The sequence below is a fragment of the Leopardus geoffroyi genome, chromosome X (assembly GCF_018350155.1).
Source record: "Leopardus geoffroyi isolate Oge1 chromosome X, O.geoffroyi_Oge1_pat1.0, whole genome shotgun sequence".
In the NCBI taxonomy this organism is placed as follows: Eukaryota; Metazoa; Chordata; class Mammalia; order Carnivora; family Felidae; genus Leopardus; species Leopardus geoffroyi.
In genome coordinates, this window is record NC_059343.1 from 111,750,321 (window position 1) to 112,296,377 (window position 546,057).

The window sequence follows — 546,057 nt, forward strand, 5'->3', positions numbered from 1 at the left end:
ATTGAGCTCTGTGGGCCAGGAATTGTGCTCAGTGCTCTACGTGGATTATGTAATCATGCAATCTCCACCCCCCCCCCCAAAAAAAATCCTTGAGAAGGTAGTTCCATCATTCTCAGTTTATAGATGAGGAAATTAAGGCACTAAGAAGTTAATCTGAAATCAGGATTTGCGTCCAGGCCATTTGGGTTTTTGCCTCCCAGTCTAGTTCCATCTCACTGTGATTAATAGCTCCCACAAATCTTATTCATATATAATGCTTTTAGCTTTTAGACTTATTATTATACCATTTGAGATGAGTGTAGAATTTTCTGATTATGTTATTTAACCAATAGCCAGATAGGGGCAAAAGGAACAAAGATGCTGAAGATCACCCAGGACTCGATGGCAAAGCCAGTTATAAGCAAGTGTCTTCACTAAGATGTATGCCTAAGAATGATATTGATCAGAAGGAAGTCTTTCAGGCCTGCAGATATAACTGACAAAATGCCCAGTAGGGGAGTGTTTTTGTTTTTGGCTGGAAGGCGGTAGGTTAATGGTTCTCAAACTTTTGTGCAAATCACAGTCTAACCTGGGGAGCTTGTTAAAAATGTAGTTGCTGGGCCCCATTTCACATCTACGCCAGAATCAGTGTGGTAGGGCTTGGGCTGCTGCATTATTAACCAATTCTTGAGATATTTTCATTCCATTCCAAATTTACTTGTCCCCAATTCTTCATTATATTCTCTCCCCCATTCTCTGTTTTCTACTCCTTTCCATTTCCCATTCTCCATGGTTCTCCCTTATTAAATATTTATTGAATATCTACTATAGGCCAGGCACAGAGTTCTACGGGCTAGGGATGGATCAGTGAACATGACAAAACAAAGTCCCTGCACTGGTGGAGACAGATAATAAACACATAAGCAAATAAATAGGAAGCAGTTTGGCTTCTGGAGTCAAAACAAGTATGAGCTTGACACATGGTTCTTCTTCTTCCTAGCTGTGTGACCTTGGGCAAGTTACTTAATTGCTCAACAGTCTCTTCCTCTGTAAAATGGGACTAATAACATTCCCTGCCCCTCAGGGCTGTTGTAAAGAGTAAATAAGATAATGCACATAAAGTACTTAGCAGGGTGCCTAGTACATTGTCCGAAGTCAGTTAACTTAAGCATCAGCACTGTAAAGTTGAATTACTTCTCCGATATTGCCATCAATATATTAAGTTCAGCTTCCGTATTTAATATCCAATAAACAACGTCTTAGGGGTGCCTAGCTGGCTCTGTCAGTGGAGTATGTGACTCTTGATCTTGGGGGGTGTGGGTTTGGGCCCCATGTTGGGTATAGAGATTACTAAAAAAAAAAAAAATTCTTTAAAAACAACAAACAAACAAACAAACAAACAAATGATGTCTTAGAGATGTCCACGCGCCTCTAAAGCATTTCCCTCTGTCACAGTTGCTAGTTTCCTGGGGAGTTTCTGTACCATACCCAGCATCACACTGCTTCACAAGGGGAGACATGAAAGTCCACCAAGGCTCCTAGCTCTTTGGTTAGGTACCAGAGTAGTTCCGTACCCTGGATAAAGTAAAGGGTGTTCTAAAACATCACCAATACACTACGTGGACGTTAAATAAACAACAACAAAGACTATGCAGAATGGCATGGGGTCAAATTCCGGCAGCCAACGTTAGCAGGTAGATCAATGAGGTGATATGGCAGTTAAGGGATACAGAAAAAACTAACTGTCCTTCATAACCTGTTGAGGCAAGAAAATTCACATACATCATCCTCTGTCCTTGTGTCCCATAACAACTTTGCAACTAATAGCAATCTCATTAGACTGATGTGTCAACTAAGGCTCAGAGAAGTCAAACGAATAGTCCAAGTTCACTCTGCTAAGTTAGTGGCAGGCCAGCAACTCAAACACAGGTCTTCTGACTCTTACGCAGCACCTCACACAAATAAATAGCATTTTTTTTTCACAGAAGCATTTATTTTTTAAAAGGTTTTATTTTAAGTAATCTCTATGCCCAATGGGGGGCTCAAATTTATATCCCCGAGATCAAGAGTCACATGCTCCACTGGCTGAGCCAGCCAGGCACCCCTTCACAAAGACATTTAAAATGCAGAAGCCGGGGCACCTGGGTGGCTCAGTTGGTTGAGCATCTGACTTCGGCCCAGGCCATGGTTTCGCAGTTTGTGAGTTCAAGCCCCACATCGGGCTCGTTGCTGTCACTCTGTCAGTGCAGAACCCGTTTCAGATCCCCCGTCCCCCTCCCTCTCTGCCCCTCCCCTGCTCTTTCTCTCCCTTTCCAAAAAATAAATAAAATGCAAAATCTGTCCACTTTAAAAATAAAAAAGTAAGAAATGTAAAATGTATCCAATATACACAATGCAAATAGGCTTCAGTTACACATAAGCAACATTTACGACTTTTTGCACAAGACGCGATTGCAATTTAACATTTGTTTATATTACAAGTAATCAAGATTAAGGTCGGTCTGTCACTACACCAAAATGGACCGTGTCCATTTTTATCTAACATGTCAAAGGTGATCAATATGAGCTTGATGAATGAATGAATGATCCACTGGTGTTGATTATAGCTAGAAGGGAGGTCATAGGCATGAGTTGAATTTAGCCTTTGGTTTAGGCAGGAGCAGAAATGCTAGAGGTATCTTACATGCTAGAGGTATCTTACACAGAAACACTGAAGATGGGAAAAGGAATTACTTTTTAGTTGCTGGAAAGGATGAATTGGCTTGTACTGGATTCAGTGATTGAGCTCAAGGACAGGACTGATCTAGGCAGAGCAGATGCAGTTGCTAAGCGGTTGTTTACAGGGTATAAAGTCAGAGACTTGTTTCAATTCTACGAAAAAGAGTAGAAGGCAGTTTCTTAATGTGTGGTCCTCAATAGATCTGCATCAGAATATGTGGGCAGTTTAAGAGGGCGGATTCCTGAACCCCGTTCAGAATCCCTGAAGAGGGGTGGTGCCAAGAAAATTTGCATTTTTAGCAACCTCCCCAGCTAATTCTCACTTCCAAATTTTGAGAATTGCTGGGCCAGAATAACAATAGATCTGCAGCAGGTCTAAGACTCTGACTAGGGGAAAGTCTGCATTATAAGGTAAGAAAGAAGAAGGGAAACCTTACACGAGAGACTGAAATAGCAGCCAGAGAGCCAGAGTCCAGAGTCCCTGTGAAGAGCCAAAGAGGGTGAAAGTTTAAGAACAAGTAAACTGCCAAAAGTGTCAAATGTAACAGAGATGTCAAGAATGAAGATGGAGAAAAGTCGTGAAGATGGAATCCAGATTTTTCTGGGCCCGGACCTGTCCTTCAAGATCCAACTCGAAACATTTCCTCCCCAAGGATGTATTTCCTGCTCCGCTGGACAGAGTCCATCCATCGTTGTGGTATGTAATTCCATTATAGCATCTCATCTATTGTAGTGAAATTCTCGTCTTCTTCCTCATTAGAAATACCGGTTTTTCCTCCTCATTAGACTGAGAATTCCTCGAAGGCAGGAGCTGCTTCTTGTTTCTTTTCAAATCTCCAGTGTCTGCCATAATACCTGGCATATAGAGAATATGTGCAAATGCCTGCTGATTGGGAAGGATCTGGGGGCTGAGAACACAGTCTGGGAGTGAAGGGAGAAGAATCCTAAGTGTTCGAAGGCAAATGAGAGCAGGGAATAATTAGAGAATCAGTTCCTGGAGACCCTGAAGAAGATGTGATTAAAACCACAGCCTTAGCTTTAAAGAACTGGACGGGCAATTCTTTCTGAGTCTTGAAGGAAGCCACAAAGGATGGGTGTACGAGATAAAGTCACTTAGCCCGGACGGCCCAACTCTAAATAAGTCAGAAAGCTAAGGCCTTTGCTGAGAATGAGGTACAGAAAGCAGGATCTAGAGCCCGAAGAAAGATGGGAAGGCTGTTAGTGGGAGTGTGCTGGTGGTTGGTGGTTCCATAAGACATTAAGAGATCCTATGCTATATCCTCAGGCATTGTTAATAGAGTGTTGTTACAAGATGACTCCCTTTCGTAGCCCTTGAAATAACAGGCTGCATCTGTCAGCCGTGCTGCTTGGAGCTGGCTAGCAGACCTGGGGCCTGAAACTCACTAGGGTCGCAGAGCTCTTCCTCTCTGGAACATCCCCCGCGCTTCCTTACCACCTCTTAAGGCATGCTGCGGTCCATCTCCTATCATAGATACTTGTCTTTTCCTTGTTAGACTGTAAATAGTTGAGGGAGAAGGCTGTGTCTTATTCACTGTTGTGCTGTACCTTAAGCATAGCGCTTTGTACACAACAGGCAGAGGATGTCTGTACCAGGCACACACCTCTCTATAGCATTGATCACACCATACCATATTTGTTTGCTTCTTTGTCTCCCTTTTTAGACCACGAGCTTGAGGTTAGGGATGGAGTTGATGTATGTCTCTCTTGTGTTTGGAACTTTGTAGTTTTACAGATGTTTATTGAATCAAAGTGTTGAAATGAGTGCACGGTTGAGAGGCTGAATAAAAGATAGCAAAATGTGGGGAGTTGGGGAGAAATCTAAAAAGGCAACACACTGCACAGACAGTACGTTTTGTTACTTTCCCTATCATCAATGTCATTCTGACATCAATCAGTAAGTGTGTAAACGCTGGTGAAAATAATGCTGGGGGACCGTTTTAAAATACGAAGTTAATGTTTGGAACACACGTTCTGGATCTTCTTATGTAAATTGCCAGCCTCTCCTTTCTCTGTAGAGGGCCTGGGTGAAAGCCCTAAGGGTCCCGTGCAGCTAAATGAGTGCTTTGTCCAACATTAGTTACCTGCTTGTATGGGATGCAATGTTACATGAACGCAGTTACTGTTTCCTTTAGAATAACAATTTAAGTTTGACCTTGCAGGGAGAAATAAAAACAATGTTGAAACAGGGTAGTAACAATATAGGATCGCAACAATGAAAATCCACCACCGCGACCCCCCTCCTTCCGTTTTACAGGAAAAATAGCTACAAAAAGGTTATCTTTAAATTTTCATTGGTTTGCTAGGGCTTTTTTTTTTTTTTTTTTTTTTTTTTAACCACTTGCTGGCAGTCTATGAGCATAGGAGAAAATGACAAAAGCTGGCCCTTACATAGGGCATAGTATGTGTCCAAGTGTTATTCTATGTGATTTACGTGTATGAACTCCTTTCTCTCAACAGCTCTTTGAGATGGATACCATTGTGATCTCCATTTTGGACGTGCTGAAACTGAGGGACGGAGAGGTAATGCAACGTGCTCAAGGTCATAGAGCTAGAAGTGGGGGAGCTGGAATTCAAACCCAAGCAGTCAGGCTCCATACATCAAAGAGGAAAGCGCTCGGTTAGGTGTCGGGTTTACCTGTGTGAGTTATAAAGGAAATCACTTATCTTTGTTGATTATGATAATCTCCGTATTTACAGAGGGCCTGTTATATGCCAGGGACGCTCATAGACGTTTAACTTGCATTATCTCATTTCTTCTTCACGATAAACCCGTGAGATAGTATTTTTAATCCCCATCTTAAAGACAAAAAAAACCAAAAAAACAAAAACAAAAACAAAAAACAAAAAAAGCCAACTCTCAGATACAGAGACGAAAATGCTTTGGCCAAGGATTGAAATCCAGCCCGACCTACTCCACTACGAGCTTCTCAGTCTTTCCTGGCAGTAAAATGAGAGAACGGAGGACCTCAAAGGGATGCCACGAGAGTACAATGAAATAATGGATGTGAAAAGGCCTCGGTGAACAAGTGCAAGGGATCAGGCCTACCCACTTGAATCCCTGTTGAAAACTGGTTACCCAGGGCTCCCGCCCAACGGTTTCTAGTCCCAACCCTGCCCCTTCTCCGCCCGACCCACGGCGATATCTTTGAATCTCTTTCTCTATCTCCTCGGAGCCTGCCCCCAAACACTTGGCTGAGCGGCGGACCGGAGAATAGAAGGTACGCGCGCGAGCAGGAGGCGGAGCTTGCCGCCCCGATCCGTACTGGGGGTGGCCTCGGCACATGCGCCGTGGTTCTGCGGCTTCAGTTGCCCCGGCCGTGCAGCCAACCGGGGCTCGCGGCGCGCTGGAGACGTATTAACGCTGTGTTGAGTCGTTGCGTGCGAGGGGGGCGACGTAAGGGCGCTCCGCGAGCCCGTCTCTCCTCGAATGAAAGGAAACAACCTCCGGCGACAGAGCCCCGCTCCCAGGCGCTGCCGGAGAACCGACACCGACTTCTTTCTCTTTCCCCTCATTGGCGCTTCTCCCCTGCCGTTCGCCTCTGGGCCCCGCCGGTGAGTCCCCACGGTAGCTCGGGGGCCCCCCATTCTCTGCCCGGCGGGAGAAGACAAGGAGGATGGCGGTGGCCAGGCCGCCGCCCCTGCCCGTTGTTAAGGGGGACTCTCGGTGGTCTCGCTTTATTGTCAAGGACCCCAGAAGCGCCGCTCGTTGAAGGCGCTTGGCAGAGAGGTGGCTGAGAAAAGTGCTTCGGAGGAGCTAAGGGAGCGGTTAGGCTCCAGCGTAGACTTCGGGGGAAGGGGCGCAGCATTTAGGGAGGAAAAAATACTGGGAATTTTTAGTCTTTGCCATCGCTTAGGACATATTTGGGAAGGAGGGAGACTCCCAGTTTGGGAAGCGTAAGAGGAAGAATGGTCAGGATGGCAAGAGGGTTGGCTTTGCGGAATGAGGAAAAACTCTGGGGTGGGGGGAATGAGGGGTGAAACTGAGATCTGAAACGAAGACTATTTGAGAGCGAACTCCTGGGGAAGGACGGTTAAAGAAAGTGGTGGGATATCTTCCTGGATTCGGGAGGATTGGAAAAGGACGATTAGGGGACCCTGACTTGACCGAAAGGACCTGCTAAAGTGTTTTAGAGGAAGATAGTTTTGCGAGTTTATCTAGCGCTTGATTAGAGGGAGGTCTTGGAGTCTAGGGTGTATTGAGGAATAAATAACGGAGAGAGGATCCGGTACGTTATGTGTACCACCCTTTTATTATATGGACGAACAGCACGGCATTCTTTTGAAATTTGTTCGTTTCGATATTCTGCGTGGAAGTTGAAAAATCCTTTCTTTTTGAAAACCCCTTTTCTTTTCATCGGCTTACTACGTAATATCGGGTCTTATTCAGACAGTTCAAATTCTTTCTTACCCTTGGGTTTGAAACAACTGGAAAATTCCTTCAGTTTCCTTTTGAATAACCGCAAAAAGCAGTGCGAAGCATGTAATAATATCGTGCAACCAAATTCAGGTGCCCTTCCGGTTCATCTCGATCGTTTATTTCTCTCCACTGTAACTTTCCTGACCGAAATACTGCTTGTTTGGGGATCACGTTTATGTATTTTCAACTGTATGTTTCAGCTTGATTGCGTGTGGGATTGTTTGATCTTCCGGAACGGCAGTTTTTGTTTTGTTTTGTTTTGTTTTTCTGTGGAAATGGTCTTTCAGATTCGAGACGTTGAATGAGCTCTCGACTTGGTTCTTGAATGCTCTCCTTGATGTTTCAGGTTATTTCCACCTTGGTGCTTTACAGCATCTTGTAAAATCAGGAACGAATTGATTGCCTCAGCCTAACTAATCGAGCTTTTATATTTTTTCAGACATTTCAATTATGTTTCTCACGCTGTTATCTTTGCCTCTTTTTTTCTGCTTTATAACATGATCCATAATGTTATGTTTCTTTTAAGGAAAAGGTTTCATTGTTGGGCGAAAGCATCAAAGTTTGATCTCTGCGTGCCCTGAAAAACCTTTTACGCTGAAATTAAAATGCCACATAGCTGCGTGGATCGTTATGAACCCCTTAATATTGGTCCTTGGAATGCCCTTATTCTCCTTAACGAGAGACCACAAGTGAGACAGCATTAGATAAAAATCTGTATTTTTATGATAAAGACATTTTTGTGAGGAGTCATTGTTTCCATGATGTTCCCCCACTTCATGTTTCACAAGGAGGCTGTAAAAAATTAGCAAGATATGCACAGATACATTATTTTAATTTTAGTGGAAAAATCCATTTAGTCATTGCACATTGGGGAAAGTTTTTAATTGGTTTGGTGCACTTTGTTGTGTTTTCTGTTCACTTCACCAATTTAGACTGATGAAAACACTAGAATATTTTTGAATGCAAAATAAAGCGTACCTTTTTTCTCTCTTAGATTTTTGGGTATTTGATATCTTAGAAAAGGGAATTCTCAAAATTAGGATGACAAATTTACCTGTTTATAAATTCAAAAGAGGCAGAATTCTGTACGGATACAATTTTCAGAATCAATTTCAAGAGTCAAAAGTGCTTTTCTACTCTAGGACTTTTTAGAACCTTACAACCCGGTTTTATAGCCTATGCTAGGGTTGTGCAGAAATTACACATTAAAGATGACTGTACAGATTAGATTCATAATGTGCTATCCTTTGAACTGGCCAAGGATGACCAGGGAGAAATGCTGAATGTGTTACAGTGGTTTCAGAGTGTCTACTATTCATTGCATAGTCGTAAAGAAAGCTAATTTAGAACTCAAATAGCAGATTTTGGTGCTGTTTGAATTTTGCTGTTTTGCATGGTTAATTCTAAAGATTTTGGCAGCTATATTCTTGATAAAGCAACTGAACACATATTTGCCTGTACAAATGCAAACACACTTCCCCTTTTGTTTCTTTTGTTTCTCTGTTATGTCCTTTTTTTTCTTTAATCCTAAAAGTATTTGCTGCCTGTTTTCAATCAGTTTCATGGTTTATAGGCAGTGCTGTGAATACAGTACTGTTGTAAAGTATCCGATGGCGTTTGGAAGACTGAGGTATTTAAAATTGTAGATAGCATTAAGGGTTTGTTAAACCCATCAACGCAGAGACTGCCAAGGCCTTTGAAGTTTTGTTTAAAAAACAAAACAAAACAACCCTAGGTATAAATTGATAAAAAGACCTGTTTCTTTGTGGCTTCACGTTAAATTTTGATTAAGTATCTGCAGTTTTATATTATAAAGCACTGAGTGGTTTGCAGCTAACACCTTCCTGGCACCAGCTGCTACTGTTCTTGCTGGTGAATGAAGTGCTTCTCACAAAGCTACAATGTGGTGTCAGTGAGTCCATTTTTCAGCATAGTATTATGAAAATACTCAAGTATATGGAAAAATGGGAAGAATTTTAGTAAATTTTAAGATGAACATTGCAGATTTTATTGATTGTGACTTCTGTTGTGGCAGCCTGGATCCTGGACCGCTTAGTTCGGTTGCTTTGGGAAAACTACACAAATCACATAACTGATTTTACACTTGTTTAGATTCTTCTTAAGAATCCATGTTGAGATTGATGATCTAAATCTGAAACCTTCTATCTTACAGCTTTTCTTCCCTTTCTTTGTGTTTGACTTTACTACCTAGAATTATAATTTGACTAGATTTAAGGGTCACACAGAAAAATTCTCCTTCCTTTATACAATATTGCTAATTTAATGTGAACATTACTGCATTTAGAACACCACTCTCTGTTTGTAACTTTAACCTGCAGACTTTTGGAATAAGCCTCAGAGTCAGATAATATAGTTGTTTTTTTTTTATAAATAATCGGTTCCTAAAGTATGGTTTTTACAAATAGACTTATAAGCTTAATTTTTTCTTTACTCTAAAGAGGGATACAATAGCAAAAATTTATTAAAGGTGTATATGTGATTTTTTTCTAAACTTGAAAATAATTCACATTTTAAAAATAAGTGTTCCAGAGTCACGGTTAAGTGCATTCATTTCTCCTTTGTTGGTTTATGAATATGTGAACTTGAACGAGTTGTGCAATTCTAGAATTCTGTTCACTCTGGATATTTTGTAGTTCTCTTACAAGTTTCTGCTCTGTTCTCAGATATATAATTCTTGGTCTCCTTGAAGGGGAATCTAGCTATACATGAAAAATATTTTTCGTTAATATTGTGAGCAGATGATTGTTTTAGTGTCACACATTGCACATTTTTAATTTATCCACACAGAAATCGTTTTAGTTATTTCACATATCCTCTAATTTGGGAGCAGTTTGATTTTTCCGAATGATTTCAGTAACTTATCTTTATGCATACATTTGGTTTTTTCATTATGGAGGCATTTCAGGTTTTAATGTTCATTTGTCTATTCTAAATACCTGCTTAAAAATGCATATATTAAAACTTAGGTTAAATATTAAACAACTACATGACTGTGTAAATGGATATTAAAGCGCAATTAACCATTTTGTTGCCCTTCTCATTCTCTGTAGCATTTCTTGAGGCTTAAAGTGGCATTCTAAAAGCAATTTAAAAATCATGTCAAGCTCAGTTGAACAGAAAAAAGGGCCCACAAGACAGCGCAAATGTGGCTTTTGTAAGTCAAATAGAGACAAGGAATGCGGACAGTTACTAATATCTGCAAACCAGAAGGTGGCAGCGCACCATAAGTGCATGGTAAGTAGAGGCCGGCAGCCGAGAGACCCGAAACTGGGAGGACCCGACAGTGACTGCCTGTTCCCGAACAGGATGAAAGTCAGTTAAATTTTTAAGATCTGGTTTCTCACTAATGCTATGCCATTTGTACTAGAAAAGTTCCTTTTAAAGTTAACATCTTGTTGACTGTTTCACTGTAATGTCTTTAAATATGAATCTTAATTGTTTTTAAATGTAATTTATAGCTCTTTTCATCTGCTTTGGTATCATCACACTCTGATAACGAAAGTCTTGGTGGATTTTCTATTGAAGATGTCCAAAAGGAAATTAAAAGAGGCACGAAGCTGGTAAGTTGGTATTTCTGCCTCTTGAGAATAAAACTTACTTTAAGTTCATTAAAGAGGAAATTGCTTATTTTAGAGTGTATTGCATTATTATTAACAGTATAATTTTAAATTGCAGTCTCCCCCCCCCCCCCAAACCAGAAATTCCAAGGCTGGGTTTAACCTATTTATCACTTGACAAAAAAGGAGGGAATCAATATTTATATTGTTCCGATTTTTTTTCTTTTCAAAAAGAATTAAAATCTTCTTGGAGGCTGTGTTGACTTAGAAAACAAGCAGTTTGCTTAATTTGAATAGATCACGTGTTAAAGGGTTCATTCAAGGGAATTTTCATAACTCAGATGTGTTTTCCTCTTCCGTCATCAAGTAATTGTGGTGATCATAAATGAAGGTGACAGTACCCTTTCGGCAAAACAATGTTACCACTTGCTGCGTTTTATTGTCGTTCAGCCATGTAACAGCATTTATGACTTTGTGTAACTTTTGATGGATTTTACTGTTTTTTCTGAAGGTATGTATGCTACAGTAACTTCCTGTAGTTGTCTTCACTACTGGTAACCAGATTGACAAGATACTATATTGCTGTTTTGGAAAAGTAATATTGTCTCCTCTCAGGACTTAGAAAAGTGCTCTCTGTACTTATGATGCAGTAGGGTTTACATTGAAACAATTTTCCCTCGTTTGGCTATTGTATTTCTCCTTTGAGCCCTTTATTGAAATTACATCTGTAAATGTACCTTCGGTAGCTTCACTCTCAAGTGTGCTGTTATTTTATTTTTTTAATGTTTATTTATTTTTGAGAGAGAGAGAACATGCACCTGAGTACACATGCGGGCACAGGAGAGGGGCAGAGAGAGAGGGAGACGGAGGCTCTATGCTGACAGCAGCGAGCCCGACGCGGCGCTCAAACTCACGAACTGTGAGATCAGGACCTGAGCCGAAAGTCAGAGGATTAACCGACTGAGCCACCCAGGCACCCTCAGATGTTTCATTATTTTAAAGATGGGTTTGGCAGAACATATATGTATGTTCTTGGGCACTGGATAATCTCCTATTTCACAAAGAATAGGATGAGCAGACGTAGGAACTGTCATTTTGATGATCAGGAATAATCCATTTTTTGTAAGTTGTCAGTCTTGTAGTATTAGGAAAAAAAGCAATATGAAGAAATTGAAGGAAGGATTTGAGACTTGCTTTAGGATAAATAATCTCAAACCCTAGAATCATTATTGGCACAGGTGGGAATTCAGAGGTCAGTTTTTGTGGTAGTGAGGCCTTAACTGTGAAAGCATTTGTATTCCCCCACCCCCAAAACTGTTGTAGTAATAGAATGCTTCGTGTTTTTTTTTTTAATATATTTTTTTAATGTTTATTCACTTTTTGAGAGACAGAGACAGAGCGTGAGCAGGGCAGGAGCAGAGAGAAAGGGAGACGCAAAATCCGAAGCAGGCTCCGGGCTCTGAACTGTCAGCACAGAGCCTGATGCGGGGCTTGAACTCACGAACTGTGAGATCATGACCTGAACCGAAGTCGGATGCTTAACCCACTGAGCCACCCAGGCGCCCCTCGTGTTTTTTTTTTTTATCGTGATTTTAATTTGCTGGTTTTAGATTTCTTCATGTTTTTATGGCTTGCTGATTTTTGAGAACCAGAGCAGTATGTTTTTATTTCCTAGTCCTTAAAAACAAATTCAGATGCACAGAAAGAATACTATTTACTTGCAAGTGGTTGTGCTGTAAACCTTATTACCCCATTATTTATTCCTTGGCATTATGAATATGTCTGGAAAATGCTCTACATCCTGACTCGTGAGCATTTTGCTCCCTTGACGTGGCTGCTCTAGTCAGAACGGGAGCAGTTTTGGTCTCAGTGTTACTGATTATTAACAAATGCAGTGCCTCATTTTACATGAAGCAGTATTGCTAAATCCAGTGGAGATTTCATTTATTAGGACGTGTTTGTGAAGAGAGCATCTGAACTTTGTACATGTTTCACTAATATAAATTATTTTGATTACTTTTTAATGGTATAGTATAGGGAGTTAATTTTTTCCCAAGTGTAGCGCGTTGTAAAGAACGGCATTTGTCCCTTGAACTAGGGATGGAAGAGCATCGGAGGTTAAGACCACAAACTATAGTAACAGACTTGGATTTGAATCGCAGCCCTGTCGCTGGCTGGCTGGACAAGTTATTTACTTGCGTACACCACGTTTTCCTCACCTGCCAAAAGGAGACAGTGGCAGTGCTTGTCTCCCAGGGATACTGTGAGAATTCAAAGAGAGACTATCTGGGACTTAGCGTGGTGCCTGGCACGTGGCTAGGACTTGGTAAATGGTAGCCACCCTGGTAGCTAGTGTTTATAAATAATAATAACCCGCTCATGTCATTGTAGGCTAATGAAAAGCATGCTGGGCTGGGAAGTCATGAGGCTTGTTTTTTTAATAACTCTGTCACTGACACATTATGTAACTTTAGACAGGTCGTTAACTTATTTGTCTTTTTGCCAGTGGTAAACAGATAATGCTGCATCACTGCTTACTAGACGGTGATGTTACATGACTAAAAAGTTCTATAAAAGATCGAAAGAGTTGCCTTAGGAAAGGTGTTTCAAAAGCTATTTTGAGGCCCTGGGCATCTATTAGTAAGGAATAGGGGCAAAAGGAAAGAATTTGAGCCTATAGTTGTGTTCCTTTTCCTCCTCCCAAATGTCAGAATTTAAATAAGTTACATGGGGGATAGGACTCGAGTGGCATTCGTATGTTTAACTTTGATCTGTTCAGGGAAGGTAGGTCGTGAATACCCACTGAAAATAGACAGGTGCTTCCAAGTGAGGTTCTAGCCGGTACCTGGTGTTGGCTTAACAGGTGCTCCCTAGCACCAAAGAGAAGTTTCGAGAGAAGAGGCTGGAACCTGCGATGAAAGTGTATAGGTGACCAAATGGGGTCAGAGTCTGAGAGAATGGGAGGTCACAGAGCAGGAGTTACAGGAATGTGGTTTTTATGTTCTTGCTGCCATAGGCAGTTTTCCAAGGTTTTCATGTCAGTCACAAAGATGAGGGGAGGAAAGCTATTCTGTATAAACAAAATCATCTCTTTTTCATCACCTTTGAGTGCCCAGATGGACCAGGAATGGCCAGAGTACTAAGAATTTTATCATTTGAGTCTCTGTTTTTGCAGTTGAGACAGATACATATTTTTTCCAGAATCGTTTCCCAGTTCCTATTGAAGTCATATGAAGACACCACATCTGTACCATCTACTCTTACCCTCCAGCCATCTAGCACAGAAATGCATACTTCCAAGTAAAATTATGAATCATCGTGACTGTTTTCATTCTCTTTGAGGAGATGCTTGAGTATATTTGAAGAACATACTCTTTCTGGAGGAAGCTAGGTGGTGAAATCCTTAAGAGTTCTATGTTGGATAGTTACTGTTACAATTGGTAACTGTGTCAGATATATCACTCTAAGGACAGGAGTTCAGAAGGCCCTTTAGTTCCTCTTCCCTCACCCCCATGCAAGATTGCCTACAAGCCATCCAACATAAGATTTTTCCCCGCTGTTTTTTTAATGTTTTATTTATTATTTAGAGAGCACAAGTGGGGGGAGGGACAGAGAGAGAAGGGGACAGAGGATCCCCATTAGGCTCCGTGCTGACAGCAGCGAGCTTGATGTGGGGCTCAAACTCACGAACTATGAGATCGTGACCTGAGCCGGACTCTCATCTGACCGAGCCACCCGGGCACCCCTTGTCTCCGCTATTAAATATATCAAGAAGTTGTGATTCTACCCAAGCAACGTGAATCATGACCGTCATTATATTACACTCTTCAGAATTGAGGAATCCATCCTTCTTTGTAATTTAATTATCTCACTTAATTTAAAACCATTTATTTTAGGTCTCTCTCCTTCCATTAAAGGAAGTATTTGGGTTTTTTCTTTACTAAAAATGGACAGTCTTTCATATACTTGATGACTATCCTCAGGTCACTCCTGAACTTTCCCCTTTACAAACTAAATTTTACTCCCATGTCTAAAGAAATCCTCTGAACGTTTTTCCTGCTTTTTCCAGTGGTAGAAATAGATAACATTTATTGAACACTTAAGATGTGGGCAAAGTACCTTAAATACATGATTCTTTTTAATCCTGACAGTCATAATGTGAGATAGGAGGTTAAATCTCACTTTATGGATGAGGAAACTGAGGCTCAGTGCAGGAACCTGACTAAGGTCCTGTAGCTAGTAAGCGGCAGAGCTGGTGCTTGACTTTAGGGCCAGGCGACTCCAGAGCCGGAACTCTTCATCACCCTAGGTTATACTAGACTGCCTTTTACGCTACTCAATCCCAAATCATATTTTAAGAAACGTAATTATTAGGGCTTAGGAGTTTTCTAATAAATATGGAAATACTTCTGAATTTAGGACATAATCTAACTCCTGTTAATATATTCTCTTCATAGCATTGTTAGTTTGGGGGGCAAAAATCTTACATACATACTAGGTGAGAATATTCTGATTCTGTTACCCTCAAGATATCTTTTGTGGCCTCTGAAAATGAAAAGACCAATTTTAGGTGGTCTTTACTTTGTTATTTCCTCAGTACCGGTGGAATGTTTGGCGCCCTAGAGAAATGGGGCATCTGATTTTGAGTTTATGATCTAGATATCGGGCATGCCATGAATCTGCATATATGACAATTTATACATACACCTTTTTATTGTGTGTGGGAGGAGCCTTGCCTGTTCAGGTAAGTAAGACTGCTTCCTAGAGATGGTAAGGTTTAAAAGAGGGAGCGGGGGGATGAGTCCAGGAAAGAGGTTAACTACCAGAACAGGTCATTGAGACCGGCAGTAATGGTTCAGTTGAGTAAGGTGGGATAGTTGCCGGGTCTTTAAACCTTAGACAGGAATTTCAACTTGGATAGTAAGGGGATGGGGATGGGGAAAGCAGGATTTTTCAGGAGAAAAGGGATATATACAGTGGTCACTATGGAGAATGAAACCTAATAACGGCAGCATTTTTGTCTGCTACACATAGATGTTCTGCAAGGGCATCTTAAAATGCATCCTGTCTAAAGCATTATTCATCATCTCCCTGCACTGAACCTTGATTCTCTTTCTAAATCCTTTACCTTCAAGTCTTCCTTCTTCCACATCTGTCACATTGACTCTCCTTCTGGGATGTCTCTGCTTCCTTTTCTTTCTTAATGCTCCCCTGCATCCAGTCTTCCTCTTCCCATCCTTCCAACATAACTGCTGGTAATCACTTGATCTCTGCTTCCCTGCCTCCGAACCTTTACTGGTGCCTTACTGTGTATGAAATAATACCCAGAGGCCTCAGCCTGCCCCTCAGAAGTCCTAATCCACCTTTCCCATTCTTGATCTCCTTCTCTCTCCTCTTGGTTTCCCATACATCCTGTTTGTCCCCAATGTTGTGCAGGCACTGACATTATCCTAGCTGTCTGTCAGTTCTGTTTTTGAGTTCAGCTCAACCTTACCTCGGCCACTGAGTTTAACATGCTGTGCACTGTAATTGTTACACCTGTGCAAGTTTCTTCCCTACTATATCATGAACTCTGGGAGGGTAGAGACGATTCTCTTTGCCTAGCGCAGGATTCAGTGGGGACAGTGCATGGAAGGCACTTAGCAGGGTACTTGATGTCTCATTTGTGCTCAATAGCATTTTAATAAATGGGCACTCATTCATTGTTGAATTGGAAGGAGAGAAGAGCTTCAATTGGATAATAGTGTGAAACCTTAATGGCTAAGTATAAATTGGCTAGGGAGGTAATGGTGTAGCATAAAATTCCTCTTTTTTGGTTAATCAAAATTTTAGTGTTGTTTGCAACTCTAGCAGTTTGAAAAGGAAGGAGAGAAATCGAAAGGGAAAAGTCAGGTTGGTTACTTGTTCAGGATGGTAGAGCGCTATGTATGCCTCACATATTTTATTTGAGTACAGTGGACACGCAATGTCACATTAGTTTCAGGTGCACAACATAGTGTTTCAACATTCCCTGGCCTGGTATGGTGTTATTTTTGTTGTTTCCTTAGGCATTGTGTTTGTCAAGTCCTCCGTCTGGAGTCTAGAATTCATCTGTCTGTCCATTTATCAGTTACTTAATTTAGTGCCTACTTTGGACCAAAGCAGGATGCTTAGACACTTTGGGTACAACCATGAATGCGTCTAGTTTTAGCCTTAGGAGCATGTAAAGAATGCCACAAGAGAGGTGGGATACAGGACCATCATGAATTCTATTTGAGAAGTCAGAAGGCTTCACAGAGAGTGACATTTGAAATGTGTTCCACTGGAAAAGTGATGCTCTAGAAGTCAAAGGGGGAAGAGTTTCAAGGAGGAGGAAGTGGTCAAAAGTATTAGGTAAGTATTAAATGGCAGTGCTATTTAAAGTAGAGTCAGTGGCTCGTTTAGCATTCGGTAAGGGCGAAATGGGGTGCCCACAGTGCACAGAATGCTACTGCTGCTTGCTTGCTTGCTGCATACAAAGAAGCAGAAGATGCCAGGGGATTAGTGGTGCTACGAAATCCTTAGAGCAGTGGTCCTTAGCCAACTTTTACATCAGAAGAGGAGTGGGCAGGGCATGACAGGCATGTATCTTTTGAAAAAGATTCCTAGATGATTTTGGATGAACACTCCTGGCTGTGGACCAGTGCCTTAGAAGATGGGTTGACCAACTTTGATTATAGGACCAGGTAACAAATATTCAAGGATTTGCCAGCCTTATTGTCTCCATTGTAGTCGCAGACAACACACAAAGAAATGAGCATGTCTATGTTCCAATAAAATGTTATTTACTAAAATGGCTGGTGGGCTGGGTCAGGCTTGCAGGACCCCTGCCTTAGGGTATTTTTGTGGAAAAACAGGTAAATTCTTCCTGAGTCACTGACCTCGTGGTCATCTGTGTAACTGAGTGTACGTGCATCACGAGTATATTCATCTTAATGTGTACTTTTTTAAAAAGTTCAGGTGATGGCATGCAGATTAATGTGTGTAGGTATTTTACGTGTCACTTGTATTGAAATGAATTTTGCTTTACTTTGGAGATGATTAAGGAGAAAGAATGTAAGGTAAAAGAGAAACTTCAAGTCCACTGCTGGAGAAAATCAGCTCTTTGACTATTACTGAATAAATTATTTTTTTCTTTTGCCTTCACATACTTCTTTGTAATTGAGAATAATGTAAATTTATGTCATTACGTAACTACCTCTTATCTATTTGTGCTAATGGAGGAGCACCCAAACCAGTAATGTAAAATAATCTTTGTTTGGTTTTGGGGGATGTGTTGGTACTCACTTGAGTACGGATATGTGTTTGACATTTCCCACTGAGTGAGTATATATAGTGGGCAACACGGCAGTTTAAAGTACCCTCAGCCTGAACTATAGAGCTGAGCTCAGAAAAACTATCTGAATGTTTCAGATGGAAAAAAAAAAAAAAAACCTTCAAACGCTACAGTGAGAATTTATATTCCTCATCAGTGATGACTCACAAAGTCTGATAGAGTTGGAGTTTGTGATATTCAGACCAAGGTCAGGAGACCAGGTTAAGTAAGAACTTGATAGGCTTAATTAGTTCATGGCCCTCCAGTTTCAAAAAGCTTTCTGAACTCATTTATTCAGTAACTGCTTAGATTTAGTCTGTTACTCTAATGAAAACAAGTACTTTTCAATGGCTCTGTTTTTTAGAAGCACTTGGAATTTTAAGGTCCTAACCTATCAGTTTTGTCCTTTTTTAATAACTTTGATGGTTTTCGGATTTCTTTTTTGCTTTCCAGCTTTCCATTTAGACCTAATTATTACATAAAGTTTATTATTAATAATATTCTATTGTTAACTTGGTGTTTTTGTGAGACCCTCTTCAAAACGCGGAACTGTTTTGTTTTTTTTTAACTGTAGCTGTAGTATAAACCAGATACAGTTATGTGTTCATGTTTCACCCTACCACACAGTGGTATTCTTCTTAGGAATTTTTAACAGGTAAATTGGATAGCTGTCATTTAAACAGATAAGTCAGAGGTCACTCTTGTTTTCTAGCAGTGTTGGATATGTAAGGTATTACTGTAAATAAAGCCGTGAACCTGGAGTTTAGGAGCATGTTTTAGGCAGCTCTGAAAACTTACCCTAACTGCCTTGTCCCGCATTCATTTTTATCGAAGGCAGTGTTATCCGTTATTAAAAACAACACAAAAAACCAGACACCAGTGTAAGGTGAACTGCCCTCACTTTATTTTTGTCTCCTGTCTCCTGTGCAGATATCCCTGGTACCCTGTCCCCAACTCCAGTGCTTTTTATGTTTCCCTGGCCTGCAGACTCAAGAATATGGCCTCGTTTTGGAACCTCTTTTGCATTCTCATACATTTGTAGCCCTTTTCTTAGAGCAGGTGTCTTGAGAGTAGTTAACCACTTGGCTGTGAGGATTTATATCTATACAGTGGTGGTCGGTGATAGATACTGGTAGATACACAGCAGTTAAACTGGGCAAAGCGAAGTCTTAGCAAGTGAGCCCTTTGTCACTTGGTTCCATATGGCTCTGTCTAGCCATCAGATTCCAGCTTTCCTTTCTGCCTGTCCTAGAAGTTGGCAGTCTTATTTTAGTTTTACTTTGTGTCTCTCTGTGGTCTTCGTTGAGTTTTCCCTGAGCTTCGCCTTTTATTCGTTAGGATTTCTTCCTTTCACAAATTGAATTTCAGCCCTTGCCTGGTTTAATTGACTGAGGAGCAGGTACGTCCCAGCTTCTGGCTCCCGCAGGACTTTAGCTAAGTCATAGCCCTTTCGGTTCCCTTTATCGGCACTCATGTGTGAATTAATTCCTCTTTAGTCTAGGTCAGCTCGTTGAGACTAAGCTTGTGGGGTACAGCTTAACCTTAACATAGTAGAGTTTCACTGATAGTAGAAGAGTGGTTACCACAGGCAGGACGGTGGGGAGGTGTTGGTTAACGAGTAAGAAGTTGGAATTGGGAGGGTGAAGAAGTCTAGAAGCCTGGTGTACGGCACGATGACTAGAGTTAATGCTACGTTGTATACTGGAAATTTGTTTGAGAGTAGATTTCTGGTGCTTTCACCACACACACATGCACACACACACACAAAATGGTAAGCATATGAAGACATGAAAATGGTAAGCATATGAATACGTGGCTACGCTAATCAGCTCAACTGTAGTAACCACTTCACTAATATTAAAATATCATGCCATGCATTCTAAGTATGCATAACTTGTATTTTAAAAATTTAGCAGCTAGTGTAGCTTCTAACCACACTGTAAAGATGATGTGCAAATATCTGTAATAGGATAGGGTCTTTTTTTCCAGTCTCCCCACGTCAGAAGAGGTGTTTGAGTTTTGAGGCGTACTAGGTGTACTAGGGAGCAAACTGAAGAGACGAGTAGAAGTAAAAGAAAAATGATTCTTACCAAATTTTCACCTCTACATAAAGAACTTGAAATCAGGGTATGAACAGGATAAGGTGACAGTTAACATTTATACTTCTTTGGGGGCCGAAAATGAGCCCTCAACTGAATATTTGATACGTGGGACAGACAGACATTTTTGCAGGGGGAAGGGGTCCACAGTTGACCATGTTCCTGTCAGATTCTCTTTCATTTTCCCACGTTGGAAAGAGTCACAGGTAGTACAAACTTGATGTTCAATGGCAGCTGACAGGCATTCTGCTAAGAGCCCAGGAGGGACTGACAAGTTTGAGGGCAAATGTTTTATGTCAAGAGGAATACAGGATAACATTACCCGGGTCTGGCCAACTGGTGCCAGCTGTGTTGGGGTCCCATTTTTCCTATTACTCCACTTTTTCAAGAGAGGTCATCTTTTGTCTTCTTTTCCATAGCTTTTCTTAAGGAAAGTGTACCAGCCATCTATCTAGTTTCCCATCTTCTTTCATTTTTTCTTTTTATCTCTTTTTGATTCTCGACCTTGTATCTAACAGGGCGAATCTTTTCCTCCCAAATATTCTTGCCTCTGTTCATTCTGTGCCCCTTCAACTACAATGTTCTCCTCAATTTTACCTCTCCAAATTCTAGATCAGACTGTTTAAATTTTTAGGCATACTTGAAGATTATTATGTTAAATCTGCAGGTATTAGAACCATGAGTGAGAAAAAAAATACACCAGAAGATATTAAAATCTTCAGTAACAGAGTAAGCTTAAAGTCAATACATTTATCGAACACTGCTTTGTAAAGCACTGTTTATCTTCCCAAAAACTCAGTCTAGAAACAACTGATGGATAAAATCTATACATTTATAAATATAATTAGCCAGACAAGTCAAATGGTAAGAGCCAAAATGAATGCTGTATCTTAAGTCCCATAGGAGTTCAGGGCAGAAAGGATTATTTAGGGGCTGGGGTGTAGTAGTCTGCTACACTTCAAGGTGACAGTTACGTTTCTGTTTTGTGCTCATAGGTACACAAACACATGTAAATTTTATATTTAGCCTTATGGATAATTTTTGCTATTTTGTTAGCACCTTGCCAAAACTTCATATACAAGCGGGTATTTCTGCTTTTATATGAATGCTGCTTAAAATAGATCCAGTACATTCTAATTGAGAAAAATTCCTACTCCTAACCTTGAAAAGAATTTTCCACTCTTTGAAACCATTTTTATTGGTATATCTTTTTTCTGCCTTGAGAGGAAATAACAAAAGTGAGAATAAGCATTTCCTCACTTAAAAATTTTATCTGTCCTAAATTGCTGTAGTTAACTGGTTATACTTTGGGTGGATTTAAATTGAGAACCAGCTAAAACAAATTTTGATATATTTTGGACACTTGGTTTCCTTCTTATTCTCAATAAACTGAGAGATGGGTATTAAAAGCATTTGCTGGAGTATTCCCAATACTGTTGATTTTTTAGTTTATTTTAATTTTTTTTTTAATGTTTGTTTATTTTAGAGCGAGAGAGTGCAAACGGGGAAGAGGCAGAAAGAGAGGGAGACACAGAGTCTGAAGCAGGCCCCAGGCTTCGAGCTATCCGCACAGAACCTGATCTGGGGCTTGAACTCACAAATCGTGAGATCATGACCTGAGCCGAAGTTGGATGCTTAACTGACTGAGTCACCCAGGCGCCTGTATTTATTTTTAAGTTTGTTTGTTTATTTTGAGAGAGACAGAGGCCTCGTGAGTAGGGGAGGGGCAGAGACAGGGAGAGAGAGAATCCCAAGCAGGGTGTGCACTGGCAGCTGCGGAGCCCAACGTTGTGCTCGAACCCACGAACCATGAAATCATGACCTGAGCCAAAACCAAGAGTCAGATGCTTAACCGACTGAGCCACCCATGCGCCCCATTTTATTTCTTTATTTTGAGAGAGTGAGAGAGAGGGACAAGATCTTAAGCAGGCTCCATGCTCAGTGTGGAACCTGAGGCGGGCCTCAATCCCATGACCCTGGGATCATGACCTGAGCCAAAATCAAGAGTCGTGTCCAACCAACTGAGCCACCCAGGTGCCCCTAAACTAATTTTTTGTATATGAAAGTATTTTTGTCCATTGTAGAAAAATCAGAACATACGGGAAAGTACAAACAAAACCATCCACCCAGTGACACAGAATCTGAAGCAGGCTCTAGGCTCTGAGCGGTCAGCACAGGGCCTGATGTGGGGCTCGAACTCACAGACTGCGAGATCATGACCTGAGCTGAAGTCAGACGCTCAACTGACTGAGCCACCCAGGTGCCCCTGAATCTCATTTTTTTTAAGACTGGAGTAATAGAAGTAAAATTAGTGGATCAGGAAATAAGAGCTTTTTAAAAGCTCTTTGATAAATAAGGCAAGCTGCTGTCCAGAGTATAGTGATTTCTAGCAGGATATGAGCACGCCCATCTCACTATTTTTGCCAGTGTTGAGCCAAGTACAGTATTTTTAACAACACCTCCCCTCCTTTCACTTTTACTTGCTAATTGAATTCAATAATGTTTTTCAAAATGTGCCTGTAAACCCATTTTTGATGAAATTTCAAGATGAACTACTTGCAGTAGAGTTCTAATGAGATGGGGTATGTTTGACTTGTTAAGAAAAACTGGTTGTAAAGTAGTACGTGTGGAATCATGTACAGAAATACTGCCATGCAAACACTGTAACGCACCATCAGGGCATCTCTACTTGGTAAGCATGAGTGATTTTTAAATTTCCTTTGTGCCCTTGTCTTTTCCAAAATCTCTCTAATTGTGTTTTTTGATGAAAGATACAATTTGCTAAAATAATAAAACTTCATAATTAAGCTGCACTACAAATGCTGCACTCCCTCAAGAATTTATAAGCCACCCCAAAGTATTTCACAGCTTTTCCTGCTTGATAACTTGGCACAGTATTTCTTTTTAACAGTAATACTCTGAAGTTTCTGTATTTAAGGAAATGGAGTATTTCTCTAGTATTAGTACTGGGCACTGGCCCTCCTGCTTTCTGGGGTGTACCTGCCTTGAGAACGTTTCTACTTCTGACTTAATAGGAGTATTTCTTAAATGATAGCTTGATTGAGAGGTTGAGGCTCTGACTTGCTTAAAGAAGTATAAGGAATTTTATTGGAATTTATATTAGCCTCTCCGTATACCAAAAACGCTTAGGGGCCAAGTGATCCCAAAGTTAGGATGGTAAGTGTTCTTTATGTTAAAATCAATAGAGGAGTGAGAACAGTTCCAAATGAGGTATCTAGAAACCAGCAGTTTTTAAGATTTACCTTCTAGTGAATTTGTTTTGGCATGGCATTTGTAGCTTCGGAGATAGCCTCATTGAAAGTCCACTCAGTCCAGTATACTATGATACGTTAATCAAAACCACTAGCAATCATTGTTATGTACTTTAAAAAAAAATTCTTTTTTAATGTTTATTTCTGAGACAGAGAGAAACCGAGCATGAGTGGGGGAGGGGCAGAGAGCGAGAGAGGGAACCGCAGAATCCGAAGCAGGCTCCAGGCTCTCAGCTGGCAGCACAGAGCCCGACACGGGGCTTGAACTCACAAACCGTGAGATCATGACCTGAGCTGAAGTCGGTCGCTCAACCAACTGAGCCACCTCGGTGCCCCAATTCTTATGTACTTTTTTAAAAAAGAGCTTTTTCCTAAATTGAGAGAACGAGCTAGTTCAACAGTAGGAATTATCCAATAAAGTTAGAAGGCAAATACATTAAAATCTGTTTAAGAATATGTTCTTTTATCTATTTGCCTGAATTCATAATGCAGGAGGTAAGTAACAGATTAAATTAAAATAGATGAGCATGTTTTCAGAATCAACATCACAAATTATTTTTAGAGCTTGAGATATTTAAAAATCTACTTTAATTCTTTTATCCTTCTTCCCTCACTTGAAATTGATTTTACCAAGTTCCCCAATAGTATGTGAGGTTTTTCTCCCCAGAGATTCTCATTAAGTGGAGATGTGAAGGACAAATTGTTTCTGGTATGAGACATTTTCTGCAGTTACTCATTTCCAGGAAAATCTGGATTGTGGAAAGGGCTAAGTTATATACAGCTTACATTCCTGCTATGCAACATTTCAAGTTTTCTCTTGGCCACAGTGAAACAATAGACATTAATAATATTCCATTAATTTTGTCAATGTTTAACATGGGGGAAAATACCCCTGGTAGAATTTTATTCAAATTGTTTCTAGGCGAGAACACAAGAAAAATGGCATTATTGGTTACAAAACTTCAATAACCGGTTTGTTTTCCTTGACAGAGATTGATATGCCTCTAACCTGACATCACGGCCTTAGGAAAATCGCACACTAGTAATAATTATTTTATTGTTTTGCTGTAGATGTGTTCTTTGTGCCATTGTCCTGGAGCCACAATTGGTTGTGATGTGAAAACCTGTCACAGGACGTACCACTACCACTGTGCATTGCATGATAAAGCTCAGATACGAGAGAAACCTTCACAAGGAATTTACATGTAATTATTTAACTTCTTTAAGTTTTTTTTTCACAGTCCTACTTTAGGCTTTTGTAAAAGTTTTTCCCGTTTCAAAGCATTTCATCATCATTGTAAAGGGTGTTTTTGGTAAGGAATTTAATGGTTAGAGAAATGGCATAGGACTTTTAATAAGATTTGTGGAATCCAGCTTATGAATGGGGTGAAGTGTACTGCTCATTTTCTTAATTTGAAAAACGAATTTCGTTTGTTTACTTCATAATTTTTGATTTCTTCATTTTTTTGTAGGGTGTATTGCCGAAAACACAAGAAAACCGCACATAACTCTGAAGGTAAGTCATTCAGCCGCTTCTCAGTATCAGGAAGAAATTTGAGTGAATTCTGTACCGATTTTTGCCATAAGATGTATCTCAGTATTGAATACATTTCAAAGAATTAAGAAAAGTGTTAGGACAAACTAATATACATAGTGGAAATGATCTGAAGTTTTAAGGAAAATTTGACCCCTAAATTTAGTTCTTGTAAGGAGTACGTTGAGAATGTATTTATCTTTCGGAAACACATGACGGTGGGGGTTTGGGATTTCCGTGATCATGAAAGTGGTAGTAGGTTGCACAGGTCATAATTGGGACCTGTGCTACTGTCAGATACACAAAGTGTGGACGAAGGACACTGCTACTACATTTTGCGATCACCAGGCTTTCTGTTAGATTTTCATGTTGTAGTACTGTTTTAAAAAGACAGACATGTTCATAAGAAGTAATTAACTTTAAAATATATTAACTTTTGAAATTATAGTTTATCTCTCCTTAAATTTGGATAAAACAAGGTCAGGGATGTTTATATATAGTTAGCCAAGTTGTACCTGGTCTTTAAACGGTATGGAAGAGTTCTTAAATTGAATTCTTATTTCGTACCTTTACAAACAGATGGTTTTGATACTGTCACTAGCAATATAAAAAGGCTTAGATTTAATCTGAGATTGTTCTGTCCTTCTATTTAGATTAGAGATCTTTAGTTTTTGTTAGCCTCCGAGAATGCGTTGCTTAGCAGTAGAATGGTTTCAGCCTGTTGATTGAGGAAGTGGTTTCTTTTATAAAGACTTACCTAGTTATCAGTATTAGCATATTAAAGTTTGTGGCCCTTTTTGATATCTTAGACCTTGGCTGTATCCTACCCTTTGGGACTCCAGATTGGTTCCATTACTTTAGGATAGTGCTGGTTATATAATCTTCAGCAAAAACTTGTCTTTAAGGTAAACAGATTCCATAGCTGTTAACAACAGAACATTTCGGAGGTGATAAAGTACAACTGAAAAGAACCTTTATGTTTTCCTTGGTTTTTTCCTCATTTAGTTCTAGAATTCAGTTCAAAAACCTTTTGTTCAAAGGTTAAGAGGAAGCTTTCCCACCTTTCATTGGTTCAGATTTTAACTGTGTGTTTTTTAAAAATTTTAATGTTTATTTTTGAGAGAGAGAGAGACAGGAGAGAGTGGGGGAGGGGCAGAAAGAGAGGGAGACACGGAATCTGACGCAGGCTCCAGGCTCTGAGCTGCCAGCACAGAGCCTGACGCGGGACTCAAACTCACAGGCTGCAAGATCACGACCTGCGCCACAGTTGGATGCTTAACCGACTGAGCCACCCAGGTGCCCTGAATTCTCTTTAAAATTGTAGTGACTATATATGTATGGCAAACCAAGGATTAAGAGCTGGGATCTGATGAAGATGAGTATATGAACACCCTGGGGCAGAATATTTGAGGGTGGCAACAGTGATTAATGTAGGCAGCTCCCCTTTTATTCGGTAGATTTCTGAAGCTGATAGTGCCATCTAGTGGTAGAGAAAAGTCACTGCAGACTGTAAAGTAAATTTTGGCCACCTTTTTGCTTTGAGAAATTTATTGAGAAAGATCTAAATTACTGCTTTTCAAGATGACTTTTTTCATGTAACTGGAAGGATTCCTAAATTCCTAAATTATTCAAATTTGTAATACAATTGTCTTGAATTTGGGGTTCGTTGTATATTTTTGTAGCACTTTGGGGCCCCTTATATTATTGATATATACGTAGTGTGTATATACTCATATTGTAGAACTTGAAATATAATTTTACAATTTATCACTTTTATCTAGCTTGTATTTGACATTGAGTGCTTTGTCAGAAACAGAACTTCCAATTACTTCATTGTCCTAATGGGAAACATATGCTCTACTTTATGATTGTAATTTATGATTGGGGTTTATAGGATTGTATTTCAGGGACTATCTTTGAGAATTATACCTCAGTAGTTTGTATAGCAAAGAGGAATTGATTACCTGTGGCAGTGTCTTGATTATTTGCCACCGGTGGCTCAATAACCTAGTTTGCTAATACTTAAAATGATAAATAAGCCATAATTCAGTCTGTTCATGTTAGTTTGATCTAATATGAACTGTTTTGACATATTAAATTCAAAAATCTCTTTACCGTCTCCATAGTTTTGCCTTTTCCAGAATGTCATATAGTTGGAATCACATAGTATGTAGCCTTTTCAGTTTGGCTTCTTTCACTTAGTGGCCTTTTTTTTTTTTTTTTTTTTTTTTTTTGGAGGCGGCGGGGGTGGGGAGGGTGGGTGGGTGTGGATTAGTTGATAAATACATGCTTATGAGAAAGATCTGTTAGGCAAAAGGAGATTGAAGCTCCAGGAAGGAGGGAGACTCAGTGCACAACCAGAATTGCCCTGTGATGGGAGGACACTTCCATTGTAATAGAGAAGGAAGAAGATAGGTAGTTCCTGTCTCGTCTGTTTGCTCTGTGAGGGACAATGTAGGGGAGGCAGGAGGGCTGGAAGTTGAAGGAGAGAGGAGAAAGCTTGCAGGAATAGTTGTGAAGATGGGAAAGGAAGTTTGGAGAAATGTAAGGGCTCCAGACCAGGTAGAGGGTTCAGTTAAGGTTGCTAACCATTTATGTAGTGATACCCTCAGTTTGTGTGACTTCCGGCAATTCAGGATCCTGTGTGTAGCACACAGAAAGTGGCTAGTTAGAAATCTAAGTTAGATAGGGAAGTGAAGGCAGGAAAATAAGAAACAGGAAGGAAGTAATAGATGGGAGGGGCGTGATTGAAGATAAGTGAGAAGGAAAGTGCTTGGGAAAGCGGTCATTTTGTGGTCCCAAAGTATGTGTGATTTATAGTGAGTTCAGAGGTTAGAACCCTTCTTAGGTGATTATAAAGGTGTCCGGGTGTGATTATAGGGATTGGGTAGTTGATGGAGGACATCACTGAAGGTCAGGGAACTTGCTTGGATTGTCCCATGGGCCTTTGAAATCACCCAGGATGCAGCAGGGGCCGGAAAGAGGAAAGAGCAGTAAGCTATGTGCTAAGGAGAATCTGATGCATGGGGTGGAATGATTGGGAGCTGGTAACTGTTAGCAACAAGGAGGGGAGGAAAGTAGCATAATCAGTGTACCTGCAAAATTGGCATCATCTGGGAGTTGGTTAGAAACGCCTAATCTCGAGCCCCACCCCTGACCTACTAAATAAGAATCGCCACTTTAACTAGATCCCAGGTGACTTGTTTGCACATGAAAGTTTGAGAAGCAGTGGTTTTAGCTGGATGACGTGGACCTCAGGTACAGGGCTTTTTACAAGTGGCTATGAAACAAATGGTTCAACAAGGCTGTCTAGTAGGACTTATTGTGACAACGAAGTGTTCTATATTTTGCACCGTCTATTATATAGCCACCAGCCACATGTGGTCGTTGAGCACTTAAAATGGTATAGTGCCCTTCTACTCTTTTTTTTTTTTTTTAATGTTTATTTTTGAGAGAGACAGAGCATGAGTTGGGGAAGAGCAGAGAGAGAGAGAGAGAGAGACACAGAATCCGAAGCAGGCTCCAGACTCCGAGCTGTCAGCACAGAGCCTGACTCGGGGCTCAAACCCATGAACCGCGAGATCATGAGCCAAAGTCAGACGTTTAACCAACTGAGCCACCCAGGCACCCCTGCCCTTATTCTTAATAGGAATTTATACATTAAAAATGGACAGGAAAAGCCTAGAATTAAATCCCGCAACTTACGTGCCCCATCCTTTGGCCCATGTGTTTAGATAATAGATATATTCTTCACCTTTTTTTTTAAAGCAGTATTTTTTAAATACCCAACATTGGCAATAACAGGTCTAGTTTGTAGCTGATGCTAGCTTCTGTATTGTAGACGTACCTTAACATGATAGGTTGTCATCGGTAAACAGTTGAGTACCTACAAGGAACTGTGATTATGTCTTGTGGTTCTTTTAAAATCATTTTCATTAAGAGGTTAAGGCTTTTCTGTTTAATAATGTATATGGAGCAAAGTAATCTGTGATGAGATAGAGAACAGTATTTAGAGTAGATGCTGAGTGTTAGCTATTTGCGGCAAGAATGTGTAGATTGTAAGTCGTGATTACAAACATAACCTCAGCTCAGTTTAGGTTCTTGAAATTGTAAGTAGCCAAACTTGTGGCTTATTATTTTTGTTAAGCTACCCAGTATAGAATGTTTTGCATGGTATGGGTGTTCAAGAAATGTTTGTAATATCTTTTCTTTGGCTTGAAACAGAGCATAGTTTTGAATGTATCCCTTATTTGGGTGTGACCTTTCTGTGTCCTGTGGCTTGTCTTGCACCGGGTGTTAGTAGAGCATGATGAATTAATAGAACGGGATTTTTTAGAAGTCTGAAATTTCATAAAAATAGCTTAGTGAGAAGTGCCACAATTACGGTGACTGTAAAAGACAGTATATAAAGGAATCTTTTGTGCCTAACCTTGGAAGACCTACTCTTGATTTTATTCAGGGACCTGGTGGATCCCCTAACAGACTTTCTGGAAACTTTATATTAGAGATTGCTTATCAAATCATACAACTCCATTTGTGTTTCAAGAACTAGAGTCACTGTAGTTCTATTAGAGGTGTGTTGAAAGCGTGCTGTCCTCTGTGTGCATTCTGCTTTAATATTACCTTAGTATGCTCATTCCCTTTGTTTCTCTACAATGTGTTACACCTTCAGTCTTCGTTACTTTTGTTAAGTGGAAGATGGGGAGATTTTTATGTGACATCAGTGTCCTTGAAACCCTTTTAAGTTTTGTGGCATTGAATAGATTTACGAAGTACTGGAAAGGCAGTTTTGTGCACTGGTTGAACATGGGCTCTGAAATCAGATCCGTATTTGAATCTTAGCTCTGCTGCTTACTCGTACGTGGTCTTGGGCAAGCCGTTTAGTATCTCTGGAGCCTTGGATGCTGCTTTTGTAAAATGGGAATTAAAATAAAACCCTACCTAGGGGCGAGGGTGGCTCAGTCGGTTGACCGTCCGATTTCGGCTCAGGTCATGATCTCGTGGCTTGTGAGTGCGAGCGCCACGTCGGGCTCTGTGCTGCCGGCTCAGAGCCTGGAGCCTGCTTCGGATTCTGGGTCTCCCTCTCTCTCTGCCCCTCCCCTGCTTGTGTGCTGTCTCTTTCTCTTAAAAACAAATAAACATTAAAAAAAATTAAAAAAAAAACTCTACCTCATGGAATTATTGTAAGGATTGAATGGAATAATGTCTGTAAGGGTCTCAGCAACATTCCGGGCACATAGTTCAGTGCTCACTAAATACTACATTCACGTGGTCTTCCTTGGAAGATAATAGAACTTAAATTGTATTTGTGATTTAACTTGGGAAATTTGAGGAACGTGTTCACGTTGTGCCCTTTGCTAGAACTGACTCCTTATTTTTTCTTTGATTCAGCAGATTTGTTGACTACCCGTGTGCAAAAAGTACTGCGCTAGGCACTGTTTGCGTTCATCTTTCATTTAGCACACTTTTCAAACTGACTACGGGAAGTATCAAACATACACGAAAATATGTTTGAAAAAAAGCCCCATCACCTGGGTTAACAATCATCAGCTCCTGGCCAGTCTTGTTTCATCTGCACCCCTCACCTGCTTCCTCCATCTGGATTATTTTGAACTAAATCCCAGCCATATTTCATTTTAGCACACTTACTTAAGAATTAATATTTTGGGGGCGCCTAGGTGGCTCATTCGGTTGAGTGTCAGACTTCAGCTCAGGTCGTGGTCTCGCGGTTTGTGGGTTCGAGCCCCACGTCAGGCTCGCTGCCATCGGCCTGTCAGTGCAGAGCCCGCTTTGGATCCTCTGTCCCCGTCTCTGTGCCCCTCTCCCACTTGTGCTCTCTCAAAAATAAATACATATTTTGGAAAAAAAAAAGACTATTTTTGAGGCATGTTGTGTTGTTTATATGTGCATACACATATAAATATGCATAAAATAAATCATTTATCTGATACCTTTACCGAAAAAGAAAGCAGGCTTGTGTGTGACCTGCAGCGTGCAGGGCAAACGCACATCGCGCTTCCCTTGGAGGAGGCGGGGCGAAGGACCTCCAATTTTCCTTTCCTTGCAGCACTCCAGGCGCCCAGCAGAGGCAGTGACGCTTACTGCAACCTTAATGCTTGTCATTTTGCTTCTGTTTTAAAAATAATCCTAACACACATTTATTGAGTGCCTCCTGGGTGTGGGCACGTGGGAGAATTGCCAGTTCCCCAATAAAAAAAGCCCCTTGACAGAGAGCTTACCATCTACACAAGGTATGACAAGAGAAATAACTAACAAGTGAATAGAATTTTCTAGTTTACAAAGCATTTTTCACGTTTTCTTAAGGCTTCCTTTTCAGGAAGGTGTTCTCCTCAGTTCCATTTGATACGCCAGGAGACTTTGCCTTGTGAGTGTTAACTAGCTTCACCAAGTTTTAAGACCTAGTAGGTGGCAGTTTTGAAACTTTCTGTCCAGGGGTCCTTTCTACTTCATACTGTTAACTGATGTGAGACTTTGGGGAGGAAAGGAAATGGAGCTTAACCCAGGAAGGTGGAAGATGAGAAAAATAGTGATTAGAAGAGAATTGGTAACGGAACAGATAGGGCTTTCCAATACTAGGAGGAGGAGAGTTGGTGTGCTGGTAAGGTGGTCACTTCTGTGCCTCATAGTGGCAATCAGAAGGGTGACAGAAGGACCTGGCCTTTCTAAGGTGACATAGACATCCAGGGGGCGGTGCTCATAAGGGTTGGGAATGCTTGGTGGCACTTTGTCACCTTATCAGCCTGGATTTGTAGAAATAAGAGCTGTGAGTACGAAGGTAAGGTTTTGTTTTCTTATCGCATTCATTTGTTTGATTAGGTGTGTGAACATTGTACAGAAATCAGCAGTACCGATGAGTGTATGTTGTTCGTGAGCTTTCCTCCCACCCTTATGTCTGTTTCCAGATTCCTTCGCTGAAAGCAGCCACTGCTGTCAGTTTCTTAAGTTTCCTTTCAGAGCATTTCTCTGCAGACATGAGCAAACGTGAAACTGTCCTTTTTCTGACTTCCAGGAGCACTTGACATTGTGTATTTCCATGACAGTGGGTATTGCCACTTTAAAAGCATATCGTTTCTCACTAGCATAGGTTGGTCCCAGCTCTGCCACTTCTTAGCTTGGTGACCTTGGCTAAACTTATTTAACCTTTCTGAACTTTTCCTTATCTGTAAAATGAGGGATGGGGATGCTGACAGATACAAGCTCGTGTGGTGGTCGTGAGGCTCAAGTGAGATCGTGCGTATAAACCGCATGGCCCATCTGGCATAGTCAGAACTCCAAAAGTCAGATGTTAGCTCTGAGATTTGGCGTGTTTCCAATTTATAAATTAAGTAGAAAAGGGCAAGATGCAGAATAGTGTGCTCAGAATGCCATTTGTGTGTGTATCCTTTTAAAAACCACGTTTGCATGCGCAGAGGAAGTAACAGCTGACATTTATTGAGAGGGTCTTAGGTGCCAGGCGCTGTTCTAAATTAAGTAACTTTACACTAATTCATTTAGTTCATTCATGGACCCTGGGGGGTAGGTCTCAGGTAAGAAGACACACAGGGACACACAGTCTATGGCAGTTCCAGGGTTCAAAACCAGGCTCTCAACCCTTGAGGTTGAGAAGAAAAGCCCTTAATGGTGGTTACTTGAGGGAGGGAAGGAGGGAGGCAGAAGGAGAGAGAGGGAAGGAGGGAGGAAGAAGGAAGGGAAGCAGGAAAGCTAGGGCAGGCGCCAGCTGGGAGCACCGCGCAGGCAGAATTAAAAGGTGGGAAGGAAGATTTTTACTTCTTTGATGCAGAGTTCTTTTATAATTATCATTGAAGGAGAAAAAAACACTTTTTATGTTAAAATGTTAAAACATCTTCACAGTTTTGAATTGGGGAAGAAAACCCTACTGTAACCATGTAGCCATGAAAAATTTAAACGAAGGTGCCGTGACTAGCCTCATACTCATTTTTTTCATGTGCATTTTCAGTTATCTTTTTGGGTAAATTCCACAAAGTATGATCACCGGGTCAAAGGGTTCAGTCTTTTTGAGGTTCCTGACACATGCTGCCATGTTACTTTCTGGAAAGATTTTGCTAGATTGTATTCCCATCAGGGGTGGATGAGTTTACCCCTCTTTTCACCACATTGGATGTGAGACGTTCTTTTAATTACAAAAGTAGTATATTATCCATTGCTTAAAAATTAAAATAGTACAATAATGGGTGATGGGCATTGAGGAGGGCACCTGCTGGGATGAGCACTGGGTGTTGTATGGAGACCAATTTGACAATAAATTATATAAAAAAAATAAAATGAAATAAAATAGTACAATAATACTGTTACATTAAAGCAGTTCAAAAAGGCCTCAAAAAGGTTACATTCTCTAGGAGTACCTAGTAATAACAGTTTGATGTATATCTTCCCAGAGCCTTGTTTACCTACATACAAATATTTAGTGTATATGCACACTTATTAAATACAGTGGCATCATAGTATATATAGATACTATTATGCTACTTGCTTTTTTTATTCTCTGATTTATCACAGACCTCCTTCACTGTTGTTTACAGATTGACATCATTCTTTTTATTTTCGTCCACTGAAGCATTTTATTTGTCTTTTTTCCCATTGATTTTTTTAATGTTTATTTATTTTGAGAGAGCACAAGTGAGGAGGGAAGGAAGGAAGGAAGGAAAGAAGGAGGGAGGGAGGGAGGGGGGAGAGAGAGAGAGAGAGAGAGAGAAAGAAAGAGAGAAAGAATGAGAGAGAATATCCCAAGCAGGCTCTAAACTGTCAGTGCAGAGCCTTACGCGGGGCTTGAACTCATGAGCCGTGAGACCATGACCTGAGCCGAAATCAAGAGTCGGACACTTAACCAACTGAGCCACCCAAGTGCCCCATTTGACCTCTTTCTTTTTAACTGTTATGTTATATCCCATAGAATAAATAGAACCATAGTTTATTTAAGGATTTCTCTATCAAAAATCATTTACGTCTATTTGTTTCATGGATGAAACTGTATTTATCTTCCTTGTACATATATGCTTGTATACTTATGCAAGTGATTCCGTAGGGTAAAGTTTTAAAATTTGGTTTGCTTTTAACATTGGGCAAAGTACTGTCTCATGTACCCAGTTTATGGTCCCACCAACAGTGTATGAGGGTGTCCAGTTTTCTGCCTCTGTGCTGGGACATTACCAGTTTTTAATTTTTGCAAATCTGATTATCACATTAAATTTCCATTTCTCTCATCTCTAGTAAGATTGGGCTTCTGTTCATTTTTTTTTCTTTTAGTCATGTTTCTTTTTTCTGTGAATTGCCAGCTATCCTTTGTGCATTTTTCTCTTGAGGTTTGTCCTTTTGAAATTGATTTGTAGCGAGTGATTTCTGTAATGGAAGTATTAATTCTCTGTCACTAAATGCAAATGATTTCCCAGTTTATCATTTGTCTTCTAACTTGGATTATGGTGCATGTGCCATGCAAAGGTTTCTAATTTTTAGCCACATCTCAGTCTTTCCCTTTATGACTTCTTAGGTGTTTGACCCAACATTATAAAAGCTACTCTCCTCCATTTTCTTCTATTACATTTATTGTTGGTTACTTTATGATTAGATTTTTTTATATGGTATGAGGAAAGGAATCTCAGTTTTAAAAAAATGGATAAGCAATTATGCCATCATGTCTTTTCCCCACTCAATTTGAAATGCTACCATTATACTCAGAATTCCCATATGCTTATGGGTCTATTTTCAACCTTGCTTTCTCTTCTGCTGATAAAAGTCTCTTCCTGTGCCAGTATTTTAACTGCTGTCTCTTTACTGTATATTTTGATGTCTTTTTTATTTATTTTATTTTATTTTTTTAATTTTTTTTTTTTAATGTTTATTCATTTTTGAGAGAGAGAGAGTGAACAGGGGAGGAGCAGAGAGAGAGGGAGACAGAGTCAGAAGCAGGCTCCGGGCTCTGAGCTATCAGCACAGAGCCCGACACGGGGCTCGAACTCACAAGCTGTAAGATCATGACCTGAGCTGAAGTCGGGCGCTTAACTGACTGAGCCACCCAGGCGCCCCTTGATGTCTTTTTTAAAAAAATCTTGTTGTATATCATAAATTTACTCTTCCAGAAAACCGTGGAATCGACCATTTTATCAGAGTTGCATTAAATTAAGTTAGTGAGAGCTGACATTCCAAAGTTGACCCTCTTCCTCCAGAAGTTCAATATTTTTGTGAGGCTTCTTTTTGATGTTTATTTCTAACACATCTTGTGTTCAGTTATTCTAGCTTTTTATAACTAAACTCTGCTATTATGATTCATGAAAATGATAGATCACTTAATTTACACTTGGATTGTAGAAAAGTCATATTTTCTATAAGTGTGTTTAACTACTTATACTCTGTGAATTATTTGGTCATTTGCTTGGTCCATTTTTCACTTGGGGCCTTAATCTCTTTTTTTTTTTTTTTTTTTTTTTAATTTTTTTTTTTTTTCAATGTTTATTTATTTTTGGGACAGAGAGAGACAGAGCATGAACGGGGGAGGGGCAGAGAGAGAGGGAGACACAGAATCGGAAACAGGCTCCAGGCTCTGAGCCATCAGCCCAGAGCCCGACGCGGGGCTCGAACTCACAGACCGCGAGATCGTGACCTGGCTGAAGTCGGACGCTTAACCGACTGCGCCACCCAGGCGCCCCGGGGCCTTAATCTCTTATGAGCTTATATCATAAGGATACTAATCCTTTTTCACAATTACAACAGAGTTTCTTCTAATTTGTTTACTTTTTTATCACTTTTTTTTGCTGTGTAAATCTGAAAATTTAGTATAGTTAAAACGGTCAGTCTTTTATGATTTTTACTATTGCTGTTAAAGTCCCCTAAAATTTTACACCAAGTGGTTCCATATTTAGTGCAAACAACAACAACAACAAAAAAAGCCATGTAGAAAACTAGTCATGTTGGCCTGATAATGGAATTAGTTAAGTAATTTCTTTAAAGGTGTTTAATAATGTAATCTTATAGTGTTAATGATTATTTGTTTTCATTGTAAGTAACAGAATATTCTGTATATCATATGTATTGTATAACATGTACCAGAATGATGGACAGATTTGCTTATGATTTTTCATTTTTTAAAGAATTTTTAATTTGGGGCAAGTGCAAGTAATTCTAACAGCTTTAATGAAATTCTGTGTCTTAAAAATTGTCAGTTTCAGTGTTTAAAGTAGGTGATGTGTTTTGATATGAAATTTGCTATAATGTTAAGATCAGAAGATATCTTTGACTTCTCGGTCTTCACAGGAAGTTATTCACATGAATTTACCTTATTGCTGGTAAAACTTTTACCTTTCCCCCCTTTTTCCTCCCTCATATCCTATTGTAGTTATGTGAAGTTGCATTGATATAAATTTTTATGAACTGTTTTGCAAACAATCTAATGCCTTCAGTTCCTTGAATTTATATATTCAAGTATACTAATTGAATTACCCTTTTCTTGTCATAATGATTATGCTTTTATTTCTAAAACAATAACAAAATTTTAAGTATTTATTGGGAAACATTGATATCTATGAATAGAAGTTGATATGCTTTCTCATTGAGAAATTAATCCCTGGAATTGAAAACTTAATGTTAAAAGAAAAAACAAAGGCATTAGAACTGTGCCTAAAACTGTCTTTAGTTTGACCCTAAGAGAAGTGAGCATTCGGTTTTTATACCTTTTTAACACTAAATACTTTGTCTCATGTACAGTAGGCCCTCAATAAAGGAAGTGTTTGTAGTGAGTAACTGGATGAAACACCGTTCCGTTAATCATAGAAATTCTTTTCAAATTGCTGGGAAATGCAGTTCTAAAACTTCTACATAAATGTTATTTAATCCATTAAAGTATATACCTCACTTGCAACGTAGCTTTCTTACCATTTGTGTTAGAAATTCCTTGCATACTTAATATTTGTTTAAGTACTCGATCTGTTGTTCATTTATAGATGACTTCCTTGTGGAATATGACCCATTTGATTTTCATGATAGTTTAAGGAGCTATCCTAGAAGAGTGCTGCCTGATAGAACTTTTTTGTGATGGTGGAAACGTTCTGTATCTGCGATGGCCAGTATAGATGCAGCTCACCATCTGCGACTTATAAGCCCTTGAAATGTGGTCAGTGTGAATGAGAAACTGAAGTTTTAATTGTGTTTAATTACAAGCGACTAAAATTGTGAAAAACCACCTGTTTGTTGCTCGTGGCTGCTATATTGGACAGCACAGATACACCTACTTTATTTTCATTTAGTTTTCCAAGTTATAGTAAGATTATTTTCTTAGGTAAGTGTTCTGATTTCACTAACAGTGTTTGGTAAAACTCTTTGAAACCTATGGTAAAAACAATAATACAAGGGCTAATTCTAAAAATGGACTTTAATTAGAGTTTGAAAATGTTTACTGGCTTGTGTGCACAGTCAAGATCACAAAACTCATTTTTATAGAATTATAAATCCAAAAGAAATCATTATTACAAGGATTATAATAAAACTTTTGAAGTCTTCTGGTTTTTTTTTAAGTTTATTTAATTTTTTGAGAGAGAGAAAGAGAGAGCAAACAGGGGAGGGGCAGAGAGAGAAGGCATGAGAGAGAATCCCATGCAGGCTTTGCACTGTCAGTGTGGAGCCTGATGTGGGGCTTGAACTCATGAACCAGGAGATCATGATGTGAGCTGAGACCAAGAGTCGGACGCTTAATCGACTGAGCCACCCAGGTGCCCCTAAAACTGTTTTTTTTGGTATTTGATTTTGGTTGCATTTATATGAAACATTAAGGTTCCTATATTGAGCATTCCACACACCGTTTCTCCTCATTTCTGGAGGGGATTTCATTCTAAGGAGAAATGTGTATTCTAACGACCCATGAACTAATGCCCATTTTAAGATTGGTCCATGTAAAGCTTTTTGTTCATTTTTAAGCAGCTGATTTAGAAGAAAGTTTTAATGAACATGAACTGGAGCCCTCATCACCTAAAAGTAAAAAGAAAAGTCGCAAAGGAAGGCCACGAAAAACCAATTTTAAAGGGCTGTCGGAAGATACCAGGTCTACATCCTCCCATGGAACAGATGAAATGGAAAGTAGTTCCTATGTAAGTAGGAAAATGTGAGATTTTTACTTTTTGTTGCACCATGAATATTTCATTTAAACTGTGTTTATAGGTAAAGCTCATCATTTGAAATGTTAACTAAGCTTGAGGGTACTGATAGCATATTTTGATGGATCTTTTTTTTTTTAAGTGTTTTTTTTTTTTTTCCTTTTACATTTGCAGAGAGATAGGTCTCCACATAGAAGCAGCCCTAGTGACACCAGGCCTAAATGTGGATTTTGTCATGTAGGGGAGGAAGAAAATGAAGCCAGAGGAAAACTGCATATATTTAACGCCAAGAAGGCAGCTGCACATTATAAGTGCATGGTAAGCGTGGTTCTTTTTATGTGCTTTTAAACCCAAGTTTTTTTTTTGAAAGGCATTTAGCTAGTAACCAAATACGGCACTTTTCTCTCCAGCGTTAGTGGTTTTGAATTATGAATAGTATATCCTGTAGTCCCAAATCTTCATTAACTTTAGGGTTTTAAAAATACAGCCTTTATGACTTAGTAGGATTTAAAGTGGTCCTAATTATAGTTACCATATTCTGGATAATTGGTAGTTAACTATTTCGTAACTGTACAAATTTCGGCTTATAAACCTGTCGTGAGGGGGGTGTCCGGTGTCCACTACAACCTTGGAAATATCTGTGTTGTTGTGCCTCACACATTGTATTGCACTTACTCATTTGTGAGCCTCTCTCCCTGAATAATAGACTCTTAATTCTTTGAAGAGAAGAACTATATCTTTGCATCCTTAGATCCAGGTCACACATACAGTGTACATAAACATTTTTGAGTTTGATTGTATTGAATTATTCATCCCATTTATGATTAGGTTTTAAAAATTATTGGGATGCCTGGGTGGCTCGGTCGGTTAAGCGTCTGACTCTTGATTTCGGCTCAGGTCGTGATCTCGAGGTTTGTGAGTTCAAGCCCCATTTCGGGCTCTGTGCTGACAGTGTGGAGCCTGCTTGGGATTCTCTCTCTCCCTCTCTCTGCCCTTCCCCTGCTTGCTTGTTCTCTCTCTCTGTCAAAATAAAGAATTAAAATAAACATTTAAAAAATTAGATTATTTATATCAGAGGTTCTTGACCAGAGAGGTGTATCAGATTTACCTTGGGAGCTTTTTCCAAAATACTCAAGCCTACAGTATATCCCAAACATGTCTAGTTAAAAAAAAAAATTCCCCAGGTAATTTTGATCTCCATCTATGGTTGAAATTTGCCACTTTAAACTATTTTTTAAAACTTTGTGGAAACAGGGTACTGGGTGGCTCAGTTGGCTAAGCATCCAACTCTTGATCTCAGGGTTGTGACCTCAAGCCCTCGGTTGGGCTTCGTGCTGTGCCTGAAGCCTACTGAAGAAAACAAAGCCAAAAAACTTTGTGGAAACGTAATAAAACAATTGAGATGACAGGGTAACATTGTTGAAATCTGCATTGTGGAATAAAATATCTAATCTTGACTTCACACTGACAGCATTAGTTTCATTTCATTGTCCTTATTTTGGGTTATAGTTTAGTCCGACAGATGAATGTATTAAAAGTATTTGAGTCAGTACTTGATTATTACGGAAAAGTCCTCTTTCTCAGGATATTGAAGTAACATAACACATTTGTTATTACGTTGTTTAATCTTTTTCTCACAAGAATTCTGAACGTTAAATGTTCCTGCATTTTTCTTTTCTAGCTGTTTTCTTCTGGCACAGTCCAGCTCACGACGACATCAAGGGCAGAATTTGGAGATTTTGATATTAAAACTGTACTTCAGGAGATTAAGCGAGGAAAAAGAATGGTCTGTGGTTTTATATTTATGCTATGCAACGTTACTCTTCTGACTCTCTCCTTTAAACTTAGAACACATCTCAAATTTATGCAGTCATCAAAAAATTTAATATAAAGTAGTTCATATGTTAAAGCAAGTATCTATTGGACTTATTTGTAATATAATAAAGGACGCTGATGTTACTGAAACTTATTCCTCTTTCTATGTAACTTCATTACTTCAGAGAATTACACTGAGATTTACATTTCAGGGTATCTGAGGGTCTTTTAATAAAATAAATGAAGATGTGAATGTGACACACCTAATTAAGTTTAAAATGTTATATTATTTAAGCTTGCTTACAGAACAACTCCATAACCCTAATAGAGCATTGGGAACTTCCCTGTGTTGTTACTCATTCTTTTTTTTCTTTTCTTTTTTTTTTTTTAATGAAAGGAAAAGATTTTTTTCAGAGCCTTCTGTTTAGTTAAAGTTCACATAAACAGTTATGTCTCTTAAAATGTTTATCATAGCTTTAAAGTTTTCTTTACAAAATGTGCCTAAGTCTCCTGTTCTTAAACACACTGAATTACTAATAAATAGCTTTAAGAAATATTGGCATCTTTATTGATCACTTACTCCTTTACAGTTGGTGAATATCATAAAATGTCAATGGAATGCAAAATCTTTTCTTTAAGACAGCAACTGTCTCTAGAGATGACTTTAAACATTTTTTAATTGTGAAAATTTTCGAACCTATCAAAATTAGAAAGACTAGTAACACACATCTGTCCATCACCTTAACTCATCAGTTATCAAGAATTTGCGGCACTCGTTTCATCTATGCCTTTTATTCTTGTTGCTTGAAGTGTTTTAAAGCAGAGATGAGACTTCATATCATTTCACCTCTACATATTTCAGTATGTATCTCTTAAAAGTCGGACATTCTCTTAGCTAACCACAGTGTCATTGCCCCTTATAGATTAACAATGAGTTCTCAGTGTCATTTAATACCCAGTTCGTATTTATATTTCCCCAGTTGTCTCAAAACTATCTTGTTAACGTTGAGTTGTGTGAATCAGAATCCAGAGGAGGATCACACATTGCATTTGGTTGTTCTCTATCCTTTACGTAACCTAGGGCACTTCCCCGCCCCTTGTTTTGTTGTTTCTTTTTCTGTTTTGTCGTGTGCCATTGGCCTGTTGAAGAAAATGAATTAACTGTCCTGTAGAATACCCCATATGTTTTATTTGTTGGTTTGCTTATTTGTGATGCCATTTAACTTGTCCCTCTACTCGCCAGATTGTCTTTAAAGTGGAAGTTAGATGTAAAGGCTTGATTAGGTTCGGTATCAAGATTTTTGGGGGTAAGAATACTTCACAGGTGGGACTGTATCATCCACATTTTATAATATCAGACTAGTCCTAATGTCTGGTCCTTGGATTCGGGTGGCGAGTGTAATCCGTGCCCCTCCGTCGTGAGTCCGCCTTCAGCCTTTCATCCAGTGGTTTCAGGCTTTGCTGAGCTTTATCTGAATCCATTAGAAATGACCCTTTCTTTGTGCAACTGCAGCTTTGAAGGTGTGAAGATTGTTGATGTGAGCTATTCTGTTGAAATCCAGTTCAGTTTATTGGTACTTTGATTAGTCTTTTATAAGCAAAACTCCTTGGAATCAGAATGTATAATACTACAAAAATATGTAAGGGAAAAATCTCTTCCATGTATCACACCGAGCAGTGTTGCTGTACAGCTATAAATAGGTGACCAGGATAACAGTTCCGTTCTGGTCAACTTATTTGTTTACCTCTGCACAGTGAAATGTTGGTGTACTCACTAACCTAACATTTTCCCAAGTGTGCTCCAAAGGAAATTAGTCCATCGAGATGCTCCCCAACCCCTCCAAAAATAAAAGGGCATCTGGAGTTCAGTACTTTGGGAGCTATTTCCTATACCCTCCTTCTTGCCGAAAGGCTGTGAGAAGTTCTGCAATCAAGCAATCTGTTGCATTCCTCCAACTTACTTGACTATGAAACTCTTTTGTCAACAATCACCCTTTTAATCTCAGAACATTCTTGAGGCAAGGCAGATCTAGGGCAACTTGTGATGTCTTGAAAAGATTTCAGCCCCATTAGACTCCCTCTGCCCTTTTACCTACTTGGTAGCAGTCCCTCCGTGGGGAATCGCTTTCCTGTCTTCTCATTCTTTAGTCATAATAGCCAAGGACCTAGTCCCGTGAGGAGGAGAAGCCAACCACTAAAATCTAGAGTATCATTTTTTGGTGTGTTTGGCAGTATTCAGGAATATCTTGTTTATGTTTAGATGTCAGACCTTGGAAGGTTAGTATAGGTAAATAATGGAAACATCAGGGAGTGACTTAATATCAGAAAGTCTATCAGAGTGTGGTTTAAATTGCAGCGTGATTTAATCTAGATGCTCAACAGTAAGTTTGGTGTGTTTTTTTTCCATAGAAAACTGGCTGTTTTCTTTGTAAACTGGAATGTTTGGCTGAAATATGGCTAAAATAGAATAAATAAGGTTGCAAAAACTTTGAAATACTGCTTATGATTATTCTTTCTCTTCCCTTAAACAGAAATGTACACTTTGCAGTCAGCCCGGTGCTACTATTGGATGTGAAATAAAAGCCTGTGTTAAGACTTACCATTACCACTGTGGAGTACAAGACAAAGCCAAATACATTGAAAATATGTCACGAGGAATTTACAAGTAAGAGAACAACAGTTGTCCATTTTCCTTGTCAGTAAGTAGCTGCCCGTGAGTAGATGACATCAGTTTACTTGGTCACTGTCCCTAGATGGTATTTAGCCAAGTATAGAAGACTTAGGACTCCATATAAAGAAACAAGTACTATGATTGGCATTTTCCTCTTTCAATACATCCCTGGATTAGCAGTCACTCAGCCAGTGTGTGTTATGCTTACTAAGTGCCAGGTGTTGTGATAGGAGCTGGGCATACAGTAGTGATCAGTACACATACGGACTAAGTCCTCGCGAAGCTTATAGTCTAGTGGGAGAGACGTGTTAATTAAATGGCCACATAAATGTACAATTACAAACTATATTAAGTGCTAGAAAGGATATGTTACAAAGCACCATGAGAACATGTAACGAGAAGGAGCTGACTTAATCTGTAGTAAGTGAATATTTAGGAATTTCCTTAAGGAAATAGAGCTTGAGCTGAGATAGGAAGGGCGTCGATCGATGTGGGTGTTGGGACCGTGTTCTAGGCAGAAGGAACAGCATGTGCAAGACCCTGAGGTGGAACCGAGGCAAGGGCGCAAATGGGAAGGTGAGTCAGGAGGCTGCTGCTCAGGGTCCAGGTGGGAATTCTTGGCAGCTTAGAATAGGATGTGGTTGTGAAGATAGAAGCCCAGAGACGCTCTTGGGGGAATGAGGAAAGCATAAGGTTTGGCGATTTGGAATTACTATCCTCTGCTTTATCGGTCTTCCATATCCATGTATGTGTATAATGGTTCCATTCGTTTAACTGAATGGAGACTACGTTGGTGGGGGTCCATGGATTTTTGACTTGCCTTCGCGAGTTGTAAAGCACTTCCTTCCATTCCCAGGATGCAATAAGCCAGTGACTAAACACCCTACTATTTTGCATACAAAGCCATTTATTGTAAGCAGTCACCACGTATTTGGGTGATTGGATGAGGTGCTAATGCTCTATTATAAAGTTTGCCAAACTTTGTTTAATAAGGAAGGCAGGAGATGTTTTTCAAGTGAATTCTGTCAAGCCTTTAAGAAACAGGAATTCTAATATTTAAAGAGGTCCAGCACATGGCGAAAGATGGAAAACTTCATTCATTCTGTGAAACTTACATTAACTGTGACACTAAACCTGACAGAGATGGCATGTAAAACAAAAACAAGAAAACTGCAGACCAAATCTGGCTTTTATAAACAATATACCAAATTCCTAAATGTTAGAAAATCAAATCCAGATCTGTATTCTAACGATTTCAAGACTGTTCAAAATTAGGAAATATATTAGTGTGAACCATTATAACTAATAAAGGAAGAAAGATCCTATCGCCTTCCTGGTGGATGGTGAAAAGGCATTAAATGGCATTCAGCATCCACTTCAGAATTTTAAAGTAAGGAACCAAGAGTGCGCTCGGGCAGCGAGGAGTCCTGATGGAGCATTTATGAGAAAACGGCAGCAAAGAGCCTTATTAAAGGACAGGGACTGCAGTTCGTAACCAGGGCTGAGCCTCACAACCCCCCGAGGATGGATAAGGCCCGCTTTAAAAACCTTCATGCCTGGGCTCCACCATCAGAGATTTAAAATTCACTAGGTAGAAGCCCAAGCCATGTTTTTTAATGACACCCCAGGTTATTCTCATGTTCATCTGGAATTGAGAACCACTCTACCAGTACGCTTTCAGCTACCAGTGTTACTTTTCAGCGCTCTTCGGGAGGGTTAAGCCAGTGCAACACGAGAAAGAGGAAAAATGTATAATAGATATTGTGAAGGAGCAAAATAAAATTGTCAATATTTGTTACGAGTGTCATCGTCTACCGAGAAAATCCCAAGGAATCAACCCAATTTATTAAAATCAATAAGAGCTCAGTAGGGTTGCTGAATACTAGATGAATTTTTAGAAACAATCCCAGTAATAACTAGCTAGAAATCATAAATGAAAAATGTCACCCTCCGCCCCTTTCCCCATACACCTACACACACCACAGGTGAACCTTTTTTTTTTTTTTTTTAAGTGTTTTTACACAGGACCCAAATGAAAAGTAAAATATATTGTTTTTTGATGAAAAGACTCAACCTTGAAAGATACCTGTCTTCCTCAAATTAATCTAGACGATAAATACAATTGTAATGAAATAGAGTTTTGACTTTTATCTAGAAGAGTAAATGGGGTACTTTTGGTAATGGTTGAGTTACTTTATATAATAGGAAACAACTGAAAGCTTAAACCAGATAGAAATTTGGTTTTCCCCCGAAATATGTCCCAAGGAGAGCAGTCCAGATGTGGTAGGCTGTTCTCCGTGTCCTCGGGGACCCAGATGACCATCTTCCGGCTCTCTCCTCCTTGGGGCGTCCCTTCCACAGGCAGTTAGGAGGGAGTGGGAGCAAAGGAAAGTGGGTGAGGTGGCCATTCCTCCAGCCGAGTGGCTTTTTAGTCCTCCTTCCTGGAAGTTCCACAAGCTCTTCTGCTCAGCATCCCATTAGCCAGAATTGAGTCACCATGTCCCAGGGAGACAGGGGAACATACCCCTGGTGGGCATATTGCTACCCAAATCTGGTTCAGTACTACGAAGGGAAGGGGAGAAAGTAGGTACGGGGGTAGTCAACACGTCTTGATCACAGCAGCCAAGAAGAAATTGAAATGAGATCAAGAGGGAAAATCCCCTATTAGATCTCAAAACCAGTGACATAGTGATTAAACCTGGTACTGGCACAGTGACAACGGCCACAAGAAATCCATGTCTCTATTAGGGTAATTTCAGTAGTACTAGATCTGTGGAGACAGGATGGATTATTCAATACTTGGTATCTCTACAGTTTATACAACTGGCTCTCCATTTAGAAAACGGGTTGGATCCTTACCTCAGACTGCACCCCAGAATATATCCTTCATGGGTTAAAAACCTAATCGTATGTAAAACTGAGTAGAAAATGTAGGAGAAATTTTCTAGAATCTGTTGAGTACAGATGACCTTTCTAAGCATGATAGGAAACTCAGAATTTTTGACCGTATTGAAATTAGACTAAAGAGAACTTCAAATCCTTAAGAAAAACAGCCCAGGTTTTGTTTTTTGTTTTTTTTTTAATGGGCAAAGGACATGAAAAGGGAATTTATAAGAGGACTGGCCGTGGATTATAAGCACGTGAAAAGCTATTCTCCCTTATTTGTAATGAAAAAAACATACATTAAAACAAGATGTTACCAGTTTTTGCCTATCTGATGGGCAAAGATTAGTAGGATTCACATGGCAGCTGGGTTCTGGAGACCTGGGCATTCATGTTTGATACTGAGTTACGCTATAAATTGGTACAATTTGGGAGAACAATATAGCGTTGGAGACCAAAACCTTTAATGAAATGGTGTGTGTATTTTGCCACTAGTCTGCTTTGCAGAGATTTATGCCAGGGAAGTGAGCAGAAAACAGTACAAAAACGTACATGCGAGAAGTTTCGTTGCATTACTGTTCGTGCTCACTGCGATACCCGCTAAGGCATCTTACTCACCTGTTCTTCGGATTGGTGAGATGACCACCAATGACTGGCATCAGTCAGCGTAACAGTGCGGCTCAGGTCCAGTAAGATTGGATTCACATTGGGTAGGTCCACAGGGGAGCCACCTGAGCTTAAAAGCCTCGTACCGCATTTGGAGCCAGCACCTGGTCCACTGTAGTTCTATAGGCATAGGTCATTGTCAGGTTACACCACACAGGAACAGAGATACAGCTTCTTCTCAGAGTATAATTCTCCCGCTCCAGCTACAGTCCACCCACCGAGGGGTAGCAGCTCAGTGCAGAAGCGGGCACGTCATGCCAAGTTTTGCTAAGTTGCCAGGGGAATAGCTAGAGTTAACTGAAGGTAAATCGGAAAAGATTTTTAGCCTTTCACCCATTCCAGCAAAAATCAACCCCCCAAAAACCAGAATGTCTATCAAAAGACTTAAGTTTTAGTACGTGCGTTTAGTGGAATACTCTGCAGCAATTAAAGAATGAAGTAGCTCCATATGGAGAGTCGTGGAGAGGTATTACACCTGTGATCAAGTAAGGTGAAAAACCCAAGTTGCATGATCTACTTTAGCATGTAACAAGTACACGTATGCACATGTGTGTGCAGATGCACACCTGTATACATAAAAGATTTTTGAGGGGCATATTCAGCAGCTGAACAGTTGTTACCTCATCCATAATTTTACCAGCAGAGAGAATTTGAAATCTTTTGGAATATTTTCTAGACATGTGATCGTGTATGTACATATTTATAAAAAGATTTTCTTATGTATACTCTTATAATATCTGGGGTATTTTTCTGTGACATTAAACAGTTCTACATCACCATTTTAATGGTTGCATAATCATTTCCTTTTCTAGACATTCAGATGGTTTTTACTCTCTAGCTGTTAGAGAACCATGTTGCCAGTGACCATCTCTAAACGAAAGTATTTGTACCGGGGTCCACAGTGATTTGAATTACTCTTTCTATTTTTTTCACATTGCAGTTTGTTTCTAAAATCTGCATATGGTGTGGATTCCAGATTTTTTCATAGAGACTATTGAGCTCAAATCAGAGTCCGTATGCAAGTAGTTTGGGGATAGAAGAATGGAAAATGGGAGGAATACCTCTGAATGGAGGGGTTTCCCTCTCCTGTATGTGCTTTCCTTCTTCACTGGCTCTGGATCCTGAATATACTCATTAGATTATTATAGTAATCTATTCATTAAATGAAGTGTGTTCATTAAGAAGGCAAGAGAAGATTACATAGTGATTCTGCTTATCCTGTTTTATTGTCTTTATTGTATTACTAAACTTTGAAATATGAATGTCTCTAAAAAGTCAGTCACCCACCATAAAATAAATTCTGTGACAGTAGAGATCTTGTTTGACTGGTTCACACCCGTGATCTCGGTGTCTAGATTGGTGAAGGACATATAATGGGCCTGTGGGGGTGAAAAATAATCCCATAAAAAGATGAAGATCTGTTTTAACAAAAAAGGGCTCGTCCCTTTGGGAAAAAACTCTTACAGGGAAAAAAAAGAAAAAAACTTAGGAAAAATTTCAGAAGTATACAAAAATAGAATAGGATAACAGCTCCCCATCTCAGCAGCTACCAAGTTACTGCCACACTTGTTTTCATCTATTGTTTTTCTTTCTGATGTATTTAGTTAAAGCAGAACCCGACATCTCTTTTGTCATTTTATCCCTACATCGGTATCACGGTGCCATTATCACACTTTGTAAGATCAACAGTAAGTTCTTAGTATGCTGTCCTACCAAGTCTACGTTTACATTTCCCCAGTTGTCTTGGAAATGTCTTTTTAGACTTGCTTTGTTCGAATCTCAATACTTACAAGGTCCCTACATTGCATTTAATGGCTATATCTCATAAGTCTCTCTTGATATAGAGCAATCCCCACTCCACCCCGCCCGATAAGTCTTGTAGAGTCCCACATTCTAGATTCTAGCTATTTGCTTTTTCATGATGCCATTTGCTTTGTTTCTCTACGCCTCCATATTTCCCATAATTTATAAGTGATGTAGCATTTGAAGAGTACAAATTCTCCGTAGTTCTTTGGAAGTAACTGAAAATGTTTTAAGAATAAAAAAATAAGCAAAACTAGGTCAGAAGTCAGTTGCTTTTGTTGCTCCCCACCCTCCCCTCTGCCTTTAATTCTACTCACATGTTAGACACTCCTCATGTTAAACCAAGTTTTAGATCCTTTGTGTCAGAAGGATTCCTATAGGAATGTCTTATCTGTGGCTGACCACAAGAGGGCACTCACTGAACATTTTTAAAGCATTGTTCTGTCTTGTCATCTTGTATATGTAATTGACTTAAAACTGAGCTCATATCAGCTCACCCACTGATTACAGTGGGGTGGTTACCTATAAAACACAGATTTGGTACTTATATGTTAGTTGGCCTCCCTAAACCCTTGTCCTAAGTAACTCACATTGCTATTTATTAAAAGCAATGAATGTCAAGTATACGGTGTATATTACCCACTTAAAAGGTTGTCAGAACGGCCTAATGTCAAAGTATCACTCCAGAGGTACAAATCCTCTGGTTTGAAAGGGGAAAACCTACCATCCCAGTGGAGAAATTTGGCCATCACCACCACTTAAACCAAGTGATCGAAAAGCATCACTGATAGTGGGGCATTCTGAAATTAACATTCCTCTTGAAGTACACAGGGTCACCTATCAAATATCCTGGACTAACAAAGAAAAAAGTTGAACCTACAGCTAAGCAAGCCCGTGGACCTTATTTCCAGTTTTATAGGAATCTGGAGTAAGAGAGAACCAATTGAAGCAGTGCCACAGTTAGACAAGTCCAGAGTGGTGTAGCTGAAAAGGTAGCTGGTGTAACTTTTTCCAAAAAGTGAGTGTCATGGGAAAGAGAGGTTGGAAGAGCCAGTCTAGATCAGGAGAGACCTAGCCAAACACAGGGCCTGGAAAACTGTTAGGGGGCTCACAAAGGTGTTCTAATGAAAGCCAGGACACGAGTGCTGGGAAGACATTTTGAGGAATTTGAATAAAAATGTTTCATGAAACACGAGCAAAAAGCAACAGTATATATAGAGTTTATATTGTTTCCTAAAATGTACTCTTATTATCTTTCTGAAACCTCGAGTTTGATTATTTCATCTGTATACCTGCAAGTTTGTATTTTCAAGTTGGCTGGAAGATTTATTTTTAATCTCAGTGGGCAGAATGAGGACTTGCCTCATCTTGGGGCATGTGTGACAACGTTTACCCTAAACCAGAGGTTTTATTTCCGATGAACTTGCGTTATCTCATTAATAGAGTGCTTTCCTATCTTTCAGATAGAAATGGACCCGTAACTAATTGTAGAGTTTTTAGAAAGCATGGATGAGGAAACCTTTATTTTAAATGGGCACCAACCTCATCTGCTAATGGTGTAAATGTATTATCAGCAGTGACAAAACATTTTGAGATTTTTATCTTTCATCATTGTAGACTATATTGTAAAAATCATAGTGGAAATGATGAGAGAGATGAAGAAGATGAGGAACGAGAGAGTAAAAGCCGGGGAAAAGTAGAAATTGACCAGCAGCAACTAACTCAGCAGCAACTTAATGGAAACTAGGTATGAACGTTACTTCTCTCGGATCTGTTGTCAGGATACAATACTCACTGATAAATAACATGTTGGAGTAATGGTATATGCAGTATGATTTTTTTAATGCTATTATGTTTAGTTAAGCATGTTCCTAGAATGCTAAAGGATTGTGTAGGCTTGCATAGTTTTTTTAACTAGCTGATTTTGTACCAGTAAAACCAAGCTCTCCACTTTATCCATAAGTATAGTTGTAATGTCAAACCGATAAGATGTTCTCCCTCCTCAATAACATTATATTTATTGTGTTCCCCTCAAGCATCATATTTTACAATTTTTTATCATCTTTTGAACAGGTTCATGGGACAGAGTTAGAAAACTGGGAATTGAATAAGACATCCATAACTACTATGCTTTTTTCACTGTTTTCTAAAATCAAAAAGGGTTTGTAACTTTTTACTGCCCAACTCTTAGATCCTTCATTGAACCGCCTAAAAACGTCTTTTGTTTGTTTTATGAGCCTTCACTAGATGGCAGAATTTGACATGTTGCTATTACGTAGCTGTAGTTTGCAGTTTCTGGGAAGCAGTTGAAACACTATTAACCCTGTGTTTAGTGTCGACAGTTAAAGCAGACATTGAAATGAAGTAAGCTATATTTCTGGACTGAACAAAGTTCTACTGTTTAGAGTGTCTAAGTTTGTTTAGTGGATTCATACTCAAGGGAGAGCATAAGCAAATTTCACTTTACAGTGCAAACACGCCTCTGGTGGCGACACATGGGAATTTGTGCTTTTTTTTTTTTTTTTTTTTTTGCTTTTTTTTTTTCCACACTCAAGTAATGGATACTAGAAATGAAGAGAACCTTCTTTTTCTCTTGGCTTTGACAGCACATGCTAAAAATCTCTTCCAAGAAGTGTGCTAAAGCTTTTCATTTCGTCCCTGTTAAAGTTGTTCTCACTGACCAGCATGCACTCGGGCAACTGGTGATAAGTTATGAGCTCCGGTGCGCCTCTGCCAAACTTCTCTTGACAGTAAACCTCTTCTCTTATGTCATACAAAGAACTTCTAGCAAAATTATTGGATCCTCTCAAGTTGAAACTAACATTTGGCAACAGCAAATTGAACCTCTTTAAGATGTAAAGGGTTACCACTCACTAAGGACTTCAGCCACCATGTCGGAAATCGGTTCCTCTCAAGTGCCGTGTGGTGTGGAACACTTCATGTATTGGCCCAGAGTATGTAAGGAGGTCTCATGTGCTGTAGGAGTCAAAAAACAGCCTGCAGAAAACAGTATTTATTTTTAATTTTGTGACCACTATTTTAAAAAAAAAATTATTTAATATTTTTAATGTTTTCGTTCATTGCTTTGCTTATCTATCAAATAGGCTTTCGTGCCCTCCTTTTCTTCTGGTAGGGCCTGGTGGTGTTCTTTCAATCATCGAAGTTGTTTTTCGAAGCCTAAGAACCCAGCTGTTTAGAAAGGATTTTCACACTGGCATTCCCAGCTCGTGATATTTTCTCCCACTTACCTGCTGAAGCACATTTATATATTTCTTTATGGCAAAACCAAAAAACTTCAGTTGTGGTCTGCCTAATATTACCATAGCACCTCAATATTCAAAGGTAGGGCTTCTGATTTCTGAATTATTAGTTAACCTACCACATTAAAGCAGATTAGCAAACAAGAAATACCGTGTTAACTTGACTGTGCATCGAGATATTCTGCAGCTTATGGAAAAGCATTTTTAAAATGTAACAGGTGGAAAATTACACTGTGCTTAATGACTGATTTTTTTTTTTTTTCTTAACCGCTAGTCCCTTAAGGTCACATTTGTCGAGCGTGTATTCACTTAAGTCAAGGGACTTGATGATTGCTTTATTTTAACCATCTTTTATTATTTTTAGAAGGAAACTAGCTTTAGTGGGGTTGCCCTATATGTTTTTCTCCTTTTGCTCTAAATATGCCATTGGGTGTTTTTTTTTTTGTTTTTTTTTTTTATGTTGTGTGTATGTGATGAATTTTCAAAATTCACCATGACTTGAAGTGCAACGACAGATCTAGATGTTTGTTTACCAAGCTATGTGACTTTTCCCAAAGGATCTGTACTTTATTTCCTTACAACAGCTTGAAACCTGTTATTTTAAATCTTTGAATCACTGTGTCTTGATCATTTTTACATGGTGTGCCATACACTTACCCACGGAACAATAGAGCACCTTCATTTTTGGACAACTACTGTAACGATGTTCTTAGGAAAAATGGAAGGTGCCGGGGTAGAAATGGCCAGTCGATGATCATATCATGGACTTCAAATACTTAGCTGTCAGTCGATGGATTTGCTATGTAACAAGTGTATACCTTTGTATGGGTGTCTTCAACCCTTTCTCTGCCACTAGCAACCAGAATAGCACTTTACCTTTTGGTTGGCTAGAATAAGTGGCTGGCTACCTATCTTTCTCACTGTGGTGTGATTGGCTAAACAGTCTTTCATTAAAAGTTGAAATGAAATGTAAATTGAAGTCACATGAAAAATCACCTTTGGTTGTAAACCTCCAATACTTTGATTCTCCATCCATGTCTTCGTCACATGCTGAGTAAAAAGTGCCTTACAATGTAAAAATTGTACAGTACTTATGTTCCCAAGTAGCAGCATCATCTTCTGGGTAGTAATTACATTGTGGTATGAATATTTAGAAAAATGGACCTCAGCAGTGTATTTACTGTTCATCTCTTAAGTCCTTAACCGTAGTTTTAATAAGCATGACATTATTTGATAAGTATATAACACGTACGTCATTTCAAAAAATACTGCCATGACTGTCTTTTATGCATATTTTAGCTTGAAATTTTGAAGCGTCTTTTCTTTCCTTTTTTTCCCCCTCTGTTTTGTTTTGTTTTCGTTATTGATATTCAACAGTGTAATCTTTGCAAGCGTATATTGAAGATTATTCTGGAGCATTTATTGCCTTACCAGAACTGTTAGTAAGAAATGTTCTTTAGAGTAGAAAGATAGACTTGAGTTTCTATACTTTAATAAGAGCTCTTTGTTCCTGGGGGGAGGGGGAGGGGGTGTGAATTTTACTTTTCATCTCAATTTATTAAAAACCCACAGCTGAAATACATTTTATTTCAAAGATCAGCAATTTTAGAATTTCAGATAGTACTTGCTCAGGAGTACGTGCTACTCAAGATACTAAGAGAATAACAAGATATGTAGATCTACTGTTGAATCAGAATCTATGTACTTGAACAAATGTGTGAATCTTAAATATCTCAAAGAAAAAGAAAAGTGTTCTAGAATGTTGTTGCTTTTTTGAAAAGCACTAAAGGTTAGACCAAGGTATACAGTTTTGTTCTAACAGACATTTAGGTTAACTGTAAAGATAAGGAATGCATTATGGGTCAAAATCAAACATTCCTCTCATGTTATGTATATTTTGTTCCTGTTATATTGGCTTTATTTTCAAAATTGTAGTTTGTAGTATTAGTTTCCTTTTATTGGTATTCTTGCATATACTATTCATTCAATAAATGAGTTATGACTTTCATGTTTGTATGTATGTCTTTTTTGTCAAAGGGTATAATGAAGGGTATCATCTGTAGCAGCAGCAAGACTGTGTTCCCTTTAGTCTTCCTTCAAGACGAAATGCCCAGTTTGTTTAGTAACTTGTTAATAAAGAGAATGAGAGAGAACAAAAAGTGCGTTTGAGTCCAGTTCAAGATTTCACAACATCAGAGTTTCATCATGGAGCGAGACATCCGTCTTTCGAGGACAACAGAACTGTGTTACCCCTTGGTTCTTTTATTAGTAACAGGATTCGGGTACCTTTGGCTTGAATTGGGTCCTCTGGAAGCTAGTTCAAAGGGGATTTTGAAAAGAAGCCAAAACTCCTAGTGCGGTTTATCTGTTTGGTCATACGGAGGAGGATTAATATTTTTTATAAAGGCATCCCACCTTACAAATTTCAATTGACTCCCTCTGTCGTGGACGGCTTACTTCTTGTACAGTGCTTGGAGATTGAGGTAGTCGTATCCAGGGCAGAAATGAAAGTTTTAATTAGTGGAATGTGCTCATTCCATACACACAACTCCTAACCTGCATTCCTACTCTAGAGGAAAAATAAATTAGGGGCACCTGGGTGGCTCAGCCGGTTAAGCGTCCGACTTCAGCTCAGGTCATGATCTCATGTTTCCTGAGTTCAACTCCCACATCGGGCTGTCTGCGGTCAGCGTGGCATCTGCTTTGGATCCTCTGTCTCTGTCTCTGTCTCTGTCTCTGTCTCTCTCTCTCTCTGCTCCTCCCCCACTCTCTCTGTCTTTCTCTCTCAAAAATAAATAAATAACTTTTACACATTATGTAACAGGTCTGGTTAATGCTCGAACTATGGGATAGTGTACCTCACTGCAAATGTTACCTGGTATTACTCATCACACATGCATCCATGTGCCAGCGTGTGTGTGTTTAAAATCCATTCTCTACTCTCATTTTGTTTTTTTAATTTTTTAACAAAAGATTTTATCTTTTTTACCACCATAAAAATATGGAGAAGGGGGTTATGTGGTTTTCTTTAGCTAACTGAAACTATTGACAGCTGGGGACTTTGGTGGGGGGAGTTCTGTTTTCTTTTTCCAGCTGCAGTCATCAGCAATTGCTCAGGTCATTCCAAAGTGTAAACCTGGTAGAATTTTCTAGGAAAATTCTATGGCCAGCAAAATTCTATGGCCGGTCCATATTTTTAAGGGAAAACCGTCTATGTTTGTATATTAGAGTCCTCGGTTGCAGAGACAATGCTGCTTTATATATAAACCAATGTTACATAATTTTGCAATGTTGAGATAATGAAATATCTGGGCAGTTACCCAGTATATATAGATATCTATCTATCTAGATATCTATCTATATCTATCTATATATACATCTATCTATATATCTATATAGATATATAGATAGATCTATATCTATATCTATATAGATATATCTGTGGATATATCTAGATATATCTATATAGATATGTATCTATATCTATATATCTATATATGTATCTATACATATATGTATCTATATATATCTATATCTATATATACATACGTACATACTTATATATATAAGGATATAAGGCAAAAATTTACTCTTGATTTTTATTCAGAAGATGAAAAACCTAAAATGCCAGTTACTTATGAAAGTTAATGACAGCATTTAAAGTGTGACCCTGTAGCAGACACGTTCTGCAACATGGTTAGTGGACTGAAGTCATTCAGACCTGGATCTTTGTCAAAAGATAGGAGGTCCATATACATCCAAATTATGCCTTCGTCTCTACCTCTCTGGCTATAAATGTGTTCTTATGCTGTGGGTGGAGGCAGTGCCAGGGAGATCGGGAAGGTGCAGCTGGGCAGAGAGCTAACTAGGTCTGCTGTGTGAATGATAATGATCTACTAAACAGACTTAACATGGAAATGAAAATACTGTTTGAAGGGACAAACCTTTGAAATGGGACCCGAGAGAGAGAGAGAGAGAGAGAGAGAGAGAGAGAGAGCGCGCGAGCGCGAGCGCGAGAGAGCGCGCATATTCAAGGACGTGTGGGGACGGGAAGGTAGAAGTAAACTTTAATATGGACATTGGATTTAGAGGTACTGAGTTTTTCTGTAAAGTGATTTGTACAAAAGGATGAGGCTTTTCCTTTTCTGAGTTTTTTTTTTAAATCTGCTATTTACAAATTTTTTTTATTTATTAAAGTCACACATCACCTTAAAAAGAAAATACTGACCCTTGCTACAATGTAGACGAACCTTGGAAACATAATGCTAACAAGCCCGGCACAAAGGATCACATATTGTATGATGACATTTACATGAAATGTCCAGAAGAGGCATATCCACAGAGACAGAATGCAGATTAGCGGTTACGGGGGAGACGCGGAGAGGGGGCCCTGGGAAGTGACTGTTACCAGGTGCTACAGGGTTTCTTTTGGGGGGATGCAAATGGCTGGATTAAGCAGCAGTGGTGGTTACACAATTTTGTGAATATACTAAAAACCATGAGTTCTACCCTTTGAAAGGGTGAGTTATATTTTATGAATTTTACTTCCATTTAAAAATAATACATAGTCATCGTACAAAATTAAAACCTACAAAGATCTATAGGGCAAAATGGGAAAATCCCCGTTCTCCACAAGTCTACTCCCCAGTATTTGACGTGTATCCCTCTAAATGCTTGTGTACATATATAACTTACATACTTCTTAGAGTAAATAGGATCATGCTATACACGCAGTTCTGCACCTGTCCTTTTCCTTTGAACAACTAGATTTCTCATGTTCTGTTTAGAGGCTCCGCTCCATTGCAGTGTGTGGCTGGACTGAAATTGTTCCGTCAGGTCTCACATACTTCTTCATGCCCTTATGAGGGGCGCATTTATTAGGCCAAATTTCCAGCAGTGGAACTGCAACATAAAAGGTATATACATTTAAAGTTTTAATAAAAATTGCCATCCAAAAAATTTGCACCAATTAAAAAGGTCATCTATAGGGATTAAGCTTCCCTGCTTTTCCACTCCAAAAGGAATGCCTTTTATTTTTATTTATATTTTTTAACGTTTATTCATTTTTGAGAGAGAAAGAGACAGAGACAGAGACAGAGCGTGAGTGGGGGAGGGGCAGAGAGAGAGGGAGACACAGAATCCGAAGCAGGCTCCAGGCTCCGAGGGGTCCGCACAGGGCCTGACGCGGGGCTCAAACTCACGAACTACGAAATTGTGACCTGAGCCGAAGTGGGCCACTCAACCGACTGAGCCACTCAGGTGCCCCGAGGAATGTGTTTTAATGGAAAGCGTCTGGTACCTTCTTTTAAAAAACATAATACATGCCTTATAGAAAACTCTGTAGGGTCTTGATTTTGTGGTAAAGCCCATAGAGACTGTATCTCAAAGTAGAATATGGATTATTTGGGGGGAAACAATCAATTAAGTCAAAAGGTTTTGTTTCATATGTATTAGTAACAGTAGTAATTGGTGAATCTTCTCCCTTCCTCCCGCTTTCTGAAAAGTAACAGATTGTTCATAGCTGTTCATTGTTGGCCAGATGGATCTGCTTCTCTGTATGTCCGGGGTCATGCGTGTCTTGCTTCAGTGCACTTGAAGGGGTCGTGCAGTGTTTCGTTGAAGAATTCCTATGACTTTTTTTTTTTTTTAATTTTTTTTTTCAACGTTTATTTATTTTTGGGACAGAGAGAGACAGAGCATGAACGGGGGAGGGGCAGAGAGAGAGGGAGACACAGAATCGGAAACAGGCTCCAGGCTCTGAGCCATCAGCCCAGAGCCCGACGCGGGGCTCGAACTCACGGACCGCGAGATCGTGACCTGGCTGAAGTCGGACGCTAAACCGACTGCGCCACCCAGGCGCCCCATGAATTCCTATGACCTTTATGTGTCGTGATGGTTCTTACTCCCCAAATCATGAACGTGTCCAACGTCTAGTCAATTATGTAGAAACAAGATGAAACCATTTGAACTTTTCACTTTTCAACTAGTTGTTTTGTCCTTGGATGAATAAACTGTAAGACAAACCAGAAAAATTGACTTGATATATCTATATATAGATATATAGATGTATCTATAGATATCTGTATATAGATATCAATCTATATCATGCTTTCAGCTCATTTGCAAAAAAAAAAAAAAAAAAAAAAAAGATTGTTCTCACTTAAGAATTTCAAGCAAGTTACCTGCACGTCTGAAAATAAATTGTTGGTAAAAATAACACAAGTATTCAGTTATGCCGGTCAGTCAACATGCCAGTTTCTAAGTAAAGAATAAATTGAATGTAGTCAAGGATGATTGATACCACATGAAAACTAGTTTTTCCTAATTCTCAAAATCACATTTTGTGTTAATTGGTTATTTATGATATTAGCCAAACAACCATTTTTTTTAAAAGGATTTAATCCTATGTGTAACCTTACAAAAATAGTTTTTCAATATTTTACCAATAACCTTTGATCATGTTTCCTTCCACCCTTTTATTCATATATGTATGAAGTAATGAAGTCTTTAAAGAGGGGTAGCATTAGAGAGTTCTTCTTGTAACTTTGAACTTCGGTGGTCATGGAGACTGCTATTATTTTCATTTCAGAGGTTAGCCAGACAATTTAACACAAAGGCTTATTTTCAAACATTCCTGATCCTTAAGCCCAAATAGGCTTATGTTCTATATTTAGTATTGATTTAGTATTACCAGGAAGCAATCATTCTCGGGACCCTGGTTTCATATGTTCTCGGTTAGAGAGCAAGCACAAAAGATAAGCAGTTTCTGGAAAGTTTGCACATCACAGAGCTGGAATTTTGGCATTATCCTCAAATAGGACAGTCTTTCCGGACCTCCCTTAGAAGAGTTGTTCTTAAGCATTTCAGCCTATCCGTGTGCCCAGACCGCTCAGGGCGGCTATCCAGTATGCGGGGGTTGGGGGTGGGGACACAGGGAGAGGGGTTAAAGAAAACATATGTTGCTTGAGGGAAAGGCTTGGCAGCCTTCACGGCATTTCATAACCGGGGTCACTTCATTCCATGAAACTTGGAAATGCAGCTAGCCGTGGGCCACTTCCTAGAAAGATCGACACAGAACTTGGAACATTCCGCTTCCTTATTTTCTTCCTTTGATGCCCTCCTGGAAACTCTCATACCTTAATTCCCGTGATCTTTCCCCCCCCTCTCCCCCCCCCCCCCCCCGCCCCATGAACGCTACTCCTTTCCTGACTGTTCTCCCTAGCCTGATGTGAGTGTTCCACACTGTTCCAGTCTTTGCCCTCTCGTATTGTTCTCACTTATCACCATGATATGCTACAGCTGTCCGCCGTGTGTTCTGCTGATGAGGCCCCATCCCGGAGCACAGTCGGCTCCACCCGCTGAATAGCCTCCACTGTGTTCTCCCGGACACGTCTACCCGATCTGCTGGTTGCTCGGCGCCAGTGCCCCCCTGAGTTGTCCTCACCTGAGTTTTCTCTCTTTGTCAACGACGCCCTCAGTCGATAGGGCTACGGTTGGTCCACGTCAGCTTGCCAAGTTCGTCGCGATCTGTCGTTCTGCCTTTTGGATCCGTCCTCTCCATTCTTGCTGCTGACACACCAGTTTGGATTTTACTCGGCGTTCGCTTGTTGGTTTTTCTCTTTCCCCTTTTGCCCAGAATCCTAACTTCTGTTTCCACGGTGCACCCGTGTTCGTCAGACTCTTCGTTCCTTCGTTTTCTTGAGGGGGCAGTTCTTGGCCTCGCTCCCTTAGCTATTCAGGCTGCGTGAGGTGGCTAATCGCCTCCACTGCCTTTAGACATCACTGGCCTCAGCGTTCTGCTTCTCTCAGTTCTCGGCCATCCTTTCGCCTCCCCCGTGCCTGGAGTTCAGTCTACTGTTCCATCTGGGAAAGGTGACCCACTAGAGGTGGTGGCAACAGCGTGGAACGGTGCCACGACAGATATTGGTGTTTCATCTCAGGTTCTCCACATTGGTCTTCAGTCCTTTTTACTTACCTGTCTTTCCTTTTATACTTACAAAACTGTGACACACATAAGCGTAGGGACTCTCGGTTCTGGTGGCCTTGGCACGGATCCTGCGTGACCTTGATTAAGTTAATGGAATCTCCACCTCCGTGATCCCGTGTCTAAAATGCAGGTAAAGATAGTAGCCCATGCACAGTCTCGTGGCGATGAAAGGAGAGAACAGAGACTCGAGACTCTCCCGTCCCCTGACACGCCGGCCCTCGTTCCTGTGTTCCCTTCTAGTTTGACCTGTTTCTCTCCTCTTCTCATATGATGTTCTCGAAAGTCAAGTCCCCACGTGGCGTCTCCGCCTCCATATTGTTCTGACCCGTTCCCCCAGCTTCGCCACACTCACTTCTGTTCACACCCCTCCGCTTTCTCAGCTACCCTGGAACTGCTCCAGCAAAGCCCACCCGTGGCCACTGCCAAAGCCTGCGGCTACTCTTCGGTTCTTATTTCCTTGACCCCTTGACTGTAACGTCCCCGAGTGGCCAAAGCCCTGTCACGTGGTCCTCTGCTAGTCTGCTTTTGCAGCTAACCCGGGAATAAGAGTAACACATTAGATGACAGGGACCAAGACGGAAACGCCTAGTCCCCTTTCCATACGTGATCCTTCAGATATGAAAGTAAAGCTATCCTGTCACTTGGAACATTTTAGATTTTCACTATTCACACCTGACTTGACGCTCATTATACCAGAATGAGAAAATACACATAAGCAGACATAAAAATTTCAAAGCTCCCATAATCTTACGAACCATCAAGTCACCATTCTCTCTCCCGTAAAACCTTCGAACATTTCTGTGCGTATGTGTAATTATATAAAATGGGCGCATGTTATACCTGCTAAGTTGTATCCTGCTGTCTCCATTTAAAAGTTGGAAATATCTTCACAGTTCAGTAAATGTACTCTACCATTCTTATTGGTTGCATGAGACTCCCTTTAGTGGATGTATGATAGGTTAGCCATTTCCCTATCATTAGATAGTTCCGTTTCCAGGTTTCGTGGTTGTTATTATTTTGCTCTTGCAAAAACGGTGCTGATGCAATGGTGAAGAAACAGCAGAGAAGAATATTCTACAGAACAACTGGCCGGTACTCTTCAAAGAAGTGAATGTCTCGAAGATCGAAGACACACTGAGCAAAGGTGACAAAGAGACGTGACAACTAAAAGTAATGTGTGATCCTGAATCGGGGACTGGTTCGGGAAAACAGAATTCTTGCTGGGCAGGACATTTGGGGAACTATTGAGTAAATGTAAATATGGATTGAAGATCAGATATTATTATGTCAATGTTAATTTTGATAATGGTGGTTATATAAGAGAATATTCTTGTTAGAAAATCTACACTGAAGTGTTTGGGAGTAAAGGGTCATGTCTACCTTTTAACTGGTTCAGGAAAAGAATGTGTGCGTGTGTGTGCGTGCGTGTGTGTGTGTAAAGAGATAAAGCAAGAACTCTTTGTACTATTTTTGCAACTTTTCTATAATTTTGAAAAAAAAACTTCAAGTACACCAACAGAAATAGCAGCAATTATTAAGGGAGCCTGAAGAAGGTCCAAACTTGGAACAACGGTCTGGGGAGGGGAGAGGAACCACATTCTGGAGGAAAGAGCGTGAACTATATTTGGATCAAGTGGCCTAGAGAGAACTCTCTCCCTCCCCATGACTCAGGGTGATTCCCAATGTTTTCTGCTGACGTACACCCAAAATACAGGAAATTGACCTTTCAAGCTGTTTTCACCCTTCAGATACCACCGCTTTGTTTATATTTCAATGTCCTCATCTATCTTAGGTTCCTTTTTCATTTTGTTGAAGTAACATTTCCTTTCTTCTTATAGGAAGCATGGGTAACAAATATTTAAAAATAAATAATGCTGAGATGAACATTCTTATACATATAGCTTTCTGCCCTTGTCTGATTGTATCGTTAAGATACATTTCTAAACAGAGATTCCCAAGTTAAAGTTTTGGGCACATTTTTCGAAAAGTCCATTAATTCATACTGCGAAATGCCCTGCAGAAAGATTTCACCATGAACACATGACCCAGCTTCAACGGTTGTCAACCAATTTCCAGACTTGTTTCATATATACCCTTACCTGTTCCCCTCCCATACACCATAATTGATTTTAAAGCAAATCACAGACATAGCATTTTTATGTATTTATTTATAATTATGTATCTCTAAAATACAATCCTGATTTCAGCACTCACTTTATATATTATTAGTGTCTCTATATTATATGTGATACAGGCATACATTCCAGGCAATCCTAGTAGACTATAAAATTAGATGCTTATTAATGTAGTTTTATACTGATTTGAACTCCCCGAAGACACTTAAGAATATTAAGAGATATAAAATAGAGGTAAAATACTGTTGCTAAATGATCTTTACAAACACGCAGCAGATAATATGCCTTTAAAAGTCCTCACACAAAGTTGAGTGGAAACATTTCTAGATACTCCTGTAAATTTCAGAATGTTACCTGGATTCAGCTAAACAAATTATTACTAACTAGCTGCCAGAGAAAAGTCAATTAATTTGTTGCCTGATCAATTGCTTTTTAAATTTCTAACAAATGGGATCGCCTGGGTGGCTTGGTGGGTTAAAGCATCCGACTTTGGCTCATGAGCTCACGGTTTGTGAGTTCGAGCCCCACATCAGGCTCTCTGCTGTCAGTGCAGAGCCTGCTCTGGGTTCTCTGTCTCTGCCCTTCCTGCATGCACCTATGCTCTCTCCTTCTCTCTCAAATAAACAAACAAACAAAAAAACAAACATTAAAAAAAAAAAAAATAGGGGCACCTGGGCGGTTCAGTCGGTTAAGCACCTGACTCTTGATTTTGGCTCAGGCCATGATCTCACAATTTGTGGGTTCCAGCCTCGCATCAGGGTGCATGCTCGCAGTGCAGCCTGCTTCGGATTCTCTCTGTCCCTCCCCTGCTTGCGTGCACTCCCTCTCTCAAAATAAATAAACGTAAAAAAATAAATGTTTTCACAAATGGTGGAAAGTAGACATAGTCTTAATTCTGTAGCACACAAGGTCATTATTAAAGTTATTTATATTCACGATAATGTAATATTCCTTTAAACTTGATTCCTAGGTTAGGAAAATGTTTCCAACAAATTTCATGAGAACTCCTTTTCACTGGTAGCTATTTCGTGTAGCCTGTGGACATGGGCGTGGTAGATGTGTTGGTGCCCTCTCTGGGTCCCTTTACCAGCTAGTGCCCTCATCCCACATCTGCTTGCTGTATGGTTGACGCCTGCGATCTCTGGTTACTCGCCCTTGTCTTATGGGAGCCTGGGAGGCTACACTCTCCCCCTTCCCAGGGAACCAATGGTACTAGGATACCAAGTCCCTGTCCCCTAGCTCAAGAGGAGACCAACGTGAGTAGGTCCTGGGAGTTGGCCAGGGCTAGACCTCACCTGAGGCCCTACCCTCTCTCCCTGTCCCTGTCCTGCTTTGATTCCTCCCTCGCAAGGTTTTCCTTAAAAGCACCCCTCCGCAAATCAGATCATTGAAATAACCTACCAGTCAAGGAAAGAGGTATGCTCTTGGTTTAGAAGTTTAGGTCGGGAGTCCACTGGTAATGAACTTTGAACAAATGTGTGCACCCCGATGGCATCGATACAGCTTGCTAAACAGGGTTAGAGGAGAGAGAAGAGAAAGGGGACTTTGCCCATGCCTGCCAGAAACGGAACACTCAAAACAATTCCGATAAGATTCTAAGACAAACCGCGACTAGATTTCTCATCAACTTCACTCAGTCCTACTCGGTTTTCTCCTCAGAGTAGCAGTCTACTCTCATGAAGTCATCTGCCTCCGGGCTAAGATAATCCTGGAAATGCTAAGAGTTAGGAGTATTGGAACAGTCTGACAGTTTTATGCACAGTATCAGCTTACAGAGAAGCCGGCTTCGGTTACTAGAGCCCTTCCCACCGATGCTCTGAGACTGTTCTTTGTCATTCCTTCTGGGAGTCTCACTCTGTAGCCCAGAGCTAATCTACGGAACTTTCTACAGTGTTGCAAATGTTCTTTGTGCTCATACAGTAGCCACCAGCTGCAAGTGGCTATTGAGCATTTGAAATGTGGCTAGTAGGACTGAGGCACCCAAGTTTTACTTCATTTAAACTTAGATTTACATAGCCACGTGTGGTTAGTGGCTACTATATTGGATGGCACATCCCTATCTAAACTACAGCAGGGACCTTGGGGCGCCCGGGGGGTGGCTCAGTCAGTTAAGCGTCTGACTCTAGATTTCGGCTCGCGTTATGATCTCACAGTTCATGAGTTTGAGCCCCGTCTCGAGCTCTGTGCTGACAGCATGGAGCCTGCTTGGGGTTCTCTCCCTCTCTCTCTGCCCCTCCCCTGCACATGCTCTCTCTTTTTCTCTCTCCCTCTCCCCCCAAAATAGATACACTAAAAGAAAATTTTCAACGATAGCAGGGACCTTTAGGCAAGCCTGAAGGGAGAGCAGAGACCACAGGTTGAAAGACCAAATTGTTCTGTTCGTTTCTTACAGTAACCAAAAGTGTCAGAATGGAGGAAAGCGGAATTATCTTATTAGGGAGTGGTACACGAGGGAACGGACCAGCTTGTAACTATTAGTGTATGATAACCCTGAGGCGAGAACACTTTATGAAGAGAAGGCGTTGGGTAAATGTTCAGGGTGTTAAAATCTGTCCAGTACGTCCTGTGCTACAATCGCTATGGAACAATAGAGCTATTTTAAATTTTTTTTTCAACGTTTATTTATTTTGGGGACAGAGAGAGACAGAGCATGAACGGGGGAGGGGCAGAGAGAGAGGGAGACACAGAATCGGAAACAGGCTCCAGGCTCGGAGCCATCAGCCCAGAGCCCGCCGCGGGGCTCGAACTCACGGACCGCGAGATCGTGACCTGGCTGAAGTCGGACGCTTAACCGACTGCGCCACCCAGGCGCTCCCAATAGAGCTATTTTAAACTGGGCAGTAAAATCTTTGTTACAAGTCAACTTGTTAACAGTCCCTTTCGTTAGCCCTTACACACGTGAATGGGAACCTGTCACTACTCTGCTTGAAAAGATGCACAATTTCCTATACTAATAAAAAGTAACCTAAAGTCACTTGAGCTGCTTTGTACTTGACAACTTGGCCTATACCGTGAGCCTCAACTATAAGAGAGTTTACTGTTGATCTCATTAAAAATATATGAAGCATACCTATTATACCTAATTATTTCTAACATACCCCTCCCCACCTTTGCTTGTGAGACCACGTGGTGTGTGTTAACTAACTGGAGTGTAAATAAAAACTTGGGGGAAAAAAAGAAAGAGATGTCAGCATACTGATACCTGAGAACCCCAAGTAGCCACGGCCTTAGCTATATTAATAACCAGAGTAACAGTGCTTCCTTAAAGCCCTGACACAGGAGGTGACCTCACCTTAGGGACTTCTTGCTTCTTTAGAAGCAAAGAACCCTTATAAAATCCTGTTTTATTTGCTGAGTTTTCTACCGTTGGCTCTAGCAGAAACACTCAAATGCAGCACAGAAGCATGAAAGTCAGCGGGCCTTTTTATTTTAATTTTCTTAATGTTTATTGACTTTTGAGAGAGAGCGTGAGTGGGCCAGGGGCGGAGGGAGAAGGAGACACAGAATCCGAAGCAGGCTCCAGGCTCTGAACTGTCAGCACAGAGCCCGATGTGGGGCTTGAAGTCACGAACCGGGAGATCATGACCTGATCAGAACATGAGGTTCTGTTTCCAAAAAAGAATTCAATATATACATATTTGAATATATGAATTTAAACATACATACACATAGTAAATAATGATAGGTGGCATTACTTAAGCTTTAAACCTTAGTTTTTATATTTTTTAATTTTTTCCCCTCTTTTGTAAGTAATCTCTACTCCCAACTTGGGGTTCAAACTCCCAACCCCGAGATCAAGAGTCCCATGCTCGGGACACCTGGGTGGCTCAGTCGGTTGAATGTCAGACTCTTGATTTTGGCTCAGGGCATGATCTCACAGTTGGTGAGTTTGAGCCCCACGTCGGACTTCTCTGTCTCCCTCTCTCTCTCTCTCTCTCTGCTCTTCCCTGCTCACTATCTATCTCTCTCTCTCAAAATAAACATTAAAAAAAAAAAGAGTTGCATGTTCTGACTGAGCCAGCCAGGCACCCCTAAGCCTTAGTTTTTAAAATATAATTACTCTTAAGACACTGTTGATTTTTACCATCATGATTTAAATGTTATAACCCAATGCCCAGAGCTTGGTTTCTTTTCTTTTTTTTCTTTTTTTTTTTTTACATTTTTTTAATGTTTACTTTTGAAAGAGACGGAGTGTGAGTGGGTAAGGGGCAGAGAGAGGGAGACACAGGATCTGAAGCAGGCTTGAGGCTCTGAGCTGTCAGCACAGAGCCCGATGCTGAGCTCAAACTCACGAACCGTGAGATCATGACCTGAGCCGAAGTCGGACGGTTAACTGACTGAGCCACCCAGACACCCCTAAACTACTTCTTTTAACACTACTTTCCAATGGAAGGAACCAGGGCTTTTTGGAAAAACAGCAGATTCCAAGGCTAGGACAGGAAAGGTACAAGATGAGCCTTGGAGTATCTTGTGGTGCCAGAAATTAAGGAAGTGCTCAAAGAACGATGGGGAAATAACCACAGAGATACAGGAGCCAACATGGAGGGACTCCCAACAGCCAAATTTGAAGCAATTTGGGCAACAAAGTAATTAATGCTACTAGTGGATCATTACGTATAGGATAAAATTCCTGAGTCCGTTGTGATTTAAATAATTTAAAAAACAATGAATAGGGAGAAAGAAAAGCTCTTTATTATAGTAGCCTTCCAACTAATATGTGAAGAAGGAATGATGTTCATGGAAAAAAAAATCAACATTCGAGAAACACCCCAGTAATAATTGTTTCAGTGAACAATCACCAATGCATGTTAGAATTAGTCAGTGAAAGTTTGATGAGGGACAGAATATTTACATAGTCTCAAAGTCTGTGGAGTTTCTGGCCCCAAATGGAACACCTGAAATTCAGACAAACCCAGATTGCGGGACATTCTGCAGAATAACTAGCCAGTGTCCTTCAAAAATGTGGTCATAACAGACTGAGGAACAGTTCTGGAGTAAAGGAGATTAAGGAGATTTGAGGAAATGCATGTGTGCTCCTGGATCAGATCTTGGTCCAGAAAAGAACATTAATGGGACAATTGATGACGTTTAAATAAGGATTCCAGATTAGTTAAAAATGTTACGTCAGTGTTAATTTCCTGATTTTGATCATTGTACCAGATGTGGTTATGTTGAATGTTAACACTGGGGAAGGGTATATACATCTTGCTCTACTTACAATGGGCTTCTGTCCTGATAAGCCCATTGTAAGTTGAAAATATTGGATATAAAAAATGCATTTACTACACCTAACCTATCAAACATCACAGCTTAGCCTAGCCTAGCCTACCTTAACCGTGCTCCAAACACTTACGTGAGCCTACAGTTGGGCAAAATCATCTAACGCAAAGCCTATTTTATAATAAAGTGCTGAATATCTCGTGTAATGTGTTGAATACTGTACTGAAAGTGAAAGAAAGATGGTTATACGGGTTCAGAATGGTTGTCAGCGTATGGGTTGTTTACCCTAGTGATCGCGTGGCTCACTGGGAGCTGTGGCTCACTGCCACTGTGTCCAGCATCACGAGAGAGGGCCATACAGTACGTCACTAGCCTGGGAAAAGATTGAAATCCAAAATTCCAAGTATAGTTTCTACTGAATGTGTATCACTTTTTCACCATCATAAACTTGAAAATTTGTAAGTTGAACCATTGTAAGTCAGGAACCATCTGGACTGAGAAGTTTGAGAGAGAAAACTAGAGAGGTAGGACATTCAGGAGGGTGTTGTCCCAGAAGCCAAAGGAATAGAGTCAAAAAGAACACAGTGATAGGGGCACCTGGGTGGCTGAGAGGGTTAAGCATCCAACTCTTGATTTCAGCTCAGGTCATGATCTCACAGTTCGTCGGTTCAAGCCCCGCGTTGGGCTCTGTGCTGACAGCTCAGAGCCTGCTTGGGATTCTCTCCCTGTCTCAACGCCCCTCCCCCACTTGCTCTCTCCCTCTCTCTCTCTCAAAATAAATAAATAAACATTAAAGAATGAGAGAACACAGTGGGAAATACATCAAATGCAACAGGGAGAACAATTACAGAAGGTCAAAAATAGTGTCCATCGGGAGCCTGGGTGGCTCAATCGGTTAAGTTTCCGTCTCTTGATCTCAGCTCAGGTCTTGATCTCAGGGTCGTGAGTTCAAGCCCTGTGTTGGGCTCCGCACTGGGCATGAAGCCTACTTAAAAAATAAAAGAAACCTTTGGGGCACCTGGGTGGTTCAGTAGGTTAAACGTCAGACTTGAGCTCAGGTCATGATCTCACGGATCATAAAAATAAATAAATAAACTTAAAAAAAATAAGCTAGGGCTGTAACCAAACAATATTTATTTATTTATTTATATTTTTATTTTTAATTATTTTTAATTATTTTATTTTTTATTTTTTTAAATTTTATTTTTTATTTTTTAAAATTTACATCCAAATTAGCATCTAGTGCAACAATGATTTCAGGAGTAGACTCCTTAGTGCCCCTTACCCATTTAGCCCATCCCCCCTCCCACAACCCTTCCAGTAACCCTCAGTTTGTTCTCCATACTTATGAGTCTCTTCTGTTTTGTCCCTCTATCTGTTTTTATATTATTTTTGTTTCCCTTCCCTTATGTTCATCTGTTTTGTCTCTTCAAGTCCTCATATGAGTGAAGTCATATGATGTTTGTCTTTCTCTGACTGACTAATTTCACTTAGCATAATACCCTCCAGTTCCATCCACGTGGTTGCAAATGGCAAGATTTCATTCTTTTTGATTACCGAGTGATACTCCATTGTGTGTGTGTATATATACATATATATATACACACCACATCTTCTTTATCCGTTCATCCATCGATGGACATTTGGGCTCTTTCTATACTTTGGCTGTTGTTGATAGTGCTGCTATAAACATGGGGGCTCATGTGTCCCTTCGAAACAGCACACCTGTATCCCTTGGATAAATGCCTAGTAGTGCAATTGCTGGGTTGTAGGGTAGTTCTATTTTCAGTTTTTGAGGAACCTCCATCCTGTTTTCCAGAGTGGCCGCACCAGCTTGCATTCCCACCAACAATGCAAAAGAGATCCTCTTTCTCCGCATCCTTGCCAACATCTGTGGTTGCCTGAGTTGTGAATGTTAGCCATTCTGACAGGTGTAAGGTAGTATCTCATTGTGGTTTTGATTTGTATTTCCCTGATGATGAGTGATGTGGAGTATTTTTTCATGTGTCGGTTGGCCATCTGGATGTCTTCCTTGGAGAAGTGTCTATTCATGTCTTTTTGCCCATTTCTTCACTGGATTATTTGTTTTTTGGGCGTTGAGTTTGATAAGTTCTTTATAGATTTTGGACACTAGCCCTTTATCTGATATGTCATTTGCAAATATCTTCTCCTATTCTGTCACTTGCCTTTTAGTTTAGCTGATTGTTTCCTTCGCTGTGCAGTTTTTTTATTTTGATGAGGTCCCAGTAGTTCATTTTTGCTTTTGTTTCCCTTGCCTCTGGAGACGTGTTGAGTAAAAAGTTGCTGCGGCCAAGGTCAAAGAGATTTTTTGTCTGCTTTTTCCTCGAGGATTTTGATGGCTTCCTGTCTTACAGTTAGGTCTTTCCTCCATTTTGAGTTTCTTTTTGTGTCTGGTGTAAGAAAGTGGTCCAGGTTCATTCTTCTGCGTGTCGCTGTCCAGTTTCCCCAGCACCACTTGCTGAAGAGACCGTCTTTATTCCATTGGATATTCTTTCCTGCTTTGTCAAAGATGAGTTGGCCATGAGTTTGTGGGTCCATTTCTGGGTTCTCTATTCTGTTCCATTGATCTGAGGTCTGTTCTTGTGCCAGTACCTTACTGTCTTGATGATTACAGTTTTGTAGTATAGCTTGAAGTCTGGGATTGTGATGCCTCCTGCTTTGGTTTTCTTTTTCAAGATTGCTTTGGCTATTTGGGGTCTTTTCTGGTTCCATACAAATTTATTTATTTATGTATTTATTTATTTATAGTTTTATTTTTAATTTTTTAAAAATATAATTTATTGCCGGATTGGTTTCCATACAACACCCAGTGCTCATCCCAACAAGTGCCTTCCTCCATGCCCATCACGCACTTTCCCCTCTCCCTCCGCCCCCCCCCCCCCCATCAACCCTCAGTTTGTTCTCAGTCCTTAAGAGTCTCTTATGGTTTGGCTCCCTCCCTCTCTGTAACTTTTTTTCCCCCTTCCCCTTTCCCATGGTCTTCTGTTAAGTTTCTCATATTTATTTATTTTTGAGAAAGAGAGAGCGAGCAGGGGTAGGGTAGAGAGAGAGAGGGAGACAGGGGATCCAGAGCAGGTTTTGTCACCCAGGTGCCCCCCAAAAAACTTTTTTTAATTAAAGTTTATTTTTAAAAACCATAAGGAAGCAGAAAGCAACTTCCATTAGCCGTGTGGGATTTTTAAAGCTCTAGAAATTAGTCTTATATAAAAAATTATTTGCAGTAATATCAGAAGGCTATAAAAGGTATAAGACAAGGGCAGACGGCCTTATGCCCTGAAAATAGTTTGTCGTTAAGAAAACCCTGATATAGACATAGAACATTAGAATGGTGATTTAATGGGGGAAACTCTGGGTGATTGGTGGCCGACAATTTTCAGATGAATAGATACAGCATTTTAAAAGAACTCAGGAAGAATACGTTGGTCTTATAATAGCACCTGGCCTTACTTGTTATAAACTCATTTCTGTGTTCCAACTAAAGCCATCATACATGACTTACAATAGCACTTAACTTGCTATAGACATTCCTGTCGTAAAATGTATTAAAACAAACATTTTTTGGGTGACTGGGTGGCTCAGTTAGTTAAGTGTCTGACTCTTGATTTCGGCTCAGGTCACGATCTTGTGGTTCATGAGTTCGAGCCAGCTGATGATGTGGAGCCTGTTTGGGATTCTCTCTCTCTCTCTCTCTCTCTCTCTGGCTCTCCCCTGTTCGCTCTTTCTCTCTCTCTCTCAAAATAAAAAAATAAACTTTAAAAAACCCACAAATTTTTCTAAGAACCTCGTGGACATTTTTCTGAGAACCTGAGATGTGGCATTAAGAGAGGACTTAAGGGGCGCCTGGGTTGCTCAGTTGGTTGAGCGTTGGACTCCTGATTTTGGCTCAGGCCGTGATCTCAAGGGCTGTGGGACTGAGCCCCGCATCGGGCTCTGCTCTGATTGTGGAGTCTGCTTGGGATTCTCTCTCTCTCCTTCTGCCGCTCCCCTGGGCTCACCCTCTCTCTCTTTAAAAAATAATAAATATTAAATGAGAAAGAGAGGGCTTTAAACATGTTCGTTTGCTCATTCATTCATTGATTCAGTTATTCATTTACTTATTTACTTTTAGGATGGGAGAAACTTGAGTCTGTGTACGGGGAAAGACTAGAAGGAAGGACAAGCGCTATGGGAGAATAAAAGTAGCTATCTGACAGAGACAGGTGCCAGAGGCGATGGATCGCAGGGTGTACCTGGGTCTGCCAGAGGAGGGACTCCTCGCCTCTGGGCCCGGAGGAGAGAGAGGACACAGCATAGACGTGGATGGACGGGACTGACGTGTTGCATCCTTGTTTCATTCACTCTCTTCGTAAGTTAATGGGTTGAGTCTATCCTTCGAGAATGAGGATGATGAAGTTGAATGGGGACGGACGTACAGAACATGACTGAGGGGGACATGATGGGGGGCAGACCAAGGTCTTGGAAAGGATTGTGGAGGGGTGTTTAGGGCCTAGTTGAGACCCGGGCCCACGAATGTATAGAGGAACCAGTCTCCGTGGTTGTGGGATTTTCTCCAGCCACACTCTGCGGCCTAGCGGGGGTAGATCAGACAGGCCGGGGGGTTGAGCCAAGATGTGGCTTTGCCGTCCTGGCAGAGCAGAATTAGGAGGGTGCAAAGGACTCCACACTGAAGGTGGGATCCACACTGAAGTGGGAAGTAAGGGAAGGCGGGAGCGGAGTGGTAGACAGGGGACTTGGAGGTCTCCCGATGACTCTGAAGCACAATTATGCCAGGCAGGGTGGCCAGGGACAACTAGGGACGAAGAAAATTGTGGTCGGAGATTGGGATACTGCAGTGAAGAGCCGCCAGCAACAGCGTTGGAAGGCATCCCCCCTGCCTGGCCCTGCACTGCTGCAGGGGGCTCTATGCTCCCATGTGCCGGGGACTGCTAACCCAGCATCTTGTCCAATGTAAAGTTTTGAAAAATGTTTATTTATTTTGAGAGAGAGAGAGAGAGACAGAGAGTGAGCAAGCACGAGCAGGGGAGGGGAGAGGGAGAGCGTGCCAAGCAGGCTCCGTGCTCAGCGTGGAGCCCTACCTGGGGCTCGATCCCACGACCCTGGGATCACAACCTGAGCCGAAATCAAGAGTCGGACGCTCAATGGACCGAGCCGCCCAGCTGCCCCGCGTCTTGTCCGATTTAGCGGTTGTCCCGGAGTTTTCATTTTCCCACCAGGAGGAAGTATTAACAACTAAATTGATATAAGCAAGCCAGATGGGTCTGCGGGACCACCACTGTTTAACTCCAGCTTCTGCCTTGGTCTCGTCTGCTGGCTTGTGCGAGGCCTGTACAGAGAAGCAAATTCTCACTTTGACACAGAGTTAAACGTAAACAGCAACTGGTGATAACCCTTCTCCCTTTTTCTTTTTCTTTTTTTTAATTCTTTTTCTTTTATTTATTTTGAGAGAGAGAGAGAGACAGAAAGTGCAAGTGGGGGAGGGGTAGAGAGAGAGGGAGAGGGAGAGAATCCCAAGCAGGCACATGTTCAGCGCAGAGCCCAAAGCAGGGCTCAAACCCACAAACTGTGACATCATGACCTGAGCCGAAGTTGGACGCTTAACCAGCCCGGCCACCCGGGCGCCCCCCTTCTCCCTCTTTCTAATCTTTTCCAAATACAACGTAACCCTGTCAAGGACAGTGTGCTGGGTATTCACTGATAACGAAGCAAGTGCACTCAGATATTAGACAACCGACTCATTCTTGTCCCAGGCGGGGATGGGGAGGGGGGAGTATTCACCATTGTGCCCCTTGCTGGACACACACAGCAGGGTGTGCTGGCCAGCTGTGCCCATGCCAAAGCCTACGACATACAGGAAGCTGCCAGGCCACGAGTTGGTAGGCCCGTGGATGTAGGAAATTACACCTTCACGTGTACATAAAATATGTTTAGGAAATGGAGGCTGAGGAGTCCTGCCGTACAACGAGTAGTCTGAATGGTCTTCGTACAATGGTTATGTCATTCGTTACATGGTGCAAATCTACAACCTGTTATGTTTTTAAATTTTGCAATCCACCCTTTCAGCATGAGTTCAGAAACTAAAGTGCTTAGTTAATGTGCAATTAAATACCATATTTGTTACTCAAGAAAATTGATCATGAATGTGTAACACGAACAAAACACTTGTCCACGTTTATCACCTACATCGATGTCACTGACCCCTTGAAAACCAGAAGACATAAATCTGCAGAGACGGCGTCAGCATCTACCTCAAAGGTTTGTACTTATTTTAAGAAGACTGTGCTCAAAGATGAGGATTTCAGGGGATGCAGCTGCCGAGAGGGTATTTATCTATTGCTTTGTGAACGACTTGTTTTGATCCAATGACTTCTCCGCAAAATTCATTTGCTCGTTTTGATTTCAAGTTTCCTTGTACATGACAAAGAGTGAAGCAATAAATAGCTTTAAATGAGGAGCTCTGTTAGCAGAAGGACTTCACAGTTAAATGATGCCACTTATGTGATGTCATCTATATCATTAGATGCTTCAAATAGAAAATGAGTTGAATTAGGGTTCTCCAGAGAAAGAGAACTAATGGGACGGGTGTGTGTATGAGAGAGAGAGAGAAAGAAAGAGAGAGAGAGAGAGAGAGAGATTTTTTTATTTTAAGCAATTGGCTCACACGATTGTGGAGGCTTCTTCCCAAGTCCAAATTCTGGTGGGGTAGGCCAGCAGGCGGGACAACTCAGGGAGGAGTTGCTGTTCCAGTCCAAATGCAGTCTGCTGGCAGAATTCCTTCTCGATTAGGGTCAGCATTTGCTCTGTTCAGGCCTTCAAATGATTGCACGAGGCCCACCCACATCGCGGAAGGTAATCTGCTCTACTCATTTAAAATGATTTAAATGTTAATCTTCTCCAAAAACCACCTTCCCCGAAACTTCCAGAATAATGTTTGTCCAGCTATCTGGGCACCATGGCCCAGCCAAGTTGACACATAAAATTAACCGTCACGTTAATGAATTCCAATACTTCTTCACTGTTGCATCCAGCTCATGGAATCAAAGCAAAGCTTACAGAAATTTATTCTGATGAGGGGGAAATATACAAGATTATTGAGAAAGCTACTGTAAATTCAGTTTAAACATTCAACATTTATGGGGCACCTGGGTGGCTCAGTAGGTTAAGCATCCGATTTTGGCTCAGGTCATGATCTCACGGTTCATGGGTTTAAGCCCTGCGTCGGGCTCTGTGCTGATAGCTCAGAGCCTGGAGCCCACTTCAGATTCTGTGTCTCCCTCTCTCTCTCCGACCCTTTCCCGCTCACACTCTGTGTGTGTCTCTCTCTCTCAAAAATAAATAAAATAAACATTAAAAAAATAAAAAAAATTCAACATTTAGGGTGAGTATTTTGGTGGTGATTATTTTTTTCATAGAAATACAAATTTGGTGGAGAAAAAAAGACAAAATTATTTTGTCTCTGAAAGTTTTATTTTCTGTAATAATGAGTAACAATTATTATTTTCTTGATTTCTTTTTTGGTTTCAAGACTATGATAATTTTATTTTATTTTTTATTTTTGAAGACAATTATAATTTTAAAATAACACATTTTGATTTTAAATATATTGTCCAAATTCAGCAAAATATTTCACATGTGAACCAGATTTTCACTTACCAAATAAAAGTATCACATCTTACAAATGGCACTGTTTGCTGTTTTAAATTTTTTTTAAGTTTTTTTAATTCATTTTGAGAGAGAGATAGAGAGAGCACGGGCAGGGGAGGGACAGAGAGAGGGAGACAGGATCTGAAGCGGGCTCTGCACTGACAGCACAGGGCCCGATGTGGGGCGCGAACCCACAAACCGTGAGATCGTGACCTGAGATGAAGTCAGATGTGCTTGACCAACTATGCTGCCCAGCTGTCCCCGCTGTTTAAAATTTTAAACACAAATAAAAGCTCCAAGTCGTCCTAGAATGACAGGAATGAAATGATAGTACTGTTTCTTTGTCTTTAGAATCACCAGGCTATCACTGTTTAGTTCAAACCTCTGTGACAATACGGGGGTATGTGCTACCACAGGTGTTGCAGAAAGAAACTGCAAGCCACAAACAAACTGGAAGGGCTCTGAAGTGTTGGGACACCTAATTTAGACACAAATGTGGGTAGTCGAGTCCACGTGTCAGGGGCCAAATGTATAACTAGAAGTGCTCTGAATGAACTCTTGGTGGAACGCAGTGTTTGGTAAAAGGATAAGTAATAAACATGTGCTGATATGAACTTCAAAGTCTATGTTCAAAGAAGTGCATTCGTATGTTTACCAAAAGATATGTAAAGATACATACAAAATGTTCATAGCAGCACTATTTGTAACAAACCAAACCTGGAAACTGCCCACATGCCCATCAACAGGAGAATGGATGTCTTAGAGACTAGAAGGATAAACAGAGTGAAAACTTGGTTAAGGCAAGTTTAAGGCACTTGTTGTGGAAGGGGGGGGGGAGTGGGGGGCAGAGAGAGAGGGAGACACCGAATCGGAAGCAGGCTCCAGGCTGTCCGCACAGAGCCTGACACTGGGCTCGAACTCACAAACCATGAGATCATGACCTGAGCCGTGACCTGAGCCAAAGTCCGATGGTTAATGGACTGAGCTACCCAGGTGCCCCTGAACTTTTTTTTGGAGCAAGGGCTATGCTATGCACTCTTGCGTTATTTTGTTTAATCCTTGCCATGCCCTGTGATGGAGATATTAGCTTCATTTGACATATAAGGAAACTGAGGCACACTGAGGTCAAGGACTCTGCCCAAGGGATAAACTTGGGATTTAAACTCAGATCTTTCTCAATCCAAAGGCCATATGTACCTTTTCCATTATAGTCTGTTTTCTTTCCATGATAGATAGGGAAGGCAGAGAAACTTGGGCAGTATGGTGTTCACACACTCATACATTCTAAAATTATAACTGCTACTATTTCTTGAGCACCTACTATGAGGTGAGTACCATGCTAGGTACTTTACATAAATTGTCTTTACAATTCTCATAACCCTTCATAGCAAGAATTATTATTCTCAGTTTTTAGATGAAGAGACTGAGGCTCAGAGAAATTCAATGACTTGACCAGTTTCACAAATCTCTTACCATCACCTATCTCTCGGCAGCCTTAACAGGGGCCACCAACTGTGTGCCAGGCACTATGGTGGGTTCTGGAGTCGTACGAACGCTAGGAATGAACAACTGTTGTTTGCTTACCTGACCTATTTGAGAGTAGGGTAAGATTCCTGTCCCCAGTTCCATACAGGGACTTGTGGAGGCAAAAATAAAGATCAGTAATGGTGACAGTTCCCATTTACTGACTATGTAACGTCCTAGGTACTGTACCACACACACACACACACACACACACACACGCACACACACACACACACACACACACGCGCACACACACACACACACACACACACACACAGGGATACCATGTCTAATTCTCACAATGATCCTGTTAATACCCTCATTTGACTGAGACGAAAAGAGAGGCTCAGTCTGATTTGCACAAGGTCACAGAGCAGTTAGGTGTTCCCCGTCCGATTTGCACCCTGACCTGCTGACTCTAGGGCTCTTGGTCTCAACTCTCACACCCAATTAAAGATGTTTGGTAGAATTAGTAAAACGGAATCCGCAATGCAGTCCAGAGTCTTGGGAAGGGGGCGCCGGGCGACAGAAGCACGTGGTGACGGCAAGCCGAAAAGCCGGCGCCCAGTTTACGGGCACTAGGAAGAAACCGGGCGGAGGCAGGTGTGGGGAGCCAGGAGCCCTCAGGCTGGGAGACCCAGGGAAAGCTGGACGGAGGCTGCGCACCAGGAGTCTCCGCTCCTTCCGGAGGAAAATTCCCACCTCCGGCGCGTGGAAACCCGCAGGCGCCGGCAGAGGCGCCCGGGCGGTCTGTGGGCGGAGCCTCGGGGGCGGGCGGGGCCGGTTTTGCCTTCGCTCCGGCGGCGGCGGCGGCGGCGGCGGCGGCGGCGGCCTAGAGTGCACGAGCGAGCGGCTCTTTCCGCTCTCCCGCGCGTCGCCGCCTTCTGCGGAGCCTCCGCCTCCTCCTCTGTGGCACCTCCGGCTTCCTCCTCCTCCGGCTGCCCTCAGCGCGCGCGCCCATCGGCTCCGTTATGGCGACCCGCAGCCCCAGCGTCGTGGTGAGCGGCTCGGCCCGCGGCACCTGAGGCTCGCGGCCCGCAGTGCGGGCGCCGGCCGGTGTGGCCCGGGGAAGCCCGGAGGGGCGGGGGGCGACCGCCGCGTCCCGGCTCGGGCTTTACGTCACACGGGGTGGCGTGGGGGATGCGTGGCGAGGTGCGGGGTGGGTGCCTCGGGACAGCCCGGGGGAGGGGGGCTGCGTGTGGCAGAGGAGGGTGGGGATGGCGCTTTGGCGGACTCGTGCGGCCGGGGAGGGCCCGCGGGCCAGTTCGGGAAGGATCCGGCGCGCCGCGGGTGGGGGCTTTGTCCGGAGAGGCCCTTCTCTAAACTGGGGGTATGCCGCTGAGGTCCTCGGGGCCCCTGTAATAGAGGGCGCAGGCACGGGAGCGGCCACGTGGGAGGGCATGCGGGGACTGGTACTTGCACCTAGTTCCGCAAATGCCATAATGACCGTGCGAATGCGCATTGCCTGCTTGAACCCTCACAGCAGCCTTGGTAGCGGTAACCATGCCCGCGTTTGTACACACGAGGAAAATAGTGACACGGTATTAGGTAATTTTCTCTCCGCCCAGAGGGAGCTAGGCCTCGAATTCAGGTGTGCCTCGATCCGGATCCTACGTTCTTTGATGCTGCGGGGACAAAAAGTGCGAATCTGGTCCTTACCTTCAAGGACATTCGTACCATCACCAGCCTCTGTATCCTGTCTCCAACCTCATTGGTTCTTTTTGTTTCTGGAACAAGCCAAGCTGCACCCCCCCCCCCCCCCCCCACGCCTTTCCGATCATGCTTGCTAAAACGGCCAACACCCCTCCCAATAGTTACATGCCTCAGTCTGCATCATCGTCATCATTATATTTTAGCAGTTACCTGATTACCTGTTGATTGTCTCTCCCACTAAAACAGAAGCTTTATAAGGTCAGGAATCGCCACCATAACCACAGCATATAGGACAGTGCCTGGCATGTAAGAAATTCTCAATAACGGTTTGTTGAGTGAATAAATAATTAACCACTTGAGCCCCCAAAAGGAAGGATTCTATTGATATTGGGAACGATGGCTTAAGGTAAAGGGCAGAGTTCTTCGTGGAGTCTGGCCTGGAATCCTGCTTGCTTGGGCTGTTTACTAGCTGTGTGGCCTTGGGTAACTTACTTCCCTTTTCTGGGCTTAAGTGTCCCTAATGTATAACTGAGGTACTAGCTACCTCTGGGTGTTACTGAAATATTGTAAGACTGTCTGCTTAAACAACCTTTCCGTGGTCCTTGACTGGGAATAGTAATAATAGCTATCATCGTGTTTACCTACATAGTCCTATTTACTCCTTGAAACAACTCTGTAACAATAGCATGATTATTACCATTTTACAGAGGAGGAATCTTTGGAGCCTCAGAGAAGTTTAGTAATTTTATCTTCTTGCCATACCCACGTCACATAGTTGCAAAGAGAAACTCCGACTCAAGCCTAGGTCTCTCTCAAGAGTCCATGCCCTTAAGTGGTATGCTAATACTAGGTCCTCAAAAAATGGTGGGGGCTTTTGTGTTTACTCAGTTGCTGAGGAAGTTAGATGTTTTTAGCTTTGGGGTGTGATGCCTGCCCCAGCATACGGTGAATTATTATTGCTACAACTAGCTATTGTTAGTTTCATTTGAACGTTAAGATCTTCGTTGTGTTTTTGGTTTGCAAAGTACTGTTCTTTTTTTATTTCCTTGCCAAAAATTGCACGTTAGTAATAACAGGCACTCGTATAGTGTTTAGTATGTTCTGGTTTCTGTTCTAAGCTCTTTACATATATTAACTGATTTGATATTTTTAAATTTAAAAATAAATTTATGTGGCTCAGAGAGGTTAAGTAACTTATCCAAGATCACCCAGCAATGCTAGGATTTGAATCTGACTTATCTGGACCCAGAGTCTGCTCTTAACCTCCATTTTTTAATGTTTATTTTTGAGAGAGTGAGCAGGGGAGGGGCAGAGAGAGGGGGAGACAGAATCCGAAGCAGACTTCGTGCTGCCTGTGCAAAGCCCGACGTGGGGCTCAAACCCAGGAACCGTCAGATCATGACCTGAGCCAAAGCCAGACGCTCAACTGACTGAGCCACCCAGGGGCCTTTTAACATCTCCATTTTAGAAAAATGTTTTATTATTTATTTTTGAGAGGGGGGGGAAGGGCAGAGAGAGAGGGAGAGAGGATCCCCAGCAGGTTCCACACTGACAGCACCGAGCCCAGTATGGGGCTCGAACTCACCAACCATGAGATCATAACCCAAGCCAAAACCAAGAATCAGATGCTTAACCGACTGGGCCACCCGGGTGCCCCCACATATTTTAAGATTTTTTTTATTTTTGAGAGAGAGCGTGAGTGGGGGAGGAGCAGAGAAAGAGGGAGAAAGACGATCGAAAGCAGGCTCTGCACTGACAGCAGCGAGCCCGACACGGGGCTCCATCCCACGAACCATGACATTGTGACCTGAGCCAAAGTTGGACACTCAACCAAGTGAGCCACTCACGTGTCCCATTTCCCCAAATGTTTTCGGGTTGGGCTCTTCCCAGAGCCATCCAGAACCTTCTTTGTGATCTTCTTTAGCCATTTTATGTCCGGTTCTTGTTATGGACTGAACATTTGTATCTCCAGTAATAGCCAACAGATAAATATGTTGAAGCCCCAACTGCCCACTGTGTGGTATTTGGAGATGGGGCCCTTTGTGGAGTAATTAGGATTACTAATAAGGTCATGAGATTGGGGTCCTGGTCTTTTAAGAAAAGACACCAAAGAGCTCCCTTCCCCACCCTCCACTGTGCACATAGCTAGGAGAAAGCAGCTGCCTACAAACCTAGAGAGGAGGCCTCGGAATGAAACCTGTTTTGCTGGCATCTTGATCTTGGACTTCCCAGCTTCCAGAACTGCAAGAGATAAATTATTGTTGTTTAAGCCACCCAGCTGGTGGGATTTTGCTAGGGCAGCTCGAGCAGACTAATACAGTTGTTTTAGAAGGTGTCGGTAATCACCACATGCTTAGACATGCCACGCCAAGTCACCAATAAAACAGATGTGGTTTACATTCATTTCGAAGTGTGACTTACATTCATAATCAACTATTGCCTGGTTGATTTAGAAAACTGTGCTAATTCAGTATTAGAGACATGCCAGTGTACTTGACTCTGTTTACAACCAGGCAACAGACTACTTTAAGCTCGGTAGGCTGTAGGGGGAGTCATTGGTGCTGGGTTCCAGGTTTATCTTTAGTGCATGTATAACCGCTGTTGATAATCACAAATTTGTGGGCTGGTCAAATTAGATTCAAGTACAAATGACAAGCTTTATTGTGCTGTATAGTTGTATGTATGTCTTTTCTACTAGATTATGTATAAGCTCTTTGAGGGCTCTCAGTTTAAAATCATCTTTGTATGCTCCCTACAAAATTTACTGCACAGTGCCTTACCAAAGTGAATGCTAAATGCATTTTTATGTAATTTAATATATTGCAATCCCTTCCTGTCAAAGCAGCCACTGGATTGTTAACTAATCCAAATCAGATGAGGTTAATATCAGATATTAATATCAAATCAGACAAATAAGGGCTAATAAGATTAAAGGCCACCGAGTATATTTCTATCTAGCTTTTGTGGAGATTGGAGTTATTGGACCCATTTAATATGAAGTTTTGGTGTTTTGGATGATTAAGAACAAGTTCCTGGGGGCACCTGGATGGCTTAGTCAGTTGAGTGTCTGTCTGACTTGATTTTGGCTCAAGTCGTGATCTCAGGGTCGTGGGATTGAGCCCCCCCATTGAGCTCCACACTGAGTGTGGAGCCTGCTTCAGATTCTCTCTCTCTCTCTCTCTCTCTCTCTCTCTCTCTCTCTCTATCTCTCTCCCTCTCTCCCTCTCTCTCTCTCTCTCTCTCTCTCTGTTTCTCTCTCTGTCTCTCTGTCTCTTTGTTTCTTTCTCTCTCTCTCTTTCCCTTTGCCCCTTTCCTTCCCTCTAGAATAAGTAAAATGAAAAAAAAAAAAAGACCACGTTCGTGTTCATTGAATTATATCTTATTTCTTATCATTGGTCCAGGTGCACGTAAGGCTTCTGAGAGTTTGAGTACTCTCTAAATTCCCAGCATGCATCACCTATATCTTTTTCATAGCGGTTTAACACTGTCTTATGGTTATTCATATGCATGTCATGTCTTCTATACTGTAAGCTCTTTGAGGGTAGGTATGTCAAATTTATCTAATCCTGTCTAGTATGTACAACACAGTAGGTTCTCAATAAATATTTGAGTATTAGTAATAATACAGGTTCTGGATAAGGTCCTCACCATTTTAAAATTAGTATTCTAATATTTGGTCATTATATATGGATTTGAAAGACTTGGACTTTTCATTACATGTAAAAATTGGGAAAAGTTGATGTTGGTGCCTTGTCATCATTTAAATAAATTGCTCCGTATTTAACTTTATATTTGAAATATCTACAAGTAGACAATAGTATAACAGACCATCATATACCCATTGCCCAGTTCTGACAACAAACTACCTATGGCCAATCATATATTTCTTAAATTAGGACCTCCATCAATATACCCCTTTTATTTATAGTTAATTTTAATAGAGTTGTGAATTTATGCCTAAAGTCCCTCAAGTGATACAAGTTTTAAGATTTTTTTTGTTTCTGCCTTTTAGAAAGGGTTATATTTTAACATGTTTTTTATGCTTGAAAGCACAAATCAACCCTTTTTAAAAATGGTACTTTTTTAAAAAAATTTTAATTCCAGTATAATTAGTGTAGTGTGATATTAGTTTCAGGTGTATAATATAGTCATTCAACAGTTCTGTACATTACTCAGTACTCATCACAGTAAGTGTACTCTTAATCCCCATCACCTGTTTAACCCATCTCCCTCCTACCCGCCTCCCCGCAGGTAACCACCTGCTTGTTCTCTATAGTTAAGAGTCCCTTTCTTGGTTTGTCTTTTTTTCTCCCTTATTCGTTGTTTTTCTTAAATTCCACATATGAGTGAAATCATATGATATTTGTCTTTCTCTGACTGACTTATTTTACTTAGCATTATACTCTCTAGCTCCATCCATGTTGTTGCAAATGGCAAGATTTCATTCTTTTTTTTATGGCTGAATAATAGTCCGTTGTATGTATGTATGTGTATATATATACATATACATATATATATATATATATATATATATATATATACACACACACAGCATCTTTACACATCTGTGTGTGTGCATATATATATATATATGTATATATATATTTTATGCATTCATCAATCGATGGGCATTTGGGCTGCTTCCATCATTTGGCTATTGTAAATAATACTGTAGTAAACATAGGGGTGCATGTATCCCTTTGAATTAGTGTTTTGTTTTATTGTTTGGTAAATACCCAGTAGTATGATTCCTAGATCGTAGGGTAGTTCTATTTTTTAACTTTCTGAGGTATCTGCATACTGTTTTCTACAGTGGCTGCATGAGTTTGCATTCCCACCAACAGTACAAGAGGGTTCCCCTTCCTCCATATCCTAGCCATCACCTGTTGTTTCTTGTGTTGTTGATGTTAGCCATTCTGACAGGTGTGAGGTGATATCTTACTGTAATTTTGATTTGCGTTTCCCTGATGATGAGTAATGTTGAGCATCTTTTCAAATGTGTCTGTTGGCCATCTGTATGTCTTCTTTGGAGAAATGTCTGTTCATGTCTTCTCATTTTTTAGAAGTTTCTTTATTTTGAGAGAGAGCACAAGTAGGGGAGGGGCAGAGAGAGAATCCCAAGCAGGCTCTGCACTGTCAGTGCAGAGCCTGATGCAAGGCTCGAACTCACAAACTGTGAGATCATGACCTGAGCTGAAGTTGGATGCTTAACCAACTGAGCCACCCAGGGGCCCCTTCTGCTCATTTTTTAATTGGATTATTTGTCTTTTGGGTGTTATGTCAGTTCTTTATATATTTTGGATAGTGACCCTTTTTTGGATATGTCATTTGCAAATATCTTCTCCCATTCAGTAGACTGTCTTCTAGTTTTATTGATTGTCTCCTTTGCTGAACAGAAGCTTTTTGTTTTGATAAACTTGAATAGTTTATCTTTATTTCCCTTGCCTCAAGGAGACCTATCTAGAAAGAAGTTGCTACCGCTGATGTCAGAAAAATTACTGCCTGTGCTCTCTTCTAGGATTTTTATGGTTTCAGGTCCCACATTTAGGTCTTTAATCCAATTTGAGTTTATTTTTGTGTATGGTGTAGGAAAGTAGTCCAGTTTCATTCTTTTGCATGTGGCTGTCCAGTTTTCCTAACACCATTTTTTGAAGAGACTTTTTCCCATTGCATATTCTTTCCTGCTTTGTTGAAGATTAATTGACCATACAATCGTGGGTTTGTTTCTGGGCTTTCTATCCTGTTCTATTGATCTAGGTGTCTATTTTTTTATGCCAGTATCATACTATTTTGATTACTACAACTTTGTAGTGTAACTTGAAATCTGGAATTATAATACTTCCAAGCTTTGCTTTTCTTTTTCAAGATTTTTTTTTTGGCTATTCAGGGTCTTTTGTGGTTCCATATGAATTTTAGGATTATTTGCTCTAGTTCTGTGAAAAATGCTGTTGGTATTTTGATAGAGATTGCATTAAACATGTAGGTTGCTTTGGGTAGTATGGACATTTTAACAATATCTGTTCTTCCAATCCATGAGCATGGAATATCTTTCCATTTGTTCATGTTGTCTTCAATTTCTTTCATCCGTGTTTTATGGTTTTCAGAGTACAGATCTTTTCACCTCCTTGGTTAAGTTTATTCCTAGGTGTTTTATTATTTTTGGTGCAGTCGTAAATGGGATTGCTTTCTTAGTGTCTCTTTCTGTTACTTCATCATTAGTGTATAAAAATGCAATGGATTTCTCTACATTGATTTTGTATCCTGCGACCTTACTGAAGTTCTAGTTGTTTTTCCAGTAGAGTCTTTAGGGTTTTCTACATATAGTATCATGTCATCTCCAAATAGTGTAAGTTTTACTTCTTCCTTACCAATTTGAATCCTTTTATTCCATTTTTCTTGTCTGATTGCTGTGGCTAGGACTTCCAGTACTGTGTTGAATAAAAGTGGTGAGAGTGGACATCCTTGTCTTTTTCCTGACCTTAGGGGAAAAGCTCTCAGTTTTTCACCATGAGTATGATTTTAGCTGTGGGTTTTTTTTTAATGTTTATTTATTTTTGAGAAAGAGAGCGAGCACGCACGAGCATGAGCAGGGGAGGGGCAGAGAGAGAGGGAGACACAGAATCTGAATCAGGCTCCAGGCTCTGAGCTGTCAGCACAGAGTCCGACACGGGACTCGAACTCAGAAATGGTGAGATCATGACCTGAGCTGAAGTCAGATGCTTAACCAACTGAGCCACCAAGGCGCCCCAGCTGTGGGTTTTTCATATATGGCATTTATTATGTTGATGTATGTTCCCTCTAAAACTACTTTGTTGACAGTTTTATCAAGAATGGATGTTGTACTTTGTCATATGCTTTTTCTGCATCTATTGAAATGATCATATGGTTTTTATCCTTTTTCTTACTAATGTGATGTATTACATTGATTGATTTGCAAATATTGAACCACCTTGCATCCCAGAAATCAGTCCCACTTGATCGTGGTGAATGATTTTTTTAATGTATTGTTGGATTTGGTTTGCTAATATTTTGTTGAGGATTTTTCCATCTGTATTCATCAGAGATATTGGCCTGTAGTTCTCTTTTTTTGTAGTGTCTTTATCTGGTTTTGGTATCAGGGTAATGCAGACCTCATGGAAGCAATTTGGGTTTTCTTTCCTCTTCTGTTTTTTGGAATAGTTTGAGAAAAATGGGTATTAATTCTTCTTTACGTGTTTGATAGAATTTACCTGTGAAGGCGTCTGGTCCTGAACTTCTGTTTGTTGGGAGTTTTTTGATTAGTGATTCAATTTCATTGCTGGTAATTGGTCTCTTCAAATTTTCTATTTCCTGATTCAGTTTTAGGAGGTTATATGTTGCTAGAAATTTATCCACTTCTTCTAGGATGTCCAGTTTGTTGGCATGTAATTTTTTGTAATATTCTCATATAATCACAAATCAACCCTTTGACATTAAATGTAATTTATAAATCTAATAGTATTGATTGAAAATAGAAACTTTTGAATTAGAAATTAATTTGGTATTTTGACAGAGGTAGAATTCCTATTTTGGTGTGCATCCCAGCTGTTCTGTCTATATTAGACTGCATGTCTAGGATGAACTCTGGGCAGAATTCACATTGGCTTTGATTGAAACAAATCAGACTCATGAAGTTCTTAGGCTGCCTGCAAAACCTATAGCCAGGCACTGAGCCATTTTCACAGAAGCTATAGGCTTTATAAATGTTGCATGTTTCAGAGTCCCGGGTGGGTCCTGGTTTATGCTTGTGCGGAGCAGTGAGTAAGTTGGTAGAAGTGGTGAGTAACCTTCAGGGAAGCCAGTTTGGTTTTCTGGATCTTCTTAGTGTTAAAGCAGTATGAAGTGGTACATTTTCATTCTTGTCAGGTAATAGCAGATATATTCTGAGCCAGACTTGAATGTTTATCCTCTCATCTTGTAGGATCTAGCAAGGTCTGTCTTTTCCCAAAACTTGAACTGAGTTTCAGTTTATAAAATTTAGAAAAGTAATATTTGCTTGTTAGAAAGTATTTTAGAAATGTTCCTATAGGGGACACAAATGTCCCATTTCCATTCTTTTTGTAGTGAAAGTGTTCTGAAATACACATGATGTGAATGTTTAGCAGACACATTAGTACTTTATGCCAGATCTTAAGATCTGGCATCATCTTTTTTCCCCAGAAATATAATTTTTCTTGCTGTGTGTGAAAGTAATATGTGTTGGTTTAAAAACAAGTTAGTACTGACTTCCTACCACCCTCAAACTGGCTGCCGAGCGAGTGCCTGGGCACTACATGCCACAGGGCCGTGCCCGTGTTCATGTCCTGGTCCACCTACCTGAATCACTGCCAGCTTCCTGGCCATGTGCATAGGTGGAAATGGTGTGAAGGTAACACCAGCTGGATAAAACAATACCTAAAATTCCACCCAAGTCTGGAGAACTCAAAACTGACCTTTTGGGACAGAAAAAGTAACACGAACCTCAGATTTTTCAGAATATAATTATGAATTCTGTGAATAATATTATAAATCTTAAGTATGTATTTTTAAAATTTATTGAAAGCCTAGCTACCTGTCCTTAAGCATCTAACATAGTGCTGACAGAAAGGTGTTCGATAGATGTGCGCTGATACTTTGAGATTTAATTATGGTTTGACCAGTATTTCTTGAAAACTGCCAAAGCTCTTATCATCATCTTCTTGAATGTGATTTGGAAGATATTTAGTCTTGAATATCATGTGAAGTAGAGTATTATAACTGGTTTATTTCTTTGAATTTTAAATATATATAATGATGAGTAGGAATTATAAATCACCTATGATAAAAAAAAAAAGTGAAATTGACAATGAAAAAAAAGGCCAGGTCAATATTAAAATGTGCAACTCAGCGAGTTCCCCCTTCTTGTAGTTGACCACTGTTTGGTATATTCCTTCATGCCCACCCTTTCTTCCTTCTTCCACTCCTTCCTTTCCTCCTTTGTTCCCTCTCCCTTCCCCTCCTCACTTCTTTTTTATTTTTTGGGATTACAATTTTTGTTTGTAGATTTTACTTTCATACATCTTTCAGAATTCCTGTACTTTTTATATGTGTGTAAAAAAACACATAATGCCACAAATAATTTAAAAGAAAGACTACTGAATTTTTTTAAAAAGCAGTATATACTCAATGAAGGAAATTTGCAATATATAGTATAAAGAACTAAGTAAAATCACTATAACTCTCTTCCCCGAGATAATAGCTGTTATGATTTTATTATATTTTTTCTGTATAGGTACATGTATAATATTTATAAAACTATAATCATAGTACATTTTACCACCACAGGTACCACATCATCGGTTTTATTCAATAGTTTGTATGCCAGCTATTGGGCATACGAAGACAGCCAAATATGGTTCTACTCAAGCAATCGTGGAGTATCTGCTAGGAAGGCACCTCATGGATTGATTATAACAATCTCAGACTTCTAAGAGTTTGGGTTTTTAAGAAATCACTTAGCTTTCTTGGTGATTTTTCCCCCCTACTCTGAGGTGAGAGAGGCTGTTTGTATTTGGGGTAGGAAACAACAGCTTTTGTTCTGTGTGATTTTTTAACTTGTTAGACTACAGTGTATGAAAATTTTTTTCTACAGTGTTACTAAAATCGTTTTTACTAAAATTTCAAACATACTCAAAAGTGGAGAGAATAGTATACTGAATCCCCATATGCTCATCAGCCGTGTTTAAAATGTTATCAAGATTTTGCTACGTTTGTCTTAACTCTTTAAAGTTTTTCATTTTCTCTTTGCGGAGCTAAAGGAAATTTCATACATGTCATTTTACTGATACAATCTTAACTATTCATCTCTAAAGCATACAGTTCATTTCTTATATAACTATAATTCATTGTCATACCTACAAAGTTACAGAAAATTCTTGATGTCTCATACCTAAATTTCTCTTTTTTTTGTTTTTATTTTTATTTAAAAAAAGTTTTTTTTACATTTATTTATTTTTGAGAAACAGAGTGAGACAAAGCATGAGCGGGGGAGGGGCAGAGAGAAGGAGACACAGAATCCGAAGCAGGCTCCAGCCTCTGAGTATGCGGTCAGCACAGAGCCTGATGCGTGGCTTGAACCCACGAACTGTGAGATCATGACTTGAGCCGAAGTCAGACACCCAACCGACTGAGCCACCCAGGCGCCCCTAAATTTCTCTCATAGGCTAAGGTTTTTTAACATCTAAATTCAGTCGTGTAATGCTGTCACTGAAACAGTCATATTTCTTTTTCAGATTAGTGATGATGAACCAGGTTATGACCTAGATTTATTTTGTATACCTCATCATTACGCTGAGGATTTGGAAAAGGTGTTTATTCCTCATGGACTAATTATGGACAGGTTAGTAAGATCTTAAATTGAAGTTTTTGGTTTTTTTCTTAATTTCTATTTCTGTTTTTTCTTAATTTTCTATTAATTTCAAGTGTCAGCAACTGTTTTAAGGCATTGATGTTTGAACATAAACTAGGCCAGCTTGTCGAATAATAGAGGTTTTCTGTTTTAGAGCCCTCTTTACAAAAAGTTGGGGGGAGAGCTAATTACCCAGTGTAAGTCATGGTATACTGGGAATCTGTAGGGAGTAGAATAAAGTAAACATTGAAGGGACATTGGAGGAATGAACTCTAGTAACAGTCTTTGATTGCTCAGCCTTGAACAGGATAATGGGCTGGGGCTAAATCACAGGAGGGGAAGGTAATGTTTTGACTATTATGCATGTCTAGCTTGAAAAGTTCCCCTTAAATGAATTGCAGTGAGAGACCTTACTTGGTATTTAAATGCTTGCCTTGTGTGGCTATTTTGTTTTTGACTTTAAGGTTATAGTATCAATATATAGCTGTTGTAAAATATTCTAAGGATTGAGGCTTTAAATGAGTAGAGTTCTTCCTCTCAGCCTCCTGCATAGTCCTTCGTACACACTGGCTATGCACATATGCTGTATGCAAATATATGTACAGTAACTCTTGAACAATGTGGGGGTTAGGGATGCCACCATCTGTGCAGTCAAAATCTGTGTATCACTTCTGACTCCCCTTAAAACTTAACTATTAATAGCCTACTGTTGACCAGAAGTCTCACTGATAACATATAGTTGATGAACACATATTTTGTATATGTGTTATATACTGTATTCTTACAATAAAGTAAGCTGGAGAAAATATGTCATTAATAAAATCATAAGGAAGAGAAAATATATTTATAGTATGATATTTATAACAAAATCCATGTATAAGTGGACTTGTGTGTGCAGTTCAAACCTGTGTTGTCCAAGAGCCAACTGCATATATTTTAACACATAGGCATGTACTATTGGACAAGTGTATTGGAGATACATTATTGGCAAGTGTATTGGAGATGTTTTCATATTAGTATATTTAGAGCTTTCTCCTATATTTTGAAGGTGGTACTGTCATACAGGTCTGAAATTTATCGGGCACTGTTTCATACTAGTATGGTTAGAGCTGTCCTATATTTAAAAAAAATTTTTTTTTTCAACGTTTATTTATTTTTGGGACAGAGAGAGACAGAGCATGAACGGGGGAGGGGCAGAGAGAGAGGGAGACACAGAATCGGAAACAGGCTCCAGGCTCCGAGCCATCAGCCCAGAGCCCGATGCGGGGCCCGAACTCACGGACCGCGAGATCGTGACCTGGCTGAAGTCGGGCGCTTAACCGACTGCGCCACCCAGGCGCCCCTATCCTATATTTTGAAGGTTGCATAACATTCCATTTTCTGACTGTACCATAATTGATTTAAGCAGTCCTTTATTGACGGACATGCAAGACATCACCATTATTTTACACACCATACTAGAAGGGAACATCCTCTTACACACATTTGGTCACTTGGTTCAGCTTTATCCATGGGGAAAATCTGGGTCAAGGGGAAGGTATTTATTGAATGCTTCTGATACCACCAGATTATGCTCCAAAACGTTGTTTTAATTTATACTCACAGTGCTATACGACAGTGCTCTTTTTCGCAGTCTCTTACAATATTGCCTATTATCAGGGAAATCTCATTTAATCAGAATTTGCCATTCTGATAGGTGACAATGGTATTTTAAATTGCATTTTAAATATTTATTTTTTTAATGTTTATTTATTTATTTTGAGAGAGAGAGCAAGTGGGGGAGAAGCAGAGAGAGAGGGAGAGAGAATCCCAAGCAGGCTCTGCGATGTCAGCTCAGAACCTGATGCGGGGGTCGAACCCATGAACCGTGAGATCATGACTTGAGCTGAGACCAAGAGCCGGACACTTAATCGGCTGAGCCACGCAGGCGCCCCTTAAATATTTATGATAGATGTTACAGTATAACTGTATTTTGAAGTTTATCTTTACTTTATGAAGCAAGGGTATACTTCATGGGGGGCAAAGGATGTGTTTGGTGGAAGTTTAATGCCTAAAGGGGATGTTTGTTATAAAGCTAAATATATTTCTATTATATTGTAAATTAATTTCTCTTAAATTCCTGATACTTCTCTAGGACCGAGCGTCTTGCCCGAGACGTGTTGAAGGAGATGGGTGGCCATCATATCGTAGCCCTCTGTGTGCTCAAGGGGGGCTATAAATTCTTTGCTGACCTGCTGGATTATATCAAAGCACTGAACAGAAATAGTGATGGATCCATTCCTATGACTGTAGATTTCATCAGACTGAAGAGCTACTGTGTAAGTGTATTTAATATATGCTTATAAAAACCTCGGTAACTGTACGTTTTTCTGTGTGTGTTTGAAAGTCTACAAACCATACTTACATGTTCATTGCACTTGGTTACAGTGACATTTCCTAATCTATTCACTACTACTTTGTATACAAGTGAATATTGTCTTTTTCAAACTAGTCACCTTAGACTAGTCACTTTTCTTAAAGGATTTTTGATCTGGTTTTGTTTTTCTGGTTTTTTAAAGACCACTTTTGGGAGTTGCTGTTGGGACCTGGAGTTATATTTTTGACTATACTTAGTGTTGGCAGATCTCTTCTCTTCTCTAGAGCTAGATTGGTTTTCCGGGGAGTTGAAAGTCAGTTTGCAGCTGATAAATAAGGTGGGCCAACAGTTGTTTCCTAGAAAGCACATGTGGAGTGAAAGCACCGGCCCACTGAAGAAACCACTTTGGATTCAGTTACTCTGCCGGTATCACGGGATCTCAAATGTCTGAGAATATTGACACAATAACCATTATTGACACTGTCAGATGAGCCAGAGTCCGTGTGATCTTTACATGTGAATTTCATCCTCCATAATTTCTTTGAGCATGTGAATGTGTGATTTTTATTAGTTCATAGTGTTGTTTGTGTCTGGTTGCCTGTGGGCGCTGTAGTTCCTGCGGGTTACTATTTTCCTTACAAGTGGGGTTTCTCCTAGCTTCTTCGAAGATTAGAATAAATGTCTGGTCTTTGTTGTTTCATGAATCTGTGTTGTGCATCTTTGTAGAAACTAGCCTTATGTTTATATTTTCATTGAGAATAAGGCTGCTTACATTTAACTTTCAACCTTCATTCTCCCAGTTAATCATCTATTTGACCCAAGTTTTTTGACCTTTTCCACATTTTCATCAGTCCTGTGGGTGATTGGAGAACGATGTAAGACATTTTCCCTATCCCCCGAAAACCCTTTGTGCTCATACACCATGACATTCCTTCATAACTACAAGCTCCTTTTAATTTGTCAAAGTCTTGCATGAATTAAAGAATTGCTTAAATGAAGAGTTTGGATCTTCACTCAACAGAAGTTAGTTACAGTTAGTTAGCTGCCTTACACTAAGATTGGAATCTAGTCAGTGTAATTGCTGGCAGTAGCTACCCAGCCTTTAATTGATTGTTGGCTTAGAGTCAAAACAGGTACTTCTGGTCCATGGTATGATTTCGCTTTTGATCTTCTGGAGTCCCCCTGCCCCCACTCCACACACATATACATAAAAATCAGTCTTATTTCTTTATGCCTTAAATTTAATTTCTTTCAGGATTTGCATAGAATGCTTTTTCTTTGAAAACTTGTGAAAAAAATGAGGGGAACTTAATATTTTCTTCTTTAAAGTATTTTATAGTTATAAGAACAGTATAAAGCCATGGAAATACTTTGACAGTTTAATTCCATTTTCTCCTTTCAGGTTTTTTTTCCTATTAGTTTTAAATCTTAGAGGATTATTAAGCTTAAGCCCTGAGGTGACAAAAAGAATGAGATCTTAGGGGCACCTGGGTGGCTCAGTCGGTTAAGCGTCCAACTCTTATTTGGGCTCAGGTCATGATCTCATGGTTCATGGGAGATGCAGCTCCTCATTGAGCTCTGTGCTGAAGTGCAGAGCCTGACTGGGGTTCTCTCTCTCTCTCTCTCTCTGCCTCTCTCTTTCTCTCTCTGCCCCTCCCCTGCTTACATGCACACTCTCTCACTCTCAAAATAAATAAACATTTAAAAAATCATATTAAAAAAAAAGAATGAAGTCTTAAGCATAAGCAAAGCAAGTTTTTAGGTTAGTTTTTACATAGAGAAAAATCGTATCTGTTCTATGTGAAATTCTGTGTAAATTTACTACTAAACAACAAAAAATTAAACCCATATACTTACTGTTGATTTGAAGTAACATTTCTGCCCTATTTAATAATTCATCAGCTTGTCATGAAGATCTTCACACGTACATATTAAAAATCATGCAGCTTAACTTGATAAAATCCTGAGATGGAAATTTAGAATTGTTGCAGTGTCAGTAACATTGATGTTAGTGTAGTTTTACATGCTGATCTTGACCAATTTGAAACAGTGAATTAAACCTTAACTGATCTGTACTAATTCTAAAGTAATGCTCCATGAACTGTTAAATGTTTCTGGAATATGTAAAGAGCAGTAACAGTAACAGCACACTGCATCTAGTTTTCCTCCAAAATAAAAATTGCCTTTTTTTGATTAAAGAATACATGTTTGGGGCGCCTGGGTGGCGCAGTCGGTTGGGCGTCCGACTTCAGCCAGGTCACGATCTCGCCGTCCGTGAGTTCGAGCCCCGCGTCGGGCTCTGGGCTGATGGCTCAGAGCCTGGAGCCTGTTTCCGATTCTGTGTCTCCCTCTCTCTCTGCCCGTCCCCCGTTCATGCTCTGTCTCTCTCTGTCCCAAAAATAAATAAACCTTGAAAAAAAAAATTTTTAAAGAATACATGTTTATTACGAAAAGCATACAATTACAGGAAGTAAAGAAATGAAGAAATGAAGTTACCCTGACTTCCACTACCACTTTTATTTCTGTTATTTTTTATTTAAAAATTTTTTTTAATGTTCATTTATTTTGAGAGAGAGAGAGAGTGCATGCAAGCGGGGAGGGGGCAGAGAGAGAGGGAGACAGAGAATCCCAAGCAGGCTCCCCACTGACAGCACAGAGCCCGATGTGGGGCTTGAACCCACAAACTGTGAGATCATGACCTGAGCCGAAATCAAGAGTCGATACTTAACTGACTGAGCTACTCAGGTGCCCCTATTTCTCACATTTAAAAGAATTTTCTCTCTGAGTATACATGCATACATATCTGAGTTTACACATAGTCTTTTTTTTTAAACATCACAAACAATAAGATCTTTTGTCACCATCAGATGTCTTAATTTTAAAAATTCTTGGATTGGCGACTCATATCCATCAGCTCGTTCAACTTTAGCGCCAGCCTCATCCCCAGTAGCTTTTCCAGAAGCTTAACCATGAAGCTCCATGAGCTTTCCCGATTCAAACTTAGGCTTCTTCAGCATTTTCACTTTTCTAACGAAGACATCCTGGAATGGATAAATAGACCGACAGGCCTTTTCTGTGTGTTTTCCAGTGCTGTCTGGAATCAATTTGTTGACGACTTCTTTCAAGTCACTTGTCTGTACCTCTCGGGTCATGATCTCCATCATCTTTTTCTGAATTGGGTGGACCTGTTGGTGCTGAGCGTGAGAGGTCTTGTGAATCTGATTGTTGCATTTGTTAGTAAAACCAACACAAAATAGATGAGGCCAGTAACCATTGCTAGTCTTGGCGTCAACATGAAATTCAGTCCTGGTCTGCCATTTTTTGACCATGGAGCACATTTTGTCATGGGTAAGATCTGTGCCGTGGAAATTAGGCAGTTTTTGCCCTGGAAATCTTCAGTAATTAGCTTGCATTTTCTAAATGCAACTTCATCATTCTGCAGATCAGCAAGGGTCACTTCAAAAATACAACCCTTGAGGCCATCATATGCGATTTTGGTTCCTTGAGTTCTTGTGACTAGTGTTTTTCCAATATTTGTTATATTGAACATAGCTGGTGCTTTCATATCATACCAGTCTTTCCTAGAAAATGGATCAACAACTTTCTTCTTGGCTCCCTTTTTGCCGACTTTTGTAAGGCACTTGTTCTTGCCAGCCACCATGGCACTGCTCAGGGAGCCAAAAGGGCATAGTTTACATACTCTTAGAGTAGCTAGGTAGGATTTTATTTGCTTAGTGCCTCGATGGGAAATTGCCTGGGGATTCCAAATACCATATTTCATTAAATGTAAGGTGTCACTGATGTTAGCGTACCCCCGTTTTTTGTACCGCTACAAAAGAAGACACTGTCAGTTATATTGTAAGTTGCCATCAGTTGTAATATATCAATTTCAAGGGTATTAAAATGTGAGTGTGCAGCTTAGAATGAAATGTAGTACTGTATATTCAAAGACCTTTTCTATCCTTAAGGCTCTGTGATAATTCAGAAGAATGGAATAATTGATAAATATGCAAATGTGTTTTCTTTCTTATAAGTTTAATTTCATAGCAATTTTTTAAATAATTTTTTTCATCATAAAAAGATGAAGCCTCTGGGTGGCTCAGTCGGTTAAGTGTCCGACTTCGGCTCAGGTCATGATCTCGTGGTTCACGGGTTAGAGCCCCGCGTCGGGCTCTATGCTGACAGCTCGGAGCCTGGAGCCTGCTTCCAATTCTGTGTCTCCCTGTCTCTCTGACCCTCCCCCCATTCATGCTCTGTCTCTCTCTGTCTCAAAAGTAAATAAACGTTAAAAAAAAAATTAAAAAAAAAAGATGAAGCCTCAGGGGGAAAAATTGTCAGGTAAATTTTTTGTGGTAATATTTTTGTGTGGGTCTTAAACAAAGGGAAAATTAACCTGATTTATCGTGTCCAGACAAAGTGGCTTACGTTAAAATGAAATTGTTCTTACGATTTGAAATGTTGGAGAAAATTTTTTGAGTTCTGAATTATTATCTCCATGTACATTTGAGAACAGGGAGGTGCAGGGGGATGAAATGACTTGCCCAAGATCATACAGGTTTTTTGAATTGAACCCGCACCTTTAATTGTGCAGAACCGAGTCTCATTTGGGAAAACTTGTAACTGACTTGAATCCTCTGGTATGGCTTCCTTTTATTTCTTCATTTTCTACCAGTCAGAAGTTTTGTATGCAAACAAGTTATCTCGCCAGTTGTGAGATTTCTTTTCCTCAGTTGCAGTCAAGGTGTGTAAAGCTATAACTTTCAGTCTTGATCTTGGAAGTCGCTTGGTTAATAGCTTGATTAAGCTGTTTTATGTATCAAAGATGCAAATTACCTTGTAATTTGTAAGAGGGTGGCTATTTGAACTTGTTAACGAAAAATGTGGAAAATATTGGAGTAGTTTCTTAAAGTGCCTCTTAAGAGAAGAGGTCAGTAGCTTTCAGTCTGACCTTTTCCTTTATTTAGTCGATTGCTTTCAGGTCTGCTTTTTTTTTTCTTTTTTTAATCTTTTGGCTTTTTAAAAAATCTTCTATAAATCTAATATCTATCTGTCTATAAAGCAAGTGGAGCGATTTCTATTTCCTGCTTATTCCTTTAAGACCATAGACATGTATGGGGGAAAGAATTTGTTCAGTATAAATTGGCAGGAAAGGGGATGTGTACTATCTGTGGTATAAGCAACTACCAGAACTGTATCAAAAGTATACTCTGTAGCCATTTCCTGTGGGTTTTCACTTGGATGTAGGCTGAGGTATTATATAAACACCTTGTTTCTTAGAACATAAAGGTAGTGTTCAAGTTTGGCCCTGCTAACCCACAAATTTTATATTCAAAAAATGAAGGAAAATAATTCACTCAGCAAACATATTGCCCGTCTGTTGTATACAAGGCCATGCAAAGTGGTTCTGTTGAACATGTTTATTTGATCAGATCCTTGCTCCAAACCAGACCTGGAATGAAAAGCATGAAGATTGGGTGCAATAACTACTCAAGGTTGTAGAAACTGTATTTGAAAACGCTAGATTTTTAAAAAAATTTAGATGTTTATTTACTTGAGAGAGACAAAGCATGAGTGGGGGAGGGGCAGAGACAGAGAGAGAGAGAGAGAGAAAATCTGAAACAGGCTCCAGGCTCTGAGCTGTCAGCACAGAGCCCGAAGCAGGGCTCGAACCCACAAACCGTGAGATCATGACCCGAGCTGAAGACGTAGACTAAACCAACTGAGCCACCCAGGTGCCCCGAAAACACTAGACATTAAATGTCAGCACTAACTCTTCAATTTTTTCAGTATTACGTTGTGTAAATGGTATCTTTGCTTTGATTAGAGCAGTGCTGAGCAATAGAACTTTCTGTGATGATGGAAGTGTTCTATATCTGTGCTGTCAAATACAGAGCCACTCTGTTGAGCACTTGAATTAGGTCTTCTGCAACAGAAGAACTGAATTTTTAATTTTATGTAATTTTAAGAACAGTTGACCCTTGAACAATACAGGGGTTAGGGTGCTAACCCCCTGCACACACTTTTGACTCCCCCAAAACTTAACTACTAACAGCCTGCTATTGCCCAGAAGCCTCACTGCTAACATAAACAGCTGATTGATTAACACATATTTTGTATGTTTTTTGTATTATATTCTGTATTCTCACAGTAAACTTGAGAAAAGAAAATGTTACTAAGGAAACCACAAAGGAGAGAAAATACACTTCTAGTTCTGCACTGTACTGATCAAAAATATGCGTGTATAAATGGGCCCGCACAGTTCAAACCTGTGTTGTTCCAGGGTCACCTGTAATTGCCACATGTGCTCGGTGGCTACTGTCTCGGATGGTGCAGGATTAGATGCTCCAGGAGCCCTGCTTCATTAGCATCATTAAAAACATTTGTTTTACTATTTTTTATTTTTAAACATGTATTTGTTTTGAGAGAGAGTGAGAGCATGAGTAGGGGGAGGGGCAGAGAGAATCCCAAGCAGGCTCTCCTCTGTCAGTGCTGAGCCCAATGAGGGGCTCAATCTCATGAACCAGGAGCTGAGATTAAGAGTCAGACGCTTAACTGACTGAGCCACCAAGGTGCCCCTATTTTCTTTTACCTTTTAAGTAAGTTCTGGGCCCAACATGGGGCTTGAACTCACGACCCCAAAATCAAGAGCCCCAAGCTCCACCGACTGATTCAGCCGGGCGTCCTTCACTATTAGCATCATTTTTTAAATTGATAATAATAGCTTTTTTTTAAAGGAACGTATTTTTTCAAAAAACTCATAAAACACAGGTAAATCAATTACTCTCTGGGTGTATATCCTTCCAGACCTACTTTTTCTGTATATATTTTTCAAAAATTGGGTATCTGCCGTTTTTCATCTGAGGTGTGGTCTACTTCTAAAGGTATATGGTTCTAATATTGTCACTGCTGTTGATATTTGATCACGGTACAGGAAAGTGGGGAAAGACAGAGGATGCTTGTGATTAGGATGTGCGGAGCACCTGCCTGAGTGTGGTGGACCGGGGCCGAGCTGGACGTAGAGGGAGTGACTTTCCCGGCAACTCCACCCTAGGGCTCTGAAAAAACTGTCTGGAGTTCACTGCAATGAGCAATCCCCGTGGTGCTAAGCCCAGACGTCCTACCTCAGTACGACTCCTAGTCTTGCCTCTTGGGAGCTCAGCTTTGGGGGTTGGCCTGTCTGCGTCCTCTTCTTACGGTCTCCTGTTTGTTCCAAGCCGTTCTTTTGCAGCCCGTTCGTTGTGTGTTCTCGCACAGCCTTCTCTCCTGCTTTCCTGTACCGGGCTGCGGTTCTTGTTGCCGCCTAGAGGCTGCAAAATCCCTAGCCATGTACAGCTGAGAATAAACAAAGTTCCTTTCTAATTCCTTTCTCATTTTTCTCACCTAGACTCATGAAAGGTAATTGTCATGTGAAATTGCTATAACACTGTATGTTAATTATACCTGAATTAAAAAAAGCAAAAATCATAACTGCCAGTCTTAACACTTAAAAAAAAAAGGTAGACACAGTTGCTAAGGGTAGGTATTTGTAGACCCAGAGAGTTTCTTTGGGAATGTTATGTAGTCGGCGATGACACTCTCAGTTGAGGACAGATTGGGCTGTCTGGCTGGGACGAATGAGGGGATGGGGTGATTGAGAAGAGGGAAGAGCAACTCGTGAGGGGGACTCTCCCCTCCCCCATGCCAGCCCCATCATCTCGTTAAAGATGAGGCATGCGAGAGTCAACTCAGTAATGTAACAAAGCAGGGATACAGGGGGAAACTTGTTGCACCAGGAGACTGGGGGAGGCAGGTTCCTCTGGCAGGACACTTGATCCATGGATGCCATTTCTGTGCGATTGGGGCATTTAACGCCTGTATCCTAGCACACTGGGCTGGAATATTTTTCTTAAACGCATCTTCTTTAGTAGCCTCCATTGGAAAGGTGGCTTTTCACGTGAAAAGGAGATTTAAACTAAATTCTCCTCTTGAGGGGTGCCTGGGTGGCTCAGTCGGTTAAGTATCTGACTTCGGCTCAGGTCATGAGTTCGAGCCCCACGTCGGGCTCTGTGCTGTCAGTTCAGAGCCTGGAGCCTGCATTGGATTCTGTGTCTCCCTCTCTCTCTGCCCCTCCCCCACTTAAGCTCTGTCTCTCTCTGTCTCTCAAAAAATGAATAAATGTTAAAAAAAAAAAGTCTCTTGAGGCAAACAGGAATACGGAGGTTTGTTTGGATGCTAGTGGAGCAAGTGTCCTACATGCTTAGAGTTCTCTTTTCTCTTAGCGCGTCACCATAGTCTTTGAATCATGGGTTTTTTTTTCCCCTTGACTCCATACTTTTCAGTTCTCCTTTCTCTGTTTAAAAAAAAAAAAAAAAAAAAAAGGCGGGGGGGCGGGGGGGATGGCATTTGGAATTGGACTGTAATACCAAACTTGTACAGAAGATGTCACTGTCTACTTTGCTGTACCATGTAAATCATTTACTATGATTCATTCATAGAAAGCTTCAGGTTTTGTACAGTCTTTCTTTTTTTTTCTTTCTTTTTTTTGCTATTAATCATTTCTCTCTGTTTGAAATTCTAGGTTTTAAGTTAGTTGAATAAAAGGTGTCTATTATTTCCTTGAAAAGTAATATGCTTGAATTTTTTCATATCAGAAGTCATACTTAGATCTTTTTAATTTGCAACACTGAATAGTTTTGGCCCAGTTGTGTTTTTTTTTAAATGATGCTCCATATAAAATGGACATGTGTAAAGAAGCATATGATGAAAATGGAAGTATATAAAGGTAAAACGCCTTGTTATCCCCTTTCTCACTACTGAGATGTAACTGATGTTATAAACTTGTTTAAAATGCTGAACAAAAGTGGTTTCATAGGCAACGCATTGCTCTACTACTTGGTGTTTTTAATTCCCATTGTTCATGTCAGCATGTATAGATTTTCAGATTCTTTTTTTTTTTTTTTTTAATTTTTTTTTTCAACGTTTATTTATTTTTGGGACAGAGAGAGACAGAGCATGAACGGGGGAGGGGCAGCGAGAGAGGGAGACACAGAATTGGAAACAGGCTCCAGGCTCTGAGCCATCAGCCCAGAGCCCGACGCGGGGCTCGAACTCATGGACCGCGAGATCGTGACCTGGCTGAAGTCGGACGCTTAACCGACTGTGCCACCCAGGTGCCCCTTCAGATTCTTTTTAATAGTGGCACAGTATTACCTTTTGCAGATGAATTTAATTTAAATAGGTCCCTGTTAATAGACATGTTGGTTGTCTCCAGTTTTTCTTTTTTATAAATAGTTGATACAGTGAACCTCCTTTATATGTATCTTTGCATAGTTGTGTTTTTATAGCATCAGTAGGATTGCTGTGGCAAATGGCACACATGCTTACGATTTCATTTTATTTTATTTTTTATTTATTTTTAAGTTTTATTTATTGAGAGAAAGAGAGAGAGAGAGAGAAAGCGAGCAAGCAGGGGAGGGGCAGAGAGAGAGGGGGAGAGAGAGAATCCCAAGCAGGCTCCGTACTGTCAGCACAGAACCCGACTGGGGCTTGAACACACCAACTGTGGGATCATGATCTGAGCCGAAGTCAGACGCTTAACTAACTGAGCCACCCAGGAGCCCCACATGCTTACAATTTAATAGGTATTGCTATGTCATTTTGAAAAAGGCTTGTACCAGTTTATACTCTCACTGGGAGTGCTTGTTCCCCCTCACTTTTGTCAACATATATCATCAGGCTTAAATTTTGCCAGTGTGAATGGATGAATGGTAGAATCACGTCGTTTTAGTGTTTGTCTCTCAGCTCAATATCATTTTATATGTTACGGCCTTCTCTTCTGTGAATTGCCTATTTGTGTTTGTTCTTCATTTTCTACTGGATTCTTGTTCTTGGAATCCAGCATATAATGGGAATATTTGTTACAGATATTTTCTTTCAGTTTGGGTTCATGTTATGCCTGGGTTTTTACCCTTTCTAAGAATGTGGAAATATTTCTTCTACGTTTTCTTCCGGTCTGCTTATAGTTTTATTTTTTACATTTAGATTTTAATTCAGCTGGAATTTATTTTGGGGTATGCTGTGAGGTAGGGATCATACTTTATCCCCCCCCCCCCAAATGGATAACTACTTCATTGAATAATTCATCTTTTCCTTACTGACTTAAAATACCGTCTTTATCATATACTAAATCCTCATATATTTCTGGGTGTGTTTCTGGGCTCTGTTCTGTTCCGTGGGCTCTTCGTAACTGTGCTGGTACAGCGTTGTTTTAATTGCTGTAGGTTTGGTATGGTCTGTTCTCTGGTAGGGTAGGCTCAGCTCTTTCGTTCACCTGCTCTTTGGCTCTAGCACAGCCAAATTATGATTATCACCTCTAACTACAGTGGATAAGGAGGATTTCCCTTTGAACTCCTGTAGAGGTCTCTGCTGGATTCTGTGACAGAAGAAAACTGGGAGCCTAAGAAGTATGCCTTAAAGGACTACTAATCAGACCTGTTTCTCCAGACTGTGTTGAAGATGACCTGGATCTTGCCTAGATTGTTGAAGGCAGTATTTTGGGGGTTGAGTGTGATATAGACCAGAATCTACAGCTTGCTTGACTCATGGGAATGGTCCAGGGCCAGAACCAGACATCTGTCATGCTAATAACTTCCTTCGCGGTTCAGAAATTACTGTGACTGAATATGGGTGGCGGCTATAATACTGCCCACTTGACAATGTGTGTCTCCTATTTTTTTAGGACTCTTAAAAGCATCAAATCAGTAATGGCCAATTAGAACTTTAAAATTCTTACTAATGTCTAGCTGAGAGTTACCTTGTTCATTTCTTGAAACATAATTCTTAATAATTTGTATCATTTAGAATATCATAATGATATGACATTAGATAGCTAACTTCTTAAATCTTCTAGGTCCCATTTGATAATTTGAAATGTGTGTGTGTATGCAAAAGGATATACATATATGTATTTATATCTTTTTTTTTTTTTTTAACTAGAATGACCAGTCAACAGGGGACATAAAAGTAATTGGTGGAGATGATCTCTCAACTTTAACTGGAAAGGTATGTGTCTTGAAGGGGAAGAAAAGAGTTCTCTTGACTTCATGCCAAGAGTCAATTAGTAACACTGTGCTTTATCACTAAGAGGCAGTTTACATGGTTATTTATACACCTAAACAAGGGTTATTTAAGTCTTAGAAGCAATCTAAGTTAGCTATCTTTCCCTAGGTCATATGCAAGAGAGGCAGAAGAATCCAACATTAAAGTCCATATTACAAAGTACTTTCTCTGTGGTGATCTAATTTGGAATTGTTCAAAAATATATTTTTGGGCATCTCCTGGGCGGCTCAGTCAGTTAAGCGTCCAACTCTGGATTTCGGCTCAGGTCATGATCTCATGGTTCGTGAGATCGAGCCTCATGCTGGACTTTGCACGGACAGCTCATCATGGAGCCTGCTTGGGATTCTCTCTCTCTGCCCCTCCCCTGCATGCACATTCTCTCTCTCAAAATAAATAAGCTTTATATATATATTGGGGGCGGGGGCGAGAAACAGTCTTCTTTTTATTTTATTTTTTTTTAATTTTTATTTTTAAAAATTTTTTTTAACATTTATTTATTTGAGAGAGACAGAGCATGAGCAGGGGAGGGGCAGAGAGAGAGGGAGACACAGAATCAGAAGTAGGCTCCAGGCTCCAAGCTATCAGCACAGAGCCTGATGTGGGGCTCGAACTCACAAACCACAAGATCATGACCTGAGGCGAAGTCGGATGCTCAACCGACTGAGCCACCCAGGCACCCCAACAGTCTTCTTTTTAAAAACAGACTCACTCAAGGGCACCTGACTGGCTTAGTTGGTAGAATGGGTGACTGTTGATCTCAAGGTCATGAGTTCAAGCCCCATGTTTGGTATAGAGATTACATGAATAAATAAATAAAGCCTTAAAAAAAGTAAAAAAAAAAATAGATTCACACAGCAAAACATGTAGTAGTTGTGAAAGTGTGGGTTCTAGAGATGGACAGCTTTTTTTTGTTTGTTTTTAAATAAACTCTACACCCAACATGGGGCTCAAGATGAAGAATCCCATGCTCTACTACCTGAGCCAGCCCTAAGATGGGCGGCTTTGATTCAAAGCCTGGTTCGGTACTTCCTGTGTGTGACCCTCCGCAGATTATCTAATCCCTCTGTCCTCCCGTATGTAAGGTGGGGACAGTAATGGCAGGTACCTCATAGAATTAAGAGCATTAAGTGAAATAGTGCATTAGACCTCTTCCAACAGTTTCTGGTAGTTAGAATACTCAATAAATTCAAACATACTACTATTTTGAGAAATCTCAAAAAGAGTTCTTTAAAATGCATCAAGATATTTCCAGTGTAGACAGTTGGCGGAAATAATAGAGATACTAAGATATTTGAATATTATTCTTGTGATATATTGATTTTTGAGTAACCAGTGATAAATCATGGAATGTTACAGTTTTTTTCAGCTGCTAGTTATTTTTTTATTTCTAAACACTGCCAAATATAAAGGCATAATCTCATAAAAGTATCACAACCATCCCATGAGGTAAATACTGTTACCCCTATTTTACAGATCAGGAAACTAAGACTCAGCAAATTTGAAAGACTTGTCCAGAGTCACACTGCCGCTAAGTGGCAGAACTTGACTTTAAATGCAGGTCTGTCTGGCCCCACAGCTCTTTTCTTCTCTGGCTTTTAGGTTTTAATGGTTACAGCTTACTTGACTATCTGTTAGGAAACTTTAGCATGCAATACTGGTGTCAAATCCCCTTGCCCCATGTCAGTGTCATGCCAGACTAATCTTGTCTTCCTCAGCATCTTTGGAAAACTTCAAAAGAGAATTTATAATCTGTTGACTTTTTCCCCTTCCTGCCCATCTTATATACCACTGCCAAACCTATTCTTCCCTTCTAGCGTGCTTTGCCCATATTTAGAAGTCATTTGAAGTCCTTACTCCTATAATCAGTTTTTAGTGCTGGAAGGGGCCTAGCCTTCAAAGCGTCCTGGGATTCCATTCGACCTTGCCTTTCCCGCCTAATGGCTCTATCCTATTATGTGGCTTTGTGATCTTTAAAGGTCTCTTTCTAAGATAAATTTCTTTTCACGATCATCACAGTAGAACACATTTATTGTGGGGAAAAAAAACAAGACACGTAAGTTGGGTGAAGCTATTTCATGGTGGTGAGATTGTTTAGACTTTCTATGTCAGTTCTTTTTGGGACACTGTGTGTGTGCAGATACATAGGTATATAAATGTTTTTCCTCTTTTTTTCCAGTTAGTGCTTGAGAATATGGGCTTTGGACCCTGAAAACACTTCTTTAGATCTTTGCCACCTCACTAGTTTTATGACTTTAGGCAAATTATTTGACCTCTGAGTCTCATTCTTTTCATTTATGAAGTAAGGATGTAGCGATTTGGCATAAAATGAGCTCTCCATAATGGTAGAAATTCTCATTATTTTTAAATATTTTTAAAATTAAGTTTCTTGATTTGTTTTGAGAGAGAGAGCGAGTGAGCTGGTGCACATGGAGGGGAGGGGCAGAGAAAGAGAGGATCCTAAGCAGGCTCCTTGCTATCCGTGCAGAGCCCGAGCCTGGCTCGAACTCACAAGCCGTGAGATCATGACCTGAGCTGAAACCGAGTCAGACGCTTAACCAACTGAGCCACCCAGGCGCCCCTCATTGTTTATTTTTAAAACAGTATTGAGATCGTACTCTAGATACTACGATTTTGTATCGGGTAAATATTTACTCTCTTTGGATTTTGATTGATTTGTACAAACTGTATCATAATACCAGAAGTCAGTGGTTATGATTTAACCAAGGTTGTGCAGCTAGAATTAGAGCCAAGACTAGAATACAGTTTCTGTCTCATAATTCAGTTCTGTTTTCAAACTATAACTCCATCCCATGGTGTAAATTGCTGCAGCAATGAGCCACAGTTAGGACGGGACGATGTTGTCCTTCAGATGTGCTAGCACAGAGCCACATGGTAGGTGGTGAGACAGTTATTGGTCCAATAACCGCGTATATTCGCTTTTAGTAGTGATTGAGATTGCGGTATCTTTTGAAAAGAGACAAATTAGTTGTGATATGAGGAAAGGGGTAAATGATATACAGACTGTGGTAACAGTGTTATGTATATTACAAAATACACACAAAATTACAGGTTAAACAGGGTAAGGTTAAAAAAAGTTCTAATATTTCTTTCTTGCAACCCTGTGGATCTCGTGTGCCCTACCTTGATAACCACTGACTTAGAAGAATATATAGAACATTAAAATTCCGATGCAATAGGTATGTGACCAAGAAATGAGATCTGCAAATACGCAGTATAGCATGAATCTTTCTTATGACAATGATTAAACCAGTAGGTGAAATGCTGCCTCGTTCCCATAACTGACATAAGAATAGATAGAGCTCTTCTCTACCTTGGAGGTCATTGTTAGATGGTTTCTCCTGTAAGGGCTTTTCCAGTTATAAAATTCTGAGAGGTAGAAACTGGGGTGAGGGTTTATGGTGGAAGAAAGCATTGGTACCTTTCTTTAGTTGAGTCCAAGAATACGAACACATCCAGAAAATGCAGATCAGTTTCAGCCTAATGAGAAAATGGGTTTTGAGTTGGGTTCCGTACGGTAAGTTAAATGCATGATTTTGGAGTTACAGTAAAAATTATAGTTGTTGAATGTTAGACTTGGAAGGTACATACTAGTTCAAGTCCCTTATTTTACACATGGTAAACTGAGGCCCAGAGAAATTTCACTCTCTGCCCAAGATTAGACATTTGTTTAAAATAATGAGAATTAAAAAAATGTTTTTTAATCTTTATTTATTCTTGAGAGAGAGAGAGAGAGAGACAGAGTAAGAGTAGGGGAGGAACAGAGAGAGAGAGGGAGATGCAGAATCCAAAGCAGGCTCCAGGCTCTGAGCTGTCAGCACAGAGCCGGACGCGGGGCTTGAACCCACGAACCGTGAGATCATGACCTGAGCCGAAGTCGGACGCTTAACCGACTGAGCCACCCAGGTGCCCCTAAAATAATGAGGATTTTTTAAAAAAATGAACATATAGGTCAAATTTTACTTTTAAAAATTCCATTATAGTGAAAATTTCTAATTAAAGAGTTCCATATCCCAGCAGATGGCCCATTGTTTAAATCAGGGTTTGATATAGGAAGGTATCTTAAAACAAGAATTTGGATGATGAGTTTGTTATGATGTGATTTGAGTTATAATTGGAAACACTGTCTGACTCATTGTACTGATTTTCATTTTTTTTTCTTCTAGAATGTCTTGATTGTTGAGGTAAGTTCCACCTTCTTTTAATATAGTTATTTATGACTCTTCTGATTTAGTTTGCATAGTCCTAAAGGTAATCCAGGGAAAGAAATTCCTCTTCATCAATTTTAATGGTGGGCTTGTGTTATGTAAAAGGGAGTAAGATTGTTTTTTTGTGAGAAATACTTAGTAATTTATTTTTATTGGATAATGGAAAAATGTTGGTATATTTCTTACCCTTCTCTTTTGGGCTTGAAATTTTTTTTCTTTCTTTTAAAGTTGTATATATCATTCCCGTGTATGTTTTTTTATACTTCTATTGCATATGTGTATCCATATCCAAAACATATTTTGTGATTTAATGATTCTGTAGTGCTGCACTATACATATTCTCTCTCACCCCTTGTTATTTTCACTCAATACATTCTGAGATTGTTCGTGTTGGGACGTACGGTTCGTTGGCCTTAAAGCGCAACATCGCATTGCAGTGACAGATCCACCAATTTATGGCCCTACAAATAGGGCAAGCCTTCCATTTTGCCTACAGGGCTGCTAAGAGCATCCTTTTGCGGTACCCTACATGCACGTGTGTGAGTTCCGTCTATATACAGGCACTCAGGAGTGCAGTGACCACACTAAGTACATTTTGTTTTACTGTTATTGCCAAATTACTCAACAGAGTGGTTGTATGCTTTTTCACTCTCACCAGGAGAGTGAGTTCTCATTCTTGTATGTAAAATGTTTAAGGCTTAAGAGCAACAGTATCCCCCAATTCATTTTCGTTGTTTTTAAGGTTTTTAGACACTTTAGCTTGTGGATTAAAAACTAAACAGATAACACTTTTCCAAGGATGCAGGAATATCCCTGTTGCTTGTTCGTAAATGTAGATTAATTCCACTTCAGATTGATTTTGTGTGGGGTAATGCCACCTAACAAATTGCTGCAAATCCAGCTTAAAACCACACGTGTAGCGTCTCCGCTTTCATGGGGCAGGGGCCTGAGTACCAGTTAGCTGGGTCCTCCGCTCGGTCTCATCAGGCTGAATCAAGGCTGGGGCTCCTGTCTCACCCATGGCCCATGGTAGTCTTCCAAGTTCATTTATGTGGTTGGCAGAATTTAGTGCTTGTGGTTGCAGGGTCGAGGGCCCCGCCGTCTTCCTGGCTGCTGGCCTGGGGCGGCTCCCAGCTTCTAAAGGCCGACCTCGCGCCCTTGCCCGGGGCCCTCTCACCTGGCAGCTGACTTCTTCGGAACCAGCAGGAGATCCTCTCTCCGGTGTGCTGTCTCATAGAGCTAATCGCAAGAGTGACCGTCCCCCTCATTTTCACAGGCCTGCTCATGCTGGGGGTGGGGGTTATCCTGGGCGTGTCCACCGGGCAGTGGGAGTCTTGGGGGCCATCCGAATTCTAGCCACCGCGGCCCGGAAATCCGCCTCTTTCTCAGGTCTGTAGCCCTGACATTGCTGATGACTCACAGCTACCACTTTGTGAAGCTTTACACCATCTGTGGAGGGTTTTCGTTGAAGAGCATTAGGGTTATGGTTTAAGAAGTTTTTTCTCAACTGGAGATGGGTTTGTTTTGGATAATGTCCTACTTTTTTTTAAATTAAGTAGGTTCCACACCCACCACAGGGCTTGAACTCACCACCCTGAAATCAGGAGTCACGGGCTGTGCCTATTGAGCCAGCCAGGCGCCCCGTTAATGTTGACTAAATAGCTAAGATTCACCTTCATGTAAAGTCATTTTATATAGTAAAACCTTATTTATTTGGATACTTTCAAGATGGCATAAAGCAGTGTTTCTCAGAATGTGGTCTATTAACCACGTGCATCCGAGAGTTGGTTACACTAAAAAAAAAAAAAAAAGCATTATTCCATTTACACACAGCACTTTGGCATTTTGTATTTATATAATTTCTCAGTTTTATTCACTATATAAATGTCTTTTCTCTTTTTTTTTTAAGGATATAATTGACACTGGCAAAACAATGCAAACCTTGCTCTCCATGGTCAAGCAGCATAATCCAAAGATGGTCAAGGTTGCAAGGTATGTATATAACATTATGACATGGGGCATTCTCTTCATTTGAAACAGGATTAAGTAATTGCTTCTTTGTTACGGTAAATGTGCTCGAGTTGTGTTGTTTTCAAAAAGTAATGTGATCTCAAATAAGACTCAGTAAATATCCTTTGTAAATAATTTTGTCATGTGTTAACAAAGCCCTTCATTGCAGTCATTTTTGCCTGATATCATTAACATTTGGTTTTTCGGCATGCTGATAATGGTATCAACTTGTCCCAGGTAGCATGGTAGATGGTTTGGGACTCTCTTGAAAAAATGAGACCAAGGATCCCAAATTGAGGTTCGGAGGTGGCAGGAGGGGGATGGGTTCCGAGGTCCAGGTAGTGGCGACACGTGCCAGCCTCACCTCCGGGCCCTGCCTGTGCCGTTTGGCTTTTGCTTTCTTAGTTCTACCTTTGTTTGTAGCTTAATTATAATTGTATTTCATTATAATTACAGTGTAATCCCTGACAACTGGGAGATAGCACTTTACTCCCACTTTGCAGATAAGGGTACCAAGGCGTAGGGGGCTGGCCGAAGGCACACAGCCTGGCTAGCACACTCTAGAGGTGAGATTTGAAGCCAGGCAAGCCGGCTCAGAGTTCGTGCTTTACCGCCTTAAGTTTTCGGTAGGGTAACATCCCAGATGGTTTTTTGGTTTTTGTTGTTTTGTTGTTTTAGATTTTTGCAGTTTCAGCGTTTATTTTGAAATCATTGACCATGCTATAATTTTTCTGTGACAAGAGTGTATAATGATGCACTCTTAGGGCACTAGTACCCTGGAAGGCCAATCGGGGCTCTTGCTTATTTCTCTACGTGCTCTTTAGGATTGTAGATGTCAACCGACTGTGACCTAGGATGTCCTGTAGCCTCTGAATGTTCCTTTGTCCCTCTTTCCCGGAGTATGCTGTGGAATTGAGAATGCTTCATGAAAGAGGGATTTTGTGTTGCTGGAGGTATGACATGCTCAAAGAATAAATACTTAGGTCATTTCTTACTGATGCATTTGGCCTAAGTCAGTGTTTCTTAACCTTTTCTTCTTAGTCTCTCCCTCACCGGTGAATTTTAATATCTCAAATACATTGTATGTCTGTTTACAGTATGTGTGTATCTGTGCTTTATACATAAGAGTAAGCATGAGAGCTTATTTTTGTTACTCAGTGCAGCTTTAAGAATGACTAGATAACCATTTTAACTTAAAAGTTTAATTCAAAATGTAAGCACTATTGGGGCGCCTGGGTGGTGCAGTCGGTTGAGCACCTGACCCTTGATTTTGGCTCAGGTCGTGATTCCAGGCGCTGGAATTCCAGGACCCTTGATTTTGGCTCAGGTCCTGCATCCAGGCGCTGATCGTGGAGCCTGCTTGAGATTGTCTCTCTCTCTCCCCCACCCTGCCCCTCTCCCCTGCTCATGCCCTCTGTCTCAAAAAATAAAAAATAAAACACTTAAAAACTATAAACCGATAGGAATGTCAAACGGAATGGCTGCTTTGGCAAATAGTCTGGCAGTTTCGCGAGAAACAAAACACGTAGCTATCATAGGACTCTAGCATCTGCGTTTATCCCAGAGAAATGAGGACTCGCGTTCTCACAAAAATTTGTATATGAAAGTTCACAGCGGCTTCATCTGTAATAGCCCCAAACTGGCAACAACCAAAATGTCCCTCAGTGGGTGAATGGCTAAGCAGACCTCCGTGCACCTTCTGTGGAGCCCCGCTCAGCGGGACAGAGGAGCGCGCCATTGAGCCACGCGGCCACTTCGCTGAGCCTCGGGGGAGCTGTGCTGATAAGAGCCCATCCTGAAAGCTCACCTCCTGTGTGAGTCCATTTACGCCACCCCCTTAAAGTGACAAAATGATAGAAACGGACAACGAATTAGTGCTTGCCGGGGTGAGGGGGGTGATGGGTGGGTGTGACTGGAAATAAAGAGGTGGACAGAGAGAGCCTCGTGTGATGGAAAGTCCTGTATCTTCAGTGTGGTGGTGGTTACATGGATCCACGCGTGTGATAAAATTGCCAAGAAGTATACACACGCGCACACACACAAATATACGTGTGAATGACTGGTGGAATCTGGAGAAGGTCGGTTCCCCAGAGTCTGTGTGGGAACTGGTGGTGGCAAGCTCCTAGCGACGTGAGCTGTCAGCACTGGAGGAACCTGGGGAGAGGGCACGTAGGACCTCCTGTGCACTTTTGTGACTTCCTGGGGATCCATAATTATTTCAAAATGAAAACTTTGAAAAAGCTGTTAACGTTGGACTCTCTACCTGCTTAGTAACTTTTAATACAGGTGTAGCTCATTCTGTTGTGCTTTGCCTCATCGCACTTTGGAGATGCTGTGCGTTTTACAGACTGAAGGCCTGTGGCAGCCCTGCATCGGGCGAGTCGGTGCGCAGGCGCCGTTCCTTTTTCCAATAGTATTTGCTCATGTCGTCTGTATCACATTTGGATGATTCTTGGAATGTTGCAGAGTTTTTCATTATTATTGTATGCTTGCCGTGGGGATCTGCGATCGGTGATTATGACTTCTGAAAGCTCAGATGATGGTTTTAGCATGTTTTAACAATACAGTGTTTTTAAATTAAGGTATGAACACTTTTTAGACATAATGCTGTTGCACACTTAATAGACTACAGCGGAGTGTAAACATAACTTTGTGCACTGGGAGACCCAAAAATTGATTTGACTCCCTCTTTTGTGATATTTGCTTTGTTGTGGTGCTCTGAAACCAAACCTGCAAGATCTCTGAGCTATGCCTATATAATTTACTCACTTCTACAGACTGTAAAAATTAAAAAAAAAAACACAAAAAGAAACCTATGTCGGTGTCCCATCCGTAGCAGTTCTGATGTATGGGTCAGGGGTGTGGTCTGGGTATCTTGAGTGTTGTTTTGTTAAAGTTCCCAGGTGATTCTGATGTGCAGCTAAGGTTGAGAATCGCTTCCTGTCCTTCCCAGCTTTTTAAATATATTTATCTAGGAAGGTATAAAATCATAAGTTGTATCGGGACTGCCCTTAACATGCGTAAAGGCTGTCGAAACACTGTCTACAACTTTTCTTAATGGCTGAAGATTTTCAGCAGGTAGTAGGCACTTGAGTTACAAGATTGGCTTGTGTTGGAGGTGGCTTATCCCACCTGTGATTTTTGCTCTCAGAAGTAAATACTAGCTCCTCTAGCATGCTAGTTATATTTCAGCCTAAAAGATCTTTGTAAGCCACGAATTAAAGGTCTCAAAAGGTGATGCTCACATCTCCTACCCCTTTGCAGCGTTAGGATTGGATTTCCAGGGATTCTGAACCACTCGTTGGCACTCCCCATCCATTCATCCTTCTGATTAGCCGCCCTTCGATGGGTGCACGGGCGCTCGGGGTGCAGCTCTCAGGACAGTCGATCGTGTTCCAGGTGGGGCTCAGTCAAGGGCCTCATCTGTGGTGTGAACTCCCTGCTGCTCCTGCCCAGCGATCCCTGTGACCCAGCTCGCCGTTTCATAGTGTGCCTTGGGGTGTGTTGAAACCGAACGTAGTATATTCTACATGCAGGTGAAAGCAGGTTTCAGGGCACTATGTTCTCTTGTGTGGTGCCCTGTCATGTCTCCATATGTCACATGTTACATTTTGTCACTAACAGCTTGCTGGTGAAGAGGACCCCTCGAAGCGTTGGCTATAAACCAGACTGTAAGTGAATTACTTTTTGTCAATCATTGAACCATCTTTAACCCAAACGAGTTTTGTAGGAAATGGTGTAGAGTTACTTTAGAGAATATTTGCGGAGAAGGCACATTTGTAAGCATTGGATCGGAAAGTGATGTGCTGTATCTAAGTGATGAATTGTGATTCTTTGTAGTTGTCGGATTTGAAATCCCAGACAAGTTTGTCGTAGGATATGCCCTTGACTACAATGAATACTTCAGGGACTTGAATGTAAGTAATGCTTCTTTTCCTCGCTCTCATTTTTCAGAACCCGTATACAAATTTACGAAAGAGAAGAATTGTTTTCTCTTTCCAGCACCTCATCATTGGAACAGACTGATGGTTCCCATTAGTCACATAAAGCTGTAGTCGAGTGCAGACGTCCTGAGAGCTGGAACGTGGCCAGGCTAGCGCGACACTTCTTGCTGGCTGCAACAGTTGAGCAGCTTTAGTGCACAGTAACTGTCCCATTATGATTGCGGATGATAGATGTGGTCATAAGTAAGAAATAAACGAACTGGTTCAAGTCTTTGCACTCACTCTCCTTCAGATCCCCGCCTCTGCTCCGTAGGCGGGAGGCCCGAGAGCACGTTGGTGCACACGGGCGGGGGAGATTAGCCAGGCCGCGCGAACATCTGTCTGTCCAGCGAACAGCCCCGCGGCACGGTGCAGAACGCGCTTCTTGCCTTGTGTCGCAGCATGCGCTTTTCTAATGTGGATTTCTGACTTTCTGTTTTACAGCACGTTTGTGTCATTAGTGAAACTGGAAAAGCAAAATACAAAGCGTAAGATGAGATTTCAAGTTGAGTTTGGAAGCGCCTGGAGTCCCCTTGGAATCACCAGTCCCGTGTTCTAGTTCTGTGGCCAGCTGCCTAGTAGAGCTTTTTGCATGTATCTCCTAAGAATTTTATCTGTTTTGTATTTTAGAAATGTCAGTTCTTTATTTGCACTATAAGCATATAGACTATCAGTTCCCTTTGGGTGGATTGGTGTTTGACTTGTGAATGAAGAATCTCTTAAACCACACCACTATTGAATGAAAATAATGAAATTGTATCTGTAAGAAACATTTAAAGAGAAGATATATTAGTTTTTTAATTGGTATTTTAATTTTTATATATTCAGGAAAGAACAGAAGTGATTGAATATTGGTAATTATACTACTGTGTATTTAGAAGAGGAAGAAACAGTTTTCCTATCAGTGACAGCATCTAAGGTATTGTTGTGTTGGATAAGCCATACGTCCTGGAATTATTTTACTGTTTCAGTAGTATCGACTGTATTTTCTCACTTGTTCAGATGATTTCCGGTGAATCTTTGTCAACAGTTCCTTTTAAATACAAATCTGCAAATTCCAGAAAACTTGACCACGTTTTGAATTCTTCAGTGTAAAAATCCTTACAATAAAGGCTGTCTCTTTAAAAGAAACTATGCATACCTATCATTTCTCTACAAATTAACCTAGTGTAGTTTTTTTGTCGGTTACCTTTTCCTTGTCTGTTATGTTTTAGCAGCTATTTTAGTTGTAATCTTTACCAAGCATAGCAAATACTGATTACCTGGTAGAGTGGGTTGGCAGAGCTAGTGAAATCCTTACCAACCCGGGGGACGTTAAATTTCCGACACACGGTGTACTTTATCACACCTCACTGTGTTAACGCAACACGGCTTTGTCTCGGAGTTGTGTTAGATGGCTCACATCGCAGTCTCGCATGCGGCTCACCAGTCTGCCTGCAGACACGTGATGGTACCTTCCTCGTGTAGACAGGAATCTTACTGATTAAAGACCAGCAGCAGCAAAACCTCTTGTTTTCTGGGAGCAGGAAGAAAAGTTTGAAACCCAAACTCTCAGTGGCTTCTCTGCCCCAGGTAGGGTATGAACCGGCAACCCCGTGAGCCATCTAGCCGTATCGATGCCTTAAAAAGTTGCTGTAATTCCCGGGAGCGAAGTAGGGAAGAACTTTAAGTAATACCAAGTAATCATTTGTCGCAGTCCTAGAACTTGCAGAAAACCTTTTCACTTCCGTTCTCTCCTTTGATCTTCATAACCCTGTGACGTCGAGGTTGGCGTTGGTGCACGCAAGTGGAGTACCCGCCGTGAGTCCCGATTCATCTCCTCCCGTCAACACGTCACCTCCCGGTGGGCTACCCGACGGGCTGCGTCCCGCTGCTTCTCCCCCGCCACCTTTTCGGGTGCACTTCCCACCTCCGGTCAGGTTGAACCGTGTGAAATGACCGTTCTTGTAGGTAAAAAATTATTGGCTGTTGGCAGTTTCAAGTGGTATAACGTAAAAACGTGCTGTGTTATCTACATTTGTATGTATTGCTTACTCTTTGTCTCCCCCATCCAAGTCTTCTAGAACTTGAGCCCCATTAGGGAGGCAAGAATTTTTATCTGTCTTGTGCACTGATGTAGACACAGTGTCTCAAAGTTACTGGGAACTCAGGTGATGTTGAATGGATGAATGGCTAAGAGCCCTGGGTTAGACCACCCTGACCTTTGCTTATTAGCTGTATGACATTGAGTGACTGAACCTTGGAACCCGTTTCCAGCTCATGAACGGGGGGGAATGCTGGCTCTCCACAGGCGTGCCGTGAGGCTAGTTAGATGCGGTAGTGCAGGTGACACAGGACGGTGTGGCCTGGGACCTAGCAAGGGCTCCGTGAACATTAGTTGATGCTGAAAGAAATGAATGTTTTGAGAACTTAGGTGCATGGCCGGTAAGTGGCAGAGAATTAAAATGAGATCTGTCTGATTCTTGCTACGGTGTCATGAAGAAGCTCAGCTGTTTTCTTCTGATTCACCGGAACTCCTTGGTTTCTGGTTGGGCGATGTTTGAGCTGCTTGGTAAACCCATCAGGAAGCCCAGCTGGCAGCCAGGAAGGAAGGCCCCGGGAGCTCACACACTTTTCTTTTTTTTTAATCTATTTTTAGAGAAGGAGTGCAGGAGGGGCAGAGAGAGAAGGAATCCCAAGCAGGCTCCGCACTGTCAGCACGGAGCCCAGCGTGGGGCTTGAACTCCCGAGCTGTGACATCATGACCTGAGCCGAAACCAAGAGTCAGACGCTCCACCCACCGAGCCACCCAGGCGCCCCTCATGCACTTTTCTCATAAGAGTTCTCAGCCCTTACTTCACCCGCTTTTCGGGCATACGCTTCTAATCGTTTTATTTCTTTAACCAATTTACAACAGGTTACGTGTAGTCCGTTCATAAGATGACAGAAGGGACACACCATGGGAGCATCAGTAATTTCTGGAATAACGGTCTGTCAAGGTAGAGGAAGAGCACCAACGGCAAAAAAGCTCAAGCCTTCTGGGGTCGCTTAGTCATTTAGAGGAGCAGATGGGCATACAGGGCACGCGTCGTTACAGCCTTGTATAATAAGGGAGGTGCATGAGGAGAGGAAAGTGAAATGTCATTTGCTTGATTTTAGGAGATACGGGAACATGGAGTCTGTTTTAGGAATATTCCCACGGGGTGCCAGGGCGGCTCAGTCGGATGAGCGTCCGACTCTTGGTTTCAGCTCAGGTCACGCTCCTGCCGTTCGTGAGTTCGTGCTGTGCTGACAGCACGGAGCCTGCTTGGGATTCTCAATCTCTCTCTCTCTCTCTCTCTCTCTCTCTCTCTCTCTCTCTCTCTCTTTCTCTCTGTGTGTGTCTCAAAAGAAAGAAACTTAAAACTAAACAAACAAAAGGAACATTCACATCCAAGGCAATGTTGGTGCTTAAGGAAGGGGTAAGCATCTCTCTTCCTTGGAAAATTCACGTGCACCTTATTCACTTCACTGCAGCCTCACTGCTTTTCTCTCAGTTCCTCAGACCTGCCAGTCCCCCCACCTTGCCTCAGGGCCTCCGTTACTGCTGTTCCTTCTGCCTGCCACTCCGTTCCCCCAGATCAGCCGGGCTGGCTCACGTACCACCCCAGTGGACCCTTCCCCGGTCTCCTCCAACAGCCTCAAAGTCGCCCTCTGCCACATTCCGTTTCACTTTCCTCGTGGCCCTCAGCACTATCGGGCTGGGGAGGAAACAGTCCAGGCGGATGCGGTCTCGGCGTAAGTGAGACCGGCGCCACGCGGCTGCCCGCATCCCCAGTCCCACAGGATGACACCAAACCAGAGAGGGCGGATGACACAAGGGCTAGTTGCCCTGTCGTGGAGGAGCCGCCTCCACGCTCCACTAAATGCTTTTCTAGCCGGCAGCTCTGTCCCCACTCGGGAGGCAAGGTGGCAGGTCCCATGGCTTAGCCCGAAGCCGGGGGCGGGGGAGGGATGAGAAACTGCCGCATGGCACAACCCCGCAACACGAGGTGGGTGACAGCCTGGGCACGGCTCCTCGCAAGGCAGCGCACCTTACCTCCTTCCTGGGAGGGTCACTGGAGTCGGATAGCGGTTGACTTTACGTGGCCTATGTGGTGACATCTGTGGCAGAGGGGTTCCCTTAGAAGCACCTGCCGATCGATCTTTCTCTGCTTCCTGCCTGGCTTCCCTAATAGACCTTGGGCCTGTGAGGGCAGGACCTCGCCGGTCTTTTCCCCGCCGTATTTCCAACACCTGCCTGGCTACTACAGTGCTAAGTATTTGTTGGATAAGTGATAGGAGCTCAAAAAGCAAATAAACTATTGAAAAATTATATCTGAATCACCTAAAATTAGAAGCAAAATGCTCAACATTTCAGGGTGAGCAAAAAAACCCAAGAAACAAAAAATTCTGTTTCTTGTTAATACCAGCTAATACCGAATGATTACCATATGGAATGGAGTCATACTAAGTAAGCACTGTTGAATCTCTATGATACCCCTATGAGGCAGATTGTTTTGTGTTTTTAAAAGATGTTTATTCATTTATTTTGAGACAGAGTGTGTGCGCGTGCATGCACGCAAGCAGGGGAGGGGTGGAGAGAGAATCCCAAGCATGCTTGTGCTGTCAGCACAGAACCAGACTGAGTCCCCATCGCACAAACCTGGAGATCACGACCTGATCCCTTATCAGGTCAGATGCTTAAGCGACAGCCATCCAGGCGCCCCGAGGCAGATGTTTTTTGATCATCCCGATTTTGCAGATGAAGAAATGCAGGCCCAGAGAGGTTGCGTAATTTGCCCAGGATCACACAGCTAGAGGGGGCAGATAAGGAATTTGAACCCAGGCAGAACCAGTTCTTATTCCAGAACCTGCCCTCTTAGTTCATTGCCACTTAACCGTTAATGCCCAGCTTTTATGTGCAAACGAATACACTGACAGCATAGAGAAAAATATTAAGCTCATTGAAGGTAATAACTCCAAATGACTTGAACATTAAGCAGCTTTTTGAGGTCCCAGCCAATCACTAGGAATGTAAACTGACTTCCTCCAGCGCTGGGAACCCTTTGCAAAGACAGTTACGGAGTTCTTCCAACGTGATCTTCAAGTTGTTCTGCTGGCTCCTTTTACGATCCCATGGGCAGCTTCAGACAAAATAACTTCCTGGCATGAAGGATTGTGTGTGTGCTCTTTGCCATTTTTAAATGTGAATTTTATAGATACTTCAAACCACTTGAAAGAGTAATGATTTTTTTTAATGGTTTTTCATTATTATTTGTAACTTCAAGCATTACTGGTAAAAACTGCCAGATTCTTTCAAGTTTTCTCTTTACACGATCTGGGTGCACTTCACAGCGAGCCTCGTCGTTGTGACTCATGACCGACGTGACTTTCAACCTTGGTGGCTTTACAGCGAAGCTCCCTTTCCCGACATTTTTTTCTCTTTCTTTCATTACGACGACCTTGGCGAGCTATGGTTCAGTTATACTGCCCACGGCTTCCCCTGGAGCCCCGGGCCAGAATCAGCCGTCACCTCAAGGAGCCCCGGCTGGTGTTGAAGAACGGCGTTAGACACCAGGATGTGGCAGTGAGGTGTCCTCACTACCGCTGGGGTGTCCCTGCCTCCGGGTCCTCCTAGTGGGCAGAGCTAGAAGACGAAGCATGCACACTCACACACGTGTCTATGTTTGTATCCGTCTACGTGTGAAAATGAGTTCCCACTGGTGTCTGCTCTAATCCACACGGCAGGATTCATTCTAGCCCTCTCCTTGCCTTCCTTGTGAACCTTTTGCTTTGGGAGAATCTGGCTCAATTCACTACCCTGTCCCACCCCAGGATCGTAAAAGTGGTTACATGTGCCCGTAACAGATTTACCTAACAAGAGCCCAGTGTCCGGGCGCAGATCGCTTCGTCGCAAGCCTTACAGCATCCGGTTGAAATACTGTTGCCCGGAGTTCGTTTCTTCTGCCTCCCTTTCGGCGTGGCTGTGTTATTCACCTGTGAGGCAGTTTGATTTGTCTGTCAGTGTCTTTTGTTTAGGCCCCCGTATCCTAGTTGCAGTTCGTTCCGAGGGTGGAATGTAATAAGAGAGCAGTCCAGAAAGGTCTACTCGGACGTACTTTGTTCCCTCCCCACCCCCACCGTCCCGTTCCCGTTCCCCCTGCTTTTCACTCCCTTCTCCCGCCCACTCTGTGAGCACCGTCTTCCTTGCTTTGAGGGGCGGTTGCGATCGTACTGAACACAGACTACGGGTATAGGCACGTCGACCACGTTGCTTCGTTCCTGTTAGCGGCAGACCCTCGAGGTAGGCACTCTCGTTCCCGCCATTTTCTTAGATGAGGGGATTGAGCCCCACAGATGTAAGGAAGGTGTCCAAGGTGACGTCTTGGAACATAACCAGTCCTCCCAAACTGGGATCTGACCCCAGGACCGACGTTTGTGCCACACCTCTTCCTTAAAATTGTCCGGTCCCTCCTCAGACTGGGTCTCCCTGAAGCTTGGCGTGTCTAAAGTCACCTTTCTGTTAACTGTTGGAACCCTCTCTCGAGTTACTCAGGTGTGGTCAGACAAAGTCCCCAAGGGGCCACCCGGCCTTTGGTTGGAACCTGGGGGAAGATGTTGCCTTCAGTTGATCCCACCCTCCCCATTTTCAAACTGTGGCAAATTTGGAAATCTACCAGTTGCTTTCAAAGGCCACTGAGCCCTCCTAGAAAACAGTTGTGTCTCAGGCTCTGTGCTGGGCATTTCGGGGATAGAGCGGAATGCAGCCGGTCCCTGCCCTTGAAGGGCTTAAGGTCTAGGAGGGGAGAGGGGTCAAGTATACGGGTGTTGTCATGCAAGGCAAGGCTCCATTGTGCTGGAAGGAGAGGGCGCACATAATGTAACCCGGGTTCAAAGAAAACCCAGAAAGAGGAGGGGACGGCAGGCGGCATTCTGAAAGAAGCTTCAGGGACAAGCAACATTTCACATGCAACGTGGGAGGAAGGGAAAGGTTTGGATAGGTACATAGAGAGGAAGGGAAACTGGGGAACAGTTTGCAGCCACAGGGTCTCTGAGCAGAGGCACGGGTTAAAAAAAAAAAAAAAAATCACAGGGCAGCGTGGGAAATGGCGAGAAGACTATTTTGGCCGTGGCAGAAAGGATGTAGAAGGGAGCGATAGGAGAGAAAGCCAGAGAGGTGGATTGGGGTCCTCTTAAGGGCTGTGAGTCTGTTAGGATGTTCTAGACTTCCAGTCAGATGGCCCAGCCCAAACTGGCTTAGACAATAAGGAGGCGTCTTGGCCATGGGACTGGGAAGCCCAGGGGTAGCTCAAGCCTGATCAGTTTGATCCACTGCTCCGTTCTGATGCCAACCCACGTGGTCTCCATCCCATACTCCGCTGTCTGTCCTGCCAGCTTCATCCTCGGCCCTCCCGCCGTCAGATGACATCAGCTGAGTGCGAGCTTCGTGGAGAATGGCTCTCTGGGTCAACTTGCTTTTAGAAGTGGTGACAAATCCCTCCTTGGGTCTCACTAAACAGAATGGGCTCAAATGTCCACTTCTTAACCAGTCACTGGCGGTTGGGGGTGGGATCGCCCTTTGCTCCATCAGACCCACTTCCGGAGCTAAGATTATAGAGTGCATTTCCCTCGAGACCCATAGAACAAAATCAGAACTTGGTAAAGAGGAAGTAAAGTAACGGGGAATTGGTGCTGGGGAGGCAACCAACAACCTCTGTGGCCTCAAGTGCCAAGAAAGGAGTCTTGTGCTCGTTAAGTGAAAACTGGGGAATGTGGAAAGTTTTTAAGTTTGATAAAGTAAAACTATTCCTGTTTTTCAGGGCATCTAAGATACTCTCCATTGTCTGTCTAGCGGGACAAACAACTTGGTTTCTTCAACAAATAAATTGCAAAGAAGAACACGAAAGGGGAAACCTATAAAGAGAGACTTAAAGAAATATCAACCAGTAGCAACATATGGACCTCATTTATATCCCGATTCGAGTAAACTTTAAAATACACATCTCTGGGGCGCCTGGGTGGCTCAGTCGGTTATGTGTCCGACTTCGGCTCAGGTCGTGATCTCACAGTCCGTGGGTTCGAGCCCCGCGTCGGCTCAGGTCGTGATCTCACAGTTCGTGGGTTCAAGCCCCGTGTCCGGCTCTGGGCTGACAGCTCGGAGCCTGGAGCCTGCTTCCGATTCTGTGTCTCCTTCTCTCTCTGCCCCTCCCCTGCTCGCACTCTGTCTCGCTGTCTCTCAAAAATAAACATTAAAAAACATTTAAAATACACATCTCTGACCTGAGACGATTGGAAATGTGAACACTGACTTGAACATACATTGATACCAAGGAATTATTGTGGTTTTTAAAATGCGGAATGGTATGTGGTGGTTATGGCAAAAAAAAAAAAAAAAAAGAGTCCTATCTTTTAGAAATACATGCTGAATTATTTACAGATGAAAATGGTTTGATGTCTGGGATTTATCTCAAAATAATACAGGAGTCAGGAGCAATAGGTAGGGTCATGACTACAAGATTGGTTATGAGCTGATAATCGCTGAAGCTGGGTGATGGGTATATGCGGAGTTCGTGATGCCATTCTACCTTTTTCTGTGTTTGAAATTTTTCATCATAAGTTGTTTTTAAGAAAGGAAGAAAAGGGGGTGCCTGGCTGGCTCAGTCAGTGGACCATGCGACTCTTGATCTCGGGGTTGTGAGTTCAAGCCCCACGTTGGGTGAAGAGATTACTTAAAAATAAAATCTTTTTAAAAAGGAAGAAAAACAACTTATCAGGATAAGCCTAAGTGAGAAGGTGGACAGGGCCCTTGGCACCATCTGGCATTAAGAATACTAAAAAACGGGGTGCCTGGGTGGCGCAGTTGGTTGGGCGTCCAACTTCAGCCAGGTCACGATCTCGCGGTCCGTGAGTTCGAGCCCCGCGTCGGGCTCTGGGCTGATGGCTCAGAGCCTGGAGCCTGTTTCCGATTCTGTGTCTCTCTCTCTCTCTGCCCCTCCCCCGTTCATGCTCTGTCTCTCTCTGTCCCAAAAATAAATAAACGTTGAAAAAAATTAAAAAAAAAAAAAAAGAATACTAAAAAACATATTATCCAGGGACTGTGACAGATTAAAGATGGCTAAAAATTCTTTCTAACCTTGCTCTTAAGAGGTGGAGCAAACTCCCCTCTCCTGGAATCCAGGCTGGCCTTAGAGAGTTGCTCGACAATTGGCGGCAGAAGTGATATTCAAGGACTATTGAGGCTAAGTCATAAGAAGCCTTGTAAGCCTTATTTGGCTCTCTTAGAACACTCTGGAAGACTTGAGCTACCATACGAGAAATTTGACCACCCAGAGTCGGTCATTTGGGAAGCTTCCAATAAAGAGTCCCAGCTGTACTCCATCTTTTACCCAGCCCCACCAAGTCTCCAGACTTGAGTGGAGTCCACACGGACCTTCCAGACCAGCCCGTCTGCTGTGTGAAATAAAAGAATCACCCGCTGAACCCTGCCTGAATTCCTGACCCATAAAATCATGAGATATAATTAAATGGTTGATCCTTTAAGTCACTATGTTTTGAGGAAGTTTTTGAGGCAGCAAAAGGTGGCCAGAACAGGGCCATCTATCTCAGTGACAGGTGGTCACTTAGGGATAATGTCATGAAGGGATAATAAACATGGAAGTCAGGATAGTGTTTCCTGGGGGAGGGAGGTGTAGGTAGGAAGAGGTGGGATGACACGGGGAAGAACACAGGGCCTCATGCTGAGGTTGGGTGATGTGGGTTCTCAACTGGGCATTTTTATTTTGCCTGCGCTTTACAATACTGTAGGTACTAAATATCACATGATAAAAAAGACTTTTTTAAAAGATCTCAAGCGGGGCGCCTGGGTGGCGCAGTCGGTTAAGCGTCCGACTTCGGCCAGGTCACGATCTCGCGGTCCGTGAGTTCGAGCCCCGCGTCGGGCTCTGGGCTGATGGCTCGGAGCCTGGAGCCTGTTTCCGATTCTGTGTCTCCCTCTCTCTCTGCCCCTCCCCCGTTCATGCTCTGTCTCTCTCTGTCCCAAAAATAAATAAACGTTGGAAAAAAAAAAAAAAAAAAGATCTCAAGCAAGCACGGGGAAATGTTAAAATTTGTTAAAGCTGAGTGGTGGGTACACAGCCATCTGCATTCTGATTCTCTGTGCTTTATATTTGAAGGGATTCTCTAGACATCTGACATATAATTAGACTATTGTAAGATTGATTAATGGGGCTTCTCCAAGGACGAAAAAGAAAAAACAACATGTGATATGTGTATATGTGAGTGTAGAAAAAGAGGCCGAAGTTCAGTTCCCAAAATTGTAATGATTATTATCTCAGGGAGGTTCTCGTGTGTCTGTTGTGGGAACATACACGGACCATAAAATTGACCATGTTCAACATGTTAAAGTGTACAATTCAGTGGCTTTAAGTACATCTGCCTTGTGAGGCAACTATCACTACTATCTATCCCTAGAACCTTTTCATCTTCCGAAATCGACACTCCACGCTACTACACAATAATCCCCCAACCCCGCCCCCCCACCCCCCGCCTCTGGAAGCCATCATTCTACTTTCTGCCCTGTGAATGTGACTGCTCTACGTGGTTGAATTTAAGTGGAATCATACAACATCTGTCCCTTTGGAACTGGCCTTTCACTTCGCGTGATGTCTGCAAGATTCAGCCATGTTGTAGCAGGTGCCAGAATCTATCCATTCGTCCGTCGATGAAGCCCAGAACCCCCAATGTGACTGCGCTGAGATAGGACTTTGAAGAGGTAACTAAGATTTAATGATGTCAGAGGATGGGGCCCTAGTCTGATAGGACTGGTGTCCTTGTAAGAAAAGGAAGAGACACCAAGGATGTGTGAAAAGGCCACGTGACGACGTGGCAAGAAGGAGGCCATCTACAAGCCGTGAGGAGAGGTCACAAGAGAAACTGACCCTGCTGGCACCTTGGTCCCAGACTCCAGCCTCCAGAGCTGTGAGGAAATAAATCTCTTGTTTAAGCCCCCCCAGTCAGTAGTCTTTCGTTATGGCGGCCCTAGCAAATGAGTACATTTGGGTTGCTTCCACAGTTTGGCTATTGTGGCTATTGTGAACAAGGCTGCTGTGAACACGGGTGTACAAATATCTATGGGAGTCTGCTTTCAACTCTCTTGGGTACATATCGAGAAGTGGAATTGCTGAATCATACGATAATTCTATGTTTAATTTCTTGAGGAACTGTCATGCTGTTTTCCACAGTGACTACACCATTTAGCATTCCCACCGGCAGTGCACAAGGGTTCCAGTCTCTCCACGTCCTCATCAACACTTGTCATTGTCTCTTTTCTTTTTTTTTAATATGTACAAAAATTTTAAGTAAACTCAAACCCCAACGTGGGGCTCGAACTCACAACACAGATCAAGAGCTGCATGCTCTTCCAACTGAGCCAGCCAGGCGCCCCCTGATCTCTTGATAATGGCCATCCTGGTGGGTATGAAGTGGTATCTCATTGTGGGTTTCTTGTTTTGTTTTGTTTTGTCTTTTTTTTAAGTGTATTTATTTTTTGAGAGAGAGAAAGACAGAGGGTGAGCAGGGGAGGGGCAGAGAGAGAAAGAGACACAGAATCTGAGGCAGGTTCCAGGTTCCAAGCTGTCAGCACAGAGCACAACGCGGGGCCTGAACTCACCGAGCTGTGAGATGGTGACCTGAGCCGAAGTCGGAGTAAGCCACCCAGGCGCTCCTGTTTTGTCTTTAAGTAGGCTCCTTACCCCATGTGGGGCTTAAACCCATGACCCTGAGATCAAGAGGCTGAGCCAGCCAGGTGCCCCTCATTGTGGTTTTTGTTTTGCATTTCTCTAAAGATTGGTGATGTTGAGCATCTTTTCATGTGTTTATTAGCTATTTATTTATTAAAAAATTTTTTTAATGTTTATTTATTTTTGAGAGAAAGAGAGAGACAGAGACAGAGCACGAGCAGGGGAGGGGCAGAGAGAGAAGGTGACACAGAATCCTGAAGCAGGCTCCAGGCTCTGAGCTGTCAGCACAGAGCCCGACGTGAGGCTCAAACTCATGAACCGCAAGATCATGACCTGAGCTGAAGTCAGACATCTAACCGACTGAGCCACCCAGGCGCCCTATTTATTTATTTTTAAATGTTTATTTGTTTTTGGAAGAGAGAATGCGCATGAGTGGGGCAGGTGCAGAGAAAGAGGGAGGCCAAGGATCCGAAGCAGGCTCTGTGCTCACGGCAGAGAGCCCAATGCGGGGTTCAAACTCGAGAACCATGAGATTGTGACCCAAGCCAAAGTCTGATGCTTAACCAACTGAGCCACCCAGCTGCGCCTCGTTATTTAAATGTATGCCTTCTTTGGAGAAATGTCTATTCAAGTGCTTTGCCCATTTTCTAATCAGGTCGTTTGCTTGGTTCTTGAACTTTTATGTATATATTTAAATGTGTATCGTCAGAAAACATGAAATTATTTCTGATGAAACTAAAACAGAGAAAGGGGATTATTTTTGAAAGGAAGCTACTGCACTCTGATTTTTTTTCGTATCTTTTCAATCATTATGATTTTTCTATCATTCTGATTATATCAAAAAGAAAGCCTCAATTTGTGCTATGGTTTTTAATGTTCTCTGAGTTTCAAAAATGTGGGAAATACAGAAACGTAGAAGGTAAGTCATCCAAATACAATTGTAAGCGCACAGTGTTTTTTATCCTAATTGTAATCACATTTTATGTATTACCATGACTTCTTGCTTTTCGTGTGTGTGTCACACACATTTCCAGGCTACTGCATGAGAAGACCAACACTTCCTCTCAACCTCTCTGGGCCTCAGTTTCCACTGAGAGTCCACTTCCAATAACATGGGGTAGGTAGTCAGCAAATAATTCTTTAAAAAAAATTTTTTTAATGTTTATTTTTGAGAGAGAGAGAGAGAGAGAGAGAGAGGCAGAGTACAAGTGAGGGACAGACAGAGAGAGAGGGAGACACAGAATCCTAAGCAGCTCCAGGCTCTGAGCTGTCAGCACAGAGCCCGACGCGGGGCTCGAACCCACGAACTGCGAGATCATGACCTGAGCCGAAGTCAGACGCTTAACTGGCTGAGCCACCCAGGCACCCCTAAATGTTAATTCTTAATACAACTGCTGCCCAAATTTTATTGCCAGTCTTCTTAACACCTGTATGCTATTTTAAAAACAGTAACTGTTTCAAAATCAAAGTAGCTCTTTATTTCCCTGTGTGTGGTCTCTGGAAGGCCCTGGCTTAAAGCAGTCCCTTTCACAGCCCTGCCTAGATGGCTGAAAACTTCCACGGTAGGATGTACATTTGAACCATACACCCAATGCTGAGAATGTTCTTTAAAAACTAACCCAATGGTAGGGGCGCCTGGGTGGCTCAGTCGGTTAAGTGGCCGACTTCGGCTCAGGTCACGATCTCGCACTCTGTGAGTTCGAGCCCCGCGTCGGGCTCTGTGCTGACAGCTCAGAGCCTGGAGCCTGTTTCAGATTCTGTGTCTCCCTCTCTCTCTGACCCTCCCCCGTTCATGCTCTGTCTCTCCCTGTCTCAAAAATAAATAAACGTTAAAAAAAAAAAATTTAAAAACTAACCCAATGGGGCGCCTGGGTGGCTCCATCGGTTGAGCGTGCAACTCTCGATTTTGGCTCAGGCTGTGATCCCAGAGTTGTGGGATCGAGCCCTGCATCAGGCTCCACACTGAGTGTGGAGCCTGCTTAAGATTCTCTCTCTCTCTCTCTCTCTCTCTCTCTCTCTGACCCTATCTTCAGCTTGCACTCTCTGTCTTAAAAAATTAACCAAAGTTATTCATTTATTAGTCAGAATAGCTTTATCATTTTTTCCTGGCTGTAGAAGGTATACATTCTCAATGTAAAATACATACATATGATAGGTTAAGTTTAAAGGAAGAAAGTGAAAATCTCCAGGGAAATCCATCCCAGAGAGAACCACAATTTAAAAGTTGGTGGACATACTTCCTGACTTTTCTCTCTGCATATACATTTGTGTTTTCTTAAATGATAGGACTTTTAAAACAGAAATAGTATATATTCTCATTAGCCTTCTTAATGTAAGAATAGCTATCACAGTATGAAAACTCAGTTTATTGTTACTGTGGCTCTGGCACTTTATTTTTATTATAATTTTAAAAAGGTTTTTGGGGGGGCACCTGGGTGGCTCAGTCGCTTAAGCGTCCGACTTCAGCTCAGGTCATGATCTTGCGGTCCGTGAGTTCGAGCCCCGCATCGGGCTCTGTGCTGACAGCTCAGAGCCTGGAGCCTGGTTCAAATGCTGTGTCTCCCACTCTCTCTGCCCCTCCCCCATTCATGCTCTGTCTCTCTCGATCTCAAAAAATGAATAAATGTTAAATTTTTTTAAAAAAATTTTAAGCAAGCTCTAGACCCAACGAAGGGCTTGAACTCACGTCCCCAAGACGAAGAGTCACATGCTCTACCGACTGAGCCAGCCAGACACCCCTGTGGCTATGGTGCTTTAGAAGACACCTTTGGGTTTTTAAGGTCTGGGACCTCCTTACCATCCAGAGAGTGAACAAGTTGTGTGTTGTTGAAAGACTGGGGATTGGGGTGCCTGGGTGGCTCAGTCGGTTGGGCGTCCGACTTCGGCTCAGGTCGTGATCTCACAGTTCGTGGGTTCGAGCCCCGCGTCAGTCTCTGTGCCGACAGCTCAGAGCCTGGAGCCTGTTTCGGATTCGGTGTCTCCCTCTCTCTCTGCCCCTCCCCTGTTCACGCTCTGCCTCTGTCTCAAGAATAAATAAAAACATCAAAAAAAAAATTAAAAAAAAAAAAAAAGAAAGACTGGGCATCTTTGCTGGCAATGGCTTCAGAAGCTATTTTGCTCTACTGGGAGGGAAAAGAATGAGTGCGTTATGGGTGGGAGGGATGAGAAAGTGGGCGGCAGCCTGTGGGGAGACTGGAAGAGGAGGCCTGGGATTCAGGTGTCTGGTACCATTCTTCAACGCGCTCCCGTCTTCACTTGGTGACCCAGAAAGTGCTGGGTCCAGTCAATAGCGGCAGAGCTTGAGTCTAGAGCACTATCTATCTGCCCAGGAGCATGTGAGCCTGAGGAAGTCCCTCCAGCACCATAATCCAAGAATAGCAGGACCACACAGACTGCCCACCTTGTGAGTGTGGTCATTACTTTTGCTAACTGTCCTGTTGTCTTGTGAGTGCGAAAATCACTTTGTTGGGGTCTCGAAACGTCCCCACATCATTCACTGCCCCCAGGCTTTCAGGGAACCACTGTTCATGGAGAGGAGTGATGGAGAGAAGCTCTCAGAGCCTTATTCAGGGGACAAACAAGGATAAGGGAGGGGACATCCCTTTTACAATAAAAATGTGACCTCCTAAATACCTATTGAATGTGTCTGCTTTTCTCTAGCTCTTTGCTGCCATCTGAAATCAGGCCCATCATCTTCTCCTGAGCTATGGCTTTGGCTGTATACCTGCATTTAAAAAAAATTTTTTTTTTCAACGTTTATTTATTTTTGGGACAGAGAGAGACAGAGCATGAACGGGGGAGGGGCAGAGAGAGAGGGAGACACAGAATCGGAAACAGGCTCCAGGCTCTGAGCCATCAGCCCAGAGCCTGACGCGGGGCTCGAACTCACGGACCGCGAGATCGTGACCTGGCTGAAGTCGGACGTTTAACCAACTGTGCCACCCAGGCGCCCCTGTATACCTGCATTTTTATTGTCTCATCTATTTTAAGGACATGAAACCGGGAAGACTCTAAAAGACAAGGTAGAGTACCATAAACACAAGGATGTGGGAGGAAGAGAACTTGCCGGGGAGTCAGGGCACGTAGCCCGTTCCCTGCCATTCATCTCCTTGTGGCCTTGGAGAGGTCCCTTCCTAGTTTCAAATTTCTCCTTCTGTAAGAAGGGGGTAGGACAGTGAATTCTATTCAGCAGTGCTCTCATCCGAAAGGGCGTGGGCAGCACAGAGTTGCAGGCACCTTGGCTCCTTCCCCATCTTGCCCAGCCCCAGTCCTAACCAACCCTACACAAGCATAATGGTTATTAGCTGGTAAGTGACCTGCCTATTTCTTCTGCAGAGGACGATAATGGAATTCAGAATATCTTCAATATAGTATTCATAATGTCCTGCATTCCATCAAAAATACTACATACACAAAGAAGCAAAAAAAAAAAAAAAAAAAAAGGGTCTCATTATCAAGATAAAAAAAAGTGACTGTAAGCAACCTGAGGGAGCCCAGATGCTCTAATTAACAGAAAGAGATCACGGCACTTACAAATATGGTCAAAGAACATTAAGGAAACTAGGGTTTTAGTGAGTGAACAGATCAGGAATCCTAGCGGAAAAACAAAACCCCGGGGGGAAAAAAGGGAAATTCTAGAACTGCAAAGTACAAGTAACATAAAAGATTCACTTGATGAGCTTAAAATGGAAAAGAAATAGTAGAAGAAACAGTAGTTAAACTTAAAGGCAACCAAGAGAAATAACCCCATCTGAAAGATTAAAAAAAAAAGAAGAAAAATGACCATAGTTTTAGGGCCCTGTCAGACAATATGAAATGATATGACGTAGGTGTAATTGGAAGCTTCGGGAATAATGAGTGAGAGTCAGGCAGGAAGCATTTGAAAGCGTTTGAAAATGTCCCACATTAATAAAAACCACCAGCAACAACATTGATTTACAGTTTCAAGAAGCTCAGTGAACCCCAGCTAGGCATATCATAGTCAAATGCTAAAAACCAAATATAAAAAAATAACCCCGAAATGACATATAGGGAAGCAAGGACAAGATTTCTTGCTGACCTGAGAAACGACAGAGGTCAGAAGAGAATGAAACAACTTTGTTAAACTGGGGAAAGAAAGAAAGCCCGTCAACTCAGAATTCTGCATCCATCCAAAATTGGCCTTCACAAATGAGTGGGAAACGGCTTCAGATAAGCCAAGGGTGAGAAAATGTGTCCCTAGCAGACCTTCATTACAGGAAACCATTGAAGGAGGTCCCTCTGACCAAAAAGAAATGAGGCCAGAAGGAAAGCCAGGTATGCAAGAAGGTATGTAGAGTGCTGGAAATAGCAAGTAAGTGACCTGATTTTACAATTTTGAATATTTTCCATTGACTTGCCTCTACCCCTCTGTCTGTCTCTCTCGTTTGTTCAAATCCCTGGCTAAGTGGTCTCATAGTGTCCACTAACCTTGTAAACCAGCTTTCAACCCAGTTGATAACCTATCAGTTCTACTCTTTTCCCTCTTGGGAAACAACCTTCTTGAAGCCTTCCACCCCCTGCTCCGGTCTGAACTTGTAGCTCTCAAGGTCTAGTGCACGGGTTTCATGCTGGCATCTCCTCCACTATGACCTTGGGAACTGCCTTTGTACCTCTCCTGTGTTGTGCCCCTATTTGATGGATCCCATATCTTTGTCTTAATTGGTTTCCTCTCACGTTCTGGTTTCTTTCTCTTTTAATCTGTGTCCCGTTGTATAGTTTTCTGATTCCTGCCACAATTGTAAATCTTGGCATTTTCTTCTCGAACAAAATAAGCAGCATTGTTTTGCAGTCGTGCTTGAAAATTCTGGTATTTGAGGTTCTTCTGCATTTATTTCTACTGGCTGTTATTTCTACTGGTTCTTCATCGTAGTGTCTTAAATTTTTATGTGTCTTTGTGTTGGACATTTGGTCTTAGTTTAAAGAAACAACTTGAAGACTAAGATATTGTTGTTCCTCCAAAGAAGATTTTGATTTGTTTTCCCTAGGTGCCTGGGGCTCCCAGCTATCTGAAATAAACTTAACCTGATTTCAGGGTATGAGACTTTCTGAGTTCCACAGATGAATGGAAGACAGGCATGTGAGACATGATTTACATCCAATTCATCCTTACTCCTAGGGCACCATTTCTCAGGATGTAGTCCAAGGCAGGTGATGGTTTACCAGACTTTTTATTCTGGCCTGAACCTGGACTCTGACTTTTGATCCCTGTCCCTGGGAGTCCACCAGAAGTACCTGATCTCTTGGCTGCTTCTTCTTGATTAGAAAAATCTCCCTGAGCCAAAGTGACCCAAAGAGCTGGTCTTATCTCACTGGGTTGTTGTCCTCTCCTGGGTCTTGACTCACTGCTTTCTCACTAAAATTATTTTGTTCACCATCTTTGATGTTTTCAGCAGGAGTGTTGGTCCCCATTGCCTAGTCTGCCATTTACAGACGTGACGTCTCTCTCCTCTACATTTTGGCGGCGTGCATCCTCCAGTAGCTTCCCGAGAAAAAGTGCCCAAGAGTTAATTTTTGAGGCCTCGTATGTTTGAAAGTTCTATCCTCATAATTGTTGGTTTGGCTGGATTTGGAACTCTAGGTTGGATATGAATTTTAATATTGAACGCATTCCTTCCTTGTATTCTAGCGGCCAGTATTTCCCTTGAAAAATCCAAAGCCATTCTGATTTCTGGTCCTTTTCATCTAATCTCTTGTTTTTCCCCTGGAAGCTCTTAAATCTTCTCTTTATCCTTGTATTTGAAGTTTTCATGATGACGTTGCTTTGAGTTGGGTTATTTTCACTCACTGTGCTGGGCACACTGTATTCTTCCAGACTGGAACCTCATGTCTTTCAGCTCTGGGTATTTTCATGTAATATTTTTTGGATAATCTCCTCTCCACGCACCCCCCCCCCCACCCATTTTGTTTTAATTTTCCTGCTTTCTTTCTAGAATGTCTATCTAATATTTGTCTCCTGGACCAATTCTGTAATGTCCTTTTTCTTTTTGGTCCTTTTTTCCCACTTTTTGCCTTTTTGTTCTACTCTTTGAGAGCCGTCCTAAACTTTTAATTTGCAAGAGTTCTTTCTTGTTCTCTAAATGCTCCTGCTTGATGAATTAGGTCTCCAAGGATATTGTGGATTGTTAAGCATTCTGCAGTGTGCATTATTTCCTTTTCATTTGAGTTTCTTTTTTCCTATTTGTTTCTTTTAATGTTAGAAGCTTTTTACTAGTGTCTTGCCCAGAACCAGGACGAGGTACGCCTAGGGTACAAAATTTCGGGAAGCACTCCCTTCTCAGGCTCATCCAAATGCAGGGTCAGCACGTGAGGGCGAGCGCCTCCCAAAATTGTGCACACTGGGCACCTTGCCTTACTCTAGTCCCCACTGTGGACCCTGATCCATATTTAAGGATGAGAAATGAACATACTCATTACGGATGAGTCTCATTAAGGATGAGAAATGACCCATGCCACGGAAGCTCCGTGGCATGGGTCAGGCCTGTCCACTGGCTGCACTCTAGAATGCCTGGACCAGGACACAGACATTTGATTATGGCATCTTCACATGGACAGCATCTTAATTTGGGTTTTCTGAAAAGTGGAGGCTGAGAAAAGGGTTTGAGAGAAGGTAGTTTATTTGGGCACTGGTCTCCGAAATTTGGAGTCAAGGAGCTGAGAGAGTGACACGGGGCAAGAGAGAAAGCCAATATCAGTGTGTGCATGACTGAGGTCAGCCCCGTGGAGAAAACATGGGCTATATTTCCCCTAGCTGTTCCCCTAGTCCTTAGAAGGACTCAGAGGTTGGGGCACCTGGGTGGTTCAGTCCGTTAAGCATCCAACTCTTGATTTCAGCTCAGGTCATGATCTCACAGTTCATGAGTTTGAACCCTGCCCCGGGCTCTGCAATGATGGTGCAAAGCCTGCTTGGGATTCTGTTTCTCCTTCTCTCTGACTCTCCCCCGTTTGTGCTCTCTCTCTCTCTCTCTCTCAAAATAAAGAAATAAACTTAAAAAAAAGAAGCACCCAGAGGCCTCCCAGAATTGACCACCAAGAACAAGAAGCTGGAGCATTTATTGATTTGTTTTTTTAATACAGTTAGAGGCTTAATTGTACATTTACTTATTTATTGATTTATTTTTAATTTGCATCCAAATTAGTTAGCATACAGTGCAATAATGATTTCAGGAGTAGATTCCAGTGATTCATCCCCTACGTATAACACCCAGTGCTCATCCCCACAAGTGTCTTCCTTAAATTTTTTTTTTCAACGTTTATTTATTTTTGGGACAGAGAGAGACAGAGCTTGAACGGGGGAGGGGCAGAGAGAGAGGGAGACACAGAATCGGAAACAGGCTCCAGGCTCGGAGCCATCAGCCCAGAGCCCGACGCGGGGCTCGAACTCACGCACCGCGAGATCGTGACCTGGCTGAAGTCGGACGCTTAACCGACTGCGCCACCCAGGCGCCCCAACAAGTGTCTTCCTTAATGCCCCTTACCCTTTTGGCCCATCCCCCCACCCACAGCCCCTCCAGCAACCCTCAGTTTGTTCTCTGTATTTAAGAGGTTTTTATGTTGTGTGCCCTTCCCTGTTTTTATATTATTTTTGCTTTCCTTCCCTTACATTCATCTGTTTTGTATCTTAAATTCCATATCTGAGTGAAGTCATATGGTATTTGTCTTTCTCTGACTGACTTATTTCACTTAGCATAATCCCCGCCAGCTCCATCCACATAGTGGCAAATGGCAAGATTTCCTTCTTTTTGATTGCCGAGTAATACTCATATATATATATATATATATATATATATATATATATATATATACCACAACTTCTGTATCCATTCATCCATCGATGGACATTTGGGCTCTTTCCATACTTTGGCTATTGCCAATAGCGCTTAAGACATGCGCAATGGTTGGGGCACCTGCGTGGCTCAGTTGGTTAAGCATCTGACTCTTGGTTTTGGCTCAGGTCATGATCTCATGGTTCGTGGGTTCGAGCCCCACGTTGGGCTCTGTACTGACAGTGCAGAGCCTGCTTGGGATTTTCTGTCTATCTCTCCTTCTGTGTCTGCCCCTCTCATGTGCTCTCTCTCTCTCTCTCAAAATACATAAACTTTAAAAAAAGAGAAAGAAACTCTCAACGGTTCCAATTTCTCCATATCTGGCCAACACTTGTTGTTTTCCGGGTTGTTTTCGTAGTAGCCATCTTAATGAGTGTGACGTAAATTTATTTTTAAGTATAATTGTGTCTCTCTATGGTCAACAAAAGCCATTTTCACTCGCCAGAAATAAAAAGAAAGGAAAAATGAGCACATTAGTGCTAAATACATTGGTCTTCTCCTCTACTAACCACCCTCCCACCCACCAGTAGTATCATACTCTATGAACTCAGGGCACAGTAGTACAGGGTCCTCTGTTCCCTCCACCTGCTGTTCCCTTCCCCTGCCTCACATTTGGTTGTAGGGCTTAAATAGCACGGCCCACTTAGGCTACACAAAGCACTAGACCAACACCGGCGGGAGGGAGTGTCCTGCTTGTCAATTGCTAGCTACGTAAGCACCTCAAAACATGGTCTCTTAGAACAACAGCGATCATTTGTTTTGCTCAGGAATCTGCGATTTGGCCGGGATGGCTTGTGATATCCGAGGACTGGGCAGGGATGACCCTGAACCACGGGGGGGCTGCAACAGTAATGGGCCCCCTGGGCCTCTGTGTCCCTCCTTATGGGGGTCTCAGGGCCTTTCCACGGCATCTGCCCACATGGCTTCTCCGGCACGGAGTCCTCAGAGTAGTTGGACTTCTACGTAGAAGCTCGGGGCTCCAAGAGACCCGGCTGGAAGCTGTTGAGGCCACTTCTGCCACATGGGGTCACAAGTCACTGAGGCCAACCCGGACTCGAGGGGAGGGAACACAGACCCCGTACCCCAGGGGGAGGAGCGTCAAAGAATCCCTGGCCATCATTAGCCGGTCAAAGAGAGACTTGCTAGGCACGGGTGTTCTCCACTCTGAAGACTGTGAGTGTCCTAGGCAGACAGAGCACCCCACTGCGGTGGCAGGACGAAGCCATGACTCTGGGGGCCCAAAACGCCCGTCCTGCAGCAGCTCGCCCCGTCTGTTTGGCTCCCGACCCATTCACGACTGCCTTTGATTTCTTTCCGCTCCTGGGCCGGGCCCGTGTGCCTTTCCGGTCTCTGTGGGGCCAACCGTGCTGTTCTACGTGCCCGTGGCATGAAATGGATGGGGGCAATATGTGCATCTTGTGACAGGCTGCACTGTGGCTCTAATGCTTTGTGTGCTGGAGAGCGCGTGGGAGCCGGCCGCAGTCGAGCAGGCAAGACTTCCCGGAGCTCTGCAAGGAAAGTTGTTCCTTGCATGTTCAGTTCCAAGCGACAGAGCACGGCATTGCAGTATACCGCTGTTTGGCTTTTATAAATATTTTGTCCTGGGTCGGGAGCCGCTTCAACTTGGCTGTGTCAACGGCCCCTTTGGTACTCTCCAGATAAGTAGGTGACAGTATATTTTATCATAAGACACTTTGGAGAGTGAAGGAAGATGCTGTGAGATAACGATGACGCTAAAATCGGCCTAAACTCAGACTGGCCCTGGGAAAAGGACTTCAGATCCCCTTATCTCTGAGCTGTCTCCACCATCAGTCCCTCAACCAACCTGGGTTGAGCACCCCCTCTGCTGTGTCAGGCACAGGGCTAGGCTCCCGGGGTGGGGGGGGGGTGGTAAAGGGGAGCCTGGTTCTTGCCCTCAGGCAGCTTCCTACTGAATCGCACGACGCACGCCTGAAAAAAATCCACTTCTGGGGCGCCTGGGTGGCTCAGCCGGTTAAGCGGCCGACTTCGGCTCGGGTCATGATCTCGCGGTCCGTGAGTTGGAGCCCCGCGTAGGTCTCTGTGCTGACAGCTCGGAGCCTGGAGCCTGTTTCAGATTCTGTGTCTCCCTCTCTCTGACCCTCCCGCGTTCATGCTCTGTCTCTCTCTGTCTCAAAAATGAATAAACGTTAGGGGCGCCTGGGTGGCGCAGTCGGTTAAGCGTCCGACTTCAGCCAGGTCACGATCTCGCGGTCCGTGAGTTCGAGCCCCGCGTCGGGCTCTGGGCTGATGGCTCAGAGCCTGGAGCCTGTTTCCGATTCTGTGCTTCCCTCTCTCTCTGCCCCTCCCCCGTTCATGCTCTGTCTCTCTCTGTCCCGAAAATAAATAAACGTTGAAAAAAAAAATTAAAAAAAAAATGAATAAACGTTAAAAAAAAAATTAAAAAAAAAAATCCACTTCTGTGAGCAGGTGCCCGGACATGGGTGTGGCAGAAACTCCGAGGAGGTTCGGCATGGCGGGGGTGGGGGGCCGTCCGGGGAGCCCTCTGGAGAAGGAAGCACCCGGAATGGCTCCTAGAGGTGCAGTGGGTCGGAGCAGGGAGAGAGCAGCCCACCTGGGAGCTCCTAAGGGCCTCCCTCCAGCTAATATGTCCCCGCCAGTGGCGGGTGCTGCACGTACAGATGAGCGTCCGGGCAGCAAACGGGCAAAGCGCTGGAAAATGGTGCAGGCGGGGGAAGGCTGAATCGAACCACCCGTGAAGGTGAGGGTGGGAGCACCGCAAGAGCGGGGCCTGGAGCACTTCCTGGAAGCATTTTATCTTCCAAGTTGAGTTTCCTCCCGGGAAGCTTGACTCATGAGGGTATTTTAAAAATGGAGCAAGTCAGAGTCCCGGCCACTCCAGCCCTTTCAAAGTCCCTGTTTCCAACCTGGTCTGCCTCAAATCCAGAGGGCTGTGAAAGATCACGTGATTCCCCTGCTCCAGAAACTTCAGACTTTCCCTTGTTTATAGTATAGACTCTCTCTCTCTCTGATCCTTATCCTAGCTTGTAAATTCTGAGATCTGGCAGGCAGCATTGTTTTCCGTTGCAAATGACAGAAGCACAACTCACCCTAGAATGTAAACTCCATGGAAGCAGGCACTCAGTAAGCACTTGGTGAGTGAATAAGTGAAACCAGCTATTAAAAAAGGGACAAAGGGCGCCAGGGTGGCTGTTGGTAAAGCGTCCGACTCTTGACTGTGTCTCGGGTCATGATCTCATGGTTTGGGAGTTCGAGCCCCACGACGGGCTCTGCGCTGACAGCATGGAGCCTGCTTGGGATTCTCTCTCTACCCCCCCCCCCCGCCCCTCCCCTGCTCGCACACGTGCACGCGCGCGCTTTCTCTCTCCAAATATACTTTAAAAAAAGACTTTAACAAGATAAATAAATAAAGGCACAGTATGTGCTCCGGACCTGGGTCTAGGGACTCAAGGCGTCGTTTCCCTCAATCTCCGTCTTGTGTTTCTATGTGTTTCTATGTACACATCATCCTCATTCTCTCCTGCTGAAGGTGAGCTTCCTCCCAGTGATGGACACGGTCAAGCGGGGTGAGTAGGGGCGTAGCCACATAGAGCTCCAAGCTTAGAAACTGCAGAAGAAGAAACGACTCTCTCCATTTCACAAAAAAAAAAAAAAAAAAATCCCAGGGAAGTAGTCTCATTGGTGAGGCTGGGAGCTTTCTGTAGCACCGCTGGCACGGAAGGGGACACGAGTCGCTATGATTGACCTGACCTGGGTCATGTGCTTGGCTAGAGGCTAAGCAGTTTATTGCCGACGGTGTGGGCAGGGGCAGTTCACCCAAGGAAAGAGCAGGAGAGCTGTTATCAGGAGAAGTTGAGGACCCTGGTACCGGTAGGAAAAACAAACAAAAAGCCAGGATGTCTAGGGACCAGTGCCTGAATACTCACTTGCAATGGGACTGGGGTGGAAGCAGTCCCGGACTGTGGGACAGCCCGGAGGGGCCTGCAACACCCTTGAAATGCTTTTGAGGTCTGTTTTATCTTTTTGGATCTGTGCTGCTTTCCACAGGAAAACGAGGCTTTAAACGATTCGATCAAATTTGCGCTCTAGGAAGTTGTGCCGTAAGTATGCTGTGGCTTTTTGTACCCCTTGGGACACCCTCAATGGTCTGAAGAGCTCACGTGGAGAGGCCAGACTTGACCTTAACAATTTCCTCCAGACCTATTTCCTGACTGCCTCGGTGCCATGCCATATCCAAGCCTGCCTGGGCCTGTGCGGGGCCGTCCTCCCCTGCTGGGATGTCCTCCCCTGCCCTCTCCGCCTCTTCTGGCCTTGCCCACCTTCAAAGGTGCTCATCAGGCCCCACATTCTTGATAGTGTCTGCCTGGGTGGCTCCCTGTGTCCTTTATACACAGCGTATTACGGTGGAGAGAGCCCCGAAAATCAAGGTTCCGGTTCTAACGTTGCCACCGATTCTCTGCACGACCTCTCTACGAGGTATTTCCTCTCTCTCGGCAACTCAGTTTCCTCTTCTGTAAAATGAGGGATTGCACTGACCCCGTTAGCAAAGGGCAGCTCCCAGCTCGTTCGGCGCCTGCTCCTGCCCCCCACCCAGCCCTTCTTGGCATAGCCCCAATTGGGAGTGGTCTCTCCACTGGCCAAATTCTAGGACATTTTATTGGTCCAGAAATTCAGGGCCTAGAGCTTTTTTTTCACTGGTAAATGAAGAGAGTTAAGGTCGGTGCTTAAAGATCTCTCTCTCTCAGCTGGGCATGAGGCCTTCCATTTAGTAAGGGGACCCTCCCACACTCTTCCCTATTTTACACTGTCTAGCAGGGACTAGAGTGAAGCCTAGGGAAAGGAGGACACTGGATAATTTGGCTGAGCAAAGCAGATTCTCTGTGTGGTCCGACCTGGCTCAGAAGAAGGTCAAAGCACCAGCTGATCCCAGTTTTATACCCAATGGCAGATGCAGGAAAGGATTCATGTGCTCGAGGCCTCTCTGGCTCAGAATCCCCTTACCCCCCTCACTTCTGTCCTCTCCTCTCCCCACAAGTCAGCAGCACAGAGCCAGGCCTCCAGAAAATGTGCTCAGGTTGATGGAATGAGGCGGGGAAAAATGTTTATGAAAGACATACAGATGGGGTGCCCGGGTGGCTCAGTCGGTTAAGGCTCCAACTCTTGGTTTCGGCTCGGGTCATGATCTCACAGATCCTGGGATTGAGTCCCACGTAGGGCTCCGCACTGATCATGAAGCCTGCTTGAGATTTTCTCTCATCTCTCTCTCTGCCCCTCTCCCACCCACACACACACGCTCTCTCTCTCTCTGCCCTTCTGCTCACGCTTTCTCAAAATAAATGAACTTAAAAAAAAAAACATACAGAGGAGTACACATGTCGCCAAGGATGACTTTGGCTGTATGACTGTTCTTAAGCAGAACAAAGACAGGACACCAGGAAATGGGAAGAATGTTCTTTCAAGTATATTTTTGCCTCGTGACTGCAGCTTCTGCTTTAAGGACTAAGATACATGTTTTGAGAGTAATGCCCAGTGATAGGGTCTTGCTCCAGAGTGCGACTAATTCTTTGGGGGAAACTGTTTCCCCAAGAGAGCCTCGAAGAGGGTGGGAGAGGCCGTACATCCTCTTCTCATGCGGTATCTCCGTTCAAAGAAGTGCAACTGAGGAATGCTCGAGCCCTTGGCCGGTGTCTTCTCAGGCCAGGGGCCTGGTATGTTTCCAAATGGTTATGTCTCTCTTAACAAAACAGGGAAAGCCTAAATTCGGGTGTCACGTGGGCTCCCCAACACCAGGGCAGCTCTGGAGCTCAGCAGAACTGGTGGCAAGATGCAGGGGGCTTTATCTGCCTCTGCAAAAGATCGGCTGGGTGGAATTGGGTTTCCTGTAAGGTGTTTTCCTGACTCAGGCATGTCCCAGATGGGCCCATGCGTCTTGAGGCCCCAGGCAAGCGTCCAAGTCGCGCCATCGTGAATTGCTCTTACAGGAAAAGGAGCCTGTTTCAACTTTCTATACTTCTTAAAGTGTTACTTTGATTAGACAGGAGATAGCAGTGTGTTTAACGATATTACTATTATTACTCTGTCATGGTTATACTTTTAAATTATGCTTTCTCTACCCTTTGCCAAGAGCAAAGGAGAACACACATTTGCACTGCAAAACCAACCAAAGCTGTGTCGGGTTGGCCCAGACAGGTTTGCAAATGTCTGCTAGGCCCATTGCTATCCAAATAGGAAGTCTCTCCCTATCCCCAGGTCAGGGGGCTATGCTGTTTTTTAAAAATAAATACAAACTCTTTATAAAAAAAAAAAAAGGAAGTTTTATTATCGCTATAAAAGTAATGAATTTTGTTGTTTGTACAAGTATTGCTTGGAAAATACATAAAAGTATAAAGGGAAGGACAGATATCATCTATAATACTAGAACCCACAAATAACCACTATTAAATTTTAATATATTTCTTCCTAGCCTGTTCTCTAAATATTGATACAAAACTATGGATGCAAAATGTCCCCAATACACTCATATGACATATTCAGGAACATATTGCAAAAATAATTTTGTACCTTACTTTTTATTACTTTATCATATCGCAACCCACAGATAAGCATTATAGGATTTTTGGTGTGCTCCCTCCAGCCTCTTATCTGTATATTGATACAAAACCATGCATGCAAAATGCTCCCAATATATTTATACTGCATATTAGGAACACATCGCAAAAATAGTTCAGCATCTTTCTTTGACAGACTCTTGGTATACTTTCTCCTAGCCTTCTTTCCATATTATTGATGCAAGACTATGAATGCAAAATGTTCCCAATACATTTATATTACATATTAGGAACACATCGCAAAAATAGTTCAGCATCTTTCTCTGATCATGTGTGCCGCCCGAGATCACCACTATTAAGGTTGTGATCTATTTCCTTCCAGCCTTTTATCTCCATATTGAAACCAAACTGCACACGGAATGCTCCCTATACTCCTAGACTGCATAGATGGAAACTGCGAGCACTTTGCATGTTTCTGTTAGCATCCCGTATTTCGTCAGGGGCACAGTCTCGTGTTACTTACTAGATGCACCATATTTTATTTACCCCATCCTTCATTGTTGATCACCAGGATGTTCCTAATTTCCATCCTTACAAATCCTAAACTGAGCTTTTTTATGGATTCTTTTTCTGTGGCTTTTTGTTCATGCGGTTTTTGTTGTTTCTTGACCATTTTTAGAGGGTCAACATATTAACGATGAGCCTCCTTATGTCTCAGTGCTTACAGCGAATGTATTTCCAGTTGTTTGCTTGAGCAGAAATCCTTTGTTTTAACATTCTGGCACGAATATAGAAGTTTCCATTCATTAGAAAGAAACTTAAAGTCTGACCCCCGCTTCCCATGAAACTACGAAAATACAACTCAGCCCCTTCTCCTGCCCTGGCAGCCACGTTCTTCCTTGCTTAGGGCCCACTTTTCCCCGATCTTTTCATCAGCTGGTCTTGCAATACTTACCAGCCGTATTGCTGTGAAGAGGAGTGGCTCCCAGACCTTTCAGTTATCAATCTGTCACAAGTGCACAGTGGTCTCTCGTGACATGATGATCCCCGAGATGTCTGAGGTCTGTGCATCCTTGACCCACATTTTCTGGGTTGCCCGTGACCCCTAAAGGCTTTTTAGAGAATTACGTTTGACAACATAACAAAACAACACGGCATAACAAACACACAGGGAAAAGGAGAGAAAGAAGAGACTCCAGCTCAAATCCCAGCACCTTAGGCAACAGGTATGTTTGTGTTGCATGGTCTTTCCAGTTTCTGCTCCTGTTTAGACCTACATTTCCATCGTGGTGTCCACGTGATTTTATGTCCTGATTTGTAAAACTTGGTTATCATAAGCATTTTCCAGGTTTCTACATAGGCTTTATAATTATTACTTGTGACAGCCGAAAAAGGTTCCACTGAGTGAGTGACCACATTAAGTTAACCCCTATGGTTGAACATTCCACTTGTTTCCTTAAGGTTAATTTGGTCGAATCTATAGAAAGTAACAACATGGGCCACAGATTCTAATGAACTTAAAGCATTTGTGGGGTGTACATATCTACTTGTACACGGCTGGGTACTTTAGTCACTATTTCCTCATCCTGGGGCCAAATCTTGGGCCTCCCCCAGGAAGTGCTCAGGGTGTAGGCAAAAGCTCATTATAAAACTGATCAATATCACCTTGAATTTTTTTAACCAAACGAATTCATTTCCGACTCTAGTCACTACTGTGTAGAGGGTTCTGCTTAACCGGTAATGATATAAGAAGCACCGCATGAGGTCTGGAGGGAGAGGCTTGAGACCAGCCTGAGCCAAATCCCTAACCTCCAGAAGCCCCAGTCTTCTTGTTTGTAATTGGTTCTTTTGACTGCCTTATCCTATTTTTCTCTTGTTACAAGTAGAAAATATGAAAATATTTGCAAAAACACGTACAAGCACGCTACAACCGCAAGGTGCTGGGATTACTGGGATTCTGACTATTGCGGTTTTTGTGACCAAGACCTCTAAAAGATCTGGTCTTGGGAGAACGGTCTGGTCTGGAGAGCGGGTGGAGGTGGGGGAAGGCGAACAGGTGAAGGAGCTGCCTCAGCAGAATCACACTTCAAAGCAATGAGGACTCCCAGCTCTGTTCTCAGCTCCCAGACCAACAGCGGTAGCGGTGGCGGCGGTGAAGCCCCGGCCACCTCCCACCCACCCCCCCCCCAACCACCAGCTGCTCAGATTGTTGAGCTAGTAAGGGGGAGTGCTCCAAAGCCTGAGCCACTACAGGAAATGGGAGATCTTTTCAGGGCTCCTCCCTAATGGCTCAATTTACTATCCTGCGGGGGGTGGGGGTGGGGGGGTGGTTAAGCCTTTCTGAACTTGCCAAAGAGATCAATTGTGGAGGAGGGGAGGGAGGCTAAGGTGGTGGCTAGGTGAAATGGGGTGAAATGATCTTTGTTCATTTACTGAGCAGTAACTAGTGGGCAGGGTGAGTGGGGTGGAGGGGGCAAGGAGATATACATTTGCTAGAATTGGGGTGTGTGTGTAAGAATATAGATGTATCTGTATACATATATAGTTTTTTAAGATTAATGTAATCTTTCAAAATACATATGCATATATAAAATTTTAGGGTTATGACGCTAAGTTATGCGGCAGGCCAATGGGAAAACAGATTTCTAAAAGTTTATGCCAACTTGGATATAGCCTTTGGTTCAAGTCTTTCAGGCCTATCGATAAACTCATTGATCTCCCCGCCCCCAAAATGCTTTTTGAACCTATTTTTACTTTCCTCTTGCACTGTCTCTTGGCAAAGCTGTGTAGAAGTGAACTCCCACCTGCGCGGGAGCACTTTTTTCCAAGTGTTGCCCTGAGCTCTAGGGCCCAGGATCCGGGAGAAACGAATCTGCTGCCCCATCTGCCTCGAGCGTTGCATAGGTATGGTGTTTTAAAACAGCAAAATAATTTGAACTGCAGAGTCCTTCTTAGGTCTTTTTAATTGGACAGTTGCCTGTATTAAAGGAAATCAAAAGCAGCATACAATCATTCAATCTCTCAGCACGGGAGTGTATCCAACTGTTTTCCTGTTTGGGGTTCCACTTTAGTCCTTGTCTGCATGCCCGCATAAATTTGTACGGAGTTGCAACCACTGCCTTTTTGTGTGGCCCTGGTTATTGGCATCTAGTTTCCCAAGTAACACTGACACACATCTGTTCAAATCAATTGACGTTCCCATCATAACTGACTCATTTGGCGGGAAAACCAAGTTGAACATGCCAGTTGGAACAAAGATGCGTGGGTATGGGGGAGCAGCAGGGAGAAAGAAATGGTGGGAGAGGGTATTTTGTCTTACAGATCATAAAACATTTTCCAATAACATTTTTAAGGGATGTATAATATTACACTCTGTGATTATATTTTACCCCATGTTGTGGGACACTTGGGTGGTTTTCAATACCTAGTGAGTTAAAAATGCATATAAATTACAGACTTTGAGAGACGATTGTATTTTCTTGAAACAGGAGTCTTCTGCGTCCAGATGCCAGCCAAGAGTGTTGACGTAGTGTGCCTTTGTTGGGGGGGGGGAAAAAAAAGTCAGTACTGCTAACTGGAGATGCTGGATGCCTTCAAAAAAAAAATTTCTGTGATTAAATTTGTCTTAAGATTATGTTCAGTTATAGATCATAAAAGCTACCTGTATATCTTAATCCACAACTTAATGTCCATTTTTGAATTTAGAGCTAGACTAGGCTTTTCCTACTTTGAGAGCCGCGTCTGCCTAACAGACTGAATACAGTGCTGTGTGCACGGAGCTTCCTCACTAACAGATAACACGTGTTGGGAAAAAACCGAGAAAACAATGGAAAGGTGCCTCCTTGAAGGTGTAACACTGGATCGAGGGATCAGCCCACTATAAATTGATTCGCTTTACACAAGTCTCCCACACGTCATGATGCACATTCAGCAGTGTTGAAAAAACAATTTTAAAGAATACCTTGGAGAGTTGCTAAAGAGAATTTATAGTCCGGAACGAATTGCCATCTTCTTCATTAACACCGAAATGTTTGACTAAAATATTGCTTTATTCACATTTTTGTCCTTGGAGGAAAATCTAGGCACACTGCAACTTGGACCGCGTGGCTAATGGTGCGAGATGAATGTTTTAAGTCAGCAAAGGGCACCGCGCAGTCCGAGGGCGGAGTGGACGCCCTGGGCCTCGAGGCCCCTGGGGGGGGGCATGGAGAGGAGGCCCGGCGTCGGGAAGGCAACGCCCCCCCCCCCCGCCCCCGCCCGCCCTCCGCCCCGCGCGGCTCCCCGCCGGCCACCCGCTCACCTGGGTCCTGCGGGCGCCCACCGGAGGGAGCCAGAAGGCGCGGGCACCGTCCTCCCGGGGGGGGGGGGGGGGGAGGCTGGGCGCCGGCTGCCACCGGGCCTCCTCCTGGCCCGAGGGGCGCCCGTACAGAGCGGGGAGAGGGGGAGAAGGGAGGCCGGTGAGAGGCTGGAAGGCCGCTGCGAGGTGCCTCCCCGACCCCCGGGGGGCGCAGAGGCAAAGCGGGCGCTGGAACCCGTTCGCCGGCCAGGCCCCGGGACCGCGCGCCGGAGGGGTCCCGGCGGCGGCGAGCGGGCGGGGCCCGAGCGGCCGGGTGGCTGCGCCCCGGGGAGCCCGAGGGGCCGCGGCGGCCGGAAGGGCCCCAAAGCGCCCCGCGCCCGCCCCAGGCGCAAGGGAGTCTGGGAGCGCGGCCGCGTGGGCGCCGGGGCCTGACCTACTCATCGCTCGGGGCCGCCCGGAACCCCCCGGAACCCCGGCCTCCCCGCACCGCAGATCTGCCAGACTGCCAGGGCCCCGGCCCCGGCCCCCGCGAGGCCAGTTCGAGGCAGCCCGCGCCCGCCAGGGGGGCTTTTGGTGTTTTGTTTCTTCTAAGAGGACCTAAAGTGTGGGGAGGACGCCACACCTCCCTTTGTCCTCTACCTGTCCGTGCGCCAGGTCAAAAGCCCTGCACAGCTTTAGTGACTTTCACAGATAAAGTAAGGCCTCAACCAGGGGATCAGCCGTCTTTTCTCTAGGCCGGCTATCCCGGCTCTATCCCGCCCCTAGCCGACCGGGACCCCCTGTGAGGGGTGCAGGTGGCTCTAGAGGTCGATGGCTGTGCGACGCGAACGAGCCGCAGCGTCGGAGTTTGGAGGCACGAAGGGCCCCTGGATCGACAGCTCGGGTGCTGCCGTTTTCTTGGGAAGTGTCAAGCCAGTACCTTGCCAGCGGGGTAACAATCTCTTTTCTGTGAGGCCCCTGGAGCGACAAAGGTGGCCTTGGGGCAGCGCCTCCAGAGTGGAATTCTGGGACCAGATTTGGCGAGATGAGGCAAGAAGCAGCTAGAAAACGCAGAGCCTCATCCCGGAGCCACCCCCCCTCCGGCCCTTGCTCTGCTGCAGGCCTCAGATCGGGCTGGTCAGGGCCTTCCCACCCGCATGCTAGGCCTCGCCCCGATCCGTCGTTGCCCGAACCTCAAGGAAGGTCCCCGCCACACAGCTGGGGAGGAGGCGGGAGGGAAAGAGGGTGTCGGGAAGGGGCGGAAACGTGAATCTTTCCTGCACTCCAAAGCCCTCTCCACATGCAGGATGTGACCCCGGTTCCCAGGAGCCACAGAGTGGCCTGGGAACTGCTTGCAGCGGGTCACCCTTCCTGCCACCTCTCGCTCCGTTTCCAATATCCAGCCCTCCTTGACTTGTTGGGCCTTGAAGGTAGTCCTTTTTGTCGTGTGGGTGGTATTCTAAGTGATCGGGAAGGGATCTTTGCAATCGTTTACATTTTACCTGGGCAGGGAAAGGGGTGCTACGAGGAAGCATCTTTCACAGCCATTTACGTATTCAAAGACGGGCAACCGTTTGAGGGACAGCAAACGCGCTACGCGCTAGTCCGGGGCCTAGCTGCTCGCTCCTCCCGGGGCGGACACGGCAGGCGCCGCACTAAGACTTACCTGGCGGGTGGGCCCGTGCGGCAGTCCCAGCCTTGCCCGGGCAGCAGAAACAATACTCCAGAGCACCGATCGCCCACTGCAGTACTGTTCCCGCTGCTAGGGCACGGCTGAGAGCGGGCCACCGCGTCCCTGCTCGGCGCTCAACGCCTGCGCGCAGCCCTCGACCACCCCCCTCCCCGAAGTCGTCGCACAGCCCTGGCCCTCCCCCCGGACTATGGCGGTGCCTCGAGGGCGGGGAGAGGCGTAGAGGGGAGAGGAAGAGAGACCAAAGCCCCCGCCCACCTACCTGCTCCCGAACTGGCCTTTGGGAGCGGGCGCCCCGCGGGAGCCCACGTCCAGCAGAACCCAACCTTCCAACTTCCCCGCGAGGGGGTATAGCAGCGCCTCACGTTTTGAACCGTTTAAAGCACTTCAAAACATGAATTGCTGCTGCATCCCCTCGGAGTCAACGAAGGGGGATCGTTCTGGGGTACCTGCAGGTGGAGAAAGACATGATGACTGGAAGGAAGCCCCGTCAAGTCCCGCCCGAAGGCGAGGAACAAAGCAAAACGCAGGACTAAGACACGTCATTCCAGATCGACGTACTTTTTAGAACTTCACCGCGTGACTTCCAGGACTGGCAGGTGGAGCGAAGGGTGTGGCTCTCAGTATTTTTTTCCCAGAGGCTGAATCTTGGAAAAGTGTAGGGTGAAAATCAGAGGGGTGGGAGTCAGGAATGAAGGTGGGAAAGAATCTTACCTCTGAGAGTAATAATAATAAGATAAAATAAATTGAGGCGCTTTGGCAATATCCGGGTCACTCTTGCCAGCTTTACAGTATTAGGGAAACGTCTTCCTGCTGCAGGCTATGAACCGTAAGTCTCATTTAATGTCCCCATTTAAAAAAAAAAAAAAAAAAAAAAGAAGCTTTTCACTTATTGATTAAAGGTGATAACCAAAATGTCTCTGGCAGCTTCAGCTGATTCTAACACATAAGAGAGCTGGGAAACACAGCTGGTCCATACAAGCATCCGAGGTCCTTTTTAACCCCCCAGTGCCCCATTCTTGCAGCAAACGCCCTGCTTTGAGCCCTTCCCTCGAGGCACCAAAGAATGAGAGATAACTGCCCCTAAATAAAATATCTGGATGCTTACGTATAAACCTGGCTATTCAACGTTATTTATAAATAATTTATACCTTTCAGTGTCACCTATCAAAACATAAATCAAAGCAGTTTAAATACTTGATGTCAATTCACTCCTTCCTGTGTCAAGCAGCTCCACAGAAACTTTTCATGTCCTGAAATGGCCGGCACAGTGCATACTCCTTAATGATTAACTCATTAGATACCACTTTTTTCCCTTCTTAAAATGGACACCCATCAGCAATAAGTTACAAGGCACCCACTCCCCCTCCTTTAAACGAAATAGTCAATTAAGCAGAGAAGAAACTACTCTGTAACCTCAAGCACACACCTAAAAGTTAAAACAACAAAGCCACCACAAAACTCTAAGGGGTTTGCAAATTAAAACACATTTCAATACAAGTAACGGACACTTGAAGCATCCAACCAAATCTGCTAAGTGTTTTGGTTCATTTAAAAATCACGTCGGTGTTTCAGAACCAGTACAAGGGATGTCGTGTCCTACTTATTAGTTGATAAAATGAGCAGAGTATTTAATCAGACTAACAACAACATTCCTAACACCAGACAGAGACCCAGTGTTACCAATTACACTGCTTATGTCATGGTAAACACGGTTATTAATACAGTAACTCCACTCCCTCAGTTGGGACATACAGTTAAGTGTTTCTAAATTCCATCTTGTTCTGGCTATGTTATGTACAAACAACTCTTATAGTGACTTTTGGGATTAATGGTGAAAAACGTCCTTGGTTGCCCTTAAAAAGAAAGAAAAACATGTTTAGCAAATGTACAGTTATATTTTGAAACTCCACAACCCTCTCCCAATTAAATATTTACGTTCCACACAAACATGTGAACCATCACATCAGATGTTAAAGTCATCCCTAATTTAACATTTCCTTAGTTGACTACTTAGAAAAACAAAAGTTTATTCGAAATAGCAATGGTGTCAAAGGCGAAGGACCCGTCCAGATCGCTCTGCAAACTCACTGGAATTGAATTCATTTGTACCTTTCACTTAACCCCTTTCTTCTCTCCCAGTGACAGGACAACGACTTACATTCCTAAAGAGGCACCTCGATCCCCTACTTCACAGATTTCCCTTTAGACTGAAATTTACTTACGAAAACAGATTACAAAGAGGCGTCTGGTCACTTCAGGAGATGGTCAGTCGCTGATACAATAGACAAAGAATCGATACTTTCGAGTGGCCCATAGCCCCACCCCCTGACGAACTGAACTGTGTTTGGCCAAATCATTTAAGAGCCAAAGAATACGCCTCTTCTTCCGTTCATATTTTACAACGTTTTGTCTTAATTTTGCAAATGCCTTCTTCCCCACGCCCCAAACACACGATGTACCTTCCCTTGGCGCGTTCGTGCCAAACTTTCCTAATGTCAAGTTTCCTCCAGGGAAAACTAAACATCTTTGAAAGTTTTAATTGGGAAAAGACAATGCGAAATTAACCACATTTCTTTCTAACACATATTTTCCTGCTTGCATACAAGAGCCACGAAAAGTCCATTTACAGTCTGTCAAAACCGGTGGCTCCCGACCCTGGCGAGGCTGACAGTCGGTCACTGCCCCTCTACTCGGTTTGCTCTCCCCACCCCTCCATGTTAGCTTTTCTCCAGCCCGTTTCCTAAGAATTTTCCCGGCCGTAGTCGTGTGCTAAACACTTTCAAGGTCTGTTTCGCCCGCACCCTGGCCCACAACGCGCTTTACAACCCCAAAGCAACACTGAACTTTTTCAGCATTGTCACCAGATTTTTTTTTTTTCCAGTCTGCCGTAACCAACGTTACTAGCGGGGAAGACGCCAGCCAACAAGTCCCTTTTAAAAAAAATCGCATGTCACCTCTCGCTCCACTCGAAAATGGCGCCGAAATCGAAGAACTTCTTAAATTTCATTGTCAGCTTTTTGCAAAGGTTTCTGGGATTTTCCTGCGAAGCTGCTTCGCCTGGTCTGAGAGCTAGCGAACGAGCAAGCAAGCAAGCAAAAGAGAGAGGGAGGAACGGGGTGGGGGTGGGGGGAGCACACAGACAGTGAGAGAGCGGGGCCAGGCGGGGAGCAGGGCCGGGACTCGGGAGACCGCGAGGTCGCGGGGCGCGGGGGCCGGGCACCGAGCAACGGGGACCGGGGCGCCGGGAGCCGGGGTGGCGGCGCTGAGGGCGCGCTCTCGCGCTGGCTTCGGCGAAGCTCGGAGAGCGGCGTGGCGGAGGCGGAGCGGAGCGAGGGCCGGAGCTGTGCACGCACGGGAGGCGAGCGGGGAGCCAGCGGAGAGCCTCCGGCAGCGGCCCTAGAAAAAGCCGGCTCCGGGGGCGTGGCCACGCGGTGCTCACGCTCCCACCCCCCCAACCCCTCCCCGTCCCGCGCGCCTCTCCCGGGCCCGGGGGCGGAAGGGGGGGAGGGGGCGAGGGGAGCGGCGAGGAGGCGGGGGGGGGGGGTGGTGTGCGGGCGCTCGACGCCACAGCCTGGGCCCGCAGCCGCCAAGGGCCGAGGGGGGCACTGGGCGCGCGGAGTAGCCGATGCAGAGCCGAGTAGCGGGCTTCAGGGAGAAAAGAAAGAGTATGGAAAATGGCAAAGCCAGGGGCTCTAGGTAGCGCAGCGCGCACCCAGAGACCGACAAGACGGTCGCCGCCCCACGCCCATCGGTCCCCTCGCGGTGCCCTCTGAGCTGCCGGAAGGGAGTAAGGTGGCTGAGCAAAGACCCCCCCCCCCCCTCCCGGCGCTGAGCTCGCTGGGGGTGCCTGAAAAGGTTTGGGGAAGAGATGGGGGTCTGGGACCGCGTGAGTGAGGCTCTCCCCACGCGAGTGAGTCCAGACTTACTGGGACAACCCGGCCCCCGCCGTCTGGCCAAGCTCTCAGGGAGAGAGGCCCCTGGCACGAGGGGATCCCCGAACAGGCTGGCCGTCCGCACTGGGGGACATAGCACGGAGGGAGGGAGCAGTTGTCTACCCAAGCCCCATTCCAAGAAGGGAAGCTGATTTTAAGACGAAGTGGGGATACAGGAGGGGAAGAGCCCTTATTGTGGGTGCTGTTCGGGACGGAGAGTTAATTTCCTTAGGTGTGAGAATGGTGAAGACAAGTACGAGAACGTCCCTACACTTAGAAGATGCACGCTGAAGTGCAGAGGTGAAAAGTCACAATGTCTGCAATTTTCAAATGATGCAGCGAACACACGCGCGCGCGCGCGCGCACACACACACAGAGGAAGCAAGTGTTGCAATAGGGCAACAGTTGTTATATCCAAGTTGGTGGAGGGGGGGTGGTGGTAAACAGACCGTTCCTCTTGTTGTTCTTTCAACTTTTCTGCATATTTGCAAAGTGTCAAAATAAACATTTTGTGAGCCATCCTTATGAAGTAGCGCCTAAACGCTATGAGCGCGGCTTCTTTCTCTCTGCCCGTCCCGGGTGGGACAAATCCGCCAGCAAGCAGGACTCCAAGCGAGCCGGCTCTGGACGGGAAGGGCAGTGGGTAGCGCGGCCCGCGGCGGTCACAGCCCGGGACACCGCACGAAGGAGGGCTGGGGCCCCGGGGCCCTCGGGGCAGGTGGGCAGCTAGCCGCACCGCGCGGCTGAGGAGCTGCCCGGCGCGATCGCTGGGACCGGGGCCGCCCCGGCGGCTCTCGGCGACCCCGGGTCCCACTCCGGCTGGGTGGACTCCGCCGTGCCTGGCCGCCTGCGCTGCGGACGAGCGAGGAGAGCAGTGGGCCGCGGGGAGCAGAGCCGCGCGCTGACACCGCCGCCGCGGCCCGGGTCCCCCGCACTCCCCGAGGGAGGCCGAGGCTGTCGCGGCCTGCGTCCAGCGCCTGAGAGCGGGGTGGTGGAGGAGCGCGCGCGGGCGCTGGAAAAAAAAAAATCAGGTGCGGAAAGAAAATGGAACAGTGGCACACACACGCACGCACACACACGCACGCAGGAAATCAGTACACAGAAATAGAACCACGGATTCCACCGTGCTCGGCTCTCGAGTTTCTTGAGCTCCTTAACTCTCGCATGCATTTTACTGTCATGTTTCTGTAGGTCTGATGTAAAAAGTTTAATTTCTTTGCCAGAGCGATCTCGCAGACCCAAGGCGTTGCAAGTGCTGCGCGGCCTTTCGCTGGTGTCTGCGGCTTGTTTTTGTTTTTTTTTTTTTTTAGAGGTGGGGGGAGGGAGAATGGAGTCTAACAGGGTCTGCAAAGGCTTTAAAAAAAAAAATATCCAAGAGGATTGTACGACTAAGATTGGGTTTTCAGGAAGGGTTTTAAAACTGCAGTGACTTGTACGGCTTCGGTGGGCGCTAAAAACTTATTCCCGAACTACAGTTTCCCTATTAAAGTCTTCAGAACTCTTCGTGGACAGGCTGAAAGCTTGCCGGTCCGTCAGACGTGACTGAACAAGCTTCTAAATCCTCAGATCATTTATAAAGCTCCAGTGTCCTTGGGGTGAAAGACTTCTCTGGGCTTTTAAGGCTCGGCTTCGTGGGTAAATTTGCTTGTGTTGATCTAACTGCATGTAAGCATTTATTTTCCTACCTAGATTAGTAGCAGGGCAGAAGATTCCAGCACCTTAAGACAAAAGTCGAGTTTGTGGCACGTCCTGTAAAGAAAAATTGCAACAGCTTTCTTTATTAAACGCTCTTTGCTACATCAGCAAATTAGAGAGCCAGTTGAATATTGATGAATTCTTTGAGGGTGAGTAACATGGCCCCAGGCCGCAGAAAGTGAGGGAGGGCAGGCTTAAGTATTTACTCAAGTGAACAATCTTCAAATATTTTTCGAATATGATGTCTCAAGGATTTTCTTAGGTTTTCTTAGGACCTCTGGAGCAAACCCTAATTCTGCAAACGGCTTCTCATTTTAGTAGGCCCTTCCCAACTGGACAAACTCGCAGGACTTAAATTGCCCTCCGAAGTGCTTAGAAACTCGTCCTGGGATTAGAACCCTGCTCGACTCAGCAGCGGCGGGGCCCCACGTCAGGGAGGCCCTCCACCGCTAGTGAGGCAACTTCTCACTGGGCCACTGGGACCCCAAAACGAAAGGGACACCAGCCACTGTTTATTGTCATCTCTAAAGGACTGTTTCCAAGCGAGTGGTTTTCAGGAAAATAGCACATATTTTTTCTTCCTGGAGTCTACCATGAAACATTCAGAAATTACCTTGCTAAGAAATACTTAGAGTCAGCGGAGGGAGGGGAATTTAGCAATAGCTTTGAAGGGTCTGAAAGTGCAGCTGAGAAAAAGAAATTAGCTCTAGACTGGAGATACTCAGCAAGGAAGTTACGCACAACAAGGTATTTGGAGTAATCTCTGGAAAAGTGTTTTCTGAAAAGCCATTGCGAATGGATGTTTGGAAACAGGTACTAGAGAAAGGAGTTGTAAAGAAAATGTCTGTATCTTGGCATGTTCATTTTAAATAGAAATGTCTCTTATGATTACGTGTTTCATGAAGGCCTTGAGTTAGGTAAACAAGACTTTCCTTATGTTGTAAATATCCAGAAGTCTTCGGAGAGATAAAATCAGGATAGAGTTACAGATTTAACAGAAAGAAAACAACCGGGATCGTGTTATGAAGCTTCTACTGTGTTATTTGTAAAGGCTTTTTTTTCAGGGTTCAAGCAAAGGCTAGTAGCGAGCAGTAATCTGTCAGATTAAACAAAAAAAGATAGGGCCATTTGGTAATTTTTGCACTTTGTGAAATTAGTTATGATAAAAAAAATTGCTTTTTGCAAAACTTAGGACTTCAGGGGAAAAATTCAAATCTTAAACTTCTCCCACCCCCATGATCTCACCAGGAAAAAGTAGAATGAATTAGTACATTTTTCCTTTCTGCCAAAGAGGAGCTTAGTAAATCCTTGATGGCTGTTGCTTTTGATTTCAAGGTCTCTTTTCCATCCTCAAAGACGCAGAATCACTGCCTTGAGTGCTGCAGGGATTTCTTCTTTAAACACGGCATGTTTTTCTTGTTGGGTGTGTACTATTATTGTCTTAATTATTCCTGGATTTTTGCCCACTGAATCAAAGACTGTCTCAGATGACAGAAATGATCGGACCTTCGCGCAAAGGAAGGCCACAATGAAGGGGCACAGGGTGGCCTCATTCGCTACTCCATGCTGGCCCTACAGTGTCACTGTCCTACAAGTGAGCATGACTTTGTGCAGCATATGAACTGATTGAGCAAAGTGCAATGAGAGGGATGTGGAGATAGAAAACCCATCTCCTATGTACAAGGATAGGAGTTCAAGTGTAGTCCCAGGCTAGGTTTTGACACTTGCTTTCACTCTAAACGTTATGATCATCGGTTTCTAACCTTACACTTCTAGCACTTTCCTTGAGTCTTACCCGATTATGAAAAAGAGACAAGGGAAAAAAACCAGTATAGATCAATGTCAACACGTCAAATGTGATTGTGTTCAGGAAGCTGAAGTGCATTCGGACAGTTGGTTGCTCCATTTATACAAAAAAAGTTTTAAAAGCCCCAAAGTGATCAGCACCAAGGAGGTCCGGGAAAAAAGCACAGAGCTCTGCCAAGTCTGAATGACTTCACTTTTAGGATCTTGCTATATAAAGGAAAACGCTCCTGGGGGCAAATAATATCTTGCTGGGCAGAGGGAGAAGGAGGGAACAGGAAATTGAAGGGTGCTAAGGGGTGCTATCTTTGTTTCAAACCGAGATGTGTTTTCCAAACCATGAAATACTTTGTTGAAATAGGGAAGGAGGAAAAGTCAATATGTCTAACTGAAACATTTACATTAAAGCTGTTAACACTGAACGATCCAGGACTCACAGGCAGCTCTCCTTCTTGTCCCCGTAACGTAACTGCTGGCATTAAAAAAAAAAAAAAAAAAAAAAAAAAAAAAGACTTAATAGGCAGAATTTCTAGGACTGGTGGAAAATGTCATTTTTTTTTTCACTTCCTGTCTCCTAAAATAAGTCTTGGGTTTAAAATCGGGTGGGATTTTGTAGTAGCTACTGAGCAGAGTGAGCCCCATCCATCGGCATGGAATACAGCTGGACGTGTAGACGCAGTTTTCATTTTTAGCATTTGCCCTAAACCCAGGGCTCAGCATCTTTCTTAGTCCAGTGTCCCCAGGGGATACCTAGGCCACAGACAAGGAGGAGGGGGAGAGAGAGAGCCAGGGCAGAAGAGAGACCAAAAGAAGATGAAAAAGAAAAAAGAAAACCAAATCCTTCTCCTCCACTCCTGTCTCTTAGTTCAAACCCTCGATCTGTGCCACTGGGTCACCAAGGTCACCTTCTCAGTCTCCCCACTCATCTCCCAGCTGAGTTTTGCCCCCCCTCCTAGGGGTCCCCTAAGTTCTACTCTGAAAACACAATTCTGCCTAAATGTTAGCAATGTAAGAAATGTAATCCTTGGCACAAAAATCACACAAGTAAAGGGAACCCTTGAATGTGGCCTTCAAGGCCCTCTTCAGCCTGGCTCCAATTTGCCCCTCTGGTTGTGCCCCCACCCTCCAGCCGCACCTTCTTTGTGTTTCCCTGCCTGAGATGTCTGTTCTTCCTATTTCCTCATCCCTCAAGGCCCAACTCAAAGGCCGCCTCCTCCTTGAAGCCTTCTCATATGACCTCAGAGTGGAGTTAACTGCCTCTGCCCTGCCCTGTCCAAGCACGTTAATAAAGTTAGTTACTCTAAGTCTCTTCCTAGCAGATGACAAGCTCCCAGGGGATCGGACATGTCTATCTGTGGGTATCTCTTGGCACTTTGCACAATTTTACCTCGCACCCTCATCTGGTGTCCAGTACATATTATTGGCCAAATAAAGGCACACCTGAGAAGGGATAAGAGGAAGCGGAGGGAGTGAGAAGGTTCCTGCTGGTGGTAAAGATTTTGGCCAACATCCTCAACAGTTGGCTTCGGTGGCCTTTGGTGCCCTTGGGACTGAATCTGAAACACATCTCCTTTAGTAATATGGAATTAATCTACTTTGAAATTAGCTACTCAGTCCTGTAAACCTTCTCCTGAAAACCTGTCATCATCATTTTATACTTAACAATTTTTTCATGTTTGTTTATTTTGAGAGAGAGAGAGAGAGAGAATGCACTCAAAGTGGGGAGAAGCAAAAAGAGACAGAGAATCCCAAGCAGGCTCCTTGCTGTCAGCACAGAGCCTGACACGGGGCTTGGTCTCATGAACCGTGAGATCACAACCTGAGCTGAAATCAGGAGTCTAGATGCTTAACCAACTGAGCTGCCCAGGCGGCCCATCATTATATACTTTTAGGTGTCAAGCTGGTCCTTGAAGGGAAGATGGAGTTTGGCCAGAATGGGGGAAACGACGTGGTCAGAGGCCAGGAGACAGAGAAGAATTGGACAGAGGATATCTACTGGGGAATTAGCTGGAGATTGGGCAGGACAAATAGTATCCATCCAATCTAGAACAAATAGACTATGGGAGGCATGCAGGCAGGCATGGGAGTTTTCGCTTTACTTGCAAGGTGATGTGAAGCCTCCAAAGGGCCTTGAGTGGGGGTGTTTGCAACAGATTCACTTGGCTTACGTGGTCACTCTACAAACTTCGAACCGTGGCAAACTGCCGATGACCCGAATAATCGGAATGTGCTATGTTCCATGCCACACAGGAGTGAGTTTTCTTCTTAGGGAAGAGACACGATGGAAAAACACTATCTGTTGTATTTGCACGTCTAGCCCATCTCCTGATACATAGTAGGCATGCAAATACAACAGTGTTCTTTCTCCCTCCCTCTTCCCCCCTTCCCTCCCTCTCTCACACACTGCGCGTGCACACATCAAAATACTCCCCAACTAGAACTTGACTGTCCTTCAAAGTTGATCAACTTCTTGTTAAATGACTCGTAAAAATATGTTTTGAGATACCAGTCAATATCAGGCAAAAAAAAAAAAAAAATCATCGAAAGGATCCAGAAACTTCACATCATGTGCCGATTTGATGGAATGGAGTGTCCCCATAGATGCTGTGACCGAAATATCACAAGCTATGTAGAGTTCAGGTGCATCTGAATATAATCAGAATATAATCCAAATAGAATCTCCACCCCAATGGAGCACAACTTCAGCAGACAATGAAATGCGAAATGAAAACGAGAATTAATTTGTAGTTTGGGTCACTTAAGAAGGCAGCTTTGAGAAGAGATTATTTTATTTTGGTTGCAGACTGTAAATTATTATAGGGAGTTGGTGTGGGAAGGTCATGGAGGTTGACTTTGGGTCAGTTTGTCCCTAAATTGACCCATCCTCTGTAGTGGGGAGGGACTTCCTCTAGCCCCAAAGAAACCAGTCTCACTCGCTGCATAGACTTGGTCACCAGCCTTTTTTTTTTTTTTTTTTTTTTTTTTTTTTTTTTTGTATTTTGTTACGTAAATGCAGCTTAGAAAACAGACCAAATATTCTATGGGCATTACTTGGAAAATAAACTTTTCTTTTAAAGATGTGTGTGTGTGTGTGTGTGTGTGTGTGTGTGTGTGTATTGAAATAGGTACTTGGCTAAAAGTCAAAAATTTTGAAGCAACTTTAAGAGGTGAATAATTTACATTAGCATGGTGTTTATATAATAGGGCGTGTGTGACAAAGTTAAAATAACACTGAAAATAGCCTGGGCAATTTAAATATTCCTCCTAGTAACTGTAGACCATAAGTGCCTTCGAATGGCAGTCGTTTGGAGAGAATGGCAGGGCGTTTGTATGTTCCTTTACATCTGAAAACTGGCACTAGCATTTACTTCTCTGTCTCAGAGCAAGTCCCCCTTACCAGTCGGAGGACACCTACAAATGAAGGCTGACAAAGGAGGAAAAGGCCAGCCTGTCACTTCCCTTCTGGAAACCTGTTTAGGAATGCCCGCCCCCAATCCTCCCACCTGCTCCTGACCCCAGAGCGCCTCTCAGCCAGTGCTGGTTAGCAACCTGTGAGCTAGTTGCATTTCACGCATCACCCTTCAGGCAAATCACGAGAACTTCCCCGAAGGCCAAGCCAGATGCTGGTGAGTTGGATTAGAGGCAAGCCAAAACCGGAAGTAGGAAGTGATGGGGAAAAATTGTGTTGCTCTTAATATAGAAATCCATGAGCAAAACCCCCTGCCTCTTGATTTGGAAGACTGTTGGCCTGGTCTGAGTTGTACTGCGTTAGAGGATTGTTGACAGAATTTATATGATCCCTAACATGGGTGACATTGGAAACTACATTAGAATTTCTACCCGGTATCACCGTGCATATTGTTTGATTTACCTTGTATACTGTTTTCCTTTGGCTTTAACTGTTGTCATCAATGTCCCCTTGTAAAAAACATATGGAAGCTTCCTCTGGGATGCTTTTCACCAGTCAATCAGTCAGTCCTGCAACTTGCGGCTTGTAAGACTTGTTTTCCCCGGAGAAGGAAAATAGAACTGACCAAGGCAAGGGTACAGTGACAGATGATGTGTTTCTCTACCCGGTCCGTGTCCTGCCATTCACTGTATTTTCATAAATAAGCTGAAGAATGTTGTATTTGTGGTTTGCCTGTATGACGGTCCCCAGTGATCCCCACCTCCTGGTGTTCCCCGCTGTGTGTAATCCCCTCCCCTTGTACATGGGCTGGAACTGGACACATGCTTCTAGCAAACAGAATATGGCAGAAGCGAGATGTCACCTCTGAGTTTGGATTACAAAAAGCCTGTGGCGTCTAGTGTGGGCTCCTCCCCTCCCCTCCCCTCCCCTCCCCTCCATCCCCTCCCCTCCCCTTCATTTCCTTCTATCACCATGATGATCATCATGATCAGGAACATCATCACCATCTTCCCAACCACGAGAACATTCGGACAGCCTACGGAGAGGCCGACAGAGGGGAGCTGGGGCCTCCTGACAACAGCCCCTTGAGTTTGGAAGTGGATCCTCCAACCCCAGTTGAGCCTCGAGGTGAATGCAGCTGCGCCGAGGGCTTCACTGCACATCCTGAGAGGCCCCGAGCGAGAAGCCCCAGCTAAGTCGTGCCAGATTCCCGACCCACAGATGCTGTAAGATCACAAATGGCTGTGGTTCGGACTGATTTGTTGCTCAGTAATAGATAACGAGTACAGAATGTCTTGTGATTGTATAAGCGACATTAAGTTGGTAAGCCAAAATCTGACCCAATACTTTATTTTCTTTTGAAAAAGTTGTAGAAAATCACAAAACTGAGTCTCTCTCTCTCCCTCCCCCTCCCCCTCTCCCTCTAACTCCTCTCTTTCCCCCTCTTCTCTCTTTCTTTCTTTTTTGGAAATAACTATCATTACAATTTACTTTCTATTAATTTTATTTAGTTTTTTTTAGCAATCTTTATACCCAACGTGGGGCTCAAACTCACAACCCCGAGATCAAGATTCGCACGCTCTTCTGACTGAGCCAGCCAGGCGTCCCTATCATTACAATTTAAGTGGGATATCATAGAGATCAATCATAGGGATTAATACTGCTTAGAATTAAAGTGGGTTCTCTGAAAGTCTTCCCTTTATAATAAACACTTGTCCCTTGATAATGCATTTCTTATAAACACACACAGTGTGTGTGCCTCTGTGTGTGTGTATGTGTGTGCGCGTGTGTGTCTGAACAGCAGTGTCTTAGTGTAATGCCTCACCAGGCTATCATTACTGGTGGACGGATGCAGAGATGGGGGGACTTTCGTGCATCTCCAAAATGTGCTATTGGTTAAAATTAGGGATAAAAGACTTTTTGCCCTTGACATTAACATGCACTTTACACACTTACAAAAATTTGGTTTGCTGTTTTCAGGTTATAGGAACCAAAAATTTAATGTTACTTTTGAGTCTCCTTTTATGCATGAAAAATCTCATTATGGCTCTAATCTTTTTTGGTGATTTAAAAAGTTGTGTGAAAATAAATATAATGTTTGCCATTTTAACCATTTTTAAGTGTACAGATTATGGCTCTAATTTTTTAAATTTAAATTTTATTTTAGAGAGACAGAGCGAGTGCAAGTGGGGGAGAGGGGTAGAGAGAGAGAGAGAGAGAGAATCTCAAGTTGACTCCACACTCAGTGCAGAGCCCCACATGGGGCTTAATCCCATGACCCTGCGATCATGACCTGAGCCAAAATCAAGAGTGCGACACTCAACCGGCTGAGCCACCCGGGAGCCCTCTGTAATTTTTTTAAAAGTGATCTCTACACCCATCATGGGGCTTGAACTTGCAACCCAAGATCAAGAGTCAGATGCTCTTCTGACTGAGCCAGCCAGGTGCCCCATGGCTCTAATTTTTAAATATTTGACAAGCAATTACCATAATAAACGGTTTCAGATAATTTTGGCTTTCCAGAGATCGAAAGAAAGATGAAAACTCTCATTTCTTTTGATGGCAATAAAACATTTCTTCTTATTACTACAAATATGATGAACACTATGTGGAAGGTTTTTTTTTTTTTTTATAAGTCGCACCCCCTTCAAAATGGAGTGAATATTACCACAGTAAAGGAGGAAAATACTTTTTTTTAAGCGTGGCATTTCAAAAGGTAAATAGGGGTGCCCGGGTGGCTCAGTTGGTTAAACCTCCGGCTCTTGGTCTTGGCTCAGGTCCTGATCTCATGGTTCCTGAGATTGAGTCCTGCGTCGGGCTCTGCACTGACAGCACAGAGCCTGTTTGGGATCTTCTCTCCCGCTCTCTCTGCCCGCCCCCCACCCACCAAAAAAATAAAGAAATAAACCTTTCAAAAGGTACATAATTTAGCCAGTTCAAAGTGCATTTTTTTGGTTACAACAGTTTTATCTTCCCGTCTTTGGGATGGCTCTTATGCTTAGGAACTCTCTGCCCCTTCTTCGGTACCAGTCAACGGGATTGAGCACCGACTGAGTACCTTCACCAAGGGCCATGTAAGAGAAAGGCGAACCAAAGAAGCAAACAAGTAGGAGAGGGTGCCCCGTGCTCAAGAAGGAGGCGGTCCAGTGCAGAAGGGACACGCAGCCAAGATGGCCGCAGTACACTTTCCCTAACTAATGACACATCCAAGTCAACGAGTGCAGACTACTCCTGAATTCTGACAACTCGTGCCTAATTATACCGAGACGTTTACCGGGCAAGATCTGATTCTTGACCACCATGTTGCTTTGCGTGTTTGTCCTTGCTGTTTCCTTTGCCTAGAATGCCCTTCCCTTCCAACTTCCCCTAATGAAATTCTCTCTCTCGGCTTTATGGCCTAGTTCAAAGGCTCCCAATTCCATGGTGACTAGGCTTACTCCACCTTGACTCATCTCCTTCCATCTCTTGATCACTTTTGCTTGGTCTCCTTTGATGTATCTGCTTCTTTTCCTAACTGTGCCTTGAATATTAAGTGTTAGGGAATTCTGATTCTGTGGTCCTGATTGCCTGTATGCACGTGACCTCTCCAAGGCCGTATCTCCCAGGAATTACCCCTTCCAACTCCTTGAGCTAATTCCTGGTCTCATCCACTGGGATGTTACTATCATCTACCAAACTCCACACATCTAATCTGGACTCATCTTCACCCCTGTCCTCTCTCCTCTCTCCAATTTCCTCACTTAAATCCAGAGCTCACCATGTCTTCTGAGCTTCTCAGGCTCGAAATGGTGATACCTTCTTTGATTCAATCCTTCATTGTCACAGACAGATCGGGATTCAGCTCAAGTCTGATGCCCTCCATGAAGGCTGCTCTCTGTGCGCCGGGGTTTTCCACACTCCAAATTTGCCTACACTGCTCAATTGATCTCTTAATCATGAATGGGGCTTATATCCACATGTAACTGTTTTGTAGGCTAAAAGGAACGAAGTCTTGTTGTTCTTCACTTGAAATAGTTCTCATTTTCATCTCTTCCCACCCTTTGACCCGTTTGCCATCCGGCTCCACACGTCTTCTCGCCTGGTTTAGAGCTATAGCCCCCAAGTGTCCACCTTCCAACAGTGTGTTCCTTCACCCTGCCCCGGTGCTTGTGCCCACCAAGAATGTTCTTCGTCCTCTTCTCTGCCCAGCTAACTCGTCCTCATTTTCTAAGAGTGGGGTCATTGCCCACCTCTACAAGGAAATCTTCCTTGGATCTTGGGCTGGATCTTCCAACCCAGCTAGAGGCTTCTCTTCTCGGGGAGGGCGTGTTGAGTACAGTGGGAGAGAGTGGACTTTGGAGCCAGACAAACCTGGGTTTGAATCTGCATGACGTTCCTTACTGCATGGCCTCGATTGGTCTGAGCCTCCGTTTCCTCATCTACAAAACCGAGAAGCCAATTTTTCTCTTGCAGCCCTATTGTGAGGATTGGATGAGATTATACATATAAGGTGTCTGGCACACGGAAGCGACTCTCATTACCGTGTGCGTCCGGAGTCTCTTCCGAGGCTGACTCGTTGCACAACCCCAGGGGGTGTCTCGGTGAAAAGTGCTCCTTGCATTTGTGAAGCACACAGCCTGCACGTGGCGACCCAGGTCTAATGTGTCCAGCATTGAGTTATTTCTGTGTGTTGTGGCGTTTAACAATCCGGGAATTTCTGAAGAGAGGACGAGGCAGGGAAGCGCTGCTACCTCTCGAGCCTCATTCCTTGCCACTATCAACTGCCCCTCCCCATCATATTGGACTAAACTCCTTGTGGTCTTTCTTTTTTCTTATTTGAGAGAGAGAGAGAGAGCAGGAGAGAGGGGCAGAGGGAGAGAGAGAGAATCTTAAGCAGGCTCCACGCTCAGCGTGGAGCCCTATGTGGTGCTCGATCCCACGACCGTGAGATCATGACCTGAGCCGAAATCAAGAGTCAGACAACGCTAAACTGACCGAGCCACCCAGGCGCCCCACTACCTGTGGTCTTTGTGATGGTCACAGCTCACATCCACTGCACAGCTTTTCTCTGAGCTGGAATACTTGTTTCCTCCTGACCAGGCTGCTGGTTTCATTCACCACTGCACACTCAGCACCTATCATAATGTCTGGAACAGAGGACAAGCTCCATAAACGTCCGTTGGATGACTATGGTGCTTTGGGGGGTTGTCTGGTTTTCCTCAGAAAGGGGCGGGAGATTTTTAAATGAACAGTTGTGTCTTCAATACCACGACGGCAATGGACTGTGCATCCCCCACGTTCATATGTTGAAATCCTCGCCCCCCAGGGTGCTGGTATTAAGAGGTGGGGCCCTGGGGAAGTGATTCGGTCATGAGAGTGGGGCCCTCGTGCATGGAATTAGTGCCTTATAAAAGGAACGCCAGAGAGCTCACTCGCTGTCTTTCCATCACGTGAAAACACAACCAGAAGACAGCAGCTTGCAACCTGGAAGAGTGCGTCACCAGGCCTGATCTTGAATTTTTAGCTTCCAGAATCATGAGAAAGAAACGTCTGTGGTTGACAAGCCCTCCAGTCTATGGTACTTGGTTATAGAGGCCTGAACAGATCTAACACAATGACTGCATTTCTGATGTCTACTCATGTGCTGAATGACTATAATATCATGCCCACTGTGTATAATATCACGTACATTGTGCTAACGCTGCTTTCTAATTATTTGTTTGTTTGTTTATTTATTTACTTATTTATTCATTTATTTGAGAGAGGCAGAGAGAAGAGCATGAGTGGGGAAGAGGGGCAGAGGGAGAGAGACACTCCTAAGCGGGCTCCCCACTCAGTGTGGAGTCTGACATGGGGCTCAATCCCATGGCCTTGGGATCATGACCTGAGCTGAAATCAAAAGTCAGATGCTCAACTGACTGAGCCACCCAGGTAGCCCCAACAGTGCCTGCTGCTTAATAGGTATGTGGCCTTGGGCGAGTTTCTTAATCATTCTGTGCTTCTGTTTCCTGTAAAATGGATATAGTAAGAGTACTTCTCTCAAGGTTGTGGTGAAGATTAAATGAGATGCTTCTACTCTCTGGAATGTTCTCTCTCAGATCGTGCCAGGGCTGGCTCCTTCTTCACATCAAGACTCAGGTTAAATGACTCCTCAGAGTCCCTGTCTGCTCTGACCCTTTCTCCAGCTTCTCTCGTATTACCTGGTTTTAAGGTTTCTTTCATGGCATTCGTTGCTATCGCGGTGTATCGTTGTTTACTTATTTGTTTGTTTATTAGCTGTGTGACCTCAATTTCTCTGAGGCTCAGTTTCAATTCACTGTCTTAGCTCAATGCCTAGAACGGTACCTGAAATGCAGTAGCGCTCAGTGGATGTTTGTTGAATGCATTTATTCTCCTTTTCCAAGTATTTGAGAAAGTTAATGGACAGCCAAACCTGGGCGAAAGCTTTCTGATCATGTAAGTCGGGGAATAAAATTCTTTCCAAGGTACTATCAGTCTGTGGCTAAACATAAGATCCAGCCCTTGGCCTCAGGAGCTTACCATCTAGTTGGTGGGAAGTGACTTGAGTAATTCTTAGAACCACTGGTGGTTTATAAATCACCAGGCTGGAATCCGTGCCTCCCCCGAATGAAAAGTGATACGGCCATTGATCAAACTAAGAAAGTGTGCAGTTCGGCGCTAGGGCTGAGTGGTGCAGCGTGTTCAGTGAAATGGGGACACAGAGGGAGGGATTCAGTTGGGGGCCTTCAAGGAGAGCGCAATCATCCCAGTCAGAAGACACCAGGCATGCATGTTTGTAAAGCGCTTAGAACAGTGTGTGGCCCATAGTAAAAGTTATGTGTGTGTTTCTTAAATAAAAAGAGCTGAACTGATATTTTTATGCCATCAAAATTTTATTTTTTCTTTTAAAACAAGATATAAAAATATAAGAAAGCTTTATTCATGAAGTTACTATGCGTTGTCCTCTCTCAAAAGCACTCATAAAGGGGATGCCAGAACACTTATTTGTCTGATACTAGAAAATATTATATACTAACGTCATAAAGAGCCTCTACAGAAGACCTCAAACCTGGGGATCACATGGACCCAATCAGATCGTCTGAGTGAAGAGACCAATCCTCAGAAATATTAACAAGGGAAGATAGCTGCATAGGCTGGCCCTCCTGAGCCTCTGCTTGGTGACATGGGGCCTGGGCACCCTCTTCTTCGTTGAACACACAAGGTGGGCAATCGCAGTTGGGCCTCTGGTTGGACTGTGACAAGGTGAACACCTCACCGCATGCCTCGCCATTCTGGGCTGTGGTTCCTGTGTCACTGGCTACTTTCGCGGAGCGGGGCTGAGTAAGCCATGGGGACTGCTGGGGAGCTGCACATGACACTGGGATCACCTGCTTAGAAGAGGTAACTTTTGAAACATAGTACAACTCGGTGCTATATAGAACCATATCCTGAGAGATAGCCTTGGCCCTGATGCCACATTCAGTGACACGGTAGGTGAACTGGTACATGTGTGGCTGAACGTGGTTGGCAGGGCAACCCAGGCCCAAGTGTAACTCATGGAAATGAACATATACATCATTATTCAACATGAAGGGGTGTACTGTGACCATGAACCAGTCTGCGGAGCACAGTACAGTCATCGGACTTTGTGCGGAACAGGCCGAAAACACAGAGGTGAGCATGACCATCCCTCCTATCAACTCCAAAACTTCCATCCCTGTAGCTGATCAGGTAACGACTCTCAGGAAACAGGAAGTTGTCTGGTGAGGATTTCTAGAGCATACAAAAACACAAAAGGCAAATCATCTTATTTCCTATTGGAAGTCCAAACACAATCATTTTTTTTAAAACAGAAGTATTTTTAAGGCTAAAAGAGTAGAACCTAAACGTTCTCAAAAAAGGAAAAGGGGTAAATATGTGAGGTGATGGACGTGTTCATTAACTTGATTGGGCGAACTCTTTCATGACGCATACGTATGTCAAACCATCATGTGGCACACTTTAAATATCCTATAATTTTATTTGTCCATTATACCTCGATAAAACTGAAAAAAAAAAAGAAAACAAAGAAAAGGAAAACATTCTTGTGAGAGAGAACTGAATTTTCATTGTCAGAACTCACATGTTGATGGATGACTACAAATGGCTTCTCTAAGTGGCTTTTACCATGCTGTTTTGATATAAAACACATATCCCCCATATACAGAATGAGTGTCTACACTGGTCAGCAATGGCATCCTTTTTTGTGTGTAACCCCAACAAAAAAGAAGATGAAATGATTTTGGGGCCACACATTAAATAAGGTGACAGTTTAATTCAAGTTGGCAGCCCCAGTGTCCTCCCATGTACCATAAACGACCCCCCCCCCCCCATTGCCTTGTTTTTGGTTTAGCAACAAACAGAACTCAATAAAAGCCAGAGAAGAAATTGTGGGTTATTACTGACAACCACATATGGCAATCTCCGCAAGTGGCTCACTTGAATTGAGCCAATGGATACTTCATAAACTCTAGCAGCAGCGTCATCAATTGTTGCGGCCGACGGATTCCCTGATATCTCAGTCAGGCCACGTTGTAAAATCGTGAAATCACAGAAACAAAAAATGCTGCTTTATACTTCGTGTAACGATTGACGAGGTATCTCCTGAAATATTCTTTGCGGCCACGGTTTCCACCTCATTGAGTCATATTCTTTGCTTTACGGTTTTATTTTATTTTCACTAGCTTTTTATTTCTTTTCTTTTCCAATGGGAAGCTCTGCAGCCACTTCCTAGGCCTTTTACCTCCTAAAGAGTGGCAGGTGGAGCAATTCTAAGAACATATGTCTAAAACACAATATCAGAAGGGGAAGACAAGTGAAACACGAAGGAAGGAAGCGGAATATCATCAAATATTGCCCAACCCAGGTCTCATCTTAAAGGCGAAAATGACATAAACCAAACAGAAACAAACCTAAACTTCCGAAGGAAAATGTATATGCACAACTGTAGGGTTTTACGTTTGTTCTTCTCTGATGGGTTAAGTGACCCCTGCATATATGAATTCACCCTTCGACTATTATTTATTGAGTCCTACTATGTGCACAGCATTGTACTAAAAGGCATCCCAAGCATTTCTACCCTCCTCTTTTCCCTGGTTGCAAAAATGCAACTTTCTCTTCCTTTGATATTGATGAATTTGCTGCATTCTTTGATGGAAACCATGGCATAATGGGCCCACTAGAAAAGTGCACTGGCCTGGATGAAATGCTTTGTTTCAGACACTTGCTCTGATTGGTACAGATTGGGCCTCCCTACCTCTCTCATTAGTGACTTCTCATTCTGTTGGGTGTAAAGAGAAGTCTAAGGGGTCTATCTGGGTCCTCCCTTTCCTCTTGGTTTGTTCTGAAATATCCCTCCTGGGATTGCCTGTTTGTTTCTTGCAAAGCAAAAACAGAAGCAGCAGCAACAAACAAACAAAAAAAACCCTGACCCTCTTACCCCTCCAAAAAACCCAAAACAAACAAAATAAAACGGCAACAACAACAAAACACAAGTAAACTCTGATGCCAGCTGGTCTTGGATAATGACTCAACAGTTCAATAAACAAACCCCTTGCTCTGGAATGATGCTTGATATTTGCTGAGATAATCACTCCACCACACTATTCACTACTGTCCTGGGCTGGTGAAGTCCACCCTACCCAGAGCATGTTTTAGGAGCGGCTTTCTCTCCCTCTCTCTCCTCTCTGTGCTTACTATCATCTCACAGCCTGGATCTGTTGGCCCCGAACAAAAACCTCCCCTTTGAGTAGTTCCTGGAATAGGCCAAAGAAACAATCCTTCCATTGCATTTTGGTTGTTCAAACCCAACACTGAGACCCAAGTTCAAGGCCAGGTTCTGGCCCAGGGAGTCCTGCCTTCCATTTCTGCTCCCTTTCTCAAGCATCTTCCCTATCCCTCACCCCCCTCCGCCCTCTCAGGAATAATCCCAAAAGGGTTATAAAAAGCCCAGAGCCTCTGAGAAACAAGACAGTCCCCCCCCCCCAAGCAATCATTTTAGGCCACTTCACCTCTACACCCACTTTTGAATGACATTGCACCAAATCGGTCTTGAAGAAAGGGGTAACATCACTAAGTTTGGGGGTTCATTTAGTACAAATTTCCAAACTCAGGACAGCCTCTCTTTCCTGTTTTATTTATTTATTTATTTATTTATTTATTTATAGCCAGGAACAGCTTGCCACATGAGGGAAGACATAAATGAAGATGCCCATGTGTGTGACACCATGCCTTTGAGTGCAGATAAAACTTGAAAATGAAGTCAGTGGGACCCACATTCGAGACCCTGCATCTCTGAGGTGGCAGGGAGGAGTGAGGAGGCCGGAAGGAGAGCAGAATGTAGTTACTAATGAGCTCGCTAACCCTGGCTGGATGCCACACTTTGGGAGTTGCTCCGTTTTACTGAGTACAGGCATCATCACGACTGGGCACCCTCCCTTCGCAACCCCCCCCGCCCCGCCGCTACCTGCCATTCCCAGGAAGGGTAGAGGCTGTGTGTGTGTGTGTTGGGGGATGGTTATAAGTCATTCACAACACGGTGTGGAATCGTCAAATCAACTGGCCTTTCTAACTTCTGAGATGTGCTGGCAGGACGGGATCTTTGGGGCCGTGCACTGCATCCCGGGAGCTGTGGACAGAATCCCATTTAAAGTCTCCAGAAATCTTCAGAGCTAAGGGAGCTGAGGACATGGAAGAAATAAATGCAGAGAAGGGAGTGCTCACCTTGGGATTACTGTCCAGCTTCTTGAAGAAGAGGAGGAGGGGGAGGAGGAGGGGGAGGAAGAGGGGGAGGAGGAGGGGGGAGGAGGAGGGGAAGGAGGGGGGAGGAGGAGGGGGAGGAGGAGGGGGAGGAGGAGGGGGGAGGAGGAGGGGAAGGAGGGGGGAGGAGGAGGGGGAGGAGGAGGGGGAGGAGGAGGGGGGAGGAGGAGGGGAAGGAGGGGGGAGGAGGAGGGGGAGGAGGAGGGGGAGGAGGAGGGGGAGGAGGAGGGGGAGGAGGAGGGGGAGGAGGAGGGGGAGGAGGAGGGGGAGGCATTGGCAGCTGGGCATTTAGAAAGCAGATCTCAAGGTTTGCGTTACCCTAGCCCCATTTTGACTTGATTGCAAATCATCCCTGTGACATTCCAGAAGCACTGGGCTTAGGTGCATTTGTATAGCCAAGCAGGGCTCAGCTATTGGTACAAGCTGTCCTGAACTGAGCTATAGAGGCGGACAAACCCAGAGCTACTAATGGCACCTGAATGCAAAATGTTTGCTTTCCCTGTAGCTACAGAGCACAGTAGCTTTCTGTTTTTCTAAATGTGGTCTATGCATATATATTTTCCATTAGTTCCTCTGACAGCGTTTTCCTCCTTCCTTTTATTTTTTTTCAAGAACTCCCTAATAAGCTTAATTCTTAATAGGTCTCATTCATTCATTCATTCATTCATTCATTCATCTTTTACATTAAAAAAAATCTGAACTGTTTCATTCTGGGAATGTAAACTCTATTTCTTAATGTCTTACAGGAAAGAGATTGAATATTGGCGTGAACACAGAGCATTTTTAATCTCAGGAAGAAAAGATCCTTTTTAAAAGAGACAAAAGTTGCAGTCCAAATTAGTTTTGTGCTGTTTGTGTTTTGTGAAAGCAGACGGGATTTTTGCCCCCCCATCTCCTCTGATGTCGTTAGAGACACATATGAACTCTTTGCATGGGGATTGGGGAGGGGAATTAGCTAAACATTTCCACATCTGGTTTTGGAACGGTTTGGAAAAAGAACTCGCTCCATAGGCTCCTGGAAGCTTTTTGGGTCGACAGTTATTTATTTTTAAAATTCAGTATACTCATGACAGCATAGTTATCAATTGTATATTGTTTTCCCAGAATCTTGTTGTCAAAACAAAAGGAAACAGAGGGGAAAAGGAAACTCCAAAGCAGTATGCAATTATCTCAGGGAAATATAACTGTCAGGGCTTTGATTTGCAGCAAAGTTTGTTCATTCTCTTGCAGCTGATTTGAAGAAAAAAGAATCTGAGTCGGAGCAAAGATTCTTTGACAAAACAAGAACAGAAAAAAGAATCCTAACACTTTGTGAACTCTTTCGCCCAGAAACTCAAATAGTCACATTTTGACTTTGCCCTGCCAGCTACCTCGAGGTTTGGGAGGCTTTTAAAATTGAATTCTTTGGATAAAGCCCAGTTTTAAAGAATTAGTTGCTTCACTGCTCTCAAAGAAAGTGGGGATTGTGATTGTACTAATGATGTTGAAGGTACATTAAAGTGAGTTAGAAAATTAAATAACTACTTTGGTGGAATTTACATTAATTCTAAAGAGTCCAGGTCCAGCTCAGTGTTGCAAGCTGGCGAAGCATGGTGTTTAAGTTACCGCACGCTATTCATCATTGTGCGCGGAAGAAGAATTATGAACTGCTAATGCTTAACAATGTCCACCTTCTCAACAGAGGAAAACACCTTGACTCAACCCTAGAAAAGACTTCATTCAAATTAAATGAAAGAGTAGTCATTAAAAATGTTTTCACTGATTCTAAGAGTAACTGTAGAAAAGTGGAGAGATACAGAAAACAGAAGAAAACATTTCTTAACCTTCAAAGTAACCATTGTTAAATTTTTGGTTTATATACTTCTGGATTTGGGGGGAATATAAATATAAATATAATCCATATATTATATATATATATATATATAATCCATATATATAAAATCCACATATATGTATAAAATCCATATATATATATAATCCATATATATATATAATCCATATCTATGTATAAAATCCACATATATGTATAATATATAATGTATATATATGGATGTAAAATCCAAAGTCATTTCTGGAAAAAAAGTCAAGGATTTTTGAAAGCTGTTCTTAATTTTTGACATTGAATTTGAAAGCAATCAAAGCATTATTTTTGTTTGGGCCATCTGGTTTTGTTCTTATAATCTGTTAAGCTATCAAGCATAGTTTAAATGTCATGGTTCATCTCCTGCACAAATAAAGGTTGCGAAATAAGTAAGAGCCCAAGATCCCTTGTAAGAGAAGTTTCTGTTGGGTCACAACTTTAGTTGCTTAAAAGGTGAGGAGTCCAATGTGAAATCAAACCATAATAAGGCTACATAACAAGGGTAAACCGTACCCTGACTGCACGTAAGTATTTCCAAATAAATACAGAAAGCTGTACTTTAGTGGAAATTGCAAATATCAGGTCATGGGAACTCCTTCCCTTTCGTGCAGAGAAGCTGAGTTGGTTTAATTTTAAAGTTGAGCGAAGGGATGTATTTCATAATGTCCGTACAATGTAAGGAAAATCCCAAAGCCATGCCCCTAATTCAGTTTACGTTTTAATCTAATAATTTATTTGAGTTTGATTTTTCCGAAAAACTACACCCTTTGCCACGAAGTCCCAGCGTCCTTTCTCATTTTACAAGACAAGGTGAGCTCGTGTCTGTGCAGGACTCCCAGCCCACAGCAACGGGGCTGCGTTTGTAACCCATTAGCAGTCTCGGGGGGGTCTGCCCAACCCAGATAAAGGCCTGTTCTCCTGAGATGATTTCCGGATGTTACCAACAGAAGGCAGAGGATCGAATCAGATGCTCCTTCAAGGGCCTCACCACCTCTTTGATACACCTGTGTCAATACATGAGGGCTCTAGATGGCTTCCAGAAATGGTCAGGCACATTCCTCTCTCCCTTTCAAAGTCGGGATTTTTGGGTACAGGTTTTCTTAAAGCGAGGTGCACATATACGGCCCCAGCGGAAGGATGGCTTGAGTCCAGATCAAACCACAGTTGACTTTATAGGTTGCCTGGCTGATTTTTAACTGGCTTGAGCAACATGCATCTTTCCCCAAATCCAGAGCTATCTTATGTACGCCCCACCCACAATGTAGCGACTGGGTGCGTGTGTGCACACCCTGACTGAGGCTGTTCACCATCCCTGGGGCCCTGAACGGGAGCAAAGGTTTAGAAAAAGGTCCTCTGATAGCAGGGCCGACGGTCATTGTTACAGAGCCTATAATTTGGGAGGCATGCTGTATATTGGGAGTAGTTGAAGATGTCCTGCTCGGTGGCCAGCATGCTGTGGGAAGACCGAATCTCACACATGCATATGCACGCGCACACACACACACACAGGACGGATGGACAGACAGACGTATGCACTAAGGAGAAAGGAAAGCCCAGACCCGTTCCCTTCTATTGCCCTCATCCCTCCTATTTTTCTCCATTCCTTAATCCTGGGACTGTAAATTCCTTAAGGAACTGGGTATTGGTCTACGACAGTGTCTGGTACCTAGTAAGTACTCAGTAAATATTTATTGAATGAATGACCACCAGCCACCTGCCCCTGTGCCTCCTTGCCCGGTCCCTAAGGGCCTGAGTCTGGTTATCGGCTAATCCCCTGCACCCCTTCTTCCCCAGACTCCCAGCTGAAGGCCTGGAATAGCAGCAGAGTCTTTCTTCGTAGAGTGCAGGGCCCCTGTCAGAGGTCAAGGGTCAAGGTCCCCAGCCTGCCCACTTGCCTACCTGACTGCCTACTTGGCTTGCTGATGCCAAGGGCTTCACATCTGCTCAGCACAGTGGTACCCACTTCCCTCTCAAGGAGCTCTTAGCCAGACACTCCAGAGAGAGCCAGAACTCCTTATACTACCCTCCTCGCCCCCCACCCCCCGCCCCGGTCACTTTCTTCCTTCCTTCCGTCAAGCACCCAAACAACCAGTGTCAGCATGAGTGGATTCAGCCACAGAGTCACAGGCTATCCCCACTCTGATGGTCTCGGGCGAGTGAACTAAGTCAACCTCTAGAGAGAAGACAAGGTGCTCTTCTCCTCTGGTCTGGCTTTACATGGGAAGAAAGAAATTCTCAAGCCCCAGCCAGGCCAAGTCCAGGCAACCGAGAGACGGTGTAGTCAGAACGGGAAGCCTCCGGCCTACAAGGTCCTGGGAGAGCCTGCGAGGGGCTTGCTGGATTCACTGGGTTGACTGAGGCACATGGTCACGGCCCCCTGAAGTTGCCCGTGGAGGGGATTCCGTCCGCCAGAAGGAGGAAGCTAAACCACGGGCTGCATATCTGTTCCTCCTCAGGGCACATCTACGTGCCCGCTGCCAGACCCGAGCACAGAGGTAGAAATCACAAAACACCAGAGGCTCCTGGGAAATCGGAGGCAAAATGGGTTCAGTCTCCCGTCCCGCAAGTGGACCCTGGGCTCACTCTGAGCTAGCCTGGCACCCGGCACTCTGCAACTTCAGACTAAGAGAGAGATCCAGGCCAACTTCAGGCTTTGTTTCAGTGTCGCCTAGCCACAGGGCTCCCCAAAATGCTTCGAAGTTGACCCCATCTTCACATATTTTATTGGTAAATATCACTCTCCATATCTCTTACCCGTACCTTGTATATAACAAAGGTTTGATACTGAGTGTGATAGCCCCTTATCGTAGCAGTCCCAAATCGTTGAGGCAGGGAGTTGGCCTGGCACGTTCTTATGCAATTCATATTTGGTTAAAATATGCAAATAATGTGTAACATTGTGGGTCAGCTATACTTAAAAAACTCATTGCAAAAAATATATATACTTAATAGGTTGAACTTGTGTTCACCATTTGTGTATCGTAACATATAAGTAATTAAAAATATGTAACGTACAGACGTTAAAATAAATGTAAAATGCTGACCTATTATATTATTATCCCTGATGATATATACATATGTGACATATAATACTATTATGATATGTATTAATGACAAAAAGAAGTCTCCTTTGCCCTGGCAATCTATCATTCCCTTAACAAAGAATAAAGGATCCTCATGACATTTTTCTCAAGGGCCAAGACTTGAAATATATGTATGTAATATATGCAAACATATGCATATGTATATGCTATACGCCAATATGTATAATATAATATATAACCTCCACCCTTGGTCACTGTCCTTCCTTTTTTAAAAGAGTTTATTTTGAGAGAGAGAGAGAGAGAGAGAGAGCACGCACGTGTGCAAGAAGGGGAGAGGCAGAGAGAGAGGGAGAGAGAGAATTCCAAGCAGGCCCCATGCTATCAGCACACAGCCCGTCATGGGGCTTGATCTCATGATCCGTGAGATCATGACCTGAGCTGAAATAGAGAGTCAGATGCTTAACCAACCAAGCCACCCAGGCACTCCTATCCTCCTTCTTTCTATATGTATCTAATTTATATTATATTATATTATATTATATTATATTATATTATATCGATTATATTATATAATATATATAGATATAGATATAGATATATATTTATGGTTGAATTGTGTCTCTCCAAATTCATATTTGAAATCCTAACCCCCAGTACCTCAGAATGTGACCTTATTTGGAAATAGGGTCTTTCCAGAAATCATCAAGTTAAAATGAGGTCACTGGGGTGGACCCTAATCCACTATGACTGACGTTCTTACAAAAAAGGGACGTTTGGACACAGGGACCCTGCAGAGGGAAGACAACGTGAAGACACATGGGAGAAGACAGCCACGGGACTGGAGTGAATGAAGCATTTGAAGCCCAAGAATACCCAGAATTGTCGGCCAACCTCAGAAACTAGAAGAGGCGAAGAAGGATCCTCTCCTAGAGCCACCAGAGAGAACATGGCCTTTCTGACACTTGATCTTGGGCTTGCAGCTTCCTGAACTGAGAGAGTAAATTTCTGTTGTTTTCAGCTACCTAGTTTGTGGTGCTTTGTACAGCGGCCCTTGCAAACTAATAAATATATTTTCCTAACCAACTGAGCAGACACACATGCTTCCTTCCTGAGATAAGAGCTTGCAACTATGTATGTTCTGACTCTGTGTCTTGCTACAGCCTTAAATTCCATTCGGAATTACAAAGATGGTGAGACAAGGAACAGAGACAACGTGAAGATAAGAGGAGCCAGTCAAAGGGGTGCTGGCGCTGGACGTCTACAGGAGAAACCGAACGGGGTGGGGGGTTAGTGTCATATCAGGAAGACTTTCTTATTCTAAAAGTTGTCCAAAAGTGAAGGGAGACGGCAGGGATGAAACCAAGTTTTCTTGGTTCTCAGGAGGCATTCAGGTAGAGGCGGGATGGGCTCTGGTCAGGATGACTGGAGAGGGCTTTCTGTCCTATTGGCAGGCGGGAGATCATAGGGTCTTTAAAGTTCGATTACAGGATGCTGCGTGCGCGTTCCCATGTGTGCATTCAAAATATCATCATTCATAGTGTTCAGAATTATGTATCCTAATGTGCTCATAATTAGCATGTATATTATAAACACAGGCATGGGAGAACACACACACACACACACGCACGCACGCACGCACGCACGCACACCCCATGTGTGCATAGGTTATATATATAGGTCCTTTGAGAGTCTCACAATGTCATTGATGCCCAGAGCCTCTAAACCTGAAACATGGAAGACTATGGAATACGACCTACCAGGGACTGAGCCCCCAGTCAGGTTTTTGTTGTGACTGGGGCTTAAAAGAGGCAGGTGGAAGGGGAGATGGACGGCGGGTCACAGTGTTAAGGAAGATACTCAGAATGAGGCTCACCGCTCTGCTCTAAATGTTGGGGGAGCTGACATGGCCTTTCTATAAGCGGCACGATCTGGGCGCCTGGGTGACTTAGTCGGTTCAGCGTCCGACTCTTGATTTTGGCTCGGGTCATGATCTCACAGTTCCCAAAATCGAGCCCCGTGTTGTGCTTGGTGCTGACAGTGCTGAGCCTGCTTGGGATTCTCTCTCTCTCTCTCTCTCTCTCTCCCTCTCTCTGCTCTCTCTCTCTCTGTCTCTCTCAAAAAAAAAAAAAGTGGCATGATTTCTGAAAGCTCCTCACCAAGGGTTCTTTTTCCAAACTTCTTGCACTGGATTGCAAAGGCTGGGGCTCTGCTCCTTGGAACTTCATCCATGGAGGCTCCAGCACAGCTGTAGGGCAAGTGGCCCAGAGTATAAACATTTTCTATTTAACCTAGAAGGGAGGTAGTCATGGCTTCTTTTCTATACTTATGCTTCTTAGCAATGTTTTAACAATTGCAGAATTCAAAGAATTTTAAAAGTTTGTTTGAACATATAAGGGTCACATATGGCAACAGGTCTCAAACATTTTCTTTCTTTTTTTTTTTTTAGAAAGAGAGAGAGTGGGTGGAAGGGGCAGAGGGAGGGAGGGAGAGAGAAAGAGAGAGAGAGAGAGAGAGAGAGAGAGAGAGAGAGAGAGAGAGAATCTCAAGCAGGCTCTATACCAAGCATAGAGCCTGATGCAGGGCTTGATCCCACGACTCTGAGATCATCGCCTGAGCCAAAATCAAGAATCGGACGCTTAGCCAACTGAGCCACCTAGGTGCCCCTCAAACATTTTCTTTAGTTTGGATATCTTTTCTTTGCATAGAAAACCCCCAACAGCGTGCGCTCTCTCCAGTTATCTCCCTAGATCCTTGCAGCTCTCCTGTAAGGTCCCCAAAGACAGGCATTACATGTTAAAACCGTGGAAATGGGATCCCAGGAGGGCAGAAAGCCTTGGCCAAGATCAAGGTTGGCTAAGTAGATTTGGGCCTCAGGCATTCCCACCAGCCTACCTGGCTTCTCTTCCCCTTTACTCCGTATACAACATTGTATGTTGTATTCATTATGAGTGAATCATTGTGGAAAAGAAGAGAAAGCCCTGAAGTGGCCTGGCCTAGGGACTATTGCACCAAGATATGTGGCGTAGTTCTGCTCCAATGTCTGATGGTGGCCCAGTTACTCAGAAGAGGGAGACACAGCTAACTCCAACTCAGCCGAGGTTGCTGAGCAAACCAAAGCACAGAGGGCATCCAGGAGCAACATCCCAGAGCTGGGAAGAGCCGAGTGAAGCTCTAAGATGGCAAGTGGCAGTGAGGGGCAAGGACCAAGCTTTCTAGAATAGCCCAAGATTCGCAAAAGACAAGAGGAAGGATGGAGTATTCACAGACCGGAGAGGGCAGATCCAGTCAGACACAGCTGAGCGGGTAGTGTGTGCTTCCTTGGCCCCTCTCACTCGGTAAAGTTTTCTTTTCACTCCTGAGTTATGGGAAACAAAGATGGAAACCGAATCTACCCACTAGACGGGGCCATTCATCAGAGGCAGCTGCCTGACCATAGAAACTAAAATTCCTTTGAAGAAGGAAGGAAGGAAATGAACATTTATTGACGTTAGGAAACTCACTGAAGACACAGAACCAGTAAGTGGCAAAGACAGGACTGAAAGCGTCTGCGATGCTCACGAAGCTTCCATACCTTTCTTTCTAGTATATGCCAACTCTAAGAAAGTAAACACAGGGAGTGTTGAAAAAAGAGGACGTAAAAAGCGTAGATTGTTTATGGGGATCAGAGTCTAGGGTGATGGGGAGGTGGGGAAATTAATAGCTTTTCAAGCAGGGGAAATGGAGGGGGGAAAAAGGCCATAAACGAGAGACAGAAATTTAGAGGCACTCAGAGAAGATAATTCAAAATCACTGTTTATATTTTATCGCTCCTTATATTTTAGGCTTCTTGAGAACAAGCAGTCATTCCTGATTTCCATGTAACACATTTGTTCCAGAAGCTGCATGTATATCCAGAACATAATGAACTTGAGGACACACAGTATATCCAGGCCCTCCCAATCTATTTTGACAAGGGACATGTATATGGCTTCTGTACAAAGCAACCAAATATGGCAGCCCCAAACTATGAAGAATGGCCTGCAGGCTCACCCAATAAATCTTTCTGAATGGAAAAAGGGTACCACACATTCCCAAAGTCTTACATTTGTTACGGAAGTGGGGAATCACATATTCCCGATTCCGCCCCGAGGACAGAGACTGTGTCTTTTTCTGATTTCATCACGTCTTTAAAAAGAATGCTGGGCTTTATTTACCAAGCCTGGACGTTTGTGAATCTCCAGACAGGGCTTGGATGAGAATGGGGGGGGGGAGGGGAACAGACAGCCAAATATAGATTCAGTGGGTAATTTTATATCAGTACTATGTTCTACACAACTAGGGCTAGGCAGCCCTAGTGCCCTGACAAAAGGCGGGTTTTCACCAACGTTTTGGTGCTCAAAAAAAAAAAAAAAAAAAAAAAAAGAAGCCTAGTTAGTGAGTATAAAGAAAGCAGTAGGGCTGGGTGCTCTTTATTCCTGGTCGAAGCTACTAGCTGGAGATGTTACAGAGAGGAATTGAGTTTATTTCCCTCAATAATACCATCTGGCATCCTGTCAGACTCTTTATGAAGAATCTTATATTGTTCGAGCCATGCTCTGGCTCATAACAAGAATTGAACAACTGTGGCATCCACCTGTTCCAAATCAAGACTGGGGTATTAAGATCAGCGGTGTTGACCCATTAGAAGGGCCTGACCATTTTGCGTGGAAGGCGAACCTCCCCTAAGCCCAGGGATTAGCATGTTCACATTGGGACAATAACCGAAGCAGGTGCTCATTCTACGGGTGGTTCAGAGTAATTTTTCTGGCTGCCTAGAGGTAGAAGCTGAAATAGAATAAGTCCTCGAGGGCATGACCCCAGACAGGGGATGGGGAGATAAGGGAGACACTCCTTGTTCTTTGCTTTATTGGAAAATGGAAAGAGAATCTCTTGGCACAAAATGGCAGCTTCCCTGGCTCTTCCGGGGCTGTTCTCTAGAACAAGGGGGAAAGAGAATGAAGGATTAAAGAAGTATAAAGGATGGTCTTTTTCAAGGGATACGTTCATTTATCAATATGAGGTACCTTTAGATTCTGAGTCTCTTAGATAAGCAACACTCTCAAAAGGGCCACCTTATCATTATTTATAAAATAAACTGATTTTCAGAGAGGAAGACTTCTCTCTTGTCTCCCTTTTTGAGATTCTGCTTGTGGGAGTTTGTAGACCTAGGGGGGTATTTTTGTTTAATCAAGTTTTAAGTAGGGGCGCCTGGGTGGTTTAGTCGGTTAAGCGTCCGACTTCGGCTGAGGTCATGATCTCACAGTTTGTGGGTTCAAGCCCCGCGTGGGGCTCTGTGCCGACGGCTCAGAGCCTGGAGCGTCCTTCGGATTCTGTGTCTCCCTCTTTCTCTGCCCCTCCCATGCTCATGCTCTGTCTCTGTTTCTCAACAATAAATACACATTAAAAAATTTAAATCAAGTTTTTTTTTTAATTTTTTTTAACGTTTATTTATTTTGGGGACAGAGAGAGACAGAGCATGAACTGGGGAGGGGCAGAGAGAGAGGAAGACACAGAATGGGAAGCAGGCTCCAGGCTCTGAGCCATCAGCCCAGAGCCTGACGCGGGGCTCGAACTCACGGACCGCGAGATCGTGACCTGAGCTGAAGTTGGACGCTTAACCGACTGAGCCACCCAGGCGCCCCTAAATCAAGTTTTAAGTAGCATTTATTACTTCTAAATTTAAGAACTTACGGCTTTATTTTGCCACGTTCTTAAGATTCCATGAACCTATAAGGGTGACTGGAAATTTGGTGCTTGTAATATTCTGGTTCTTAATGCCCCTGTAGGGACACATCCCTGGGACCTCAGGTTGGGCTAATTGGATATTGGGGATGGTAAGTGGTCTTGGTGAGGAGGTTACGGAGGAGACAATGACTTAGCTCACCTTATAGAGCACAATTGGGTGAAACTGTTATACGGACAGAAAAGGGGCGAGTAGGAAGTCATTATTTGAAAGTAATGAGGTCCTGGTGGGTTTAAGGCAGGACAGTCATAGTAGCTAAGTGGCTTTGATGTGTCACAGAGACGTGGATGAAACTGCCCTGGTTTTACTAGCTGTGGAACCTTGGGCATGTTACTTTCTAAGCTTTGTCTTCCTCATTTGTAAAATGAGGATAATAATAATAATAATAATAATTCTTCATAGTTTTATATGACGATTACATAAGACCATGAGTCTAAAACTGTCTTGTAGAATTCCTGACATGGGAACACTCAACAAATATCAGCTATTGTTAAAATTATTACTGTTTTTTTTAAAAAAATTTAATGTTTATTAATTTTTGAGAGAGAGAGAGAGAGAGAGGAAGAGACAGCGTGAGCGTGGGAGGGGCAGATAGAAAGGGAGACAGAATCTGAAGCCATCTGCTCAGAGTCTGACACGGGGCTCGAACTCACAAACTGCGAGATCATGACCTGAGCCGAAGTCGGACGCTTAACCGACAGAGCCACCCAGGCACCACAAACTTACTACTGTTGAATATAGAAACTCAAGTAACTGCATTGAAACAGATTTCCCAGCACATTTTGGAAGCTCCTCATCTATTTTTGTGCTGGAGTCTAAACCACACCTGAGTTTTTCAAAGGCCTGGGAGTTGGAGATATGGGGCTCTGTCACTTCCTAGCTGTGTGACCTTGGGCAAGTCACTTCCCCTTCCTGGCTTCAGTTTCCTCGTCTAAAACAGGGCCAGTTGTAACAAATACCTTGTGGTCTGGGGGATTGAACGAGTTATGGGAAACTGCACGTATGGGGCCTGGCACAGAGCAAGGGCCCGATAAATGGGAACTATAGAATAGGCTTGGGCAGACGGCCTGGCTACAGGCTTCCTTCCACCCCCCCCCCCCGCCACCTCCCTCCACCCCCTTGTTAGTCCCAACGAGAGTGCCATCAATCTGCCACTCTCCTTGGGGGTTGCCGGAAATTCCTGGCACAGATATCTCCTACAGGGATGAATTTTGGATATTCCTCCGTCCACCCCGTTACCACTGAATTATGGGGGGAGAGAAGGAGAGAAGAACCATTGAGAGGGAGAGGAGAAAACAAACGTCTTCTGTATACTCCTGCCCTGGCGAGCCCAGGCGTATGCCTGAAATAGGTGTTCGGTAAATACTTGAGGAATGTATGTACAAATGAATGAAAAAAGCGAGGTGGCAGGCAGGCATCCGGGAAAGGAGAGAAAGAAATGGCAAGCTCTCCCCGACTCGGCCTGCACACCATCTCTATCTCGGGGGCCTCCCCTGGTCGTGGACCGTGACCAACCCCGAATCTCTCCTTTCTCTTGCCCAGGCTACGTGCAATACCCTTCAAGGTACCCAGACAGAGGCTTGAGGCTGGATCAGGGCTCCCCACTTTGGGGCTAGGGCCCTTGTGTCTCTCTGCTGTGGGCAGAAAACAGCTTCATTCTCAGACTGGTCTCAGCGAGCTCCTCAAGGGATCTCCAGATACAACCCCTTCCACCATTTTGAGATTCCTTCCTCGTCCCGAGACCACGCAGTCGGGTGCAAAGGGACGGATCCACTGGTCCACTTCCATTTGTCTTTTACACACGGAAGCAACCTGACCACCTGGTCTGGCTGTGAAACATACGCAAATGAGTACAGACACCTGTACACACAGGTAGATGAACACATGCTTCAGATACACATGCTGACCACGGACAGGACTGAGGCCGAGGGTGATGCTTTTTATGGGCCACATTTAAAACCTTATGTGCTGTGGTTTCTCAGCGCCTTTCATAAGCTCGACTTCTGTTCTGACATTTGTTTCGAATAAGGTTTCCTTCCATAAAAATACCACTTAGGGACACACATGCAGAATATGCATTTGGCTTTTCCTGGGTGTTAAATATTTTATTTGATGTGCTGATTTTCAAACTACATTGCTGGGAAGTTAAGAAACACTTAATTGCCCGTGTGACAACCTCTCAACACAGAAGCAACAGTGATTTGGATCCTGAATCCTTAATTCTTTACCTCTTGTTTTCCCTGTGAGCTCCCAGCCTCGTTTTCGCACCGGTTATTCCCGAACGCTACCAAGGAAGGGTTTGCCCCATCTCTATTTTAAAATATGAATCACCTCAACTATGAAAACAAGGAATTGGAAAAGGAGAGTGAGGGTTCTACCCTACATGATGTGATTAAAAGTAAAATATATATATATATATTTGAAAGAGACCCATTAAGCCAGTCCTTTTGAACACATGTAACTTCCTGATTGGTTCTTGGGGTCTGATTCAGCAAGCTTTTGTTTCATCTCATGCCCCATGTGCTGAGAGTGCGGGGTGTCTAGAAGTTGCCCTTTTTTTGTGAAAATAAAAAATAGTGGAGAAAACCAGGGCTGACTTCCGATATGGGCAATTCCAGCTCATGGGCCGGGCGAACGAGCCCCAGGGAGTGTATGGATGGGACCCGGAGGTGGAGGTAATTTGGGCCTCATAGCAGCTGGCCAGGCAGCTGGTGGAGAGCAGCTGCAGGAGGGGACAACTTCCATGGGGGGTAGAATTGAAAGTTGGACTTCTGTACAGAACTGTTCAAGGTGACCTGACCCTGGGTCGAATTCTATCCCTTGGTATATGTTACCGGCTTATGCTTTGACATTAGATGCAAAAGGGGTGGGAGAGTGAACCAGAGGCACAGAGAAGGACCTCTGCCTACTTCCAGAGGCACAGCATTGCTGGGGGATTTCAGGACCCAAAGGTGGCAATTTCCGTGTGACCTTCCCCTCAAGGCCACGTTGTGATGGAACTTAGCAGTGAGAATGTATCGCCAACAGGGCACTCATTTAAAGTTAAAATGTCCTTTCATAACTTTTGGAAAGGAGGTTTGTATACACAGAGTATCTAGGATTTGCCCATTTCTGTTAAAAAAAAAAAAAAAAAAAAGAACTCCTTCCTGACTATAAATCCTGAGCTCTGTAAATAATTTTTGGGTCCAAGAAGACCAACAACTGGCATTTTCACACCCCACTGCCCCCCCCTTCCCCGCTTCTGGAGCCCACAGCAACGGGAGGGGGACAAGGCATCTGCAAGGGAGGACGTGACAGATCCAAATGCACATATTTATTTAGTAAACAAGCTCATAATCTTCGAAATTTTAAAATTCGCCATAAGCCAACACAAGCTCAGGCTTCATCTGCAAAAATGCACAGCATCCGCCTTAAAGCGATTTGGTCATTGCAGGAGGGTGAGAGTGACATTGTACCCAGGAGCACAGTCTTGGCCGGTAAAGGCAGGGAGCCTTGAGTCGAGGGAGGGGAGCAGGGGAAGGAGACAGAGGGGTGGCCAGGCCCCTTTGATTTGGTGGAATCCAAGGTCATCTCCTCACTTTCTGCTTCTCTTTCTCCCCCCCCCCCCCCACTCCTCCTCACTCACATTTATTGAGCACTTACAATATGCCAAGCACAGCACCCAGGGCTTTACGAGCCTTGCCTCATTTACCGTCCAGGACACTCTCAGGTGGGCACTGTTATCATCCCCGCGTTAGAAGGAAACTGAGGCCCAGAGAGTTTACATCACTTGTGCCTGTGGGTCACATCCTAGCAAGTGACCAGGGCTGAGGCCTGGTGAGATGGCTCCAGAGCTGGTTCTCTCTCCCCCAGAAGTCATGGAAGATACCTCTCTCATGAAGCCACCCCTCGTGGGTCCCAACAGGATAAACCCCTTGGTTCTCTCGGACGGTTTCATAAAGAGAGGGCCCAGGCACACCACAGAAAGGGGCCAGGGGTGAGGGGTGGCGCCAGCCAGATGCTTCCCAATGATCCTTTTCTCTGACTTCATTCAACTGCCAACGTATTTCTTGGTTTTAAGAACTGATACGCTTTTTTTTTTCCTTGCTTACAAAATTGCAGTTGAGCCTAGAAAAGCCCAATGTATAAGGCTCTGGTGCTTGTATTTTTTTTTTCCCAGAGCACTTGGAATAAGGTTCATACACAAAAAGTATGCACGTAGAAAAGTAGCATAAAATGGCCTTGCATAGATTGTCGTTGAGTACGATTTGATTCGTCACTCCCAGCTCTAGCTATTTTGCTGAAAACCACTCTCATCTGGTCAGCAAAGGAAAAGGGGGCCCGAGGAATACTCAAGGACACAGAGACCTCGGGCTGGAGAAGGTGAGGAAAAACCTGGGATGGATTCAGTTAAGAACAGCAGAAAGCAGAAGAGGAGCTTGGGAAGAGGTTGACTTAGTCGGGGCGGGGGGGGGGGTGCAGGGAGAAGCTAATTCAAGCACCACAGGCGTGGGAACAGGGAGGGTTGAGCAACAGCTCTGGTGTCAGGTGGCTGTGGGGAGTTACAGAGTGCACTGTAACTTGGGGACCGAATGTGGAACTCAGCCAGCAAGGACCTTGTTTCTCCTAAGGGACTAGGGCATGGGGGAAGCCTAGGTGGCCTGGGGCTGAATCATGGGATATTGAGAAGAAAAGCCAAGCTTATGTGTTAAAGGCTAAACAGGTTGGGCTTGTCCCTGAAATGTACTGACGTGTAACATGTGACTCCTCCCCCCTTCCCTTCCGTTGGGAGAATCTGTGCTTCCTTACTGGCTGGTGGGGAGGGCTCCAATGTGAGTGACAGGGAATGAAAAATCTGGAGAAGCCTGATGGACAGCATTTGGATCCTAAGATCAAAATCTAAAGGAGAGTCTCCTCTCGCATCTTCTGTGGTCTTGCAACTAACTCAGTTCTTCCCTTGGGGGAAATAAATATAGGTCATAGAAACCATAATTTTTGATACGTACCAGTCCTTATTTAACCTGGACAGGCACTCTGAACTAGCAAATGGTTCCACCAACCCTTGGGCTCTACTGGAGGGTTTGGAGGGATCCTTGGTGGGTGGAAAGAACCCCCCAATGATGGCCACACGAGCACTGATGTCCACATTTTCATCACACATCCACGGCTTGGATTTCATGCCTCAAAGAATGTGCAATGGGCCTGCAAAGCTCAAAGGGTATGAAGCCATCACTTTATTAGTATTAGCCCATGTCGTTGAACAGTGCTTTTCACTCCAGAGCATTTTCATATCTACTCAGTCTTATCTGATGTGGTAAGTGGGGTAAGTAATGTTTTTCCTATTTTTGTAAGACAGAAAATAAATACAAATCAAAGTTTATATTCCTTAATAGGATTTTAAGTAACTATGCTTAATTCAATCTGGGTCTTGTTACCTCCCTTTCACTCATCCAACAAATATGTACTGAGCACCTTCTCCAGACCAGCACTGTTTTAGGTGCTGGAATATATAAAAGTGAACTAAGACACAGGGCATTTGGCTGGCTCAGTTGGAAGAGCATGCAACTCTTGATCTCGCGGTCATGGGTTTGAGCCCCATGTTGGGTGTAGAGATTAAATAAATAAATAAACTTAAAAAAAAAAACGTTAACTGAGACAGGGTTCCTATGCTAATAGAGTTTGCAGTCCCAAGTCAGAGACACATTAAATAGAAAAACTCACACATCATTATATAACATCAGATAGTTAATCTCAAAACATGTCATTACAACTGTGATAAATGACACCAAGCTTAGGTTCAAGTGTCATGAGAGTGTATAACACAGGGATCTAACCCAGTCTTGGGGTCTGGCAAGGCTTCCCTGAAGAAAAGACATTTCCATATCAGTTTGCAGACTCAGAACTGGGGCTGCAGATGGGGAAGATAGCGAGCACGTGTCAGTGGAATGCCTAAGACCAAAGCTACAGAGCTGGAGCACAGGTCAACACAATCCTGTCCCTGCAACTCTTTTGGTTTTATCTTCCCTTCTTTCCTGCTACTCTTCTTCCTGTGCTGCTCCTGGCCATCATTTTCTCCCTTCATCTCAGCACAACTCAGGTGGGTCTTTGTATTTCATCTTTTTTTTTTTTTAAAGTTAGTTAATTAATTAATTTAGTGATCTCTACATCCAACGTGGGACTTGAACTCAAGACCCCGAGATCAAGAGTCTCATGCCCTTCCAACTGAGCCAGCCGGGCGCCCCATCCATCTTTCATCTTTGAAAATGAGTCAAAAGAAGCAGGATCTCATAGCATGAAAATCCTGACATCTTGGATGTGTATGTCTTGTAGATGAGGGATGATAATGATAATATATAAGAAACATTGCCTTAGAGATTGCCACAAAGCTGAAATCACTTGGGGTGCTTCTTTTGGCTAATTTGTCTTTTAAATCCTAGGGAACTGAATCTAGAATGTTTGCAATTGGGGAGGGTGGGGGTGAGGGGTAGAGAGTGAGGGATGGAGATCTTCGTGCAAACAATTTTGCCACTCGGGATAATACCCTTGAGATCCATCCGACTTGGTGGCCATTCCTTTTCATCATACCACAATTTGTTTAATTATTCACCTATCGAAGGACATTTTGGTTGTTTTCAGTTTTTGGCTATTACAAATAAAGCTGCTATAAACATTCATGTATAAGATTCTGTGTGGACATAAGTTTTCATTTCTCTGGGATAAATGCCCAGGAGCATGATTGCTGGGTCCTATGGTAATTGCATGTTTAGTTTTATAAGAAACTGCCAAACTATTTTCCAGGGTGGCTGCAGCGTTTCACATTCCCACCAACAGTGCCTGAGAGATCTGGTTTCTCTACATTCTCGCCAGCTTTTGGTATTGTCACTATTTTTTGTTTTAGCTGTTCTAATCGTCGTGTAGTAACACTTCATTGGGGTCTACATTTGCATTTCCCTAATGGTTAATGATAGCGACCATCTTTTCATGTATTTACCATCTATATTTCCTCTTTGCTGGAAAGTCTCTTCATGCCCTTGGCTCGTTTTCTGATTGGACTGTTTTTATACTGTTGAGTTTTTTAAAGTTCTTCATATAGGAGTCATTTGTCAGATATATGGTTTGCAATACATTTGCCCACTTTGTAGCTTGCCCTTGTACCCTCTTACCAAGGTTTTCACAGAGCAAAAGTTTTCAGTTTTGATCAGGTCTAATTTATTGATTTTTCCTTTTATACGTGATGCTTTTGGGATCAAGTCTATGAATTCTGCCTAGCCCTAGATCCTGAAGATTTTCTCCTATGTTTTTCAAGTTTCATAGTTTTTTACATTTAAGTCCATGACCCAGTTTGAGTTAATTTTTGTATAAGGTATGAGACTTAGGACGAAGTTTGTGACAGTTAATTGTGTATCAACTTGGCTAGGCTACAGTACCCAGATATTTGGGGAAACACCTAGATGTTGCTGTGAAGGTTTTTTTTTTTTTTTTTTAAAGAAAAGATTAAGGGGCGCCTGGGTGGCTCAGTCGGTTAAGCGTCCGACTTCAGCTCAGGTCACGATCTCGCGGTCTGTGAGTTCGAGCCCCGCATCGGGCTCTGGGCTGATGGCTCAGAGCCTGGAGCCTGCTTCCGATTTCTGTGTCTCCCTCTCTCTCTGCCCCTCCCCCGTTCATGCTCTGTCTCTGTCTCAAAAATAAATAAACGTTAAAAAAAATTAAAAAAAAATAAAGAAAAGATTAACATTTAATTCAGGGGACTTTTAATAAGGCGGATTACCCTCCTTAATATAGGTGGACCTCAACTAATCGTGTCAAGGCCTTAAGAAAAAGACTGACCTCTCCTAAGGAAGAGGGAATTCTCCAGCAGACTGCCTTTGGACTTTAGCTTCAACATCAGTGCTTCCCTGGGTCTCCAGCCTGCTGGCCTATCCTGAAGATTTGGACTTACCAGCTTCCACGATCACATGAGCCAATCTCTTAAAAATAAATCTTTCTTTCTCTAGTCTCTCTCTCTCTCTCTCTCCCTGCCTCGTTTCCTCCCTCCCTCTCTCTGGGTTCTGTTTCTCAAGAGAACCCTGACTAGTACAAGGTTATTTTTTTTTTTCTGTTAGCCTATGGATATCCAATTTCTCCAGTACTGTTTGTCAAAAAATCTATCTTTCCTTCATTGAACTGCATCTGTACTTTAAAAAATCAGTTGGCCATATTTATGTAAGTCTATTTATGGATTCTATTCTGTTCTATTGGTCTGTGTGTTTATTCTCCTGCCAATACTACACAGACTATAGATAGATAATAGGGCCAACTGATTCCTCCTACTTCATTCTTTTTTAAAATTTAGCTATTCTAGTTTCTTTGACTTTCTGTATAAATTTTAGATAAAATCCAACAAAAGTCTTGCCGGGATTTTGAGTAGGAATTATGTGAAACCTGTACACCAATTTGGGGAGACTGATAGTTTTACTATGCTGTGTCTTCAAACCCATGAATGTGCCATGTCTCTCTATTTTTTTACCTCTTTTATTCTTTCATTAGCATTCTGTGGTTTTCAACATGTAAGTCCTTTTTTTTAAGTTTATTCATTTGAGAGAGAGAGAGAGAGAGAGAGAGAGAGAGAGAGAGAGTGAGTGTGAGCAGGGGAGGGGCAGAGAGAGAGGGAGGGGGAGAATCCCAAGCAGGCTCTGCACTGTCAGCACAGAGCCTGATGCGGGGCTTGAACTCACGAACCGCGAGATCATGACCTGAGTCGAAACCACGAGTCAGATGCTTAACCGACTGAGCCACCCAGGCGCCCCTCAGCATATGAGTCTTGTGTATACTGTGTTAGATATATCCAAGGGTTTTGTGTTTTTTTTTTTTGGCATACAAATGGTACTGTATTTTTGATTCTGGTGTCCATGTATTAATTGCATTTATATAGAAATATAATTGATTTTTATATGTTTATCTTTTATCCTGTGACCTTGCTGAACTCACTTATTAGTTCTAGAAGTTTTAAAAATAGATTCCTTGGAATTATCTATGTAGATAATCATGTTATCACCAAATAGGAAAAGTTTCATTTCGTCCTTTCTAATCTGTATGCCTTCTATTTTCGTTTCTGACCCTATTGTACTGGCTAGAACTTCCAGCATTATGTTGAATAAGTGCTAAGAGTGGACATGCCTGCCTTCTTCCTGTTCTTAGGATGAAAGCATTCAGTTTTTTTTATCATTAAATGTAATGTTAGCTGTAGGTATTTTTGTAGACACCCTCTATCACGTTGAGGAAGTTCCCCTCCATTCCTCATTTGCTGAGAGATTTGTATCAGGAATGGATGTTAACTTTCGCCAAGTGCCTTTTCTGCATCAATGGATACAATCATGTCATATTTCTTCTTTCGCTTGTTAATATGGTGGTTTACATTGATTAATTTTTGAATATTGAACCAGACTTGCATATTTGGAATAAACCCCACTTGGTCATGGCATAGAATTCCTTTGTGTTGCTGAATATATGCTATTAATATTTTGTTAAGAATTTTTTGCATCTATATTTATGAGGGATACTAACCCGTAGTTTTCTCGTACTAGCTTTGGTTTTGGTACCAGAGTAATATTAGCTTCATGAAATGAATAGGGAAATGTTCCCACTACTTCTAATTTCTGGAAGAGATTATGTATAATGGCCATTACTTTTTCTTCAAATGTTTGGTAGAATTCTTTGTGAAACCATCCGGGCCTAGGGATTTCTTTTGGGGGAGCTTTAAAATTATGGATTTAGGGGCGCCTGGGTGGCGCAGTCGGTTAAGCGTCCGACTTCAGCCAGGTCACGATCTCGCGGTCCGGGAGTTCGAGCCCCGTGTCAGGCTCTGGGCTGATGGCTCAGAGCCTGGAGCCTGTTTCCGATTCTGTGTCTCCCTCTCTCTCTGCCCCTCCCCATTCATGCTCTGTCTCTCTCTGTCCCAGAAATAAATAAACGTTGGAAAAAAAAAATTATGGATTTAACTTGCTTAATAGTTATAGGGCTACTCACTATATTTATTTTTGGTGAGTTGTGGTAGCTTCTGCTTTTCAGATTCCCCTATTATCCTTTTGATGTCTGCAGGGTCGATAGTAATATCTTCTGTTTTGGCCTGATATTGGTTATTTGTTCTCTCTTTTATCTTTGTCAGTCTTGCTAGAAATCTGTTGATTTTATTGATTTTTACAAAGGAATGGCTTTTTGTTTCATTGATTTTCTTTATTGTCTTCCTCTTTTCAATGTTATTGATTTCTGCTCTTTATGGTTTTTCCTCCCTTCTGTTTCCTTTGTGTTTGTTTTGCTCTTCTTTTTCTAGGTTCTAGAGGTGGGAGCTTAGATTTACTGATTTCAGACCTTTCCTCTTTTCTAATGTGTGTATTTAGTGCTATAAATTTCCCTCTCAGCATGGCTTTTGCTGTGTCCCGCACATTTTGAAATGTTGCATTTTTAAAGTTTATTTACTTATTGAGAGAGAGAGATTGAGAGTGAGAATGAGAATCCCAAGCAGGCTCCGCACTGACAGTGTGGAGTCTGACACAGGGCTCAAACTCACGAACTGTGTGAGATCATGACCTGAGCCAAAATCAAGAGTTAGATGCTTAACCGACTAAGCCACCTGGGCGCCCCTGAAATGTTGCGTTCTTATTTGAAATTTAGTTCAATGTATTTTTTATTTCTCTCGAGACTTCCTCTTTGACCTGTGGATTATTTAGAAGTATGTCATTTAATTTCAAGTATTTGGATATGTTCCTGTTACCTTTCTGTTGTTGATTCCTAATTTGATTCCATTATGGTCAGAGAACACACTGTGTGTGGTTTTAATTCTTCTAAATATGTTTAAGTTTGTTTTATAGTTCAGAATGTGGTCCCTCAAGTTCCATGGGTACTTGAAAAGAATGTGTATCTTGCTGGTGTTGGATAATGTGTCCTATAACTGTCGATTAGACCCTGTTGGTTGATGGTATTGTTAGGTTCTTTTATGTCTGTTTTCTGCCTAGCTGTCCTATCAATTATGGAGAGAGGGGTGTTTATATCTCTACCTGCAATTGGGATTTATCTGTTTCTCCTTTCAGTTCTATCAGTTTTTGCTTCACATATTTTGCTTCAAAAACAGCTCAGTTGTTTGCCACATACACATTTAGCATTGCTACATCCTCCTCATGGACTGACCATTTTATCATTATATCATTGTCACATATAATGTCCCACTCTGTCTCTGCTAATTTTCTTCAATCCGAAGCCTATCTGATATTAATAGAGCCAGAGACACCCATGCTCTCTTTTGATTAATGTCTGCATAAGATATGTGTTTCCATCATTTTACTCTCAATCTCCCTATATTATTATATTTGAAGTGAGTTTCTTTTAGAGTGCATATTGTTGGGTAATGTTTTTCTTATCCACTTTGCCAATCTCTGTCTTCTAATTGATGCATTTAGATGATTTACATTTAACATTATTGTTGATATATTAGGGTCTGTGTCTGCCATTTTATTTTTTGTTTTCTGTTTTTCATTTCTCTGTTTTTCTTCTTCCTGCATTCCTGTGGGTCACTTGAATATTTTTTGGAATATCATTTGGATTTATCTGTAATGGTTTGAGTGTATATCTTTGTATAGATTTTAGTGGTTCCTGTAGGTATTACATTGTATATACATAAATTATCACAGTCTAATGGTGGTGTTATTTTACCAGTTTGGGGAAGTGTAGAAAACTTACTTTCATTTATGTCCCTTTGCCCTCCCCAGTTTATAATATAATTATTTTAAATATCTCCTCTACATGCATTTAAAACTCAATCAGACAGTGTTATAATTTTTGCTTCAACCACCAAACATAATTTTGAAGACTCAAGAGGGGAAGGAAAGTCTATTTAATTTATTCACATTTTCATTGTGTTCTTTCTTCCTGATGTTCCAAGAAATTCTTTTTTTTTTTTTTTAATCATTTCTGTTTAGAGAACATCCTTTAGCTGCTCATTTAGGGTAGGTGCGATGCTGACAGATTCTCTTAGAGTTTTTTCATCCGAGAATGTCATTATTTCCCTTTCATTCCAGAAGGATACTTTTGCATGATATAGGATTCTGGGTTGGCAGGTTTAGCACTTGAAAAAGGTGCCAATTTCCTTATTCAAAATATTGTTTTCCTGCAAGTAATATCTTTTCTCCTCTGTCTGCTTTCAAGATTTTTTTCTTTGCCTTTAGTTTTCGGAAGTTTGGCTATGATATGTCTGAGTGTGCATTGGAGTCATCCTGTTTGGGGTTCTCTCAACTTTTTGAATGTATTTTTCTACCTTTCCCCCAATTTGGAAATTTTCAGCTTTTCTCTTTTTCCTCTGTTCTTACAGCATCACCGGTTCCTGAAGCACTATTCATTTGAGTTCCAGTCTATTTTCTCTCTGCGTAATTTCTATTGTTATATCTTCAAATTCTCTGATGCTTTCATTTGTCTCCTCTGTTCTTTTGAGCCTAGCCACTGAGGTCTTCAGTTCTAAAATTGCCATTTGGTTCTCCTCTGTATATTCTTGTTTACTGAGACTTTATAGTTCTTTGCTGAGACTTTCTTTTTATTTGTTCCAAACATGTTTGTAGGTGCTGAGTAAAGCATTTTTATGACAGCGGCTTCAAAATCTTCATTAGATAATTCCAACATCCTTGTCATCTTGGTTTTGGCATCTACTGATTGTGTTTTTTCATTCAGTTTGAGATCTTCCTGGCTCTCGGTGTAATGAATGATTTTAAATTGAATACTGTTCATTTTGGGTATTATGTAATGAAACCCTGGATCTTATTCAAACCCCCTGTTTTAGCTGTTTTTTTTTTTTTTTCCTGATGCTACTCTGGGAGGGGAAAGGAGGGGATATTGCCCTGTTACTGCCGGGTTGGAGTAGAAGGTCAGGCTCCTCACTTGGCCATTGCTGGCAGGGGTGAGGTGGGAGTCACAATTTTTCCTGTGGTATAGAACAGTAATTGTTGAACGCATTACCATGTCATTCTTTGGTTCGTGAGGTCCTCGGCCAGTCGGCCTTCTTCTCTGCATCTTTATTGGTCTTCTCATGTTTGTTTTACATATAATGTCCAGGGTTTTTAGTTGTACTTAGTGGAAGGAATGAGGAACAGTGCATCTACTCCATCTTCTTGGAGGCAGAAGTCCCCAGTTGACTTTGAGGATCCCACATCTCATATTAGTTAAATCTCATTACTTATTTGTTAAGGTATGGTGTTAAAAAGCTACATTTGGATATGCTGTCTTCACTGAATGAGTGGATCATACCTTTGTGGCTTGTGAGATGCTGAGGAAGAACCACAGATTAAGGCATCCCCAGAGTTCTCCAGCTGCCAAGCTGGTGACAGATTCCTTAAATCTGTTCTACTCTTGAACGAACAAGTCTTCAATACGTGCCCAGAGCTGCAATAGGTATGTAAAAGGCTGTGGAGAAGCTCATACTCTAGACTCCCAGAGTTTTTAATGTCTAGTTGGGGAGCTACAACAAGCGAATTATCCATCTCAGGACCTGGCGTATGGTAGACACTCAATATAGGTTTGTCACATGGAAGAATGCTGCTGACCAAATGCTAACTGCTCCCGGATGAGAGATTTCTTCAGGAGGTGAAGGTTGGGTTGTCTTATGGGTTGCATAGGATCTGGAGGTTTTTTTGAAGGAAAAAACTGACAGGACTTGTTTACAGAGTGGGGTGAAAGAGAGTAAGAAAACAATCAGATTTTGGTTTGGATTCTGGGTGACTGGGAGACAAGGGGAAGGCTGTGAGTTTGATTTTGGACCTGATTAGCCCGAGCTATTAACAAAATACCCAAGCGCAACTGCACAGTAAATATTTGGACTGTTTGGAACTGAGGGGAAGATTATACTAGAAAACCCCATCTTTTCATCTGAGTCTCCAGAAGATGTAGGACCTAGCCCAAACTTTGTAGGCAACCAACTGATTTAAGGCAATTTACAACCCCTCCCAGGGCTTTGATTTCCTCATCTGTAAAATGGGATGCATTGCTAGATAGCTGTTATGAGATAAGCTGGCATAGTGTCTGGTATTTGGAAGGAGCCTTATGCTTGTTGGAATGTTTTCCTTCAAGCTCTAGGATTCTGAGATTTCTCTGAATAGTCCTTACTGTATCACCTTCTATGATTTTTTACTTAGTTTTTTTTTTTTTTTGCCCCCAGCAGAGCTCACTAGTTTATATTATATGAAACTAAGAACGCAGGGGAGAGAGAAGGTTGTACGTGGTGTGTCTCAATCTTTACGGACAGAAGTTTTTCTCTCTTGTGAGCATTTGCAGTATTCACGCTTGAATCAGAAAAGCCTCCATTTTGGCTGATTCCAGCCCTATACTCCGGGGAGTACAGTGGGCAGGTAGCCATTAGTACACAGGAAGGGAGGGTTTTGTGGTATTTTAAAGCCATTGGATTTTATTTATTTCCAGTTTGCTCAACATTTGTTCCACATATCTCTACAGTTGAAAAAGGGGTGCGGATGAGAAGAGAGAAGGATGAAATCTAACTAGGCCTAGAGAAAAGGATGAACACATTTGCCTTTCAATACCAAACTTGGGCTCATAATGCTTAAACACGAGACTTCTGGGTTTCATTTTGTCTTTCTGAAAACTAAACGCTGCTGTGACTTTCCACGTGACATCTGAAGGGTTGATCTTGGTTTGAGAAATGGTTCCATATCTTACTGCTAGGGCTTTATGAGTATAAGCCCTCAATCTGTCAGAAATAGTCTATTTCTTCCAAGTGGAAAAGATATTTTTCAGATTATAACGTAATACAAGCTCATTGTAAGGAATTTGGAAATTACAGAAATTAGAAAATGAAAGTCACTCATAATCCTACAACCTAGAGGTAACCCGTATTAATATTTCTATTTATTTCTTTTCAGTCTTCTTTTTTCTACACACACACACACACACACACACAAGCGAGTGCACGCACATGGGATCATACTGTATGTTCATTGTGTATCTTCTAAACAGGATTGTAAATAACTAGCATTTCATGGTATAAATGTTACTGCATAGAATTTCGTAGTAAGGACAACTTTTAAGCTGCTTCTACTTTTCCTCTATTTTAAAAGATGTTACAATGAATCTCCTCATATTTATATTTTTTTGTGCATCTCTATTATTTTTTTTTTTAGGATAAGTCCTTAGAAAGAGAATAACTGGGTGAAAGAAGAAGAACATTGTTAAGGTTTTGGCACATGTTGTCAAAGTGCCCTGTGGGAGAGTTGTGCCAATTTGCATTCCCAGTAGTGTTCGAGAGTGCCTGCTTCATTGCATTAATCCCGAATACTTCACCCTCATGTATACATAACACTATTTTGGACCATTTTAATTTAAAAGGCATTTGCTGAGCACCTATTATGTGTAGGGTACTGTGCAGGTATTAGACTCACTCTTGTTATGCAGTGTAAATCCTAAGTAGATAAGGTACATACACAAAGAATGTTCAAAAAGCAAGTGAAATAGAATAACATACACATCTCTATAGCCAAGGCTGATATCATTCAGTCTTTAAATGGCTACTCTTTGAGGAAAGACACTGTGCTAACAAATTTAAAAAATAATTTGGCTCTGGTAAACACTTTAAAAATGCATTAATATGAATCTTGCAAATAATAAACGTTCAGTTGTGATCATTTATGCTGTATTTCCCAGCATACATTTGGGCATGAATGGAGAGGAATATTACAAATTCACATCTTTTAAAAGAGCAAAAAAAAAAAAAAACCCATTTGGGGTAAAAAGACAATTTCTGCTTTTGTCAGTTCCTTGTAGAAAATTAACCTGTTGGTTATCGGAGAAGGGGGACACAGAACACACAGAAAGCTAACCTCCTTCTGGCAGCTGGGGATAATTTGTCAGTCTCCTTTGAAATGTGGCTTTGTGCTCGCTGGTGAAGGCAGCTGGAACAGAAAAAGCATGACAGACAAAAGCTGAAATCCACATGAAGAAAGGTCTTTTTCCCCAAAATTACTATCTGAGTTAGCAATGGTCAGAAAAGAAAGTACATGTATATCTTCCCAGCAACAAGCACGTCTGGTACTAGAGAAGGCCCTCTATGCTGCAGGAGCCATTTAGAAGAGCTGTAGCCCTGAATAGGGCTGCTGGATAGCATTTAATCCACCCCTCCGACCCCCATGAAAAGTTACACCCTTGGGGCGCCTGGGTGGCGCAGTCGGTTGAGCGTCCGACTTCAGCCAGGTCACGATCTCGCGGTCCGGGAGTTCGAGCCCCGCGTCGGGCTCTGGGCTGATGGCTCAGAGCCTGGAGCCTGTTTCCGATTCTGTGTCTCCCTCTCTCTCTGCCCCTCCCCCGTTCATGCTCTGTCTCTCTCTGTCCCAAAAATAAATAAACGTTGAAAAAAAAATTAAAAAAAAAAAGTTACACCCTCAAATGAAATTGAGTTAAAACCGAGTGTAAATGAATGAAAGTATCATGTTTAAAATCCAATCAAAAGCATTTACTATGCTGAAGAAGATCTACTTCATAGATAGTGGATGATGGCTCAAGAAATATGGGTTTAAGAATACAATTGCAATTTAAAAGGTAGCCAATGGAATGGCTAAAAATAATACTATCAAACTGGAAACAACCGAAATGTCCTTCACCTGGTGAATGCATAAACTGTGGTACATCCATGCAATGGAATACTACTCAGTAATACAAAAGAATGAACTATTGATACATGGATCTCAAAGTAATTATACTGAGTGAAAGATGCAATCTCAAAAGATCACATACTCCATTGTTCCATTTCTATCACATTCTGGAAAAAGCAAAATTATAGCAACATAAAACAGGGCAGTGGTTATCTGGGGTTGGGGGTAGAAGGCTGGACTGATTACAAAAGGCAGCATGGGAAAATTTGGGTGGGGGGGGGTAATGAACTGTTCTATATCTTGATTGTGGTGGTAGTTACATGACTTTATATACTTGTCTTAAGTCATAAAACTAACTATACACCAAAAATAGTAAATTTTACCATATGTTACTTTAAAAAGTGAATGAAAAAAAATCTCATAAAGATAACACTATCAAACATGGGGAGGTGGAGGAAAGAGGGGAGGTTGGGAGTAATGTTAAGTGAGCTCATTTTTTTTTTTTTATAGCCGGGAGTCAGTAGATAAGATCCAAAATGGATAAACCAAGAAATAGGAGTAGAGGCATATTATTTAGTGATGCCGAAGTAACCACCAGATCAACTGAAAACAGAATCTGTTAAAAATGGTTGCCCCTGAGGAGTGGGACTAGGGGTGGGGCCGAGAACTGTTGTTTTTTGTTCCAAGCTCTCTTGTACTATTTGGTATTTTTGAACCATGCTCATGCATTACTCTGATTTAAAAATAAATGTAGTGGAAAATGCGCTGGACTGGGAATCGAGAAACCTGATCTCTAAACCTTGATTCTGCACTAATTGAACAACTCCCTTCTCCTCTCTGGCTCTCGGTTTCTACATCTGTACGACAAAGGGGTTGTTGGACTAGACGATCTTCAAGACTCCTTACAGATCTCAAAAAAAAAAAAAAAAATGATCAAACAGATGATTTGCATATCCACAACGATCTTTTGTCAAATTCAGCACAAAGAAACAGACGTTTTTATTTTTAAAGGCAGAAGGGGCGAAATCATCTCATTAAACAGTCTCTTTCTAACCGCTGAAGAAACCGAGATACAGATTGGTTAAAAGACTCACTTGGAATGACAGTTAATTGGCGACAGAGCTAGGGCTGGAGCTTAGGGCTTCGCCTGGCTCTTGCCATGGCACCACACCGCTCCTCCCAGGTCTAATGGAATCATTCCCAGGCACCAGGGCTGACAAAAATTCCCTGGGATGACACCAGGAATGAAACTCATATGCTGACATGGTTTCATTGGCCTGGGAAATGAGTCAGAATTTTGGAAGTGGTCCCTGACATACGCATGCATGATGCAATACCACAGGCATCCTGAAGTTGGTCAGGGCGATGTTAAAGCTCAATTTGGGGGCTCTGTTTCCTAATAACTGGTGGACGAGCTGCCTTTGACAGCTATTGCCAGCCTACCGACCTTCCCCTTTTGTGCGCTAGGAATCCCAGCACTGGAAATCCTACCCATTCCCATTCTGATTTAAAACCATGGGTTTAGCCATTTTTTTTCTCAACGATCTTTTATGCCTATAACCTTTAAGTTCACACCATGTTTCACCGACGTCTATCAAGCATGATGGAAGATATGTCCACCTGGAAATTTTTATCAGCCATCGTCAAATGAACAAGGCATCTTGGTATGGTTTAGCAGTCCTCCTGGGAATAGAGTGGAACCAGACTCCTGACTTGGACCATACAATCTTCCTAGGAAGACCTTCCACGTTGACTCGGAAGCAAGCTAAAAGCATGCATGTCTTGCCGAGCATTCCCCCCTCCCCCTTTGCTTGGGCCTGCAGGCTCACTTGCCCCTCATCACATAAGGTCTGGGGTTTGGAGAAGAAGGACACCATTATGCGGGGCTATCATTCTTCCTCAGTGGAAACAACGCTGCCCTTTGTAAGCTCCCAGCAAACTTCAAAGGGTGTGGCTATCTTTCTGTGTTCCCAGGCAAGCCTCCTCGGGAAACACGGCTCACAGTGCCTTTCTGGTACTAGAATCTTCTTTCGCTGATAGCGAGTTAAAACAGGAATTTTTAGGCAGCCCTCCTCCCTGCCCCCTTTGGTGCTTTGTCTACTTAAGAAGCAAAATTGTATTTTTTACCCCCCCTTGGAAAATACTTGTTTGCCAACTTTTGTGTCCCTCCCCCCCCCCCTCCATCTGTGCTCTCCCTCTAGCCTGGCTGTCTGCCCAGCTCCGAATCCCGCCTTACCTACTGCCTGGCATTTACTTCACAACAGCTGGCCCAGGGATCTCAAGTGCTTAGCCTCAGCTGCCAGCTTAGGGAAGGAGAGGCCCCTGTAGCTGAGCTCGTGACAAAGACAGCATTTGTTCCCACACCAGTATTCTCGATGTCAACAGCAGTGACAGGCTCCAAAGGGGATCATGCCCAGTCACTGCCCACTTGGGGAGAACTCCACAGGCCCAGGGATGTTCATACATCCAGCTTCCATATCTGCTTTGAGTCTCCCCACCATCCTGTGAGGTGACTAGAAACCAGTAACAGGATTGCCATGTTACAGTGGAGAAAGGCAAACCATCGCACACCAGGAGATCGCCCAAGGGAATGACGATCATGTTGTTCAAAACAAGATTCAGAATACCCGGGTCTGACAAGCATCAGTTTCTGAGATTTGTCCATTTGTGTATGTGGAATGTGCTATCAAGCCCGCTTGGACCCTGTGAAGACATGGGGACAAGAGAGGGTGCCCAAGATCACCTCTCCCAGGGGGCTGGGTGGCATTCTTGTCCCCTTCCACCAACAAATGTTGACTGTGCCAGGCGCTGGGATGACAGAGGTGACTCAGATGAGCCTTTGTCCTCAGGGTGTTCACAGATTGCGAGGGTATCACCGTGGCCGGCCAATAGCAACTGGTGTTTGTGTGGTTCTTCTAACTGTAGAAACGAGCATGTACTGAATGGCTCACTTTGAGCCTCCTTGGGAGGAGGATCCATTTTGTCACAAACGTGGCCAGACTACTTACAATGTTTAAACGTGTTAAAAAATAAAAAGTTTCAAATGATTAGTTTTTTGGTTGCTGGGTGGTTTTTCCTCTTCAGTATAAAAGTGGGCCCTTTCCCTGATTCCTCAGTAAGCACAGTATTGCCATATGACCCACAACTCTACTCCTAGGGATATGCCCCAGGGAACTGAAATCTACGTCCAAACAAAAACTTGTTCATCAATGTTCACAGCAGCACCATTCACAATAGCCAAAAGGTGGAAACAACCCAAATGTCATCACCTGATGAAAGGATAAACAAAATGTGGTCTGCTCATACGATGGAATATGATTCACCCCTAAAGGGAAGCAAGCAGTGATCCATGCTACAACATGGATGAACCTTGAAACCATGGCTAGCGTGAGAGCACAGACACAAAAGGACACATATTATATGATCCCAGCTATATGAAATATCCAGAATTATGTAAAACCACAGAGCCAGAAAGTAGATTAGTGGTTCATAGGGCTGGGGGGGGGGTGACGGTGGGGAGGAAGAAAGTGGCGGGGGGGAGTATTTAACGGGTAGATTTCCTTTAGGGGTGATGAAAATGTCTTGGAACTAGATAGCAGTGAGGGCTGCATGGCATTGTGAATGGACATGCCGCCAAATTGTACACGGGTTTCTCCTGCTGTCTGAAAATAAAGCATCACACCTGCCTTGGTCACTGTTGAGAAGTGTTCCTGGCACACAGTAGGCACTCGATAATTATTTATGGAGTTCTTTAAAAGAACGAATAAAACATATTTTTCTAATGCTGTTCTGAGAGCCATTGGAGAAGCATAAACCACTTTTCTCTAACATTTTCAGAATGTAGGGAATCAGTTGAAGTCTATGTCCAGCAGGGAGAGAGGGAGAGCAAGGTCTCTGGTGTCTCTTCTTATGAGGGCACTAATCGTATCGTGAGGGTCCCCCCTGCATGACCTCATCTCAACGAATTACCTCCCAAAGGCCCCGTCTCCAAATACCATCACATTGCGGGGTGAGGGCTTCGACACGGGAATTTGGGGAGGGCACATACTTCAGTCCATAGCAGCCAGGATGCATTAGGTAGTCATTGTACATCAATGGGAAAGGATCACATTTATGAGCAAGATATTGATGTTCATATCTTCCCTATATCTATCTTCTCCCTCTAGCCCACCAATGGTGCCTGTTCCTCTTTGGCTCCTGAAGCCCCTAAAATCTCTTCTCTGACATGGTTTTCCTTGCAGTATCATCTCAAAGCTTCCAAGAAACTAGAGTATAGTTTTTCTCTGTCCCTTGTTTATACTAGGTTCCCCCCAGGAAGCCCTGCCAACACCAAGGGTCACTCTTGTCACCCTTGCCATGCCCTCCGCCCAGCCCAGATGCTTGCTGTTTGCTTTTTACCCATGTCAACAAGACATGGGCATTTTGCATCACATGACATAGCGATCCATGCAGATCCCATCGCCCCAAAGCTGCTTGGGGGCGACAGGTTAGGGCACTACCAGGTAGGAGAAGAGCAGGCCAGAGTTTTTGAACTGATGTGATTGCAACAACCAGTGATCCTGCTGTCATGTAGATACAGCTTATATGAAATAGTCTATGTCGGGGAGCCTGGGTGGCTCAGTTGGTTAAGTATCTGACTTCAGCTCAGGTCACGATCTCGCAGTTTGTGGGTTCAAGCCCGACGTCAGGCTCTGTGCTGACAGCTCAGAGCCTGGAGCCTGCTTCAGATTCTATGTCTCCTTCTCTCTCTGCCCCTCCCCTGCTCATGCTCTCTCTCTCTCTCTCTGAAAAATAAATAAACATGAAATTTTTTTAAAAAAAGAAATAGTCTATGTCGAGATGCCTGACACATTGTAAGTACTCAATAAATGTTAATTATTACCCTCATGACAAAGGTATTTATGCATCCATTAAAATGTTATTGAATAATACTTAGGCATATAAGTAAATTATTACAGTGTATTAAGTGAAAGGAGATTACAAAGAACATGAAGAGCTTCATCCCATTTTTACAAAAAAGTCACATGAATAAGCAAGATATTATTATTATTATTATTAATGTTTCTTTTTATTTTTGAGGGAGAGAGCACAAGCGGGAGGGGGACAGAGAGAGGGGGTGACAGAGGATCAGAAGCGGGCTCCATGCTGACAGCAGAGAGCCTGATGCAGGGCTGAAACCCATGAACCACAAGATCATGACCTGAGCCAAAGTCAGATGCTTAACCAACGGAGCCACCCAGGCGCCCCTAAGAGAAATGTTATTGTATAGTGATTTAGGTCTCAGGATCTGAAGGTAGGTCTACTGTTTAATCTGTGCAGTCACTTATTAGCTGTGTGACCTACAGGGAGTTACTAAACCTCTCCGAAACTCAGTTTCTTTAATCTGTAAAATGAAGATGTGTGTGTGCGTGTGTGTGTGTGTGTGTGTGTGTATACATTCACGATATGCTTGTATATCTGCGCAACCCAAGAGATGTGAGTTGTAATTTTATAGCAGAATTAATGAGAGTTCAGTACAGTAGTTAGATACACAGTGAACACACAGAAATCAAAAGCTTCCTTCGATACCAGCAATTAGCACTTCGAAAATAGGAACAAAAGATACCAGTCACAAGAGCAGTGTAGGTCAGTGCAACGAGCCGAGTGTCCCCTCTGCCCGACTCTACCACAACCGGGTTTAGAAACAGTATTACTGGTGATGCAGTTTCCGGAGCCGATAAGCCTCTGGCCTTGGCCCTCTCCCCTCAGGGCTCAAGCCCCGCTAAAGGGACTGGCTGTCGGACTCCATGTTATCCCCTCAGCTTCCTTGTTCTCTCCCCAGTTGAGATATAATTGCTCCCATAGCAAACCAGTCTGCAGACATGATTCCCCGCCTCCCATGTAGACAACATCCTATCTCTCTCCTCGCAAAGCCACTTTCACTTCTTGAACCACATTTTAGTTTTCAGTAGGGTCTCTGCTTGAAATTTGCAGGGAAATGAATTTGCAGTTTCCAGGGGAAAGGTTTTCACGCTCATGAACATGATAGTTTCAAATCCCAGCACTCCACTTGCTAACTGCCTTGCCTTGGTCAAGTCTCTTAACCTCTCTTTCTGTCACTGTCCTCTTCCGTTATCTGGGGCATAATACTGACACCTCACTTTTAAGGATTTGGGAAACTTACATGATATTATGTACATAGGAAGCTCTCAATATATAGGAGCCTGCCATCATCATTAAAACAGGAATACAGCTGAGCCTTGAACAACATGGGTTTGAACTGCACGGGTCCACTTATATGCAGATCTTTTTTTCTTAAATAAATAATGTATGTTCCTCGACTGTTTTTATTTATTTATTTCTTGTTATCAGTAAGGCTTCCAGTCAACAACAGGCTATTAGTAGTTTGGGGGGAGTCAAAAGTTATACGCTGATTGTTCAACGTACAGGAGGTCAGCACCCCTAACCCCCATGCTGCTCAAGAGTTAACTGTAGTTTGTTCTAAACGAATATCAAAGGTTTTATCTCTTATAAGCTACAAACTGCTTATAGCAACTAAACAGGATTTTCCTACTCCTAGCTTCTGTCCAAGAGTTTCAACAAGATCAGGATCTTAGTTTTAGCCTGGGGACCCCAAACACGACAGCGCAGGACCCCTCAAGAAATAAGCTCAGAAATAAGCACCTAGATAGAGGAACTGCTTCACAGCACTGGGTTTTCTCCCCCAAAAGAAAATGTTCAAATCTAGAAAAGCAGTTCTCAGGACAACCCAGGGAACTGAATCCCGAGCCCCCCTTTGCAGGCCTCTCTCTCTCCCTCTCTCTCTCTGTCTCTCTCTCTCTCTGTACCTTTTATGCTGAAATGTCAACAAAATCCGTTCACTGCTGGACCAGGTCCATGACCAATCTGTGCAGGCCGAGAGAGGCGTTTCTTCCACCTGAAAAGCTTCCTAAGACCTGCTACATCAAGTGGAACCCCGGGCAGGGGCTGAAGAGCGGGACTGTGGGGGTGTTTTGTTACTCTGCACCCCAAAGCCTCCTTGGGAGGCGGGCGCTACCGTGCACATAACTTAGGGGAGTTTCTTTCTTGTTATTTTAAGGATATTGTGCACTTTGGTTAACTACCCTGAAGGCATCAGTTTCCTTATCTCTGAAATGGGGGGAACATAGTAAAATATATCTCAAAGGACTGTTGTGAGGATCAAACAGGGTAACGGCTTTAAATCATTTAGTAATATGCAAGCCTTTGATACATGTTGATTATTATTAATATTGGTTAATCCTCACACATTGCAACTTACTAAATTATTTTAAAAATTACTGCAGCTTAGTATTTTCATAAGTTGTAAGTTTTATATAGTTCCCACGTATCGCAAGAAAGGACAACTGGCAATATTTGACTGCTTTCCCCCCCACCCCGCCCTCTTTAGCTATCTTTTTTTTTTAATTTTTTTTTTCAACGTTTATTTATTTTTGGGACAGAGAGAGACAGAGCATGAATGGGGGAGGGGCAGAGAGAGAGGGAGACACAGAATCGGAAACAGGCTCCAGGCTCTGAGCCATCAACCCAGAGCCTGACGCGGGGCTCGAACTCACAGACCGCGAGATCGTGACCTGGCTGAAGTCGGGCGCTTAACCAACTGCGCCACCCAGGCGCCCCAGCCTCTTTAGCTATTTAAAAAAACTTTTCCCCTATCATTTTTGGTTGTTCTTCCTAAATCCAAAAAAGCCTACCGTTCTAATCCAAAAGCATTCTAAACTGAGGGGAGTTTCTAAGTCAAACAACCTCCTGTGCATCCTCTGGTGAAGAACCATTTTGTAACATGGAGAATCACCTCTCAGTTTTTCTCCTTTGAAAGTTATTTTGCCTGGCTGTCTTAATAAAGCAGGTCACGTGTGCCTGTATGAAAGGGGTATTACTTATGCTAGAGAAAACTGGTGCAGCCACCATGGAAAACAGTACAGAGCTTCCTCAAAAAGTTAAAAATGGAACTACGTTACGATCCAGCAATCGCACTACTGGGTATTTACCCAAGGAATACAAAAACATTGATTCAAAGGGATACGTGCACCCCTGTGTTTAGAGCAGCATTATTTACAATCGCCAAACTGTGGAAGGAGACCAAGTGTCCATCGATAGTTAAATGGATAAAGAAGACGTGGTATACATACGATGAATATTATCCAGCCATAAAGAGGATGAAATCTTGCCATTTGCAACATGGCTGGATCTAGAAGGTATCAAGCTAAGTGAAATAAGTCAGAGAAAGATAAATACCATATGACTTCACTCATACATGGAATTTAAGAAAAAAAACAAATGAGCAAAGGGAGAGAGAGAGAGAGAGAGAGAGAGAGAGAGAGAGAGAGAGAGACAGGAGAGAGAAACCAAGAAATAGACTCTTAACCATAGAGAACAAACTGATGGTTACCAGAGGGGAAGGAGGTGGGGGGAGGGGTGAAATAGGTGATGGGGATTAAGGAGGGCAGTTGTCGTGATGGGCACCGGGTGATGTATGAAACCGCTGAATGACTGTATTGTCCACCTGAAACTAATACAACACTGTATACTAACCATACTGGAATTAAGGTGACGGGCATCGAGGAGGGCACTTGTTGGGATGAGCACTGGGTGTCGTGTGGAAGCCAGTTTGACAATAAATTATACTTTAAAAAAAGAAAGGAACAAAAACAAAGAGAAAACTCTTGGGGTTACTCGAAGCAAAGGCTCTGGAGACCACAGGCTCTCACTCCTCGTTCCCATGGTCTCCTGCTAGCCCAGACTGTTCTGCCCATTTAAGTCCGGATTCTTCTTCGTGGCTCCCAGTCGGACTCTGACTCCATTCCCCCTCCTTGCCCCTCCGTTGCCACACTTAGCCGCTCCTCACTGCCTACCACATCAAGTCCACACCCTTCCCTTCGTGTTTGGGCATCTGAGGCCTTCGATGACCCCTTCAACTAAAATCCCTGCTACTTTCCAAAAGCAGCCCCCTGTTTCGCCACCGTGGAAGCGCCTCCGCCCCACTGGGCCTGCCTCTTTTCAGAAGCGTTTTGGGGCCTCTGGGTGGCTCAGTGGGTTAAGCGACCGACTCTTGATTTTGGCTCAGGTCACGATCTCATGGTTTGTAGGTTCGAGCCCCGCATCGGACTCTGTGCTGACGGTGCACAGTCCTCTGTTCCCCTAGCTCTCTGCCCCTCCTCCGCTTGTGCTCTCGCACCCTCTCTCATAAAAATAAATAAATAAATAAACATTAAAAAAAAAAAAAGAAGCTTTCATTTGTCACTGACTTATGTCTTCCCTTCTCTGAAGTCTTACAGCCCTTGATTGTACCAGACCATCCAATGACTTGTTAGACTGTCTCACGAGATTCCCTCTCATGGAATTCTTGACACCCCAACGTGACTATATAAGCCTTTCCTATGTGCCTAGTTCTGTGCTATATTCATTTGTTCCCAATAAACTCAAAAAACTCAAAAACGGATACTCAGTAAACATTTCTTGCTAACTCGTTTTGCTTTTTTTTTTTTTTTTTTTTTTTTTGCAAAACCTCACATTTTCACCAAGTCCTTGAAACTCCCAGACTTGCTTCTATGATTGCTGCCCATAAATGCTTCTTTGACACCTGCCCTGCTGACCTCATCTGGCTGTTTTGAGACTCAGACAGGAACAAGAGAGAGAAGGCCTTTTGGATACTGTCATTGCTGCCATGCCAAAGCACTGACCAAGGTCTGGAGCCAATTTGACTGCACCAGTTGTTTTGGCCTCCTGTAGCCACAGCTTGCATCCCTACATAGAATTCCCATGTTCAATAATCAAACACGGTTTCAGCCTCCTTGACAGCAGAGGACCAGCACTGAACGGGCCAAAGCCTGTGTTTTGACAAAATGGCAAAAGTCCTATTGGTTTTGTGCTCATGCCCACGAATGGGCCACTGGGCATGGTCCTGGGCAGCAAGGTGGCCCCCAGAAAGAGCTATCCATGTAGTCAGAAAAGAGCTTTAGGTCTTCTTAAGGACTTGGTCACCTGGTACAGATACTGTTGACATTTCTCTTTATTGAGCACTTACTATGTGTCAAGCATATTATAGCCATCATCTCATTTAGAATCCTCACAATAACCTGTTATTATCCCCATCTATTAGATGAGGAAACTATGGCTCAGAGAGATTAAGCAACTTACCCCACATCACAGAGCTGTCTGCCTCCAAAGTTTAAACTGTATGGCCAATCACCACTCAAATCCTCTCAAATAGGGCAGGCGGATGATCAAAGCTTGGCAGCATGCCCCAGGGGTACCCATCCCTCAGGGGCAGCAGAAGGGAAGAGAACCAGACACTGGCAATGGACAAAGACAAAGCCACCGTCCCACTAAACTGTAATCAGAGTTGCAAGCTGATGTTCATGAACACAGTTACAGTTCTACCTTCCTGTAAACCAATAGTTCTTAACTTTTTGGGAGGCTGACCGTTTGAGAAATTGAGGAAAGCTGTAGACTCTCTTCTTACAGAAATGTATAAATGCAAACACATAATTTTGCATAGTTTCAGAAAAATTCATGGAGCTTCCTGTATTTCATCCAAGAACTACAGACCCTAGGTTAAAAAATCCCTGCTTTATGCAAATCTAATACTATGTTTTAAAAAGTGATAAGTTAGGGAACAATGATTCCTTTAAATAACAAGCCAACCTAGGACACAAAAAACAGGATTTGCTTTATGGACATTTTGTTTTCATATAACTTTCAGGATTATGCCTAGTTGCCTACATGAGATGTATTTGCCATCAACATCTCTGTATTCCCCTAGAGCCCCATGTCGTCAGAAATGACAATGGCACAGGGTGCCTGGATAGCTTAGTCAGTTGAGCGTCTGACTCTGGATTTTGGCTCAGGTCATGATCCCAGGGTCATGGGATTGAACCCCATGTCAGGCTCCATGCTGAGCATTAGATTAAGATTCTCTCTCTCTATCTCCCTCTGCCCCCCTCCCTAGTTCACACTCTCTCTCAAGGAAAGGAAAGGAAAGGAAAGGAAAAGAAAGGGAAGGGAAGGGAAGGGAAGGGAAGGGAAGGGAAGGGAAGGGAAGGAAAGGAAAGGAAAGGAAAGGAAAGGAAAGGAAAGGAAAAGAAAAGAGAAGAAAAGAAATGACGATGGCATAGATGAACATCATCAGGACTGGCCAGAGCACAGAGCTAGAAATGATACATAGAGCTGGTTAAGAAGTTTTTTGTCACCAGAGAGTGGGTAGTCACTCAGCAGGAGTGGCTTCACTGGGTGGGTTTTGGACTATATGACCTATAATGGCCCCAATCAGCACCATGAGTCAAGGGTTCTAAGACCTATGGAAACCTGAAGAAGATTTATGCCACAAGTCCACTACTGTTAAGCAGCTGATGGCTCCATGAGAAGCCAGGTACTCGAAGGGGGTGGACTAAGTATATATTGGCTCACTCGCCTGAGTCTACAATCAACCTCTTTACACTGGCCCATGTTATTCCAAATAGCAACTGTTCATTCCCCGCCAACCAGAGGTCCTATTGTTCTTTTACAAAAATATTAGATAATCCCAACCCAAGTCATTCCAAGGCCACTTCCCCCTGGCCTCTTGTGTTTTGAGTAGACAAGGTCTTACTGGAATCTTTAATACTATTTGTTAGTCACAGCCTGATACTGCTTCTTCTGAGCCCTCCTCCAATGTTTGAGCCCTCAAACAAAGGGTGCTTAGTTGCAAGACATAGATCTGATACATTGATCCTATCGCCCTTTATCCTTTAAAAACCTTCGCACCTTAAAATGAGATGTTGTGTGGTATGTTCGAAGGAACACTGGATCTAGAGCCCTTGATCCTTCATACACTGCCTCCTGACCTCTCTGAGCCTCACTTCCCTCTATCAGACAGGTAACAGTCTTTACGTTAGACAAACAGAAGAATTCATAACTACAAGAAATTTAGAAATTTAGAAAACACTTATCAAGGCCATATTATTCTCAGGCACTTTATGTACCTTACATGCTTACAGGATCTGAAACAGGCTTAGAAAAGTCAGATAACACTTCCAAGCTCACCTTGCTAGGTGGCAAGGAACTGGGGCACTCTCTCTCCTCCCTTCCCCCTCCCCCAAGACCAGATTGCTTTCCATTACTCCACATTGCCTGTCCCAGGACATTCCCCCCATTGGAATAAGAGATTGCTACTCACTTATGAAAAATAAATCCTTGACCCTCTTTGAGACCTCCAAGGCAGTTGGTGGTGTTTCCTCCTTGCGAAAGAGCGGCTGGGGATGAGAAGGGGAGAGAGAAAGGATGGGGCAGCGCATTAGACTCAACTCCTCTATGTTGGAACTGTTCGAGTTATGTATTGCTTTGAGAAGATGGCCGAGTACTTCACTCTCCCTCTTTCCCCGCCCCCCTTTCTAATTTGCAAGTTGTAAAAATGTGTCGCCCCCAAATGCACCAGGTGTCTCCAACTTTCTAATTGAGCAAGGCAGACTCTTTCCCAGCCAAGAGCCTTGAAATATTTATCCAAATTTTAGTTTCACTGAATTAATGCCTTAAGCTGGTGAGCAATCCAACTGAAGGTCAATGTTCGTTTCCTAAAGTTGTCCAATGTCTGTGTGGTATTTAGACCTGAAAATGATGACTTTACTCCAGATTGCAAACTCCCCAGAGTGCACCCTGGAGATGGAAGCCAGCCCACACTGTTTTGTGATCAGTCAGCATAAATGATCCTCTCTTTTGAGTTCAAGGTGGGCTCAGAATTGAAGCTGTCTTGAGATAAAGCAGATCAGCCCCCATTCACCCCTGGGGGGGAAGGCCTCTGAGCAGGGGAATGTGAAAGGCCCCTCCGGTCAGGGGAGACATCCGCTCCCCTTGGCTTTGGGCTGTACCAGTTGGCAGATATCGCTCTATGCGAATGCTGGCCAGACCAAAATGGTGCCGAGACAGCCACAGGGTTGTTTAGCAAAAAGAAAGGAAACATCTGCAAATCCTGCGTTGGTGCTGAGCGGGGACAGCCTGCTGCTTTTCCTCATGGGCCCACGGTGGGCCAGGTCCTGACTGATCAGAATGGTTCCCTGAAACAAATGCATTTGAAAGATATTTTCCATCCCCCCCCCCCAACAGGAAATTCTTGTGTTTAGTCATCCTTACTCCATGGGCTGAGTCAGCAAGCTCTGCGCTAACCACAGCTGCTTTCAAATGGTAAGCTTAGAAGACCGGTTAGTTGAGCGAGGAGGCTTGGCTGAAATGCTTTGACAGCCAGAGCTCCAAAATCAGGTTGGATACATTGGAGGAGCTGGAAGTTAATCACTGCTCGATACCTTTGAGTCCTTCTGGGTGGGCCTCAATTACTTTTTAGTATGTTGGCAATACAGAGCATTCCAGAACGAGAAGGGACAGCAGTTGGAAACCAGTATGGTGCAATGGCGTGATCTGTTGGCCTATGACCTAAGTACTGGCCCTGCCAATAATTAGCTATGTGACTATAGGGTCATTGTCTCCGTTCTCTGGGTCTTAGAATTCTCAGGCTTAAAACCAAGGCTTGGATAAGATGACCTCTAAGTGTTCTTCTTGCTTGCTCTGACAGTCCGAGACAATCTAGGACAGATGACCAGCTGTTCTCTTCTGAAATTACCAAGGGAAGACACCATATAACCTGCTTTGGGAATCTGGCCCAGTGTTTTATCTATCTGTGCTACAAACGTCTTCCCTGGATCTGACCGCAATCTGTTTTCTCTTGTCTGGACCTCTGTAGACATGGAGAAACCCTAGGGAACGCACTTTTCTAAAAGATCCTTTGTTACCTCCGAGAGCCTTCAGGTCGGAGTGATGATAAATCCTCTGCGGGCAAGGGAGGCAATTGCTTAGGTTCAGATGACCACGCTTCCCTCTCATCAGATGTTTGCCACCCTTCTGGTTGTTATCACTGACTTGTGAACCTAGGCGGACTAAGGCTGGGATAGACGGACTGTCCGTCGGACACTTAGCTCTGCAGAGAGGAGGATGTCACTTGTTTCGGATCAGATACCTCACAAAAGTTGTTCTAAAGCACAGAGAGTCTGGGGCACCTCTGAGAGAGAGAACAGCTTCATGTAAGGTGACCCTCTCCACTCCTGGGACTGCATCTGGACATGTGTGCCCAACGATGAAAATGGTTCGCACTTACCAAACACTTGTTACGTGTGTGCTGGGCATTGTTCTAGGCACTTTACATGCTTATTTGACCTCATTTAATCCTTACAAAAGTACAATTGTTATTCGTGTTTTACAGATTAGGAAACTGAGGCACAGAGAGGTTAATTAACTTGCTCCAGGTTAAACTTCTAGTAAGCAGGGGAGCTGCTCTTCTGGCCCAGGGCTCAGCTCTGAACCATTATGCTTCTGAGTGGGGCCAGCTTCATGGGAGGAATGAGATGTTACGGATGATTCTGGGCCCTGTGAGGACTGCCCACCCCACCTGCCTCATGTGCCTACATTCCTTGTGAGGTACATGTGCCTGGCTTGGTTTCCAGGGCGCTCTGTGCCCCTTCCACAGAGAGCAAAGTTTCCTCACGCAGAACTGCCAAGTGTGGACTCTAAGACACTGGAAATGAGTCATGTTTTCCTCTTACAAGGGCAACCTAGGGAAAGATCGTCCCAGAAAATGGGTTTACCCAAACTAAAGAAAGTGTTGGGAAATGGCCATATTCCTCTGCGCTGGTAAATCCATTAGATTTGTCACATGTCAGAGTTGGGGGAGAGCTCAGAGCTTGCAGAGTGAAAGCCCTTCATGTTACAGATAAGGAGACTGAAGCTGAGATAATGGGATCAGATGCATGTGGACTGAGGGTTAGATGGCTCTTAAAAGTTTGGGAAAGGGACAGAGATTACAGACTTGACCTAATTTATAATTCCCCTTGGAGCCAACCCTGTGAGGGAATTGGAAGGAGGGATTCACCCACACATCAGAGCCATAACCCCTTGCATAACAGGGATTCCGGAAGCGTGGGCTTCAAAGGTAGCGAGATACCAAGAGACTGCCCCATTCGGACGGCCAAGGTCCCCGGCTAAATGGTAGGGTCTTATTTTTAAACTTATTTTTAAAACCAGACCTACTTACGAAATGGATCCCACACTAACAATCACAAACGACTTCGGGGAAAACCACTTCTGTGGAAAAAGAAGGTGGTCACGGAACTCGTGGACTAATGACCGGGATCCAAAGATATGACTCTCAAAGCTTTTAGTACGGTGAAAGCCAAACGGAACCGTCTTACTTCTCAGTTTTGAATGTGCAGACATTATTGAAATGTTTTCAGGCCAAAAGTCTTGCAAAGTATTATTTTAAAAGAAATCTTATGGCAGTGTAAGTTTGCACTGATCCTAACACAAAGAGTCAATATGGAAAAAAGGAAAGAAGGACCCGAGGCCGCCAGGAACCGGCCCTCGGGAACAGTATCTTAATGGCTGTTTTCAAAGAAATAGCAGGATCTCCTTTCATTCCCCAGTGTGAGCCCACAATGTATTTTCCAGCCTCTTCCTCCTAAGCTAAAAAGAAAGTACCGGAGTTTAAAAATAAAAGATACAGAATTAGAGCTCCTGCCTGATTCGCCTGCTACTTGAGCAGATACGTACAGTAAAACCTTATGAAGTGTCATGTCTCCTCGAGCCGGACTCAAACAGATTGTTAAAAAGACCTACATCATGTTGTTGGGCATAGTCTATTACTGCTTACTGACCTTGCCATGTGGTAAAGTCGGCCACACACCATCTTATAACTAGCCAAATGAACTCCCCCTCGTTTTATAGGGTGGCTAAAGCCTGGTTACCTTTCACAATCAGCCAACCTCTTAATTCATCCCAGGTTGCAGTTGGGCTCCGGGAACATGGACGAGGCTTGGTGAGGCGGGAAGACGGAGGCTGGGAGAGCGACAGGGCACGTGTGCCCACGTGCGTGGCACACAGAATCGCTTTGGAAGGTTTTTTAGAGGTAGTCGGTACTCTCAAACTAGAAAAAACCCTGCCTTTGTAGTGTGAGGGGATGACATTTCGTTGCAAAAATAAATGATTTGGTCATTACCATTTCATGGTTGCTGGCAACCAACCGCCTCTGCTTTCTAACAATTTCCATTTTAGGCACTGACAGGCCCTTCAAAGTGATTCAGCCAAATATCCACCCCAAATTGCGTATTTGGCAGTTTCATACTGAAAAATCTGGGGCCTCTGGGCAAAAATGTCAGAAAGGGCTCCCTCCTTCTTTGTCAGTTGCGAAACAAACAGATCACCATAAACAGTCACTGGGGGCTCCTTGGGCAGCCATGCCGACGGAAAGAGAAGGAACGGAAGTTGTTGGCAGGGGCTGCTTCCTTGGCTCCGGTTACTGCTCTCGCTCTCCGTTGCTGCTTGTTCTTTTCCTGAGGGCCAGAGCTGCCTCAGTCGTTAACCCTAACCAAGGTGAGGCCCGGGTTTTCAGCAAGCAGCCATTCTCCGCTGACGGCAAGCAATGAGCGGAAACGGAAATCACTGGGACACGATTCTCTGAGGCCCTGGGGTCTGGGAATACACTGGAAGCTCACCTTATTGAACTGGCTGAAGCTATACGCAGGCCATTACCATGGATCCTCATTGGGCAACTTGTTCTGGTTGATCTCTGGGACCCACCTGGGTCTCTGGGCCTCTGAGCAACCACAAGGCCTGGAGCACTCTGGTTTGCCCGGTGGGAAGCCTGGGAGCACCTCCCAGGTAGTCTCCTGCCTGACCGGTAACCCTAAGAGTCTGATTCCCCCAAGTTCTTTTACACACATTTCCGTCAGCCTTGAAGGCTCTCCCCTTGACTTTAAAAAAAAAAATTTTTTTTAATGTTTATTTATTTCTGAGACAGAGAGAGACAGAGCATGAGCAGGGGAGGGGCAGAGAGAGAGAGGGAGACACAGAATCCGAAGCAGGCTCCGGGCTCTGAGCTGTCAGCACAGAGCCCGACGCGGGGCTCGAACTCACAAACCGTGAGACCATGACCTGAACTGAAGTCGGTGGCTCAACGGACTGAGCCGCCCAGGCGCCCCTCTCCCCTTGACTTTTTAAGCGACTGGTCCCCCTCTCTTCACTTAGGACTCACTTTAAATGTCAGGCCACTTTGGTGAGGCCATCCTGACTCCATAGCCCAGGCCCGACCCATATTTTCTCTCTCACAGAACTAGTTTTTTTGTTTTTGTTTTTTTTCTGCTTAAAGCACCCATTACCATTTGAATCTACGCATGTATCTACCGTAAATGCTCAGGAAACATTTGCTGAGTGAATGAACAAAAGGGTGGTATTCTGTTTTCGTCCAGTCTGTAAAAACTTTAAGAAGTAGGCTTATTATCCCCATACATAGGTGTCTCCCTAAACACGGCCTGCATTTGTTGCCACTTGCCTCTCTGAGAGAGAGAGAACTAGCCCTCTCTCTCAGAGTAAGGCTACCCCTTTCCCTGCCCACTTCTTACTTCTTACTTGGTTCATGAGGCCCAGGATCTGGGCACCAGGACTACGCAGCGTTTTGGTCGGAGACATTGCTGGAAATTTGTCACCCAGAACTGCCAGCAGAGTACCGAAACGTCATTTGGGGGTGGGGAGGCTAGACCATTATACTTAACAATACTATTCACGGTTACCTTCTCTTCCCTTTGGGAGCTATTTTTAAGAGGTTACTTGGATTCCCTGACTATAAATGATAGCCAATCGCCTCGAAACTACAAATAAAGTCAAGTTGCTATTATGTCTGAAAATCGCCTTCCATTCAATTTGCCAGTCCCCCTTTTGGGGAAAGGCCGTCTGCTCTAGTCACAGCCATCCAGCTGCTCAGGTCCCCTTCCTTTAACATTAAGTAATGAAGAGAGATGAGTTGCTAGATCGCCAACATTCAAAAATGGTTCCCAAAGGGTTACCATGCCTTCTGTTCTCCTTCTTCCTGTCATTAGTTGCAGTAACATTGATGTTTGTCCGGTTTAGAAAGCCATGGAAGGCCCTGTGCTTTCTGATTACACTTCGGAATGGCGACCAACCCGGTTATTCCCGAACGCTACCAAGGAAGGGTTTGCCCCATCTCTATTTTAAAATATGAATCACCTCAACTATGAAAATCTTCTCCAAAAAGCCTATCCAAATTTAAAATATGTTTCTTTCAGCCTGGAAATTCCACCCCTTGGAGTCGATCCTGTATATATACCAGGATGCAAAGGTACACGTACATCCAGCGTGCCCACCGAAATAGTGTTTATGATAGCAGTGCTCCCAAAGAATGGAATCTTAGCTAAGCCGTCACAAAAAAGGGCAAGATGGATTTGTATGTGCTGTCACGGAAAGATCTCCACGACGTCCTAAATGAAAAAAGCGAAGTCTAAAACGGTAGGATCCCACATGTCTTCAGAGCCTGTCAGTTCCTCCTTCAAGCAATCTCACAAAATCCGACTTGTCATTTCCTCTCACTGGTTCAAGCCTCCTAACTGATTCCCTGGTCCCAGGGTCTCTCTTTCCAGGTCATCTTTCCCACCAACCGGAACGAACATTCTAAAGCATCACTTTTTCCAGCGCTCTTTACTGCCAGAGGGAGAGTCTCAAGCAAGCATCACAATTATAGGAGGCAGGCTGGTGGAGTGTCGCCATGTTCGGGGATTAAGGGAGATCTTACTGGAGGGTGGGTTACCACCCCTGACTAGCTGTTTGACTTAACCCCTCTGAGCCTCAGTTTCTCCATCTGCAAAATGGTCACTGGGTGGTGTGGAACGAGGGAACCATGTGAAGAGCTCAGCATGCTGGCTGGCACACAATAAGCGCCCAACACATGGGAGCTACTATTAGTATTGTCATTTTTGTTATGAAACCAGAAATTGGTTTCTTTGAAGTTCTTTGAGAGTGGCTTTGTACCTTCGTGACACCTTTTGGAAGAAGAAGGTTCCCACATTTCGTTCATGTTTACTGGACATCTAGAACCCGCTGCATACAGTGAGGCCGCCTCTTGTGTATTTTCCCTGATATGCATTGCAGAAGCTGCCCCTTTCTCTTGTACCCCCAAATCTGGAGGAAGTGTCTAAGTCTCTTGGATCCATCACCTTCAAGAGTTTCTCTGCGGACTTCAATCACATGATACCCCTCCTATGCCTTCATTTCTCCAACTATTTGGCTCTAATCTTTCCTGCCTGCCTTGGAGGGCAGCATCCCAATGCCTTCGGCCCTTTCCTGGCCTCATTAAGATTTTCTTTGTGGCTGCCTGTTTTGTGTGTGTGTGTGTGTTTTTCCTTTGGGATCGGGTGACTATTTTACTCCACTAATTCTTTAAAACAAAAAGGGCTGTTAGCCCGTGCTGTGGAATGAAAGGGCAGGCCAGCTCTGTTTTTTCTTGTAATATCCTAATTTTATGCCATTATTGTCAAAGGGAAATGATGTTTTTATATCCAATTTGGATTTCTACCTGTTTCATTGAGTGGGCTCTCAGGGTGGAGTCATGAAGGCGAAGACTCAGGTCTCAGCTTTGCCTGGGGACAGACTCACTGTGCGACCCGAGGCACGTCTAAGAGATTCCTGCGTCTGTCTCCTCATCAGTGAAATGAGAGTGTTGGGTTACAGTTCCCACTGTGTCTTCCAGCCCTGCTGTAGGTGCTTCCGTGGTCTGGATGGGTCCTGAAGGCAAAGGCTATGGCAAAGTTCTCTCATTACACCCACCCCAGTGCCTGGGCTGGGCTGATTCAAGTTGAAATGAGCTCTTCCGTGGGACAGTTGCATGCATTTTCCAAGAGCCTATCTCTCGAAAATTTTTCTGAGGTATATTAAATGTCAAAAGAATTTCCTTTTTTTTTTTTTTCCCCCCCAGGGCTCACCTTACCACCAAGCTCCAAGCTCCACTTATGCTGAGGAAAACCATACATGCTGAGCTCTGGTCAGACTTGATGGCAAAGAACATGTCTCTCATTACCACCTCCATTTCTGGTGATTGCCATCATCACACGTTTACATCCTGGATGTCTTCCAGGCAAATGCTGAATAGTTGATTATTTGCACAGATGACTGTAGCATGCCCTCGCTTGGATTTTGCCTCCAAAGTCTCTTTATTGAGAGTTTTTATATTAAACATACACTAAGTCTCAAGCTTGATTTTAACTGATCCCACATGAAGGCATGATTTTCAACTCATAACACATGAGGAACATCTGTTCTGCTTATTTGAATTCAGGCAGTGCCATTATTATTGTAGAAGCTGACTGTTGAGTATCAATATTTGTCTCTTTCAGTTCCATTGAACTTTCTGGGGTGCCACTCCCATTTGTGGATCTTTTAAACATACATCCTGGAGTCTATAAAACAGCGGAACAACTCCCACTTTCCTTTTCATTTTCACCGACTTTTGCTGTAGAACTTGGGTCAGGCTCTGGCTATTGCTTGCACACGTGTTTGGGACAGGAGGGTCCTTGTCAAATGCAGCCAGAATCACTGTTCAAAAGTCTAGACATCAGGTGCACAGACTTTGAGGCTGCCTCATGAAGACCATTCCAGACCTTTGTTTGAAACAGGCAAGTTCCCAGGAACTCACCTGCAAACTGGAACCCGCGGAGCTGAGTTATACCTCCCTGGGGCCTCCAGATAGGTCACAAAGGAGGATGTCTTTGGACCAGAGGCTCTCATCTTTGATGTCAGGACACCCTGGTATCTGACAATCAGTTATTATTCATTTCCAATAATCAAATAGCAAACTTGTATGTGATTTACTTAGAAAAATAAACTCAAGCAGATTCAAGGATTTCTCTATAAATAACTCTAACATTCCCATATGCTCTCATGAGTGGGAGAGAAAGGGGTGGGGTTTTAGTCAGTGCTCTGGGAACTAAAGAGAACTCTGGGTGTGCCCAAGTGCATGTGAACACTAGGGGCGCTCATGCCAGGCTTCCTATCTGGCAGCAAATGTATATTTTAACAAGGGCCTCATGAGATTATCCCCTGCCTATGGGGTCTGTCACAGCAGGGATTTAAGGGCAGGCAAGACAAGGCAGGCAACACATACCACAAAGGCAGTACGTTGGCTCTAAGTAAGCAGATTGGCTCTAAGTTGGGCTAAATAACAGAAGGACTTAAGTTGGACTCTTAACTACTAGTGCATCCTTGGCTAAATTACTCAATGTTTCTGAGCCTCGGACTATTCGCTTTTAAAATGGAGACATTACTGGGGCACCTGGGTGACCCCGTCGGTTAAGCGTCTGCCTTCTGATCAGGTCATGATCTCACGGTTGGTGGGTTCGAGCCCCGCGTCAGGCTCTCTGCTGACAGCTCAGAGCCTGGAGCCTGTCTTCGGATTCTGTGTTTCCCTCTTTCTCTGTCCCTCCCCTGCTCACGCTGTCTCAATCTCTCTCTCTCTCTCTCTCTCTCTCTCTCTCTCTGTCTCTTTCAAAAATAAATAAAACATAAAAAAATTTTTTTAATGGAGACATTACTATCACCTACTTCTGAGAGTTGTTGTGTGGCTTAAACAGGATGGTGCAAATAAATCATCCGGCGTGTCTTGAGTGAGCTAAGTGTTCCAAAACACATAGCAGCTGTGGATACCTGGTGTGCATCTGAGGCCGGATCCTTATGCCTCTTACAGTGACTAGCACATTGTAGGTCCTCAAAAACACGCTGACTTGACACAATAGGCCACACATTATATGTGTCCGCTTAAATAAAATATCTAGAATAGTTAAATCCATAGAGGCAGAAAGCAGATTAACGGTTGCCAGGAGCTAGAGGGTGAGGGGGATGGGGAATGACTGCTTAATGGGTATGGGGTCTCCTTCGGGGGTGATGAAAATGTTCCAGAACTAGACAGAAGTGACAATTGCACAACATTGTGAATACACTAAATGCCACTGAACTATACACTTTAAAATGGTCACAGTGGGGCGCCTGGGTGGCTCAGTCAGTGAAGCATCTGACTCTTGATCTCAGTGGCTCAATCGGTTAAGCGTCCGACTCTTGATCTTGGCTCCGTCATGATCTCACAGTTTGTGAGTTTGAGCCCTGTGTCGTGCTCTGTCCCTCCCCTGTGGAGACTGCTTGGGATTCTCTTTCTCCGCTCCTCCCCTGCTCACTCTCTCTCTCCTTCTCAAAAAAAAATTTCAAAAAAAAAAAAAAAAAAACGGTTAAGGTCATAAGTTTGTGTTATTTGTATTTTACCACAATAAAAAATTCATTGGCTTGGGTTTAGCATTTGATTGTCTTTTGTGTGTCTCTAATTCACAGACAGCCCTAGGACAGTGCACATGTACAGGGGCTGATAATCGGGTACCTGCTTCTACCCCAGGCAGGCTAGAGGGCACAGCTATGAGGTGCTCATGTTCTAGGCCAATGGCCCACAAGATGGCTGGGCCCTAGCCCTCATCTCCTTCAATGTGGTGTCATGTTGGCCCTGTGGCCTTTCCCCTGACCTAAGCCCATGTAGGAGGAGTAAGGACAGTAGGAAGGGTGCCAGCAAGAACCAAAGGATTAGGCTGAGGCTTAGCAGAAACAGTGATGTTCAACTCAAAGCCAACTGTTCCTTGGTCAGGCCACTCAAAGCTGATTGGCCCTGGTGGAAGACATTGACAATCCTACTCTTGGAAAACACCACTGTCCACACTACTCCAGGGAGCCTAAGAGGGCTCATGTGATTATTAAGGCCCCGCCATACCCTCCTTGAGCAATCACCCAACACTCCAAATGCTAAGATTCTTGAGCTGCAACCAGGAATGTCCCTGGAGTGAATTAGTTTTGGGGGGATTGAGGGACTGGCTCCAATCTGGGGTCTAGAGGGTGACTGAAGCATTTGAGATTTGTTACCCAATAAAAATCTCTGCTAAGGCCCAAGACTGAAATAACTCAGCTGGGCTCTGGACTCAGCAGGGACCATTCATTAGCTAACACTTCTCGTCTGTGATAGTTACAGACAGGTTTTTTCATGCCCCCCGAAATGGGCTTCAGCATTGCAGCTGGCAGACAGCTGTGGCCTCACAGTGTTTACATTACCCAGACTAATGCAGTCTGTGCAGGAGACACAGAATGAATCTGATTTAGCTTTTGGAAAACGGGATTTTGAAAAGTTCCGTGGTTTGCTCTCACCCCTCCCTTCCTGAGCTGCAGAAAGACCGAGGTGGAACGAAACAGGCACGGCCAGGAAAAGGAGACTCTCATGTCTTTGTTTGGCAATGCTTTGTTTGACACCTCCAGGTGGTGGGAGCTGAGCTGAGACCATAGGATTAAGACGGCCAAATGCTGGTTCATCACTCTGGAGCCTCATCCTACTGGTCAGCCTGAGTTCCCTGGGGACTCTGCAACGTGAAAAGAACAGAAGGGCCAGGGTCCCCATAGACACCTAGGTCTGTGACCAATGGCACACAAAGTGGAAGCAGGGGCTGGCTAATCCTCGTAGGGTGTTCAGGACCTACCACACTACCTTGTGGGCAACCTACTCCAGTTTGATAGCCATTTTGTTTTATCTCCTCAGGTTGGTGTAAGATAAGGTTCCCAAGTCCTGTCCATTCTGCCTTCAAAGTGTATCTGACATCCTCCCTTTTTCTCTGTCACCATGGCTACTGTTTAGTTAGGGCCATATTTCCTCCTGTCTGTACCAGGGCACCATCTTTCCAACTGGTTTCCTTTCCCTGCTCACTCTTCCAGATTGCTCTTTCAAAGATGTAACCTTGTATCCCATCCCATCAATAAACATTTCCTGAGAGCTGACCATTGGGTAAGCCCTTTGTTAGGCAGCAGGGATATGCACATCAACCAGACACAGGCTCTTTCCACAAGAAAATCAGTTCAAGGGGAATAGGGGCCAGGAAGCAGAGAATAATAGGAAAGCCTGCAAAGTGCTACAACTGGGCCCAGAGGATTATGGGAGCCTAGAGGAGAGAGCACCTAACCTAGCACTGAGGAGAGAGTAAAGAGAAGAATCCCCTGATGTGGTTTTCATCTGGCCACTCACCTCAAACCCTACACTGCCGCCACAGTCAGACTCCAAGTTTCTCTTTCAGCCAAATATCCCATGACCCCCCTTAAAGAAATCTCTAATCCAGAACGACTTGGTCCCCTGACTCATTCAACATATATAAACTCTCCTACTTCCTCAACTTTACTATTGCCCGTGGCCATGATTTGTCTTATTTTGGAGGTGTATGGCCGCGGTTGGCCAGGCATCGTGCCTTCCCCCTCACCTCTCATGTCTTCCTCCAGCGCTAACACAGTACCTGATACATGGTATCTGTTGACTGATGACCTACTAAGTACATTTTCTTTTCACTGCGGTACTCATCTGCCTCTCACAAAGCAGGATAAATAATTTCACTTCTGTTAGGGCTATCAGAAAAATCTGTGAATGTAGATGAAGGGGGTTGGAAAACTGCTGATGAGTTTGGGTCACACTGTCCCCAGCTTTGTCCTGACCTCTTGGAAAGAGGATGTTGTCGATAATCAAGTGGAGATAGGCAGTTTCAAGAGCTCCAGTAGGCGTATAGTTGGATATATTTTCCATCTGATTTAAACATTTAGCCTGATTTGTTTTTGGCTTTATTTTTTTTGTTTTGTTTTGTTTTGTTTTGGTCCTGAGCCTGTTGGTCAGGGCTAATTTGTACAGCTGCTTTTTCGTTTGGTTTCTTCCAAGAAAGCGAGAGGAAATAAGGTTGCCAGCAAATTTGCAGTTACCAAGGTTTTCCTAAGATGAATATTATTTTTCTCTTCTAATACTGCCAAATACAGTATAAGGAGAAGCATGTGATTATTCCACAAATTTAGTTGTACCAGGGGTCAAATCCTGTACTCTGTCCACATCCTGATGTTGGGAGACCTATAATGCTGATTTCCTGACTTGCTATTTAGTCAACCATATTTCCATAGTTGTACCATATTTCCAAAATTGCAAATTCACCCTGATTTTGAGCTTCGATTCTCAGACTTGACTCCTCCCATATTTTAGCTGGAAGGGCCAAAGGGGCTGTGGTGGGTAGGGTAGGGAAAGTGGAGGCAATGGAGAAGCCAGAGCAGGAGAAAGAGAGCTGGAGTGAGAAGAGCACTGGGTTTTGGTCCCTGCTCTGCCACTGACCAAATGTGGGACTTGGGCAAGTCACTTCCTCTTTCTGAGCATCTCCACAGGATGCTCAGACCAGTATAGTGAATATACAGGGACCAGTATAGTGAATATACCCTAAGGCTTTTTCCTTTCAAATATTATTGGACCCTATGACTCCGTGGTGGGTATTTCTACAAAGGCTAATCAAGCAAATGCCAAAGCCTTGCCAGTATTGACAAGTCTTCTCCCTTGTGGTCTGCCCTTAAGAGGCATTTGCCCAAGTTGGTGCTTGGTCATTCTGAAGCCTGAGAAGAATGGCCTGAAAGAGAGTGCCCATGTCCTTACTAAAAGGAACACAAGTCTGGCCTGGGTAGCTGGTTGTGAGTGCTGCTTAGGCCTGGAGGCTACTTCTTTAACAGCTTTGCTGAGATAGGATTCATAGACCATACAATTCGCCCCTTCAAAATGTATACTTGAGTGGGTTTTAATCGACTGTGCAACCATCACCAAAATCAATTTTAGAACATTCTTGTCACCCCCAAAAGAAACCCTGTACCCTTTAGCTGTCATGCCCCTGCACCCAAACTTCTCACCCTGGACAGTGCTGGACAACCACTAATATTTCTGTTTCTATGGATCATTTCATAGAAATGGAATCATATGATGCCGTCTTTTGTGACTGGCTTCTTTCACTTGGCATAATGTTTTTAAGGTTCATCCATGCTGTAGCACGGATCAGCCCTTCGTTCCTTTTATGGCTGAATAACATTTCATTGCATAGATACACCACATTTTGTTTAATCCATTCATCGGTTGATGGACATTTGAATGGCTTCCATGTCTAACCTACTACGAATAATGCTATTGAACATTCATGCACACATTTTTGTTTGGACATTTGTATTAGATTCATTTGGGTATATACTTAGGAGTAGAACTGTTGAGTCCTATGGTAACCGTGTTTAACTGAGAGCTTTCAGACTGTTTTGCAAAGTGGCTGTACCATTTCACAGTCCCACCAGCAGTGTATGAGGGCTCCAATTTCTGGAGGTTACATTTTAGTCCTGTCATGTTGGTAGAGAATATTTTCCAGGGTCGATGGCTTGGAGAAGCCATCTACTTGGGATAGTTTGACCATGTAATGTTAACTTTTCAAGGGGATAATTTTTACAAGCAAGTCCCCTCCACTTTATAATATGGTCATTAGATCCTAGGAGAAGGTGACTTAGGGGAAGCCACTGTTGGCCTTTGAAATCTACAGGAATTCAGTGGAAACACTTCCAGGCTATCTGACAGATGGCTTATAATAAGATGCCATGGATGTATGGCGGACTTGTATCAGTTTTAACCCTTTTAAGGTAATTTCTGTCCGCATTAGATCATTTCTGGGGTAGAGGGAGTGGAGGGGGTTTTGGTATATCTGCCTCCTCAGTGTCAGTGTCCACCAGTCCTGCCTGGGAACTAGGGTAGGAACAAAAGAAATCAAAAAGGAACAAGTGCTTTAGGTAGGGTGATCGTATGTTCTGGTATGCCCAGGATGGTCCCAGTATACACTTGCTATTCCAGTGTTATTATTAATGGCGCTCTCAAAAGTGTCTCAGTTTGGACAATAAACTGTATGGTCACCTCAACTGTATGCTGCAAAGGTGTAATACCCAGCATCCCATTCAGAGCTATAAAGGCTACAGAGTTTCATATCTTGATGAACTTATATCTCATTGGGAGAAAGAAAGGATCTCTCAAGCCTGCTGAAGGTTGCCTCCCAAATGACAGAGTGAGCTAGGGTCATATACAATAGAAACCAAATGCTGATGCGATTCAAAGCATAGGAAAAGTATACTTGGGAGGAAGGGCTGGATGGAAGTTTATTCAGGGAAGGCTTCCATGGATGAGGTGAGGTCTAAAGAGAACCTTGAATGAAGTATAGGATTTGGGCCCTCCGAGTTCCCTGACAGACCAAGGTCCTGAATATCCTTCATCCTTGTTCTAATTAAAAGGCACCGTGCTCACTTGTGCTTGGGCAGACAATTCACATGACCTCCCAGCTCATTTGGCAGCACTTGGGAGAAATCTGGCCTTGCAATCAGACTAAATGATGTGTTACCCTACACTTAATCTCCACCATCCATCAAAATCCAGGGGCCTTGGCCCCAGCCCCTCAACAAGAGGCCCACAGTACCTGGGTAGGATTTCATCCAGGGAATGAATGCAAAGCCCCTAATTCTCCATCCATCTCAGCCCTCTGTAAACAGTTAAAGACTGCAGCCAACAGCAAAAGAACTGCCAACCCAAATGAAAACAGTGAGTCAGCAAAATAAAGACAGATGGCAATGGATTAACTGTAGCATAGACGGCAAGAAGCAGACCCTCCTTAGTTCTGACCAGATTGCCTCCCCTCAATTTCAGGCACCCTAGTGTTCACACGGAGCCCCTCATGAGCTACGCTGGGGGTGGGAGAAAGCATCTGCTGCACACAGAGCGTGTGTAGCCATGGCAGTCTAGAGGAACACTGCTTCAATTCATCGTCTCCTGGTGGTCCAGGCTTGGGGTGGGGGAACAGAGAGGACAGGAGAGATGGGAGGAAGACATTGCTCAGGCTTTCCCCCAGGGCCTTGTGCCACGGCCATTGCCTTAGATGGCCTTATTTTCAAGTACTCTGCTCTGTTGCCCCTGAACCATACTTGTTGGACCACATATTCTAGTTTGTGGAAACATCATCGCCGTAACTTGCCCTGTTCCATCAATTGGATCCATCGGTAAACTGTTCCATCGGTTTACTCGAGCTCAAAGTTTGGAGATGATAAAAGGTTGAATTTATGTCCAAAACTATTTTTTACAACTGTATGTGAATTTCTGTTTTTAAATTTAAGTATAATTGACACACAATGTTACATTAGTTTCAGGTATAGGACCTAGTGATTCAACAATTCGATACATTATGCTGTGCTCACCACAAGTGTAGCTACCAACTGTCACCATACTATTACAATATCATTGACTATATTCCCTATGCTGTACCTTTCATACCTATGACTTATTCGTGTATGTGAATTTCTTTTATCCGTGTTGATGATGATAAGTACCTAGCACTGTACTTCCTAGAACATCGGAGATGCTCAATAAATATTTGTTGAATGGAAGAAAGAATGGATGAATGAAAGCTCTTACACAAAATGTGGCCTGAAGACCGTAAACAAGGCAGGGCCATCACTAGCGTGAGATCCTTTGTGTAAATGTCTTTATTTATTCAATCAAGGAATCAGTCACTTCACAAGCATTTCCTAGCATTCCCCGGGTGCCCAACACTTTGTGCCCACCCGTCACCTGAGCCCAACATTTTCTGAAGACTTTCTTCAAAAGTCCATCGTCTTAAACTGACCTATGTTTTCATGCCAGCTTCCTGTGTTCCTGACATCTTGATATTGGGGATTTCTCGGAAGAGCTCTTAACAAATAACAACTGCTTTTTTATGATGAACAGTCCTTGGAGAAATGGAATAGTCTTAATAATAATTCCAGACAATTCTTGGATATGGACAGGAATGGAGATAGGAACAAACACTTGACCTAGTTGAGTAGGAAAGAAACAAGCATTGGAACGTGGTGGAGCAGGGGATGAAGAAGGTTATAGTTCCCACCCTGTACTGACCTAGCCTACCACTTTCCACAACTAGCCACTCTGCCCAGAATCACCACTGGGGCTTCTCTAGCCTGACTTTTCCTAAGGCTACCCTAATATTGTTACTGGAAAGAATAATTTATGAAAGTGAAATTCACATAAAATTAACTATTTTTAAATTGAACAATTCAGTGGCGTTTAGCACATTCACGTGTTGTACAACCCATCACATCTATCTAGTTCCAAAACATTTCCATCACTCCAAAGTAAAACCCTTACGCATTTAGCACATTCTCTCAATTTCGCCTTTCACCCAGCCCCTGGCAAGCACCAATCCATGTCCTCTGTCTATAGATATACTATTCTGGATATAGCAAAAAAATGGAATCATGCGATATGTGGCCTTTGTGTCTGCCTTCTTTCACTTAGCATAATGCCTTTAAGGTTCAGCCACGTTGTAGCAGGTATTAGCACTTCGTTCCTTCTTATGGTTGAATAGCATCTCATTGTGTGGATGTATCACACTTTTACGTTTATTTATTTACTTAGAGATAGAGAGTACAAGTGGGGGAGGGACAGGGAGAGAGAATCCCAAGCAGGGTCTACACTGTCAGCACAGAGCCCCATGCGGGGCTCAAACTCAGGAACCGTGAGGTCATGACCAGAGCCGCAGCCAGATGCTTAACCGCTTGAGCCACCCAGGCACCCCTTGTATCATACCGTTTAAGTTCACCATCCACTGATGAACTTTGGACTGTTTTCACCTTTTGGCTATTGTGAGTAGTGTTGCTAGTGGGAATCCCTGTTTTCAATTCTTTTGGGGTATATACGTAGGAGTGGAATTGTGGACTCACTTGGTAATTCTATGTTTAATTGTTTCGGGCGCCACCAACTGTTTTCCCACCCTGTTATTTTAATACCTTCAAGGACTCGTAAAACACAACAACAAGAGTGACCAATTTCAAGTCACCAGCTTCCGTGAAGTTAACCTAGGTATCCCTGGCTTTTTTGTCCCCCTCCTCTTCTTTCCTTCCTTCCTTCACGTCACGAATATTAATTGAGTGCCTACCATATTTTAAGTAGCATGCTGGATACTGGGGGTACAGAGATCAATGCGACACAGTCCCTGTCTTTGAGGTGCCAGACGTCACAGTAGTCGGGAGGGTTCCAATAGTGGACATTGTGTCCCACGTAGACACCATGCTATAAGCTCCTCAGGGTGGTAACTGTGCTTTGCTATATCCCTAGAGCCTAGCAGAGTGCCTGGAACACATTTGCTACCAGCAAAGCAACCTCAGAAAGGTCTGAAATAGGCTGCCCTTCAGCCCATCGCCCTGTCCCAACACCCATGGGGCCCACATAGTTCTGTGTAGGCCATCTCTCTTCCCTTAGTCCTGTCTTAGGCAGGTGGCCCAGAGTGGGTCCACGTTGAGCCTTGCTTCCTCTGGATTCTGTTCAATTTCAGGATGAGTTCTCTTTTGAAAGTGTTTTTATATTTTTAGTTTCATGATCCTTTCTTCAAAGAGGAACCTAGATTGTATGAGGAAGTGAGACCATCTTTCCCAGGGAGTACATTCACGGTGAGCAGAAAAACTCTTGGTCACCAGTTTGATTTCTGTCTCTAGAAAGAGTCTGCTTTCAGACCATGGCTGATAGGGTGGAGGAAGGGGCCGAGAAGTAGGCAGGAGCTGGCCCTAAAGCTCATGGTGTTCCATGATTTTGGTATACTTCTCTTTCAGTTCGGCCTGTGTTCTGCTTTCCTTGGACCTGATTGCTAACCACAGAAGTTTCCAGAAGAAAACCGAGGGCAGCGACGCATAGAGGTTGCCAATTTCATAAACTACTACTTCAGTTCATATTCTCGAAACACCTCCTGGACACAAGTAATAAAAAACTACAGGGTCAATGGTGAGTAAAAGGAGGGCATTGAGGGGGAAGATGAATAGAGAGGGAAGGTGTTTCAGATTAGACTGGAAACCAGAGAAGCCAAAGTGTGGGATGAGGATGCCCCACCTCCACTGTAGAGTAGGAAAGTGCCCCTGGGCAGGAAAGCTGCTTTTAAAGGGAAACGCCCTGAAGCAATCTATAGACCTTTTAACTCCGGTTTAGTCTTAGCTCCCTTATGTCTAATTCTTTGCCTTGGCTCCTTCTGGAGTTAAACCTTCTAGATCCTTCCTGGAGTGCAAGGCTGAGAGGGTAGTGGAGAAGGACTCCTCCCCCAAGCGATGACCATTGGAATGACACATCCGAAGGGTTTTGATACTTTTAATGTTTGTTTATTTTTTGAGAGAGAGAGAGAGACAGAGTGTGAGTGGGGGAGGGGCAGAGAGAGCGGGAGACACAGAATCCGAAGCAGGCTCCAGGCTCCGAGCTGTCAGCACAGAGCCCCACGCGGGGCTTGAACTCATGAACTGCGAGATCATGACCTGAGCTGAAGTCGGACGCCTAACAGACTGAGCCACCCGGGTGCCCCTTGGTTCTTTTAAAAAACAAGAAAAGAAGTTCTACCAGAGATCATTGCTCTTCCTTTTTGTAAGACCCCAAACCTCAGGCAATAGGCTAGTGGGAGCCCCTTTGTTAGATCAGCCTGCCAGCTCTTGGGTTGCTACCTCTGAATTCCCACTGGGGATGCCAAGTACTATGTTAGGCACTTGGAGGTACAATTATGAACTAGACACGGTCCTTGCCCTCAAGGAATTTACAGTCAAGTAGAGAAGAGAGACAAGCAGACGGCTAATGATAACATAGAATAATGAGCGCTGGAAGCGCTGGGGGAGGACAGAGGAGGAGCATTTAAATCATGCTGGAAGGTCAGGGAAGGCTTCCTAAAAGACATGATGCATAAACTGAAGAATGAGTAGGAGTTAGCCAAGTGAAAGGGAAGGAGGAAAGGATATTCCAGACAGATGGGCTTTGCAGGAATAGGCTTGCTAATAGAGATTAAAGCAAAAATTTATAAAATACACAATCACAAAAAATGGAAAGTTGATCCATACAAGCAAAAGCTGGCTCTTTGGAAACATTAAACTAGGCACAGTTAGGAAGTTTGCAAACAAATCAATAAATAAACCACCTAGGGGTAAAGAAAAGAGGGAAAAGGAAAGAGAGAGGAGAGAGAGAGAACTACACTGAGAATATATTAAAGAGTATAGGAAAGATTAAATACTCTTAGCAATTAGTGATAAATCTTGCTCAACTCCCTGGTCAGAATACGTTTGGCTACCTCTGTAATTAGAAGTTGTGGTATAGATATAAAATTATAGATAATTGGTATTTTGTATTAATATTTATACCAATAAATTTGGAACCCAGATGAAATGGATGGTTTTCTAGGGGAATATAAACTACCAAAACTGACTTGAGAACAAGGTGAAAATCTGACTACACCGATAGAGAAAAAATTGAAATAGAATCAAACATGCATACACATAAGCCCTCTTCTCTCTCTGTTTCTCTCTCTCTCTCTCTCTCTCTCTCACACACACACACACACACACACACACGCGCGCGCGCGTGCGCGCACACACACAGGTTTATTTTTAAGGCAAATTGCACAAAACCTTTGAGACAAATCATCCCTTTATCAAACAAACTGCTTCAGAGCATTGAAAAAGTTGAAAAGCTCCCAACTTATTTTCCAAAACTATCATTACACCAACACCAAATTTTATGAGGACAAATAACAGTATACAACAGCCCTGAATAAATTATTACCAAATCAAGTCGTGCACTTTTGCAAAAGAAAAATATAACATAACCAAGTAGGGTTTAATCCCAGAGACGCAAGGCTGATTCCCCATTAGAAACGATATCAATATAACTCATATTTGCATATTAAAGGGGGCAAAAAGCTACACGATCATTTCAATAAATATAGCAAAAGTATTTGACACCTTGGCATCATTTGCTTTTAGAAAGCTCTAAGGAAACTAGGACTAAAAGGAAACTTTAATGTGATAGAGAGTACCTTCCAGAAATCTATAGAAAACTCCATATTTCAGGAGGTAGCAGGCATAGCAGAGTGGTTAAAAATACAGTCTCTGAAGCTAGATAGTGGAGGTGTGATTCTCCATTCTGCCACTTGCTACCTGTGTGACCTGGGGCAAGTTAGACAGCTTCTTTGGGCTTCAGTTTCCTCATCTGTAAAATGGAAATAATAATAATAATAATAATTATTATTATTATTATTATTATTATTATATATGTATATATATATCATTGTGGGAGGATTAAATAATTTGTCAAGTGCTTGGCACATAGAAGCACTACGTAAGCGTTTGTTAATAAATTTTGAAACAGGTATTTTCTCTCAAATTTAAGAACAAGATAGGAATGTCCAGTACTAGTTACTCTATTCAGCATTTTACTGGAGGTCCAAGCTAATGTAATAGAACAAGAAAAATAATTAATAGAACCAAAAAGGAAGGAGTAAGACTGTCAAAACATTCATATAACAAGTCTGACCAGGAATGAAGTTGGCCTCTGTTCGGGGAGGCAGTAAAAGAAAAGGAAGTGGGAGAAATGGGTGAAGGGGGTTGAAAAGTTTAAAAAAAAAAAAAAAATTATGCCCTCTAGGACGTTTGGGCATCACAGTTCTCTTCTAGACATTTCTACTTGGATATCTCACCATCATCTCACATTGAACATTGAATCCAATATCTTCCCCCCATGCCCGCTTCTCTTGACTCTCATTTTACTGTCAATGGTACCACCACTTTCCAAGTCTTCTAGACTCAAAACTTTGGAACCCTTTTGTACTCCTCCTTCTCCTTTGTTTCTCATACCCAATCACCTAGTCTGTCTAGTTAATTTTTCTCCCCAAATGTTTTTCAAATGTTTTATATTCTCATTCTCATCCAGGCCTGTCGCAGCTCATACCTGAAGCAGTGGCTACCCCCTCCGTCCCTCTCCAAGTCACTGAGCACACCACAGGCCAGTATTTACTCTAAGACCACTATCCTCAAGTTAGTCTCTTGCTTGCAAGTCTCCGGTGGCTTCTCACTTCCTGCCATATCCAGACTAAACTCCTCCACTTGGTGGTAAGGCCTTTCACCATGTAGCTGCCCCCGACCTAACAAAGTTTCTTTTTTCCTGCTCCCTTACTGTGTACCCTCTGCTTTAGTAAGACCAGTACCCTCAACATCCTCACACACCTCCTTTCTTTTTTAATTTAGTGCCTTTAATTCAGTGCCTGGGATTTTCCTCTTTCTCTCCCTCAGTGTCTCCAAGTCTTGTCCTATTGTTCAATGGTCAGCTTAAATAGGGCCTTAACAGGGGCATCTGGGTGGCTCAGTCGGTTAAGTGTCCAACTTCAACTCAGGTCATGATCTTGCGGTTCGTGAGTTTGAGCCCCGCATCGGGCCCTGTGCTGACAGCTCAGAGCCTGGAGCCTGCTTCGGATTCTGTGTCTCCCTCCCTCTGTGCCCCTCCCCTGCTAACGCTCTGTCTGTCTTTCTGTCTGTCTCTTTCTCTCAAAACTAAACATTAAAAGTTATAGAGTGCCTTAATGATACCATTTGTTGAATGCTTAACAGTGTTAATTGCCATGTGCCAGGTACTGTGCTCATTTAATCTTCTCGGTAGCCTTATATGAGAAGTATTTCTTAATTTTCACCCTGTTTTATGGATTGGGTATAGTGATTAGCTCAAGGCTCACATTTCTGGTGATGGTGGATTTGGAATTCAAAGCTGTGTTGATCGCCCAACCCAGAACTTATGCTCCTAATGGACTCTCTGGGATGCCTCCCCTGGCTGCATCAATCCCACTGACCTTCTCTTCATCACTTTGGCTACTGTGCATTGCTGTCTGGTGCGTACAAGTTTAGCTCCCAGCAAAACTGTGAGCCCCTGGAGATCAGGGCCCACATCTCATGCTTCTCTGTGCTCCCACAGAGCTGGGTCCACAGTAGGCACTTGACTAATTGGTAAGGGTTGATCAAACATGGATAGATATACAGAAATTTGGTCTTAGCATCCAGTCTTCAAGTAAGGCTCATGTAGCTTGAAGGTGACACAAGCCCTCCCCATTCAAAAGCCTTGGTTTTAGCTCCAGGAAGGGGACGGGGGAGTAGAATTACTATAATTTTCAAGATCACCCTCCTCCCGATCCTGTCACTCCCTGATGATCAGGCTTCTCTCTGCCTAGCTTAAGGCAATGTTGCATGATGAATCTTCCCTTTACATAAGGATTAGACCAGGCCAGGTTTTGTTAGCATGCAAAAATGGAGCCAACGCTGTCAACTTACCGTGGTGCAAAATCTGACTCCTGGGAATCTTCCAGAAGTAAGCCTGGGGAAAACGAACAGTTATCCTACCTACCTCACAGGGTCATGGTAACAATCAAGTGAGATAATGGATATGACCACACTTTGGAAAGTAGCAAAGAAAAGCAGCTTGCTTCTCGAGCCTGGAGTAGAGCAATCAGAGCTATTTGGTGATATCGAGGCCTTGGCCAGGTGAAGGGTGGGGAGTCTTTGGAAATTCTTGAACTCACCATTTCCCAAAGGGTGCAAGACTCGCTTTCTGGAAACCTTGGGAAAATTTCACTGTATCATGAGACTTCTTCAGCTACACGTGAATTTATCCTTGACTTCCTTTTCCTTTTTCTAATTACACTTACTCAGCTAGTCCACGATACCCTGGAGACTTCTGAAAGATAAGCTAACTTTCTCTCCTTTTGGTGCATTGACAAGGCAGTATTTCGTTGGTGGCTTGCATTTGGATTTCAAACTTCTCTCCAAGGTCAAGAGCAAGTGATACACTCTGAGACTGCTGTCTTCTGTAGATGATCTATACATGCTACCAGCCATCAGAGGTTACTAAATAAATAAGGAGATCCTCTGATTCCCCTAGAGAAACCCCTAGATATTCCTCCAGAATTCAAGTGTTGGAAGACTCGTGAGAATTTAGGAGCCCAGGTTGGGATAAAGTTAGAGGTAAAAGAAGAGAATTTTGTAAAAGAGAAAGTTTGGGTTCAAAAAATTCCGATTCTGAAAGCGAAGGACCTTGGGGGGAGCCAGGGGAGAGTGAGCTCAGCTTGGACGGAGGAGAGGAGAAAGTGCCGACTGCGCAGGGACCTTGGCCAAAGGGTCTTGGATCAAGAATAGACTGGGCTCGCAGAGGTAGCCAAAGGTATTCGGACCAGGGAATTGAGCAAGATTTATCACCTAAGTTGGCCTAGAATGGACAGAGCTTGGCTTTGGGTCTGTTTTATGTGTTGGGCATGAATTCATACCTCCTTGCAGTTGGAGCCTTCGGATAGGGAGCCATCACTCTCAGTGAAAAGGGAACAAAGGGAGGTTGCTGCTGGCGTCAGCAGCAGGGACAGAACCTGAGAAGCAAAGCTATGGAGTATACCCCTAGGCCAAGCTGCACTGTCCCCCGGCTCCTGGGCTACTGGCTATCTTATCTGCATTTGAACAGTTCGCACCCTGCAGATCTGGCAGTTGACCAGGAAGCTCACCTTTGTGCCTCACCCCATGGTCCTAGGCCACCGGCTTCCATGCACCATATCCCATCACTTCACTTTGGGTTCTAGAACACTGACCCTGATGAACTGCTGCACTGAGTTGTGGGAACATTGTAGGTTTGCGTGTGTGTGTGTGTGTGTGTGTGTGTGTGTGTGTATGTGTAGCAAGGGGGGGGGGTGGTTCTCGAGAGGCCCCAGCCTCAGCCTCTCCGACTGCAGGCTTCAGAGGGTGCCTGTGACTATGAACTTTGCTCCACTGTGACTGCTGGACGGAGAGAGATGAGTGTAGGCCCCTGCTGGTTCTGTCCCACACTCCCCGTTATGATAGGCAGTGAAGCAAAGCATTTGGGCAATTGCCTGACCTTAATGGGATAGAAAGGGCTCCTCTCTTGCCTGAAAGGAACATCCAAGTATGTGCTTACTGTTTAGTTTTCCTGGAAAAATAATTTCTCTGGCAGGCTGAGGAGAGTGAATTTGTCTTCAGAAAAGGATTGTGTCATGTTCATAATTCCTGCGGCCCCTTCTATGCATTTCCATGGCTGAAAAGCTTGCATTCAGTGGAAGAGCCACCAAACGTGTGCTAAGAAAAGTTTTTAGTTTTTACTCAGAGAAAACTGTGTTGCATAAAGAAAAATAAAGATATACTATTAGGCACTTGGGGGTAACCCAGCCATCCACTGAAATCCAGAGATTTTTGAAGGAGAATGCAAAATATAAAACAGGTAGATTTTAAGGGTACCCTCTCCCTACTTGGAAATCTGCCCTTTAGAAATTCATTCCTTTGTATTTGAAAGAACTTTAGAGGCTTCTACACTCATGTGTTAAAGAGTAAACTATGCCTGGCAGGGATCTCACTTTAAAGCAGGTGATAACAGCTCTCTCTTCAGTGAAGATGGGATGGGACAAAAGGATTCAAGGGGAACAGGAAGCCTGAGTGACAAGAGGGGACAAGGGAATGAAAGGGGGAACAGGAGAGTACATAGACTTGGCTAACTTAGGCTATCCTAGCTGGAAGGAGCTTCATAGACCGTCTACACCGGTGCCTTTCAAAACAACAAAACCAGAAAACCACATTTAAAAAATACCGGAACCCTTTGTTCAAACACAGAATCCCATTATGCATAAAATGAATACAAGTGGGGATGCCCCGGTTAAAGTTGGGGTGAGGGCCTGGGGCTCTAATTAGCTTCTCTTCCCACTGCTGAGCCTAAGAGAAAGGTGAGGTACCACCCCCCCCCCAACTCAGCTGATAGTGAACTGTTCAATCGTTCAACGTGAATTTTGGGAGTTGACTTGTTACACGCAGTAATTATTAAAAATTAACTTACAATTCAGTTCTATGAAAGCTAATGAATGCCCAATGTTCATCACTTCCTAATTGTTTTGCTACTCTTTACTATTATCTGTTGTGTCTGTGTGGGGGAAACACTGTAGCACGGTGCACTCATGTGCTTCTCTACTCATTGTTCAGTGACATCATGTTGGGAGCTTGGAACTGCCCACGGTGGGAGTATTTACACCATGGCAATCAGCAAACACTATAAATCAGCACCCCTCTCCCCCACCGACCGAGAGTGCCAATGGTTAAACATTCACCAGCACACCACTGACCACACTGTAAGTCCTCGCTTTTCCAGAAGCTATACTTCCAGCAGCCTCACCTAGACCTGCAGCTTAGAAATGGGGGCAGGGAAGGGGAAAGAAATGCTGCTGAATGACCGCCATCACAAATCACATACACTTAACTCTGTGGAAGAGACAAGCGGCTGCGAGGCCCCAGCCCAGGCAACTATGTGTTAAATTGCATGGCAGATGAGAAGGAACATAGTGACAACAGCGTGAACTGACAGCTGGCATTGGGTGGTGCCAGCGTCACAGTCTTGAGCCTTCTACTGTAAGGGCAAACAGCCCAACTTACTCCTAAGACCCGCATCACTGCCCACAGTTTAGAAGTAGTAGCATTGATCCTATGACACCCCCAAATGGGGTAAACTGCAGGCAGAACAAGGTCCGTTGGAAGGCTCCAGGTCTGTGGTGCCCACCAGTGTCCACGTGGATGAACCTGGCACGGTGCTTGGCATACTGAAGGCCCTCAATAACTATTTGCTGAAAGAATGAAACCAATGTTCATGAGCAAACTCCTTGCCTATTTTACCATGATTTCCAGAAAAGGTAATTCGGGACGTTTCTGTTTCAGAAAGCAACGGGGTACAAACACATTTTGAAAAGCTATCTCTGCAAACTTCAGTTACAAAAGTATTGATACGTGAAGGCGGTAAGTGTCCATTATTGGATGAGGCATTGGTGTGAGACCTCTAATGCCCCAATGGTATTTGATAAACAGGAAATTACTTCATCAAGATGGTGAGCAGATTGCCAGTGGCAAAGGCCCTCCCCTTACTGCCCCTACTACAAACATCTCTGCTGTTCCTCTCCTCCTTTTTGTGCCTGCTCCCTTTCCAGTCCCTTGTCACCCTCTCCTTCTGCCCCCCTTTTCTTCCTCTGTCCTCCTCATGCCCTCATCCTGTCAGTCATCGCCCACCTGCCCCTCCCCACCCACCTAAACACCCCCCATGCAAAATCCTGCCTGAGGCCCTGTGGGCTGGAGATTGCTCTCCCCACACCCAAACAAAGTGTCTTTAGTAGACAAGCCCCTTTGTCTACAGACTTTACAAAAGGAAACTCATCTAGAGCCAAATACTTTCCTTTTCTTATTTCTCAATTTATACTGGCGTGTGTGTGTGAGTGTGTGTGTGTTGTGTGTGTGTGTCCCAAATGATTATGCTGTGCCCAAAGCCCATTTTATGCTTCTACTTTCTCATAAGATAATTTGCTGTATCTAGACTTTATAGCATCGCAGAAGAGGAGATTGAACATATTTCCTGATTTTAATGAAGACTTTTTGGGTTACAGTGACCCAGATGCAGATTCCAAGAGGAGCCTAGAGCAGAACTGCTGGATGAACTGAAGGCTTTTGTCAGAAAAAAACACAAAAAACAAACAAACAAAAAAACCCCAATTGGCAGTTCAAGTAGCTCAAATGGACGGACACTAGCTCTGATGATGGCTTTTCACTCTCTGGTGGCAAATTAAACGATCTGACTATTGGTTTTCAGAGGCATTTTGGGGTCCTTCTAATGGAGTTTTCGGTTTGTGGCCAATCCTAGTGAGGTTGGTTATTTCTTTTCTTTGGTTCTACAGGTGACTGTCCCCCAAGCAAGTGGTCAGGCTGACTCCATAACAGAGCTATCCCAGGCAACCTCACTTTGCAGAAAAACCTCTCACCGTGGGAGCCGAATCAATAGGAAGAGACAATTCAGAAGTGAGTTTGAGTTAGGAAAAGTAATCTCCAAGATTCCAGCAGGCCACATGACTTCTAGATGGGAAAGGTGATGGCAACAACAGAGTTAGGGAATTGGAGACTTGTGGTGATGGCTTCCCAATGTCACAATTATTAGAGCCAGTGTGTACCTGTGGGGCCACATACAAGAGTCTTGGCCCAGGCCCCGGCTGACCTTGCCTTTCCCCGGGCCCCATCCCTCGCCCCGCTCACTTCCAAAGCTTCTACCAACAACTCAGGGGCCGTGCCCGCAGGCCCTGGGCCCTCCTGGCATCCTTTCCTTGGCCCACCCGCTGCCTACCCTCTGGGCTCACACCAAAGACTAGACTGAGCACTGCCCTCCCTTTCCATTTGGTTTCTTTTTGCTCTAAATAAAAAGCTGATGATGTTCTTTAAAGATGGGGGATGTCTCTATCTCTGAGACATTTTGCTCTAGAGAAGACAGGGACTTCGGTGCTTTACGTTGCAGTGTGAACGTTTCAGGCAGTGTGACGAGCCAGTGGGTCCTCTGGCATTTTGGGTCCCTCAAATGACATAGAGATTTGGCTGCCTACTCTACCCAGTACCAATTCAGAGGGCCGTTTAGATGCAGGTCTGGGTTCTCCAGGACTCCTGAAAGGACCCATCTGGGGTTAGTACACAGCCTTATGGGTCTGTGGGCGCTCAAGCCCCCAGAGCTCTGGCTCTTATCTCAGCATTGTTCCTGAAACATTGTGACTGGAACTCCTAGGACTGCTTGTAGTGGAGGTTCAATTCCACAGCTCTCAAAAAAAAAAAAAAAAAAAAAAAAAGGCATTTCTTAGAAATTCAAGTCCATATCAGGAATGATAATAGGATGGCTGCCTCCCAAGGTTTGCAAGCTGTGCAGGATTTAGCTGCAAAAAAAATAAACAAATAAAGGAATCCAGTCCCTTTTTGTTAATTGTGCCAATGCTTTCATTTTTCAGGCAATTTCAGTTCAATCCCAGATCTGATTTCTTGAATCACATTTTGCAATCAAATCTTTCCCATTTGCAGGGAGGAGCCTTGCTTCGAGTGTGGGATTTGAACGTGCCCAGGTGCTGGCGGTTTTCATAGGCAACGTGGCACATGCTTTGGAAATATGAACCCCCCCCCTCCCCCATGATTGTGGACCAGGAGGCAAATCATCTTTGGTGGGGGGTGGGGGCAGGGGCCGAAGCTCCTAGGGGAGTTTATGGGCTCTGTCCTTGGACCTCAGCATTTCTTCGGCATCTTGCCTTCTCTCTGTCGGTTTCTCATGCCTTTACTGCTGGTAGAACTGCCATCCCTCAGAGCGGTCCTGCCATTGGAGCTCCAGCCGCGCTTCTCCACCTGCTTAGGGCGGCATCGCTCAAGCTTGGGTGCTTGTTGGAAAAATCCCCAAGTGAAGTCTCGGATCAAGCAACTTCAGGAAGCCCCAGGCAGTATCCACTCAGGTGCGCTCTCCCCATAGCCTCAAGCACGATATGATTACGACCACACTCATCCTAAAAGCAACACATCCAAAACACTGCTGAGAGAATGAGGCAGGTCTACACTTGGTCATATGAACAATTCCGAAGAAGGCTTGTGAAGTGATTTAAAAAAAAAAAGCAAGCTGCCAACAGGACAGTGGAAGCTTGCTTACCTGGCCTCTGGGAGCCACCTCTCGGGATTAAAGGATGCTGTCCACACCCTCTGTAAAAGACGCTGCCACTGGATGCCCTGTTACGTCTGTCCTTGGTATCTCCAGGCACTTCTGCTTTAACTGATTTTTAGTTAACTGACCAACTCTCCCCCAGTTGCATAGATAAAAGAGAGTCTACTGTAGCTAACAAAAAGATTTCTAGCATGAACCCGACTATTTTTTTTTTTTAAAGGATCTACAAATACATATACAGGCTGGTAAATACAGAGACAATTTCAGGAAGTGTGAACAGCGGTTGCTTCTGGGAAGGTAGTACTGAGTGCCCGGGGTAGAAAGGTTCCCTACATACCCCTTTATACCGTTTTAACTTTTCACTATGTTCATGAAGTAGTTTCCCCAAATTTTTATTTTCCAAATTGTAAAAAATACGAAGAGATCGAAAAAGTAGTGCAGTGAACACACGCATATACCTATCAAGGTTCCCCACTCAACATTTTGACCTATGTGTTATATATTTGAATTTTTTTTTCAACGTTTATTTATTTTTTTGGGGACAGAGAGAGACAGAGCATGAACGGGGGAGGGGCAGAGAGAGAGGGAGACACAGAATCGGAAACAGGCTCCAGGCTCTGAGCCATCAGCCCAGAGCCCGACGCGGGGCTCGAACTCACGGACCGCGAGATCGTGACCTGAGCTGAAGTCGGACGCTGAACCGACCGCGCCACCCAGGCGCCCCATATATTTGTATGTGCGTGCATGTATGTGTATTTCTTTGTTGAACCACTTGAGTGTAAGTTACAGGCATCACGGTACGCTACCCTCAATTCTGCAGAATTCTTGTCCTAAGAATAAGGAAAATTTCCCTCCTCGTCACAAACCATTATTACACCTACGGAATAATCTAATATCTAATTGCCAGTCCATGTTCAAATTGTCCCAACATCCTCAAAATGTGTTTTAGAAGTTTTTGTTTTGTTTTGATTTGAATCCAGAAGAAGAATCCACATGCAAAGGGTTTGTGCGTTGCATTTACTTATGTCTGTTTGGTGTTATTTAATCTATGTCAGTGCATGCTCTTGATTTTGCGTGTGTGTGACCCTGACTTGTTGAAGAGGTCAGGGCAGTTGTGTCGTAGTATATCCCGTATTCTGAATTTGTTGGTTTCCTCTCGGTATACATTATTTTCTTCAATAAAAAGATTTAAAGGCAATAGTAATAAAGGAAATCAGGCCCTGGGTTATAGAAACAGAGATCTTCAAATCAGCTCACCTTCTTAATATCTCCCGCAGTGGCACTGCCCAGTGTTCTGGTCCTCAGACCTGATTCTTTAAGCCCCTTCCCTGCCAGTCTATGGCTCTGCCCTTTGGCATGCCTCATGTTGTCATGCCTTCTCCAGCCCCACTGTGCCCTGCCCACCGAAGTCAGGACTTCGGTGCCTCACCCCTAAGTTACTGTAACTGCTTCCTAACTGACCTCTCTCTAGTGCTAGAATCTTCCCCTAAATGTCTGCTGCTGCCTTCATCATGTCATTCCTCCCTAAAAAACCATCAATAGCTCCCTATTTCCTACGCTCCAGCAAAAGTCCATCTTTTCTGTCACAGCCAGCTTTGAACACAGCCTTCAACATCAGAGACACATCTCTACTTAAATCCTAGCGCTGCCAATTTCTTGCTGAGTGGCCTTGGAGAAGTCACTAGGCTTATCTAGCCTTCCATTGGCTTATTTGTAAATGGAAATAATAACTGTGCCTGCCTCCCGAGTTTGTCCAGCGTGCATCTCTCCACAGCCCCCACTTCTTCTAACGGTCTGTTCAAATCTTGCCCTTTGAGTCTTGGCTCAAGCCCTGCCTCCTCCAGGAAGGCTTCTTATCCACAGCAGCCCTCCTGCTCTGCATTCCCATAGCTCTTGTGGTCTATAGGGAATGATTTAGCAGATGCCAGTTGCTCTGAACTAAATGTTTGTGCTCCCTCCCCCCCCCCCCCCGCCCCGTTCGTATATTGAAAACTAACTCCAATGTTTACATTTTCATCTTATCTGCTAGTTTAGATGGCTGGGGCCCCTTGAGGGCAGGCGTAGGTCTGTCTGTTCTTCCAGAGCTCAGAGAGCTAGGACTGCACTAAGCTCTCAGCATTCACGGGGGCGGTGCTCTGTGAGAAGATGCCTTGTGAGTGTTCCAGATCCTCCTTTTAACTCTGAGAAAATATTAGAATCTCTGTCTTGGGTGAGACAAGAAGGACCAAGGACTGTGACCATCATCCAAGTATGCCACGGTCATTGCTCCTATGTATAGAGCGCCTAGGGTGTGTCCAGCACTTTGCATACATATTCTGTTTGATTCCAACTTTATAGTTCGAGAAGCAGAGGCTCAGAGAGGGTAAGTGACTTGCCCACGGTCACCCACCTATTAACGGCTGAAGGTGGAATTTGAACCCAGATCTGTCAAAATACAGAGCCCATACTCTTTCCCTGCTGCCTCAGAAGCAGCAGTGAATAAATAGTAGGTGTGTTGGTGGAAGGAAGGGCGAGTTACGAGGGCCATGGTGATTAGGACCAAGTTTATTCCAGTACTTTCCTTTATCAAGGAGAATGTCCACCCGGATGGTAGTGTTGTATTACCAGCAGTGGAGCAACTTCCATGAATCCGTCTTCCCTCAGAATCGAGGCCCCAGGACAGGATTCTCTGTGGCCATGGGAGAGAATGAAACGAAGCAGCTCACACAGGAAAAGGATTTAGGGGCCCCATCTCTGTCTCAAAGGGCCTTAAACAGACCATCTGGGTTAGTGGGAACTCCCAGAGGGTTAAAAGTAATGATAAGGAAATAAGTAGGAGAGCAAAGGAGGAGAGAATGATAAGATGGCAAGTAAACAGGGGACAGGATAGGAGATTAGCTTAGGAAATATGTGTTCAGGGGAATCCCGCATGAAATCCTAAAAAACAACCCCCTGCAGCTGGGGAATTGTGTGTGTGTGTGTGTATGTGTGTGTGTGTGTGTGTGTTTGTTCAATCTTTGGATTTAAATAAAGAACAGACCAGATTCAGAGTCACACTGCCTCCTTCTCGGCAGCCACTTCATCACCCTGGCGTCACATTTCCCAGCTGGAGGGCAGTAATTGCCTGGCCAGATCTGGACCCATCTGGGAAACACCAGGGTCGTCCTGAATCGTCATATACCATGCTGGCCGCCAAAGGCATAAGGTGACCTAAGTGAAGCCTTCACACAGGCCATATGTACAGAGTCATAAAACCCCAAGGGAATGTGGCAACAGAGGCAGAGTTGGTGTGCCTGCCAAATTTCCAAGGGGAAGAAGGAACTTGCTGCGTCTGTATTTGCCCCCAGGATTGGAAAAATGTATCTCAGTCACTGGAACTGAAGGGGGGTGGCCTTTACCTTCACAGGAGAGTCACTGTTTATACAAATACTGCTGATGGCCTGATATATGTGTGTCTTTATATAAATAGAGCTATACACTCACTTTGCCAGATTGCATCAGCTACCTGCTTAACATTTTACCCTGGTGTTTTTTTTTTTTTTTTTTTAAACCAGTCTGAAAATCAGAATAATCTGTTGTCTCTGCACTGTTTCTAGTTTAGTATTTTTGCTTTGAGAGTCAAAGAAGCCCACATCTGGTGCTTGCCCTTGAGACAGTCACTGATTAAATGAATCGCACCTACTTTCATTTGTTAGGAACCGTATCGCTTTGACAGAGCTCATTCACAGCGACAAGGAGGGTGGAGGGGCGGTCCTGTGGTGGTGGTGGTGGTAATGCTTAGAGAAACCAAGCAGTGAGCTGGCCACTTGCAGGGCTTGCTGTTGCCAGTGTACCCTTTCATTTCTGAATTCAGCAAACGGATGTCAAATGTATCAGGACCTGTGCTAGACATGGGATACAAAAGCAAATAAAACATGTCCCGTCTTGTCCGGGGTTCTCTTAAGGATCTCATGTCCAAGGAAGAGGTAAGCTCCTTGAGAAACAACATTCAGGGATTTCTGGTCATCTTGGTCACTGGAGCTGTTTGCTGCAGGAAGCTCCTCCTCCACTCCAAGCACGTTGTTTGGAAAAAAAAAAAATTCAGTATGTAGGGGAGGGGAGTGGGGAGATGGGTGAAATGGGTGATGGGGATTAAGGAGGGCACTTGTCATGATGAGCACCGGGTGACGTGTGCAAGTGTTGAGTCACTGTATTGTACACCTGAAACTAACATAACAGTGTGTGTTAACTAACTGGAATTAAAATAAAAACTAAAATAATAATAATAATAATAATAATAATAATAACCCCCCAGGCCCACGATAGCGACTGACTTTGCATAGCTTTATATATTTGAGTGTCAGCTACCCGAGGGAAGAAATTGGAATTTTTCATTCTCCTGTAGAATCTAGCAAGGTGCCCTGAGCATAATATCACAATTAATATTTTTGCCAAATGGATTAGTGAGTAAATAAATGATTTTGAAGGATGAAGAAAATATTTTTCAATATGTAGTGGAGATCAAAAGCAAAACCAAACAAACAAATTCTAGTGCCAGAATTGGAGAGGCAGCTCAAAGCCACAGCAGTGAGCAAGAGTTCGCATTTACGCAAGCCACAGAGGAATCAAAAGTAGACGTGCATCCTGGGTGCCGGGTATTAATGGCAGAGTGGGGATGGGAGTAGGAGCTGAGCTCCTACAGAAAGCCAGCAGCTGGAAGGATAACTCATAAATAGGGACCGGGATAGGAAAACAAAAAGCAGTTCAGAAGTGTAGTGGCTGCTTTGAGTAGGGAGAGAGCCACATAACCCAGGGTATGCAGGCAGGGAGGCCTCCCAGGTAAAGTCATTCTTGCCAAATCACAGTATTTGCTTCATTACGTGCTGGACACTGTACTGAGTGCTTTGCTTATATTAGCTCATTCTTAGAACAGCCCTATCTTACAGATACTGAAACTAAGGAACAGAGAGATTAAGAAACTTGCCTAAGGTCACACAGCTACTAAGTGACAGAATCCAAACTCAAACCCAGGTAGTATAGTGCGAGTCTGTGTTCGTAATTAGGACTCTGAAAATGAATTTATAACTCAAACTTTCTAAGTCTATGAGGAAATAAACCACCACAAGACTGGCACAACAAATGGAAGAATTCACCTCTTAGGAGCTGTAGCTAATAGAGAAATCTGAAAGGGGCTTTGAAATGAGTATGCTGGGGCACCTGGGTGGCTCAGTTGGTTAAGCATCGGACTCTGGATTTCGGCTCAGGTCATGATCTCACGGTTGGTGAGTTCAAGCCCTGCGTGGGGCTCTGTGCTGACAGCACGGAGCCTGCTTGGGATTCTCTGTCTCCTCTCTCTGCCTCTCCCCTTCTTATGCACTCACACTCTCTCTCAAAATAAATAAACATACTTAATTAATAAAATAAAAAATTTCAAGTGAGTATGCGTAGAATGTTCCAAAGATTTTTAAAAAAGGAATAGGAATTATAAGGCAATAACAGAACAGTTTAAAAAATATGGGTGGGCTTGAAAAAGAACCAAACTATAGGCATGGAAATGGAAAAAAAAGAACACAATTAGACGAAGCAAATGGCAAACAAGACACAGCTGATGAGAGGATTAGTAAAGTAGAAGATAGATCTGAGGGAATCATCTGGAATGCAAAGCAGAGGAATAAAGATGCGGAAGATATGAAAGAGACATGAAATTACTTGGAGGCTAAAATGAGAAGTTCTAACAAGTTTCCGGTAGGAGAGAATAGAGGGAATGGAGAACAGGTAGCATTCGGAAGATAATAGGGGGGAATTTCCAGAGTTCTTGAAAACCAGGAGTGCTCTAACTTCCTGTTGTAGTATCAGGCTCCGGAGCCCGCAGGTAGGTCATCAGTCCCCACGGAGGAGGCCAGCATCTTTAGCTCTAGCACTGCTACTGTAACAGCTCCCTCCTCTTTTGCCTGGCTTTCTACTCATTCTTCAGGTGTCAAGGTTAAGTATCACATCCCGCACCTCCCCAAATAGGTCAGGCACCTATGCTGTATGATCTCCTGTAGTGCACTTATGAAAAGTCTAAGTAAATGTCGATCTGTGTAAGTATTGATTCATCTGGGTCCTTGTCTCTCTTGCGTGCTGCTATGACTCCAGAGCTCAGGGCAGTGGCTGTCACGTGGCAGATGCTCAAATAGCTGAATAAATGAATGGGTACAATGAATGGCTATCACCTGAGCCGATGAGAGGAAAATCACAGCCTTGGGAAGGACCTTGGAAAAGCTATTTTAACTCTTCCCCAGTTTATGAGCAGAACTGTTGTGTAACTACTTCTGAAAGAGCAAAGCAATGTGTTTTTCTTAAAACCACAACATAGTGGTTCCTTTTTCCTTTAAATAGTTCTTATTATTTGGAAGCAAAAGGTGGTCAGGAAGCTGTTGAGAATAGACACAGACCTCTGCTTGAAAATACGTAAAAATAACATCTAAAATCATTTCCTATTTTAGAAGAGCCAAGGAAACTGCCAGCTTCAAAGAAACCTTGTAGTAAATCCTTTTGTTGCATGGAATAATGGACCAAATTGAGTGAAGATTCTCTTTTTATCCAACAGAACCAAAAGAAACAGGTTGAAATTTGGTGTGGTCACAGCAGTTGCTCGTATCACCTCGTGAGAGCCAATTATTAAATTTTTCAGAAACTGTGACTGGCTGTTACATACAGCCATTATTAAAAATTAAACTACAGAAACTTACAATGAAATCAACACGATTGAAAAGAAAGCTAATAAATACTCAAACTCATCACTTCCTAATTATTGTGCTACACTTATCTATTATCCGTGCTCTTGAGGTTTTTTGTGTCCTTTGTATCCAGATACAAAGCGGAAATAGTATATGCTTTGCAACCGTTCATCTCTTTGCAACTCCACCTTCAGTGACGTCAAGTCGGTAGTTTGAAATCAGCCATGGTAAGAGTATTTACATCCTGGAAATTATCAAATGCTACAAATCAGTGTTTCATCTATTATTTTTGATTCTCTTGACCGGGGGTCTGCAAACTTCTGCCCACAGCATGTTTTTGTACAGCTCACAAGCTAAGAATGGTTTTTAGATGTTTACAGAGTTGTAGAAAACCTGAAAAAAGAATATGCAACAGAGACCCTATGTGGCCACAAAACCTAACATATTTGTCATGTGTCTCTTTACAGAAAAATTTTGATGACCCTTGGGCTAGACTTAAGAAACCGATGGAGAAATGTTAATAGTACAGATTAAACTTAAAATTGCACTGTCTCTGTAGCTGTTACATTTTAAATAATACAAAAAAAATGTAGGAAATATTCCTCCAGTATATTCAGAGACTGTTACCAGATTTAGTAAAGAAGTCCCTCACGTCACCGATGTGAACGAGCGACATTTCAACCTACATTCTGTTGTTTCAGTTTTGTCTTACTCATTAATGCAAATACACAAATCTACCGATACTCATGTTGGAACCACACTTGTTTGTAAATTGCCACCTTAGGTTGGCTATAGATACAAGAGTCAGGGAAAAATCAACGAAAGCATTCTGTAAGGGTTATTTGGTGAAATTTGTAATAATGAATATGACATGTTTCATTATTATTTGTCAACTGTGTGCTACACATTTATAATCAAGATATAGAGATATATTTTATTTTCAGAGAGCAGGCTATTAAGCATTTAACAGTGCACTACTGGTCATATCTTTGGCTTTGTTTTCAGATCTCTAGTTTATTTTATAAATAATAGTATTTATTTATAAATTATATCTTTTATATGTTATAAATAGTATAGTATATTTTATGAATTTGATAGCGTATTTAGTTACTATTTTTTATTGAAGTAAGAGCATTTAACATGAGATCTATCTTCTTAACAAATTTTCAGGTGTACAGTACAGTGTTGTTAACCCCAGGCACAATGTTGTATAGCAGAACTCTAGAACTTATTCATCTTGCTTAACTGAAATTTGCAACTGTTGATTAGCAACTTCCCATTTCCTTCGCTTCCCCAGCCCCTGGCAATCATCATGTTATTCTCTGCTTCTTTGAGTTTGACCATTTTAGATATCTCATACAAGTAGAATCACATCGTATTTGTCCTTCTGTGTTTGGCTTATTTCACTTAAGCATAATTCCCTCTAGGTCGAAAATGGCAGGATTTCCTTCTTTTTTACGGCTGAATAATATTTCATTGTATGTATATACCACATTTTCTTCACCCATTCATTCATCAATGGACATTTAGGCTGTTGCCACATCGTGACTATTGTGAACAATGCTGCAATGCACATGGGAATGCAAATATCTCTTCGAGATCCTGATTTCAATTCCTTTGGATAAATATGCAAAGGTGTGACTGCTGGATCATATGGTAGTTCCATTTTTAAGTTTTGGAAGAATTTCCATACTGTTTTCCATTGTGGCTGAACCATTTTACGTTCCAGCAATTCACAAGGGTTCCAATTTCTTCACATCCTTGCTAACTCTTGCTATCTTTTCATTTTTGATGATAGCCATTCTAACAGGTGTGAAGTGATATTTCATTGTTGTTTTGATTTGCATTTCCCTGATGATTAGTAGTGTTGAGCATCTTTCCATAGACCTGTTGGCCATTTGTACGTCTTCTTTGGAGAAATGTCTATTCAGGTCCTTTGCCCATTTCTAAATTGGGTTGCTTTTGGTTTTGTTTTTTTGTTTTGTTTTTGCTATCGAGCTCTAGGAGTTTCTTATATTTTCTGGATATTAAACCCTCTCAGATAAACGCTAGCCAATATATTCTCCCATTTCATAGACTGCCTTTTCACTCCATCGATTGTTTTCTTTGCCATGCAGAAGCTTTTTGGTTTGATGCAATTCCACTTGTCTATTTTTGCTTTTGTTGCCTGTGCCTTTGTTGTCCTAGCCAAGAGATCATTGCTCTGTTCATATCTTAAGGAGACAAAGGTCTGTGGGGATTTTTTTAAGGCTTTCAACAGGTTCAGAGTCTCCTTTCTTCAGCTGGATCTGAGCAAAGCTACTAACCTGAAAACAAACTTACATCTGAGCTGTCTTAAAGCATTTGAGTTATGGCTGCAAACTCTAACCCTCTTCATCTGATCATGGGGAGGGAGGAGGCTGTCTAGTCCTTGAGGCCTTGAGCTGCCTGGGAAAATCCTTGGGAAAAGATAACATTTCACTTTGGTGACAAATTTGTTGATTTTACAGATAACATCCACATTTTGCCCTCGAGAAGGAGCACTCAACAAGGACATTGGTTTTTATGGTTTTCTCTAAACAGTCATTAGTACAAATTAATAAATCTTTTTGTTGGGGAACATTGGGCTATATTTCATCTTTGTTCAGCTAACAGAGAAACAAGGAATGCATTTCCTTGAGTTCAAGATATAAAGAACAAGAAACTTTGAAGTTACATGGATCTGGCACATGCCCCTAAGTCATGCTAAAGACCCAGTGCACCAGTTATGAGCATGAAGGAGTACATGTGAGTAAATTCTTGCTTTCTTTGGCAGTGGAATTTACAAACCTCTAGAACTAAGGTTATTAAACTTGAGACTGCATCAGCGTCACCTGGAGGGCTGTTGAAACACAGATGACCGGGTCCCACCCCTGAGTCTCTATCGCCAGGTCTATGGTGGGGGCCCCAAATTTGCATTTATAACCAGTTCACAGGTGATGGTGATGGTAATGCTGACACTGCTGGTCTGCGGACCACACTTTGAGAACCAGTTGTCTAAGAAGAAAGCCCCTGTGTTCCAGCTGCCTGGTTTTGATTAAATTCTTTCTTAAGATGTTCCCTGCAGTGTCACTTCGACAGTTTGTGGTCAGCGAAGCAATCTGGAAAATGCCTTTCTCCTACAACTCACACAAAAATAGGCAAAAGGCTTGGCTGCTCTGAACCTGGATCATTTCAGCCTTGGGGAAAGTGAGCTCCATTCCCATCAGAAAGCCCTTTGGGGCTTGAGTTAGTGTTTCAACTCCTGTTAAGACAAGAGATCCAATGACTCTGAGCCCTTGATATGTACTGTTCTAGAAAGGATCCAGAGACCTAGGGGATCCCAGCTGCAGTGTGGGGATGAGGTGTAGGTTAGGAGATTAAAATTTTGGCACTAGTTAGCTTCAGGTTCTATCTGGGGAAGGAGTACAAGAGAGGCTAGAAAGTGAGCCTAGAAATAATCCTTCTAGCACTACTCCCAAGAAAGTGGAAGTGATGGTGGAACTTCCTGTCTCCTTGAACCAAAGTAGCACCCTAGAGAGGTGGAGTGATAGGAGAGCTGGAGAGTGCAATGCAATATCTAAAATGTCTCCAGCGGTTATCTTTGTGGGGTGGAGCCACGGGTGATATTTTTCTTTCTACTTCTCTGCATTTTCTAAGTAAAAAACGTACATGTATATATGCTTATAAAAAATTCCTCACTGTTTTTCCCTTTTTTAAAAAAAATGATGCATGACATATATAATTAAGTACATGAATTTCCTTAACCTTAAGTATAAGCTTCATGATTGTGTGTGTGTGTGTGTGTGTGTGTGAGAGAGAGAGAGAGAGAGAGAGAGAGAGAATACCCATGTAACCAGGATCTAGACCAAGATAGAGAATATGTCCAACTTCCCAGAAGGCCCCTTCATGCCTCCAGTCAATATCCCCCAAGGGTAACCACTGAGTCACTGACCTCTACCATCACCAATTAGTTTCATCTATTCTTGAACTTCAGAAAAATAGAATCACATAGTATGTATTTTTTGTGTCTAGTCTCTTTAGCTCAATCTAATGCTGGTAAGATTTACTCAGGTTGTTGCCTATAACAGTAGTTCCTTCCATTTTATTGCTAATTAGAATTCCGTTGTATAGAAACATCATAATTTATTTATCCTTTCTCCTATTGATGATCATTGAGGTTATTTCCAGGTCTGAGCTAGTATGGATATCCCATCTATTTCTTTCAAAAGTTAGGATGTAGCAGTGGAAACGATAGATTCCTTAATAGTAACAGCACTCTTTTATTGAATGCCTATTTTGTGCCAGATATTTCACTTAGTTCCAGTCATCCTAATAGCCCTGGGTGAGACAATGCCATTATTCTTCTTTCACAGGAGAGGAAACTGAAACTGAGAGAGACACGCCGGGCTCTCTGGAGAGCAGATTCTGCAACAGTTAGAAGTGCAAACAGTTTAGTGGGAAATAGTACCTGTGAAAGAAAAGGGGAGGGAGCAGGATTGGGCAAGGGGATTGTCATATCATGGTGGAGACCTGTCAGAATGTACCAGCCCAAATGGGGAGCTCCAGAGCAAAGACTGCCTTATAGAGGAATCTTCTGTGTGGCAGAAATGGGCTTTGGATCTTCTCCTTGATCAGTCATTGGCTGGGGGCCACCCCAAGAACAGGATGACCTTGGCGCCAAAGCTGACACAGACCCTGAAGAAACTAACAGCTGGAGGCTGTCAACTAACCACAGTACTCACAGCTGGGAAGTGGGTTCTTTCAGGACAGGGGTTCTGAGCAGAGCATCTCCATGTGTGCCATCGCAAGTAAATACAGAATCAAGGATTCAAACCCAAGTTACCTGCAGCCAAAGGCTGTCCCCCTTTCCACTCTGGCATACTGCCTTCCCAAGTCAAGAAACTCTTCTAGTCAAGACAAAGAATCTCTTCACAGCATGAGCCCTGGTCATTAGGTGCTAGGTAAAGCCAAAGCTGGGGGCAGGTCTGATTTTCTTTCTGTCCTTTGCCGTTTGCTCCAACTGTCAGGTACTCACCATCAATTGGAGGAGTCCTAACAGCAGAAGCGGGAAGGACACGTTCAAGATAAATCTATCGCCACTTGCTGGGGTGCTGCCCAAAGTGTGAGGCTGCATGTAAGGCAAACAAGTCATGGGCAAGAGCCTTTTCCTTTGAGAAAAAAAATGAAGGCAAGCTCTTCTTCTTTTGAAAGTCTGGGCTCCAACTATAGCTTAAACTCAGAGTGGGCAGTCTTAAGAGGGTTAACGTTGAATGAAGTGCCCAACTGAGGGGAAAGGGGCCTCAGTCAGAGGGAAAGACCTTTCTTAAACTCAGGGCAGCATGCTCAGAAAGATGAATGGGATATATATTGAAGTGTGACTTTTCAGAGAAAGTAAGGTTGGTTCTGGAAACACGTGTAACTTTCCAACACGATTTGCTTCCAGGTTGGAGTCATTAGACCTAATTTCGGTGACTACTGTTTCCCTAGGCTGTGCCCTTTCTCTGCAGAGTGGAGGGATCAGAGGTCTCTGGGTATGCTAGCCTGAGACATTGAGACTATTGTGGGCCCTTCATATCTGACCATTCATTTCTGTCAGTTAAAAATGCTGTGGACCAGAAACAAACCCTCACATTTATGGTCAATTTACTTTCAACAAGGGTGCCAAGACAATCCAATGGGGAAAGAATAGTCCTTTAAATAAATGGTGCTGGGACAAGTGGATATCCACACACAAAAGAATGAAGTTGGGCCTTTACCTTGCACCATATATAAAAAAATTAAGTCAAAACAGATCAAAGCCCTACATAGAAGAGCTAAAACTATAAAATTCTTAGAAATAAACATAGGTATAAATCTTTCTGACCTTGGGTTAGGCAACGGTTTCTTAGATAGGACACCAAAAGCACCAGCAACCAAAGAAAAAATAGATAAATGGGACTATATAAAAATTAAGAGCTTTTGTGCTTCAAAGCACACAATCAAGAAAAAGTGAAGGGACCACCCACAGAATGGGAGAAAATTTTTGCAAATTATGTATCTGATAAGAGACTTGCATCTAGAATATATACAGAACACTTACAACTCCATTGTAAAAACACAAATAACTCAAAAATTATCAAAGGATCTGAATAGACAGGCCTCCAAAGAAGATATACAAATGGCCAATAAGCAGATGAAATGATGCTCAACTTCACTAGTATTGGGGAAATGCAAATCAAGCCACAATGAGATACCACTTCATAACCACCAGGATGGCTATAATAGAAGGTAAGATGGGAAACAGTAAGCGTCAGTGAGGATGTAGAGAAATCAGGACCCTCACACACTGCTGGTGGGATTATAACATTGTGCAGCCACTTTGAAAAAACAACCTGGCAGCTCCCGAAAAAAGTGAAACATAGAGTTAGTTACCCCATGACCCAGGAGTTTCACTCCTAAGGTACATACTCAAGAGAATTGAAAACATATAGCCACATGAAAATTTGTACCTGGATCTTCATAGCAGCATTAATCACAGTAGCCAAAGAACGGAAACAACACCAAAGTCCACCTCAACAAATGAATAAACAAAATGTGGTATACCCACACGATGGAGTATTATTTAGCTATCAAAGGAATAAAGCACTGACATATGCTACAACTTGCTGAACCTTGAAAACATGCTAAATGAAAGAGCCTAATTCCAAAGGACCGCATACTGTATGATTCCATTTATAGGAGATGTCCAGAATATGCAAATCCATAGAGACAGGAAGTAGATTAGGGTTTGGGAGGAGCTAGAAGGGAAGAGAACCAGATTGCCTGTTAAAGGCTACACGGTTTCTTTTTGGAGCGATGACAATATTCCAGAGCACTGGTGATCGTTGTACAACTCTGTGAATATACTGTGGTAGGTGAATTATATCTCCATGAATCTATTAAAAATCCTGTGGATGCCTAATCACCTGGTACTCACACCCTTGGATTCTTCTAGCTGTCCTGGATGGGTGGTCAGTTTTATTCAATTCTAAATTCCTGGGCCTGTACCGTCAGAAGTTAGGAATTAAGGTTGGAGCTGTTTTTGTCTTTTGCTCCCAAGTAACATTTTTCTCAATGATGTTAGCACAGTGCAGCCTTTATTCTGAAGCAGCCACTGTCAGAAGGCCAATTTGGACATATGTCGCTTGGATATTTTTTACCCTGAATGTAGTGCCTACTTCAGAGGCTATGCTAAGGGTGGCTTCCTTCTCGAAGAGTCACATCTGCCCAGTTGAAGAAACTGCAATGATACTCAAGTGTTAACATGTCTATAGCAACTTGGATAGAGCTATAGTCAAGAACACACACACCAAAATGGAGAAAATAGGATGACTGACAATGCATAGCGTTGCCAAAGATTTACAGTAAATGGAACGCTCATATGTTGCTAATGGAACTGGAAATCAGTAAAACCACTCTTGCGACGGTTTGGCAATACCTACTAAAGTTAAACAGATGCACACCCTATGACCCAGCAATTTAACTCCTGCATACACACCAAATAGTGATGCATGAGAATGTTCACCAAAAGGCATGTGCAGGAATGGACGCGGTATTCCTATTCATAATAGCTCCCGACTAGAAACAATTCAAATGTCCATCAACTGGATAAAGGATGAAATGTAATATAGCTGTACAGTGGAACACTACTCAGCAATTTTTACAAAGCCTCCTAGTACACGTAACAACTCAGATGCAGCTCAGAGACAGAATGCTGAGCAAAAGAAGCCAAACACAAAGCATGCTACAGATTCTATGTTTTCATTTCTAGAAAAGTACAAAAGGAGGCAGAACCAATCTACGGTGATGAAGGTCAGGATCGTAGTTACTTTTGGGGGCAGGTGTTGACTGGAAGGGGACAGGAGAAGCCTGTGATTTACTGGAATCATTCTAGATCGTGATCTGGATGGTGTAGACAGATGCGTACCTGGGGACACGATTCACAGAGCTGCACCGTGAGGTGTGAACACCTAACTGAATATAAATTGTACCTCAATTAAATAAATAGAAAAATGTGAACTGAGGTGGCAAAACTATGTTGTTATGGAAAGTGGGAGCTGGAAGGGGTTGTAGGGAGAAGGTGCAACCCCTCCTTTTACAGATGAGGAAACTGAAGAAATTCAAGACTTGTCCATAAGCTAATTGGCGTAAGAACCAAGACTGATAACAGTTTGCCATCTTGGAACATGTATTACATGCCAGGAGCTGTTTTCAGCTATGTGAGCCAATGCTCGCATTAACCCTATGAGGTGAGTGGCTGTTGTTATCAGACCCGTTTTACAGATGCAGAACCTAAGGCCAGATAGCTGCCAGTCCAGGCAGTCCTACTCCAGCACCCACACACATAGCCACTCTCCCCAGAGCTGAATGCTGAGACTCACGATCCAGTGCTTTGGGTCCTGAGCATCATGCTCTATTTTTTATTGTTTATAGGAATATCTGTTTATTTCCTCAAAACGTCCTCTGAGAATTCTGGGAAGGACTAGTGGTAGGTATTAATCCAGTCATAATGCCCAGCTTATACTTGTCTATAGAAATTGCACATAGGTGAAGTCTTCGCATGAAGGCTTCAAGGCTGATGACAGAAAGTTCTAGAACTCAGAAAGATTTCCTCCTGGCTGCTCCAAAACCCTCCCTGAGATTGGGGGCAGGATGGGCTAAGTGTGACTCCTCCAAACAAAGCCCTCTCCCACCCCACCTACTCCCCCAGTGAGCAAGTACATTGTTGTCCTTAACCAAAACCAAATGAGCAGTCACGGTTACACTGTTGTCAATGAGGAAGACAGGCCCAGTGGAAAGGGGTCTGGCTTTGGGCAATGGCCTCCCAGAGACTGCCTCCCAAGGTGGGACCTACAGCCTGGTTCTGGCTTTTGTGCTATGGGCTGGGAAGAGGGAACTCACCCACAGAGGGGTCTGCTAGGCTTGAACATCTGTTCACAAGGTCAGGAAACAGATGTGTGTTACAAGGGGCCACCTCTTCTTTTGACCCCTTTCCACTCTTCCAGGACCTTCCCCCATGGGCTTAGCAGTCACATGTGGTTCAATTAAGGTCATCCAACATCTCTGGAGTGTCTACTCTGAGAATTCAGGTATGATTTTACTCACCCGCCCTCAAAGAGTTCACTTTCCAGTGGGGCAGATCCCAGAGCCAGACAGCTTGGGTCCAAATCCCCACCTCCTCCCACCTCCTACTTGTGTGACACTGGACAAGTTCCTTCACCTCTCTTGGTTTCCTAGTTTCCTCATCAATAAAGTCAGGACGTCAATCGCACTGTAGGGCGGTGAGGGTTAAATGTTAACACACGTGAAAGATTTAGAACAGTGACTTATGCACCCTAAGTCCAAGACAAATGTGAGCTATTGTTATAATACAACGTTTTGTGGGAGCACAGAGGAAAAGGCCAAACTCAGAGGGAGTCAGGGAAGGCTTCCCAGAGGAGGTGACAGCGAAGTGAGTCTTGAAGGATGAGCAGGGATTAGGATGGAGAAGCAGTGGGGGAAAGAACATTGTGGACAGAGGAAAGAGCATGAATTGTAGTGGAGAGGCTGGACACTGCTCGGCACGAGCAAGGCGCCGGGGGTGCAGTGTGGTGTCACTGGAGCTGGGGGGGCAGAGGGCCTTAGAAACCTGAATGCTCCCCTTGAAGTCTCCTTTTCCTCCCTCTGAGCCAGGCCAGCCTGCTTTTGGCCATGGGGCTTGCCCTGGATCTCGATAGAACCTTGGCTGGGGTTCACAGGAGGCTGCAACAATCTCCAGGAAATGCCGAGGTGATGAGGATGGCCCTGCATACGGCTAATGTAACTGTCACTCCGGTCTCCCTCCCCCCTTCCCCCCCGAAACACATTTTTGTCTCTGTCTCTGGAAAACATGTGTGCAAGCAAAGTTTGGCTGGGTGGCAGATGAATTGATTTTTTTTTTTTTTTTTTTTTTTTTTTACAACAGAAAGCCATCAACAGTGCAGCTACGTGAGAGCCCCCAACCAGCCTCATATGTTCACCTGAAAAACCAGTCCGAAAAGCCCAAGTCCCCAGGGTGGTCCCATTCCACCTGGGGACTGTCCTCAGTGCATCTGTTTCCCACCAACCCTATAGTGGAGATCCAGCAGGCAAAACTGCCTCATGCTTGAGGAATGCTCCCTCCCATCCTCATGGCTTCCAGAACTCAACAGCTCGCCTCTTATGGGCCAATGTTTGCAGAAAATGTTTGCAGACTTCATAGCATGCCACTTCCAGGAATAATTAGCAGTCAGGCAGTCAGTCTTTCACTCAGGTCTGGTGAACAAAAACCTCAAGAATGTGGAGCCGGGTGGGAGGGGTGGAGGAGGTTAGGGGTGTTTGCCTAAGTGAGGCTTGCCAGCCAGCCTAGCTGGCCGAGTTTGCTAGCCCCCTGAATCCCAGTCTCTGAGCACACATCTATCCCCCCGACCCCCCAGCACGCCACCCAAGGAACCTGCTCAGTCTGGCCTCCAAAGGAAGGTCACTGGCTAGTCTTTCCTTTGTCCCATAGAACACCCAAGTCACCGTGTAGCCTCTAGCCCTGCCATGCAAACAAGACAAGGAGGCGCCCTAACTCATATCAAGAGCTACTGGTCGTGGGCACCTTTTCCAATAATGTCCCCATGGTCTTGAAGATTTGGCATCTGAAAATCCCCTTCCCCCGCTGTCACCTAACAAAGACACTGCTGAGTTTTAAGTTCATAGACCCAATTGAGTATCAACCGCATAGTGAACGGTTGGGGATTTTTCCGAGAAGGCTGTGATCTATGCTCTGCCTTGGACTTCCCGGCACTATTTCACTGAACCAAAGAAGAATACGGTCGCTTTGCTTCTTTGTTTAAGAAAAAAGTATAACCCCACGGGGTGAAACTCCTGTGACACGTTGGTTTTTGTCAGGCCTCTGACCTTTGGCTAAAACCTAGTCTCTCCCTGTGATAATCCAGTGTTCCTAGTTTAATGTACAGGCCCCTGAGTAAATTTTGCAAAGGACTTCCTATCCTGGTGAATGGCAAACTAGCTCAATAGACTGGAATGACAGGGTATTTTAGGAAAATAAAATTTAACAGAAATCAACGTAAAGTCCTGTAACTTGGTCCCAAAAAGTCAGTTGCGCAAATATAGGACAGGAGAAAACTAGCTGAAAGGTATAATATGCAAAATAATAATAATAATAATAATAATAATAATAATAATAATAAGGGGGGATGCTTAGAAGTTTCTGGCGACAGTCAGACAGACAGTTATCTGGTGATAATGTGTGATGTGGCCAGTAAACCAAAAAGAAAAAGTAGTTTTAGGCTGCATTCATAAAAGTCTAGTGTTCAGGATAAAGGAGGTCTTCTCTGGCCCCATAGATCAAGCAAAATCCTCCTGAGTCATTGGGTGACATTTGGGGCAAACTGGTGGGTAAGGAGGTAGATTGTTGAGCTGGATAGGGAGAGTTTTGTTCTTTTATTATCTATCTCCCCACTAGACTGTGAACTCCACGAGAGCAGGGATCACACTTGTTCCATCCACTGTTGGATCCCTAGTACACAGTATGGTGCCTGTCACAAAAGCATGTGCTCAGTGAACAGAACCGAGAGACTGAACGAATGAAGGGAAAATCTTTTTTTGGTCCGAGCCACTCAAAGAGTGCCGAACCAGCTCTGGAGGTGAGGTCCCTCCCACTGGAGGAGTACAAGAAGAGGCTGGATAGCCATTGGCGTGGGGATTGTAGAAGGGGTTCAGGGTCCTTAGATGACCTTAAAGCACACCTCCCTAGTCCCAAGGGCGTATAACAACATTCCCTGTGGGAAAAGCAGAGGCTGACACGGTGCCTCTGGGTGGTTTCAATACCCTAGCTGGTTGTGGGCTCAGAGCCATATGAAGCATGCGTTCTCTCACATACCTACTTACTCCCTCTCTCTTCCCTTCCATTTTGCAGTTAAATGGGGTCTCGAGAGTGTTTTGGGGTACCTGTACTAACATCAGGCAATACTCTGTTATCTTCCTCAGGGGTCGAGAATGATGGTGTGGCCAATCTCACCAGCTGCTTGGAGGTACATCCCCACTCTGAAGAAAATACACTGAATAAATACGAACCTTAAAATTGTGATTCTGATGAAACAGAGCCAGTGACTCTCTCAGAAGTCCTGAGACTTTGTTATCCCCAAAGGGGGCTTTATTTGGAAAAAAAAAAAAACCCAATTCACAATATACTAGTGACAAATGAGAAGCGACCGTTCACTGTGTAGAAGTCGCTGCCTGACCAGTGCCCTGTAACAGGTAGCTGGCTGGTGGGTGAGGAGAGGGGTCAGGCTCGGGATTTCAGAGACTGGAGCTGCTGAGTTTTCTCTATTGAACACCCTGCCAGGCACACCCGTACCTCTCGTCATTCCTGAGGCTCCTTCAGCCATACTCCTGGAGGCAAACTCAAGACTTACTGGGGGCTGTGAGGAGGCTCAAACTCCTTACGTAAGTTATGAAAAGGTGGATTTTTCCTCCTCTGTATCTATTTAAGCCAAAACAGTCCTTTTGGGGGAATCTGGTTAGTGCTGACAGAAGCAAGGATGAGAGACAGAGAGAAAGATCTAGGGGCTGTGAACCTGCTGAAGTTATACTGGGTGAACTTTTGCAGGTTTGTTTGTTTAGAGAGAGAGAGAGAGAGAGAGAGAGAGAGAGAGAGCGGGAGGGAGGAAGGAGAGAAGGATGAAAGAGGAAGGGAAAGAAGGAAAGAGGGGAGGAAGGGGAGGAGGGAAGAAAGGAAGGAGGGCAGACAGAGGGAAGGAGAAAGGGAAAGGAAGGAGGGAGAAGGGAAAGAAAAAGCTAAGTGGATTTAAGACAGTATGTGGGAAAGGAAATGTGCCATTATTCCGTGGCCATTTCCTTTACACCTAGGAACTCTCTCATGTGAAAGTCTCATCACAGTCCTAAAAATTAATTTCTACAGAGAGATTCAGTGAGCCAAATGATCCCAAATGAGAAATGGCAGAGGAAGCAGCGCCCACCGTGGTCCCCAAGCCCTCTGGTGAAGGAGGCTGTTCCAGTGAGTGTCAGATGCCAGAGAGATTTGTGGCGGGCCAGGCGGACACCGCCTTTTGATCTCCATCTGTAGAGGGAGGAATTCGGCTCGCCTTGTTCTGATATAGCTTAATCTCAGATTGAGGGCCCAAAGAGCTTCTAACTATGCGACCTAGGTACTGCTGGCCAATCCCCAAATGTTCCTTGTCTTTACTCTTCCGTTAATGAGACAAAATGTGAGTGTAATCTAGTGCAGAGCCGGGCAGCACTGTTCACACAGTTTCTATCTATTCCGGAGATGAAAGGGAAAATGTTCAACAGATGGATATTTCTAAAGGCTACCATCCTTTGCTTTTTTTGAAGCTACACATCTGTTGGATATGATTACAACAATCCCCTATGGGGTGAAACACAAGAAGCTTGCCTCGGACACCAAAATCTTGGCCCAAGAGCCCACTTGGGAGCCGTTGAGGAGATGGCCTTTTTTGTGATATTTGTACAAGTTTAATGGATATGGGAAGACACCGAGATTGTCCAAAGGGATCTGATATCATGGAGCTTCCCTGGAAATTCTAGCTTCAGGGTGACACGTGGAAAAATATTCTAAGCACTAAATCCTAAAAACTCGTTTTCACAGCCTCACGCCTCCGAGTCTCTTGGGAAGCTTCAAAAGGACTGGGGGAGACACCCTCCATCTTTGCAAAGCCAAGAGAGTCTCCATCCCAGCCCAGAGGCCATTCAGGAGAGAAATGGGTAGGACTGGGGTAGACAGGAGGGGGTAGCTTCTGTGTCTTCCGTATATCCAAACAAGAAAAGCTCACACATCCAATAAAAGAAGGCCAAAGTGGGAAATGACCCAAGACAAAATACACTTGGTTCCTAGAATATTCTTCCCCCAAGTTTCTGTGGTGCACTGACATGAGTAATTTAGACTTGTAAAAAACAAACACCACCAGTCTCTCAAACAGGAGGTGACTGGGTCCTCCTCTTCCCTACTGGCTATGTTAATTTCAGGCCCAAGTGGTCCAAGGTGGACCGCACTAAGTGCTTTGGCACTGGTGGGGGAGGAAACTATTTGGGGGAATTCAAGGAAAACTTGAAAATGGGTTTTCCCTCACTGATTTCTCATTCCCTCCTCTTCCTGTCTCTATAGTTGGCAGTCCCGATTAGATTATACGGATTAGACCCAATCTTTCAGCAGCATGGGGAAAAGCAAACACGGGAACAGCTCTGCTCGCCTAAATAGATCCACAGGATAGGAGTTTGGGGGTGTTTAGTAAGAGAAAAAATGATCAAGGAAACACTGACTCTTTACTCTCCTCAGTTCTTAGCAGGGGACACGCTGGACCTCAATTGTCCCATCCGTGCTATGTGGAGCACAATATCATTGATTCGTCTGAGGCAGGGTTGCTGATCACTTGAGACCACATCCAACTCTGCCATCTACGATCAACAGGCTTTGTTCTGGGCCCGTGGACAGCCACTGTCTCTGAACTCTGTTAAGGGCTGAGCTGATTTATAATCAAGAAGAACGAGGAAGCTGTCATATCTCAACAGACCCACCGCCACAAATACTGTCTGGCCTCTGCCTTCTTTACTACGCTGGAATTTGAGAAAAGGCAAGCCCAAGATAAAAACTGGTGAGGTTTGCCGGTCTCCCCACAGGCCTCCGCAGACATTTCCTCTAAGTGTGGCCTGGAGAGAAATAAAAGTGGCCTCTTCCCCCCTCTGCAGCCTCTGGCCCCAGAGGATGAGCTTACAGTGTGGACAGCCAATACAGAAAATCTGAGCTCACAAGGTTCCTTTCGGGGTAGAGATGGAGACCCCGAATTCCCAGATGGACAAGGTCACCCCATCGTTGCTCAACCCTCTGTTGTTCTGAGCAAGGCAGCCCAGCGTCTCTGTCTCCCCCAAAGGTAGAATGCACACTAGCAGAGGCAGGAGCAAAAGGGGAGGCAGAAACAAAGGAGTCTTTCTTTAGCAGAGTGACCTTCCATAAGTCACTTAACCCTTCCATGCCCCTTGCTGCCATGTGACTCAAGCCATAATTTATTGGTTACAAACGTTTCAGTTGCTCAATGAAAAGTAATGGAAAAAGGGTGAACTTGTATAGTTATTCCACTATGGAAACTTTGTCCATTCAAAGGCAGGTTACAGAGTGGCCTTTATTTTAATTGAAAAGCATCTGGAAATTGAAAAGCCTGTTTGGCCCAGGGCCGCCTTGCAGAGTAATTGATGCGTGTCATCTGGCTGGACCATCCTCTGTGGGGACTCCAGGGCGGGGGAGTGGGGCCTGCCTGGGCCTGGTGCCCTTTTGGTGACTGGGGCAGATAAGCTCTGCCGCGCATACCTGCTCCCTCCACGGACATTACGGGGACTGCTGTGGCACACCGTCTCAAGGAGTCCTCGCCCCACTGAGCCAGGCTGCCATGCCTTTGGCTTTGCGGACTGCATCCTGAGGGAAGGGGGTGTCTGACGTTAAGCCTGTATTCCCAGAAAGATGGTTAGAGAAGCCGGTACCAGGGTGCGTTCCCGCACTCCCTGACAATAAGCCCTGATAGCACAAACATTTCTAGATAACATCTTGGGACTGGATTTTTATGTGAGCAACATGCTCCCAGGCCCTGCTCCTCACAGAACACAGAATGACTGGACAGAATGGAACGCTCTTTAGATAGGGAGATACCAAACCCGGCTCATCCCTGACTGTGGCTTTAAAGAGGTCCTTTCTCGGGGCGCCTGGGGGGCTCAGTCAGTTAAATGTCTGACGCCTGGTTTCAGCCCAGGTCACGATCTCACGGTTCGTGAGTTCGAGCCCCGTGTCGGGCTCCGTGCTGACAGCACAGAGTCTGCTTGGGATTCTCTCTCTCCCTCTCTCTCTGCTCCTCCTCTCTCTTGCTCACTCTCACTCTCTCTCTCTCTCTCTCTCAAAATAAACTTAAAACACTTAAAACTTAAAAAAAAAGAGAGAGAGATCCATTGTCTTGTCTGGGGCTCAGTGTCCTCATCAGAGAAAATTTATCCACGGGTCCCAAACGGAGCTGTTCACAGAATCTACTGTGCAGGGATAGCGTAGAATGTCAGTTACCAGTCTAGATGGCCTGGGATTGAATTCTGACTCTCCCGCTTCCTACCCAGGTGACCTTGGGCAACTTATTAACCTCTGTGTGCCTCAGCTTCCTCCTGAGTAAAATGAGAATATTAAAATTACTATTGTGAGGGCCATACGAGTTAATATTCGTAAATTACTTAGAACAGCAGTGGTTAGAGCTATGTAAGCATTTGTTACATAAGGAAACTTATCCAGAATGAAGATTTCTGGACCCTGCCCTGGGAGATTTTGATGCAATGGGTCTGGAAGGAGCCAGGACAATATGGATCTTTCAAAGGCTTTCCAGGTGATTCTGAAGCCCAGACACTAGATGGTCCCTAAGCGTCCAGCTGTGCACCATGAGAGCTGTGTTCACTTAACAAATGTTAGCAGAGGGACCATTGTGTGCCAGGCACTGGGCTAGGTGCTGGGGATACAATAGCGAACAAGTCAGATGTGAACCCTGCCTCGAAGAAGCTCACCCTCTAGGGGAGAGAGACAGAGTGCAAACAAGTAACCACATAAATACATAAGAAATTAAACACCTGATACAATTTCAGAGAGTAATGAGTGCTCTGAAGGAAACAAAAGAAAATAAGGTGACTGCTGGGGTCCTACTTTCATGAGGGTAATCAGGGAGGCCTCCTAGAGGAGGTGATAGCATCTGTGAACACCTATGTTACTATCTAGGGAAAGAGCTAGTGCAAAGGCCCCGAGGTAGGAACAAGCTGAAAGGGTTCAAGAAACATAAAGAAGACTAGAGTAGCCGGAATGTGGCAAGTGAGGGTAAGAATGGCAGAAAATGAGGTCGGGCGGTAGGTGGAAGCCAGATAACGGGACCACGGTAGAGTGTTGGGATTTTAAGTGCACTGGAAAACCATTGAGGGTTTTAAGCCTGGGGTAATATGTTCTAATTTATGCTTTAAAATCTTTTTAACGTTTATTTATTTTTGAGAGAGAGAGAGAGAGAGAGAGAGAGAGAGAGAGAACACAAATGGGGGAGGGACAGAGAGAACAGGGAGACACAGAATCCAAAGCAGGCCCCAGGCTCTGAGTTGTCAGCACAGAGCCCAATGTGGGGCTCGAACCCACGGCCACGAGATCATGACCTGAAGTCAGATGCTAAACTAACTGAGCCACCCAAGTGCCCCTAATTTATGCTTTTAAAGGATCGATTTGGCTTCTGTGTTTGGGGTAGACTAGGGAGGCAGGGTGTGAAGCAGGGAGACCAGTTAGGATACTGTTGTGGTGGTCCAGGCAAGAGATGGCTGTAGCTTGGGCAAGGATGGTAGTCCCAGAGGTGCTGAGGAGTGGTCAGACCCCGGACATATTTTGAGTATGAAGCCAAAGGGATTTGCCGCTGACTGGAATCACAACCTGTCCCTACATGCGTGCCTTGCTGCTATGCTTTGCTCTCCACGTAGCAGCCACGCTGACCTTCTGGAAATGTAGATCAGGCCGTGTCACTCCCCTGATCTCAAGCCTCAGTCTAACGGTTTCCCATCACACCATGGAAAGGCCCATAGTTTCCCAGGCGCTCTGGTTCCAGCTAACCTCTCCAAGCTCATTTCCTGCCACGGTTCTGATCCACTCCCCACGCAACAGTCACCCCAGCCTCTTTTTCAAACACACCAAGGAGGAGCCTTTCTAAAGGCCTTTGCACCTGCCGTCGCCTCTGCCTCCAGCACCTTCCCCCAGACCTTCCCATGCCCTGCTTCTGTGCTCCAGGTTCCGACTTGAAGGTTGCCTCTTCCAACAGCCTTTCCCCAAGCACTCTATCAAAAGCAGCAGCCCCTGTCATTTTCTATCTACTTACCCTGCTTTATTTTCCTTCCTAGCAATTTTATATGACATTATACTATACTGTATTATAACTTGACATTATATATTATATAGTTATCCATTTATTATCCAACTGCCTACAATCTAGTATAATTTTCATGAGAGGAGGGACTTTGTTCTCTGTTGTATCCCCAGCATTTATAACATGCCTGGTGCATAGTAGGTTGAATGAGAACCATGGCATCCTAAGACATGGATGTCTACATCCTAAACCCCAAGAACATGTGAATGTGATCTTATTTGGGAAAAGGGTCTTTGCAGATGTAATTCAGGATCTTGAAATGAGATCATCCTGGTTTATATGGGTGGGTCTTAAATCCAGTGACAAGTGTCCTTATAAGAGACACACAGAGGAGAGACACAGAGAAGAGAAGGCCGTGTGAAGACAGAGGCAGAGACTGGAGCAATGTAGCCCACAAGCCAAGGAAGGCCTGGAGCCACCGGAAGCTTGGAAGAGGCAAGGAAGGATCCTCCCGTAGAGCCTGTGGAGGGAACGTGGCCCTGCTGCCACCTTGATTTTGAACTTCTGGCCTCCAGAACTGCAAGAGACTAAATTTCAGTTGTTTTAAGCCTTACTGCGTTTGTGGTAATTTGTTACGGCAGCCACAAGAAACTGATACAGTAGGTGTGCAATGCCGTATAATGGAAGAATGAATGCATAAATGAATGAATATGGGCAAGAACTAGATGGGAACAGGATAGGATCAGGAATCAGGAGCTTGGTACTGGACATATCGTCTGAGATGCCCATCGCACGTACAAGAGAGATGTCCAGCAGGCAGTGGGCATATGAGACAGGAGAGGTCAAAGCTAGAGACATCCCACTTGGGGATCATCAACCACAGGGCTAGACAGTATCCCCACTGGAGGCAGAATAGTTCAGATTGAGGAGAAGGCTGAGGAGGAAGCATTTACAGTGCTGTTTCCATCCGGCAGTAGTTCTCCATCGAAGGTGAGTTTGCTACCTTCCCCCAGCAGGGCACATTTGGCAATGTCTGGAGACAGTTTTTGGTTGCCACAGGTAGGGTGGGGGGAATGCTACTGTTGTCTAGTGGGTAGAGACCAGGGACACTGCTAAACATCGTAAAATGCACAGGACAGCCCCACAACAAAAAAAAAATATCTGGCCCTGAACTGTTTGTAGTACTGAAGATGAGAAACCTTTGTATATAGGGACTGGTTTAAGCCTCCTAGTGTTGTGGGTTTCTTCTTCTTCTTTTTTTTTTAAACCTATTTTGTGCTGTACACATTTTCTTTCTTTTTTTTTTTTTAATTTTTTTTTTTCAACGTTTATTTATTTTTGGGACAGAGAGAGACAAAGCATGAACGGGGGAGGGGCAGAGAGAGAGGGAGACACAGAATCGGAAACAGGCTCCAGGCTCTGAGCCATCAGCCCAGAGCCTGACGCGGGGCTCGAACTCCCGGACCGCGAGATCGTGACCTGGCTGAAGTCGGACGCTTAACCGACTGCGCCACCCAGGCGCCCCACACATTTTCTTTCTAAACTCTTATTTATAAAAGATTCAGAAAAAAGATCAAGAGGCGGCAACCAACTCCCCACTACTGGCTTATTGTGTGTGACCTTGTGCGATTTACTTCCTTTTTCTAAGCTTCTGGGTTCTTTGGGTGGCTCTGGGAGAAGGCGGGGAGCAGGCTGATGGCATTAGCTGCTCTCTGAGCTTTCTGCCAGGCCCCAGTGTCTGCATGTTTGTTCTCCACCCCCAGTGAGAGGTAAATCCCCGCTTGGGTCAAGCCCCTGAGCAGAGTTCCCGGCACTCACGGGCAAAGAGAAGAATGTAACATACCTTAGGCACAGAGACTGCATTTTCTAGGACAGCCCCAATTTCAAACATCCATCACCTTGAATCCCTACAAGCACATCCACGGGTACTTTTGTGTCCCAATATTTGGATTTAGAGTTCCTTTATCCTAATGCTGAAAGAGCACCTAAGTGTCAGGCACTATTCTCAGTGCATCATATCATTTAATCTATCACACTGACCCTATGAGGCAGGACCACTATTATTCCCTTTTTATAGATAAGGAAACTAGGGGTCAGAGGTTAAGTCACTTGGCTAAGGTCACCCAGCCAGCAAATGATAGAGCTGAAGTGAAGACCCAGGTCTGCCTGATGCCAGAGTGTGCCATCTTAGCTACTCTGTCACCTGGCTCGTCACATCACCTTCCAATATACTCTGGGGCTGTTGAGCTCCAGAGGGGAAGCTCTCTCCAGTAGGGGGAGAGGAAAAGAGAAACAAGGACGCCCTCAAATGTTAGCCATTTCCTGGTCTCTGGAAGGGCTTCTGTATGAGCCAGCATTCTAAAAAGGGAAAACACCTTTCCCGATCCCTATGGCACTTGTGCGAGGCCTCTCAAGAAAATTACACAGTTCAAGGCTTGCAAAATCTGTTTTATATGTGGGGCGTTGGCTGTAATACTAGACTTTTCATTTGGCTGCCTTAATTAAGGCCAATAGCCAAGTGTCTCTGCACTGCACTTTTAATTAGAACAGGGCACAGACATGGTGATGCGGAGGGCCATTTGAGAAGTCGCTATTTAGTCGCTTTAGTCGTGGCTATTTCTTCCCTTCTTGAAGTCAGGAGGAATCAAGCCTAATAGAAAAGTGTAAAGGATTCCAGTGCCCAGAGGTCAACCCCTTCATTGTACAGGTGAACGTACTGAATTTCAAGGGCCTAAGACTTCGCCAGAGTCATATGAGCAGATTGGGGGAAGAATTGTAAGCAGTCTCCTGTGACCAGGCCACAAAAATTCTGCATGTCAAGGGGTCACTTCCTCTTCTCAGGGCCTAAAATTGTATTAGCTGCTCTTTTGTTAGGGCATCATTGTTGTTTTCACAGGCTCCCTGGGAAGCTGGAAATTATTCTACCTTGAAGGAACCCACCTGAATTCTTCAGTGGCTGTTAACAGAGTTAAATAACCAAACCACAGTCCCTCAGGCTGTCACAATACTGTATGTGATGAGGAATCGAACGAGTAGTAAATGCTCCGGTCATTAAGAGGAGGAGATCCTCTTGGGAAGAGGTAATTGAGGAAATGAGGCTGCCTTAAAGGATAATAAGAGAGAAGGGAGATGCTGTTCCAAGCAAGGGGGATAGATTGAGCTAAAGTACAGACGTAGAATGTACGTCAGTTACTATTTATTAAGCTCCTACTCTGTGCCCGGTCCTAGAGATATATCCATTTAGGAGTGTCTCTGCAAAGGACCACAAATTTAAAAGAAAGCGAGCATTTAACCCACTGGGGGCAGAGGAGTAGATGAAATGAACTTCTGAAGTTAAAAACAAAAATAAAAGAAGGCAAATACTATGAAATGACAATAATGAGAATGGGAATGAAGAAGGCAAAGATGAAATAAGATGACAATGAATGGAAGCCCCACGAATGCAGAGAAGTTTTGTTCTATTCACTAACGACTCCATTGTGCCAAGCGCAATACCTAGGACACAGCAGGAACTCATAAAAATATTTGTTGAGGGGCGCCTGGGTGGCGCAGTCGGTTAAGCGTCCGACTTCAGCCAGGTCACGATCTCGCGGTCCGGGAGTTCGAGCCCCGCGTCAGGCTCTGGGCTGATGGCTCAGAGCCTGGAGCCTGTTTCCGATTCTGTGTCTCCCTCTCTCTCTGCCCCTCCCCCGTTCATGCTCTGTCTCTCTCTGTCCCAAAAATAAATAAAGGTTGAAAAAAAATATATTTGTTGAGAAAAAAATGAACGTAACAGCAGCAGCAGCAACATCATCATCATCATCATATTCAGAACCAGGTGGCTCAGCAAAAGATCATGGAGAAAGGACTCCAATTACAATTTTTTTAATGATTATTTATTTTTGAGCGAGAGAGAGAGAGAGAGAGAGAGACAGAGCACAAGCAGGGGAGAGGCAGAGAGAGACAGAGAGAAAGAAACACAATCCAAAGCAGGCTCCAGTCTCTGAGCTGTCAGTGCAGAGCCCAACATGGGGCTCGAACCCACAAACTGTAAGTTCATGACCTTAGCCAAAGTTGGACTCTTAACCAACTGAGCCACCCAGGCACCCTCAATTCCAATTTTTTACTCAGTTCCTTCTCCTTTTGGGGCATTTAATTTCCCAATGTGTGCAGAACGGTGCTTTTTTTCTCAGATTTTTATTTTAAAAACATTACATAAAGGATGTTGTGTCCTCATTGCATTGTATCAGAAGACACATTATGTAAGTTTGCTCGACTGTTGGTGATGTTAGGCTTGTAATTTCAAAGGGGAAAAGATAATTTCACAATGGAGAAATCAGGCAGACACCAACATAAACAAGAAATCAAACTAACATACCCTCATGCCCTAGCATTTCAGCATATATTGATGGCCATTGCCTGAATCCATTATTAAGGTGGTGGTTGCAAAATGGTGACCTCCTAATTCTGTGATTCCTTCTATATTTGTTGGCATTCTTCTGGGCAAAGTGATTTTTTAAAATTTTTCAATGTTTATTTATTTTTGAGAGAGAGAAAGAGAGAATGAGAACATGAGCAGGGGAGGAGCAGAGAGAGAGGGAGATACAGAATCCGAAGCTGGCTCTAGGTTCTGAGCTGTCAGCACAGAGCCGGACATGGGGCTTGAACTCGCAAACCACGAGATCATGACCTGAGCCGAAGTTGGATGCTTAACCGACTGAGCCACTCAGGCACCCCTGGGCAAAATGATTTTTAAAGTCCTCTCTGACCCAGATGTTCTGTGCTTCTATCATTGAACCTGATTTAATTTATCTGGTAGCAGGGACATTGGAGAGTAGTAGGGCCATTGACTAATGAAGCTCTTCACAGAACAGTTGGATGGGGCACAGAGCCCAGGCTGCTGAGCCAATGAGGGAGGCAAGCAAGGTCTGATGGATTCTGAGGTGCCCAAGGAAGAAGGAAGAACCATTTGGCCAAATGACTCCTCTTGCCTTGATCAGAGTGACTGAAGACTGGTCTTGCCATGGGTGACTCGCATGCTGCCTCCCGATCTGCTCTTGACTCTAGGATGTAAGATACTCAGATGGCCCAAGAAAAAGTGTGACATATATCTTTGTGAAGTCAAACTCAGACAGTAAACGAAGATACAGTAAAAGGGCATATGAACTCTTCAATTGTGACAAGAGTCATTTTCATCCTTGTCCAGTTCATAAGTAGGAGAGAAAAGCCCAGGAAATATGCACAGTATTATTTTGTGTGTGATTTACTTGTTCAGTTTCTACACTCTCTTCTTCCTTTCCTCCATTTCCAGAATTTTCCATGAAGTCCTAGTACACTAAGAAAAATCAAGGGGTACATTAGCTTCAAAGTTTTCATTCTTCCTCTGATTGAAGCTGTAAAATTGATTCTTGGGGTGTGTGTTCAGCAGTGAAATGGGATTTGGCTTAGTTCAGTGGGCCCTGGAATCATCCCAGAACTTCCATGGCCATTTCTCGCACCACCTGCAGAGATCCTAGAGATGTCAGCTAGAGCACCCTTCCCCCATCATCGCAGGTCTGCCCACCTTCCATCGTAAACGGCAAAAATGGGGAGGTTAGTTACACAAGCTGGTTCAGATGGGCCCACTCAGAGGAGTCTAGAATCTAGGTTCCTCTTCTAGAAGAAATTCTAGTCTGTTCTCACCACTTGATGGCACAAAGATCTGAGTGCCACAAATCTTTTCCACCAAGGATTGCCAGAGGTTTGCAAACAGTGGCCTTGTCTCATTTATCTTTCTCTGCTTCCCATCACAGGCTAATTCAGTCCAGATTAAAAACAGATGATAGGGCTGGCTTTTGGTGAAGTCACAGATAGGGTTCTTCCAGAGTCCTGTCCATAACACTGAGCCCAAACGTAGAGTGTCTATGTGACTTGCAAAGTACTGCAAAACCATCCATGGTAGCTTTTGTGGCAAGAGGCTTGGAAGGATGCTTATTCTCTCATTAAAGGTCTCCTGCTTCTGTAGCTTCCACAAGTCAACACGGGCTTTGTGCCCAACCCTTCTTGGTGCTCACATCAGTCTGTGTGGGTACCATGTTTAAGGCCTGAAAATTGAGTTGGGCATCTTCAATAGTGTTGGCCTAGATCCGAAGGGAAAGTGAATTTGGCATGCCCACTACATGCAAGGTGACACAGGCCCTTTGTACACTGCCTGTCTGGACTGACCTGGATTGAGATGCCCAGTCAGAAAGTTAGAGAGCGATCTTTTGTCAGCATGATGAGAAGCTGGCCACATCAGAGGATGATCAATCTTGGACTAGAATTGGGCAGAAGGGTGGAGTGGGAGAAAAGGACTAAGGATGGGACTTCTATACAACACCTAAGAAGCCTTACCAATAGTGCAAATTGAGTTCCAAGGGAAAGGAGCCCACCTTACTAGGAATTTTCCCCCATCACCCTCAACAGAAGAAGGATTCCTTTTTGCATACTTCAGCCTGATCCCCAACTACATGAAGGCAAATGAATGTCCCTCCAAAGCTTCTCATGGGAACTCAGAATCTGGCATCATTCAGGAACTGAGAGAGTTCTAGGGATTAAATCTCATTATCTCCTCAATAGCCAGAATGTTATCCAATGCTCTGCCATTAAAAACAAAACAAAACAAAACAAAACAAAACAAAAAAAACACTGTAGTTGGTCTCTGCTTGATCTAGTGTCTTCTCATTTCTTATACTCTTGCTACCAACAAACTGAAAATCTCAGCATTTTCCCCACTTACATTCTAGGGAGACAAGTTGTATGTCCTAGCTACTCCCCATTGCCCTATTGAGTACTTTTTTCTTGCTAGGCCACTTCATACATAGGTCATCCATCAGCTGATACATCGACTGTCCTTGGGTCAGGTACCCATCCATGACCTAAGAAGTCACCATTCCATTTTTGAAGAATAGTCCAGGGCCATTTTCTTCAGCAAGGGAGTGTGGACCATGTAGTTTCCCTTAGAAGGAAATGGTGGAGAGACCGACTGTAATTGGCATGTCTGCTCTAAGATTTCTAACGGCATAATGGCTGAGGAAGAGATAATGAAGGCCCTATCAGACACCCTTTGCATCAGAGTGTGTGATGGTCACCGATTGCAGCTTTGCCCAAAGCTGGCCCTAGGCATATCCCTCGAATCCCATAGAGTATACAGAGGGCCATTCCTGACGTGGACTATGTAGGAGAAAGACAGTTTCACCAGAGCTTTTCTATTGATGGCAGAAGGTAGTAGTGGAGATTAAATGGCTTTTCTTATCTTGGAAGGCTGCCTAGCCCCTCCAGAGGGCCTCAGCAGAACAGCTGTCATTCTCTACAGAGCAGTAACTTTGGCCCCGCTGAGTGAGTGGCCACGTGTCATGTGCCCTTCCTGAGGAACATGCTCCAACTTGTGTCCCCTGCTATATTTGAGCTATTGAAAGTCCCAGCAGGGGCTAAACACCTGCAGCACTGAGTGGTAACCCAGATCGTTACTTTTACTGGGCCAAGCACTAGAGACACAGGAATCCCTTCTCAAATTCCTCACCCCAGTGCCACCAACCTTTCTCTTAGGTTAGTTCCAAAAATAGTGCCCATGTGGGGCCACAGGCTGGTGGGTAAGGGGATGTAAAACATGGAAATACATGTAATACAGCAGGCGGGATGAAATGGAATCTTTCCCTTTTTGGGTCAGGACTGGGAAAATATTGATGATCTCATGTGAATGGAAAAAACTGTCTTGAATCTAGTACCTGATAGAGGAACAGATTAAGGTCTTCTGAGAAGAACTCAAGTTCAGACTTAAAAGCCAATTTTCCAAAACACAGGGCTCACCAGGCTGCTTCAAGTCAGGGGAGTCTGTACACATCCTCTTTGACAAGGAAAATTCAACATGTTGTACATTTGGTCCTGTGGGGAAGAGGGAGGTAGACGACGGCAGCTCTCTTGCCCTCTAAAGGCTTGTGTCCCTTATCAGGGCTTGTAGCCGGTCTTTTTCCCTGCCTGGTAGCTAAGGAGTCATTTTGAGACAGACATCTGTTCAGCAATCTGAAAGCCCCAGACAGAAGACGGAGACATTCATTTTCCTTTACTCATAATGCAGAGGCCAGGGAGGACTGATTTGGTGGCAGCGTTCCATCCTGGCCTGGATTGCAGCTGATCTGGGAAGAACAATCCAGGATGACACTTAGGCACTATCCAAACGGTCTTGAATTACCAAGCAAGTCCCAAAAGCCAGCTAGGAGAATACTTTGGAACCTGAAATGGATGTAAGCCGAGAGGTCCTTAATCGGAGGTCTGCTGTTGATGAGGTTACAATGTGGTGAAGTGGAAGAATGCTCATCCAAGAATCAGGACATCTGGGTCCTGGCCCACAACTAACTCACTGCATGACCTTGAGCAAATCCATCTCTTTCTCTGAGCCTCTCTGTCCCCCATCTGTGCAACTCAGGGTGGAACTAGATGCGTTAGGAGTTCCTTTCCAGCCCTGTCTTCCTATGGTTTGAAGATAGGGAAGGTGGTGGCCAAGAGTATCTCTTGCAGGGTACGATGCCAAACCCAGGGTATACAAAGGTGGTTTACTTTTTATTGAATATTAAACAAACAAAGAAAAATCCTTCTCTCTGGTTCAACATCTCCCTTCACCTCAGCCAGCCATCTCGTTTGGCACAGGGAGGGCTAGATGAGAGAATGAGAAGTACTCAGTATGAGCCCTGCCTGCTGCTGGACCAATTGCCCCTCCCAGGACCCCAATTGCAGCTTGGCCCTTGCCCTTTTTCTTCTTCAGCATGACCAAGAATCCTGGTTTTTAGTCTTCATCTTAGAAGCCGATGGGATGAACTAATCCCAATAACAAATTGGGCAATAATTCAAGAAGAGATGAGAGCCTACTCTTCCAGAGGACTTACGATGTAATAGGGGGATAAGTGCAAATCATAAAGGTTTCCCAGTGCCCCTCTAATTTTATGCCACTCTTAAGAGTGATGTATCAACAGAAAGAGATCATGAAAGGAATATTAGCATTAAGATTCTGTCACACATCAGTCATGGGAATAGCTAGATAGAAACAAAGTGCAGATTCAAAATCATTTGCAAAGCCTAAGGAAAATGTGTGTTATGCTTTTCTCATCTGAAATCATCTGAAGAGTGACCATAAACTTCTTGTCAAATCAAAACTCTCCCTTTACCCCTGTCAAAGGTAGAAAAGGTCTTTCTAGTTTCTTTTAGACCATCAGTGGAGTCTGTCTTAGGGGGTAGATTTAAAGTCTTCTGGGAAGTTCATTGCTCAATATATGATGTGAGAGTCTACTGGTTGCTAGAGTTAATGTAGCTGCTTTAGCTGGCTAGGTTATGCCCCCTTTCCTCCTCTCACTCTTGGACAAAGTGTGATGTAGTGGAACGAGTGCTGGACTTGGGCTTGTGCCTTAGTGGAATTTATTTAACTTCATCAAGTTTCACTTTCCTGATCTGTACAATGAGGGGAATAATAGCTACTTACTTCATAATTTTGTTTGAGGACTAAGTGAGATAATGCATATATAAAGCACCTAGCATGGTGCCTGTTGGGCACACTGTCAATTCTCAATACACAGTAGTTATTATTAGTTTTAGAGAGGCCTCACAGTGGGGCTGTGTGATAGCTCTGGGCACTTGGAGGTAAGCCTGTGGACTACTGAAAGTAGTTGTGAGGAGAGAAACAGAAGACAGGAAGAGAAGTGAAGGGGCCAAGCAGAAACTTCTCTTGTTTCCTAATGGCCAGCCCTGACTCCAGGAAACAAGTTTAGAAGAAAGGGCTCCCCCAGTCCTCTCTGTAAATGTGGCCAGAGCGGACCATTTTCCCTCTTGCTCTAAGAGTGCACGAGAACATCTGCTAAACCTGCCGTTTTCCCCCAACTCGGACATTTTCCACTCATGTGACTCACAGAAATCAGAGATGAGATTTTTTAGGTTTTTTTTTTTTTATAGCAAATCCAAGTGTTTTGTCAGTCATGCTTAAGGGGGTATAGCCTTTCAGACGCTGAGCAAGTCTGTAACAGACAACATGGCAAAGAGTGTCAATCCTCCCGTTCTCACTTTGTCAAATGATGTGGTGCTGTGTGATGCTGTGATATGAATCATTCAGGCAGCTGCCATACTGCATTAATTGCAGAGGAGCTGGATTCCATACAAGGTGTTCCCAAAGGTTCATTACTAAATACTCCTCCAGCAGTTCTTTGAAAGGTTGCATTGGGTGACAAGGACACTAAATCCTTCTATGCGTTAGAGCTCCAAGAAAGGACAACTGGAAATTACACCATGGTTTTCCTCTCTTTTCTTTCCAGAAGAGAAAACATAATTACTCACTTGGGCCATTCCCACCCTCTCCTTGATGTTTTCTGGCTTTGAAGGCACTTAAGTTGCTGTTCCCTTGCGTTCAAAGTCTTACACCACAATTTCTTTATGAAAACAATATGTCTTTTAAATTAATGATAAATAAAAGTGAATATGTCACTGGAAGATCATCCTTGTGTAAAGTATCCAGAATTAAAAAGAGTCCAATCACCTCTAACCTCACCCCAATCTCATATCTTAAATTTCAAGCTACTTGGAGACCATCTCCACTCGGATGTTGCACCATTACGTCCCACTCCCTACGCCCCAAACCAAATGTTTCACCTTTGCTCCGAAGCATCTCCTTTTCCTACTTTTGTTTTTCATTTCTGGTGAGGGCACTACGTACGATGACTCAAACAGCCAGGCCTCGAAACCTTGGGCTCATCCTAGATTTCTCTCTTTCCTTCATCTGCCCTTTCACAGATGACTAAGTTCTGGTTGTTCTGCTTCCTGACTTGCCTTTAAATCAGCCCCTGAGTTGCCTACGCCCCTCTGTTGCCACTGCCACAGCTCTGCCCAAAATTCCAGAAGGGTTGCCCTATTGCTCGTTGTATTGAATCTAAATTGACCTATCATTCAGGAACCTTACATTATTTCAGAACGAACCCATAGCTCCGGCCAGGGCTCCATCCCCCTTGTATCGGTATGAACCACAAACCACATTCACTCCTGCTTCCGGGCCTGTGTTTGTTTTTGTGCCCACCTTCTATCGCCCCGAATTTACACATCTTCGTATCTCTGAGGGCCTCTGACAAGGTCCGCTTCCTCCAGCAAGCTCTCCCTGACTTATCTAGCATATATGCACTACCCTCTGTGCCTATTGCCTCCACCATGATATTTTAGCAAATATTCAGATGATATAAAGGAAAAAAATATTGAAAGAGTCAGGAAACCTGGGTGCTAGTCCCGGCCTTGCTTTTGACTCAATATGCGACATTGGACATTGGGCAGTCACTCCCCTTCTTTGGGTGTTGGTGTTCTCCTAAGCAAAATTAGAGAGTGAAACCACAACACTGTTTCTCAGGTACAGGTTGTTTGCACAGCACCTTCACATTTGCTGTACCTGCAATCAATCTCTACTTTTATTTAAGTAAAAGTTTCCTATCTTTCTTTTTGATTGAAATACATTTTTCTGGGGAGCCTGGGTGGCTCATTCGGTTGAGCGTCCGACTTCAGCCCAGGTCATGATCTTGTGGTTTGTGAGTCCGAGACCCGTGTCAGGCTCTGTGCTTGGAGCCTGGAGCCTGCTTCTGATTCTGTGTCTCCCTGTCTCTCTGCTCCTCCCCTGTTCACGCTCTGTTTCTCTCTCTCTCTCTCTCTCTCTCAAACATAAACATTAAAAAAATTAAAAAAAAAAGAAATACATTTTTCATTGTGGTAAAACATATATAACATAAACTTTACCGTTTTAATAATTTTTAAGTGTCCAGTTAAGTGACATTAAGTACATTCACACTATTGTGCAATCATCACCACCATCCGTCTCCAGAACTCTCTCCCAAATATTGCAAAACTGGAAGTCCGTACACGTTAAACAATAATTCACCATTTCCTCTTTCCCTAGTCCCTAGCAACCACTATTCTACTTTCTGTCTCTCTGAGAGTGTTCTAGGTACCTCATATAAGTGGAATCATAGAGCAACTGTTTATTTTGTCTCTGGCTTATTTCATTTAGCATAGTGTCCTTCAGGGTTCATCCATGCTGTAGCATGTGTCAGAATCATGTACATTTTTCATAAAAGGAAATGATCACATCTGTGAAGTCACGATTTTATGGAATGGCTATATATTTTTCCAATATACATTAAGATAAATATGTAACAATAAAAATAAAGTTTGTGTGCCTCAGTCCCGTCAGTAGTGTGTGCCTTGCTTTTCAGGGAACACCTGACTCAATCATCTTCACAGGCTTATCAAGCACGAAGAATATATGCCTCAGGGCAGCAATGGCTTTCAAACATGGCTGATTATCAGGAGGCTTCGGGTGGTTTTGAGAACAGACCTGAGGCCTATCCCAGACCTACTAAATCAGAATCTCTGGGGATGGCCTGGGAGTCTGTGTGTTAACAAGCTCCTGAGGTGTTCGCGATGATTAGTCAGGTTTGGGGGCACTACTCCACAACTGACTTGAAGGCAGGGTGCCAGGTCTATGCCACTTTTTAAAAAGTTTTTAAAAATTTATTCATTTTGAGAGAGAATGAATGGGGTGGGGGGGGGAGAGAGAGAGAGAGAGAGAGAGAGAGAGAGAGAATCCCAAGAAGGCTCTGTGCTGTCAGCACAGAACCTGATGCAGGGCTTGAACTCATGAACTGTGAGACCATGACCTAAGCTGAAACCAAGAGTCGGATACTTAATTAACTGAGCCACCCAGATGCCCCTATCTATGCCTCTTTTATGTTTCCAATTGCACAGTGCTGGTCACGGAGGTCAAACTCAAAAATATCATATTGGCTGATAAATTGAGAACTTCCAGAAATAGAAAAGAGATGGAATTTTAAATTAACTTTTTTCTTTTCAGCAGTGTCCCCCCCCAACAAGTTCCTCTGTGAAAGAGGCACAATGACACCCTACCTTATGGGGTAGCTGTGACTCAAATTGGATAATATGTGGGAAAGCAATGACTGTTACAAAAATTTCTTGTACACTTCTTCTGAGCCCAGCATCATGCCAAGGGCTATGGAAGACAGACAAGAAGTTTAAAACATGATTCCTGTTCTCACAGAGCTCAGGATCTGCTCGAGGAAACCAAACTAACCCAGATGGAACAAGTGAGAAGCAAGGACTTCCGAGTGGGGCAGAAATTCAAGCCAGGTGCTCTCTGGGCAGGCTTCATGGGCAAGGCTTGAGCTGAGCCCTGAAGGAAAAACAGAACTTAGAGACAGAGAGAGACAGAAGAGGCCAGAACATTCCAAGAGCAGGGAATGGCATCAGACGTGGCTGAGGCGGTTACCCATGTGGTATATTTGAGTTGGCCCAATAAGACTCGTCTCATCACACAACGCCCCAAAATAACACTGGAAATTTGACTGTTTAGAATTCTGTTCCTTATGATGGCTCTTCTGGAAATGCAAACACACCTGGGCTAGTTTGTATATGACCTCACTTACACCTTAGTGTGCATTAGTTAAATCAGAATGCTTTCTCCTCAACATCTGGACGAGATGGGTGGGCTGAGGGATGGGACTCTGATTGGTGGAGGCTCAGGAAAGGGTCATTTTGGAGCCCCAGGAACAGTTCCAGCTGGGAATCCAGAAAGCGGTGCGGGGGCCCAGGGAGGGCGGCAGGTATCAAGGCTCTAAACTGCCAATGACAATGTCATTGTGAACACAAGGAAGGAGACAAGTCCCGACCAGAATCAATTTCAAATAATTTCTTCTGTTGATGTGTTTAGAGGCCTTTGCAAACCAGGTTAACTTACAGATTTCTATTAGAAAAGCATCAAGCTTCCACGCCGAACAAATGAAGATTTGTACAGATGGGTTATTTCATTTGATGGGTGTTTGGGGAGAGGGACTGTGACAGGCATAGAGATGTGGTTCTTTGGAAACAGGCCTGTAACAGGCTCTCTTGGTCATTTCATACCCAGGCTCTCCCTCCCAGCCCCTTTACAGTTTGACTCTTGGGCTTGACCTCAGGTTGGAAAAAAGTTTCCTTTGCAAAGACTATGTATTTTTTTTGTCTCCCAGCGTCTGCTGCTCTCAGCAGAGCTGGTTTCTTGAATAGCTGCGATTAAAGACAGAGGCCCTTTCTCTTCCTTCTCTGGGCTGTGAGGAAGCTGGTTTCCCACATAGGGCTGCACTTGGGGCATCTCTTCCTGGTCAGCCCTCCATTCTCTGAAGCCATTACACCAGTTAAGCCAGCCAGCCAGCTAGCCAGCCTTGGAAGGTTTGGCTTGGAAGGTCCCAAGTAACTTAGGCAAAGATATTTCGAAAAATGTCTAAAAAACTTGACTCTGGGGCTTCAGGAATGAGTCTATGACAGTGAATCCTGTCCACCTTTTTAAAATGTTACTACTTTCCTCGCAGAGCCAGTACACATCCTGCCTGTGGGACATTTTTGTTTTCCCTACTCCAATTAGGCATGTCCATAATCAATCACTGAGTTAATTCAAACTATTCCTTCAGAGCCCACAATGTGCTAAGCTTTATATGGGAAAGAGGGAGTGAAAGGCAAGGCTATATCTTCAGAGAAAAGATATCCTCTCCCTACACAACACACATACACAAAACATAGTTAGTTCCCAAGAGGAGACAGTAGAAGGTTAAAGTCAAAATTACTACAGGGGAAGAGCAATCAGTGTCAACAGAATTTGGAAAAGGAACAGTGAAATTCAGGAGGGGGAAGTGGTCTAGTAAGGCTTCCAATAGGAAGTGGCTGTGAGCTAGACTTGGACAGATAAGCCACATTTAGAAAATATATTGACATAAGTTTTATCATCCTATCACCCTTGCCTGAAAAATCTCAAACAATTCCTCCAGAATCACAGCCTGGCATTCAAGGCTGTTAGTCCTATGGCTCCACTTCCCTAGTAACTCCTAATGTTCTGCTACACAGGATTCCTCACCCACCCCCATTTACATTTGGTCCCTTGAGCATCCCCACATGTCTATACCTTGGCTTTCTCTGTGTTCCACCTTCACTCCTTCCCTCCCCTCCAATTCTCCAATGTCACCTATTCCTCATCAAGTTCAAAATCACTTCACCCTTGACTCATCCCTGCCAACACACATCCAGTTATGTCTCCCTCCCCTGAAATTCCTCAACACGTAAGGCTTGTCTCTCATCCGATACACCACATCTAAACCACTTGCTAGAAGAGTTAACAGTAGTATATTATGGGATGCAGCAAAAGCAGTTCTAGTGGGATTCGTAGTGATTTATTCCTACATTAAGGAAGAAGAAAAAGCTCAAATAGACAACCTAACTTTACACCTCAAGGAACTGGAAGAAAAAACAACAAACTAAGTGCAAAATCAGTAGAAGGAAGGAAATAACAAAGATCAGAGCAGAAATAAATGAAATAAAGACTAAAAAGACATTAGAAAAGATCTGTGAAATTAAGAGCAGCTTTTTAAAAAGATAAATAAAACAGACAAACCTTTAGCTAGACTTACCAAGAAAAAAGGAGAGAGGACTCAAATATATAAACATAAATGAAACAAGAAACATTAGAAATGATACCACAGAAATGCAAAGGATCATAAAAGACTACAATGGGTAACTATGAGACAGTAAATTGGGCAACCTAGAAGAAATGAATAAATTCCTAGAAATATACAGCCTACAAAGACTGAATCATAAAGAAATAGACAATCTAAACAGATGGATTACTAGTAAGGAATCCATAATCAAAAACCTCACAACAAAGAAAACTCCAGGACCAGATGGTGTCAGGGGTGAATTCTATAAAAGGCTTAAAGAATAAATAACAATCCTTCTCAAACTCTTCCAAAAAATGGAAGAGGAAGGAACACTTCTAGCTAGACTCATTTTACAAGGTCAGCATTACCCTGATACCAAAACCAGACAAAGACACTAGAGGAAAAAAAATAAGCCAATATTCCTCATGAACATAAATGTAAAAATCCTCAACAAAATATCATCAAACTGAATTCAACCGTACATTAAGAGGATAATATACCATGATCAAGTGGGGCTTATTCCAGGGATGCAAGGATGTTTCAATATCCACAAATAAATCAATGAGATACACCACATTAACAAAATGAAGGATAAAAATCATATGATTATCTCAATAGATGCAGAAAACGCATTTGACAAAATTTAACATCCATTCATGATAAAACAAGACACTCAAAAAAAACAGGTAGAGAGGGAATATACCTCAACATAATAAAGGCTACATATGACAAGCCTACCACCAGTATCATATTCAATGTGGAAAGCTAAAAACTTTTCCTCTAAGATCAGGAACAAGACAAAGATGCCCACTCTCACCACTTTTATTCAACATTGTACTGGAAGTCCTAGCCACAGCAATTAGACAAGAAAAAGAAATAAAAGACATCCAAATTGGAAAAGAGAAAGACTTTTTCTATTTGCAGAAGACATGATATTATACATGGAAGATGCAAAGATTGTACCAAAGAAGCTGTCAGAACTAATAAACAAGTTCAATAAACTTTCAGGATACAAAATCAATATACAAAAATCAGTTGCAGTTCTATATGCTAAAAATGAACAGAAAGAGAAATCGAGAAAATAATCCTGCTTGCAATTGCATCAAAAAGAATAAAATACCTAGGAATAAATTTAACCAAGGAGGTGAAAGATCTGTAAACTGAAAATTATGACACTGATGAAAGAAACTGAAGATGACACAAATAAATAAAAAAGATACTCTGTGCTCATAGATGAGCAGAATTAATACTGTTAAAATGTCCATGCCACACAAAGCAATCTCCAGATTCAATGCAATCCCTATCAAAATTCTACCAGCATTTTTCACATAAATAAAATAAAACAATCTTAAAATTTATATGGAGCCACAAAAGACCCAGAAGAGCCAAAGCAAGTTTGAGAAAAAAGAATAAAGTTGGAGGCATTACACTTCCTGATTCTAAGCTATGTTACAGAGCTATAGTTATCAAGACAGTATGACCTTGGCACTGCACTGCCTGCAGAGATGTCTGCCCTCAGACCTCTGGTGAAGCCCAAAATCATTAAAAAGAGAACCAAGAAGTTCATTTCGCACCAGTCAAAATTAAACGCCAAGTGGCAGAAACCCAGAGGCATTGACAATAGAGTGCACAGAAGACTCAAGGGCCAGATCCTGATGCCCAACATTTGGTTATGAGAGCAACAAGAAAACAAGGCACATGCTGCTCAGTGGCTTCCAGAAATTCCTAGCCCACAACGTCAAGGAGCTTGAAATGCTGCTGATGTGCAACAAATCTTACTGTGCAGAGACTGCTCACAATGTGTCCTCCAAAGCCACTGTGTAAAGGGCAGCCCAGCTGGCCATCAGAGTCACCAATCCCAACGCCAGGCTGCACAGTGGAGAAGATTACTAGACAGACAGCTTATGTGCACATTGCATTTGTGTTAATAAAACTACAAAAAGAAACCCAGTATGGTATTTACATTAAAACACATACAGATCAATGAAACAGAATAGAGAGCCAGGTAATAAACTCATACATATATGATCAATCAATCTATGACAAAGGGGTCAAGAATACACAGTGGGGAAAGGATAGTCTCTTCAATAAATGGTGTTGAGAGGGGCGCCTGGGTGGCTCAGTCGGTTAAGCGGCGGACCTCAGCTCAGGTCATGATCTCACGCTTTGTGAGTTTGAGCCCCGCATTGGGCTTTGTCCTGACAGCTTAGAGCCCGGAGCCTGCTTCCGATTCTGTGTCTCCCTCTTTCTCTGTCCTTTCCCCACTCTCTCTCTCTCTCTGTCCTTTCCCTGCTCTCTGTCTCTCTCTCTCTTTCTCTCAAAAATAAAGATTAAAGAAAAAATGAAAATAAAAAAATAAATGGTGTTGAGAAAACCGGACAGCCATATGCAAAATAATGAAACTGGACCCTTACACTATACACAAAAATCAACTCAAAATAAATTAAAGACTTGAACATAAGACCTGAAACCCTAAAACTCCTAGAAGAAAACAGAAAAAGTTCCTTGACGTCAGTCTTGGCAATAAGTTTTTTAGATTTGACACCAAAAGCAAAGGCAATAAAAGCAAAAACAAATAAGTGGGACTTCACCAAACTTAAAAGCTTTAGCACAGCAAAGGAATCCATCAACAAAATGAAAATAAACCTACCGAAGGAGAGAAAATGTTTGCAAATCATATCTGATAAAGGGTTAATAACCAATATATAAACAGAACTCTCACGACTCTATAGCAAAAAACCAATCTGCATTTAAAAACAGGCAGAGCAACTAAATAGACATTTTCCCAAAGAAGACATACAAATGGCCCAATAGGTACATGAAAAGGTGCTCAACATCACTAACCGTCAGGAAAATGCAAGTCAAAACCATAATCAGATATCACCTCACACCTGTTAGAATAGCTATCATCAAAAAGATGAGGGGCGCCTGGGTGGTTCAGTTGGTTAAGTGTCTGACTCTTGATTTCGACTCAGGTCATGATCTCACAGATCATGAGATACAGCCCCGCATTGGGCTCTGCCCTGACACTGCAGAGCCTGCTTGGGATTTCCTTCTCTCCCTCTCTCTCTGCCTCTCCTCTGCTTGCACGTGCACGTGCACATACTTGCTTGCTCTCTCTCTCTCAAAAACAAATAAATAAGCATAAAAAAGAAACGTGAACTTAAAAAAAGTTAAGGGATAACAAGTGTTGGCAAGGATGTGAAGCAAAGGGAACTTTGTGCACTGTAGATAGGAATGTAAATTGGCACGGCCACTCTGGAAAACAGTATGCAGCTTCCTCAAAAAATTATAAATAGTACTACCATATGACCCAGCAATCCCATCACATTTTAATGTGATACACACACACACACACACACACACACACACACACTGGAATATTATTTGTCCCTGAGAAAGGCAAAATCCTGCCATTTGTGACAACACGGATGGACCTTGAGGGCATTATACTAAGTGAAATGAGCCAAATAAAGACAGATTCTGTATGGTATCACTTATATGTGTAATACTTTAAAAGGAAGTCAAAGGCTTAGAAACAGAGAGTAGAAAAGTGGTTGCCAGGAGCTGGGGGGGCGGGTAGGGGAAACAGAGAGAGGTTGGGAAAAGGATACCAGCTTCCAGCTATCAGATGAGCAAGGTCTGAGGAGGTGATGTAAAACATCGTGACTATAGTTGGTAACATTGTATCATATCATTGAAATTTGCTAAGAGAGTAGAATGTAAATGTTCTACAAAAAAAAAAAAAAAAAAAAGAGATAAATACCTGAGGTGATGGATGTGTTAACTAACCAGATGATGAGAATCCCTTTCACACTGTATATCAAATGGCTGATGGGGCCCCTGGGTGGCTCAGTCAGCTGAGCGTCCAACTTTAACTTGGGTCATGATCTCATGGTTCACGAATTCGAGCCCCACATCGGGCTCTGTGCTGACAGCCCGGAGCCTGGAGCCTGCTTTGGATTCTCTGTCTCCCTCTCTCTCTGTCTCTCCCCCACCCCCCCCCTCTCAAAAATAAGTAAACGTTAAAAAAAAATTAAATGGCTGTGATGTATACTTTAAATATCTTACAATTTTACTTGTCAGTTATACCTCAATAAAGTTGAAAAATAAAAGCAATTACACACACACACACACACACACACACACACACACACGTTAACCATTATTAGGGCTTTTATGTTACTAGGCACTAGGTGAAGCATTTTGTGAGCATTGCATTTGATTGGCAGAACGATCCTGTCAAGAAGATGCAATTATTATTCTCATTTTATGGATGAGGGACTGGATGCTCTGTGGGGTTCACTTGGCCAACGTCATACAATCAGTAAGTGGTGAAACTCGCCTTCTTGTGGCCTCTCCTATCTGGGCACATAGGTACGGAGAGGTACAATGTAAGCAAACCATTCTTATATGAATCCATCCATATTCCGAAACTTTGAGAGGGTAGAGAGAGAAAGAGGGAGCGAGGGAGGGAGTGGGCACACAGTTGAAATCGTGTGGCTAATTCTATCCACCATTCCACTTTGCTTTGCCTTGGAGTTAACTTAAACTGAGAGATGTGAATCTGCTGTTCCCTCATATGGTGTTGGTTCCGGTGAGCCTCTCATGAATGATTCTCATGCTTAAACATATGTGCTTTCGAAATTCAATATGGTCCCTAAATGCAAGCCGATTGGCATGGTTCTCAACTAAAGAGTGATCTGGTATAACGTTGGAGGAAATAATAAAGACAAGCCCGTGCTGGACTTACCAAAAATGATATATCTGTCTCCAGTGTAGCACCTTTCAAAGCAACTTTTGAGGGGTATTTCGTGTATAAATTGTTATGTTTTTGCTCACCAGGAACCTAACCCCTCGTAAGATATGACTTTCCTATACTTGTCTTGATTCCCCAACTGGTGTGAAAACTCCACGTGAGTAGAGCCTCTATCCTAAACTATTTTATATTCCTTCCAAGTGCCTAGCAAAGTAACTTGAAACTAATAGGAGTTGAACAAATCAATGTCAAAGAGTATTCATGAGACATGTTAATTTTCCCAGCAGGTTTAAGGTTACTGAGATATCCTCTCAAGCTACCCACAAAATGGAAGAGAAGATTTGTACTACCGTGTCTATCCCATGACTCGTTGGCATTCTCTGTACTATTTCTAGAAATAGAATCTGTCTGTTCCCATCCCTCACTGGGTCAACCAAGCACCTGGCAGTTTCCTATTGATGCCTGTTCAGCTGTCACCTTCAAACTCCTGGTTCTGTTTGCTCAGTGTGCCTCCTAGAGTAGGCCTGACTATTTCGGGTCTGAGTTACAGCTGTCAGCGTTTCAGGCGTACCTCACGTATTTCTAGAATTAGGTGGAAATATTTGAAGCCTGAAAAAGGAGCTATAACGTTCTGAGTATGAAGGAAATATTTAGGCAAGTATCAACTGGCAGCACAGAAGGCCAACTAAGAAGAATCGAGTCCCTGGTGATAAAATGAGATGAGAACAACAGAGCCAAGCCATCTTGGGTTACTTGCATTTTAGTAGCATGGGGTGAGTTACCAAACTATTTATGTTATTTTTATTAGCATGCGATTAAGGAATTGACCCAATGTGAGACTGTTTGCTATAAATGTGAAATGACGGAATGACCGAACACATTTGCTTTGCTTTGCTCTAATAGAGAATAATTGTAATTCCTTAATTTAAAAAGCCATTCCGGTTGTACATATGTCCTAGGGATGCTTTGAAAGTCAAGCTGTACCTCTTGGACCTCATTCTTTCCAGTTCTGGGTAATAGTTTCTACTCTCCAATCTGATAGGGTTCAACACCGACCTGCAGGAATTATACTGTGATTCTGTACCAAATTATTAAGATATGATTAGTTCTCTTGGAGTTGGGCCCAGAAAAAGTAGAGGAGATTTTATGGAATGGCAAGGTACCAAGGCAAGATGATGATGATAGAGATTTCTTCAGCTTCCAAGATCAAATTCAATTTGGTGACTGAATGCAGGCGAGGCCAATCATCTCTTCTCTTACAACGCATAGTTATTTGGGATTCCTTTATCCAAGAGTGTGTCAGGGGAGGAGTCAACCCCGTCTTCAATTTTGCCTTTTAATAACTTTGCCATTTCATAATTTTGCTTTTGTCATGCACACTGGAAAAAAACAAAACCTTAAAAGTAACCAACAACCCCTCTGTCATTGAGATTCCCCCAGATAAAAGCTATTAGTGGAATCAAATAAAAGCTCTGGAGATGAAAGGGGTAGTGATTGTGGTGCCAGCGAGACAAAGACCATGGGCTCAATCCCTAAAAGGATCAGTTGGCTTTACTTTCCGTCTGTATTTACAGACTGCTTCCCAGATGATTCCGAGGCAGGTAGTTCAGGCACCACGCTTGGAGAAACACTACCTTAGAGACTAAACATAGCCATGTCCACAGGCCAAAGGAAATTAAAATCCTGAGAGCCATTGCCCTTAAATTCTTTTCAAATCTTACTTTCCGTGGGAATCTGTGCCTTTCTGCTGAGTCTATTCCTGCTTCCTTCTAGCCCATAAATGACTGGCATGGAGGTCATGGATTTAAATTGTGGGTTGAAGAAGTTGAAAACTTAAAATTTCAGCTCTAGTACTAATTTGCCGTCTAGTTTCAACTTAATAAGTCAGTCATTTCCCCCTTTGTCAATTGAAAGTCCGTCTAAGAAACATCTGGCAAATTTTGGATGAAAAGCACGGGGAAAATGCTTGCATCACAAGATGAGTTTTTTCTCTGCCTAGGGTTGCCAGAGTTTGCACACACAACAAAATCAAATTACAGATAAAGGGTGACTAATTCTTTGGCGTAAGTATGTCCCATGCAGTATCTGGGATATACTCATCCTGAAAATTCATTGGTTATCTGAAATTCAGACTTAACTGGGCATGCTGTATTTTATCTGGCAGCCCTATCTCTACCACCGCCCTTTTCCTGGAGCCTGCACTTTCCAAGACTTGGGCAACAGAAGAGAGCGTTTTGTAACTCAAGGCCGGGAAGGAAATGAGCGCTCATTTAGCATAATACAGGACAGGAGAACCGCTAGCAGGGGATTAACCTTCCACGCTGGAGAAATGCAGGCATATTCTGGGGATGGGGAGCAGGAGGCTAATGGAGGGGAATGGAGGGGAGGACAGAGCGTGCTTGGGCAAACACACATATAATCCAACTTGCTCCTCCTGCAGCCGCAGAAAAAAAATAGAGAACCAAGGACCTCTTCACACAGAAGGCTTCTGTCATTTTCCACCGCCACCATCAAAGGGAATGAGGCATTTCTATACCAGAAGGCACAATCTCGGAACCGTAGCTTGGCTTTTTTATTATCTCCTATGTCCATCCACAATTGTGAGTTAAGAATTTAGATTGCAAAACTCACTGTGCTCTCTGGGTTCCACAGGCTCCTTTTCCCCCCAGGTCAGGTTGTGCAAGGGGCTCCCGGCTTCTTGTGCTATGCTGCTCTGCTCTGCAAAAACCCAGCCTCACTCCTTTCTTTCCTGCAAGGCGCAAGTCTTTTTTCCCCATGGCTCCTGTCAGTCTTCACCTCTTAGTCCACTTTTCCAGCCTCCAGCTCTCTAAGAGCCAACATATCTCTCTGCTATCATTCTGATCTTCCTGCCCAAATATGGATTTACAATGGCAAAGCAACCACTTTGCCCTGAATTCAACCAAATAGGGGTACGTGGAGGTCATAGGTAACTGACAAGGGTGGAGGTGGTTTCAAAAATTAAAAGAATTTTCTTCCTGATAAAAAAGAAAGCATGCTCGTTGTAAAAGAATCCAAACAAAATGTAAAAGAAAGGAAAATAAAATATCCTTAATCACAAGACCTAGAGATAACCGCTCTGGCCATTTTAGAGAGCATTTTTCAATGTTCATTTGTTCATTCATTCTTTCAAAAACAACGTATTAGTGCCCGCTTCGTGCTAAACACTGTTTGAGGCTCAAGGAATGCATCTGTAAACACAGCAGAAAAACAAAACTACCTACATGGCTCTATTTACATATGCACACAAACCCATCCACAATAGAATTTTACGTTAATGGGCTCATACTATACACGCTATTTTGTAACCTGCTCTTTCGTGGAATAATGTGTCACGGACCTCCTTATATGTCATTAAGTACTGATTTACGTCATCCTCTTAATGTCGACCTTGTATATTCTATAGTATATATGCACCACACTTTATTTAATCATCTCCCTAACAGACATTTATTTCCCATTTCTGCTACTGTAAAAAAGACAGTGTAATGAGTATACTTGGACATGTATATCTCTACGTGCTTGTCCAATCATCTTATTAGGAAAAATTCCTGGTTTTGCTCCTATCTCACTTCTTGTTTCTTCTCAGTCTCTTTTGCTATCTTTCCCTTCTCTGATTAATCTCTAAATGTTAAAGCCCTTCACCCTCTTTTCTAGCTTCACCTCACCCTAGATTATCTCATACAATCCCATGGCTTTAAACAGTATCTATATGCTGCTTATATCTACAATTTTGATATCTCCTCTTGAGCTCTAGACTCCTATCCAACGGTCTTTTTTTAGAATCTCCACTTGTATGTCTGGCATTGGATCTCAAAGTTAATGTCACCAAAAGAGAACCCTTAATTTTGTCCCCCAAATATATTCCTACCTTGGCCTTCGATACTTCAGACAACGGCATCACCATCCATGCAGTTATTCGGGCCCCAAACAAGGCATCAGTCTGGTTTCTCCTCTTTTCTTTACCCTCAGCCCCCTTTCAAATGTTTTCAAGACTATCTCCAAAACACAGTTCAGATCTGTCCCTTTCTCTCTATATTTGCCACCTTCATTTGCTACCATCTGAATCCAGGCCACTCCAGCTTCTCACCCAGGCTACTGCATTAGCTTCCTAATTTCTCTTTCAGTTTCCACTGTTGTTCTTCTGCACTCCTTTCTTTGCATAGTAGTCAAAGGCCTACAATAATCATACTAATGATACAAGAATACAAGCATTTACTTTAAACTCAGAAAAAGAAGACAAGCTTGTGTCTGACATTGTAATCGAAGACCCAGCAAACACAATAGTGTAAGAAAAAGAAATAAGACATGCGAGGATTGGGAAGAAAGAAAAAACGATCATACTTGCAGATGATACAGTTGCCTACATGTAAAATACAATAGAATTTCCAAGCCATTAAAACTGTGAGGATTCAACAAGTGTGCTGCATCTCATAGTGTGAAAAATCAGTATCGTTTCACTATACCGAAAACAACCACTTAGAGCAGGTAGTGTTTAAAAAGGAATTCTACTAGTCAGAGTATGTATTCTTGGCAAGGATCTAGAAATACATATACACACAGGTCTCGGGTAAGACCTTTACGAAAGATTTTTGGAAGTCACAACAGATGACCTTGTACTTCCAGTTCCAGGACAAGATGAGGTAGAAGTAATTTTCCCTATTTGTCCCACTAGGTTCGGGTAAAACCTGTCGATGTGATGCATAAAATCAACATAAGAAGCCTCTGATAGGTGGAGAGAAGTCTCAAATAGACTGGCTCCGGATTTGGGGAACTGAGGAGCCACATCGGTAAGTCCCTTCTGTGTTTCTCTGGCCTCCTCTATCCCAGACTGGGTGCCGGAGAAACTGGCAACCCCAAAACACCCACAAGGACAGACCAAAACGAGTCCCAACAAAGCCCGCTCTCTCTAGCCAAAGTACCAGGAGAGGAGCAATGTAGTAGAACAGACAACTTTTTTTTTTTTTTAATTTTTTTTTTCAACGTTTATTTATTTTTGGGACAGAGAGAGACAGAGCATGAACGGGGGAGGGGCAGAGAGAGAGGGAGACACAGAATCAGAAACAGGCTCCAGGCTCCGAGCCATCAGCCCAGAGCCCGACGCGGGGCTCAAACCCACGGACCGCGAGATCGTGACCTGGCTGAAGTCGGACGCTTAACCGACTGCGCCACCCAGGCGCCCCGTAGAACAGACAACTTTTAACAATACAGTAATGTTCCCTACGCCAGCTAAATACCCGCAGGAAAACAAAAACATTGGGGTACCACTTCCCCTTCTGTCAGCACAGGCAGATTTTAGACAGCCTGGACTTCACCCTCCCCCAGACTGTAAAGAGGCAGCACAACCTCATAAAGGGCTGAGTGGGAAGCCAGGATTGTAACAGGGTCCCTCCTCACGTGGCGTAAGTGACAGTAATGAGGCTGTATGTCTTCGTCCTCCACAGCAGCATTGCCAGAGAAGGCCTGCTAAACCACAAGATTTCAAGAACATATACCGAATGATAATATATGCCCAAAATATCAAAATCATTTGTCACACCAAGAACCAGGAAAATCTAACATGAAGGAGAAAAAACAATCGACAGATGCCAAGACAGAGATGCCATAGCTGTTAGAATTACCCAATAAAGATTTTACACCAGCCTTCACAAAAATGTTTGCGCCGTGGGCTCCTGGGTGGCTCAGTCAGTTAAGCGCTTGACTCTTGACTTTGGCCCAGGTCATGATCTCACGGTTCATGAGTCCGAGCCCCGCATCGGGTTCTTTGCGGACAGCACAGAGCCTGCTTGGGATTCTTTCACGCACCCTCTCTCTGTCCCTCCCCCACTCATGCATGCGCACACGTGCTCTCTCTCTCTCTCTCTCTCTCTCTCTCAATAAATAAACCTTTAAAAATAATGTTTGAGCCAATAATTACAAATATAAAAACAAAGGGTAAAACACCCTTATCAAAGAAATAGAAGATATAAAGAAGAGCCAAATGGAAATTTCAGAATTGAAAAAGCAAAATAACCAAAATAAAAAAAAAATCAGTGGAAGGGCTCCAAAAGCAAAAAACAAAAAACAAACTCAGTGGGTGGGCTCGATAGCAGAATGGAAGGGGCAGGAAAAAATAGTTGTAAACTTGATGATAAAAAAAAATAGAAATTACTCAGGATGAACAACAGAAGGAAAGTAGACAAAAAATATGAACAGAGCCTCAAGGACCTATGGGATTATATCTAAAGATATAATATTCGTGGCATCAGAATCCCAGAAGAAGAGGAGAAAGAAGACAGGGCTCAAAAAGTAGTCAAAGAAAGGCTGGCTGAAAACTTCTCAAATTTGGCAAAAGACACAACTACACCTACAGATTCAAGAAGCTTAGTGCATCTAGGGGTGCCTGGGTGGCTCAGTCAGTTAGGCATCTGACTCTTGATTTCAGGTCAGGGCATGATCTCACGGTTGTGAGATCCCGTCCTGGGCATGGAGTCTGCTTAAGATTCATTCTCATTCTCTCTCTCCCTCCCTTCCTCTCTCTCTCCCCCCTCACCTCCTCCCCAGCTCCCATATGCTCTCTAAAAAAAAAAAAAAAAAAAAAGGAGAAAGGAAGATAAACCCAGAGAAATCTAATTCTAGATACACAGTCGAACTTCTGAAACTAAAAACAAAGAAAAAAGTCTTCAGAGAAATAATACTTTTACCTATCAGGGAAAAACAAATTCCAGTGACAGTGGGTTTCCCACCAGAACCTGTGAAGGTCACTAGAAAGTGGCATAATGTTTTTCAAGTGCTGAAAGAAAAGAATTGCCAACACAGAACTCTACATTCAGAAAAAGTTTCCTTCAGAAATGAAGGAGAAATCAAGGCATTCTCAGATAAAAGAAAATTAAGAGAACTGGTCACTAGTACACCAACACTTAAAGAATGGCCAGAGGAAGTTCTTCAGAAAGAAAGAAGGATGAAAGAAAGGATCTACAAACATCAGGAAGTAAGAGGAACAAAGAAAGAGCAAAACATAAGGGTAAATACAATGGGTCTCCTTCTCTTGAGTTTTCTAAATTATGTTTCATGCTTGAATCATAAAATAAAACCCTGTCTTAATACATTTATCAACGTATGTAGAGGAAATATTCAGGGCAATTTTAAACTGGGGAGGAGGTAAGGGGACATAAAGGAAGGAAGTTTACACATTTTTCTCTACTAGGTAAAATGTTGACAGCAGTAGACTGTAATGAGTTATGTATATACCTATACAAAGAGATACACACATACACAAAACCTATAGATAGGGGCGCTTGGGTGGGTCAGTTGGTCGAGCTTCCGACTCTTGATTTTGGCTCAGGTCATGATCTCATGGTTTGTGGGTTTGAGCCCCGCATTGGGCTCCACACTGACGGTGTAGAGCCTGCTTGAGAGTCTCTCCCTCTCTCTCTGCGCCTCCCCTGCTCTCTCTGTCTCTCAAAATAAATAAACTTAAAAATAAAAATAAATAAAAATTTTGTAGATACATCAAGTGAGACTCTGAAGAACTCTCAAGTAACCCACGGGAAGATAAAAAAATAAAAACATAGAAACAAAAGATAGAAAAAACAGAAAACATCAAAAATGGAGATAACCAAAATGTCACTCAACAGGTGAATGGTTCAAAAAACTGGGCTACGCCCATACCATGGACTCATGTTCAGCAATGAAAAGGAGAAAATTATTGATACGCACAACTTGGATAAATATCCAGGGAATTAAGATGATTAAAAAAATATAATCTCAGGGGCACCTGGGTGGCTCAGTCGGTTAAACATCCAACTTCGGCTCAGGTCATGATCTGGCGGTTCACGAGTTTGAGCCCCACGTCGGGCTCTATGCTGACAGCTCAGAGCCTGGAGCCTGCTTCAGATTCTGTGTCTCCCTCTCTCTACCCCTCCCCTGCTTGCACTCTGTCTCTCTGTCTCTCTCTCTCAAAATAAATTAAAATTTTTAATCACATACTGTATGATTCCATTTACATAACATTCTTAAAATGACAAAATTGTAGAGATGAAAAGATTAGTGGTCTCTGGGAGTTAAAGATGGGGTGGGTGTAACTGTAAAGGGGCAGCATGAGGGATATCTTTGTGGTGATGGACTAGTTCTGTATCTTGATTGCAATGGTGGTTAGACAAAGCTACACGTGATAAAATGGCTTAGAACTATACATAAACATTATGCCAGTCTCAAATTCCTGGTTTCGATAGTGTACTCTAGTTATGTAAAATGTAATTGCTGATAGAAAGTTTCAGTTATGCAAGAAAAATAAGTTCTAGGCACCTGTGTACAACATTTTGCCTAGAGTTAACAATTCTGCACGTTCCGCTTAAAAATTTGTTAAGAGGGTTGGGGCGCCTGGGTGGCGCAGTCGGTTAAGCGTCCGACTTCAGCCAGGTCACGATCTCACGGTCCGTGAGTTCGAGCCCCGCGTCAGGCTCTGGGCTGATGGCTCAGAGCCTGGAGCCTGTTTCCGATTCTGTGTCTCCCTTTCTCTCTGCTCCTCCCGTTCATGCTCTGTCTCTCTCTGTCCCCAAAAAAATAAATAAACGTTGAAAAAAAAATTAAAAAAAAAATTTGTTAAGAGGGTAGATCTCATGTTAAGTTTCTTACCAGAAAACACCAACCAAAAGAAAAAGGGACAGGAGGAAACTTTCAGAGGTGATGGATATGCTTATTACCTGATCGTGGTCTTAGTTTCACAGGTATATGCATATCTTCAAACGCATCAAATTGTACACATTAAGTGTGTCCAGTTTGGGGTATATCAATTTTTTCCTCAATAAAGCTGTTTAAAAAAACAAAATGTAACCACTGTGAGAAAATGGGCAAATAGTACAGGATGTCTCTGTACTACATTTCCATCTTCCCATGAATCTATAATTACATCGAAATAAGACCTTTCAAAAAAGGTAACCTCAAAAAGCAGAGATATACAATGATCATGTATGAGAAGGCTCAACATCAAGATGTCAATTCTCTTCAAATTGATCTATTAATTTAGATCAGTTTTCAGTCAAAATCGCAATGGGATTTTTTAGTGGATCTTAACAAGCTGATTCTAGAATAGAATAGACAAAACAGTTTTAGAGAAGAGCAACAGAGACAGATTATCAAGACTTATTGTCACGTTATAGCAATTAAAACAGTGTGGTATTGGCAGATGGATCCATAGATCAGTGAAATATAAAAAAAAGCCTAAAAGTAACTCTTATAAATCTGTGGGAAGTAGGTATATAACAGACGTTGATTATAAATCATGGAAGATATGATATAGACTATTCGACAAATGTTGTTAAAATTATCCATGTGAGAAAAGATAAAACATGATAACATCTTCAGATCCTACGTAAGAATTCAAAATGAATTAAAGATCTAGATGAGTTTTCTTTTTTTTCTTTTTTTTTTAATTTTTTTTCAATGTTTATTTAATTTCGAGAGACAGAGAGAGACAGAGTGTGAGTAGGGAAGGGGCAGAGAGAGAGGGAGACACAGAATTCCAAACAAGCTCCAGGCTCTGAGCTGTCAGCACAGAGCCCGATGCGGGGCTTGAACCCACGAACTGTGAGATCATGACCTGGGCCGAAGTTGGATGCCCACCCGACTGAGCCACCCAGGCGCCCCTAGATGAGTTTTCTTTAAGTTCATTTATTTAAGTAAGCTTTATACCCAATGTGGGGCTTGACCTCACAACCCCAAGATCAAGAGTCGCACGCTCGTCCAACTGAGCCGCCAGGTGCCCCAAAGATCTAAATGTGAAAAGCAAAATTTTATAACATTTTGATGCAAATATAGAATACCTTTATGATCTTGGAGTAAGGAAGAATTTATTAATCACACACACAAAAAAAAACCCTCACACATTTTAATAGAAAAGACTGATAAATGTGACTGCATGAAATATTAAAATATCGGGGCACCTGGGTGGCCCAGTCGGATAAGCGTCTGACTTCAGCTCAGGTCACGATGTCACCGTTCGTGAGTTCGAGCCCCGCGGGGCTCTGCTGTCAGCGGGGAGCCTGCTTGGGATTCTCTGTCTCCCTCTCTCTCTGCCCCTCCCCTGCTCTCTCCCACTCTCAAAAATAGAATAAACATTAAAAAAATAATAACAAATAAATCTTAAAATGTCTATAGAAAAAAGTGACACCACGAAGACAAACCATACAGCGGGAGAAAACATTTACCACACCGAAAATTGAAAAAGAAACTGTATCCAAAAGATATATAACAAATACGTTTTTAAAAGGCAACCAACCCAAAAGAAAAATGTGCAAAGAATACCAACAGGCAACGGACAGAAGGAACTGGAATGATCTATAAATATATGAAAAGATGTTCAGCCTCACGAGTATTCAGGGAAACACTGGTCGGATTGACAAATTTAAGACTCAAACGTTGCCAGTTGTATGGTGTCATGGGAGCACGTAGACAACTGGTGGGGCTGTTAGTAAGAAATTGGAAACAACCTAAATATCTGTCAACTGGGGAATGAATAGGTTAAGTGCGTCACGGTTGTACTATAGGTTGCTGTTCAGCGGTGAAACGGCCTAGCTCAGTATGTACCTACATGGACTCATCTCAGGAACACAATACTGAGAATGGGTTGACAGAAAGTGGGAAATAAAGAGAACCTCAACTTCTCCTTAAGTATTTTATTCTTTTTATTTAAAAAAAATGGAAGTCAAAGTAAATATAGTACTGCATTTCCACTCTGCACGGCAAGAACACAAGTGGTTGCTATATTCTTCTCTGAACTTTCCTGTATTTTGAAAGTTCTCAATAAAAATGAAAGGTGTGGCATCAGTTGCTTCTGAGAAACACTGAGTTTGGTGAACTGCCATCGAGGTACTAGTAACTTAATGTGTTAACCTTCCCAGGGACATTTTCAGTTTTTTTTGCACAATGTCTATTTACTGTTTTTTTGTTTTGAGAGAGAGAGAGAGAGAGACAGAGTGTGAGCGGGGCAGGGGCAGAGAGAGAGAGGGGGAGACACAGAATCCGAAGCAGGCTCCAGGCTCCGAGCTGTCAGCACAGAGCCCGACGCGGGGCTCGAACCCACAAACGTGAGATCGTGACCTGAGCCGAAGTCGGACGCTTAACCGACTGAGCCACCCAGGCGCCCTGAGACATTTTCATTTTGAAACAAGGCTGCAATGTTTAATCCAAAGGTCAAGGCACTGTGGTATTTGCTGTCACTTAGGAATCGTGAGCTACAGAGTTTTGAAGACAAAACTTCAAAGGGAGTTCTTTTCCTTCCATGTACTAGTCTTGCAATTTGGGTACAGTCGCTGCCACTTTGACGGAACGATAGGCTCCCGTTAGGTTGGACAGCTCAGAGAGAACGGCACATTTCCCCCCATTCAATTAGGTTTCCATTCTTGATAAATAAAACTGGACTTGAAACAACTCCCCATAAAATAAAATTTATAGAAACATGATTTATAGAAGCAAGATTTATAGAAACACGGACACCTACCTGCAAATCCCCTCCAATTTTATGAAGCATTGATTCTACTGTGTTCATCAACCCTGAGTAGACTGAACACAATTTAAATATTTCTTGGCTTGTCTGCGGAGCATCAAGTCTTGTCCATAGCTTGGACACTCCTAACTCCCTTCGCCCCCGTCAACTCTGCCAGTTGTTTAAACTGCTCGAATCTTTCTGCAGCCACAGCTTTTAAGTGAGAGTCTTTTTATTGCTTTGGGCATGTTCCTTCTCCCAGCCAGCGCTCAGAATTTTAACTATCTCACTATTCAATTTCTCTCTGTCTCTTTACATGGGGGAGAAACTGGATTGCTGTTCCACACAGTTTGGCAAAGGCTAGCAGGGAGTGAGAGATTACAGCCAGATGCACATCTGCACGTCAGCAGCAAGAAGGTCTGGGATGGTGCTTTTTCAATCAGAAGGGAGTCGTTTTCCCCCTCTCGAAGGAGAGGGCCTCCTCCCTCCCATCAGATATTTGGCGGCTAGATGCTCACTGATTAATTACTGAGGCCGCATCGACACACAATTGGTTTTCTTAACAGCAATCCTAGCAGGCTTCCAGTTCACTCGTGAATGTGCTTTTTATTTTTAAAAGAACTACCCTCCTTTCCCAAAGCATACATTAAAAAAAAAAAGGAAAAATAGAAAAATCGTTAAAGGAACAAAGGATGGTTTTTAAACAAATGACTCTACCACAATTTCTACCAGTAGAAATTCAAGCACCAGTGGGAGAGTATTTTAAGGGGCAGGGAAACATTGTGAGTACCCTTCAAATCAGAACACCAAGCCAAACAGTTATTCTATTGGCACATCACATGAGGTATCATTCCTAATATCTTCCGGTCAAGTACAGAAATCTATTTTGTATTGGAAAAGTAAGGCAGCATAGGCATCTTTTCTCTGTACCCCAACAGCCCCCCCCCATGTGCCTAGTAGAGATAGTATATCAAGTTCATTATTAGTAAGTTCCTTTTTCTAGTTGGACTCATTACTGAGCCTTTCCATCTGTTTTCCAAGACATATGAGGTCCCCGATACAATCACTCCAGGAAACCTAACCTGATTCCTGCCTCTTGGGTCACATTCTCTTTTCTAAGGAGCTCAGCATACAATGCAGCCAGTGCTAGAAGTATACTTATGGGTTCTCCAAGACAGGCTAAATGTGCAAGTCTGGGTCGATAGTCACTACTTTAAGATCCCATCTCTGTATCGGGGGAAATACTGGAATCTGACAAATGAGCAGTAGCTCTCTGATATCAATGACAATTTGCTATGCAAAATTTGGGGGCAGTCCAAATGAAAAAGTGTTTACTTGAGTCCTGAGAAGCTGCCCCTACTCATCCTGCCCCCCAAGTTCATCTCTCTGCGCTCTCCCAGATACCACACACCTTGTGGGCCACTCCAGTTCTAAGCTGTGATATAACCGATAGATGTTCATATGTATGACATACCCCATGGGTGTACTTGGGGACTACACAATTCTTGGCATGCCAGCGATTAATTGGGCCCTTGTCTCTAACTCTCATTAAAACATACTGAAATGTTGGGGCACCTGGGTGGCTCAGTTGGTTGGGCGTCCAACTTCGGCTCAGGTCATGATCTCACATCCGTGGGTTCGAGCCCCACCTCGGGCTCTGTGCCGACAGCTCGGAGCCGGGAGACTGCTTGGAATTCTTTGTCTCCCTATCTCTGCCCCTCCCTGCTTGTGCTCTGTTTCTCCCTGTCTCTCAAAAAATAAAATAAAACATTAAAAAAAAGATACCGAAATGCAAACAAGCAAGAATGGTGCTGTTATTATAAGGATAACCTTGAACCCATTCCAACTCATAACTCAAGTAAATCATTCAGCAATTTTGGTAACTTCACTACTATCAGTAACAAATTATCTACGCTACACTTTACAGCCAATCATGACCCATCAGCTGTGGTTAACAATGGCTACTCGTCACATCAGTGACCTGGCCTGCTCTCTCGTGCCTCTGCACATGCTTTTCCCTCTGCTTCAAAAGGTCTAAAACCCCACATAATAAGTCCACAAAACAAGCTTGTTGATTGACTGAAGGAATGAACGAATGAAGTGCTTGCGACCTCAGATAAGCCTCCCACCGCGTTAATAACGTTCACACATCGGGCCACAGCCATGCACAGATGAAAAATAATATTCTGTTACGACTAGGAAAGTCAACTGTGATTATGGGCAATTTTCTTAACCAGAAAGCATTGAGAAGTAAGATGCTTTGCAGCTGTACATTTTTATTAAGGGCCGTTTAAATAAACATAAAACATGTTTGCCAGGGGAGGGTAAGAAGACGGATGCAAATTTCAGTCAGAAAATAGGTACATTCATTATTTTTTTTTTTTTTTTTTGCATTTGCCTTAAAATGTGCCCCTAAAACAGCAATTACCCCCTGGATGTCATTTTTGACCAGCGACAGGGACCAGAAATAGTGACTTAATTTAGGCAGGAGTTTGCTGGTACATAATATGGCTACTGTGCCTGGAGTCTTTCTTGGTCATAAAAGCAGCAAGGAAGTATGACATAACGTTATGATGGTAAATCACAGCCCAAGCCATTTTGGTTGGCAGAATTTGAAAGACAAACATTACTTCAGGAGCGGAGAAGACGTGCCTAATTACCTCCGTGCCTGGGCTGGGTTCCCTGCCGTGTCGTTCCTGGACTCAGGTGTGTCCACACGGCCAGGGGCCACGTGTGCAGGGGCCAGCGTGGCTTGGTGAGGAAGGAGGCGCCTGGAGATGTGAGGACCGGCAGCCCCACCCCTGCAACCTCCTATCCAGGGAAATCAGGCAGCTGAACCCAAGGAGAAGGGCAGCCTCCAGGGGCCCTGTGGAGCCTGGAGGGAGGGAGGCGGCGGGAAAGGGAAGAGGCTGGTCCCTGCCTCGGATGAGGTGGGGAGCTGAACCCATGGCATTTGCACATCTCCACCATTTTTCCCTCGGGCCAGCCCAAATCACCGCCTGCTTCCCTCCTGAGGTCTCCCTGTCTGGCTGCAGCTGAGGCCCAAATGGGCTTGGGGGCTCACCCACCCCAGGTGACCACAGTCTAGGGGTGGGGTCTTCTGTGCTTGCTTGCTGCCTTTTGGGGGGCTCAGAAATTTCCGTTCCTTTGTAGCTTTTGTTTTACACGGATGGCCCCGGGCCACCCTCCTCTCCTGCTTCTGTTTTCTGTCTGTCTGCATCTCTCTCTCTCTCTCTCTCTCTCTCTCTCAGTCTCTCTGTCCCTTTATGGAAATCAGCTACCCTCTCACAGCAGGGTAGGTTATAGTAGAATCCCAGCAACGACGCTTTCCCTGGGCCATTCATCCCTTTGCCAGAGCTTTTGTTTTTTTCTCTCACTCCTCAAAGGTAGCCCCCAAATCCCATTAATTCTCAAACTTTCTCTCTCTTTTTAATTGCGATGATACACACAGAACATAAAATTTACATTTTTTAAAAAATCCAAAATGCAGGGGGCACCTGGGTGGCTCAGTCACTGAAGCGTCCGAGTCTCGGCTTCGACTCAGGTCATGATCTCATGGTTCGTGAGTTCAAGCCCCACATAGGGCTTCGCACTGACAGCGCAGAGCCTGTTTGGGATTCTCTCTCCCCCCCCCCACCCCTCCTCCACTCGCGCTGTCTCTCTCTTTCAAAATAAATAAACTCAAAAAATAAATTAAAAAAAATAAAATCCTGAATGCATCTATTGGGATAGTTTCCCACTCATCTTGATTTAGTGTGCTTTTAGTGCTGCTTCTGTCTGAGGGAGCATCTTTCCGTAAGCCTTGCTTGTCCTCCTGCAGGCTGGCAGGGGACAGTGGAGCAGCCAACACACAGGACTACGGTCTACTTTCCGTCTCTATGAATGTGACTACTCTAAGTCCGCCGCCTAAGTGGAATCACACAGTGTTTATTTTTTGTAACAGGCTCATTTCATTCAGGCTAACGTCTTCAAGGTTCATCTACGGTGTGGCAGGTGTCAGAATTTCCTTCCTTTTTACGGCTGAGTAATATTCCATTACATGGACGTACCACCTTTTGTTTACATTCATCCGTTGACAGACACGTGGGTTGCTTCTGCCTTCCAATCTTTCCCTTGAACTGTGGAAACATTAGGAATGAACACCCAAAGTGCTGAAGCTCTCAGGTACCCCATCCTCTGTTCTCCAGAATCCTCATCTTTGATCATCACAGCCCCCAGGTATTGATTATACAGATCAGTTCCTAAGTGGTTGGCTTACTTTATAGCGGTTAATCTTCACAACAGTGCAGTGAGGTGGGTGTTGCTCCCATTGAACACAGGGCGATACTGAGTCTCAGAAAAGCTAAGCAACTTGCGTAAAGTCAAACGGTTAAGAAATAGCGGAGCTCAGATTTGAAACCCCCAATCAGGCCTATCTGGCTCCAAAGCCCCTACTGAGAACCGCCACTCCTAGTCTCCACCCGAGGCCCAGAGACCTTTGCCACCAGTTGCTACTTCCTTCGGTTTGGTTTCAGCTTGGGTTGGTTGGGAAGAAAAGCAGAGCTTGCTCCACGCACTGACAGACCACTGACCACATGCGTTCCGAGATCATTCTACTCTGGAGACTGTTTGTTCATCAATTAGTAGACGAAGACTGGTCTAGACGAGGGACTTGGTTCATGTTCTTGGATCTGCTACTCTTCCGCAAGCTATTTGTTTCGTTTCCTCTCCCGGGGCAGTCTGCTCTTGAATGGATTAATTAAAGAGGTGCCCAGCATTTTAAAATGCTAGAAGAATTAGGCTTGAGGCTGTTGGCAGATGTTCACCTGTTAATGTAAGTGTGTCTTAGATGCCCGAGCGACACCGGTTTCTACCAAGGAAAAGAAGGGCTGAGGGACTCTGTGGCTGAGATTGGGGTGTGTGTGGAGGGGTGCCCCATGGGGGTGAGAAAAAGCATAATGGGGCAGGGAAGTTGCAGATAGAAAACCCAAACTCAACTGCCTCCATTTTGCCAGGAGCTGGCCAAGTCCATAGTTTTCTCTGACACTACCCTGAAAGACTGGCCAGAGTGGCTGTGCACATGCCAGTACCCTGGGCAGCAGCAGGCCCAGCTGGGTAAACAGAAGTACAGGAGCAAAACAAGCCAATAAATCAAGGTGCAGCTCTAGCCTGCCCCAGTCCCCTCCTCCCTCTTCCTTTCCAGCTCCCCCGGGTCTCCCTATCAAGCAAATGGGCCCAGGTGTCCTTTAATCTATCTCCGTTGCCCTTCACAAGGGAGAAATGTATCTGTAGGAAGGGTGAGCTCAGCCCCACCTGTGACCTGCGTCCAGGGTTTCTTGCAGGGACCTGTGAGTTTCACACATCCAGCTGCTAACGGCAGAAAAGACAAGCAGACGTGGGGTGTTTGAGAAGCTTACGCTTGGCCTACGGTTAGAGGGGCCCTGGGTGGCTGACCTTTACAGAGTTACAGAGATGAATGGGCATGTTCTCCACTTCAAGCATTGGAACATGAGCCACAGCCTATATTAAGCACACAGAGCCCTGATAGAACCAGAGTTGACCTCAAACTCCACCACTGCCCCTTTGCCTCATGACTTGCGTTTTTCATACACTCCCTGTGCTCAAATTTGGAGCTCTCACATTTTTGAGAGCCCTAATCCTGCTGGCAAATGGATATATCACCCGCTGTTGTGTCATTGATCCGCAGAGGGCTTCTTCCTTCCGGAGGCCTACACGGTGTCATGTTCCACTGGGTGGAGGTCTTCTGACTGCTCTATCCCCAGTGCCTAGAACAGTGCTAACATATCATTGGTGCTGATTAAATACTCGTTGATAGAATGAATAAATTAGCATAATGTAATGGCTTAGGGGTCAGTCTCTGAAGTCAGACCAGAATTCCAGCCCAGGTTCTGCCAGTTTGACCTTGGCAAAGATAACTTTCCTTGGCCTTGATCTTCTTGTCTATAAAATAATAGTATCATAAAAAGACTAATGCGTGAATTAAAAAAAAATAATGCACGTACTGCACTTAGCCAGTGCTTGACCCATAAGTCCTCAGTAAACTGTTAGTTATTATTGTTTCTTTGTACATCAACTCGAGGCAACTGGTCTAGATTGCCAGGGGTGCTGAACTAAAGATTCTGTGGTCTCAACCTGACCGATGGAAAAGAGGGCTTTAAGGCCTGCTGTGAGTGAAGACAGGAGAAATGGGAGCTTACTTGCAGGAGATTTGCCTTCTCTGGTTTGGCTGTGAAAATGGCCAACCCCAAACCATCTGGAATACTCTTCAGGGAAAAGTACATCATGTACATATGGCAAATTGCTTTTATCAACCATTCAGGTGTAGGAAAAAAACATATGCCTTCAGCGGGGACTGCCCCCCACAGTAAGGGCAAGGTGGAGGGTAGGCCTGCCTACTAAAATTCTGAAACCCTTCAAATAGCCCACTACTTGCCCAAGGGTTGGAAACAGTATTCTTCATCAAAGAAGCAGACCCTGATGAGAAGTCACTCCCTTATTCTTGATGGAGTCTTTGGCTCTATAAGAAGAATGATGGTCTTTCCATGTGCTTTTCAGTCTGTCAAGTGTCACACGCTATATTTCAAACATGTAAGTTGACATCGTGTGAGCAATACTGCACTCATTTCCAACCCTATTTGAACTTCAAAGGACATGTCAGCCACATTAGTCCCACCTAAGTATGTGGCACTTTTGATCAACAGGTACCTGATGGCCAAGAAGACTTAGAGGCCCATGTGTATTTAGAAATGGAGCCAAGAAAGGGAATTTTGGACTAAAGGTAAATGAACTTAAGTCTTGTAAAGTTTGACTTCATCTGTAAACACAAAGCACATGAGGTCAGAGAAATTCTTAAATTCTCTATCTGTTTTAAAACACTCCAATGACATCATCTTGAGTCTGGGAGTGTCTTTGGGGTCTGGAGAAGTGTGAGCCAGGAAGCTTCCATGGAGAGAAAATTTTCCCCATCACAAATTCTCTCCAGAGACTTTTAGCTCTCAACAAAGCTGTGGGGTAGACTTGGGCCAGGAGGGGCACTGTGAGCGTAGAAGTCTTATCTTTCACTCCCTATTCCCTGAACCTGCTTCACCAAATAATGAACTTGCCTGTGTACATTACTCGAAAAGTACCTAAAGAACAACCTGCTCTCCAGAAATACCTCCTTCTTGGCCTCTAGCAAGCCATCTTTTTTTTTTTTTTTTTACAGCTTTGGGGCTTGACATTCCTCTTGATCAGAGAATTCGGACAGGGTAACTTAGGGAGGGGCCTTAGCAAACAAGAACACGTGACTCAAGCAAGTGGATGCCATCTGGTCAGTTAGCAATTGTTGGCAAGGGACACTCAACAGGGAACCAATTATGAGAGTAGTCTCAGGGCCTAAAGTCCCAGCTGGAGGGCAGAGACCTCAGAGATATAATCCCAGAACCTGGCTACTTGAGGCCACTGGGGGGCTGGACAGAGCAGCAGAAAAGGGAGATTTGGGGGTAAAGAAGACAAATGTTTGCATTTTGCCTGGAGTCATGCTGGACAGAGTCCTTTTTCACCAGAAGGAAGACAAAGCTCAAAGACTGCTTACCTCCTTTTCTCTGCCCACCTCCCTCCCTTGCCAAATGAATCGGGTACAAAGGGGCTTGTGAATAATTGTGTTTTGCAGAAAGGTTAGGCCCCCTCTTTATGGGCTCCTTACTGATAAAGAATTTATAACAGTCATTCTCTAAACAGAAAGAATTTCACCCAAGTCATTTTCACCTTACACCTGAGCAAAAACTATGGACAAATGTTCTTTATGAATATAGATGTAAAAATCTTCAAAAAAATTTAGAATAGGTAAATCCATAGAGACAGACTGTAGATTAGCGGTTGCCAAAGGCTAGGAAGAAAGGAGAATGAGGAGTGACTGATTAATGTGTATGGCTTTTCCTTCTGGAGTGATGAAAATGTTCTGGAACTACAAAGTAGTGATGATTGCACAACAGTGTGAATGTACTAAATGCTACTACTGAGTTGGACACTTTGAAATGGTTGAAATGGTGAATTTTATGTTATATGTATTTTACCACAATAATAAAATCCTCAACGAAATACAGTTGACCCTTAAAGAATGCAGGGTTAGGGACACCAACCCCTCCCTGCATTTAACAACCCACATGTAACTTTTGGTTCCCCAAAACCTTAACTACTAATAGCCTACTGTTGACTAAAAGCCTCACCGATAACACAGTCGATCAATACATATTTTGTATGTCATATTATTATACACTGTATTCTTACAATAAAGTTAGAGAAAAGGTTATTAAGCAAATCATAAGAGAAAATACATTTACACTGCTATACTGTATAACTTCCTCAATCTGACAAAGGGCATCTATGAAAAACCCACAACTAACAAAATTTAATGGTATAAGACTGAAAGCTCTTTCCTTAAGATCAGGAACAAGACATGGGGCGCCTGGGTGGCGCAGTTGGTTAAGCGTCCGACTTCAGCCAGGTCACGATCTCGCGGTCCGTGAGTTCGAGCCCCGCGCCAGGCTCTGGGCTGATGGCTCGGAGCCTGGAGCCTGTTTCCGATTCTGTGTCTCCCTTTCTCTCTGCCCCTCCCCCATTCATGCTCTGTCTCTCTCTGTCCCAAAAAAAATAAATAAACGTTAAAAAAAAAAAATCAGGAACAAGACAAAGATTTCTACTCTTACTCTATTCAACATTGTACCAGAGGTTCTACCCAGGCCAAGTAGGCAAGAGAAAGAAATAAAAGGCATCTATATTAGAAAGAAAGAAGTAAAAATATCCCTACTCATAGATAATATAATCTTATATGTAGAAAATTCTAAAGAATCGACCAAGATAACCTATTAGAGCTAGTAATGCTCAGCAAGGTTGCAGGATACAAGTTAAACACACATACAAAAAATGAGCAAAGGAAGAAAAAGAGAGACAGAGACAAACCAAGAAACAGACTCCTAGCTATAGAGAACAAACTGATGTTTACCAGAAGGGAGAGCAGGAGGAGGGATGGGTGAAATAGGCGAAGGGATTAAGGAGTACACTTGTGATGAGCACAGGGTGTTGTATGGAATTGTTGAATCACTATATTGTACACGTGAAGCTACTCTAACACTGTGTGTTAACTATACTGGAATTTAAAATCAAATAAAATTTAAAAAATCAATTGTATTACTATACACAAACCATGGACATCCTGAAAATTAAATTAAGAAAACAATTCCAGGGGCGCCTGGGTGGCTCAGTATGTTGAGCATCTGACTTCAGCTCAGGTCATGATCTCACAGTTCATGGGTTCGAGCCCCGCGTCGGGCTCTGTGCCGACAGCTCAGAGCCTGGAGCCTGCTTCGGATTCTGTGTCTCCCTCTCTCTCTGCCCCTCCCTTGCTCATGCTCGCTCTCTCTGTCTCTCTCTCTCTCTGTCAAAAATAAATAAACATTAAAAAAATTAAAAAAATAAATAAATAAATAAAATTAAAGAAAGAAAACAATCCCATTCATAATGAAGTAATAAAATAGGAATAAATTTAACAAAAGAAGTGCAACACTTGCACACTGAAAACTATAAAACATTATTGAACAAAATAAAAGAAGACCTAACTAAATGTAAAGACATTCTTTGGGTATGAATTAGAAGACATAACGTTGTTGGGCTACCTGGGTGGCTCAGTTGGATAAGCGGCCGACTTCAGCTCAGGTCATTGATCTCAACATTCATGAACTCAAGCACTGCGTGGGGCTCTGTGCTGACAACTCGGAGCCTGGAGCCTGCTTCGGATTCTGTCTCCCTCTCTCTCTGCACCTCCCCCACTTGCACTCTCTCTCAAAAATAAACAAATATTTTTTAAAATTTTTAAAAAGAAGAAATAACATTGCCAAGATGTCAATAGTCCCCAGATTAATTCATTTGAATCAAACAGATGCACTGCAAGCCCCAACAAAATCCCAGCTGGCTTTTCTTTCAGAAATTGACACGCTGATTCTAAAAGTCACATGGAAATGGCAAGAGACTAGGAGCTAAAACTATAAAAACTAAAACTCTTAGAAGAAAACATAGCTATAAATTCTCGTGACCTTGGATTAGGCAACGGAGTCTTAAATTGGCCAAAAAGCACAAGTGACAAAAGAAAAAGATAAATTGGACTACATAAAAGTGTAAAGCTGTCATACTGTAAATTATACCATCTAGAACATGAAAAGATATCATGAAGAATGGGAGAAAATATTTGCAAGTCACATACCTGATAAGGGACTTAGAGCTCTTACAACTTAATAACAAAAAGACAAATAGCCCAATTAAAAGTGGAAAAAACATTTGAAAAGACAGTTCTCTGTATAAATGGCCAATAAGTACATGAAAAGATGTTCAGCATCATTAGCCACCCAGAAAATGCAAATAAGAACTATAAAGAGATATCATTTCACATCCACTAGAATGGCTACAATAAAAAAAGACAGATAACAACAAGCGTTGGCAAGGATGTGGAGAAATTGGAATGCTTATATGCTATTGGCAGAAATGTATAATGACGGTGACACTTTGGAAACGGGTCTGGCACTTTCTTAAAAGGTTACACATAGTTATCATAAGACCTAATAACTCCACTCCCAGAGAAATGAAAACATATCCACTCAAAAAGGTGTATACAAATGTTCATGACAACACTATTCACAATAGCCAAACGGTGGAAACAACTCAAATGTCCGTCGACTGATAAATGGATAAAGAAATTTAATATATCTATACCACGAAATATTATTCAGCCATAAAAAGAATAAATCTTAAAGACATTAAGCAAAGTGAAATAAGCCAAACAAAAAAGGCCACATGTTATATGATTCCATTTATATGAAGTGCCCAGAATAGCAAAATCCATAGACAGAGAGAAAATTAGTAGTTGCCAAGGCCTGGGAGGGGCTAGGACAGGGCCTGGTATGGGACTGCTAATGTGTAAGAAATGTCTTTTTGGTGTGATGAAAATATTCTGGAATTGGATAGTGGTAATGGTTGTACCACTTTTTGAATATACTAAAACCACTGAATTTTATACTTTAAAAGAGTATATTTTATGCTATATGAATTATACTGCAATAAAAAAATGAAAAAAAGTTTTCTTGGGGAGATCACTCTGATTTTTGGTATGTAACTCAGAAGGAACTCATGGAATTATGTCGCACGTTATAATACAACTTTTCAACTCTCATCTTCTTATTTCTATGAACAAGATTTCTCAGTCCTTATGTATATAAAGAAGGAAAACTAGAAATGGAATAGATGCTGAGTTCTGTCTTTCTAGCAAAAAGCAATATTTATTCATGGATACCTGAAAAAAATCCCATCCATTTCATTAAGAGATGCACTTAAATAAAAGTTTACTTTTACGTGGTAATCTTGTCAAAAATGCATAAAGTCAATCTGATTGTGAAAAACATCACACAACCCTAAATTGAGGGACATTCTACAAAGTAGCTTGCCAGTATCTTAAAAAAAAGGTGTCAAGGTCATGAAAGACTGAGAAAGACTAAAGAACTGTTACAGACTGAAAGGGATTAAGGAGATATGACAACTCAATCCCATATGGGATCCTGGATTCGATCCTGGAACAGAAAACAAACAAACAAACAAACAAACAAACAAACAAACATCAGTGGAAAGGCTGGGAAAATCTGAATAAACTCTGCTGTTTAGTGCAACAGACTGAATGTGTCCACCCCAAAATTAGTATATTGAAATCTAACCCCCAACGTGATGGTATTAAGAGGTAGGGACTTTGGTAGATAATTAGGTCACGAGAGTGGAGCCCCCACGAATGGGATTAGTGCCTTTAGAAAGGGGACTCCAGAGAGCTCTCTCTCCCTGTTTCTGCCATGTGATGGCAGTCCGCAACCCAGAAATGGGCCCTCACCTTACCATGCTGACACCCATTTCTCAGACCTCCAGCCTCCAGACCTATGAGAAATAAATTTCTGTTACTTATAAACCATCCAGTCTGTGGTACTTAGTTATAGCAACCTGAACTAAGACATTTAGTCAGTATTACGTGCCAATGTTAATTTCCTGGTTTTGATCACTGTACTATGGTTAAGTCCGTTAACATTACGGAAGACAGGTGAAAGGTATATAGGAACTCTCTGTACTGTTTTTTTCAACTTTCACATAAATCTACAATTACTTCAAAATAAAAAGAAAATCACAGGGGATTCTCGGGCAAAAATGTTTGATGACTATTGAGTTACATGAGTCACAGCACCCATGAGACTAAAGCAAACCAGTGCAACTCTTCCTGGTTCTGAGACCTGAGAGAAATTTCTCCCCCCGTGCCCTCACTGATGTGATCAAGTCCTTAGCATCCTTTTGCAGGAAACAGCAACACGTAGGGCTCGTTTTTCTTCCTGCAAGTCTACATTGCACACTGAGAGGATGCTTCCATCTCTCTCAAGTGCAGCGGCTCAATTTATTTATTTATTTTTTTTAAAAGAGTGCTCTTCCTGATTACAAAAGTTCTGGAAAACAAAGGTAACTACAAACAAGAAGATAAAAATGCCTGCAATTGCACACTACAATGAGTACGTTGGGCTATTTCCTCCTAGTCTTTTTCCGTGCATACATACACGATTTGTTAGGGGGGGGGGGCAGTTCTTTTTATAAAAAGATTTATATAATCTTTTTATAAAAATATTTATAAAAATATGAATCATCCCAATGTAACTGTAAACTACTTTTCCTTATAATTACAATAAAAGACCATCTCTCCACATCATGACGCTTTTCTCCTACATTTTAAGTCACAAGATAAAATTCCTTTGTGTGGAAGCACCAAAATTGATGTTACTGACCCCCTATTACTGGATTTTATGCTCGTCAACCCTACAGGGCCAGGGGCCCTGTCTCTGCCAGAATCTCTGCATGCAGGCTAGGCAATTAGACCACGCCAAATGAACCAAGAAACACTGATGGCTAATTAATAAGAAGATAGGGTTTCTGCTCTTCCAAAATATAAGCAAGCCTCAGAATGTTGCTTCCTAGTGGATGATGGTGAGCTGTGGTGCCTATCTCCCTGCACCCCTATTTAGAAAAATGTTTGAGTCTATCTCCAAATATCATATATATATAATGTTAATATATTTATTTATATATTTAAGAACATACACTTAAGTACATATATATTGCTGGTTTACAAATCACATTAATGTACTGCATACTAATATACTAATTATGGACATTATACAATATACACAAAACCAGAAAATTATTTATAAATAATGGATGAGTAATTTGTAAATTATAAACATACACTCCTGAGTTTGTTTAGTGTGTCTGTTTTATGTCATAAAGCATATACAGAAAATAGAAATTTAAAAGTGGTAAAATAAAGAGGCAATGGAAACAGAAGTTCTAATATTTTCTTCCTGCACACACTCCACTTTGGAGATGGAGTGGGATGAATGGAGAGATCTTCAACTCTATTCATTACTTGCTTGGAAAGAAAGGCAGCATGTCACTTGTCATAACACCTTCAAACAGCTCCTGAAAGAGTCCTCAGTCAGGAAGTCTACCTCAAAGCCTCTTGGACCCCTCTAGGCATTTCAAATTGGCTCCTGCAGAGGACTGGTGACCTCTGTGCCACACGGTCGTTCGTTACACTGCTGGTGTGTTGTCTATTGACTTTAGATTGTTGGAGCCTGTAGGCAAGAGGCGGGCCATTAATCTGTCCAGCACTTAGCATGCTGTTAGCCTTCATTGTTAGAGGACACTGTGATTTGTAGACCAAACACTGGCCCTGGAGTCAGAAAACCTGGGTTTTGGTCCCTTCTATGCCCCTTGCTTAGCTGTGTGACCTTGGGCAAGCCCATTTATCTCTCTGAAGGAAGCCTCAGTGTGCCATAGGAGGCAGTGTAATAAGCAGAAGAGACCTAGACCCTAGAATCAGCCAGACCGGGCTCAAATCTCAGCCCTGCCATTGGGTGCTCTATAATCTGGGACAAGCTCAGGTTCCATGTTCTCATTTTCAACTGGGGGACAGCAGTAATACCTATCTCACAGGCTTGTGAAAAGTTCCTCGAAGAACACTCAATAAATGTTTGCTGAATCCGACATTTAAAGGTAAGCAGAACTACTGAATATCAAAGTCCTCCAAAATTGGGGCACCTGGGTGGTTCGGTCAGTCAAGCGCCCAACTCTTGATCTCAGCTCAAGTCATGGTCTCATGGTTCCCAGGATCAAACCTTCATCAGGCTGGGCTCTGTGCTGACAGCACAGAGCTTGCTTGGGATTCTCTCTCTCCCTCTCTTTCTGTCCCTCCCTCCCTCACATGTGCACATGCTCGCTCTCTCTCTCTCTCTCTCTCTCTCTCTCTCAAAATAAATACATAAACATTTTAAAAAGTCATCCAAAAGCATCTGTTCCAACCCCCTCACTCCACAGATGAACATACTGAGGGCAAGCCTGGGGAAGGGGGTTTGTCCAAGGCTACACCCTGAGTTCTGTCTCTTCCATAGTCAGCAAACCTGGATTCTCATTAGGGTGCTAGAATTATCTCCAGGTGGATTACCCTCAGCCACCCCTTTGCTTGTAATACACATTTAATAGTTGTTGTTCTACATATGAGGGAAGGAATAGGAAGGGAGGAGAAGAGCCATGACACTAAACTAAGGCCCACAGGTCGGATAAAAACTTTCAGCCATTCAGAAGGAATTGGGGTGACAATAACATTCGTGATAATGGCTCACACACTAAGGACCAGGTATGACGCTAAGCACTTTCCATATATTAATGTACTTAATCCTCACAACAGCTATATTAATCCCCCACTTTACAGCTGAGGAAATGGGCTCAGAAAAATTTCTCACTTGCCCATGGTTATACACTGGGAAAGCTAGGATTCCAACCTAGGTAGTCTGTCTTGGGCAGTGGTTCTCCAACTCGAGTAAGCACTGGAATCAACGGGAGAGCTCGTTCAAACACAGATGACTGGGTTCCACCTTCAGAGTTTCTGAGTAAGTAGGTCTCGGATGGGGCTCAAGAACTTCTATTTTTAATGAGTTCCCTGTTGATACTGCTGCTGCTGGTGGTAGAAGGGCCACAACTGTGCACATCAATAGTATATGATTCTACAGCCAACCACCTTATTAAACTACCCAGGTCACTCTCTTGCAAATTCTTCATTGACTCTTCCATAACCTTAAGATAAAACACAGATGCCTCCTTAAAACACACAGGGCATTTCATGATCTGGCCGTATTTAGCTTTCTAATCTCATCTCCTTCTGGTACCCTCCATACACCACATGTCCATCCTCCAAAGTTGTTTTTCCACTGCAGAAGGTACCAGAAGCTCTCTCTGGCTTCTGTCTGCATTTGCTATTGCTTCTCTCTAGGATGCCTGCACCTTCACATGCTCCTCCTGCCAAACTTAACTAACTTCTTGTGCTTTAAGGTTAGAGGTTCGGCTCAAGCATCACTTCCTTCCAGAAACTTAACAGGGTCCTACTTCCTACCCCCGCTCCAAGCTGGAATGACAGGCCTCCTTGGGGCTCCCAGTTCTCTGGCCTTCCTTCCTGCTCTCACTATACTGTACTTTTCTATATAGTGATTTCTCCTATAACCACGAGGGACCTGTTTTTATTCATATTAGTATTCCCAGCACTTGATATGTGGTAAATGTTTGTTAAATGAATGTACAAGGTTGATGGTTGGGGAACATCACAGAACCCAAATAACAATATTAAAAAACTGTTTGGTGAGGAGTACCTGGCTGGCTTAGTCAGTAGAGCATGCAACTCTTGATCTTGGGGTTGTAACTTTGAGCCCCACGTTGAGTGTAGAGATTACTAAAATAAAATCTTAAAAATAAATAAATAAAAATAAATAGGAACATCGGGTGGCTCAGTCGGTTAAACGTCCGACTTCAGCTCAGGTCATGATCTTACAGTTCACAAGTTCGAGCCCCACGTCGGGCTCTGTTTTGACAGCTCAGAGCCTGGAGCCTGCTTCAGATTCTGTGTCTCCCTCTCTCTGTGTCTCTTCCCTGCTTATTCTCATTCTCTCTCGCTCAAAAATAAATAAAACATTAAAAAAAATTTTTAATAAAAATAAATAAATAAAAACTATGTGGTGAAAATATAGAATCAGAAAAAGCAAACTCTCTTTCTGTAAGCCTGTCCCAGTGGCGCAGAATTTATCAACCATTCTTTTTCCCATTGCCTATCTCCCTTTCACTCTTTCTCTTCCTCCCCAACTCCACCTACAGTGCTGGAGATATTCTAACCATGCTCCTGGGGCTACATTTCCAGTCCTTCTGCCCCAGTCTCTGATTGCCTCCCGATTGCCATTAAAGTTGCCCCCATATGCTGTGGGGAGAGAACCTATCTCTGGCAACACTATACGACTTAGCCAACTCCAGTTTGCAGGGGTGTGCTCCCCTTCCCTCAAAAGGAGGGAAAATCATGGGGCGCCTGGGTGGCGCAGTCGGTTAAGCGTCCGACTTCAGCCAGGTCGCGATCTCGCGGTCCGTGAGTTCGAGCCCTGCGTCGGGCTCTGGGCTGATGGCTCCGAGCCTGGAGCCTGTTTCCGATTCTGTGTCTCCCTCTCTCTCTGCCCCTCCCCCGTTCATGCTCTGTCTCTCTCTGTCCCAAAAAAAATAAATAAACGTTGAAAAAAAATTTTTTTAATAAAAAAAAAAAAAAAAAAGGAGGGAAAATCAGGAATGGAAGCAGAGGGCTGGGGCCGTATATCCTGGGTGACATAGATTTCAACTCTCTTTCCAGACTGTGGCTTATTCTCTTCAGGGCAGTTGTTTTCACTCTCTTAGAAGAATGGAACAGGATCATTTCTCATTATTTTTTTTTTCTGACATGAAGGCAGATAATGAATGCTGGATGGCCTTGTGATTTATGAGTTCCTTGAAAAGAGGTTGCTCAGCTGAGATCTAAGAAGCATAAGGCAAGTTTAATATTTATAATTTGTTTCTCCCAATGACTCATCTCAAGTGTCATCAAGAGTTGTGGTTCAGCCAAAGCAAACAGTAGGGGGAGCTATACTTTGTAAAGTGTAACTATGAGAGCCAACCAGCTCTGGTGGAAGTTCAAAGAGTCACCTAACAAACAACACCAAGCAGCAACAACAAAAAAACTGGGAAGGAGAAAGAACCTGATTTCCAGAGTTACATTATAATATTCAAAATGACCAGTTTTTAACAAAAAATTATGAGACCTGCAAAGAAATAGACCATACCCAAGAAAAAACAGAACAACCAATAGAAACTGTCCCTGAAGAAGCCAAAATGTTGGACCTTTTAGACAAAGCTATTTGAAGTATATCCAAGGAGCTAAGGGAAACCATGTCTAAAGAACTAAAGGAAAACGTGAGAATGATATCTCAATAAATAGAGAGTATCAATAAAGATGTAGAAATGATCTTTTAAAAGAACCAAATAGATATTCTGGAGTTGAGAAGTACAATAACTGATATGAAAAATTTACTAGAGAGTTTCAACAGCAGATTTGAACAGGCAGAAGAAAAAAGTCAGCAAACTTGAAGATACTGATATCCAATGTGAGAAACAGAAAGAAAAAAGAATAAAGAAAAATGACCAGAGCCTGAGAGACTCACGGTACACCCTCAAATGTATCAACATATACATAATGGAAGTCTCCAAAGAAAAGGACAAAGAAGCAAGAAGAATATTTGAGGACATAATAGCCAAAACCTCCCCAAACTTGGTGAAAAATATTCATCTACCTATCCAAAAAATTCAACTAACTCTACGTAGGATAAACTCAAAAAGGTCTGCACCTAGACAAATCATAAGCACACTGTCAAAAGCCAAAGGCAAGGAGAGAATCTTGAAAACAGCAAGAGAGAAATCAGTCATCACATACAAAGTATCCTCAATAAGATTAACAGCTGATTTCTCATCAGAAACAGGGAGGTATGAAGGCAGTAGGATGATATATTCAAAGTGTTGAAAGGCAAAAGTTGTCAACCAAGAATTCTATATCCAGGAAAAATTATCCTTACAAATGAAGGAGACTATTATTCAGCCACACACACACACACACACACACACACACACACACACAAAGAATAAAATTTTGCCATTTCCAACAACGTGAATAGACCTTGAGGGCTTTATACTAAGTGAAATAAATTAGAGAAAGGCAAATATCATAGGATCTCACTTATATGTAGAACCAAAAACACTAACCCAAGCTCACAGAGACAGAGAACAGATGGGTGGTTGCCTGAGGTGGGGGGCGGGGGACAAAATGGGTGAAGGAGTCAAAAGATACAAATTTCCAGTTATAAAATAAATAGGTCATGGGGTGGAATGTACAGCATGGTGACTCTAGTTCATAAGGCTGTACTGCATGTTTGAAAGTTGCTAAGAGAGTAGATCTTAAAATTCTTCGTCACAAGAAAAAACTTTTTCTGTAAGTATGTATGGTGACAGGGGTTAACTCGACTTACTGTGGTGATCATTTTGCAATATATGCTAATGTTGAATCATGTTGTACACCTGAAGCTAATACAATATTATATGTCAATTATACCTCAATTAAAAAAAGAGGGGAAAGATGGCAAAGGGCATCCTTCAGGCTGCAATGAAAGGACATTAGATAGTAACTCAAATCCACACAAAGAAAGAAAGAGGCCCAGTGCATGTAATATTAATATTTATGGGTAAATATAAAGGTATTAATGTATTTTTGTAACTCCTTTTTTTCCACCTGATTGAAAAGACAACTGCATAAAGCAATAATTATGAACCTATGTTTATGGGCATATCATGTATAAGGATGTAATTATGATGCTCATTTTACAGATAAAGAACCAAGGCATGCCCAGACTGAGGCATGGGGAGGTAGTGAGCCTTGCCAAGGTCACACCACGGTCGAGAGGTGGAGGCCAGAAATGAACACACGTCTGCCTGATAGCAGAGCCCATGAGCTTAAACCTTTTGCTTTGCTCTGCCTCTCCACCTAGCTGCTAGAGGGAAGAAGCTCAAAACATCCCACTGAAGATGGTTCTTGAAAACAGCTTCTCCTTCATAGATTTTTATTATATTACTCACAGTGCCCCCAGCACAGGGCTAGGCACACAGCAGATACTCAATAATTCCAGTTGAACTGAGTTCACCCACAGTGATCTACATAGTTCAGGGACCTAGGGACAAGGCAGCTTTAACAAGGGAATGGCAAGACTAAATATTCTTCATTAAGTGTTTCCCATTTTACCAGGCACCATGCCAAGTGTTTGTATGCATTCAAGTTACCTAGTTTTATCCATATAAGAACCCTGAGAGTTAGGTCCTAGAACTATCTTGTCTTATAGAATGAGGAAATTGAGGCACCAAACACTTAAATAACTTAAGCAAGGTCCCACAGCTGGTAAGTGGCAGAACCTGAATGTGACCTCCCCCATGCTCTCTCCATTTGACCATGTCAGGAGTTCTGAGAATTTTCCAGGTATAGATACTAGTTACCAAATGAGTTGACATCCAGAGCCAGCAGTATGATTTCAGAAGTGCCAGAAAGGTACCTTCTCTCAATATCCCTTTAACAACCCTCCCACTTGCTGGCCAACGCCTGAAATTCCACTGATAACGATCTATTCCTTGGGCTTAAGTTCCTGTACCCTGAAACGATGGCCTAGGGAAGAGCGCATAAGCCATTGTGATATTCCTTCCAGAGAGATGCTTTCATTGTGCCCATACAGATAGGCAACATAAGATGCCATCATGGCCAGAGAAGGGAAAAACACAGGAGCATGAGGGCCTGAGGCTGCATGAAGGAGAAAGGAACAGGTAGAGACCAGCAATAGACAAATGTCATTGTTTTGGAGAGGACCAGCCTTGGTCAAATGACAGTTATTGCTCTGCAAACATCCTCACAGACAGCACTGAATTTCTGAGAAGGGGAGTCGTTCACATGGGAGCCTTTGGAGCGAAGTTCTTCAAGGGGAGGTGGTGATGAAAACCCCAGACTTGCCTGTTTATCTTGGAAGTCCCTCAGTTAGCTCTGAGATGCTACTCAGCACAAACTCCTCTGGTTGCCAATACTGTTACTGCTACCTGCGAAACGACTCCTGTTTGAAAGTAAGAGGAAGGGGACTGAGGAGCAGGTTGGGGGAAGGCTGGGGCAGCCTCCCGGGGAAGGGGAGGGATGGAGGTTGCAGCTGAGAGCTATGCTTTTCCACCCAGCTGCAGGGAGTAGTGTGGGGAAAGAGGTCTTGTCTGGGCTCGTCTCTGCCTTCGATGACTGTATAACCTTGAGCGAGTCGTTCTGGCTGGTTCCTTCTCTTCACAGATCTTACATGCTTTCTATATACTGATGGCTCCTGTCCCTATATCCTTACACTAAAATCTCCCGGCTGAGCTAGAGTTGTTGTCCTAGGTGGGCCAGGTTCCCCTCCAGAGAACACTTACAAAACTAAACATCCTTTAATTTCATATATCCTTCTATAAGACAAAGAATGTTGGGGCACCCGGGTGACTCAATTGGTTAAGCATCTGACTCTCAATTTTGGCTCAGATCATGAGCTCATGGTTCGCGAGATCACGCCCCACATTGGGCTCTGTGCTGACAGCTCAGAGCCTGCTTGGGATTCCCCCTTTCCTTTTCTCTCTCTGCCCCTCCCTGCTCGCTAGCTCTCTCTCTCAAAATAAACAAACGAACAACAACAACAAAAAAAAACATTTAAAACAAAGACAAAGAATGTTCCCTACAGTCTGACCTTGGAATCTGTTCTCTTTGCTATGCCATGTTTTAATCCCGGGGTCACACTTCAGAGCTATGTGACCTGGAATAATGCACCTGAGCCTCAGTTTCCTGGTCTATAAAATGGGAATATAATCTTACTTGCCTGTCATATATTAAGCCCTGCGCCTGGCACATACTGAGCGCTCAAAACGTGCATGTAAAAGTGAATAAATGAACAATGGTTGGATTTGATTCCCAAATTTATGTTTTTGTATCAGCAGAAGATTGGGCCCTTTCTCTATCTGGGGGATATTTAAATAAAATGAAAGCCAAATAAAGCTTTAGAAATGCTGGGTAAAGCCTTCAGCCTTCTCGTCTACATTATAAGCCATCCCAGGGACCCGTCCCTAAACTGGCAAAGGCACACGAGCCACCTGGTACTTCATAAATGTTCTCTACCGCTGCCAGGGTGGAGCAGAGAGACTGGCACCACGTGACAGGAGACTCAGTGTGGTCTATTTGGTGGGATTTCTGGGCTATTTGGACTGGTCCACCCCACACCCGGTTTTCTCAATCACGTCTTTCCTCAAGCCTGAAATGTCCTCATTGTCGTCCGAGGAAACTTAATACAAAACTATCTACCCTATCAGGCGCCTGGGTGGCTCAGTCGGTTAAGCGTCTGGCTTCGGCTCAGGTCATGATCTCATGGTCTGTGAGTTCGAGCCCCACGTCGGGCTCTGTGCAGACAGCTCAGAGCCTGGAGCCTGCTCCCGATGCTGTGTTTCCCTCTCTCTCTGCCCTCCCCCACTCACGTTTTCTCTCTCTCTCAAAAATAGACATTAAAAAAAACCATCCACCCTATCGGCTCTCATCCTAGCACTGTGGCCTCTACCCAGGAGGCTTTTTGTCCCCTTAGAGTCTTGTTAATATGCACATGTGCCTGTGGTGCCCCAGGCTCTTACCAACTAACCTCCAACCTGCAGTTCAATCCTTAGCAGGACTTGACAGAGTGGGACACAAAATCAGTATGCGAGCTAGAGGGCTTGCCTCACAACAAGAAGGCAAGTGAGGCCAAAGGAGGTGGGGAACTGGGGGCCAGAGTCTCCTCCCTGACATTGCACACAACCCTGGTGACTGTCCCTCCAGTCTGCCTAAAGCTCCGGGCAGAAATGAAATCCAGCATCTGAGCAGCCCAAGATCGGACCATCAAGTCATACCAATTTGGCCTAATGGGTGCAGAGGAGGCTAGTCTACATTATAGACCATTTTTCAAAAAGATACAGTTTTATGACTGCCCAGCCGGTACAGTAGCATGGAACTAATAGCTAACCCAAGGGCTGCCAAGCCCCAGGCCTGCCAGATCTGTTTAATGACAAGATAAGAACCATTTATAATTAGCACATTTGGTCTGTAAATGGGCCCCGCTATACTCCTAGCCAACAGTTTGTTCCCAGGGTTGCGATGAGCATGCACCCACGATGCTTACTCCATTTTTTAACAGGATCTCAAAGCAAACTCAATCTTTATGAAGCTTCGCCCCTAGCCGATGCTCCCAAATGCTGAGGTAGGGGCATCCAAAGCAGCGACTGAGGTTGGCTGGAGCCAGATCATCCAAAAGCAGCACTGCGGGGGAGACGAAACCCTGACCTTTGTTAGAATGAAGCATCAGCGCCCTGAAACCAGAACGGCCCCAGGCTCCCTTATCTGCTAGAAATACGCAGTCTCCCAAACATCAACTGAACACGCTTTTTTTTGGTGGGCATCTAGTTGGCAGTAGGACGGAGTCAGAGATGCAACTTTCTGGTTACGTCAAACGAAACTGTTAGGAAAAGACATCCCAAGCAAGCTGGCAGGATACTCGCTTCGGTTTCCTCCCGGGAAAAGTGAATGCACAACAACGATCCTGTGTGCGCTCTCCGGCCATGGTTACACACACTCACACACACACACAAGTCCTTTGTTGGGCTTTGAGGCAGGAAATGGGAAATTAAAAAGAAGAGCCTGAGAAGCCATTTTATTTCATTTTCAGGGGGCTTCTCACCATCCTGCAAAGGAGCCAGCCCCGAGTGATACAGACTGGAGGCCCTCTCATGGAGTCTTATTTTTCATTCCCAATATAAAGCAGAGAACTTGCAGGGCTCAGCACAGGAGAAGCTTCATCTGATGGGAAAAAGCCTGTAGGCTCTGAAAGTAACCCAGGGTTGGCCTTGCGGGTGTGGTGAATCCGTGTTTTGATGAAGTGAACGCATAAAAGAGGTGAGTGTGTGCAAAAAAAAAAAAAAAAAAAATCACAGGCAAAGCTCCAAAAACACCCACTTGAGCTGGGTCTGGAGAGGCAGCCAAACAGAGAGAGGCTCACCTTTCTCCTTTAGACTTCTTTGGCAAATTTGGAGTTTGTGAGGATATGCACACAGGTAGTATGTGCTTCCCCCCCCCCCCCCACCCAAAGAACTGGGTCCGGCAACAATGGGGGCACCAGGGGGAGCCTGGGGCTGTTTCCTCCAAAAACTGGACGAGGAGGCTTTGGATCATCAAGGGGTGAGAGGGTTGCAGACAGAATGAAAGCTTAAAGGGACAAAGGAGCATGGTGGGTGGCAGGGGTACTAGGTACCCAGAGGAGGCCTGACGTGACTGGAAGGCCCCAGGCCAGGAGCATAGAGAGGTGAGGAAGTGAAAAAAAAAAAAAAAACCCAAACCAACAGACCGTACGTGTCAGATACTACAGGTTGTTGGCATGAGAGTGTTCCCTGCCCTGCCCTCGGGGAAAAAATGTTTGCAGACCCGTGTGAGTTTAAGCGCTGCGCACCCCAGCATGATGTCTGCACAGCAGTGTCACCTCTGGGAAATACATCTCTTGTCTTCAGAGATCTGTATGAGTCCTAGGGAACCTGGTTGGGGTTGTTTCTCAGATGAAATACAGTAAGCCGGGACAGCTGTGCCTGACATTTCCTGAGCAAAGCAAGGGGGGCTGTGCCTGGCTCTGCCTTGTCTGGGAGGGGAAACATTCCGGAAGGAGCCCGCACTCCCAGCCCCTGCTGGGCCTCCCTGCTTCCACTCTGCTCTCTCGGCCCCAGAGTTGGGAGCCCTCTCAAACGTGTTGGGCTGAAGGTTGAGGATAAACCCTGGATGTGGTTTTTTTCCAAGCGCCAGCCAGGGCAACCTTCTCACACGTAGCCTCTTGTCCCCAGCCCGTTGGCAATGACCTAGGCCTGACCCCCCCCCGCCCCCCCCCCCCCCCCAAGCAAAGGCTGGCTGGTTTCTGGAGAAGTGTTAGGACCAGGGGAGCATGGGAGCCAGGGCTCTCCCCGGAGCCCAGCAAATCCAGTGCTCTCTGTCCCAGCTTGTGGGGCCTGCACATGGGGAGTTAAAATGCAGGCTTAGTCCCCCACTCCACACCTGCGGAGGGACAGCAGGCCTGGTGTGCCCCCGATGGCTGGTATACAGGGGCCTCATTCACAATTCACTGCGTTTCAAGGGGCCTTGCCTATCACAGGCCACTCTTCCACAGGGCCTCCTTCCTACGAGTTCCTCCTGCTCACGGTCAAGCTGCTCTAATCTTACAGATAGGCCTGAACCTCCTTCCCTCAGCACATTTTTTAGGAAGGGTGTTTTTTTCTTCTTCTCCCTCTCTCTCTCTCTCTCTCTCTCTCTTTTTATCATCATCAAAATATATTCACAAAACACCCACATCTCTGTCCACACTATAAATCAGGGTGGGGAGCCTCTGGCCCACAGCCCAGATCTGGCCCTCAGCTTGATTCATCTGGCATGTGGGGGATACTGTACTGGCTGCTACAGCTGCAACCCAGAGAATAATGCCTGCCTCCCTCCCTGCCTCCCACCCCCTGGACCGCCGGGGCGGCCCATTCCAAAGGGAGCCTCGAAAATCGAAAATCACCAGACTCAGATGGGGGTGGGGGGGGTGGCTCCTGTGGCTCCTTCAGTTGTTATTCAACAGGAAGCGGGACTAGGGAGCCAGGGAGGTGATTTTCATAATGACAAAAGTCAATGTTTAGCGGCCACTTTGCGAATTTTCAGGACTGACCTAACAAAGCACCGGCACCTACATTTTCTCATTTAGCCTTCCCAACCCTTTTGCGCCAAAGAACTCTTGTTTTCCTCTGGAGGGTAGGGAAGCAGGGGCTCAGGAACTGGCCTGGCCCCACAGCTAGGAAGCGGCCCAGCTGGGAATGAAACTCGGCCGGCTTACATCAGCGCCTTCGCGGCCATTCGGCACTGCTGTCTGCTCTATCGCTGCTCCGCACTTGTCCTCACGGTTCTGGAGTCCCCTCTTTCCTGGTCTCGGTGACGTCTGCAGTCACCATGTGGTAGTTCTGGGGGGGGGGGCAGTAAACTCGACTCCAGTCACTTCAGTGTGGCAATCTCTGCTCTACACAGTTACAGCACAAACAAGCAAACAAAACCTAAGGGTAGAGAGGATGTTTAATGGGCTACTTGTAATTTTAAAAGGCAGTGAAACTCTTCTCCAGTCCAGACCCGCAAAGAAATAGGAGGATATTAGGGGAGTTGATCATAAAGATTCCCTCTTACTACTTGTCTAGATAGGTGAGGGAAGGTGTAATGGGGGTGGGGGAGGGAGGGGGAGAGGGGAAGAGAGAGAGGGAGGGAGGGAGGGGAGGGAAGGAAAGGAAGAAAAGCCCTCTTGTACTTTCCGAGAGACCTCTTCAAAGCCTCCCGTGGTATCTCAATGCCCCAAAGAACCCCTGGAACCCTTTACCACCTCAAAGACTGTGTTGGGAGGGCATCTCCGAGCACCTGAGCCGGAGCCCGGAGTTTACGCCCCAATAAAGTAGAGCACGTCTCTGGGTACCAAGAAAGATGTTACAAGTCCAGAAATACCCAGCAGTTGAATGGTTAAAGACAAAAAGGGAGCAAGGGGTAAGTTCCAAGCCCCCAGTGTCAGACCATCTGTCTACCTAAAAAAAAAAAAAAAAAAAAAAAAAAAGAAAGAAATATAAGCTTTTGCCTGATGTGAAATCTGCAAATACCAATGGACCCACAAATACCCTTTGCTGACACTCCAAGGCAGCGGACAACTGCTTGGGTTTAGGAAAAACCGGGGGAACTCTAGACTGATCCAGGAAAGAGGAGGCAGCTGCTTGGTGACAGAGCCCCAGAGCCCCCATGACTCCTGCTTCTTAAGGCCCAAGTGACCAGAGATATAGAATAAAAGACAGAGTTGGCTGAGCCCCTAACCCCGCAGACAGGGTGGTCCCAGAATCCGACAGCTGGTACTAACAGCCCTGGCAGCGTGACACTCCAAATGAGTACATCTCGTCCTCCCAAGATCCTTGGAAATGGAAGCTTCGCTATGCTCATTAGTGAGAAGGCTCTGGCTCCCTCCAACCCATTTGTATCTCTACATCCTCTCTCTAAACATTTGTTGTCTGCAGGCACAGCTGCAGGCTCCTAAAAGCCACGGCCTCAGACCTCCGGGAGACCCCACAGGAAGGAGTCAAGGTGAGCATAATGAACCTGAAGGGCATCCTGTCAGAGTCCCACAGGCAAGTGGTCTTGCAGATCTGGCCACGGAAAACACAAGGCTCTGTTTGCAGAACCTGCTTGTATCTTGCCCTGCGTGGCAGTCCAGAAGCCAGCTAACTCGGAGGAGTTTGATTCTACCCAGAGAGAAGTGTATAAAAACTACAAGACTCTAAGGAAGTAAATCAAAATAACAGTGCATCTAGCAGCCTGGTGACCTATTTCCTGAATTGGATGTTGGAATCGCCTTCCCACAGCACAGCCAATTGTGATGTGTTAGTATTTTCATGCAGCGCAGCCCTCTGGCTTGGAGGCTCTGCCCCGTTCCTTCCCAAGGAAATTCCACTGCAGGCAATGTTATGATTAGTGGACTAATAACACTTGTCGTTGGAACACTCCAGACAAAGCTGCAGTGTGGACTGGCCTCCAAGTCCCTTAATCACCTATTTCATCATCTCGACACTGGAGCCCTGGCAGTGGGGATGGGCTTGTGGATCCCAATAATTAACCAAGGGGACAGCTGCTTGCTTGCATGGGGATCTCCCTTCCCTCCATTCATAATCCCAAGCCGATCTGGGGTGTTAACCGGTGTGGTTGCCATGTCCAATACTGGATGACAGTTAGAAAAAGAGATGCTGCGGGGCACCTGGGTGGCTCAGTCGGTCGAGCGTCCAGCTTTGGCTCAGGTCATGATCTCGCGGTTCGTAAGTTCGAGCCCCGCGTCGGGCTCTGTGCTGACAGCTCGGAGCCTGCTTCGGATTCTGCGTCTCCCTCTCTCTCTCTGTCCCTCCTCCGCTTGTGCTCTGTCTCTCTCTGTCTCTCAAAAATGACTACATGTAAAAAAATTTTTTTAAGAAAAAGAGATGCCACAGGCTAATTCTGAAGCAAGCCACCTGCCTGTTCACTCCTGACATTCAGGCACACACGTTTGCCTTGTGATTAGCTTGCTGGGGTTCTGGGCAGGGGCCAGGGGAGAGTCCGGGAAATGTGTGTGTGCTAATGGGCCCCACCACCTGATTGGGAGCGCTGCCAATTCCCAACACTATAATGGCGAGCTCCTTCACCCCTCCCCCTGACTTTGCATGGGGCCATGGGGGGAGGGGACACGGAGTCTCTAATCACACCAAGGCCTCTGAAGGAGCCAGTTCCGTCTATGGGAAATGAGGCAGGGGGTCGGGGGTGGGGGGGCGGGGGGACAGTCTGCTCCACTCCTTCATCTGGTCCCTTTTGATGGGGCTTCAAATCAAATCAGTTCATTAGCTGAAGGCAGATGCTTCCAGTCTCTGAACGAGCTGATTTAGAAGTGAACATGTATAAAAAGGCAATACAATAATATAGACAAGCAGGGGAGAGGGAGGCTGATACAATCATAGAGGGAGGAAAAGGATCTCCCGGGACTTACTGATTTCTCAGAACTGCTGACTAGCCTCAGACCAGCGAACTTCACTTCCTTTCTAACCCTGAGAGCCATAGGGGCTTCTTGGACACATGTTTGAGGGAAGAAATAAGCATATAAAAATTAAAAAAAAAAAAACATATGAAGGGAAAACTAAGTGGGGGGGGGGTAAGTAGAGAGAGCAAGACAGAGAGGGTGAGAAAAAAGAAAATTTAAAAAAAAGGGGAAAGGTCAATTATTGTTGGAAGGTAGAGTGCTAACGGCAACATCTACAGGCCCTTTGCAGAAGCACCGGAGCTCTGGGGTGCCTGAAACTGGCTTCAGGGAGAAGTACTTTCCCAGTGCACGGTATTTGATTATTTGGAACACATCAGCGGTTCTCCTGATAACAAGACACAAGGCAGGCAATCCTTGGCAGTTTTCTTCCCACAAACGCACTCATCGTCCAAGGTTCCTGACATAACTACACTATTCATGGGGTTCCCAGGATGAGATGGCTGCCCGCAAGCCAACTGGGCAAACCCCAGGTGTCCACACCCCCATCCCAGACCTAGGTACCAAGACAGAATGGCTTTTGTCCTCTCCTCCACCCTCCCTGAGAAGTATAAGCTGCCTGGGTGACCAGATAGCTCATGGAGCAGAGGCTCAAACATTCTCTGGGAAAGTCCCACCCCCATCCCTTTCCCACTGACCTTTCCAAAATTCATTTGGCTTTGTTTTAGGCTCTACAAGTTATGAAAGTTAGCTTCCAGGGGAGCTAGAGATGAGGCATTCCCAATGTGGGATTTAGACCTCTGTTAATTTCCACCCAACTGCCAGAGTATAGTTTGGGGGCTGCTTCTCCCTCATATCTAGACAATGACGCAAAACCTGTTGATTTGTTTAGACACAAATTGTCCCTTAGCAGGACAGATGGTATTCAACAGAATGGAATAATTAGGAGATTTAAGCAAAATAATTATGTGGGAAAATATAGCTGGAGTCAAGCGTGCCTGGTAATCTATCTATATGAAGAATTCATTTTTTAAATGTGCATAAAAATTGTCATTCTAGATTCCATTGCCTTGTTATCCTGAAGTAAAACAATACTTTATCGATGAGAGATGTTTCATATCATGCTGTTAAAGACAAACACGATTTTTTAAGAATCGTGGGAACAGTGACATGAAACGTTCAGTTTATTTTCATCTCTTCCTGGGGAAACTGAAGTTCCTGGTGCAACAACTTTATGAGGCAATGGCTTAATTACACTAAATGGTTTTTGAAAAATAACACCGTGGGGTGGGGGTCGGGGGGTGGCAGGAGCCACCTTGTTAAGTTGCTGTTTTGACGTTGAGCTGCCTTTGGCTTTCCATAGCTCGGGGTCCAAGAGATGGGACTCTTTTCTGAAACATACATTTCTTTAAAGGAAAGCTTCGTGTCTAATGCTCTTTACTAGGCACACGTTAAGTCCTCGGCCCACACAAGGGAGGATGAAAGGGCCTGCCTGAAACATTTAATCTTGAGACAGCTGACTCCTGGAGCAAACAGGAGGCCAAACTCCCCCATGGCCAGTGCCACCAAGCTGTCTTTCACTTGTGTGATCTGACAAAGGCAATGAACGTGATTTGGGCCCAGCACCTTGATGGCGTACCCAGCCAGAAGGACAATTGCAATAATACCCGCCCAGTTCAAAAGGTCTGGGGCCAGGGGAAAGAGCGGACTTTGAATCAATTGCATTTGGGATATTTGCGTTTTATTTAAGTGAGGCATCTGGTCTTGATCTCCAAAAGTCATTCCAACTTCACAATTCTGTAATTTCTTGCCATTATCTACCGAAGCTGAACACGCACAACCTCGGACTCAGTAATTCTGAGTGTACTCAGAATTATAATTATAATTATTTTATAAATATTTTATAAATATTTATAAAAATTCGGAATACACTCAGAATTACTAGGCCAGCGTGCTAATATCAGTCCAATATACTCAACAGAAATGCACGTGCGCATGCTCCAAGACACATGCACAGAAATCTTTATAAATTTTTTTTTTCAACGTTTTTATTCATTTTGGGGACAGAGAGAGACAGAGCACGAACGGGGGAGGGGCAGAGAGAGAGGGAGACACAGAATCGGAAACAGGCTCCAGGCTCTGAGCCATCAGCCCAGAGCCCGACGCAGGGCTCGAACTCACGGACCGCGAGATCGTGACCCGGCTGAAGTCGGACGCCTAACCGACTGCGCCACCCAGGCGCCCCCAGAAATCTTTATAAGAGCCAACACTGATAATAACTCAAAGGCACAGCAAGACTAAAATGTGATGGACACTGAGACAGTCATTCGGTGGAATACTATACAGCAATGAGAATGAATGGTCTACAGCTATAAGCAAACGTGTATGTAAATCTCACAAGGGCAATGACGAGCAAAATCGGCCAGACACAAAAAGAGCCCAGACCTGTATGGTTCCATTTAAATAAAGCTCAAGCGCAGGCAAAGCTGGTCTATGCCGTGAGAGGTCAGGACAGTGGTCAGTGTTGACAGGGAGTGGCTGGGAGAGATGAGGAGGTGTGGTAGGTTGCACGGTGGCCCCCCAAAAGATATATCCACATTCCAGAACGTGTGAATGTGAACTTCTGCAGGGAAAAGGGTGTCTTTGCAGACGTAATTAAATTAAGGATCTCAGGATGAGATCATCCTGGATTATCTGGCTGAGCCCTCAGTGACAAGCGTCCTTATAAGAGGTAGAAGAGGAGAAGACAGAGAAGAGGGGTAAAAAGGAGAAGGGCCCTGCGAAGACAGAGGCAGAGATTCAGAGTGATGCGGCCTGAAGCCAAGGAAGGTCTGAAACCATCAGAGTTGGACGAGGCAAGGAAGAATTCTCCCCTAGATTCCCCAGACGGAGCATGGCTTTGCTGCCACCTTGATTTCAGACTGCTGGCTTCCAGAACTGTGAAAGAAACATTTCTATTGTTGTAAGCCATGGAATTTGTGGTAATTTGTCATGGCAGCCCTAGGAAACTAATACAGGATCTCGATTGGGGTGCTTGGTTACATGGGTAAGTTCACTTTGTAAAAATCCATCCCGTTGCACACTAATAATTTGTGTACTTTTTTACGTGTGTATTATACTTCAATAAGTCATTCACTTAAAAAAAAAATCTATGACTCAATAATCTAGGTTCTAGTTACCCACCATTTTGAGTAAAGAGAGGCTGGCTTTATGAGGTTTCGTTGTTTAATATTCAGGCCTCGCTTCACAACAGGAAGGAAGGCATTTCACCAAATCAAAAAGTATGCCCCTAACAAATATATACTCATAGTCTTTCTTTCCACTGAAGCATGGTGAGGGAACTTTGGAAGACATGAGGTCAGAATATCCAGCAGATATCCATTTTCAGATTTTCCTTTTTCATTGAAGTAGGTGGCAGGAGAGTTAAGGGATAACAAATCTCCAGGACTGGAACTGTCTGGAAGTTTTGGGTAATGATAGAAAGACCAATACCTTACTTCTGCTCAGGGTGGGTCAGCTGTAAGCCTTTTGTGATCAACAACAAGAAGCAGCCAAACCATAACTCCACCTCATCTGGAAATTTTGCAGTGGGCGGGAGAAGCGTGGCATGTAGTTCGTGTGTTGTTGAGAATGACACTTAAAGACAGTTCCCTCGGTCTTGAAAAACAAACAAACACACAAACAAAAAACACACTTGGCAGCTTACAAACAATGAACCAGTGGACGTTTCAGATTTTTCCCAAAAGAATGAGATGCCTCCAAAACGAGCGTGTTTTCCAGTTTCCACCCTCTCCAACCCCCGGCGAGGGTTTGGAACATGCACTCCCCTCACGCTGGCTTTGAAGAAGTCAGTACTTGCCAGGACTGTGGACTCAAGACAAAAGCCAAGTGCAGATGGAAGGGACTGTGGAGAGCAGGCCCAGATTCCCTCAGCAGGGATTAGTGAGGAACAAAGCTGGCGGGGTGGGGATTTCGGTCACAGGTGCAGAGAGGCGTAGGGCAGGGGATGGGGTGCCAGGGAAGGCCCTGTTGCATCCTCCTGAAAGTCAGCTTTCACACATGGCTACTTAAAGGGGGCCACAGCTGCCTAAATCCAGTCACTGATCTCTAGTTCAAGGACACCTCGTGACCGAAGGTGAGCAGACAGGCCCACTGTGTCCTCCATCATGGAGCAGCCCCTCGCCCATTAGCCCTGCTAAGGCACCTACAATATGGGACTGTGGCCACACGGTCTGGGGTATGCAGTGTGAAGCAAAGACAACGTGGTCTTCTTCCAACCCTGAGAGGGGTTTTGAAGTCCACAGTAGGAAGAAACGAAGTTTTCGCGATGGTTTGGGGGCTGACTTCCTTAAGGGGCCAGATCAGGTTAAAATTGATGACTTCTCTAGGTTCCCTCCTGCGCTCAAATCCTCACATGCGCATGCTCTGTTCTGCGTGGAAGAAACAGCAAGGGCCGAGCCCTCCGTTTCTGTTGTCACCTTTGAGCTGCTGCCATCTACACGCAGCTGTGAATGCAAAGGAAAATGAAAGAGAGAGAGAAAAAGGAAAAGTGAAGACAGAACTGAATGGCACATGTTCCGAATTAGGCCACTACGGGATGGCCACAACGGTGACTTCTTCAGCAAGAAGAAAAACTTCACTCAAGGATTTGTTTGAGGGGAAAATGTGAAATAAGGGGCGAAAAAGAAGAAAATGCCTACCTGGGAGATACAAAAAGAAAGGCCATGTTTATGAGACCAGATCATAACTAACCGACTTGAAAAGAAGCCACGACATAAATATAACACTGTAGGTTTACTACAGTGGGATTTTAAAAAATTAATTAAAAAAACATTAGGTAATGTGAAATTCTGAGACTTGACTGTAACATATATTGCATGTTTTTTTCCTAATTCAGTTTTGTCTGTATGGCATTCCGGCCAAATGTTCTAACCAAAAGCCCCCGAGGACAGACTGAACATGAGACAATAGTTCATAATTCAATTCCATCAGCATTCACTGAATGCTTAGTACGTGCTCAACATTCTGTGTGGTGCTGCGGGGAATGTGTAGGAAGCAGACAACACGGGTGATGCCTGCAAGAAGTTTGCCATTTTGTTGGGGGAGAGGAGACTTCCAAACATAGAACAGGGCAAACAATTAAATTAGAAAATAAAGGCCAAAATAAAGAACCAAGAGAAACATACTTCAGGGCAAAGATGCATGGTTCGGGCAAGAACGGGCAATTCGACACCACAAAAATGCCAAAGATCGTAAGAAGTGGTCCACCGGATACAAATAAGGGAGACTCCTGGGCTGTAGGAACGGCGGCAGCCAATGTCACGCTCTGAAACGGACAGTAATGAGAAAACTCTCAACCGTCTGGTGCTGTTGAGACCAGGGCACTGTCTCCAAATCGACAAAAGACTAAGAACGGCTTCTAAACTCTCTACCATAAGGCGTCAATTTAAAAGGCTAACTGATGCAAAATCGGTCACCTTGATGTGGTAGTGACAAAAGTCTTTGGTAACTGGGTGTGGATACTACCTAAGAAAACCTGGATCAGAAGAAGTTGTTGGTAAGTGCGCGGCACTGTTTACAGAAGCAGACCTGAGTTCTTCGGGCCATCACAAAGGTAGGTTTTAGGTCAAAACAGAGGAGACAATCCAGATACTACTCTCTCTCTCCTCCCTTGGTTATGATTCCCCCAAAAGTAGTGGTTCCTTTAGAGTCAGACCGAGTGACCCCACCATGTATTTTACCCACGTGGCCTCGGGGACTTACCTCACTTCTCCAAGTCTCAGTTTCCTCAAACGGAAATAATCATTAATAGCACCTACCCCCACTGGATTCTGATGAGGAGTCAATTAGGTTATATGTGTGGAGTGCTTAGCACAGGGCTTGCCATATGGCAGGAGCACAGTAAAAGTTTGCTATTGTTTTCCTTAATCATAATAACCTCCTGATTGCCACCAAGGGCTAGATAAATTCATAGTTAAGAGTCTGGGATTTGGACTCAGATTAGAGTCTAATTCCAGTGCTCTGCTATTTACTAACTATGTAACTGTGGGCAAATTAGGCTGATGATGATGATGATGATTATTATTATTTGCCACTGTGGCTATTATTACTACCATCTTCGTTTCCCACGTACCCTAACAGTGGGAAAGGAAGTTAGAAGACACAAGTATTCCAGGCACTGGAAAGGCCAAGCTTCCACTGTCAATGAATAAGCTGCTCTTCTGAATTACAGTCTCCTCTGAGTCCAGTTAGATCAGTCTTCCAGAGTCCCCATGGATGATCTGGGATTTCCTGTCTCAGCGACCAGCCAGCCTCTTTTGTCACCGTCTACCCCGCTGAATGAGAAAGGTTTGGGCCCACAAGGCTGCAAGTCCAGAGTGAATACTGGGATTACTGTGGCCATAGCTCCTTTTTCCTGCTCTCCTCCCCGAGTTGACTATGTCCTCAAGTTCACGGGAGACCACGTGGCACTTTCCGACCTCACCTCCACACAGGACAGCAGATTAGAAGGATACTGACCTCTTAACACTGAGGAAACTCTCCTAGAAGCCCACAGAGAACATTCTTTCCTCTCTCGTTGATATGAACTGGGTCATGTGCCCATTCCCAAATGAATCGTCATAGCCAGGTAGATCTGAGACACCCAGGGGCACAGCATTACCAGGATTGGCTTAGATTACTTAGGCTCCACCCAGTGAAACTGGAAGCAATCCTCGAAACTACACTTGTGGTGAACAATGTGAGAGAGGTAGAATCGATATAGGATATCAACCCACAATGGACCACCATTTGAAGCATAGGATATCCGTGCTCCCTAATGCTAGAGATAATGAAAAATAACCCTACCGCAAATAATTGGCCACTCCCCGAAAGCTAGTTGAAGTTCAGGTCTACCCCAGTGACCTCTTTGGAACTATAGTCATATCCGGAGTAACAGGAATGTCACTGCCTGGAAAAACAGGGTCCTTTTCTAAAATGGGCTTTCCCTTCTGGCCAGACTTCTTGGTCCATAACGGCAGTTGATAGGATCTTTGGGAGAGGTTTCCTTGGCCTTTTGTTTGAATGTTGTGCCCCCTTTATGATTCTATACATGAAGAGGAAACCAGCCCTTTCCAGGTTTGTCAGGACCCTGATTAATGCCTCAGTAGCAAGCACGACCCAAGCCACAGTGAGCCCAGTTCCTTCCTTTCCCAGAAGGAAGCTAACGTGGCTCTCCCTTTGTTTGAAGGTGCTGGGTGAAAAAAACACTCACTGCAGGTTCAGAAGGAGCTAAGGAGGCCCGAAAATCGGTTTCCCTCCTCACCTCCCTAATGTTTGTGTTGAATTTAAAATGAAGCAGCCTGAGAATCTAAGATTCATCTAAGCCAAGGTTGAAGACTCCATACGCTGACACAGCTGAGGCTGGCCTACTTGCAGAGTTCAGCGTGATGCCCTGTTCTGGAAGGTATATAGCCATAGGCCTGTGCCACAAGGTTCCATTCCCATCGCTGGCTTCCTCTTTGACCTGTTTTTAATTTTTCAAAACTCCCACCCCTCTTGCAGAACAGTTTTGGTTCCTTGCCTGACCTCTGCCTGGTCTCCCTGGGCAGGTTGTCTTTTCTTCTGCAGCTGGCCAGGCTGGCTGGCTGCCTAACTGTCCCAAGAGACAGAAAGGCACCCTTTACAGCTGTCCAGTTTGGGTCCATTTTCACTGCCTCTCCGGAGTTAACATCAAGGACTTTAAAAACATCTTGGTAAATGCAGATATAGAGGGTAGATAGGATTGTGGTCGCCTTGGCCTTCATTTCCCTTGCTGCGCACAGAGTAGGAAAATTCAGTGCTGTTTTTGGATTTGACCCAACACCTTTTCTGTCCAGAAAGCCTATATATGTATGTGTGCGTGTGTGTGTGTGTGTGTGTGTGTGTGTGTGTGTGTGTATATATATATATATATATATATATATATATATATATAATAGATGATATATCACAGTCATTGGCAAAGCTAACTAATGGCCAAACCCCACTCCTAGATCCTGGTGCCGACTGCCAGAGGTAACCATACGTTAACATTAGTGAGACGTGGTGGACTGTTAAACCCATCTGCATTATTTGAGGTGAAAAGGTGGAAGTGAACAGACTTCCAAGTTTCTTGGATTAGTAGCAGTATAATTTCTTTTGGACTGTAAATACTTCGAAAGATCATATTTTCTACATTACTTGGAATTTGTTTTTCAAATCAAGTGAATATTGTATACAGAACATTGTGCTCAATGTTCATGGGGCTACGTGGGTTTTAGTAAGGGATACATGCCATACGCTTTGGAAAAATTATAAGCGATCCAAGGTAGTATATGCTAAGTCAAAAGGAATGGTAAAGAATGGTACAGAGCAGGCTGTAAGTGTAACAGCAGCACAGAGGACTTTATCCTTAGTTGATGTATAACTAACGGCTTAAACTCACTTCTAAGCCTTGCCCTTAGGCCTTTTCAATCAGGACAATGACATGCACTGGGAGAGGTGGGGTGGAACAGCAACCATCTAGAGTTAAAGGAAACCGCTCATCAACCCGTTGCCAATAGGCACCAAGAGTGCCCTGTTCAGGTGCTTGCTTCCGGGGGCTAATATTGGACTCTCCAGGAGGCCAAAAGAGGGTCTGCCCAGGGGTTTACGTGGCAGCTTGCATTCGGATGGGGAAGGGAAGATAAATGTGGAAGAAGGTTGGAATAGTGGTGACCTGACCTCCCTGGGAAACACCCCGCTGTATTTTGAGTTGCCTGGTCACTCAGCTTAACAATCTTAAAAGAAGACATTATTTTGTTCAGTGGCCTGTAGTGAAGTTTATACTCTGCCAAGGAAGAGAAAATAAATGTCTGTGGGAGTGGGGAAATAGTGGGGACCTCCTTGGAAAATTCTCTGCTGTTCACTCAGCTTATTAATTTTTAAGAGACATTCCAAGGTCAGGAAGAGAACCCTGACCAAAAGTCAGGAAATGTGCTGTGGGGTAGGCCACTTAGCAGAGGTAGGGAGAACATCAGCCTCTGGGAACCCACAAGGAGTATTTACAATGATGATGACACAGATGTTACCTTTTATACCTCGTTACACTCTTCAAAGTACTTCACATTTGCTACCACAAAATCATAGAATCTTACGAGGAGGACTTGAAGACTTATCCCAGACTTTAGGAATTCTCCAGTATGGCCTCCCACCCCAGGCAAGACGGGCACCTACAAAATTCCACTCGTTGAACTTTCAAAGCAGCCCTCTGTGGAAGCCAGCTTAGTAGGTTGTAACATCTCTATCTTATAGAAAAACCAACTAAGGAACTAGAGAGTGCTGGGCCAAGATGATACAGTCAACTAATGATAAAACTGGCCTTTGACATGCTAGTCCCCAGCTCTTTCCAAGCTATCACACATCTTTTATCTTTAAGGGGATATATTCTAGTCAATCTTCTGGTCCTTACTATGTAACTTAGCAACTAACTGTTCTCAAGTTGCTTTAGAAGCTTCAAATCAACTAGAGTACAAGGTCCTTGGGGACTAGATTCACATCCCATACCACCTTTGAATCTCCATCCTCTCCCCACCTCACCACCAATGTTAGGAGTTCCTGGAAGGTATTTAACAAATGCCCAGAATGAATGGATTGAAATTCTAAGATTTCTGAGCTACTGCTTATACCTTAAGCGGTATGCCAGAGTCTACTTTCCACGAGTGTATCCCCATATTTGGAAATTGCGTTTGGTTGTAGCTATTGGGATTACTTAGGCAGGTTGAAATACTCTGATATGAGGACTTAAATTGGGGGAATGTCTTGATATCTTATAGCAGATCATCTTTCTCGATGGATGAAACAACTGACAATTACCTAGACCTGATATTGGCAAGGTGAGGATCCAACATCTTTATTTCCCCTGAAAGCCCTGGCTGGAATTCTAGAGAATAGGTTAGTCAAGTTGCCCCTTTATGGCCACTGGAATATATTAAATGAAACACACTGTGTTCACATTAAATCTTTTTTTAAGAATTATTTTTTGGGGCGCCTGGGTGGCTCAGTCGGTTAAGCGGCCGACTTCAGCTCAGGTCACGATCTCACGGTCCGTGAGTTCGAGCCCCGCGTGGGGCTCTGTGCTGACAGCTCAGAGCCTGGAGCCTGTTTCGGATTCTGTGTCTCCCTCTCTCTGACCCTCCCCCATTCATGCTCTGTCTCTCTCTGTCTCAAAAATAAATAAATGTTAAAAAAAAAAAAGAATTATTTTTTAAATGTTTATTTATTTATTTATTTAGAGAGAGAGAGAGAGAGAGAGAGTGCAAGCAGGGGAGGGGCAGACATAGAGGGAGAGTAAGAATCCCAAGCAGGGTCCACGCTGTCAGCACAGAGCCCTCCCTACACAGGGTTCGAACTCACAAACTGTGATGACCTGAGCCGAAATCAAGAGTTGGACGCTTAGCTGACCGAAATACTCAGGTGCTCCTGCTCATATTAAATCTTAATGTGAGAGGAAGTTCTAATCAGGGTTATTTGTCATGGGTTTTTGACATAAACTAGTGTCCTCCAAGAATGTTAGGCCACAATAAAGACAAGAATCAATTATTAAGAAATATCCACAGGATAGACTAGTTAGCCAGAATATGTGCTTTTTTTCTGAAGTTAAAATTCTGGGCTTGGTGAGATACTTCTATTACAAAAATAGATCTTAAACTGCTGTCTATACCTGTCTGTGCCTAAACTTAAAAAAAACAAACAAACTCTCTTAGGGCACCCGGGTGGCTCAGTCGGTTAAGCGTCCGATTTCAGCTCAAGTCATGATCTCACCGTTCGTGAGTTCAGGCCTCACGTCGGGCTCTGTGCTGACAGCTCGGAGCCTTGAGCCTGCTTCAGATTCTGTGTCTTTTCTCTCTCTGCCCCTCCCTGCTCCTCTCTCTCTCTCAAAAATAAACATTAAAAAAGATTTTTTTAACTCTCTTTAGTTCATAATTCTTTTGATGTTGTTGACACACACAAAAGCCTTCACTCATCAGTTTCCATTCCTATCTGCCCATTGCTTTAATTCTCCTCTCCCACCAATAGAGTCTCTATTGCCATAAGCATCTCTTGTTCCCACCCCCCAAGGAATCTGGAAATGGTGTTAAATAGCAATGAGTTTGCACAGTGCTGCAATTTTTATAGCTATCAGGAGCCGCCACTGCCACTCCTATACCAGAGAGGAGTTAGCTGCCCCAAAAGTCTTCCAAGAGGAGAACAATCTGGCAGATTACCCTCACCAAACCCGACCCAGGCAGAAGGGGCCCAACCTGTCTGGTGAGATTCTTTCAAACACATTTTATACTATCAAGGCTTGAATTCACCAGAAATCAACAACAACAACAACAACAACAATGCAATGTATCAGGAAACGTGTAAGGTGGAGTAATATAAGTAAGATACACTTGAACGTAACTTTCTAAGCCTAAACTGCATAATAATCTTTTCCAGATCCTTTTAGTTCACGTCTTAGTCCAAAAAGAACCTTATATGGAACTGCACACATTTGGCCCGGTACAAATTTGGCCCAGACCAAGCCCCTTAGACATGTCCCACCACAAATTCATTCTGTCAACTGCAGCTTGGCTCCCACCACGGCTGGTTGCGGCTTACACACCTTATGCTGTGAATATTCTACTCTTTCTCCTCAGCCCCCACCCCCAGGCCTCTATCTCCCAACTCCCCATGCTTAGTAGATGAACTTGACAAAGGTTGCTGAAAAAAACTGAAGCTATGGGCCAGAACTCTTTTAAAGCAATTGGACATGTGAGGTATCTCCCACACCGCATGAAGACTTTTCTCTCAAGATTCTCAAAGTTATCCCTCCCTCTCTGCTTTAAAGTTCATCCCTTTCCACCTTTCTCCTTCCACATTTATCCTCTCCCTCGAGACTTGCACTGTCCTATTGGTAGCTCCCAGCCACAAGTGGCTATTTACACGTAAATGAATGAATGGGGCGCCTGGGCGGCTCAGTTGATTAAGGGTAGGACTCTGGGTTTCTGCCTGGGTCATGATCTCATGGTTTCGTGGGTTTGAGCCCCACGTAGGGTTCTGTGCTAACAGTGTGAAGCCTGCTTGGGATTCTTTCTCTCTCTCTGTCTCTCTTTGTCTGTCTCTCTCACTCTCTCTGCCCTTCCCCTGCTCATGCTGTCTCTTTCTCTCTCAAAAATAAATAAACTTAAAAAAATTTAAATGTAAATAAATTAAAATGAAATCAAATTGAAAATTCAGTTTAGCTTATTGCCTTAGCCACATTTCAAGTGCTCAGTAGCCACATGTGGCCAGTGGCTACTGTATGGCACAGCAAAGAGGCAGAATGTTTCCATAACTGCAGAATGTTCTAGTGGATAGTGATGATCAGTAGGATCCTCTGATTCCTTACCTACCCCATGGGTTCTTCAATCTCATCACAACAACAGTACCAACTACCTCCACCGGTCCACCTACCCTTGTAGCGACCAGTCTCTAAGTGTAACCAAACTTTTTTTTTTATTTTTAAGTAATCTCTCCATCCAATGTGGGGCTCAAACTCACAACGTTGAGATCAACAGTCGCAAGCTCTACTGACTGAGCTAGCCACGAGCCCCTCTGTCATACTTTTAGAATGGAAATTTGCCTTCAGGACTGCATTCCTTTCCTGATCCTCTGCAATCTGACTTCTATACCTTCTTTAAGAAATGACGCCACCAAAGACTTTTGGGGTATCTGCCACCATTTTTTTTTTTTTCAGTCATCACCTTCTTAAAATTTCTTCTCTCTAACCTCTTCCTCTAACCTCCGGTCCCTGGCACAGCATCACGGCTGAAGTGTTGGTAAGATGAGACAATGAGCTTCCCTCCTTGATCATTCATTCATCCAGGATCCTTGTTATGTATCCCTCCTGTCCCCAAAGCCCTGTCCTCTTTTCTTCTTTCTGCCAGCCCTCCTCTGATGAGCTCATCTTCCCTTGTTCACCGTTAACTATCGGCCCCACGAAAATGGATTCAATCTCATGGCTCAAGATGCTAATTTCTCACCTATATGCCTGGCATTACTGGGAGAGCACCCAGCATGCATGTTTATAATATCAGTGAATGCCCCCACTTAACCAATGAGTGCAGAGAAATCTACCTCCCCATCCTAGTTCATTCCCATGTCCCTCACAACACCGGGCACGTGAAGAGTCAGGGACTGAAGGAGGCAGAAACCAAGACTACAAAATGAAAGATATGGGAAGGCTCTGGCCCAAGGAACTTTGTCTATATAATAATTCTGCCATAGTCTTTCTTATGGCTAATTCCAAAGTCTCAAGATGGGATAGAAGTTCTTTCACCTTTTGATTTCTTCTTCTTCCTTTTTATGGAGGGAGGGGTGAGCCGGTAACCTCCACATTGCCACTTGGTAGCACACTATAGTTGTAGACCAAAATGGAAAAGCAGTCACTTGCACAGAGGCAATAGCACGTCATAAGCCTGCAGCGAATTACACCCTGGTGTTGTGTGAAGGAAGCTGACAGGACAACACCTCCTTCCCTTCTCAAAATGAACGCATAAAGTACACGCTAACCTTTAACAGCAGATGACGTCTATAACTAATGTGAAGGGAAGTCAGAACTTGTTTTCTCCCTTTGGCCTTTTTTTTTTTTTTCTTCAGCAGACACATTGCTCTGCTAATGAGAAAGCTAAGAAAGTGATCAGGTAGAAATATACAGCTCAGTCAACTAAAGGAAAATTAAAGTAATGCAGACAACACACTGCATGGTGCTTGAGTTGGTCACACTTAACTTAAAGACAACTAGTTCCTGACCAACGTTCTTCCCCTGCCTCCACCCTAGCCTTATTGGGGTGTATTCATTTGGCCCTGGAACTACACAGGTTTGGACTGTGTGGGGCTCTACTTATATGCAGGCTTTTTTACAGGACGGTACTGTAAATGTATTTTCTCTTCCTTGTGACTTTCCTAATAACATTTTCTTTCCTCTAGCTTACTTCATTTTAAGGACACAGCGTATAATACACAAAACATCCAAAATATGTGTTAATCAACTTTATGTTACCAGTAAGGATTCTGGTCAACAGTAGGCTACTGGTAGTTAAATTTGGGGGGGGGGATCAAAAGTTATCCATGGATTTTTGTGCAGGAGCGGGAGTCAGTTACTTCTTCTGGTGAAAATGCTTACGATCTCCTCTCTTGGCACATTTCAAGTACACAACACACTACTATTAACTACAGTCACCATGCTGTCCGGTAGGTATCTAGAATTTATTCATCCAATAACTGGAAGTTTGTACCCTTTGACCAACATCTTCCCATTTCTGCTACCCTCCATTCTACTCTTCCTATGAGTGCAGCATTTTTTTTTTTTTTTAGATTGCACACATACGTGATACCATACAGTATTCGTCTTGCTCTGTCTCCTGATCAATGTTCCTGAAATGTATATTCAACATCTAAAATGCATAAGTGATGCTAAGAACACTGGGAAACAGGAGAAATTTACACTGGACAGAGGTGAGTAGTCCCAAATCTCAGGGATCTTTGACAGCTACAAGGTCAAAGACAGTTTTTTCACAGTGATTTGTATGAAGTTTGCTTATAAAAGAAAAACAAATTTAAAAGAGGCCATTTAGTTATATATAAGGTAATCAAAGTGGCAACAAGAATCTCCAAAGTAAGCATTTACTAAGCAATTTGGGTTAAAATGATATAAAAGGCAGATTGTTTGGGCCACTATATCTGCCTTTCTTGCACTTGAAGAAAATTTATAGATGAAGAAACTGCTTTAAAAAAAAATAAAAAGAAAGAAGAAGGAAAGTCTCCTTTCCCACAGCCTTCTGCTAAACAGATTCTGTTGCTAGGTAAACATAAGCTACCAACAATTTATGTACCAATATATATAGCAAATTATAGCTGAGAGGAAGCTTGCTAGCTTATGAAACAGATGTTAGATTTGTGTCATGGCCCAAGAAAGAACAGGGTTTTGCCACGATGAGCCATCCCAAGTCTCTCTGACAATTTCCTGGCCTAATAAACACCCTGACTTTTTATGTTGTGAAGTTGGAGGAGAGGAGAATCATGTAGAAAAGAAGGAAACAGGAAGGAATGGCAAAGAGGATGCTCTGATGCTCTCTGAGACTTGAAATTATTGGTGTTAAACTTTGGGTTTAAGGGGCGCCTGGGTGGCGCAGTCGGTTAAGCGTCCGACTTCAGCCAGGTCACGATCTCGCGGTCCGTGGGTTCGAGCCCCGCGTCAGGCTCTGGGCTGATGGCTCAGAGCCTGGAGCCTGTTTCCGATTCTGTGTCTCCCTCTCTCTCTGCCCCTCCCCCGTTCATGCTCTGTCTCTCTCTCTGTCCCAAAAATAAAAAAATAAAACGTTGAAAAAAAAATTTAAAAAAAATAAATAAATAAATAAATAAACTTTGGGTTTAAATATATGATAACAGCAGAAAGTAAACCAACACAGCTCATAATATATCCCTGAGACTTGCCATGTGGGTTGAAGTTAAATTTAATAAGTCCAAATACATCAACTCCACTTCTCTAGCACTATAACAAATTTAAGAAAGCCTCGTCAAATAATCAGGGGTGGAAAAAAAGGAGGGTATAATCTTCTGTGAAGTCTGTAACCAGAGAATACATCTGTGCTTATGAACATTTTGTGAAAAGAAATTTCGGCAACTTAAGGCCCCCGCGGTTCATATTTCTCCTACAAACTACACTGGTGTTTGTATAACAAGCAACTGGTTCACAACTGGACTTCAACTACCCCCCAATCCTGGAACAAACTGTTGAACCACACTCAGATCCACACTGACATCTGCAGGTAATTGAAACAGGACTTCTGTGAATTAATTTCTGGACACAGATTCTCAAACCATTCATCACAGTAGTGTGTGAACCCATAAAACTGAAATACCCTGGATGGCCGTTTCTTTAAAAAATGCTCTCACTGTTTAAGACTTTTCATAGGTTAACATACCGTCTAGATAGAGTATGAACTCAATTATGGAGACAAAACCCACAAACATATAGCTATTTCTACCTGGTGTATTTATGGTGATTTTTATTTTCACTTTAAAATGTTCTTCTATTTTCCATTGCTTTTCATTTATTCTCCAACGATCATACAGCACTTTAACGCTACGTTCTGGCTACCTCACTTTACCCTCAAACCCTTTGTTGTCCCAATTTAATTTGTATTCACATTCATCAGAGCCTTGAAGATAAAACCCCGCAGAGTGTTGTTTCACTGTATTCAACTGCCGCCAGGCAGTGTGCTGATTTATATACGGCTATCAAAACTAAACACGCACAAACAGATTTGTAGCAGACTCAAACTGCCATAGTCTAATCCATGTGATTTTTCTACGGTACCTTTCAACTGAGCAAAATTTCCAAGCAACATTTATTGGATCAATCTATCATTGCAATATTAGAGAAAATAGGATCTACCAAGAGGCTCCTTTTACAATGAGTATCTGGAGGAAAGCCTGTTTTTCTGGGCTTGAAAAATCAAGTGACTCATTCAAGGTCTGAGGTAAAAATCAGCATTTGAAGAAAGCCTTATTCTCCATGTTAAAAAATTAAGTGTAATAGAAAAACACACGGAGGATTTCGAGTCATGGCAAAGAAAGTGCAACTGCTGAAGGGCTCATTAGCCAACTTCATCCACAGGCACTCAGAAACATGCATTTCCCCCTCCCCCGAACCCTCCCCCCCCCCCCCCCCACTTACAGTTGGGTTACATAGCAAATGTTTATTGATGTGTTTATTTTTTGGTGCCTGGAATGCATTTTCTTGAAGAACCGAAGTTATGGTTGTTAGAGTAACAAGTTAACTCACAAAAGGAAAGCTAAAATGTTGTAGGTTTACAACAAAATTCTGGGAAGCAATTTTAGCAATAAGATCAAACAAATGTAGGCAGGATCTTAGCAAGAGACTACTTTTTAGTTTTCTTGTTTTGGTGCCTGAGAAAATAATTCTAGGAAGATAAGAAACAGGACATTTTCCAGTACTGTTCATTGTTAGCATCTAAAATTCCCTTTAAAACTTGCAACTTCTCTTACTTTTTGCTTTTATGCTTATGGGCCTTGCTTAAAGTTTTAGTTTAGTTAACAAAAGGACAAGAGATGGGAAATTCGAGAGAAAAATTAAGAGAGATTTTGCTCTAAAAACTGGGTAGGAATCGAAACAGAATGGAGAGAGGGAACTAATGAAAATATGGATATTGCCTCCGCTTTATTCACCCAGTCATTCATTCAAGTATTAAGTGACAGGAACCAGTAATTTCTTCCTTCGGTTATTCACCCCTCTCCCCAAGTGAGCCACATGGTCAAGGTGACTGCGTATTTTCAAAATCATACTTGCATCTCTCTTGCTTTTGACGTTGCTTATGTGTTTTTTTTTTTTTCCCATGCAAAAGGTTTTTACTTTCATTTTTATGTGGCTGAAATGTATCCATCGTTTTCATTCCATCTGGATTTGGAGTCATACGTAGAAAGGCTTTCCCCATACCCAGGTTTTCTTTCAGTACTTGAATGGCTTTATTTTTTACATTTAGATTCAGGTGGGAGCTTATTCCAGTATACAGTGTGAGGTGTGGAGCCAAATTATCTATTTTTTACAGCTCTCCAGTTATCCCATAGTATTTATTAAAAAGGTCATCTTTGCCCCCAATGATTTGGGTGTACCACCTTTATTATATATTAAGTTTTCAGGGGCGCCTGGGTGGCTCAGTTGGTTGAGTGTCCAACTACAGCTCAGGTCATGATCTCCCCGTCGATAGTCCGACCGTGGGTTCAAGCCCCGCATCGGGCTCTGTGCTGACAGCTCAGAGCCTGGAGCCTACTTCGGGTTCTGTGTCTCCCTCTCTCTGCCCCTTCCCCACTTATGCTCTGTCTGTCTCTCTGTCTCTCTGTCTCTCTCTCTCTCAAAAATAATAATAAACATTATTATTTTTTTAATTTTTATATATACCTGGGTCTACTTCCGGACCTTCTGCTTTATTCCATTGATCTGTCTGTTCATGCACCAGTACAATAATAGCAACAGGTTATAAACATTGAATAATAAGTTAACAAAAGAATTTGAAGTGATATGCAAAAAGAAAGGGTGCAGCTTTCTTTAACAGAATGGTCGCTAGCAAATGTGGAAGGAATGAGAGAATTAGGAGAACATCATTTTGCAGCTACCATTTAAAAACTGATTCGGGGGGCACCTGGCTGGCTCAGTCGGTAGAGCATGTGACCCTTGATCTCAGGGTTGTAAATTCAAGCCCTACATTGAGTATAGAGATTACTTAAAAATAAAATCTTTAGGGGTGCCTGGGTGGCTCAGTCGGTTAAGCGTCCAACTTCGGCTCAGGTCATGATCTCACGGTCCCTGAGTTCGAGCCCCACGTCGGGCTCTGTGCTGACAGCTCAGAGCCTGGAGCCTGCTTCAGATTCTGTGTCTCCCTCTCTGTCTGACCCTCCCCCATTCATGCTCTGTCTCTGTCTCAAAAATAAATAAACATTAAAAAAATTTTTTTAATAAATAAAATCTTTAAAATAAAATAAAATAAAATAAAATAAAATAACTGCTTCATGGGCACCTGGCTGGCACTGGAAGAGCATGAGACTCTTGATCTTAGGGTCATGAGTTTGAGCCCCATGTTGGGTGTAGAGATTACTCAAATAAATAAACTTTAAAAAAAACTGACTCAGATAGGCATCACCAATGAATATGAAAACTATTTGGTTCAAGTTTTGAGGGAACAGGACATGTCCACGGTCACACATACTGTTTAAATGCTAATCCGGGGACGCCTGGGTGGCGCAGTCGGTTAAGCGTCCGACTTCAGCCAGGTCACGATCTCGCGGTCCGTGAGTTCGAGCCCTGCGTCAGGCTCTGGGCTGATGGCTCAGAGCCCGGAGCCTGTTTCCGATTCTGTGTCTCCCTCTCTCTCTGCCCCTCCCCCGTTCATGCTCTGTCTCTCTCTGTCCCAAAAATAAATAAACGTTGGGGCGCCTGGGTGGCGCAGTCGGTTAAGCGTCCGACTTCAGCCAGGTCACGATCTCGCGGTCCGTGAGTTCGAGCCCCGCGGCGGGCTCTGGGCTGATGGCTCAGAGCCTGGAGCCTGTTTCCGATTCTGTGTCTCCCTCTCTCTCTGCCCCTCCCCCGTTCATGCTCTGTCTCTCCCAAAAATAAATAAACATTGAAAAAAAAAATTTTAAAAATAAAATAAATAAACGTTGAAAAAAAAATTTAAAAAAAAATGCTAATCCGTTAATTACAAAGGGGAAAGAGGACCTTGGTGGTGGAAGAATCTGGAGAATACTACTTTGACTAAGTGACCAACTTGGCATCACCAACATCATGTACTGCCTGATGTGGTGCAATAGGAATCACCTATGTGGTGGCATTTTTGCCAAAAATGTTCAACCCAATGTTTCACTGAACCTAATCCTGAGGAAACAGTCTAAAAATTCCAAATTACAAGACATTATGCAAAATAACTGGCTCAGGATCTTCAAAATAAATGTTTTATGAAAGATGAAAAAAAGTGGGGGGCTGTCCTGTATTAAAGAAAACTAAAGAGACATGACACCTAGGTAAATTTGCGTGACCTTTGATCCTGAATTTGGGATCCTCAATTAAAAAAAGAAAAGCTCTAAAGGAGATTTTTGGGACAATTTGGGAAATTTGCATATGGACCGTGAATTAAATAAAGTTATGTTTATCAATGTTACATTTCTTGGGTATGCTGACAAAATTGTGATTATGTAAGCAAACCTCTCTGTGTTTAGGCAATGTGGGATGAAAAAGTGTTTGAAAAGTGCCTTGATGGCTGTAACTTAATTTCAAATGGTTCAGAACAATATGTGTGTATATATGAGGAGGGAGAGAAGGAGAAAGTGGAGAGGAAGAGACAGTGGGCATGAGAGAGAACAAAGGTGGCAAAACGCTAACAAATGTTCAATCTTAACAAATCTGAACAAAATGTTTCATCTTGGTGAAGGGTATATAGGTGTTCGTTGAACTATTCTTTCAAGTTTTCTATAGGTTTGACATTTTTCCAAGTGAAAGTTGAAAAAATATTTAATTGAATTTGGCCATACCTGTCAAAATTACAAATACACATACCCTTTGTCTCAGTGGTTCCCTTTCTAGAAATTTATCTGACATATGATCAATGTTATTCATTGCAGCAATGTTAGGTAATAACAAGATTGGGAGCAATCAAAATTTCCTCCAACAGGGAACTAGCAAAATAAAATGGAATAAAAAAATGACATGGGGGCGCCTGGGTGGCGCAGTCGGTTAAGCGTCCGACTTCAGCCAGGTCACGATCTCACGGTCCGTGAGTTCGAGCCCCACATCAGGCTCTGGGCTGATGGCTCAGAGCCTGGAGCCTGTTTCCGATTCTGTGTCTCCCTCTCTCTCTGCCCCTCCCCCGTTCATGCTCTGTCTCTCTCTGTCCCAAAAATAAATAAACGTTGAAAAAAAAAAAAATTAAAAAAAAAAAAAATGACATGGACTGATAAATGGATAAAGATGTGGTATATATACATACACAATGGAATACTACTCAGTCATCAAAAAGAATGAAATCTTGCCATTTGAAACAACTTGGATGGAACTAGAGTGTATTATGCTAAGCAAAATAAGTCAGTCAGAGAAAGACAAATACCATGTGATTTCACTCGTATGTGGAATTTGAGAAACAAAACAGATGACCATAGGGGAAGGGAAGGAAAAATAAAATAAGATAAAAACAGAGAGGGAAGCAAACCATAAGAGACTCTTAACTGTAGAGAACAAACTGAGGGTTGCTGGAGGGGAGGTGGGTGAGGGGATGGGCTAAATAGATGCCAGGCGTTACGGAGGGCGCTTGTTGGGATGAGCACTGGGTGTTATACATAAGCAATGAACCACTAAATCCTGCTCCTGGTACCAATTCTACACTATATGTTAAGTAACTTGAATTTAAATAAAATCTTGGAAGGAAAAAGAAACGACGAAGCACTCTGAGGACTAATACGAAGTCATCTTCAAAATATAGGATACATTGTTAGGAAAAAAGGGTAAGGTACAGAACAATACCTACCTATAGCATTGTGTTTGATGGAATAAATAACTTACTTCTTCCCTTCCCTAAACCCACATCCCTTGCAAGGTGACTTTACAGCTCCTTACAGGCCTTGAATCTGGGCTAGCCTGTGACTTGCTTTGATCAATAAAATATAACAGAAGTTACAGTGCGCCAGATCCAAGCCTAGGCTTCCAGAGGCCTGTGGTTTCTGTTCTTATGAAGCCCTAACCCCACAATAAGAACAAGCTGGAAGGTGAAAGACCCTGTGGAATAGAGCTGAATAATCCCGGCTGAGGCCATACTAGACGAACTGATCCCCAGATGACTCTTAACTGATCGACTGAGATCAGTGGAACCTTCTAGCTTGCCCCTAGACTCATGAGAAAAAACGAACAATTATTATTATAAGTCACAAAGGTTTTACTTTGGGTGGGCGGAGAAGGCGGCGGGGGGGGGGGTGGTGGGGAATACATAGTAACAGTTCATAAAAATAATGCTATCGCCTGTGTGAAATTTTGGGAAAAAATACTGATGCGTTTGTTTGCATATGCAAACTCTCTGTAAGTACACACAAGAAACTGGAAACACAACAGTTTTGGGGAAGAAAAGCTAGGGTGGCTAGGGGATGAAGATGGGAGGGGGACATTTCACTGCTCTTTTGTACCTGTAGAATTTTGAAACCTGTATTTCCAATGAATTAATAAAATCTGTTTCTTTCACTCAAATCTTTCTAGAAGCCTTGAATCATCTCTAGTGGGTAATGGGAACTCTCATACCCTATAGGAGAGATTATAAATTGGGAAAATCTTGGCCGGGTGGATGTGTGGTTTTAAGCAGTGCCTATAAAATATGCAAATACGTATGCAATGCAGACTGTCTCTGGAAAAAAACCACCAAAAGCTGGTAACACCGGTTGCTTCTGAGGAAGGACCTTATGGAACTGGGGGGTTAAGGGCAGAAGGAAGACTGACTTTTCCCTATATGCCCATGTCACTATTTGAATTTTTTACCCTGAACTTATATTACCTTTTCAAAAGGAAAATAATGACTAAAATACACACAGCCTTTGACCCAACAATTTATCATTTCTAAAAATCTCTCCTGCAGAAATACTTACAGAAGCAAAAATAAATGTATGTTATTACTTGTGTATACTAATCAATTATAAACAGCCTAAATGACCATCAATTAAGGATTAAATAAATTATGGAATGTTTGTACAAGGGAATAATATACAGTTGCTAAAAATGAACCCATAAACCATCACCCAGGTCAACATAGCACATTCCAGAACTCCTGAAGCACTTCCGTACTCCCCAATGCCCAATGAATTATTGCAAACTGAATAAACCCATGTAAGCATCACCAAGGTCAACATAGAACATTCCAGAACTCTTGAAGAACCCCCCCCATGCCAATTCCAGCCATTTAACACTCTATCAATTATCACAAACAGAACGAACCCATTTAACCGTCACCCATGTCACAGAACAGTCCAGAACTCCTGAAGCGCCCCCTAATGCCCACTTCCAGCCATTCACACTCTGTGAATTTCACAAACTGAATAAACACATGTAACTATCACCCAGGTCATAGAGAACATTCCATAGGACATGTTTTCCAGAACATTCCATAGGACATCCAGTTTGTGATCATTCATCAAGCAGTACACTCTTCTGTATGTATACTTCAATAAAAAGCTCTACAATATGCATGTGAGCCTATTATAAAGATGCTTGCATATGTATAAAAAGGCTAATTAGGTCTACAAATCACTTACATTACAGATGAGAAGGCTGTGGGGAAAGGGGTTTTTATTTACTTTGCATACTTCTATAAGGTTTTTATTTATAATTATAATGTTTATAATGAGCTTTTTCCCCTTCATAACTGATACTTTTTAAATGAATAAAAAAATGATGAAAAATACACAAAAAATAATTTTAAATACTGCTATGAGACGTTAGTTTTTTCCTTGAAGAGAAACTATACACCATCAGGATTACAAATGCTAGAATCCTTGACCCACCACCATCACCAATCAGCGTCCCCCTTCCTGCTACCCATACCCCACAGGTCTTGGAGGGAGATAAATGCCTGAAGAACAGATTCAAAGGAACACTTGACCAGCTCAGGCTTTCACCTCAAACTTCAGTGTAGTCACTAAATGGGTTAGACTAAAAATTCCTTTTGCCCGAAATAGGCCTCAGTGACCTAGACTTGAACCTTCTTTCTCTGAGGGTGACCTTCTGACCTTAGCTTTGGAACTCTAAACACTCCTTCAGTCAGAAGAGAGGTGAGGAAAGAAACTGAAGGAAAACCACACCTGAGGAAGGCAAGACACCTCTCAGGGTAACTGAATGGTCCTACTTTGCCTAAGACTTTCCTTGTTTTAGCACTGAAAGTCCCCAGGAAACACCTCAATTCCAAACAAACCAGAACCTAACAAACCAGGCGTCAAGTGCTCCTTAGGCTCCTTTTTCCTGAGCCCCAACCAAGTTCCCCCTTGACTTTCAAGCTGAGAGGAGTGTCTTCTCCTCAGAAGGCACCAGACTCCTCTTACCACACTTCATGGAAAATCAGAATCAGAGTCTCAGAAAGAGAGGATCCAAGAGGCACCCAAAAAGAGCATTCCACACAGATTCAACAGCCTTTAACTTCTTCATACCATCAGTTCCACACACCACGGTGACCCAGTGCTTTCCTGGATCTAAGTTCTGATTTCAACTTTACTTTGAAGATTTGGGCAGTAACTTGGATATCTATCACTCATACTATTGTTTATTTAAGATGTTTCTTTAAATGAGCTCACTTTTTGTTATATTCATTTTTTAAATATACGTTTTAAAATATCACGTGCTAACTCTAACAGAAAACTTCACATCGCTATCATAAATGGAAAATCAGCACCACATGCAACGAACAGAACTTACTAGGTATATATTAATAAGTATTACCTAAACGTGGGACTCCCTGACGCAGACTCCTCAAGCAAGTTTTCCTCAGGAATGTCTGCAAGACCAGAAGCTTGGTGCTCCTCCTAGAGGTCAGAGCGTGTGGTTAGCACTTCCCTGGGGGTTTTCTTCCAGCCCCTTCTGTAGGGGAACACTCCCCCTGACTTCCTTTCAGCTCCCTCTACAGGTTAAAGTGACTTTCCTCTAGCTCCCCCTATTGGTTAGGGGGTGGAGTTACTCAACAAAATTTTATTGAGTGACTGTTATGTTTTGGATACAGTGCTAGCTGCTGGGGATACGGAGGAGAACATGGGGAACGAGTGGGGGTTGTAACTGAGCAAGGGCTGGGAGAGAAGGGAAGGAGGGAGTTAGAAGATCCCGGCACCGCCTGTGCTGTCTGTCTCCATTTCCTAAACTCCCCGCTTTATTCAAGCCACGACAGTCTGGCTTTTGCCCCGCCCACCTCCCCAAGAGCGCACTAATGAAAGTCTCCGGGGGACCGGAATTATCGGATCCAGTGGGAAGAGTTTCAGTCCTCATCTTGAGTGACCGTGGAGACAACGCCTTCCTTAGCTTCGCTGATAGTGTTAGCTCCTGTCTCCAGGTTTTTCTCCTACCTCTCTCGCCGCCCCATCTCTCCTTCAACCTGTCTCTTCGGTGTTGGTGCTGGTGCTGGTCAGGACTTGGTCCTTCACCCTCTTCTCCGCTAATCCCACTGCTTCCATCTATGCGCATAACCTCCAGCCCCATAACCTGACTCTCAAGTCCTGAAATACCAGATGTTTCTCTCTCCAGCCTCGTTTCTTCTATTAGCAAGTTACCTGTCTCTGTGGTAGCACCTGTATCCTATTTCCCTCTACCCGACTCCCACCTCCACCCCAAGTTTGTTCTTCAAGATTCAGCTTCAGTGTTACCTCTTCTGGGAGGCATTCCAGAAGCACAGCCCAGGTTGTGAGGGACTCTCCCTTGGTGTTCCCCACCACACTCGGTGCTTCACCACACGACACCAGGGCTTCCAGATTACTTCCGCTTATGCCACCAGGCTGGTCTACTTGAAGGCACGAACTTAATCTGCACTTAGTTCCCAGCACGGGGCTCAGTAAGTCAATTTGTCAAATTGACTTCAATTTGTCATCAATTTGTCAAACTGATGAACATAAGAAATCCCTGAGCTGTGGGGGCGCCTGGGTGGCGCAGTCGGTTAAGCGTCCGACTTCAGCCAGGTCACGATCTCGCGATCCGTGAGTTCGAGCCCCGCGTCGGGCTCTGGGCTGATGGCTTAGAGCCTGGAGCCTGTTTCGGATTCTGTGTCTCCCTCTCTCTCTGCCCCCCCCCCCCCCCCGTTCGTGCTCTGTCTCTCTCTGTCCCAAAAATAAATAAACGTTGGAAAAAAAAAATTAAAAAAAAAAGAAATCCCTGAGCTGTGAGCAATTCAACGCAGAAGAGGAGCTTAGGGGTGGTGGCTGGGATGGGTGTGAGCCAGGGAGATTTAAGACCTGAGTATTTAAGCCCGTTTTCCCTTTCCCTTCTGCAGAGGCAGCCAGGGCTGGTGGGACTGGAGGGACCATCAGGGTCAGAGCAGGAAGATGGCTGGAACTGAGGAGGCAGGCAGGGTCAGAAACCGGTTACATACAGGGGAAATGAACAACCATATTGAGGATAACGGGAACCGGGGTCCTCACTGTCAGAGATCGGAGTTACAAATATGGATAGGGTGGACCCTGGAATGAACCCTGTGGTGTTTAACTGGAATCGAAGGTACCAGTTTGAACTCATGATTTTTAAGACAGATACATATGTGTGCATGCACACACACACACACACACACACACATTTACATATATTTTCTCTATGCTAACGCCTTTAGACCAGGATATCCAGAGAGTAATGATGATACCCAGTGCCTACACCTTGGCTTTGAAAGATTAAAGGAATCAAGGCTCCTTAGAGAAATGTCTGATCCCAAGGCTGGGGCAGGGAATGTATGATTCTGGGGCATATTAAGCCACATAGTGAAACACTGATCAAAAAAACCAGAGATTGGTCAAAAGGACACAGGAGCCAGCTTGGAGGGGCTCTCTCCAGGGTCCAAATCTGCGATGTGAATATCAAAATAACGAAAATGACTTAAAACCCACGGACTAAATAAAACAGGACTCCATGAGTCCCCACACTGATGCAAATAAATGGTGAAGGGAATTTTTTTTTTTTTTACGTTATTACGCCAACCAATAAATGTAGAAAGAATGATAGAATGAGAGTCACCATCAGTTGGCCATCATAATGCCACCAGGCATGAATGATCTATGGATACTAAAACTAGTGAGGGGAAGTTTGAGGAAACAGGATATTTATATACCCTCAAAGGATCTCCACACAAAGTATTTTCTTAATTTCAAAGGGAAACCATTAACTGTACAAAAGAAACCTGGCAGGTACCACCTGAACCAAAGGACCAAGGTTCCCATCACCAGCAAAAGGACGGTGATGTCACGTGTATCCTGCAAGAACACACTGCCAATGCAGTGTCACTTCTGTGGTATTTCTGCCCAAAATGCATGACCTGAATTTAATAACTAGGAAACGGCAGTGAAACCTAAATTGAGGCACAGTTTTCAAAATTGGCCAGTACTTTTCAAAAGTATGAAAATCGCAAAAGGAGAGACTGGGGACTTCAGATTGGGGGAGATCAAAGGCACATAACAAAGTGTAACACATAATCTTGGATTGAATCCTGGGTCAGAAGAAAAGATTTTTTTTTTTCCTTTTTGCTAAAAAAACATTATTGGGACCACGGGAAACCTTTGAATAGAGTCTACAGATTGGATGGTAGTTTTCTATCAAAGGTAATTTCCTGATTTCGATAGTTTTATTACATAGACCGTCCCAGTCTTTGGGAAAAGTACCCTGAAGCATGTAAAGGTAATGGGGTGTCATTTCTGTAACTCCTCAGATGGTTTAGAAAAAAATACGTGAATTCTTAAGTATGAAGTATTCGCACATACAGAAGAGAGGGGGGAAACAGAGGGAGAATGCTAAAGCAAACGTGGTTAAATGTTAACTAGGGAACCTGGGTGAAGGATGTACGGGAATTCTTCGTGCTACTGTCGCCACTTTTCCGTAAGTGTGAAATAGAATAGTTCATGTTTTTAAGATACTGAAAAGAAAATGGAGTGTTTATGACCCGAGTCACGCATACAAGGCTTTTATTTTTTACCTGTCTACCCACCCATGTTGTTCCAAAACAATTTATGAATAGGAACAAAATGAATAGGTCTTATGAATAGGTCAAAAACAAACAGCAAGTTCTAGAAAAATGAAAAATAAGTAAGAAGTCTGTGTGGCCTTGGCAAAAACGGTCTCAATCGTCCCGTTCTACAGAATGCTCGTGAAAAGTCTGACAGACCGTGTGGAGCGGTTTCCTTTCCGTTTTGGGAAACAGCCCCACCTTCAATGCAGCTAATTCTTCTGTGGTCCTGGTATCATTTCATCCCGAACTGGACTGCCATGAGACACACAGAATGCAATACGGGGATATGGAGGCAGAAAATGAATTATTCAGAAGAATAAAAGAGCCTTTAACAACTTTTACAGAATTTTATGCATGTGTACACACTTTATTAAATTTGCATTCTAAGATATACACAAGGTCAGCATTTCACAAAATTTTCTAGAATTTATTCCAAAAGCGGTTATCATGAAACACAGTGATTATATAAGTTAGTCAAGCAAAAAGAGCGTCTATAGGATTTTCTTATCGTATCATCTCTTGTACTTGTTTTCAAATAGAAGCCTGAAACAGGATATATTAGAATAGGAAGAGACGATTTTATTTTATAACAATGACCACTTTTCAAATATTAGACTTTATATAAAAATAAAGGGGTACTGTCACCAGAGCTCATTTGAAGGTTAGCATCTCTTTTTATTTATTCCAAAACAATCCCTGCATAAACTTAACTTTCTAGTCAATTTAAGCAACAAAAACGAACCTCGGTTTAAACAATAAAGTGAATCATCTGGTCTCCTGGTTCTCCTACTATTGGAACAACTTCATTTTCCTGTCCCAATTCTAACCCACCACTGAATTTCAAGAAGAAATTTCAGTATCAACACATTCCAAAGGTTGTTTCTCAAGAGTCCTAAATTAGAGCCCAAAATTCATGGCCAAAAGTATCCCTTTAAGGCAAAGAAGACAGTAGAGCGAAGGTGGGTAAGTATCCTGTAAGAGAAAACCATCTCTCGGTATTATATAGGCAGAAACATCTTCACGTGGTTCTTTCACAAGCGGAATAAACACACTGAATACCCTCGAAGTAACTTCTCTTTAAAATGGCACACTAGGGAACGACCTTCATAATATACACATTTATGTTGGGATTGAAAGATTATGGACTCTGCACAGGGGAAAACCATGTGAGAAACAAAGCCATTCGTGGCCATCGTGGTGGTTATTACAGTTTAAAATCAACACCACATGTGATGCTGTAACAGAACAACTTACTGCAAGCTAAGCGACGCTCTCTCAGAATTCAAAGAGGAGAGATTTCCCTTCAAGTCATACAGTGTTACTACTCTGTGAGTACCCTCAAAGCGCATCATCTTCCTTCAGAATTCAAGAATCTTTGCCTTCAAAGGACACAAAGGCAGTAGTTTCCATTTCTTACATTCATTTAAGACGTGGAATATTATGATCCTAGCGGGAAAATTGGCATATTAAACACAGACAACCCAACCACGATGTCTCAACATTAAAAGAAATCTATCACAACATTTTAACACAGTTTTAAATAATAAATAACACAACGATAGATTACACTCAGCTTTTTTAAATAGCTCTGTCAGGATTTTCCTCTTTTAGAAATTAAATAACTTACGGTACCTCAGACTTACTACCATGTCCACTGTTCACAGCTCAACAGCTTCTTAAAAGCAGAATGCACAGTAACATGGACTTTTGCGGCTCCTGAGAGCTTCCTCGGAGACACGAAGCTGCCCTTGCTAGAAGGCAGCATCAACAAAAACTGGATTCTGACTCTAGCGGCAAAAACACAATAACCAAAACACAGTGGGCAGCAGCACTCACCACACGACAAAACAAACAAATCCAAGGACGAGAAAGGAATCAGCAAAAAGCAGCAATCAAAACAGCATGTGGCAGTAAGACACATAAAGCCCCCTTTTCTAGCCTACCTTATGACATACACCTTTACAGCACAACACTGCACCCCAAGGCACCTCGGGCCTCGTAATACCACCCGAAACAAGCTGTCAAGCTCCGCGTACGCTTTTCTACACAGTGCTTTGTGTGTAAGTAACATTATTCATTCATTTGTAGATGCTCCACACATCTGGTCAAGGCAGGGATTTCTTCTCCTTGATAACACCACCTAGAAACATTAACAATATTTTATATATTCCTTCGGGCAACAGGTTTGGGGAGAAAAACATCAACCGCGGTAGCTAAGGCATAAGAACCTCTGGTGACTAATCCAGGCATCCCGGCAGTCCATTTACATTCTCAGCACTAAAATCAATCCTCACGTCATACACTCCACCAGCAAAGCGACATGGATAGTAATGAAAGCAACTACGTGTTCCCTCCCCTCGGTGAGAAATGGCAAGTAAGCAAGCAGCTCAAACAGGAAAGGGAAACAAAATAATGTACTTTAAGCTGATGCGGAAAAATAAAAATTTAATATAATCGAAAGCAATCCATCTATTATCGTGGAATAAAGAGATTTGAAACTATGTAGTCAACAGACAACAAAAACAATCTCTCAAGCAAGAGAATTTCTGATCAACTTTAGCTGTCATGTCACTGCTGGGAAAAAGAACCACTGTTGAAAATACACATCAGTGCTTTCCTTTATTAAACGCATAGACTCTAAAATAGGTGCTCTCTGAGGCACGGAGGGAAAAAATATATACTCTAAGCAATCAAAAATGAGTTATTTGAGATTTAGTCACTAGATCCAAAACGAAATCAGCAAGAAGAGACATGAGTCAGGTCACTACACTCGTAAAATTGAACTTTAGAGGAGAGAGATGCCAAAAAAGAACGGCATCGAAATGGTTGAAGTCTGTCACACTTTAATCCTCATTATGGATCAAAGCTCTCTGCGTTCCTCACTGAAATGTTTTGTGTAGGAAACAGCAGTTAAAACACTGAATCAGAAATGGGTAAGTCACTTGGGTGAGAGATCATCCATCAAGATGAACGAAGAGCATGAATTGGTGCATGCTACTGGAGACTCTGCGGTTGTGCTGCCTTTAGCCAGTGAGTCTGAGGATAAGCCACTGCTGCTACTACTGCCATCCAAAATATCTGAACTGAGGACAAAGCAAAAAGAATTATAAGCAGATGCATCTATCAGGGTAAAGGTAAACATAACATGCAACGACATAGTTTCAAGAACTCACGAATCGGTAAGAGCATTTGTAAATAATAAAAAGCATAAAAGCAACAGCAATGAACTACATAATGGACTATATTCAGATACCTGCAAAAACAAAGTCACAGAAATCCAAAGTAAGACGTTCAAGGTTCTGTAGCATTTTAGTGCTCTCGTGGAGGCACCAGAATGTCAGCGTCCCCCTTGACAGGTCACGATTTTTGTGAGGGAGTTAGCTCCCTTACCTTTAGCTCAAGAGATTGCTACCCTTAGATTTACCTTCTTCCCTTCCCATCAGCCTTAGAGTAAGAGCGATGGTTACTGGTTGAGGTACCCTGGACTGTCTGAAGTACTCTATTAAGTACACTGCTTCGTGGTTCCTCTACTCCAGAACAACAGGTGTTCGGCTACTCTAGATTTGACCGCTTTCCCATTCCCAAGGTGCCGTCAATTCAAACACATTTGTTTCCTGATTTCCCCCTCCATTTTTGGTCTTTTCTATTCTTCTCATTTTGTGAATTTCTTTTACCGTTTCCTTTTCTCTTGCTTTCAAAACCCAAAGGTGTCCCTGCTATCTCTACAAGCTGCCTTCAGTTACTGTCCAGTTAGGCTGCTAAAAGGAATGCTCTCTAGCCACAGACCCAATACCCTCACCACCCTCCACTTGCCTCTCTGATTCTGACAACTAGCTTCTGCTCCTATCCTTCACTTGCCTCTCTGATTCTGACAACTAGCTTCTGCGCCTATCCTTCCACCAAAACACCTGATGTGGGCATCAGGGCCTCTACAGTCCAGCCCAGGGATGCCTTCCTTATCCATCCAGCCCAGGCTCTCATGGCTGCCAATCACCCATCTGGCCTGCTTCACAAACCTGGCTTCATACTTCAGTATTCACAGTTAAGAGCCTTCACAGTTGAGCACCAGGCTGCCTTTCTGGTTCAGATTCCCACTGATCCAACAGTGAAGTTCTATGCTCTAGATCTGGCCTGAATTCATTCACATTCATTTATTCTAGTATTTGTGGAGTACCTACCAAGTGCAGGAAGTAGGCTAGACATTAGAAATACAGTGGTGTCTAAGACAGACATGGTCCCTGCCCTCATCGAACTTACAGTACAGTACAGGAGACAGACATTTAAATAACTCTGCTAATACATATATAATTTGTGATCAAAGCAATAAAAGCAAGATACAAAGGGCTCTGCGAGTACACAACATGGGTAACCTGATCTAATTTGGAGGAACAGGGAGGAACACGTTCCCCAAAAGTGATACGTGAGTTGTCACTTGGAAGATGAGTAGGCATTAACCAGGTGTGGTTTGGGAAGAAGCAAGGGTAGTTTTAGGAGCCAAAAGCAGGCTAGTGTGGCTGTTAAGTACAAAGGGTAAGAACACAATGAGAGACAAAGCTGGAGAGGTAGTCAGGCAGTTTTAGGATTTACATACACACACTTTTTAATTTTGGAAAGGGAAGCAAGCATAGAATTGGAGAAGGATTAATGATCAGGACATATGGATTCTAAATGAAGTCTGGTTACTAGCTCTTCTACAAAAGCCCGCACTGGTCTAAAGTGCTCTGAGGCTCAATATTAAGAGTACTTAATATCGGGGCGCCTGGGTGGCTCAGTCGGTAAGTGTCCGACTTCGGCTCAGGTCATGATCTCGCGGTTTGCAAATTTGAGCCCCATGTCGGGCTCTGTGCTGACAGCTCAGAGCCTGGAGCCTGCTTCGGATTCTGTCCCCTCTCTCTCTGCCCCTCGTTCGCTCGCTCTCTATTTTTCTCTCTCTCTCAAAAATAAACACTAAAAAATTTTTTTTTTAAAAAAAAGAGAATTTAACATCATTTTTATGAATTTCCAAGTTAATGTAGTTCCAGTGTTAATCCATGGTACATTTGGAAGTTTCTGGGCCCTATACCTCCCCCAACTCAACGACATGTAACATTCCCCTCCACACACTTCTCTGCTATTTTTCTTCAAAATGTCATTTCTATTGCCTGTGGATTGTTTTTAGGTGGAGACAGAATACAAATAAGCTTCGGAAAAGTAAAAATAAAAATGGAAACAGTATAGTCCACAGTACTCCCAGTCTATGCTCACTGCTGTGAAATGCATCATTAATAATACCACTTTTAAGTAAGAAGTTCGGAAAATTTAGCTGGCTCTGATATTTTTTCAACCCAATGGGAAAATAGGTCTAAAATATGAATTATTCAAAGTACTGAAAGAAAGTTACACAGATAATCTAAGACATTGGAAAATCAAAAGGCCTTTATATTTGCCTTTGGAACATATGTGATTTTTCCTCCTGCAGCATTTTGCCTAGACTAATATTAAAATGAATTTACTTTCCTAAAGCACATATTGGCCGGGCAGCCGAAGGACACGCTCTGTGCTACTTGGCAGGAAAAAACAGACTTAGATTAAAATTTGGCCACCAAGCAGATAATCTGAATATAAATAAAGACTTTCTTATTCCAGCCACCAGACTTATGGTGAGCCCTGGGTTAAAAGATTCCATTCGTAATAAGACCTGCTTGCTTAGGTGAATCCTGCATTCATTCAAAAACACAGAACATGACTCATGCAGAGAGAGCTCTCACCTAACACCACTGATTACCTTAAGAGAAATAAGCTAACAGGGAAGTTACGAAGAAGTCACCAAGAGAAAAAGAATACAAATCTGAATTTTTCGTTTCATTTATTCCTTTTCAGGAATTTCTTCTCTATTCTTAAATACGAACATGCGTAAAACTTTGTTCCTTTATAGTACAATAGCATACCTCCATCTAGCCTCCAGTAGAATTTACTCCAGATATTTTCACCAAACTAAAACCCGTTCTATCCAACAGTCACAAACTACCCACAGTATATCCATGTAAAGCAAGACTTACGTGATTTTTTTATTCATAGATCACTGAACAAAAGTGACTTTCATAGTGTTCACTATTAAACCTTCTACCAGGCCTTCTAAAAGCAACAACATATGGTCCAATTTGAGTTTATCTTTTTCCCTTCCTAGCTTAAGCTCTGATGGAGGTGTTAATGAGCCTCAGACTAATGGCTGAAAGCCAGACAATGCAAGGAAAGCAGAGGACCTAGACAGTTCAAACTGGACATAAGGGTAACAAATCAAAAGTGAACGATGGGGTGCCTGCGTGGCTCAGTCGGCCGAGCGTCTGACTTCAGCTCAGGTCACGATCTCACGGTTTGTGGGTTTGAGCCCCCTGTCGGGCTCTGTGCAGACAGCTCAGAGCCTGGAGCCTGCTGCGGATTCTGTGTCTCCCTCTCTCTCTCTGCCCCTCCCCTGCTCGTGCTCTCTCTCAAAAATAAACATTAAAAACAGTGAACGAATTCTAATTCATTCTAGCCATGGTGTATACATATTGACGCAATATCTAAATCACACAAAAATGCTTATAATTATTACGGTAGTGCCCTCTGCCTAAAAAAATAAGGGTGAAAGCATAAGAGAATCATTAAAACATTCAAATAATAAGGTAACAACAAAATCAGGATGTCCAGCGTGTCTCACACTATTATCCATCTGGGTCAGCCACTTGGTGCCTTGTGCGGTCAATAAACTGGATTCTATCAGATTAGATTTGGCAGACAGGTAAATGCACTAGAACTAAGCCACAGCTCTACCAACCCCAGCACAGATCCTGGTATAAGCTAAGACTTACAGGGCATCCCCTACCCCTTGGTGTGGGTTAAACTGGTCCCTAGGGTACATTCTCTGGTCTCTACCGTCTCACCTGAAGAAGACCCAGCATTATCTTTCTGCATAACTTCTAAGTTTTTAAGATCACACATTTAAATATTATCATTTCCCCAGTCACCTTGGGGATAGGAACTTTAAAGTATCAGCACAGATGTCTAAGCTGCTCACATAACCATGTTCGAGGTATACGAATACAGTTCTGTTATAAAATAAATCATGATTAAGTCTTATTCTTTGCACATATCACATATTCATGATTAAATTTTCTTGCCATGACACATATACCATTAAAAATAATGTTAAAGTCACTAAGTGAAATCTAATGAAAAATGTTAAAATAAAACTATAAAGGCTAAATTAGCAGTCACAATAACACTGATGCAGTGGGGAGAAATTTCATGGGAGAACTTGTCCTTTTCTGTGCGAGAAACAGACTACCACTTAATCTTCACTATATGACTGGTGGCCCTCAAAATTCCTTTATGTAACGTGCCACAGATAATCTTGTCCCCAAAAGGACAAGGAGCAGAACAAGAGTTCTCAAGACACAAAAAGAATCAAAGCACCACGGAAAGGTGAACTTCCAAGCTATCGTCAAATTCTTGATGTTCAGGGGCGCCAGGGTGGCTCAGTCGGTTGAGCGTCCGACTTCAGCTCAGGTCATGATCTCACGGTTGGTGGGTTCGAGCCCCGCGATGGGCTCTGTGCTGACAGCTCAAGAGGCTGCAGCCTGCTTCGGATTCTGTGTCTCCCTCTCTCTCTCTGTCCCTCCCTGGCTTGTGCTCTGTCTCTGCCTCTCAAAAATAAATAAAAATGTTAAAAAAAATTCTTGATGTTCAGAAGGACTAAATCCAGAATGACAGAATTCCTGCCTTGTGGTTAACAATGCTCCCCAGATTTGGTTGGCAAAGATTTCAGAATTTTCATCTAGTAAAAAATATGATACGAAGAGCAGGCCTACTATTCCTTTGCGTGGCAGTTAACACACCAGACACAAACCCCAAATGGGTCCATACTCAAACTTCACACTTAATTTACACTTCAGACATCAGATTCTAAAGACTATTATCTGATATATAAAGCTTAATTTACATTGAGGAGGACACTTGTTGGGATGAGCACTGGGTGTTGTATGGAAGCGATGAATCACGGGAATCTACCCCCAAAACCAAGAGCACATGTACACACTGTATGTCAGCCAATTTGACAATAAATTATATTTAAAAAAAATAAAGTTTAACTTAAAGTTTTAAAACCCATCTCTTCTTTATGGGGTGGGGCAGAGAACAAATTACAATAACTTAAATGATGAGATAACATCTACTTATGATCTGGTGGTACCTTTTCTGCTCCCTAAAATATACAAATATGGTTTCCTCAGCGATCAAGTATACTGTTACCCTTGGCAACAGAAACCAGAACACAGTCTCCGTCTCTGTCCCCGTTTCTAAGAATACGGATGTCTGATCAATGAAACTGCATTACAGAGACAGGAAAAACAGTTTCTGCAAAGGCAGGATCTAATTTTTACATATCATGAATAACTCATGTTTAAAACCTCTTCATTGCAGGCCTACATGTCAGCAACACTAGTATACAAGGGGTCCCAAAAGTCAGTGCAATTTTAAGTTTTAATATTCTCAGAAGTCCAGATGCTATGAACTTACTAAAAACATCTTTTAAAGCTTAATTACTTACATACCTTTCACACTTAGTTTTGTGAGTTTTGAGCAATAAATTTCTTTTTAACATATTACTTGAGCCACATGTTGGCTTGTTACTGCTCGATGACTGGTCTCATGTGAATAAAACAAATCTTTCCAGGGTGAAGCAACACTTTTTGCCTTTAGGGATCAAAGTGCCCTTGATCGCCAATGTCAGTGTCCCCAGGGCTCTCATAGCTAGTCACAGGTCGGAGGAGAATGAGCGTAGTGGCAACAGAAATAGGACAGAAATAGGACCCTCACCGCAGCCACCATGGTCGACAACGTACATTTTGCTGCTCAGACGAATAAACGTCTGAAGGAGAGGTAGGGACCCTTGGCAAATACCCTCTCTTCCCCTTTTTATTTGTGTGAACCTGTTTTATGGCATCCTGTAGAGTCCATGACAATATTTAAAAACTCCACCGCACCCTGTATGTTTTCAGCTCGGCAAAATGCTTTCGTATCTTTTCCCTAACTCGGTTGCTTGGTTAGTAACTGGGTAAGCAAAGCTATTTATAATGTCATGTGCCTATATTAAAACACACTTTACCATAAAAGTGATGGGCAGTTTCCACTAAGTATAGAGTTTCATCCACTAGTCCTGTTGACAAGCTTTAGAAGTTTTCTCTTTGCAATCATCTACATACCTGGAAAAGCACTCTATACCGAAATTAGCACACTGAGCCATCAAGGACAGACACATATGAGAGAGAAGAGAGACTGTGGGGCTGAAAATAGCTAGAACAATCTAAAAGACATCTGTTCCAACATTAGAACGGCACTGATCGACGAGTCTAATAAACTAGAATAATCTTCGACTTCTTGGTCAACTAGAAGTACAGGTTATCTTACATAAAACAAGTACCTGATTTGGAAAGAAAGAATCGCTAATCCTTCTACCTTATAAATAGATTACACAATTCTTCCATTTAGAGGGCACCGTCCTTCTATTTTTGTATAAGTGTTTATTTATTTTATTTGAGAGAGAGAGAGAGAGAGAGAGAGAGAGAAAGAGAGAGAGAGAATATGCACACGCAAGTGTGTGAGGGGCAGAAAAAGAAAATCCCAAGGAGGCTCCCTGCTGTCAGCACAAAGCCTAATGCGGGGCTTCAACTCACAAACTGTGAAATCATGACCTGAGCCAAAATCAAGAGTCGGACGCTTAACTGACTGAGCCACCCATGCGTCCAATCCCCCCCTTTTTAAATAAGTATTTCCATCCTTTTTTTTTGAAGTGAATGTACTGTTGGGCTCTTAAAAAAAAAAAAAGACCCTCGGCTATAAACTCAGAATCCTGACAAAAGGTGCCAAACAAAAAGTCTAGACACAACTGTGTCTAGAACACAGGTGCTCAGTGAGTTGATTAGAAATACATGCTAAAAGATTTCAACATATTACCTGGCCACTGCCACTATCCCTTCCCCTTCCTTCCAATATGTACATCAGCATCCAAGTACTCAACTTCAGGTAGATGAAGAGAAGTTGACTGTTGCACAAAAACACTGAAGGGTCTTAAGTTAGACACCCAAACTTGGATGAGTAAGACTAAAAGAAATTATGTGAACAGACCACAGGAGTCAGGAAGTATTGGTATACAACAAAACCTCAGTTAGGATTATGACAGAATACCTCCAAAATTTCCAAAAGATTTTTATAACAACAGGAAATGCTATTTAGAAAACGCCATGCTTAAGAGGATGCCGGTATTCTCTGCTCAGTTAAAAGAATATACTACAAAATGTGGCAAAACAGCCACGATCGATGCACACCGTCCACAGCGACCCAGGAACACTTTCTCCCGCCAGCCAGCTGCTGCCCCTCCCCCACACCATTAGCACCCACTGAGAGAGGCTGACCTGACAGGAGCTAGGAATGAAGGTGCCAAGAAGAAACACACATTCCCAAAAAAGTACTCAATGACTTTCAAATGATCTGGTTTTCCACGGTATCTGTACCTCCATGGAGATTTCCCTTCTACAGAGCATGAATCAAAAGTTGAATATTATTACAAATGATCCCAATGTACTTTTAATGTGGCTCTTTTTAAATAGATCATACCCTAACATCTTTTCGATTTTATTGCATTTTTTACCATGAACTGAGATCAGACAGTTGTGCAGCCTCCGGAGACAGCATATTGGTAGTGCCTTGGAAGAGCCTCTTGGGCTGGCTTTCTGTTTCCATTTCACCTAAAACAGAAAGAGATGGTGCTACTGTAAAACAATTTTACAGATACGGGCGTGGTGCTAAAATGGGATGATCTTTGTTTAACCAAAGCTCAGAATACTTCTTCAAGCCATTACTTCAAAGCTATTTTTCCATGCGCTTGAAGGTGGAAGAAACATGCTTCCATAGAACCTCAACCAAAAAGTAAGCAGCCCTAAAAAAAAAAAGAAAAGAAAAGAAAAGAAAAAGCCCTTCTTATTTAGCACACTACGGATATAGTCATGTTCTTTAACAGAAGAGAAGAACACTGACTGCATCGGGCAAAATGAATCAAGGCTTACCACAGCAGAAATAAAGACTCCCCAAATAGCTGAAGCTCACAGTGAATAATGATTTATCCTAGAGAATTAGGAAAGACTATTGATTTTATATTATTTTAATAGTGGAACATTTCCCGAGTCGAAGTCAAATGGGTTGAAACGTATGTAGTCTAATAAACTCAAAGGTTGCTTTAGACTACTTAGTAAAATGAAGATTAAAAAAAAATAACTCTGTTAAGAGAAAATACTGAAAATCGGAACCTAATTTTTCTAAGATGTTACACATGATGAGGCCCAGGGGACTTGACTACCCAGGTAAGGTTTAAGGAAGCCTTTGACATCTTTACATACAAATGAAATGTGTGGCATGGAGGAAAAAATCCCATGAAAAAATCATACTTTTACTCTTCGCTAGAGTTCTTTTAAAAAAAATAATAACTGAACGCCCATCTGTAATCGAAAGCAATTATTAGTCAATTCACAAAATTGGTGGTGTACCGGCTACCCCAATTTTCCAGATTTTCTCAGAACATCTAGAAGGTAGCAGAAAAACTGCATCCATCACAATAACAACATTTTGCCCCCAGGAGTGCTAAGACTAAAAACCCTCGGTTAGACCGAAAAAGCCCCTTTCCAAATAAGTCATGATCTAAAACACACAAATAAATACCTTAGTTTTGAGGCTCCTTATCTGAGCTTTACAATGGAAGATTAAACAAAATTCAATTCTTGGGCCTAACTATACTCCAATAGAAAATTAGTAACTGTGAACTTAAAGCTGTACAAGATTCTTAGGATGGAGAAAGATCAAGCAAGAACAAATGCAACATTCATTTTTTTTCATATTATCAGTTAATTCATATTACCTCTCTTCTGGAACTATTCTGAAAATCGCTGAAACTCAGGAAAGGTTATATCTTTATCTGCTTCTTCCATGCTGTAATATGGAGCTTTTAAAAGCTACTGCTGGACTTTCAACAACACCTTGTTAGCAAACGACTTTAGCCCTTTTTAGCAAAGAATCCCTCCATCTGCTGGTACATTTTGGAATAGCTTTCAAACTAAACAACCATACTAATTCCACCAATTTCCTGCAAGATCTTTAAAATTAATAATAATGATGGCTCTTGTTTCCAGGTGTTAGTGTCACGTAATACCTCCTGAGAAGGCTCCTATGATTGTAAATAATTCCCTGCGGCATTAAGGCTACTAGTTCGTAAAGTAAAATTTATTCGCTAAATACAAACGTTGTCACCATATCAAAATCTATTTTCCAGAGCACACCATCTTTAATTTTAAGTTATCTGAAATATCGTACTTTTGGAATCCGGGCATGATGCTATCGCTGGAGTTTCCACTAAAGTTGCAAGTACCTGTTAACCTAATATTAGGAGAGCGACTTGTTTCCTGGCCCCCACAGAGATCTACACAACGAAATCACTTAGCGCATTGCTTTTTCAAAATTATTGCTAAAACTCTCATTTAAAATGACCCCCAACACTTGCAATCACATGGATACAGGCCCAGGAATAATGACTAAACGTGCATTAATTTTTTTTGCCTTTTGAAAATAGACTCCGGGGGCTAGGCATTTGAGTATACAGCATGTTTATAGACCTATTCGCTATGACATAAGCACATACTTCTGCAACATATTAACTTGCATCTGTTTTCTATTCAGATCACTGAGAGGCAAAATTTTTGGAATATATATTGGTAATATTAACATATGAATAAGATTCAGTTGTGAGGTGTAAAAAATATGGACAGTGTTAAGTAACCAATTTACAAACTTCAGAATCAGTAAAGCATACATTGGGAAGAATATTTCCTATTTCTTCAGAAAAAAGGAATCACGCCTTGAGCTAATTTCAGACAGAAATTCTAATTTGTCATTCAAGCTCAACTAGGTTTAGTATCAGAAGTGGGACACTTACCTTTTCTTTTAAGAGGACCAAGAACACTGGGCCTAATGCACTTGACTGGACTCTGACTCCTCCTGCTTCAAAGAATAAACAAACAGGATGATGTGAAGTACTTTTAAGATGCAAGATAAACGTTATAGCCCAAATAAATCAATAAAATTGACAGTCATGTAGAAAAAAATGGAAAATGCCTGTGTTGTAAGTTGAGTAACTGAACTGCCAATACATGATCTGACCTGGAATATGATAATCTGAAAAAACACGGCATTTTAAGCTATTTTAAAAAATCGTCTAGGGGCACCTGGCTGGCTCAGTCGGAAGCACACGCAAGTCTCGATCTCAGAGTCATGAGTTCAAGCCTCACGTTGAGTGTAGAGATTACTTAAATAATAATAAAAAAAAAAACTTAAAAAAAATAATTCTATAAGACAAAATATCCACAAGTTTTTTTCAAAACAGATAAACCTTATTAAAAAACCATTTGGGGGGCGCCTGGGTGGCGCAGTCGGTTAAGCGTCCGACTTCAGCCAGGTCACGATCTCGCGGTCCGTGAGTTCGAGCCCCGCGTCAGGCTCTGGGCTGATGGCTCAGAGCCTGGAGCCTGTTTCCGATTCTGTGTCTCCCTCTCTCTCTGCCCCTCCCCCGTTCATGCTCTGTCTCTCTCTGTCCCAAAAATAAATAAACGTTGAAAAAAAAAATTTTTTTTTTAATTAAAAAAAAAAAAAACTATTTGGATTTGACTGCCACTATCCCTTCCCCTTCCTTATCCTTACAAAGGATAGATTATTGCGCGCATGCACGTGTGCGTGTGTACGTGGGTTCGTTCTCTGGCACCATGTCTCAAAAAACACATCTCTGGTAAAACGTTACTGCTAGAATATAGGTGGTAGGTATACGGATGTTCATTGTGTCCAATTTTGCTGTCTGTTGGAAAACTTCCGTAAGAAAATGTTGGGGAAAAAGGTCATCGGGAGACACAAATTGAACGTGTAGCATTTCAACCACATTTTTTGAAAAGTAGGCTGACTTACCTGGAAAAGCGTCTTGGACTATGCACGGGACTTGGCGGCAGCCCACTGCTGCTCACAAACATTTGTAAGGATGGTGAAAAACATTGCTAGAAAAAAGCATATTTAATATTAAAATAGTTCTAGTGCTCTGGCTTTCAAAAAGTTCTCAAAATAATAGAAACGACATCCTTAGAACTGCTTAGCTGTGTGTGTATATTTTACATACGCAGAAACACACACGCGTGAGAATATGTACCTAGACTGACGTACCATTTTCTTCAAGTTACTATCAGAAACTTTCATGGATTTTCCTTCCAGTCATTGGATTTTTTAAAAAATGAGGCGATTTGTGTGTGTGTGTGTGCGCGCGCGCGCGCGTGTGTGTTTTAGAGTAAACAGCTCAGTGTGTGAAAGACAGCTAACACCTTGTCAAGGAGCCTACCTTTCCAAACCCTCTGGTGGGTGATGGTGCCGGAGAAACTGGAGTGAAGTCAATCCTTTTAGGAGAATATAGTTTCTCCGGTTTCTCAAAATCACTATCACTCTGTAAACATAAAATGTTATTTCCTTGTAATTCACAATTCAGCCCATCACAGTTCTTCTTTACTACTCAAACACGCCTACACTTTTAGAATAGAAATGCAGACACTCAACAGTTGCAATCTAATATCCTGGCGGAAAAGCAGAGATCAAAAACTGAATACAAATTTGGAAATGGGGGAGACAGAAGTGTCTGAAAAAAATTAATGAAGCCAATGAATGACATAAAGGTTTCCAGAAAATCAAAACCAAGCAAACATGTGAGAACTTTACCAGGCTCAAGCTCTCGTCCCATGACTGGCTGATCTGCATTGCTGTCTGCACTTCCCTAAAACAAATAAAAATGACAGCCCGTCAGTGCTCAGAAGCAAGACATACGTTAGGCTCTGCTCTGTTCTTGTGAAGCACTAACCGTTCGTGTGCAGTTTCTCTGTTCATCATATCCATGCCTTCCTCCTGCGAAGACAAGCACATGCTGAAAACACAGTATTTACCCACATCCACACAGTTCTCTACTTCAAAGTACAATTTAAAAGACTTCTTTCTACCAAAAAATAACTAAATAAAAGACTTTTCTACCGTCTTTGACATAGTTACAGTACAGCAGCACATGCTAAGACTGTCACCCAGGCCACATCTGTGTTTCACCTGCACGCACACTCAGAAGAATTTGCATCTGTCTATGGCCACCCAGAGTGGACTCATTTTTAATATCTACATCTTCAGAATGAAAATAAAATCCAAATGGAAGATTCAGACAACTGCAGCTGAGCTCGGAAGTAGAATTTACCCTTTTGATCTGATGCAGTCTGCTACTAGGAACGCGATTTGGTGACGACGACAGCAACTGGAAAGGAAAAGTAAACACTTACTACTTTCTGAATCACAAAGCAGTGTCTGCTGTCAGTACCAGTGTCCAACCTCCTCCCAAATAAGATTTCACATTCTTCTCAGAGATCTAGCTCTTTAGATCACTGAACATTAATGCACCAGAGGCAGGACACTCGGTTTTTGGAAAGTACACCAGGTGTCCAACCTCAAAGCACCATCTGTCGCAAGACAGGCACTGACTTTAACACTTTTCCCAAATGAATGCAGAGCTGTGTACGTTCATGTAAAAAAAGATCCCAGGCCTTGGAAATATCCATTACCCCACTTATCTAAAATAAAGAACTAGGTAAGAAGGGAAAGAAAAAACTTGCAGTCATTTTTAACACCAATGCACCCATGGAGGAAGATAGGCAAAGAAGCCCAGTATAGTATTTTGTCTATGATTAGTGTTTATCGAAAACACTTCAAATCTGCAATAGGGAGATTTTGTTTGTATGCTCTAAATCACTTCTAAAATTTCGTCACTACCACTACATATACCACTGTGGTAGAATATACACCACAAACCTTACTAGTTAAGAAAAAAAATCAACGTGGACGGCAATGTGTATTTTTCAAATAACCATTCCTTTCCCTTAGAGCATCATTTTTTGACAACACAAGGCTAAAATGGCCTGGGGGCCAAATCATGTTCCTTCAAAATAAACACAATCTGATCCCAGAATGAAAGGTAGAATTCATCTCAAGAGACCTTACAGGGTTCTAATAGCCATAATGTTAACAACTGCTATTTACTCCCTAATGAAACGCAAACAAATTTGTAATGCTGTAAGACAAATAAGACAACAATCCAGTTACAAGAGGCCCTATCCTATTAAAACTTCTAAAAACCCTAATGTAGTGAGTAGAATAAAGTGGCGATAAACTGTTCCAAGTTTTTTAGGCAAAAGCTAATCCAGGTGCCATTTTTAAAAGTTAGACACTGAAATATGATTTGACCTCAAAGGATATCTCCTCAGTACCCACCCTTTTCTCTTTCTCTTTCCTCTCCTAGGCTCTGAAAATAGAAAAACTTTACAAATAAAATCCTTTGCAAAAGTGTTTTTTTTTCCACTTATAAAAATAACACGTGTTTACCACTAAACTCTTAATAAGGCCATTTGAAAAGCACTGGGCCACGAGGCAAGTCTCTAAGGCAGGAAACACTAACAGGATACCGTGGCGTGGCAGAGAACATGGACGTGACAGAGAACAAAAGAAACCCCAGGGGCAACGAAATCATCAGGAAAGCCAAAGTAAAGAGTGCAAAAAGCTGACAGTAGAGGAAGTCAGAAATGTAGATGCTGCATCTATATAATGTACAACTTGTCAACTAAGAACTAGAAGGAAGAGCCAAAAGGAAGACAGGGAGGAGAAATGCTGGGTCTTGTACCAGAAACAAGAGCAATGTACCAACTGAGAAGAAAGCCAAGCACTTCAAGGAGGTGCTGTTAATGGTGTTAAGTAAAGCGAAGTGCCTAAGTAGGAGAAGGAAAGAGGCCCCTGCCGCTGGGCACTGGTGATTTTTGCAAGAACAGTTTTTTAATGGCATGGTGGTAGGAGCCGTGAGATCACAAACTGGTCGAGTAGCTGGCAAGAAATTGGGAAACAAGGAGCTGGAGGCAGCTGGGTGTAGATTAGGCTTTGTAGAAGCTCGGAGGGTTCAAGGGAAAACAAAGAGAGAGGTAGGGAAAAAGACAAGTTTGTGTTCCAGATATTCAGTGTGTGAGTCAGGAGAAGAAGGCAGGAGCGAAAAAGCCAGGGAGGAGGGGACTAGAGTGGAGACAACAGACCAAGCAAAGTGACAAGAGACAGAAAATCTAGGAACCATTGGAGAAAACATCACATGTGAAGGTAACGACATCGTAAGAGTAAGAAAGCTGACGTTTATACAAGATGACCGTCTGCCTTCACAGAGAAGGGTCAGCCACTGAAAGTGAAAGGTCTAGGAAGCTCGCAATTTTTAATTAGAATATTGCTTTGGAGAACAGCGCAGAGTAAGTGGCAGGCACCTTGGGCCCAACATGCCCAGAATTTATCTCCCGGCCCTTCAGATGACCGATTCCTTGAAATTTCCCTACTCATAATAAAGGCAACGCTTTTCCCCTGGCCGCTAAGAAATAAAAGTTCAGTCCCCTGGAGTCCTCCTTCCCCTTGCATTTACACCTAATCAGTTGTCAGATTCTGCACAGACAACTCCTGCAGATCTTGCGTCGCTCCTTTCCATTTCATTCAACACCTTGCTTTTTGCAGGTTAATCTGAGAGGTGGGTAAGCGTATTAAGATTTATAGAGGACACTGTGATTGAACACACGTGGTATAACCCATCCGATGGTCGAAGTACCCGAAGGGTGCTCCGGAAGGCATCCCAAACCAGGAAGCTCAAAAGGAGAAGGGGATGGAGGGAAGGACAACGTAAGGATCCACAAAGAGAAGTGAACCAATGTGGCCCCTTCAGCGAAATAGGCATTTTAGTGCAGCCAGAGCAAAACGTATCTGTCAGGGAGTAGGGAGAGAGGAATCAAGACAGAGTTGATAAGAATTTTCACATCTTAGAAAACAGGAAAGTCAAGTGTAGAGAGGCAAATTCATTTTCCCTTCTTTGCTATACTACTGATATCGGGAGCATGGCTGTGTAACAAGCAGAAACATTTCTCATCCACAGGGCGAAATGAAGCCGTTCTATTTTCCGGTATCCTCGGGGAAGAAGGTGAGGTGAATCAAACCTCCAGACAGCTAACATTTCCCCCTTTTAAGTATTTCTAGCCACTTCAGCTGGAAATCTTCCTTAAAAGTGTTATTTTATTTCTCCTTTCTTAAACAGATTTTACCAACCAGAATGGCCTTGACCTATCTCTATTCTAATCCCAGCTCTGCCACTTAGCAATTGTGTGATTCTGAACAAGTCATTTCTATCAGCTGAGTCTTAGCTGCTGCCTCTTTGAACTGGTAAGGACATCTTTGGCCCTGCCTACTTCGCAGGGGGTGGCTATGAGGATTAAAAGTGTGAAAGGACTCGGTGACATGTAGAATACCATAAAGACACAGGGTATGGTACACTACCATTTGAAAAAAGGTTAGTGACCCAGGTATCCTTAAGAACATCAAGTATTTTACAGTTCAGTGCCAGTGAGACCCTCAGGGACCATTAACAGGCTCTTAGCCCTTATGCTAAGCCACAGGCTGCGTTGTTAAAAACCAGTCTGCTTTTCAGTTTTCCCCTCTCCTTCTCTGCTAGCAGCTATTAGTATACCTTAAGCCCGAATGCACCTCTTTTGATATGCTGCTTCTCACACACTACTGAGTTGGAAGATTATTATGATTGTGCATAATTTTAGATGATTTGGAGGTCAGAGGCTCTCCTGTAAACAAACTGATGAACCTTTGTGCACAGACTATGGAAATCTAGTGCGGCCATTCAGAGGTCTGCTTGCTTACATCTCAGATGTCTTTCAGAGTGATGCAGCTACTGGCTAAGTGGGCTCCACATGTGAAGTGCTACTATATTAAAAACCTCATCATAATCTCTCCCAATGCGTCCAACTAATAGGGTGACCCCTGACAGCTCGGGCTATTTAGAACAGTCACAATTAGCAACTCTACCGAGAATATAAATACACGCATTTTAAAGGAGATTTCACTTTGGATACATAGCACTGTCCAACAGGTAAGTGTCAGAAATACTCGGCTAATGTCTAAACGATTTTTTTGCTTCCTGGGATAAATAAAGACCATTTTTCTCAGCTATATTTAGAAGTTAATCCTGACTTCCCTCATAACCATCATGCAAGCAGTGACAAAAAAACAACGAACAATTTTTAAAAACACAAAGTCCCACAGCCAAGAAAAGAGTCTTAAGCAGATCTCTGTTTTGCACCAAAAGCTGACAAGGGCCACAGCATGAGCAAGATAGGTAAAATCATTTTTTTTCTTTAGTGAACGATGGTACATAGCACATCATCTTAAGAACGAACTACGTCTGGAAGTATTTTCCCCAATCCATACCACTAAAAATACTTACTTCTATACTTACCAGGGTATGACGGCTCATAATCGTTGTACTATTCCTCCGAGTTCTAAATGTGTAAGGTTGAAAAACCTGAGAAAGATCACTAAAAAATAAAAATAAAATGATTAATGTCTTCTCCTTTAAGACATCCTTCAACTGTATTAACGCCCACTCTCCAGTTAACAATGAATCTTCGATGGCTCCTCACTCCATACAATGAATAAACTCCTCACCGGCCTCTTCAGAGCCTTCGTAGTGGCTTGCTGTGGATCACAGGTCTACCCAGATACTGATCTCCTCAGTGCTTGGGGGGCAGCTAGGAGAGGTATGGGGCGGAGCTCCAGACTGGTTGCTTCCAGCTGCCTCTGGCCAGAGCCCACGCCCCCAAACCGGTTCCCACCAGACACGAGCAGCCTCATCTGTTTACCCCAGAGCACCTAAACGTGTTGCTGCTTTCTGTGTGCGCCATGACGGTGAGAAGGGCCGGGCCCTGTTCTACAGTATGAGCCCAGTTAGCACCTCTCCCACTACTGCCCTAAATATGTTCTACCTTTGAACCCGCTGTGCAGCTAAATAAACGTACCTGGGGTTTTGTTCATGTTGTCTCTTCTGTCTCCCCCCCACCACCACCATCGGCCCAAATCCTTCCTCTTCTTGAGCACCCATTTCCATGCAGTGCCCTCTGTGAAGCCTCTCTTCAATACACAAACCTAACGCAATCATCCCTCCTTTGAGTCCAAAGAGCACAATGGGAAATGAGATTCTTCTTGAGATACCCACTTTACCTTTTATTAAAAAGTGTGCGTGTGTCTCAAACTCCTTGGGCAGAGGTCTTTTGTTCATCTTTGTACAATCTCCCTGCACTGCCTAGCAGAGTGCCATGCCCATAACAAGAGGGCAAGAAGGATTTTCAGGACTGAACTGAATTGGGTTCCAAGGGACCGCTGAAATCACCTAATCCAGCTCTCCTAAATTTTGAATGAGAAAACTGACACTCATGACCACAATCAGGGAGAAAATTGGGATGAGGTCTAGTCTCCTCACCCCTGCTTCTGTCACATCATGCTACCTTGCAAGTATTTACTTAGATCCTGATTCAAAAAACAGTGCATTATTTCTGCAACAGTCTAAATGCAGGTCAGTGGGATGGCCCCGACCCCCTAGCAACTGCTTTTGCTTACCAGATTTTAAAAGACAACCCCAAAGACCAATTTATTCCTATAGTATCAAAAATAAATGTAGAGCGGAGGATGGCATTAGGAAAGCAAGGAGCCACTCCAACCTCCCCCCAGTTTCAAAATTTAGTAAAAGAAAATAAGTAAATCCATTCCCCCCCAAAATACAGATATTGTCATCAGTTTGACAGACAAGGATTACCTGTTTCTTTGCCTTCACTGTGCTTGATTAATGATTTTGGCTAATTCTACTCCCATCCCCTTTTTTGGACTAATTCCATTTCCACAGGGTCTCACAAATTAGCTCTCTACTAAGATGAATTGTCTTACTTCTAAGAGTGAAATGTAATAGGCTCAGGAGGTCTGCCAACCTCCTTCACCATCACAAAATTCTACCTTAAAATAGACCCTCTGGTGACTTATTCACATGACAATACAAGACCCTACCACTAAAATTCAAGGGTTGATTGTTCCCATTGTTTCCTAAAACATTGTTTTCTTTAACTGATCTAAGCTACAGGACACCCTTCTTCTTCTTTTTTTTTTTTTTTTTTTTTATTCACTGGAATGCATTTCAGGCAGTTTTGGGATCTGAAAACATTAGGACAAATCCGAATCACTTAATGTGACATGAACACGCCACTTGAGTACAAGTTATTAGATAAATTGTGATTTATTAAAGTAAATGCTCTGTTAATGCCAGGGTTCCTAAACCGAGCTTAGAAATAGCAGCTCTTAGAGACAGGTGTCAAGTTGCAAGTCTAGTTCCAGGGGCTTCAGTCTGACATTCAGTGGTGTAAATTAGGCAGGGCAAGCAACCTGTTAGAAGAGCCAGAAGCTCCTTGTAGTTCCTTTCAGAGTGAGCCAACAGAGCCCCAGGTAAAGAGGGCCTCATTTTCCCCCACACTTCCCAGAGTTTGGGGTCAAACTTTCACTCCACCTTGGGACCCAAGTCACTGTCAAGCAAACAAGCCCCCCCCCCCCCCAGTTTGGAGAACCCAAATGAGCTCCAAGTCTCACTTTAGGGAAGGAAGATTGCTTGCAGGGAATAGAGGAGACCCTGAACCCCCTATTCATCGTCCCCCACCCCGCTCACCTGAGCCCGTGGATCAGGGGAGCGCTGCTGGATCTCCTCAGGGCGCCCCCATCAGATGTGTCAGGCTCAAAGTCCAGCTCCATTTTCTCCTGAGCCATGTCGGAGACTTGCAGGCAGGCACAGCGGGCAGTGCTCAGCTCCTGGTGCTTAGCTATGGACTCCCAAGACACTCACTGCAGGACTGAGCTGCTGGGGACTGGCAGCTGGGGGCGGGGGCTAAGGGGCGGAGGCTTGGGGGCGGGGGCTGGGGCGGAGAAAAGCAGGAGAGGAGGAGGAGGAGGAGGAGGAGGAGGGAAGGAGGATGAGGATGAGGAAGGGAGGCTGATAGTGAGGGGAGGAGGAAGGGGAGACGGTAGCGAGAGGAGGTGGTGGTGGAGGGTGACAGAATAAGGGGAAGACGATGGAGAAAAGAGAGGGATGGAGGGAAAAGAGCAAGAGGAAGGGAAAGGGGATAGATGGAAAAACAGGAAAACAGAGTACAAGGAGGACAGAATCGGGAAAGGAAGATGGGGGAAAGGACGAGGACGGAAGGGAAGGAGGGCAGGGTGGAGGAAAAAGAGGAGCACGAGAGAGGGAAAGGAAAAGACGAAGTATGGGGAAGAGGAGAAGGAGGCGGACAGAGGGAGAAGAGGAGGGGGAGGAAACTAGGCAGCGGCGGAACTCATGTTGCTATCTTTCGGCCGACGACCTCAAGTGGGGCCGGGCTACAGACACCGCAGCTGCCCGGGCAGTGCTAACACCACCGTAAAGCTGACAGTCGGGCAGGGCCCGGCCGGGCGGCCTCGACGGCTCCAGCTCCCCATGCTCGGGGACCCGGTCCAGCCCCCCATGCTCTGGGACCCGGTCCTAGGGGCTCCTCAGCCCTGCGAGGGGTGCTTATCCCCTCCCTACCCCCCCTCCCCGCCTGGAGGACAGGTGGGGGGTTCGGCCCGCCGCCGCGGTGCCTCCTCTTCCTCTCTTGGGTTCTGATGGCCTGGGGGGAACCCCTTGGGGCCAAGACCAAAATCTACAACCTGCCGCCTCTTCCGCCTCCCACGCTTCAGAAGCGGGAACCTCCACGGGGCCAAGTCTTCCGCGTCCGGGCACCTATCGGGTCCTGCGCACGCGCCCGGCGGCAGCGCCAATGAGCCCGCGGGCACGGAGCATGCGTGGGAGCCCCGCCCCGCAAACCTCCTCCAAAGTGGGAGGAGCGTTTCCAGGGGGCCCGGCGCCTTCCTCTATGGCATTGGCCCGGGGACCCTGGCGCCCGATTTTGAAAAGAACCAATAGTTTGGAGACACTGGAGCATCATCTTTCAGGAGGAGTTTGGGCCAATATTCGAGGGAAATGGCAACTTGTGGTTTTCACGTGTTTTCGCTCCCAGTTTGTTTGCTCTGACCTCTGTGATCCCTGCTCGTTTCTTAAATCCCTTGATTTTGTTGGCCTTTGGAGGGGCTGATTTCTTTTTCAGATCATCCATTTGGTTGCACTAGACAAAACGGAAGTGAAAAAATAATGAAAGTTCATATGGCGAGTGGCAAGGAGTCATCTCCATTTTGCAAGGCTTCAACGATGTTAAGAAAATGTCCTGAAGAACAAGTAGCAGACCCAGAATTTTTTTTTTCTTTCTAGGATTTATGGAGACCCTAACAATAGCCATTCGGCACGTGTGAGGCCTGGAATTATTGTATTTAACACCTACATAGCAGTTACTGTGCTAGGTCCAATTCTAAGAGCTTTAGAAATATTAACTCATGTAATCCTCACTACTTGAATGACCCTAGGATAAAGATGGCATTGTATTGTGTTAATCATACATACAAAGAAATATAGGAAATTTGCTAGTTAGGAAGTTGGTTTCAAAATTTAGCAAAACTACTTTTACCTGCCTCTTCGATTTAGTTATCCCATATTAAACCTGCCAAGCTCAATCATTTTATTCCTCAATGTTAATATTTGCTCCTTGTAATACAGAGTTTCTAAAGCTCTTTTGGAAAGTTTCCTTTAGATTGCCTACATCTTCCTACCAACTGGATTAGAAACTCTGTTTTTTGATCAATTTATTTATCTCTTTTTATCTCAAGGTCATAGCAACTCCATCATCTGCTCAAAAAAAAAAAAAAAGTACATTCTCGTGTTCACAAAAGCTACTGAACAGTCATTTGCTGACCACATGCAGAGTCCCTAACTCTGAGGAGTCCAACAATTTAGTAGAATTGCTAACGTTCAGAAGCTTAACGATTAGGAGAAACTCAAGGACATGTGAGGATATGGATGCTACCTTGGCCATCATTTCAAGGTTCAATTCACATATTCCTGCCTACCTAGTTTCTTTCACTTCATGGAAATCTTTTGGGAGGTTTGGGGTGCTTGTAACCTGTGGCCTTGGCCTCTTACCCTTATGATAACTAAGGGTTAAGCAGTTGCTTAAAAGTTGCCATAACAACTGGTAAACTAGACAACTGATTATCACATATTTGTGGGTCACCTTTTATAATGAAGAGGCCTGGCACAGATGGCAGCAGACTGGGACACTCAAAGACAGGAGTAGCATAAGTGGCAAGGTATAGATCTAAGCAAAATGGCAATCTGAGATCATGGCATATTGCTGTGGAACAGCAGGAGCTGATCATGAAACACAGCTAGGTTGGTATAATCATGTATAAAAATGGGAAGAAGTAAAAATAATTTCTTCAAATATTGTGTTTGCCACTATAGTATACAGAATTGTTTTTGTACTACTCGTTCCTTTTGACATTCTAACTTATGCATGGACTATAGGTTCCTGGCATGTAGCTACACTTTAGTTAGAGAGTTCCTCCTCTTTGGTAATAGCTGAAAACTTCCTGCCATCTTGGGTATGTAGTTGTTTCATATTACTACCCCTTTTCTTGCAAGTCTCTTGGTTGCTCTTTCCTGGTCATGTTATAATCTATTTTCTTAGTGTTGTTGTACTTCGATTTTTAAAAATTAGATATCTGTAATGCTTAGGCATGATGATATTGTCTGTTCATTCAAAATATATCTATTAAACTTTATTACTTGCCACGAATATCAACAAACTCTTTGAAAAGTAAAATGAGCAGCAGAGTGGGAGTAAGATCTAGTTCTTTTCTCATGTACTCCCTCTCTATTTTTCTGCTATTCAATTTGGCTTTGACCCCATTCTGTATTTAACCACGGCCTTTGACATCCACCCTGACTTACTCAGCTTTAACTACCATCTTTCGTAAATTTTCCAGGTACCCTGGGAACTTTAACAGTGGCTTTCAGGAGACCTTGGTACCAGCTCAGATTCTACTGCTACCTAATTATGTGCCATTAATCTCTCTGGAATTTTATCAACTGTAAAATAGAAGTAATTGGCCTTCTTTACAAGATGGCTGTGAATGGCAGGTTATTTACATCTGCATTTATTCATAAAATAATTTAAAAAGATTTATCAAGTGTTTATGAGTACAGAAATAGTATCCAGAGAAATATCCAGACGCACCTCATCTGTCTTTTCACTTAAATAGAACAGCAGAGGACTCTTGGCTTTGCCACTTAGCAGTTGTCGCTTGAGTAACCCCTCTGGGCTTCAGTTTCCTCCTTTGAAAAATGGGCATTGTGATAGTGCCTACCTCACAGAATTACTGTAAGCATTAAATGCAATCACATATTTAAAGTGCTTATGGGGCGCCTGGGTGGCTCAGTCAGTTAAGGCTCCAACTCTTGATTTTGCCCAGATCATGATCTCGCGGTTCATGGGATTGAGTCCTGCGTTTGTCAGCACAGAGCCTGCTTGGGATTCTCTCTCCCTCTGTCTCTGCTCCTCCCCCACATGCACATGCTTGCACTCTCTCTCTCAGAATGGATAAAAAAATTTTTTAATAAGTGCTTAGGACAGTACCTGGCATATAATTAAGTGCGTAAAAAAATGGTAGCTATTGTTAACCTGTCTTACGTCAGGAGACTCCAAATCATCCTCATGTCTGGTAATATAATTAAGTTTTTCTTATTCTGTTCTCAGAATGAATGAAGAATGACTATGATCGTTCATGTCATTAACTTGTCATGAACTGTTTCAAGATAATCCCATTACATTCACCAGTAATTAGCTGAGCAGGGTTCATGATTGAACCAATTGAGACAAGTATATGAAGACATTTTTTAAACTCTGAAGTGCTATACCATGTAGTGACTATTTTAATTAACGACTATCATTTCAGTAGTTTCACTTGCCTTCTCTGCCAGTTCTCTATACGGTTCTTAAAAGGTATGGTTTACAAAATTATTAGCATGGAGTTACGATTTCAGTATTCCGTGGCTCATTAAACTGGTGCTGACAAATTCTAAAAGAGCACTTCTTAAAATGTTTGAGCCATGACATTGTTATTAAATGGAAACACTGATTTGGATGAATATTAAATTCTGAGACACTTATTCTGAGCAAACAAGCTTCTCTACTTTAACTCAAATCATTTTCTTAGATGTATAGCTTTGAGAAGATAAATGGTATTTAGTGTAAAAATATACACTTATGATTACGGTAAAAAACAAAAACAATGAAACCACATGGAAAACAGTGATTTGTCTGCACAGTTGATTCATTTGGATTAGCGCCCTACCAGGACACTTTGGCCCCCTCCCTGTTTTTATATTATTTTTGCTTCCCTTCCCTTATGTTCTCTTATGTTTTGCCTACCAGGACACTTTGGGAGCAGGTGGCAGGTCTTGGGTTGTTCCCCCCCACCCCCCAGACGTATTGCATTATTTTAAAACTACAAATGTGTAGTGTTGGCTTTAACAGGACAGAGGTAACAAGCTTGTAGGTCTCAATTATAAGGGGATAATTGGCTGATCAAATCTGAGAAAACAATATTATATTAGACACAGCAGAAAAGACGGCGCTCCCGTACCCCTTACTCCTCCCCACCCTTTCTTTCCTAAATAGCGGTCAGCGAAACCATCCCGCGGTTCACATGGGAGCGGAGGAACAACCACGGTGAATCGCCCCTAGGAAGAGCGAAGAGAGAACCCGGCTAAGGGTAAAAAGGCGGCTCTGACTGCGCGTGCGCCCCCCCCCCCCCCCGCCCCCGCAAGGCTGGCGAAAGCGCCCTCATTAACCCTCATTGCTTGCGTAATAAGTGTGCGTCGGCGGACCGCGCGTCCGGCGCATGTGCGGAGGGGCGGCACCCAACTGATTCTCGGAGGCGACAGGTTGTAGTTTTTGCTTGGGCCGGAAAGGGTCCCCTGGGGTTTCCTTGGCCGAGGGAAATAAGGGCGAACAATTGTGGAGGTGACTAAGATAAATTCCCCACTTTCATTATAGACTTGGAGGTGGGGTATCTTCTCAGCGTTAGGGACCCGGAGCTTGTGGGGGGTCCGAGGGTCCGAGCCAGTCTTGCCACGCTTTGTGCCCACTGGTATTAGGGATGGTAGGGCTGCAAAGGTGAGCACTCGTCTAAAGGTGGTGCTTCCTCTCTTTTTCCCCTTTTCCTCTCTCCCTGCTCTCCTCACCCAGTTGACTTGTCCTTATGTGAATGGGAGCCAGAAAACCTTGCGAAGTTCGGACCAAGCAGTAGCTTCTTCCTCGACGTGGACATGGCACAAGAGAAAATGGACCTAGACTTGGAGCTGCTGCAGAGTTCAGCCACCCCAGACGACTCGCTGAAACGATCCAACAGCGCCCCTTTGATCAGTGGGCTTGGGTGAGCAGGCTTGAGATAGCAGGGGGTGGGTGGCAGGAGTTGGGGACAGTGACTTACGATAGCATTCCCATCCCTTTCTTCATCGAGCTTCTGCAGCTATCTCCCGTGTTCCTGCTGTCTGGAGATCTCACACTCAGCCTTGGGGAGGAGTGGGTTGGGCTGGCCGGAGGGAGAGCGCACACCTACCCTGAGGTTGACACACGTGAACCTGAACGTACTCTTCTGACAGTCCACAGGGACCCAAAAGCAGCAACCTATTGGTGTGGAGCAGGACTTTTTCTAACTTCACCCCATCTCTTACCCACTCCTTTGAAGAAACTGAGTGTTCCCCACCCTTTGCCTCCAGATCTTCTGTAATGACTGTAATTTTTTGTCATTCTCTCAGCTACTTTGTCACCTCTGACCTTCACCTCCAGCCATCATAAAAGGTTGCCAAGCAACTAAGCTTGGACCTTTTTTTACACCTAGTTTTTATTTGAACAAAAAGTTTAGGTACCACAGAAACTTGATCTCCTAAATGTTGCATCCTCAATGGCCGGTACTGCCCCCAACTTCGTTCTTGGGGGGAGGGTGGTGAAAAACATCTTGCCTTTTTATGTACAAACCACAGCTATACATACAAAAATTTTGTGTGAATTTTTAAGAGGGAGTAATTGGAGGGAAAATGTAAAAAAAAAAAAAAAAGGGGGGGGGGCTCCTTAGAGGGGCGCCCGAGTGGCTCAGTCGGTTAAGCATCCGAATCTTGATTTCGGCTCAGGTCATGATCTCATGGAGCCTGCTTAAGATTCTCTCTCTCCCTTTCCCTCTGCCCCTACCCTCTCTAAAAAAAGGGGGAGGGAAGACTCCTTTGAGGACTGATAATGGAAAACATAAGATTTAGAAACACTGACCTGATGGTTAACTGTTTTTCCTGCACATATCCAATATCTGGCATGGCACAAGCTTATAATTTCTTAAAATAGGGTTTGAAAGTGAGATCTTGGCTCTCACATCATAGCATCATAAAGTTTTATCAGTATTGTAAAAATGTTTGAAAAATTCATTCACTTCCTGTGTTAGTAACTTTGTTCCTCGTTTTTGCTAGCATCATACTAATTGATAGGTATAAATCACAACAGTTAGATGTGAACTCAGAGACCAGATCTACCCTCCTTATTTAATGTATGAGGAAACCGAGGCCCATAAGTCTCTAAAATGACGTAGTAGGGCCAGTACTAGGAACCTGTGTCTCCTGACTCCTAAGCTAGTGTTTTGTCCACTACTAATCAACTTCTAAGCTCATTAACTAACCAAATACAGCTTTCTGGTCATTTGAGGCAAAGGAGAATATACTGGTCCAAAAGGAAATGCAAACTAAGATTAATCAAAAAAACAATGCATTATCTTTTTTAATAGGCAGATAGAAAAATAAAGGGGAGGCAGCTGTTCATGTTGAGCTGAAAACGAGAACATTCTATAAATTCAGGATAGACCCTAATCCTATTGTATGAAAAAATGAATTGCTATGGACCCACTCTGCTAGAAGAAAGCACTTGAGGAGAATGTTGGTTTTATTGGAAGCCTTTATGAAATGAAAAAACAAGTTGCAAGCAGTCCTAGAAACAAGGAGAGTGATCGCAGTTATCCCTTCATGCTTTGTTTTGTTCTGCGAAGGATTAAAAGTTTTTATTTTTATCATATTAGAGCATGCTTACAGTGTCAAATTCTGTCGCTTAAGCTCCTGATGCATGAAGCGAAATTGGTACAGAAAGGTGAGAATCAGTTTACCTATTTATCTACGAGGAGTTAAAGATAAAGAAACCACAAGGTGGACCAAGTCCAGGGACTCTCATGTGTCATAAAGAAGTAACCCGAAGATGATATGTGACATGCCTGATGTCAGGGAACTTGGCCAAATGATCTCCTGAGGGCAGATTTTGTGCTGTTATGGCCAGTTTAGAGCATGGTCAGGAAAGTGACACGGCAGGGAAAACAATTTGGAGTAGAATTACACTAGAATTCAAGTTCACCTCCATTCTTTTTGGTTGTATATGTACACTGCTCACTTCCCTCGCTTTCTCACTAAATTGAGCCTCTAATACTTGTTGTCTTGCCTTTTTCACTGCTCATTAAATATTGTTGCACTTCTTTCAAGTAATTTTCCAATTTTGCTTGATGCTTCCTGTGTATGAACACAATCTCTTGCACCAGTATTCGCAGAATTTGTTCCTTAAATATTAACTCTTTAATATAAGAATTACTGTTTTTTTTTTTTTTTTTTCAAAAAAGTTCCTGCACTGTTTTGTGTACGTCTCGTATTAATAAAAATACTGATGTCAGGGGCGCCTGGGTGGCTCAGTAAAAATACTGAGCCTGGGTGGCTCAATTGGTTGGGTGTCCGACTTTGGCTCAGGTCATGATCTCACCGTCCATGAGTTCGAACCCAGTGTCAGGCTCTGTGCTGACAGCTCAGAGCCTGGAGCCTGCTTCCCAGTCTGTGTCTCCTTCTCTCTCTGCCCCTGCCCTGCTTGCTCTCTGTCTCTCTCTGTCTCAAAAATAAATAAAAACATTAAAAAATTTTTTTAAAAATCAAAAATACTGATGTCAAAACTTTTGAACCTCTTGGTTCTTTATACCCTTTAGCCATCTACTTGTCTGACTTCACTACTGGTGTCAATAACCTTATTTAAAGGTAGTTTTTTTTTTTTTCCTTTTACTTCTCTGGCCCTTTGAGTATTAGTAAGTTCTGGGATTTCTGCCAGTGCCTTCCCCCTGTAAATACCTCTAGTCTGGCCCTGCATTTAAACTGTTTGAAAGTCAAACTACTACCTGTGGGCCAAATCCAGCCTGCCATTTGGTTTTGTAAATAAAGTTTTATTGGAACATAGCTGTGCCCATTTGCCTACTTGTTGCCCATGGCCACTTTCCTACTACAATGACAGAGTAGCTGCCACAGAGATTGTATGTCCCACAAAGCCCAAAATGTTTACTGTCTGGCCCTTTGCAGAAGAAATTTGCCAACTATCTGGCTTATTAAATTCGTACAAACCTGGAAAGGCAATAGTGGCTGTAGTGAATGATTGCTTTGGGGATATAACTAGCATAAACATCTTGTAGCTTAGATATTTAGACAGAGCTGATTATTTCTCATCTGATGTGGTGCATTGAACCTGTATCTAGTTACAGTGTCTTTACTTGAAGTTGTAGCACTTAGTTGTAGGTATCACCTAGGATTTTATGAATTCATGTTGAGTGACTCCTACCTATTGAAATCTATGCTTCCTCAATGATTTCTTTCAGTTATAGTCTTATTAAAATTGAGTGACAAAAATTTAGGGGAGAATATAATTGCCAGCCTTAAGAATTACCCTCACATACAAGAGTGCAAATATGTAACCCATTAGTGTCCCTCCAGCTTTCTTGTGACTGCTAGAATATTTTCCTGTTCTCATAGAGAAAAATGATTGGAAAAGGAAGTAAACATTAGACCCATACCACATATCCCCTCATAAAATATTGAGTTACTACCTGTTATATACAAATTACTATGCTGCAAAGATGTATTATGACTCAGTAAGCTTTTAACTTAATAGGGAAAATAAATAATCAAAGGATTTAAATATATGATAGACTAAGATCTGTGCTTAGGGAGGGAAAGAAAGTGCTAGGGAGATGCAAAGAAGGGAGTGAGAAATGACAGTAGGATTGAGGGATAAGGAAAATGTTCTTGGAGAGGAGGCATATGAGATGGATTCTGATGGATCGATAGGATACAGACGGGAAGAGGGGAGCCGGAGAGCTGGGACAGCATTCCAAGAATATGCTAGCCTCGAGCCTGCTTAAGATTCTCTCTCTCTCTCTCTCTCTCTCTCTCTCTCTCCTTATCTCTCTCTCTCTCTTTCTCTCTCAGTCTTCCTTTCTCCCTCTCTCCTCCATCCCTCTGCCCTTTGCACCTCTCCCCCACTCTCACGCAGGTTCAAAAAAAAAATGTCCTCTTGTAAGTGAAGTGGTGGTGTTGGTAAATGGTGGGATTTAAAAAAAAATTTTTTAATGTTTATTCATTTTTGAGAGAGCATGAAGCGGGGAGGGGCAGAGAGAGAGGGAGACACGGAATCCGTAGCAGGCTCCAGGCTCCAAGCTGTCAGCACTGAGCGCAACGCAGGGCTCGAACTCATGAGCTGGGAGATCATGACCTGAACCGAAGTCAGACGCTTAACCTGCTGAGCCACCCAGGCGCCCCTGGGATTTTTTTTTTTTTTTTTTTGATGACTTTACTTCACAACATAAAGTTGGTAGCAACTGTACGTTTGTGCCAAGATTTTGTTTTGAAATCTTACTAGTTCATCACATCCAAAAGTCTAGAGCTAAAGTGTGGAGGGCTTTGAATGTCATAGTAATGAATGTAATTAAATTCAGCCCACGGTAATGAAGAGAATTACTGAATATTGTGAGCAGGAGAGCAAGCTGTCCTTCAGGAAGGTGACCTGGTAGTCTGTTAGGTAGATTGTGGCAGGGGCAAAACTGAGATGAAGTGACAAATGAGACTATTGCAAAGTCCGCAGGAAAGTAAAAAGGCTTTGAATTGGTTTTGGGCAGGGAGCCTAAAAAGAATAAGATGGCCCTATGAGCAGCTACAGAGGCAAAACCTGAAAGACTTGACACCTGAGTGGATATGGCAAAAATGAAGGAAATGTTACCAATGACTTTTATCCTCCTTGGGGAAACCTGGGTGAAAGGTACACGGGAACCCTCTGTAGTCTAGCAACTTATGGTGAGTCTTCAACTGCTTCAAAATAAAAAGTTATAAAAAAGGCCATAAAGGGGTACCTGGGTGGCTCAGTCGGTTGAGCGTCCGACTTCGGCTCAGGTCATGTCTCACAGTCCGGGAGTTCGGGCCCTGCGTCGGGCTCTGTGCTGACAGCTCAGAGCCTGGAGGCTGCTTCGGATTCTGTGTCTCTCTCTCTCTCTGCCCCTCCCTTGCTCATGCTCTGTCCCTCTCTGTCTCAAAAATAAAAACATTTTTAAAAATTAAAAAAAAAAAGACATAAAAAGGAGAAGATGTTTTCGGGGTCCCAAGCCCAAATAAGGCCGAGGCGCCATCGATGCAGAGAAAGACGAGCCCCATCTTCAGCAGGCAGCGGTTGCTTGGCTTCAGCCTGTGGTTGCCATGTGGGAACGTGGCCCGGTGTGGCCACGTCTTGCAGAGTTTTCAAGAGAAGCTAGAAATCCGGAACCTGGATTATTTGCGTGAACCCTCTTAATGTTTTGAGTGTGTGCAACTAAGTTAAAAACATTTTCATCAAACAAAAGATACCTGTGAAAATCTCAGTTCTGTCGACCTCTACCGGTTATCCCTCTTGTTCGTGTGAAAGCTTCACAGTCGAGAGGGAGTTGGTATCGCACATGGTATAGCTTCAGTCATAAATTTAAGTCAGTTACAGGTTTACACAGAAAATGATGCATTTCCAAGGCCACAATAAGTTATACTTATTCTTGGTAGCATGACTAGAGGTAAAGTGGCATGCTTGAAAATTTCTTCCCTTACAGGGACACTTGTTGAGGCTCAGCCAACTAAGGCTGTGCACGTGCACACCTATTGCAATTTATCCATCTGCACAACTGGCGCCCCAAAGAAGCCATTTACATTAATGGCATTGTTTCTTAAGTATTTGGAATCTTATTTCTTTAAAAAAAAGTTTTGTAATGGATTTTAAATGTTTTCCTTTTTTTCATAGTGATAATTCACAGGTATTCCAAGCTGACACGTTAACAACTAGAAGAAATAGCACAACGCTTATGACCCAACAATGTCCGGTAAGAAAACGCTTGTAGCAGCCTCACTTGGCCAAGACTTGTGCAGTTGGTTTTAACTAGTGCTTCTCAAACTTGAGTGTGCACCTGGAAGGCTTATTAAAATGGACTACTGGCCCTCAACCCCAGAGTTTCTGATTCTGGAGATCTGGGGCGGGACCTGAGAATTTGTATTTCTAACAAGTTCCCAATTTGAGAAACACAGCTCTAAACATCACTGAAGGAAAAATAAACATGGTGACTACAGTTATGATTGCTTTGCTGCAGCTGCAGCAGAGTTAACTTTTAAATCCCATGTGGATTTAACATTGAGATTTGTTCTTATGTATAAGACCATCTGGCTTCCAATTTTTAAAAGAATGTTCTAATTTTGAGAGGAAAATTTGCAGGCTCTCATAAGAATAGTTTTTAGGCTTTTAGTTTGACTTTTATCTCACATTTATCTTGAATTGAAAATAAAGTTTGTTTTTCATGGTGTTAAAATGTAATCTCTAAATTATTACTCTCACTTAACTAATTACCCTATAAATGTAGGTAATAGCTTGTAGATCAGTAAACCAAAATGAACAAATGATTTACTAAATGAATCTCTTTATTGATGTGAAATTCATATAATATACAGTTAATTAATTGGAAAGTATTCAATTCAGGGGCATTTAGTGCATTTACAGTGTTGTTCAACTACCACCTCTCTCTGGTTTCAAAAAGCACACACTCTTATCTTGTTTTCCAGGTTGAAGGCTTTCAGTCTTTCATCGCTGAGTATGATATTACCTATAGGTTTTGGTAAATGCCCTCTATCATGTTAGGGAGGTTCCTTTCTCTTCCTACGTACTTGAGTATTTTTATCATCAAAGCATTGGATTGTTTCAAACGCTTTTCCTGCATCTATTGAAATAATCATGTGGTTTTTCCCCCCTCTGTTCTGTTAACATGATGCATTACATTGATTTTCTTTTATGGAACCACATTTGCATTCCTAGGATAAATCCCACTTGGTCTTGCTGTATGATCCTTTTAATGTACTATTGGATTTGGTTTGCTATTACATTGTTGAGAATTTTTCCATTTGTATTCTTCATACGCAATGTTGGTCTGTAGTTTTCTTTTCTTGTAGTGTCTTTGCTGGCTTTGGTATCAGGGTAATGCTGATCTCATAGAATGTGTCAGGAAATGTTCCTCCTCTTCTATTTTTGGAAGAGTTTGAGTAGGATTGGTGTTGATTCTTCTTTAAATGTTTGGTAAAATTCACCAGTGAAGCTATATCTGACTTTTCTTTGTTGGGAGGGTTTTGAAACAGATTCTATCTCTGTACTTGTTTACAGATCTATTGAGGTTTCCTATTTTTTCTTGAGTTTGTTTGGTAATTTACGTGATTTTTAGGTATTTGTCCATTTCTTCTAGATTACCTAATTTGTTGACGTATAGTTGTTCATAGATTTCTCTTACGTGATTTTTTAGTGAAATGTTATAGCTTGGAACCCATTTTAAAATAATGCCTCCTGATCTTGCAACTGGGTATTTTCCTCTTTGTAGAATGGTATCCAATATTATTTCCCCCAATGCACTAATATTATACCAGGAAAAAAATAGAATTGTTCGTTAAACAAATCTTCCTGCTTTTACTCATTCATTTATTTACTCATTCATTTAACAATATTTATTGACTGCTTGCTTCTCCATCAAAGCCCTCCCTACCTATTCATTCTTCTTTTCTACTCAGCCAAGCCAACAAATATTTTTAGGAACCTCCTATGTATTAAGCCCTGATCTAGTTGCCAGAGAGATCTAACCTAGTTTGAGGGGTTGAGGGAGGAAATGACCTCTCTTAGTTGAGATCTTACTGATGTGTAGGAGTTAGCTAGCTTGGGATATGGCCTATAGGAGCAGACCGTACTCCAGGTAAAAAATGACACGTGTAAAAGCCTGGAAATGAAAAGGAGTATGGTGTGTAGAGAATTTGAAAGAAGTGCATTCTAGCTAAAGTGGAAGTAAGGATGAAGTGGGGAGAGATGACATTGATTGGATGCATAGATTAGTGCACAATCTCGTAGGGCCTTCCAAGTCGTGCTAAAGATTTTTCACTTTGTCCTTCTAAGGTCAATGTGAAGCCACTAAAGAATTCTAAGTCTGGGACTGACATGACCAGATTTGCATCTTTGAAAGACTACCCTGGCTGCAAAGCGGTAAGTAGATTGGAAGTGGGCAAAAGGAAATACAGGATGATCAGATAGGAGGCAGCTGCGGTGACCCTGGCTACTGCGATGGCCGTGAGCATGGAGGAGAGTAGGAGATTCGGGAGATATTTGAAAGGTAGACTCAATTGTTGATAAATTTGATGGAGGGTGGGCAACGGTGGAGGCAAGGATGACTGCTAGGCCTCTGGCTTGGGCAGTTGATGGGTCGGTGGGGCCACAGAAGAAGGGAACATTGGCAGAAGAATGGATTTGGAGGGAAGACGAGTTTAGTGTTGGACATGTTAAATTTGAAGTTCTCTGGGATCTCTAAGTGAAGATGTTAGTTGTACTGATCTCAGTGCCACTGAGTTTGAAGCTCAGTTTGAAGGAACAGTTTGAAGCCCAGGATAGAGATCTGAGCTAAAGACCCATGTTTAGGCACCATCACTGGATCGTTAATTAAAGCTCTGGGAATGCATGCTATGACCTATGCAGAAAGTATAAAAGAAGAAGAGGCTACAGGAAACAGCTTTAAAGATCACCAGTAGTACCATGAAAAGACACGGAAAAGTATTAAGTTATATGCTATCGAGTGGCCAGAGAGCAAGTGCTTAAGTAATACTTAAGTATTAAGTTATAAAGACTGAAGGATGTCCTTTGAGTTACCAAAATGGAGATTAGTAATGAATTTCTTGTATTTGAAAGCAAATTCTGTGGAGAGAGGGGTGGGGTGAAATGAAGCCAGATTGGATTGGGTTGAAGAATGAGAAGAAAGGACTTACAAATGGCATTGTATATACTAGCTTGGTTATTCGGGTACACGTTACCCTTTCTATGTGCTAATTTCCTCATCTGTAAAATGGGAATGTAACCGTATCTGTCTCATAGGTTTGTTGAAGTGAGTACATTAATCAGTGTAAAATATATCCGTAAAACTGGAAGAAAGAGAGAAACTTACAGCACATAGCACAACAATGTGAATATACTTGACACCACTGAACTGGTACATTTCCACACAGTTAAGATGGCAAATTTTATGTTATGTGTATTTTAACATAGTTTAAAGGGGAAAAATGCTCACAGCATGTAAAAAAAAAATCAGTGTAAAGCACTTAGCACAGCATTGACACATACTAAATGCTCCACAAATATTATTAATTTTTTTAGTTTTATTAGTAATGGTACATATATAGAACAGACATGTACCTGGCATTTTTTTAAATGCATAATTTTCCTTTGGAATTCTAGGCTTTTAATTTGCATAATGTTCAGTTTAATATAATGTGTGTTTTAAAACAAACCATCTTATGTAACAGGTTGTGTTTGGCACAACTGACGTCATTTACACTTACCTGATGACAGGAGTTTCAAGGCTTATTGGTTTCACTTGCTGTAACAGCATGATGCATGAGGTTTTATTTTGTTCAAAGTCTGCACTTCCTTATTATTGTGAGACTTATGTAGGTTTATACTTGCTTTCGGGATAGATAGGCCAAGTTGTCTGGGAGAATGACAGATAGTTGGGATGCTTTTGGCAGAAGTAACAAAATCCAGTTAGAAGCAGCTTAAACTTTAAGGGAATTTATTATCTCCAATAACAAGAAATCTTAAGGAAAGGAGCTTCCAGGGTTGGTTAATTCAGTGGCTCAGTGATGTCATCAGACACCCAGGTTCCTTCTGTCTTTCCACTCTGCTACCCTCAGCAGCCTCACTAAACTTTGTACCTAGTAATTAGACGTAGGGTTCAGAATCCTATGTATAGCATGAGCTTGCATGTATTTACAGATGTTGAGAAGGATATGTGTCAATCTATCAGTAGTTATTTCTGGAGCATGGAATCATAGGAAGACTATTAATTTATAGCATTTCTATACTATTTGCTTTTCACAAAGCATCAGCAATACAGGTGTTTTCATTTCCTTTTTTTAAATTTTTTGTAATGTTTATTCATTTTTGAAAGAGAGAGACAGAGCACAAGCAGGGGTGGGGCGGAGAGAGAAGGGGACACAGAATCCGAAGCAGGCTCCAGGCTCCGAGCTGTCAGCACAGAGCCCGACGCTGGGCTCGGACTCACGATCCGCGAGATCATGACCTGAGCCGAAGTCGGACGCTCAACCAACTGAGCCACCCACGCGCCCCCAGGTATTTTCATTTCTAGCTGATATATCACATCACAAATTAGAAACATCATTCTTGAAAAAATGCATGTATTATTGAGTGATAACATGAATCATAAGTTTAAGGGTCCTACCCTATACTGGACTGTCCTTAAAATTGGCGTGGCAAGAACCTAGAGTAGCCAAGTTCATACAGACAGAAAGTAGAATGGTGGCTGCCAGGGGCTAGGAGGAGGGTGGAATGAAGAGTATTTAGTGGGTATAGAGTTTCGCTTTTGCAAGATGAAAAGAGTTCTGGATACTGGTTGCACAACAATATGAATGTACTTAACACTATTGAACTGTACATTTAAAAGTGGTTAAGATGAGAAGTTTTATGTATATTTTATCACCATTAAAATTTCTCAGGGGCACCTGAGTGGCTCAGTCGGTTAAGCGTCCGACTTCGGCTCAGGTCAGGATCTCACGGTTCATGAGTTCGAGCCCCATGTCGGGCTCTGTGCTGACAGCTCAGAGCCTGGAGCCCGCTTCAGACAGGGCTGTGTCTCCCTCTGTCTGCCCCTCCGCTGCTTGCACTCTGTTTCTTGCATTGTCTCAAAAATAAATAAACATTTTTAAAAATTAAAAAAAAATTTTTTTCATGTATTTCAGTGAAGGTGAAAGTGTTTTAGGAAAAATTGCAGTGGTAGAAGGTATTGAAGAACCATGGGTGCCCTTTAACATGCAGATAAAGATGTATATTTCCAAACCTTGTAAAAATCTGCTGTCTCACAATTATTTTCTGAATTAAGTGCCAATATTTTCCTCCCCACTCTCAGAAAATCACTCCACCCCACTTCTGATGATCAGAAACTTGAGGCCCTCTTTTTTTCTTTTAAAGTAGGCTCCACGCCTAGCATGGAGCCCAGTCTGGGGCCCAAACTCACAACCCCAAGATCAAGTCCCGAGCTGAGATCGAGTCAGATGCTTCACCAACTGAGCCACCCAGGTGCCCCCTGAGGCCTTCTTCTGACTGTGGGGACCATGCCGTCCCCCCAAATTATCCCTTCGCTGTATCTCCTAAGAACTCCAGGGTTTGCATGCCTGTTCCCCACCCTTCCACTAGGAATTCACTTCCTGGCACCCCTGTTTGATTTGGTTTAGCTACATCTCCTCATCTCTACCCCCACCTTCTCAAAACAGAGCAGGAGAAATATTTCATCTTCCTCTTGGAAATGATTGTGCTTTTCTTGAGCAGTTTGTCCATTTTAATGTCATGACTACTGATACTTGTCTGATTACGGTTTGCTTTTCACATTGGCAACTACAAACTAAATTTAATTTATGGCCCACCCAGTAGTGAGTGTATAATACATTCCTGGCCCTGCTTTATGCTCGGTCTTGCTAGCCTGCATTCAATTCATGTTCAGAATCAGTCACTGCAGGAACTAGGCAGAGGCATTCGTAAACACAGCACACAACTCTTGTTCAGGATTTTTTAAGTGCTTTATCTCTAGTAACTACAGAAGGAAAATGGGTTAAAATTAGCAACTGTAGTCAAGTTAAAATTCTCTCCAAAGAATTTGATGTCTTCACAATATTAATTTTCTGTGGTTTCTCTTTTAAATGGAAATGAGCTTGATCTTTCTTATCGTAATTCCTTCACTGGAGGTAATGCTTGGGAATCAGCTTCACCCAGCACCCACCCCAACGCCCCTCCTCCTCCCCACCCCCATGACATCATTCCTTGGTGCTGATACTCTTGCTTCCTCCCAAGGACTTTTTCCCCCTAGAGTGTGAGAGAAAGGCACAATGAGAAATTGATACAAAAGATACCAGTGAGGTTTATTGAGATCTCAGGAAATGCTTTATTTCTATTTTAGTACCTTGTTTCGTGTAGTAAAATTATCTAAGGTAATTCCCTTGCAAACACCACCTGTAGTACTTAACCTGTGGGAGATTCTTTTCCAAAAGCCTTCTTTTCTCCATTTAATTTTCCATGTCATTCCTAAAAGAATCAGCCAAGTCCAGTCCACATTTTGTCCAGTGTAAGAACCTTCCTGTGGCTAATGATTCAAATCCTACCTTCCCGAGACATTCACATTACATTCCTGTTGATCTCCTCAGTTGCAGTCAGGCAGTCTTCCTGGGATTTCCTAGATAAAGTTTTCCGATATGAAATTCTTTTTTTTTTTTTTTTTTTTTTTACAAATTTTATTTTTTTAAGTTTATTTATTTATTTTGAAAGAGAGAGCAAGTGTGCACAAGCAAGCAGGGGAGGGGCAGAGAGAGAGGGAGAGAATCCCAAGCAGGCTCCGCACTGTCAGCACAGAGCCCAATGCAGGGCTTGAACTCACAAAACAGAAGATCAAGGCCTGAGCCAAAACCAAAAGTCAGACACTTAACCGACCCAGCCACCCAGGCACCCCACAATGGGAAATTCTAGGCCTTTACCTGAAACTAACCAGTTTCTTCCCAACCCTTAGATATCAATTAAAAATAATCTCTTCTGGGAAGTCTTTCATAGTTCAGAACAGTTTGCCACACCATGCAATTCTCTTATTTTGTTTTTAATAACATGTCGTCATAATACAGCTCAAGTACCGTAATTTCTTTATATAGAGCATATGTATATATTTATATTCAGCTTAGCGTGTCTTTCCAATTAGATTATAAATCTTATAAACCTGAGTGTTTCACATTTTATATTACCTTTCTGGGCATTTGAATGATGACAATATGAGAATCAGTAGCATGAATTAAATATATTAAAATTCTGCTTGTTCAAAGTGTGTGTGTGGGGGGGTGGGTGTGGGTGCGTGTGTGTATTTGATGGGGTTTTTTTTAGGGGCAAACCTATATTTTCAGTTTTGGTGCATGTCACTGTATAACAACTTCTCAGTGATCAATGCTAATAAAGGGAAGCATTGGGGGAGAATATCCAAAACTGTGGCTAAATCACAATATTTTCTGCTTGCTTTGGAGAGTCGATTATTTTCATAGTATTCTCTAAGAATGGGCATACAGCTTTTTTTAAATTAGTGATCATATCTAATGTTGGAGAGAGAGGAGGAGATTGATGTTCTCATACACTGCTAGACAGTAAATCTGTATAAGCTTTCTGGAGGGCAGTTTGGCAGTGTGTATCAACAGCCTTGTGATCCAGAAATTCCATCTCTATGAATTTCTCCTAAAGAATTCATTAAGGATATCTGCAAAGATTAGCTTAAAGGTTATTATCACAACATTATTTATAAGAGTAAGCAAAAAAATGTGGCAACAGTATGCATGTCCAACAAGAGGGAATAGGTTAAATGAATGTGCCTTCATTATCCGAGTTTGAATCCCAGTTCTAGCAATTACTAGCTGTATGAACTTGAGCAAGTTGCCTAATTTCTCTGGCCCTCACTTTCCTCATCTTCTTTAAATTTTTTTTTAACTTGATTTATTTTGAGAGGTAAATAGAGCAAGCAAGGGAGGAGCAGAGAGAGAGAGAGAGAGAGAGAGAGAGAGAGAGAGAGAATGAATCCCAAGCAGGTTCCTCACCATCAGCATGGAGCCCAACCTGGGGCTTGAATCCATGAACCATGAGATCATGACCTGAGCCCAAACCAAGAGTTGGGAGTTTAAACAACTGAGCCACCCAGGCACCCCTCACTTTTCTAATGTTTAAAATGGGGAAAATATTGGGGTGCCTGGGTGGCTTAGTTGGTTAAGCGTCTGACTTTGGCTCAGGTCATGATCTGCCAGCTCGTGAGCTTGAGCCCCGCATCAGGCTCTGTGCTGACAGCTCAGAGCCTGGAGCCAGCTTCGGATTCTGTGTCTCCCTCTCTCTCTCTGCCCCTCCCCGACTTGTGCTCTATCTCTCTGTCTCAAAAAATAAATACACATTAAAATTTTTAAAAATAAAACGGGGACAATAATAATGTCTACGTAAGGGGTTGTTGTGAGAATTGAGTGAAATAAGACATGCCTGGCATATAATGGGTGCTTCCTATTATGGTACATTCATATAATATTCGGCCTTTAAAAATGGTATTGCAGGGGTCGCCCGGGTGGCTCAGTCAGCTAAGCATCCAACTCTTGATTTGGGCTCAGGTCATGATCTCATGGTTCATGAGTTCGAGCCCTGCGTTGGGCTCCTCACTAACAACACAGAGCCTGCTTGGGATTCTGTCTCTCCCTCGCTCTCCATCTCTCAAAAAATAAATAGACTTTGAAAAATAAAAAAATAAAAACGGGGTTGCTGGTAGGGTGCCTGGCTGGCTCAGTCAATAGATCATGTGACTCTTGATCTCTGAGTCATAAGTTCAAGCCCCACATTGGGTGTGGAACCTACTTAAAAATTAAAAAAAATAAAAATGGTATTGCAGGTGAATTTTAACATGGAAAGATACGTGGAATATATTAGGTTATTTTTATTTTATTTTGACAGTAAAAATGCAGTTTATTCACCTATTTATAAGACAGTATATAAGAGGCAAAGTGTTTCACATCATAGATTTCACTTCTCACTCCTTGAACTGTTCATTTCTTTTGCTAAAACGAGAGACTAGAGGCGCCTGGGTGGCTTAGTCAGTTAAGTGTCCAACTCTTGATTTGGGCTCGGGTTGTGATCACCTGATTCATGAGATTGAGCCCCACTTTGGGCTCTGCACTGACAGTGCTAGCTCTCTCTCTCTCAAAAAATAAGTAAACATTTTTTTTATAAAAATACAATAAAAGGAGAGACTAATGGGGAAATGCCAGGCAATGCTTAGGCAACTAAAATAAGGTCGGGGTGGGGAGGCAGTGCTAAGGTCATCCTCATAGGGATGGGCACAAAGGGGCTTTTAGTCGCAAGCTGATTTTCTAGAACTGGTACTGGAAGCACAGGAGCACCACTTCTGGATGTTCATACTTCAGCTCCACCACACAGGCACAGCAGCACCTTCTGGTAGCTGTCCTTGCTGTCTCCCTGGATGTGGTAGTGCAGGGACATGCCATGCTTTGTCTTGAATTCAGACGTAATTTTTAACATGTCCCCTTGCTTCACTTGTGGACACCCATGATTCTAATCAGGGCCTTATCATGAACTCTCTTGCCCTTTAGGAAATCACACAATTAGTCATCAAAATAGGGGGGCTTGTTCTGAATACATTGGACCAGGTTCAGAAAAGCATTTTCCAGGTCTCCTTTGACCTACTCCTTGATCATAAAGGCTGTAGCTCTTGTACCTTTCGAATTCTTTCTGGAGGCGACACACACTTGCTTGGTCATGGTTCTGATCCCCTTGAGAACATCAGTTTCTTTCCTCTTTACCCCAGCATTAGAGATCATAGGCATCTAGGGTCAAACAGTTCGTAATCAATGAGCCATCCTCGGCTCTTCTACCCTTTGCAAGGGCAAACATGGGCTTGCAGAAGTCACCAGATGTGGTGGAAAGAATGTCCTTCTCCAGATCAGTCTTGTGCATTTCCTTGTAGACTGCTAATTGGTCCTTGAGCAGATGATCTCAGTGAGCGAGTCCTCATCAGTCCTCAGCACCTTCATGGGGGGAGGCATTCAGCTTGGAAGCCTCATACTGAGCAGGTGTTTTCAGTAGGCCCCAAATCACCTTCTCTAGGTGGCCAGTGGAGGCTGAGTTCAATGCTGATGCAAATTCCTTTTTGGCCCTTCTCTGGTAGGCGAAGGCAATATTCTGTCTCTCCTCATTGCTGCGGTTGGTCAATATATTGATGGCAGTGACCTCATCCACACCTTTAGTCTTGATGCCATTTCATTGTTCAAAGGATTCTGCTCAGCATCCACTTGGTGTATGTTTTGACCATCCTGTGTGCATTTGGGGACTGTAGAGGGGTCACCCTCCAAGCTGAGTTTGTGCAGAATTTCGTGAACAGTAGACATCCTGATAAGATGCTGGCCCAGGAGCTGAAAGCTGCGAGCATCCCCAGATGCACAGCCAGAATATATTAAATTATAAAGAAAAAAAATACCCAAACGACAAAACAGTATGCGTGGTAGGATCCAGGTCTGGAAAAATAAACACTGAGATATTTGCTATGGTCATGTCTGGATGGTGGGTGTTGCTAGGTTTTTTCCCATTATATTTTATACTGAGTATATCTTGTTTTATCATGAGAAAAAAGTGAGTCAGTTTCCGTTGGAAAAAAAAGATCAGGATGAATAGGTGGTGCACAGAGGGTTTTTAGGGCATTGAAATTACTCAGTCCAATACTGTAATGATGGATATGGGCCATTATATGTATGTCCAAGTCCATAGGGTGTATAACATGGAGAGTGGACCCTAATGTAAACTAGGAGCTTTGGGTGGTGGTGATATGTCAATTTAGGTTCAGTTGTTACAACAATTTACCACTTGCGTTCAGATTTTGATGGTGGGAGAAGCCATGCTTATGTGAGAGGAGAGGAAATCTCTATACCTTCCACTCCGTTTTGCTGTGAACCTAAAACTGTTTAAAAAAATAGTCTATTACAAATAAATTAGTTAAAAGATCACATGGGGAAAACAATGAAGAATGCTGGGTAGGAAGGAATAGATATATCCGAGTCGTTGTTGATATGTTATTAAACATTGAATTCTAGAAATATTTGATGATGGTAGTGATAATGGTGGTAGTGGTAGTAATAGGCACCATTTACTGAGCACATACTATGTGCCAGGTGTTCTGTTAAGCATACCACATGTATTATTGCCATTATCACAGTTCATACAAATAGGTGCTTGAAAGAGAAAGTCTTGTTACATTGTTCCTAACACTATTCCATACAATAATAAAATGTCCAACATATCCCTTTTATGCAAGTTTCATGGAGAAAAGTTTCCTGACTTTGGCAAGAAGGGTCACCTAGTAGCCTTATTGATTTGAATTAGGAATTTTCTTGAACTGTCAACTGTGGCACATGCTTAGAACAGGCTAGTCTGAATTTCTGGCCGGTCAGCAGTCATGGGCTCTTCGATACCTCCTTCTTTATACCCATCCTCTGGATAGAGAGTGACCCAGGCTCCGGGCTGATGAATATCTGAGTGTGTCTCTTCCAAAGTTAAATAGACAATGCTGTTAGGTATCATCTGCTCATCTGTGTATACTAAAGTAGATCATTTTGCACAGTCCAAATTTTTTGAGTGTGTCATTCAAGGCTTTCCAGCATCTTTGCCCTCTCGACCTCGGAATCTTCCATCCCTCCAGAGATACCTGGTGTTGCACTCGCACGAAACTAACAATCTTTCCTAAAACACATTTCCTAAAACATGCTGTATACTTTCCCTTTTCTATTGCTTATGCTGTCAAACTCCTTGTCCTATGAGTCCCAACTCAAATGCCACCTTGTGCCTTATCTGTCTCCTGTCTCCCACTCCCTATGCCCATTCCCTTAATCTTTGCTTTCTATTCCCACCCCGCTTTGCCTCTATCTCACACGCATTTCCTTGTCTCTCATATAATAATTTGCTTTCGTGTCTGGATTGGAAGGTGTCTGAGTGTAATAACTATGACTTATTAGTTTTTCTTTTAATCTTTCCTTCCCCTCTGAGCAGAAAAGCAGTTCCTTAAACCTAATAAGGGCCCAGTAAATATTGAAATACTTAATGGTTAGCCCTATTTGTCTGTCAGTGAATTATTATAATGAAGTAGTTGTGGCTAACTGTCAAATGTAATTTAGATATAGTGAATTTTCAGTTACTGCACATCACTTTTCTATTCTTACTTCTCGACCTTTGCTGTTTCCTCCACCGTCCAGCAGATGATTAGGAAAATGCAAATTGGTTTTAATATTTTCTTAAGCAAAATGTAACTAGTGAGGTAATATGCTCCTTTAAAAAGTCATATGATACGTTTTTAAATGGAATAAAAATTCAGACCAGGTACTACTTCATAAAAACATTTGTCCAACACACTCTCTTTGAGCATACATCTTCTCCCCATGTACCAACTCACTCTTCTTACTGCCTTTCCTGGCTACCCCCCACCCATAGGTCTCAGCTAGGAACCTCAGGCCGGTCTTCAGCTCTTCACTCTTTTTTCCTTTTTTTTTAAAGAATTTATTTTTAAGTAATCTCTATTCCCAACGTGGGGCTCGAACTCAACAACCCCGAGATCAAGAGTTGCACGCTGCACCGACTCAGCCAGCCGGGTGCCCCTCTTCACTTTCTGATCGTTTCTCCAGTCTGCCGCCTCCTCTTCTCCCATCCTTTTTTATTCAGACTCTCATCTTTTACCTGGTCTTTGATCCTGCTTCTGGTCCCTTGTCCCTCCACTCTCAGTTTGTTATGTATATGCTGCTAGGGTTGCCTTTCCAAAACAGATATGATCTTGTTTAAGATACCTTTGAGGGGCACCTGGGTGGCTCAATCGGTTAAGCGTCCAACTCTTGATTTCAGCTCAAGTCATGATCTCATGGTTCATGAGATCAAGCCCCACATCGGGCTCTGCGCTGACATTATAGAGCCTGCTTGGGATATTCTCTCTCTCTCTCTCTCTCTCTCTCTTTCTTTCTTTCCCTCTCTCTCTTCCCCTCCCCCACCGTCGGGCACACACGTGTGTGCGCACACTCTCTCTCAGTAAATAAATAAACATTTAAAATACCTTTGAGTTTGAAGAACTCAGAAGGACCTATGCTTTAGGTTTCCTATTGGGCTCAAAGGCTAAAGTCCAGAATCTACCATTTGGTTGCAGCCAAAGTTCCCCAGATTTGCTTCCTTTCATGCTCTATCATGTACCAAACTTCAGCCACCCTGAATGTCTCTGTTCTCCAAACATGCCTCTGTCTAAGCATCTCTTCCCACTCCCTGAAATACCCTGCTTCCTCTTCTCTATTGAATCCCTGCCCTCCTCTGGGAAGCCTTCCCTAGGGCCCCAGGCAGAGATATAGTCTCTGTGCTTTGATTTCTCCCTTATCATAACTCGTTCTGGCACTGGCCTAGTTTTCCCTACCTACACTTTGAATTTCTCAAGGATAGGAAAATGTTTTATTTACCTTTGAGTCTTCAGGGCCTAGCACAGTGCTTTACCTCATCAAGTATTTCCAAATTCACAACTCAGTGTGCTCTTAAGATATAATGTAGAAGTAAGATACGGTAGATTCATTATCTGGCATTTTAAGGACTGACCAGGATACAGGTAGAATGGATAAATGAATTCTAAAGGTAATTTGCAAGCCTCTTTTTCACCGTTACCTTTAAATCCCTCCATTCTTTCATGTCTCTCTTGTGTGGGTCCTCATAAGCTTTGAGATAAGGCAGAAAGGGAAAAAGTGGTCTAGACAACAGGTATCTGAACAAGCAAGAGTAGAATGTGCTGGGCTACTTGGAAGTGATTGCCTTAAGTCATTCCGTATTATGAAAGTATGTTTTTCTCAGCTGGGTTCCAAGATACTGGATAGGGTTCTTTTGTTTGTTTTTGCAAGGCAAAACTGGCAAGAAAAAATCAGGTGATTTTAAGATCTAGTGCCTTGGGAGAGCAAAGGTAGAGATAAGCAAAATGTTCTATTGATGTTCTGCTCTGTATTTCTTATGTTCACAGTTATTTTGTTCTGTTTTGATGTATATAGACTTTTGATTACTATAATTTTCAGTCAAGAGTCAGTGGGATTTTTTATTATTTCTTTAATTTTAAACTTAACGAATACTGTTGCTAGCATGGATTAGACACTCAGATACTTTAGATAATTCAACATTGACTTCATTCATGTTTAGAAATAATCAGAAGGGACGCCTGGGTGACTCAGTCGGTTAAGCGTCCGACTTCAGCTCATGTCATGATCTCACAGTTCGTGGGTTTGAGTCCCATGTCGGGCTCTGTGCTGACAGCTCAGAGCCTGGAGCCTGCTTCGGATTCTGTGTCTCCCTCTCTCTCTGCCCCTCCCTCGCTCACTCTTTCAAGAATAAATAAGCTTTAAAATTTTTTTTCAAAGAAATAATTAATCAGCAACATTAAAGCCAGCTTGACTTCTATTTATTTTTTATTGAAGTGTAACTAACAATGTTATGTTATGTTAGTTTTGGGTATTGACTTTTATATTTTGAATTTCAGTTTTTGCCACCTTCTTCCGTTCCCGTTCCTATTCATGCTTCCTTTGGTCGCCTTCACCAAATCAAACAGGTAAGAAGACTTTCGAAACTCATAGCTGTTCAGTAAAAAAAGGAAACTTTATTTTTCTTTAGAAAAATACCTAGGGTTCAGTAATTCCAAGTGAGGTCACATGTGATTCTGTTTTTAATTCCAGGAATGGTTCCTCTAAAACAAAAGCAACTATGGAGTCCTGTATTTCTTTGGGTTATAAACTGATAGATTCCAGAAAGACAGTGTATTCTTCTACCTTGAATCTGGCTTCTTTCAGAGCTCTCGAAGAAAAGGAATGCTATCTAGAAAAATTAATTTTTTAGGTTCATAATAACCATAGTTATCATGATGTTTTTTAAACCACCAGATGAAATTTTTTGACAGATGAACAGCCTTTATGCTATCGTTCTGTGCTCATTTCTTAGTGATCTGAGTTCAGGGACACATTGTACTTCACTGGCTTACGTTTTGTGCAGGCGTGTGTGTGTGTGCATGTGTGTGTTTAATAGCAAACGCCTAATACAGTTAAACCTTTTAATTATCCAAAGATTAGCCACAGAACTCAAAAGATCAAATCCCCACTCCTCCACAGGTGGTGGGATTTTTCTGACCCAGCTACAAGCAGACTTTTGTTCAAGAGGGGCTTAACTGTTATGGAGCACTTATTATTCACTTAGTGCTGTAACAGGTACTTCACATGTGTGGTCTCATTTTATCTCGCAACAACCTTATAAGATCAGAGTCTAACGATGGGAGAAATTTAGTAATTTACCCAATGTCCAGGGTTAGTGACTATCAGAGCCAGATTTAGCCCCAAATTACTGGATTCCTTTCCAGCTACCCTTTCCCTATTTCAGTGGCAAAAAAGCCAAAATATCTCATGAGCCTGGTGTTTAGGATTCCAACTTCTGCTTCCTTTCCCTCTCGCCCTCTCACGCCATGACTTCCCTAAGGTCCAGTTTATCATCCAGTAGCAAAATAGTATGGTAAAAAGATTCTTTTACTTTTTAGTAGATAAAACATTCTTTGTCTTTGTGAGTATGGAGCTATTTTAGAAATTCAAAAGAGCCTAAAACTAGTAGGTGAGATGACCTCTGGTTTATCTGTGCAATTTGCTTTGTTGCTTCCTCTAAATGAGACCAATATTTGGAAATTGATTACACGTTGCTATTTGATTATGAAGCTTGAAATCAAGATTAATTTAACTGGTTTGTAATATAAATCATAAGGCACTCTGTTTCCATAGTGACAGAATATACATTATATAAACATTTAAAATGAAACACAAGTAGAAAGTGAATTAAATGGGAAAACAGAAATACTTCAATCTGGGTACTGATTGAATGGAAAATTAAGACTTATTTTCAGCAACTTAATGGTCTGATATCTTTTTTTTAATTTTTAAAATATTTTTTAAAAATATTTGAGTGGGGAGGGAGAACATGAGCGAGGGAGAGGCAGAGGAAGAAGAAGAGACAGAATCTCAAGCAGGCTCCACACTGTCAGTGCAAAGCCTGATGCGGGTCTCAATCTCACACACTGTGAGATCATAACCTGAGCCAAAGGCAAGAGTCGGACACTCGACCAACTGAGCCACCCAGCCACCCCCTTACACATATCTTAAATTGCATATTTCTTTATGTGTATGCTTTAACTATGGCTTCTTTTTAGCTATTGATCTTATTAACCTTTTGGGAAGGAGGATGCTTGAAAGTAAATCCTGTGATATCTTTTTACCCATAAACACTCAGTATGAATCTCTGAGAAGGACTTTTTTCCTACATAATCACAATGCCATCATTACATCTAGCAAAATTAAGTTATTCTGTATTGTCATCTAATAACCAGTCTATGTTGAAATTTCATTATTCCCAAAAGTATCTTTTCTGCTGATTCAAACATGTTCCAACTATGATCTCTCAGATCTCTTTTATTTAAAATAGCCTTTCCTCCTGTTCTTATTTCATGCCACTTATTTTTTGAAGAAACCAGGCCATTTGTCATGTATACTACCCTACATTCTGATTGTGCTTCTGTGTGATGTTGTTTAATATGTTCTTTTATTTCCTGTATTTCCTATAAACTGATTTGAATAAATTTTCTTTTACTTTTTTCTTTTCTTTTTTTTTTTTTTTTTTTTTTTAAAGACTGGCTCTGGTGTTTCATAGAAAACTTTCAAAGTTTATTTATTTTGGGACAGAGAGAGACAGAGCATGAACGGGGGAGGGGCAGAGAGAGAGGGAGACACAGAATCGGAAACAGGCTCCAGGCTCTGAGCCATCAGCCCAGAGCCCGACGCGGGGCTCGAACTCCCGGACCGCGAGATCGTGACCTGGCTGAAGTCGGACGCTTAACCGACTGCGCCACCCAGGTGCCCCTCTTTTACTTTTAAATAAGCACACATACTTGGGGCGCCTGGGTGGCTCAGTTGGTTGAGCGTCCAACTTCGGCTCAGGTCATGATCTCACGGTCTGTGAGTTCGAGCCCTGCGTCGGGCTCTGTGCTGACAGCTCGGAGCCTGGAGCCTGTTTCAGATTCTGTGTCTCCCTCTCTCTGAGCCTCCCCCATTCATGCTCTGTCTCTCTCTGTCTCAAAAATAAATAAACGTTTAAAAAAAAAATAAGCACACATACCAAGTGAATATTAGGTCCTGGGTCAACATTTAAGTAGATGTGTGGTTTAAGGTGCCCCTTTCCTAGTAGGCGGCTAATGGGTAATTTTTTCTCTACAGGGGTTGTTAGCTGTTTTCTAGGTATTAGAGAGCTTGAGAAAATGAAGCTGGAAGTTAATTTTCTGTCCACCCCCCAGTTTTATTGAGATGTAATTTACATATAAGGTTGTATAAGATGTACAGTATAAGTATACAGTATAACATGTACAGTAATGATTTGATTTATGTATTGTGAGATGATTACCATGGAAGTTAATTTTCTTAAATTTTTTTTAATTTTTATTTTTGAGAGAAACACACACACACACACACAGTGTGAGCAGGGGAGGGGCAGAGAGAGAGGGAGACACAGAATCTGAAACAGGCTCCAGGCTCCAAGCTGTCAGCACAGAGCCAGACGCGGGGCTCAAACTCACAGACTGCGAGATCATGACCTGAGCCAAAGTTGGACAGCTAACTGACTGAGCCACCCAGACGCCCCTAGGAACTATTCTTTTCATGTAATTTTTCCTTTCCTAATACCAATTGAGTTTATGTTTCAAGAGGTTTGGAAGCACTCGGCTTTTAGTTCCCTATACCAAAGCCCTAAACATAAGTAACCGCGCTGCTGAAATAGTTTGTGTATTCGTTTTCTAAGGTTGCCACAACAAAGTACCACACATGGGGGGGGGGGGGCTCACCAAACAGAAGTGTATTTTCTCACCACTCTGGAGGCTACAAGTCTGAGATCAAGGTGTTGGCAGGATTGGCTTCTTCTGAGGGCTGTGAGAGAAGGATCTGTTCCAAGCCTCTCTCATTGACCTATAAATAGCCATCTTCATGTTCACATGGTGTTTTCCCTACACATTTGTCTGTTTCCAGATTTCTCCTTTTTATAAGGACATATTGGATTACGGCCCACCCTCGTAACCTGGTTCTAACTCGATTACTTCCGCAAATGCTCTCTCTCCAAATAAAGTCACATTCTGAGGCACTGGGGGTTAGGACTTCGACATATGGATTTTAGGGGGACACTATTCCACCCATAACAGTTTGTTCATGGTATATGGTTCTATAATTTTACATTTATTTCCTGACTTGTCAAATAGGATATAAAATCATTGATACCTAGTAAGAACTTGACTTTTTCTGCAGTACCTTAAGTAGCATCAGTTTAATTACCTACTTGCACACTACCTCTGCGTTTCTAGCATCTCTCCTATTTATATCTCCACAGATGTCAACTTTAGCACCATGTATTATAGTCTTTGTTTTATCTCAACTGGTTTGGATAAATTAAACTGGGTTTAGACACAAATGTAAGGGAACTTTATGAAATGCAGCCATTGAAAACATCGTGCCAGCTGGAGTAGAGGGCATGATTTTAACAGGGACAATATCAGTTATCACAGTTTCACAGTTACTTTGTCTTATGGACTTTGCTACCACTTCTAGTCTAGGAAAGCAACGGCATTAGATTTCTGTTCTGTGTTTTTCGGTCTTCCTTGGAACCTACTAAGTACCTGGTCTTTTTTGTGAAGAGATGTTCTTTCAGGGAATAGCCTAACTTGTTTTAAAGGAAATTTAATTTGACCTTAACTCACAAATTGTTCATTCTTTCAGCAAGCATTTGTTAAGCCCTGTGCCGACACCGGGCAACCAAAATCTTTCAGGCATACTCACCTTCAGAGAGCACAGTGGGTAGCTCACCATTTCCATTTTTACCTTGGATCCTAAAAAGCTGAAAGCTAAGTTCAGTGCTCAAGTGCAACAACTCTCCTTAACCTGGGTTTCTAGCAGACAGTACTGTTTGTCCCTCAGAGATATGTGGCTCTTGATTTGTTTTTTTAGTAGTTATTTACTTTCGGGAGAGCGCAAGCAGGGGAGGGGCAGAGAGAAGGGGACAGAGGATCTGAAGCGGGCTCTGCGCTGACAGGCTGACAGCAGCCAGCCCGATGTGGGGCTCGAACTCACGAACCGTGAGATCATGACCTGAACCAAAGTCGGACGCTCAACCAACTGAGCCACCCAGGTACCCCTCTTGACTTTTTATCCTTATTTTAACAATCATACTTCATTATAAGCATCTCCTATCCATTTTGGAAACAGGCAAGATATAAATGATAAAAGAGTCAACCTGCTTTTACTAACAACCTTCAAAATTAGCTGATGTTGGGTAATGCTCCAACTTCCAACGGAACAGTGAGCAAAATCCTGTCCTACTTTGGGAAAAATTGCTCTTGGTCGTTGAGTAAATTACAAAGTACTTTGAGCTTCTCACTACAGGAAAACGTCTACATCAGTATTAGGTGGAAGGACTATACTAACTTTACATTTTGTTGAAAAGGTTTACTGTTACTCCATTGTTTTTAAAGACTAACTTCTTAAACTTCCTTTCCCAATTTCCCTCACTTTCCATAATGACATCAAAAGAACTCAAAGCTCTAGGTTCACCTTCAGTTCTTCCTTATTTTTCTACTGTATCTAATTAGGCATCTAATCCTATTAATTCTTCCTTGACAACATCCTCTCTGTTCCCACTTCCTTCTGTCCCTTGGGTCCATCCAGATTACTGTAGAAATATTCTAAGAGATTTCCTATCTCTGTCAGTTTAATCCGACTTCCACAACCAACAGCAAGATCACTTCTCTGAGACATCATTTTCACCTTTTTCTCCCCTGTGCAGAAAGTTATAATGGCTTCCCATTACCTACTGACTAAGAGTAAGAGTATAGCTAGGTCGTAGCGAGCACTTACTCACGTAGGTTGCCAGGCGCTGTGATAAGAACTGTACAACCACTTCGTTATCCTCAGTTTGTATTATCGTCTTCATATGAATGAAGAGACTGAGGCTGAGGTTAATTCACTTGCCTAGGATTGACAGGTAAAAAGTTACAGAGCCCAGGTTCGACCCAGTTCTGTTTGGCTCCAAAGCCTGTGGTCCTAACAACTATGGTGTTCTGTGCAAACTCTTTAAGTCCCAACCCTTCAATTATTTACGATCCTAGAAATCTGGCCCTATTTTACCTCTCCAGTTTTAGCTCCCATCGCTTCTCAGTACAAACTGTTTCAGTCAAGCCGGTCTCACTCCCCTCAGACCTGCCATGTTCGTTCCCTCCTCTAAGCTTTTGTTCACATGCTTCCTTCTGCTTGGAACACCTTCCCCTCCACCCTCTGCTTGTCCACATTTTAAACCACTTTCAGGGCCTAGGTCAAATTTTCATTCACACAACTCACGCCACTCTTCTATTCCAGACTACCCATAGCATGTGTTGTTTATATAGACGGTAATATTTAAGCTCTTTTGATCATACACTGCATCAGTGCAAAATGTTTTAGCACATCCTTCCAGTACATGTAAACTGTATTTACATTATGGATATATACTTCCAAGCTGGTATGTAGCGTGAGTCATAGAATATATGAGCAACACAAATACAGAAAGGATGAGATAAAGACGAAATGATGTTTTTAGGACATTTTAAAATGTATTGTATTAATTATGAGTCATTATTGAGAGGGACTATGGGTCCATATTTCTAGTAGTGTTCATGACCTCAAATTATTTTAGCCAGCTCCTTGACAGAGACTAGTTCAGCATTGTGTTTTCACAAGAAGGTGGAAGGTGATGTGCTGGGCTAGGAGTAGCACAAGCGCCACCTTTGTCACCTCCCTGTCACTTGCTTAGACTTGTATTATGAATCTTCTGTCCGACATTTCTTTATAGAAATCTTGTTAAGATACTTGTCTATTTTGTGGAACTCGGTTTAATTAAAACTAGATAATATATCCATATGGCCACCTAACTTGCAACTCATTACAACTAGCCTCCCCCCAAATGCTGTTCTTTTGCAAGATCTTTGGTCTCTATGGGCTGAGTGAGAGCACCTGTGTCAGTCTGTATATCTAATATTAGCAAACCTTCATTTCTTACTATCTTAGATTTAAAATGTGTAAATTGAATTTTTTTTTTTTTTTTTTTTTTTTTTTTTTTTTTTTTTTGCTTCTCTGTGAATCACCATGTATACTTCCTGGGCTATGATCATGCTTACTTTGGAGAGCACCAACCTGATGTATATAAAATTTGTCTCTCAAATATGATTCTAGGTCATTTTCGGGAAAGCTCATCTGCTTATTTCATGTTCCCCATCATATTTAGCACCATATTTGCCCAACTGTGTCCTAGGTACTTTATTATGTGTAAAATATGTTTTTAAGAAGACCAGGGTGAATTTGGACTGTAGGATTTTTTTAAAAGCCATTTTAACCATTTTTAAGAGTACAATTCAGTGGCATTAAGTACTTTCACAGTGTTGGACAATCATCATCACTTTTCATTTCCAGAATTTTTCATCCTGCCAGACAGAAACTCCATGCCCGTTCAGCAGTAACTTCCTACTTAACCTCCTTCTCCTGTAACCTCTATTCTACTTTCTATTTCTATGAAGATTTGACTATTCTAGGTACCATATATAAGTGGAACCACAAAATATTCGTTCTTTTGTGTTTATATCACTTAACATAATGTTTGTAGTATTCAACCATGTTATATGTAGCATGTGTCAGAACTTCATTCCTTTGTATGGAATTGTGTTTATATCACATTTTTTAATCCATTCATCTGGTGGTGGACACTGGGTTGTTTCCAACTTTTGGTTATTATAAATAGTGCTGCTATGAACTTTGGTGTAGAAGTCTCTGTTTGAGTTCCTGTTTTCAATACTTTTGCGTATATACATAGGAGCGGGATTGTTGGATAATATGGTAAGTCAATGTTTAACTTTTTGAGAAACTGTCAAATTGTCTCCTACAGAGTCTGCACCATTTTACATTCCCACCAGCAATGTCTAAAAGCTCTAATTTCTCCACATTTTTACCAACACTTGTTATTTTCCACATTTTTAAATAACAGCTATTCTGGGGCACCTGGGTGGCTCAGTTGGTTGAGCATCCACCTCTAAATTTCAGCTCAGGTCATGATCCCAAGGTTGTGGGATCAAGCCCCACATTGGGCTCCATACTAGGCATGGAGCCTGCTTAAGATTCTCTCTCTTACTCTCCCTCTCTCTGTCTCTCTCTCTCCCCTTCCTTCCCTCTGTCCCTTCCCCCCACCCCCCCGCTCATGTTCTCTCACTCTCAAATAAACAAATACTATCCTAATGAGTGCGAAGTGCTAGCTCTTTGCAGTTTTGAATTGCATTTCCCTAATGACAAATGTTGAACATTTTTCACATGCTTATTGACCATTTGTTTTAATTTTGTAATGTTTATTTATTTTTGAGAGAGAGAGAGAGAGAGACAGAGCATGAGTGGGGGCAGGGCAGAGAGAGAGGGAGACACAGAATCGGAAGCGGGCTCTAGGCTCCAAGCCGTCAGCACGGAGCCTGATGTGAGGCTCAAACTCAATAAGCTTGAGATCATGACCTGAGCCGAAGTCAGAGGCTCAACCAACTGAGCCACTCAGGCGCCCCGCTTATTGACCATTTGTATGTCTTTGGAAAAATACCTGTTCAAGTCCTTTGCCCATATTTTAATTTGTTGTTTGTTTTGTTGTTGTTGTTGTTGTTGTTGTTGTTGTTGTTGAGTTGTAAGTGTTCTTTATATATTCTGGATATTAATCCCTTATCAAATGTAAGATTTGCAAATATCTCTTCCAATTCTGTGCTTCTTTTCACTCTCTTGATCGTGTCTTTTGTTGCACAAAAGTTTTAAATTTTTATGAAGTCTGTTTTTTTCTTTTGTTACCTGTGCTTTTGGTGTTACATCTGTGAAATCATTATCAAATCCAATTCATAAGGCTTTTGCCCTGTGTTTTCATGTAAGAGTTTTATAGTTTTAGGTCTCACGTTTAGGTGTTTCATCCATTTCAAGTTAATTTTTATATATGGTATAAGGAAAGGTTTCAACTTCATTCTTTTGCATGTGGGTGTTCAGTTTTCTCAGCACCATTTTTTAAAATTATTTTTTTTTCAACGTTTATTTATTTTTGGGACAGAGAGAGACAGAGCATGAACGGGGGAGGGGCAGAGAGAGAGGGAGACACAGAATCGGAAACAGGCTCCAGGCTCTGAGCCATCAGCCCAGAGCCCGACGCGGGGCTCAAACTCACGGACCGCGAGATCGTGACCTGGCTGAAGTCGGACGCTTAACCGACTGCGCCACCCAGGCGCCCCGTCTCAGCACCATTTGATGAAAAGACTGTCCTTTCCCCATTGAATGGTTTGGCACCCTTGTCAAAAATCAACATGAAGGGGCGCCTGGGTGGCGCAGTCGGTTAAGCGTCCGACTTCAGCCAGGTCACGATCTCGCGGTCCGGGAGTTCGAGCCCCGCGTCGGGCTCTGGGCTGATGGCTCAGAGCCTGGAGCCTGTTTCCGATTCTGTGTCTCCCTCTCTCTCTGCCCCTCCCCCGTTCATGCTCTGTCTCTCTCTGCCCCAAAAATAAATAAACGTTGAAAAAAAAAATTAAAAAAAAAAAAATCAACATGTATCTGAGTGTTCATTTCTGAGCTCTCTATTCTGTTCCTTTGGTCTATATGCCCTTATGCTAGTACCACACTGTTCTGATTACTGTGGCTTTGTAGTAAGTTTTGAAATCAGGAAATGTGAATCCTCCACGTTTAGTCTTCTTTTTCAAGATTGTTCTGGTGATTCAGAGCCTCTTGAGATTCCATGTGAATTTTAGGTTGGGTGTTCGTATTTCTGCAAAACAAAAAAATGCCACTGGGATTTTGACAGGGGTTGCATTGCATCTGTAGATCACTTTGGATAGTATTGCCATCTTAACAATATTAAGTTTTCTAACTCATGAACACAGAATATCTTTCCATATGTGGGTTATTTTTAAAAATATTTATGTGAGGGCGCCTGGGTGCCTCGGTCGGTTAAGCGTCCAGCTTCAGCTCAGGTCGTGATCTCACAGTTTGTGAGTTTGAGCCCCACGTCAGGTTCTGTGCTGACAGCTCAGAGCCTGGAGCCTGCTTCAGATTCTGTGTCTCCCTCTCCCTCTCTCTCTTTCTGCCCCTCCCCCGCTCATGCTCTGTCTCTCTGTGTTTCAAAAATAAATAAAACATTAAAACAAATTTAAAAAAATAAAAATAACTATGTGAGAAATTATACTTGCATTTATAAAAAAGGTCAAACACTATGGTAAAGTACAAAGAAAGAAAGAACAAATTACCCTAAACCGCACTACTCATTGATAAGTACTGTGAACTTTTTGGTGAATATCCTTCTGAACACCTCTTGTTTATAATTTTACACAAATAGCGTGTGAGGATTTTTCCTACTTGATATGTAATACATGTTTCTCAATGTCAACGACTAGATTTAAATCCATGTTTGCACCATCATTTACTTAAACAAACCCATACTGATAGACATTTAGTTTGCTTTGGACTATGAGTAATATTTGTGAGTATCATAGTATGAATCGTAGGAAAAATAGTATAATAATAAATGACATTTTCTCTTTTGCATGAGGAAAGGTACAAAGTGTTTCATCTAAGAAGTTTCTGCATATCTGATGTACTGCAATGCATTAGTAATAGATCTTTGGTGTAGTAGGTTCAGTAATGAAAAGTAGAGAACTAGACACGTGTTTAGAGATTTGTTTACACTCTGGCTCTTCTAGAGCCCAGTGAATAATAATAAAGGTACAACCAAATGAAACAATTTTGTAAAATCATAGGAATGGGTATTCATTTATTCTCATGTTCTGCCTTTCAGGAAGAAGGCATGGATTTAGTAAATAGAGAAGCAATGCATGAATGGTGAGTCGTGTACTTTGAATTACTATTCTGATCATTTCTCTATTCAATTATGTCTTTTCTTTTGGTTAGGCAAACTGCAGTACTGATATCTCTTCTTTTGTAGGGAGGTACAAACTGCAAAACAGATAAGTCAGTCTTGGGAAGAAAGCTTGAAACTGGTATGGTATTAACATTTCACTTTTATTGAAAGTTTTACTGATTTTCGGTGTTGGCAATACCTACTTCTGCTGTAATTTCTAGAAATCCAAGCTCTCGTTTGAAACTGAAATTTATATGCTGCGTAAATCATTTTTGATCGCTCTTAAGAAACAGTTTATGACTTACTCGTAAAAATAACTGACATCATTTGAAAGTGGGGTTCACAGTAAATAGTTGTCTGATACAAAACCATCGTTGTTTTGGACCAGCTTCCTCTCTGTCCTAGTAAGTCTAAGAAGAGTTCAGTTCTGCTGGTCAAATTGCTCACATGACAAAACAATAAATGATTTCACTCCTTTCTATGTAATTGATTAACTACATATTAGAGTCTTAAACCACAGACAGTGGGTTTCTTGGATAAATGCTGCATTTTTATTCCTGTAACGTATATACTCACACTAACATTTTAACATGCAACCTTTAATTTGAACATATTTGGAATTTCATTACATCCCCTGGTAACATTTTTCCATGTCTCTGTACGCATTATGGTCTTACTTAGTTGTAGAAGTTGAGTGATGTTTAGGCTTCTTTTCCATGGACATCTCAGATAATGATAGAACAGGAATTGAGCTGAAATTTGAGTAGGAGAGATTCTGGTTAGATGTCTGTTTCCAGATTTGGGAATGATTAGATTAGAAAATGGGTCATCAGCAGAAACAGTGGCATCTTATTTTCCTTTGAGCCCTGAGTACCTTAGATGGGCATCTATTCCTGGTTTGGGAGTGGGTCCTAAAGAATGAGTAGATAGCCTCTGGAGTCTGCCCCTTTTTATGTTTGGGGCCAACACAATTTATGGATGCTGCTGCATTCCCTTAACTGACCCACTTCTAATTACTTCAGGTGTTGGCACGAGGGAGTGAATCTGTGAATGTGTTAGGATGTGTAAGGGAACACATAACGTAACTTTACCTGCGTCTCGGAAAAGAAAAGAGCACATTTCAAAGCCCCGAATTATGCAATACTGATTCTGTCTATATAAAATCTATCAACATTTTTTATAGCTGTAGTTATCGTTGCTGCCTCATTTGTATCTTAGTTCTAACCAAATCCTTTTTGATTGTTTCCTGGAAATGGTATTGTAGTCTTCAAAAACAAGGTACAGGTCAAACCAGAAGAGAAAATTTTTAATTTAGGATTTGTGTATATACTAGTAAGTATTGCTCAATATCATGTATTCACGTTCTACATCTTTGGGGACACTAGGGAAGCCCCTCGACTTGCCATGTGACTCTTTTTTCTAAAAGGGGAAAGGGTGCCTTGGCTTATTGAGGTGAATCGTGGGTTCCCTGCTTGTTTTAGGATGATGTGAGCTCCTCACCGTGGTGCACTCACTGATTCAGTTAAGGGTTCCCTTCCCCATGCAGCAGCTATCTCCTTAAGTGTTTGATAGGGAAGCAATTGGTGCTCCAATTGTACACTGCTTTCTGCCTACACAGAGTGCCAGTGATTTAGAGAAACCATCTTCAAAGTGCATTGGTTTAATTCCAGTACCCCCAGCACCTTCTCCCACCAGGGGGATTGGGAAGGTAAGAAAGGAGAGCCTAAGAATCTGTGTCCCTTGAAATAGCTATGAGATATTAACGTTTCACCACCCAAACTTTGGGGGGGGGGGATATATTTTGCTATAGCACATCTGATCCTAAACGACAGTCTTCCCTTCCTTTTCATTTCTTGAACTATTATTAACATATGACAAAAGTCGCCAACTTTGAAGTATGTGACTTCATTAACTTTGGTACTTGTGTATAATCCTGTAGCCGTAACCATAACCCGGATGTAGAACCGTTCCCACGCTCTAGACAATGTCCTCGTGATCTTTTGTAGTCCACTGCCTTCTCTCCCCCACCCCCTGCCCCCACTAGGAAACCACTGATCTGCTTTCTGAGAAGAGTGGTGGTTTTAAACCCTCTGTTCTAATTTGGTTTTAGCAATATTTTTCTCCATCGTTACAAACTTATGTGAATTACACCGCTCTGTCTCCAAGTCCTAGTCCCAGTCCTACGCAACAATTTCCAATGTAAGTTCACGTTGTATGAAAATACCAAAGTGCTTATAAAATAAGAATTTTAGAAACTTACAAGAAATTATAGCTCCAGGTTCTATGACAACCACAGAAGTAATGTGTTTTTTGCTAAATTAAGATGTCATTGTTTTGGTTTACCATTTTGTATATTGAAAAGAGTCAAGTGAGTTAAGGACATGTGAGAACATGTGAATGTATGAAGAATCAGCAATTCGTTAACCCTGTTTGAACATAGTCTTCCTCTCCAAGCTTGTTGATAAGGATCAAAGCTAATTCTTGAGCTGTAAACAGCTGCACCTGCTCATTTACCGATGATTCTCACCTTGATTCAAGGCAAGTCACAACCAGAACAGTAGGTCTTTCTAGCTTTTTCCCCCCATAATTTTAAAAAATCCTGAATCCTTCTAAACTGTAAGACAGTTTGCTATCCTGAGGCATTCCTGTTTTTAACCCAGATTTAGAGAAAAGCAATAAAATGATGTGATACTACATAGTCCTTTTTTAGTGTATGTCCTTAGATCTATTCTAATGAAATAGTCATAGCTGATTTTGTTCAAATTTTTTTCTGGTAATGATTGTGATAATTTTATTTTAGAAGAAGAAATCAAAGCCCCACCAACATTATTAGACCAAGTATCTTTGGATCATTAAAAAGAAAAGGTACTTTTATCTACTAGCAAAAATAAATATAACTTTGAATTATTTTTATAAAGTATTATATAAAATCAAGTGCTATAAAAATTTCATTTTAAAGGATTTATTTAAAATATATTTGAGAAGTTACTAGAGGCCTTTCATTTTACTCAAACTACATAAAGACAATTTTCAAAGCTATAAAGTGCTGGGGTGCCCGGCTGGCTCAGTCGGTGGAGAATGCGACTAGATCTCAGGGTTGTGAATACAGGCCCCACACTGGGTGTAGAGATTACTCAAAAATAAAATCTTTAAAAAAATGTTTTTAAAAAGCCATAAACTGCCATATAAATGTGAATTGAGAAATTTAATTCCAGCTTAGTCAACCCTTAGGATTTTCATTATATAAGTATAATTCACCAGGCTAGCTGCCTTAACTACTTGTGAAAACAAAGTGGGGAATGAGTGAATGAACAGATAGAATGAATCAGTCATCTGGTATTCTGCTAAATCTCGACCCCTGCCCTGCCGCCCCGCCTGCCGCCACACCTACTTGTTGACATCGTATGAGTAAGTTGACACAAATCAGACCCACTTTCTACACTTAAAATATACGCTAAGGTGTGTGTTCTTTGATGGTTCACTTCTTTATGGGGATTAATTTTGGAAATTAATGAAATTAATGAAAAATACCCACCTACTCAGTAATAAAAGGACAGTGGAAAAAACAGTAGTGTTTTTTTTTTTTTTTAACTCCCACAGCCCTGGATCCCATTTCTCAATCCTGCCTCACTAAGCTAGGTTATTCTTCCTTTTTCGTTAATACCACTACTGAGTTTTAAAGTTAATACAAAGTTTAACCATAATAAGGAGGGAAAATGGATAAATAGGAAAGAAGGTTAAAAGTTTAAAATGTGTATTCGTGAAAATTCCATTAAGATAGGAAAGAAGAGGGGCGCCTGGGGGGTGGCTCAGTAGATTAAGTTTCCGACTCTTGATTTACACTCAGGTCATGATCTCACGGTTCGTGAGTTTGAGTCCTGTATTGGGCTCTGCGCTGACAGCAGGGAACCCGCTTGGGATTCTCTCTCTCTCCCTCTCTCTCTCTCTGCCCCTCCTGTGCTTGCTCTCTCTCTCTCTCTCTCTCTCTCTCTCTCTCAAAATAAGTAAAATAAACTTTTAAAAAGTAGCTTTAAAAAGAAGATAGGAAAGAAGAAGGAAAAGAAGAAAAAGAGGAGGGAGGGGGGAAGAAAAGAAGGAGAAGGGGAAGGGAAAGGAGAGCAAACTATAGGGAAAGAAATTGAAATGTACTTCAGTCTTCCATGTATTTTTGGATAAATTAATGGCAGTTGCCCTAACAACACATCTAACTAACTATGTACTTCCTGTATTCTAGGACTAAGACAAGATCAGTTCTGGAAAACACTCTTTCAAACTAAGCACATCGTTTTATGATGATGGATCAATGACCTAGCTTTGGAGTATTTTGTCTGTGCTGTGAAGTTGGGGGCTAGTGTTGAGAAAGCGTTTAAATATATTAATAGTTTAGGAGTTGTTAGGAAGTTGGGGTCATTTCAGTATTTCAGATAAAATATGCTTAGGGGCACCTGGCTGGCTCAGTGGAGTGTGTGACTTTTGATCTTAGGGTTGTGAGTTCGAGCCCAACATTGAGTGTAGAGATTACTTAAAAATAAAATCTTTAAAATAAATAAGTACATAAATAAATAAAATACACTTAAAGACAGTGTTTTACTAAATTAAAATAATTCTCCTTTTAAGACACTTAGGCATAAAATGTTTTTATGACATTGAAAATTCCTGGAATTGTCTTAGAAGTTGTGATTTATTTATTTATTTTTAGGTTTATTTATTTATTTTGAGAGAGTGCACATGCACGCACAAGTGGGGGAGGGGTAGAGAGAGAGGGAGAGAGAGAGAATCCCAAGCAGGCTCCACGCTGTCAGCACAGAGCCCGACGCGGAGCTTGATCTCTTGAACCGTGAGATCGTGACCTGAGCCGAAATCAAGAGCCAGACACTTAACCAACTGAGCCACCCAGGTGCCCCGGAATTTGACTTAAAAAGTTATTTTTAGTGCTTGCTTTGGTAGCACATATACTAAAATTGGAACGACACAGAGAAGATTAGCACGGCCCCTGCACAAGGATGACACACAAATTCGTGAAGCTTCCATATTTAAAAAAAATATATTTTTATAATACAATTTTGACATAATAGACTTGGTTTCTGTCCAGTGTCTTGGTGGATGTGTCATGTTTCACACAAGCCTCTTGTACCTGGTTTTCAGTTGCTCTGGAGGATGACTGCCTCACTCACTTCTTTGAAGTGTCCGTAAGAACTCCAAAGCAAATTCTATATGTACTACGTGGTCTATATTTTAAGTCAGACCATAGTCTGAAGGTAGCCTATACATGTTTGGTCAAAATTCATCTGGCATTTTAGAGATAGTAACAGATTAAACGGAAATTTAATTTTATTTATCTATTTTAGAATATGAATATCCATTTGGGAAACAATAAGTGATGTCCTCTTTGGAGCCTATTAATGAAATATGGGGGAAAAGGGCATAAAAAATCCAAAGAGGTCCTGGGTGAGGGAGGAAAAACAATGAGAACTCTAAAAAATGGAAGAGAGTATGAGATCACTGTCAGAATCTCCAAGCATATGAAGGCAGTTACTTCCATTGGGAATAAGCAAGAGCAAATAAGGCTTCAAGTGGGAATCCTGAGAAATCTGCAGAAATTAGACAGCTGTAAAGAGAATTTTACAAGTAATAATGGTTTCAGCAAAGAAAATTTCCATTTTCTTCTATGATGAATTTGTTTTGATTTGTCTTGCTTTTCATTTAAACTCCAAAGGAGAGGTGAGTAATTTCTCCATAATGGTATAATTGTAATCTGGCATGGGACAGGATACCCAGACCTCTTTTGAGTTTTATGAGCCATGATTATACTCGTAAGGAAGGTCTGTGGAATTTCTATTCCTAGGGGTATATTTTTTAATTTTAATTTAATTTTATTTTTAAGTAAACTTTGTGTCCAACGTGGAGTTTGAACTCACAACCAAGAGTTGCACGCTCTACTGACTGAGCCAGCCAGGCGCTCCTATTCCTAGAGATATTTTTTAATGAGTAGGTGGCCTTAGTGTTTCATCATTCATATATATTTCACTCTACGAGTTTTGGGCTTGAGCATTAGTTTTCTCTCATCCAGACATGGTTATCACACGATTATGTAACACTGTGCAGATTTTACCATTTACTTTGACTTAAGATTACAGCAGTATAGTTTTTTGACATTAGGTGCTTCTCCTTATTCTTTAAAAATATATTTATTTTGTTCATTGCATGCTATAAAAGAATTGGTCTATTTAGTTCATTGTATATTTTTAGCAAAATACAGACAGCAATAACCTAAACATTTAAAATAAGGAATGAGATTAAATTATGATACAGCCTTACTACATAGCTCTATAAAATGACGTTGTAGAATTTAGTAAATAATATGAGAAAATTATACTCATTAAAAACAAAAAGTAGACGATGTATCAGTATTATATTCAATACAAATCCAGTTTTGTTTAAAAACAATCATGTATATACACACATATTTAGGAATTACTGGAAAGTGGTTATCTCTGGGTAATGGGGCAGTAAGTTTTTTCTTTGTGTTTTTATGTATTTTATAATAATTGTTTGGAACTAAAAGCAAAAAGCATGCTAGATAAAACATACTCTGCCTTGGTCTGCTTTTCTCGTCATAGGTGAAATGATAGCTAAAGATCCGCCTAAGAGATTTTTCGAAGGCTCGACCAACATGCTTTCTCCCGATACTACCCAGCAGTCTGATGTGAATGTTTGGTGAGTATTAACATGAATTTTTAAACATTCGTTGGCCATTTTTCACTTGGTTTTTAAGTCTGTTTTTACTATTGTATATATTCAGAAGTCTGGTCTATTATTAAATATTTTTAGAAGTCATCCAACTAATATCCCAAATGGATGCTATTACCCTTAGTAATAGCATCCCTAACGTTTATGTGTGACACTAATATATGCTGGATACATTTTTAGAAGTGGGGTTTTAGCATTTGATTAAGAGGTGTCAGAGAAATACATAAAAATGCAAGCTTGGAAAAAAGTTATCTTCTGCCCATCTTTTCTACCTTGGATTTTTGTGTGCTTTGTTAGGCTGAACGTATGAAATCGCTCTTGTGACTAGGGCCAGTTCTTTGCTTCACATATTTTGTATTTGTTTGTAGACAAAGTGGAGTACACAGAGATCTTTTGAATTCTGTTGTCAGTGAATGGTATTTTCTTCCCCTGGTCTATCTTCAAATACTCTTGGTGGAACCAGTAGCAGCGCAGGATCTTCTTATAACTCACCAGTTAGCATCAGCACCGTCACAAACTCCTGTGTCGTCTTCTGATTCTCGTTCTCCATTTATTGTAATAGACAAACTTTCCGCTAAGTGATTCACCCATCCCAAGACTTTCTCACCAATGGAGAAACACACATTTGCTTCTCTCTCTCTCTCTCTCTCTCTCTCTCTCTCTCTCTCTCTCTCTCTCACACACACACACACACACACACACACACACACACACGTTACAGCAATAACAGAATTGTGTGTTTTAGGAGTGCCTGGGTGGCTCAGTCGGTTAAGTGTCTGACTTTGGCTCGGGTAGTGATCTCATATTTTGTGAGTTCAAGCCCCGCATTGGGCTCTGTGCTGGCAGTGCAGAGCCTGCTTGGGATTCTGCGTCTCTTCCTCTCTCTTTGCCCCTCCCCTGCTCGTGTGCTCACTCTTTCTCTCTCAAAATAAATAAATAAACTTAAAAAAAATAATTGCAAGATATAATTTAGGCTATTTCCTATTACCTTATTTTCTCAATTTCCTAAAATTCTCTTTATCTACAGAACTTGCATGTCTAATTCCTGTGTTTGCCCTTAAAAACAATGTAGTGATATTTTCAAAGATGTTTTCCAAATAAGAACTATATTGAAGATACAATCATACATTTTCAAGCTGCTAATGTGTAGAAACATGCTGCACCTTGAGTTTTTAAAAACATAATTCAGAACTCTATTTATTTATCTGAATAAATAAAATTTTAAGTTCTGATGAAATAGAATTGTTCCGTTAATCAACAAGTAAAATAATTTTTTAAATTCTGTACTGAATACCTGTGCTAGTTCTTAATGATATTTTCAATAATTAGAAAAATCACCTGTCTTAAAGCAGTTTTTAACTTTTTAAAAAATGTGTATTTATTTAGAGAGAGCACACACGTGTTGGGGAGGGCCAGCATGTAACACTATTTGGGGCTCCATGTGGGTCATGATCATGACCTGAGCTAAAATCAAGTCAGATGCTTAACCGACTGAGCCATCCAGGCACCCCTAAAAAGCTTATTTTTAATTTTTTTAAAAATGTTTATTTATTTTTGACAGAGAGAGAGAGAGAGAGAGAGAGAGACAGACAGACAGAGCATGAGCGGGGGAGGGGCAGAGAGAGAGGGAGACACAGACTCCACAGCAGGCTCCAGGCTCTGAGCTGGCAGCACAGAGACTGACACGGGGCTCAAATTCACAGACCGCGACATCATGTCCTGAACCGAAGTCAGACGCTCAACCAACTGAGCCACCCAGGTGCCCCCCAAAAAAACTTATTTTTAAAACTAAGCTAGTTATACATGCTGATGCAAGGATTGCCTATTTTGCACATGAATCCTTGGATGTTTGATTTGTTTGGAAGGAATAGGTAGGGGAAACAAGATGAAAAAAATTTAATTGAATAGCAAGAAAATAATATGTAATTGGGACTTCACTCAATTTGTACTTAACCTGATTATCCCTGATCACTTTTGTATTCTAATTAAGTGTGGAAAAAAGACAATGTTGATAAATGGTGGTCTTTTACATTTCTATGAATTACTTTTTATTCATGATCATGATTATGCATTTGATTAAATAAGGCTTAATATGTTAGGGTTTTTCTGCAAGAATCATATGCCTCCAGTTGTTCCCTAAGGGCTATAAATGTTTGTTTAAACCCCAATTTTGTATTTAAAAGTCTTAAGGGTTTTCTGAATAAGAAAAAGTATGTGTTAAAAATGTAAAATCTAAAGTAAGTGCTTTAAGTAATTAAGGATAGCACTAGCATTTTGAAAAATAGAAATGTATCCTCATGAAATGAAGTTGAGAATTAGTTTAAATTTCCTCAGCTAACAAAATAGGAATGGTTATCTAAAATATTTATAAAAAGTTTTTCCTTGTCATTAGAAGTCATCAGAATGATGAAAATCTGATATAGGTATGCCCCACATAGGAAAAAGACTGTTACACCAAGAATTGTTTGACAGTGGCCCCAGTGGAATTAATGGTTACATATGTGGGGGAAGATTCTGTCAACCTATGAGTAAATGAATACTTATGAGATGACTGAGTTCATGATGGTCTCTGGAAACTGAGACACGATTCTACAAATTGGCCAAGGACAAGTGAACTATCAATATCGCCCTCGTTACTCAGCTTCTATACTTACCTGACCCTCGGTGGACCAATTGTGAACAGATACAGGGGCCCTCATGAGATGAGGTGTGATGGCAGTGATGTTCCTTGCTGAATTTGTAGATCATTGACAGACAATAGTGTCCTCCTGTATGGTTGACACTTTAGCCAAAAAAAAAAAAAAAAAAAAGTCTTTCAAAATACAAAACCTCTGGAGTACAAAAACCAAGGATGGAGAAAGTGAACAATGGGGGCGGGACTACTACTCAGTTCTATTAGGAGCTTTTGATCATTAAATCTTGGTAATCTGGACATTCTCAATACACTTCTTTCAACTCAGACAATTCCTTTAAACTCTGTTCAGTTAGTTTTTATTTAGTTGTACTCCAGGGTGCCACACTTACTATAATATGCTCAGAATCAAGGACTTTGTAGTCGGTTTTCCCATCTGTTGCCTTTTAAGGTTTGGTATTAGGAGGATCTGTTTAAATGATTTTCATTTATTTTTTTAAATGTTTATTTATTTATTTCGAGAGAGAAAGAGAGCAGGGAAGGGAGAGAGGGAGAGAGAGAATCCCAAGCAGACTCCACACTGTCAGCACAGAGCCTGACATGAGGCTCAATCCCATGAACCCTGAGATCATGACTTGAGTTGAGACAAAGATTCAGACGCGTAACCGACTGAGCCACCGAGGCGCCCCAATGATTTTTCATTTCTTAAATGATTTTGAGACCAAAGTAGTTCTGACTTTTACATGATGAGATTTTGTGGTTGATTTTTATTTATTTATTTTGTTTGTTTGTTTCAAGTTTTTATTTCAATTCTAGTTAGCTAACAGAGTGCAATATTCGTTTCAGGAGTAGAATTTAATGATTCATCAGTTACATATGACACCCGGTGCTCATCACAAGTGCCCTCCTTAATGCCCATCACCCCACCCACCTCCCTCCATCAACCCTGAGTTTGTTCTCTATAGTTAAGCATCTCTTATGGTTTGCCCGCCCCCCCGCCCCCGTCTCTCCCTCTCTCCCTCTCTCGCTCTTTTTTTCCCTTATGTCCATCTGTTTTGTTTCTTAAATTCCACATATGAGTGAAAGAAATCATATGGTATTTGTCCTTTTTCTGATTGACTTATTTCACTTAGCATAATACATTCTAGCTCCATCTAGTTCATTGCAAATGGCAAGATTTCATTCTTATTATGGCTGAGTAATATTTCATTGTATATATATACCACATCTTCTTTATCCGTTCATCACTTGATGGACATTTTAGCTCTTCGCATAATTTGCTTATTGTTGATAGTGCTGCTATGCTATAAACATCGGGGTACATGTGTCTCTTCAAATCAGTATTTGTGTGTCCTTTGGGTAAACACCTAGTAGTGCAATTGCTGGGCAGGGAGATACAAATCAAAACAACAGTGAGATACCACCTCATACCTGTCAGACTGGTTGATTTTTTAAAATTATTGTAAGACTATTATTTTGTCATCCTAAACATGCCAAAGGATTATAATGTCAGTTTTCATAGTAAAAGGCACGTATTTGTTTTTTAGGGCCGCCATAACAAAGTACCACAAACTGAGTAGCCTCAACAGTCAAAATAGATTATCTCATAGTTCTGGAGGCTGAAGGTCCAAGGTCAAGGTGTCAACAGAGATCTTCCTTCTGGGGGCTCTGAGGGAAAATTTGTTAATATTTCTCTCCTAGTTTCTGGCAGTTGCCAAAAATCCTTGCCTTACAGACATATCACTCCAGTCTCTGTCTCTGTCATCATATGGGCTTCTCCCTGTATCCCTGTGTTTTCATGTGGTTCTTATAAAGACACCAGTCATTGGATTTAGGGTCCAAGCTAGTCCATTATGACGTCATCGTAGCTTGATTACATCGACAAAGACCCTCTGTCCATATAAGGTCACATTCACAGATACTGGGGGTTAGGACTTTAACATTATCTTTTTGTGCACACAATTTAACCCGCAGCAGGATACTTTTAGAATTTTGACTTATTTTTCTTGTTAGTTTTTTAAATCATCTATCTTATAACCCATTTTAAAAAATAGCAGAATAAGAGGTGACCGTATTGAACATAGCATTGGTATGTCTTCTTTTTTTTTTTTATTTTATTTTAGTGCACACGTGAGCAGGGGAGAGGGGCAGAGGGAGAAAGAGAGAGACTCTTAAGCAGGCTCCACGCTCAGCCCAGAGCCCGATGCGGGGCTCAATCCCATGACCCTGGGATCATGACCTGAGCCGAAATCAAGAGTTGAATGCTCAACCGACTGAGCCATCCAGGCGCTCCTGTCTTGTTCTTATATATTTTAAATTTATGCTTGTTTATAAATATATATGTATGTTTATGTACATATACATTAGTTTTCACATCCAAAATCAAGAGTCGGATGCTCAACCGACTGAGCCATCCAGGCGCTCCTGTCTTGTTCTTATATATTTTAAATTTATGCTTGTTTATAAATATATATGTATATTTATGTACATATACATTAGTTTTCACATCCAAAATCAAGAGTCGGATGCTCAACCGACTGAGCCATCCAGGCGCTCCTGTCTTGTTCTTATATATTATAAATATATGCTTGTTTATAAATATATATGTATGTTTATGTACATATACACCAGTTTTCACATTGTCAATAAAAGGATAAATGAAAGTAGAAGTATGTTTCTAAAATATTTTTTTAAGTTTATTTATTTTGAGAGAGAGAGAGAGAGAGAGAGAGAGAGAGAATATGAATGGGGGAGGGGCAGAAGGAGGAGGGGAGGAGAGAGAGAATCCCAAGCAGGCTCCGTGCCCAGGGCAGAGCCCCATGTGGAGTTTGGTCTCACAAACCTTGAGATTGTGACCTGAGCCAAAACCAAGAGTTGGATGCTTAACCAACTGAGCCACCCAGACGCCCCTGTTTTTAAAATATTTTCAGAGTATCATTTTTATGCCTTAAATATATATTCATGTTTGATCAAATATTCCTACTTTACTTATAACGTTATAAAAGAGCAGCACTCCAGATTCATCCTGACATGAGGACTCACTGGTAATAAGTCAGATTCTCAGGTCAGGGTAAAAACTACAGTTCTTAAGATTTATGACTAAATCGACCAATCAAGCTTATAATTTCAAGTATATTCAATTAAGTGTCAGGAAACTCTATTTAAAATTGTAAGATATATGAAGATGAGTGAAATGCCATCCCTGCCTTCAAGCAGAGTAAGTACAAAAATAATAATGATACAAGACAAGGCAATCTAAGATGACTACAGATACACGTATGAAAGGATGTCTGAACCATCAAAGTAGGAGAGAAACACAATATTGGAATGATAGGATTTTAGAAGCCTTTTAATGTACCTCTCAATGCAGAAATCCTTTTAAGAATTCCACTCGAATGATCTTTTAGCCTTAGCTTGAAATCTTATAGTAATCAACTGACTTTCACACAACAGTTCATTCTGCTGTTGGACAACTCTCACCATCAGAAAGCTCTTACATTAAAAAAGGGGGGATGGGGTTAGAATTTGTATCTAGGTGGCCTGTTTCATTGGCTCTTTAGAACAGAGACAAATCAAATGTGCTATTAAAAGCAGATGAGTTAAGATTCTAATTCTGCATTAATCTTTGTCCCTGCTCCTTGAATTATTACTACTCCCACTACAAGATATATTTAACCTCATCTCCTAAATGAATTTTTAAAATTCACCTAGAAGCAACTATATACAAATATCCACGATGAAAATGCACGTATGATACTTTGGATATCTATGGAGAAAACTAATTACAATTTGCCTCAAGTGTTTTTAAATATTTTAGATCTTAAAAGTTGAGCTTGAAAAATATATCATATAGGTAGACTTCACTGTCAGATCATTGAAACTATGCATTTAGAAAAGGCCCAAGAACAATAAGTACTCGGGCAAAAAGGTAACTTTGTTTCCCTTAAACTCTATGATCTCTTACAGATTTCTTCCACTGTGGTTCTTAACCCAAGAGTAAATGAGATTGATTTTTATAAATGTCTAGAATGTATGGGTGGAGAGAGTCATATATAGGAATCTTGGAAACTTGCTCAACTTTCGTAATAGTGGGAGACCTTAATGACCATGGCCTCTCAGAAGAAATGCATTAAATTAATGCATTTATTAACTGAATCCTACAAATTGACCAATAGTCTATATATATATGAAATTGGAGATCTCCGTGGCATCACTGACTTCAAAGTAAACTGGTAACATAACTATTCATGTCCACCTTTTAGGGGAATGACCCAATTAACATAACTATTTATGTCAAACTTTTAGGGGAATGACCCAATTATATTATGAGTATAGGAGTCAGAAGACCTGACTTTGGCTCCAGCTCGGTCACTGCTCTGTGTGACTTTCAGCAGAGTCACTTCACCAATCTGGGCTTCAGATTTCCAATCTGTACAATACAGTTGAACTAGATATTTACAAGGTCCGGTCTGCCACTTAAAATTTTATTGATTCTGTAAAAACATTTGCCTTCATCTTTGCTACTGTAACAGATGCATGATGGCATTGAGCTTCTGAGGGCTTTAAGAAAGTATTTAGGAAATCAGAGAGCCCGATTCCTAATATTTTGATTCTTTCTGGCAACAAGAAACTCATTTTGTTCAGCCTCATCAATAGTTGCCTCTCTTGTATGAATTATGCATGCTTTATGATGAAATGTGGAAAGCTCATTTCCCCCTGGTTTCTTGTTTTGTGTGGATAAATGATCCTCTCAGGATTTCCATATTAATACAGGTTCCCACTGACAAAACACTCACCGTAAAATTTTCCTTCTAGTGACTACAGCTTGAGACAAAACAAAATAAAGATACACTTGGCGTTTTTGTTTCAGAGAAGCAAAGGAGACAGGGCACAAAAAGCTACATCAACTCTAAAAGCCCTGGCACAGTTCACATTCAGAAGTGCTCGACTAGTAGTAAATAGCAGACCACCAGCAAAATAGTTTTTCTTTTTCCTTGATAATTAGGATATGGCTATAAGAAAAACCCTCTAACCGGTTTAGTTGATTTCATGGCATGACTCTTGTGCTTGGTAACTCTCCGTTGAACACACACAAAAGAGGGCACACTTGAAAGTCGCCAATAGCTGGTTTGTGACTTTGTGCTGAGGAAGGAAATATATATATATATTTTTTTAATCTTTTAAATGTTTCTTTATTTTTGAGAGGGAGAGAGAGGCAGACTGCAAGTGGGGGAGGGGCAGAGAGAAAGAGAGACACAGAATCCGAAGCAGGCTCCAGGCTCTGAGCTGGCAGCACAGAGCCCGACGCGGGGCTCGAACTCACGGACCACGAGATCATGACCTGAGCCGAAGTCGGACGCTTAACCGACTGAGCCACCCAGGCGCCCCTGAGGAGGGAAATATTTTGCAATTACATCATCTAGCAGAGGAACCTAATTATACTTTCCATTTCTAGTCTCACTCTTCTGAAAGGGAGGATTTAGTTTGCCTCCTTAACTCGACTTATATTAAACTCTGCAGTAGATTACACTGAGTCCTGTTCTCAGACAATCTTTTCATAAGTGTGAAGCCTTTGGAAAGGAAGGTGCTGAGGCTAGCATGTTGGGACTATCAAGGGAAGTTCAGCTAAACCTCTCTTAAACTTTATTCGGAATACGTTCCCATGCCACAGTGATTAGCAGATTTCTTTTTTAATGTTTATTCATTTTTTTGAGAGAGAGCGCAAGTGAAGGAGGGGCAGAGACAGAGGGAGGCACAGAATCTGAAGCAGGCTCCCGGTACCGAGCTGTTAGCACAGAGCCCGACGTGGGGCTCGAACTCATGAACGACTAGATCATGACCTGAGCCGAAGTTGGACGCTCAACCGACTGAGCCACCCAGGCGCCCCTGACTAGCAGAGATTTAAAATGTGTTTGTAGTATGCACGGCTGTTGAGAGTATGGGGAAAGTGGTGTTTAAATTCACTGCAGTGGGTTCTTAATGTCCTTTGTGGAGGACATTTGGTGGTATGTATCAGAAGCCTTCAAGATGTGCACCTCTCTTGGCACAGCAATTCTTCTAAAAATTTTTCTTAGGGAAAAATATGGGACAGGTTGAAAAGGATGTTTAATGTTGTGAAAAACGTAATGTTTTCAACACATGGGGCTGGGGCAACTGAATATCCACATGCCAAACAGTGAAGTTGGATTCCTACCTCCCACCGTATACAAAAATTAGCTCAAAATGGATCAAGGACCTAAATAGTAAGATCTAAAACCATTAAATTTTTAGGGGATAAACAGGGGTAAATCTTCATTATATTGGATTGGGCAATGGATTCTTAGATATATCACTAAAAACATGAGCAGCTAAAGAAAAAATAGATAAGTTGAACTTTATCAAATTAAGAACTTTCGTGCCTCAAAGGACATTAACAAGACAGTGAAAAGACAACCAGAAAATTTGTAAATCATATGTGATGAGTTTAATCCAGAATATGTAAACAGGTCTTATAACTCAGCCACAAAAAGACGAACAACCCAATTAAAATATGGGCAGAGGACTTTATGAATAGACATTTCTCCAGAGAAGATTTACATATGGCCAATAAGCATATGAAAAGATGTTCAATATGATTAGTCATTAAACAAATGCAAATCAAAACCACAGAGCGGTATCACTTCATACCCACTAGGATGGCTGTAATAAAAGAGATATTAACAAGTGTTGGTGAGGAGGTGGAGAAACAGAGGGCCCTTGTACATTGCTGGTTGGAATGGAAAATAGTGCACTGACTGTGGCAAACATTTTGGCAGCTTCTCAAAATATGAAACATAGAATTCTCGTAAGATCCTCGATCTTCCAATCCACTCCTTGAAAACGAGGACTCAAAAAGATACTTGTATGCTGTTGTTCCTCGTGGCGTTATTCACAACAGCCGAAAAGGTGGCGACCACCCCAGTGTTCATCACCAGTTGATATGGTGTAATTACATCATACATACAGTGGGATGTTGTTCAGCTATGAAAAGGAATGAAATTCTGGTACGTACTACAGCATGGATGAAACTTGAGGACATGCTGAGTGAGATATTTAAAATAGATAAGTTCATAGAGACAGAAAGTAGATTACAGGATACTAGGGGCTGGGGGGAGGGGGTAATGGGGAGTTATTCATAATGGGCATAGAGTCTCTGCTTCGGATGATGAAAAAGTTTTGGAAATAGATCATTGGAATGGTGTACCTTGTGAATGTAAGTAATGCCACAGAATTGCATGCTTGAAAGTGGTTGAAGTGGCAAGTTCTATGTAAAAAACAAGAAACCTAGTATTTGCCACAGATCAGTTAGGCCACCATTTCTCAGGGTGTTTTATAAAATATGAATAAGTTAAGTGTCCTGAAGAATAAAAGATGGTCAAGGAAGTTTAGGAAAACCCATTAAAATCGTTTCTTTCACATTGTGATAGCCCAACAAAAGAGATAGGGTATGAAGCATCTTTAACTTTTTAACTTAAGTTCTTGTTTTTGAGGGCGATCTTGTGGGATCTGTGTTATGTACAGCCTTTGGAAAACGTTGGGTTAAACAAATTACAGCACGTTCCCTCCATGGAAATCTGTGTACCCATTAAGAATGATAACATGGTCATATGTCACTCGACATGGGAGAGATGTTTACGCTAGATTGCCAAGTGAAAGAGCAACATGATTAATGGGACCTCATTTTTGTTTTAACAAGGTATAGGTAGCTATTTTATTGGGATATATAACAGAAAAAAACTTTGTAAGGCTATATACGAGTATTAGTGAGGATGTGGAAATAGGACCCTTGCCCATTGCTGGCTAGAATGTAGTGACTGTGGAAAACATTTTCGCAGTTCCTCAAAATAGTAAACACGGAATTGTTAGATGATCCAAGAATTCCACTCCTTGAAAACCAGGATGCAAACAGATACAGGTATGCTAATGTTCCTTGCGGCATTATTCACGACAGCCAAAAGGTGGCAACAACGCAAGGGTCCATCACCAGATATTTGGCACCAGTGGCCACGTCGCCACAAATGTTTTCTCCTCTGTGTTTTCATTCTAGTCTTTATGAGATGGTTTCCAGACCTGTTACCATCTTAGCCGTTGGCCTCTGAACATTGTCCAGTTCGTCAACATCCTTCAAGTGTGGAACCGAGAAATGACCACCAGACACCACACACCACACTTTTTTTTTTTTTTTTTTGCATCTCATTATCAGTTCCTTAAAAAAATGTGATATTAGATTTCTCTAATTAAAGCAATTTCAGAATACTTCCGGTTCGGTGTCACTGTACTCTGAATCCTGTGGTAAGATTGTATGGGAATGCGAGCTGGTGCAGCCACTCTGGAAAACAGGATGGAGGTTCCTCCAAAAACTAAAAATAGAACTCCCCTACGACCCAGCCATTGCACTACTAGGCATTGATCCAAGGGATACAGGTGTGCTGTTTCGAAGGGACACATGCACCCCCATGTTTATAGCAGCACGGTCAACAGTAGCCAAAGTCTGGAAAGAGCCCAAATGTCCATCGATGGATAAAGAAGTTATGGTGTATATATATACGATGGAGTATCACTCGGCAATCAAAAAGAAGGAAATCTTGCCATTTGCAACTACGTGGATGGAACTGGAGGGTGTTATGCTAAGTGAAATTAGTCTGAGAAAGACAAAAATCATATGACTTCACTCCTATGAGGACTTGAAGAGACAAAACAGATGAACATAAGGGAAGGGAAACAAAAATAATATACAAACAGGGAGGGGGACAAAACAGAAGAGACTCCTAAATATGGAGAACAAACTGAGGGTTACTGGAGGGGTTGTGGGAGGGGGTTGGGCTAAATGGATAAGGGGCACTAAGGAATCTACTCCTGAAATCATTGTTGCACTATATGCTAATGAATTTGGATGTAAATTTAAAAAAATAAAAAATAAAACATGTTAAAAAAAAGTAAAAAAAATAAAATAAAAATAAAGATGACTGAATAACTATAAAAACGATTAGGCATGTGTTTAAAATAATATTTTAAATATTATTTTTGACATTTGAAAATGTTCATAATATAATGTAAAACCAAAAATAGCTTATCAAATTGTATATTCAATACAAAAATTTTGCTTCAATTATTTTTTTCAGTGTTTAAAATAAATATACTGTGGTAGGAATTTGTCAAAAAAAAAAAACGTATACGGTAGATACTCAATTAGCTATTTCCCCATCTTTTAATTTCTAAAGCTACATAGATTAATAAAACACTCCAGATAAGTTCCTTATCCAATCTCCTGTATTTGTTAAAACCTTAGTAGAACTTTTTATCAAACACTGAAAGGAGAGAACAAGAGGGCTTTCATGCTGATGGGAAGGGCGAAGAGAGTCCCTACAGCCTGGCCAAGGAATCTGAAGAACCTCTTGTCCTATATCATTTTCTACTCTTTGTCCCAATCGTTGTACCAGTTTTTAGACACGGTCAAGCTGCATCCAGATTGGCCTCTCTATTGAGAGGCACCTAACAAGATGACAGTGACAAGCTAGGGTTCATAGTGATGTAGAATACCATTTCTTGTCCTTGATCTGATCCCAGTTCTCCTGACCAACCTAATCTATACGTTGGTCTTCTTTCCAGCCTAATGACTCCTTTGCCTTTTATCCCTTTCGCCATGCTTCCCACATGGTAGGCACTATTTATTTATTTATTTATTTATTTATTTATTTATTTATTTTTAAAAGCTTTTTCAACGTTTATTTATTTTTGGGACAGAGAGAGACAGAGCATGAACGGGGGAGGGGCAGAGAGAGAGGGAGACGCAGAATCGGAAACAGGCTCCAGGCTCTGAGCCATCAGCCCAGAGCCCGACGCGGGGCTCGAACTCACGGACCGCGAGATCGTGACCTGGCTGAAGTCGGACGCTTAACCGACTGCGCCACCCAGGCGCCCCGGTAGGCACTATTTAAATGATCCTGGTAAACTGTATCTACCAGCTCCAAATAGCATCAGCCCAGTGCCTTCCACCATGCGTATGTACCTGTGTGCTTAATTTTTTGTTTGTTGGTTGGTTGGTTTGTTGTTGTCTTTTTTTTACTGTTCCAGTCAGTGGAAGGGAAACTTTATTGAGGGCACAGGGTCTTGGGGCTTGGGCAGGAGCCTGCCCTACAAGCAAAGTAAGAGTCCGTAGAGGGGCCTTATTTGACCTTCTCGGGGTGCGGGTTTTTGGTGTGGCCTCACTTTTTCTTGGCGGCAGTTGACAGCGCTGGGGTGCAGACGAGAATAACACGGCAGATTTTACCTTGTCACAGTTGTATTTCCGGGCCAGCTGGCGGAGGGAAGGCCCAGTGATGCCCCCCCACGGGCAAAGCACCAAGCGCAAGGTGGATTCTTTCTGGAGATTGTAGCCTGAGAGAGCGTGGCCATCCTCCAGCTGTTTGCCCGCAAAAATTAGACGCTGCTGGTGAGGTGGGATGCCCTCCTTGTCTTGGATTTTGGTTTTGACATTCTCAGTGGTGTCACTGGGCTTGACCTTGAGGGTGATAGTCTTACCCATCAGAGGCTTCACAAAGATCTGCATCTCTGTGTCCACAAGGCTGCTGCCACCGCCCCACTCAGCTACCTTGTTCTGTGTGCCTCGTGTTTTCAAGAGAGTAGTTTCCTCACTGCAAGGACTGCATCTTGGTGCATAGTTTCCAACAGGATGCTTAATACTTATACTTGCTAAGCAGAAGTAACTTTAAATCTTCAACTTTTGGGGGCATCCGGCTGGCTCAGTTCGGTAGAGCATGTGACTCTTGACCTTGGTGTCGTTGAGTTTGAGCCCCTCGTTGGGCATAGAGATATAAAAATGTTTGTAAAAATCTTCAACTTTTGAAGAGTTTTCCATTAATACTATGCTTAAAGTCAACTTTACTGAGATATAATTTACATACTTATCACAAACTGCACCCAGTTTAAGCCTGCAGTCAAGATACAGACCACTTCCATTGCCAGAGAGAATGCCCCCTTGTAGTTAGTTAATCTCAACCCCTGCTGCTGGCTTCAGGTTATCATCACTGGTCTCCTTTTCTTTATCACCATAGATTAGATTCCCTTTATGATGTTTCACATACATGTATAATCACATAGTATGTACTCTTTTGTGTCTGGCTGGTTTCGATTAGAATGTCCTTGAGATCTATCCATGTTGCTTTCTGTATCAGTGGTTCGTTACTTTTCATTGTGAGTCATATTTCATTGTATGTATATGGCACAATCTGTCCATTCACCTTTTTAAAATTTTTTTTTAATGTTTATTATTTATTTTTGAGAGAGACAGAGACAGAGAGACAGAGCGTGAGTAGGGGAGGGACAGAGAGAGAGGGAGACACAGAATTCAAAGCAGGCTCCAGGCTCTGAGCTGTCAGCACAGACCCCAATGTGGGGCTGGAACTCACAAACCGTGAGATCATGACCTGAGCTGAAGTCTGACACTTAACAGACTGAGACACCCAGGCGCCCCTGTCCATTCACCTTTTGATGGACATTTGGGTTGTTTCCAGTTGGGGGCCATTACGAATAAAGCTGCTATGAATATTTGTGTTTTAACTTTTATGTGGATGTATACTTTAATTTCTCTTGAGTAACTATCTAGTAGAATTGCTATATTATAATGGTGAGTGCATGTTTAACTTTATTCAGAAATTGCCAGCCTGTTCTCCAAAGTGATGTTACCATTTTGTATTCCCACCCGCAATGCATATTCATTTGAGTACTTCATGTGTGCGGTTCATTTAAACAGTGTTTGCATTTTGAGATCCTGCTTTTCTAGAGGATTTGTTGTGTTAAATCTCCCTTAAGATAAGAAAGCCATCAGTGAGAGTAAGGGGATATGTTTAAATACGTTTATTTTATTTAAAAAACGCTCATTGGATTTTATTTGTTTTCAAAGAATTTACCCTGTATATCTTGGGTTTTGTTATTTGGCCACATGCAATTATTCATCACTGTTTAAAATGATCAGCTAAAGGGCATACTTCCTTCAAAAGATAATCCTATTTGATTTAGAAAATAAACTGACCTGGGGCGCCTGGGTGGCGCAGTCGGTTAAGCGTCCAACTTCAGCCAGGTCACGATCTCGCGGTCCGTGAGTTCGAGCCCCGCGTCGGGCTCTGGGCTGATGGCTCAGAGCCTGGAGCCTGTTTCCGATTCTGTGTCTCCCTCTCTCTCTGCCCCTCCCCTGTTCATGCTCTGTCTCTCTCTGTCCCAAAAATAAACGTTGAAAAAAAAAATTTAAAAAAAAAAAGAAAATAAACTGACCTGATTTTCTCCAGAGTCTTCTAAAATTCTGAGGAATAGCTTCATATGACTTCCCACTTCTTTTCAGTTAACTTTGAGATAAATTCATAGATAAATCATTCTGAGAGAGAAGCTATGGCTCGCTAAACTCCCAGTGACGTAGTAAATGTGTATGTAGCCTCTCATACTCCCTCCTTACTGGAAGGTGAAGAGTCTGACTTTATAGATATTTGCCAGTGTCCTGTTGGTTAGGGGCTGTGAGCATCTGGAAAGCTATGAAGCATGGTATCAGCCTTTGGATCTTGGTGACAAAGAAGAAATTCTTTTTAAATGAAACAAGGGGGCGCCTGGGCGGCTCAGTCGGTTGAGCGTCCGACTTCGGCTCAGATCACGATCTGGCGGTCTGTGAGCTCGAGCCCCGCGTCAGGCTCTCTGCTGACAGCTCGGGGCCTGGAGCCTGCTTCAGATTCTGTGTCTCCCTCTCTCTCTGCCCCTAACCCACTTGCATTCTGTCTCTGTCTCTTTCAAAAATAAATAAACATTTAAAAAAAAATTAAATGAAACAAAACAGGGGCCGCTGGGTGGCTCAGTCGGTTAAGCGTTCGACCTCAGCTCAGGTCATGATCTCACAGTTCGTGAGTTCGAGCCCCACGTCTGGCTCTGTGCTGACAGCTAGCTCAGAGCCCGGAGCCTGCTTCGGATTCTGTGTCTCCCTGTCTCTCTACTCCTCCCCCAGTCGTGTTCTGTCTCTCTGTCTCTCAAAAATAAACACTAAAAAAATTAAATGAAACAAAACACTAGATGTACTTTGTCTGTTTCACCGTACCCAAGATCCAAGGGTTTATAGAGCACGTGTTGCCAAGCAACAAGCTTTGCTAATCTCACTTTAGCATATAGGAACTCAAGTGTAAGTTCCAGGGTTGTTTGAGTCTTGTCTGGGACTCCTCAAATGCTGGGCATGAGAAGGAAGAAGCCATTTGTATACTAGAAAATGTGGTGCCACGTTCACCAGGCTCTCGACTAGAGGATTTTGCTATCTCCTTTTCTACACTGTAAAATCAGGAGTAGTGTGCTTGCCTCTAGGATTTCTATCCCATCGTAGATGATCTGCACAGAACCGATTTTTTCTTCCCACCCAGCTTTCTGCTGCCTGTTTCCTTCCAGCTGTCCAGGTGCCCGCTCCTCCACTAGTATCTGCCCAGGTCGGCTCCCTTCCAGAAGGGGCCAGGGCCGATGCTCCAGAGACACTTCCTCCCTCTTCTAATCAAAACTCCCATCGTCTGTGGAGAAAAGGGAACACTCATGCACTGTTGGTGGGAATGCAGACTGGTGCGTTGCGTGTGGAAAACAGTGTGGTTCCCAAGAAATTAAGAATAGATCTACTCTATGATCCAGTAATTATACTACTGGGGATTTACCCGTAGAATGCAAAAACACTAACCCAAAGGGACACCTGCACCCCTGTGTTGATAGCGGCGTTATTTACAATAGCCAAAGTATGGGAGCAACCGAAGTGTCCACGGTACATATCTATAATGGCATGTTACTCAGTCATAAAAAAGAATGAAACCTTGCCATTTGCAACAACATGGATGGATCTGGAGGATATAATGCTAAGTGAAAACGTCAGTCAGAGAAAGACAAACACCATACGATTTCACTCACGCGTGGAATCCAAGCAGCAAAACAAACGAACAAAGAAAATGAGACAAACCAAAAAACTATAGAGAAGAAAATAGTGGTTCCCAGAGAATAGGTGGGTAGGAGGGAGGATGGGTGAAATAGGTAAAGGGGATTAAGGGTACACTTATCCTGATGAGCACCGAGTAATGCATACAAGTGTTGAGTCACTATATCGTTTGCCTGAAACTCATATAACACTGTATATTAACTCTACTGGAAAAGAAAAGCTCCCATCCTAGCCAGTCTGACATCAATTTGGACGTCCTGATTAAAGTTTTTCACAGGAAATTGGAAGTGGCCAATAAATTTAACCCTGGGGAGGGTCGTTTGTATTTTAAAGCAACAATGTAGCTCTAATCTCCATCACTGGAATTTGGGGCGTAGTGGTCAGGAGATGACGTAGATGGGACGGTCCATCCCCTTCCTGCCCCCTCTCCAGCGCTCCCCAGACGCAACGAAGAGTGGGTAGAAGCCACAGGCCTTCTCTCCTCTCTCTCCATTATCGTCCCCATTTGTTTAGGAGCAAACTGACACTTGGGAGGCTTACGCAGTGCCCAAGTTTCCCCCTGGGGACAATAATGGCACCGATAGCATGGAAGTTGTTGTGAAGACAAAATTATCTGCTACGTGCAAAACGCTAAGCTTCCTGGCAAATCATAAGCACACAATTTTATAAGTGCTTGTTGTGATCGTTCTTATTTACCAGCTGGTCTCTAAAAGGAAAGGAAGAGGCCAATCCTAGGTATCTTCCAGTCTCCCTTTCTAGACATTCGGCATGCCATTCTTGGTTTTTATTTACACATGGGTTATAAAGCTTCCTTTAACGTAAGTTTAAGGGATGCCTGGGTAGCTCAGTCGGTTAAGCGTCGGATGCTTGACCTGAGGTCAGATCTTGATCTCAGGGTCAAGAGTTCAAGCCCCGCGTTGGGCTCTGCCCTGGGCGTGAGGTCTACTTAAGAAAAGAAGCGAAGAAATCCAAGTAGGGAAAAGTAAGTTGATTTAAACAGAATTGTTAGGTGGCACGTGGTATGTGGATGTGGCAAAGATGTTGATGAATGTAAGTAAAATGCCTCCTTCAGTGATTCCTCATCACTAGAATAAGGTCAAACCGTACTGGAGTGGCCACCCTATTTAATATTGTACTGTGAAATATTAATATTAACTATTAATATTGCTATCCCCCCCCCGCCTCCCAATACTCCTGATCCCCTCTAGCCTGCTCTGCTTTTCCTTTTTGCTCTAGGATGTATCACCTTCTAACATTTTCTATAGGTGACTTTTTTTTTTTTTAATTAATGTTATTCATTTTTGAGAGAGACAGAGACAGAGAGCGAGCAGGGGAGGGGCAGAGAGAAAGGGAGGCACAGAATCCCAAGCAGACTCCAAGCTCCGAGCTGGCCCCACAGAGCCCGATGAGGGGCTCGAACCCACCAACTGCGAGATCATGACCTGAGCCTAAGTCGGACACTTAACCGACTGAGCCACCCAGGCGCCCCTAGGTTACTTATTATCTTTATTTGTGTCTCTTTGTTGGAATGTAAGCCCCTCCAAGGCAGGAACCTTTTACTGGTTCTGTTCATGAAGTGAGCACAGTGCCTAAACCAGTGCATGGCCTTGGAGATGGTCACTAAATATCTGATGATCTCGCGGTCTGTGAGTCCGAGCCCTGAGTCGGGCAGCGCCGAGCCTGGAGCCTGCTTCGGATTCTGTGTCTCCTTCTCTCTCTGCCCCTCCCCGACTTGTGCTCTGTCTCTCTCTGTCTCTCAAAAATAAATACATGTAAAAAAAAAATTTTTTTTTTCAAAGATTTGGTTACAAAAATGTCCATCACCGTCTTGAGTTTGTAGCAGCGAAGACTTTGCAACAGACTCAACATCCATCAATCAGAGTTCGGTTCGAGAACTCATGGTGACTCCCACTGGATGAAGGACAATCCGGCACTATCTACCAAAATTATAAATGCACGTAGCCTTTGAAGGAGCAATCGTGCTTTTAGGAGTTTATATATACTTGCTCATGTACCAAATGAGCGTGTGTTGGTGGCTCACTCAAGTGCACTCGTCGCTCCTACTAGACACAGCAGCGACAGAACTCATTAAATTATTATGTGGGGCTATATTTATTGATGCGGGAAGATCAGAAGAGCTAACGTTAATGCAGCATGCTGCGTGCCAGGCACTGCGATAAGTGTTTTTATATATTTTTATCTCATTTAATCCTCATAACAGCCCTGTGAGGTAGTTCCTATAATAGTATAATAATAAATAATAGTCCTCATTTTACACAGGAGGAAATGGATTCAGGGAGGTTAATTTACTTACCCAGGGTCAGTAATCCGTAGCAATTGCTAATACGGAGCAATGCTGAGATGTCTGAAATATGTTATGACAAAACAGTATGTACACTGCGATCCACTTTTATGAGAAAAAAAATACACATAGATATGTAAGTGCATAGATGTGCATTAAAAAAAAGCTTGGAAAGAAATACATCAAAATATTAACAGTCGGCTGATGCGATTGTGGGTGGTTTCTCTTTTCTTCCTTTTGCTTATAATTTCCTGATTTTTCTGTCAAATTTTGGGGCTGACTTGGAGGGAGGAAGTCCCGCCAGGAGGCGTGAATTACTTGTGTAATTTTAAAGATGGCTCCATTTTTATTTTTTTTTTTTATTTTTTTTTTCAACGTTTATTTATTTTTGGGACAGAGAGAGACAGAGCATGAACGGGGAAGGGGCAGAGAGAGAGGGAGACACAGAATCGGAAACAGGCTCCAGGCTCCGAGCCATCAGCCCAGAGCCCGACGCGGGGCTCGAACTCACGGACCGCGAGATCATGACCTGGCTGAAGTCGGACGCTTAACTGACTGCGCCACCCAGGCGCCCCAAGATGGCTCCATTTTTAAAAGCTCGGCGGTAGTGTGGAACAGTGACACAGATTTGTGGGAAGCGTTTCTAGGCGGAGAGGGAAAAAAAACACCAGTGGGGAGGGAGAGATTGCCCAAAGGGAAAGAGGATGGCTCCTGGGGCCAAGTGCAGGCGAAGTGTCAAAGGCACTGGTGGAAGAGGCAACCTTGAGGAGCAAGTCCCTCGTCTCCATGAGGCTGAGGGGTGGGGGGCAAGCAGACGGGGGGGGGGCGGGGGAAAGGCAGAGAACTGGCGCAGGGCTAGGGAAAGAGGGAGCACTGAGAGCTCCTGCCCAATGACCTGTGTCCTATCATCGAAATCCAAAGCTGGCCCTCTACTGAGGGGTCGGGGAGGGGGGGTTGGGTAGGGGATCTGAGGAGAGAGAGAGGATTTGGAACAATCACTGAGAGAAATTTGATACAGATATATAAAAGGACTGCCTCGCAGCCCTTGGGGCCCCGCTGAGGCTGGCTGGCCTGGCTTTGTAGCCGAGCCAACTTCATGACCTTCTCCAGCAATAGCCAGCAGCCTGGGAGTGGGGGGTGGAGAGAATGGGTGGTGGGATTTTCACAGGGCTGGGGATTGGCAGAGCAGGTGCTGCCGAAGGACGCGGGGAGAGCGAGTCCAGGGGTCAATGCTAGCATGGCTAAATGGGGCTGACCTGGAAGGAGGAAAGGATGCCAGCAGGCTTACTGATGGCGTCTGGGAAAGGAGAAGGGAGGAAGGACAGGCTGGTGGCCGTGTGGGCCAGAGAGTGTAGAGCGAGACCAATAGGAAACTGAGGCCGGAGGGGTGTTTCTGAGTTTGACACGCTGACCTGTCTCCTCTGGAGCTCTGGGGGGAAGCGGGACGTGTAGCAAGGAAACGGTGCGGACGGAGGGGTGAAGACAGTGGTACAATAACGCCTACCGGATAGAGGGCAGTTTGGCAATATCTGTCAAAATTCCAAAGGCACGTTCCCGTTCGTCCAGCAGTTCAGCCTTGAGGGGTGTCTCGTCCAAATATACTTACTTGCTTTTGTGCAAGATGAGTGTTGAGGGTGAGTCGGGACGGCGCTGTCTGTAACGGCCACAGATTGGAAGCAGCCGAGAAGTCCATCAATAGTGATTTCATTGGTTACATAAATTGTGGTTCATAAAAACGGAACGCTAGGAGGCTGGAGAAGGGAGGACGTTTCTCTTGCTAAGTGGAAGTGGCAAGGCACCGATCAGTGGGAAGAGTTCACAGTCTATTTGCTAACCCACGTGGAAAACCTCTCCAGACGGATACATAAAAACTGTTCATACAGGTTGCCTCTGAGGAGGGAGAGCTGTTGGCTGGGTGACAGGGTTTGTTTGGAAGGCAACTTCTCATTGGCCCTTCTGTTTCTGTTGTGTAGCTTTCGTCTTTCTTTATGGAAGTATAAGCGACAGAGAAAACTTGTATATATTCGAGGTATACAATGTGATGTAGCTTTTGAATTTGGAGCCACGTGAATATATTACTCACTGAGGGAATAAAAATAATTAACTGATAACATTATATATAGACATCCATGTATCCGTATGTAATTGGGATCTCTTTTATAGATAGGACATCATTAAAATAAAAGCACAACGAAAACTCCCACCAGAGAGTTTGCTTCGAACCAGTCAGTTTGCCCCGGGGATGGGTGGGAATTTGGATGCCATGAAACTGACCATGTGCCAGGAATTGCTGAGGCTGGGTGACGGGTATGTGGGGGTTCGTTTTCATCTGAAACGCGAAATCGCCGCTCTTGTAGGGCAAAAATGCAATTCCATGCAGTTTAAGCTAATGCTGTTCTCATTTTTTGTAAATTCTCCATGATACAAAAGTTTTCAAAGACAGAAAAACAAGTGAGCTCCCTCCACACTCTTGCTAGGAATACTCATCCCGGCTCTTGTATCTTATAATTCAATGGGATTAAAGTCCCATTCCCCCGTCAACTTTTTTTTTTTTTTTTAATTTTTTTAAATCTTTATTTATTTTTGACCGAGAGACAGAGTGTGAGCAAGGGAGGAGCAGGGAGAGAGGGAGAGACAGAATCCGAAGCGGGCTCCAGGCTCCGAGCTGTCAGCACAGAGCCCGACACGGGGCTTGAATTCACGAACCACGAGATCAGGACCTGAGCCAAAGCCGGACGCTCGACCGACTGAGCCATCCAGGCGCCCCTCCCCCGTCAACTTCTGAAACAGCGTGCTGCCTCTCTGATTCCCTTTATTCTGGGACCCGATACTATTTTCAGGACTTTTCCTGTTAACAGCAACCTCTCCCCACCCTGTTGTGTGTTAATTGGGTACCACCTTATCCTTATTGCTGGTGAAGCTCATCCTGTTCTCAAAAAATCACGTCTTTAGTTTTTTATGATCACTTGATGTTCTCTTCCTGCCTCACGGTCTATTATTAGCAATCCTAACTAATTTGGGGCCATGCATTTGTCCAGGTTGCATATATTTATCCGTCTGGGGGCTGATGTCTCTAGGACATTCAGTATACAGCCTTAAGTTGTTTTGCTTATGTCTGCGCTTCTTCTGTTACCTAGGAAGCTACGGGGACTTTGGCCTGGCCCCCAACACCTGCTAATCCATGCCTGGTTGTCTGTCCTCAGGAGGCAGGTGGCTTCCCCTTGCTGCCTACAGGTCCGGGCATCTTCCCTGTGCCCCGCAGTCCGTCGGTCAACTCTGCTTGCGTATGCCCCTAGTACCCCCAAACTTAATCGGTTCCTCCAACTTGAAGCCTCCCCTTTACTTCCTCTAGAAACAGCCTCCTATGACCCCCTTCCTCAGGCCGTCTAGGTTTGGCGTACCTTCTCTGTGCTCTCACAACTTCCTTTGTGACGCCAAAATGTGCTGGCCTTTTTTTTTTTTTTTTTTTGTCCTGTCCATCCCAGACTACGAGCTCCTGGGTTAAGGATCAAGCCTGTGTTTTGTTCTCCCTTGAATATCTCACACCGAGCACGGCATCGGGCACATGGTTAAATACTCAAAATAATACATTTTTACAATTTTAATTTGAAATACTTCTGGCGTACAGAAAATTGTGTGCAAAAATAGCAGAAAGAACTTTCACATGCCCTTCATCAAGATTCATCTGGTGTTAGCATCTTGTTACATTGACCATTCTCCCTACACACACACATGCACACACACACACACACACACACACACACACACATTTTTGCGTGTGAGGCTCTGGGGAGTAAATCGCAGACATCAATAGGTGTTTCCTAAGAACAAGGACATTCTGTTACATAAACATGGTAAAGTTGGCAAATTCAAGAAATATAACACTAGATACAACATACTATTATATAATCTACAGGTCATACTCCGATTCTGCTCATTGTACCAAGAATGTCCGTCACAGCTATTTTCTTCCTGGTCCATGATGCAGTCTAGGATCACACATTGTATTTAGCTGTCACGTCTCTTACTTCTCTCATGTGTCCTTCCATCTGGAACAGCCCTCAGCCTTTCTTTGTCTTTCAAGACATCAACATCTTGGAAGAGCACGAGCCAGTTATTTTGCAGAACGGTCCCCAGTTGGGGTTTGCCTGATGTGTCCTCATGATGAGAGGTCATGCATTTCTAGCATGAGTCAAACATTAAAAGGGATCCGGTGATTGTCGGTGATGTTAACTTTGATTAGTTGTTAAGATGACGTCTGCCATGTTTTTCCAGTGTAAAGATACAATTTTTCTTTTTGTACTGAATAACTAATGTATGGGGAGATACTTTGAGACTATGTAAATAACATGTTTTTCATAAAACTTTCAGTCACTAGTTTTAGGATCCATTGATGACTCTTGCCTGAATCAGTTTTTACTATGGTGGTTGTCAAAGAGTAATTTTCAACATAACATCTATGCATTGGTTAAATGAATTGCTCATTTGTCCTACAGAAGGGATGCCTCCTGGGGCGCCTGGGTGGCGCAGTCGGTTAAGCGTCCGACTTCAGCCAGGTCACGATCTTGCGGTCCGTGAGTTCGAGCCCCGCGTCGGGCTCTGGGCTGATGGCTCAGAGCCTGGAGCCTGTTTCCGATTCTGTGTCTTCCTCTCTCTCTGCCCCTCCCCCATTCATGCTCTGTCTCTCTCTGTCCCAAAAATAAATAAACGTTGAAAAAAAAAAATTTAAAAAAAAAAAAAAAAAGAAGGGATGCCTCCTTTGCTAGGACAGCAGCTTCTAGTTGGCTGCAAGAGTGAAGTCTAGGTGGAGAAAAGTCGGCAGTGCTTGGAAAACTTAAATGAGGTCAGTTCTGCTCTAAGCCCTGCTGGCCTGTATCAGGACCCCACATGGACTCCGTGGCCTTCCCAAGATGGTCTCCATGCCGAGGCCCAGCAGCAGCGGCTTGCTTAGTCAGCCGCATGCCTGTGGGACCCATGCCTGCCTACTCTTACTATTTTCCATCAAAGTGGAGAGCAGAGAGGATAAAGATGGGGGGCACTCTTGCCTTCCATTTTGACTCATTTGAAAAACAGAAAGCAGAATTCAGGATTCCACCCAACCTTTTCTGCCATTCTGGAGACCACATTTTTAGACGGTGGGATCGAGGCATTGCTTTTTTTTTTTTTTTTTTTTTAATTTTGTCACACAAATTTATTTATTATAGGCTAGCAATGTGTTAAATGGTGGAGCTTCTACTGGTCTTTCAACTCCTTCAGGCTTCTGATGGCCGACTTTACTGTGAGGGCAGAAGTGGTATTGTAGGTCCGGGCACCACCCGCTACAGTTTTCATGCGGGAACCGCGATGCCAGATCCCCGCAGCTCGTCTTTTCATCTTGGTTTTGTCACAGAAGGAGCTAGGCTACTTGGTGTGCTGGCCTATTTCAAGCTTCTTCGCCATTTTCCTCAGGGAGGCACCACAACGGGTCCCGTATTTACCGACGATTCCGACCTTTGTGGTCCATTTAGCCATGTCGCCGCGAGCTAGGTCGGAGCCCAGGGAGCCAAGGCCTCATGTTCATGTGGGTTCTTGTACAGAAAACGAAAGGCACCGTGACTACATGGAAGGCAGAGGGAAGTACATGGTGAAGTTATTTTTGTTCAGGGACTGTATTCGTTTCCTAGGGCTGTTGTACCAAAATAGCACAACCAGGGTGGCCTAAAATAATAGAAATGTATTCTCTCACAGTTCCCAGAGCTAGGGTTTAAAATCTAGGTGTGGCAGGGGCATGGCATGCTCCCTCTGAAGCCTTGAGGGCAGGATGCTTCCTTGCCTCTTCCAGCTTCCGGGGGCCCCAGGTGTTTCCTGGCTTGTGGCTGCACATCTTCAGTCTCTGCCGCCATCTTCCCTGTGTGTCTGCATTTGCCTCCACATGGCATTCTCTCTGTGTCTGTGTCTTTGTTCAAATTTCCCTCTTCTTATAAGGACCTCGGTTATATTGGTTTAGGGCCCGCCCTAATAACCGCATCTGAGCTTGATTACATCTGCAAAGACCCTAACATTCACAGGTACCCAGGGTTAGGGCTTCAGCCTCTCTCTTTCGGGGACCTGACTCCACCCATAACAGGAGCCATGTCTGAAGTCCAGCCCATTTGGGAACACAAAGTGGAGTGCTGTTCCCTATGATGCCTCAGCCCAGTATAACAGAGCTCTCTGGGGGTGCCTGGGTGGCGCAGTCGGTTGGGTGTCCGACTTCAGCCAGGTCACGATCTCGCGGTCCGTGGGTTCGTGCCCCGCGTCGGGCTCTGGGCTGATGGCTCAGAGCCTGGAGCCTGTTTCAGATTCTGTGTCTCCCTCTCTCTCTGCCCCTCCCCCATTCATGCTCTGTCTCTCTCTGTCCCAAAAATAAATAAACGTTGAAAAAAAAAAAATTAACAGAGCTCTCTGTCCTTCCTGCTCACTCTGGTCTTGGTTGGCTTGCCAACATGTAAGGAAGGAAAATGAGACAGGCAGAACATCCTCAGCCCCCTTGAAATAGACTTTGGACGTTAATTTTCAAATGACCACAAGCGATGCACGTAGCCATTGCATAGAAGACAATAGTAGAGAACAGGAGCAGTCTACGAGGCTCTGGCCCCTGCATTCCTTCACAGAATTCTCATACTTATGATATAAATAGATTTGTTACCGTTCGACGGATGGGGAGCACGAGACCCAGAGAGATGAAGTGACTTCAAGCAAGTCACACAACTACTGATACTAAATTTCAGTAAATATTTGTTGCCTGAATGAGTGAATGAATGACTCAATCTGGGATGGTAGCTCTGGTCTCCATTTCCTGACCCATTACTCTTTCCACTGTACCTCACAAATGACTGAAGACTGAGGTGTGGTCCCAAGACAATGAAGTATAGATCTGACCAGGTCAATTCCAGATTCTGTTGCTGTATTTAATAACCTTCTGAATTCTGTGGTAATGAGCATGCCAGCCTAATTGATTTCTTTTCCTGCTCCTCTTCTGATACACCAATCAAGAGGCCATTTTGTCAAGAGACTGAGGCATTGGCTTTAATTTTACTTGAGCTACATAATTGTCTAAGATTATATTTGCACTAAAGGCAGGCCTCATCACGGGGACAGTTTTCCTATAACAATATATCAAGGGAGTAAGGAATTCGACATGTTACCTTCATACTCAGAAATGGAAGATTGATATTCCCTCGTGCCCATTTCTGGGTTTCCGTCAGCATCACTGAGGGAGCCGGGAAAGCTCCATCCAACAAGGACTCAGTAACAATGTGCTGTGTGCCCAACCATGGGCTAGGTGCTGGAGTGAAGGTGGGGGAAGAAGAGAAGGAAGCTCTCTCAAGGATCTTCCAGTCTAAGGGAACCATGTGGGCATCCACATGGGAAACAGTGACCAAAGAGAAGTTGCCACTTCCTAAGCACCTTTGAGGGGCCAGTCCCTTGACGAACCCGGGAAGGCAGATATTACCCCTATATAACAGATGAGCAAACTGAGGAACAGAGAGGCTGAGACAACTTGCCCAAGATCGCATAGCTAGTAAGTGGTAGAGCCAGGCTTCAAGCCCAGCAGGCCTGTGACTCAACCAAAGAGAATAATATGAGATGGCTTATAGGCAAGCACTTGCTTGCATGGGCCAGATGAGATGCATTCAAGAAGTTTCGGTGAGATGCATGGAATCTAGGAAGGCCAGGATGGGGCCTCTGGGAGATAAGACTGTGTCAGGAAATTGACAGCCTGAAGCAGGTGCTCCCTTACCAAATCCCTTTATAACTTGCCCACTACAACCACCTGTTCCCACTGAAGGGCTCAGGCTCCGTCCATCTTCTCTTCTGGTGTGCTTGGGAAGGTGGGGAGGAGAAGCCAGTTCACATTTCTACCTTCAACTCAAGCTGCCCCCTCTCTGAGGCTGGCTGAACTGTTAACCTTCCAAGGGCCTGACCTTGTGGGACAATTTCTCCACGTTTCTCAACCCAGAAGCACAGTCCCCTTCGAGCCGAGAGGAGCCTCTCTTTTGAGAACCACAAGACCCCACACCCCCCGTGGCCTCCCCTCTCCCTCCTTTCCTCCCCTTACGCTTCTGTTCACATAGAAGGCCTGGCAGGAATTGAACGTGTTTCTGCTTTTTTTTCCATGGCAGGGAGAAGAGCTGGCTTAGATATAGAACCTTCCCAGTCTGCTCAAGGCGTTGCCAATCAAATAGCCTTCATCTGAAACATCAGATCTGTAGATTAAAATAAGGGGCGCCTGGGTGGCGCAGTCGGTTAAGCGTCCGACTTCAGCCAGGTCACGATCTCGCGGTCCGTGAGTTCGAGCCCCGCGTCGGGCTCTGGGCTGATGGCTCAGAGCCTGGAGCCTGTTTCCGATTCTGTGTCTCCCTCTCTCTCTGCCCCTCCCCCGTTCATGCTCTGTCTCTCTCTGTCCCAAAAATAAATAAACGTTGAAAAAAAAAATTTTTTTTTAAATAAAAAAAATAAAAGAAGGGCACACGCATTCTCAGACTTTTTTCTCTACCCAGTGAAAAGAATAAGTTTCTTAAGTCTGTAGTTTTAGTTCTCAAGAGTCAAAGAGTTATGGTATATGGGGGGAGGGGAGGTGGGGGGAGGGTTCTCTCAAAAGAAAAATGGGATAAATGAAAGGTTTTGTAGGTTACTTACAAGAAATGCAGAGTTGTGCTCAGATTTTTTTTAACTTTTTTTAAAACTTTATTTATTTTTGAGAGAGAGAGAGAGCATGAGCAGGGGAGGGCAGAGAGAGAGGGAGACACAGAATCCGAAGCAGGCTCCAGGCTCTGAGCTGTCAGCACAGAGCCCGATGCGGGGCTTGAACCCATGAACTGTAAGATCGTGACCTGAGCCGCAGTCGGATGCTTCACAGACTGAGACACCCAGGCGCCCCTTTAAGACTTTTGATTTTGAAATAAGTATGGAGTCACAGGAAGTTGCCCTTCACCCAGTCTCCCCCAGTGATTACATCACACATGATTATAGTACCATATAAAGCCCAGAAAGTGGATATAGGTACAATGTGTATGTATAGTTGTATGCCATTTCATTACCTGTGTAGATTTGTGTGACCACCATCGCAATCAAGAGGAAAACTATTCTATCACCACAAAGATCTCCCTGTGTACCCCTTTGTAGTCACACCCACCCTGCCCCCTACCCCCATCACCATCCCTAATCTCTGGTAACCATTAATTTATTCTCCCATCTCTATAATCTTGTACTTTAAAGGAGCGCCGGGGTGGCTCAGTTAGCTAAGTGTCTGACTCTTGATTTCGGCTCAGGTCATGATCTCGTGGTTCGTGGGATCGAGCCCCATGTCGGGCTCTGGGCTGACAGCGGGGAGCCTGCTTGGGATTCTCTCTCTACCTCTCTCTCTGCCCCTCCCCCACTCGTGCTCTCTCTTTCAAAAATAAAGAAAACATAAAAAAAAAAAAGATCTTGTATTTTAAAAAGTACAGTTCCCTTACGAAAATGGATGGGCATCTCCAGTTTTCACAGAATCTCAGGCTTGAAGGAGTGACTTCTCCAGCCCATTTCCCACTCCATGCCCAAATTCCCTCTACAGTTCTTCCAAGTGTGTCCATCCAGCTGCTACAACATGCAAACCAGAACCTTCTTCAGGATCTTATGGATATCGTGGTATGTGATATAAATATTTAGAGCAAGGACATTGTTTCCTCCTGCAAACTTATTTAATAACCATCAAAACTTTTACCCTTAGACTACATATTACAAAAGGCCCTCTCCTGTGCTGATTTTCCCATCACACCCTGTTCTATCCCAAACAAGCACCTCCTCTTTCCACCCTTTTACCTAGTGAGTGGGATGAGATGCAGGAGGCCTGGAAGGCTCACAGAAAATGCCAGAAATCCCTTCCTTAACTGTAGATGAAATAGTCTGGCCTCCAGCAGTTGGGGCCTTTCAAACGTTAAGTGGTGCCTGTGTGGAATTTATTTCCCAGGCTGTTGTTATCTACATGATACCTATAAGTCATTCCGGGGAGATAATCCGTGGAACCCAACTGCCCTGGAGTCCAACTCCTCGGGACTCCCTTGTGGTGGGTAAGAGAATTTTGCAAGGCCCTCTATAGCCCATAACATCAGAAAATAATGACTCAAAAGCATGCCAAGACCAGAAGGGGTTAGCAGAAGTCAAGCCATGGGGGTTCCATGGCTGGGATTAATTTGGATCCCCCACCTCCTCTCCCCTGTACTGTTTTGAAATCTTTCCACTTTGCACAAACTGAACTTGCTCTGCACAGAGAGCACCTTGTTCTCCTCGACTGAACAGCGGCACTTACACAAATGCAGACTCAGACCCATTAGGATGTGGCCTTTAGAAGAAATGATTTCAAGGGGTAGTGGTGGGGAGGGCATCCGACTTTGGGCCAGGAGACACTGCAAGCTAATGAACACCCTCCTCCTTCTTGAAGTATGGCTAAGAGGACCCTAGCTCACCACTTGCTGAGTGGGGGCTCCTGCCTTCCAGAACCCTCACTTCCCCTTAGGTGAAGAGCGTATGAGCAGTGAGGAAGGGAAGGAAAGACTACAGCTAGCTGTGTGCCCCACCCCAAGTGCCATGGCTCTGGGTCCACATCACAGCTTTCAACCCAAAGGCTAAAAGGCCTGAAAGATGTGCTTCAGGTGAATGTGGCTACTCGTGTCTCAACGTTTTCCCCTTAACTAAGTAGCCTGTGTGTGGAATTTGTAATTTCCAAAGTGAAAAGATGTCTCCAACTGCTTTAATGATCCTGGCACGGGCGTGGCTGCTTCGGTTTTTTAAGGGGGTAATTTCTGTGGCTACTTTTGGGCTTTTTCTTCAACCTGTGGTAAATGGACAGAACACAAGGCCACTTCCTGGTCTGGAAGCTGATCATGGCTCTGACCCTTGCTCACTGGGAGGCCTTCTTGTGGAGGGCAAGTAACTTCAACTCTCCCAGCCTCAGTTTCCTCATCTGCGAAGGAGGGATAAATAACGACCGTCCTCCTAACAAAGGAGGTCATTTACATAAACACATCAGCAACATCTTTGTGAAAGTTTCCGAGGGAAAATCTAGTGATCAAGACATTCCAATACAGTATCAAAAATAGTTCAAAAATGTTCTTCAGTGTTTAGAAAAACATTCTTTTTTTGGAATTCAAATGGTTACTTTTCATTTATTTTTTATCAAGTTTTTTTTTTTTAATTGTAATTCCAGTATAGTTAACATACAGTGTTATATCAGTTTCAGGTGTACAATATAGTGATTCAATGGGGCACCTGGTGGCTCAGTCAGTTAAGGGTCTGACTTCAGCTCAGGTCATGATCTCATGGTCACGGGTTTGAGCCCCACGTAGGGCTCTGTGCTGACAGCTCAGCAGGCCTGGAGCCTGCTTTGTGGATTCTGTCTCCTGCTCTCTCTGCCTCTCCCCCACTCGTACTCTGTCTCTCTCTCTCAAAAATAGATAAAACATTTTTAAAAATTTTTTAAATAAACATTTAAAATTTTTGTTAAATACAGTGATTCAACAAGTCTATACATTATTCAGTGCTCATCATGATCAGTGTACTGTTTAGTTCCCATCAACGATTGCACCCATCCCTCCACCCACCTCCCTTCTGGCAAACATCAGTTTATTCTTTATAGGTGAGAGTCTGTTTCTTGTTTTGTCTCTCTCTTTTTTTTCCTTCGCTCATTTTTCTGTTTCTTAGATTCCACTATGAGTGAAATCATATGGTATTTGTTTTTCTCTGACTTATTTCACTTAGCTTATGCTCTCTAGCTCCATTCATTGTTGTTACAAATGGCAAGATTTCATTATTTTTATAGCTGAATAAGAGTCCAATGTGATATATATATATATATATATATATATATATATATATATAATCTTCTCTATCCATTCATCTGTCAATGGACACTTGGGCTGCTTCCATAATGTGGCTATTGTAAATAACGCTATCATAAACATAGGAGTACCTATATCCCTTTGAATTTTTGTATTTGGGGGAGAAATACCCAGTAGTGCAACCACTGTATCATAGGGTAGTTCTATTTTTAATTTTTTGAGGAACCTCCATACTGTCTTCTAGAATGGCTGCACCAGTTTGCATTCCCACCAACAGTGCACAAAAGGTCCTTGTTCTCCACATCCTCACCAACGCTTTTTGTGTCTTGTGTTGTTCATTTTAGCCATTCTGACCCATGTGAGGTGATATCGCACTATGGTTTGGATTTGCATTTCCCTGATGATGAGTGACGTCGAGTATCTTTTCATGTGTCTGTTGGCCATCTGGATGTCTTCTTTGGAGAAGTGTCTCTTCATGTCTTTTGCCCGTTTTTTAATTTGATTAGTTGTTTTCGGAGGTGTTGAGTTGGGTAAGTTCTTTATATATTTTGGATAATAACCCCTTATTTGGATATGTCATTTGCAAATATCTTGTCCCATTCAGTGGGCTTTCTTTTAGTTTTGTTGATTGTTTCCTTTGCTGAGCAGAAGCTTTTATTTTGATGCATTTCCAATAGTTTATTTTTTTTTTATTTCCCTTTCCTCAAGGAGACCTATCTAGAAAGGTGTCACTATAACCAATGTCAGAGAAATTACTGCTTGTGCTCTCTTCTAGGATTTTTATGATTTTGTGTCTCAACATTTAGGTCCTTAATCCATTTTGGGTTGATTTTTGTGTGTGGTGTAAGACAGGGGTCCAGTTTCACTCTTTTGCATGTAGCTGCCCAGTTTTCCCATCACCATTTGTTGAAGAGACTCTTTTTCCCATTGCATGTTCTTTCCTCCTTTGTTAAAGATTAATTAACCATATAATTATGGGTTTATTTCTAAGTTTTCTATTCTTTTTTTTTTTTTTTTTTTTTTTGATAGAGCAAACAAGGGAGACAGGGATAGAGAATCCCAAGCAGGCTCCACACCCAGCATGGAGCCCAACTCAGGGCTCAGTCCCACAACCCTGGGATCATGGCCCAAGCTGAAATCAAAAGTCAGATGCTCAACCGACTGAGCCACTCAGGCACTCCTGGGTCTTCTATTCTGTTTCATTAATCTGTGTGTTTATTTTTGTGTGCCATACTGTTTTGGTTAGTATAGCTTTGTAACCTAACTTGAAGCCTGGAATTGTGATACCTCCAGTTTTTTCTTTTTCAAGATTGCTTTGGCTATTCGAGGTCTTTTGTGGGAGCGTTTCCCCTCAGGTCAGGAACAAGACAAGGATGTCCACTTTCACCACTTTTATTCAACATAGCACTGGAAGTCCTAGCCACAGCAAACAAAAAGAAGTAAGAGGCATGCAGATTTGGTAAGGAAGAAGTAAATCTTTCACTCTTTGCAGATGACATGATACTCTTTATAGAAAACCCGAAAGACTCCACCAAAAGACTACTCAAACTGACACATGAATTCAAGTCACGTGATGCAAAATCAATGTACAGAAATCGGTTGCATTTCTATGCACGAATAGTGAAGCAGCAGAAAGAGAAATTAACAAACCCATTTACAATTGCACCAAAAATAATAAACTACCTAAGAATAAACTTAAACAAAGAAGTGAAAGACCTGTGCTCTGAAAAATGATAAAACATTGATGAAAGAAGATGAAGGTGACACAAAGAAGTGGAAAGACATTCCAGGCTCATGGATTGGAAGAACAAATATTGTTAAAATGTCTTTCCTGCCCAAAGTGATCTACAGATTTAACGCGATCCCTATCAAGATTCCAACAGCATTTTTCACGGAGCTAGAACAAACAATCCTAAATTTTGTATGGAGTCACGAAAGACCCTGCATAGCCAGAGCAATCTTGAAATAGAAAAACATTCTTAAAATAACTCTTAAAGTCTTATCTGTTTTACCTTAGGCCGGGTTTTTTGGCCGATCATGACTCCATTCTTAGGGTTCATTATATTTTTTAGCGAGAGGGTGAGGTTGGCCATAAAATATTATGAAATCATCAGAGCTTCTAATGATTTCATCATATTTTATTTTTAATATTAAATTTAATTATTAAAATTATTAAAATTAATATTATTTTGTTTTTCATATTAAAAAAAAAAAACAAGAGTGGGGGATAAAGTCATCCAAATACTAGGAATTTGATCTCAGCCATAAAGGCAATTAGCTTTGTGGAGCCAATAGGTTTACTGCTTTTCAGTAGGATTACTGCTTCACAACAGCGAGTTGTGTCCAGGTCATTTGGTTGTAAAGTGGAGAGTCCATCAGAATAACCCCGTGGTGCCTGTGACCAGGCCAGTCTGTGTGCCTCTTCACCTGATCTTTCTTTGTGAGGGCAGCGTGCCCTGAACTGGATCCCTGGGGCTTTGAGCTGAGAACTTCATCGGGTTCCTGCTACTGGCTAATGAATCAGCAGATCGACTCGTTGCAAAACCAAGTAGCCGTGCTGACCCATTAACGCAGGTCCCTGGGGTCATTAGGACAGCAGAAAGAGAAGGAGATGGCCTCATCTCCCAGGATTACAGGGGAGAAGTTCCTGAGATCTGACGAGTTCTCAGACGAGCATGGTCCAGGAATTGTGCTTTTTCTACTTTTTCCTGTCATATTCCTTTTCAAAAAGCTCCTCAGAAAACAAAATGTCCTGTGGCCTTGCCCAGCAATACCCAACCACTTAAGGACCCCTTCTCCGTGGAAGCAGTTCTCCTGCACAGGTCTGATAGGCTCAGACCACTCAGCTGGTTGGAAGGTGCGATAGCAGTCAGTCAATAGCCTACCCTTCCTGCCCATGTGATGTCAAACCAGTCTGGCTGATTTTTTTTTTTAATTCATTGCCCAGCTCTGCGGGTCGATAATTATCTTCCCTTTGTGCTGGGAGACTGGTTGCAGTCTCGTTCCTATGTGGGTCCACAGTCACTGTCAAGGGGGGAGTACCTTTGATCGCTGCTCCAGTGTTTTGTTTTGTTTTGTGACCACTCGAAAATATTGAGCTGTCTACGTGATGCCATAACAGTGGATTGGAAAGCGAAAAGGTCTTTCAGTGGAGGAAGCGATTGCTTGCGTAATAGCCGACCGTGTGGTTTTCTGTTGTTGTTTGCTGTTGTTGTTGCTGAGATGGCTCATTGTTGTTTGCTGTTGTTGTTGCTGAGATGGCTCGTTGTTTTGTGTTGTGTAAACACATACTATTATCTTTTCTTTTTTTACTGAGTTGCCCCAAAAGTAAACTCCCTCGTGGGGAGGCTGCATGCTCTAAGTGGTAAAATCAAAAACTGTGAAGCCAGACAGATCTAAATTTCTTAGCTGTGAGCTCTTGGGAAGACTGAATAATCTATCTGAGCCTCAGTTATCTCATCTGTAAACTGGGCAAGATAACATCTGCCTTGAAGTGTTGTCGGATCGTTATGAGGCTATTTTAAGTGTCTGGCCTAGGTCAGGCAGTCAGTATTTCTCAACTTTAATGTACACACACATCACCTGGGGATCTTGTTGAACTGCTGACTCTGACTCAGTAGGTTCTGGGGTGGGCGGGAGATTCTTCATGGCCAGTAAGCTCCCAGGTGATGGCCATGCTGCTAGTCATTTGCAAAGTGGCCAGCACAGCTAGTGCCTTAATACATGAGCACCCCAAAATAATTCAATCTCTCACTTAAAAATTACTGAGAAGAAACCCTTTTTCCTCAGACATGATACCAATCTGCCTATAGCTATGTTCCCATAGCCTTTGCAAAATGGCTCTTTGAGATTGGCCATGGTTGGTCATTTCTGAAGGCAGGTAATCGGTACGTGGGAGAGGTTCATTATACTATTCTCTCTGCTTCTGTACATGTTTAACATTTTCCAAGAAGAAAACCCCAACAGATTTTTAGGGCAGTGACACTATTCTGTAGGATACTATAATGGTGGATGCAGGTCATCATACATTTGTCCAAACCCACAGAATATACACCAAGAGTGAACCCTAATAGAAGCTATGGACTTTGCGTGATAATGACCTGTCAGTGGAGGTCCATCCATTGAAAAAAATGCACAACTGGGGGATATGGATAGTGGAGTGGCTACGCATGTGGGGAGGGGGCATGGGGTATATGGGAACTCTTGGTACTTTCAGCTCGGGTTTGCTGTGAACCCAGAACTGTTCTAAATGATGAAGTCTAATCAAGAAAACACCCGCAAGGGGCTCAGTTGGTTGAGCGTCCGACTTCGACTCAGGTCATGATCTTGCGGTTCTTTTTTTTTTTTTTTTTTTTTTTAATTTTTTTTTTTTTTAACGCTTATTTATTTTTGAGACAGAGAGAGACAGAGCATGAACAGGGGAGGGGCAGAGACAGAGGGAGACACAGAATCCGAAACAGGCTCCAGGCTCTGAGCGGTCAGCACAGAGCCCGACGCGGGGCTCGAAGTCAGGACCGTGAGATCACGACCTGAGCCGAAGTCGGACGCTTAACCGACCGAGCCACTCAGGCGCCCCGATCTCGCGGTTCTTGAGTTCAAGCCCCGCGTCGGGCTCATGTGCTGACCGCTCAGAGCCTGGAGCCTGCTTCGGATTCTGTGTCTCCTCTCTCACTTCCCCTCCCCTGCTCATGCTCTGTCTCTCTCTGTCTCTCCACAATAAATAAATATTAAAAAAAAAAAAAACCCACAAACAAAAGAGACCTGTTTCCTAACAGCATGAGAGCCGCAAGAGATACAGGTTGCCTAGTACAGTGATTACCTCCAACAACATGTTCATTAGAAGACAGAAAGCTTTCTTTCCAATTCTGCAAATAAATCCATTCATAACCTTGCCTTCTGTGACCTATGATTGTACAAAAGTAATTTCCCCATCCACCCCAGGATTTAGCACATTTTTTCCCTTACTATTAGCACAACTCACACTTCATTTTCTCAACAATGTTTTTTGCATTGTTTTTCTCTACCTTGGTGGACTAAAGTCTGTCCACATCCTCATAACATCATTTATTCTTTTCACTTTATTGAACCAGGGCTTTTCTCCACCTACCCGGATCACATCCGGAACTGCCCAGCTTGCGCGTTCATTAAGTCCATGATTCACAAAACAATTGCCATGCAAAATTGGAAAACGCACAGAGTGAGCTGGACAATCTTCATCATCTTCCTTGAAGTGGGCCCGGTTTTTACTAGGTACCGAGCTGACACAGTTCAGGATAGGTGCCCCCAAATTTTTGGACGTCTTTTGATTCACCAAGTGATGGGGGCAAGTCAGAAAGAAACTAAATGAACAAAATAAGGAAGCAGCCAGCTTGAGCTTAGTCTGTTTGCATTTCTTTTTCCTCTTGGTTACATAAAGTATAAAGCCTCTCCCAACCAGTGTCCTAATTGATTCCTCTTTTTTCTGCCTATGGCAGGGTCTTTGATGTGGTAACTGGACAAGGCCTCATCCCGATAGCCTGTAGCTGGGTCAACTCTTTGTTATTTTGTTTGGTATTTAATCCTGGAGAGTAATGTTCTGCTCTGGTATGTTGTTTATCACTTCCAGATTATAGGTGTAGCAAATATTTTCCTAATGAAATAATCACGAACTTGGCATTCTCCCGCTGGGCTAACACAGCTAGGCTCTGTGGGGCTCTCCGTCTGGATCTTCTAGTTCCAACCCACTCCCTCCAATTTCCTTTCGGTCCATTTTAAGTTGTTCCTTTTAAGCGTATTCTCTCCAAATGCCAGGGTTTAAGGTGCTACTGGAAATGTTCCATCTTTTTCATAGTAACAACGTTTTGAAATGTCAGCGCTGTTTCCGTGTTCATGTTGAAACCCCAAAGGTGTCTTCTCGGCAGCCGCTGTGCTGTCTTTCCCCTTAAATGTTCGCAAATAAAAATATCTAGCAAAGACGCTCATTTCCAGAATCCCTTCTAGAAACCTGAACTTTCCATGCCGACTTCGTACAAGTCCTTTTGAAGTTAACTTGGGTGGCAGAATTGTGCAGGCCTAACGATTTCGAGGTGACAAACACCTGCCGCGACAGATAATTACAACTCTTGCTGTGCATTTCCTGTTTGCCGGCTGCTTTCAGGGTGAATCATGTTTGTTTCACGATGACAACTATTTCTTTACCGTGTTCCTGATTAAACTCTGTAATACCTATGGCCCCTTGGAGAGTTTGGTTCTTCGTGGTCAGTGCCTTCAATCATGGCAGACAGGAAATAATGGCACATACATCACGGTCTCAAATATCTCCCTGGAAATTATTTCAAAACAACTGGCCTCATCTTGTGGCACGCTCATCCTTGCCTTTTCTTGTGAACCCAACTCTGCATATGAATCGAGCCCCCCCTTTAAGTGCCAGCTCAGATCCTTCCAACTCCTGCAGCATTTGTGGGGTGTGCCACACGCTTGAGCGCGGAACTGGGTCCAAGACTGAGGTTCATCTTGTTCCTCCCTTCCCCCATCCCACCACACTCCAACGCACTGTAAATCCCGGTAGCGCAGACACACAGTGTGTGATCACCTGCCAGTCACCCAGTTCTCGGTGATTACAGCCTGTCCAAATGTGACAGGTTTCGAATGAAAGGGAAGGACTTGAGACTAAAGTTGAATTAATCATAACTGCTTTATGATTCTGGGAATCTACTTTGGAAACTCATTGGTTGGGGTGGGGGGGGCGTCCTTTTACAAAACTGGGAAAGGACACACTAAAGAGAGGAGGAAAGCTGCCTACGAAAGACATTGGTTACAGATTTAGTCTTCAAAACTAACCCCCTTCCAAGATGATAAAGGAATAAATTCCCCCACATGGTGATCTAGCACCTTTATGGTTTCACTTGTTTTTACATTCAAATTTTTGATCCATTTGGTTTATCTTGGCGGAACGCGTCATTCCGACTTCAGTTTTTCTCTAGGTAGCTATCCAGTTGTTCTCATGCCGTTTATTGACCAGTGTCTTATTTTTCTCTTTGGGGATGACACTTCTAGCATATACTAAACTCCTAGATGTATTTGGGTCTATTTCTGTACTTGCAATTCTTTTCGATTGCTCTCTTCGTGGCCCAGTGCCACAGCTAGAATTATGGGGGTTATATAAATGTTTTAATTTCTGGTGGAATTTCTCCCATTAATCTTCTTTCAGAAGTTTTCCTAGCTGTGCCTACTTCTCCATATGAATCTAGAATCAACTTGTCTGGGTAAAAAAGAGATACCAAAACCTCTTGGTATTCTTATTGGAACCATGTTAAATTTATATAACTTACAAACAAGGGAAATTTTCATGTCGACCCTGTATGTCCAAGAACAAAAAGATGTCTTTCTACTTGTTCTAGTTTTGGTTTTACCAGGAGTGTCTTTTAGTTTGCCTTATAAAAGATTATGGACTTTAAGTTTAAACCCAGGGTTTTTAAAGTTTTTTTGTTACTCTAAATGGATTATTCTCATTAGATCTTCAAACTGGTGTTTGTGTGTGTATCCATGATTTGGCACTTTGGAGTGGTCCGGGGTTTTCTACAATTCAAAATCCAGAAGCCATAAAAGATTCATAAATTCAACTACCCTAGGATAAGGTTTACATGGTAAAAATACCATAAGTGAATTACGCTGTAAGCCACACAAGAAACGTATTTGGATAAAGAAACGGTGGAAGCATATTTAAACAACAGTGGTCACTTGAAAGGAGCTGAGGGGACAAGGAATGGGGGGGTGGACAGGGATGGCGACTAGTGATTTTTTACTGTACACCTTTGAGTAATCTCTATACTCAAGGCGGGGCTTGAACTCCCAACCCCCAGATCAAGAGTCACATGCCCCACTGACTGAACCAGCCAGACGCCCCTGTATACCTTTTTATAGTTGATTTTTGAAGCAGGTGACTCTTACCTATTAAAAAAATCTAAACAAATTAATTCCCTTGGCAAATTAAGAAACTTAATACATTTTAGCTCACATATCTCACTCCTTCTTTTTCCTATTTAACTCGCGGGAATAGGAGACAGCTTTAGGAAACAGGAGACTAAAACTGAGTTCCTCAGAGGTAACTCAAATAAAATGTGGAAGTCAATGTGAAACTCAGGAGGTCTCCATTTTCTTTTATTTTTTAAAAGTAATTTTTGTCCTTTACAACGGGTTATCTCACACACACGTGTGCGCTTGCACACAGACGCACGCATGCGCGGATGCACACACGTGCACACACACACATACACACAGAGGACTTGAAAGGGACAGAGAAACAAGGATAGCCTCCAAACATAATTTTTTTTACAAAGTTCAAAATAGATTACATTTATGTGCTTTTCAGTCATTACACAATGTCCAGACATGATCCATTTAATGATTTATCTTCCCCAAATGGTTAAACAGTGAAGATTTTCTCTGAAAGAGTATACGTAGCTTTTACTTTAGAAGCAAAGTACTATTTCCTGCAAAAACCAACCTCAGGCATACATTTTGTGTTTATGTACATTCCTTGAGAATACTACAGTAGCAGGTGCAGAAGTTTGTTCTGTAAAAAGATCTGAAAGATGATTTTCAAGAGACTCAAGGCGTTGTGCTCTCAGATAAAAATCCTAAGTCAAGGGGCGCCTGGGTGGCTCAGCTGGTTAAGTGTCCGACTCTTGATTTCGGCTCAGGTCATGATCTCACAGTTCGTGGGTTCGAGCCCCGCGTTGGGCTCTGCGCTGACAGGACGGAGCCTGCTCCGGATTCTCTTTCTCCCTCTCTGCCCCTCCCCTGCTCGCGTGCACACTCTCTCTCGCAATAAATAAATAAACTTAAAAAAAAAAAACAACCCTAAGTCAAAAGATCAGTTATTATGATAAGAACAGTTCAAACTGCATATATATGGTTAAAGATCAGAGACGCTACAAACAAATGTAAATAGTTGTGCTTTAGGGGCTTTTTTTTTTTGGTAAAGTTGTTTTAATAAATACAAACTTAAAAAATATCTCCGTGACTGTTATAAAATAGACACGTATCAAGGATTTTGTATACTTGGCTTGGAGTTTAAAGGTGAAAAACATCTCCATATAAACCACCCGGCATCTGGTAACCCCAGACTGGGCTAGTTGCTTACAGTCAGGCAAAGGGCTAGGAAGAAATGATAAAGTGATTTTTTTTTCCTCCTGTTAACAGAAAGCATTATCCAGAGATAAAGCCAGGGCGAACCAATTAACTAAACAAATGCCTACCTTCCTTTAGAATTCTTAGGCCAAATAGAGAAGTCACCCTAATTCCGAGGGTTGCAAAAACCCCCACATGCTTTGTGTCTGGACCACAACCTGTGCTGTAGTTCACCAGATGAATGAAATATGTCTGGTCTCCTGCGAGATCCTAGGAAAGGATAAGCGTGATCCCTCAGCACTTTATGCTTTTTCTCTTGGTGCCCTCCACACATTAACCGTGAAACTCATTTTAGAAACACCATGGCAACTGTTTATAATGAGAGGACAAGGTGTAATTTACACAGGAACATTGATGTTTGTAGTTAGGAAATGTCATTTTACATTTAAGCTGGTCAGTTTGCTCTTTCAGGCGTTTAACTGTGAAGGACATACGACCTTAATCAAAGTAAATTAGAAAAAAAAGATGAGAAAAATAACAGATGGTTAAAGTCTTTTGCATAATCGGTTTAGATATAAAAAGAATTTTTTCAAATAATTTCCTAGGCGTAATTCAGAGGCATCCTTGCTGTCTGTATCATAATGTGCTAGAGTCCTTCAAATAAAATTATAGAGTAATTTAAAATATATATTATACGTTTGCAATTATACATTTGCAATTACTGTAAATCACTCAATAGTTTGTAGCATGTTAATGGAGTGAAAGAGATAAAAGGCAGTCCACATTCATATTTGCAAGATAAATTTACTTCAGAAGTCAACTGAATTCCTTGCTCATGTTCTAAGTATGGCCATTGTGATAAGACCTGAAAGAAAAAAATTGAAGAAAAGTTAAAGCCGTGCATTTTACATAATCTTCCATTCAATAAGTAATTGTTTAGGCCCCAATGAGCAAATAAAATACAGCACATGGACAGGCACCCCGCCAAGAATTCAAAGTCAGTGTGAACAGTTGATATTATACAGAAGAACTCCAGTTTATAGCAATGGGCAGTCACTGGACAGATTTAACTAAATCACTAATGTCTGGCCATAGCTAATTTTTTAACCATCAAAAATACCTCCCGCTTTATCCAGTCACATCAGCCACAATAGCAGACACGGCATTTTCAAGTATCAGGAAAGCCCGCCAACTTCATCGACAAACACATTCCGAGCCCATCCCGGGGCTCTAGGACCACAAAGAGACAGAAGCATAGTATTCCTGTTTGGCCTGTCTCTTTTGAAGCGACTCCATACGTAAAACCATAAAAATGTAATAACAGAAGAATATGCTCAGTCCTAAATAAGTGGCATAAGGAAAAAAAGTGAGTGATAAAGTACAGAGAAGGAGAATAATTGCGTAGGACCAGGGCAGTCAGAAAAGGTGCCCCAAAAGGTAAAGCTGAAATAAGCCTAAAAGACCGACAGGAATGATAAAGGAGAATGCGATCGGCGGGCATTTCAGGTGAGGGAAGATGGCAAGAGCGAGCACAAGGAGGTTGAGCGGACTCTCAGAATGAGCTTTTCGGGGAGGGGCGCCTGGGTGGCGCAGTCGGTTAAGCGTCCGACTTCAGCCAGGTCACGATCTCGCGGTCCGTGAGTTCGAGCCCCGCGTCGGGCTCTGGGCTGATGGCTCAGAGCCTGGAGCCTGTTTCCGATTCTGTGTCTCCCTCTCTCTCTGCCCCTCCCCCATTCATGCTCTGTCTCTCTCTGTCCCCAAAAAAATAAATAAACGTTGAAAAAAAAATTTTTTTTTAAAAAAGAATGAGCTTTTCGGGGAATCAATAAATAATCCAACAGGCTCCGATCCAGGATTTATCCAGGGAATCAGCTAGACAAGATTAGCTCAAAGAAGTCACAGAGTGTGGAGAGCCTTAGATGCCAAACTGTGGACTCCTACTTCTTCCTATGGACTTGGGGAACCACTGAAGGCTCCTCAGTAGGGAGTGGTGGCCGTAAAACCAGACCAGAAGGGAAATCGGTCTAACAGCAATGTGATGGAGCATTTGGGAGAAAATAAAGGGCAAGGGTGTGTGGGGGGGGGGGGAGAATAGGAAGAGAAGGGACACAGACAGAAGGTAGGGTGTCATATTTAGAAGACAATTTTTCAATTAAAAAAAAAAGAGACAAGGGGGCGCCTGGGTGACTCAGTCGGCTGAGCGTCCATCCGACTCTTGATTTCAGCTCAGGTCATGATCCCAGGGCTGTAGGATCGAGCCCCGCACCGGGTTCCATGCTGAGCGTGGAGTCTGCTTAGGATTCTCTCTCTCTCCCCCCCTGTCCTACCCGCTGCTCACCTGTGCTCTCTAAAAAATTTTTTTAAAAATTAAAAAAAAAAAAAGAAGAGCATTCCGAGGAATACTGAAAGAATACTGAAGACTTGGCGTCTCAGAAGAGGTGCCAGGAGACTACGAAGACAGGGTCTGTCATCACCAGAACCCTGATCCCTGACACATGGCAGGTACTGAGTAACTGTTCGGTTAAGGTAATTATAAGATTTCAAGCTAGGATGGCTGAAAGAATAATTTAACAGGAAATATGGGAACGGGCTTAAAGAGAAAGGCTCACGAGGTTCAACAAGGCTGCAGTGTTCACCTAGGTCACCGTATGCACTACGTCGAGGTGATTCCCTACAATCAATTCCTAGAAGTAGAAATGCTAGATCGTGGAATACATGCATTTTACGTCTTTCACATGTCTTATACCATTGAAAGTCAGCAAAATGAAGATCACTGAATACAGTATTAGGTAGTAGATCAATAGGCCACAAAGAACTAATTGAAGGGGCACCTGGCTGGCTCAGTCACAAGAGCGGGCGACTCCTGATCTTGGGGTCATGAGTTCGAGCCCCACGTTGGGTGTAGAGATTACTTTAAATAAATGACCTTCAAAAAAAAAAGAACTCAGTGAAAGCCAAAAATTAAATCTTCAAGTGCACGTTACCTCGACACCTCAACACATGCTTTTGAAGCAATCTTACCTGTTTTTCTAAAAAAAAAAAAAAAAAAAATTAAACAGGTGCCAGCACCACCGCCACCTCTGAGCCCACACATAGGACCCAAAGGCATCCTCCCAACACTTACCTAAGATATAAGCAGCCACTAATTTTTGATTCACACTTAAGTGGAGGTAGAGAGGCACCAGCGATTCCACATCCCCCAGCGTAGGAAGCATCAAAGCCGCAATGCACACCACTCCCAGGAAGACAGTTAGTAAACTAGGTCCTGAAGAGACAGTTCTGTTTTCTGTAAAAAGACAAAAATCCCCGAGCCTGCTTGTTTGAGAAGGACTTAAGACCAAAGTTGGTTCACATAAACTGCCCACCCCTCACCAGGATTCTGGTTCTGTCTGACTTCTCTCTTTCCCCAACATTTCCATTCCATGGGGACCTATCTGCTGGACTTATCTGGAAGCCCATAACTGCTGGGCCATTACAGAATAGGGTGGTGAAGTGGCATTATGAGGTAGCGAGCTCCTGCCGAAAGGTCACCATTCTTACCCCGCCCCCAACCTCACCCTCATCAGTTTCACCCCAATGTATTTCTTGTGTCTACTCCATTTTGGAGCGCACTGCCTTCTGAGAGCATCTTAGGGTAGGTCTCCAGACAAGTGTGGTCCTAATAACTGTAGCATCCTGCTACCGTTTTTGAAAATGTTTAAAGCAGCAGAAAGGCACTACTTGAGTGTTTTAAAGCTACCTGTGAAGATTCTTGTCCTCTGCTCTACCCCATTTACAGCCAAGAAGAAAGCAAAAGCAGTATCTGGCAAGTATCCCGCTAAATGAAATAAACCAGTCACAGAAGGACAAATACTGCATGATTCCACTCACGTGAAGTGTCTAAAAGAGCCGAACTCAGAATCGGAGAGTAGGACGGTGGTTGCCAGGGACTGGCGGGGGGTGTGTGTTTAAAATGGGAGACGCTGATCATGGGCATAAAGTAAAATGAGCAAGTTCTAGAGATCTGCCGTACAACATTGTGCCTATAGTTAACGCTACTGTATCGTGCACTTAAAAATGTGTGAGTAGGGCAGATCCCGTGTTAAGTGTTCTTACCACGATCAAATAAAATTAAAAAAAAAAAAACACGATCAGGCCTGCTATTCGACAGTTCTGGCTGTATGTGTACAATATTCATGGCCATATTTTTAAGAAACCCAGTAACAGTACATTCTGTCATCTAGCTTTTCGCACCACCCTTCTTTCATTAAAAGGAATAGCCAACAGCAACACAATCTGGTGTTTTATTAATGAAATAACGCTGCTCATTTTATTATTAAATGCAGCTTTTCTAAATTATTAACACCCTAGCTGTTGCATGAAGTTTAATGGAGCCTTGCCAAAGCCACACAGGTGAAAACAAATTCAGATTTTGTAGTGATTACTGCTTGAGATGAAACCATAGCATAAATACCGAAAAACAAGTCTTATGTTAGTTAATAAATGAAATATCTTTGTATCTGCTGCAGAGATAGGCTTTCAAGGAAAACATTTGTTTGTGAAAACTACACTGCTGGCTACAAACCCACAATAAAGATCATCTCAAGGAACTTTTAGTATTTAGAAAAATTCCAAAGACATTTGCGTAGATGCTTGAAATCTTTCAAAAGGGAAATTGCTTTTTTGCTGAAACTACAAGATTGTTGCAAAGATTTTACAGAGATGGAGAAAACAGTTTCCTGACCGGTCCCATCCCCCCCAGAGGGAACACGGTTAAGGCTTGATATAGATCCTTTTGGATTTTATAAATACCCATACAAACATGTAAACACTTTTTTTTAACATAAATGAGACCATAATATACACAGTGTTCTATAACTGTTTTTTCCTCTCAGAAATATATTTGAGCCTCTTAGTAGGTCAATGTATAACCATCTATCATTCTATCAGATCCTTGTAAATAAATGCCTGCCTGGCATCCCATCTCATGAACGCTCATAATTTAATCAATCCCCAATCGATGGACTTTTAGGTCATTTTCAGTCTTTCACTGTTACAAACAGTAATGACGACTGTAATTTTCTTAAGCCAGAGGGCACGGACTCAAACACTGCATAGACAGGGCAGTTCATTAGTAATATCATTAAGACAGACTCACTAAGGTTCAGCTGCATCTTTTCAAAACATCTTCCTAATAAACCTGGGCTGTGGTCGTTTGTAAAAGTATGCTTTGTGGGTTTCTCTTAAATTTCTGTTAAATGAAAAAAATGTATGTATGAGTGTATTCACGCACATAGACGAGGTCTGGAAAGTAACACGGAACACTTACATAAGCAGATCTGTGAAGTGTGTGGGACTGTAGGTGCTGTCTTCCTTTTTGAATTTGTTACTGCTATGTCTTTTCTAGTACAATCAACTCGAGAAGACATTTCTCATTTTTACTGCCTTTCAATACATTTATAAAACCCAAATCTTTCATGATCTAGCCTTTGACCATTTTCTGGCTGGTTCGCGGAGGCTCACAACGTTGTTGCCCTTGTAATATGTCTAATAAACATCTTTCTGAGCCAAAGATGTGCAAAAATAAGGACAGTTCAAAACCTCCCCCCAAACAATCTCGATTCGTTTCAACATTTTCGGTTTAGAGAAACTCAATGAAAAAGTGTAGAATTCTACATACTGGAAACCAGACATAATTTACTATGAATTTAATAAACAGGAGAAGCGACAAATACTACTTTGTCAACACAGACTCCATCAGTCACCCTTATACTCTATTAGAGAAGAAAACTTTACTTGGTTTCCTGCCACATTAGAAACATTGGGGTAACTACTCGCTAACTGGACAGCTCGGTCAGGACTTCATATGGGGCTCTACTGCGGTATCCCCTTTGCTCTGAAGACTGGCGAGAGCCATGGAAACCTTGTAAGACAAAGAAAACCAAGCCAACAGACCCTGCCAGATGAGAAGTCCAGGCCTCCTAGTGAAGGCCACGTACACACTTCCTGTGTAACTACCCTGTGCCGGGCACTGTGCTAGGTGCCGAGGACATGACGGTCAATGAGACAAGTAAGGTGCTTGCCTTCCTTCAGCTTCCCGACATGGCTGGCTTAGAGAGGTTTTTTTGTTTTGTTTTCAAAACAGAAATCACCTCATTCATTTACCTACTTTGATTTCACAATTAGAAGCATTTCCTAATACACTTCAGCTACCAAAGGATCATTATCAAAGTAAAATAAGAATAAAATGCTCAATTAATACACGCTGTAATTACTTAACCTTTTAGGATGATTTTCACCAGAACTGTAATAAATTTTATTTATTTTTTTTTTTTCAACGTTTATTTATTTTTGGGACAGAGAGAGACAGAGCATGAACGGGGGAGGGGCAGAGAGAGAGGGAGACACAGAATCGGAAACAGGCTCCAGGCTCTGAGCCATCAGCCCAGAGCCCGATGCGGGGCTCGAACTCACGGACCGCGAGATCGTGACCTGGCTGAAGTCGGACGCTTAACCGACTGCGCCACCCAGGCGCCCCAGAACTGTAATAAATTTTAAACTAAAGGAAGTATCTATCTATCGATAGACAGACAGATAGATAGATAGATAGATAGATAAAACTGAACTTTTAACCCTTATGTTTTTTGGCTATCAAACTGGTCTGTTGGGGACCTGGGTGGCTCAGTCGGTTGAGCATCTGACTTCGGCTCAGGTCATGATCTCACGGTTTGCGAGTTCAAGCCTCATGTCGGGCTCTGTGTTGACAGCTCAGAGCCTGGAGCCTGCTTTGCATTCTGTGCCTCCCTCTCTCTCTGCCCCTCCCCTCTGCTTGTGCTCTGGTCTTTCTCTCTCCCCAAAAAATAAACAAACACTAAAAAAAAATGTTTTTTAATAAAATAAACTGGTCTGTTAAAAACAGAAATGAGCCAATTATGCATTTATGGATTTAACATCAAAAAACAAGTACTCATTATATGACTCTTCTTATTCTACAGAAGGCATTTTACAGGGGGAATCTTGCATTTCATAAATATTTATAAGTCAACTTCGCAATACTGATCGGAGATCAAAGCGACATTTACCAGAGGTTCTCTTTCAGCTTCAAAAGCTGAAAATCTGGTCCTGTCCGTCCATGACAGTTGCTGAGAAGAAAGCAATCTACTGGCTGCTACCTAGTCCCTGGTCTTGGTACAGCAGAAAATCTGGGCACTGCCTGCATGGACAGAGAAGACTCTTGCCTACAGTAAATCAAAGAGGCATTACTCCCTGTGGTATCCAAATAAACACTCTAGGGTGAACAAACTGATAGGGATCTGTGAATTAATGTAATGACAAGCAGATTTGTTTTTAATTCCTCATAGATAATGTTGCAATTTCAAGGACAGCTGCTATCACATTCATCTATCACTATCAAAAAGTTTCCATGTTTTTCTATGGAAAATTTTATCTTCCTCCTCTTATAATAGGGTTGGAAGAAGATAATGAGAAGTTAAGAGGGAGGAGGACTGACGTCCAAAGAGTTGAATATGAGGATAGTGTCAATGTTGAAAGAATATATCATAACGCTTCTGAATATCTAAGCTGGAAGGAAATGAGGAATGGAGAGGGATTCAATTAATAGCCCACAGGGGATATTATAATCTACTTAGTTTAATTAACTTCAACTTTAATGAGATTTTTTTTTTTTTTTTTCAAAATAATATGAACGGTGCACCAAGCTTGGCCTATTGCCAAACACAATCTCTCTCCTTCTTCGAACTAATTAAATGAGAAAGGATACGGGAAAGTCACAGAAACAAAAGTATATAACTGCCAAATTGCGCTAGCCCCATCGAGTGCGGTAGCTGCATTCTCAGGCCACACACCTGTAAAAGGCCATGGCAACCCTGTCCTGACGGCCTCGGCTGCTGCCGAGACGCGTTCTCCCTATTTCAAGGCTAGCTCGAGGCCTCTTGCTTGACGTTAGGGTACCAGATCTCTAAGTTCGGTTTGGAAGTAATTAGGTTTAAGGGGGCAGATCATTTTTCTAGTAATGATTCTTAGCTCCCTGTTTTCAAGTTAGACATGCATAAGACCTCCGAAGGGCTTTCAAAGCAAACCAAGACTACCTGGTTGAAAGGACTGCTCAAAAAATAAACTTTCAGTTAAATGTTCCTTTATCCTTTTTTCCTCTTCTTCCTTTTGTTGTTCTTTGGCAGACGGGAGAAGAGTAGCCACAACCTCTTTCCTTCCTAAAGCCTTCCTCTGGCTTTGCTCGGAAACTTGGAGACGGAATTTGTCCGTTACACCATAGTGACAGGATCGAACGTCTCTATGACGAATCACACTGAAAACATTAAAAAATAAATGCTGTTTAGGTTTCTGGGGGCCTGTCAAACGGAATTCAGCCAGAGATTGCATACAAGAGAACATTAACTGACTTATACCCAAATACTCAAATACAGAAATTGGCTAATGATGTTAAAACAAAATCACAGCATAGACCAAAAGGAAATGGGTGGTTCTAAAATACTCGATGAAAACACAGGGCGCCTGGGTGGCTCAGTCGGTTAAGGGTCCAACTCTGGATTTTGGCTCAGGTCATGATCTCACAGTTCATGAGACTGAGCCCTGTGTCGGGCTCTGTGCGCTGACAGCGCAGGGCCTGCTTGGGATTCCCGCTCTCCCTCTCTCTCTGCCCCTCCCCCGCTCATGCTGTGCAATCTCTCACTCTCTCAAAATGAATAAACTTAAAAAAATGTCTTAATAAAATCTCTGATGAGAACACATACTCTGCAGCATAGAATAAAACTCTTAAGTGGGGTGCCTGGGTGGCTCAGTTGGTTAAGCATCGGTCTCTTGATTTCGGCTCAGGTCGTGACCTCACAGTTTGTGAGTTCGAGCCCCGCATCCGGCTCTGCGCTGAAAAGGCTGCTTGAGATTCTCTCTCTCCCTTCTCTCTGCCCCCACCCCACTTGCTCGCTCGCTCTCTCAAAATAAATAAGTAAATGTAAAAAATGTTTTTAAAGTCTGAAGTAAAAGAAAACATAGGTAAAGAAAATTCCTTTTAGCAATGGCATTTTTTTTCCCCCTTGATATCTGTGGGCAGCAAAAGTTACTAAATAGGACATATGTAAGATGGTTTCTTCCTCACAAAAGTCTCATCGACTTCTACTGACACTTATCATTCACGTAACAAATCTCACCTAGACTCAGAACTGCAAGTCTATGCACACAGGTAAAAACAAGCAATTGAATAAGTAAATAACCCAGTATGACCACTGTCAACCAGAAGGCTAACCAGAAGGCTGACAACGCACTTCCGTGTTCCTCTGAAAAGAGTCTAAAGCACTTCAATTTTTATGAGAGTTATCTGCAATTCCATTTATTTTGCTTCGTTGTTAATAGAGAACACAAACCGATTAGGTCAAAGATAACACATTTATTTGGCAAGAGACTACATTTCTTTGGAGTAGTCCTTTGCTTATTGTGTATTGAATGAAAATCAAAAGAAACCCGTGAAAACACGTCCTCTAAAGATATATCATCTTACGGACAGGAGAGGATGAAAATGTGTTCGGACAAAAAACACGTGTGCTTCTCATTCTCATGGAAGATTTAAACAAATATGGTTTACTCGGTAGCTTAAATTAAGAGCTGGTCAATGGCGGGGCACCTGGGTGGCTCAGTCGGTTGAGCGTCCGACTTCAGCTCAGGTCACGATCTCGTGGTTCACGAGTTCGAGCCCCGCGTCGGGCTCTGGGCTGACAGCTCGGAGCCTGGAGCCTGCTTCGGATTCTGTGTCTCCCTCTCTCTCTGCCCCTCCCCCGCTCATGCTCTGTCTCTCTCTCCCTCTCTGTCAAAAATAAATAAAACATTAAAGAAATTTTTTTAAAAAAGAGCTGGTCAATGGATCCATCTGGTCACCACTGGCTCCAAAGTGAAAATTAAATATGAACAGCTTGAACAAATAATCATTTATCTGACACCCTAAGACGAAATTATCTGGAAGAGCTCAGATAACCTTTTACAGATGAGCAGTCACACACTTCCTTCCTGTGTGTATAGATTAACTTCCAGGCTTATTAGCTGAATCATTTCAGATGAACTCACATTACCATCGTTCTGTGAACGTAGTGTTATTCGTTTCCCAAATGCCGCTATAATAGGATGTTCCGAAGAAAGCTAAATTCCCTATTACAGCTAGAGAAATTTAAAAGAATAAGTCAGAAGTTTACCTTCATAAAGGACCCTGCTCTGACTAAAAGCACAACAATGAGGAAATGTTCGTGGAAGTATTAACACACATATCAGCTCCAACACCATGAAATACTATTAAGTATTTGGTCAACCCGTTTAGAATCTTAGGGACTTCTTAAGAATTTTGAGACTAAAACTTCCAGCAGAAATTCAAAATATATCAAATGCCTATGTGGGAACGGCTTCAGGACGAGAGCCTTTTCAAGTTAAACACATAAATATGAACACACTTAAAACATGTTACCAGGAAGTGATTTCGACTTACATATCCACACAACACTGAGGCTTTACTGCACCTGCAGCATCGACGACAACATACTTATTTGGAGTAGTACACAAAACTGAAAGAAAAAGTCACAATGGCCATTAGTGTTTTTTAAAAATTAGTTTCTACAAGTAAAAAATTAGTAGGGACTAGTTAAAACTCCATGAAATAGACCTGGGAGACTCACCTTTGAACTTTAAGGCAAACTCATAGGGATTATACAGAGTCAACACTTGCTTATGTGTTGACTGGTCATCTGCATAAAATATTAGCTCCGTGGGAAACACAAACACAGGAAGATTTCCTTCCACTAACTCTGGCTGTCTTTTTTGTTGATGCATTGGCACTGAATCCCCCTTGCTGCAGCTTCTGTTTTTACAGTCTCAAATCTATTTTGGACTTTTCTTAAGTCAGTTAGTTAAAAACTCCAAAGCATTTTGGCAATCTAGAAAGAGAAGAAGAGAGAAGGAAATCGAATGATACCTGTTTTCATTTGTTGTCCCTCCACAAAAAAAGCATGTTCAGCTTGCATTAAAATAGGTCCCCAAATCATTTTAAAGATACCCTTTGACTTTTCCTCTTGGCCTACTTATACGGTTAGTACCAAACTATGCAAAGAAATTTACACACACTCCTTCACAGTCAAGATTTCAACCTATGATAAATTACATAAATGCTAGAATAAAGAAGTGTTTCTACCTCAAATTAATCACCCTCTTTCAAAGAGGTGCGATCACGGACAGCACTCTTTTAAAACCTCGGATTTCTTAAGAAGCGGAATAAATCAGGGGTGCCTGAGTGGCTCGGTCGGTTGAGCATCCGACCCTGGATTTTGGCTCAGGTCACGATCCCAGGGTTGTGGGACTGAACCCCCTGTCAGGCTCCACGCTCAGCATGGAGCCTGTCTGAAATTCTCCCTCCCTCTCTCTCTCTCTCTTTTTCTCCCTCTCTCTCTGCCCCTCCCCTGCTCGCACTCCCTCTTAAATAAACCAACTTCTTTAAAAAAGAATAAATCAGGTATGGTCACAACTGACTTTATGTGAGCTAACCAGACTTCTTCAAGACTAAAAAGTATAAAACAAAGGAAGTTTCCGTGATTTGTGGGAGAAAAACGTGAGACTTACTTTCACACTCATTTCAACCATGCTTTAGTTAGTGCTTTCTGGCCGCATAGGTGGAAGAGTTTTCATCTTTTTTCTACCGAAAACCCAAGACAAGCAAAAATGTCTTGAAAGGAAGCTGAATATCCAGACTTGTTAAGGAGTCCTTGGGAGTCTTCTATGAAAATCCAAAGTCAGTAAATAGGCTGTGGCATGCAAGTGGCACTGTGCCTCCCCTCCTACGTCAAGTACACAGGCTTCATGAGAACTATTTGCTTCCAACTTAGAGACCTTTTGGATTCCTTCTGGGGTTCTCGAGTATGTTCTGAATAGTTGTGGCTGGCACAAGTCTGACGGTCTGGTGTGTGTGATGTTTCTGTGTTTATTTCTCAGGCTAATTTTAATCAACAACGTTCCGATTTAGCTACCATCCTAAGAATGTGGCTTTTGAAAATGCAGAAGCTGGAACAGCGCGATCACAGGAAATGTCTGATTTTTCACTCGGTAGAGCATACCTTTAAAATAGGCCATACACCACTTAATACTTTGCGTTCAGGTTCCCACACAGTCAAAGAGAAATAGAACAGAAGATTAAGCTGTTTGGTTTTACCAGCTATCAGGGGCCTGTGTGCTGATTCTGCCTGAGGCCTTTCTAACTTTTATCAAGGAAGATACTGTGTAATCATGGATACACGTTTTTATTCTTTCCTTTCAGTTGAACACCTGTTATAAGCCAGCAACTATGTCGGGGGCTGTGCAGAGATACACAGAGGGCCCTGACCTCAAAAGACTCGAGTCTAACTGATGGAACAATATTTCATCTACCCCTGTCATGAGGCATACCACTCTATATAAAAGTGCTAGGCATTTACGAGACTACCTGAGTTAGTCTTCCTGGAAGAGGGGCCAAGGGACGACATTTGAGGTAGTTCCTAAAGAAAACAAAGATATATACTTCTGTGTCTGGGGGGAGGGTGGGGGGCCACAGGTAGGAAAGGCTCTCTGACCTAGGGAACGGCCTATGCCAAGTCACAGAAATGTGGAGGTGAGGGACAACATTGGGAAGGTCATAACCTCCAAGCTTTCCCGGATCATCATTTGACTCATCCTTATACTTTGTGGCACACATGTAGCTCATGACAGCTGTGGGGTGGTTTTGGGTTTGGGTTTTTTTTGACCAAGCTGAAAGGGCCTATTGACATTTCTATTAGTAATAACATTTAATATGTGTATAATTCATAACAGATTACAAACTTTTTATTAATTACACATACTGAATTAATTAATACATGCAATGCTTTTAGCACTTACTGTAGGCCAGGCAATGTTCTAAGTGTTTGCTGGGGTTATTAAATGAGGAAGAGACTAGACAGAGACAATAAAGTCAGCAGGCCTCCTGCCCTCAGTCCGGCGTCTCCACTCTACCAAACTGTCGGTTGTAATACAATAAAAGTAAGATCATTCTGAAGAACATCTGGTGAAATCATTCTCATTTTGAGTTTTTATTTGCCACGACTTTCTGTCTTTTCTTTCACGACTTTTCTGTCTGCTAAGAGCCATACACATTTCTATTTGGATAATGTGCTCTCAGAAGTCTGGCATATTGTTTTTGACAGAAAATAATTAGCTCTATTACTTGCTTAGTAAGCTTGGCTATTAGAAACAGAACAAACAAGTTTGCCCTCACTAAATAATAGTCAACATCTCATTCTGAAACTATGTTAGGATGAGAATTTCGCTTATGGTAAAAGGTGGGATGGCATCTGATTTATGGAAAATAGGTTAGTCGATAAATGTTGGTAAAACCAGGAATCCAACTAGGGGGAGGAAAATAGTTGAATTTATTCCTAACACCTTGTAAAATTCTAAAATTTTATTAGGGTAAATTCCAAATGGATCCAAGTTTTAAATGTAGAAAAATAAAACCATAAAACACCAGAAACCATGGGTCTTTTTTTTTATATATAATCTGAGGCTTTCTAACAACCAGAAACCAAAATACATTGATAAATTCAACTGTATAAAAACTCTTAAAACACTGCAAGACAAGAAAACTTTTAAGCAAAGCCAAAAGAACATTTTCAATCACAGGCCATGTCTAACTCCCTTACTGTATGTAGAGGAAATATAAATCACTATGAAAAAGCACTCTATAAAAATGAGCAAATGCTACAATATTTTATAGAAACTGACACACTGGGTGCTGGGTGGCTCAGTCTGTTAAGCATCTGATTTCAGCTCAGGTCATGATCTCATAATTCAGGAGTTCGAGTCCCACATCAGGTGAACACAAGCCCCACTTTGGGTGAGCCCTGCTTCTGTGTCTCTCTCTTTTCTCTCTGCCCCTCACTTACTTGAGCCCTCTCGAAAGAAAGAAAGAAAGAAAGAAAGAAAGAAAGAAAGAAAGAGAGAGAGAAAGAAAGAAAGAAAGAAAGATACAAATTGTTTTTAAACTTACCAAAGGCCATGTAACTTCACTCACAAGAGAAATACAAACTAAAGCTATACTGAAACACGTTATTACTTGTCAGATTGGCAAAAATCAAAAAGTTTGAGGGGTGCCTGGGTAGCTCAGTCAGTTAAGCATCTGACTCTTGATTTCGGCTCAGGTCACGATCTCACGATCCCCGATGCGGGGCTCGATCCCACGCTGCTGGCAGCGCAGAGCCTGCTTGGGATCCTCTCTCCCTCTCTCTGCCCCTCCCCTGCTCGTGCATACATGCTCTCTCGCTCTTTCTTTCTTTTTTTTTTTTTTTTTAATTTTTTTTTTCAACGTTTATTTATTTTTGGGACAGAGAGAGACAGAGCATGAACGGGGAAGGGGCAGAGAGAGAGGGAGACACAGAATCGGAAACAGGCTCCAGGCTCTGAGCCATCAGCCCAGAGCCTGACGCGGGGCTCGAACTCACGGACCGCGAGATCGTGACCTGGCTGAAGTCGGACGCTTAACTGACTGCGCCACCCAGGCGCCCCACTCGCTCTTTCTTTCAAAATAAATAAATAAACATTTAAAAAATATTTTTAAAAAAGTTTGATAGCACATGGTGGAAGCAACCAGGCACGCTCTTAACATTGCTGACAGGGCTATAAACTGGCTCACTGACTATAGCTGGTAAGAAATGAACGCACATGTCCTTGGTGCTAGAGACTCTGCTTCTAGGAATTTATCCACCATAAATATTCCTCTTGTGTGAAATTATGCATGTGGAGGTTTTTTAATCCTCAGTACTGAGGATTAAATAATTTATGTGAAGCACACAGAACAAAGCCCAACACTCAGTAAGGGCTAGCTGTTGTCAATAGTAAAAGACTGGAAACAGCCCAACTGTCCATTAATAGGGGAGTCATAAAATAAAGTATGATACAGCCAATCATTGGGATACGAGGCATCTGTCAAGAAGAGGCAGCTCTTGGGGCGCCTGGGTGGCTCAGTCGGTTAAGTGTCCAACGTCAGCTCAGGTCGTGATCTCACGGTCCCTGAGTTCGATCGAGCCCCACGTCAGGTTCTGTGCTGACAGCTCGGAGCCCGGAGCCCGCTTCGGATTCTGCGTCTCCCTCTCTCTCTGCCCCTCCCCTGCTCGCGCTCTGTCTCTCAAAAATAAATAAACGTTAAAAAAAAACTTTTTAAAAAAAGAGGAGAAAGCTCTTTGTGTAGTGTGGATATGGACTGATCTTCAAGGGTAGTGTTAGGTGGGGAAAGCAAGGCACGATGCAGAGTATAGAGTATGCTGCCGCTTGTGTGGTAGAGGGACATTTCCTGGCCACGGGTCAAGTATCTGTGGAAGGACAGCCAGGGCGGCCCCTGGAGAGACAAACTGAGTGGCTGGGGATAGGGCTGGAGGGGAGGTTTTCTCTGGATGACTTTTTGTACCTTTTGAATTCTGAACCCTTGAATACCTATTCCAAAGTTTAAAACAAAAATTTGAGGGGGCGCCTGGGTGGCTCAGTCAGTTAAGCATCCGACTCTTGATTTCAGCTCAGGTCATGATCCCAGGGTTGCAGGGCTGAGCCCCCCATCAGGCTCTGCACTGAGCATGGAACCTGCCTGAGAGTCATTCATTCTCATTCTCCTTCTCTCTCTCTCTCTCTGTCTCTCTGTCTCTCTGTCTCTGTCTCTCTCTGTCTCTGTCTGTCTGTCTGTCTCTCTCTCTCTCTCGGTCCCTTCCTCCCTCCGCCCTGAGTGTGCTCACTCTCTCCCTAAAATAAAAAATAAATAAAAGAAAATTAGATTAAGTTATATTAAATTAAATTAAAACTCGAATTAAACAACCACTCTACCAGGGCCTAATTCGGAAAAGGTGCCAGTGTTGAAACTCAAGAAGGAATTTAGAAACAATGTGTGACAAATCTCCGTTAATTGCATTTTCCAATTCATGATCCTTTAATAACGCTGAAAGCCCTCAACTGCTAAATACAACGATGCAATTCTTTAAAATAATTTTTTTTAATTTTTTTTGATGTTTATTTTTTGACAGAGAGAGACAGAGCATGAGCGGGGGAGGGGCAGAGAGAGAGGGAGACACAGAATCTGAAACAGGCTCCAGGCTCCGAGCTGTCAGCACAGAGCCCGACGCGGGGCTCGAACTCACAGACCGCGAGATCGTGATCTGAGCCGAAGTCGGACGCTCAACCGACTGAGCCATCCAGGCGCCCCTAAAATGATTGTATATGCAACAGAAACACATCACAGTGAGAAAAACAAAGGTTTAAGATGGCTGGCAACCTGAGGAAAACGTGCAACGTTCTGTTACACAGGAGTAGGACACGCTTTATAAATCTGACTGGGAAGTCAGAGTTAACCACACAGAACAAGCACTAAACTCTTGCTTCTAACCCTAGGGGGAGGTTCACTGGCATTCGTCGGAGTGCAAGTTTTGCTAGCTCTCCATAATGGCTCAGAATTCTTATCCTTCTCATTTCGAAGCTTTCTCTCTACGAGTTGGATACGTACACCTTTTCCCATGAATTATGAATAGGCTGTCCATCCCCCAGTCACCATTAAAGAAAGAAGTGTTTCGTCGGCTTTAGCACTTTATTATTTCTTTTTTGTAGCCCCGTTCCCATTTCGCACGTACCTTGGCTAAGATATAAATTGCCTCCCGAACTCCAACCAATGGAAACCGGAGAGGAATTAGCACCAGGTCACCAAGGGCAACGTTAGAGACTTTGCCAACACACATAATGAAGCCTAACACCTGCCTCTAACTGATGGTGTTCCAGAGACTAACGCTTTCTCTTTGCTTCTGTCCATATCGCAAAATGATAAAGTGCAAAAATTCTGGGGAGAGATGATATACTAAAGCCGGTAAAGCCTCACTACAGATCGGTTGAGGAGGTCGCTTTCCCCAAATCAAAGACACACCAAGTCAAAGACTGTTAGCTCTCAGCCCTTCTCATTTGACCCAAGAGGAGAGCACGCCCAGGAGTTAAGGGACTTACCCGAGGTTGCACAGGGTACTGGTGGCGAATCTCTGGTCTCCAGACCCACACTTGCCTGTACAGTAACCATCTCCTCTGGGTCTCATTCCCAAAGTCCTGCCTCCGGTGCGCTCACTGTCACACGTGCCCTCATCTCTACAAAATCTCCCTGCTTTTCCAGGAGAGAAGAGCTCTCAAAAGGAGGATCCCAAATTCAAGTCCTGATGTGTGTGTGTTTCCTTTTCGGTTTTACAAAGAAACCGAGAGCCGATTTCACTTACTAAGTTGAGCACGCTTTCTTTTCCGGGTTATGAAAGAACAGTTACGGCTGTCAGTAGCTATTCACTAGGGCATGGGTACCCAAGGTTTATTTTATTCTTCCTCTCTGGACACCAAAATGTTCTGCATTCTTCAAAGCCTACTTCAGATTTCCCCTTTGTGCTCTCCCCTCTATGTCCCTGATCTATACAGATCGCACTGATTTTGTCACGTGATCTTTTACTGTACTTACTGTATTCGTGGCATATCCTGACATCGGCTTCGTGTGGATTACTTCTGACGGCCCAGACTTCAAGCATAATGCCATATTGTGTTTCTGTGGGTTTTTTGTCGGCTCGGGTTTGGGGGCATCCTACATGGACCCAGCCTCGGGCACTTAGCAGCTTTGCCTACGGGCGTCTAGTGATGACAGTCTCCCCCATCGAGGAACATTCCTGTACCTCATAGCTGAGCGCACTTTGTCCATAAAAGACAGGGAAAGGATCCCAGTTAAGGGAGCAGTAAATCTACGGTGGCTGCTTGCCAGGGGTTCAGGTGAGAGAACAGACAACACGCGCTCCCAGCTGTCTCTCCCCACACCTCCCGCCCGCTCTCCTGCCCCTCTCCCTTGTCATCAGCCCTGGCTCCTCAGCGGCCGCCTAGGTTCCCGAAGAGCCCCAGCCTTACGGGGAGACAGCGCAGCTGGCAGCTGGCGATGCAGGAATGGCCTTGTCCGTTTCCTCTGTACAAAGGCACAGGGATACAACCATGAATGAAAATCTGAAAGAAAATCCGATGCCTGTACACCACCTTGTGACCAGTCTGTAAACTACTCTCTCTCTCCCTCCCTGTCTCTCTCTCTCTCTCTCTCACACACACACACACACACACTCACACAAAAGTCTAAACACATAAAGTCCTCACACACTCTCCACTATCAGTCCGGGGAGACCGGCACCCCCCCGCCCAGTGTGATTTTTTTTTTTTTTTCTGTTTTCCTCCCTTTCGAGTGACCAGAAGGAAAAGAGAAGACTCGGAGAGAAGTGGGAATTTCCAAACCTTTGCCCACTACAGACTCAAAATGGAGATTGCACACAGAAACCACTTTAAAGGCATAGTGTCATTTGCACCCCCCCCCCTTTTTGGGGGGACACGGGAGGCTGTGAGAAAATCAAATGGAGTCAGTGGCCCTTGGGGATTCTTGTGCAGAAAGTGGGTTGAGGTTTGAAACGGTTAAGGATAACCTGAAGCCGACTTCCCCAGAAACAAGTGAAGTGACCCGTCTGCTTGGCTCCAGTGTACCGGCTACGGACCCCCTCTCTCCGGCTCTCGAGTTTACTCTGATCAGGGTTCTGGCTCCACCCCTGGGCCCGCTCCCTTTTATCTGGGCACAGGAACTATCTCCTTCTGCCATATTTGGTGCAGGCCTGCCAGTGGCCAGCTAAATACTAAGCAGTTAAGAGCAGTTAAGTTCTTTTGCTCTAGTCTCGCCAGTGTTAAAACCGCTTCTTCCTTCCCATTTCATCGACTCGGCTCTCTTCCTCTTTAAATTTCCAGTACTGTCTGTTAGGAATTTTAAGGGCTGGTACATTCCTGAAGTCAGGTGTTTCACAGGCACTGTTCTGCTGTTCACTTCACAGCAGTCTATACACTGTAAAGGCTGAGTAGTGTATGTTTTAAGATTAAAAAAAAAATAAAGATGCCCTCCAGTAGCATCTTTTTAAAAATATTTTTCTTAGGGGCGCCTGGGTGGCTCAGTCAGCTGAGCGTCCAACTTCAGCTCAGGTCATGGTCTCGTGGTTCGCAAGTTCAAGCCCCGCATGGGGCTCGCTGCTGTCGGCCAAGACCCCACTTCAGATCCCCTGTCCCCCCACCCCTGCCCCTCCCCTGCTCACGCTCTCTCGAAAATGAATACACATTTTTTTAAAGAAACACATTTTTCTTAAACTAGTTATTTCCAACCTTTGTTTTACAAGATCTCAAGATCTTCCGTTATTTCGAGATGTATGTGCAATTCTCAAAGCGAAATCCCTATTAATCCACATTAATTACTTCGTTATATGAAATACCTATGTTGCTACCTACGGCACTCTCCAACGTTTTAGAGTCACAAAGTCATTCAAGGACCATTAACTGAGCACTTATTATACGCTAGGCACTGTGCTAGGGAAGGTGGAGCAAGGATGGAAACATGGTCTCCACCCTCGAAAAACTCCGTCTGGCACAAAAACCAGATATACATAGTAATTAGGGTATCATGTGACCGCGTTAAAATGCCGGTGGATTAAAAAGCTCTAGGGGCCTAAAGAAAGTGACGGTGTGCCTTAAATAGGAGTTTGCAGTGGGAGTGGAGAGGGGGGGGGAGTTCCCGGAAGAACATGTGTCGAAGCACGAAAGGGACTCTTAAGATGAAGCTCTGGCACTGCGTGTGGTTAAAAAATAGCATGTATGGGGGAGTGGCAAGGGATGGTGAAAAATCCTGTAAGCCACGTTCGGGGGTGTAGACTTGATCCTGGATGCCCGTGGTTGTCAACATGTGGTACTGGACCGGCAGCAGCTTCACCCGGGATCTCGTTAACAAGGCAAATTCTTGGGTCCCAAGCTAGACCTACTGACCCAGAGGCTCTGGAGGTGGGGCCCGGTCACCCGCGCTTTCACAAGCCCTCCGGATGATTCTGACGCAGGCCGCGCTTGGAGAACCACGCTGCAGGTGATGAGAAGATGCTCTGATGGGTTTGGAGCAGAGAACCGCCTGGATAAGATCTCAAGCAGGAGCACCGGTTGCCGCCGCCGCCGCCGGGGCAAGCACGGCTCCCAACTCCGGAGTGGTTACAGGCAAATACAAACAACGCTTGAAAATACAAACAACGCTTAGGGGCGCCTGGGTGGCGCAGTCGGTTAAGCGTCCGACTTCAGCCAGGTCACGATCTCGCGGTCCGTGAGTTCGAGCCCCGCGTCGGGCTCTGGGCTGATGGCTCAGAGCCAGGAGCCTGTTTCCGATTCTGTGTCTCCCTCTCTCTCTGCCCCTCCCCCGTTCATGCTCTGTCTCTCTCTGTCCCAAAAAAAATAAATAAACGTTGAAAAAAAAAAATTTAAGAAAAAAAAAGAAAGAAAATACAAACAACGCTTGAATGTGACCTGAAGAGACGAGGGCCCAGAAGAAGGCAGTAGGAATGGAGAGGAAACAGAGTTTAGAGATCTTTTACGGGTGGCCCAGATTCAATCAGGTGCCGAGGATATATCCATACAAAGGTGTGACTGAAATGGCTTTTAGATAAAAGCTGCAGCCTTGCCGGAGGTATCAACCACCCACTAGGCGTTTCCCGAAAGAAGTGTTCCACGCGGTCCCTAGCAAAAGGGGAGGTGGAGCGCAATGTCTGTGTTTCCAGTGGCAAAAACAAGCGGTGCCCTGGCTTCCACACGAGTCTTCCGGTCAGCTGGGCAGTTTGACTTCTCACTGGAAGTCAGCAAACTGGCATTCATAGTAACATAAAAATCTTTTGTGAGTTTGGTTAGTGTGAATCCAATCCTTGAGACTGACTGACAATTTCTGGATGTGCTGGCAAAATTAAGTTTCAAGCGCTGCAAAGCTGAAAATAGGCGTCGGTTCCGGTGATCGAACCAACCAAGGCACGGACGAGGTGAGACCCTGCTAGAGCCTTCTGTTCATCCTAACTTCATCACTGATCACACAGTCCACTTAATTCAGGAAGAAGCTGGAATGAATGAAAGAATCACTTTGTACTATGCCCGGAAGGTCAAGAAAGTCGGGTGTACCTGTTACTTCTAACTTTGGAGGCAGGATTTAGCTGAGGCTAAATCTTCCATTTCCTGATCGAGAGGTGAGAGGGACAACCCACATGGCTAATTTACCTAATGAGAATTTGAGCACAATTCCTATTTCTACTAGGACTCTGGATACCTCTCATTATGTACCGTATGTTTTCCAGCTGATATCAATATCTTGGCTTATTTGACCAACTTATTTTGTCCAAGAATAGTTCCCCATCAAAAACTGCACTGTTTTATGGAAGTTGAGAGCAATCAGGCACCCTGGAGATTAAAACAAAACTTTCATACTATAGATGAGGAAACAGAGGGCCTCAAAGAGCAAATCACTTCATCTATTTATTGTAGGGCAAGCTTTTCCAGAATACAAGGTGGCAAAACAAGATTCAGAGCAACACGGATGGATAATCGGTTCGTTTAAATTTTAGACAACATTTAAAATTCCTCTATTTTCCATCTTAAACGTTTTAAAAACAGAAAATGAAGAGTAGCAAATTACTTACTTTATTGGGCTATTAGAGGACGGGGAAGCTTTTCTTGTAGTTTCTCGTTTTCAGAAACTAGAGTTAAATGTCAAAACTTCAGGAGAAAAAAATTAAAAAATTGGGGGAGAAAATGTGCATGAACAATTCAAGGAGAGAAACATGCATTCTTTTATAAGCTACCTGTTCTGTTTTCTGTCTTTGCCTACAAAGGGGTAACTTTGCACTGAATGTTGTCCATTACATCCAATTACATATTACATGTGAAGGGAATCTATCACCACTACCCCTTACAGATTTGAGAAACTCCAGATTTTCCAACATCCTGGTATTTGAGTAAACCTCGTATTTTTGAGAGCTCTAGAAATGCTTCAGAAACTAGTTTGATCTTGTATGCCGTTTGGGTATGCAGACGTGAACAACTTGAAAGGCACATTTTGGCCCCGTTTCCTGTTTTCCAAACTTCCCACTGCTTTCTATCAAATATGTATGTGATCTAAAAGTTGGTGTTCACTCCCTGGTCAGTATCCTGTATATAGCATTTTACAGGCAGATTTCCAAGCACTTAAAGGAAATGTGGACACGGTTTTCGTCATCAAGAATGTATTAAATTCCAGGTGTGCCCTGGCTGAAAAGTAGACTTTTCCCCTTCTGTCTGGAATTCACATTAAGAACGCAATGCATTCCGATAGAACAGGGCTGCTTTTTAGGCAAGATCCAAAGGATCCCATTTTCCAGGTCTGCGTCCATCTCTGATTCCCCTCAGAGGTCAACAATCGGGACCGTTTTTTATTATTTGCCCTCTCGCTCGCTCCCCGCTGTGAGGTCTCTTAGACTCTACTCGGGCAGAAATGCAACTTCAGTCCGGAGAGGGCAGATGTCAGTTACTTCGAAACCGCAGAACATTGATTAAGGGCTGGAGGGCAGGAGAGGGAGTATCAAACGGTCCGTTCTAGGACTTCAGCTCCACCTGACTGGGGCCCAGCCTTTCCAGCCTTCGTCCCCACACCGGCCGGCTCCATGTGAAACCGGTCATGTGAGCCTGTTTACAGCCGAGCAGCTGGTGCAACCATCAGGATCCGTGCGGAGGTCCAGGAAAGGGGACGGATGCAGGCCACGTACCCCTTCCACTACCGCCCCCCGTCACTATTCCACGAAGGCGTTCGCTCTCCCTCCCTGCCTCGCCACCCCACTTTCACCTCCCTCCGGCCATCCCGGGACGCCTCGCTCCGGCCCCATCGATTTCCTTCCAGTTGCTCGCCGGGGGGGACCGACTGGGTGGGGGGAAGGAGGAGTTAGGGCGAGGTCGGTGTCACCCCGAATGGGGAGTCAACCTCCCTCCCGCAGTCCTCCTCGAAACATCCGCCAAAGAGTTGTCCCTGGAGTCGCATCCCCGGGGCAACCGAACTCTGCCGGGCAGGCACCGGGAGGATCCCGCGCCTGCTGCCTCCGCCCGGGCACGAAAAAGGCACACACGGGCCGGCCCGACCCCGGAGCCGGGATCCGCGGGCGGCCGGGCAGCTGACAGTCAGAGAAGGGGCAGAAAGGACTCCATCTGCCCGCTCCCACCTCCCACCCGCATCCCGGCGCCGCGGAGCCCCGCCGTCAGTCGCAGAGCCAAGCCCGGGGGTTGGGTACGGCTCATTCTTTGCGCGGGGTCTCGCGCCAACGTAACTTCCACGTCTTCCCGAAGTCGGAGGAAGTGGGTGACGGGACGGGGGGGGGGGGGGGACTCACCTCGGCAACACCGGCTCCTCGGAAAGCAGCTGCGACTGCTCCTCCGGTCCTTTGTCAGCGTCTCTAAGCTGCACTGCCTGCTGGGATACCGGAGGACTCAAATGCCACCTCTCTCCGCCCTCGAGGATGAGCTGCGGTTGGGGGTGGGTGGGAAGAGGGAGAAGAGGTGGAGCCGGGGGCGGGACCGGAGCCGGGGGCGGAGCCTCCTTACTGCCACCTGGCCTCCGGAGTTTCTGAGTTTCTTCCTAATCCGCGCTCCAGATTTCTTCCTGCTGCCTAGGACCTGTCCTTCCTCTTCCCTCCCCTCCCCTCCTGCCGCCCCTTGAGGAGACCGGAGACTCTTACAGAGGGTCAGCTCATCTCTCTTTGCACTTGTCGGGCAGTCATGCTTGATTCCCTCCCCCTTCTTCCCTACACACACACACACACACACACACACACACACACACACACACATATCCATCCATCCCGTGAGTACCCAAGGCTAATTGATTCTACCTCTGAGACATGTCTTATTGACCGCCTTTCTCCACTTTGTCCTCAGTACTATGGGCTCCGTGCAGCCCCCATGACTTTTTGCTTTGGAGCTCTACAGTAGCCTCCGGGCTGGGCTCTCTCCTTCCACTCTTGCCTTGGCTCACGCCATCTCCCAGACTGCAACCAAAGGGATTTATCTTACCTAAGATGTATAGGTGACCTGTTACTTATCCGCTTAAAACCTTTCAATGTTAAAAAAAAAAAAAAACAACCCTTTCAATGTGTCACAAGTCCCTACAATCCTTCAGCGTGGTATAGAAGGACTTCTGTAATCCTTTTCTGATGCACACAATGCTCTAACCCAATAAACTAGGCATTCCTGGAAGACAGCGGGTCCTGGGACAGCACTGCCTGCCCAAAACACTCCCCCTTGAAAGGAAGCCACACTGTACTGTCCATAGGCCCCTTGAAATATCGTTAAAGATGGAACGCTCGGAACTAAATGTTAATGATGTTCAGAAAGGATAAGTAAGGTACAGCTGCCACAAGTTCCCTACCCACAAGTATAAGGCCCAAAGAATTCCCCCCCCCCCCACTTGCCCCACACGTGCAATAGGCTGCCAGGAGATCTCCTTTGGGCTCAGGTTTCTGATGCCTTTGCTTCTGGATTCCCTTCTCTCTCTTTGGAATGCCTACCTCTCTTTCAAGGCCCGGCAGAAATGCCACTTCCTCCAATAAGCCTTCCAGGATCTTCCATGAGAACTATTGATTCCTGCTCCATCGCCGTAGAACGTTGCTTATTCTGCTTTGCAATTCTTCCTGACTTAGGCAATCACTGGTTGTGTATTATGTCTTCCTTTCTCTCCTACCTAGACTATGAATTCCTCAGAGTGACCCACAGCTGCCGGCACAATGCCTAATCCAGAAAAGACATCAGTGCAATTGGATGAAATGATAGCCTTCGACTCCACTGTATCTGAAGCCCAAAGTAGGCCCAGAAGGGAGCCTAGGCAAGGCTTCACTAGGACGTCTTCATCTTGACCCAGCCACATGTCATTCTGCAAAAACAAACTGGTTAGACAGCAGAGCATTGCAATTGCAAAAGGCCCAAAGCTTGTACTTCCCTTGCAGGTCAGACTGGTTTGTGGTATAATATGTGGTTGTGGAAAATGTAACTGGTACAGTTCACATGAGAATTCAGTGTAGACAAATTTCATGGTGACATAGAAAATAACAGTTTCCAGATGTAGAACTCTCTCCCCCTTTGGGAGGCTTTGGATTCCTATTTGCTTCAGGCTACCCTTGGGCTCTATATCCCTTCGGACTTTGAATACCGTGTTATAAAATATGCTGTTGCAAAGTTAGGCATCTGGCTTTGTGTTGTTCTTGCATCACTTAATGCGTATTTGTTTTTGCTCTAATTATATTACAAGCTACACTTTGGCGGGTTTCCTCATCCCTAAAATGGGGACAAGAATCCCTGGCCTACCCAGTTTACCAGGCTCTTGGGAGGTTCTAATGTGGTAATATTTATAGCAGGTGTGATAATGTAACTATAGGATGCTCTTCAAATGTAAGTTCTGTTTTATTATTAAAAACCTTTACACTCTACTACTTAGGTAGGTGTGTTTGAGATCCCACATTAGGAATCAAAGCCTTCATTGCAAATTCCTGAGGATAATGCTTTACTTCATGGTTTCCACAATTTGCCTGAAGGGAAGATTCATCACCTGGAGCCCTTGTTAAAAACATTCCCAGAACCTACCCCAGATCTACTCAATAAAAATCCCCGGGTAGAATTCTGCTCCAACAATTCTAAAGTGGGGTTTTTTTCAACACCGCCAAAGCAATTCTCTGACACCAGCTGGGTGTGTCCTACAGTTCATCTCAATCCTGACACTATTGTGAAAATCATTAAAGGAAAACCTCACTTAGATGGAGTCGGGAGGTTTGGCAGGGGCAGCTCTCGCACCCTACCACTGTTGGTCAATTGTGGATCCAACGTGAAGAGGTGGACCTTGCACTGTGGCTACTACTTTACTAGCCGGGCCAGAGGAAGGAAGGCTTCCTCCTCCCCCGGCAACAGCCCAGCCAATGAGAGACTGTTACAACACAGCCAATGAAAAGCCACTGTACTTGGAACTCCTAGTTTACTCCAATGGGCTCCTTCTTTACAACCGCCCTCCCAACTGCCCCCTCCCCTTGCCTCTATAAAAGAGCCTTCATTGGCTTTGTTCCCTAGACTTGCTTGCCTATGGTTTTTGTCGTGGCTTGCTTGTCCCAGGTTGCAATTCTCTGCTGTTCCTAAATAAGCCCGCTTTTTGTTAGCAAAATGATGGGTATTTTTATTTACTAAGGGTAACACTCTCCACCCGGGGACAGCAGCAGATCCCACAGGGTAAGGGCTCGGTCCCACAAGACTGCCCTCCACTTCAGATGCCAGTGGCACGTCCAGGTTGTTACCTATACTTCTTACTGACTGGCAATAAATCAGAGGTTCCTGGGACCCCCTCCTTGGGTTCAGTTGATTCGCTGGGGCAGCTCACAGGACTCAGGAAACCAGTTTACTAGATTACCAGTGTCTTACAGAGGCTATGAGAGGATACTTAAGGTGAGGTCCTGCACAAAGTAGCATCTGTACCTGTGGAGTTTGGGGCCCAGCATGGTGACATGTGGAAGGGTTCCAGTTCACCAACCTGGATGCCCTCAGAACGCTGTCCTTGTGGGGGTTTGCGGAGGCTTCATTGCACAGGCATGGTTGATTAAATCATTGGCTCGCTGGCCATTGGCGATTGATTCAACCTCCAGCCCCTCTCCCATCCGGAGAGGTCAGCAGGGTGGGACTGAAAGGGTCAACCTTCCAGTCACGTGGTTGGTTCCCCTGTCCTTAGTGCTTTCCAAAAATTACCTCATTAACATAAGCTCATGGGTGGTTGAAGGGGGGGTTGTTATAAGTATCAAGACACCTTTATCACTCTCATCACCTAGGAAATTCCGAGAGTTTCAGGAGCTTTGTGCCAGAATTGGGGAGGTAGACCAAATATATATTTCTTATTATAACTCGCAATATTCCACCAGGAGAAAAATAAGGTCAACAGAGCCGTCAGGAGTGACACCAGGTGACTGGTTTATCCCCAGGCAGGTCTGGGAGACACAGCCTTTCCCAGTTGTTCACCTATCAGAATGAATTAGTTTGGGACTCTTTCTGGGACAGGTCTTTTCAGGCAGGGAGAAATCACAACTGGAGAAGAACTTTGGAGGAGGCTCCAGAAGGACGGATTTCAGCCTGCGTCACAATTGTGCCTGCAATTTAGTATCGGCAAAAACCTTCCCCTTGAAGTTCCCTGTCCTTGCCTGGAGTTCTAAGAAGCTGGCTTGGGGCCATATAGCTTGCAGCTCTTAAGACAACACTTAAGACAAAGTGCTAAGCCTTTCATTTTGAGACCTTTGTTGCCTCAGTCCAATTGGTGGTTTCCCAGAATTTTCTCAGTGCCACGGTGGTTTTGTGAACAACACTCCCTTTAGATCCCTCTCTTCAAGACTTCCTTCCCCCCAGCTCCTGAGCTGAGCTCTTTCACGGCAGTTAAACACTGTTACTGTCATTGTTTTCCTGTTTGTCTCTGAGGTGAAGAGGGCTGGATATGGTCTTGTCCATCCTTGCCTCCAAAGGACGTGGCATTGTGCCTGATGTATTGTAAGTACTTATGTTGGGCTGATCTGTGAAATTGCTTACTGTCTGCTTCACCTACTTGACTGGGAGCTCATTGAGGGCAGCCACAAGTCAACTCTGTATCCTCACATCCTCGCCTCATGCCACACAGAGTCATCGGTCAGCAACTGCCTGTTCAAGAGCGAATGGTCTCCCTTTTGGGAGAGCCGAGGGTAACTAATTCGGGAGAGAGGCAGTCTGCTTGCTAGGCATTGGCACTGGCAATCTTGGGATTAGGACTCGGGGGAAACTGATTGCTCATAGCCTTTTGAGGTCAATTTGAGAAAGGCCTTCTGAAAGGGGTGGGGAATACTGCTTGGCTCTCCCATTACCTTGAGACAGGGGCTGGGGCTGGAAGATGTCGCTAAAACCGTGTCGAACATCAACAAGGCTTCAACTGCATTCTTACCTGCTGACAGTCCAGACACATGGCAAATCCAGGCATACAAAGGCATTAAAGGCCATGCCTTGACTTCTAGACTGTTCAGACATAGTGTGTTGCTATTCCTTTTGGAAGCCTTTGCCCAGAGCTCCTCTCCTGTTCATTCTTGCCATAACTCATTTTGGGGAAAAAAAATAGGAATCCTAATAGCAGGCATTTGGTGGCAGAGAAGAGAGACAGTTTGAATCACCTAGAGTACTTTTTGCAAAGGAAGGAACTGAGTTCCATTGTCCCGCTAATTAGCTGTATGAGTTTCTTTAGCTGTATAAATCCCTTTCTGTATCCTGGGCCTCAAAATTCACCCATCTGTACAATGAGGTTGTTGGACTACAACGAGTCTGTGGCAGGCCTGGCCAGAAATATCTGCTCGAGGTCCTGGAAATAGACTTTCTCCTGCCCTGATTCCTCACCCAAACATATAGAATCAAGCACAGAAACATGGTTCTGTATTTCCCATCCCCTTCACCCAATGACCCATATTATAAAAATTACTAAGTTACCAATTAGTCAAGAACATTTATTGAATTGCCTGCTCGATGTCAACACTGCGTATGGATGATTTTGTTTTTTTATTCTTGAAATGGTGGGGGCATTTTTCATGCTCCAGGAGCTTGTCGTGGCCTCGGTGACACCAAGAGGAGCCTGTGACTCAGTGAGCCTGTGGGATGATTTTTACCTTCTGTTGTGGCAACCAGGGCACCTGTACTCTTTGCACCTGTCAGGTTACAACACTGTTACACAAGGCTCTCTGTTTACCACACTAGAGAAAATTGACCAAGACAAGGAGATGGTCTTAGGCATAGTGTTCAGGCGAAAGATGCAAAGTTCAGGAGTTCCTTTTGACTGTAGACGACGACTGTGGAATGACGCGTGTGAGGTGGTGTGGTTTACAGGAAGAAGCGTGTAGTCATGAGCTATGGAAACTGGGGTAAGTCTTAACTTCCCTGGGCTCAAATCCTTCGTTTGTAAAACTTTCATTCAGATGGCCTGAAGAGAGGAAATAATGCATGCTTATAAAGAGACTACAACATCGAAGGCCTTTAGGACATGTTACTTATTATTATGGAGAATCTGAGAGATGATGAAGGAAGAAATAAAAACCACGGGCTACCGACACTGGTCAAGTCGACAACAAAAACTCAAGGGGGGGGTCCATACTATCTGATGGTGGGATAGCCCAGACACTGGTTTAGGTTACCCCCGATTCCAGCTTATATCTCAGGACCCTCCCGGGGGATCTCCATGCTTTTACATCCTCCATACATCAGCGCCTCTGCGCTCTCTGATATTTGTAGGTGCCATTTTGTTTCTTCTAGAATCAAGCACAGAAACATGGTTCCCACAGCAAACCCAGATGGGTCTCACCACTTCCCACATGAAATCCTGACACATTCAGCATTTTCCAAATTCGGTAACTGTGCTGAAGATTGTAAGGTTGTCGGAAAGATCCCACGTGGTACGAAGTAGCTTCCTGCTCTCCTGCTGTCTTCACCTTTTCACTTTGCTCCTTTCCAAAGCCTGCATTCCTTGTGACCCAACCCTTCATGCTTAACTCCTTGGCTTCTCTCGTCAATGGCAGGCCAATCTGGGACTTTTCTATCTAGTAAGCTGGTAGGTACTCCATAAAATATATTTATATATATATTTTTAAGCTGCGCTTAGACTTTGGGGACACCCTGTTGAAGGAACATGCCAAAAGGCAGCACCTAAAATTTCATCAGGGCTCCCAGATGTTTAACTTGTCACACCCACCTGCTCATCTGCTCACTTCACGGGCAAACTTGGAAGGCAGACTGCACTACTATACCTGAAAGCAATGTTTCTAAGGTAAGCACGCACGCCCCAGCACATCTGGGAACATTTCATCACACACGCACAGATGAGTTTAACGACTGGGATGAGTAAACCACGGCAAGATCCTGCAAAACACATACTTAAGACGTAGCTTGTATGTAATTATACTTCACTCCAGACCATGGGATTTCGTACTTCAAAAGTGACAGCCCTGTAATCCAGTTTTAAGTATTTTTCCAAATGTCCACTACAGGAGGCAGGCACACTATGCTGCAGTGCCGTGGTTAAGAGCATTGACAAGAAGCATTCAGATCTGGGTGAAAACCTCATCTCTGGCCCTTGCCGAGCCGTGTGTGACCTTGGGCAAGTTTGCCTCTTATAGCCTCAGTTTTCTTATCTGTAAAATGGGAGTGATTATATAACTGTTGAGGTTCTCTACATAACACCATGAAAGTTATTTTTAATGTTGGTATTGGGAGTAAAATCAAAGTTCAGATATATATTTGGATGAGTAATGTTACTAAAGAAATGAACTCCAACATTGAAAACACCCACAGTCCATGTTTAAGAAGCCAATTCTGGTTTGGGGGCAGCTGGGTGGCTCAGTCGGTTAAGTGTCAGACTTCAGCTCAGGTCATGATCTCATGGTTCATGAGTTTGAGCCTGGCATTGGGCTCTGTCCTGTCATCGCAGGGCCTGCTTCGGATCCTTTGTTTCCCTCTCTCTCTGCCCTCTTCTCAACTCTCATATGTTCTCTCTCTCTCTCAAAAACAAATGAACATTTAAAAAAGAAAAATGAAGCCAATTCTGGTTTAATCTGGTTACGCATACCCAAATAAGCGCCTAGTCTTTGAAGCAAAACCTCCAAATAAAACTATATTTAACCCATAAAAACAAAATTACAAATGATTATGTCATCAAAATACACTTTGGCCAGTGGTATTCAAGCTTCCGGAACTGTATATTCTTGGCAGTGATGGACAGCCCATGATTGCCTGCCTGTTTGTGATTGCAAAGGACCAAGGAGTTTTGGGTTCTTTGCTACTCATCTGTGGCCACATTAGCAAGCCTCTGAAAATAAGCAAGGAAACACTGCTATGGTAATTTACTCATCAGGAACTCAAACCACTTCCTTGCCTTTAGTCATCTACCAGTGCAGCAGCATTTTAGGTAACATTGACCACTATGGAAGTAATTAGTTGTGGTCTTATTACCTTAAAGCATCATGACAAACCAAGTGACTTTATTCAGGCTAAATCTGTAGAGATGATTTAGATATAGGTAACAAATCCTTTTTGTCTGTTTGTTTGGTAGGTTGGAGCACTATCTTAAAATATTTAAACCGAGAACAATCCTGGATCTTTTTGGTCCCACTGAGGACAATAGTCTCATAGTCTTTCTTAAAACAATTTATAGCACTTAATGGTGATTTGTTGTAACTGAGTAAGTGCTCTGGCAGAAGCCCCTACAATGTTAAATAACTTGAATGAGATTGTTAGAAACAGGACAAGTTAATTTCAAAGCTGGAAACATTTCCATCTCTTTTTTTTTTTTTTTTTGGGGGGGGGGGACAGAGAGAGACAGAGCATGAACGGGGGAGGGGCAGAGAGAGAGGGAGACACAGAATCGGAAACAGGCTCCAGGCTCTGAGCCATCAGCCCAGAGCCTGACGCGGGGCTCGAACTCAGGGACCGCGAGATCGTGACCTGGCTGAAGTCGAACGCTTAACCGACTGTGCCACCCGGGCGCCCCCATTTCCATCTCTTAAGAGGTATGAATTTGCATACTTCTCTGAAGCAGATATTCCTTTGTTCTGAAAAAACAAATGAAGTGTCCCTCAGTCTAACAAAATACAAGCCTGTCAGTTCCCATCCATCCCACTCCATCCCACCCCCAAAATCCTCAGGCCTTGGTAACCTCATGGCCTCTTTCTCCAAATCTAGGCTGAATTCTGGAGGTCTGTCTTATTAACCTTAAAAAATAAACTGCCAGTTATTTTACCAGCAAAAAAAAAAAAAAAAAGTGTTTATTCAGGAATAGCAGAGAATTGCAATCTGGGACAAGGAAGCTGCAGCAAAACCATAGGCAAGTCCGGAGAACAAAGCTTAGGAAGGCTCTTTTATAGAGGAAAGGGGGCAGTTGGAAGGGCGGTTGTAAACAAGAAGTCCATTGGAGTAAACTGGGAGTTGGAAGTATAGTGGCCTCTCATTGGTTGTGCTGTGACTGCCTCTCATTGGTTGGGCTGTTGCCGGGGTGTAAGGGGAAGAGGAAGGCTTCCTTCCTCCTGCTGGGGTAGTAAAGCAGTAGCCATGTGCAAGGTCCTTCTCTTCCTGTTGAGCCTGTAATTGAGAGGAATGGTAGGGCGTGAGAGCCCCCCACCCCCACCCGGTCCAACCTCCTGACCCTAGTTTGGTGAGGTTTCCCTTTATTAATTTTTATAGTCCGGTCCTCCCCGAGGCTGTCAGGGCTAAATCTAGGGTAGTTACAGACTTATTTTCAGAGGTGTTTTCCCAAATCTAAGTCTCTCTAGTCAGATATTCCCTCTCCTCCATCTCCCAAGTATACTCCTCAACATAATACTGTTTCTTCTCTTGTTACCCAAAGTTCTACTCTTCTCTCAGCAACCAAAAACTTCCATCATGCCTATTCTGGAATGGCTGCTACATAACTATCACTCTTTATATTCTCAACACCTTTTCTGAACAATTTTTTCCACCTCCTTACCTTTTTTTTTTCATGTTTATTTATTTTTGAGAGAGAGACAGAGACAGAGCATGAGCATGGGTGGGGGGGGTGGGGGGCAGAGAGAAGGAGAGACCCAGAATCTGAAGCAGTCTCCAGGCTCTGAGCTGTCGGCACAGAGCCCGACGTGGGGCTCGAACTCACAAACCGTGAGATCATGACCTGAGCCCAAGTCGGAGGCTCAACCGACTGAGCCACCCAGGTGCCCCACCACCCCCTTACCTTAATGGAAACCTGATTTCCCTCTGAGGACACCATTTCCCTTGCAGCCTTCGCAACACGACATATTCCATAGGCTGGGAGGTGGGGTTAGTGTCCTCCACATTGGGGAACACCGCTGTCAAACATTGCTCCCTCCTTTGAAGTCCATTCTGTTCAGCTGTGCTAATGCCTCCTCATCTTGGTCCCTGTGACTGACTTAACTTCTGGCCACTCTTCTATATCCACTGGAGACTTTAACGACTGGCTCTTAGTCTTCCTTACTACTGTAAGCCCTGCCGCCATTTTCCTGGGGGCCTCCAATGTCCACATGGCCAACCCACCCATTCCCTTTGATCTCCTTGTTTCCAAAGACCCCGCTCCTCCACTCAGCCACCCACTCCAACAGTTATGCTCTTGATTACTCTTGTAAGCAGCAGAAATATATCTTAATTCAAACATCTCATTAGGCCATTGTCCCCTTAATTATCCCACACCACCCTGTTTTGTTTGGTTTTGTTTCACAATGAAGGGACGTTTGAGTGGCTGTTGTTAGAAAGAAACAAAAGCCCAAAGGTCCCAAATGAAGTCACTTATGTTAAGCTCCACCAGGCCTTAACACCTAATTACAGTTTCAACCTCTCCCGGGAGTGGAGTTTTAAACCAATCCGTCTGGAATGTCCCGATCAGCACTAGTGAGGTAATCGGCACGATAAAAGTGACATTGCTTGGAATAAATCTTTTCTTCTTTTGCTAATAACTTCCTTGTCCCACCCATTTCTGCCTATAAAAGCCTTCCATTTTGTATTACTACCCGGAGCATGCTTCTGTTTGCTAGAAGGGATGCTGCCTGATTCATGAAATCGCTGAATAAAGCCAATTACATCCTTGAGTTTACTCAGTTGAATTTTTGTTGTTTAACACTATCAACACGATGCTGTTCCTTCTTCCATGTTAGCAGAACCCACTGTTTCCCACTATCCACTTCTCAGGGAATGTGATTCATCAGTTTAGGGGTGAACCTTGATGAATCCAAAAGAATGATTTTCAAATTGTTGTCCCCAGGAGATCCCTTTCCAAAGTCCCACAAGGTCAAAACTATTTGCATAATAGTGGTCTTTTTTTGTTCCTGTGTGGACATTTTTAAAAACATTTTTTAATGTTTATTTATTTTTGAGAGGGAGAGAGAGAGAGCATGAGCAGGGGAGGGGCAGAGAGAGAGGGAGACACAGAATCCGAAGCAGGCTCCAGGCTCTGAGCTGTCAGCACAGAGCCCAATGTGGGGCTCGAACCCACGGACCGTGAGATCATGACCTGAGCCGAAGTCGGACGCTCAACCACTGACTGAGCCACCCAGGCGCCCCCAAAATATAATCTTTTAAAAATAGAAAGTATGATGGTAGTCTCAAAAAACACAGAACTGGCTCAGTGGAGTTGCAAACTCCACTCGCTGCTTTCTTCATGTAACTTGACTTTCACCTGAAAGAATGACAAGCTGTGGTCATTTGGACTTGAGTATTTGTCAGATACTTTTTTTGCATAAATCAATAGTGTGCGTCTGGTACTTTCAGAGAACAGTCTTTGTTCTGAACTGCTATCGACTGTGACAAATGCCCCTGAGATATCAAAGATCAGAATCAAACGATTCCCAGTAGATGTAGGAACATGGAGGTCCTGCCATCTTTCTTGAAAAATTTCGGTGGATGGTGGGGGTGGAATACAGGTTGAGGTAGGTTGAGAAGCGAATGAAAACGAAAAGGGAAGCAGTGAGAATAGACAGCTCTTGGGAGAAGTTTAACAATGAAGAGGGATGCCTGGGTGGCTCAGTCGGTCAAGCATCCACCTCTTAATTTCAGTTCAGGTTATGATTTCACAATTTGTGGGTTCGAGCGCAGAGCCTGCTTGGGATTCTTTGTCTCCCTCTCTCTCTCTGCCCTTCCCCTCATCTCTCTGTCTCTCTCTCTCAAAAATAAATAAATAAACATTTAAAAAAAAAAAACAGTGAAGGGGAAAACATAGAATAATAGCTGGAGGGGGAAGTAGGGTCAAGGAAAATTGTTCTAGACACGTGAAAGGCGTGAGCATGGGGCGCCTGGGTGGCGCAGTTGGTTAAGCGTCCGACTTCAGCCAGGTCACGATCTCACGGTCCGTGAGTTCGAGCCCCGCATCAGGCTCTGGGCTGATGGCTCGGAGCCTGGAGCCTGTTTCCGATTCTGTGTCTCCCTCTCTCTCTGCCCCTCCCCCATTCATGCTCTGTCTCTCTCTGTCCCAAAAATAAATAAACGTTGAAAAAAAAAAAGAAAGAAAGGCGTGAGCATGTATAAATAATGATGGCATGGAGAAAATTAAGAGGTATTGACTGAAGATACAGAAGAGAGAGGGAGTAGTGGGCAAGATTCAGGAGAAGAGGTTGGGATCTGGGACTCAGTTGATGATGGAGGTGGTGTGTTTGTGTGTTGGTTGAGCAGGGGTAGTAGGAGTTTCGAAGAAGGTGGAGAAAGTGTGAAGTTGTCGTTGCTGAAATTGGGAAGGCAAGTAGAATAGAGAAATAAAGTAGTCTTGCCAGGCATGGTGGATCTCACCCATTCCCATTGCCTCTACCATTTCTATGTTGCTGGTTCCCAGACCTATGCCTCCAGTCCATGCGTTTCTTCTGACCTCCGGGCCCACATATCTTTTTTTTTTTTTTTAAGTTGTATTTATTTGTAGTCTCTACACACAACGTGGGGCTTGAACTCACAACCCTGAGACCAAGTCACGTGCTCTTCCGACTGAGCAAGCCAGGCACCCCCAGGCCCACATATCTAATTGACCATCGGATATCTCCACTTGGGATATCCAAATACGGGCGTTTTACTCACCACATCCAAAATCAAACTCATGATCCTCTCTCCCAAACCAGGTCTTCTTTCAGTGTTCCTGATCCCAGTGAATGACACCATCATCCAGCTGGTTATGGAAGACACGATCCTAGGAATCATCCTTACTTAGTCCATTTTCCTCACCCTCCACATTCAATCGATCACCAAATCCTATTGGTTCAATTTTCTCAACATATCTTAAATCTATTCACATCATCCCATCCCCTATTACCACCCTAATTCAGGGCGGTATGACCCTGAATCTGGGCTATTGCCATATTCTCCCACCTGCCTCCCCAAGTCTTCATTCTATTTTCTATGAGCAGAGTGATCTTTTTCAACAAACAAATACCATGTCACACTGCCGTGTAAACCCCTTCAGTGGCTTCCCATTTTCCTCCAGGATAAAAAACAAAACTGGTAACTCTCCTTTACTTCCGTCCCCCCTCCACCTTCTGTTACACAGCTCATATTCCCAATCTCTCATCCTGCTGCCCTACTTTTTCCCCCCATCGTGGTTATCACTTTCCAACAGTCCGTGTACTTTATTATGACTGTTGTTTATTCTGTCTCCCACCTGTAGAATGAGACCCCCTCTAGGAGACCCTGCATCTTTGTTGGGTACACAGCTTTATCCCTGTTATGATCTGAAGTGTGCCCTGCCTAAAATTCGTAGGTTGAAATCCTGACCCCCCAGTACCAGAGAACGTGACCGTACTGGAGAGAGGGCCTTTAAAGAGGTAACTAAGGTAAAATGAGGTCACATTTGTGGGCCCTAATCCAACATGACTAGTACCCTCACAAGAAGAGGAAATTAAGACACAGATGTGTACAGAGGAACACCACGTGAGGACACAGGGAGGAGACAGCTATCTCCAAGCCAAGGAGAGCGGCCTGAGAAGCAACTAACCCTGCCGACGCCCCGACATCCAACTTCTCCCTCCGGAAACCTGAGAAATTAAATTTCCGCGGTCTAAGCCCCCCAGTCTGAGGTGCTTTGTTATGGCAGCCCTAGAAAACTGAAACAGTCCCTAACAGAAGAGCTCCTGGCGCAGAGGAAGCACTCAGCAAACGTTTGCTAAAAGAAGAGATGAACGAGCTGCCTTCCGCGACCCAGCCCCTGCTGCCCTCACTCACCTCATCTCCTGCCACTTTCCCCCTGGATCTCTCAACTCCTTCCAGACGGAACTTTTCTGAACTCCTCAGATGTGTCAATCCCCGGTCCCCCACTCAGAAACTTCGCGTGTCCTTCCCTCTGCCCGGAGTGCTCCCTTCCCACGTCACCCTATGCTACACATCAGCACCATGACTTCCCACTATGCATCCTTCGGGGGTCAAAGTCAATTTAAAAACCATATTCTCCAAATAGATCAGAGCCCAACACGGGGCTCAAACTCACAAACCATGAGATCATGACCTGAGCAGACATCAAGAGTCGGACGTTTAACCGACTGAGCCACCCGGGCACCCCCAACTATACTTTTTTTGAAACAAAGAAAGTGTCTAATGCTGTGCATTTTGCTTGCTGTGGGGTCCTACCCTTTACACAATCTTCCTACATCCTTTATCCAAATATCCACCAGCGAAGGGCTCCTACCCACCCTCTTCTCCCTGCGTTCCCCCCACGAACATGGACAAACCTCCCCTCCTCTCAGAACTCCCTCTTCTCTTCCGTGACTGGCTGGATTTGATCCAACAGCTCTGGACCCAGTGACCCAATGGAGGTGAGAGACCCACCCCGCAGCCTGGCTCGAGTTCCAGGCATACAGAGCCCTGTTTCCAATCCTGCTGGTCCTAAAAATATACCGACCATTGGCAGGTGGCTAGGCTATTTTCAACCTTGGGGGCCTCAGGAATCAAGGGATTCATGCCAGACCAGGAAGCAAAAAAGCAAGCCCTTATCGGTGGGCTTCAGATAAAAACAGCTGTCTTGTGGCATGGCCTCAGCTGAGTCTCGATTGTCCGTTTACTGGCATTGCTAGTTGTTTCCCTTTTTAGGCTCAATCATATTTTCCGTTCCCTCTCCAAGCGTGAACCTGGGACAGTGAATGCAAATATCGGGAGGGGAGAGTGGGAGGCCAGAGAAACATTTTGTTTTTCAACTTGCCCAACTCTGTGTAGTGCTCAAGTTACAGAGGAGCTCCGAAATAAGTTAGAGCTGCTCAGAAGCGTCTCTCCAGTCTCAGGCTTCAGCATCATGCGTGTCTAGAAAGTGGGTCATGGTGTCTGTTTCTGCTGGCAAAATTAAAGGACTATTATTATCATCTCCATTTTATGGAGGAGGAACCCTGAGGAACAGAGAGGTTAAATAACTTGTCTGAGTCAAAAGGAGCAGCTAGAAAGTGGCAACGCCAGTGCCAGGGTACAAACTCAGATCTGGTGGACTCCAAAGCTTATGCTCTTGATCACTAGTGTTTCTAAACCTGTGGTCCTCAACTTGTCTCCCAGAATTGTATTAAGTGGGTGGCCACCTCATAAACAAGTACAGTTGACCCTTGAACAACACAGGTTTGAACAACGCGGGTCCACTTATACGCAGATTCTTTTTTTTTTTTAACGTTTTATTTATTTTTGAGACAGAGAGAGACAGAGCATGAACGGGGGAGGGGCAGAGAGAGAGGGAGACACAGAATGGAAGCAGGCTCCAGGCTCCGAGCCATCAGCCCTGAGCCCGACGCGGGGCTCGAACTCACGGACCGCGAGATCGTGACCTGAGCTGAAGTCGGACGCTCAACCGACTGAGCCACCCAGGCGCCCCCCCTTTTTTTTTTTTTTTATAAATATACTGTGCAGTACTGGAAATGGATTTTCTCTTATGACTTTCTTAATAACATTTTCTTTTTGTTGTTGTTGTTTTCATTTAAACTTTACTTAGCCAACATACAGTGCAATGTTCGTTTCAGGAGAATTCAGTGATTCATCACTTACATACAACACCCGGTGCTCATCACGAGTGCCCTCCTCAGTACCCATCACTCATCTAGCCCATCCCCCACCCACCTGCCTCCATCAACTCTGTTTGTTCTCTATCGTTCAGAGTCTCTTGAGGTTTGTTTCCCTCTCTCCTTCCCCCCTCCCTTATATGCATCTGTTTCGTGTCCTAAATTCCACCTATGACTGAAATCATATAGTATTCATCTTTGTTTGACTTCTCTTGCTTAGCATAATACCTTCTAGTTCCATCTATGTGCTTGCAAATGGCAAGAGTTCATTCTTTTTGCTGGCTGAGTAGTATTCCATTGTGTATATAATATATACACAGTAATATATAATATATATACCACATCTTCCTCATCCATTCATCTGTCAATAGACATTTGGGCTCTCTCCATAGTTTGATAATGTGGTTAAAAACATCGGGGTGCATATATCCCTTCAAATCAGCATTTTTGTATCCTTTGGGTAAATACCTAATAGCGCAATTGCTGGGTCGTAGGGTAGTTCTATTTTCAGTTTTTTGAGGAACCTCCATACTGTTCTCCAGAGTGGCTGCACCAGTTTGCATTCCCACCAACAGTGCAAGAGGGTCCCCCTTTCTCTGCATCCTGGCTAATACCTGTTGTTCCTTGTGTTGTTCATTTTAACCATTCTGACAGGTGTGAGGTGGTATCTCCCTGTGATTTTGATTTGTATTTCCCTGATGAGCATCTTTTCTTGTGTCTATTAGCCATCTGTATGTCTTCTTTGGAGAAATGTCTATTCATGTCTGTTGCCCAATTCTTTTTTTTTATTATTAATTTTTTTTTTAAATTTACATCCAAATTAGTTAGCATATATGTTGTCCATTTCTTTTTTTTTTTTTTAATTTTTTTTTCAACGTTTATTTATTTTTGGGACAGAGAGAGACAGAGCATGAACGGGGGAGGGGCAGAGAGAGAGGGAGACACAGAATCGGAAACAGGCTCCAGGCTCTGAGCCATCAGCCCAGAGCCCGACGCGGGGCTCGAACTCACGGACCGCGAGATCGTGACCTGGCTGAAGTCGGACGCTTAACCGACTGCGCCACCCAGGCGCCCCTATGTTGTCCATTTCTTAACTCGCTTATTTGTTTTCTGGGTGTTGAGTTTGAGAAGTTCTTTATAGATTTTGGATCCTAACCCTTTATCAGATATGTCATTTGCAAGGATCTTCTCCCATTCCATAGGTTGCCTTTTAGTTTTGTTGATTGTTTCCTTTGCCGTGCAGAAGCTTTTTATCTTGATGAGGTCCCAATAGTTCATGTTCGCTTTTGTCTCCCTTGCCCCCAGTGACATATCTAGCAAGAATTTGCCCCTGCTGAGGTCAAAGAGGTTTCTGCCTGTGGTCTCCTCCAGGACTGTAATGGTTTCCTGTCTCACATTCAGATCTTTGATTCATTTTGAATTTATTTTAGTGAATGGTGTAAGAAAGTGGTCCAGTTTCATTCTTCTGTATGTCACCATCCAGTTTTCCCAACACTATTTGTTGAAAAGACTATCTTTTTTCCATTGGATATTCTTTCCGGCTTTGTCAAAGATTAGTGGACCATATAGTTGTGGGTTCATTTTTGGGTTTTCTATTCTGTTCCATTGATCTGAGTGTCTGTTTTTGTGCCAGTACTATACCGTCTTGATGACTACAGCTTTGTAACATATCTTGAATTCTGGAATCGTGATGCCTCCAGTTTTGTTTTTCTTTTTCAGGATTGCTATTTGGGGTCTTTTGTGGTTCCATACAGATCTTGAGATTGTTTATTCTAGCTCAGTGACATTTTCTTTTCTCTAGCTAACTTTATTGTAAGAATGCAGTATGTGATACATAGAACATACAGAATATGTGTTAATCAACAGTTCCCATTATCAGTAAGGCTTCCTGTCAATAGTAGGCTATTAGCAGTTAAATTTGGGGGAGTCAAAAGTTACATGTGGATTTTTGACTGTGCAGGAATCAGTGCCCCTAACCCCTGCGTTGTTCAAGGGTCAACTGTACTGTCATGCAATTTCGGCCTCATAATTTGCATTTCTATCTACAGTCATAATAATACAAAGAGTACTGTCTTAATTATTTTGGATCCAAGAGAAAATAACAGATCTAAAGTGTAAATGATGTATTTGCTCCAAACAAAGGCAGATAATATCGTAGTTAATTCAGAGGCAGTGTTTTAATAATGCACATACCAATATACACTTGGGGAAAGTGATGTAGTTTCAGCAAAACACCATCATCCATCAAGTTAATGTTAGCGATTTTGAATTTTATTGATTCTATGGTTTCGTTTGCATTTAATATGCAAAATCCTTCTGGTTTTAAAGTTGTTTAACTATTGTAAGCATAAGGAGTATGTCTCATTTTACATTAGCGTCTATTTAAGTAATATTATAATAAAAAATCAACACCAAGGGTCCGAAGCATTTTTTTTTTTTCCCAATAGAAAGCATCCACACACTGCTCATATTTGAGAAGCTGCTGTACAGGGTGTTAAAGACTGTAAAGAGTTGCATGAGTGTCCAGGGATCCCTGCTATTGGAATTTTGTTTTTGTTGCTGTCATTACCTTGGAGATATCTCAAGGGTGCAAGGTGACCCTGGCCTCTTCAACCACTGGTACTTGTATGCAATGCAGCTGTGGGTCTTTGGCATTCCTCAACTCACGAGTCTAGTTACCATATCTTAGTAATTTGCGTTTTCTGCCACTGGTAGTAGGCTGTACTGTTTTCTCACTTATTTATCCAAATAAAAATGACGCAGGGACGCCTGAGTGGCTCCGTCAGTTGAGCGTCCCACTCTTGATTTCGGCCCAGGTGATGATCCTGGGGTCATGGGATCAAGTCCCACGTCGGGCTCCACATGGAGCATGGAGCCTGCTGAAGATTCTCTCTCTCTCTCTCTCTCTCTCTCTCTCTTCCTCTGACTCTCTCCCCCACTCGTGTGCTCTGTCCCTTTCTCTCTCTAAAATTAAAAAAAGAGAGAGAGAAAGAAATGGAACCAAATCAAAGCTCCCTAAGGAAGAACCAGAAAGCAGACACGTGGAAAAGTGCTTATGGTGTCATATGAAGCACCCCCCCAAGAAAGGTGTGGGGGAGGAAAAGCATTTGGACCCAGGGCTTACAGTCAGGGCTGGGACTTTGTGGTGCTCACCGTTGCATATTCAGTTCCTAGAACAGTGAGTGCCTGGTACATGATATGGCCTAATAAATACCTGTGGAATGAACGAACGAACTGTGGAAAAATCTGTAAGCAGCTGAACAGGGACTGAAGGAAGCATCTGTGAATGAAAAATATTGGGAATGTGTTAGAGCAGAGGGTCTTGGTCTCTCTCTTTCTCTCTCTCTCCCTCTCTCTCTCTCTCCCCCCACCCCACCTTCCTCTGTCCTTCCTTCCTTTCTCCTTTCTTCCTTTTTTTCCCCTCTTGTCTGTCTCTCTGAAAAATTTTACTGTTACATTTATAATTAAAACATGGGAAAATAAAGACATTCTGTCGGTCTTACAGAAAAATGCACAGTAAATATTTCAGTAAGGCACACCAAAGGAACCAAGGATGTATTATTAAAGTATAATCCGGCACTAAGCAGGCTTTACTGGGAATGTTCCTGGGTCCTTTTATTATGCTCTAAGGAGGAAATATGCAGAACATTTTGAAGCATTCATGCTTGTCAATTAAACATAAAAGAAAGGGGCTATTTGGCAATGGGTGAAATGGCATGCGTGCTTCAACACGTGAACCTAATAAACCTGCTGCAGAGAGCTTGACAAGTGACTTCATTAGGATTTGTTCTCGAAATAATTTACTTTATGGTGTACAGGTAACAGACCTTACTTCAAGCTTTTGTATTTAGACCCTTGCAGTTTTAGATGTACCTTGAAGGTGTTCCACCCTCCTTTTCTTTTCTTTTTTAATGTTTATTTATTTATTGAGAGACAGAGAGACAGAGACAGAGACAGAGAGAAAGGGAGAGAGAGAATCCCAAGCAGGGCTCCTGGGTCAGCGTAGAACCCGACGTGGGGCTCGAGCCCATGAAACGTGAGATCATGACCCGAGCCGAACGCTTAGCCAACTGAGCCCCCCGGGCACCCCAAGAGTATTGTAAGAATTAAATGAGATAACTTAGCCTTCACTAAGTGTTAGTTATTGCTGGTGTCTTTACTGATAACTGCTATCTCGGAGAGTCTTTTCCACAACCTTGGAAAGCGGACAGCATAGGCTAACATTTCGCCTGTGAGCATAGTGAAAGAGGCGTTAAATGGCTTATCTGGCTTAGAAGTAGCACGCTCACATCTGGAGCTCTGATATTCTGCCGTGTGGTGCATCGGTCAACACCTTCAAGGTCCTTTCCAATGCTAAAATTCTGTGATTTCTATAGAAAGGAGTCTCATGGCCAGCCTTTTAAAACGTTTAGTCTGTTTCATCTCAGAGCGCGAGAAAGTAACAAAGTGTAGGGCTGTCACGTAGGTGACAGGGAAGGGAGCCAGCTTCCTAATACTAACAAACCAGTGGTGTCCCATCTACCGCATTTAATTTATGCAAATTTAACTGTGGGTTCATGCCGCCCCTCCGTCTCCAGCCAATGCAGGAAAAAAAAAAAAAAAAGAAAAAAAAAAAAAAAAAAAAGAAATACAAAGAACAATTCCACTTGCCATCCTATTCCACAAGAGGATGCCACAGGATGAGCCGGAGATAGAAGCAAAACATCCGGACACGACACACACAAAAGCGCGCTTTTTGGGGAATTTGTAGGACTCTTCAAGAATAGTCTTGGGGCGCCTGGGTGGCGCAGTCGGTTAAGCGTCCGACTTCAGCCAGGTCACGATCTCGCGGTCCGTGAGTTCGAGCCCCGCGTCAGGCTCTGGGCTGATGGCTCAGAGCCTGGAGCCTGTTTCCGATTCTGTGTCTCCCTCTCTCTCTGCCCCTCCCCCGTTCATGCTCTGTCTCTCTCTGTCCCAAAAATAAATAAACGTTGAAAAGAATAGCCTTCATCTGGGGCGCCTGGGTGGCGCAGTCGGTTAAGCGTCCGACTTCAGCCAGGTCACGATCTCGCGGTCCGTGAGTTCGAGCCCCGCGTCAGGCTCTGGGCTGATGGCTCAGAGCCTGGAGCCTGTTTCCGATTCTGTGTCTCCCTCTCTCTCTGCCCGTCCCCCATTCATGCTCTGTCTCTCTCTGTCCCAAAAATAAATAAACGTTGAAAAAATATATATATAAAAAAAATAAAAAAAAAAAGAATAGTCTTCATGTGACTTGGAATTGACATGCTGACTTTGTAACTTAACCTTGGCATTGGATAGAACACTGCCACTGCTACTAATAACTCCTACCATTTACTGAGCGATTAGTACACACCAGAGTGCTGAGTGCCTCGTGTCACGTAATCACCAGAACAATCCTCTGAGGTAGGTACTTAATTATCCTCAGTTGAAGCAGGAATTTATAATAATAGTAATAATACTAACAGCTACAACTTCTTGACTGTCTAACAGCTCAGAGAGGTCACTTGCCCAGTCTTCATAGTCTTAAAATCAGACCCAGAGGTAGAGCCCACATGATGAGCTTATACAGATATCACTCGTAAAATGTGATTTCTCACAGGACATCATAGTTCTGTGGGAACTCGTGACCACAAGCCCTAGAATCTCATATGGAATGTGCACATTTATGTGAGAACAGACGTTTAAATCTTGGTCAAGGGGCGCCTGGGTGGCTCGGTCGGTTGAGCATCCAACTCCTAAGTTCGGCTCAGGTCACGTTCTGTGTAAGATTCTCTCTCTCCCTCTGCCCTTCTCACCTGCTCACATTTGCTCGCTCTCTCTCAAAATTAGAGTAAAAACTTACGTTAAAAATATATATATAAATAACTCCTGGTCAAGAGCTGTTGGCATCCCTGTCAGCCCCATAGCAGTTGAGCTGAATTGTTTCTGTTTCTCTAAAACTATCCGTATGGGTCCTTTGAAAAGTTTTTTACATTTTTAAAAAGGGTTTATTTCTTTTTCTTTCTTTCTTTATTTTGAGGGGGAGGTGCAGAGAGAGAGGGAGAGAGAGAACCCCAAGTAGGCTCTGCACAGTCATCATGGAGCCCAACGCGGGCCTTGCACTCATGAACTGTGAGATCACGACCTCAGCCAAAGTCAGACGCTTAACCAACTGAGTCACCCAGGCACCACCTAAATGTTTGTTTATTTTTTTTTTTTTAATTTTTTTTTTTCAACGTTTATTTATTTTTGGGACAGAGAAAGACAGAGCATGAACGGGGGAGGGGCAGAGAGAGAGGGAGACACAGAATCGGAAACAGGCTCCAGGCTCTGAGCCATCAGCCCAGAGCCCGACGCGGGGCTCGAACTCACGGACCGCGAGATCGTGACCTGGCTGAAGTCGGACGCCCAACCGACTGCGCCACCCAGGCGCCCCATTGTTTGTTTATTTTTGAGAGAGAGAGAGAGAGAGAGCAAGCGGGAGAGGTTCAGAGAGAGAGGAAGACAGAGGATCCCAAGCTGGCTCTGTGCTAACATCAGAGAACCCGATGCGGGACTTGAACTCATGAAACATGAGATCATGACTTGATCCGAAATCAAGAGTCAAATGCTTAACTGAATGAGCTACCCAGGCATCCCTGTATGGGTCCTTTTTAAAATTTATGTTGGGGGCACCTGGCTGGCTTGGTCGTGGAGCATGCGACTCTTGATCTCAGGATTGTGGGCTCAAGCTCCATGCTGGGTGTAGAGATTACCTAAAAAAATAAAACCATTTTTTAAATTTTTTTTTTCCAACGTTTATTTATTTTTGGGACAGAGAGAGACAGAGCATGAACGGGGGAGGGGCAGAGAGAGAGGGAGACACAGAATAGGAAACAGGCTCCAGGCTCTGAGCCATCAGGCCAGAGCCTGACGCGGGGCTCGAACTCCCGAACCGGGAGATCGTGACCTAGCTGAAGTCGGATGCTTAACCGACTGCGCCACCCAGGCGCCCCTAAAACCATTTTTTAAAAAGTTATTTTGTAAGGTAGCTATTGTTTTTTCTTTTTTATTACTAAAAGTCTGTTCAACTGAATCAATCCCCAAAGTTTTGAAAAGCATATAATTTAGAAACTCTGAGACGGTTTTAAGCTAACTTTAAACTGTTTTCCATTCCGCAGTGGGCTAGAAATTTGAAAGCCAGTCTCAGCACTACTCTCTATGGTCCTCAGCTTTCTTTTCCTAAAACTGAGATAGTAAGATTTTGTCCAGACCTACTGGTATAAATTGAAATATTCCTGGATTCTCTTAAATACGTGGATAATTCTACTCCTTATACATGGCTAATTTTTGTTTTACCAGTTACTAATTCTAAATATTGCCTGTGATACGAGGAGTGAAACTGTCAAAAAGGTCTTCAGGATTTAAGGGATGCTGGTTTTCACAATGACGTGTTGTGCCATCAAATATGGAAACAAGTTGTAGGCCTAAAAGTTAATGGCAAGAGTCCATCAACACTGAGTACAGAAGCAGGGATTTTCCGAACAATTGTGGCAACAGCTCGGAAAATATTTTTCCCTTCTGTGAGCTCGATGTTACAGGTAAAATCTATTTCATACTTTTTATGTCTCCCTGAGAATCCAATTTAGCTCTTGTGCTGTCTCACACATATTTGTTGTACCTTCTGATCATATCTTTATCTAAGAGCTTTCTTGTTTTCCGATTGCTCTTTTTGGTTTTATCCATGTGATGTGTTTTCTAATCTTTCTGGGGGTACTAAATAAAATATCTTTTAAACAATTTTTTAATGTTTATTTTTTGAGAGAGAAAGAGAAACAGAGCATGAGCGGGGGAGGGGCAGAGAGAGGGAGACACAGAATCCGAAGCAGGCTCCGGGCCCTGAGCTGTCAGCACAGAGCCTGACGTCGGGCTCGAACTTACAAACTGCGAGATCATGACCTGAGCCGAAGTCAGATACGTAACCAACTGAGCCACCCGGGCGCCCCACTAAAGGATCTTTTTAAAGATCATTTTTGATCCTTTAGATCCTTTGATCTGCTCCCTTCAGGATATTTCTTTGTTCATTTTGGACTTATTTTTTTATTTTTTATTTTTTATTTTAGAGAGAGAGTGCAAGCAGGGGATAGGGGCAGAAGGAGAGAGAGACAGACAGACAGAGAGAGAGAGAGAGAGAGAGAGAGGATCTTAAGCAGGCTCCACCCTCAGTGTGGAGCCCGACGTGGGGCTCGATCCCATGACCCTGGGATTATGGCCTGAGCCCAGAGCAAGAGTTGGACGCTCAGCTGACTAAGCCACCCAGATGCCCCGTCTTGGACTTCTTTTATGTTGCCATTTCTTTCAAATATTTGGTGTTCCTTCGTTGGCTATTTATATTTATATTTATATTTATATTTATATTTATATATTTATGACTGGGGGACTTTGATGAATAGGAGATACAGCTTTGCCTTTGAATAGAACTATTTACCCCAAGATCATCTGCCTTGAAAGGACTGCCTGACTGCAGGCTCTGTATAAGTAAATGGGTCCCCAGCAAGCAGGCTTTCCTTTGGGTAATGGGCAGAGCAGCCAGCGTGGGTCATTCTCCCAACACCGCACTGCTGACGAGAGGTGGACTTTATTCTTAGTTCATTTTATCCCTGAGTGCTGCTTTCTTTTCTTTAATTCTGGGGCTGCTGTGGAGGTCAGAAAAGGCTCTGTTCTGCCTCTCTCCCCGGTCCCAGTACTCATTCTTGAGCCCCCCCCCCCCAAGGTATATTTTTTGCTTTGTAAAGAAAGCAGTCACTGGGGTGGGTGCTGGTTACCAATGCTACTTCTTACGCCTTCTGTTTCAGCCATTCCACTCTGACTTCCATCCCTCAATGCACTCAGTTTTCCATATCTGTTAATTTCAGGACCTATGAGCTAGTCCTATGAGCTTTCTGTTGCATTCACTATTGTGCCTCTAGAACGGCTTCTGGCATCGAGTAGGTGCTCTTGAAGCGCTTAATTCGTGATCAAATGACAAGTGGACGGGCACCAAATTATGGAAAGCCTCAGCGCCGAGTTTTTGATTAGATGTGCCATTGAATGCAGGTCAGCTGCCCTTAGGTTGGCTGGTTGGTTTGGGTTCTATAATCTTGGCCCCAAAAGAAACAACCACTCTCCAGGCAGGCAATCACTACAAGAAGAGATTCTGAGAAGGTAATGCTGGCTAAGCAGGGAGCTGGAGCTAGAGAGTTGGGAAGGTTGTCTTTTTTTTTTAATGTTTATTTTATTTTTGAGAGAGAGCACATGTGGGGGAGGGACAGAGAGAGAGGGGGACAGAGGATCCGAAGCGGGCTCCGATGTGGGGGGCTGGAACTCACGAACTCTGAGATCATGACCTGATCCGAAGTTGGACGCTCAACCGACTGAGCCACCCAGGTGCCCTGGGAGGGTTCAGTGTTGATCCAGGGAGCTAGTGTCCCTCTGGACGCAGGTCAGCAGTGTGAAGAGAGGGGTTCTTCCAGAGACTTCTGGCAGTAGTATTGTGGTAGGTCGAATAATGTACCCCCAAAGATGTCCAGTTCCCAATCCCCAGCATCTGGGGATATGTTATATTACTTGGCAAGGAGGAATTAAGATGTAGACAGAATTACGGTTGCTAATTAGCTGACTTTGAGATGGGAAGATTATCCTGGATTATCCAGGTTGGCCCAAAGTAATCACAAGATTATAAGTGAAAGGAGGAGTCAGGGAAGTCTGTGTTGGGGTGATTTGGTATGAGAAAAATTCAACCCATCTTGCTACCTTTGAAGATAGAAGAAGAGGGTCACAAGTCAAGGAATGTGATGGGCTCTAGAAGCTGGAGAAAGCAAGGAAACAGATTCTACCCTGGAACCTCCACAAGGGAATGAAGCTGGGCACCTAAATTGAATCAGCAAAAGTAAATGCAGCAAGGAAGATTCAGAAGATCGAGGGTCTTCCTTTCTCTGGCTTCAAATTTCTCATCAGCAAAATGGTGGCTTTTTAATAGATCAATGATGTTCAAATCTTTTTTAGTCACTGTGATGGGTAATCTTATGTATTGACTTGACTGGACCCCAGGGTGCCCAGATATTTGGTCAGACACTACTCTGGATGTGGCTGTGAGGATACTTTTGGATGAGATTAACATTTGATTTGGTAGACTGAGTGCTTGCTTCAGCAGCACATATATTAAATCGGTAGACTGATAAAATCGGATTGTCTTCTCTGGTGGGGGTGAACCTCACCCGATCAGCTCACAGCCTGAATAGACCAAAAAGGCTGACCCTTCCCAAGTAAGAGAGAATTCTTCCTACCTAATGGTTTTTGAACTGGGACATTGGCTTTTTCCCTGCCTTCAGACTCAAATTGAAGTAGCTGTTCTTCCTACGCTTCACGCCTGCTGGCCTTTGGACGAGAAGTATATCATTGGTTCTCCTGGTTCTCAGACCTTTGTACATGTACTGGAACTAAACCATCAGCTCCTGTGGGACTCCACATTGTCAACTCACAGATCTTGGGACTGATGAGCCTCCATATTCATGTGAGCCAATTCCTTATGATAAATCTCTCGCTCGCTGATATTGTGATTTTTTTTTATTTTAGAGAGAGAGTATTGTGCAAGTGGGGGGAGGGGGGAAAGGAGGGGGTGAGAGAGAGAGAGAGAGAGGGAGAATCCGAAGCAGACTCCACACTCAACACGGAGTCTAATGCAGGGCTCCATCCTATGACCCCGGGATCATGACCTGAGCCAAAATCAAGAGTCAGACACTCAACCAACTGAGCCACCCAGATGTCTCTGATATTGTGATTTATAATAAGAAATATATATTTGGTCTTTGTCCCCATTCCTGACACAGGGCTCCTGAAGCTCCTGAGCATTAGTAGTATCTTTTGTTCTAATGAGATGACTCTGGTTGGGGTCCTGGATTAGGACTGGTCACCAGAAAGACCAAGCCAAGATTAGAAGCTTGGAATTTTCAGTCCTGCCCAACTCTACCCCCCACCCCCACATCCTTCAGAGAGGAGAAAGGGGCTGGAAATGGAGTTAATTATTGATCATGGCTACATGAGGAAGCCTCCATAAAATCCCAGGTCAGTGAGCACATCCACATACCAGAAGGGTGACACATCCCAACTCCACAGGGACAGAAGTGCCTGTGCTCAGGACTCTCCCAGGCCTGGCCCAATGTATCTCTTCATCCGGCTGTTCCTCTGTGTCCTTTTATCGTATCCCTTAATAAACTGGTGAATATAAATGTTTTCTTGAACTCTATGAGCCATTCTAGCACATTAATCAAACCCAAGGAAGGGAGTCTTTGGAACCCGCAATTTATAGCCTAGTTGTTAAAAGCACAGTATCTGAGGTGGGATATGAGCAGTCCTGTGAGACTAAGCCCCTAACCTGTGGGATATAATGCCACATCCAGGTAGATAGTGTCAGAATTGAGTTGAATTGTAGGACACCCAGCTGGTGTCACAGAGAGTTGCTAGGTAGGGGAAAACCCCACCAGATCTGGTGTCAGAGGTGTTGTGAATATTCTGTGTGATAGTAAGGAAAGACACAGAAGGAGAAAAGGAAAACCGTAGGTTTGTCCAATTCTCTCTCTCTCCCCCTCTACCTAGAGAACTTGGCCTAATACAGCCACCAAAGCCCGATATAAATAACAGATACCAGTGAAAATGCTTCAGCTCTGACACGGTTGAGTGGGTCTACAGCCCCATCCACTCAGAGCCCCTGTCTCCTTCTGGGCCCCAAAGCTTTGATGAAAACCATTTGTCTCAGGTCACCACTTAGCTCTTAAATTTGATGAATGTGTTTCGTTTTCTCTTAAAGAAGGATATAAATCGAAAAGTAAAAATATCCCAGTGTATCCTCTTGCCTTGATGTCCAATTTATGTTAGTTTCCTATCACTGCTGTAACAGATTACCACAAACTTGGTGGCTTCAAACAACAATTCATTATCTTATAGTTTTGTAGGTTGGAAATCCAAAATGGCTCCCAATGGACCAAAATCAAGGTAATGAATTCCTTCTGCAGGCTCTAGGGAGAATCTGTTCGCCTGCCTTTCCTGTTTCTAGAGGCCATTTGCATCCTTTGCTTCGTGGCCTCTTCTTCCATCTTCAAGTCTCTCTCACCCTCACTCCCCTTCTCCTGTCTCCCTCTTTGACTCCTAAGGACTCCTGTGATTACATTGAGCATGCCTGAAAAATTCAGGATAATCTCCCATCTCAAGGTCATCTGATTAGCAACCTTAATTCCACCTAGAACCTTAACTGCCCCTTGCCATGTACCAAAACATATTCACAGGTTGTGGGAATGAGGGCATGGACATCTTTGAGGGGACGTTATTTTGCCGACCACACTATTCCTTAACGGTGGCCGCTGATAGTTTTTTTCAGAAACGTTTTATGTATATACAAGTGCTGATTCATGTGCAGTGCTCACAATTCATGCACATATGCAGATATTTTTAAACGTAACATGGTTCTGTAACTTTATTTTTTTCTTTGATTAAAAATATATTTTGAGGGGCGCCTGGGTGGCTCAGTCGGTTAAGCGTCCAACTTCGGCTCAGGTCATGATCTCGCGGTCTGTGGGTTCAAGCCCTGAGTCGGGCTCTGTGCTGACAGCTCAGAGCCTGGAGCCTACTTCGGATTCTGTGTCTCCCTCTCTCTCTGCCCCTCCCCTGCTCATGCTCTGTCTCTCTCTCTCTGTCAAAAATAAATCACCATTAAAAAAATTAAAAAAAAAAAAAAAAATATATATATATATATATATTGAGTCTGTTGGGTTTTCCATGTATAGTATCATGTCATCTGCAAAAAGTGAAAGCTTGACTTCATCTTTGCCAATTTTGATGCCTTTGATTTCCTTTTGTTGTCTGATTGCTGATGCTAGAACTTCCACCACTGTGTTAAACAACGGCGGTGAGAGTGGACATCCCTGTAGCAACGTGGATGGAACTGGAGAGTGTTATGCTGAGTGAAATAAGTCATACAGAGAAAGACAGATACCATATGTTTTCACTCTTATGTGGATCCTGAGAAACTTAACAGAAGACCATGGGGGAGGGGAAGGAAAAAAAAAGTTAGAGAGGGAGGGAGCCAAACCATAAGAGACTCTTAAAAACTGAGAATAAACTGAGGGTTGATGGGGGGTTGGAGGGAGGGGAAAGTGGGTGATGGGCATTGAGGAGGGCACGTGTTAGGATGAGCACTGGGTGTTGTATGGAAACCAATTTGACAATAAATTTCATATATATATATATTTTTTTAATAACATCCTTTATAGAACCACCCAATATTTTTATCCACTTAAACAGAAGAGGGTTACTACTTTTAACCATAAAGGGCATAGGTTACATTCAAATTATCCATCAGAGATGGGTCTCAGCCCATAGTAGCATCAGCAGGCCATCAGAGTCTCATCCAACAATGCAAAGATGAAAGTTACTCCTCAGGGTGCAGCAAAGCAAGAGGAATCAGATGCCGGTACTCTGATGATGCAGTACATCTGACTCCAGTGACTACAACAATTTCTTCTCTGCAACTAATTTTTCTTTTTTTATTTTAACATTTATTTATTTTTGAGAGACAGGGAGAGACAGAGCATGAGCAAGAGAGGAGCAGAGAGAGAGGGAGACACAGAATCTGAAGCAGGCTCCAGGCTCTGAGCTGTCAGCACAGGGCCCGACGTGGGACTTGAACCCACGAACCAGGAGATCATGGCCTGAGCTGAAGTCAGACGCTCAACCGACCAAGCCACCCAGGCGTCCCTAATTTTTCTTTAAAATTAAAAAGGAGGGGCACCTGGCCAGCTCAGTTGGGGGGGACGTGTGACTCTTGATCTCGGGGTTGTGAGTTTGAGCCCCACTTGGGGTACAGAGATTACTTTAAAAAAAAAAAACTTAAAAAAATGGATAAAATCAAAAAGGAAATATACACATTGTTAAACTAATTGAGAGTATAAGAGGATGTATATTGAAAAGGAGGTCTCCTTACCACAGGGCCACAAAACTACTGCTACTAATCATACCTTGTATGGCCTTCTGGAAAATTTTAAGCATAGAGAAACACATATCTATGTGTGTATCCTTTTGAGGGCATGAATAGAAAGCGAATCAATCATCCCACACTTATTTCTCTGTGAAATTGGCTTTCCAAAGAACTTTTCACTTGGACTTAATTATAGATTCACTTGTAGTTGTAAGAAATGAACCCAGGTCGGGGCGCCTGGCTGGCTCAGTCGGTAGAGCATGTGGCTTCTGATCTCAGGGTCATGAGTTCAAGCCCCATGTTGGGCACGGAGCCTACTTAAAAAAAAAAAAAAAAAATGAACCAAGTCTGTCTGAACTTCGAAACCACTGTTTCTCAACTTTGGCTGCACAACACTGGCATCTGGAGAGCTTTAAAAAATACTGATGCCTGGGTTCCACTGCCAGAGATTCTGATGGAACCGGCTCAGGTTACAGCCTTGGCATTGGGAGTTTTAAAAGCTCCACAGGTGACGCAAATGTGCAGCCAGGGCAGAGCTCTTAATTTCTACAGTCCCCAGTCTCCAGGGCGGGGAACAGGGTTAGTGTGGGTGAGATGGTGAGAACATCTGTTCCCTGAGCTAACTCAGCCCAAGCAAGAACTTGGAGCCAGAGGCGTATAATTAGGAGAAAAGCAGGTTCTCCTCAGAGTGCCCAGACACATGGTAGGGTCCCTGTGGATGTGGGACAGGGGGTTAAGCCAATTATATGAGAATCTCACGTGACAGGGTGATCCCAGTTGACATCTGACTTTTACGGACCCCTTGCCCGCCCCAGGCGGTCACTCATTTCCTCTATCACTGCTCTTCGAAAGCCTTGGGCAAGGCCTCCTTTTCCAAAGTGTCAAGCCTCAAGAGCTTGAAATATGGAAATAAAATGTTTTAAACTTTCCGTTGAAAACAGGGAGGCATGCTCCATATGAGAATAAGTGGGTCTGGCTCAGGGTGAGGTCCTGCGTCTCTGCAGGAGGGTCAGGAAAGGCAGCGTGGAGGGCAGGGCCCAAAGTACCGACCCGGCCAGTCTCCCGGGAGGTCGTAGGCAGGGTTGTTTCCTCTTTGGAGGGCTTCTGCACCTCCGCCGGGCTCCCAGCCTTCAGGAACCCCCTGCAGGAACGCTGAAGCGGCCCTCCCTCTGCCAGAGACGCACCGAAATAGGAACCTCACCAGCGTGGGCATTAGAGGTGCCACTCTCACAATCACAGGACAGCCCAGGAGAGGCAGCGACAGGGTGACTAGATGCGCGTACTTTGAGGAGTACAGCTGGCCCACACCGGGGACAGGAGCCACCATTTCTTGACTGCTATGTGCCAGGCGCAAGCACTTGCCCTTGCGATAGGATACTGTTCCCCGAAGAGACGATTTTCCCTGTCCCCTGGCTTTTTATTTCCCTTTGATTAGGGTATAATTTAGATTCAGTAAAATTCACCCTTTTTAGGTGCACAGTCCCGTGAATTGTATCACAGAATCGCCACCAGAATAAGATGTGGAATGTTCCATCACCTCCAGAAGTTTCTGCACACCCCTTCCCAGTCAATGCCCTAGCCCCATCTGGAGCCCCTGGAGACTACTGGTCTGATGCCTATATTTCAGGGACCGCAGCTCAGGGCCCAAAACTTGAGGCAAAAGACACTCATTACCCCATAGTCTGAGTTCAGAGGACCAGCAGCTGTTAGGACCAGCCACCAGCCCCCCGATCGAGCTGGGGAGAAACCAGCTCTCTGCCCCAGTGCCCAGCTGATATAAGAGGTCTAATTTGGGGCTTCACAATGTTTTCCTTCCCCGAGAAGAGAGAGGAGACACTCTAAGCGACCTGCTCATAAAAGTAAGGCTCGGAAGTGACCCAGCGTCTTACTAAGACGGGCTTTCCCTGAAACCTGTGAAGAGAACACGCTGGCACTGTGCTTGCTGCTGCCGGGGCAGAGAGGAAGAAGCTTCTGGAGCAGTGGAGGCCTGGGGGATTGGCAGGCAGGGCCAAGAATAGGCCCCTGGATGTCCTGATTCTTGCGTATATGGCTTACGTCTGCAAGGCCAGGAATTGTCCCAAAAGGATAGATCAGATTGACCCATGGTCTGGCCAAAAACTACCATAGTATGAGGGCAATGAGTTTCACACCTCAACAGAACGTGGTATTATGCCTCCAGCAGGGGCACAGCACAGTTGAGGGATATTTACTGGGAAATAGGAAATAAATAAAATGAAACCATTTTACATATGAACCCCAGTGAGTTGAGACACCTCAATAAACTGTTACGCTTTCTTTTAAAAAAAAAATTTTTTTTAGGGGCGCCTGGGTGGCTCAGTCGGTTAAGCGTCCGACTTCAGCTCAGGTCACGATCTCGCGGTCCGTGAGTTCGAGCCCCGCGTCGGGCTCTGGGCTGATGGCTCGGAGCCTGGAGCCTGTTTCCGATTCTGTGTCTCCCTCTCTCTCTGACCCTCCCCCGTTCATGCTCTGTCTCTCTCTGTCTCAAAAATAAATAAACGTTAAAAAAAATTTTTTTTTAATTTTTTTTTAATGTTTATTTATTCTTGAGAGAGAGAGGTAGAGAGAGATAGAGCATGAGTAGGGTAAGGGGAGAGAGAGAGAGAGAGAGAGAGAGAGAGAGAGAGAATCTGAAGCAGGCTCCAGGCTCTGAGCTGTCAGCACAGAGCCTGATGCAGGGCTCAAACCCACAAACCGTGGGATCATAACCTGAACTGAAGCGGTATGCTTAACCGACTGAGCCACCCAGGCGTCCCAATTTGTTACACTTTCAATGCCTCTATTAATCCTAAAAACACCTTATAAGGTAAGTATTCTTGTTATTCCTAGTTTATGGATGAAGGAATTGAAGAACAGAGAGGGCACGTGGTGTGTCCAAAGTCACAGAGCAGATAAATAAATGACAGGACCATGACTTGAAGGCAGGTCCACTCAACCCTGAGACCTATGTGCCGTCCATGACATGTGTGTGTCAAGGACGTGGGGAGGAGAAGACGTCATCATGCGGTAACAGTGAGATTCCGGTGGAGACTCAAGGGCTTCCAGTGTAAGTGTTAGGTTCCCATTTGGTGACTTTCCTCCCTCTTTAGCTACCAGAGGCCTGCTTCTTCAGAATAAATCTGCACAGGCTCTGGTTCATTCCCTGCTTTAAGATTCTGTCAAGATATACTTCCCGGTGCCTGGGTGGTTCAGTAGGTTAAACGTCCCACTTTGGCTCACATCACTATCTTATGATTTGTGAGTTCGAGCCCCACATCGGGCTCTGTGCTGACAGCTCAGAGCCTGGAGCCTGCTTCAGATTCTGTGTCTCCCTCTCTCTCTGCCCCTCCCCTGCTCTCTCTTTCTCTCTCTCAAAAATAAACATTAAAAAAAGATAAACTTCTTGTCACTTCCAGTTGGAACCCCTCAACTCACTCTGACCACACACCCTAACCGAAAGCCACCTCCTTGCTTGGGACTCTACAGTTGTATCTGTCCCTCATGCCTGTTGCCACTCTTTATGGGAAGACTCCAGCTTTACTTCTCAGATCGTCACTGTCTGGGTGGCCCCACTGCAGTACACTGGGCCTTGGCCCTCAGATCTAACGTAAAGGTTTTCCCTTCCGTATGAGGGCATAACTCAGTATGAGTCGACAGGTTTCAAAAAAAAAAAAAACAAACATGTGGCACTCAGTTTATGTACAGCACAAAACTCTCTTCCGTGATAGAAAACAATAATCTTAAAAATATGGTTACGACAGGGGCACCTGGCCGGCTCAGTCGGCAGAGCCTGCGACTCTTGGTCGCAAGATTGTAAGTTCGAGCCCCATGTTGGGTGTAGACATTACTTAAAAATAAAATCTTAAAAAATATATATGGTTACTGTAGCCCTAGAAGAAGGGAAAAAAAACTCCACCTTAAGCTCCTTGCTAAGTGCCTGCTGCACGACTTATTAAAGTGTTGCAGGAATCCCATTAATGTCAATATGAAAATTCCTTTCTTCAGAGCATCCGTGTGAGAATAACAACAAACACTCAGCATTCATTTACGAAGATTTTAAGCTGCGAGCAACACCATCCTTTAAGCCAATCCGGTTGCACGGGCGCTCCCAAAGCCATGCTAAGATCGTCTCATCAGGATTCACTAGGCCTGAGGATTTTCTGTGTTAAAAGGTGGGTGCCAGGAAATGCCATAAAACTTTGTGAAGCTGATATGAATTAGCAAAAATGCTGCAGCCACTGTGTATAATCTTTGTGTCTTTGGTGAAGATATTGGCCAAGCCACATCTTGATGCTGTGGGTCTATTTTCTCCAGCTACTTGCATTTCATTTGATTGATTGATTGAGACGGGGTGGGGGGATGAGAGCAAGCAGGAGAGGAGAGGGGCAGAGGGAAAGAGAGAGAGAGAGAGAGAGAGAGAGAGAGAGAGAGCTGGACACGGGGCTCCACCTCACGACCATGAGATCATGACCTGAATCTAAGTCAAGAGTCAGATGCTTAACTGACTGAACCACCCAGGTGCACCACTACTTACATTTTAAATGAACAAGATGGTTTTATTAAATGATGATACTTTCTAGGCAGTTGAGATATCATAGAATGTGGCATCATTCCAAAAAAAAACAAACAAACAAACTGTAGAAACAAAAGGACTGCAAATGAGTCCACACTCAAGTTTGTATAGTCCAGGGCCCTGGTATTGATAGCAACCAAGAGACCAATGATAGAAAAGAATGTAATCAGACAGCTTTAGACTCAGGAATTCATGCAAATATTTTTTTTAAGTTATCACAAGTCGAGCTTAAACGATCGGGTAACAGAATTGCCAAGAATTACGCGCACTTCTGTGCTGCTGGGTATTCACTGGTTTTCACGCACTGTCTCACCTTGATGTCTGCCTTCTGGATACTCACTGATGATGATTTGTCTGACCCTGAGATAAGTCTTAGTCGGTTCAGGCTGCCATAACAAATACCATAGACTGGGTGGCCTTCAACAACAACAAACATGTATTTCTCATGGCTCTGGAGCCTGGAAGTCCCAAATCACGGAGACAGCATGACCAGATTCTGGTGGTGATTGGTGAGGGCTCTCTTCCTGGTTATATCCTCACATAGCCATTTCTTGGTCCATGCACTATCACCTTGAAAGTGAAGGCTTCATGGAAACCCATTTGAAAATAAATTTCATATATTGAAAAAATAAAATAAAATAAAATAAAATAAAATAAAATAAAATAAAGTGAAGGCTTCAAAATATGAATTGTGGGAGGACACAAATATTCCGTCCATGGCAACATACTACTGTCCTGTTTCCACCTACAGCTTCTTTGTTCTCCTCGTCATATGAGTGCTGGCCTTGGTGAGTAACCAGCTTGCTTGAACCTCCTTCCCAGTGTAACTGGAGGTAAATGGACACTGGAACCTTTGGAGAAGCATCGGGGGAATATTCATTACATATGATTTCCATAGCACTGCAGAGTGCTTCCCCAAAGGTACTCATCCTTCCCTTCAATTGCTGGACTCTGGGTCCGTGAACTGACTTAGATCTCGAAACTGGACGAAGGATCATGATTTTCTGTTGCAATGGCTGACACCGGCCTTTTGCTCCCCACATTGAAATTTCTAGGGCGTGTACAAGTCAACTATCACCCCAGTTGGCCACACTCTCGCTTGTCCCTAAGAATACCATGCCTATTTACCATCACGACGGATTACTGCAGGTCAAGGCATTCTGGTCGCTTCTCCAGTTTTGTGGCCTGTATTAGTCTACTCAGGCTGCCATATTAAAGTACGACAGACCGGGTGACTGAACAACAGGAATGTATTTCCTCACAGCTCTGGAGGCTACAAATCTGACATCAAGGCGTCACGAGGTTTGGTTTCATCTGAGGCCTCTCTCCGTGGCTTATCGATGGCTGCTTTCTCCGTGTCTTCACATGTCTTCCCTCTGTGGGTGTCTGTGTCCTGATCTCCTCTTCTTGTAAGGACACCAGATATTGGATTAGGACCCACCTTTATGATCTCATTTTGTCTTAATTATCTTTTCAAAAACACTATCCAAACTGTATCCAAACACAGTCGTTTGAGGTACTAGGGGTTAAGACTTCCACACATGAACTTGGGGAGGATGCAATTCAGCCCACGACACGGCCTGTTTTGATAATGACTTCAATCTTGCCTAGGCCAGTTAAGTATCGTCATTGGCTCCTGCCAGAACCTTCATTGACGTAAGGGGGCCCAGCTCCACCACAGCATCTCCTACTGTCAGTCCTGGTCTACAGACGACAACCACCCTTGACCTTCACAGGGAAACTGGTGCCCCTGCTTACTGGTGCCTTCCTGGTGAACGACTGTCTCCTGGGCCCTCCAGGGAACATAGCCAGGTAGCAGATTATCTGGGCTCACATTGTAACTTCACTATAAAATTGCCACATCTGTGACACCTTGAACTTTCTGATTCCTTCCCCAATATGTAATCTGTTCTGGCATGTTCCCTTCATTGATTGCAGCCATTGTTTGTCCGCCCCATTCCCCTGTTCTCCAGCTTCAAGCAGGACTGGATCCACAGGTCATTGCCAGGACATTAAACCTTGAACCCTGGGAGAGCGCTCCTATGTCAGTGAGTTCTCTCCTCTCCCCCTTATGTTTCTCCCCCTGGGAAAACCTGACAGTCCTAAGATAGGGGCATCCCCAGGCCCAGACCCGGACCCAGTGCTAACCGCTTCCTGTTACACTCGATGGATAAGGAGAGGTCAGCTGGGAAATCACTATTTATGGAAAATGTGAGGGTCTCCCTGGGCCCCTGAAGAGGAACCATGGACCCCTAAGAACCTGGAGGAGAGGAAGGTGGCCCTTGATATCATGATGATGTAGCACATGTCTATGAGAAGGCTTTGGTTGCGTGACCGGATTCAGTGGCCTCTGGTCCTTAACTGAGCTCCTTACCTTCCCATTTGCTCCCGTCAGTTGTCTTGCTGGTTCCACCACCCGCCCCCAGTTTTGTAGCCTATATTAGAGCACTCGGGGGGAGTGCTCTTCATGCCCACGCTCTTACTGGTGCCTCATAGACAGTCCCCAAATCTGTTCTGCCCCGCTTTCGCTTCAGTGGGTCCCCTCTTCTCCAGCCCCAGGGCACCAGCCCCAATTCCGATCTCCTGCCCCCTCTATCCGGGGATTGCAGGGGCCCCGGCGCAAGTGCCCGGCTGATTCAGGAACCTCTTTTCTCTTCGGGCTGTTGGTGTCTCCTTCTGTCTCGTGGCAGCTGAGAGCATGTTGTCATATAGTCAAAGGTAACAATTAGACTTCCACGGAACCACTCCTTTAGGGCCCAACCGCTTGTCCTACCAAAGGACTTGTGAATCTTGAAAGTTCTGCCTTGGGATTAAAGCCTGCAGTTTTGTCTACTCTCTAATTTGGGTGGATGACGACATTCCTCCCTCGGACTAAAGACAGACGATTACTGAATGAGCCACCAGGGGGCAAAACTGCCTTAGTTTAGTAAATTCTAACTGTCTCCCTCTCTGTCTCTTTTTTTTTTTATATATATATTTTTTAATGTCTTGAGAAATATCCACGTTTTTAATTTTCTTAACTTTTATTTATTATTGAGAGACAGAGAGACACGGAGCATGAGCAGGGGAGGGGCAGAGAGAAGGGGAGACGCAGACTCCGAAGCAGGCTCCAGGCTCTGAGCTGTCAGCACAGAGCCCCACGCAGGGCTCGAACCCATGAACAGTGAGATCATGACCTGAGCCGAAGTCGGTTGCCCAACCGACTGAGCCACCTAGGCACCCCACTAACTGTCTCTTTCTTATGACAAAGTATGCAACATTTGGAAAATATAGATAAACCAAGAGTAGAAAATAAAAATCACCTGATAGCCCATACCTCTGATAACCACTCAGAACATTACAACATTTTGTTTACATTCTTTTTCCCCTTTACCTAAATGTAAATAAAACTTTTTAAATGTACTATTTCTCTACATACTATCTTGTTTCTACTCTGTAACAAAATCTTGTAAAAATCTTTCCTAGGTGTTATATATCCTTCTATGGCATTATTTTCTATTTAATTATAAAAAAAAAAAAAAAACCTATCTAACATCGTTGTGGTTAAATTTTTGTACATACAGAAGGGGAGGAAACATTTTCCCTCTAACTTTCTAGATTATAAGTTCAGAACTCTCCCTGATAATAAAAGATAGAGGGATGCCTGGGCGGCTCAGTCGGTGAAGCATCCGACTCTTGATTTCAGATCAAGCCCTGATCTCACGGTCTGTGAGTTCAAGCCCCAAGTTGGGCTTTGTAGTGACAGTGTGGAGGCTGCTTGGGATTCTCTCTCTCCTTCTCTCTCTCTCTGCTCCTCCCTTGCTAGTGCTCTCTCTCTCTCAAAACAAATAAATAACCTTAAAAAAATAAAAGATTAACAGAAGAAAAACAATTTAAATAATATGTATATCCAGGAAAATGGACTAATTCCCCCAAATGGCCTAAGCTACCACTTTAAATACTTTCTCCAGCGAAAGATAATGATGTCGGAGGTAGGAGGTGCCAGTTATGGGAGGCTATGAGAAAAAGCACAGTAAACAAGGATAAGGTTATTATGCAGATTTAAGTTGCTGTCTTTTCCTTTGGCAAGTTTCTGGAGATTCAGAGTCATACCCTTCCAGGTACAGCGAAGGAGAAACCCATTCAAATGGAGATTTCTAGAGTGCCTGGGTGGCTCAGTTGGTTGAGTGACTCTTGATGTGAGCTCAGGCCTTGATACCAGGGTCGTGGGATCGAGCCCCATGTTGGACTCCACGTTGAGCATGGAGCCTACTTGGAGTTCCCTCTCTTTCTCTCTCTCTCTCCCTCTGCCCCTCTCCCACACACACACGTGCTCCCTCTAAAATAAAAAAAATTGGGGGGCGCCTGGGTGGCTCCGTCGGTTAAGCGTCCGACTCCGGCTCAGGTCACGATCTCACAGTCTGTGGGTTCGAGTCCCGCGTCGGGCTCTGTGCTGACAGCTCAGAGCCTGGAGCCTGTTTCAGATTCTGTGTCTCCCTCTTTCGCTGACCCTCCCCTGTTCATGCTCTGTCTCTGTCTCAAAAACAAATAAATGTAAAAAAAAAAAAAAAAATTTTAATAAAAAATTTAAAAAAAATTTCCAAAATGGAGATTTCTCTTATAAATGTAAATGTCTCTTGCAGCTCCTGGGTGGCTCAGTCAGTTAAGGATCTGACTCTTGCTTTTGGCTCAGGTCATGATCTCACAGTGCATGGGATCGAGCCCCTTGTCGGGCTCTGCGCTGACATTGCAGGGGCTACTTGGGATTCTCTTTCTCCTCTCTCTCTCTCTCCCCCTCCCCCTGCTTGTGCTCTCTCTCTCTCTCTCTCTCTCAAAATAAATAAATAAACATCTAGAAATAAGTAAATGTAAATGTCTTTTATGAAGGGGTAACTTCTTTGTTTTCAGAGCCTCTCCTATGTCTGCAGCCTCTCAAAAATAATCAGCCCAAAATAAATATGCCAAAGAGGCAAAATAATTGGGGACAGCAAAGTCTGCTCCCCTTCAACATCATTGATAAGCCCTTCATTGTAAGTTATCGATGACTCTAAGAGGGATTGCCGGCTCAAAGGCAATGCCATCCTTTTAGGTTCGGGACACACATTGCCAAGTTACTTTCCACAAAGAGGGTGACAGATACTCTTTGCCCTGTCATTTGCAACGCTGTTCCTATTGTTAAAACAACAAAATTCAACCCAGTAAAATTTAAAGATCTAATTGGCTTTATTAAACTACTTATGAATCGGACAGCATTCCATCTAGCAAACAGAAAGGAGATCCAGAGGGCTACGGAACGGGAAAGGTTTTTAAAAGTAAAGAGGGAGCAGGGGAAAAAAGGAAATTGTTATAGCAAAGAATCCATTGTTTTAGGCAAGGTCATCCTCCTAAAGGAAACGGAAAGAGGCTATCAGTAAATTTCCTAGTGCTGACCAGGAAATTCCCGTGTTGACTGGCGAAAGGTTACATTCCTAGGATGGTTGAAGCTGCAGTCGGGTTGGGTATTAATCCTGGGTTTACTGACTTGGGGCCTTAGTTGAGTGGCTCCATTATGGCCCTGCGGTTTTCTTTGTAGCACTATCTTTCGAAGTCTCTGCCAATTTGACAGGCAACATATTACATCATAGTTGGTTTAAATTGTACCTCTTCAACAATCAGATGTAGAACAAATATTTACTGAGCGTTGATTCGGTCTCACGCTCCGGACACTGGAAACCCAGGGAATAAGACACCAATAAGCCCGCAGATACGGGTTGCAGAGGAAATAAACCGGGTAGTGTGTAATAAATAGAATGTAAGGGACATGCTCCTTAGCTACTGTTGGGAAGAAAACAAAAATTCCTTTCCACCTTCTAGGTTCTTTGGCTGGTCTCTTAATTCAATTGATGTAAAACAGACGTAAAAGTAGATTTGCAAACCGAGCAAGCCAGCCTACCGAAGAGAATCCCTCTTAAAATAGGGTAGGGAGGCCACGAAGGAGGCAGAATTTATGCGCGTCCTCAGTGGGTGAAACTGTAAACGATAAACTTCTCAAGCCGGGCGCAGCCCTCAGCCTGGACTTCAACTCCCTCCACATTCTCCACTGTGAAAGCCAACCCGGGAACAAATTTCAGTCCCACATTTACATATTAACCCAACCAATCCCAGTTAACCTAGTTTCAATCCCTGTTTTGCTTTGAGGACCTACAGGAGAACTACGCTTGTCACTTTGCCGTTGGAACTCGGCCCCCTCTTAATCTTCCTGCGAACACGAATCTAGCTTCTCTACCGGAGTCTGTGTCTCCCAAATTGCAATTTTAGTTGCCCAACTAAATGCCCATTTGCTTATATTCTCACTGGATTCCTTCTTGGTTGAGACAGATTAGCAGGAGAAAAAACGAAAGTTTAATAACATGTTCTTTAACAAGAAAACCCCAGGCCCAAATTGGTGTCACGTAGACCGAGTTCCCGAACTGGGGGGTGAATACCTAATCTAACTGCAGTTTCAGCCTCCCCCCAGAAATGTGGTCTTCAACAGTCAGGAATTTTTCGGTCAGCACCAAGGAGTCAGCGTCCTGATTCTCCAAAGAAAGGTGAGGTAATCTGCATGATGAGACCCCTTGCTTCTGCCCCCGAAAGTAAAGCCACCTTGTCTGGAACAATCTTTTGGGTTCTTTTGGTTTTGTTTTTTCCCTAGTGACTTCTTGCCCCACCCCCCTATTAAAACCTTCCACTTTGTGGGACTCCTTGAAGCGCCCTCTATTTGCTAGATGGGATGGGGCCCAATTCATGAGTCGTTTAATAAAGCCAATTGAATCTTTTAAATGGACTTGGTTTTTTGTTACTAACAATGTGTATCTCTGGTGTATGTGGGAAGAGACCCAGGGAACCAGGGTAACTCTACAAAATGGCTGAAGGCATCACCTTAACTACCGCCTTCAACTGAAGACAAAAGGGGGGAGTGCCTGCCGGCTCAGTTACGAGAGCATGTGACTCTTGATCTCAGGGTCGTGAGTTCAAGCCCCACATTGGGTATAGAGATTACTAAAAAAAAAAAAAAAAAGTAAATAAACTAAAAAAGAGGAAGATGTTGGGGGTGGGGAGTCAGTTTGGGGAGGCTAACAATGGGGAAAAGTACGGTGGACCAGGGTAAGTTTGTTAAGTTTGTTATGCAGATTTAAATCGTTACCCTTCCCACTGGTAAAAGTTTCTATAGGTTTCGAGCCATCCCCCTCTTCCTGGAACAGAGGAGGAGACACTCTTACAAATGGAGATTTCTCCTATAAATGGAAATGTCCGATACAAAATGATGAGGGGGATAAGGCAAGCTGATACCCCACAAATGCCACCCCCGCCTTGGGATATGTGTGATATTCCTCAGGCACGCCTGGCTGCCCAAGGACAAAGGAAAGGAAAGAAAACGAATGGTTAACTGATAGAGATCACAGTCCTGCAGGACAGAAATCTCCATCAGTTTACAAATATCTCAGTAAACTACAAGAAAAGGGCAATCTTATCTATAGCCTAATCTCCAGAAACCTGTAGACTCTGTTTCCTGGAGCCCCAACATCACCCTCCCCTCCGTAGTGATGTGGGGAACAAAGGCAAGAAGGCAATGGCAGTCAAATTAAATTTCCTTATAACTTGCAGCCCTTTGACACATCCTTGAGGCAAATACGGAGTGTGACCTTTCTCCGGGAACCCCCTACTGTCTTAATGTTAATGCCTAACTAGAGGGAAACACAATCTTAGCTTGACAATAGCTAGGCCTCCAGTAGCCTGGGAGTCTTCTTTAGCATATGAAAATCTCTGGAAACTTCCCCTAGGTTTTAGGTCCCCCAACTCCCAACTATAGAACCAGTCTCTCCTCATGGTCCCAGGGCAGCTCTTCCGGCCCACGGGTCCTGTCCCTGTGCTTTCATAAAATCACCTTTTTCCGCACCAAAGACGTCTCAAGAATTCTTTTTTTGGCCGTCGGCTCCGAACCAACCCCATCACCCCAAAAACCTCATCACAAAATGGTAACTTATAACTGGGTTTGGGGAGAATAATAAATATGCCAAAGAAGCGTATTTTGGGGTGGCGAAGTTTGCTCCCCGTCACTGCTGATGAGGTTAAACGTTGCCTTCCCTTAGGCTCTTCAGCTACCCTGTTTCTTCTATCGTGAACTGGGGTGTGGTGGGGAGTGGGGGTAAAGGGAAGCTGACAAGAAGCTTGCTGCCATGATAAGGATGTCCTACATCTTGGAAAGCGCACACTCCACTCCTCGGCCATTCTCTCTGGGCTGCAACAGTGAAATGCTGAGGTGGCCTGCCTCCTGTCTCACCGCAAAAGCAGACACAAGTGCATCAGGCCCAGAATGGGTACACCCCCAACACACACACACACACACACACACACACACACACCCAGGGTAAGCCACTGCTTGTGATGAGGGATGGCCAGAAGGAAATGATCACCCCAAGCCCCTGAGCAGAAGCCCCGGGCTCTCTCTTCATCCTCACACAGACTCACAGGTGGAAGGCTTCAAGCCTGAACATTTATAATTATAACGACAGCGCATGGTGTGGAAAGGTTGGGGTTCAGAGGTCAGGAAAGAATTCTTGAGACATCTTCGGTGCGAACAGGCGGTTTTGATGAGGGAGCATAAGGCAAGCTGATACCCCGCAACCCGCCTCCCCCTGCCCAGGTGGGATATATGTGACTTTCCTCGGGCACTCCTGGCTGCCCAAGAACTAAGGAAAGGGAAAAACCAATAGTTAACTGATAGAGGTCACAGTCCTGCAGGACAAGTCTCCATCCATTTACAAATGTCTTAGTACATTACAAGAAAAAGGCAATCTTGTCAATAGCTTAATCTCCAGAAACCTACAGACTCAGTTTTCTGGAGCTCCAATATCACCCTCCCCTCCATAGTGATGTGGGGAACAAAGGCAAGAAGGAAATAGCAGGTAAAATCAAATTTCCTTATAGCCTGCAGCCCATTGACACATCCTTGAGATAGGCAGAGTGTAACACTTCTCCAGAACTGCCTACTGTCTTAATGTTAATACCTTACCACCCAGAAAACAACCTTAGCTCCTTGACAATAGCAAGGCCTCTGGCATCTTAGGAGTCCTCTTTAGCATATCAAAGCCTTCTGGAGGCCTCTCTTTTACCTTTCTCTCTCCCAATTCCATAGTATATAATCAGTCCCTCCTCACAACCCCAGTACAGCTCTTTCTGCCCCAGGGTCCTATCCCCGTGCTTTAATAAGATCACCTTTTTGCACCAGAGACGTCTCCAAAATTCTTTTTGGCTGTCAGCTCCTGACCCCCACCACTCCAAAACCCCATCAGTTTTATTAAAGTACAGGCACAGGACTTGTGGGCAGAAAGAGCTGTACTGGGGTTGTGAGGCATGGCTGATTATATACTTGCAAGTTGGGAGGGAGTTAGGGATAGCCTAAGTCTTCAAGGAATTTGGAAGCAAGGTTTCCAGGACCTTGAGGGGTCATTTACTGGTGTGTAGTAAACTGTTAGTCATGAGACCCTTCAGATATATGTCAGTGGGCCGTATGCTTGGAGGATAATTGTTCACATATATGGGGGGGGGGGGCGTGTAGAGATAAAGGAAGTTTCCAAAAGGTTTTTATATATTATGGGGCACCTGGGTGGCTCAGTCGGTTAAGTGTCCGACTTCGGCTCAGGTCATGATCTCACAGTTCGTGGGTTCAAGCCCCGCATCGGACTCTGTGCTGACAGCTCAGAACCTGCAGCCTGCTTCGGATTCTGTATCTCCCTCTCTCTGCTCCTCCCCTGCTCGATCTCTCTCTCTCTCTCTCTCTCTCAAAGATAAATAAACATTTTTTTTAAAAATTAAAAAAAAAGAAGACTTAACAGGATCCTGGAGGTCAGGATAATGTTAAGCTAAGATTGCCTTTTGCCCTTAGCAAAGTGTCAACATCGAGGCAGCTGAGCTCCTAGAGGGAGGTCAGTCTGCCTGTTTCAAGGACTTGTCAGTGGGCTATAAGTAGTAAGGAAATTGAATTTTTTTGTCTTGCCTTTGTTTCCCACATCAATGCACACTCCAACTGTGGAAAACTCCACTGGGTACCATAGTTCTCCCTCTGCTCCTGTGGTTTTAGTGGGATCACTGTATGAGTTTCAGGTGGACAGCACAAAGGCTTGGCCTACATATACTGTGAAATGATTACCACAATAGGTTTAGTTAACATCCATTATCTCATATAGATACAATAGAAAGAAATGGAGAAAAAAAATGTTTTCTTTGTGACGACAGAACTCTTAGTGTTAGCAAGCCCTCCTGCTCATCTGTAGACCCCAACAGTTACAATCCAAAAAGAGACAAGACCGCTTAACTCATGCTTCAACTAGAACCCATTGCGCTTATTTCTTATTGCATTTTCTTGGGGCATTGACAACGACTGGAACATTCCAACCGCCAGACCAGAAAAGAAAGCCCCGACAGCAGTGGAACGAATGCCTAGAAGGCCACACCCAACGCATCCCCTTCCCTGCCTGCGATCATGGGCTGAATACATACGGACCGCACCCCCACCCCCACCCCCATACCTCCCTCCCACCCGCCGATGCTGGCACCTGAAATACATTTCTCTCTTTCTCTTTTCCAAACCTTTGTCTCTTGAGTTATTTGGCTTCTCTCGTGACGAACTTATCAGAGTTTGGCAACAATTTGGCAAACTCCACCAGGAGCTGTGGTCTCGATTTGTCCAGCACCCTCAGGATTCTCTGGGCCAGAACAGTTGGCCCCACAGCACAAGGGCTCACCTGTTCCATTTCCAGAGTTAGTAGCCATGATGGATCAATTGGTAAAATTAGGATTCACTCTCTTAACAACTTCCCTATCGCACAGCTGTGTTAGCTGTAGTCATCATGTTGTATATTACATCCCTAGTACCTACTTGTCTTATACCTGGAAGTTTGCACCTTTTGAGCACCTTCCCCAAGGGCACCTCCCTGCCACCACCCCTGCCCCTGGTAACTACAAGTGTGATCTCTTTTTCTGGAACTTGAGTACCTTAGTTCTTGATCCCTGTCTTCTGGGTGGGCAGAGGAAGGGTTGTTACCATGACAGTAGGACAGCAAGCCATGGAGCCCTACGTAGAAGTGACTATGACTATGGTGGCTGATTCAAAGGGGTCACCGAAGTCGAAATACAGTGTCAGAACCAAGGATGAACAGGTAGGTAGGTGGGTAGTGAAAAACATCAGATGTTCATTTGTTGAGCCCAAGTGGGCAGCCATTCAGAATCGGAAGCTTGGCCTACTGTTGCAGACCTCTGCCTCCCTCCACACCCCCGGATGACTGCTTCCTCCTCCACCAGGATTTCAGCTGCTTTATAAAGGGGTACAGAGGGGAACTTGCAGGGGGGAGGACTTCAGCTTTTATGACTCTTGGCAACAAGCATCCGAGTCCCCAGCAAAGGGCGCTGGTCACAGACGTGGCCAAGGGCTTGAGGTTGGCCAAGGGCTTGAGGTGTCCGTGAGGAGACACAGGGGGAGGAGAGAGATGTGCAGGTGCCTCTTGGGGCTAGGAGAGGAAGGAGGAAAAGCCTCCAGCCCTTTCCCTCATGCTGACCTCCTCCAGTCCTGTCCCCTCCCCATTCCCTCCTCCCAGGCAGAAATGCCCAGAGCTGCTGAATTTAACTGATTAGGGTTTGAGTAAAGCTGCTGAATTTAACTGATTAGGGTCTGGGTCAAGCTCTCAGTGAAGAAAAGCACTTCAAGTGACCCTGTGGATGGGGCCCTCTGTGCCGATTCAATCCACTGTTGTGAAAATGTATAAGGACAGTGGTGTGTTCCAGGCTTGTACTACAAATGCTCATAAAGCATCAGAAGAGAATCTCCCGCTCAGGGCACTGACACACGTCGACAAATTCCCCTGTGATTTATTACAGTGCGTGTGAGGGGGTGGCTGTCAGTATTTAGCGTGATCAACTCCCTGGCTCCACACTTCCGCTCCATGGGCAGGACTCGGCTGCTCTCACAAGTTCGGCCAATCCTTCCCTTGATGAAACCTGTTATATTTTTACCGTCCCTGGGGCTGTTGTTGATGGCCTAGCCATTTAATCTGCCAGTTGAAAGAGTTAGACTGGCGGATTAAAGACACCTTTCGGGGAACCTGGGTGGCTCAGTCACTTAAGCGTCCAACTTCAGCTCAGGTCATGATCTCGTCGTGGCTTGTGCGTTCGAGCCCCACGTCGGGCTCTGTGCTGACAGTGCAGAGCCTGCCTGGGATTCTCTCTCCCTCTCTCTCTGCCTCTCCCTCACTTGAGCTCACTATCTCTCTCTCTCTCTCTCCCCGCCTCAAAATAAATACATAAACTTTATTTTTTAAAAAGACACCTTCCTTGGGGCACCTGGCTGGTTCGGTTGGAAAACCATGTGACTCCGGATCTCTGGGTTGTGAGTACGAGCCCCACTTTGGGTGTAGAGACTACTTAAAAAAAAAAAGACACCTCTCTTTGGAGTCACAGAGTGTGGAAACCGACGACAGATGCTTATGGGACTGTCTGGGTCGCTCGCAGAGATGCCCACGGTAAAGGGCCGTTCTCCAATGAGACCAACTAAAATCAAGCTGCTGATCAAGCCTGCACTCCCCAGATTGCCATCAGACATGGTGGCACATCTACCATCAGGGACTGGGCACAAAGTACAGGACCCTATGTTTCTGATGCAGAAGCCACTGCGACAGGCCACATTTGTGACTCTTGCAACGAAGGAGACCACGTTGCACTGGGCATTGACCCTGCTCGCTCCTGACAGGTTGACTACATCAGACCTCGGACCGTGTGTACCTCTCGGTGCTACCAATGGTCTCACCACTTTTTTTTTTTTTTTCAACGTTTATTTATTTTGGGGACAGAGAGAGACAGAGCATGAACGGGGGAGGGTCAGAGAGAGAGAGAGAGAGACACAGAATCGGAAACAGGCTCCAGGCTCGGAGCCATCAGCCCAGAGCCCGACGCGGGGCTCGAACTCACGGACCGCGAGATCGTGACCTGGCTGAAGTCGGACGCTTAACCGACTGCGCCTGGCCCAAGTCTCACCACTTTTGATACGTTTTCAGGTCACACGTTGCCGTTCCGGTCTGATCAGCTGACTCCCAGCACACTGTGGCGGCTTCCATCAGTCTTATCTGTGGCGTGCTTTCCGCTCTCCAATCCACTTGCAGCCTGACAAACGGTGCGTCTTTTTTTCCTCAGGCGTCACCCCGGAACGGGCCGATAGTCAAAACGGTTTGATGCGCTTTCCGCACTGCATTCGTATCTGCTATCGTGGAGCTCTGGAACGCTACCTGCCTCTGCTTCCTCTGGGTCCTCACACCTTAGTGGGGCAATTTGGTCACTGAATGCAGGTCCCCAGCAAGGGATCTCTTGGCAACGCTTAGGATGAAAACAGCAGGGGCGGATTGAAGGTAAGACGAAGTTACAGGTGTTTGTACGGGACATAGCGACTGTGTGGCGGTGGAGGAAAAGTGCCAACGCTAGGAGCTTGGGAGAGAATTCCGTTAGACCTCTGAAGGATAGGGGGCAATTAATACTGCTTTTGTTCCCTGGGTCTGGCATTGCCACTGGAGTCAAACAGCAGCTGCACTGGCACTCCGACCTGCTGCGGAGTCTGTAGTCCCCTTCCACGTGCTATGAAAACAGAAAAAACTCGTGTGCATATGCTGGCCGGAGACTATTTTATTCCTGACGCCGTGAATGGCAGCTCCTGAAAAGTCACACGTGTCAACACGGGATGCAGTACAATTCCTATGCTTGTGACACTTGGGTGGCCCTGGGTTGTGTGTGATGGCTAACAGTCTGGCCTTGGACTATATCCTTACAGTTTCAAAGAAGACTTAGTCCCCGGGGACTTTTTCAGAGTTGGGTGAGACCAGGACTCTGGGAGGCAGGGATGAAAATCGTTTATAAGACAAATTAAGCAGATTTGACCCCACACGCTGGTGTTCTGATGAATCAGTGGCACGCTCGTGTAAAAATTCAAATTTGGCTAAGAATGTGATGGGCTAAAGGGTGCAGTGTTGGGGGAGGCAAACCACCACGGGCCGGGCCGTCGGTGCCTTCGCACATTTTTTTGCCGGGCATGCCAAGACTGGAAGGCCCTGACTGCTCTTTACCTGGCTTTTCTCGAGATTGTTTTTGCGTCACGGCAAACAGCCTTGAGGGATGAGGTGATGTCTCCCCCCACACAGACAAGGCTTGTTTCCACTTGCTGTCCTACACTGGAGTCCACCGCGTCCGCCAACACCCACGATAAGTCTGCTGCATCACCTCCGTGGGACTTCGGGAGCGTGGGAAGCCAGCACGGGCACTCGGCAGATCCCCTGGAAGTTGCTTTGCTGGGAGTAATAAGGTCATTTTCTCAGACTCGGGAATCTTGTGTCTTTTGACAATATCGGCGAAGCAGTAACAAGTTAACTTTTTAGCCTATACCTACGGTAAACTCTCAGAGCTGGTAGAATTCTTGACATCACCCTGTCTTTTCATTTCCTTACCAGCGACTTCCAAAGAGCACAGGTTTTTCATTTTGATAAAGTCTAATCTACCAATTGTTTCTTTTGTGGATCATACTTTTATGTCATGTATAAAAACTCTTTGCTCAATCCCAGGGCACACACAGCTTTTCCTGTGCTTTCTTCTGAGAATGTTTGCAGCTTTATGTTTTACATTTAGATTTGTAATCCAGTTTGGATGAATTTTTGAATAAGGTGTTATTTTTTAGGTCAAGGCACAATTTTTCTTTTTCTTTCTTTCTTTCTTTTGTTTTTTTTGTTTTTTTTTTTTTTTGACTATTGACGTTCAATTATTTCAACATGTTTGCTGAAAGGCAAAAAAGCTTTGAATTGCTTCTTCATCTTTCTAAAGTATCAGCTAGCCATATATGTGTAAGTCGATTTCTGGACTCTATTTTGTTCCATTGATATGTGTGTTTATCTCTTCTTCAATACCATGCTGTTACATTATGGTATGGTAGTTTACAAAATAAAATAGATAAAATGCAAACATAAGACTTCATCCTATTTATGTTACAGAATGTGTTTCCTGCAGTGTGGAAGGAGAATATAATTCACGTTGCACACTGTATGAAATCGCCATGAAATATTAAATAATTAGACGGTTGGGTTATAAATGCTTTATATTATGCAGAAACCTTTGGTGTTTTAGTGATATTTGGGAAAATTGTTTTGGATGAGATGAGAAGCATTATTATTTTTCCCATTTAAATGAACAAAAGAGGGGTGCCTGGGTGGCTCAGTCGGTTAATCGTCCGACTTCAGCTCAGGTCATGATCTCCGGGTCCGTGAGTTCGAGCCCCGCGTCGGGCTCTGTGCTGCCAGCTCAGAGCCTGCAGCCTGCTTCGGATTCTGTGTCTCCCTCTCTCTCTGCCCCTCCCCTCCTCACACTCTGTCTCTCTCTGTCTCAAAGATAAATAAAAAACATTAAAAAAATTAAAAAAAAAATAAATGAACAAAAGATAGAATTCTGCCATCCAAAAATGTGACATCCAACATATTTCCAGTAATAGATTAGTTTCAAATAATGAGGAGTGCCTATACAGTCTTTTTCCACATTTAAATTCTAAATAAAACAAACAGCAACAACAATGTTGGGGTTCAGAGGTGCCTGGCTGACTCAGTTGGTAGAGCATGTGACCCTTGACCTTGGGGTTGTGAGTTCAAGTCCCATGTTGGGTGTAGAGATTACTTTTTTTAAAAAAAGGTGGGGTTCAGGGCAGTCTGCCCTAAAATATGCCACTTTGGCATATTGATTGTTGTGAATTAAAGTTACTTAAGAGAGGGGTATGGGCTCCATGTTGGGCGTGAAAACCTAGTGAAAAAAAAAGAGGACATAGGCAGGGGAGGTGGGAATAGAAGGCATCCTTATCACCAGAAATAGGGAATTCAGAGCCAAGAAGGCTTTATAAACAAACTCTGTTACTTCACCAATTCACTACCCTAATCCCAAACTTCTTTGTCTCATCAGGTTCTTCACAAATGTATTGTTTCTTTGTTTAAAAGGTATAAAAGCTGCCTGCGTTGGTCATTTCTTGAGTCTTGTGTTTTTATGAGCTCCCGTATGTATGAAATGAAATTTGTTTTTCTCTTGTTAATCTGTCTTATGTCAATTTAATTATTAGACCAGCCCAGGAATCTAGAAGGGAAGAAGGGAAAACTTTTCCTCTCCTACAATCACATGCTCCCGCTTTGCATTGTACAACTATGCTTTGTACAAAACAAATCCCACTCAACTTCTTCTCAAAAGTCTCACACATGATCACGTCCAGTTCTAAATTCAAGACTGTTGAGGGGCGCCTGGCTGGGTCAGTAAGTAGAGCATGTGACTCTTGATCTTGGGGTCCAGAGTTCAAGCCCCACATTGGCCATAGAGCTTATTCAAAAAAAGAAAATGTAAAAATGTAAAAACGATAGCTGAACAAGTTTCATCCTTCTTTAAGTTTGTCACAATCGTGTACTGATATTCTGTCACTTGTGGGCCAAACTGTAAATTTCAACTACCATCAACACACCCTATATAAGGGGCAGGGCAAAGAGAATACATTAACATACCAACAACACGCGCATGCACGCCCGCGCACACACACACACTCCAAAATAAGGAAAGAAAAACATATGAACAAGCACTTCCATTTTGTTTCCGAAACTAGTTACAAGGCCATAGTTGATACTTATAACTTTTCTTCTACTACCCATTCTGTTTTCTCTTGCCCTCAACCAGTCTCTCAGCTACCAAGTTCTCTTTGCCTGGTGGACTGAGGTAAAGCTTCATTTCTGAGAGATATGAGCCCTTTGTAGTCCTACTTATATGGTGTTGCTGTAATCTTTCATCAACTTTTACCACTGAACATTGCAGTATTGGGGGGGAGCACCTTCAGGCTTAATCCTCCCTGCCTGCATTGCATAAAAGCAACCAAACATCCCTTGATGATCAGGATCAATCACACCAATCAAAGTCCTATTTTTCCCGTTGGTCCAGTGACATGTGTAGCTTAAATAGCTCGGCTGCAGTCTCAACATTCATTCAGTTCAATGGAGTCTTGTAGTTTCTACTGGTAGACTAATAATCAGACCCCTAAACCAGCAGAGGCTAAAATCAAGGGAACAGATAGAAACTACCTGCAAATGGATGTTGAACAGGCAACCCACCATTCCAGATGATGAAAAATAAGACATGGCCGGGATAAGGTACGACCAGTGTGAATTCTCTTGAGCTCTTTCTTGCCTTATTTTGCTGTAAAATGAGTTCTGTCATCAGAAGCAGTGTTGTATGGGATATCATGATTGTGCGCAGGCCCACAAACGTGGTATCTGTTGAGGTGTTGTAGGCATGGAAGATAAATCCACACTGCAGCCCCCTCCATGATGGAAGGGGCCCATTGTAATCACCCTCCCAGCAGATGGCTGATGGGAGCCTCCTCCCGCCAAAAGAAAATGGTACATTTGGAGGAGGTGGGGGGTGGTCAGCGTTGGCCTCTGCTCTTGGCAGGTTGGAATCGGACACTCAATTGTTCTGATAGCTAGATCAGGCTTGGTGAGGGGAAGTCCATATAACTGAGCCCATGGAAAGCCTCTGTCTCTGCAACCATGGCCACTTTTTACATGGCCCCTGAGCGAGCCGTATTGTTCACATGATAATTGTGAGTCCTCGAGAACAGTTCATGACCCCTGGTGGGCATTTATATGGAACACAAATGTGTTTATACCCTGTGGCCATTAGAGGGCCCACCACATATGACTTTTTATTGGTTAAATTTTTAGGGAACCCTGACTAATACAACTGGTTCTAGAGAGGTCCCTGTATCAGCAGGCTAGGGTGGCCATAACAAAGTGCCACATGCCGGGTGGCTTAAAAAGCAGAAATTTATCTTCTCATAGTTCTGGAAGCTTAGAAGTCAGAGATCAAGATATCGGCAGAGTTGATTTCTTCTGAAGCCCTCTTTCCTTGGCTGGTTTCTTCATGTATCTTCACACAGTCTTCCCTCTGGGCCTATGTCCTAATCTCCTCTTTTTATAAAAACACCAGTCATGTTGGATTATCACTTACCTTGATGACCTCATTTCACCTTAATTACCTGTTTAAAGGCCTTATCTCTAAATATAGTCACATTCTGTGATACTGGAGGTTAGGACTTCAACGTACGAATGTGGCAGGGACACAATTCAGTCCGCTAGAGTCCCCATGAAACCATAAGTGTGGGTCGAGGAAAGGAAGGCAGTGTGGCAGACAAAGACATACGAGGAGTGTGAACCATTGCTCATGAACCTTACGTGTGCCCCTAGAACCAGCTGAAGGCCAAGTCATATATACCACTTCTTTTCAGGATCCTCCTGTATCCTCCACTAGGCAAACAAGTACATCCATCAGGGATGTGATGGGGATCACTATCGTGGAATTTTTAGTCTCGATGGTAGCCGTAATTTCTGGGAGTCCTCCATGCATATAGTATTGGTTTTGGTCTGCTCTTTGGAGAGGACAGCATAGTGGTTAAGAGCATGAATTCTGGTTTAAATTCTGGTTCCACCAATTACAAACAACTTGGGCCAGTTGCTTAAACTTTCAATGCCTTGATTTCATTTTCTGTAAAATGTGTATAATAGTGTCTACTTCGTAATGTTGTTGTTGCTGTTGTTGTTGTTGTTTTGGTAACGTTGTTCTGAGGAACGATATGTTAGTATACGTAAAGGGTTTGGAAGACCGACTGACACAAAATAATGTATGTTTGCTATTACTGCCAGGATTGTAAAGGAGAGTAAGTTCCAGCCTTCCATCTGGCCCTTCCTAACAGAAAAATTCTCACCCCACAGGTCAGGAGGCCAGTTGGGGTGTTTTGCCAGTTGCGGGTTACCTCTGTTACAGCTGAAAACCTGGGAACTTGAGGGGTGCCTGCGTGGCTCGGCCAGTTAAGCGTCCAACTTCGGCTGGGGTCATGATCTCGCGGTTCGTGAGTTTGAGCCCTAAGTTGGGCTTGCTGCTGCCAGGGGGGAGCAACCTCTGGATGCTCTGTCCCCCTCTCTTCGCCCCTCCCCCACTCATGCTCTCTTTCTCTCAAAAACAAATAAACATTAAAAAAAAAAAAAAAGAAAACCCAGGAACTTGGGAAATTACTACAGAGTGAATTTGTATGCCCCCGAGGCCCACTATGAGTTGGATTTAAGCCAAAACTCCATTTATCACTTGCCCTCCTTTAGCCCTTGCTCTGTGGGCAATAGTGTTGCTCTGAGTCCCCTGGATTAGTGCTAGCTCAGAGCCATAGTCCAATAATCCCTGGACAGTATGGATTTTTATTTCTCCACTGAACAGTTACCTTGGGAAATCACTGCAGGTCCTTTGGGGGATAGTTAGGAAGACTTACAGTACATAATTATGATGTTACCATAGCAGCCTTCCTTGTGGTACCTGGCCTCCACTTCATCCTAGGGACTCTGGGGATATGACCTGCGGGGTTGGTGACCCAACTTTCTGTTTGCCAGAATTCTTTTCATTAAATGGGCCATGCTTCTGTTTCAGTCCTAGGGCTCCCATGATCTAGTAACCACCACCAAAGATCACTGTTGACCAAACCATTTTGATTGACGCTCTGCCCTGTAGCTCTCTTCCCGAGCATCGCTATCAGTTAGCTTTTGCTATGAAAACAACGCCTCAAAGTTTAGAGGCTTAAAACAACCATTCATTTACTTAACAAGTTGTTGGTGATTGACAGCTTGGGCTGGGCTTCTCTGCTCGTGTTGGCTGTACTGTCACGTGTCTGTGGTCAGTTGCTGCTGGTGGTCTTGGTGACACGACCCCTAGGGGTTGGTTGGCCATCAGTTGGGGCTACAGGGATGATTGGGGCATAAGGCTCATCTGCTTTGATCACGTGGCGCCGGGGTTCCAAGACTAGCAAGAGTACATGCCCCAGCGGGTAAACACCTTCCTCGCTTTCGCTTGCACTGTCTTTGCCAAGGTCCTATGGACCAAAACAAGTCATATAGCGGATTCAAGAAAAAAAGACACAGGCCACCTCTTGATGTAAGGATCTGCAAGGTCAATGCAAAGTTAGGGGATTCAGGAAGGGGAAACATTTGTCTCTATTTTTACTCTCTGCCACAGTCACCAATTCCACACCCCCCCAGCCCCACCCCACCCCATTCCAGAGCCCTTGCCCTTTTAAACACATCACTCAATTTCTTTTTTTTGTATGTTTATTTATTTATTTTGGGGGAGAGAGAGAGAGAGAGAGAGAGCAAGCAGGAGACGGACAGAGAGGGAGAGAGAGAATCCCAAGCAGGCTCCGTGCCTACACGGAGCTCAATCCCATGAACCATGAGATCATGACCTGAGCTGAAATGAAGAGTCGCTTGCTTAACTGACGGAGCCACCCAAGTGGCCCCACTCATTTTCTTTAGAGAAACACTGTCCATTTTCATCCAGGAGATAAACTCCTCCACTAGGTGGGGGGCAGTGGAGGGGAGGTGGTGGAAATGCCCTTATTCAGCATAAACAGCTCCCTTAATGCCACCCTCCCACTTCAACCCTCCATACCTGGCAATGTGAGGGTGCTTCTTCCATGAAACCGACTTCTGCTCCTGCCCCACGCAGGCTTTGCCTGAGATTCGCTGGGCTGTGGTGCCCTCCACCAGGACTGAGTCTTCAGATTGAGCCAATCCGCATTCACCTGGGGAATTTCTCAAACTCTTGGTCCTTTATCCTCACCCCTTTCATTAATTTTATGAATCAATTTACTTTGCACTTCTTTCTAATGGTTTCCATTTGATTTGGAGGGGTAAACACCTGCGTTCAATTCAGTGCCTTCTGCTACAAAAGCCTCTGATTACATTTAAATCTATTACCTCTAGACCAATATAGCAGTTAACGTGTTCTTTCCATATACGTTAAGAGTGGGTGATTCAGAGAGAAGAATTAAGGCATATGCCCTCTATTGTGGGTAAGAAGAACCAGGAGACTTGTATAATTTCCTAAAGACAATAATTTTGGCCCATTGTTACTATTTCATATTTAGTGTGTGGTGTGACGGAGGAGGCATTTTGCTTAATGCATCACCTGAGGCTATTTTGTCTACTCTGGTTTTTCATAGGGCTATGGTTGAGATTTTATCATGATCAGTCTGCTTGTGCTGTCCTGCCTGCCTTAGGAAAAAATTTAATATAAAAATAAACAAAGGGGTCACGACCTGGGCAGCCTGTGGGGCAGGGAGACAAGGGAAAGGGAGGAGAAGCCTGCCTAACTATCCCCTTCTTCGCTGTCACCCCTGCCCCTGAGGTCTCCGGGACCCATTAGCCTGAGTGTTCATTGGTACAACCTTTTTACTGGGTTGTGGGAAATACTGAATAAAATTAAGCCTGCAAAACTTTGACACGGTAATTCCTTTTATGCAAACATGCAAGGATATATGCACATATAATGTTTAACCTTGCTAGTAATCACAATATGCAAATGAAAACAGTGAGATATCTTTTTACCTATCAGGATATCAATGATTTGAAAGAAAGTGAATGCCCATTATTAGGAAAGTTGAAAGTTTTCATAGGTACATTAGTACAAGCTGTGTGGAAGGCCGTTCAAACAACATGTATCAAAATCCATAAACAGACGAAAACCTTTATTTATTTATTTATTATTTTATTTATTATTTTATTTTTTTTTAATTTACATCCAAGTTAGTTAGCACATAGTGCAACAATGATTTCAGGAGTAGATTCCTTAATGCCCCTTACCCATTTAGCCCCTCCCCCCTCCCACAATCCCTCCAGGAACCCTCTGTTCTCCATATTTAAGTGTCTCTTATTGAAAACCTTTTTGTAAAGATTTTATTTTTAAGTAATCTCTATAGCCAACATGGGTCTCAAACTCACAGCCCCGAGATCAAGAGTGGCATGGTCTACCGAGTCAGCCAGGCACCCCAGATGAAAACCTTTCGATCCAAGAATTCCACCTCTAGGAATGTCATCCAGGGAAATATCAGAGAAGCATACAAAAATGTGCACGCAAAAATATTAATCTCAACATTGTTTATGCTAGTGAAAAATCTGAAGCCATCCAAATATCGATCAGTTAATTATTGGCCATCCATAAGGAATAATACACAGTTGCCATAAGGTATCAACATGGAAAGATACGTAAGATACATCGTTACATTTAAAAACAATTGTCAGGGCAGTATGTTGATGATTCCATTTCTTGTTTTGTGATTTGTGTGTGATATATGTATATATGCCTTGCTGTTAATATATGTAAATAATTGATAAAACATATACCAATCTGTTAATAGTCTTTCTGGGGGTTGTGATCTGAAGAATTGTACGTTTCTCATAATACATATTTACAATGTTTTAATGTTTTACAAGCAATGAGTAAAATAATACTGAAAGATTAAGTTTAGAAAATTTGCTCAGCTTCACTGATAATTAAATGAATGCAAATTAGAGGAGCAATGAGACATAATTATTGCCTTTCATATTGGCAGAAAAAATTCCAATTCAATGTTTCGTAGAGCCCGGGTCTCTAAACTTCTTTGATCAAGCACATATATTAAAAAGTAAAACTTTTTGACCTTGAGCACTCTCTCTCTCTCTCTCTCTCTCTCTATATATATATATATATGTTTATATGATTTTTTTTTTATAAATAAAGATGGGCTTATATTCCTCATTCTCTTCTGCCACTTGAAAATTCATGCATACAATGATGCATACCGCATAAGAAAAACTGGAAACATTCAGAATGTTCATTCAATAGGGGACTGGTTAAATAAATTATTGAACATTATTAGTCAGCATATATATTGGGGTAGTGATCAGTCGTCCAAGAGAGTGAGGTACTTATATATTATTGACATGGTAAGAGCACTATATGAACATATCAGGTTTGAAAGTATATACAGAAAACCCAACCGAGTTCATGGAGGGGGCAGGGTGAGGAATGTGCAACTTAGCAGGGACTCTGATTTCCATTGTTCTAATTGTGCTGTTGAAAACCTCTAGCAACTTGTTTGTATAACTTTTCCCATTAGAAGAATAGTAAAGATCTAAAACAAAATTTTCCAAAGTCGCTTGAATCATTAAAACAGAATGTACACATTTTACAGTGGAGAAAATGGGTAGGTTTTGTGTGTTCGTACTCGCTCCCAGTTGAGGATTGAAAAAATTCCTAAAGGGATGTGAGGCAACAGAAAACGGGTTCACGCTTCTAAGCTATTCAAGATCACGTTTATGAAGGAAATTTTCTAACGTTTTGAGCAAGTTTTGTTTTGCTTCCGTTGAAATTTAAAACACTTTAAAAAAAAAAAAAAAAAAAAAGGACCCACCGGGAGGTGGAAGCTGGGTCTCCCGGGAAAGCCGCGCGCCCCTCCCCCTCCCTCCCCCGCCTCCCCCAGCTTGAGTCCCCCCTTCCCCGTCCCCCTCCCCTCCGCGTCCAGGGGCTCGCGATCTCCGGCGCTCCGCCCGCCTCGAGGCAGCTCAGCTTGGTGGCCCTCGAGGAGGACTGACGATCGCGGATCGCCGCGGCCCGAACGCGGCGGGGAAGGAGGGCGTCCGCCGGGCAGCGCGGCTGACATCTGCGGTCACGGGGTCGGCCTCCCGCGCGGAGAGCGGCCCCGTGCGTCCCTCCGTGAGTCGATCGGTGGGTCCGTGCAGCCGGCTCAAAGCCCTGGGCTCCCGGCACCAAATGGGAGGCTACACCAGACCGATGGCGGCGGCGGCGGCCCTGTCGGGCCCGGGGGTGCGGCTGTCGCCCTCGGCGGCGGCCCGCGGCTCGTACGGCGCCTTCTGCAAGGGGCTCACGCGCACCCTCATCACCTTCTTCGACCTGGCCTGGCGGCTGCGTACGAACTTCCCCTACTTCTACGTGGTGGCCTCGGTGATTCTCAACGTCCGCCTGCAGGTACATATTTAGAGCAACTAACTTTGTGGCATTCGGGGTGGGGGGCCCGGCGGGATGGCTGGCTTCCACCCACCGGCTCGCCAGCCCTAGAGCAAAGCGGCCAGTTCGACTCTCCCGCACGCAGACTTGCCGGTCTGCCTTTCCACTGCCTTATCTTTTAATGTAAATGGGCGGCTAGAAATCATCGTTTGCCCCAAGCCCACAGTACAACCAGGAAAGCCTAAGATAGAATGAAAAGGTGATTCTCTAGGAAATAGATAATTCAAGGAACAAGGAAAGAACTTTAAACTCGGAAAATCCTCACAAATATTTGAGAGGCTCTTGCATCCATAAAAACACAAAACAGCCCAAACGGTAGGAAATGACAATGGTCACAGGATGCCCGAAGGGGGAAAACAAGAGGAAAGGTTGCTAAGAACTTAAAGGTAAACTAACCGTACCGTAGTGGTGCAACTAGGAGGCAAATCTTCCAAACGAGAAAAAGGGGGTGAACAGACTTTCAACGGAAGGGAATGAATTCTGAGCAATAGATGGGTTGAGTTAGACGCTGGAGGAAATGCATATGATCTGGAAGGCATACATTTCTTCATCCCCAAAGAGAAGCCAATGGCGAACGGAAACTGCAGAGGAGAACGAACCTTTCAAACTGTACAAGGAAGGCATGCTTCAAATATAAAGCAACCTCGGACGGGGCCCGGTTTTGAACAGTTGCCAGGAGTGGAAGAAAGGGAATCCGCTTGGACACTGATTGGCACGTGCACCATGACTCTGCGGTCACAGAGGAGACCAGTCACCCGGTTCGACTCAGCTCTTCAGTGAACGATATCGGAATAATCATTTCCGTGGAAATATACGTTACGGTTTTCCGTTTTTAGACTGAATCTGTCAGCTAAGAAGGGAAGACAGTTATGGTTGTAGAACCAGACGGCAATGTTAGCCACTCGGACAGTGTGGGAGTCCAGGCAATAAGCAGGCAGGCAGAGAGGAGGAAATGGAACAGTGGTGTTATTCTCAGAAAGCAGGAAGTCCAGATTCTGTCTCTAGTTGAAAGAAAAAGGCAGGTTTGGGGATTGTATTATTAAAGTCAACAAAGTAGCTAACAGGAGATTTAAAAATAGTGATTCAGCCATTTTGAGCGGGTAGGAGGTTCTGGGAGGTCAGGAAGTCAAAAAATTCCTCCTGTTATCAAGTCAAAAAATAGTAACAAAAGCATATTCTCAAGGAAGAAAAAAGGTAACCACTAAACAGACGTGTAAACGTTTTTGCTGCTGGCTGGGGGGAACTGCGTTGAACAGGATGGGCGCGGATTTGCTACTTTTCATTATATGCCTTTTTTATTATTTGATTTTTTGAAAACTGTGTATGGATTGCTTTGATTCAAAATTAAAACTTATTGGGGCGTCTGGGTGGTTCAGTCGGTTGAGCATCCAACTCTCCGATTTCAGCTCAGGTCATGATCCCAGGGTCAAGGGATCGAGCCCTGTGTCCGGACCATGCTGAGGGTGAAGCCTGCTTAAGATTCTCTCTCTCCCTCTGCCCCTCTCCCCTGCTCACTCTCTCTCTAAAGTAAAAAAAAAAAAAAAAAAAAAAAAAAATTGCAGATCTTCAGTCCCCTAAATCAGAACCTGCATTTAAAAAAAACTAAAACTTATTAAAAACTGCATTTACTGGGGCGCCTGGGTGGCGCTGTCGGTTAAGCGTCCGACTTCAGCCAGGTCATGATCTCACGGTCCGTGAGTTCGAGCCCCGCGTCTGGCTCTGGGCTGATGGCTCAGAGCCTGGAGCCTGTTTCCGATTCTGTGTCTCCCTCTCTCTCTGCCCCTCCCCCGTTCATGCTCTGTCTCTCTCTGTCCCAAAAATAAATAAACGTTGAAGAAAAAAAAAAAATTAAAAAAAAAAAAAACAAAAAACCGAGAGAGAGAGATTTATTTTATAAAACTTATAATTTTTCAAAACTGTTTTCCGGTTTTGTTGAGATATAAGTGAACATCTAACACTGTGTAAACGTAAGCTGTGTAGTGCGTTGATTTGACACCCTCCTATAGCTGACACCTCTATCACATCACATAATTACTGTTTTTGTGGTGAAAACATTCCAGATTAGTCTCTTCTCAACCTTCAAGTATATGACAGAATATTGTTAACTGTAATCACAACTCTGTCTTAGCTCCCTAAAGTTCGTTCATCTTCTAACTGGGAGTTCGTGTTTTTGGACCAACACGGAGGTCCTCACTTCCCCCCCGCCCCCATCCCCACCCCCAGTAAACACCATCCCATTCTGTTTCTGTGGGTTTGGCTGTTTTAGATTCCCCATTTGAGTGAGGTCATACAGAATGTTGATGGACATTTGGACGAGTGCCTCAAGATGTTTAGACAAGACGCCTACATTTTAGTGTTGGTCATAATAGCGAGACAGTGGAAATTAACGAAATGTCCACCATTAGTGTAGGGGCACAGGGCAGGCTGCCCCAAGATGGGCCGCTTTGGCATGAACATTATTTTGAGTCCAAAGCAATCCAAACCCAGCACATGCAGGAAAAACTCTTCACCTCCCCCTCAACTGCCTGTCTGTACCGGGAAGAGAGCTGGGAACAGAGATTCCTTTTTACTTAAGAAACTTCTCTGCATAACAGGGCGACCTTTGTTTTCCAAACATCTCCTCCCCGCTTCCAGCTAATGGTCTTTCTCCCCTTTTATTTTTAGGCCCTACCCCTCTTCTTAGCTCCTATAAGCCTCATGTTGCCTCACAGTTTTTGTAATCTCAGGTGTGTGTGGATTCCCCATATATCTGCTATTAAATTTGATTTTCTGTTAACCTGTCTTCTATTGATTTGATTCTTCGTCTGGCAAGAAGGACCTCGAAGGGCAGAGGAACTTCCCAACTGTAAGCTTGGTTGAATAAAAATAGCACAACTATATAATGGAGTACTGTGTAGCCATCAAAAAAAAGGGATTCTAGGGGTGCCTGGGTGGCTCAGTCGGTTAAGCATCTGACTCTTGATTTCAGCTCAAGTCATGATCTCAAGTTCCTAAGTTCGAGTCCCACATCAGGCTCTGCACTGACAGCGTGAAACCTGCTTGGGATTCTCTCCCTCTCCCTCTCTCTCTGCCCCTCCTCTGCTCATGCCCGCAATCTCTCTCACAAAATAAATAAACTTAAAAAAAATAAAGAATTCTATTTTATAGAAGTGGAATGAATTTAATAGATGGGAAGTCATGTCACAAATGGCTTATGATTGAACCAGAGGGGGAAGTGCACGCACGCACACACACACACACACACACACGTATATATGTGTGTATATTTGCACACTCCGCTTATATAGAAATAAGAATACTTGGGGGGCGCCTGGGTGGCTCAGTCATTTAAGCGTCTGACTTCGGCCCAGGTCATGATCTCGCAGTCTGTGAGTTCGAGCCCGGCTTCGAGCTTTGTGCTGACAGCTCAGAGCCTGGAGCCTGCTTCGGATTCTGTGTCTCCCTCTCTCTGCCCCTCCCCCACTCACGCTGTCTCTCCCTCTCTCAAAAGCATTCTTTACAGCAGATATTCAAATGAAAGCAAATTGGTTTCAATGTAGAAAGTGTAACTAGTTATATACCACTTCTCAGAAAACACATCTTTTTGCCCATTATCCAAGATCAAATATGCACATTTCTAAACAGTCACAGTTTAAAATTTTAACTTGCAAAGAGCAGGGGCTTTTGGTTTCACTTTTCAAATTATTTCTCCTAATTCACTGCAGGGATAATTTCTCTCATCCCACAGATTAAAAAAAAAAAAAAAAAAAAAAAAACAAAAACGAGTGTAAGGACAGCATCCTCCAATTTATTTTTTTTTTTAATTTTTTTTTCAACGTTTATTTTTTGGGGGACAGAGAGAGACAGAGCATGAACGGGGGAGGGTCAGAGAGAGAGGGAGACACAGAATCGGAAACAGGCTCCAGGCTCCCGGCCATCAGCCCAGAGCCTGACGCGGGGCTCGAACAGGCTCCAGGCTCCCGGCCATCAGCCCAGAGCCTGACGCGGGGCTCGAACTCACGGACCGCGAGATCGCGACCTGGCTGAAGTCGGACGCTTAACCGACTGCGCCACCCAGGCGCCCCGCATCCTCCAACTTATTAACCTCTTTCCATGCTCCTCAGACCTTCAAGAGCTGAATACCTCTGGCATCGTTTAGCATAGGCTTGTTGTAGAGTTAGATGCAGTTCTCTTGAGCTCTGCTAACACTACCCTAGAGCAACAGAAAATATCCTTTAACCCAAACTTTCTATGCAATTCTCTGAAAGCACCAGATGGGAGGGAGTGCCTCTCTTAATGCCCACGATTTTCTACTTTGACTCTATCATTTCCCCCTTCCACGTCCTCTCCTGATAAGACCGAGCATCTGACTTTACAGACACAGATGGCAGCCTCCAGACCCTGGACTTCTTCAGCTTGGGCTTTCTTTTGTGACCCTTGAACCCCCTTCCTTGGATGCAGTACCATGACTGCCTTCAGACTCACACTGGTTTTGTTCATTTGAATGACTACTAGCATTGACACTCTTCTCCAGCAACTCAAAGACACTGTCTCTAGAACCCTTGTCTCCAGTGTAGGGTGGAAATAGTTGGAGAGTTGTAGGCATTGTCTTTCAAGTTATGACTTACCATAAGTCCCCCTTTGGGTGTTTTTACTGCAAATCTAAGAGCTTCACTTCAAATCCTCCCTGAAAAGTGCTTGAGAACCTGGAGGTCGGGTTTATAAAGCCAAATTTTTGTTGAACCAAAGAATCTAAATGATCCTGGGTAAGGTAACCAAAGTCTCATGAGGTGGAGGCTCCAGGACGAGCAAGGATATCCAATATTCCAGGGCTTTACTGGATGCTAATGTCTTTCCATCACCTGTATTTCTACCCCAAATACTCCTGTCCTGTGGGGTACTGAATCCCAGTGATTTCTGGCGGTTCCCAAAAGGTGGGGATGTTAAGTAGAAAAATAACGTAGACAGTAATAACCTTCTACTCCTTGGATTCTTAGCATGTACAAACACGCTTCTTCCATTCAAAGGATTCCAAAAATACTCCCTCCTGGCATAACTTAATTACTCCATGTACAACCAAGAACTACCCATACAAACATTTTTAGTTGTAGGTGAGGTCATGGGGCCTCCGTTTATAGTTCAGTTTCTCCCGGTGATGACTCTTCTCTAGCTCTCTCATTATCCCAACTGGATATCGATATTCTGCAATTCTATGGCCCAATGGTGAATTCATCACCACCACTCTATCCTATTTGCAAGACTAAATAAGAGATGAGAGAGTTGAAAAAGCAAATAATCATCAGTGAAATACAGGTAGAGGGTAATCATTAGGGAAATACAGGTAGAGAGTGAAGTCCTCAGTTCTGCGATGGCCACGAGGTCCTGTCATTTATGATTTCTCTATCAATCTCACGTTATTTTTGTCTTTCTTATGGGGGAAGCTCAGTCCTTCATTCCTGAGGAGTCTGAGCCCTTGATGGTCCTTGGTAGGGTTGCAATGCATGTAGGGATTCCCTGAGTCTCATCCATATTCCTCCTCGTCCTCATTCTATAGCATGAACACCATGATCACCTGTTTTGAGTGGCTTCAGGAGCTAGGAATGGCTTCAAATTTGGTGGAACCATGGTTTCATAGCATATTGGGTGTGTTTCTTCTAGGGCACTAAAACCTCTAAACAAGCAGAGTTGTAGGAGCTAGAAGTAAAATGTTGCAGATGGGTCAGGTGTATTGACCTTTATTTCCACCCCCTCATTCCCCGGCTTGCAAATCTTGGTAGTGGGGGAAACAGCACTATGTGTTGGCGGCTGGTTCATACTATTTATTACATCCTTGCAGTCTCTGCTGTGATTCTCCTATCAGGGCGTGTCACAGGCTCCATACAACATACTGACTTACCCCCAAACATTTTGGGCACCATTGGATCAGCTAGATGATAAAGGCCAAGGTGCAGACTTACTGGCATGGGAGCCTACGCCAGCTTGGAGAGCCTGTTTTAGCTGTCGGCCCACATTAGCCTCTGGGTGGTAGGGCTAACATCTGTTTAAGTCTGGGATGGTGGCAAAAATCTCTGCAATTCCCATAAGGATTAGCTATCAATTTTTTACTTCCTCTGTTCATAAGGAGGTGGAGCTCTAATTGATTCCATTTGCCCCTTCTTCCCTTATACCCCCTTCTCCAGGGACCAGGTAACCAATGTGGCAGTATATAGGAGGCAGGCACTGGTCTCTGGCTGGAGATTTCTGAAGTCAGGAGACTTGCGGGAGCCACGTGTACCAGCGGGGTGAATAGGAAGGAAAGGGTGGGACGATCCTCCACTGCATGCCTCTGCAACCCTCAGGGGGTGCAGAAGATAACTTTAGTATTTTCCGTGACACCATGTGCTGTAGCATGGAGGTTAGAAGAACCAACAGAACCTCAGGGTAACCCTGACAGCTACCAGCCAGAGAAGGAACACTCACTCCATCTGGAGAGAGGACTGGGGGACTTGGTCTGGTGGGTTTCAAAGGACACCCGGGGCACCTGGCTGGCGGCTGGTTCAGTTGGTAAAGCATGTGACTCTTGCTCTCAGGGTTGTGAGTTCAAGCTCCACGTGGGGCATAGAGCTTAAACAAACAAACAAACAAACAAACACCACAATGTACCCCCTCTGAGAGGGTTCTCAGCCACAGTAGGGGGTGAGGGGCATGCCCTGAGATTGAACATCAACAACAACAATAACAAGTATGGACTCAGAAATGTGTAAATGCTGCCTGATGCTAAGTATACCCAGGAACTGGTAGAATCATCCCACAGGAGGCGTACAGAGTCTCACTCGGCCTGCTGAGTGGCAGACCCAGGGAAGAACTCCATTTTCCCCTAACCTCCATCAGCACCCCCTCTCCTCTGTGGTAGGTACCACTGCAGGGGTTCTCTGGGTCCCGCGACACTAGCATTGACTTAAAGGAAGTTACATTAGCCTCTGAAAGGTTTGGGACTGTCCTGCTCCCAGGTGCAAGTTGCCAAGGTCAGTGGGTACAGGCACTTTCAGGGCAAGGCCAAGGGAAACGTTCACAAGTGTGATAACAAATTTCTTGCACCTGACTGTCTCCCCATTCTAAGCATTCTGGATCTGTGTAATTATGATTCATGCGTGGGAATTGTATGTGAGCTCTTCCTCTAGCTGTTAGGCTGGTACGGCGACTCAAATACTAGACACTTCTGCTGGCCAGACTTAAGAAACTTTCTGGTTATACAAATCAACTAAGGCCTTGGCGGAATGTCTATAGATTTCATTCCTGGGAACTCCAAGCTTGATTACCCATAGTCAGAGATCTCTGCGTGGGTAGTAGTCTCTTCAGGCTGCCATAACAAAATATCACAGCCTGGGTAGCTTAAACAGCAAACATTTATTTTCTCATACCCCTCTTGGACAGACAGTCCAAGATCAAAGTGCCAGCAAGTTCATTTCTGGTGAGGCCTCTCTTTCTGTTACAGAAACTGAAGGCAGGCCATCCCAAGATGGGCCACCCTGGTATGAAGATTATTCTAAGCTGAAGGCAGTCAAGACCCTGGGGGCTCAAGAGAAATTCTTGTCCCTCCTTTAACTACACAGAAGAATCTAAATTGGGGGTCTTTCCCACAATGAGGGTTATTACCAGAGATGAATATTATCTGAGTGACCCATCTGTATGGCAGGCAAATATCTAATTACCAACATCTGTTCTTATCGCCCTGTGAAGTGCATTGCTTCTCTCTGAAGTCCCAGACCCCTGCCCCTTCTCCTTAGTTCAGGATCACATGTATACCTCATTTTGCCTGAGTGTCTTTGGAATTTCCATGTCTGTGTGGATTCCCCATTCATATTTCTATTCAATTTGATTTTCTCCTGTCAATCTGTCTCTTGTTAATTTGATTCTTAATCCATCTAGAAAGACCCTTGAAGGAGAGAAAAATTCTTCCCAACGCGATCTTATAGACAGCTGCCTTCTTATTGTGTCCTTACATGGTGTTGTTTTTTTTTTTTTTTATGTGTGTGTAGACAGGGATCTCTGGTGTCTCTTCCTCTTCTTATAAGGACACCAGTCCTATAGGATTAGGGCCCCACCCTTATAACCTCAATTTAAGCTTAATTACCTCCTTGGAGTCCCTATCTCTGAATAGAGTCACATTGGGAGTTAGGCCTTCAACATTCACACTGAGGGGGCCAGAGGGACACAATTCAGTGTATAACAGCATGGCAGAAGACTTCCGGATGTCTGTTAGGGTAACAATACCCACTTTGCTGCTGACGTTAACTGCCACCTCCTAGACTCTATTCCTGGCTCTAACACACTACAAACCAGAGAGCCCATTTTAATGGCACCTACTTTTCGCTGGCATCCTCAGTCTAGAGAGGACAGCTAGCAGAAGTGCTTTTGAAAGCTTCTGATGCTTCACTTATTCACTAGTTTCTTGAGGCCAAGGTTACAGGACAGACACTTACATTTCTTTGGAGGGCAAAGCCAGGGAGTGAATGGGTAGATGCTCATGGGACCCAATACTGTACTCTCATGTTCAGAAGTTTTGAATTTCTTCCCCTACATGATGCCAGTGAGTCCTAGCCCCTCCATGCCATATATCGCAGGCTAGCATCTGGTCCAGATTGGCATTAGACAGCCCAGAAAATAGAATCACAGCCTGCTGCTTAAGCCCATCACAGCGAACAAAATTCATGAATGTCCACCACTCATTCTGCATTTAACTCTGTTCCTTCACTGACACTGTATCTCACTTCCGACCCCTGGATGACATGCCTTGAGTCAATCTAGAAAGATGACAGAATCTTTGGATCGTGAGTAATTATATTCTCCATAAGGTGGCTCCTCCCTCTCCACACACAAACACAGAACAGACAGCAATTACTGACTGACATCGTGAATTAAACGACCATTTAATCCTCGGGGGGTTTGGAACAACCCTGTCCAAACCTTGTCCCGGTTACAAGTAGTTGACTTCAATATCCATTGTCCCCCCCAACACACACAATGATTAATGCAAGCTAATAATGATTCTACCATTCCCTTTGTCAGAAGATGGAAAAAAGCCCCACTGATCCAATCAGGACCAGTGAAATGTGAAAAGTGCACTACGGTGCTACCAAGAAAGCTTTCCTCTCTCCTAAGAAGTAAATGCAAGGAGGCATGGTTTCCACACACCCCCATGCTCCCCCCCCCCCCCGCAGACATCGTTAGATCTGAATATGGCCCCTGGGAACTGCTGTAGCCATCTTGCTAAGAGCCGACAATGGAACCCAGTCCTGGAGGGTGACAGATCCAAAGGAATGGCAAAGAGCTAGAGCTGGAGCTCTGTGTCTGGAGCCTGCTACACTTCTGGAATAATTCCCTGATGATACTAAAAAAAGAGAAGTTCTTACTAAGTGTGTAAGATGAGTGTGTGTGAGATGCTGGATCTTGCCCAACACGAATTATTTGAGTTGCTGAAGTTGAAACCAGCATTCAGATTGTCACTGACTTATTGAAGGTGTTTAATGAAAATAAACAGGATGATGAAACTGAGGCTGAGGAAGGGGAAGTGACTTGCCCAACGTCACTTTGGAAGTTAGCAGCTAGATGAGAATCCTGGTATTGGCCTGGGAGAGTCTGAAACTCTCCAAATATCTTAGGATTCTAATGACAAACAGTAGGGATGAGAGAAAAGGTTTCTTGAAATGACAGGATTTCAGAAAGCATCTCTCTAAATAGTTCTTCATCAGATATAGTTTTCAAAGTAGTCCTTCTCGAAGAATGTATCAACTGGTGGGTGGTCTGGGAAAACCCGGCTGTCTTGGCTTGACATATCTCTGTGCCCGCCAGTCAGGTCTGAGGAGACGGTGCTGTGGGGAGAGTAGTTGGCTTCATGGCCACAAGAGGCTCCATGGGAAAAGGATGGCTGCCCTCTCACCTCTCCCCTCCCTGGTTACACATCATTTTCCCTCAGATCTCCACTTCCCAGGCTGGAAACCTGGCCTGTGAGGAATACACAGAAACAGCCCAGGAACTCCCTGGTCCAAGGCAACATATCATGAAGGACACTCATTTGACTAGACTGTGTACTACCACACTCAAGTTCATCCAGGAACTGTTCAACTTTTCTACCTTCAAGCACTGACTAAACCAAGAAATAGACTGCCATCTTGAGGTCGTTTATAGCAGAGGAAAAAGGGTTCAAGCATTTGCTGTGTTCACACTTAGGCAAATCATTTTCCCTATTCAAACCTAAATTTCCTTGCCCATAAAATAAGGGTGTGGTCCTAGATCATTGGTTCCCAAACTCACCCCCACAAGGCATCTATTCCTTTAGTGGTTTGTAATTAGGTTGCTCATCAGAATTACCTATGATCTTTGAAAATGCTTTACCCCTAAATATTCTGGTTCACTAAGCATGGGGCAGAGTCAGGGCCTGGACACACGTGTAAAACAAAAACAAAAAACATTCCACAGGTGCTTCCAAAGTACTCCTATGTTAGAAATCTGTGATGTACATGGTAATAGGTGCTTCTCCAACAATGCCAACCATATTTCCTCGGTCTTGGGCTCTGGAAACCTTTACTCTTCGAATGTACACTGTGGATTTCCAATAGGTGTTAATGGTATGCAGCATTCTCAAAGGTGTTTGACCACAGAACCAACACCTACTAATAGTTCAGACACACCAGTGTTTCTCAGATCACAGGAAAACCCTAGATTAGGTGTCTTGGTGACCTCGGGCTGCCAACACTAAATACCATAGATTGGGTGGCTTAAACAACAGAAATATACTTCTCACAGTTGTGGAGGCTAGAAGTCCAAGATCAAGGTGCTGGCCAAATCAGTTCCCGTTGATAGCCCTCTTCCTAGCTGGTAGATGACTGTTTTCTAGCTATGTTCTCTATGGCTTTTCCTCCATGTGTGTGAGCTGAGAGAAAGAGAGAGAGAGAGAGAGAGAGAGAGAGATCTTCCTCTTCTTTAAAAAATTGTTTTAAGTGTTTATTTTTTGAGAGAGATAGAGTGCGAGTGGAGGAGGGACAGAGAGGGAGGGAGACAAGAATCTGAAGCAGGCTCCAGGCTCTGAGCTGTCAGCACAGAGCCCGATGCGGGGCTTGAACCCACGAACTGCGGGATCATGACCTGAGCCGAAGCCGGCGCCCCTCTCTTCCTCTTCTTATAAGAACACCAATGCCATCTGATTAGGACAGCACCCTCATGACCTCATATAACCTCAATTCCCTCCTAAAAGCCTTATCTCCAAATACAATCATGTTGGGGTTAGGGCTTCAACATATGAAATTGGGGGTGGGGGACACAAGTCAGGCTATAGTAGTAGGAGATATCCAAGGCTACTCTGAGTCTCCAGTTTAGGATTCTCAGTGAACTATTATGTTTTGATGAATCATTGTTCCTGATATTAAGGAACTTCCCATGGGAAAATAGCATAAACTGACCCCACAGGAGTGTATTTTCAGTGTTCTCATTGCCTCTGATGAAGGATATTGCCAAAGAACAACGTATTACTGTGATGACCAACCGGAACCAATATTCTAAGCCCACTCGGAGTGCTAGGTCCATATCCCATTTTCACTTCTAACCTAGATGGAGCCAAGCCATGCATTATTTATCATCACAAAGCAACAAGTTTTACTGATCCCAGGCAGTGGTCTAAAACCCTATTTGTGGGGCACCAGGGTGGCTCAGTCAGTTATGCATCTGACTTCGGCTCAGGTCATGATTTCATGGTTTGTGGGTTCGAGCCCTGTGTCGGGCTCTGTGCTGACAGCTAAGAGCCCGAAGCCTGCTTTGGACTCCGTCTCTCCCTCTCTTTCTGCCTGTCCCCTGCTAGCACTCTGTCTCTCTCTCTCAAAAATAAACATCGAGAACATTTTTTTAAATAGTAAAAATTAAAAATAATAAAACCCCATTCCTGCATCTGAACTTTGCACAACATTCAAGTTGTGGGCTAAATATTCGTTTTCCCTTCCGCTCTCCTGGAGGATAGACAGGAGATTCCCTTTATTTTTTCTTCCTTTTTGAGTCCAAAGAGAAAAGACCGAGCTGAAATTCCAACTCCTTGCAAATTCACAGATGGTTCCTTTACATCCAGTTTTGTATTCCATTTTCACCCACAGAAGGGATCCACACACCTTGAGTAAGCTCATATCCCACCCACAGACATTGTTCTTATGTCTTAGCTCATGTCCTTTCGTGAGTCCACATTCTGCTTTTGAGACTCTGCGTTAGGTATTGGCTCATATTTCCATACACAGACTGTGGTCGATTGATCACAAAGGCCACAGCAGTCCCTCCCGTCCTTGGGAGTGCACAGCACTGGGACTTCACCGCTCCTTCCATTGGGAAGTGGAATCTATTTCTCCACCTTCTTGAATCTGGGGTGGCCTGTGACTTCCTTGACCTATAGAAGGCAGTGGAAGGGGCACTGTGGGATTTCGGAGCTTCATCAAGGAGACTTTGAAGCTTCCATTCTTGTTCTCCTGGAGCCCCAAGACCTCAATGTTAAGAAGCCTGGGAGCCTAAATCTCCTGGGAGCTGTGAAATATATACAGTCCTGAGCCACGGTGCGACTGGAGCTACTGAGCACAAGGCCAGGCCAGGCATGTTCACCCATGACACCCACCCCCACCCCCCGTCTAAAGCTACCCTGGAAAATACTGACTTGCTATCTGGATCTGACACAAAGGACCAATGGCTCTTGGCCCTGTGTTCTCCAGGGCCCCATATTGCTGGCAGCTGGGCAGTGACTCAGAGTTTTCCAGGAGGGCAGAGAGAAGTCCCTGATCCCCACCTTCATAGAAGCAGTCCACAAACCCTCCTCAGGGCGAGGTGCAGAGCTGGGGCCGGGCTCTCTCCAATACACATTTTTCAGGTTGCCCGTTGCTGTTTTCTGGATTATTGCTATCAAAGCTGTCCTGCAGGTTTACTATCACCAGAAATCCATTGTATAAATGTGTGCATGAGTAGGCAGGGCGGAGAGGAAAGAAGGAGTACACATGGTGGTCAGCCTGGGCTCTGCCCTCCCTGAAACTAGGCCTTGACCCTAACATTCCAGAAGAGGCAGCCCTACCCATCTTGGCTCACAGGACCTGATCTGCTCTGTTTTATGGTCTGGAACTCCTCATGATCTACCACCAATGGCTGCATACACATCTTCTAGATGCCAATGTGTCATCCCAATGGCACAAAGAAATCATGTCCCAAATAGAAAGGACTGAGGAAAAATGCATACAATTGATGCATTGATGAGGTGGGATCGTGGTCGGGTTTTCTTCCTCACCAATTCCTGTTCTCCTTACTGTGAAGCTAAATTGAAAATAGGAGTGGTAATTGACCCAACAAATGGGGAAGCTGACTGGCAGTATCTACCAAAGCTAAACACAAGGATCCCTTGTGACCCAGCAAGCGTAACTCTAAGTTCTTTACCGTACAGAAATATGTACAGGTATTCAGCAAAACATGAGTGCAAAAACGGACTGTGCAGAGCACAGAAAGAGGCAGAGAGACCAGTAAGGAGGCTATTAGAAGAATCCAGGAAAGTGGTAAAGGGAGTCTGAACAAGGGTAGTAACAGTGCAGGTGTAAGAAAGTGGTCAGATTCTGGTTGCATGTTGAAGGCAGAGCTGAGGATTTGCTGATGGGCATGAAAGAAACAGAGTCAAGTAAGATACCGAAGTGTTTGTCTTGAGCAATAGAAAGGAAGGAGTTACCATTTACCAAGGAGGGAAAACAGAAAGAGCAAGCATGGGAGGGAAAAAAACAGAGCGTTGAATAAAACTATCACAAATACTAAATAATTCGACTTATTTTAAAAAGTAAGCCTATGAAATCAGTGAAACTAAGTTTCCCTTAAATGTTCCAATATACAAGCAATATCAAAACCTAGTAAGAGTTCTACTTAAAATTCCAACTCCAAACCCATAATTCGATGGCATAGTTTAAGTTGGAACATCAGGAGCCACATCATGTTTGGGCCAAGCTGTTCTGGCAGCGGGGATGGGGCATGACCTGTAGCACTATCTCGTAAAAGCACATAATTTCTGAAGGACACTGGAGTGTCACGGCCCTAATTAAATAAATTATGTGCATACATGTGATTATGATGTTAGAGAAGGTAATGACATCATCAGAGTGCTGATTCAATGTTGTGGTGTTGCTAACGTACGAAAAGCAAATGCCGCTCGTAAAATCATATAATCCCTCTTTTTATCTTTTCAACATCGGTGGAGGTGACATGATTAGTTTCTCCTGATCTCACCATATAGCAAATTCAGCGATTTCTTAACATGGAAGCCTCCTTTCGTCCCCTCATCATGGTGCATCACTCTTTGAATGTGCCGCTCTGGATTCTGTTGGCTAATATTTGGGGTGTATGTTGGCTAACATGGGGGTTAATGCTGCAGGCAACATCTGCAGCCTGGTGCCAAGAACGGCTGGCTGAGAGACACATGAATAAGCAGGCAAAGGTGGTCACAAAACCTCACGCAAGGGGCGTCCAGAGGCCTAGAGTCAGCAAAGAAATTAGAAAGGCTGAGACAACAGCAGGGACACCCCAGCTCCAGAGGTTTGGGACCTCCCCCTCTCCACGTGTAGCAGGCTCCGCCACATCCCGGAAGACCCAGGGCCCGGGGCTCCTCCTCCAGCCCCGCCCCTCGCTGGCCGTCCAACGCGGGGGGGGGGGGGGCCCTCGGCGGCCCCTCGATTCCGAACCCGCCTCCTCTCGCGAGCATTAGGCGCCCCCGCCCCGGTATCTCTGGCCCTGGCGCTCCTCCCTCGTGTTGCGCCTGCGCGGCGCGCTAGCTGTCTTGTGGGCAGAGCCTGCGCAGACGTCGGGTACCGCCCATAACCCCTCCCCCCGCTCCTGCCCTGGTCCCACGTCCGCGGAATGCACTTTTGCTGGTGCCTAGCAATGTAGTGCTGTCCTAACGGGATGTCATGGTGTGTGGTAAAGTAAGCGTGAATAAGTACCTCAGGTAAAATCATACCCACCGACCTAAAATAGGACCAATGGGGATTGGGTCCCAACCTAATGTGAGGCTCATTATGTAACACAAGAGAGGATCTTACAAG

The 546,057-nt window shown here is 43.4% G+C and overlaps 8 protein-coding genes, 2 non-coding genes and 5 pseudogenes across 33 annotated transcripts; 7 read left to right on the forward strand and 8 right to left on the reverse strand.

Annotated features, from left to right (window-relative positions):
• The first annotated feature begins 6,027 nt into the window (after nt 1–6,027).
• On the forward strand, nt 6,028–53,175 carry PHF6 (PHD finger protein 6). Of its 5 annotated transcripts, XM_045470819.1 has the most exons (12): nt 6,090–6,270; nt 7,662–7,824; nt 10,207–10,390; nt 10,615–10,716; nt 24,489–24,622; nt 24,890–24,933; nt 37,897–38,063; nt 38,244–38,387; nt 39,751–39,855; nt 42,416–42,549; nt 49,525–49,654; nt 49,981–53,175. In XM_045470819.1, exons 3-11 carry the CDS (start codon nt 10,253–10,255, stop codon nt 49,652–49,654), a joined length of 1,098 nt encoding a protein of 365 aa, XP_045326775.1. In that variant the 5' UTR covers nt 6,090–6,270; nt 7,662–7,824; nt 10,207–10,252; the 3' UTR covers nt 49,981–53,175. The 5 variants fall into 5 exon arrangements, with proteins under 5 accessions (XP_045326772.1, XP_045326773.1, XP_045326770.1 ...); XM_045470816.1 differs by lacking the exon at nt 7,662–7,824 and having other exon boundaries at nt 6,028–6,270; XM_045470817.1 differs by lacking the exon at nt 7,662–7,824 and having other exon boundaries at nt 6,028–6,270; nt 50,514–53,175.
• Nucleotides 53,176–76,459: 23,284 nt separating this feature from the next.
• Nucleotides 76,460–112,535, forward strand: HPRT1 (hypoxanthine phosphoribosyltransferase 1). 3 transcript variants are annotated; one of them, XM_045470822.1, is made up of 9 exons: nt 76,460–76,693; nt 87,617–87,723; nt 89,867–90,050; nt 101,063–101,128; nt 105,370–105,387; nt 107,321–107,403; nt 111,046–111,092; nt 111,262–111,338; nt 111,658–111,884. In XM_045470822.1, exons 1-9 carry the CDS (start codon nt 76,667–76,669, stop codon nt 111,676–111,678), a joined length of 630 nt encoding a protein of 209 aa, XP_045326778.1. In that variant the 5' UTR covers nt 76,460–76,666; the 3' UTR covers nt 111,679–111,884. The 3 variants fall into 3 exon arrangements, with proteins under 3 accessions (XP_045326778.1, XP_045326776.1, XP_045326777.1); XM_045470820.1 differs by having other exon boundaries at nt 76,461–76,693; nt 111,849–112,535; XM_045470821.1 differs by lacking the exon at nt 76,460–76,693 and adding an exon at nt 76,821–76,847 and having other exon boundaries at nt 111,849–112,535.
• On the reverse strand, nt 92,849–94,094 carry LOC123594159 (annotated as a pseudogene).
• A 30,028-nt stretch (nt 112,536–142,563) lies between the features above and the next one.
• On the reverse strand, nt 142,564–144,808 carry LOC123594161 (atherin-like). Its single transcript, XM_045470823.1, has 2 exons — nt 142,834–144,808; nt 142,564–142,640 (listed from the first exon to the last, which is right to left on the reverse strand). Exons 1-2 carry the CDS (start codon nt 143,269–143,271, stop codon nt 142,569–142,571), a joined length of 510 nt encoding a protein of 169 aa, XP_045326779.1. The 5' UTR covers nt 143,272–144,808; the 3' UTR covers nt 142,564–142,568.
• A 17,387-nt stretch (nt 144,809–162,195) lies between these two features.
• Nucleotides 162,196–163,035, reverse strand: PLAC1 (placenta enriched 1). Its single transcript, XM_045470831.1, has one exon. The coding sequence runs from the start codon at nt 163,033–163,035 to the stop codon at nt 162,397–162,399; it is 639 nt and encodes a 212-aa protein (XP_045326787.1). The 3' UTR covers nt 162,196–162,396.
• On the reverse strand, nt 162,996–368,452 carry PABIR2 (PABIR family member 2). 6 transcript variants are annotated; one of them, XM_045470827.1, is made up of 11 exons: nt 367,294–368,404; nt 365,047–365,125; nt 360,934–360,990; nt 360,556–360,599; nt 360,417–360,471; nt 360,046–360,147; nt 359,625–359,710; nt 358,606–358,670; nt 356,275–356,371; nt 192,608–192,679; nt 162,996–163,093 (listed from the first exon to the last, which is right to left on the reverse strand). In XM_045470827.1, exons 1-11 carry the CDS (start codon nt 367,389–367,391, stop codon nt 163,048–163,050), a joined length of 801 nt encoding a protein of 266 aa, XP_045326783.1. In that variant the 5' UTR covers nt 367,392–368,404; the 3' UTR covers nt 162,996–163,047. The 6 variants fall into 6 exon arrangements, with proteins under 6 accessions (XP_045326783.1, XP_045326786.1, XP_045326784.1 ...); XM_045470830.1 differs by lacking the exon at nt 192,608–192,679 and having other exon boundaries at nt 163,075–163,093; nt 367,294–368,403; XM_045470828.1 differs by lacking the exons at nt 162,996–163,093; nt 192,608–192,679 and adding an exon at nt 345,945–347,748 and having other exon boundaries at nt 367,294–368,452.
• LOC123595183 lies at nt 276,020–276,407 on the forward strand (annotated as a pseudogene).
• A 3,942-nt stretch (nt 368,453–372,394) lies between the features above and the next one.
• On the forward strand, nt 372,395–475,228 carry LOC123594165 (P2R1A-PPP2R2A-interacting phosphatase regulator 1-like). Of its 8 annotated transcripts, none has more exons than XM_045470836.1 (12): nt 372,395–372,474; nt 372,779–372,965; nt 378,680–378,758; nt 380,855–380,941; nt 393,060–393,128; nt 403,466–403,509; nt 403,613–403,667; nt 405,147–405,236; nt 405,639–405,727; nt 406,329–406,393; nt 410,149–410,245; nt 474,738–475,228. In XM_045470836.1, coding segments are annotated over exons 2-12 (783 nt in total). In that variant the 5' UTR covers nt 372,395–372,474; nt 372,779–372,858; the 3' UTR covers nt 474,739–475,228. The 8 variants fall into 8 exon arrangements, with proteins under 8 accessions (XP_045326792.1, XP_045326794.1, XP_045326795.1 ...); XM_045470838.1 differs by lacking the exon at nt 474,738–475,228 and adding an exon at nt 457,095–457,787; XM_045470839.1 differs by lacking the exon at nt 474,738–475,228 and adding an exon at nt 422,677–422,718.
• Nucleotides 387,685–391,387, reverse strand: LOC123594164 (annotated as a pseudogene).
• On the forward strand, nt 408,460–408,566 carry LOC123595480. The gene has a single exon (XR_006711183.1). It is a non-coding gene; the product is annotated as a U6 spliceosomal RNA (small nuclear RNA).
• Nucleotides 423,095–423,742, reverse strand: LOC123594168 (annotated as a pseudogene).
• On the reverse strand, nt 433,923–435,358 carry LOC123594169 (annotated as a pseudogene).
• Nucleotides 449,122–473,514, reverse strand: MOSPD1 (motile sperm domain containing 1). 6 transcript variants are annotated; one of them, XM_045470842.1, is made up of 7 exons: nt 473,388–473,510; nt 461,728–462,218; nt 460,791–461,048; nt 460,604–460,679; nt 458,208–458,425; nt 453,245–453,406; nt 449,122–450,985 (listed from the first exon to the last, which is right to left on the reverse strand). In XM_045470842.1, exons 3-7 carry the CDS (start codon nt 460,942–460,944, stop codon nt 450,954–450,956), a joined length of 642 nt encoding a protein of 213 aa, XP_045326798.1. In that variant the 5' UTR covers nt 460,945–461,048; nt 461,728–462,218; nt 473,388–473,510; the 3' UTR covers nt 449,122–450,953. The 6 variants fall into 6 exon arrangements, with proteins under 6 accessions (XP_045326798.1, XP_045326800.1, XP_045326799.1 ...); XM_045470844.1 differs by lacking the exon at nt 473,388–473,510 and adding an exon at nt 469,996–470,246; XM_045470843.1 differs by lacking the exon at nt 473,388–473,510 and adding an exon at nt 467,633–469,013.
• A 27,522-nt stretch (nt 475,229–502,750) lies between the features above and the next one.
• On the forward strand, nt 502,751–502,823 carry TRNAR-UCU. The gene has a single exon. It is a non-coding gene; the product is annotated as a tRNA-Arg (tRNA).
• Nucleotides 502,824–530,486: 27,663 nt separating this feature from the next.
• LOC123594688 (small integral membrane protein 10-like protein 2A) lies at nt 530,487–531,503 on the forward strand. The gene has a single exon (XM_045471576.1). The coding sequence runs from the start codon at nt 530,753–530,755 to the stop codon at nt 530,978–530,980; it is 228 nt and encodes a 75-aa protein (XP_045327532.1). The 5' UTR covers nt 530,487–530,752; the 3' UTR covers nt 530,981–531,503.
• Nucleotides 531,504–546,057: the final 14,554 nt, after the last annotated feature.

What these genes read in the sequence shown, in the direction of transcription:
- PHF6 (XM_045470814.1), top strand. Translation starts at nt 10,253, where the DNA reads ATGTCAAGCTCAGTTGAACAGAAAAAAGGGCCCACAAGACAGCGCAAA. An exon ending in AACCGCACATAACTCTGAAG is followed by an intron (nt 24,934 to 37,893) that starts GTAAGTCATTCA and finishes TTCATTTTTAAG; the next exon opens with CAGCTGATTTAGAAGAAAGT. An exon ending in AAATGGAAAGTAGTTCCTAT is followed by an intron (nt 38,064 to 38,243) that starts GTAAGTAGGAAA and finishes TTACATTTGCAG; the next exon opens with AGAGATAGGTCTCCACATAG.
- HPRT1 (XM_045470820.1), top strand. Translation starts at nt 76,667, where the DNA reads ATGGCGACCCGCAGCCCCAGCGTCGTG. An exon ending in CCCGCAGCCCCAGCGTCGTG is followed by an intron (nt 76,694 to 87,616) that starts GTGAGCGGCTCG and finishes TTTCTTTTTCAG; the next exon opens with ATTAGTGATGATGAACCAGG. An exon ending in CATGGACTAATTATGGACAG is followed by an intron (nt 87,724 to 89,866) that starts GTTAGTAAGATC and finishes ATACTTCTCTAG; the next exon opens with GACCGAGCGTCTTGCCCGAG.
- LOC123594161 (XM_045470823.1), bottom strand. Translation starts at nt 143,271, where the DNA reads ATGAGTAGGTCAGGCCCCGGCGCCCACGCGGCCGCGCTCCCAGACTCC. An exon ending in TGGGCGCCCGCAGGACCCAG is followed by an intron (nt 142,641 to 142,833) that starts GTGAGCGGGTGG and finishes TCGCACCATTAG; the next exon opens with CCACGCGGTCCAAGTTGCAG.
- PLAC1 (XM_045470831.1), bottom strand. Translation starts at nt 163,035, where the DNA reads ATGGAAGTTTTGGAGTTGATAGGAGGGATGGTCATGCTCACCTCTGTG.
- PABIR2 (XM_045470824.1), bottom strand. Translation starts at nt 367,391, where the DNA reads ATGGCTCAGGAGAAAATGGAGCTGGACTTTGAGCCTGACACATCTGAT. An exon ending in CCCCTGATCCACGGGCTCAG is followed by an intron (nt 365,126 to 367,293) that starts GTGAGCGGGGTG and finishes TTTATTTTTTAG; the next exon opens with TGATCTTTCTCAGGTTTTTC. An exon ending in AGAGAAACTGCACACGAACG is followed by an intron (nt 360,472 to 360,555) that starts GTTAGTGCTTCA and finishes TATTTGTTTTAG; the next exon opens with GGAAGTGCAGACAGCAATGC.
- LOC123594165 (XM_045470832.1), top strand. Translation starts at nt 372,859, where the DNA reads ATGGCACAAGAGAAAATGGACCTAGACTTGGAGCTGCTGCAGAGTTCA. An exon ending in GCCTTCACCAAATCAAACAG is followed by an intron (nt 393,129 to 403,465) that starts GTAAGAAGACTT and finishes TCTGCCTTTCAG; the next exon opens with GAAGAAGGCATGGATTTAGT. An exon ending in CAGTCTGATGTGAATGTTTG is followed by an intron (nt 410,246 to 414,457) that starts GTGAGTATTAAC and finishes TTTGTTTTTTAG; the next exon opens with GGCCGCCATAACAAAGTACC.
- MOSPD1 (XM_045470841.1), bottom strand. Translation starts at nt 460,944, where the DNA reads ATGCATCAACAAAAAAGACAGCCAGAGTTAGTGGAAGGAAATCTTCCT. An exon ending in CCTCAGTGTTGTGTGGATAT is followed by an intron (nt 458,426 to 460,603) that starts GTAAGTCGAAAT and finishes TAATGTTTTCAG; the next exon opens with TGTGATTCGTCATAGAGACG. An exon ending in TGAGCAGTCCTTTCAACCAG is followed by an intron (nt 453,407 to 458,207) that starts GTAGTCTTGGTT and finishes GTCTTTTTACAG; the next exon opens with AAAACAGAACTGTCTCTTCA.
- LOC123594688 (XM_045471576.1), top strand. Translation starts at nt 530,753, where the DNA reads ATGGGAGGCTACACCAGACCGATGGCGGCGGCGGCGGCCCTGTCGGGC.